The sequence below is a fragment of the Rhineura floridana genome, chromosome 8 (genome assembly GCF_030035675.1).
Source record: "Rhineura floridana isolate rRhiFlo1 chromosome 8, rRhiFlo1.hap2, whole genome shotgun sequence".
Classification (NCBI taxonomy): Eukaryota; Metazoa; Chordata; class Lepidosauria; order Squamata; family Rhineuridae; genus Rhineura; species Rhineura floridana.
In genome coordinates this window covers 37823939-38324906 of record NC_084487.1, presented here as the reverse complement: position 1 = coordinate 38324906, position 500968 = coordinate 37823939, and the positions used below count along the sequence as shown (strand labels likewise).

At 42.0% G+C, this 500968-nt stretch overlaps 6 protein-coding genes and 1 long non-coding RNA gene across 17 annotated transcripts; 4 read left to right on the top strand and 3 right to left on the bottom strand.

The window, feature by feature from the left end:
* The first annotated feature begins 9245 nt into the window (after positions 1–9245).
* On the top strand, positions 9246–37134 carry BPIFC (BPI fold containing family C). The gene is made up of 17 exons (XM_061582706.1): positions 9246–9264; positions 9548–9570; positions 9719–9851; positions 10283–10394; positions 12515–12643; positions 13842–13997; positions 14325–14388; positions 14877–14937; positions 16370–16461; positions 19203–19376; positions 23623–23676; positions 23857–24027; positions 26631–26698; positions 30039–30081; positions 32449–32512; positions 34760–34836; positions 35448–37134. Exons 1-17 carry the CDS (start codon positions 9246–9248, stop codon positions 35532–35534), a joined length of 1527 nt encoding a protein of 508 aa, XP_061438690.1. The 3' UTR covers positions 35535–37134.
* Positions 37135–39188: 2054 nt separating this feature from the next.
* RTCB (RNA 2',3'-cyclic phosphate and 5'-OH ligase) lies at positions 39189–52900 on the top strand. Of its 2 annotated transcripts, none has more exons than XM_061638964.1 (12): positions 39189–39526; positions 42752–42830; positions 43391–43458; positions 44111–44210; positions 44955–45111; positions 45330–45486; positions 46317–46476; positions 46737–46912; positions 48017–48205; positions 48598–48708; positions 49928–50047; positions 52165–52900. In XM_061638964.1, exons 1-12 carry the CDS (start codon positions 39434–39436, stop codon positions 52219–52221), a joined length of 1467 nt encoding a protein of 488 aa, XP_061494948.1. In that variant the 5' UTR covers positions 39189–39433; the 3' UTR covers positions 52222–52900. The 2 variants fall into 2 exon arrangements, with proteins under 2 accessions (XP_061494948.1, XP_061494947.1); XM_061638963.1 differs by having other exon boundaries at positions 39190–39526; positions 51212–52900.
* A 29098-nt stretch (positions 52901–81998) lies between these two features.
* ASCL4 (achaete-scute family bHLH transcription factor 4) lies at positions 81999–83254 on the bottom strand. The gene has a single exon (XM_061582781.1). It carries the CDS (start codon positions 82766–82768, stop codon positions 82199–82201), a length of 570 nt encoding a protein of 189 aa, XP_061438765.1. The 5' UTR covers positions 82769–83254; the 3' UTR covers positions 81999–82198.
* A 7741-nt stretch (positions 83255–90995) lies between these two features.
* PRDM4 (PR/SET domain 4) lies at positions 90996–117472 on the top strand. Of its 7 annotated transcripts, none has more exons than XM_061638960.1 (13): positions 90996–91405; positions 96631–96798; positions 104015–104148; positions 104658–104834; positions 105626–106315; positions 107706–107855; positions 108396–108443; positions 109604–109722; positions 110416–110501; positions 112846–112973; positions 113483–113797; positions 114769–114937; positions 115859–117472. In XM_061638960.1, the coding sequence occupies exons 1-13, from the start codon at positions 91395–91397 to the stop codon at positions 116169–116171; spliced, it is 2508 nt and encodes an 835-aa protein (XP_061494944.1). In that variant the 5' UTR covers positions 90996–91394; the 3' UTR covers positions 116172–117472. The 7 variants fall into 7 exon arrangements, with proteins under 7 accessions (XP_061494944.1, XP_061494939.1, XP_061494941.1 ...); XM_061638955.1 differs by having other exon boundaries at positions 105521–106315; XM_061638957.1 differs by lacking the exon at positions 109604–109722 and adding an exon at positions 109297–109361 and having other exon boundaries at positions 105521–106315.
* Positions 117466–147730, bottom strand: PWP1 (PWP1 homolog, endonuclein). Of its 2 annotated transcripts, none has more exons than XM_061638965.1 (15): positions 147524–147730; positions 146951–147009; positions 145789–145958; positions 144286–144371; positions 142196–142292; positions 140400–140510; positions 138726–138856; positions 137552–137625; positions 136169–136265; positions 134473–134534; positions 128067–128178; positions 119626–119716; positions 118955–119076; positions 118144–118249; positions 117466–117647 (listed from the first exon to the last, which is right to left on the bottom strand). In XM_061638965.1, the coding sequence occupies exons 1-15, from the start codon at positions 147587–147589 to the stop codon at positions 117535–117537; spliced, it is 1497 nt and encodes a 498-aa protein (XP_061494949.1). In that variant the 5' UTR covers positions 147590–147730; the 3' UTR covers positions 117466–117534. The 2 variants fall into 2 exon arrangements, with proteins under 2 accessions (XP_061494949.1, XP_061494950.1); XM_061638966.1 differs by lacking the exon at positions 147524–147730 and adding an exon at positions 147209–147343.
* Positions 147731–166425: 18695 nt separating this feature from the next.
* Positions 166426–492449, bottom strand: ABTB3 (ankyrin repeat and BTB domain containing 3). Of its 3 annotated transcripts, none has more exons than XM_061638952.1 (18): positions 490929–492449; positions 281112–281261; positions 268037–268241; positions 245650–245802; positions 216160–216325; positions 212730–212819; positions 206965–207066; positions 202552–202645; positions 202303–202438; positions 198402–198440; positions 197814–198034; positions 195536–195714; positions 184229–184334; positions 181938–182040; positions 174285–174366; positions 172241–172309; positions 171199–171312; positions 166426–169408 (listed from the first exon to the last, which is right to left on the bottom strand). In XM_061638952.1, the coding sequence occupies exons 1-18, from the start codon at positions 492166–492168 to the stop codon at positions 169199–169201; spliced, it is 3459 nt and encodes a 1152-aa protein (XP_061494936.1). In that variant the 5' UTR covers positions 492169–492449; the 3' UTR covers positions 166426–169198. The 3 variants fall into 3 exon arrangements, with proteins under 3 accessions (XP_061494936.1, XP_061494938.1, XP_061494937.1); XM_061638954.1 differs by lacking the exon at positions 490929–492449 and adding an exon at positions 291958–292059; XM_061638953.1 differs by lacking the exon at positions 198402–198440.
* LOC133390415 (uncharacterized) lies at positions 383497–399876 on the top strand. Its single transcript, XR_009764388.1, has 3 exons — positions 383497–383586; positions 399123–399223; positions 399566–399876. It is a non-coding gene; the product is annotated as an uncharacterized LOC133390415 (long non-coding RNA).
* Positions 492450–500968: the final 8519 nt, after the last annotated feature.

Here is a 500968-nt window from a genome sequence, read left to right as displayed (position 1 = left end):
GCACATCAAATATTTGTGGGACAGTTTACATGTACATATTTCTTAATACCACCAAGACCAACAGTTAATACAGCCTATAAAAATAAGAAGAAAAGATGCACACATATTTTCAGAAGAACTAGGGAATGGAGAAGCATTCTTCATGTGAGTGACGTTCTTTCATTCTGATGATGTGAGCCATCTTGAGTGTTGTTTGACAGAAAGGGGATAGATAAAGCCTTGGTTTCAGAACAGGTATATCAGTGTGAGAAACTATTATAACCCACCCTGGGATCTTAGGATAAAAGGTAGGTAATAAATGAAATCAATAATAAAAATTAATAACTGATTGCTGCAACAAACAGTACCAGCAGTCTTTTGATGCCCTGCCTTGCCCTGCCACACTATGCCCCATTGTCTTCTCTGGACATTGATCCTTGGTCTTGCCTTTTTGGATTACACTCCTGTCTCTAGACCCTTGGACCCTCATGTGTTTGCTCTAGCTTTGGTCTTGCCTGTTTGGACCATACCTGTATCTCTGCACCCATCAGTGACACTGGCCCTTACGTGTGTTTCTGCCATAGATTCCTTCTGTAACAATAAGGCAAAAGATTAGTCTGTGGCCTGTGATAGTAAGATGAAGGAAAGTTCCTGTTCAGGCCACTCACATGCCCAGGTTCAGTGACTGTCTTATCATTTGTCATTGTACTAATGCCTAAAAGTGTCAGCCAGAATCAGGAACCCATTGTGCCTAAAAGGGTTATAAACACATGCACACACATACACACAAATGCTCTGTGTCAGTCACACAATTTAAATTTATAATAGAACTGATGATGAAGAAACAAGTACATGCAATAAAACTAAGGACTATGTGCAGCAGAATGAAGTGATTGCATAATTGAACTCTACACATAGTGACAGTTCCTTCTAAGTAATCCATTTTGTTTTGTTTCTTTAATGATACATGCCATTAATAGATTCTGCTATGTCTAGTCATTATTAATTGTCTGATTTCATATCTGGATCTCCGGTCTAATGTTTACTGTCTTCTGAGACAGACACTTCCCTTAGTGATAGCAGTGTCATATATGGTGGGAAAGAGAAGCGGAATCTCAACAAAAACGGCAAGTAGTGCCAATGTGCTGCCAGTACGAATCATTTGGACTAATAGTAATCATGGGGGTCAGGGTTGCCATGTTCATGGCCTGAGACTGATCTTGTATCTTTAGGAGAAGAGAAAGTCAGCCAAGTGCAGGTGTTCTTGCAACACTGTAATGAGAACAACCACAAGGTGGAATTCTCCCTTCCCTCTGCACAACTTTTAAAGATACAGAAGACCTCTTGGAGGCTGGGCCTGACAACCAAGAGGTCTTCTGTATTGTAGGAGTTAGGCATGTTGATTGCCTATAGCTAACACTGGTAGAGGCCTTCGTATGGAATAATGTTTAGTCCTGACCATATGTCCAATGATTTATTTGGGAGGCTCCTTATACCGCAGTCATGGGGGCCATAGATGAATGGTAGAGCACTAGTTTAAACGAAACCCATTTACTAGAAGGTTTATCTAACACTTCCTCCAGTGAGCCATAAAGTACCAGATAGATAGGGAAGAGTCTGGCTAAGATATCCACCACTTGGATACCTTAAAGCATGGACATCTACAAAGATGGAAATAAGAGTCAACTTTTATCCTTGGCATGTACGTCATTTGGTGATCGGATAATCTCTGTGTGTCCTAAGAATGGTTAATGTTTAGCTTGAACATAATTAAAGGTTCCTTGAAGTCCCCTGCATGATGTCCAGCTCTTCAAGTTTCTAGCCCAGCTGGCTACAAATTTGTGACAGAAGTGAAAGTTATCCAGAGCCAACCAAGATTTAGCCTGACAGAACTAAGGTAATGGCAGCCAGCTAGCTTGGTGATTATTTCCATCGTTTGTTGGTTGATGAGTGGTGGGTAGGTCAGATAATTGGTGAAAACACCTAAAATTCTAGGATGAGAACCATTAATTTCAAGGAAAATACTTGTTCTTGCTTATTTGGGGAACAAAAAGAAGAATTTAGAAGTCTGGAATGAACAAGTCACGACTGTTGCCTTTCAGCAGCTTTTGGGGAACTGGTGTGTGTATATATGGGGTAGGGGATTTGTGGTTGGTTTATTTTTTAAAAAAGCCATGTGGGAAAGTTGTGTGATGACCACAGCTTGCTTTTTTTGCTGACTAGTGCAAGTCAGGCATTACTATAAAATTTGAATATGTTTTGAAAAAAGTATTATTTCTCTTCAGAAAAGAGGCATGCCTATTGAGACAGATGGATCACAGTGTGTACTCATTTGTTCTAAATATTAGTTCAGTTCATCATGAGCTATTGAATGGACCATTAATATTGTCTGACAAAATGTTAACCAGGGAGACAGAAAAAACAAACAGCTGTAATTCATTGTAGAACACTAGGCAATGAAACAGCCAAGTGATTTTGCACAGGTGTATAATTCACTCTTCTATAGTTAGTTAACATTTTGTGGAGTGTTTTGAAGATAAAGGCTAATTTGATTGCCAACTGTGGTTGTGCCTTGATTTCTGGACAGTAGCCGTCTGAAAAAGTGCTCTGGGCACATAAGTGTAGTATACCTAGTATACCTGTATGTGAGAGGGAGAGAGAGGGAGAGATATCAAGAAGAGAGGAAAAGATTTTAAAAATTATTACATGCCTATCCAAGTCACTTTAAAATTCATATGATAGGCATGAAGATAAATATTTAACCTATTTGGTTCCTATAAGTTAGTTCTAGTATGAAAGAATTCTAAGTAGAGATACAGTGTGACCGTAAGCATATTTACGCAGAAGTATATCCCACTGAGTTCAATTACTCAGAAGCCAAACAAAATATTATTAGAGCACATGCAAAAGATTCCAAGTTCAATCCCCAGAATCTCTAGGAAGGGCTGGGAATGTCCATTGGCTGAAACTGGAGAGCGACTGCCCATCTAAACAATCCTGTGCTAGAAGGGCCAATGGCCTGACTCAGTATAAAACATCTTCCCTATACTCGTATGTACATTGGAGTTTACTTATTTATTCCATATATGTACAAAGCGCTTAATACTAAAACACTCTCTCACTGGACCTCCCCAGTGCAATTTTCTTCTTGTAAAAGCAATCCTGACCAACCCACCCCTGCCCATTTGGATGGGGGCTGCAAACCAGGGACAAAGAGCTGGATCCCCTTTCCCTTGGAACTGTGGCACCAATCCACGTAAACTGTTTTTACAAGAAGAAAATTACATTGTGGAGGTCCAGATATAAAGCTCCAGCATAACAGAGAGCCAGTGTGTTGTAGAGTGTTGGACTGTGAGCTAGCTGGGAGACCAGGGTTCAAAGCTCTGCTTTTGGCCATGAAGCCGATAAAAAGGCCATGCTGTGCTGATAAAAAGGGGAAGAGCCATGTTTGTATGCCACCTTGAGCTCCTTGGAGGAAAGGTGGGATATAAATAATGTAGTAGTAGTAGTAGTAGTTGGTAAATTCTAAGGCTGCAGCCCTATACATCTGAGAGTAGGTTTTGTTGAACACAGACTTACTTCTGAATACAAGATTAAACTACACATGCCAGTGACATTCAACAAAGCATAGGAGACTGTTCCACTTTTGTTGAACAGGAAACCAACATAGCTATGTGCTGTTTGTGCATGTTGTCAGTGTACATCTGCAATATTCAGTAGTACCTCTAGGTAAATTTAGACCTTGTATGTCAGATGTGGGGAACTTTGGCCCTCCAAATGTTGCTGGACTACACCCCATCATCGCTGGCCAGTGACCATGCTTGCTGGGGCTAATGGGAGTTGTAGTTCAGCAGTATCTAGAGGGCCAAAGGTTCCCCACACCTGCTGTATGTCATGGTCATTTGGGCATCCCCCTTCAGACAGCTGTGAAGCACATAATAAACATTTCTCCCTACCACCGCCGTTTCATGTTTCACCTGCTTCTAGCTCTTGAAACATTACAGCAGAGAAAAAGTTGGCCAGTCCTGAAAAAAAGAAAAGAAATATTCGGACCATGTTCAGTTTTGCATTTTAAATTCATTTAAATCATAGCACCATCATGAGCACAGGGACAAAACCAGGTTTGCTTCCACTGATCTAATGGTAAATTTGGGAATGAGCACCATTTTGTTGTAGAAAAGGATTATACATTTTTTAAAAGGGGAAATAAAATGAGCACCTGTGACTGTGTACAAGCCCACATGGCTGCTCCCTGCCTACAAAGTGTGTTGAAAACTAAGGAGGCTGTGGTGAGTAGCAGTAAGAACATAAGAACATAAGAAGAGCCTGCTGGATCAGGCCAGTGGCCCATCTAGTCCAGCATCCTGTTCTCACAGTGGCCAACCAGGTGCCTGGGGGAAGCCCGCAAGCAGGACCCGAGTGCAAGAACACTCTCCCCTCCTGAGGCTTCCGGCAACTGGTTTTCAGAAGCATGCTGCCTCTGACTAGGGTGGCAGAGCACAGCCATCACGGCTAGTAGCCATTGATAGCCCTGTCCTCCATGAATTTGTCTAATCTTCTTTTAAAGCCGTCCAAGCTGGTGGCCATTACTGCATCTTGTGGGAGCAAATTCCATAGTTTAACTATGCGCTGAGTAAAGAAGTACTTCCTTTTGTCTGTCCTGAATCTTCCAACATTCAGCTTCTTTGAATGTCCACGAGTTCTAGTATTATGAGAGAGGGAGAAGAACTTTTCTCTATCCACTTTCTCAATGCCATGCATAATTTTATACACTTCTATCATGTCTCCTCTGACTCGCCTTTTCTCTAAACTAAAAAGCCCCAAATGCTGCAACCTTTCCTCATAAGGGAGTCGCTCCATCCCCTTGATCATTCTGGTTGCCCTCTTCTGAACCTTTTCCAACTCTATAATATCCTTTTTGAGATGAGGCGACCAGAACTGTACACAGTATTCCAAATACGGCCGCACCATAGATTTATACAACGGCATTATGATATCGGCTGTTTTATTTTCAGGGGGCTCTGACATGCCCATGCCAGCCCAGGGACTGAAGCTGGGCCTGTTTGCTGCTCTCCAAATGGTCTCTGTGGGGCTGGGCTAGGGATCCCTGGATTTTGACCCCAAGCTACAACCCTGGCCGCACAACTGACATTACCTTCCAGAGTATTTGTTTCTGTACATATTATAGTAACTTTACTGAAGGAAGGAGATGGCTTATGCCTCAGATTTTGACTCTTAGGTAAATTGTTCTGAAAAGAATATACATAGATTAATTTATACTCCACCACCCTGGGCTCCTTCTGGGAGGAAGGGCAGGATATAAATTTAATAAATAAATAATACTCAAGTTTTGGTTAATTCCCTTAGGTCCATTTCCTATTCAGTGGACTCATATCCTAGTCCAGGCTGTTGTGTTTCCTTATTATATTTTGAGTCCAGTGTCATATTTATTTATTACATTTGTATCCCACCTTTCCTTCAAGGAGCTCAAAGTGGTGTACATGTTCTCCCCTCTCCATTTTATCCTCACAACAACCCTGTGAGGTAGATTAGGCTAAGAGATAGTGACTGGCCCAAGGTCTCCCAGTAAGGTTCATGGCTGAGTTGGGATTCGAACTCTAGTCTCCCAGGTCATAGTCCAACACTCTAACCATCACACCACACTGGCTTCATGTGCAAATATGAAAACCAGGAAGAGTGCAGAAGAATCAGGTTACAGCAATGACAGCTTAAATTTAATGTACTTCCAAGTACTGGGCCAGGAAGAATATATATTTTAATGCCAAGGTTCAGTCTTGAGATACGTGGAGATAAGGGTGATTCTGAGTGTATGCAAAGTGCATTTCCCCCTCATCACAGATCAGATGGCCTCTTACCCATCACCAAAAAGAGGGCAGAGAATTGCATAACATTTGCACCAGGGTAGTTGATGGGTCCTTCTCCTTGCTCTTGCCAGTGAATGAGATTATAGGCTTTAAAGTTTTCAGAGGAGACATGACAGAAGTGTATAAAATGATGCATGGTGTGCAGAAAGTAGACAGAGAAACATTTTTCTCCCTCTCTCATAATAAGAACTGAGGGACATTCAATAAAGCTAATGTTGGAAGATTCAGGACAGATAAAAGAAAGAGCAGGTCCGTAGTCTGGGGATGCTCCTGTATCCATCTTTGTTGCTAGATGCCCAGGTGGCTAGGAGTGCCTTTTACTAGCTTCGGCTGGTAAGACAGCTGCAACAGTTTCTGGACTGGGATAGCCTGCACTGTTGTCCATGCACTGGTAACCTCTAGGCTGGATTACTATAATGCGCTGTACGTGGGGGCTGTCCTTGAGGTTGGTCTGGAAGTTGCAGCTGGTACAAAATGTGGTGGCAAGACTGCTCACTGGGGCAGGGTATCGCCAACATGTCACCCCACTGCTGAAAGAACTGCACTGGCTGCCCATTTACTACCGGGCCAAGTTCAAGGTTCTAGTTTTGTTGTACAAAGCCCTATACAGCTTGGGACCAGGATACCTGAAAGACTGTCTTATCCCTTATATACCCAGTCTATCACTGCGCTCTGCAGGTGACGGCCTCCTGCAGATACCATCTTATCAGGAGGTCCATTCCACACAACATAGGAAACCTACCCTTAAATATTAGACAGGTGCCATCTCTGTTATCTTTTCAGTGCCTACTAAAGACCTTCCTCTTTCAACAAGCCTTTTAAATTGAGACCTAATCCCAGTCTGCGTCTGTGTTGGAATAGCTTTTTAATATGTTTTTTTAAAAGGTCCTCCATGGCGCAGAGTGGTAAGCGGCGGTAACGAAAGCTCTGCTCACGGCCGGAGTTCAATTCCAACAGAAGGAGGAAGTCGAATCTCCGGTAAAAGGGGTCGAGGTCCACTCAGCCTTCCATCCATCCGTGGTCAGTAAAATGAGTACCCGGCATATGTTGGGGGGTAAAGAAAGGCGGGGGAAGGAACTGGCAATCCCACCCCATATATACGGTGTGCCTCGTAAACGTCGCAAGACGTCACCCTAAGAGTCGGAAATGACTCACACTACAAGTGCGGGGACACCTTTACCTTTATGTTTTTAAACCAATATGTTTTAACCTTTTAAAGATATCTTCAGAGCTTTAAAAAATGTTTTTAAAGATGTTTTGTTTTAATGTATTTCAAAGTCTGTTTTTATGATGTTTTAAAGTGTTTTTAGTGTTCATGTTTGCCGCCCTGGGCTCCGGTTCCCATGCAGTCTCCCATCTTGGCACTGACCAGACGGGTCCTGGCCTCATGTGCCTTCACACCGTAGCCTGGGACCAGTTTAGACAAATTCATAGAGGATAAGGCTGTCAGTGGCTACTAGCCATGATGGCTATGTTCTGCCTCCTTTGTCAGAGGCAGTATTTCTGAATACCAATTGCCAAAGGATGGGAGGATGCTGTTGCACTCAGGTCCTGCTTTGGGGCTTCCCACAAGCATTTGATTGGGCACTGTGAGAACAGGATGCTGGACTAGATGGGCCATTCAGCAAGCTCTTGTTAGGTTCTTATGTACTATTGTTTGTGATAGATTAGCATAGAGGAAATCAGGGAATGAGTAATCAAGCAGAAGTCTTTCATTTGAAAGGGTTTCAGCTTAATGCTAGCCCATTATATGCTAACAATTGCTTGCAAGATTTTTGCATTTTCTAGTTAAAAGCTTTGTTGTTATGTGCCTTCAAGTGGATTACAATTTATGGCAATCAGGCTATAAACAACTCCCAGGCAATCTGTCTCACTTAGCTTCCCAGATTAGATGGAATGGAGCTTGCTTAGGGCAGCATGGCTGCAGGCTATGAACAATTCTGAATCATAATCTGAATTCGCTATTTCCATCGAATGCCAATACCTTTCTTGATCCCCAAGTCTCTTGTAAATCATATAAATTCCTATTTATAGTTTTATATTAAATATTTATAGATATTAAGAGTTGCACAAAAATAAATATTTTGGGTTGTTGTTATGTGCCTTCGAGTCGATTATGACTTATGGCGACCCTATGAATCAGTGACCTCCAATAGCATCTGTTAAAACCATCCTGTTCACATCTTGTAAGTACAGATATGTGGCTTCCTTTAGGGAATCAATCCATCTCTTGTTTGGCCTTCTTTTTTTTCTACTCCCTTCTGTTTTCCCCAGCATTATTGTCTTTTATAGTGCATCATGTCTTCTCATTACGTGTCCAAAGTATAATCTCAGTTTCATCATTTTAGCTTCTAGCGATAGTTCTAGTTTAATTTGTTCAAACACCCAATTATTTTTCTTTCTTGTGGTCCATTATATCCTCAAAGCTCTCCTCCAACACCACATTTCAAATGCATTGATTTTTCTCTTATCAGCTTTTTTCACTGTCCAACTTTCACATCCATACATAGAGTTCGGGAATACCATGGTCTGAATTATCCTGACTTTAGTGTTCAGTGATACATCTTTGCATTTGAGGACTTTTATGTTCTCTCATAGCTGCCCTCCCCAGTCCTAACCTTCTAATTTCTTGACTATTGTCTCCATTTTGGTTAATGTCCGTGCCAGGGTAATGATAACCCTTGACAAGTTAAATGTCCTTGTTGTCAACTGTAAAGTTACATAAATCTTCTGTTGTCATTACTTTAGTCTTCTTGACGTTCAGCTGTAGTCCTGCTTTTGTGCTGTCCTGTTTAACTTTCATCAGCATTCGTTTCAAATCATTACTGGTTTCTGCTAGTAGTGTAGTAGTAGTAGTAGTAGTAGTAGTAGAGTAGTAGTGTCTTCTAGGTAAGCATATATAGGATTGCAATCATACCACATTGCCCATCAGGTATATAAACCCAGCCCTCCCCCCAGGGGAAATACAACATGTTAAATATTATGCCAGTCTTTGTGACCTCACTATTCCATGACTGTCAGTTCTTAAATTGGGTATTATGCTGTATACTGTTGCTTTTTGGAATGTGTGAAAATAGTGATTTGTATCATGGATCAACACAGCTGTCTGCATGTTCAGACTCTCCTTCGGGATGTGCTAATGTACTTCTTGGGGAGCTTGGCTATGGGGGCTCTCATGGTCAGCTCCTTTGTTGTTGTTATGTGCCTTCAAGTCGATTACGACTTATGGCGACCCTATGAATCAGCGACCTCCAACAGCATCTGTCATGAACCACCCTGTTCAGATCTTGTAAGTTCAGGTCTGTGGCTTCCTTTAGGGAATCAATCCATCTCTTGTTTGGCCTTCCTCTTTTTCTACTCCCTGCTGTTTTTCCCAGCATTATGGTCTTTTCTAGTGAAGGTGAGCTCCTACTCTTCACAATTTCCCACTACACCACTGATAAGAGAGGGTGTTCTTATTGCTCTGGGCATTATTAAGTGTTTATTTTTAAAAAAGTTAATTTGATTGTTTTCAGTGCTATGCCACTGAAAGGCAATCTCACACAACAGATATTTCCCTGTACACCCCCAAAAAGCCTCTCCAGTCAGTTAGAGGAGGGGGAAATTGCTCAAAATCAGATGGAGGATTCTTGGGCTTCAGTGGCTCCGCCTGATTTTGAGTGATTCTCTCCCTTCCATTGCAGCCCCGGATGACACAGTTCACAAGGTATGGTTGGTTGTTCTCCCACCCACCCTCTGGCAACACTTTGGGGGAACACAGGTGTGAAGGTAAACATCTGTTGCACTAGCTCACTTTCCACTCACACAGCATTGGATATACAATCCAGCATATTTAATTCCATATGTTTTAACAGGTTTCTGTGATGAAGAAAAGAAGAGAGGCAATGAAGGTTTGTGGCTTTTTTTTCCTGTTGAGCATGTTCAGTCCGTTCCTTGATGCTAATCCTGGCATCAAAGTGAAGATCACACAGAAAGGTTTGGACTATGGTGAGTATGAAATATATAGGCTGAGACTTATTGTTGTTTGGGTTCTTACTTACTCATTAAAATAATAAATAAATAAAAGGAACCAAAGACACTTGGAGGACAAAAAGGAAATGACACTCATTAATGGCCATAATTCTTTTTTTGTTTTTGTCTTTTTATCACACTACATGTGTTAATTTGCTTACCAATGGCAGGATGTCAGTGTTATCAATATAACTCCTTTTTGTGAATCGCCATGATTAGTAATGTAATATAAACACCATCTGCACTTTTCTGCATTTCCTTTCCTTTTGACCTCACTGTTTACAATCCCCTCCACCAAGTGTGTGTGTGTGTGTGTGTGTGTATACCCGCCAAATAGAAAGAAAGTGAAATATATTTCCATTCCAGCCAAATGAACAGAAAGTGAAGTATACTCTGTGATCTTGTAGGCATACAGTGTGGAGTAGATCTCCTTCAGCAAAGATTAAAGGAAGAAATCTTTGAGGACATGAGTGGCCAAGAGACATATGGATTTAGTGGAGTTGACTACACAGTTTCAAAGTAAGAAAGGTTGCTTCTACACTACAGCCATTTAGGATCGCTGAGGTATTGCTTTTCTGCGTTCAGAGAATAAAGAAGAGAATGAAAATGATAGCTCCATATATTATCCAGAATTGCTCTTCTTAGTGACTAGGATCCTTCCATAATGTTTATTCACATGCAAGTCCCATTTAGTGAAAGGCTCCTGCAATGTTAGTTAGTAGCTTTCTCTGTGTAGGTTGTGTCTTTTATTTCATCACATTCAGTGTAGCTGAGGGATTAGCAAAGAACTGTCCTTTAATCAAGACCTCCTCACATTCCATTTGTGGGAAGTGAGAGCTAGCTGGCTTGCACTGACAAGCCACACACCTGGTATACCAACACATATGTCAATCCATGTTCCCCATATGTACACATACATTGTGACACACACTCAGAGTCAGGGAGCTTATGCACATTTATCTATGTGTATAGTTATCCTTCACACTAATGCCTGGGAGGAGCATTGACTGATGTACATATTAGCTTGCAGGGGGCATGGCTAGAATATCAGCCATCCTGGCGGTCTCAGATGTTATTTATTCACACAAATGGGGCATATAAACAGTGCTTGTGCTTGCTTTTATTTCCCAATATGTGGGGAGTGGAGGGGGCGGGAAATTGCTGCATTCTTTTTATTACTATTTTCTTATCTTTCTTTTATAGAAAAATAATGCTATTTTGCCTTAAAGGGGGAGGAGCTAATGAAAGGAGACCAGGAATTAAACACTGGGTGCTTTACATCTTCCCCATTGTTTCAAACCACATAAACCCATGTTGAAATACTGGCTTGTCCCTTATCTTTGAACTCGTTATATAAATACAGAGTAACAAAATGCCTGAAAAGTGAATCCCTAAAACTATACAACCCAAAGGCTGGAAAATAAGCCATAAAAGATACCTGCTGAATAATTGCAAACAGCAACACATTGGGTCAAATCAGACTCTACGTGCAAACAATATATACAGGTGCAAAAAAGGGGGAGGGAGGATTCTTTTAAGGGGGAACACAGACTTGGTGTCATTAATGTCAAAAGCATAACACATCTGAAGCTGCAGTTTAGCTCAGTGTATTGTATCACATACTGACTTTCCACTAGCAGGAAACACTTTGCTTGTGCAAGGGAGGGCACCTGATTTTTGCCTGTTCTTCCCTACCCACTAAATTCCGTTTACACACACCCAATAAACTGCTCCTGTACCTTCTGGTACAATATGAAGCATGGTGCAGAGGGCTGTAGTTAGGTAAGGGTGAAAACTGAATGCCTTCCTTTGCGTAAGTGCTGCTAGCCCTGCACGATGCAACAACTGAATTTGTTATGTACCCTCAAGTCAATTACAACTTATGGCGCGACCCTATGAATCAGTGACCTCCAATAGCATCTGTTATAAACCACCCCGTTCAGATGAATACTACCCAGTTTAACTTACTCCTAAGTAAACATGCTTAGATCAGGTTTCAGCACTGTAATCTGAACAAATAAGTCAATTTCACCGAGTTCTGCGGAATTGCTTGGGCCTAAATCCATTTGATTTCTTTCTCTTCTCTTTACATAGGACCGAAAATTGATAATTTTTAGCTGGATTGTGTCCTGCTCTGCCTTAACAGTGGTCTGACTTCAGTTTTGTATAATGTCCCTTTCTGTGTGTTTTTAAAAACTAGAATATCCATGGTCTACCTCAGGGGTGGGGAATTTCAGCCCTGGGGACTGAATGCAGACTCCAGGCCTCTCGATCTGGTCCTCAGGATTCTGCCCAGGCCTTGCCCCACCAGGCCACACCCCTCACTAGCCCTGCTTTGCACTCTTCTCTAGTGGTTTACCTGGCTGGAATGTGTTCCTGAACTGAGATAATAACTTTTACATCTCTGGAATTAAAATAGTGTGTGAGCGGCTACCCCAACTTCTCCCACGCCCACTATTGATATGTGTTCCCCCCTGGAATGTTGGTCACAAGGGAATGTGGCCCTTGGGCTGGAAAAGATTCCCCACCCCTGCTCTGCCTCCAGCTCAACTCAGTTCTACCTATTATACCAGAGAGATTTATGTTCCCAGGTATTCCTGGAACGCAAGCTTAGCTAACATGTCTTGGTGTTTTTTCAGGATACAGGTCAATAGTGTTGAATTCCCAAATACATCCGTCTCTCTCATCCCTGGGATTGGTATTAATCTTCTGATTAATGATGCTAGAGCAACTGTCAATGCAAACTGGAAAGTAAGATCCTGGCTGTTGTAAGTATAGTTGTAAGGGCCACTGCTGGGCATGATGTTAACTGCATAAATTTAAATAAAAATGGAACTGTGTGTTTATTGGAGGCACTAGCCTCCACACACACACACTACATACACATACACACACACATTTGTTGGTTAAAAAAACTGATCTGGATTACTGTAATGTGCTCTATGTGGGGCTGCCCTCGAGTGTGATCCAGAAGCTGGTGCAAAATGCAGCAGCACAACTGCTCACTGGGGCAGGATATCGCCAACATGTCACCCCGCTGCTGAAAGAATTGTACTGGCTGCCCATTAGCTACCAGGCCAAGTTCAAGGTTCTGGTTTTGGTGTATGCAGCTTGGGACCAGAATACTTGAAAGATCGCCTTACTCCTTATATACCCAGTTGATCACTGCACTTGGCAGATCCCATCTTATCAAGAGCATTGTGGCAATGACACATTGGAATTCCTTCTCCATAAATATTAGACAGGTGCCATCTTTGTTAACTTTTCAGCACCTACTGAAGACTTTCCTCTTTCAACAAGCCTTTTAAGTAGACACCTTATTCCAGTCTGTATCTGTATTGGAATTGCTTTTTGATATTTTTAAAAGAGTTTTTAAAAAAGATTTAAGGTTTTTAAGATGTTTTGAGATGTTTTTAGTGTTTTGTTCCTTGTTGCCCTGGACTCCTGGCAGGAAGGATGATGACGATGATGGTGATGATGATGATGATAATAATAATAATTGATAGGGCTTCAAGTCCTTTCATTCTTGACTTCTCAGCCTGTCCTATCTTAGCAGATTTGTTATAAAATTAAAGTGAAATAGCCCCTGCATGTATGCCATCCTGAACTCCTTGGAGATAGGGTGGGATACAAATGTGAGACTAGTAAAAATAAAAAAAAACAGGCAGGCAGCATATACACCATATGTTTAAAGTACATGACTTCCCCCAAGAATCCTGAGAACTGTAGTTTATCTCCCACAGAGCTATAATTCTCAGCACTACAGTTCACAGGATTCTTCGGGGGAAGTCATGTACTTTACATGTATGATGTGTACACAGCCACATTTCCTGAAAACAAGGAAAATGTCTTAGTTTATCCTTGATCAAAGAATCTGTGTCACTTTGAGCATGAAGCTTTAGCAATACTGGAACATTCTTGAAAGGAAACAGTTCAAAGAAGTGTATTATGTTTCATTCTTGTCAGCAGAAGTTCTGGAAAGTTGACTGTCTTCATTTCGGGCGTATTTCTCACAGCTATTGTGACAGCATCTCAGGACAATGCAGGTCACACTGTACTGTTGCTTGAAAGCTGCCAAGGGAATGTTGGTGGTATTGACATCGAATTGGATCAAGAAGCTGGGTAAGGTGGAAGTCTTTTTTTTTTTTTTATCATCCAGATGAACATACCTGTTCTAGGGGTGCTTCCAGCCATGGTTGCTATTCTGTCTTGGCTGTTTTGCTTTAAGATAGAGTGGAATAACAACTCTGCTTCCAGGCTTCAGGAATCAATAGTTTTGGAGGGAGGGGGGTTAGAAAAACGAAAAGGATAGAAGGCAATGCTATTTGGAAAGGGAAGAGTTAAAGTGATACTGATTCCTAGAGGGGAGAGACAGTCCACAGAGAAGGAAATAGCTACCGCGATTTAATAAATGAGAGACAATATTATATCTGTTCCTTTTTTTTCCAGCTGGATGTATAAATACTTTGTTAATTTTCTGGAGAAGCCTACCTGTATCAGTTTGACCACAAACGTAAGTCTTAAAGAATTACTCCATAGTATTCTTACCACCAACGCCACCACCAGTGCTCCCCACTCAAAATGTGCGCCAGCCTTTATCTTATTAAGTAACTATAAACTATTAAGTAAATCTCCCCCAGGTCTTTTTCATTTTTTCCCTACACACATATAGTCGCTTCCAATTGACCTGTTTGTTGAGCATTCATCCTGATTTACTTGCACGAAGCTTTCATGGTGGTTAAACTACACCTCGTCTTCTTCTTTTTTTGAGCATTTGTATTGATTTGTTTATTATTTATCTGGTTTTAATAGACTTATTTCATTATGGAAAGATATGCTTTTGATAAATCTTTGTTATCCTGAGTATTCAGGGTAGATAGAGCAAGTTACAAATCTAAATACATAGAATGATGGAGTCTCAAGGAGATCTGACTTCCTACTAACGAACATGTAAAGTAAACATTGACCAAAACAATAACATCTATATATATATTTACACAGATGTGCCCATACATTGGTTTTGAGATCGAAAGGATTAACGCAGAACTGAAACAGCGGCAAGGTAAGTTGCAAATGCTTTGTACTTGCTATTTGCTTGGCTTCTTTTGTTATAAGAAGCTAAAGAGCATCTCAAAAGGCACTTAAGCTTTTAAATGAAATTCCTGTACATGGCAATAGTTCAACACAATGATGATGATGATGTTGCTGTTATTAAAAGAGTTTATATATTTGCACACATAAGTTCGGGAGGGAGATAGTGGTACTGTTGTAGAATAGCCATGCTGCTGTTTATGTATTATTTAAACAATTTATATACTATTTAACACCATAGTTTCTAAGCTGTGTACAATGGATTAGAAAAGGGTTAAAAACATTAAAATTAACCATAGAATCAGGAAAAAGTTTTTTAAATGCCTGCTAAAATAAAAAAAAAGTATTCACCAAACACCAGATGTTCACCTTGCTTTAAAAAAAAAAAAGGTTGATTAGATCTGTCTGGCTAGGAGATGGAGTACAGAACTTAAAGGGTTTTAGATATGTATATCCATTTTTTGGAGGGGAAAGGTTCATAAAATGGTTCAGGCATGAAGAAGTTGGATCATTCATCACCATGTGTGTCATACTAAGTATCCAATAAGAGTCCATAACACATTCTATCATGCAGCAATCACAATAGTAAAGAATGGGCTATATACCTAGGAGGAAAATGTTTCATTTTCCTAGGAACAATATTACACAGTTTCATTGCTGGCAAGATACAATATTAATTGAAGTAGCAACTTGAGGACTGTGTATGGCTGCACCTAGTACTCTGTTTCAACAGCAGTGCAGGTATGTCCCTGCATATGGGATATCTAGAATCTATACAGGCACTACTGGCCGACTACATGGTTGCAAGTTCCTCCCTCTAAGAACTCCGACAAGCTGTTGAGTAGAGCTAACTCAGAGCTAGGGAACTTTTTCAGCTTGAGGGCCACATTTCCTTCTGGGTAACCTTCAAGGTTGCACATGCCAGTGGTGAGCAGGGCCAGAGGCAAAGTGGGCAGAGCAACACATGTAGATTTTTCCGGTGTGCAATAAGCCATTTTCTACACATACTCTCATACCCCTCTCTATGCTCCATCCAGGCCTTATCAGAGTTCATGGACACATTCCAGACAGGCAAAAGCACCCAAGGAGGTGCAACCAGGGCTAGTGAAGGGCATGGCCTGGGGAGAGTTTCAAGGACCAGATACAGAGGCCTGGAAGGGCCGCATTTGGTCTCCAGGGTCTGAGATTCCCCACCCCTTAACTAACTGATTCTATTACTTTTTGGACTCTACTACTCTTGTCTAATTATTATTATTATTCTATAGATAGTAGCAAAAATTATTCAGGTGCTAATCTTTGAAAAGCTGTGGGTGCAGTCCTTGAGATGCTTGGGAAGAAGTTCTGCTGAACTAAGGTGTCTGTCTTTTATCTGATCATGACTGTTTTGTCCCCTGTCCCAACAGTTCGAGCCCAAATTGATTCTTTTGCACGAGTAGACTACTCCTTGGTAAACTCTCTAAGTATCTCCAAGGCATCCATTAACTTGGATATAAAGGTAACACGATCGTCTGCTAATTTTCTGGAACTGGATTAAGACACCTCTGTTGTTCAATTAATCAATGGGCATGATGGCTTTTGTCTCAGCGCTACTTAATATAGTTCCCATCTGCACTATACATTTAAAGCAGTGTCAAACTACTTTGAACAGCCATGGCTTCCCCCAAAGAATCCTAGGAACTGTAGTTTGTTGAGGGTGCTGAGAATTGTTAGGAGACTCCTATTCCCCCTCACAAAGCTGCAGTTCCCAGAATTCCTTGGGAAAAGTGATGGATTGTTAAACCATTCTGGGAATTCTAGGGGACTAGGGATCAAAGAGATCAGAAGCCCATTCCACATTAACTCAGGGCAGGGCTTTTACTGCCCACGTTTTCTGGAACAACACTCTTGTTGAGATGTGATAGACATCTACTACTGGTACTTTCTGGAAACAGTTTTTTTTTTTACAGGTTTTCCCACCTGAATAGATGGGTTTCTTCCATGGGCATCTTTTTTGGAGAGAGAGAGAGAGAGTTTTAAATCGTTTGCTGTTATTTTGTGACATTTTGGTTGGTCACAATAAAGGAACTCTGTAATTTTTCAAAATAAAATAGGTAGTCTAACCCTTAGCCATGCATACTAAGGCAACCTGATTCTGATTCTGCTTGGCTTATTTGGTGGGTTTCCCTCTGAGAAAAGCTTCAGGCCGTAGCTCCGTGGCAAAGCATCTGCTTTGTATGCAGAAGGTCCCAGGCTCCATCCCATCATCTCCAGGTAGGCCTAGGAAGGAGCCCAAGACTGAACCCCTAGAGAACCGTGGCCAGACAGTGTTGACAATAGTGAGCTAGATGGGCCAATGGCCTGACTTGGCATAAGGCTGCTTCCTATGTTCTTTGTTTAATCTGGCACAAAGAGGATTGAGAAATAGTGCCCCAGGAGCCAACATTGTTGTCCCCGCTGTAAAATAAGTGGTGGCACCATTCCCATGCCTGTCTCTGCTCCACTTACACCACTGCCTGGGGTGTTATTCACCAATCCTCTGCATGCCATATCAACAAGCTTTTCTCAGATAAAACCCCACCAAACCAGCAAAGCAGAGTAAGGGGGAGGGGAGGGACCTGGAAACACTTTGGCTTTTTTTCCTTCAAGGAGTCTGTGGCTCTGGTCACATATTGCCTAAGGGAGAAGTCTGATAGAAACCCATCATCACATTTGCCAATAAAGTACATTTTATTTTTCTTACTTAGCATTTTTAATCCAAATAGCTTAACCAGGCGGCAGCTGTGGCACTAGCCACAGCGATAGCAAAAAGTGTGTGAAACACATGAAGCACTTGCCCAGTGCCTAGCCAAGCTCTGATTAGAATTGCTAGCTGAGATCTGGATTGCTGCACTTTGAAGCAACCAGCAGCAGCAGATTAGCTTGTACATTTTACTTAATCTTGATATATGCAAAAAGTGTGCTGCTGGTGACTGGGAGGAAAGGGGGTGGTGTTGGTGAAGCCTTTATCTCATTGGTTCACAAGCCTAAAAAGCATTTTAAAGGCACTCGAGTCAGGTATGCATTGTCTCTAGTATGCAAATATTCCCTGAGTCTTCATAGTTAGTTCTCAGGAGGTGCATTCCCCACTGTCGTAATGTCCCCTGCAATCGTGTTAAGACCATGAGAACCTAAGGGCTCTGCTGGATCAGGCCAAAGTCCCATCCAGTCCAGATCCTGTTCTCACAGTGGCCAACCAGATGCCTATTGAAAACCCAAAAGCAAGACCTGAGTCCAATAGTGCTCTCCCCATTTGTGATTCCCATCAAGTGGTATACAGAGGCATCTTGCCTCCAGCAGTGGAGGTAGAACATAGCCATGAATTTGTCTAAACCTCTGTTAAAACCATCCAAGTTGGTGGCACCATTACGTCTTATGGGAGCGAATTCCATTGTTTAACTATGCACTGTGTGAAGACAAACTTTCTTTTGTCTTCCCTGAATCTTTCAGCCTTATTGCTCTTCCCTAATCCCCAAAGTGAGTGAAGCTGCCCTTCATAGCATCCCCATTCCTAGATTAGTTGGGCAGGTTACATTAGTTTGCATGGCTGAGGGTTAAACTGCCTTCAAGTCTCTGTTGCGAAAGCTGCCAGGAGCATCGAGGTGGAAAACTAGCAGACAGAACTACCTTCTGGACAACTCACAGTGAGTGACTGGGGCTCTTTTCTTAATTCTTTTTGTTGTGAGTCCTCACTTGTTTAAGCACTTACATTCACACTCGATCAATAATAATAATGATGGCATTATTTTTGCCTAATTTGAGGATCAGGAACCTGTGAACCTGTTGTTGGACTCCAACTTCTATGTACTTCATTAATGATCAGGTATAATGGGAGGTAGAGGAAGGCCAAACAAGAGATGGATTGATTCCATAAAGGAAGCCACAGACCTGAACTTACAAGATCTGAACAGGGTAGTTCATGACAGATGTTCTTGCAGGTCACTGATTCATAGGGTCGCCATAAGTCTTAGTTGACTTGGAGGCACATAACGACAACAACATAATGGGAGGTGTAGTCCAGCAACATCTGGAGGACAACAGGTTTCCTGTCCCTGGCCTAATTATTAATCCTTCAGATAGCAAGGAAAATATTCAGATAACATTTCCTTAAGTGCAAGGGGTTGTCCCACAGATGATCTCACCCCTGATAGCTTTTGTCCCTGGTTTTAATCCATAATTTGAAAAGTGTCCTTGTTGTTTCATTCATGTAATTCTTTGCAGGGGACTGTCTATCCAGTGGGAAACGACACAGAGCCTCCTTTCAAGCCAAAGCCTTTCATTATCCCAGAGAAGAATAACTCCATGATCCATATAGGAATCTCAGAGTATTTCTTGCAGTCTGCATCACTAGTTTATTATGCTTCTGGGGCCTTTGATGTCTCTATTGCCAAGGAGGTGAGAGCAAGCTGTAGAAGATAGCACCAAACACTGTCTTTCAGAGGATTGAACATAGTCTGAGGCTAGCTAAAGCCTAGGTCTCTCCACAGTGGTGAGAACTCCTATCTGGGCTACAACACTTCAAACAGCAGGTATGGAGCTCACATAACTGAATATTTATCCATCAAAAATAAATTCCCTCCACATAGAACTAAACGTTGAGCAGAAGGCTTGAAGCCTTGCCTTTTCTCTGACTTTTAGTTGTCCATGTAGAGGGGATCCATCCATCCATCCCTCCAATTCAATCCAATATGAAAATGAAATGGATTGCCCTCAAGTCGATTCTGACTTATGGCGATCCTATGAATAGGGTTTTCATAGTAAGGAGTATTCAGAGGGGGTTTACCATTGCCTTCCTCTGAGGCTGAGAGGCAGGGACTGGCCCAAGGTCACCCAGTAAGCTTCATGGCTGTGTGGGGATTCAAACCCTGGTCTCCCAAGTCGTAGTCCAACACCTTAACCACCATACCACAATATAATATATCTGCCATCTGAAATGGTACATCCCAATCACAGGTTTAGTCCTTCACTGTCGTGGTCCAGGAGTTGGATCCCCTGGTATCAAACAAAGGGCAGCCAGAGATAACCTTCCAAAAAACTTCTGACCCTTGTCTCCAGTCTAGTTCCACCTAGCTCCACAGTGAGGTGGCCAGCCCTGCTGAGCTTCACCAGTATCCCGTGGGCCCCATTCTGGAACAGCATACTCAGTAAGAGCCTAAAGGCGTTTAGGCATCTGGGTAATGTTGTGATACTTTAGATTTTCATCAGGAAATCATTTTCTGGAGGGACTATATAAGAATGGAGTTTGGAGTTGTAACACTGCAATATCATCCCTGAAAGTAGCCCACCTACATGTTTTGTAGCCATGGATGCTATTCTCTTCATACCTTTGCATCTAGATTGGCCATGGGGGTAGGATGGCCACTTATGGATTGCCAAAAAAGAGGACAAAGAAGGGTCACAGATTTGCATAAAATTTACATATACTAAGAACATAAGAAGAGCCATGCTGGAGCAGGCTAGTGGCCCATTTAGTCCAGTATCCTCTTCTTGCAGTGGCCAACCAGATGCCTATTAGAAGTCTGCACACAGGACCTGAGTGCAACAGCACTGTCCCTGCTTGTGATTCCCAGCAACTGGTATTCAAAGGCACGCTGCTTCTGACAGAGGAGATAGAACAGAGCCATTGTGGCCGCTATAATACACAAACGTATATGTACATATGCAAAATTAGAAAGAATTATTATAATTTAAATAGAAAAACACATCACCATAGTGGGGAAGACTGTGACCAAGTGAGCTATGTCTGACTATTCAGGTGCTAACTGCTGATAAGCAACTTCGAGGCCCTCGTTGCTCTCCCGTCTTAGGGTTCTTTATCTTTAACATAGAAAGCTGCTGTTGGCCCATCTAGCTCAATATCGTCTGCACTGACAGGCAGCAGCTGTCCAGGGTGTCAGGCAGGGAATCTTTCCCATCTCTACCTGGAGATGCTGGCAGTTGAACCTGGGATCTTCTGCATGCAAAGCAGATGCTCTGCCACTGAGTTATGGCCTTCACCTTTAAACCAGACTTGGACCAGACAGCTCTTTACTTCTTCAAATAGAGGACCTTTTCCTCGTCAGCTGGGATTCCTGTGAAAAAACATTTCCCTTCCCGCCCTCCCCTGCACAGCTGTGAGGTTGAGAAAAACCAGCTTCTAAATGTTATAGCCACACCAGGAGGGTGTCCGTGTGTGACATTTGTTAATGTTAAAGCCTACCCATGCAAGGAAGCCACAGACCTGAACGTACAAGATCTGAACAGGGAGGTTCATGACAGATGCTCTTGGAGGTTGCTGGTTCATAGGGTCGCCACAGGGGTCGTGCAGGACACGGAATAATGGGCTCAAGTTGCAGGAAGCCAGATTTCGACTGAACATCAGGAAAAGCTTCCTAACTGTTAGAGCCATACGACAATGTAACCAATTACCTAGTGAGGTAGTGGGCTCTCCGACACTGGAGGCATTCAAGAGGCAGCTGGACAGCCATCTGTCGGGAATGCTTTGATTTGGATTCCTGCATTGAGCAGGGGGTTGGATTCGATGGCCTTGTAGGCCCCTTCCAACTCTACTGTTCTATGATTCTAAGTCATAATTGACTTGAAGGCACATAACAACAACAACAACCCATGCAACATTGCCCCATCCTTATTCACAACATTTTTCAGTCTTAAGATGGAAACGCAAGAAAAACTGGCTGACTTCAGGCACCTCTAGATGACCTGCTTATTGACCATTCATCACAATTTGCTTTCACAAGGCTTGCACAGAGATTATATGATGCCTGCTTTTTACTATGCATTTGTTCTGATTTGTTTGTGGGGAGGGGGTATATGTCCTCCCATCACTCGATAGTTATACAACACTTTTTAGTGTATTTCCTCGTCACTTTCCTAACCGCAAAATGTCTTTTGTTCTCAAAAAAAGTGGATTTGTTGTTACAGAGTGCTTTAATCCACTTTCATTTTTGATATGTGATTGCATCACTCCTGCAAAACAGTGACAGTCTGGAGGGGACCTTCATTAGGTTATGGCCACCCTATGTAGTGTAGTCTCCTATTAAAGAGTAGTATGCTGGGAGGGACAAAGAAGCAATGAAGCTCCCTTTGCAAACATAAAAATTACCTGAAAGCTATTAAGAAAACCAATTCAAAGCAATATTTGCTTCTTTTTTTCAAAAAGTGCAACGTTCTCTTTTTTTTTGTAATAATTTTTATTATTCAAATTTTCATAAAACAAATCAAACAACAAAAACAATACAACAAAAATAAAAATAAAAACTTGACTTCCGATTTGTCACAGATCAGCTATAAGTATATAATATATATCAAACCTGTCCCCTAAAACATACGAAATTCACTTTTTTCCATAGTCTATCTTAATTAATCGTCAAATCCCATTATCATCATTTCATTTTTTTCTTTCAACAAAAAGTCCAAAAGAGGTTTCCATTCCTTAAGAAATGTATCTGTCGTTTTTTCTCTGAGAAGGCATGTCAATTTGTCCATCTCTACTAAGTCCATTAATTTCAATAGCCATTCTTCCATTGTTGGTATTGATTCCATTTTCCACTTTTGTGCATATAATAATCTTGCTGCCGTAATCATATATAATATTATTCTTCCATATTGCTTTTCCTTTTGTTTATCCATAAAACCCAATAAAAAAAGATTTTTTGCATCATCCTACCTATCTGTGCCCAAAATAATTTTGCCTGTTTACACGACCACCACATATGATAAAAAGATCCTTCTTGTTGTTTACATTTCCAACATACATTAGAAACATTGCTATACATTTTTGACAACTTTTCTGGAGTCATGTACCAATGATACATCATTTTATAAAAATTTTCTTTAAGATTATAGCATAATGTAAATTTCAAACCTTTTTTTCACATATTTTCCCATTGATCCATTTGTATATTATAACCAAAAATTTTTGCCCACTTGACCATACACTCTTTTACTTGTTCTTCTTCCATGTCCATTTTCAATAAAAATTTATACATTTTTGCAATTATACATTCATCATTTGTACACAAACCTATTTCAAAATCAGATTTATTTATTTCAAACCCATACATTTTCTTATCCATTTTGTATCTTTCTAACAATTGTAAATAGGCAAACCATTGAGAACTATATCCTTCCTTTATTAGTTGTTCTCTCTCTTTCATTATATATTCTCCATGCACATTTTCTAATAGTTCTTGGTAAGTTAACCATTTCTCTTTTCCAGCCATTTCTCTTCTATAAAATGCTTCTTGACTTGAAACACATAGTGGTATTTTCGAAAAAAACCTTGTTTTGTATTTATTCCATATTTTCAACAAAGGACGTCTTATAAAATGATTATTAAAATCCACATTAACTTTTACTTTATCATACCATAGATATCCATGCCATCCCCACTTCAGGTTGTGACCCTCCAAATCCAATAATCTTTTGTTCCTCAATACAATCCATTCCTTTATCCAGACTAAGCAACAAGCAGCAAAATAAAGTCTCAAATTTGGTAATCCCAGTCCTCCTCTTTCTTTGGCGTCTTGTAATAATTTAAATTTAACTCTTGGTTTTTTTCAAAAAGAAAATTAAAAAAAAATTAAAAAAAAAAGTGCAACGTTCTCATCAGATAACCTAACATTTCATGTTTGTTCTACAGCTTTCCTCTTACTTCAGGTTAACCACAAAGGCTTTTGGCAGCAGCATCCCCAAGGTTAGTGCCTTTATGTCTATGATCCTTTGTGTTTAGAATAAAAAGTGTATAAGAATTCTTCTGCAATAGAAAACACCTGCATCAGAATAAACAGTTCTGCTGAAGAATTAATTTGTTGTTACTTTGTTAATCAGATCTGAACCCACTCTCAAGCTCTTTCTTGCTTTTAAACTTCTACAGGTTGCCCGTCGTTATGCAACGCCATATCCAGTAATCCTGAATCTAAAACCTATTGCTGCACCTGTGATTGGTCTGCATAATGACAGTTTTGTTCTTGAGGCTGCTGGTTCCATGGAGGTGCTAGCGGTCCTGCCAAACTCAACCACCCAGTCCATGTTCACTTTGAACATAGTAAGTGCCATGCAGCAGAGAGAATAATATAGGCCTTTTTATTTGCCAGGATCTGTTGATGTTTTGATTCAACATCAGAAATTGACACCATAAGGAAGGGCTGGACAAAACCAGCAGTGGCTGGTGACTCCGTGTCAGTGGGGCAGTGGAATCCCCTCTGTGTTGTAGTCTGAACTTTCAAGGCACCTGAAAGCACCTTGGGCAGCTCCTTGAAAGCAGACTAAAACCCAGAGTGGATTCCATGGCCCCACTGACAAGGAGCCACTGGCCACCACTGGACAGAATGTGGATCGGGATTGGCTGGTAGATCTCTGGGTAATCTGCTGTAGATCAGCAAGGGTTTCTGCCTTCTAATTGTTTAATATTAGCAGCAACAAAACTTTCCCACAAAGATAAGGCAAAAAATGAACAAAGCTAAGCAGGAGTGGACTTTTGTGTGAAATCTCAGTTCAGTTCTGACACAAAACACAAATTCCAAGCTTTAAAGTGTGCTCAGAGGCACCCTGTTATTTAATTCTGTGTCTTTGGCACTAGGTTCTGATTGGTAGATCTTGATATTCTAGTAAAAAGTAAACTAGATCCAGCAAGCTTGAAGTCTGCCTATCAAGGCCTTAAGAGGGCAAATTCTGATCTGTATATGAATAACATGCACAATTTGCTGACCTTCTTGCCTAGATCAGGAATGGGGAACCACTGGTCCTCCAGATGTTGTTGAACTACATCTCTCATCATACCCAATCACTGGTCATGTTCACAGGGATTCATGGCAATTGGAATCCAACAACATCTGGATTTCCTAAAAGGGTTAGGAGCTTTGAGAAAGATCACATAGCCTACTTCATGGTCAACTCTGGTCCAAAGTGTTAGTCAAGGATGGGGTTGAAGGTCCTGTGGTAATTCTTAAATATTCTAACCCTGGTATAGCACATGTTTTGCATACAGAAGACCCTTGGTTTAATCCTCCTGTTCCTCCAGTTAAAAGGATCAGATAGAAGGTGAAAGAAGCAACTTCTGCCTGACACTCTGTAGAACTACTGCCAGTTAGAATAGATACTGGACTAAGATGGACCAGTAATTCTGATCTGGTAAAAGGCAAATTCTTATGTACTCTATTTCCAGCATTGCTAACAAGTTGTCATCTGGGCAATCCTCATGCATCCCCGGTCATTCCTAGAGTGGACAGTTATGTAATGCCAATAAAGATAATCGCCATAAAGACAACACTGATTTGCACAAAATTTGCATATGATAATTTATATGTATAGATCCAAATTTAGAAATACTGCATGGCATTCAACACTAGTCCTACTCAGAGGAGACCCATTGAACCTAATGGACATGACTAACTTGGGTTCATTAATTTCAATGGGTTTGCTCTGAGTAGGACTTGTTGGCTGCAGCTCAATCACTATAATTTAAATAGAAATACAATACATCTCACTGTAGTAGGGAAGACACCAGGTTATTTGTGTGCCTGCTCAGTCTGCTCATCAGGTGCTGCTCACTGCGGTTGAGCAAATCTTCATCTGGTTTAAAGAGAAAGAGCCTTCTCCTTATCTTTAAACCAGACACAGACTGGGCAGTCCTCAAATAGAGGACTGTCCACTCTGACAGCTCTCTATAAAGTAGGACAGATGGTCACCCTGGCCTCTCCACTCTCTTCCCTCATCCCAGCTGCCCTGGGCTCCCCACTGCTGCAAAGAATATTACCTAAATTAATCAATATATTACTTATGTCAGGAAAATAAGCTTAGAATGGTAGTTTCAGTGTGAAATATAGTTATTTTGCTTTCAGAGATCTTAATGTGTGGGACACAGTTCGCCCGCCTAGAAACATACTTTGCCCCTTGTGTGCTCCCCCTGATTTTTTTATCTGGTGCCACCACTGCTGTGCTGCTCTGCTCTTCCCCCCCCCCCAAAAAAAAGATTACCAGGCAGCAGTGGTAGGAAGGGGTCCATTTTTCTAAACAAAAACAAAAATCCTCTTGGGTGGCTACGGTGCACTGCAAAGCACTGATCGAGACTTCAGTCATCCACCATTTTATCTTCTCCAGAAGGCTCCTTGTCTGCTGCCAATTCCACTCCCCCTTCATCTTTCACTTGCTATCTTGTGTCCCAGACATTTGCCTCAAAGTCCATGGTGCTGCCTTCCATTCTTTTCCGCACACTTTGATTCCTTTCCCTATTTTCTTTCATTTTGTTTTATTCATGTTTCATCATCACTGTTCTTTGTCGTTGATAAATAAATAAATAAAAAGAGGGGAGTGGAAGCAAATCCTGATCTCAAGGGTGGGTGGATTCTATTACATAATAGTAGAAACCCAACAGACATTTTTTAAAAAAAATGTAAATGTGACCTGTAAGGTAGGCTTTTCCAAACTTTTAGCCACTTGAGCTCTGCTTGGAAGAACAAGAGAGAGAACTTGGGAAAGGCAGGGAGGAGGGGAAGAATTAGATGAAGCAGGTAAAGTAAAATAAAGTAAAGCAGACAGAATAACTGACTTTACCAATTTAACCTTACAAAAAGGCCTTGCATTTTTGCCTGACTTGTAAAAAACGAAAGAATTCTTTATGTGGTAAACAAAGACCTTTCTTTTACACAGACAGCCATTACCCGTGCCAGCCTGACCATATTTGAACAGAAACTGATACCTTCTTTATGTCTGGACAGGTAACATTTGGTTGGATTTTTAACCCACTGTATTCCCCAAAGGCCTCTTGAGTTGTTGAAGCTACTGATTAATGTTGCCATTACATTCAAAACGATAAGTAACTTTGTAAAATTACATTAAAAATACAAAAAATTTCTAGCTAAAATCCTGGCATCGCTCTGTTACAGGGATGGGGAACCAGATGTTGCTGGATTCCTGTATCGAGCAGGGGGTTGGACTCAATGGGGCCCCCTCCAGCTCTGCTATTCATTGATTCTATGGCTCTTATTCTTGTCATCCCTGACCGTTGGCCATTCTGGCTGTGGCTGATGGGGGTTGGAATCCAACATCATCTGGAGGACCACAGAATTATTGCAAATTAGTGGGTTTTATGGTCTTAAATTGTGAGGGTTTAGAATTGTGTGGGGGGGGCATCTATAGCAAATGGTACAACTATAAAAGGAAACAACAAAATGAACTGCTAAAATAGCACAACTGCCCACTCCCAGACACCAAAAGCTTACTTGAACAGGAAGACCTTGCATCACTTCTCAAAGAGCTTCAAGTCATTTTCATGGGTGAGGTGTAAATGTCCTTTGAGTAGGAGAAGCATTTGCAACACATGTGAGCCATTATGGCCAACGTAGACTTTACATTCACTTACAGACAGATTACTTAAGGGCTTCTTTAACCCACGAGAGCCAGTGCGGTGTAGTGGTTAAGGTGTTGGAGTATGACTTGGGAGACCAGGGTTCGAATCCCCACATAGCCATGAAGCTCACTGGGTGACCTTGGGCCAGTCACTGCCTCTCAGCCTCAGAGGAAGGCAATGGTAAACTCCCTCTGAATACCCCTTACCATGAAAACCCTATTCATAGGGTCACCATAAGTCAGAATCAACTTGAAGGCAGTCCATTTCCATTTTCTTTAACCCACATATGTGGGGAAACGCCCTTAGGTTTGATCTCTATCGCCATCTAGAGGAAGCGTGTGTCCAAACAAGGGACTAGCTTACATCTATGTGCCGCAGCAATTGGAAGGCACCATCATGAGGCCATAGCTGGCTGATTGCAGAATTTGCAGTGGTTCATATCTCAACATTTGCACAAATTAAGTGTCTCAAGAAAATATCTACCCCACGAAAACTGATATAGCACAGTTCTTGTCAGAATATTAAATTAAATCTCAGAAATATTAATTTATTGTCTGAGTACATCTATTATTATGGGAGCAAAACACACAGTACTGACACTTTATGGCTGGAATTATGTCTACAGTAGTGTAGTAGCAAATTCAGGAGTGCAGAGTCCCTTCATGATAGTCACAGCCACTCCCCCTTCTAAGATTATAGAATAATCCGGCCAGGCTTAAATACTTCTTTCTGTTTTTCTATCACCATTTGACTCTCCTTTCTCACTGTCAGAGATATTGCTTGAATTACCGAATTCAGGGTCTACACATTTATCTCCTCCTGCTACCAAACTGTTTGATGATGTAGATGAGGTGCTATCATCAGGATTCACTGTCTCTTCTTCTGCAATTACAGAACTCTCACTCTCGACAACTTAGCTTGGCTTTTTGAAGTAGGAACTGAATAAAGGCTTGCTTGCAATATGCAATTGACAGTCAATTGACAATACCTGGCGGAACACCTCTCCCAATATGAACCTACCCGCTCACTACGTTCAACATCTAAGGCCCTCCTCCGAGCTCCGACTCACAGGGAAGCTCGGAGGGTAGTAACAAGATCTAGGGCCTTTTCAGTGGTTGCCCCCGAATTATGGAACAGTCTCCCCGATGAGGTGTGCCTGGCGCCTACACTTTTATCTTTTAGGCGCCAGGTTAAAACCTTTTTATTCTCCCAGGCATTTTAACCTATTTGTGTTTTTAATCTATCTTGGTTATTTACTTGTTTAATACTGTATATTTTACTGTTTTTGTGATTTTATTGTATTTTATCCATGTTGTGCACCGCCCTGAGAGCTCTTGGGCTGTGGGCGGTATATAAATCGAACAAAATAAAATAAATAAATAAACTGTTTATTTTATTTATTTATTTAACAGAATATGTATACCACTCAGTCGTAAAAACCTCTAAGCAGCTTACACAAAATTCTAAATGGTTTACATAAGCTATAAGCCCAAGGCATGATAAAAATGTATTTTGATCACAGCTGGATGGATGAAGAAAAAAAAAAACCTGATTTTCTAGCTTCCTGCAGCTTCATTGTGAAAATTCTTGGCCAGGAAAACAGAATAGTTGAATCTTCTTCATTGTGCCTTCTCTGCATTATTCTGTGTCTTTTACTTGTTGGATAAATTCTTGCCAAGTCACCATATGTCATAAGACATGAGTTTTAGGGGCTATCTTTTCTGGAGATGACACTTTGTGACACTTTGCAAGATTTACACTACAATCCTATGTGTGTTTACTCAAGCAGGGCCAGCCCTAGCATTAGGTAAAGTGGTGTGTGTGTGTTGGAGAAGGGGGTACATCCGAGGAGAGACCTTTATGTGATATTCTGCCTTAGGTGCCAAAATAAGTTGGGCAGGCTTTGGTACTTTCTGCACTTTGACTGGGCTGAAGGTTCTTTTGCTGCTTCAAGACAGCCCTTGGCTTACTCCCAAGTAAGTCCAGAATTGTGCTGGCAATATCATAAGCAGGGCTATAGTGGGTCTATCCCAGCCTTACCCAACCTGGTGCCCCCCCAGATTTTGCTGGACTACAACTTCCATCATCCTTGACTGTTGGGCATTCTGGCTGAGGCTGATGAAATTTGGAGTCCCAAAAGTATCTTCAGGGCATGAGATTATGAGAAGTTGTTCTGGCTAATTGTCTATGTTGCCACAATCCTATCTCTGAAAGTGCTCACATAAAGGGTTCCCTCCCATTTTATCCTAACAGCAATTCTGTGATACAAATGAAGCTGAGAGATTGTTAAGGACATCCAGCAAGGTTCATGGCTGAGTTGGAATTTTGAATCTAGTCTCCCCCAAATCTAAACCCACCCATCCATCCATTCTGCTGCACTGGTCCTTGATTACTGTACAGTAATTATTTTTGATCATGTAATCAGTGTGTTTGGTAATCAAGAGAGGCAGTATGGTGTAGTGGTTAGAGTGTGTGTACTAGGACCTAGGAGACCAGGATTCAAATCCTTACTCAGCCAAGAAGGCTCACTGGATAACCTTGAGCCAGTCACATCCTTTTAGTCTAGCCTACCTCACAGGGTTGTTGTGAGGAAAAAAGGGCAAACGAGAGAACCATGTATGCCACCTTTGGCTCCTTGTAGGAAAGATGGAATATAAATGTATGACCGAATAAATAAAAAAGTGTATACATTTCCTTTCCTTTCACAGTTTCCACCTCTCTTTGGCCCACTCCAATGTCGGCTTCTTCAAGGTAAATTTCAGCTCTTGTGGGAAAGGAGTTAAAGAGTTGTTTGTGTGCAGCAGTTCACTGTGGAGTTTGGCTGTTTTTTCTGTCTCTGTTATTGCAAAATTTCACTGCACCTGGAGTTCAGTAGCATAGAGAAAATGGTCTGATTTGTGTGAATGATGGTGTGATTTTGAAAGCCAGCAGCACACAGTGAATGTAACATGTCTTACAATGCTTAGGCACCAGTTATTAAATCCCCATCATAAATTACTTAAAATCATTACATAGGAACCAGCTTCTTTCTTTCTTTCTTTCTTTCTTTCTTTCTTTCTTTCTTTCTTTCTTTCTTTCTTTCTTTCTTTCTTCTTATACCTAGATGCTGCCCATAAGTTTACAAAACTCTAGGGGTGGCCCACAGCAATCATGTTACAATATCAGTTAGAAAAACAAAATTCAGCCTTCTAAAAAAATACTTATTAGCAGTTCTCTAACCAGACCAGACATAACATTTTCTTCAGTATTCTTACTCTGAGCGCTTCCAGGTGTAGATGATTAAATAGCACGCAAAGATTGCTGTTCTGCTGTGAGCTGAAAATGGAATAGCAACTCTGCTACGTTGGGGATGCACATTTCTTTGGGACCTTTGTGTATGGAGAAAGGGTTGAATACCCCCTCACTTATCATGAATCCCTCTCTTTCTCACCCCTTCTGCCCACCTTGGTGGTGGTGGGGAAAAAACTGACAGAAAGCAATGCTATTTAGAAAGAGAAGGGTTAAAGTGACAGAGTTAATTCTGAGAGAGAGAGAGACCGACTATAGATTAAATAAATGCTTAGGAGCACAATCTATAAAGGCCATTACTGGTCTGTAAATGCCAGAATAGCTGTGCGTTGGGTCATCTACACCTGAGGAAACTGTGTAGTTTTTCTATTGTGTAAAAAAAAAAAGTAAGATTTTGTGAGCTCTGAAAAACAACAACCAGAAGCTGAACAGGAAAACATGGGAGGAGGGTGTTTTGTTCATGATGTCGTGCAGAGGCCTTGTAAAAAACAAGTGGCCATTGGCTGTTCCACAGTAAGGCTGTATCAATCAATCAATCAATCAATCAATCATTTATTATTATGGTCAAAGACCAGCACTATAAAATATTAAAACAATAAAATGATAAAACATATCAATATTATACAGAGAAGGAAACAAACAGCAGCCGCATGAGATAATATGGCACTAATAGTGTTGAATAAATACATCAATGTGCAACAGCCCCCCCAAGATTATCTATTATTGTTATTTGCCGCCATCCCTCTCCTACAGATAACAGCTGAAGCACAGAATCTTGCCACGTTAACTGTGACCCACAGGTTCCTATCTGAGTAAATATCCTAAATAAAATGCATCAGACCTCCCTGGGATTTTTTGAAGAATTGGGTTAATAAGGTCAAATTGGGAGTCTTGATAAAAAGGATAATACAGCAACACATGAGCAGCAGTTTCCACATTTCTGTATTCAGATAGCAATTTATGTCTTTGTGACGTTTTTTTACCTGTCATTTTTTGTGTTTTATGTGATCTTTCATGTGATGTAAAATCCACTTCTGGAAATCTAGCACAAGCTTAGCTCTCATTTTCATGTTAATTATTTCCAGAAAAAAAATTGTTTGCAACCCTGGAAAACACAGAATATTGTAGGAGTTTTGCATTGTAAGTTTCCTGTGTTTTTCATGGATCACGTCCCCACCACTCAAATGCCAAAATCTATTTTCAGGTGTGACTTCCCTGAGGTTAATTCCATTTCCTCAGCTCTGCTTCTGCTGGGGTTTGTGAAATGTTGGCTGCTATGTCACACAGTGGAAAAGGGTAGCCTGGAGATCTGATTAGCTTCTAGATCTCCTTAATATCTGGGGAGGAAAAGGTTCAGCTGCAACATAGATGTTGATGTTTTTTAATCTTTTAGTCTGTTGCTGTTTTGTTTTTAAAATGCTTTTAATTTCTTGTTTTTAACCGTTTTATCTATAATTTTAATGTTTTTGTAAACCACTTAAATGTTTTTTTACAATCAAACAGTATACAATTTTTGTTGAACTTAGGAGCAGCCACTGAAACATCAACATTGAGAGTGGAGGTGCGGCAACTTATGCAATGATGTTGGTTTTTGTGTCATACTATGGCTACTAGTATGAATGAAATTTAGCACAATATGGTTGTATATTGATCAAAAAGCTACAGTTCCATAATGCAACAGATACTACAGTGCAAAAGGAATGTTAGATGTCGGGACAGAAGTACTAGCATTATAACAAGTAAAACTAACACAAAAAACTGCATGTCTGGATATGTCCTAAATCTCCGGTGTAGCTTCTGTCACTAAATCAAAATTCTCTCATATGGCAGGTTTCACTGTTGAAGAACTTCTTCTCTTACATTTTACGTAATGGAGTAATTCCAGCAGCCAATGGTAAGTGCTATGTTTGAGTTGTTCCTTCCACTCCCACTTAATGGCCCCATTTTCTAGAAATTACAGAAATTTTCTGGGGTGAATGAAAGTGGTAGCAGTAGATCTTGTCTTTTCATCACTGTGCCATGATTGGCATCACATTGTTTATGGCTAATGAACAGATATTGCTCCAATAAGATGATAGGCTATTTCACGCATTGTATTAGAATATCAGTTGGGTTGGATTTATAAAACCATGTTACATATCCAAAATGATAAAGGAATAGCCTCATTTTTTCTTCACTGGATCTAGTATATTTTTCTTTCCAAAGTAAACCAGTAAAGTTATCACTGGTTAATGACTGGAGGCATTGGCAGTTGAAATTCTTAGTGCACTTAACACCATGATATACTAATGAGTATGTAGTTATATGACTAGCACAGACTAACACTTCTGCAGTTCTTGTTCATATTGCATTATAAGCAAACACTTATCAGAATAACAACTGTTAACAAAATACTACTGTGTCTATAAAGCCTCAATGCTTCACTTTTCCATGTGTAAAATCAGAGTAACGGTACCGCCCTGCTTTATAGGAACATTGAACCCCAAAATGAAATCAAACATTTCAAACTGTCCTTATTTAGGCAGCAATGTACAACTTGTGATCAGCTTTTAAATGAAAACAGTGGATTAAAGTGTGGAGCCAATGTGGTGCAGTGGTTAGAGTGTTAGCCTAGGACCTGGGAGACCAGAGTTTAAATCCCTGCTCAGCCATGAAGCTCACTGAGTGACCATGGGCCAGTCAGCCTAACCTACCTCACCAGGTTGTTGTGAGGATAAAATGGAGAGCGGGAGAATAATTCTTGAAGGAAAGCTGGGATATAAACTGGAGTAAAATGTCATCAATATGCTGATGACGCTCAGCTCTATCTCTCCCTACCACCTAATTGCAGGGAGGGAGTGCTCATCCTAAACGGTGCCTGGAGGCTATGAAGGGATGGATGTGGGCTGACAAACTGAAACTTAATCCAGACAAGATGGAAGTACTGCTGGTAAAGGGGAAAACTGCACCAGGGACGGGGTTGCAACCTATTTTGGATGCGGTTGCACTTCCCTTGAAGGAGCAGGTCCTCAGTTTGGGAGTCCTCCTGGATCCTGCCCTGCTGCTTGAATATCAGGTGGCTGCGGTAGCCAGGAGTGCTTTTGGCCAACTCAAAGTGGTCTACCAGCTGCTTCCATTGCTGGAGGCAGTTGACTTGGCCACAGTGACACATGCATTGGTGACGTTGAGGCTTGATTACTGTAACATACTCTATGTGGGGTTGCCTTTGAAAAAGGTTCAGAAATTACAGTTGGTTCAAAATGCAGCAGCCAGAATGTTAACTGGAGCACGGCGCAGGGAGCATATCACCCCTGTGCTTTATCCACTCTACTGGCTCCCAATTTGTTTCCGGGCCCAATTCAAAGTGCTGGTTCTGACCTTTAAAGCCCTAAACGGCCTTGGACCAATGTACCTGAGGGACCACTTACGCCCATATGTACCTGCCTGGGATTTAAGATCAGCTGCCTCTGGTCTCCTCTGCGTGCCTGGAGTGAAAGACGTTAAATTAACAGGCATGCAGGAGAGAGCTTTTTCAGCTGTAGCCCCCAAGCTTTGGAACACCCTACCCCAAGAAGTCCGCTCTGCTCCCTCCCTGATGGCTTTCTGGAGACTTCTGAAAATGGTCTTGTTCCGGAGAGCCTTTGGGAGGGACTGAAGGTAGAACCTGACACTGACTTTATGGTTTTATGCCTTCTATGTTACATTTTATCCTTGTAGTCCCCTTTAGTACCACTCCCTATATATATGTATATGTGTGTGTGTGTATTGTATTCTCTATGTATTTTAATTTATTTTAATGTTTTTGTGATTTTATTGTTTACAATTTTATTATGTACGTGTTTGATTTTATTTTTGTAAGCTGCCCTGAGTGCCCTATTATAGGGTAGAAGGGCGGGATAGAAATATTTTAAATAAATAAATAGTAGTAGTTAGTGGAGGCTCTTGGCTCCAATATCAATGCGGCAGTGAATCTGTTCCGGGTTTTTGTCTGAATGTTCAAGGAGCTGTCCAAGGTGCTCAGCTGATACTGATACTGGAGCTACCTGCCTCCAGTAGGGGTGGTGGTGGTGGTAAAAATAGTAGTAGTAGTAATGTATTACTGCACTCACCATTGCAAGTCCTACTATTATATACGAACTTAAAATCTCTTCCCTTTATAAAGCTAAACTGAAGGAAGGACTTCGTCTACTTGAAACAGACAGCATGATGCTTGTGGAACCTGTTGTTACAGTTCACCAGGTGAGATTCTACAGTGCCCATGTCTGCCTGTCCTGTGTGTCTATAGAGAGAAAGATTTGGTTAGGATGATGTGGGTTTTGATACCAGGTAGGACTTTTCAGAAAGTTGGCATGTTTTCAGAGATAAGCATTTCAACAAATCATTTGTAGTTCAGAGGAAGCTTGGCCAACACTATTCAAAAGTGACTCATTGTGGGGGAAGAGAGACAAAAACTTTTCCATGTTTTTGCGTCAAGGTCACATCCACACCATACATTTAAAGACTCTCATACCACTTTAACAGTAATGGGTTTCCCAAAAGAATCCTGAGAACTGTAGTTCATCAAGGGTGCTGAGAGTTGTTTGGAGACCCCTCACAGAGTCACAGTTACCAGCACCTTTAACAACATACAGTCCTCAGGATTCTTTGGAGGAAGTCATGACTGTTAAAGTAGTGTGAGAGGCTTTAAATGTATGGTGTGGATGTGATCTTGTTTACTGTCTTTCTGTTGAATGGCTATGTATGTCTAAAATTCAGTTCACAATACCTGTGAAGGAGTATTAGCAATAGCCAGGGCATTAGCAATCTGCAACGTATGGTCACTTTGAATAAATGTTTGTATATCTTCTCAGGCCTATTTGCTGATTTCCACTGACTTGGCGTATAATGTGGAAGAGGACCAAGGAGAGTCCGAAGAATTTTTCACTATAGATGCATGAAACTTCAAGACGACTTCTTGTTTGATTCAAGAGGAAAGAGAATGATAATGATTTAAAACACATTATCACATGTGTGTGTGTGTGTGTGTAAAACTAACTTTGAAAGACATTGAATAGATGAAGTAATATCTGTTAATGGCCAACAAACAATTCAGAAAATAATTGCAGGATGTCAGACAGGAGATATTCCAGCCCAGCCTGGGGATGCCAGGGATTGTACCTGCATGCAAACCAGGTGCTCTAGCACTGAGTTCTGGCCCTTCGCCTTGGTAACTGCATGGCTGGAAGATGGCAGCAGCCCCAGCCTATATACAAGAGGCCAGGACCTGGCAGACTGTTTTCTGATTCCTGTATATAATCTGGAACGGTGCTGAAAGGGAAACCTCATGGTAGGAGATCTCTTCCTTTTAGTTGTATAACTCAGTGCACACTTCTTAGGAAGTTAAGACAGCTGCAAGACTCTGATGCTAATGCTCAACAAGAGATCATCCCTTTCACTTGCAATGAATTATAAAGAAAGCTCTTTAAATGGTCATACAGTGGTACTGATACTATGGAAGAGGAGTATAATAGGTAAAGCAGGGAATGATAGTCATTAGATTTGTGAAGGAGATTAAAGGGGATTTCTATCATATGTGGTGGAAATGCCCCCAAGCTGTAAGCTTTTGGTGTATGGTGATTGGTGTGATCAATGAATTTTCCAAAGAGTTACAATACTGGACCTCTTATTTTGTCTACTGAGCTATGTCAAACATTGTTTTCCATTGGTATGTTAGAAGCAGGGATTACATATGGTATGGACAGAATGATGTTTACCAAATGTTTGAAAGAAAAACGCAAAACTGTTAAATTTCAGTTGGTTAGGAAATTGTGGGAACAGCTAAGAATTATGAAGTTAACAGTGATGTTAATAAACAAGGAAACTATAGGGAAATTCAAAATAGTTGGAACACAGTTACATGTTTCATCAAGAGTTAGGAAATGATGGGCCAGGGATTAATTCAGTTATGTAGATTTTCCATTCATTATTGAGTAGTTGAAAGAATGGTGGTGATGTTTATTAGATGTTAATATACTCTTATGAATGGATCTTTTATATGCAGTTTTATATGCAATTTTGTATTGTGCTATTTTCAGAATAGAAATAAATAAAAAATTATACAGATGCGTATCTCAATGCTCCGTGTAGGGACTGTGCCAATAGTTAGAAGCTGATATACTGAATGCTGAGATGCTAAAGTAATAAGGGCCTATTAAAAGGTAGTAGTCAAATTGTGGGTTCCCTGAGACATCCCCATGAGTTATTTGTAATGGTAGGCAATATTGGAACATCTGTTCTATCAGGACTTCTGTGATTCAGGGGAAATCTTACAATGCTCATGGAGCTTTTATATATATATATATGCGTGTGCCTATAGTAATATAAATGTAAGAAAATAAAATAATGCATATGTAGGCTAAGTGATCTGATTTAAATCATAAATCTGATGTACATAGAACAGCACACTGTGCTGTTCTTTACACCAGTGCTTGGAATGAATTAGTTCAATTGAAGAAAAAATATCTTAAATCTTTTTTTTGTTTGCTGTTTATGTTTACTGTTGGTAGGTTGATTTTATTGTGATATTCTGTATTTTAATCTTTTTGTACACCGCCCAGAGAGCCACTCGCTATGGGCGGTTTAAAAATGAAACAAACAAACAAATAAATAAATAAATCTGAATTACATCTGAAAGTACAATAGAAGACCAATTATAACATGTCTCAGTGTACCACGGAATCAGATATACAGGGGGTATGACCATGTCTCCAGAATAAAATATACAATACAGCGGTTCACACATCTTTTAACCCACAATATTGAAAACGCAGATGTTCCATCCTTCCAAACAACTTTCCTCTCTTCAATGCCTATCAGGATTGTACTTGCTGGCTTTAACCCTTAAGGGTGAGCCTGAGTTGAAATGCAACTGGGAAAGGTTTCTCATTCACTCTTATATCAGCCTCACTTTCTACTTTATTTTTTCTGTTCTACCTTGGTCTTTATCCTCAGTGTTCCTTTCCCTGGTGAGTCCTTCCTTTTGCTTCCCTGGGTGTGTTTTTGTACCATTTTTTTCCTGTCAGCATTCTTTTAATTTTTTTCCTGACATCCCCTCCCCCATTTGTGCCTTTTTTGTGCCCCATTTTTCCCTTTCTGGTGGCTTTTTTCTAGGGGTAATTTCTCTGCAGTTTTGCTTACTTCTCAAGCCCTTTCATTATTGTCTGTGGAGTTGAATTTGTTAACTTATTCTTCCCTCAGCATTACCCATCCCGCTTTCCCCCTTTCTGTTCTGTCCCTCAGCCACAACAGCGGCAGTTTGCCTTTTTCAAACATTTCTCTTTTTTCCTCTGCAACTCTATATGTTTTCCCAGCTTCCTCTTTCTGCTCCCGGTTACTGTTTTTATTAATTTTGGTTGCTTCTGCTGCTGCCCTGATCCTCTCATTGGTTTTATTTTTAAAAAAAATAATTCTAAGTGCCTTTCTGTGCAGTTTTCATCATAACATGGAAGCTCTATAACACGAGTGCATTCTTTGTCCCCTGCCCCCACATTATAATGAGCCTCTAGGTAGTTCCCATAATTGCTGGGTGAACTAAAAATGAATTAAGTTCATTTTGTGGAAGAACTTTGAATGATTTCTAGTTCATCATCTTCATGTTCATTCCCTCCCCACCTCCAGCAGGACCCCCAGACTTTTAGCTTTCATTAAAAAAAAAAAGTATGGGTGAATGTTAACGAATCCCCTTCCCCACAAAAGGCAAGTGTGAAAACTTTGCAAAGAGGCTTAGGTATGTCTGCTTTGCACGGACTAAAGACCAGGGACTCATTAAGAATTCACTGTATAGTTAATTTAGAGTAAATTAGTATATGTGTCTACTCAGAAGTAAGTCTCTGTGTTTAATGGGGATTACATCCAGGTAAGTGGATACAGGATGGCAGCTTAGCGACTGGTTTAGGGTTGGCATTGGGGAAAAACAGTTATTGTGCCTGTAACAGCTGTATGGTAGGCAGAAATTCAACAGGTTGAGCCTTTTCTAGTATGGAAATACAATTACAGGAAAAGCTTCACCATGACTACTTTCTAATTTTATGTTATGTCACCACCACCCCCAGCAGCCATGCCCCCATGGTAAACATTTTGGGACTTGGGTACCCAGCACTCCCTCAACATTTGAAATGTGCCCTGTGGCCAGAAAAAAATTGTGACCCCTCATCTGTCTAGTCGAGCATCCTTTTCTCACAGTGGCCAACCAGATGTTTATGGGAAGCTCAAAAGCAGGCTCTGACGGCTGCTTCAGAACATTGTTTTATTTGTATGAAGATTTAATGAATCGACTAAAGTTCATGCAATTGATTAATCAACTAAGGTTTATTTGATAGGGTGGCAGCCCTAATTAAAAACTTTGTTGTTCGTGTAACAGTGCACGATATTCCCCAGGTAAGTAGGGTTAGAATCGCAGCTTTTAGTCTTTAAGGTGTCGCAAGACTCTATGCTAGTCGTGAGTATCTTCCCTTTTGCTTATTCCATCTTTCCCAAGCGCGGTCCTCCTATCTGCACGCAATCTTAATTCAGCGCGTTGTCCTATTTTTGACACTAGGCGGCGCTTCAAGACAAGTAACCCGAGGCTCGTCGGCAGAGAGAAAGGAGTAGAACTGATTTAGTTTGTGCCTCTGTGGACGCCGTAGAAACTTCTCTTGTCCGTAGGGGAACTTCTCAGTCGCTTTCGCGTAGGGAGACAGCGCCTGGCCTTCTCGGATTCCGTAGCGGGGCTGAAGGGAGCGTGTGCGTTGCTGGCTGAATTTAGTGACACGAAGTCAGTGGAAGGTACCGGGCCCTGCTCGGAGGCTCCATCGTCGTCATGAGTCGAAGCTACAATGATGAGCTGCAGTATCTGGAAAAGCTCGACAAGAACTCTTGGCGCATCAAAAAAGGCTTCGTGCCTAATATGAACGTGAGCGGATTAGGGAACGTGGGGGGTGGATGGATATGTGCCTGTTAAGAACATAAGAAGAGCCTGCTGGATCAGGCCAGTGGCCTATCTAGTCCAGCATCCTGTTCTCACAGTGGCCAACCAGGTGCCTGGGGGAAGCCCGCAAGCAGGCAGGACCCGAGTGCAAGAACACTCTCCCCTCCTGAGGCTTCCGGCAACTGGTTTTCAGAGCATGCTGCCTCTGACTAGGGTGGCACAGCACAGCCATCACGGCTAGTAGCCATTGATAGCCCTGTCCTCCATGAATTTGTCTAATTTTCTTTTAAAGCCGTCCAAGCTGGTGGCCATTACTGCATCTTGTGGGAGCAAATTCCATAGTTTAACTATGCGCTGAGTAAAGAAGTACTTCCTTTTGTCTGTCCTGAATCTTCCAACATTCAGCTTCTTTGAATGTCCACGAGTTCTAGTATTATGAGAGAGGGAGAAGAACTTTTCTCTATCCACTTTCTCCATGCCATGCATAATTTTATACACTTCTATCATGTCTCCTCTGACCCACCTTTTCTCTAAACTAAAAAGCCCCAAATGCTGCAACCTTTCCTCATAAGGGAGTCGCTCCATCCCCTTGATCATTCTGGTTGCCCTCTTCTGAACCTTTTCCAACTCTAGAATATCCTTTTTGAGATGAGGCGACCAGAACTGTACACAGTATTCCAAATGCGGCCGCACCGTAGATTTATACAACGGCATTATGATATCGGCTGTTTTATTTTCAATACCTTTCCTAATTATCGCTAGCATGGAATTTGCCTTTTTCACAGCTGCCGCACACTGGGTCGACATTTTCATCGTGCTGTCCACTACAACCCCGAGGTCTCTCTCCTGGTCGGTCACCGCCAGTTCAGACCCCATGAGCGTATATGTGAAATTCAGATTTTTTGCTCCAATATGCATAATTTTACACTTGTTTATATTGAATTGCATTTGCCATTTTTCCGCCCATTCACTCAGTTTGGAGAGGTCTTTTTGGAGCTCTTCGCAATCCCTTTTTGTTTTAACAACCCTGAACAATTTAGTGTCGTCAGCAAACTTGGCCACTTCACTGCTCACTCCTAATTCTAGGTCATTAATGAACAAGTTGAAAAGTACAGGTCCCAATACCGATCCTTGAGGGACTCCACTTTCTACAGCCCTCCATTGGGAGAACTGTCCGTTTATTCCTACTCTCTGCTTTCTGCTTCTTAACCAATTCCTTATCCACAAGAGGACCTCTCCTCTTATTCCATGACTGCTAAGCTTCCTCAGAAGTCTTTGGTGAGGTACCTTGTCAAACGCTTTTTGAAAGTCTAAGTACACTATGTCCACTGGATCACCTCTATCTATATGCTTGTTGACACTCTCAAAGAATTCTAATAGGTTACTGAGACAGGACTTTCCCTTGCAGCAGCCATGCTGGCTCTGCTTCAGCAAGGCTTGTTCTTCTATGTGCTTAGTTAATCTAGCTTTAATAATACTTTCTACCAGTTTTCCAGGGACAGAAGTTAAGCTAACTGGCCTGTAATTTCCGGGATCCCCTCTGGATCCCTTTTTGAAGATTGGCATTACATTTGCCACTTTCCAGTCCTCAGGCACGGAGGAGGACCCGAGGGACAAGTTACATATTTTAGTTAGCAGATCAGCAATTTCACATTTGAGTTCTTTGAGAACTCTCGGGTGGATGCCATCCGGGCCCGGTGATTTGTCAGTTTTTATATTGTCCATTAAGCCTAGAACTTCTTCTCTCGTTACCACTATTTGTCTCAGTTCCTCAGAATCCCTTCAGTTTGAGCTGGTGCTTAATCCCAAAACCTGTTTTCATTGTCAGTGCTTAGTGTTGGAACGGGTGGAGTAATAATTAAGGCTTTCCCCCCAGCATGTACAGAGTGCCACTTTCTCACGATTAAATGTTGCCACACGTCAGGAGGGGGAGAGAGAGAATGCCTTTTAACATACAGCACGATTCAGTTAAGTCCTAGGTCGAGGTTAATTTGTGCTGCAACCTGCTGTTTTTCAGAATTATTATTATTATTATTATAGCACTACCTACTTTGTGGTGTTTTACATGCAGTTACGACACTGCTGAAACCCTCGTTCGTTGGTGAAATGAATGTGAAACTGTTGAAATTGATATGCACTTTTAAGATTTTCAGCAATTTATTATTTATCATTAAATTTATGTCCTACCCTTCATCCCAAAAGAAGCAGGTTCAGCTTGGGGGAGGGGAGTTGGAGCACATCTCTATCACTGTTAGGTGTTGCTGTGTTCTCACTGTGCAAAAAGGGCTACCAACAATCGGTATTGTAGGCTTGCTTGTTGTCTATTTCGGTTGGCTTTCTTGCAACCAGCTCACAGTAGCAACTAAAGATTGAATGTACTCCAAGACTGAAGTACTTGGGCCATCAGTTGACAACATCTCCCTCTAATTATTGTCCGTGTTTGTACTCTGCAGCACTATAAGTTTATAGAGCAGAAACAGAAACTGGATGGGACAATAGGAAACAAAAAGGGAAGAAGCTATGTGCAGTGAAGAAATGAGAGAGAAATAGATTCTCAAAATTGATACTAGGTTCCAGGTCAAGAATATTTTCCCAGATTGCACCTGAAGGAGAACATATTATTTTTGATACATGGTGGGCTTCAGGAAGCTCAGGCGCTTTTGAGAATCCACATGTACCTCATTTCTTCACAATAGGATGGGAGTCTAGGACTCCACAAGGAGAATCTATGGAGAAGTTGAGCCCATTACTAGTTTTGAGGCACTACTCTTAAATGTGTTGCTAAATCTTAAAAAAAAGACAATCTTAGAGCAGCCATTGTAATGCCAGTACCTTATGATGGATGGCATCAAAGGATGCAGCCAATCCTGTAGTTACCCTTTTGATCTCTAATGGAAGATCACTAACTACAACACTGGTGCCATATGTGGGTGAGAAGATATATTTTCTTCCATCATTCAAGATATTTGAAATTCTGACTAGGACTCAACAACCTCTGAAACTTGTCTTCAGCAAAGCTTACTGGATTCCCAGTTCTAAGCCATCTAAACCTTTAATAGGAGTGTCTCTTTAAAATAGTTGTAATTGTGACTTGTAACCTACTAAATGCAGTTACATTCCAGCTTTTGCGCGAATACTAAATCTGTGTCACTGTACTTACATAAGGATTATGCATTTGGTTTTCCCTTTTTCCCATTCTTCTGTCTGCAGGTGGAAGGTGTGTTCTACGTGAATGATCCTTTAGAGAAGTTAATGTTTGAAGAGTTAAGGAATTCATGCCGAGGTGGAGGTAAGTGTGCGCTGTTCTCACCCAGTCTTGTTGGTTTCTGTTGTGCCTAGAATCCCAACACCAAGTTCACTTGCATTTCATTTGATGAATCCAGACTTGGCATAGATTCAGCCAATGGAGTGAGGCTGCCTATATGTTCAGGCATCATAGAGTGACACTTCACGTAAATATTCCCTCTATCTTCAACATGTCGCTTGTCAAACTATAATGAAAATATAACTTATTTTATGACTTATGGTTGGTTTAGGAATAGAACATGCTGCTTAATTCTGCTTGTTGAATTTGAGGTAGTATTTTGTGGTAGACCAAAGGAAGCTTAACTGCCCTGATATAAAGGCATACACTCTTGAATCCTGGCTTTGAAACATCTGTGTTCTTAGTCACCGATTATCTTATGCCTAATCTAAGTAACAAGTATCATGGGGAAGTTTTCATCTTTCTAACACAGCCAGGCAAGATTTGAAGGCAGGTTGGTGTAATTATATATTGGTGTGATGTCACAAACCACAATTTTGTAGGAAAGGGGAATGATTTTGCTTCTCATCTTCCACCTTTTTCAGGTGCTGGTGGCTTCCTGCCAGCCATGAAGCAGATTGGAAATGTAGCTGCTCTGCCTGGCATTGTTCATGTGAGTGAAAACTTTGGAAGACTTGCCCCTTTTTATTCCTAAGAGTCATTCTTTCAGAATAGAAGCCCCATTGCATGCTTTGATCCTGTTCGTGGTGTTTGCATTTGTAGCAATATACTTTTAATTCTTCCAAAGATGTTTACCAGACATTGCTAAACTGACCCATCACAACTGTTTCCTGACATGTAAACTCAAGCTATCCAGGGCAAGATGACAACTGTCACCACTAATTTCTTAAGGGAGCCTGTTGCCTACCTGAAACTTGTTCTGACCAATGTCTATATTTATGAACTTCCCTTCATGCATCTATTGATGGCTTGACTAGAAACAGAAGATTTTGAATTTTTGCACAGTTTGCAATGGGCATGTGGCAGGGCAAGTTGATACGTATTTTAATCTGTCATTCTACCTTGGAATGTATACTTTTAACTGTTGATTTTATTCATTTTATAAACTTGTATTTTACTATTTTATTGACATAGTTAATGTACATTTTCTATTCTTTGTAAGCCGCTTAGAGGGTTTATTTACAGTCAAATGGTACACAAGTTTTGTTAAACAAAATCAGGAAAATTGAGTTCATAATGTCATAAAAACCACGCTTGTTCCCATTTTACAACTGATTTTTTGTTTATTTTAAAAATTATTTCAGAGATCTATAGGGCTTCCTGATGTCCATTCTGGCTATGGGTTTGCCATTGGAAACATGGCTGCCTTTGATATGAATGATCCAGAAGCAGTTGTATCACCAGGTACAAGTAGTTTGAATGTGATGTTCTCTGTGTAGAGAGAGAACTCTTAGGGAGCCTCCCAAATGTATGCAATGGATCAAAACCAGATGAGAAGATAAAATGCATTTTCACAGTACTCATTCAGAGTACTCTGCAGATGAATCAAGTAAATAGTCAATTAACCCATAGTTCCTACACAGTGGATTCTCAGGCCTCTATAGACCACTGGGATGTTTTCCAGCACCACTCTAGCTTTTGGCAAAATGCACGTTTGTAGACATGCTCTGATTTAAAACATCTGGTAGGCAATGTCAGTAGTTCATTGATTCAGTGGACTCTTTGAAGTCCCTCTCTAGTGCACTTTTAAAAGTAATGTAAGTAGCAATAAAGTCAGCTGCCCTGAAACAAGGTTCATACAAATACAATTTAGGAATGAGTAGGCTTTTCTGGGTGTAACAAGGGTATATTTATTTTAAATAATAAAGGTGGCCTGACATAACTCTTATGAAATCTGCATATTCAGCCCCCTTAATCAGAAGTTCCATGACATGTTATGTTATGCCTTCCAACCTAATGCAGAGTTGTTGTGTTCCTTTTGGCAAAATTGAGGGGATTATGTTTTTACTTGTCCAAGTTAGGTGAAAACATTCTGCAAAATATTTAACTGTAACTGCTCTTGCAGTTCTGCATGATGATGAATCCATTCTGCGATTACATGTATGAATTTTAAAGGGTATTTTTTAAAAAAATATTTTACTCATACAGGTGGTGTCGGGTTTGACATTAACTGTGGTGTACGGCTGCTGCGTACCAATCTCGATGAGTGTGATGTCCAGCCAGTGAAGGAGCAGCTTGCTCAGTCCATGTTTGACCACATTCCTGTTGGTGTGGGATCCAAGGGTGTCATCCCTATGAATGCCAAGTAAGAGTTAACTTAATTTTCTCCAGCCACATCTCCACTATTGGAAGGATGTCTCCTTTTTTTTAGTGGGAAGCAATGCATAAGCTTAATAAACCTAATGTTACCCTAGCAGTAAGGTATCTAGCAGTGTTCTAGTTTTGTGACAAGACAGAGCATTCCATCCTGTAATTTGGCTGTGTCTTTATTGGAAGTCTCTTTCTCCCTCCCTCCCACCCCAGGGACTTGGAGGAGGCTCTGGAGATGGGGGTAGACTGGTCCCTCCGAGAAGGCTATGCCTGGGCTGAGGATAAAGAGCACTGTGAAGAATACGGAAGGATGTTACAAGCTGATCCCAATAAAGTCTCTGCAAGGGCTAAGAAAAGGGGTTTGCCTCAGGTAAGTGGTTTTCAGAGATACTGCTGCATTACTACTTCATGCTAACTTCTTGGGTAGAGTGAGAATATGCAAGGGAAAAAGTGTTGATGAGAGGACTGATGGTGCTGATCTCAACAGCTGGACTAGCTGATCAGTTTTGCTAACAGCTCTGTTCTAGTATCTTTACTCCTTTCAACTAGATTCAAACAAATGCCATGGTGTGCTGTTTTGTTAGCACAAAGATGGGAAACCTGTGGTCCTTCAAATGTTGTTGGATTGCAACTCCCATCTTCCCTGGCCATGTGGGCTGGAGCTGATGGCAGTTGGGAGTCTCACAATGATCTAGAGGATAACAGGTTCCCCATCCCTGTGCTAGAATGTCAAACAAATGAGCAATTTTGGAAGTAATTGTGCAGTGCAGGATTAATTTATGAAAGAAATGTGTTAATCTAGTTCAGATGAAGGATAACAGTTGAAAAAAAGGAACCTCTATGTGCAGAGGCAGCAACCCTCAGCATCGGTTAAATGGAGGTCATCTCAATGCCCTGTGTTTGAGTTTTTTAGAGATTTCGGCTAGTTACAGTTAAAAACTTTACTGACTACATGGACCTTTAATCTGAAAATCTGAAACAAGTGTTTACAGTTCTATACAGCCAATGCTTGGGTAGACTTCAGGCTTCCAGCTGAATCCTTTGCTCTCGGTACCTCTTCCTCTAACAATATACCACGTGGCATTAAAAAAAAAACACTGGCAAGCTATTGTCTTAGCCTTTCTATGAGGAACCAGTATTCTTCCATGTTGCTTCCCTTTTCTATATCTGCTCAAATTGCTCTTCTGTTGTATTTGACAGCTGGGGACCTTAGGAGCAGGAAACCATTACGCTGAGATACAGGTTGTGGATGACATTTATAATGAGTATGCTGCCAGGAAGATGGGCATAGATCACAAGGGGCAAGTGTGTGTGATGATCCACAGTGGCAGCAGAGGCCTTGGCCACCAAGTAGCTACAGGTATCATCTAGGCTCTTACTTCCTCTTTTATGTTTTTGCCCTGGAAACTTCAGTGGGTTACTGTGTTTCTTGCAGATATCCACAGATTGCATGTATTACTTTTTGACATTACTTCCCTCCCCCCCCCCCAGTCTTCATGCATTTAATAGTTGTGTGGAATTTGCAGAAACCTCTTAATTTCTGGGCCTACTGGCTCAGATTGGCTTCATAAAGGCCTGCACTGAAGTTGCTGTTTGACCCCTTCCCCCTCCTCCTTGTAGATGCCCTAGTTGCTATGGAGAAAGCTATGAAACGGGACAAGATCATAGTGAATGACCGCCAGTTGGCATGTGCCAGGATTGCTTCCCAGGAGGGACAAGATTACTTGAAGGGGATGGCAGCAGCCGGAAACTATGCATGGGTCAACCGTTCTTCCATGACTTTCCTAACTAGACAGGTAAGGGGAGACACCACTGACTTGTACACTTCCATCTTTTTAAAGCACAGAGGGGCCCACTCAATTATGGTTGTGGTCAGGATGGGGTTAGCCTTGGAGTCGTCTCTTCTGAGGACCTCAGTGTTACTAACATTCAACCGTACTCTGCTTCCTTGACACCTGACCAACATTTTTGGAAGAATTACATTATTTTAATCTAGAAACTGAATCCATATCACTCCATGTCAATAAGAATAGGTCTCTTAACTGGCTTGTGGATTGGTGGTGCAACACCCAGACGGCTTTCTCATAAACAAGATGTGTGCAAAATGCTGGGTGCCATTAATGAGCATTTTCTTTGCTGGGGCTGGAGAGAGACTTTCCCACTGAGCTTTAAGCTGGTGAGTTCTGTTCAGTAGAGCAATGTGAGGGCATTGGGGAGAGTAGGTGGTAGGAAGGTTGTTCAGAACTGGATGCTGCCCTTCCACCGCTGACATTCCAGCCATAAATTACTAAGGTAGTGATGGTGAGCTTTTTCTAGTTTAGATAGCACTATAGGCCAGGGGTGGGGAACCTTTGGCCCTCTGGATGTTGCTGGACGACTGCAGATTGTATAATCCCTGACCATTGCCCATGTTGGCTCAAGTTGATGGAGTTCAGCAACATGTGGGCGGCCACAGGTTTCCCATATCTGAGATAAGCAGTGGCCCTAGAAAATGACTATTCCAAGAAAAAGCAATAAATACACTCTCAGGGTACAGCAAATCTGAGGAAGGGGCTTTAGGTTCAGTAATAGAGCACCTGTTTGCATGCAGAAGGTCCAGCTCCAATCCCTGCTATCTCTAGGTAGAGTTGGGAAAGACCTAGAGCCTGTGCCGGTTCACATAGACAATACTGAGCTAGATAGACTCCAATGGTCTGAGGTTGGTATAAGGCAGCTTCCTATGTTCCTATAAGGAAAACTAAACATTAAGTGGATAATAGGAAAGGACAACAATCTTCTCTGTGACTAGTGTTATTTTCCAGAAACAATTCTTGTCCAATTTCCTCCGCCTCACATGTATCAGGTCCCTCCCTACAAATATTTTTTACAGGACCACTTCATATATCTGTAATGTCTTCTAGGCTTTTGCCAAAGTTTTCAATACCACCCCTGATGATCTGGATATGCACGTGATTTATGATGTATCTCACAACATCGCCAAAGTTGAGCAGCATGTGGTAGATGGAAAAGAACGGACCCTGCTGGTGCACCGTAAAGGATCGACAAGAGCTTTCCCTCCTCACCACCCCCTCATTGCTGTTGATTACCAAGTACGTATTTGTTGCCTTCTGTTTTTCGCCTGTACGAACAGGTCCAGGAAACAGTATATTTATTGTTCCTTGTGGACTCTTCCTCCTAACAGTCCATGTTCCTACAGTTGTGTAGGTGCGTCTTTCTGATTTATTTTTTTTCATGTCCACGCAACCTTCCAGCTGCCTTGCCCTTCAAGACCTATACTTCTCAATGTCCACTTTATTACTTACGTTCTGTGTTGCAATTTCTAAAACATACTGATCAGTCGAATTTTGCGTGTCTTCCATCTGAGATTTCCTTGGTTCGCTATGACCTTGAGTGGATCAGTAGTGCTCCTTGCTTGAGCAGCATTCTTACAATTTGAGAGTACCTCTCCTCTTGACTCGGCACCCTTCTTTTGTCTCTGCAGTTGACTGGCCAGCCAGTCTTGATTGGTGGAACAATGGGAACTTGTAGCTATGTTCTTACTGGTACAGAGCAAGGCATGACTGAAACGTTTGGAACCACCTGCCATGGAGCGGTGAGTAACCAAGCAACTTGCACCTCACTAACTCAGGGATGAGCAGACTTCAATGTTGTAGAATTACTTCATTTTTTACTAGAACCCCCAAGATCCACCAACTGGAACCTTGTGCAAAAGCCACATGTTTAGAATTATTGAATTCTGAGCTGAAGAATTTGTTTTGAGTACCAGATGGAGCTTACAATCCTTAGACACAAAACTCCACTGCTGCTTCCCCAAGCTTTCTTCAGTTCAGCAGTATTATTTAGTACAGCAGGAGATCCAGCAGGTGGGAGTCAGAAATCTACTTGCTGATCTGCTGCCTTAACAACCCAGTGTTCTACAAGTAGACTCAGATTTACCTTCTAAGAACATAAGAAGAGCCTGCTGGATCAGGCCAGTGGCCCATCTAGTCCAGCATCCTGTTCTCACAGTGGCCAACCAGGTGCCCATCACTGTTCTCACTTGTGTTGTCTGTCTTCACACTTGCATAAGGCTCAGTGATGCTCTAATAAGACTAATATGCAGCATTTGCAAGAGTTGTATAAATGTTTTCTGCTTCATCTCCAAATTAGCATTGACATGTATCTTGACTTAACTTGAACTGAATAGAACATTTCCTCTCTCTAACTGGAGGTGGCATCAGCAAGGGTGTAAAAACAAAAAATCTGTGGCGTTGAAAGTATGGTCGATCTTTTCCATATCATTGTTCCCTATACCTTTAAATAGTTGTACAGATGTATGAATTTTGGTTAATATAGTTTTCATGGCACGGTGAGATGAGAAGTTGTATTTTCTGAATTTATTTCTTCTGTATAAGATATAGGAGCCCTAATGCTTAAAAGATTAGTTATCTGCACCTGAAGGTCTGTAACCGCAAAAAGATTTGGCATTTCTTGAACAGTAGCTATTGATCCCACTGGGATCACGAAGAAGGAAAAAATAGGGTTACGAGTCTTTGGCAACTCTACTCCTGGTTAAATGATATAATGAAGAGAGTTATAGTACCCAAGAAATGCTGAAGAAGCAGTTCAGGGTATCCAGGAAATTTTGATAGAGTACAGCAATTTTAGAAAGTTTGAGATATGCAAGCCTAGAAGTCACTGGGCTTGCTGCATTCATTAGCTAAAAGGAGCATTGTCTGTTTTACTCTAATATTTCCTGTATGCCCGTTCTCAATGCCTCCTTCCATTGAAGACTATATGGCAGTAACTGAAATAGTAATTGTCATTTTTAGGGCCGTGCATTGTCGCGTGCCAAATCACGGCGCAACTTGGATTTCCAGGATGTATTGGACAAGTTGGCAGACATGGGGATTGCAATCCGGGTTGCATCTCCGAAACTGGTTATGGAAGAAGTAAGTCGTTTATAAACTTTCTTTGGGGAAATTTACTTCTGGGGTGGATATCATAGAATCATAGATTCTATGAAATCCAAACCAGGATTTCCTCTCCTGGTAAAGTATTGACGTATATCATCAAAAAGGGATAGAACACTTTATCAGAATCTGCCACACTAAGAGCTGTTAATCTCTCGTAGGCTAAAGTGATTTTCTTTTTTCTCTCCCCTTCTCTTGTTTGGGGACAACCTGTTTCTTATATTGTTATTACGAACTCTCAACTCTCCTTTTGTATGCATAATAGCTTCTGATGGGCAAGTGAATGGCTATACACACTGTACATTTCCCTCTGGTTATTTTCTATGATACCTATAAACACTTTTTTAAAGGAGAGTGGAAAACATAATGAATACCTATTCAAAAAGGACCCAATACAGACTTACTTAAACTGAATAACAGAACATTTTCATGAGTGCTGTCCCTGTGTAAGCTCTCCTGTCCTTTAAGATTGGTAAGAGAGGATCTGCTAGCAGCCTTCAGTTTGTAGAGAGAACTACTGTAAGGCTTTTTCAGTGGTGGCACCCATGCTGTGGAATGTTATCAAAAGAACCTTCCCTTAACCCAAGTCTTGCTAAATCAGAGGAAGGCATTGCCCTTTAAAAACACGTTTTGGGGAGCTTATCTGAGATTGCTGGCTTCCTGTGAAGGAAAGCCTGAGTGATTTTACTTACATTATTTTTGAAATTAAATGACATCTTTAAAATGTTTTTATTATAATATTTTATTATTTATTTGTTATTACACTTGTATCCCACCTTTCCTCCAAGGAGCTCAAGGTGGCATCCAAATATGGTTCTTCCCTATTTTATCTTCACAACAGCCCTGTGAGGTAAGGCTGAGAGACAATGACTGGCCCAAAGTCACCCAGTGAGCTTCATGGCTGAGTGGAGATTTGAACCCTGATCTCCCAGGACTCAGTCCAACACTCTAACCACTACACCACACTGGCTCTGTTGTTTTAATCTTAGGAATATCTGGTTATATTTCGAGATTCATGTGTACTGTAAACTGTGTAAAGCCTTTTTGAATGATGTGGAATTGAAATTCATATTTTAATCATTTTTAAATATAAAAGAGCCTCCAAGCATACTTAACTCACTTTTTACATCTCATTTATCCTAGGCACCTGAATCTTATAAGAACGTGACAGATGTGGTTAACACCTGCCATGCAGCTGGCATCAGCAAGAAAGCCATTAAACTGAGACCTATTGCAGTAATCAAAGGCTAGGGAAGCCTTTTCCCCAAACTGGCCAGCATTGTCCTTGCTGAAGACCTTTCCTCACCCAGAGTGCTTAGAGATTGTTCCCATCTAGAATAGAGACTGACACAGACTCTCTCTTAGAACTCTTGGAAATAATGTGTGTCTGGGGGAGGAGGAACTCTTTGTCATGAGAAGGGGATAAATCAAGACATGTTGCCCTTGTGATTTTATGGAGTGGTGTCTGAAACTGGTTGAGTTTCTTTTAGTGGCATCTACAAACAGCCTTGCTCAGAATGTTCTTCACTCTTAACAAATCATCTTCTCTCTTCATGGTGAGATTCTGATCAGTGTTGATTTGATCACCACCAATCTGCAAAGAGGCAGACCAAGTACAAATGCTTTAGTTCTGGGTTAGTTGTTTTTGTATTTTTTCTTACTTGAGTTGTTCAATCTTCTCTCTAATATACCATGATTTGACTTTTGGCAGATGCTCTACACAGTCTAAAGGGAATCTTTTTGCACTATGAGTTGCAGTAAAGATTGACTAATACCACTAATCTTTGTGACATTACAGCTATCACTAGTGCTCTGCTGTAAAAGTCCATGATCAAATAGCTGCTCCCATTAGTGCAATCTTCTGCACTAACATAGGGTTGCTGTTGAGTGAATGATGACAAGTTCGCACAAGCTGTGTTAATATACTGGGCGCAGCAGGTTCTGTGTGCACTTCAAGCCTAGTGGTATCCCTGATTAAAGCTCAGTTGGAATGTTTTGTTATAGGGAAGCCAGTACTCCTTGAAGAGAAACCAACTTTCCATTGATATTCCTAATGATCTGGGCAATGCTATATGACTCTCTCCTGTACCTTTCAGAAATTGCTTTGGTATGGACAGGCCATGTCTTCATGCAAGATACGAAGCCTAATCTGAGCAACCTGTCTTCCACTGCATCTGATCACTCACAGTGTAAGAAATGCTGCCTCTTGAAAGAGCAAGCTGGAGAACTTACCCACCAGTCTTGCTATTTTTCAGACATACCTGCTGTTAAATAAATTTGCTTTTGATAGATGCTCTAGCTTACCCTTTGAAATAGCAAAGTAGAATGTCAGTGAGCTGGTTCACACATAGTGCTAACCTTACAGCAGCAGGACCAAAGGAGGAGCACGGCAGCTGCAGTCTCCTCTCTGGGAACCCTCACGTTCATGTTTTCATGCTAAATCGTGGTTTGGGATTTGTTCATTCCACGCATCTTCTGGAGTGGTGCCTGTATAATGGAAACTTTGGAAGCAGCACAAGAGACAAAATGCAATGGCAAAGGGATACTAAAGCAGGCATTCTTGAGCGGCTGTGGAGTAGTCTACATACAATGTATTTCTTTTTGGGGACAGATTTGGGTGATTTCAGCAGGACCAGTTTACGTTTTGGATCAGGTGCTGCTCATTTCTGTTGACATTAATGTGCACCAGTACTTGATCTGTTGATAAACAGTTGTTAGATTTTGAAAACACTGTTGCCATTCTCATGAAATAACAGTGTGGTTGCTTTATGCTACTGAAATTCTGGAAGTGGCTTTGTAGAGAAGTCTCAAAATAAAGAATGCAAGAAAGTCTCTGCAAAGTGTCATTTTTCATTTAAAGGAAAATTCATTTAATTAAGAGAGAGGTTGGAAGTTTTGCTTGAATACCATGGTGATTCTTCTTACATTTATTCTGGATGCTTTGCAAGTCATGCTTTTCATTTTACTCATCTGAGGCTGCAGTGCTGTACTTGCTTACCTTGAAGTAAATCCCACTGAACTCAGTGGGGCTCACTTTGAGCAGACGCGTAGGATTACACTCTGACTTTTTCCTGTTAAGTGGTGTAAATCCAACTGCAGTCAATAGAGGGCACCTAGATAAAGGTAAACTTGAAACACAGAAGCTGTAGAGTATCTTCTGTAGGAGAACTTGAAACAGGCCGCTCAGTAAAGAATGCAACCCAGCCCTTTCGTCTTACACATATTCTTCTGTAAAGATTGTTTTAACTGATGGTTGCTGATGTCAACAGTGGTTTGGAATTAACTTAAAAGGGCTAATAAAATGCAACTTTGCTGAAACATGGGCCAAAACAATAACAAATGGCTATATAAAATCTACCCTTCAGGGCACTAGGATGACTCACGTGTAAGTTGAATTGTGTTAACCCTTATGCTGGCTTAGCACTACTATTTGTTGATCACATTCTCTTATGTATGAAGGCAAAAGCCTCCCAACCTTGGCATCCTAGGGATCCTGCCCCAAGTTCATGTGAGCTCTTCATTCAGACATATTTACATACTCTATAGCACAGTGGGGAGGGCAGCCTGGCTGGGAGTCCAGAGTCTGTGAGTTCAAATCACGCTCGTGTCTCCTGGGTGTCGAGGGCCAGCTAAAGATCACCCCCACAGTGAGTGGCTCAGGGGTTATGTGCCCTGCCACCTGTGCAGCAGTGGGCAAGCTGCATAGTCCCAAGGAGCCCAGTTGCCCCCCAGCTGGCAGTCGTGGACAAGGAAGGGGCTGGCTTGTGCAGCTGTGGCAAGCTGAGCAGGCCAGCTGGGGAGGACTAGCCTCAGAGGGAGGCAATGGTAAACCCCTTCTGAATACCGCTTACCATGAAAACCCTATTCATAGGGTCACCATACGTCAGGATCAACTTGAAGGCAGTCCATTTCCATTTTTACCCATTTTCTTAAGCAGTAAAACAAAGATGGGGAACCTTAGGCCTGGGGACCAAATGCACCTCTTCAGGTCTTTCTTACCCACTATCTCCCAATAACCACCGGTGACACAACAGACAGACTGGAGGCCAGGTGAGCAGCAGTGTCACACAATGCCACCCACTACTGGAAGTGAAGATGTATGGTATCTATCACCCCTAATGCTAAGGGTCCACTGCAAAAGGGAAGCGGGGAGGGTGAGGGGGGGAAAGATGAAATGGTCTACTGAAGGAAGGCATGGCTGGCTGGGACACTACACAGGAATGCTTTTATTGGGAGGTAAGGATCCATTGCAGGCCCTGCTTCTGAGTTCTGTTGAGCCACAGATAGAACAGGTTGGGCAGGTTTCAGGCTTGTGGGACCTACTGTTGGCTGCTAGAAACTGAAAGTCCAAACAGAACCAGGTGCAAACTGTGCCTCAGGCAGGGACAGAACTAGATGCTAAGGAAACATAGGAAGCTGCCTTACACTGAATCAGACCATTGGTCCATCTAGCTCAGTACTGTCTACACCGATTGGCAGCGGCTCTCCAAGGTTTCATGCAAGATTCTCTCCCAGCCCTAGCTGGAGCTGCCAGGGATTGAAGCTGGGACCTTCTGCGTGAAAAGCAGATGCTCTACATCTGAGCTAGGGCCCTTCCCCCAAATGGTGGCTCAGGGACCCAAAGCTGTATTACACCCCGTGATCTATATGTAAAAAAACCTATGTATAAACAAAGACAAATCTATGTTTGAATTATTACAGATCAGGGGTTATGACAGTCTAATTTAACAAGAACAAAAAGGCTCCCCACTGCACCCCACCCATCCATTTTAAATAATTGCTGGAATTGTTTCCAGATGGAAACCCAAAAGCTGCTTACACACCATACATTTAAAGCACATGACTTCCCCCCCCCCAAAAAAAAGAATCCTGGGAACTGTAGCTTACCGCTCACAGAGATGCCATTCTCAGTACCCTCTGCATACTACAATTGCCAGGATTCTTTTTAGGAAGTTGTGTGCTTTAAAAGTGCTTCTGCAATCTACCAGTAGATCCCAAGATACCTCACCCCTGAGGTAAAGAAGTGCTTCCCAACTGCTTGCTGAACCTTTCTCTTGTCACTTGCGATGGCTGCTCTCCATTTCATATTCTGAGGAAGGGAAGAAAGCAATTCTGTTGCTGTGTTCACTGTGTGCCTATGCCCTTCCTTCTGGTTCTAATCTCTGCTAGAGGATACTTTTCTATACGTCGCCTAGAGTGTCCGTTAATTCGGACAGATAGGCGACTCACAAATAAAATTTTATTATTTTATTATTTTTATATATCAGGGTATCCTAGACTCTTCCCATCCCCCCCTGCTCATGTACCACCTGCCCCTTAGCTGGTGGTCCTTCTGCACAGCTCTTTTTAAGAGCGTGCACTTACTCCTCCTTGGCAAAGGCAGCTGTACCATGCCTTTGTTCTTTCTTCTACATTATAAATATGCTTAACTAGCTCTCTGCTCTCTTCAAAGCAATAGTCTTCCTCAAGCACGTATCAACATGTGTGCGAGGCTTCAGCCGGAAGCCTTCAGTTACAGGGAGAGCAAGATCCTGGTTTGAGCTGGTTTTTTTCTTCCTTTGTCCTTTTCCGGTAGTGGATTAAGGCATGGCGAGGACCCAAAGCTGCCTGCATCATTTGAGAGAGCTACAAACTGTTTTTAAAACTTTTACTGGTCAAACATTTTACCTTCAATGCAAAGGGGAAAAAAGCAACCATAAAGAGGTGCTGTGCAGGGGTGTAGTCATCCAGGGTCTCAGGGGGTCTTAGACCCTTTACTTTTTTGGGAGTAGGGTCCCAGCAGGGTCCCTATGTCTCCAGCATCCTGTGAACCAATCAGCATGAAAAGGGAGTGGGTTAGCCACTGAGAAGAGTCTTCTAACATGCTTCCTTGTCCTTTCCTGCTGATTGGAGCCAGAGTGAAAGGAAGTGAGTCAGCCACTGAGAAGACTCTTCTCAGTAGTTAACACTCTCCCCTTTTGTGCTTACTGGTTCCTAGGGATGTCTGTTGTGGGAGAAGGCATTAACAAGGATCTCATTCTCAACAGCAAGAAAGGGGAGGGGGTGTGGCTGTGACTAACAAGAAGGAACCCTGTACTTCTGAATTTGCCATTACACAACTGGTGCTGAGGCACATTGGGATCTATTGGTAGATGGCTGGAGCACATTTAAAGCACATGATTTTTTCCTGGGAACTGCAGTTTGTTTAAGGGTGCTGAGAATTATAGTTTTGTGAGGGGTAAAATAAGAGGTGCGAAATGACAGCTCCTGAGATCAAGGAGCAGGTTTTCATCTATGTTTGGATACAGTTGGACACCTTTTTGAATCAAGATGGCAGACTGAAACTTTCACAACTTCCATGAGGTTACAGCTGCACCATACATTTAAAGCACTCTAATACCACATTAACAATCATGGTTTATTTATTTATTTTTTATTTGATTATTTGATTTATATCCCACCCTTCCTCCCAGCAGTAGCCCAGGGCGGTTTCCCTCAAAAAATCCTGGGAAGAATCCTTGTTAAGGGTTCTGAGAGTTATTAGGAGATCCCTCACAGAGCTACAGGTCCCAGCACCCCTAACAAACTAAAAGTTCCCAGGATACTTTGGGTGAAGCCATGACTTTTAAAGTGGTATAAGAGTGTTTTAAATGTGTGGTGTGGATGAGACCCGGTGCTAACCATTGTTTTCAAAGTTGTTTTGGATTGCAAAGTTGATTTTTTGGATTAGAATAGTGTCTCAGGTGCCAAATTTGGCTGGCCTTGGAAACTATGTGCACTTTTGACTTTGAGGATGGGGGCACATTTGCTGTTCAATCTCAAGCAGCAAAATGTCTTTATACAGCCCTTCTCCTATACTTCAGATACAAACTACGATGCATCTTTTTCAGGGAACTAAGCCCAAGACCCAGCTGTCTCTTTGCATAATTTCTCTTTTACTCATAACATTGCAAGGAGTTCCAGCTATACTTGATGGATTTTTTTGGCTGTCAAAGGAACAACATGAGTGTTATTTTTTAAATATTGTTTTTACCCACTAGAAGACAAATACAAGTTGTATATATTTTTATTACAGGGCTTTTGCCACCCACAAACAATATCCTTCACCTCTTCCTATAGTGAAACGTAAAAATGGTAATTTTGAACTTTATAATTGTCATCTTGGGAGCTTCACATTTACCTGCCACTGATCATTACAAAGGATTATCCTAAGCACTGGATTTCTTTTCTTTTTTTATTGTGCAGAAAAACATTTTGTGCTTGCCTTAAAGCTTAGAGATCCCTAATAACTTTCACACAGAAGTCTTTTCATCTTGAACAGATTCCCTTACAGAAACAGAAGGAACTCGGCTGCCTTTTAATCAGTTGTTCCAAAGAGCCATTCAGATCACTGTTCTCTGTTCTCACCACCAGTGCTTCATTAGATTTTGGACCCTTGCTACTTGCTGAAATCCTTTAACTGGAGCAAAACTGGAGCTTTATACTTGCCAAGTATGTATGTATGAAGAGGCCTAAGGTCATGCAGGCAGCCTAATTAGGATGGTCAGTTATGCATTGCCAAAAAAAGAGGATTTGCATCATCAAAAGAGGAAACGAATTTGCAGATGGTTATGCAAATGTGTGTCCTCTTTTGATGATGCAAACCCTCTTTTATATGTATATAATTTAAATAGAAATACATTATACCCTACTATAATGGGGAAGATGCTAGGTGAGTTGTGTGCTTGGTGAGTCAACTGACCAGGTGTTGTTAATTGTGGACAGGCAACTTCAAGGCTCCTGCTCTCTTTGTATGGTTTAGGGTTGCCAGGTCAGAAGCATCCCGTACCCTGAGATTTCAGGGGCAGATCCCAGTGATGTCATGGGGGATGCCCTGGTGATATCATAGGAGTGGGCCCTAGTGATGTCATTAAGCATGATACTTTAAGCATCAACCACACTTGCTTGGAGCTTACCACTCAAACAAAAAACATCTCCGATTGGAAATTAAGATAGAAATCTTAGCTAAATTAGGGTGTTTCCAGATCCAGCTGAAGTGATGGGATAATTCCTTCTTACCTGCTTAGAGATCTGGGTAAGGAACATTTAACCTAGCCTACTTGCTTCTGGCAAGAAGGGTTTAAGTGCTCTCAGGCCAGGCTAGTCACCAGAAGGCCATTGTAGAAAGAAATCCTAGTGTTGTGGAGATGTTAGATGGGAGCACACAGGAGTAAAGATGGATGCCCCTGAAGGCTGCAAGTCTAAACACACTAAGGGACTAAGCCCCATAGAACTCAACAGGACTTACTTCTTGGTAAATATTGTTAGGATTGTGCTGTTGGTAAGTCTTGACTAGGGATCCTCTGCAACAATATCCATGTCAAAGCAGGATTGGCAACCCCCTGCCTGGAATGCTCTGCCTAACTTTTAATGTGGCTACTCCAAATTTCTTTACAGACTTGACCCTTCACTGCAGAGAGAGGTTTGAGAAATGCATAAGAGTTAAGAAGATTCTCTACTCTTTCCTGCCTACTCTCTGGGCTGCTATAAACTCACTTCGACAGCCAACCCAATTCCAGTGAGTAATAACTGACAGAGAGAAAAAACACATGGTTTGGTCTACCTTCACAGGCAGTAGATTGAGAACAACAGCAATTGAAGCCACACTTCCCAGTATGTGAATTTTCTTTTACCACTATTGGGCAAGAAACAAACCATCATGCAAATAACAAGGTGTATCTTCAGTGGGTTTAAGGGGGTTGAGCTGACCACATGGAACCACTGTTGTTGTTTCTGTGGATGTAAGGGAGTAAGGTCAGAGGTAAATGAAATGCAAATAGAAAAAGAAAAAGAAAGTGATGATTTTCTAAATGCAATACCATACCAACCACAACAAGTTTCCTATGAGTAAGACAGAAAACTCAGCATCCCACAATCAGTCAAGGTTCCTAATCAAAACTAAAAACATCCTGGCAGCCAGTCAGCCAAGGTCACAGAAATCCCCATGCAGCACAACCTGACCTGGGGGCTGCAGCTAGTGCAGAATGCTGCAGCATGATTGCTGACATGAGTGAGACCCTATCAGTGCATGATACCTCTGCTCTGAAATCTGCACTGGTTGCTGATTTGCTACCAGGCCAAGTTCAAGGTGTGCTTTCCATGTTACGGGTTCCACATAGTACTTGTTCTGCTCTTGTAAGAAATCGATCCTTTAGTGTGGCAGTACCTACACTTTGGAATTCCCTCCTTATTTCCATTAGGCAGGCGCTTCATTGTACTCATTTTGGCACCTGCCTCAGAGGAAGGCAATGGTAACCCCCCTCTGGATAGCGCTTACCATGAAAACCCTATTCATAGGGTTGCCATAAGTCAGAATCAACTTGAAGGCAGTCCATTTCCACTTTTCAAAAACATTTCTGTTTAGGCAAGCCTACCCAGGCATGTAGAAGCTATTATGTTTTTTCTATTTTTAACTCAGTGTTGGTTTTATTATTTTGAATGCCATTAACTGTTTTTGCCAATAATTTTATTGTTTTAATTCCTTCTATAAACCCCTTTGAGGTTTTTTAAAATAAAGCAGTATATAAATGTTGTAAATAAAATATACAAATTTCTGGGTCACTGTGGCCCTTGGGTCTTTCCTCTTTCATACCGAGTCAGGCCATTTGGTACCATCTAGCTCAGTACTGCTGACATGGATTAGCATTGGCTCTCCAGGATTCCAGGCAATAGTCTCTTTCAGAGATTGAATTTTGGACCTTTGCATGCAAAGCATGTGCCCTACCACTGAGCTACAGCCCTGTTTTAAAAAGTATATTTTAAAATTATTATTTTCATTTCACTAATGAATGCACAGCATACTACATTTAAAGCACATGAATCTCACCACAGAATCCTGGGAACTGTAGTTTGTTAAGGGTGGTGGGAACTATAACTGAGGGGGAAACTACACTTCCCAGGATTCTTTGGGGGAAGTCTAAATGAGATAAGACACTTAAGTGCTAAGTATGAAAGCCAGCATATTTTTGCCAGTTCAGATTGACTAGATTTGAAAGCGATTGTAAGCAAAACATTCCCAGTAATATGAAACTTATTCTAGTTATGAAGTAGGTATTTCAGAGGTGAAATGTCATCCCCTACCCTTTCTGCACATGTGCCCTTCTGTTCCCCCATGAAAACAGTAGGAAAGAACTGTATGCCAGTATACCACCCCAAATTTCACCATTTTACTCCTGCAATTTTCTGGGTGAATGGGGTTGCAAACAGATTTTTTTCTGGAAGCGGTTAACATGGAAATGAGTGCTAAACTTCTATATTCTGCTAGATTTCCAGAAGTGATTCTTACATCATGCAAAAGAAATTGTCAGGTAAGGAAACGTCGGGAAAATTGAATCAACTGCCGGCTGAATGTAGCCATAGTCTAACCACCTTGTAAGCTTTGTGCAAGCAAATCAAGAAGAATGCTGAATAAACACATCATCTAGTAGGGATGGGATAGAGATTTAATTCCAATCGCATTTAAAGGTGAATATATATAATCTGCATTTTCCAAAACAATATGCAAACTGAGATGTAGCCATCCTTTGAAACTGGCACTTCTCCAAATTTCACAATGCAGTTCTCCAACAATGTGTACAAAAATGCATATACTGGGGTAAAGTATGCATATAAATGAATATATTAATGAAAATAAAAATGTATTATATTAGGGGAAATTGCTTTGCAAAAATGTGTATTTTAGGCAAAATTGCATAGAAAAATGTTTATCTTAGGAGAAATTTGCACTAAAATCTTGATGAATTTTCATGAGAATTTTTTTTAAAAACGCAAGGTGATGTGGAAATGTGAAGAACTGAACTTCAGATTGGAAATATTAGAAATGGAGCGAAACCAAAATTGACATATTCACCCATCCCTGTCCTGAAGTCATCCAGTTGCAGTCTGGACACAATATTCTGCACCAGCTGCAGTTTCTAATCAGTTTTCAAAAGCAGACCCATGTAGAGTGCACTACAGTAATCCATACATGGGATGTCACTAATAAAGCTTGTATCACCACACCCTAGTACTGTATATCTGTTTTATTTCAATCTTTTACTTTATCATGTTGTGTTCAGCCTCTTTCTTCCTAATCTTTAGTTAGTAACTCATTCATGGCATTGTCTTACTTTTCCTCATTTGATACTGATGATAACATATCATACTGGCAAAGCAGTGTTTGTTTATGCTGACCTGTATCCATTAAAATGTTGTCAGAAGAAATTTGATATGAGAGATGCCAAGGAGAAAGACCTGCTTTGGAGAAGAAACTTCACCTTTGATTTGAATTCTCAGTACATCAAATGGAAATTCCCCTTTTTGAAGTGAGCTGTCTTTTCATCTCTCTCTCCTTAAAAAAAGGGAAAGGCCCAGATGTAAGTAGATTGTTTGCTTTCATTTGTGAGTAAATGATCTGTTACTGTTTACTGTCTGGAGCTGGCAGAGGCGAACACCTACCCATTAATGTCCCGTGCTGCTGTGTTTATGGGACAACCACTAGTGTTGCTAACCACTGCAGGAATCACATGATAGTTAAGGCCCCTCCAGACATCCTTATTATTGTGCATTCATAGTGATTTGTGCTCATGATGCTATTGGGGCGGTCACACATGATTCTGTTTTGTCCCTGCAAAAGTTTTGTGGTAGTCACACTGCTTCATTTCCAGTCAGCGCACATGCTGTCACTTCCTGCTAAAATCCCATAGTTTTTTATATCACAAATATTCTGGTTTATGTTTGTCCTGCTTTTGTTGTGCTGTAACCCCACGCGACAGGAATAATGTGGTAGCACTGGGGAACCATTGCAGAACAACAAATACAACAGAATACATCTACCACTAATGCAGTATTATTGTGTCAAGAACCCAAAGAACCCTGGGAACTGTAGTTTGTTAAGGGTGCTGAGAGTTGTTAGGAGACCCTATTCTTCTCACAGTGCTACAATTCCCAGAATGGTTTAAGAACCAATCCCTCTTCCCAGGGAACTCTGAGAATTGTAGCTCTGTGAAGGGAAAGGGGATTCCTAACCGTCAGCGCACTTAACAAACTACAGTTCTCGGATTTTTGAGGGGAAGCCATGGCTGTTTAAAGTGTTATGATACTGCTTTAAATGTATAGTGCAGATGGAGCCACAGTTTTGTATTAAATTATTATCCTTCTGCTATTTCATCTGGGAGGCTTGAAAGTGATAGTGAGGGTGGTCTAGGAACAGAATATAACTACTTTCATCCTTCTGGACACAAATAACTTGATAGGGTGCCCTTTGCAAAAGCATTCTCCTCCTCACATTCCTACTTCTCTTTGCTCCTCGTTCCTCCTTCCCTTTCAAGTTTAATACTGCCTGAGCTCAGCCAGCACAGCACAGGAAAACTGACAAGCATTTCTCCACAACCATTAACATGCTAGTAACTGGTTTTAAAATAATGAAAGCAAAGGTAGGAGAACCTCCACACCCGACACCATACATTTAAAGCACATGTAAAGCCCATGGCTTCCCCCAAAGAATCCTGGGAACTGTAGTTTACCCCTCACAGAGCTACAATTCCCAGCACCCTAAACAAATGACAGTTCCCAGGATTCTTCTGGGAAGGCCATGTTCTTTAAAGGTGCTTTAAATTTATGGTGTGGACATGACCTAAAATGGTGGGAAGGGGCAGTGCTGCATCGTTGAGATAGCCCTGAGTGGCACACTTTTTGGGTGTTTTTGAATATTACGATGAATATGATATAGAAATAAGGTCCGACTAGTTCTAGTAGCTACACTGAAACATGTGAACTGTGCTGGCTCTACCAGTAGGCAGAATGAGACTTCAGATGGCAGATGAGGGAGAGGGAAGGGCGTGGCAGTGGTATGATGGCGGAGAACCTACCCTGTGTTCCTTAAGCTAGCCTGCTGCCCTCAGGAAGGCATCAGTGTCAAAATAAGATTAATCTGCCAGTCCAATCAGCTTCTGTACATGAAATGGGGGGGTGCCATCTTGTCCTTTGCTTCAGGCAGCAAAATGTCTTGGGCTGGTCTTGAATATGTGGTTGCTGGAGCAATTATCGGTCTCTTTCAGATGGACTCCCTGCCCCTAAATGCCCAGCATGTTGTGAGAAACTTTTCCATGTGTCACAAAAGAAGGAGGGCTTTCTCACAACTTGTCAAGTGGAAGAGACAGACCCTTCCCTGACCTCCAAGTCCTTTGGCCAAGCTCACAGGTCTCTGGGAATGGACCAGCCTAACTTTCCAATGGGTGTTGTCATGGTGATCCCATGGCAGAACTCTGGGGAAGAAGTCCAGGGCCTTTTTAAGCAGGAGATCTCCCAAACACAGCAGGGCTAGATCACTGCATTTTGAAGTAAGTGAAGTAATAAGCACTACCATCTAAGGAGCCTCCCGCCCAGCGGTGTAGTGGTCTTGGGTCTTGGGAGGTCTTGGACCCCTTACCGTTTTGGGAGCAGGGTCCCAGCATGGTCCCTATGTCCCCAGCATCCTAAGAGCCAATCAGCATGAAAGGGGAGTGTGTTAGCTGCTGAGAAGAGTCTTTTAACATGCTTCCTTGTCCTTTCCTGCTTACTGGAACCAATCAGAGTGAAAGGAGGTGAGCCAGCCACAGACAAGACCCTTCTCAGTAGCTAACACTCTCCCCTTTCATGCTGATTGGCTGCTAGGGATGTTTGTTATTGTGGGGGAATGCACTAACAAGGATTTCATTCTCAACCCCACAGCAAAAAAGGGGGCATGGCTGTGGCTATCATGAAGGAACCTTGCACTTATGAATTAGCTGCTATGCTACTGCCTCCTGCCACAAGACTTTTAAGTTCATAGTCTAATATTACCAAAGAGCATCACTGGGCAAATGAGAGACAGAAGAGGTGGGAAGGGCCATAGGTCAGGAGTATAGCATCTGCTTTGCATGCAGAAGGTCACAAGTTTAATCCCCCACATCTCCAGGTAGGGATGGGAGAGACCCCCATCTGAAAACCTGGAGAGCCATTGCCAGTCAGTTCAGATGATACTGAGTGTCTAAGTCAACTTCCTTTGTACTTAATTAAAAAGCTCTTGGAACCATAAGGACTGGAATCTTACTTTAGGGGGAAGTACTATAGTAGTTCAGTGAGCAGAGCATCTGCTTTGCATGAAGAAGGTCTCAGGTTCAAGACCTGGCATCTCCAGGTAGGGCTAGGAAAGACTTCTGCCTGAAACCCAGAGAGCTGCTTCTAGTCAGTGTCGACAGTACTGAGCTAGATGGACTAACGATCTGACTCAGTATAAAGCAGCTTTCTGTGTTCCTAGAAGCAGCAAAAGAGAGATTGCTATATCTGAGTATACATGACCAGCGTTTCCAAATGGAAAGATTGACACCTTCCCCTGTGTGTTCTGCACATGCTGGAGGACTCGGGGGAAGAACAGAGGGCTACCAACATTTGTGGTTGCCAGGATCAGAAACACAAGGAGAGAAGGGACCTGTTGCAAAAGCAGACGGTCTGCAGGAGTGTTTGTTGACTAGCTGGAGGCTGGTTCTTCATTCATGGAATTTTAAACGGATGTAATTATCACTTGGATGAGGTTCAGGTCTTAGAGGAGCTGCCAGGTCTTTCATGAGGGAATGAATCCCTCCCATGGAGACACCATAGAAGAAGGGAAAGAAGAAAAAAGAAGGGGTGGGTTTGATTTTCCCATTTGGGTGTTGCCTCAAAATTCTGTCTGAAGTAATGCATCTCCTGCACTATTCAGTATAGAGAGGTAGGTGAGTGGGCCCAGCAGTGTAGAATGCTCCTGTTCAGGGATCCAGCCAGCCAGCTATGCCTTCTTCCAGAATACTCCATTCTGCCTCCCTCTTGGTTTTCCATTCCATCAGTCAGCATTTCATGGCCACAGAACATGTTCAAGTCTTCTCTGATCTCCACCTTGGAGATCTCCCTCCCCGCCTCAAAAATATTTATCATGGTTCTGCAAATCTTGCAAACTCCCTAAACCGGCTGATACTGCTGTCTTTGTGCGAATGGTGCTGCTTTACCCACATAAGGACAGGCACTTGGAGAATTGAGATTGCATATATGATAGAAAGAGATGGGGGGCTTAAAACAAAGGTGCTTAATGTTTGAACAACCTGTTCTCCTTCTTTTGGCAGTGTTTGTTTGTTTGGTGTTCTTCTGTGCTGCTTCTTGTCAGAGATGACCGGAAAGCTAAAACAGCAAATAAGTGTAGATATAGTAGGACGGCCTTCACCAACCTGATGCTCTCCAGATGCTTTGGACTATGACCAAAGTTGATGTGAGTCATAGTCCAAAATATCTGGAGGGCACCAGGGCAGTGAAGGCTCTGTTACGAAATGGAGCTGAATATCTTGAGTTGAAGGCTGTGAGAGTGTACACACTAACCCATAGTTTTTCTCAATCTAGAATAGTTCATGCTTGTCCTCAACATAGGAAGCGGACCTTTAGTGTTGTGGCACCGACACCTTGGAATTCCCTCCCCTTAAATATGTGACAGGCACCGTTCTCTTGATATCTTTTCTGTGCCTATTGAAGACCTTCCTCTTTCAACAAGCCTTTTAAGTAGAGGCCTTATCCCAATCTGGAACTGCTTTTTAAGATGTTTTTAAAGTTGTTGTTTAAAGATGTTTTAAAGATGTTTTGTTTTAATATGTTTTAAAGCCTTTTGTTTTTGAGATCTTTTAAAGTGCTTTTAGTGTTGCCATCCAGCTTCCTTCGGGGAGAAAGGGCAGGATATACATTTAACAAATAAACAAACATGCTGCTTTCAATGTAGATTGATCCTAGATCTTGTCATCCACAAGGCTGGGTGTGATAACTTGATGTGTGTTTGAAAACCCTCCCCTTTGTTAGGTTATCCCCACTGTTTCCTCTCTGCACATGCCCCAGGTGAATGAGAAAGGAAGTAGTATACACCCACCCACAGTGTCATTGGGGCCGTGTGATACACACACACCCCATTACAGGGTCCACTTACATGTGTTTTCATCTGCTTTCAGATGGACACACTATGGGGTAATGCAATGAGCTTTTATTTTCAGAATGAAACCAGTATCTCAAGAAACACTTTTCAAGGGCAAAATATATGTAATAGGTCTAGATTGTGTGTGGACTTCATAGAAAAACAAGTACTGTACTCAGTCTCCATTGATTCTACAATAAAATGCCATGTGTATGCAGCCCAAGTCTGTTAAGGGTCTCCTAACAACACTCAGTACCCTTAACAAACTAGCTCCCAGGATTCTTTGGGGAACACCATAACTGTTAAAGTGGTATAAGAATGCTTTAAATGTATGATGTGGATGTGATTGAGCTTCCTTTTCACCATCCCCTCCACAATTGCCTATTTTTCAAATAGTAAATGCTGTTGATTATCTTTTGAGTTGCTGCTATTCTATATTAAGTACAGCCAGCTCTTGTTAGGGTGGCCACTTAAACATTGCCCCCAAAGGGGAAATGTTCACCAAAAAAACAGAAAGGACAAAAGAGTACACAGATTTGCACAAAAGTTGCATGTGCTAATTTATATGTATATATGCATGCTTAGAAATGATTACTGTAAATTAAATAGGGATAAATACAATACATTTCATCTTAGTGCGGAAGACTATGATTGGGTGACCTTTGTGTCTGCTCGATTTGCTGTCCAGATGCTGCTGATAGGCACCTTCAGGATCCTGCATTTCTTCAGGATTTGTATCTTTAAAGAGATCTTGGACCAAGCATCCTTTCAAACAGAGCACGTCTTCAGACAGACCACTGCCTTCTGTCAACTTTCAGATAGAGGACTGTCTTCTGTAAAGTAGGACACATGAGACTTATTTCTTAGTGGGATTTACTACTTCTGATTATTACCTCTGTGTGTGTGTGTGTGTGTGTGTGTGTGAATGATTGCACTGTAAAGATCTTTACTTTTAAAAAAGGGAACTATTGTGGTTTATTTACTAACACATCTGCTTCAGAAGCCAGTGCAGGACACTCTTTCACAGGATAAATAAATATGAAATATGGCAGGCTGAGAAGATTGTTTAGATTGTAAGATTGCAAGCAGGGGCCTGCTCATTTTAATATTTTGTTGCAGCACCTGGTTGTATTTAGGAGCATATCAACAATAACAATAGCAATCATCATCTAAGAAACTTCAGCACCATAAAATAATGAAAGGGAAGGCGTGCAGGCAGTGATTTTTTTGGTGTAAAAATAGGGATGTTTTGAATACATCAGAATGTCCTTGTTTTCATTTGTGAAATACTTAAGTACTTTACTTTGCTGGATTGTGTCCCTCGCATTTTTTTTAAAGTTGGACATCTTATGTGAATTTATATTAGGTTTTGCACTGGGCTCTGCCTTGAACCCAGCAAAAACTACTGGGCCACTCTGAGCTTGATCCACCCCTTGTTCCAGAAGTCTCCTCCTGCAGGCTCCTCATGTCCTAGAATTTTGGAAGAATCAGCAAGACTTCCTCAGAGTAGCATTTAACACAACTTAGGGACTTCAGGCCTTGCAGAACTTTTTTTTTTTTAATAATATTTATTATATATCAACAACACAAACATAAAATAAAACAGTAAGATAAAATCAGTACAACTATTTACATATAATGACAAAACGTTAAGTAGATGAATGAGTATATTACAGGTACAGGGAGGTAGTTTAAGGATTAAAATAAAAGAACTCTTGTTGCTGGGAAGCATTTTCCCTGCCTGACCTGGCTCAATGTCTAGTGATTAGTTTCTCCACTGTCTCCTAGGAGCAACAGTGTAGTGGTCAATTCAGACGTGCAGGGTCCCTTCATGTTAGATAGCCATGCCCCTCCCCCCTTTTTTGCTGCTGAGTTGAGAATGAGATCCTTGTTAATGCCTTCTCCCATTACAACAGACATCCTAGGAGCCAATTAAGCATGAAAGGGAAGAATGTTAGCTACTGAGAAGAGTCTTCTGGGAGGGTGGCTTATCTCCTTTCACTCTGATTGGCTCCAGTCAGCAGGAAAGGACAAGGAAGCATGTTGGAAGATTCTTCCTTTCATACTGATTGACTTGCAGGACGCTGGAGACATAGGGACCCTGCTGGGACCCTGCTCCCAAAAAAGTAAAGGGTCTAAGATCTCCCAAGACCCTGGATGATGACACCCCTGCCTAGGAGGGATATCTATGAACTCCAAAAGCAGACCTATTGGTCTGGCTCTTGTGGATCTGTATCATCGTCAATAAAGGAAATAAGGTCTTGCCCAGGTTTATCAAATGAGTCTGTGGTGTGGTTTCATAGTCTCTTAGGAAGTTCTTAAATAGCATGTCCCTCTCCCACCCTTTAGGGGTTTCCTCCCCCCAAAACATTTTTTCTATCTTTGCAAACCCTTAGGTTTCCCCAAGTCTGCTGATACCCCCCGCATACGTGTGGATGGTAGTATATTGACTACATAAAGCTCTACACTCACATAATGATGGGTGGAGGATCTATGGCCTGCCAAATGTTGTAGGACTACAACTCTTCTCATCCCTGACCATTGGCCATACTGGCTGGGGCTGATGGAAGTTATAGTCCAACAAGATCTGAAGTGCCCACAGGTTTCTTACTCCTGCTATAAATGAGGATGGTATTGAATCTCTTTTTCCCAGGTAAGGAGGTATCTTTTAGGCAGTGGCGGCTTATGGCTCCATGTCAATGGTAAGTGCTGGCACATCTTGGACAGCTCCTTGAAAGTTTAGACTAACATCCAGAGCAGATTCCACTGCCCCACTGACACGGAGCCACAGCCGCCACTGTGCTTCAGTTTAAATGTGTATATTTCTCATCTGTTATGGCTAGTGTAATTCACCTCTTCTTCCCCTTGTTCTGTTACCCAGAGACCGCACTTAAATTATAATACTTTAATGTAAAAAAGTATTTTTTTAAAGTGAAAGTGAAAAAAAAAAGTTAAACATCTTGTTATTTTTCTGTATTCAGCTGCAACCTTTTGTTTTCCTGTTGGGAAAAAAATTGTTTGATGAAGTTAGTGTAAAAAAACCCCTGGCAAACAGATTTTTGGGGAGCAGACCAGTCTTACACAAAATTGCTGGTTTGCATAAGATGCTTCAAGTCTTGTATTTTTCCAGTGACAGATGTTCCTTGCGGATGCAAAAAGAAATCCCTTTTGAAGCTTACCATTCTTGTTCCCAAGTTCTAAAGAGATATCAAGTGACTGATTACTTTTGTGTACTTTATTATGGCTTCTTCTGTTTTTCTTTGGCCATTTATTGACACTGAGTAATGTAACTTGAAAGAAACGGAGTCTAGTTATTCCTGGGGATAAAGTCAGCTATATAAGCTATTAGGGGTTTCAGAACAATCTCATGGCCCGGATTATACATCTTAAAAATAGCGATAGTATCAAAGTGCTGGTAGATTTGTAATTTAATGGGAATTTTTAAAAAACCAATGTTTGATAGGAAGATTAAAGTGTGCAGAAAGCTGATAAAATTCTTGAGCATGTGTCTAAGACTATCTGTAAAGTCTTTTTATGGTAACCAGTAATCACGCCACATGGAGAGACATCTCCTGGTCTATGTTTTTATTAAAACATTAATTCCAAGAGTGACAAGTTGGATCACTATCTGTTTTCAAGGTTGGTAATGATATGCTGTGCTGACTTTGAAGGAAACCTTTGTCTAGACAAAAGACATCTTAGGAAAGATTTCAAAATGTACAGTTTATTTGAAACCTTTGCTGACTTGGCTGCATTTATGGTTAGAATTATCTTTATTTGGGAGATCTTATGTGACAGATATTTTGTCTTCTTGTGTGCTTTTGACATGGCAAGAAAGCAGATGAAATGTATAAAGTGCAATCCAGCAAATGTTAATCCTGACAAAGTCCCACTTAAAGTAATGGAACAGGATCCAGTCAATCACAATTAACTATGTGGGTGCTTCCAGATGAGTGTTTATTGTGGGATCAGTGCTCCTCATGCATGCAAGTGGTTTGCAGAATCCACACAGCATTGTTGTCATCAAAATGGCAGCCTGCAACTGTCCCGCCCCCCTCATTTCATCCAGATTTACCCTTTCTGGGGAAAACCTGATTTTTAAAAAAAAAAAAAGAATATTTTTGGGCTCCTACTGGGAGGAAGGGCAGGATATAAATCTAATGAATAAATAAATAAAATATCTTTCATTTTTTAAAAAATAATTGTTTTAAAGAAGAAAGTTAACCATATAAACTGGTATTCAACTAACTCATTCTGTCAGTGCAAGGATTACTGCTAGTACAACCGGACTCGTCCCCCTGCATGCGCTGCACCCCCCCAAATCTGCTCCAAAGGGTTGGGAGAGCCCCTAGAATAGATTTAAGACATGTGCAGGGGGAGGAGTCCTGTTGTGTTAGTGGTAATCCTTGTGCTGAGGGGACCCTGACTTAGTGCTATGTTGTATATATGTAAGTGTAAAGTGTTTGTATGATTGTTTTTAGATCTGCCCCTGAAGAAGGAAAGAAGCAATTCTGAAACACATTGGGTACACTGAGATTAACAAGATTATCTCTCCTGGTTAACATCCCTCTCCTTTTTCTTTCCTGTGTTTCAGCCAGCCATGGAACCCATCTTTCAGCTCTTTCCCCCTGTCCTCTGGAAGGAAGAGCCTGGAAACAACCTGGATTGCATCACCAACCAGATGATGTTCCAAAGAAAAATTGCCCCCTTCCGCACACCAACAGAACCTAATCATATTGCATCTTTCTATGAATTTTAATTATAAGCTGTTTGGGAGTGAATGCTGGTTGAAAACCAAGGTATAAATACACTTATATCCACCCACCCACGCACCCATTCATCCATCCATCCATCGATTGATCGGTAGACAATAAGTTCCAAACGCTGTCCTAGAGTTCTAAAAAAATAAGGAAGCACCTTTCTCTGAGAATGTTTCCAGATGGCCTGTTTGTTGTGCATTCATCCTAATTTGTTTGCAGGGAGGCTAAAATGACATTGGCTATTTAGTGAGCACTCAGCAAGATTTGGTTGTGGGGAAGTTGGACAATGTTGCATCAAACAATTGTTATCCTCCACTTTCCAGTGCATTTTCCTGTCTCTTATTGCAAAAAGAACCTCCCAAGCATCTATAATTGTGCAACATGAATTTGCCAATATATGATTGAATGCCACACAAAAATAGCAAAAGTCTGGAAGTGCTCTGAATGTTTCTATTAAAGTTCAACCAACCAATAGCCAGAATTTTCCTAAAATCTTGCAATGTATATGTTGTTTATTATACACATATACTTTTATTTAAGTATTGTTTATTTGTCCCACCAATCTGATTCCCTTTGGGTAATGCGGGTGCTCCTAGAAGGCATAGGAAGCATTGAATTTCCCTCTCTGGGAGTGGAGAGGTAGCTCTGATCTTGGAGAGGAAAATCAAGTGTTGAATTCCCATTCCCTACAACTCTGGAAACTTCCATGGCCCATGCTCTACCAAGTCAATGCTGCAACATTGCTAGGGCCAAAAAGGTGGGCATGCAAAGGGACAATTGGGGGGCAAGCCATGGGAAGGGTTGGATTCATAGTCTTCTCAGTCCCCAAATGTACCTCCAAGTAGGGATGGGTAAGAAATTTGCTTCAGTTTGCATTTCAAGCCAAATCTATCAAATTTGCACTTTCTGAAACAATAAGAGAACCAAAACATAGCCATCCTTTGAAATCCGCATTTATTTGAATTTTGCAATGCAGTTCACCAAACAAATAATGCTTAAAAAGATGCTTATGTTAGGGGAAAGTGTACATAAAAAATAATATATGAGTGAAAATAACACAAACATTCATTATATGATGAGCAATTGTTTGCCAGAAAGTGTTTATTAGGAGAAATTCCCACTAAAATGCTAGAGAGTTTTCATGAGGATTTTTTTTAAAAAAAAAACCAACCACAAATTGCTGCAGTAATGTGGAGGACTGAATTTAAGACTGAAAAAATGTGACACTGAGAGAATAAAAACTGACAGATCTTTCCACCCCTACCTCCAAGCCAGGTATTCCAGTTTGCAGACTTCCGATAGGCATTGGGTTGTCCACTGTCATGCTGGACTAGATGAGCCACTGGCCTGATCCAGCAGATCTCTTCTCATGTTTTTACATTCTTAATTTATTTCCCTTCCTTTGGAAGCAATGGGAGGGAAAGAATTTATTTATTTTTAAAATGGAAAAGGATTTCTCTTCTGCCCTCATTGCCATCCCAGTGCTCAGAGGCATTGCATGAGGCAGATCAACCGCAGATCAGTCTTCCCTTTCCAAACTTTAGATTTCAGGCTAACAAACAATGCTCACACAACATACTAAATATAACCAAGACAACATCCAGAAAAGGTTGGTATATTATACGCCTACAGCTAGTACGTGCTGGCCCTAGATCAGAGTCAAGGGATTCCTTTCATGTGGCAAAGAAGTAGTACAAGTTGGCGTATAAACGATGTAGCCAGGATTATTGCCTATATCTATCTTGAAGAGTAGGTATGGGGAAACCTGGCACCGGGGCCAAATGCAGCCCTCCAGACCTCTCCAACTGGTCCTCCAGGCCTTACCTCCTCCCTAGTCACAACTCCTCTCCCTAGGCCACACCCCTCATCGACCTTTCTTTACGCCCTCCATGAGTGGTTTTTGCCTGGCTTGAATTCTGATAATGCTTGCCTGGATGGAGAACAGACAGAAGCATTCCAATGTGCCTCTAAACCAGTCTGCTTTACAAAGGTAAAAACTGTATTCACTCACTTTTGCTTCTGGCCCCTCCAACCACTGGCATGTGGCCCTCGGAAGGCTGCCCAGAAGGGAGGCAGCCCCTAGGCTGAAAAAGTTTCCCCACCCCTGCTCAAGAGCTTCCACTGCCATCAGGCATAGCGGTTTGTGACTCTTTTACTACTACAGTAATGAATAACTATTATAATTATACTTGCCCAAAGCTTTTCATCGTTATGGCCCTTCACTCTCAATTTGGCTTCACAGCATCCCTTGTTGCGTTTCTGCAGGTAAATGTGCATTAGTCATAGATAAAAGGGCATTTCAGAACTGCTTTTCAGTGTGAAATGCAGCTCATGCCATGTACACAATCTTATGAAGGCCACATTTACAACATACATTTATTCCATCATTATACCACTTTAAATAGTCATGGCCTCCCCCAAAGAATCCTGAAAAGTGTAGTTTGTGAAGAGGGCTGAGAGCTGCTAGGAGACCCCAGTTCCCCTCACAGAGCTACCATTCCCAGAGTTCCCTGGGAAGGGGGATTGACTGTTAAACCACTCTGAGACTTGTAGTTCTGAGATGGGAATAAGGGGTCTCCTAGCAGCTCTCAGCCCCCTTAACAACTACAGTTCCCAGATTCTTTGGGTGAAGCCATGACTGTTTACAGTGGATTAATAGTGGAATAAATGTATGGTGTGGTGTGGCCATAATCCACATTAATCCAAAATAACCACCACACTTAGTATTGCACACAAAGTCATGAAAATTAGAATCCTCACTTTAGACATAATGCATGGAAACAGTGGTAGAACCCCACCCTTTTACCACTCTTGACTTGAGCTACACTGTTTATGAATACAGCAGCGAGCAGTTCCCCTATGATTCTTTGGGGAAAGCCATGACTGTTAAAGTGGTATAAGACTGCTTTAAAAGTATAGTGTGGATGGACCTAAGTTGTGTGTGGGTTCAATTAGTGTAGTGGCAAATTCAGACGTGTAGGGTTCCTTAAAGATAGTCACAGCCACGCCCCCTAACAGCCACACCCCTTTGAAGAATATACAGTCTTCTAAGAGTATAGAATAATCTGGCCAGGATTGAATACAGTAGGGCCCCACTCATATGGCGGGTTACGTTCCAGACCCCCACCTAAAAGCGAAACCCGCCGAAAAGCAGAACTCCGTCAATAAAATGGTGCCCGACGCCCGAAAAATGCCATAAAAGCGGAACAAGCACGGTATGAGTGGGGCCTTACTCTAATTGAAAGCCGCCATATTAGTGGGCCGCTGAAAAGTGGGCCGCCAAAAAGCGGGGCTCTATGTACTGCTTTCTGCTTCTCTGTCACTGCTACCATTTGACTGTTCTTTCTCACCATCAGATATATTGCTTGAATTACTGGATTTAGTGTCTACAAATTTATCTCCTGATGCTACCAAACTGCTTGATGATGTAGATGAGATGCTATGATCAGGATTCACTGTCTCTTCTTCTGCAGTTACAGAATTCTCAATCTCTACAACTTGTCTTGGCTTTGTGCAGCCTTACTAATAAAGGCTTGCTTGCAATTTACACTCATTGGGACATTTCTCAGCGGCTAACACACTCCCCTTTCATGAGGATTGGCTTGTAGGACACTGGAGACATAGGGAGCTGGATTCCAAAAAAGAAAGGGGTCTAAGTCCCCTCAGGATTCTGGATGACTACACCCCTGGTGGGTTCTCAGGCCCAAACTCCACCTTATAGGGATACATATGCACAAGCACCACTAGTCCCACATCTTTTTAATAATGCTTAGCAATGTTCCTATATTAATGTATATATGGTAAGTGTTGGTTGTTTAGAAGATACATGGTAAGTGGAGTGAAAGAGGAGGGGGAGTGAATGGGCAGTAGAATGCTAGATGATTGGCTGAGTGTTTAAAATGGCTGAACATATAAAAGGAAGAGTGAGAGTGGAATCTGGGGGGAGAAGAGAAAGAGTGGGTTGTTTGGTGGGTTTGAGAGAGTGGTTTACCAGGAGAGAGTGGAGAAGGAGGGGGGGTGGAGTTCGGATTAGTATTGAGTAAAACCATATGCTTATGTGCCTTAAGAAGAAATCTTGTTAATCTTGTTAGCTTTGTTATCTTTAATAAATACTTAATTTGGTTTACCAAAGGCCTGATCCTTGGCTGGGGTTTCACAGACCAGAAGGGAGGGTAAGGTAATGACCAAGGCTGAAGGGAAACTGTAACAAATGGTGGCAGCGGTGAAGAGAATAACAATACCAGTATTCAGAGTCTCTGGGAATACTAGTATTGGGACGTGACTGGTGGTTGCCTAGCAGGGGGATCTGTTGAGATCTGTGCTAGAGCGGGGAGAGAAACAATAAAAAAGGACAGTCCGGACTGGTGGAGTCCCTGGTGGTGCCTAGTGACAGGCAGTAGCCACGCGCAGGTAGGAACCTGACAGGGAGAGCCAGGGAAGGGCGTCACAGGTTCTCAGGCCCAAACTCCACCTTATAGTGATACATATGCACAAGCACCACTAGTCCCACATCTTTTTAATAATGCTTAGCTGGAGAAAAATTCATGCTGTGAGGCCATCACACTTGTTTCCCCTTGTTCCTTGTTTGGTTTAGTTAGCTGTTGCCTCAGGGGATGGAGAATCACTAACGTGATTATGTCCCAGCATGCATTTCTTTTTTAAAAAATTACAAGTTATTGCAGAGACACAGGGGATGATGTGGGTCACAGTGGTGCCCATGCACCTATCATAATGTACATGTTATTGAGCCTCAGGCCACATCCACATGATACATTTAAACCACTTGGCTTCTTCCCAAAGAATCATGGGAGCTGTAGTTTGTTAAGGGTGCTGGGAATTGTAGCTCTGTGAGGGAGAGATTACAGTTCCAGGGTTGTTTGGGGAAAGCCATGACTATTAAAGTGGTATAAATGTGTTTTAAATTTATGGTGTGGATATGACCTCAGTCTCTCCTGTGGACTTGCAACCAGATTGTGGAGAATCGCTAAAATTTCACTCTCTCTACCTGATCTAAAAGTTTAAACTGAATTGGGCTACAAAAACAATAAAGAGTCTTGCAATGGTGCCAATGGGAGATTTCCTCCCAGTTCAAATACTAGCTTGAGAGCAGGGATTTTCCTCAGCACTGAAGCAGGAGGAAATGCTTAAATTCCCTTCTCCATATCTGCAGTGATACCATTAATTATCAGTCTCTCTTTCCCACCCCATCCGAACACCCTAGCCAATACTATTTGCATTTTTTAAAATCCTGCACCAACTTCATGTCTAGTTTGGCCCTGAGACTTTAAGGTGCCACAACTCTCTTTCCTACAACAGAGTAGTATATCTATCTTTCTGGAAACAATTTGGTGCAATTCACAGATTTAAGCCAGTTTTATTTCCACTGAAATAATTGAGAGTACACATAGGCTACTTTCAGTGGAGACTGGTGGCTCTGATGTCGGTGGGGCAGTAAATCCGCTCTGGGTTTTAGTCTGAACTTTTGAGGAGCTTTCAGCACCTTGGACACCTCTTTAAAAGTTCAGACTAAAACCTGGACCGGATTCACTGCCCCATCGACACCAGTCTCCACTGGTTTATTTAAAACAAATGGGCCATGCTTTACTAGATGTAGTACGGATATCCCTCTTAGGCCATATGATAAATAATCCTGGGAACTGTAACTTACCCTTCATAGAGCTACAATTCCTAGCACCCATAACAAACTACAGTTCCCAGGATTTGGGGGGGGAAGCCATGTGCTTTAAATGTGACCATGTTAACTCTGGGAACCTTCAGAGAATCATAGGATTTTAGAGTTGGAAGGGTCCTTAGAGGTCATCTGGTAGACACTAGGGATGGAAAGATCTGTCCATTTTGGTTCTTTCCATTTCTCATTTTTCCAGTCTGAAATTCAGTTCTTCAGATTTCTGCAGCAATTTTGCAATTTAAAAAAAATTCACATGAAAATTCTTCAGCATTTTAGTGCGAATTTCTCTTAATAAACCCATTTTTGTATGCTGTTTTGACTAATGTACAATTTTTTGCAAGCCATTTCTTCTAATACAGTGCATTTTTGTAACCATTGTTTGGTTGGAGAACTATGGGCTGATTCACACAGGAGCTAAACTTCATATTAAAGATGAAGCTTTTCCCATTGTGATAGATTTTCAACGTTCACACACTCTTCCAATCCGCTGTTTTCCACTACCTTCCAATCTGTGGTTTCCATTCATATTTTAGTATCGCTGTTTCCTTGTAGCCCTGCTCCCACATTTACATGTTTGCTCTCTTCAGAGTATTGCTAATGGAGAAGGGGAGGGGGGTTGCTGAAGCCAGGAGAGCATGGGGGTGCAATTTACATGAAAAACTTTATTCTGTCAGTTTCATTTCCTCCTGACATATTTATAGCAAAACCCTTTTTATTAAGTACTTATGAAATGCAATTTTTAGTGGGGGTGTGCATGCATGTGTGCGCACGCCTTCTGTCACATCGGTAATGGGGTGTATGGAACTTAGAATGGAGTGGGGTGTGTGTGACGTCCTTCCTTGGTTCTCCCTGTCAGGTTCCCACCTGCTTGTGGCTACTGCCTTTCACTAGGCACCACCAGGGATACCACCAGTCCGGACCGTCCTTTATATGGTTTCTCACTCCGCTCTAGCACAGATCTCACTAGATCCCCCTGCTAGGCAGCACCACCAGTCACGTCCTATAACCAATACTCCCAGAGACTTTGCCTGAGTCTCTCTCTAGCTGGTTACTTTTGTGACTGCGTGCTTATGCTGTTCCCAACCCCCTTGTATCTTTATAAACGCATACAACTCTGGGTTGCTCTGGATACTTGAATTGTTATTATTCCTCCCTTCACCGCTGCCACCATTAGATACTGTTTCTGTTCAGCCTTGGTAATTACCTTGCCCTCCCTTCTGGTATGTATATCCCCCAGCCAAGGATCAGGTCTTTGGTAAACCAAATAAGTATTTATTAAATATCAGAAATAACAAGAATAGTTTTAGAATGTTTCACAAGCGTATGGTTTCATATATTCCTGTTTTGTACTTGACTTATTATTAATCAGAACTCCAACTCCCTCTTTCTCCACACTCCTGACCTCCACCCTCAAACACCTCTTTCTCCACACTCCCAACATCCACCCAGATTCAACTGTCATTCTTCCATTTATACTCCCAGCCATTCAAACACTCAGCCAATCATCCAGCATTCTACTGCTCACGTACTCGCCCCTCCTCTTTAACTCCACTTACCATATGTCTTCTATATAAACAGCACTTACCATATTTACACTATAAGCAGGAACATCACAGGGTGCAATCCCCATGACTTTTCGGGCTTAAAAGCTGAAGCCGGGAGAGCGTCTCAGCATGAAATTGAGATGACCCTGACTAGACTCCCCCTCCTATTCCTAGTAAAACCCTTTCCTCCTTTTTAAAAAAAAAATAGGTAGTCAGAGACGGTTGTGTGTGTGTGTGTGTGTGTGTGAGAGAGAGAGAGAGAGAGAGAAAATGCAATGAATAATAGCTGCCGCCACCCCCACAGTGTGGGAAAGTCACAGGGGCAGTTCAGCTTTGCTTTTGCAAAGCCCGAGGGAGTTTGGGTGGAAAGAGTTCGAAAGAACAGGAGTGAAGGAAGGCAGTTTACTGGGCGAGTAAGAGGTGAAAAAAAGGAGGGCTGCAGCAGTTAAGGAGCAACCAGTTGAAAGTGGCTTCCTGAGCCACCGCAAGTAAAACGGAGAGTTTAGTGGGTGGAGAAAGGGGAGTATCTGAAGTGATGATCCACCCCTAGCAAAAAACATCAGAGAAAAGAGCTTACATGGGAGGAGTGCATCGAAGCGGAGACGGTTTTTCCTTCACTTATCGCATTATCAGCGGGTTGCTTTGATTCAGATTTAAAGGGAAAAGCAGTGACACACCTTCCCTTTGTCTGCAACATCATGTAAACTCTGTGAATTAAAAGGGGGTGCAAGTAGCAGCCATCTCACATTAAATCTCCGTGTGAACCAGCCCTATGTTGCAAAATTCAGATGTATCAATTTCAAAGGATAGCTGTGTTTCAGTTCTCATATTGTTTCAGAAAGTGCACATTTGAGAGATTCAAATGCTTAAATGAAGGAAAGGAAAGCTCACTGGCTTCCAAGCTGCTTGTTCCCCTGTTGAATAGCTCTTACTGTTGGGAAGTTTCTCCTAACATTTAGCCACTGGTAACTTGTGCCCATTTGGACTGGCGGGGCGGAAGGCAGGGACCCTAATGGATCAGCCTCCACTGTGTTTAGCTAAAAGCTACTTTCCTGAAATTTCCATCTGTTCCAGTTCTGCTCTGTAGAGCAACAGAGAACAAATTTGTTCCATCTTCTGACAGTCCTCAAAGCCAGCTTTCATGTTTCCCTTTAATCTTCATTTTGACTGGGTTAAACGTGCCCACTCTTTCAATTGTTCCTCATGAGACATGGTTTGTTCATACTCCTTTCGTTCCCTGAACAACAAAATATGCTGCCCAGGACATGGAAGCTACAAAACTGAATATATCTACCAGTTACTAATGAAAAATGAAACGGAATGAGACTCATAGCCAGAGCTAGCCTTTTTTGAGCAAACAGCAAATGTGTTTTTAGACAATTTGTTAACATGTGGACTAGTATTTCAGGGAGTTAAACTAGGAAAGAGAGACAAGAGGACTGGAATGTACTCCTACATCATAGTCGATAGAACACTACAGCAAAAAGCCTGAAAAGGCACAGTGGAGAATATGTACCCTGGGGCAGTGGCAGCTGATGCCTATTAGAACTGGTAGGATAGAAGGCAGGGAGACCAGCAGTAGGTGGATGCAGAGCCAAACAAGCTGAGCCATCCAATTCTAGTTTTGTCCCCATCCTCCTCCCTGCTGAATTCCACAAGGGCAACATTGAGATTCAGAGAAGGAAGATGCTGCCAGCCAGGTCCACCCTCTGGATTGGTTGTAAGTAGGAAGGCAGGAAGGTGAGGGCTGGCTGAGGGCAGACTGAGGTTGGTGGGGAAGTGCCCCATTTGCCCTAATGGACCAGACTGCATTGCCTTTGGGGTAACATGTTGGCCTTTCGAGCATATATGAGAAACAGGGATTTTGCCTGGGATGGCAGTAGGCACAAACTGAAGTTTAAGTTTTCAAGTAGCCCACCCCTGTTAAACAAGATCTGATTCAACATCATGGTAATGAAGTAGTCAAGGCAATAAGCTGCACATCTGAAGATTGTGGGAGATCATGTTTGATGGCTGTCCCCCAAGCTACTGTTGTGTAAATGGAAACCTACCCCACTGAGTATAGGAAATCAAATCTAAATGTGGTTTTTGTCCACTAAGGATCCCATTGTGTAGTTCGGAGGAGTGGAGGACAAGTGGCAAGTCTCTGTTCTAAACTATACAAGACAGAGCCTCTCACATGGATGGACTGCAATCTGCACAAGGCTCCCAACCCACAATGAGGGCATACCTGCTCTACAGTTGGTTTGCATCTAATGCCATGCCATGGTGCAATCCCTCCTCCCACTTCCTCATATAATCTCAGATTTAATTCATTCCTTTCTCTTCACTGCAAACCATATTGTGCTGTAACATCTCAACCAGCAAATTATGGTGTGTGCTTGGCCTCCAAGTCAGAATTGTAAGCCGTGGTTTGATCCTAGTTTACAGTTTTGGCTTGGATGGTAAGTGCAAATTAGTTTGTTGGTGTGGCTATAACAGCAAGCTATAGATTGTGCTGAAAAGTAATTTAATCTGAGCACACAAGGAAAAGAGAGTGGGAGGAGAAGGAGGAGGAGGAGAGAGGGAGGGCATGAGTTCATGGTATGTTCTTAGTTATCCACACCATTACTTGTAAGACCAGGAACATTACATCTAAACTAACCTGTAACATTTAAGGCTTTATATTTTAGCAGCTATTCCTAATATGATGTTTTTATAATGTTTATTGTTACGATGTTTTAAAGTATTTTAGTGCTTTGTTTGCCGCCCTGGGCTTCTGTTCGGAGGAAGGGTGGGATATAAATCAAATAATAAATAAATAAATAAATAATAAAAATGCCCAAAGGGTTGCCATAAGTCCTGATCAACTTGAAGGCATATAACAACATAGTTGCCTTTCTTTCCCCAGAACTTTCATCACCCAGAATAATTATTTATCCAAATTCACTTTGTGACTCTCCCTCATAGAGCAGCCCCCCTTAGTGTAATTATATACAAGTAATTTGTTTGTTTAGACTTTTGATCATCTATTTGGATATTGGGTGGTATTCAGTGCTAGTCTTACTCAGAGTAGACCCACTGAAGTTAATAGACATAACTAACTTAGGTCCATTAATTTCAGTGGGTCTACTTTGTGTAGGACTTGAATACAACCCTTATTTTCCTTCTTTCACTCTGACAGGCTAGCATGTAAACATACCTTATGCCCACACAGAGAGAGAATCAAACAGTATCACAGTAATTGAGTTTATAAGCTCATTTGTTGGCAAGGCACAAGCAACAGAAGCAAAATGTATCTATACTAGAACTACCTATAGTGAAATTGCGGCTAAACAGAAATTAATGGCAAAATGTTAATTGATTCCAAAAGGGACTAAATTGGACACCAGGACTTGATTGCTTGTTAATTGACCTTCACTTATTACTTAGGTATCTGTAAGGATGACATAATCACAATTATCATCATATTTATTGAAATCACCTCTTGACAAAATGTAATAGAATCTCTTCTTCAAGAATCACCTCTTGACAAAATGTAATAGAATCTCTGTTCACATTTTCCAACCCCAGAGCACTTTGGATGCAAACACCCCAATCTGAATGGGAATGAACGTTTCAGTCCCATTGTTATCAATGGAAAAAGTATATCACAATGAAAGTCCCATTGAAATCAAGATATTTGGGACTTCAGTCCCATAGTTTTCAAAGGGGCGCAAAGGAGCCCCTTTGAAAACTTATCTGGATCAGGGGCAATATGTTATCTTCTATTCAGAAAGAATGCCTTAGTATAATATAAATGAATATCCTCATGAGAACAAGAGAATGATTAGGAGACAAAAAAGGCCCTGAAACTCACTCCTTGACTTAAGTTTTATTGTTCTCTTTGACTGAGACAAAAGACAAAAAGTGAAGAATGTTTCAGATTTTTAAAACTTATGTAAGTTATAAACTCTCTTTCTCTCTCTGCTCTCTCTCTGTCACACACACACAAACAACTGTTAATAGCATAAATAAGGAAACATTAGGAACAATGTAGTGTTTTTTTTGTTCAGAATGAATTGCACTGGAAACAGTCATCTCAAATAATGAAGATACCTCTTTCATCCTTTTGCTGGGGACTAATTTTGTCCCTTGGAAAAAAATCCACACAAATGTAACAGTAATAATAAAAAGGCGGACTTGAAGAACATGTCCATTTTGGAAGATGATGTTTTCCTAACTGCATACTTCCTCAAATTCGCTGTAAGCGGGAGATGAAGCTAAGGAGGTTTTCGATTCTCCATCACTGTTGCATTCCCTTCTTAAACTAAGACCAGAAGCAGCTGGGGCCTCTGCAGCTGGGACTGACATCTTAGGATTTGTCCCTAAAGGATGATGTTCCAGCAAGTTCTGAAGGTGTTTGATATAAGTTATGGCAGCTCTCAAAGTCTCCACTTTGCTGAGGCGTTTGTCAGCAAACTCTTTGGGGAGATGATCTCGGAGACGTGCATAGCCCTCATTTACACAACGGACCCGTTGCCTCTCTCTCTCATTCCTCTTTTGAATGAAGGCAGGCTCAAAAGAGTAGTCGTAGACTCCTACATACCCAGAAAAGGGTAGGTAAGAGAACCTTCCTGAATATCCACCGTAGGCTTGGTGGTCCCAGTATGTTGGATCAAAGTGGAAAGGAACACCAAATGGTTCTCCGAGTGGTAACCCATGAGGATTGGTGTGGCTGCTCCCAAGGGATGCTGGCCCTGAGAATGAGATCCTGTTCAGTAGCCCATCATTGTTATTACTTTCCATTTTGAAGCAATGTAATGTAAATATCCAACACGAGCTCTATGGAATTAATCCATTGATGGGAAGCCCAAATGGGCCAGATGCTCTGGTCCACAATTTATCTTTCAGGTGATCAGAGTGGTAGTATATGCCCAAGGTTTGTAGCAGTTATAATGACTCCGGAATGCCACTCTTAAGTCTGGATATCAGCTCGGCTCCTGGATCTGTTATTACAGAGGCAGGATGACTGCTAATTTATAAGCAGGCTTCTAGGACCATCACTCCACACTTTAAACCCATGTTTTCCTCTGATCTTCATATTTCAAAAGATAATGAGAGGGTTCCTGTGTTCCTTTTCTCCTAGCTTGGATGTGCGACTATAGAGGTAAAACCAAACATAAATAATCTTCCAGGCTGTAAACACTCCTCATGTTTGTAATCCATAGTGCCCTTTGATATTACCCGTCTCCAAAAGGATGGGTAACTTGAAAAGTTTACAGGCATCTGCCAAGTGTTGCCAGAGCTCCTCCTTCTCAAGAAGCAAGGATCTCCTGTCAGCTGAAAAATTCGCCAAGGGCATTCTATACCAAAATCCAAAAGGCAAGGACAGCCTTTCTGGCTTCCGCAGTTATAAAGGAACTGAAGAAGCTTATAGAAAAGTTTGCAAACTTATACCATTACCTGACTAATTTGGTGTGTGTGTGTGGTAGGGGGTAGTAGAAGTCTGAGATGTATAAAATCAAGGGAAAGAGTGCTCCCTTGTGGTTACAAACTGTCAGATGAGGCATGTGTGCCTTGCAAACACCATAAAGGAAGGATTATTTTGTATTCATGTATGTTTGTGCAGCAGCTATGAAGGAAATAAGGAAGCACAGTGGCCAATTATATACCTATGGGAAGCCCACAAGCAGAACACAAGCACAATAGTTCTGTCCTCTCACTCATTATCCACAGCTATTGGGATTCAGAGGCATACGGCTCTTATACTCCAGGCAATATAGCAGAGCTTGGAAAAGTTACTTTTTTGAACTACAACTCCCATCAGCCCCAGCCAGCATGGCCACTGGATTCGGCTGATGGGAGCTGTAGCTGAAAAAAGTAACTTTTCCACGCTCTGCAATATAGCTATCATGACTAGTAGCCATTGATTAGTAGTGCCAATAATTTAAGCTGGACTGAGGTCTTGTTCTCCAAAGCCTTCCCTAGCATTTAGCCAGAAGTCAAAAGCCAAAGTGGGCTGCCACAGCTGATAAACGGAGTGGGAGCTATTGCCAAAGACCATTTTATTTGTTGAACCTATTTGAATGGCCTGTGTTTGTTTTATCTAGGTTAAACTGGAAGTTTTACTTTTTGTCCTTGTAATTTTGCTCACCTGCCTTTGGACAGAATTGTGAATTTGTTTATTAAACCTGTTTATATGATTTTGTAAATGTTGTATATTTTTTTCTTTTATCTTATTTTATTCTCAGCTGTGGGATGGAAACTATTCAATGAAGTGTGGACTATAAATACTTTAAATAATAAACAATAACAACAATAATAATACATTTCAGTACTCATTGGAGGCTGGCGCATTAGAGCTAATGGGGCACTGGCCCAGCAGCCTCAGTCTGACCGCAGCCAGTCCCCCACCATCTCCCTGGATTCTCCTTTGTAACTAGGGTCCTCCACCTCAGCCTCAGTGTTCATCTTATAGAACTCAGTAGGGAGGAGGATGGTGACAAAACCAGAATTAGTTGGCTCTGCTAGTCATTGGCTCTGGCTCCTCCAACTGTTGGGCTCCCTGCTTTCTGCCCCACCAGTCCCGATGGGCACCAGGCCAGAAGCTACTGAGGACAATAGTGTAAAGTCTCTTCCTAGCCATTAAACTCCCACCCCATCCCATGTTTATTGGAAACTGGGCTCCCCTGCTACTCATGGGCTGAATTCTAGCCTACAACCAAGCAATAGTGACAAGTTCAGAAGTGCAGGATCCCTTCATGATAGTCACACCATACTCATAGCCACATCTCATCACTCACTTGCTCTCTGTTGTCATCTCCACACTTCTCAATCCTTCCCATGTGCACCTTCTCTCAGAACAAGAGATGTCCATAGGACCCAATCAGCATGAAAGGGGAGTGTGTTAGCTACTGAGAAGACTCTTCTCAGTGGCTGGCTCACCTCCTTTCACTCTTATTGGCTCCAATCAGCAGGAAAGAACACAGAACCATGTAAGAAGATTCATCTCAGTGGCTAACACACTCCACTTTCATGCTGATTGGCTCATAGGGCGCTGGAGACATAGGGACCCTGCTGGGAACCTGCTCCCAAAAAAGTAAGGTGTCTAAGACCCCCTGAGACCCTGGACCACTACATTTCTGCAACCAAGAGAAATACTCTTCTCATTTTTTTAAAAAAAATTGTTCACTCTTTGCAAGAAACAAAAGACAATTGTATGGGGAAAAGGTGTTGGCTTCAGAGATTAGAGAAGATGATGATCCCATGATATTCTTTATGGCAAACACTTCCTTCTGCAACAGGTACAGAGAGAAAGTGTTGTTGACAGGTTTTGCAGAGCACTGTCTGTACCAAGAACCTCATGTAATTATTTTGGAGTGTAAAATGCCCCATTAGGCATGTCATGTCTTGCTTATGAAAAGGGAGCAGGAATTGACTCTTCAGGCAGTTTTATACATACACTTACACACACACACACACACACACACACACACACCCCTGTGTGTGTGTGATTTCACTGTGTCAGATATTACTCTAAACAAGGTAAGTCAAAACAGATAATTTTTCCCTATATTAAAAAAAAAGTCTCCAAAGCTGCAATCCTATACACATTTACTTAGGAGTAAATCCCATTGAAGTTAATGGTGCACATTTTGGAGTAAATTTGCACTGCTAAAACATCTTGGCCCCCTTTCCTCCAGTTTTCCTAATGGCCTAATCTTCTTTTTGGGTGAAATCCTAGCTGTGTTTAACAAAACAAAAAGAGAAAGGGGAACAATCTTTGATTTATTTCAGAGGAGCTGGATGTCACTGTTCATACTCTTTCCACAGTCTCCTCCAAAGGGCTGTAACTGAGTGACAAAACACCTGCCTTGCACGCAAAAAGCCCCCAGTTCAGCCCCTGGTATTTCCAGGTAGGGTTGGAAAAGATTCCTGCCTGAAACCCCCGAGAGCTGCTGCCAGTCAGTGCAGTCAACTCAGTACTGAACTAGATGGGCCAGTGATCTGATTCAGTATAAGGCAGCTGTGCTTCTAATCCTAGTAAACTGTTAGCAGTAGATTCCTCTCTCACAGTGATCTAAATCATAATTAACTTAATCAGACCATACCAGGGAAAGAAAATAAATAGATATTTAGTTGTTAATTTTATAACTGACTGTTACAAATAGAAAAGCTATATCATACTGTAACAAAACTAGTTTTGGATTCTTCTTTACTATAATTGAATTTTTTAAATCTATTTTTTGTTATATTTCTCTGTTGCATATATATAAAACCCTTTTAAGAAATCAGGCCTTACACACAGACATATGTTCAGCCAAACCTTCTGAAAAAATGGAATTACTGCATACCATGTTATATGAAAGCTAAATGGAACAGCTTCCACATGGGAGATGCCAGGCTACACCTGGGATCATATTGTGACATACCTTAAGAATTGCTGCTATCATAGGGAGAGTTAACATGCCAACGTCAGGCATCCTAGCAGCCAGGTTTTGGTCACATCATGGAGACTCCCATGTGATGGTGGAAAGTTGCAAGGTGGTACACATTACAGGTGCCACATGGCAGAGCTGTCAACGGAGCAAGCAAATGCTGCTTTGTGGTTTCCACAAGATGCAGACCAGACCTAGTTTGGGTTATTTACCTGATACACTGCACAATGCTAACCATGTCTAATCAGAAGTAAATCCTATTGAATTAAATTGGGCTTAATCCCAGGCAAGTAGGGTTTAGACTTTTCCAGTTTAGAAAACAGACTCTTTCCCCAAAGTCTCCAAACCTCATTTGAGTCAAGGGCTGCTGCAGTGCAAAGAACGTTAGGTACCCCTGTATTAAGAACATAAGAACTTAAGAACATAAGATCCCTCCGCCTGTGCAGCTTCTGAGACGGGCTCCCGTCTTGGATGAAACTTTTTCAGTTTTAAATCCAGTCAGAAGGGTCTTTTTTGACTGGGGATAATTTCTTCCAGATAAGGAAGAAACGTGAGATTTCCCACACAGCTTTGTTGTGATTGTTGGAGACTGGAATTCGTCAGAATTGTCTGTGAAAGAAGGTCTTCCAGCAGCTCGGACGGAGCGAGGATTTCTAGCTAGCTCAGCTGAATTAGTGACCCATTTTTTTTTCTTCTTTAAAGAAAAACGGACTAACAGGCAAGCATTCTCCTGTCTACGCTTATTACTTTCTTATCTATACAGCTAAAGAGATTTGTCAAAGAACCAGCAATTAAGAAAACCTGGATGAGTCAAAACTTTCCTTCTCTTTTACTCACGGAACTAAGGGGGAAGAAAATAAAAATAGCCTATCTTTTTTTTATTGCAAAAAGCTGACATGGAAAATAGCATTATAAAGATTACAACAGATGAGGGGTTTCTGATTGGAAGAGAAAAGAAAAATCTTTTTGATTTATAAGACTTTTGTGTAATATATGTCTGGGACTATTTTTTCTGATCCACTTTTTTTTTTGACGAATCTGCTCATTCTTTCTGCTACTAGTTATTCGGACGCTGTGAACTAAAGCTGTTTTTGCACTTCTGGGCATATAAGAGATAAGGGCTGTCTAGAGTGTGACACCAGTTGGTTTGAAAGATTAACTCCTTTGTAACTGGATAAAGAAATAAACTGCTCTTTGCTTGGGACATTGAAAATTGAAGGAGTTTTGTTCCTTTGGCTTTAAGAATGACAATTAAGAAGATCATGGATGTACAAGAAGGGACTTTATCTTTAGACATGTTTCAGAAAATAATGAATGGGATTAAGTCAATAAAACAAGAACTGAGAAATAATAGTCAAGCGTTGAGAATTGAATTTGTCGAAATGAGACAGGAGCTGAAAGAAATTCAGGATTCTATGAGAAAGGAGAATAAAGATAGATCTGGAAAACCAAAAAAGGATGAAAGAGAAATTAAAGGCAAGGTTCAAACTATGGAGATTGGATTAAATATGGACATGGAAAAAGATTTGGATTTCCGGGCTGTGATGGATCCTGGAGACAAATATTACGGTTTGGAACTCAGCGCTGTCCCTGAAGGAATTGAAGAGATTGGAGATAAAGATATTATCGGTTCAAAAATATTCCTGGACTGGAAGGATTTGATGGAACTTGAAATGGAGAAAGTTAACAGAATTAATCCCTGTTTTGTGTCAATGGAAAAATCTTCAAGAGATGTGCTAGTGTATCATGTAAAAAAGAGGAACAGAGATGCGGCTTTGCAACAATACTTCAGTGATACGTTCGGAATTGATGGCAAGAAAATATCTGTGATAAAGGAAATTCCTATCAGACTCTTATTATATGACTATGACAGCAAGATTATTGGGTGCATAAAGATGGAAGATGGAACCAATACGGATAATGGAAGAAGAGCGATTTGAAATTACTGGACTTAGTAGACTTGATGAGTTGGATTAATTGACATGTTTATCTAGAAAAAAAATTGATGGACATATATCTCAAGGATTGGAAACTTCTCTTTGACTTTTTGTGGAAGAATAAAATGATATGATGTTAATGAGATTTGAAACCAATTAAGATAACCGCTGGAGGAAGGTGATTTTATAATCTATTAGGAGACAGGCTTGTTATATATTATAGATTTATAGCTGAACTACGACAAATCGGAAGTCAATATTTTTATATTTTTTCTTTTTTTATTGTATTAGTTATTGATTTGTGTTTTTTCTTTTTGTATTGTTTTGGTTTTGAAAATTTGAATAAAAATTAATTGAAAAAAAAAGAACATAAGAACATAAGAAGAGCCTGCTGGATCAGGCCAGTGGCCCATCTAGTCCAGCATCCTGTTCTCACAGTGGCCAACCAGGTGCCTGGGGGAAGCCCGCAAGCAGGACCCGAGTGCAAGAACACTCTCCCCTCCTGAGGCTTCCGGCAACTGGTTTTCAGAAGCATGCTGCCTCTGACTAGGGTGGCAGAGCACAGCCATCACGGCTAGTAGCCATTGATAGCCCTGTCCTCCATGAATTTGTCTAATCTTCTTTTAAAGCCGTCCAAGCTGGTGGCCATTACTGCATCTTGTGGGAGCAAATTCCATAGTTTAACTATGCGCTGAGTAAAGAAGTACTTCCTTTTGTCTGTCCTGAATCTTCCAACATTCAGCTTCTTTGAATGTCCACGAGTTCTAGTATTATGAGAGAGGGAGAAGAACTTTTCTCTATCCACTTTCTCAATTTCTTAATCGATTTAATTAAAAATATTTATAATCTGTGCTTCATCGATACAGATATCAGGGTGTAATGGAAATAACATTAAAATGCAATATATATGGGAAGATTGCTTGCAAAAATTTGTCTATACTAGGCAAAATGTGTACAAATTTTTGTGAGGATTTTTAAAAAAAAATGCAAACTGATGCACAAATTGGGTTCACTGAAGTCAAGGTTAGAAAAATAGGGAATAGAGAAACTGAAATTAATAGATTTTTCATCCCTACTCATACTATCATTTTTCATTTGCTATAGTGTTTTCATTCATAGGATGAAGATTTTGTCTATCTATGTCTATCACGTATCTATGAAGAAATTAATAGGGCTGATTGGAGAACAGGACCATCTCTGGAATGTGTAGCAAAATGGATGAACATTTGCTAAGACCTATGATTTTGAGGGATTATATGGTGCAAAAGGAAACGGATAGTTTGGCAAAGAATGAATCTGTTATGAAAATGTTTTGATTTTACCTGCATTTCCTGTTAAGGACAAAAGAGTCAGTCAGATGTCTACAAGTCTCTTTCAGCACTGACATTCTCTTACGGCACTTTCTTTTGAAACTTCAGTGGCAAATTTGATCAGATTACAAAAGCACACCTCCACATTTTGAGGGATTTGTTGTTACGCTCTGGGTGAAATGTGTGCATTGATTTAAGTAGCATTTGCCATTTGCAAAGGTGTGTGGCAGTAAGTGATTGTGGGTAGCTTATCATTCATACCTGAAGGGATGGGTGAATATGTTGATATCAGTTTCTCATTTTTCCAATCTTAAATTCAGATCTCCACATTTCCACGTCAATTAAGTTGGAGTGTTTTTTTAAGTCATCATGAAAATTTGTCAGCATTTTAATACAAATTTCTCCTAATAAATAATTTTTGTATGCAGTTTTCCCAATGCACTTTATATGTTAATTTTACTAATATATGCATTAATATGCACACAGTTCCCTAGTATATACATTTTTGTACACATTACTTGGCTGGAGGACTGCACTGCAAAAATCAGAGCAGTGTGAATTTCAAAGGATTGCTGTGTTTGGTTTGCATGTTGTTTCCGACAGTGTGAATTGGGTATGTTCACCTTTAAATATGAACTGAATCCAATTTCTCCCCCATCCCTAGACACATCCTAATGGTGACTGCAAGGAGTAACGTGATATTCGTACTTTTCTAAGGATAGCCTGTAAGTAATAGTTTGGTCACCAACTTCTGATTTGATGTTTTATCTTTTGACACCATCTTGGATCTAAAGAGCTTAACTGGGAAACTGCAATGTCAAAGCAGCATCTGTGATGCCAGCCTCATCAAGGTCATCTTTCTCTGAAATGTACAGGTATCTGAAACAACCGCGGTGAATTGCCTTTTTCTTCTTACTGACAGGTATCCTGATTTTGCAGTGACAAAATCTCCAGGGAAGAAAAAGTGCATTCAAGGTATGGCGTGTCGGCTGCCTTACTTCCATGTGAGTATAGGAAGCAGCAATCCTATACCCACTTACCTGGAAGTCAGCCCCATTGAGATATATGGGGTTTACTTCTGAGTAGACGCATGCACGATTAGGCGGTAAATTGGGTAACACGAGGATCCAGCACCAAAAGCACGCATAGCAACGCCACCGTGGCAGCAATTTGGTGGGGGAGGAGAGAAGGGGGCCATCCGCGAAGGTGCAGCTGACGAAGAAGCGGGCAGGCCTGAGCAAACAGCTAGTTCTGGCAGGCAGCGAGGGGCGGATAGACGAGTGGCGAGAAGAGCGGCGGAGACGCGCGAGGAGGAAGAGAAGGGGGAGTTGTTTCCTGGATGCGGAACGAAGCGGAAGCAATCGCCGTTCCGAGTGTGGCTCCCCTCCCTCCTCTGCCAGCGCGCTTTCTCGCTTCTCTTGTCTCTCAGGAGAGGCTGTTCTGGAGCTGCGCCACCTCCCCTTCCAGAGGGGGGCGCTGTCCTTGGCTGGTGCGGCGAACTCGCTTCCCTCCTCCTCTTTTTCTCCCCACGCCGGCCCATGAGGCCACTGTGGTGGTCGGGGCCGTCACCGGCTCCAAGGCCTGGACTGAGGTTTTGGGGAAAGCGGCGGCTGCTGCTTCTGCTGCTACGGCTGCCTTAGATCAATGCCTGGATGCTGGAAGGCGAAGGTTAAGCGGGGAGGCCAGATGAGGAGGAGGCGAAGGAGGCCGCCGCCGGGTCTCTCTCAGCCCCGGCCTTGCCAGGTAGATGCATCACAGGTGAGACGGCCATGTGTGCAGGTGTCATATGCATGTTATATATTTATATACATTAGTGCCGAATTGTGCTGGGGCTCAGCCAAGGCATCTGTTTCCAGTGCCCGAGTTGAGCCTTGGGATATGTGAAGTGGAAGTAATCATCAGCATAATAATATAATAGAATGCTTCAGAGCATGTCCAGAGTGTCACTGATGAATAATCTCGGGTTGTGGAGTAAATTGTGATTTTGGAGCTCACCAAACCTGGCTGTATCAAAGGAGGGAAAGATAAAGAGACCTTGTTATTTTATATGATAGTGGCAGCAGCCCAGGGTTTTGTATGCTAAGTTTTGGGAAGGTTAAAGGGTCAGGCTAAAGCTCAGTGGCAAAGTATATGTGTTGCATGCAAAAGGTCCCCAGTTCAGTCCCTGGCTCTTTCAGGTAGGGCTGGGAAAGATTTCTGTTTAAAACACTGCCAGTCGGCTGCCAGTCAGTGTAGACAACACTGATCTGTGTGAACCATCAATGGTGTGATTTGGTTTCAAACAGCTTTCCTATGTACCTATGAAACAGATTCCTGCTGGAGAGGATGGTACATTAATTTGGCAAGATTACATACACTATGGTGTATTCAGGTATAAACCAACATATATGCAATATTGAATGATGCTGAATTTGGTTACTAGTTCTCAGTTCCTTATTTGCTTGAAAGTTCAAAACACTAAAAAAAGAAGAAATGTTTGCAGCTACAGCACCTCCAAGCCAAAGTTAACATGTCTCTGAACCCCAAAATATATGTTGGGGCATCCCGTATCAAATATCTCTGTGAACTGGAGACTCTCCCCGTCAAGAATAACAATAAATGTATTGCATCAAAATTATCAGGATTCTGAAATGCTCATAAATGCATAGTGGTGTCATAAAATCAGTAACAATAAGTAACTGCTCACCCCAGCGTCTGCTCTGGGCCAGGACAAATCATACACCCCAGGAAAGGGGAAGGTGGCCTCTATGAGATGCCAGTGCTTCCCGTCTGGCCCAGAGCTTCTGCTGGGCGCAGGGCATGGATATACACAACTAGAGTAGACAAAAGCATGCAGAAAAAAATAAGTAACCATTTTTTTATCATCAGACATAAGGATCCAGGTGGGGAAAAACACCTTAAGCCAGGTCAGACTCTCTCAGCTGATTGCAAAATATCCGTCAGGTTGCTGTGTGTGTACTGAAACAGCAGCCGTCATTTCATGTCTCCACACCAAACCAGGCTGCAATTGGAACCTAACTTTAGTTACCATTCCACCTTGCCTACTAGTTAACACCACATTTATATTTGGGAACGTTGAGATTTCCTTGAAGATGTCATGGAAATATTTAAGTTCTCCATCAGATGCTGAAGAAAAGATGATAATGCTTTCGTTCAAGAAGTGCAGTATTTGAACAAAGAAGGTTACAGGCATGAGGAGTCCTATAGGGGTAGGATATCTACTAAGCTTCATAGAAACACTGAGAGGTGTAGGAAATGGCTTTATAATTTATGGGAGGAAGATAGAAGGCCCCTGAGAAGGAGAACTTTGAGAGAAGCTGGGATCAAAACATTTGTATTTGTAAGAAGCCAGAAGATTCTTCATTTTATGTTCAATGTGATCGTTGCAGTGATTGGTTTCACCCAAAGCGCGTAGGTTATAATTCTTCACAGGAACTGGTTGATGTTACATTGTAGTTTTGTCCAGCATGTGAATCAGAACATAACTGCCATTTTAAACAGGACAATAAATTAAGTGCATTTGATGTTATTTCTAATGAAGCCAGCCAACATAAATCATCTTGTAATGTACCGAGTGAATCAGTGGCTATAGACGCTACTTTCCAAAATGAGCACAATGATTCAAAGTTGGAAGATCAAACTATATTTAGACAGAAGAATGGTAGTGATGTTCTTAGTCCCAAAGGAAAGGAATTTCAAGAGAGTGTCCATGAAGATCAGATATCAGTTTCTATGCACTCTGAAACACATACAAGTGATGAAGAGAAGACTAATAACAATTAAACGTTACAGAAAATGTTGTGCACTGAGTTACCTATTAAAACAGAAGGTGTGTTTGCTGCAAAATGCCCATCATCATTTATAATAACTTTAAATACATCTGAATGGAGAGAGATATACTTGAGCAAATCACAATCTGGATTACAGAATAGATGGGCTAGTATGTTAGCTAAAAAGTTGGAGGAAAAGAACATGTTTTGTGTCTTTGCTTTCAAATATAATCTATTAAAAGGAAGAACTCACAAAAATAAATGCTCCATTTTGGCATGGAAAAGCAAAATGTAAATTTAATGGCTGTATTTGGCTACAAATGACTATTAAAGAGAGATCAAAGAAGGATGATAATGTAAGAAAAAAACATCACTGTCAATCAGACACACCATTGGCCTGTCATACAAAAGGCATACACGTATCCCAGAAAGGAAGGAACTGAAAAACAAACTTAAGGGAGAAACGCCTAGTAACCTAAGGAACACACTTACAAACCAGTGTGACCTTAATATACTTATAGCTGCCAACTATAATGAAGTGAAAAGTACTGCAGTGTTACAATAAATTTCCAGTGAGGGAAACCTTGAAGGACGCACTGATCAAAACGTTTTTCAGGACTGTGTTAACATACAAGAGAAACAAGATGCTTCAGAAATAGCACCATATAAAACAGAACGTTGCTATGTACAGTATTAGCTGTATCACCATTTACATTGCACATGTTCATGGAAGTTCAGTTGCAACTTTTGTGTGACCTTCACAGGGCAGGTTTGTGCAAGTTGTATCTTGACGCCACAGGGTCATTAGTCCAGAGACCACCTTCAGTGAAACACCATATTTTGTATTATGCTTTGCGCATAAAGAACCTATCGAACTCATCAATCATTCTTCCAGTAGCAGAGATGCTCACTTCTGACCGGAGCACTCCCGACTATTTCACACTAGCTGGCATTGTATTCAAGGAACATGCTGAAGGTGGCTGGATAACATCTCAGACCACAACAAGTTGAATGTGACTTCAGCTGGGCTTTAATTCATGCTTTCACTGAAGTGTTTAACAAGATGCCTCCAAAGCAGTACCTCAAAGCATGTTTTATTTATTTATTTTATTTATTATTTGATTTATATCCCGGCCTTCCTCCCAGCAGGGAGTGTGTTCAGATAAGAGACCTGTTGAATTTATAGTAATTCACATTTGCGCAGCACGTATGTTAATGCTAATTGCTGGACATGTAAGCAGAATAAAAGTTTCACAAGAAGAGCTTTTTCATGTATGCTTTTCCTTTACTGCAAAATGGGAAAACAGTAACAGAATGCAGAGAGATGACAAAGAAACTAAATATTTTTAGGACTAAACAGCTAACATATGAGTGTAAATGTGCAATAGACACTGTTAAGCAATATTTAAAAGACCAAAAGTATCCACTACTAATGATGAAAGAACTTTTGATCTGGAAGAAGAAGGAATCTCTCAAACAATGCAGGATTCCATATGTCAAAGTTCAGCTTTTTAAAAAACTTATTCCCATACAAAATCTGGAAAGCAATGGAATAGAAAATGTGGTCCTACTACCAATCATCTACTACAATACTGAACTACAAAAAATTGTGTCAAAGTATATTGCTACATTGCCATTGTAGAGTGGCATTATGCTCCAAGACCAAAAATGCCCCCAAACCAGAGACTGTAATACTGCTGTTGAAAATTGGTTCAGAACAATTAAAAAGGAAGTTCTGAATGACAAACCCTATCGCACACCAGCAGTTTATTGAAATTATGAAAGACACCATTCAGGGTCGATTGTGTGCAACTGCCATTGGTATTCTCAGCAACAGCAACCAAAGAAAGAAAACCAAGAAGATTGAGAAAACTAGCTTAAGTGGTGTCATACCAGATCCTCTTACTGAGATAGAAACATGGTCCAAACAACCACACCTAAAAAGCAACCTAAGTACTATAAAGCACCACTTGAACATCACCACAGAGAGAAGCCAGTTTCATCTTGTCCTCCTTGGAATGGAAAAGGAAAACTGAAGGGAAGGAATATAAAGCTTATAAACAGTTGCACTATAGACAATCTTCTCTACATTGTGCATATGATTACAGAACTGTATCTCAAATTGAGAAATGAACTATTAGGACTGCAGAACAACGATGAAGCCATTCAAAGATTGTTGCGAAGGAATTATGCCTTTAGGAGTCATAAATGGAGTTCAGGGAAACTCAAGTGGTTAATACAGTTTCAGAACTATGTGGCAAAAAGTCTGTGGGATTGCTATGGGACTGAAGAAGACATGATAGCCTCCCGCCTATCCTTTTTTAGTTCCAGACAGTACTCCATCTGTAGCAATCTTGACTGTCCAAAAATGATAAGGAAAATGAAGTCTACTTCAATATCTATATGGTAGGTATACTGTTTCACTACAAATTACTATTTCCATAGCTTGGCTGGATCAGTATTCATTGGTAAATTTTAAAAGTACACATCTTTTCGTAATGTTTTAAAGACATGCAATGGTTTGCAGTAACACACTTCCAAGGATATTAATCCCTGTTATGATACCCCATCTTGATTGTGTTCTAAGTGCTGTTTATACAATAAGCTGGGGAAGCAGTACTAACCAGAGGAGACAGAATGGTGGCTGCCCACAGTGAGTTTGTAAACTGTGTACACCAGGTGTGGGGAACCTTTGGTCCTCCAGATGTTGTGAACTACAACTCCCATCTTTCTTGGCCAGTGGCCACGCTTGCTAGAGCTGATGGAAGTTATACTTCAGCAGCATATGGAGAGCCAAAGATTTACCACACTGGATGTTCACAGAAAGATTGCTAACACTGTATGCACACAATAATGATGATCTAGCAAATCAGAAAGTCAAGACAGAAACTGGGTTTTAGTTGTATGCTATTTACAAACCTTCTTTCATTGTTATAGCTAGTATCCCTCTTATTTCATCTTAAAAACAGCTTGGATACAGCCAATACACTGCAAGCTTCACTGAATTCATGGCCATTTTCAACTCTGTGTTAGGAACATTTTCAAAACTACAGTTCTGATGAGTTACTATTACAGGATTATGAAGTGCATGGTATTGCAACATCTGAACAAACCACAAGGTAATAATTTCTACCTATTCTGGAATTAAGTTAATATTTTAATAAAATGCTTTCTGTGAAAATTATAACAAAAAGTATTTTTTTCCACTTGCAGTGTAAAAGTGAAAAAGTGCAGTGGAACACGTACACTGAGTAGAAGATCTTTTATTAATGGTGACCGATGCTTCCTGCTCATCACAGTGGCAATCAAGACACAATCAACAAATAAGGAACAATTTGATCCTTGTAATTTTCCAGCACAGATTAGTATCAATGACATTAGGTAAGTGTACTTTATGATTTGCAGTTCTTTCCTTCCAACCTCCAGCTTGAAGATGCCAAAGGTGACATACAGATTGGAATTAATACTAAAATAATGCCCAACAATGTACAAATAGAAGAAGATGCTGTTAGGCTTTATTTTGGTATCTCCAACATAGAGAGCAATCCTAAGATACCAGGCACTGTAAATCACCTTGTTATGCAATGTGCAGTTAGCATGCATGCCTACAGTTCCCGCATGCAACCCTGACACCCCTTTTACAATCTTTTGACATTGAGACTTGAATACACTCCAGAATTTTGGCACCCAAGAATTAGCCAGGACAGCAAAGATAAATCAGATGTACATTTAATTATATGAAGAGGGAATTAGCATACTTATATCTGAACATATATTAATTGACAGACACAGACCGTAATAAATAGTGTTGCTCGCACCCTAATTTCCAAATGGTGAGAGATTTCCAGGGGTTCCTGCACTAACCCAGGGTTTGTTTCCCAATCCACATGTGAAAGGTCAGTGGAGACTGTGGTGTCTTTAGGAGATATGGTTTTATTTACCATAAAATGGAAAGACTCACAGCATTAACAATCCAACCTATCTTGCTATCCCATTAGGTGACTTGGGGAGTCCCCCAAAGCCATTGACTTGGGATTCTGCATACAGAGCAGGGCAAGGCTTTGTGTCTCTCTAGTTCCCAGCTACAGTTCAGACTAAAACAAAAATCTACCGGGGGTGGGTGGGTGTGAGATCACTTTTCCGCCAGAGTTCTTATAGCAACAGTACTGCTCTGGACCACATCTTTAGACATGTAGATTGGCCACTCAACAGACCCATTAATTCACAAAGAGATTGGTTCGGCCAAAACAATTAACATTAAAGGAACTGGTGTAACCAGTTCAGCAGATCTCTCTCTCTAATACAAACTGTGTCACTATAGATTCAAAATTACAGGCTGAAGGGGAGAAAAAGACATCATCTGTACCAACAATAGGATACTAACAGGCTAATTTTGTGGAGTTAAAGTTAAGCATACAGGCTACCAGTTCTAAAAGCATGCATGAAAACCCATAGAAACTCTAGGATGCAGTCAGGGAAAGAGATTGGAGGGTGGGGGAAGGATGTTGAATGAGATGGAGGAGATTTGCATTAAGAGGTTAAGATAGTAACAGAAGGAAAATGGATGCTGACTAGGGCCAGTTACTTTAGAAACAGAAGGGGAGCTTGTCAGAAGAGTAATGGAGTTTGGGCCATGATTTTCTGGGGCTTTGTGAAAGTTTCAAGGCAAGATTTAGAATAACAAATTTTCTGGGTCTGACTCCTTGTCTGTGAGAAGGTGGGAAACCCAGCAGCATTGTAGATCCTCCCTTGGCCATGTTAAAGCCAAACCAGGACCCACTTCTGGGACATGTCAGTGGGCTTTGGACCACTAGATACAAAGCCATGTTCTTCCAGCTGGAGGAAAACTACATCAGCACAGCAATGGAGCTGGGGTGTTTCTTTTTTCTCACAATCGAGCTAAAGGGAGAGGTACTGGCAGGTAAAAAGGCTGGCAGTAGGGAAGGAAGATTCCTACTTTCCTGTCCAGTACAAACCCAACAGGGCTTTGGAAGTGGTGGTTCTTCCACCACAGTCCCTCCTCCTCCAACCTTTTCTACTGTTTTCCAATCCACATGTGAAACAAACAGGAAAATTGCAGATCTTGTAATGGTATGTAAACTAACTACAGATTAAGCCATAACACCTCAGCTGTCTCTGTATAGGTTGCTACTGAACATATTTATGTGTATTTTTTTAAAACCAGCTGATGGAGAACATGTGAGGAGAGTGCTGTTGCGCTCATAATCTTTTTTGGACTTCCAATAGGCATCTAGTTAGTCACTGTGAGAACAGGTTGCTGGGCTAGGTTGGATTTTGTGAACTGCAAAAATGTACTTCGTTTTAAAAATGTTTGCTATTTTTTTCAGATACAAAGTGGTAGGGATAACTTTCAACACTGGAAATCACTTTGTTTCCACAATCTTGGAAATACAAGTGATTAGAACTTCTACGATGAAATTAGGGAGCTTCAAAACACAGGATGTGGCAATGTTCGTGCAACAGATAAGGTGTCCCAAGACTTCACAAAGAAAAATAGTAGTCCCAGTCATATTGTAGCTATGAGGCTATAAAGGACCAAATAATAACTATCAGAAGATGATGTGCAATTTAGAAGGTGCTCTTCTAAGTCTCCTACTGTTAAAGAGATGATTGAAAGCCAGAAGATTATTTGGAATGGGTGAAATTGTTTAGTTCCAGCCCATGTGAAATGGTGTTGATTTTGTTAACTGCAAAAATGTTCTTATTTTTTAAAATGTTTTTTACTGTTTTATCAGTTCTGATAATAACTTCCTAACTTTAAAAAAAATTCTAAAATCTGCACTTGTTTAAATGTTCATTTGTATACTTGGTTGTAATCTGATGGAGAAATATAATATGTATATATAAAGAATTATTTAGAGATATAATAAATCAAATGTACAACAATTCTTCTCAAAGTATGAGTGTATGTTATCTGTAACAGAAAAGCAAAGAAGGAAGCACCCAAAAACACTCCAGCCAAAGAGAGGAAAACCATCAAGGTGCCAAACCAGCAGACAGCAGAGAGTGGAAGTAGGAATTTTTACTGCAGGGCAGCTCATTTCGTGTGTTGACACAATTCTTTGTCAAGGGCAATCTGCAAAAGTATATATATATATAAAGACCATTAAAATAAATTACAGAGTACCGTATATTCCGGCGTATAAGATGACTTTTTAACCCAGGAAAATCTTCTCAAAAGTGGGGGGTCGTCTTATATGCCGGGTGTCGTCTTATAGGGCGGGTGCTGAAACTTCCGAGCCGGACTGGAGAATCTGCGGTCGACGCATATGGTGGGGTTGTAGCTCCACCTATCGTGCAAAGGCAAGAATGTTTTTTGAAGTCAAGACTAGGGGCGTCAGGCCCCTCCCACTCTCCAGTTCATTCTTGCCTTCGTACGAACAAGATTGGAATTTCTATAGCGTAGCATTTAACTAAGTTTTTTTCGTGTTTGTTTGTATATTTGTTCTGACTGGGTACAGACCTAGTGTTACTTGTGTGTCTCCCAAGTCCTTCCTTCCCTGGTCTTGTGTTTAACTACTCATTTGTTTAACCACTCCTTTGAGTTTATTTCCTTTCGGACGTCTGCTCCCTGTTGTTTGTCTTACGGCCCCTACAGAGACCGCAGCTGCGGTTCTCTACGTTTTTGGCCGTTTTCGAGCCTTTCCCCCTGGGATCTGTCGCATCCATCGGGAGCTCCCGGCTCTGACTCTCCCGCAGCAGTTTTCCTGCGCTGGGCTGCCTCGAGCCATACTCTGTGGAGCCCTTGGAGAGACCGCGGCTGCGGTTCTGTCCCAGGCGGGAGCTTGCAGCTGCGGCTCCCTGCCTTTCCCCCACCATCTAATTTTAGCCTGCCTGGGTACTGCCTCATGGGAGCCTGCTACTGCGGCGCTCTCTCTCTCTCTCTCTCTCTCTCTCTCTCTCTCTCCCATTAACGAGTTTTTCTCCGTGACTTTAATCTCACCACGGAGAGCTCTGCACCCGACGGCGGCAGCGGCTTGCCTCCTGCTGACTTTCCCGGCTTGCCTCCTGCTGACTTTCCCGTCATAGTTTTCTCCCGGCCGTCCCTTGTTTAGGCTTTTTATAGCTGCCAGTGCGACTATCAGCCCCGCAGCTCCCACTGCGAGACTGCGCTGGGCAGCCCTTCCCCCAGTTTGCTAACATATGGCCGCCATTTTACAGCAAAACCTGTAAAAATACCATAGCTTGCAGTTATGATGGGCGTTGCTAACTCGCCAGGGACTTGCCCGGCACTTGCTCTCTCTCTATTGTTTGTTATCTTCCTCCTATCATCATCAGTTCCAGTTTGGTTGTCAGCTTAGAAAACAAACAGCATGGCAGCTCCCATGGGTTTATTGTCTTATCCTTCCTTTCAGCTTTAGAGTGAATTAGGAAAAGTTTAATCCACTTGCACTGTTTTATGTTTACATGTTTGATGACAAACAGCCTTATGTTTATAAGTGACAGTTTTCCTGCTAAGTACCTGCATGTCATAAGCAGGGGTAGTCTTTTACGGCGAGTATATCCCAAACTCTATATTTTAACTGGAAAAGTTGGGGGTCGTCTTATACGCCGGAATATACGGTAAATACTGAAATGTAAAAAATACATAAATACATCTCAAAATGAACAAAACAACACTCTGCATAATGAAAAAGTGAAGTTTTTAATGTTTAATTTTCATTATGTTTCATTTTGGTTGTCCTTTCCATATTAATTGTAGTTTTTGGCCAGCATTATACAGAGTTATATAAAGGGTTGTGTCAACACCTGAAATGCATTGGACTACAATAAAAATTCCTACTTTCACTCTCTGCTGTCTGCTGGTTTGGCACCTTCAGGGTTTTCCTCTCTTTGGCTGGTATGTTACCTGTGCTGTGGCAGGAGGAAACTTGGAAGGATCACCAGATAATGATTTACTCAAAAAGCATAAAGATGTAATTTCATAGATGACACTTGCAGTGGTACTTAACTTTCTCCACTGCCAGCACCCCTGGGATTTCCAAAATATGCTCTTGCACACCCTGAAAAAATACCATTCATTATTTAATTTAATTTAATTTTAATGTGTGTTTTAGCCTAACTTAGCTAAGATAAATGATAGTCTTCCAAAGTTTCTAGCCCCCTGGGGTTAACAGTTTAAAAATACATAATTAAACACAGTTAAAAACTAAAATCACAAATGATAAATGACTCTGACTGTGCCATACATGAACAAAAATCTCTGACTGGGGTTGGAACCAATGCCATCTTGTAAAGGACCCTGTCCTGTATTCATAAGTGTATGATTTCTAGTACTTCAAATAAAATGTTGGGGTGGGCACCCCCAGTTTCTTTCCCCCCCATCTTAATTGAATATTCTGTTGTGCATAGATGCCCTTATCCATGCCCTGCATCCAGCAGAAGCTCTGGGCCAGGCAGGAAGCACTGGCATCTCATAGGGGGCATCTTCCTCTTTCCTGGAGTGTATGATATGTCCTGGCCCAGAGTAGAGTTTGGGTTGGGCACCCCCAGTTACTTATTTTTTATGATTTTTTGACATCATGCATTTATGAGCATTTCAGAATCCTGATAATTTTGATGCAATAAATGTATTGTTCTTGATGGGGCGAGTCTCCAGTTCACGGAGATGTATGATATATGGTGCCCCAACATACATTTTGGGGTTCAGTGACATGTTAACTTTGGCTTGGAGTTGCTGTAGGTGTGAAATCTTTTTTTAGTGTTTTGAACTTTCACGCAAATGGGAACTGGGAACTAGTAACCAACTTCAGTGTTGTCAGTAGCGATGGGTTTGAAGTAGAGTGGAAATGTGTTCAGTCTTTATTGAAGTACCAAACAAAACATGATAACTGATACTCTTTTTCACTGTTGTAATACTGAGAGCAATATTTTGAGAAAGGGTATGTATTCCTGTTGATGAGAGCAGTGATAACGAAAATAACTTACTTAATACCAGTGGTTTTCTTATGCGTGTTAGCCTTTTCTTCACTATGTTTTTAAAACCTTCATTGGTCTGTATCGAGAGGTGTGCATAGCTTATTCTCGATACCTGCAGTGCTCAAGATACGGTGCCTCCCAGCCAAAACGGTTCCTTTGCTTCACAATCTTTTTGCAAGCAAAGTTTGTTCTGCATATTTGTAATTAAAGCTGTAGTTAAATAAACTGACTGGTGCCATTGCTAATTTGGTCTGTGCAAAATGAGCTCACAAATTCATAACCTCCTTGGTGATCATTCTCATAGCTATGTGAGAAGGGGGAAAGCATAGGAGGAGTGTTTGGAAGAACATCCCTTATGTATTGGGGGGGGGCAGGGTCACACTGAGCTGCAATGTGCTCTTACTACTCATGTGGACACTGGCCACCTGATGCTTGATGCCACATTTGGCACATTGAGCTCCTCTATGTGAGGAGGGATCCTGGGCCAATCAGGGTCCTCCCCTTTGCATTGTGGAGCTCTATGGCATACATCTATGTGTTGCAGCCCCATGAGTCCTTTAAACATTTTTGGAGCCCCTTCTTATATTACATTTGCGTGCTTCATTAATTCCCGAGTGGTGTACTACACACATGCTACTAGTGTGCTATGAGAAATAAATCAATCAAACGCTTTTGTGAGCTTAAAGTGGGGGGAGGGGACCTTTTTCAGACTGAGGACCACATTCATCCTTTTGAAGTCTGTAAAAATAACAAATTATAGCATTTGAGAAGTTTGGAGCCCAGCTGTGTAACATGTATAATGCACAGATATTCTGTATAACATGCACCAGTTGATGATGATTTTAGATGGTTGAATCTTCTGTGAAATAAATGGGAATAAATGAACTTGTGGGTTTCTCATAGACATCTGGATGGCCACTGTGGTAACAGAATATTGTACTATATTACCCTTTGGTCTGATCCATTTTATATTATGAACTAAGAAACATTCTGTAAAATGAAGTCACTCTCTATAAACCTGTTTTACTCACTAGAACTGATTTATTCCATCAAAACTACAATTTTTTAAAATAAAAGTCTATAGAAGAAAGCAAAAGATTAATACACTAGAACCTCGCTATAACACGGGGGTTGGGGAATGCACCTGCATTATAGGGCTTTCACGTTATAATGAAAGCCATGTTCTGTAAGTGATATTTTACTTGGGGGACATCCTCATACCCGCAGTATATCTAAATCTGCGGCTCAGCGAGTTGCTTGTAGCAAGATTCTACTGTAAATAGTAAAATATGGAATAATTTTCAATTTAATAACGCAATCGATAAAGAACATGTTAAGGCTTGATCTAATTCTGGGAAGTTGTGGGGCTCCAGTTCCCATCAACTATGACCACTGGCTGGGACTGATAGGAGTTGGAATCAACAACGTCTGGCTGGGAGGGGGGTACCAGTTCCACATCCCTGATCTAATCTTTGTGAGGTATAGCTTGTAAGCCCCTTGAGAATGTAATGCCTAGTTGCATATGTACTGTACTGTTGGCAGCAGTGTGTGTGCACGTGTGTTAAGTGCAAAACTCTGGACCAGATAAGGAACAGGGCTAAAAAACTTGCTTGGTGGGAATATGATTCATATGCTTCGCACATTTTCTTTTGTCTAGGATGAATGAAATGAGCCTGAGCCCTGTAGGGATGGAGCAGTTGGCGGCTTCCTCTGTGAGCAGTGCCCTGACTGTCTCAGGAGGCCACTTAGGTCTGGCTTCCTCACCAACACACAATGCCATACCAGCACCAGGTAAGGGAGCAAGCTGAGGAAAACCCTCCTTGTTTGGGTTATCAGTCTTTTTGTGCTGCTGAGACTTGGGAGAGGGGGTGTAGATGATGACCAAGTACAACGTTTAGGGAAAGTTGGAGGTCCCATATTCCTCTGCCCAAGGGAAGTCCCTCCTGCTTTCATCCCTTCTCCCAAGTTCTGCTGCCTCTGCTGCCGCCAAAGCCTGGCAAGTGGGGCTCCTGGTTGCAATTGAACACATTTTTTAGGCTTATGAAAATCTTTCACATGTTGCCAAAAATACGACGTCAACCGGCAGTGCCGAGTTTTGCTGTGACACAAGGCAACTCTCAAGAGCACCAGCAAAGGAGAAGAAAACCTGCTTCAAGTAGCATTTATCCCGCTTTGGTTAGAAACCAATACTACTTGCACCTTCCCTGCTTGTACCAGTGCTTCAGACCTTCCCCATTTTAATTTTGCTTGTATTGGCTGTATGCTATCATTTCACTGTATTTTTGTTTTGTTCCTGCTAGGATTACCCATTGCAATTCCAAATTTGGGTCCCTCCTTACCTTCTGCTCTGTCACTGATGCTTCCAATGGGCATTGGGGATCGAGGAGTGATGTGTGGAATACCAGAGAGAAATTATACCCTACCTCCACCGCCATACCCTCACTTGGAGAGCAGCTACTTCAGACACATTCTACCTGGTGAGTAATGTGGCTGGATGGAGGTGTGTGAGAGAGATGTAAGGTTTCATGGGAGAACCACTTTGGGAAGGGGAAGGATGATGCGCTAAAAAAAGGATGCTGTAGGGAGGAATGAGTGATAATATCATTTTACTGTACGCTGCTGTGAAACAACCGTGGGTTAGTTGGTAGGATACACATTTTAAGGAAAAATGTAAAAACTTGGTAAGCTAAGCCTTTCACAGTTTTTGTTAGTCATATACAAAAACAGGCCTTCCCCAGAATTGTGGAGGTATATCTCGCTTTCTTTTTCTTAGCTCAGGGAAATTTTGGAACTGCATAGAATTAGTGTTTGCAAGACTTAACTTTTTCTTTTGCTAAACAATTACTGTCATGATTTGGCTTGAAAGAGGAACAGCCACTAGAGTTGTGATAGCCAACACGGTGCCGTCTGGTTGTTTTGGACTAAAACTCACATCAGCTAGCACTGCCAGTGATCAGGAATGATGGGAGCTGTAGTCCAAAACTTTTGGAGGGCATCATGTTGGATACCCTTGCAGCAGTTTCAGAATTGTTGAATTTGTATTTGTGCAAATAGATTGCTGTTGGATTCAGCAACTTGAAACTTGATCTGTTATTGCAATCTGATTCGCTTCTCTTTTTCCATCTCTTTTTCCCCTCTCTTTTTCTTTTCTCCCCTTCTTCAGGTCTTTTATCTTATTTAGCTGACAGACCTCCACCTCAGTACATCCACCCCAACAATATCAGTGTTGATAGTAATCCAGCTTTATCTGTCTCCAACAATCCTTCAGGCCTAGATCCCTATCAGCCCAATGGAACGGTGGGTCTTGAACCAGGCATTGTCTCCATGGATTCTCGCTCAGTGAATACACACAGCACCCAAAGCTTGCATCCCAGTGACAGCCATGAGGTAGCGCTGGATACAACAATCGCCATGGAAAGTGTTTCAAGGGTTACCAGTCCAATCTCTCCTGACAGGATGGCTGAGGAGCTTACAATGGGTGATGTAGCTGGGGATCATTCACAGATTCCAAATGGTAACCGTAGTCATGAGTCTTTAGCTGTGGATTCTGTGGGTAGCAGCTTAGCCACAGACCCTGTAGGGCATAATGGCGTCCTCCCTATTCATGGTAGCAGTTTGGAGCTTCCTGTTGTTATGGAGCCTGACCATATTGCAGGCCGTGTCCGTGGGCTATCTGACCAAACGCTTGGGGACTCCATTCATACGGTGGCAATGAGCAGCAATTCTGTGAGTGTTGCACTTTCTACCTCACACAACCTCACGTCTCTGGAATCTGTCTCCTTACATGAAGTGGGTCTCAGTTTGGAGCCTGTGACAGTGTCCTCCATAAGCCAGGAAGTAGCCATGGGACAAAATCATGTGGACGTCTCCCCGGACAATCTTGGCTTTGTGCCATCATCACTGCAGATGGAAGACTCCAATTCAAATAAGGAGAACATGGCTACCTTGTTTACCATATGTGAGTGTGTGTCAGTGTATGCTTGCCTCAGCTTCTGCGTACTATTTGCATGGCAAGGTAGAAGGGTGGTTTTTTTGAGGGGGGGCAGTAAACTTATTTTCTTCTAGTGGCAGAGCCCAGCTCAACCATAAAAGAAATCTTATAGAAGTTGGAGAAAATTGGACTAATTACACTGCTCATAATTGGCATTTAAAGAAACCAACATTAATATTTTTTTACAGCACAGTTTTCTCCCTTCCACACTACAAAAATGAAACAGAAGTGAGTGTGGGTTGTTCAGCTATGACTGTTCATCACTCCCTAACATCTACACATACAGGCTCCAAAATGAACGCAGATCGACCCTTCTTCTTTGCCTCCCCTTCCCATCCCCGCTTCAAGTGAATTGTCCACTTTTTCTAGTTTGTCCAAGCGCTTTGCATGCTTACACATTTGTTAGGTGGTTTATTATCTTCATTTAATAAAACATGCATCAGTCCTCATTTTGCACTTATTTACGTAGAGGATTTGTTAACTGCCCCTCACCATAAAGTCCCAGGACGGGTTACAACAATATAGTCATACAATGATAAAATCGAAACAATATATATCAGAAAATAGAGGATGGTCCCTTGAAAATCTGCTCTGCCAAGAGAAAGGTACCAGGTGATATCCTGTTTGCTGGCCCTTCCATCAGTCAATGCTGTGCACAGCCCCTTCAGCTAGGAACTGGAAGAAAATCTTGATGAAGTTTGTGTCTAACTATCAGAGGCTTTCTAACTAAAACAATGTATATCTGTATGCACCCTTCAGCTTGTTTCCCCATCTCTGCTATATGCAGGAAAAATTCACCTCCATCTGCTACCCAAAATAAAGCACCTGCCTTTCCATTACATCTTTTATCTTGGAGTTGCATATTAGTTTGAAAAAACTGCTAGCCCATAAAACAAATTAACCAGATTACTCTTCCATGTAGGCCCATGTTAGTCATGTGTATCTCACCCCCACCCACCCCAAATAACTAACTAACTAATTGCAAACCACCCAAACCCAACTTCTGCAATACTTCCTTGCCTGGACACACGAAGGCAAATTTTACTTTCCATAGGGAACTGGGCAAGTAGTTATTTGCAAACAATGCAGAATTAGAAATAAAGGGTGGCATCCAATGCTATTCCTACACAGAGTAGTGCCATTTAAGTTACTGGACACAACTATCTTAGGTTCATTAATTCAGTGGGTCTACTGTCAGTCTAACTTAGTTGGATACAACCCATTGATCATAGGCTCTGCATTAATAATTTGCAACTTTGCTTTTTCTGTTTGTGATGCCCTCATCTTGGCTGACTGGCTATGGTAATACCAAGGAACATTCGTCTGATGCTCTGTGTCCCTTTTCCTTCCCCTGCAGGGTGCACACTCTGTGACAAGGCCTACCCGTCTGATTGTCCGGATCACGGGCCTGTGACCTTTGTTTTGGACACCCCCATAGAGAGCCGAGCCAGGCTTTCTCTCCCCAAACAGCTTGTTATCCGTCAGTCTATCATGGGAACTGAAGTTGGTAAGGATATTGTTAACTGTAGATTTTTTTATGAAGCAAGGTGTGGTTGGGTGGCGAGAGGAAAGGAGATCCCAAGCAAATACAATCTGATATAGTAATTATGGAAAATAAGATATTTAAAAGGTAGTATTTGGAGAGATAATGGGTCTGGGCAGATCATTTATAAATAAATATAGAACACACGGATATCTGTTTGGTGGCCAGAGAATAGTAGGAGGCATTTGATCTTGTGGCAGTGCTATAATTATTAAGTTATTAATGGGAAAAGCAACAGGATTGCCTAGACCAGAGGTAGCTAACTTGTGGCCCTCCAGATGATGCTGGAGTACAGCTCTCATCATCCCTGACCATTAACCATCCTGGCAATTGGAGCCCAACAAGGGCTGATAATCAGAAGATGAAGTCTAGCAACAATTTCCTTTTGCTTCTACTTAAATAAAGCAAGATTCTTAATAGTTGTCGTACTCTATAGCATATTTTTGATGTCTACCAAGCTACATTAGTTTACACTAATAGAGAATTGTCACCTTTTTTCTTCAGGTGGGCAGTATTGTCAGTTATCAACCTGTCTTGGATCTTCCTCCTTGGGTATGGCCACTAGCTAAACGTTGGCAATGAAATTTTGAGTCCAGCAGTTAATAGAGTTAGAACTGGGCCTTCATAGAAAAGTCTTGGTTGTATTCAGTTTGCATCTGTAGCTTCATCTAGGTTCCATGACATTAAGTTATTTGTGCTTTTGAAAATGCATCTCCTGATCAGCTAAAAATAGCAAGCTTTGTTTGGCCTCGCCTCCTCTGGTTTGCAAGGGTTTAATGAAACTCAAATATAAATTATGGTAAGAGTAACGCTTAACTCCAAAGTCATTATTATGTTGTTTCAACAATGTTCATAAATGGCTTGAAAGCCATTAGGCCAGCGATTTTCAAACTTTCTATCTTCAGGGAACACTTTCTGCTGTGACTTGCTTGCTGCAGAACTTTTGTATGTCTCCTGTGGAACCCCAGCACATTGAAGAAGTTTCTGGGGTATCTTCTAAGAGCCCAGTTTGCGTGTAGCACCAGCTAGGCCTGGTGGGCTTCCCTGCATGAACCGAGAGAGTGACCTAGAAAACGCCTGTCACTCTCCTGTAGCTGTACATTGGAAGAAAAGCTTGGTAGTGGTGGGAAAGCTGTCCTTCAGGGAAGGATGTTTGTCATTGCTGATGTCATTGAGGAACCCTGCATTCCTTGGAACACCTTTGTTGAAAACTACTGCTTTAAGCCATCATCCTCTTGAAGTGGAATGCAGTTAACAGCTTAGTCAAAGATGTTCTGTAGAATAACTGGGGAGATCATGGATATAAGAGAACTTAGTAGTTTTAATTGTGCAAACATTTTGAGAGACTTACTGTATTCCTAGCCACTTCTGCAGTTTCTGAAATAAGAATTTTCTATTTTTGCAGGAAGTGCCATGAAATCTTTAATGAGCGCAGGAAGTCAGGACCTCAGTTTCACAACTCACCTGAAAGTAAATGACTTGATATTAGAAGAAAAATAGATCTATGCAGTGATTACAGTTGAGCGTACACCCAAGAATATGTGACAGTAGTTGTTTCTGTGACTATCCAATATTGTAGAAGCTTTCATGGACCTATGCTTAGCAGTAGTCCTCTGAGCACCATATAACAAGCATTACATCTTTGTGGTGTTGTTGTTGTTGGACTTCACTAGGTGTAGTCAGTGGATAGTTGTTTTTTAAACTGTTGGCAGGTGTGTGGGCTAGAGAAACCATTCCTGTACGCACTTGTTTTGGACCACTCATTGGGCAGCAGAGTCACTCCATGGAAGTAGCTGATTGGACAGACAAAGCAGCCAATCACATTTGGAAGGTCAGTTTGTGTTGCCATGTTCTTTCCCTTTTGATTCTTATGCAAAAAAGACAACTTGGATTTGGATTTGCCTCCCTTTGCATGCAGGCAAAAAACGCCAGTGTGACATTAGATATGGTGAGAAAAGCAGCTAGGTATCCTGAATTAGGCAGTAGAAAATTACCTGTTGATGTAATATCCCATTTTCAGGTTTGTTTTTTGAAAAAGTGCTCCAGACAAACTTTCCCTCCTTTTCCCTATCCACAATGCTCAGCCATGTTTTCTTAAGGCTTGTCTTCATAGCAGACCAAAACTAGATTTACCCTGTGGCTTTCCTTGCTGCCTCTCCCTTCCTTACCCTCATCCTTGGGAACTGAAGCTCTAGTTGTAAGTGCCTTCCCTAGGTTCAGATTGTGGGTGTCTTGGCACTCAGTGTGGTTGGGGGAATGTGCCTCAAGAAATGAAGAAAGTCTTCCAACAAAGTGTGATATCGTATTCATAGTATAATATCCTCATTCTTAGTTGAGCCTAGCGCTTTAGATTGGTTCCATCACTTCAGAAACTTGCTACGTGCTCTCTTGTGCTTTTGTGACTTGCTACAGTGAAGTGGTGGCTGTAATATTTTTTCCTCATTGCTGCTGCTGTTGACACTCTCTGTGTAGAGATTTTCTAAACATTTGAACTGACGCTTTTGTCTTACCTTTCTCTTGTCAGATGTATCACAACAATGTCCTAGAGTTCTATATCATCACAACTGATGAAAATGAATGTAACTGGATGATGTTTGTGCAGAAAGCCAGGTGAGAAAGGCATGTCACAAAACAGGGTTAGTTATCTTACTGGAGCAATCCTGGCTGAATGATACCAGAACCTTGTCATTCTCCCCCCTACTGCACCCCACCCCACCCCAAATTCAGCCTGAAATAACTTTTTTTTTCTTGGAGCAGATACCAGAAAGGATTTATCTTCTTTAACTGCTGAAGTCCAATATTTTGGACTCAACGTATATAGTTCAAGAAAATTCATGTCAACCTCACTTGTTCTCATAGAACTGCAGTGACTATTGGATGATTTCTGGGCCCAACTCAAAATGCTGTGCTTCATTTTTAAACAGCTATAACTTTCTAAATTTATGGTACTTAGAGGAATGTAAACTTAGGCTTAGAGGCCAAATGTGGCCCTCCAAGCCTCTATTTGGCCATCTGGACCAGGGCTGTGGAGTCGGTACGCCAAACCTTCGACTCCGCCTCCTCTATTTTTCTACTGTCCGACTCTGACTCCACCCAAAATTGCTTCCAACTCCACAGCCCTGGAAAGGGCTGTAAATGTCTTTTTAAATTGGAAGCTCTCATAGGAGCATTTTTATTGCTGCCTGAATATGCGCTGATCTTGGCATCACAGCATTTGTCTTCATCTGGGTCCTGTGTCATACACTGACACACAAAATGTTTTCCATCTTGAGTTATGGTGAAACGCTCAACTACAGCTGACTTCATGGGAAGCTTCTTTGACATTTTGAATTTATATTTTAAAAAATTTGTCAATCAAAATTTATTTTGAAGTCGGAGTCGGTACATTTCTTCTGACTCCATGACTCCGACTCCACAGCCCTGGTCTGGACTCTCCCCAGCCACACCCATCTAATCTTCTACTTCCCCTGGTTCTCACTCTCAAGTGTTATTGCCTGACTGGAATGTGTCCTTGAACTCGGAAAATGAATCTTGCTTGCTTGGAGGATGGAGAGGGATGCGTATGTGTACATACTGGCCTACTGTGCAAAGGTAAACTTGACAATAAATGCTTTGCACAGTTTTCCCACCAGTGTGCGGCCTCTGGAAGTTTCCCCAGAATAGAATGCGGCACTTGGACTGAAAAGAAGTTCCTTGCTGCTGGTTTAAATCTTAAGAGGCTCTGTGTTAGGAATTCCTGTGAGTTCCTCTCTGTTGAACTAGTACTTCCTCAAGGGAAGCCCACCTGGCTTGCTTAGTTCATTTAGGAGGGTATTTGAGATGGTATTTAAAACTGCACTTATAAGAACATAAAAAGACCCTGCTGGATCAGGCCAGTGGCCCATCTAGTCCAGCATCCTGTTCTCACAGTGGCCAACCAGATGCCCATGGAAAGCCCACACGCAGGACCTGAGTGCAAGAACATTCCCCCCTTCTATGGCTTCAGGCAACTGACTATGGTAGCAAACCACAACCTGCAAAGCACATCATGTGGAAACAAATTCCGTTGTTTAACTGTGATGTTTGTGAAGTACTTTCTTTTGCCTGTCCTGAATCTTCCAACGTTCAGTTTCATTGAATGTCCATGAGTTCTAGTGTTATGAGAGAGGGAGAAACACTTTTCTCTATCCGCTTTCTCCATACCATGCAAAAATTTATATACTTATGGAGCATTTTCCACTTATTTTTAAGGTGGGTGGCATAAACTTCTAAAAGTTGTATTATTTGCAAAGCTAAGGTTCTCTTTTCAACAACAACAGGAGAATGTTCTTAAGTATTCATTGAGGTTGAATAGCTTTTGGCACTCTGCAGCTATGGGCAAGAGAGGAAAGCTCAACCCACAAGTTTTTGAGCTGCTTTTTTCATCATCCTCCTGGAAGAAAAAGACATTCTGATCTAAGCCAGGCAGCTGACCCTAAAAACAGTGCAATTTGTGAGTTCACAATGGAGAAAGAAGAAAGATGGACTCTATTGAAGAAGTGGGAGATGTCTCCCAGTTCAGCCCTCATCCATGTCTTTATTCTAAAATGGAGAGGGGGGGAACCTGTGGCCTTCCCTGACCCTTGATCATGCTGCCTGGGGTTGATGGGAGTTCCAAAGCATTTGAAAGGCCACAGATTCCCCCTCCGTTCTAAAGAACCTGTCTCCGTCAGGATGGAAATCACCCAGTGTCTGGACCACCGGATGGAAACAAGTAGAATTGCAAAATTGTGCATTTCAAAAGGGTCCATAGGCCCATCTCTTCATGCAAATGAAATGGGGTTTTCCTGATAACTAGAAATGTAGCATCTGTTACTGTTGATTTTTTAATGGCTTGTGCTAAAAAATGTTAAGTGTTCCAGGAATTTTGGCAAGAGATGCAATATAAACAACATGTCATGTTTCAGTTGATTTTTCCCCCCCATGCATGTAATAGGAACCGGGAAGAACAAAATCTGGTAGCTTATCCTCATGATGGAAAGATTTACTTCTGTACCTCTTGTGATATCCCTCCAGACCATGAGCTCCTATTTTACTATAGTCGAGATTATGCTAGACAGATCGGTAAGCAATTGGTTGCGCTTATCTGAATACGTGCTTTAGAATACATCCACTCTTGAATGAATTTAATCCTATGCTGTTATGATTCTCTGTGTCCAGAATTTGGAATTTGAATTCTAGGTATTTTACAGAAGGTTGCTAAGCATCATTTTGCAGGCTGGGAAGTTCAATTAGGAGCTTTGAAGCTGGCCTAACATCACTTACCAAGTTGAAGTCAGTCAATAACTGGATAGTGCCTGATTTGTACATTATTGCCTTTGTAGTTCCATTTGACCATTCTTTTGCATAAAGCTACTTCATGGACATAAAGTTTGTAACTTTTTCTATATATTCTTTTAATTAGGATTGTTTTCTTGTCTTTTGTTCCATTCATGTTACCTTTTTCATTTCTGTGAAAAGTTGTATAGTGAATAAAAAGGGGAAATTAGTTGCCGTTAACTGGAACCATATTACTAGCAAGCTAGCAGTCACATGAGAGCTGTAGTGTTTACAAGATTGTTTTTGTGTTAAAGGTGTTCCTGAACATCCTGATGCGCATACTTGTCACTGTGGAAAAGAATGTGCTTCTTACACAGAATTCAAGGCCCATTTGAGTAGCCACATCCACAGCCACTTCCCCAGTCAGGGACACAGCAGCACTCATGGACCAGGCCACAGTAAGGAAAGAAAGTGGAAATGCTCCATGTGTCCTCAAGCATTTATCTCGCCTTCTAAGCTTCATGTACATTTCATGGGGCACATGGGCATGAAGCCACACAAGTGTGATTTCTGTAGCAAAGCCTTTAGTGATCCCAGCAATCTTCGTACACACCTCAAAATACACACAGGTAAGTGTAAACAAGAGTGGAACTTGAGTTGCTTTTCCAGAGGAGCATTTGAGATCTAACCAAAAATTCCAAAGTTGATCACGCTGAATACCATCTTCTTGTTTATTTCTAGAACAGTGGATTGAACAGAGTTGCCTGGATGGCTTATGAACTGTATTGATATGATATATTAAATTTATACAGGCCATTTGCAGGGTCATTTCAGTTTGATTTACCAATATAGTTTTTTCTTTCAATTTTTACTGTTTCAATTATGGAAGAAACTAAATTTGTTTCAGGGTGCCTTGTTCATTCTTTATTAGCAAGTTAGAAAAACTTTAGCAAAAATTGTTTGTTTTTTATTTCTGTTCAAGTTTCTAAGATACTTCAGAGCAGGTGTACCTCTGACCTGCAATTTCACCTCCCATGAGCATTTTATGTAAACTTCCAACATTGCTCCCAAAGCCTTGCTTAAGTCACCTGCGCAGAATAGAAAGAACACACTGAACTGTGGATTTGGTTCATTGTCCTCCTTGAAGCACCCATGCAGACCCTTGCTGTGCTTGCAGTATTATTCCCTTCCTAAACAAACTTTTGTACAGCACCTTTTCTGTAGCTCCTTCTGTCCCAATTTAGTTTTATGTTCCATGTGTATTAACTAAATGCCTAGTTTTCAGCCTTTAACCAGGTCCAAGCAAGCATAATAAACACTTTTCCCAAAGAGGAAAGATAGGTAAATAAATTCTAACATTTGGATAGGAAATGCTGCTGTGTGGTACTGTGAAGGGTACTGCATGGTACTTGTGGGCAGTTGTAAAATATGAGGCAAGCTGGAAGATACATATTCCCTGCCATGAAAACATACAGTGCCCTATGCAATCACTCCTTGTTTATGTCAAACATGCTGCTGCTTTGGGTTAAAAACTGTGTATACAGTGATATAGAAGGAACCACATAAAATGCTCTTGCACAACTTGTTTTTCTAATTCTAGGTCAGAAGAATTATCACTGTGCTCTCTGTGGCAAGTCATTTACTCAGAAGGCCCACTTGGAATCTCACATGGTTATCCATACAGGGGAGAAAAACCTGAAGTGTGATTACTGTGACAAACTGTACATGAGACGGCAAGATCTTAAACAGCATGTACTCACACATACCCAGTGAGTAACTAGCAGAGAAAGGATAATTTAGGAGACCAGACTTTCTAAAGAAATGTATTTGTCCTGTAGCCTATATGGAAGTCTCTTACAAAAGAGCTCACATTGAAAATGTTTGCACCTCTCCTCTGTTCAGAACAAATGGGCGAGTGGTTGTTCAATCCAGGCATCCACTGAAATGTGGGCATGTTTAAGGGTGTGTGTTAATGGTAGGCGAGGCTTAGCCAGTGCAGACAGGAACTGGGCAGGACAGGCAAATGGTCTCTCATACGTTGTAGATTTTTGAGTGAATATTTACTGAGACCTTTTGTGAGCACCAGAGGAGGTGCTGGAATGGATGCTGGTGCATGACTGCCACAATGGCAATTGGTGCAACGTAAGCCAACTATAACAAGTTGCTAAAAAGAACATTCTATAATCAAGCCATTTCTGAGAAAGTAGTTTTGATTATTTCCCTGACGCTTGTGTTGACAGTGGGTGCAGCTTTCCAGGTTGCTATAATGTTCCAGAAGCCTAAGCTTATGTGGGACTGAGGCTTCTGCATACAAAAACTTCTGATTTTCTGCATTTTAAAGGGACATATGAAGATGAACAGAGCTAAAATCACAGCCAATTCACTATCATGAACCCAGGCTCATGACTTGTTTCCCCCTGAAAAAAAACCATGAGCCCAGGTTCAGATGTAATGCTAAGACAAACCATGGCTTAGCTTTGCTCCTGCCATGGTGCCAGGACTTAGGTTAGGCCTGTGCATGAGCATGCTGCATTGTTCACCTTTAAGCCACAGCTTAAGCTGGTTTAAAGTGACATGCAACCCAGACCAGTAAGTGATTGTCTAGAATAAGTGTCTTATGTTTTAAAATGCAAACTGGCCACTGCCAACCTTCACTTATGACTAAAATATTTCTTTGCTCCCTTGTGTAGAGAACGTCAGATTAAATGTCCTCAATGTGGAAAACTGTTCTTGAGAACAAATCACCTAAAGAAACACTTAAACTCTCACGAAGGAAAGCGGGACTATGTCTGTGAAAAATGCTCTAAGGCTTATTTAACAAAATATCATCTCACTCGTCACCTAAAAATCTGTAAAGGACCAACCTCCAATCTCTCAGCCCAGGAAGACGATGATGAGGATGAGTCTTCAGAAGAAGAATTGATAAACTCTGTGAGCAATGAAACCTGTAGGCTTAATACCACCATGTATCTGACAAATGATACACTCCCTTGCCACAAATAAGAAATTGAGGGCTTAAAATATAAGTTGACTCAGCTTCCTGACATCATTTATCAGACTAGTGTTTCTAGAGTGAGTGAGGTTACCAAGGAGCGTAAAAACAAATTGAACACCTAGCCACTTCAACTGTGGAACTGCGCTATTATTGGTGATTTGATTGATGTGTAATGCATGACTTTAAAGAAAGAAACTGGCAAATATAACTTTGCATTCTAACAAGTCAGCTGCTTGGAAGAACAGATACCCTCATGTACAGTTAATGAATTTGATTCGTATATTTTAAATGCCATCACAGCAGAACAATGCGCTGAGCTTTCCCCCCCGTGAGGTATAGGTTTTGGGCTCAATATGAACTTCTCAGCGTTCAGTGCACACCAATGAATGGTCCATATGTGTTAAGACAACTAGTATTTGCATATGACTAGAATGCAAACATACAGTATGGGATCTATACAGAAAAGCATGCTTATTTTTGAAATGCAGATTTGGTTTTAAGCATGAGTCAGAGTTGCCATATAGAGTGGTTATATCATATGGTATTATCTAGATGGTTACTAATAACCACTTCTTTTGGAGAGTTCTGCTGCTAATATATTTATGGAAATGAAGATATCATTTAAAATCTGTTACCTTACAGAAAAAATTAAAATACTGCTTTTTAATGTGTGCATTAATTACAGCTCTAGCCTGCAAGCCTTTTTTAGCCAAGGAGGAATCTGTTTTCCTTTGTAACACTTTTGTCCAGTTACTATTTTCAGAAATATATACTATATACAGATTTAAATAAGACAATACTGCTGGCTTTCCTAGTTTAAGTAATATCAGCTGGTGCTGGCTAGCCTAGCTTATGCCAAATCTAATTTTATTCAACACTGACCCAATTGGCTTGTATATGTAGGTACCAGTTGATGCTACGTATCCAATCCTAATTAAGACTTAAAGTCCACATGAAATTTAATATAGCATGTCATAGAAATCTGTGACACACACATCCTTCAATCTACTTATTGTCATAATGTTTCCAGAATGACTTAAAAATCCTTGCTAGACTGCAAGTGATAGACACTTAGCGAGCCATAGGCTTTACAATGCACTTTCAGAACACAGATACGAATTTAAAGGCCCTTAATTCCTAAAAATAATAAAGTTATTGCATGAAGATTAAGTGTTGATGCCAGTGTTTAGTGTTACTCCCCTTTCTACTCATTGAAGAGAAAAGCTTATATAACAAACCTCTGCATTAACAGACAAGCTGCACATTTGATAAATGTCAAACGCATTTGTCCAACGCGATAAATAAATATTTTGGTAGTATTTATGGTATTAAATTAGCTTTATAGTTATACAGTATAAATATAACAAAAGATCATGGTTCCATTACAGCTTCTGGATCACTGCTACTGCCACTAGCAGAATTCTTTGCTTCAGAATTTGATTTGGCAACTACCAGCCTCTGTCGGTTTCCAAACACCTCATTCACTGCAACACAATAAGAAGAGGGGCACTGTTAGCAATACTACAGGTATACTGGCCTTAAAGAATGGTCAATATAAGCCATCTTAAAGTGTGATAGCTCACACCATTTTACTTGTTTTAATCCAGAAAAGCTTTTCAGCGCCCTCTGTATATACAAACAGGCCTCTGACAACCCCTCCCCGCTTAGCACAACTCTTAACATGCAGGGAGACTTGGGAGTAGCCTTTAACACAGCAGGAAGTTGGAAGAGGAGGAACCTGTGCTGGAATCCAGAAGTATATGTAGCTGGCCTAAGGGCCTCTTTCTCACTCTTGCTCTGTAACAAAATCTGCAGAGGGTTCACCCAAACATACAGATAGTAAGGGATGGTACAGTCCTTCCTTTCTCTGATATTTTATTTTTCAGTGTCAATTTCTATAGCTATAGCTTAAAACACCACTTCCTTAGGACTGAACACACCAAACAGAAGTAATGGGAGTAAAGGAACAAATCGCCTCACCTGCAGAAATTGTGCTTATGTCCCAAACACGTAGCCCTTGTCTCTCTCCTCCAAAGGCATAAACAAATGGTAAATCTGGGCAACATGCAGCACAGAAGAGGACACCCTGTTGGCAGAAAACAAACAAGATTTGCATGTGGTCCTCTGCTAAACTCATAGCTACCTACCTCTCATAAGGTACTTTAAATAACACTCCAGATTTGACTAAGAGCGTATTGAAAATACATGCCTAATATAGGCAGATACTGACTATAGTCTCCTGTTACATATCCACTGCAAATCTAGCATATAAACCTCTGAATAGGAACTATAGTATCAATAGTTGAAAGAAGGGATGGGGAACCTGTGGCCTCTCAGATGTTGCTGGACTACAACTCCCATCATCGCGGGCCATGTTGGCTGGGACTGATGAGAGTAGGAGTGCAACAGGTTCCACACCCCTGCTTTAAAGTGTAGCCTGCAATTATTGACCTATTAATATTTTGAATATTCATATTTCATACAAGTGCTTTATACAATATTAACTTTTGTTTTACAATTATTTTTGAGTGGACGTGTATCAGGGAAGTACATGATCAGCTATTTGAAATTTTATTCTACACCAACCCCAAAATCTTCCAATTGCCTACGTCAACACACTCTTTTCATGCTACAGGTTTGCAAGCAGTTGCAAGCATACGATAACTAAGACTCTTCTTACATTAGATAATTCTTCATATTAATCCACTCCCAGTTCTATTGAATGAATGTATGCCAGATAGTCCTAAGAGGACAAGGCCCTATTGGTTATTTTTTTAAGAGTCAAAATTACCATTTTCATATCCTTGGAATGGACCAAACTAGGTTTGTCTCCCAATATGTCCCAGATTTTCACATATTTGTCTGCAGATGTTGTTACAAGACATCCTTTGATTTGGCTGCTTAACTGTAATCCTGCAAAACACAAGCTACATATAAATTGTGTAGCATCATTCAATGAGAGAATTCACAAGGACCTTAAATCCAAGTTCTGCATTATAAAGAGGGCAGCTTTAGAGGTTGGCAAGACTGGATATTTGCTAGGGTCCCATGACTCGTCGAGGGCCTATTGCCCTAACGAATACACTACACACGGAGCTCAGAGTCCAATGAGAGAATTACTGGTTTGCACACATTTCCTCCCCTCTTTCAGGTTAAGGGAGCCCATTGAGGATGCCCAGTCTGAGATCTCTCTCAGTCCTGGGCTAGCAGTGCCAACAGAAATATCATTGCTTCTCCTTCCACTGGGGAAAATCAGGTATCTCTGACATCCTATTTCATCTAACCATGCCAGGAAGTGTACATCTTATAGACTGCACAGTGTCAAGTACACGTTTGTTTCAGGTATGCATACAGTACAACGCGCACACCCACCCACCCCGTTTATAATGAAGGTACTGTATAAAGTAACCAGATCCAGCATTTGCTTGGGAGGGGGCAAGGGATTAGGAAGAGAAATTTTACCAGATACTTCTTCATTATGAGCTTTCATGGTGAAGACTGGTTTATGCGAACGAGCATCCAGACAATATACAAATCCATCTTCTGTGCTGACCTAGAAAAAAACATTACAAGCACTGTTGAAAACACAAGCAATCAATAGGGGGACATAGTTGGAGGTTCCTCAGTCAAATTCAGGCAGTAAATGGTGCTGTCATACCCAGAAGCAAAAGGGGTGTACATGAGCAGCATCTATGGTAATAAGGACTTGGCACAAAGTCTCCAGGGGGACTGGGTCTCTGCCCTGTTACTCCACTATTCTCTTGGTCAAGGTTTCCCTTTGACACAGTTTGTTGGTAGTGAAGGCAATGCAGGATCAAGAGATGGCAGACCGCAAGCCTTCCACTTAGCTGAACTTTGTCTTTATGTTCTATTTTAATATTGATTGTCCATTTTAAAAATGACTTGGCTGACTCAAGAACTTCAATAAGTAAGTGGGGTATAAATAAATTAACAGGGAATGAAAAGCTCAAGATTTTAGAGAGGAACATGATAGAAGTGTATAAAATTATGCACAGCATGGAGAAAGTGGACAGAAAAGTTTTTCTCCCTTTCTTATAACTCTAGAACTTGTGGACATCCAATGAACCTGAATGCTAGAGAATTCAGGACAGATAAAGAAAGCACTTCTTCATGCAGTCCAGTTAAACTATATAATTTGCTCTTGCAAGAGACTATGATGGCCACTATATTGGATGGCTTTAAAAGAAGATGGGACAAATTCGTGGAGGATAAGGCTATCGGTGGCTACTAGCCACGATGGCTATGCTCTGCGGACGAGAAAATGGCCGCGGAGTAGCGAGGTCAAGGCATATGGAGCTCAGTAGAATCTTTCCAAACTCTTACAAACTTAGAGTGGAATGAAGTAAGTTTGCTTTAGCTTTTAATACTTCAAGTCTGTCTACAAATCTCTCCAATTATTTTGAAAAGAAGACTGTGAGAGCCTCATTAGAGTGTTCACTTTAGACGAGAGAGTCAGCAGTCCTTCCAAGGAATGATAATTATTGACTTGAGTAAATACTGATTTGAGTCTCCCAATGTCCTTGAATCCTCGGCCAAAAGATAACAAAATACAACTGAATCAATGTTGGATTCGTGCCTCTTAAATTTTTATCTAATGATTGCTATTTTAAACGCTTTTGAAGTCAAAACATTTTAACTAAAACATTGACTGAGCCGGAAACATCAAACTTGTTGGAGCCGACTGGAATTAAAGTGACATTCACCGAAGTAATACGTTTTTGGAAATGGTTCTTACTAGAAAAAACTACAAGGACTTAGGACTCCAACCGATTTCTGGGTCTACACAGCCCCCTAGCAGAGTGATACAGGCCAAAATAACTAATTATTATCACTCAAATGAGAGAACTAACAAAATGGATGATAACGTGGTCATGACTGACATAACAGATTTTGGAGAGGCTAATAAGAACATAAATGACTGGACTATAAACAACCAGCCTCACTGGATACTACATAGCTCAGAGGGGGCTTCACCAAATTTGGCCCAGGAAATGGCGAGTGTAATGGGTGAAGAAGACCTGCTTGAGCTACTTTACCCAGGGAATGAGTTTGAAGTGCCATCACTAAGTGGTGGTAAATACATCTCTCGAAGAGGGAGTAATGCCATCATCGCTCAAGGAGGCAGTAATAAAACCAATCTTAAAGAAGCCCTCCTTGGATCCCCAAGATCTGAACAACTTTCGCCCAGTTTCAAATTTGCCATTCTTAGGCAAGGCGATTGAGCGGGTGGTGGCAAAACAGTTGCAAGCGCACTTGGAGGAAGCGGATTATCTGGATCCATTTCAATCGGGCTTCAGGCCTGGACATGGGACTGAAACAGCCTTGGTCGCCTTGGTAGATGATATGAGGAGGGCGTGGGATAGGGGCGAATGCACCTTCCTTGTCCTCCTTGATCTCTCAGCGGCTTTCGATACCATTGACCACGTTATCCTCCTGGACTGCCTGAAGAGGTTAGGCATGGGGGGCACTGTATTGCAGTGGTTCCATTCCTTCCTCTCTGGTAGGTACCAAAGAGTGGCATTGGAGGATGAGGTTTCGGATCCTTGGCCTCTCACTTGTGGGGTGCCACAGGGTTCCATCCTCTCCCCGATGCTGTTCAACATCTATATAAAGCCGCTGGGGGCAATCATCAGGAGATTTGGGCTGCAATGTCATCAGTATGCGGATGACACGCAGCTCTATCTCTCGTTTAAATCTTCACCGAGGTTGGCTGTAGAAACCCTGTCCAAGTGCCTGGAGTCGGTGAGTGGCTGGATGGGAAGGAATAAGCTGAAGCTGAACCGTGACAAAACCGAGGTACTGTTTGTGGGAGACAAGGGAAGGCTGGGGGATGTGGACCTGGTGCTCAATGGGGTACGATTGCCCCTGAAAGACCAGGTCCGCAGCCTGGGGGTCATTCTTGACTCCCAGCTGAACATGGAGGCTCAAGTCTCGGCTGTGAGCCGGGCGGCGCTGTATCAACTCCATCTGATACGGAGGCTGCGCCCCTACCTTCCCAACCATCTGCTCCCACCGGTGGTACATGCCCTGGTCACCTCTCGCCTAGACTACTGTAATGCGCTCTACGTGGGGTTACCCTTGAAAACGGTCCAGAATCTGCAACTGGTACAGAATGCGGCGGCTCGTCTGATTAAAGGCAGCCGCCGGCAAGATCACATCACTCCAGTGCTGAAGGAGTTGCACTGGCTACCGGTTGTTTACCGGGCCCAATTCAAGGTGTTGGTTTTGACCTTTAAAACCCTATACGGTTTTAGCCCAGTCTATCTGAAGGAGCGCCTCCAGCATCGTCAGGGATGCCGCTCAACAAGATCAGCCTCAGAAGACCTTCTCTCGATCCCACCGGTTAAAACAGCTAGACTGGTGAGGACTAGAGAGAGGGCTTTTTCAATGGTGGCCCCCACCCTGTGGAACTCTCTCCCAAATGATCTCCGCCATGCCCCTTCTATGATAAGCTTCTGCTGGGCCTTGAAGACCTGGCTCTTCAGGCTGGCTTTTGGGGTGGGTTAGGTTTTTTACTGTTATGGTTTTAAATTTTAATGTTTTAATGTATTGTTTTATCTTGTACGTCGCCCAGAGTGGCTGGACAACCAGCCAGATGGGTGACTAATAAATTTAATAAATAAATAAATAAATGACCATAGCTCAATGCCACCTTTGGAGTCCTCACTTTGTTGTGAAGATGATATCAGCTGCAATCATCCGAATGCTGCCGATATTGAGGGACTAAAGGAAATGAGGTCTTCAAGTCCACGACTAACTACGGTAAGTGGAAATTGGTGCCAGGTGATGACTCAATCTGTAAGTCAGATATCCAAATTTGTGGCTGAATCTAACTCCTTGCTAACAACACTAACAACCCTTGTTATCAATATAGAAAGACAATTAAATAATAAGGAGCTACTCACCAGCAAAAAAAGTTTTGCAAGAGACTCAGATTACAACTATGACAACCCATTCACCAGTGGTAAAAATGAAGAAAGGCAACAAACTAATACCAAAATGCAATAAAAAGAGCAAAAACATCAAATCCTTGAGAACCCATCATAAATGCCATATGAACTTTAAGAAACTATTTAAGTTATTAGATGCATCAAAAACTGCACCAATTAAGAAGATGAGGAAAAGGAAAAGAAAGAAAGTCAATCTTAAAGCTGCCTCCCGTGCTGTTTTAGAGCAACATATGCCAACTATGACGGATCCTGGCTCTGCTCAAATTCAACTAAATCCGGAATTCAAATTAGAAGATCAGAACTTTAGCCTTAAAATTCCGTACATTGACCAAAAGGATCTGCCTCCAATGGAAATGGAAGATGTAAAATATATACAATCTAATAGGAAGCCTAACTTATGGAAGTTGGTTTTAAATTCAAAAAAAACTAGCCATATTAAACTATCCCAAACCAAAAGGAAGGCTCTCGCAAAAGGAAAGGAGCTATCACCTAATGAAGACTATGACCTACATAATATAATACCTGGATGTCTACATAGTGAGGATATTGCCAATGTTGATTATCTGTCCCATAATTACATTGCTATTAGAGCGTTAATAACGTTCCATGATGAAGAGAAAGTAAAACTACTCTCCAAGCTAAAAGATCGGTTGCTGGAACAGAATCTTATTGTTACGAGGATCTTTGAAAATATAGCTGAACCGCTGAAACTAGTGGTATATATCCAACCAATAACTTGATACCACCCCTCCCCTTAACAGGAAGGTATGATAAGAACATTAAGCTATGTGACCAACAGACAAGATCTACCTCTGTAACTGCCCAGAATCTAACCCCTAGAATTCAACAAGATCTATCCAGTATGCATGAAGCTAGCAAAAAGACATCCAATGATGAAAACCAATTCTTACCTGAGGAACATATGCTGCTTGATACGTTCTCTAGGTTATCAGTGGAAGCCCAAGAAGAAATTACAGCTAGAATAGACAAATTAGTGGCTACCTTAAAAGAACTGAGACTCCTTAGAGAGAACCCTGGAAAAAACGTGACTTATGTCACCACTGAACCAGACCTCGCGTCTTCCAGAACTTCTAAACCAACGCATAATAGGAGCAAAGAGGAAGGAAGGGGAAATGATGGGCCCCTGGAGACCAAATCAAGTAGTGTTATGCATCATAGACTCTTGACCAATAAGGCTAATTAATATGGACCAAATAGTCAAAGACTAGTGAGTAGAGATATGGATCCACCTCAAGCTGAAATCCTCTGCTCCAAATCCGCACAACATTTACAAAAAACAAAGAACTGACAAAGAAATAACCCAACCATTTCCATTCTAAACCTTCTTTCTTGGAATATTGCGGGATGGAGGAATAGAATTGTTGACCCCTCGTCTATTTCATTCCTAAAACAATATCATATCCTTTTCCTCCAAGAAACTTGGCTGGTGAATGAGCTTAGTTTGGATGGGTTTTCGGCCTATCAGATTAAAGTGATCCCTAGTAATAAAGGTGGCCGGCCAAAGGGAGGTATTTGCCTACTTATCTCTACAGTCTTACATGCCTTAATTACCCCTGTAGAGCCCTTGTTGGACCTGGCAGTAGCAGTAATCATAAGATTAACCTGTTTCTCTCTGCTTTTGATTAATGTGTATTTATCACCTAGTAAAGATAAAAAGTCCGGCGCTAACAAGATCATCCAGTTAGAAAAATATATTTTGAAACTTACAACTATGCACCCTGAGGTAATGGTTGTTTTGATGGGTGATTTTAATGCCAGAATGGGCCCATCTGATGAGGCCCTATTTGCCAAATTCCAACAAGTAGTCCCTTTTATAGATGGACCCCAAAATATCCCCACTAGGCAATCTAAAGACAAAGGCATAAACTATTCTGGCCTTTGTCTTGCACAAATGATCATAAAGTTAAATTTAACCCTATTGAATGGGCGTACCAATGGTAACAGGGTTGGCGAATACACGTTATTGTCAAGTAGAGGTGCATCGGTAATCGATCTAGGAATTGTCTCTCAAGAATTATATCAATCGGTTAGTGATTTTAAATGTATTGAGAGACCAGAAAGTGATCACTCTCCCATTATGATGGCTTTGCATTGTGGTGATTCCCTCCCCTATATTGATCCCCAGACCTTATGAAGTCCACCCTAGGAGGGTCAAATGGGTCCCTAAGCTCGAGAAAGAGACAAAGGAGAGATTGCTCTCCCCAGATATTCTTGCTCTAAAAGAAACAATACTTGCTTCTTCCCAGACCTCAATTTCTTATCAGTGTTTTTATCAATTAATAAATATACTTCAAACATTAATGCTGTCAAATTCCAAATTCAAACCAAATAATGTACTATCTAGATCCAAACCGGGGTTTGATAAGGAATGCGTGGTAAAGAAAAAACTATTAATAACCAAGTTTAAGATCTATAAAATGAATCCTAGTCCTGATACATTACAGGTATATTGTGAGGAAAGAAAATTGTTTAAGCAACTGATAAAGATTAAAAAGAAAATAGAGCTTCAGGAAAATTGGCAATGCCTTTTATATGCCTCCCAACTAAAAAACTCCACTCTGTTTTGGTCAATTGTTGCATGCAATTGGCCCAAACCATACCCCAATATGGGCTGTTATATTCCACCTAAAGTATGGGAAAATTACTTTACTAAAATGTATGAACAGGAGGTCGCTTCCATCAGCTTTAAAGGCTTACTTCATGTTATTCCTGAATGGCCTCCGGTGAGTCCTAATGAAATCATGGAACTCATAACTAAATTAAAAGCTAATAAAGCCCCGGGTTCCGACAGTATTCCAGCGGAAGTTTTCAAAGTTCATGCAGATTGGTGGGCCCCATTGTTAGCTGCCTTATTCACGGAGATAGATCATTCGATGCAAATACCCAATGATTGGGGAATAGCCATAATTGTTCCAATTTACAAGAAAGGCTCGCTCTATGATCCGGCTAACTTAAATATTGTTAGCAAACTATACTCGGCCCACCTTTATGATAAATTAATCTTATGGACAGAACAAAACGAAATACTAGCCCCAGAGCAAGCAGGCTTTCGTACAGGCCGCTCAAATATAGATCATGCTCTGGTGCTTCAGCATCTAATGAACAAATATAAGGCAGGAACTGCGACTGCGTTATACACTGCATTTATTGACTTAAAAACGGCCTTCGATTCTATCTCGAGAGAAAGGCTCTGGAATAAGCTGGGTAATTCCAATATTGATACTCGCCTGCTATTACTAATTCGAGGTTTATACGATAACACATATCTTCGTGTTAGGTGCAATAACGTGGGACAGTTAACAAACCCCATTCCTACCTATAAAGGGGTTAAGCAAGGCTGTATCCTGGCCCCGTTATTATTTAATATCTACATAAATTCGGTAGTTCATAGGCTGACATCAATTATATCACATTCTCCAAAGTTGGCTAATATTCCTAGACCTATTCTGATATACGCAGATGATATCATGCTAATTTCAAGAACCCCGGTAGGCCTGAAAAGACTGCTTGTTGCGATAGCCTTGTTTTGTTCTGAAGAATCTTTAACGACAAATTATGAAAAATCTAAAGTAATGATTTTTACTAACGAAAGAACAAAACATATCTGGAGGATAAATGGCCATATAATTGAACAAGTCAAAGCATTTAAATATCTGGGACTAACCTTTCAAAACACTGGCAATTGGACCTTACACACAAAATTGGCCATCATAAATGCAAAAAGAACTCTTAAAGCTTTATTATCTTTCTATTATAATAAAGGAGGCCAAATCCCCATCGCAGCCATTAAAGTCTTTAAAGCAAAAATAATTCCTCAACTGCTATATGGCTCACAAGTAACTACTGGTGAGAAGTTTGTGCCCTTGGAAGCAGTTCAAAATTCTTTTCTAAGGTCCATACTCGCAGTTCCTAATTGTGTCCCTAGCTTTATTCTAAGAATGGAAACAGGACTCCCCTCACTAGAAGCTCTAATTTGGTGCCTTAGAATTAACACCTGGCTTAAACTAATTTTTAGCCCAATAGGATTGGCTCCCCATATACTCCAGGATAAATTTCACTCTTTATGGGAAAAGATGATCATTGATAAAATAACAAAACTGGGGTTCTCAATCCCTGAAATTATATTAATGGGTTTCTCAAAAGCTAAAGAGATTATTACTCAACGAGTTAAAGATGTGGATCTTCAGCAACATTTGATGCTGGTCAAAAAACATATCCATAATACTAATCCCCAGTTCGCTATGCCTTATCTATCTAATCTATCTCTACCGAAATTCCGTAAGGCGTTTACGCTGGCAAGACTAAACTGTTTACCATCTGCGGTTCTAGAAGGTAGATTTAAAAAAATACCCTATAATGACAGGAAATGTCCCTGTGGTGATGGTGAGGTAGAGTCAATAACCCATGTCCTACTCCATTGTTCATATTATCATGAGGCTAGATATCACCTAATTAGCCCTTTATTCTCTCATCTCCCTGGAAGAAGTGATGCCTTCTATGTTGAGTACCTCCTTGCTGACCGACAAGTTTATGTAACTGAAGCGGTAGCTAAATATTGTGCTACAGCTATTACATCTAGGAAAACTCTAACCTCAGTCATTTGAACTTTTAATAATCTTGTAATATGTTTAGTATATTTATATATATTTGTTGTGTTTGCTTTGGTCGATGACTGTAATAAACTTGACTTGACTTGGCTATGCTCTGCCTCCACAGTTGGAAACTATGCTTCTGAATACCAGTTGCTGGAAATGGAAGGAGAGGAGAGCGCTCTAGTGCTCAGGTCCTGCTTGTGGGCTTCCCATAGGCATCTGGTTGGCCACTGTGAGAACACAACGCTGAACTAGATGGGCCATTGGCCTCATCCAGCAACGCTCTTCTTATGTTATTAACAAGAAACCTTGCACTTACCAAGAAGTGGTGAGGTGAAAAATGATTCCAAGTCACTCTTTCAACCTGTCCACTAAAGCGCCAGGTTCGATGGCTATCCTGTGGACTTCTACAGTCATACAAAATGGCTGATCTGAAAAGTAAAATCGGAACATTTACTCAAGCTGGTATGAGGTTCTTTTGTCAAATGCAAATAGTTTTTAATTCAATGTTGTTGTTTTTAAAAACTCTTCAATTCCAGACAAGCAATTCCTTCTGGGAGGAAGAGCAGGACATAAACATAACAAATAAATAAATATAATTGAGAAAAGCTCAGCATTACCCCAACGGCTAAAGTTAAGAAAATGATACTGACCACTCCAGTTAAGTGACCACTGAGGAATGTTTCTATAAATCATGACAAAATTACTAGAAAGTGTAACCAAATCAGTGTGTTTTAAACAATATAATGTTAACAAAATAACTAACAAAACCCTCTAGGATGCACACCTTAACGTGGTGAGGGGGTTTGAGAGAGTCAAAGAAGCTGAGAGCAATGCCGTCAGGAGTCTAGACCAAGAGGCTAGAAACCTAGCAGGGTCACCCAAGGTGGAATGGTCAAAGCTGAGACACCAGACTAGGATGCATCCAGACTCAGAGGAAAGCAATTGTAAACCACCTCTGAATACCTCTTACCATGAAAACCCTATGAACAGAGTATCCAAAATGCAACATGAGATAGTGCTGGAAGATGAGACCCCCAGGTCAGATGGCACTCATCGAGCTACTGGGGAAGAACAATGGACAAATACGAGTATTGCTGTGACTAATGACGCAACTGGGTCAAAGCCAAAAGGAAGCCCAGGGGCTGATGCCCAGATGCAGGATTGTCCGGAGTTGCACAACATACACAATAGGAACATGGAATGTGAGAAGCATGAACCAGGGAAAGTTAGAAATTGTCAAGCAAAAAATGAAACGTGTCTATTACAATACTTGGCATGAGGGAATTAAAATGGATGGGAATGGGGCACTTTCAATCAGGCACCTACAAAATATTTTATGTAGGAAATGAGAAATTAAGAAGAAACAGGGTTGCTCTAATAGTGAGGAGTGATGTAGCAAAAGCAATTAGTAACTATAACGCAATATCTGAGTGAGTGATATCCATGAGATTAAACGGGAAACCTATTAACACAACCATCATCCAAGTCTATGCTCCAATGACAAACACAGAAGAAGAGGAAATTGAGAGATTTTACGCAGAAGTACAGGAAGAAATTGATCACACACCAAAACAAGATGTGCTGATAATCCTGGGGGACTGGAATGCAAAAGTAGGGAATAGAGAAGAACTAGAAATTGTGGGAAAATGGGCTTAGGAGATAGAAATGAAGCACGAGAGAGACTTATTCAATTCTGCGAAGCCAATAATTTGTTTCTTGCAAACACATTTTTTGAGCAACCGAAAAGACATCTGTACACGTGGACATCACTAAATGGTCAATATAGGAATCAAATTGATTATATAATTGAAAGCAGAAGATGGAGACGTTCCATACTTTCTGTGAAAACAAGACCAGGAGCAGACTGTGGTACAGATCATGAACTGGTAATACCGAAAATCAGAGTAAGGCTAAAGAAGAACAACAAAGCAATCTAAATAATATCCCATAAGAATTTAAAGATCAAATAAGGAACAGATTTGAGGCTTTAAACCTAGCTAATAGAGAACCAGAAGAACAATGGAGTGAAGTCAGAGACATTATCAGAAAAGAATGCAAAAAGAGAATATCTCTCGTTAAAAAGAAAGACTTCAGTGGATGACTGACAAAAATGTTAAAATGGTTAAAGATATAAGGAAAGCAAAAGGAGAGAGAAGCACGGTTAGAACCCTAAATGCAATAATACAGCAACTAGTACATAGGGACAAAGAGGACTACTACAATAATTATTGTACAGAAATAGAAGAGGATAATAAAAAAGGTAGAACTCCCTATTCTAAAAGATTAGAAAAATTAAAGGAAAATTGGAACCAAAAGCAGGGATGTTGAATAATCAACAGAGGAATACATTGACTGACCGAGATAAAATAAAAGGAAGATGGAAGCAATACACTGAAGAACTCTTTAAAAAGAGATGCCAGGATGACAGATTCATTCATGGAGGAATCGTATAAAGAAGGACCAGAAATTTTAGAATGCAAGGTGAAAGCTGCTCTTAAAATACTTGGAAGAAACAAATCACCAAGAACAGAAGGCATATCAATAGAGTTCCTACAAGCTACTGTGACTGAATCTGTCCACATTTTGACAAGCATTTGTCAAGAAATATGGAAAACTAAACAATGGCCCACAGACTGGAAACGTTCAATATACATCCCAATTCCAAAGAAAGGAGATCCCAGGGAATACAGTAATTATCGAACTATTGCCTTAATATCCCATGCAAGTAATGTTCAAGATTCTACAACAAAGGCTCTTACCATATATGGAGGAAGAAATGCCAGATGTCCAAGCTGGATTTAGAAAGAGAAGAGGTACCAGAGATCATATTGCAAACATACGTTGGATAATGGAACAGACCAAGGAATTTCAGAAGAAAATCGCACGGTGCTTTAGAAATTACAGCACAGCCTTTGATTGTGTAGATCATGAAAAACTATGGAATGCTTTAAAAGAAATGGGGGTGCCACAGCATCTGATTACCCTGATGCGCAACCTATACTCTGCACAAGAGGCTACTGTAAGGACAGAATATGGAGAAACCTATTGGTTCCCAGTCGGAAAGGGTGTGAGACAGGGGTGTATTTTATCACCCTATTTGTTTAATCTATATGCAGAACATATCATATGGAAAGCGGGATTGGATCAAGATGAAGGAGGTGTGAAAACTGGAGGGAGAAATATCAATAATTTAAGTTATGCAGACAATGCCATACTACTAGTAGAAACTAGTAATGAGCTGAAATGAATGCTGATGAAAGTTAAAGAGGAAAGTATTAACAGCAGGACAATAGCTGAACATCAAGAAAACTAAAGTAATAACAGAAGATTTACCTAACTTTAAAGTTGACAATGAGGACATTGAACTTGTCAAGGATTCCAGTCATGACAAAGAAGCAAAGTTTCTAGATATTCTAAATGACTATTCCCTAGACCAGTTGGTCATGGAACCGACCAGAGGGACGGCAACCCTGGACTTAATCCTCAGTGGGGACCGGGACCTGGTGCAAGATGTAAGTGTTGTTGAACCGATTGGGAGCAGTGACCACAGTGCTATTAAATTAAACATACATGTAACTGGCCAATTGCCAAGAAAATCCAACACGGTCACATTTGACTTCAAAAGAGGAAACTTCACAAAAATGAGGGGATTGGTAAAAAGAAAGCTGAAAAACAAAGTCCAGAGGGTCACATCACTCGAAAATGCTTGGAAGTTGTTTAAAAACACTATATTAGAAGCTCAACTGGAGTGCATACTGCAGATCAGAAAAGGTACCGCCAGGGCCAAGAAGATGCCAGCATAGTTAACGAGCAAAGTCAAGGAAGCTCTTAGAGGCAAAAAGTCTTGCTTCAAAAAATGGAAGTCTTGTCCGAATGAAGAAAATAAAAAAGAACACAAACTCTGGCAAAAGAAATGCAAGAAGACAATAAGGGATACTAAAAAAGAATTTGTTCTAAGCTTAATGGACAATATAAAAACTGACAAATCACCGGGCCCGGATGGCATCCACCCGATTCTCAAAGAACTCAAATGTGAAATTGCTGATCTGCTAACTAAAATATGTAACTTGTCCCTCGGGTCCTCCTCCGTGCCTGAGGACTGGAAAGTGGCAAATGTAACGCCAATCTTCAAAAAGGGATCCAGAGGGGATCCCGGAAATTACAGGCCAGTTAGCTTAACTTCTGTCCCTGGAAAACTGGTAGAAAGTATTATTAAAGCTAGATTAACTAAGCACATAGAAGAACAAGCCTTGCTGAAGCAGAGCCAGCATGGCTGCTGCAAGGGAAAGTCCTGTCTCAGTAACCTATTAGAATTCTTTGAGAGTGTCAACAAGCATATAGATAGAGGTGATCCAGTGGACATAGTGTACTTAGACTTTCAAAAAGCGTTTGACAAGGTACCTCACCAAAGGCTTCTGAGGAAGCTTAGCAGTCATAGAATAAGAAGAGAGGTCCTCTTGTGGATAAGAAATTGGTTAAGAAGCAGAAAGCAGAGAGTAGGAATAAACGGACAGTTCTCCCAATGGAGGGCTGTAGAAAGTGGAGTCCCTCAAGGATCGGTATTGGGACCTGTACTTTTCAACTTGTTCATTAATGACCTAGAATTAGGAGTGAGCAGTGAAGTGGCCAAGTTTGCTGACGACACTAAATTGTTCAGGGTTGTTAAAACAAAAAGGGATTGCGAAGAGCTCCAAAAAGACCTCTCCAAACTGAGTGAATGGGCAGAAAAATGGCAAATGCAATTCAATATAAACAAGTGTAAAATTATGCATATTGGAGCAAAAAATCTGAATTTCACATATACGCTCATGGGGTCTGAACTGGCGGTGACCGACCAGGAGAGAGACCTCGGGGTTGTAGTGGACAGCACGATGAAAATGTCGACCCAGTGTGCGGCAGCTGTGAAAAAGGCAAATTCCATGCTAGCGATAATTAGGAAAGGTATTGAAAATAAAACAGCCGATATCATAATGCCGTTGTATAAATCTATGGTGCGGCCGCATTTGGAATACTGTGTACAGTTCTGGTCGCCTCATCTCAAAAAGGATATTATAGAGTTGGAAAAGGTTCAGAAGAGGGCAACCAGAATGATCAAGGGGATGGAGCGACTCCCTTACGAGGAAAGGTTGCAGCATTTGGGGCTTTTTAGTTTAGAGAAAAGGTGGGTCAGAGGAGACATGATAGAAGTGTATTATGCATGGCATTGAGAAAGTGGATAGAGAAAATGGATAGAGAAAAGTTCTTCTCCCTCTCTCATAATACTAGAACTCGTGGACATTCAAAGAAGCTGAATGTTGGAAGATTCAGGACAGACAAAAGGAAGTACTTCTTTACTCAGCGCATAGTTAAACTATGGAATTTGCTCCCACAAGATGCAGTAATGGCCACCAGCTTGGACGGCTTTAAAAGAAGATTAGACAAATTCATGGAGGACAGGGCTATCAATGGCTACTAGCCATGATGGCTGTGCTCTGCCACCCTAGTCAGAGGCAGCATGCTTCTGAAAACCAGTTGCCGGAAGCCTCAGGAGGGGAGAGTGTTCTTGCACTCGGGTCCTGCTTGCGGGCTTCCCCCAGGCACCTGGTTGGCCACTGTGAGAACAGGATGCTGGACTAGATGGGCCACTGGCCTGATCCAGCAGGCTCTTCTTATGTTCTTATGTTCTTATGATTATCGATACCTCAGCACAGTCATTAACCAAAATGGAGACAATAGTCAAGAAATCAGAAGAAGGCTAGGACTGGGGAAGGCAGCTATGAGAGAACTAGAAAAGATCCTCAAATGCAAAAATGTATCACTGAACAAAGTCAGGATCATTCAGATCATGGTATTCCCAATCTCTATGTATGGATGTGAAAGTAGTACAGTGAAAAAAGCGGATAAGTGGATAAGCCTTCTCCATTGTAGCTCCCACGCTATGGAACACTTTACCAGTTGATACTCGTTTAGCCCCTTCACTTTTGTGTTTTTGGAGGCAGCTGAAGACATGGCTTTTTGTACAGTCAGATGAATGAACATGCCACAGTTAGGTGGCTAAGGGGGTGGTCTGATTTTTGGGGTCTTATGTGAACAGTATTTTTATTATGTACCTGTTGATTTATATTTTGATATGTTGTTTTTGTATTTTTATTCCTTTGTATGTTGCCTAGAGCGACAGGTTGTCCTGCCAGATAGGCGTCGAATAAATTTTAGATAATAATAATAATAATAATTTGAAATGTGGTGTTGGAGGAGTTTTGCAGATACCATGGACTGCGAAAAAGACAAATAATTGGGTGTTAGAACAAATTAAACCAAACTATCACTAAAAGCTAAAGTGATGAAACTGAGGTTAACATAATTTGGACATATAATGGGAAGACATGATTCAATATAAAAGACAATAATGCTGGGGAAAACAGAAGGGAGTAAAAAAAGAAGATGACCAAACAAGAGATTGGTTTGTTCCATAAAGGAAGCCACAGATCTGAACTTACAAGATCTGAACAGAGTGGTTTATAACAGATGCTATTGGAGGCTGCTGATTCATAGGGTTGCCATAAATTGTAATTGACTTGAAGGCACGCACGCACTCGCACACACACACACACACACACACACGAATGCTCACACTGAAGCAAAGAGTGATTTTTTAATGACACATTTATGACTTCTGTATTGGTTAAAATCATGCAGCTCCTTACTGTACAGGTAGAGCAGTGAAAGAACATGCCCTTTCTTACTTGTCGTAAGAGCCAGAAATTAGAGTTTGTGTTTCAAATGGATGAAACTGCAGTGTCTGCACCTACAAAAAACATTAGATTTCAAAAACAAATTTCTACTGAAATTCAGTTTCACAATATATATGATCTCATTTTATGTAATTCCCACTATATGTACTTTTTCTATAAACAGCCACGTTTCTGGAAATCTGGTTACCTGCTAGCTTAAAACAAAATATATGTATATTCATTAGCATGTAAAATCTATATAAGATCAAAACTTGCTGATGTGGGAGGAAAATAATGGGAGTACTAGAACATGGCCAAGTTTTATTTACTTTAATATTTATAATTTCTGACAGTAACAAAACAAACATTCCTACAGCAATCATCTCTGCAATCCAGACTTCCTGAATAGTAATCCTAACAATGGAGAGCATCATACCCTGAAAATGTGTTCTGCCTGACTAATTAACTTTGACCTCAATTCTACCTCTGGACTGTGATCATCTGCCCTTTTCCAAAACTGTCACTACAGGTGAAACCCAAATTAAGAGACTTTTCCTCTGTGCTTTACTTTGATTGTGAAACTAAGAAAGTTGTTTCATATAGTGCTAAGCCTGTTTCAATGGTACTTGCACATAACTTGCAGTTAGGGTTACCAGATGCAAGGAATGACAGGTTTGCTGTTCTTTTAAGCAGCTGAACGGCAAACGTCAGGAAGCACAGTTTTTCATCCTTTCAGCTATACTGTGACAAGAGCTCCTGCCAAAACATCCTCATCTACACAGTCATTAAATGAATGTGTTCCATCTATCTTTGTATTAGTTTACTCTAAGTGTCAGGATAGCCTGCAATTCAGATAAAATTTGAGTGTGAGGTTCTGAACCTAAAATTGCTTTCCCCTATTTTCATGTTTGTGTGGTGGCATTCCAAACTGATGATTTCTGTTTCAGTTTTACTTGCAATTGTCAGATGCAATTTTTCCTCAGGTCATAAAACTCTCAACCAGGATCTCACATTCCACACCTTTTCCTCCCTTGTTTGTTTATTTTTCCATCTAAATCAAGAACTAAGAAAAAATCAAGAAGAAAACCACTTAAGTTCATGGAAAAACTTTTCTACCATTTTCTTGCTTACACCTGGAACACGGCTCTGACCCTAACACAGTACCATCCATCTCACCAGCTCCCGGACAGGTGAACAGAAGGAACACCATCAGCTGTGAGTCCTGCATTCCATATTTCTGTATGTCTCCTTAATAGGGCTAGCTTTTGACATAGGCCCAGAGCTCCCAGCGGCTTTTTCAGGTAGGATCCCTGTCTCAAAGACTGAAATAATTCAGCAGGCAAAGCTTTGTCCATCTGTACAGCTCTGTCCCAGAAACTCTTCACTTTCTCAATTCCTGCTTGTCACACAGGTGTTAAACCCACTGCCAGCAAAACAAAACTTTTTTTAAAAAATGAGAAGCTTGTTACTTAGTTACAATTAAAGTAGTTACACATTTTCTATTTAGCCAGCTAGTTGGTGGGCACTCTGCTGTCTTCTGGTGAAAATTAATAAACACCGGGGGTGGGGGTGGGTGTTCCAGCCATGAAAGTTTATGCCCTATACTGTCGTATATTTGCTACTAGTCTTTAGACGTGCCATACATTTGCTTGTGTTTGTTTGGCTGTAATGTATGCATCTGGCTACTGTTCTGGAGTCATCAACATACCTTGTCCGTGTGAAGAGAAAGGTTTGCTGCTGGTGTGCCCCTGGACATGTCCCAAAGAATTACAGAATGGTCAGCGGATGCACTTGCCAACACGGATCTGAAAGAAAGAGATGTATTTTGTACGAACTAAATAAAGGCCCATGGACAAGTGCGCACACATTCTATAACATGTCTTATCTCAAGTCTCCCCAAGGCGAAACTAAAAGATACAAAATATATTTAGGTACTAAAAACAGTGCTGCCTAAATACAAAACTGGGTATATTGGTTTGAAAGCAATAATTCCACCCACTTAATGAAATGCATGTACCTTTAATTGCTTATGTTAGTATTTGAAATGTGCAGTGACTACCTTGAACAGGGAAACCAAGATTGGTAAAGACTAGATGCAATTTGCTGTCCAATCCCAACACTCTGTGGTAATTGGATCAAGCCAGTCATTTAATTAAGCTCCATAGAAGGCAGAAGTGTTCAGGAACAAGCTAGTGCCTAAGAGGAGGAAGAACATCAACCTGATTTTGCCTACCTGTCACAGGCCTCAACAACTTACCTGACACTACCTACCCTCGCAACCAGCAGCTAGAATATTAAAAGGGCAGTATGCTATGGTTTGCTGACTGAGTATCTGAAGTAAGAACCCTCTGCTGCAATTGTCCTGTAGTTGTTAATAGATAAACCACTTGCTATTCATATGAAAGAAAGCCAGTGTGGTGTAGTGGTTAAGGTGTTGGACTATGACCTGGCAGACCAGGGTTCGCATCCCCACATAGCCATGATGCTCACTGGGTGACCTTGGGCCAGTCACTGCCTCTCAGCCTCATGAACCCTATTCGTAGGGTCGCCATAAGTCGGAATCGACTTGAAGGCAGTACATTTTTACATTCATATGAAACTGTCAGACAAAATGGGAATCTCTAGAGAGACATGGAAAAATCTAAAGCAACTGAAGCTGTCAGACTCATAGGAAGAAGATACACGAAAGCTTTGTTTAAACATCAGGTCAAGCCCTCGACACACACAACCACCACATACAGAAGGTGGCAACAGGTACTTGCCCCACATTCAAATGTACATCTGCCCCTCACCATCCATGTGCCCTTTTAGGCACATAAAATATGATCTGACATAGCAGAAAAAGACTTAAAATGGAGGACCAGAGAAATATAAAGGTTCAAAGTATCAATTGACATCACAAATTGGTGTAAATCAATATGGGAAAGGGAGGTTTATCTTTCCCTTAAACTCCATGAGAAAGGGAGGATGGAAATCTTGTTTCTACCATATTTCTAGTACTGATAGTCAAGCAATGTGTGCAAGTGTGTATGCGCATGCAAATATGTCTACAAAATACACTGTTCGAATAAGTAATCTTAATTTTTTTTACCGGAGTTGTTTATTCCATGAAAGGTCAAGCACTGCATCGGTATGCCCTTCTTGATTGTCTTCTTTAGATATACTCTATATAAAAACATTAAGAAGTTCTTTATAGCTTCTACATATTTTTTTAAAAAGCAAGCGTGCTCAATTAGTCAATTACCCAATGCTCCTTTACATGGAGCAAACAAGGAACAGTACATAGATCAAGACATGCAGCCCTGATACAGAGCAAAAGAGTTTTCTACAGCTTCTTGAGTAATTTTAGTTTCAGTTCTCTCATCCCACTTAGGAACATCGGAAGCTGGTTATACCAAGTCAGACCATTGGGCCATCTAGTTTAGCACTGTCTACACTGACACACTTTCCCAATCCTACCTGGAAATGCCAAGGATTGAGCCAGAGGCCTTTTGCATTCAAAGTGTGTGCTCCAATCCTGAGCTATGGCCCTTCCCAAGGACCTGTGGGTCAAATCCCCAACATCTCCAGGTAGGGCTGGGAGAGACTCCTGGCCCGAAACCCTGGAGAGCCACTGCCAGTCAGTGTAGACACTACTCAGTAGTTATCTGCTGAGCTAGATGGACCAATGGTGTGACCTGGTATAAGGTAGCTTCCTATGTTCCTATGCAGAGTTCGTAAAATAATGACACAATGCCTTCTAGGTCCTCAGCCTATTTTCCCCATTCTGCCCACACCTCCTGCTGGCAGGGTCCTGTTACAAAATGAATTTCAAAGAGAGACTAGCTCTCATTAGGCAAAATTTTTGGACTGGCTGGAATTCCCCCCTAGATACTGCCCCTTTTATTTCCAATGAATCCAGCCAAAGAGCTGAATAGTCAGTGCCCCTCCTTTCCTCTTAGCAAGTGTCGCTATAAGCACTGGGAACGCTTCCCCTTATTTCTTCTGAAATAAATCTGAGCCACCTCCCTATACTGAGCTATGTGTGGACAAGTTCCTAATGAATTATGACATTTTCCCAATAATGGTGTTCCAAGCCTGATCAATCAATATTCCCTTAGGTAACTGACTAACTGGTTCCAAAAAAAACCTCCAACAGACTTTTAATACCAGAAATATTCAATGGTTTGAAAATACTGTGTGTAGGCAGAAAAAGGAAACTGCTCCCTCTAGACCTGGTCCAAAAATGTAACACCATCCTATTATGATAACGTTTGCTTACTTGCCTTCTTTCCTTTCTTTTTCTTCATTTTTGCTTTCTTGCTTCCAAGGGAAAAGACCGGCTCCAAACAGTCCACTACGTCAAGGTCCCACACTTCAATAACAGGACTCATTGTACCCACGGCAATATAATTTCCTGAGAAAGGAATACCCATGTTAATCCTGAGTTATCTCATGAATCCTGCACATCGTTAACAAACTGAAGCTTGCCATTTCTTCCTGCGAGTAGCTCCACATACTGGCAATGTTTTATTAGATCATCTGATGAATTAACAAAACCACTGTGCTATATTAAAGTTATGATTTCTGTTGGTATGCTGCCTTGAAATTAATTTTACCATAGACAAATAGAATATAAGTGTGTGACTCAATAAGTAACTCTTTATTAAAAATAAAGAGACTTATTTTCCTATAGTTTTCTGTTTGCATGAACCAAAACGCACAAATGTAACAGTTCCCCACCCTGCAGTAATATGTGTTGCTCCTCACCACAAACGTCTGGGGCCAGAGTAAGATTTTATTTATTATATTTGTATCTTGCATGCCTCCAAAGAAGCCAGTGCAGCATTATTAATCTCACAATAAACCACAAAATTTGATTTTGATTCCTGCATTGAGCAGGGGGTTGGACTTGATGGCCTTATAGCCCCCTTCCAACTCTACTATTCTATGATTCTTTGATAACCCTGAGTTTAGATAGGCCAAGACACCATCCGCCGAAAGACACTCAGCAAGGCCATTGGGAATTTGCACCTATGCTTCCTACATCCATATCCAGCACACTAGCTCTCAATAGAAATTTAAAGTGTACATGCATGCAAGTGCGCACATTTAAAGGCTACTTGAAGGGATTACCCTAACTTCTTAGAACAAAAGCAGCAGCCGTTGGCAGCTTATGCAAGATAAAAGATGGCCAGGGGAAGGGGGGGAAGAGAGAAGATAAACATCTGGCCCACGGGCCAAAAGGTTTCCCTACCCCTGGACTACTCAAATGCGGTTTATGTGGGGCTGCCCTTGAAGATTGTTCAGAAATTGCAACTAGTGCAAAACACAGTAACCTCAGCACTTTGTGGGAACAGAAGGCTACTCGCACACTACTCCCATTTTAAAACAACTACACTGGTTACCAGTCATCTTCTGAACGTGATTCAAGGTTGACATTTAAAGCCCTGAATGGCCTGGGATCCAAATATTTGAGAGAACACCTTCCCCCATATCCACCTGTCCAGAGCCAACAAGGCCTTTCAAGTGACCCTGATGAGGGACAAGATGAGCAGCGCAGGGAGCCAAAGTATGACTCTCTCAGTGGCAGCTCCAAGACTTTGGAATGAGCTTCCCACTGAAAAGTCTCTCAATTCAACATTATCCTCTTTTTAGATGGTGAAGATGTACCTCTTTCACCCAACTTTTGGAAGTGAAGAGGTGTTTAACATGTCTGAGATTAGTTTTGTAGTGTGCCCTTCAGTATTTTGTTGTTTTTATTTTGCAATGTTCTTATTGGTTTTAGAACACATACTGACGTAAATACAATTCCTCAGCCATCATCCTTTTAAAACAAAATGGGAAGGAGGAGAGAAGGGGGAGGCAGGGGAAGAGTACTTGTCAGATTTGCCAAAATTACCATCCAGAAAGCACCAATCCAAAATTTATTTTTAAAAACCATCTTGCAATTAATTTACCTGCAGAATCCTCAGGATTAGGATCAAAGTTCAGCCATTCTGCACTTAAAGGGTATGCTGATAAAAGGAGATCATGGTGAATGTAAAAGGAGTCCTCTTCATGGTTATAAACTGTAAAAATTACATTTTTGTAATTTGTACAAATTATTTTATATGAATACCACTTAAGAGATTTTTTTAATTAAGCAGTGTATAAAACATGCTGAATAAGCAATTTCCCCCCTCATGTCAAAAAAGAAAAAGATGACTGGTGAACAAAGCATACCGTTGAATGTGAAGCAAGTATGCAATTATGCTAATGTGCACCAAGAATTACAACCACCAAATCTGAAATATGTGAAGGCACTTTCCAAGATCCTTTAGCACCACAGTATAATTACTTTAGGTCAGGCCTGCACAACTAATGACCAACCAAGCCTGAAAGCTATGTACTGCAGCCTGCCAAGTCCCATACTTCTGCAGTTCCAGACAGAAAGCAAAAACTGAAGGCTTATCCAGTTTCTCACAAGTCTCCAAGTGCAGTTGGTGGGTTGTGCTCAGGTTGCTGGGACATAAAGTTGTGCAAGCTCCTTTAGGTTATCAACGTTAACAAAACTTAGCTTCAGCTATGGGGTGGTATATAAATTTAATAAATAAATAAATAAATAAAGTCACATCAGATGTATTTCTACATTTAACAGGTTTAGCCACCCAAACAAGAAACCTGTTGGGCAAACAGTGTCAGCAAAGGTGAAAGACTACCCATCAGTCATGTCATGTGCATGGGCCAGGATTCCTCAGAGGCAGAGTCCTCTGGCAACTGCAGCTACAGAGAGGAAATGGATCCACTCCATAGTCTGTCCCATGTGGCTATGGGTACCAGAGCTTCCTGAAGAGACACCTGCATCACTGTGGATGGTTGCTCCACAATCTCCTAGTAGGAAGGACAACCCGCCTGTTAATTGTCTTGATGTCATAATGCCATCTGCCAATCCCCACCTGTTAAAGTTGGCCCGCAGGGTTGGGGACAGATAGTGATCTGACCTGCTGGGCCAAAAAGGTTCCCCACTCCTCCTGTAACTGTAAAAGTCAAATGTTCTACAGAGCCTATGCCCCAGCTTACTTAAGAAACACACATAATAGGGCAAGCTCAATATGTGCTATGAAAATAAAGTATTGTAGAAGGACAAATAGTAAACTTTTAATATAAAAAGTAGCTCACAGCTTTATAGTAGATGACAACGCTAAAAACTGCAAGGTTTCCAAAACAAATTTGGAGAAACATTGGGGACAATACATACACTAACTGGAGTTCAGGAGTGAAGAGAATATTGCTTGCCTCTGGGTGACCCAGAGACATGTAGCTTTTAAAAAATATCTCCAGAGATCCTTAAACAGAAACAGCCATAAGTAGTGCAGAGCATAATGTACCTATTGTTACCTATTTGTCACCATAAGTCATAATCGACTTGAAGGCATATAACAACAATTTCTGTTGGTTAATATACATTACATAAAATGTAAAAACAAAAAGTTGTCAGGAAAGTATTATTTTATTTATGGATGTTTATGTTCTAATGTTTGTGTAACTGGTTTTATATTTGTAAATGGCTTAGAAGTCTATTTTGGCATTAAGCAGTATATAAATCAATCAATAAATATTTATACCACATATATTACAGTCTTCTTTAAAGACAGGATAAATTCAAGTGGGAAGGCAACTAGTTTGAAATGATGGAAACTATAACTGAAAGAAATAGTTGACCATTCCAGATAATTTTCTAGTGCTGTTTCAAAAGCAAGAAGGGCCTACTCACCGTAAACCTCTAGACTGCAATGGTCCTTATCAACTCTGCCACATACAATAAAGTTGTCACTGGGCTTGATCAGAAAGTCTTCATGCTCATATTGCTCCTAAAAGAGAACAAGATCAAAACTGAACCAAAGAGTAGTAGTATTATAGCATTGCTGTACACCATGGATGGGGAACCTCCACCCCGTGGGCCAAACTCAACCTGCCAGGCCTTCCCATTTAGCCCATGATGCCATTTTAGGGAAGCCATGCCAACCCACCCTACATCTGACATCATACAAAATATCAGGAGAAGGGTGCATAAGGGCAGAGCTTCAAAAGGAACAATCAGGAGCTTAAAGTGGGCTCCTGATTTGCTCGAGCAAAGGAACAGGCATGCACCTTGGTCAAGCAGGTAGAAACACACCTTGCTCAAGGCACCATTCTTTGAACGTATCCCATACTGCTCCTTTCAACCTCCGAAATCAGAAGCTGAAAGAAGTAGTGGGAATGAAGCAGCATGCAAGGCCCCTTTACAAGCTGCTTTGTGCTGCTCCTTTCAACCTCTGAAACAGGAAGCTGAAAGCAGAGCCACTTCAAAGAGCAGCGCTGGCAAGGCCCTTTGCTCTGTGTAAGGGATTTGGACAGGTGGATGGGACAAGCCATCTATCAATCATGTAATAGCATAATGACATCATGTGACTGACAGGCTGGCTACCTCACCCACCTATCAAAGTTGGCCTGTGGGGTGGGGGCCAGATAAAGGTCTGGCACCTGAAGCCAAAAAAGTTCCCCCCTTCTGCTCTACACAATAGCCAGAATCAAAAGAGAGAATTTAGGTGCATTCAAAAGCTTGGGAATGCCCAGTAGGTTTTTTTTTTAAGTTTTCTTCTTTGAAGAAGAGCTCTCCCTGACACAATAACTTACTTTTGAAACTCCCTGCTGTTTCAAAAGAATTTCTGTACACTTAAAGAGTGTAGAGAACTAGTAGCTTGGTTCTTTGAATCCCAGCGTATGCTTTTACAAGTACAGAGATCAAGATTCAAAACATGAAGGGGTAAATAACAGCACAATCCTAACTATGGCTTCTCAGAAATAAGTTCTACTGAATTCAACGGGGTTTGCTTCCAAGTAAGTAGCGTTAGAATTACAGCCTAAACATTCAAAAATAGCACTGAGCATGAAGATTAGGAGGAGGAACTGGGGATGTCAGTGTTCAAAACTGAAACCTCTGGAATAGGCGTATGACAACTATAGCAAGAGAGAAATACATAACAAGAATAACTATATATTCTGATTATACACAAATTTGGTCATTATAGAGCCAAACCTTTAAGAATAGCACTACCAAAAAGGGTAATAAGCAACAGATAAACCACTTGTTGAAATAGCTCCCTTTGATGAAAGAATGTCATCAGAGAAAACTCATACAGTCCCAACCTATGCATAGTCTCAAGTAGGTATACATACAAGTGCAGTCAGATTAAAAAAAGAAACAGCATTGAAAGGGACCAGAGGCCATCGCTATAACTCCACAACCAGAGACAAGGCCATCCTCCCACCAACATCAACTCAGGTCAATTTAACCTATATTCAACACAGTATAGAAATTAAAGTGAGAAATATAGGGCCATGTCAGAAAGCTGTCTTGAGAGCTCCAAATAAAGCTATAATTGTAAATGAAAAAAGTTTGCAGTGAACAGTTGCAATTATCACATTAAGCAGCCTTTCATCAAAGTATTTGAAAAATGGCCCACATAAGCTGCCCCAATGTAATGGTCATAAATGGGTTGCAAGCAGGCAGAAGGAACAACGGTTATAAAGTACTTCATCTAGCATGTAGTCTAAAGGGTGAATCTCAGTTTGTCCACTGAGAAAAATACCAATCAGTCAAAACAAATCTTTACAAATTTAAATATTTATGTTAACAGGGAACATTGGTTACACAAATAAACCATATAGAAAAACAACCCCAAACCCAAAACGCAAGTGTACATTTAAACATCACCCTAAAGTTACCATAGCTTAGCACAATGTGAACAGATCACACAGCTAGGAGGAGCTTGGAAGGCTTTCCCTCCACTTTTGCTTAGCAGCGCCACGTTTAATACTCACAGTATCTTTAATAACAATGTAAGGATCATTTTCATTGCTTCCATATACTGTAAGTCCTGCTAGGGTGTCTCCAAGACTCTCAGCACCTATAAAAGAACATTCACAGTTTCATACAATGGACGTGCTTGATAAACCAAAATTACACAATCGTGAAATTTTAGCAAGCCACCATGCACGTTTCCTTAGTACATTTATTAGCCAAAATGCATCACTTTGAAGTGCAAGAGCGAACAATGAAATGCTGCGTGACTTGTCATAAAATGCATATAATCAGGACAGAAGTTTTTTTGGACCTGTGACCACCTTTAAAAAACCACCACAATACTTTGGTAAAAAGCACAACTCCTTATCACCAGAACATTTTAGAAACTGGAAATCAGTGAGAAACTTACTGAAATATATCTACCATGAGAGAATACCCAACTCTTAGAGGGAAATCTCTCTACCAAAAAAAAAAAAAAAAAGTGTTGGAGCACAGAGCATCACTAAGCTCAAGACAGAATTGAAGAAATTGATGAGGATACCCAATTACTTTTCTTCTGCTACCTCAGTACTAGTAGCTCTCTTTTCACCTTCTATTAGAATTTTCCCTCATCCTCTAAAAGTGGGGTTGCTTTGGGAGACTTGGTGGATGACGTTTTGCTTCACAGTCAGGGCCAAATTAATTATCAGGTTTAGTGATAAGTGCCCTCTCCCAAACAATAAGAAGAGATCAGACAAGGGCTCATGTAGTCCAGCCATTTGTTTCTCATAGAAGCCAACCAGATATGAAGCTCAAATGCAAGAGTCACATGAAGGAAGTAATTCCACAGACAGGTTTTGCCTAGCACTACTTGTTCACACTGTAATCCTATACATGTCTACACAGAAACAAATCCCACCGGAGAAGGTGTATACAATTGCCTACTTAGTCTCTGGATTCTGGGGCTAAGTACATGGCAGTTCCTCTCCTAAGATGGAGGATCCTGTCTTTGATGCCCTTTCTGACCTTCTTAGCCCTATGAATCCCCAAAAAATCATCAAAACAGCTGAAAGCCAAATGAAGCTCCTTTCCCATAAAACATTCAAATCCTTTCCCCTTGACTCCATAAAAGTACTGATCACTAATTTTAGCAATTTTCTCAACTCCATTCATTTTCCACTAGCCATTTAAGTCGATATCTCAGGCCTCAGAGCAAACACATATGAGAACTTGTCCATGGATGATGGGTAACAAAGAAACAAGAATAATGTTACCTGGCCTCTCCTCCATGAATTTAGACAAATTCATGGAGGACAGGGCTATCAATGGCTACTAGCCATGATGGCTGTGCTCTGTCACCCTAGTCAGAGGCAGTATGCTTCTGAAAACCAGTTGCCGGAAGCCTCAGGAGGGGAGAGTGTTCTTGCACTCGGGTCCTGCTTGCGGGCTTCCCCCAGGCACCTGGTTGGCCACTGTGAGAACAGGATGCTGGACTAGATGGGCCACTGGCCTGATCCAGCAGGCTCTTCTTATGTTCTTACCTGTATTTTCCTCATCATAATTATCCAAGTTGTATTCCGCTAGTTCATCGTCATCCAGCTTTTCAGCCTCCTCATGGTATTCAACTTTGGGAGCAGAGGTAGATGCATGAGCAACATCCATATTGTCTCCTGAAGCCTCTTCCTGCTCATCATCATCACCAGCATCTGCTCTTTATGTAAGAAAAAGTTTACATGGTTTCACTAACTTTACACAACCAAATGGCACTAAAATGTCATCACTTGCTCTTTAGTCACTAACACAATGCCATAACATTTCTTTTCCACTGACTGTGTTATCCTAAGCACACTTCTGGTGTGCGATGTTCTCACAAGTAAACATGCATATGAAAGGATTCCGTTTTCTCACACCTGCTTCTTGCTGGTTCACCCAGTGAATCGGCACTGACTGCCAGCAGCAATCTTCATGGCAAACACACTAAAACACATTCTTGCAGTGTGGCAGCACCTACACTTTGGAACTCCCTGCTTGTTGACATCAGGCAGGCACCTTTGCTGTATTCTTTTCAGCACCTGCTCAAAATATTTTTGTTTAGGCAAGCCTATCCACATAGACCTTGATGTGTTTTAATCTTTTTAGTTGCTTCTGGCTTTAATTGTCTTTTAAATGTTTTTAATGATAATTTTAATATTTATTGTAAACCACTTAGTGGCTTTGTTGCAATCTATAGAAAATTTGTTAAATAAATAAAAATCACAGCAGCAAGGCTGCAGCTTTTACTCTCCTCTTAACATGAAAGAACCTGTGTGTGCCTAAACTGAATCAGTAACCCAGTAATCAGCAGGACACAATATTATTTTTGCTGTTCTAGGCTGAGAGGTGTACTGCAGAAAACAATTACAAAAATGTAACCCATGAAATAGAATATTCCAAGGCTATTATTACTGAATTTGTTTCAGCAAATGTGTGACACTGACCAAACTTGGAAATAAACTCCAAGAAGCTATTCTTTCATTTACACAACTCTTATACTTCTAGACCACTGAACCCAGTCTGACAGGCATTGGAATGTGACAAAACTACAGTTTGCTTTGACTAATTTATCTAGCATTAAAAACATCAGGTTTTGGAAATGCTTCATATAGATATGACTTATATTATGTTAACTTTCCCCTAATTTGTGCTGAGATAGCTAAGACTTACTGCAGTCTCTCCTTGGCTTCAGAGACTAAGAGCTTCAATTCTTCCCTGTCAAGCTGAACCTGAGAAGTAGGCAAGCAGAATACAGAATTATAATCGAATCACATCTGGTAAGTTGAATTTTAAACAGGGACATTTGAAAAGGTTTGGAAAGACGTTTTATCAGCCTAGTCTAAGAGACAGTAGCATCCTTGACAGCTTTTTTTTAAAGTGACGTTTTTACTCAGCCCTACAGAATAAGTCATTGAAAGCAAATAAAACCTGGTCATTAACAACACAGAGCAGCCTTATAGTAACCCTAGATCAATATTTCCAACAACGAGAGGCATTATGTAGACAAGATGAAATTGTAGTCCTCTGAAACAACAAATATTCTTGCCAGTTCTTCCGAACTGAAAAGTTTGTTTACTAAGTTGCAGACCTAAAACGAAGTGCGCCACGGTTCCTTTTTGAATAACAGGGAGATGCCGAGAGGTTATTGGTATCATCAGTGAAAGCCACTTGTTGATTCCACTTAAAGGGACCAACGGAGAAAGAACGGGGGGGAGGACCTTTGTCACAGACTGATACACTCACCTTATCGGGTGTTTCCTTAGCAGCGCCCCGAGGAACCCAAGCAACGCAGGTCACTGGACAACTCATGGTTCCAGCTGGCGAGAGGCCGAAGGCAACAGACCTTGTAGGAAGCTTCGTTCGCTCAGACACGTGTAAGTTTCTTCCGGAAAGGGGCTACTCAACCCTTCCGCCCTCGTCCTATCACCTACTGACGTTTCCATGATTACTGCAGGAGCACAACCTATCGCAGCTCAGGGGGAGAGGCCTAGTAGCAACTGGGGTGCGTGACGTCATCAGCGCGGGCCGAGAACTCGCTCTTCCAGCCGGAACAAGACGCTCCTTCTCCCCAGCCCCTCACGTCGTGCTATCTCTCAGAAGGAGGGGGGGGGTTTGGTAGTGGCTCCTCCTACTCTGCAAGGCCACCTGTAGAGCTCTGGAGACAGGAGAGCCGTTGCTGATAGGCTACGGGCTGTCGCTGCGTCACTCTCTTCTTTCATTGCGTGAGATGATGTTGAGAGCGGGGAAGGAAACTTGTAAGCGCCTAATACATGTTTGTTGGACTCCAATTCCCATCACACACACCCCAGCGTGGCCAATGGATCTGGAATGTTGGGAGCTGTAGTGCGGCAACATCTGCAGGACTACAAGTTCCCCGTCCCTTACCTGTCTTGCGCAATTACTTGAAAGTAAGTCGTATAGAACTCAACAGGACTTACTGCAGAGCGGAGAAGCTCTCCTAGCTTCTCCTGTGTATATGTCATCTTTTGTCATGGCTGATATTTCTTTCATGACTACTTCTGTTCCTGATGGTTCACCCATCCGTACTGTGGTGACCGTCGTTTAATGGATCCGCGAGACACTCGTCTAAGGTTGCCGTGCGCTACTAGAGGCTTTGTCTAACACAATTGAAAGACAGGCAGAAATTTAACAGGTGCCTTTCCCCCATCATAGCTTCTCCGTGTTTTAAGATAACTTGGAAACAATGTAAGTTTGGAACCGTATGTAGCCCTACATCATTGGAATAACATTTCCTTGAGAAGTATGTATGGCTCCCTCAATGTATAGCCTCTAGATTTTAAAGATTTACTTGGTTACTTACTGTTCTTTTAACTTGAGGTTTTAACTGCTGCTATCTTATTTTTTATTGTTAACTGTTTATGTATTAAATATTGTTTATGGACTGATACTTTACTCTGTATTTTAAAGTATGTTATAAATACTTTGTGGGGGTTTTACCTTGAAAAACAGACTTGAAATCTTTTAAATAAACATCTGTTGCAGAAAAAGCAACAAAGTGTCTCACCTTCCAAAAAGAATAGCCTTGTTTGTCAGTTGCAGCAAAAACAAAGAGGCTTGTAGACTAACATATTGTGGAACACCTTGCACAATGAAGCGGGGTGGCCTCCTCCTTGTGCTTTCCTCCTTTTGTGTATTTTAATGTATTTTTATTTTTGTAACGGTCATGCATTTTTTAAATGTTTGTCTGTGTAGGATAAGTGCATGCCACTTGAGACTGAGAACAGCAGACACAATCCCTCTTCACTCTTTATGCAGTTCCCAAACATCTGAATAGGGCTTTTATCCACAGTGCATTCCAGATATGCACAACCCAAAGAATTTTATGCAATAGTGAGCCCATAGCATTTCATAGGGCTTACATAGGATTGCTTAATTGGGCAATCCTATCTGCTTATTTCAGAAATTAGTTCCATTGGATGCACTACAGTGGGTTTTTGAATAAGCATGTGCAGGATTGGGCTTCAAAAGACATACTTACCCTTGTTTGTGAAAATTCCAATATTCTAAGGCAAATCATGTTAGCTGAAATCAGTACAACTTATTCCCAAGTAAACATTCAAAGATGTGCCACTTCAACAGCCCAATCCTAAGCGTGTTTACTCAGAGCGGAGACTTACTGAGGGGCAGACTACATGTTGCTGGGAGTAAAGCACCAATGCTTGTAACAAGTAACTTGAACCGTGGGGAGGGGGGCGGAGGGGCCAATAGACAGACAATTATTCCCTCATTGATTTCTTCTTTAGTAACAACTTCTTGGGTTTTCTCACTCAGGCTTTCCTTCCTTCTTTCATTCCTTCCTTCTCTAGCTAGTTAGATAAGAATCGGATGTATGTGAGTGCTAGCCTTATGGCTCTATAATGGCCACATGTATGCCTCTAGTTAGAATGACCTTATTTCCCAGCAGTAATAACCCTTAAGTTTCTTTATTGTTTCAACCACCAGTTTTGCCAAACTAGTGATTTATGTACTCTGCCCCTATACCAAACTCCAATACATGTGAAACAGGAGATTTCCTACATGTGTGTTTCCATAGAGTATCTACTGCCAAATCATTGCTGGCTTGCAGAGACCATGGCAGGAAGCAGCAGTTCCTTCTCCCTATGTAATCTCTAGGTATATAACTACATTAATTTTGGGGCAAGGGGGAGATGTCAAGGAACCCAGTTTTCAGGCCCAGAACTGGTGGAACAGCAATGGAACTTTTTGTGGCTGTGACAAGACCTCTGGTGGTGAAGAGGGAAGTCTCAGCATCCAAGGACCTCTCAGTTGCCCTCCCTGGAACTCTAGGATTGCTCCCTAAGTCTGCAAAATATTATAAACAGCTATATGTCTGACCACTGTGGGTTTTGCCTCTCTCTTTTTCTTTGTGAAATTGTAAAGATAATGTTTGCTGAGTGTGGCTTTCTGCATGCTCCAGCACACTGTGACAAGTTTATTATCCATAAAAACATTTTAATGCCAACAACTAATTCAAGGTCAAATTCCAATGCTGCTCACAACAGAAATATACAATTTCCACAAAACATGGCTGATCTGACAAGAAAGTTTTGCAGGCTAACAATATATATAGATATATGTATATAGATATAGATATTTCTTATTAAAGAATTTTATGCCAGAAATCATGCAAAGAATTTCAGAACAGTAAATGCAATAGGAACAATCACTTGTTAACATTGCCAAAACCATTCAAATACAGAAACATTAGGCTATAGATAAATATATATATATACACTTGTATTTTTGTTGCTGTTTTTGTGGTCTCTTCTGTGTTCTGGCATTACTCCCACCCCACCCCACCCCACCCTATGGGATCCTTATTAAAGTGAAGTCCAAAAATAAGATTTGGAGTATTTACTACTGATAAAGACCACCAGTATAAACTCTTTGAGATTTCTACCTTACATCCCTGTAAGTGAGGCACTTAATCATTGGCTGGAAGTTCGGGCAGGAGTTAGCAACACAAGTGTCCACCTCCAAAGCCAATATTGATTCTGATCCATAGTCCTTTGATCGTTTGAAGTGAGAGCTTGCCATGTACATTGTCTTTCTGCTTGATCCCAAGCACAGTCTACTCAGGTTCTAACACCTTTTAAATAATGGTTTTCAAACTTTGTTCCTGGAAACTGTAGCACCTTATAGTGGTGGGCAAGCTTTCAGGTAAAACTTGTCCACCGTATCTGATCTTGTCAGCAAGGAATCCCTGATAAGCAGAGTTATGGCAAAGCAGCTTACCTAAAGGTTGCCCACCACTGTAGCTCCCCCTCTCCCCCTAGCAATCTGGAGTTGCAGGGGAGTGTTGGCTGTGTTCTAGGGGACACTCTCAGCTGATGGGAAGTGAGTCACTTCAACATAACGTAGCATATGCCCTAAAAATGTCCCCAAATTCTCTGGAAGAATTGCCTAGTTCACACATAACACTAAGTCATTGTTTATTAAACTAGCTTATTAAACCATGGCTTGTTTGATCGTCTGAACCTTGCCCTTGTTTATTACCAATAAACCAGAGTCTGAAGCCATGGTTTGTTGTTGGCTTATGAACCTTGGCTTGTTTTAAATATGGCTTGGTGTTATGTGCAAACTAGGGATGGCAAGATCTATTTTGGTTCTCTCAGTTTCTCATTTTCCAATGTTAAATTCAGTTCTCTACATTTCTACAGCAATCTGCAGTTTCTTTTAAAAAAAAATCCTCATGAAAATTCTCCACCATTTTAGTGCGAATTTCTCCAAATAAACACATTTTTGTAGGCAGTTTTGACAAAGGTACACATTTTTGCAAATCATTTCTCATCATTTCATGCCTTTTTGCATGTTATTTTCACTCATGTATTCATTTTTATGCACACTTTTCCTTAATGTATGCAATAATGAAAATGTTGAGTGGATGAACTGCATCCCAAAATTCTAATAAATGCAAATTTTGAAGGACGGCTGTGTTTCGTTTCTCATATTGTTTCAGAAATTGTGAATTTGATAAATTCTGCTTGAAGTGCAAACTGAATTGAAATTCTCACCCATCCCTAGTGCGAACCAACCCCCCTACCTTAACCGTGTTTATCCCCTTCCCCATCCCTAACACCAAGCTGCAAAGACAAGATCAGTTGGAAGTTGAGCTTTGGCGAAACAAGCCATGATTTGTTTGATAGTCTGTGGGACAACTTGTGGTGAAACAAACAATAGCATTATGTACAAATCAGGCCAGTGATAGATGATCAGGAGCTCCTCAGTACATCAGCTGATGTAAAAAGGTTTCCCTAAAGGTAGAAAAGTTGAAAACTACAGCTTTAGAACCACAACCCTGGATGCCTTTAATGCAGTAGTGCACAGCACCATCTCCAAACTAATCCAGTACAAATAGAGGATGACTAGTATGTGTATCCTCTGATGTTTAAATATACATATAAATATATACAAACAAGCTTCTTTCTTTTTTTAAAAAAATCAAGATGCAACATGTTTTACTATTTTATTTACCCTGGTACGTTCCAAAGAATGTTCTTTACCTTATTTTTATTGCAAAGTCGGTATAGCCATGACCACACAGCAGTTAAACCAGAGTGCCGGCAGTTGAAACAGGCAGGGCTAATGTAGCTTTAGACCAGCTATAGATGCTTAGCTTGTTGGTGCTGCAAGCCCATTCACAGAACACAAATAACAGCCTTCTGTTGGCCTACCTACCAGTGCAATCCTTATGAAACAACAAAAGTCATAGATATCACTCATAGTATATAGTAGACTGGGTCAAATGAACTACAGTCCCCTTTAATGCCACTCAACTAACTTGCAAATGTATGCAAACTGAATTGGCACAAAACCTATTTTTTGTAGGAAGGAATTGATTTTATTGAAATTAATCGATGTGTGTGCATTCAGAACCTCACTGACTGTGAATGTTACACACCAAATCTTGCTAAATGAAATCTTGACCCTGGTGTAAGACAAGTAAGATAGGACCTTAGTGGGTCCCTTAAAAAACAAAACACTAGATCAAGTGTCATTTTCATGCTCTCTTGCCATAGGTGAAATATACCTTCCATATATTAATCTAAATGCTAATTAGTAGATGGACCAGATAAACAAATCTGCAGTCTCCTAATATGCTAATATGACTGAACACTTCAAATGCCATTGTTTGTGCATTTTAATAACTTACACACAAATACATACACACATTGCTAGGTGTCCTGATTTGATAAGAATAGTACAGGAAAAACGGCAACCACATCATGAATCAAGAAGGATCTCTTTCAAAAGAGGTATAATTTGGATTTGTAAGGCATATACAGGAACTTCCTGATGTTTTCCATTTTCTTCTTTGCGACAGTGTTTTCTATGAATTTTAATAGCCTGTGGCCTGAACACTGATGTTTCCAACTTGGAAAAAATCCTGGGCACATAGCCAAAGTTTGTACCCTTAATCATCTCCATCAAGCCATGGGTAGGGTTCACTCAACAACACTGGCCTCCTGGACAGGTCTAGGAGCTGGAGCTGAGGTGGGCCCAGGGAAATCAGTCAAGGCAGGCAAGGAGACAGAACCAATCAGTGAAGCCTTAAATGTAAATTACTGCCTTCAAGTCGATTCCGACTTATGGCGACCCTGTGAATGGGGTTTTCATGGTAAGCGGTATTCAGAGGGGGTTTACCATTGCCTCCCTCTGAGGCCGAGAGGCAGTGACTGGTCCAAAGTCACCCAATGAGCTTCGTGGGTGTGTGGGGATTCGAACCCTGGTCTCCCAGGTCATAGTCCAGCACCTTAACCACTACACCACATAGGATCTGAAATGTTTGTGTGGGTTCAAAATTCCCACTGCTATCACCATGTAATGTTTTGGGCTCCATAAATATAGACAACAGGAATTCTACAGTTGTGACTCAACCTCTTATATAGCATTCTTCAGCCTTCCTCTGATCAAACAGCATCATGTCACCACAGGCTATATCCACAAATTACCATTTCTTTAATATTGTTGACTGGTAGTGCCCCAAGTTAAGGAATGTCTCATCACTACAGCATAGGGCACATCATGAACAGAATTTTTATTTACTATTTATTAGATTTATATCCCACCCTTCCTTCCAGTAGGAACCCAGGGCAGCAGAATCTGGGGCTAATAGATCCAGGGCTAGAATAAGCAACATCTGTCCTTTTGGGGGGTTGGCTCTGATGCGTATTGGCTTCTCAGATTCCAATACTTGCTAGGATATAGTTTTATTGTTTGGACCCATCATATTAGTGGCCTATGGGCAAGCCTAGCTATGAGATCACTAACACTGCTCCAATACGACAAAAAATCTTTACACATAGAACTCTAAACATACAGGTCATGTGTTGATGCACAACATAAAGTGAAACTGGGTCTCGAAACAGCCATGAATAAAACACTATAGCAAGTAAGGCAAAAGGGTAGGACACCATAGAATATTTGTGGGATGCGGGAAACACATCCTGTTCCTTGCCCTTGGGAGAGCAGAGTAGTTGCTCCTCAAAATATCCAGGGAAACACAGGCCATGCTTCACACTGTAAGAAGAAGTAGAAAAACCAAATGCAGATCAGAAAGGTCAGAAACTACTGCAGGAGGTTTTAGGGCAAGAAAGGATGGGATAAATAAGTTTTGTGTTTAAAGGAGCCTCTTTTAACATTAACCCATAACTAGTGTTTAAACAATCCAACCAAATAGCTGATTGCCACCCTGGGCTCCTGCTGGGAGGAAGGGCGGGATATAAATCAAATAATAAATATAAATAAATAAAAATTGCACAATCCAGACTAGAGAATCAGCATCATGCCATCAGCATCATACCAGGAGAAGAGTGCGCAGATCCCATGGGAAATACCCATGAGTTCAGCCGCAGACCACATGGTTGGGTCATTTAAACTTTGAAGAGCAATACTCATTAACTTGTACACCAGCTGTTCAGCTCTCACATTGTTGAAATAATATTTCAAGGGCATCTAATTCCACAATGAAAGAGTGTTAAATCAGAATCTTCTGATCTTGCCAGGACTGTTGGCACTCCAGTTTACTCCTTGAATCTATAAGCAAAAGAGGTTGATGTGAGCTTAAGGCTATTATCTCAAGACAGCAGGTTGTGCAAACTGGCCTTTAATGTATCAATGCCAGCAGAGAGGAACAGGCTTTATGGCTCAGAAATTTGTGGGGTTCCAGAACATATCACGGCATCTCAAAGACACATCAAACACTTTCAAATTGGAACTTCAGATTCTAACTGTCACTGAGAACTCACACAGACCTGTGAATTTCAGTTTATAAGTGATGGTGATGCATTTTGAACATCTATAAGCCCTGTACCCCTCCAAATTAAACCACTAATCGGACGTTCTGCATAGGAGGTGGGATTCATCTTTTAATGACTATATCGTTTCAGTTAAACCTGTCTCAGTTCTCTTATCCTGCTACCAGCTTCTTGGCTTTAGATCAATCAAGTCACGTAGAGCTGGCTCCAAGGAAAAGAGCTAATGATTTTACGCTTGAAGAGCAAATCAGATTAGCCCGTCTTTGAGTAACACAATTAAAATGACAACTTCCTTGTCTCAGACGTTGCTGTGTGTTTAATACAACATGCAAAACAGATTTGTAAAATTACATTTGGCAAAGATATGGATCCTAATCTCATTGGGGGGTGGGGTTAAGAGACTGAGCTAGAAGGAGGCAGGCCCTTGAAATATTCTAAGGCGTGCTCTTAGAAAATAGCTTTAGAAAATAACCTGAGACATCATCACCTATTTGCATGATTGAACGTATGTGATTCGTCCCATGTTGTCTACTGAATATATTACACTGAAAACAAAACCCTTTGTTTTGACAGTTTAAAAAATACAGTTCAATACAAACAAATGTCAAAATGGTAGCATTAACAAACTGACATTCATATGCTGGGTGCTGGTGGTTTGTACGTTATCCTCCTTTTCAGCTTCCGAGAGGCGAGTAAAAGAAATTGACTGCTGTCCTTGCATGCTTGTTTCCTTAATACAGAAAACTTAAGCTACTGCCAGTCAATGTAGACAATATTAAGTTAGATGGACCAATGGTCTGACTCGGTATAAGGCAAGTTTCCATTGTTTATATGTAGACCTTCAACCTTTGACTAGTGTCAGCAGAAGACTGTGACTGGACTGCATCACATTATCTTTCATTTAGATTTGCTATGTTTGAAAACAGGAGATATTCATTGTCATTTGCTCAATGTCTAAGTGAAAACAAAGGTTTATGAGGCTGCCTTACACTAAGTCAAACCATTGGTTCACCTGGCCCATTACTGCCTACTCTGACTGGCAGTGACTGTGTTAGGGTAGTGGTGGGTTTAATTCAGCCTGCCAGGCCACTTCCAAATGGCCTTCGAGGGCCCAGCTGCAAATCACATGACATCATGTGACAACACCTGTCAATCATTTTGATCTTCCATCACTTTTCAGTTTTGCTAAGGTTACACTTTAAATTTTACATATTGTACGTACATCTTATGTATTTCACATACATTTTATATATGTTTCATATGGAAATGGACTGCCTTCAAGTCGATCCCGACTTATGGCTATTCTATGAATAGGGATTTCATGGTAAGCGGTATTCAGAGGGGGTTTACTATTGCCTCCCTCTGAGTCTAGTCCTCCCTAGCTGGCTAGGGCCTGCTCAGCTTGCCACAGCTGCACAAGCCAGCCCCTTCCTTGTCCGCAACTGCCAGCTGGGGGGCAACTGGGCTCCTTGGGACTATGCAGCTTGCCCACGGCTGCACAGGTGGCAGGGCACGTAACCCCTGAGCCACACACCGTGGGTGATCTTTAGCTGGCCCTCGACACCCAGGAGACACGAACGGGGATTTGAACTCAAAGACTCTGGACTCCCAGCCAGGCTCTCCTCCCCACTGTGCTATACCAGCTGTTTGTTACATATATTCCCCCCTAAAATATAAGTAAATCCCATAGTATTATGTAAAATACTTTTTTAAAAAAATTCCACCACTCACTTTTATCTCTGGGACCACCCACTGTCAGAATGCAGTCCCCCTCTCCACAAGGTTGTCCAGGTTTGAATGCAACCCTCAAGCTGAAAGAGGTTCCCTCCCCCTCTCTGTCTCGGTCAGAGCTTTTTCCAAGGACTTCCTACCTGATCCTTTTAACTAGAGATGCCAGGGGCTGAACCTAGGAGCCACGCATATAAGGCAGGCATGTGCTCTACCACTGAGCTACACACCTTCTCCCCATATGCTATGAACAACTCCCAGGCAGTCTCCTATCCAGGTGCCAGCTGATCCTGGCCTCACTTAGCTTCCCAGATTAGATGGAATTCAGCTGCCCCAGCTATGAACAATTCTGAATCATAATCTGAATTCACTATTTCCCTAGAATGCGAATACCTTTCTTGATCCTCATGTCTCATGTAAATCATAAAAATTCCTATTTATAGCTTTATATTAAATATTTATGGATATTAAGAGTTGCACAAAGATAAATCTTTTGGGTTGTTATGTGTCTTCAAGTCGATTTTGACTTATGGTGACCCTATGAATCAGTGACCTCCAAGAGCATCTGTCATGAACCACCCTGTTCAGATCTTGTAAGTTCAGGTCTGTGGCTTCCTTTATGGAATCAAGCCATCTCTTGTTTGGCCTTCCTCTTTTTCTACTCCCTTCTGTTTTTCCCATCATTATTGTCTTTTCTAGTGAATCACATCTTCTCATTATGTGTCCAAAGTATGATAACCTCAGTTTCATCATTTTAGCTTCTAATGATAGTCCTGGTTTAATTTAACACCCAATTATTTGTCTTTTTCGTGGTCCATGGTATCTGCAAAACTCTCCTCCAACACCACATTTCAAATGAATTCATTCTTCTCTTACCTACTTTTTTCACTGTCCAACTTTCACATCCATATACAGACATTGGGAATACCATGGTCTGAATGATCCTGACTTTAGTGTTCAGTGATACATCTTTGCATTTTGGGACCTTTTCTAGTTCTCTCATAGCTGCCCTCCCCAGTCCTAGCCTTCTTCTGATTTCTTGACTATTGTCTCCATTTTGGTTAATGACTGCCAAGGTCCTTGACAAGTTCAATGTCCTCACTGTCAACTTTAAAGTTACATAAATCTTCTGTTGTCATTACTTTATTCTTCTTAGCGTTCAACTGTAGTCCTGCTTCTGTGCTTTCCTCTTTAACTTTGAACAGCACTCATTTCAAATCATTACTGGTTTCTGCTAGTTGCATGGTATTATCTGCATATCTTAAATTACTGATATTTCTCCCTCCAATTTTTACACCTCCTTCATCTTGGTCCAATCCTGCTTTCTGTATGGTATGTTCTGCATATAGATTAAACAAATAGAGTGATAAAATACACCTCTGTCTCACCCTCTTTCTGATTGGAACCAATAGGTTTCTCCATATCCTGTCCTTACAGTAACCTCTCATCCAGAGTATGGGTTGCGCAAATCTTTTGGGAATCATGGCTATTTAACACCTGACATCAGGGCAAGCTAATTGGAGTTGAGAGGCAGTCTCACTGGAACACTCAATTTCATGTTTTAAAACATCCATCATATGCCTATACTGTTCACATAGACCGACTCTACGACATAGAGGAAGAGATGCCTGTTCATAAGACATGCTGTCCCATTATTCCTTTTAGCTTTGGCGTGGCTTGATGGATCTCTAACAACAGATGCTAACCAATGGGCCACAAGTACAGCAAATGACCTTGGCTAGGGTGGAAGTAAGGTGGAAAACTGATTTGATCTGTCTGAGCAAAGGGCTCAGAGAAAGGGCAGCTGAAAGCAACCATTTTGAGCTCAGAACCGGTTGGCAAAGTTGTAAACAGTGTTCTGGGGACAATCTATTTGTTTTGTTTTTTAGGGATGCTATGCTTTGGGACGCGTGCTGGTACAAATCTAGAGCTGTCTGTTAGGAACATAGAAAGCTGCCTTATTGTGTCAGACCATTGGTCCATCTATTCAGTACTGTTTACACTGACTGGTAGCAGCTCTCTCCAGGAGTTCAGACAGGAGACTTTCCCAGCTCTAATTGGAGATGCTGGGGACTGAACCTGGAACCTTCTTCATGCAAGGTAGAAGCTCTACCACTGTTCCAGCACCTCTGCCACATCTGCTCTATCCATAAATTTGGAAATAAACAGATTATAACAAAAAGAGTTATCCAGTGCTCTCTCATCCAAAAGTCATCTAAACAGCAGCCTTGAACTCAGTTAGTCTAATCACCACCAGAATGTCTATGCACTTTTTAAAAGAACAGGACAGCACTCTTGGTGTGTGTTCACAAGTCGTATTTGGGGGAGGCAGAAGGAGCCACCAGCAGCCATTTGGCTAATGCAGCATCTCCTTGTTGACTGCAGAAGAGTCCAACAGTTCAGGATCATCCATTACACACCATGAAAGGCCAACCTGTGGCACCCCTGCCATAAGTAGAATAGGCAGTAAGGAGTTGTGGCACTCCTAGGTGACGGGAGGGTCTACAGATCTAGTAACAGCAAAGAGCCACAACTGTAGTCATGCCTGCTTCTCCCACACTTCACTGCTAAGCACTCTTCATCTCATTAGGCCAGAGAGAAAACCACACTAAAGCATAAGTGGGATGTGTGTGTGTGTGTAGCAGCTGAACATATACTGGTCTTCACTTCTAATGTTGCACCATCTTAGACTTTAATCTGGATTCATGGCACACTCACCAAAAGGATCCCAACTATATAATACACATAGAACTTCAATTGTCAAGCAAGAGATGGCTGCCTGGTAGTGTATTACCCAATCCCTTTCTCTGGCCATGTTGCCAGACCAAGATGGGACCACATGTGCATATACTGTGGTTCCTCCACATGACCAAGGGTTAGTTGTTTGGGTGGCATTTCAGACACCAACAGGTCCAAGACTAGGTATGCCCCAAACATGTACAAGTTATACTAGTTAGTGAGGTAGGATGTTATTATTCCCATGTCAGGAAACTGAGATTGTTCCTTGTACAAAGAAACATAATGGCTTCATGGCAGAAGACAAAACTTAAAACTAGGTCTCTCAGATTCAAATCCAACTCTCTTATCTATCAGACTACATGGTGAACTGAAGCAAGCACAGTAAAATCAAGACTTAAGTGTTTGGAGGTGGCTAGTCCAAGGAAATGGTACGACTCCATGGCACAGATGGAACCTCAGAGGTGGCTACCTCTAGGGTCTTGGTAGATCAAACCATGCATAGAATCATAGAATTGTAGAGTTGGAAGGGGCCTATAAGGCCATCGAGTCCAACCCCCTGCTCAAGGCAGGAATCCAAATTAACACACTTGCCAATCACCATTTCATCTAGTGAATTAATCATTACATTGCAAGGTTTTAAGTATTATCGTATTTCTATACTGGCCTTCCTCCCATAGGAGGCTAGAGTGATTCAGAGCAAGTGCCCCTAATCTCTTGACTGATGATAGGTATTGGGGGATGATAGGTATTGTAGTCCAACAACATCTGGGAGACCAGAGGTTCTCCACCACTGTTCTAGGACTTGAGAGCTCTGGAAATCTTAGGTTCTGCTGTTGTGCAAACGAACCTGAATGAAAGCCAGGAAGGATTACGGCTTCCCCAATTTATCTACACACGTGTATTTAGCTATTAGATCAGATTTCTATTTGATTTTGTATATGTGTACACACAGAGATCACATGATTGATTAATTAATATGTTAGATCTCTAATATTTTAGACTCTTGTATACTAAAAATATCCCAGATCTTTTTCAAAGAGCACTCCTGAGTTTCTATAAGAGAACTACACTCCTGTTCATCCACAGACTTCCTCAGAGAACCTTCAAGCAGTCTACCACATAACTCCAGAGAGCATCATCATCAAGCAGGTCATTCTGTGGTACAGAAGATTCTCAAATTCTAGGTAGTTTACTGTATGACTTCACTGAGCCCAACAGAACTCAATCATCCTGAGCTCCACAGAACAGCCTTACCAACCTGGTGCCCTTCAGGTGTTGGACTACAACTCCCATCATCCCTGTCCATTGGCCATGCTGGCTGAGACTGATGGGACTTGGAGTCCAACAATATCTGGAGGGCACCAGGTTAAGAAAGATTGCTACGGAACCACACAACGTACTGCCCCCATACATTTTCATGAAACAGAATTTCACCACAGTGCAGTAGAATCCCTAATGGAACCCCTCTATAGGCCAATGAAACACCAGAAACAAAATCCAACTTATCACATTGCCAAAGCATCTTTGATCTATAGAACTCCCTGGAAAGTGAACATCATAGCTCCTTTGAGTCTTTTTAAAAAAAGCATTTGAGATGAAAACCTATTTTGGAATACAGCCACAATAAATAATTGAATGTCCCACAGCATAACACAGAAGTTAAAGGCAGGAAATAAATACAATCTCTGTGGAGTTTTGCTAAGTATGGTGTAACTACTACTATAATCTGGCAAGGGCTTTAGTTTGACAGTTTTAACCTATTCCAGTAAAAGGGGAAAAAGAGGATTTTTTAATGATAAGTCTTTGAAAGGTGTTGCCTCCAACAATTTGCAAGCCAAGACAACAACCTGATGGTGCTGCAAAGGTGGGTGGGTGAGTGAGTGAGTGGGGGAAATGCCACCTTCAGAGTTACCCACACTGAACCTAAAGAATGACTGTGTTCTTGGTTAGCCTTGGGTTTTTGATAAAACAAACTGGATTATAAGATCCTTTTACTTTTACATAGTACTTTCATTGTGCAGGAAACTTAATGGGACTCTTACGCTGTAACACTTAATGGCGCTATTGGAAAAGAGAACAGCTGTCGTTCACAGACTGTTTACTTTGAAGTGGCACAAATGTAAGTGGCTTGTGGCCTGTGGCCAGCCAAAACACAAGGAGCTGCATAAAGATGGGAGTATTTGGCTATAGGTACAGAGTATATGTTTGTGGTGGTGGTGAGGAAGCATTTTAACGGTGGAATGGAAAAATTTTAAAAAATCATTTAAGAACTCCAGAAGAGTTAACGGCAGAATGAATACTGCTGTGGCTCAAAACTGGGACATGATGGATTCTAGCTGTATGAAAGCTTAGGATAGCGATAGGGAACCTGTGGCCCTTCACATGTGGTTGGACTACAGTTCTTATAATTCCTGTTCATTGGGTGAGGCTGACAGGGCTGATGGGAGTTGGATTTCCAAGACATCTGGAGGACCATAGGCTCCACATCACTGGCTTAGGGCCAGCACTTTACACAAAGGCAAATAGGGGTTTGCCATTGAGTGCACTTAGAGAGTACCTGCAGTCCATCACGGCTGCTATGACTGCAATTCTAAACCTACTTACATGAGAGTACGCCCCATTTAACTCAATGGGGGCTTACTCTTGGATAGACATGTGTAGAATTATGACTCATGTGTTTGTTGCATTCACACTTCATATTTCTATGTGTGTACTTAAAAATATAATGGGCTTGTTCCTAAAAACATAACTGGGCTTCAGTTCACTAAAAATTGCTGTTAATAGGTATACTTCCATGCCCCAATCATTTTCTGGCTCAACTGTGACTTTAATAATAATAATGCTTGATGATGATGATGATCTCATGTTCTTATTTTACTCCTCAGCATAGGTTTATTCCAACATGCACATTATTTCTTAGCAGATTTTTCAAGAATTCTCCTGCACGTGCTTCAGAAAAACATTAAGAAAAACATAACTGATGATCCCACAAGGCAGCAGACATCTCAATAGGAACATATAAAATCTAATGGAAGAAATGTCACAATGCAAGCCTAGACATGTCTACTTCAGAAGTAAGTCCCACCAAATTCAATAGGGCATACTCCCAGGTAAGTGGACACAGAAAGTGCATGAATGGAGGAAGCCAGTCACCAATGACCAGACAAATACAGCCAGACAAATTCACTGCAATCATAGAATCATAGAATAGTAGAGTTGGAAGGGGCCTATAAGGCCATCGAGTCCAGCCCCTTGCTCAATGCAGGAATCCAACTTAAAGTATACCTGACAGATGGCTATCCAGCTGCCTCTTGAATGACTTCAGTGTTGGAGAGCCCACCACCTCCCTAGGTAATTGGTTCCATTGTTGTACCGCTCTAACAGTTAGGAAGTTTTTCCTGATGTTCAGCCGTAATCTGGTTTCCTGTAACTTGACCCCATTATTCCATGACCTGCACTCTGGGATGATCGAGAAGAGATCCAGGCTCTCCTCTGTGTCACAACATTTCAAATACTTGGAAGTACTTGAATCTCCACAATGAAACTTTAGAATGATAATTAAAGCTGAATTTCCATTTTATGTTGACGTCCCTATGCAACACTTCCTACATTTATGAAGAGAGAAAAGCAGGTACAAGAATGGTGCTTGGTAGTCTGAAGAGGGGAGTGATCTATGTTCCTATTCTGTTTCCTCTATCTATGCCAGGGATGATGAACCTATGGCTCTCCAGATGTTGAACTTCAACTCACATCAGCCTCAGCTTATGGTGAGGGATGATGGGAGTTATAGTTCAACAATACTATAGAGACTCCAATCCCTGGGTTAGAGTATTGTTCTGGAATCAGGATGAGAGCAAACTCTTCTGCAACAGGACTGCAGATTAATTGGAAAATGCTACCCCCCCAAGTCTTATAAAAACCTTCCTATGATATATAACAGCTTGTGACATATCCAATAGGAACTACTGTAATATTTGAGGTAAGGATGCCCAACAACCAACCCCCCTTTTTTCTTTGAAACTCTCGATCAATCTCACACCTTCAACAAATGGCAGGTGTTACATTTAAAGAGCAGTCACAGGAGATCCAGAGTGCCTTGCTTACAAGTTGCATGAAAAACTTATTTTCAATCAGGTTGTCAATTTTGCTTCCCCCCCACATGCTTCCAAGAGGGCTGCCTTTTTATTCTTTAAAGTGTTTGTCACACATATTGACTTGTACATTTGTCCATCACCATATATATTAAAAGGGAAACATTGCAGAAACAGTTACAAAATTGTTCTGAGGATTGTGACTGTATCATGGTTACATTATAGATACTAGCCAATTGGTGCCCTCCGCTGTTGGCTTTTGCCTATGCGCCCATTCTGTTTCCTCCATCTAGTTTGCAGAACTGTTTCCCTTTGACTCTGGAAAGAAAAATCCTTGTGTTTTATTGAACACAGTGGGGGTCTCTCCATTTCTGACTTCATTGCTCTATAAATATTACATCTGTCTTTGACCAAAACTTTTCTGGGCCGCTATAATCTCCTTTTAAAAATTTGTCTAATGCTAGTAAACCATTCTGTAACTATTCCTTTATTTAGCCCTCAGCCTTCTTCTCTCTCTTCAGATGTTAGTCCTTTTGGTTAGAGTTCTTCCAGTCACTTTTGCTTTCAGTATAGTGGCTGCAGTGCTAGCCGATAACCAGCTATGTTCCTTTATGATTCAGTTTTTCAAGCCCATGTGTAACATGTTTCACTTTATGGTTTTGCCTAACACAGCTGTGTAAGAATGGGGGTGTGTGTGTGTAAAACTGGTGCAATACTTTGACTGGAGAATGGCCTAGTCCTCAAGGAACTGATCGTTTTCCTACAGGAAAACTTCTAGAAACCAGCTGTTATAAAAGGTTACAGAAGAATTCTGGAATACTTAGCAAAGTGGTGTGATCCCCCCCCCCGACTCTGCATTAGTCCCTTTAGAGAAAATATGTTGTTTTAACAAATCTCAGGTCACATCAGATGATAATTCTCTACCTGATCATTTCAAAATAAACTACAAAAAAATTTAAGTTATTTTATTGTGAGTCTTACTGGAGACCTGAAAGAAATTTGAGAAAAGTGTGGGTGGGGAGGCAAGTGAAAAAAGGTCAACATATTAGTGAAAAGATGTGTTTCAGCTGCAATCCTATACCCACATACCTGGGAGTAAGCCCCAATGAAATCAGTGGGGCTTACTTCTGAGTAAACATGTGTAGGATTATGCTGTTGGACAGCTAAAAGGAGCTGATGGAATGGTAACATTTACCAGACAGAGCATGCATATTTTCATATCTATGTGTCTCCATCCTGGGATAAAGGCTGCACCTACATTCTGTGCAGCTCTTAAAAACATAAGGGTCTGTCGGAAAGAAAGGTGGAAAGTTTAACTCTAAATGAGTCAGAGCTGCAGATGAACATTTAGATATCAGATAGAAAACTTTGCTATAAACAGTGAGGTGCACTAAAAATATTTCACCTAGATAGATGTGAGAAGAGAAAGTAAGTTTACAAAAGTCCAACAGTTTATTTTTTTGAATAAGGCCTATTGAGTATCATTGCACTAGACTGGATGTAGTCCTTACTCATTTCATGATATTTATATAACTGAGCAAAGAGAAAATTTAGACGAATTCATGGAGGGTAAGCCTGTTAATGTCTGCTAGTCATTACAGCTAAATGGAACCAAAATGGAAGTGCACCTTCAGAGGTGGTACACCTCTAAATACTAGACACTGGAGCAGACAATATGGGAGGGCATTCATGCCCCCCTTATAGGCTTCTTGGAAGTATGTGGTTGGCCACTGTGAAGAAACAGGAGGGTAGACTAGGTGGCTCTTTGGTCTAATCCAGCAGGGTTCTCATGTTCTAGTGTCAGCCAAATGACAGTCTCACTATGGTACGATGCCCTCTTGGGACTACACTGAAAGACTTCACCTGTTAGGAATCACCTCTCCTCAAGACTGTTTACTTTCCAAAATGACATGGGGGATGGAATATGCTGAGAGGTTTTAGATTTAGAAAAAGAAGCGGGGGGGGGAGGAAGAGAGAAGAGGTATCCTAAAGTGTTCCATGGCACTAAATCAAGATGTCTTGCATCAAATGAGTAGCAGGTGAGGACTGATATACCTGCAGACCTCAGATATTTGAGAAAAATGGCAGACCGATTTCAATTTTGAGTGGGGAACTCTGCGCTTGGAGGAAGAACATGAAAAAAACTCTGAAAAGATACTCAAAAGTTGAAGGTGTTGCTGTTGGAAGCAGCGGTGGCTGGTGCCCGTTGTGATTGGTGGGGTGGAAGACAGGGAGGCGTCAGTAGCTGAAGCCATTGACAGTGACAGGTGGAGCCAACTAATTCTAGCTTTGTCTCCATCTTCCTCCCTGCTGAGTTTTACAATGGCAAAACTGAGACTAAGGATGAGCAGACAGCCAGGGTCAGCCACTGGACCGATTGCAAGTAAGAACGTAAGTGAGCTTGGAAGAATTAAGACTGAAGTTTGTGGGGCAGTGCCTCATTTGCCTTAATGGACCAGTCTCCCCTTGCAGGAAGTGATCATCCCTTCTTTGCATTGCTTGGATCCTAAGATAAGTGAAGGAGGGAAAGGAAGTTCACGGAAGGGAACTGTCCCATTCACCCCTGTAGCCAGTGTGAATTCAGGATGGGCCCAGGCATATTCAGCCTACTTAGTTATTGTAAAGGGCAAGCCCACCCTACTCAACAAATATTATCTTGGGGTTCAAGTATTAACCTTTTACTTCCATGAGATTCTTGTTTACTTTTGTCAGTTTAACGGAAAGCAATAGAAATACTTAGAAAATTAATTTCCAGTTAATTTTTAAATGTTATTTTAATCAAAAGATTTTACATATATACATTCACACAATTAAACAGACTACAACAGGCTCTAGAACATGTATATTTTTTGCCTCCTCTCTTGGCTGAGATGCATAATAATGACTTGCAAGAAGCCTCTATTCGGCCATGGCTTCATGGTCACTTGTTGTCGTCTTCAGCCAGAATTCCACTCCTGCCTGCATCCCCTTGGAAAGCCTCTCCAGAGGGAGAAGGGCCTTCCTGAATAATATACCATGGGGTGCAGGCAGCATTGGGGGAGGGCAGTGGATGGGGACAGAAAACATGACTTCCAAGAACTTCCTTTCGCTATCTTACGATCCAAACCATTGTGCTATAGAGACTCTAAATAAATAGTCAAAGATTTCTAAACTTTTTAGGGAGACTTGTTTATAGACTCTGGGTTGTATCGATTGCTAGTCCAACTCAGACTAAATTCATTGAAATTAACAATTATGGCTAACTTTGGTCTATTAATTTCAATGGGTCTACTCTGACTGAGTAAATTTAGTTGGATGCATACAACCCTCTATTCTTCTCTCCTCCCCTTGCAGACCGGTCCCAAAACAAAAGTATGCCTTAGGGTGTGTCTCCACAAGTGGTCCATGCTGAATGATGGCCTGCAAGAAGCCACAATTTGACAGTGGCCTCATATTGTATCATGGAGCTAAAAATTGCTTTTGGCATTTGAAATTTGCACAGTTAAGCTACACCAAACAGAATGTGCATTCAGCTTTAAAAGCGGCCTGCTCACTCTCCCATATTAAACAACATTCACAGATGACAACTCTTGGTGTTGCTTGTGAAAAACATGCACGTCGTTTCCTAATGTGGTGTTCCCAATGTTCATGCTTTGGCAGCTTGGCAGTTAATAGGTAACAGGAGGCCCGCAAATGTCAAGGTTGGGGTGGGGTACATCACTTGTGTACAGCTGTTTTCAGAGACCAGGGAAGCATGGCAAATATAATGGAAGCCCCCAAGGGAACAGGAACAACATTGGTCAGGTTCTTGCCTCTCTAAGCACTGCAGTGCAGCTTTCACAGAAAGCGAAGTTGCTTATTCCAGACCATGGGGCTGGGAGTAAGGAGGAGGTGAAAATATTACTTCACTATTCATTCACCATGCCATGCCTTTGTAACTTTACAGGTAATTTAGGCAATTTTGTAGTGCTGTTGCAGGAACGATTTAAAAAGACAAAAGAGGATTCGGCATTTAAAGCACCTCTGTCTAGTAATTAGAAAAAGGGATTCCTCGGCATTTCAAAAATCTGTAAATTAGCACCTTCTAAAACAGACTTAGGATTTACTTTACACCGTCATCATGAAAATTTCCAAAGTTTATGAACTAGCCATAATTTCCCCAGGAACAGAGCAGGGCAGGCAAATTAACACAACTTTGCTAAGGAAAAGGTTTAACTTGATAAGGATTCTGGTGGAAATGTTCTTTACAGTGGTCCCTGCAAAACTATCTGATCAAATATAAATGGTCAAGAATCAGTGTGGCACTTAATAGGTTTGTCTTGCTAAAAAGGCCTGTTATAGGCCTCCATAAGCAAATTCTTACACATTCTTAATATTCAGAAAGAAATCAGTCTATAGTACATAGTTACTATATAATTAAAATAAATCATCTTCTTCATAACCTCTGCCCAGTAGCAAAATAGCAACATTTCTCTGGAATTGCTGACCCAATATTGATCTTTCCTTTCATGTAATAACTAGAAATCATCATCTTTAAAACTCTTCTCCTTAGGAATTGTGAGCCCGCAGAAAATGAAAACCTGAAATATAATTTCACAAATGGAGTTTGACAAAGAACTAACATTGCATTGTGTTTTTTTCTTGGCAAAATTAAGCACAAACATAACATTTCACAGGTACCATTTCCATGCAAATGCATGTTAAAAATTTCATTGCTGTTTTAACCTTAAACCACAGTTTGCATGCAGATTTCCCCCACCCCAAACTACTGAGTCCTTGGTAATGCACCTCTTTGGCGTAACTTTGAGCCATTTGGACAAGATTATACCACTTTTTAAGTAAAGCATATGAACAGAACCTTTTCAGATGTATGTTTACACAGTGTACAATTTACCATTAAAAAGAAAACAAAAATAAAAAACACAAAACACAAATGTAACATCTTACATACATCCTCAAATATGTTAAAAGCAAAATTTGGAGCTTAAGAAAAGGAAAAAAAAAACCCTACAAGGCCACCCTGTATTTTTTTATGAACAATTTTAAAAAGTTCCCTCCGCTAAAAATTTGCCATATTCATTTGTAACAGTCTTACCAGTTCTTTGACTCTTGCTAAAGAGCAACTATCAGATATTATGTTTCTTAAATGCATAATACAGTGGACTATGGAATAGGGAGAGTACAGGTCTCACAAAAAAAGTATGACACTGTGTCACAAAAACAACCTGATGCATTGGTTTTATCAAACAATTGTTCCACAGCATTCTCGTTCTAGGAGGGGCTTCTGCTATTGTACAGTTCATATACATGGCCCATCTTCTGTTGGCATTAGCTGCATGACAGTACTTCTGTGTTCAGATTCTGACCAGCAATTCAGAGAACAGCAATACATCCTTGTAGTTCCAAAAATGCGTAGGAGTCACACGTATCACAACCTCTTGTCCAAGAGAAGATTCAAGTAAGTGACAGCACCTTTGGCCCACAACCGCAATGTAGTACTCTTGTAAGAAAAAAATATTGTATATATTCATTTAAGAATCTGCAACAGCAACATTTTCACTTGCAGTGCTTTCCCCCTGCAAACATCAGGCCCTTCCTGAACTTTATACAATGGAACCTTTTGAAGATGACAAATGAATTGACTGGATCCGTGATGCCAACGTCCTCTGTAAATCTTGTAGTACGTTTTGGGCAGACGAGTCTCCATTCTTGTCATACAGCATCTGTTTGAAAGCTTCATTTTCTATGAGGACCATCATATTTTTGAGAAAGTAACCCTCACAATAGGAAGCTAGTTCCGTCACTCCAAGAAACTGAAGAGACATGGGGCCCAGGGTGGTGAGAAGAGAAAAACAAGAAAAGAAAAAGAAACAGAAACAAAATTTAGGGCTCATCCACAAGGCGATTTAGTGTGTGTGTGGTACTACTTGCATCCCTTTGTAATTCACAAGGTTCACATGATGTTGCAGGCAAGCAGAAGCTATCATGCAGTTTCCCCCCCCTTTAAATCCGTATTAACCCAATCCAATTATAATGCGAAAAGGAAAGGAACACCATCTCAGCTTCACTGCGCTCCTCCACGTAGGCGCTTTGTTTCAATGCTTTTTAGTGGGTGGGCTTTCTTATGCCCCATTGCCAGCTCCCTCTCTCTTTGCCACCAGCAAAAGCTGCAGCAGCCACTGCCTACTTTGCCTTTCACTCACACACCCCTCTAATCAGTTTCATATAGTTTTATGTCAATTGCACCAAAACTCTCCCTGCTTCAGCTGGGAAAGGCGTGCAATTGACAAGAAACAATGAAACTGACAAAAAAAACCCTCCCCTTCTCCATTAGCAATATTGATACTCTGGAAGGAGTAAACATACAAAATAGGGGGCGGGGCCACATGGAAACAGTGATACTAAACATTTCCAGAGGAATGCCTACTTGTGTGAAAGGAAAACAGCAGATTGGAAGCTATCATTGGGCAAGAAATGTGGACCTTGAAAAGCTATTGCGATGGTAAAAGCAGCTTCTTTAGTACAAAGTTAGGCTCCCGTGTGGATAAGCCCTTATTTAAGTAACTACATAGGTGTATGTCAGAATTCACAAGATCTGCCAGATTGGATCAAAGCCCCTACTATTCCAGCATTCTGTTCTCACAGTGGCCAACCAGAAGCCTATTAGAAGCCCACAAGCAAGTATGGGTACAACAGCACTCTTCCCCATGCATGATCCCAAGCAACTGGAATTGGAGGCAGTATATAGCCATCATGACTGGTAGCCATTCATAGCCTTATCCTCCTTGAGTTTGTGTAATCCCCTTAAAGCTATCCAAGTTGGTGACCATCACTACATCACTTGGTCATGAATTCCATAGTTTAACAACTATGTGCTGTGAGAAAAAGTACTTCTGTTTGGCTATCCTTGGTGCAAGTAGTTCTGCAGGCACAACTGAGCTTTGGACTTGTGTTTTTTGAGCAGTATCCCCAATGCAATATGGAAAACTGCTTTTGAAATTTACTGAGGGGTCTTTGGGATGTAGCCTGCGGTTTAGCATGGAGTTCTGTCATTCAATGACGATGCTTCACAAGCACAAGCCCATTTGCTATTTTGATCCCAGGCATAGAATGTAGAAGCTATGGGTCTGATTTCCCAGTCATGGTTCATACATAATAAGGAATCTGAAAGATGGTTGCCTAGATAATTCAATAAGGGATTTGCATGGACATAAACCAGACTGTTAAGAAGATGAGTAATGGCAATAGAAGAGCAACACACAAAAGTATAACCTCCCCCTGCCCCTAGTGCCCTATCATTCTCCTATTATACCTGGGAAGACCAGCTGACTCTTGAGGAAATCCGCTTATAACATCACATCTGGTGAGTAGCTGAGACTGTTGTACCCACACACCCCAATCGGGAGGAAGTGTGCCATTGCTGTCTTGTAAGCATGCTCCAGGCTGGGCTACAATCACCACTGTTTTAGAAAGTCTCCACTGGGTTGTCTATTTGGCATGTTTTTGTATTTGATTGTATACCTCATTGTGATACTATATGAAAAGTGGCATAAAATGCTTTAAAATAAATAAGTAAATAAATACATTAGTAATGCAGTTTTACCTTGGCATGGTTATAAATATCCACACAATTTTCTGTGTTAATACTTTTTGCGCAGATGATCTCACAGTGTCGTTGCAATGCTTCAAGCTGGAAAAATTTAGCAGCAGACAGAAGCTGAAAAGCAGGAGGAAAAAATTATATCAGATTATTGAGAGGGACAGGAAATAACATGGTGTGTTGTTGGGGTTTTTGCATCTGCTGACTTCCTATTCTTTTTCTTTTGTACATTTCATGCTGTCCAAACCCAGAGATCAGCTGCACTATGGTAAATCTTTGCACTATATTATTAAAAGAATTCTTTTTTGCTATTTTACCTCTAACAACTACAAAGAGAAAATGGTGTGATGAGACCAAACCCAGAAGACTCTTTGTCTGTAAATGACAATCCACAAAAGCAGTTAGATTAAATGCCAGACATCAATGAGGAATACATGGAAGTTTCAAAGTGCATAAAACAAGATCAGTCCAAAACTATAGAGTCTATTGTCATTCCACAATCACAGATTCATTTCCCCCCCTGCACTGCTGGGGTCACTTCTCATACATGGTTTGCAGGGTTTCATAGTGCTTCAAAAGCCTTCAAAACCCTTTTAATCACTGTGGGTCAAAAATGTATGGATGCACATGTGGGCAATGAAAGATTGAGAGGCAGAAGGGAAGGGCTCAGTAACAGAACATGTGCTTTGCATATAGAAGGTCCCACGTTCATATCCCTAGCATCTCCAGGTAGGGCTGGAAATGTCCCCTACCTGAAACCTTGAAGAGCCCCGTTGTCAATCAGAGCAGACAATGTGAAGCTAGATAGACTATTGGCTTGACTTGTATAAGGCAAGTTTCTGTGTTATTATACTGCTTCCAAGTCTTTGAAAAACTTATTCTGCTCCCCTCCTGCTTTATATTTGCTTCAATTTATGGATTGATTCATTGATTTCATGAGGAACCAGAATCCTTTCATACTGGTGAAATCTGCTGGTTTTGTTTTCCTATTTCTTTGCTTATTTATAGTGAAAGTAGCCAGTCAGTGGTACTAAGTGCCTCTTACCTCCATGATTTCATTGTTTTTAATGAGAAGTGACTCTGCACCTCCATAGTAGAGATACTGCATTATAAGCTGAAATGATAAAGAGAATGATAGATCACAAAAATGCAGGTGTAGTTTCCAGATCTCTTCCTCCCACCCATTCTTTGCTGCAGAGGCTGTTGCACACCAAGAGAGAAAAGTGATTAGGTCACACTATTTCACAATGGAAGACAAGAAAGAGCTTAGTAGGCAAACTGATGGTGACACCCCATACTCAACTTTTTATATCTTGGGATAGCCATAAGTCACACTATCAGGACTCTGTGGAGTTCAAGACATTTTGGGAAAATCAACCTACTAGTTGCAATGCTATAAGGATTGCCAACCTTTTTTTCCCTAGCATGGCTTCTATGGCCTTATAGCAGCAGCCTAGCAGGAAGAAATCCAGTTGGCAACGCTTTCATGGCATGGAAATGCAGCTATGGGGCAGGCTCTGCCATTGGAATCTCTGCCTGTTATGCAATTATTAAAGGCACAGGGGCCCAGCAACAATAAAGTTGGCAACTCTTTACATAATCCTTAGAAGACAATCAAGGTATTCAAAAGAGCAGTTTTATTGATGTTACATTTTGAATGCTTGTTTGTTTTCATCACAGCAGGATATGCCTGCTGTAGCATAAAATCCAGAGAAGGTTCCTAAAATATAGAAGCAATGGGTCATATGAAAGCCTTTTATTGAATTCAGACTTTGGCTCCTGTAGACGTCTGTCCCTGAACTGAAATCTCTATGATCCACTTTGACCTTGCGTACAAGCAGAGTATTAGCATAAGCTCAGGCTGGAGAGCATGTGGTTTAGTGAGAACCTAGGGTGCTTCCAGAACAGTGTTTATTGTGATCAGTGCTCCTCATGTATGCACTTTTTTTGCACTGTTCACATGACATTGTTGGCATCAAAATGCCAGCCCATATTTCCCCTTCCTTTAATCCAGATTTATCCCTTCTGGGGGAAAAAATCTGATAAGTAAACTACAAAAACAAAAACCTGGGGCCAATGACCCTTTTGCAAATTAAGCCCCCATCTGGAAGTACCCTTTGTCCCATCAGGAAAACAAATAGTTGCATCCTTAACAACCAGTAAGCTTGAAAATATACAGTAGAGACAAGCAAGGGATAAGGAATGACAAATCCAGACGGAGAGATGTCTCTAGCTATTGGATGACAAAAATTCTGAAACTGGAATTGGACACAGAATCTCAAGAAAGAAAGAAAAAATCACTATCCTAAAAGCGGTGAAGAGAAGTTTGAATTTGTATTAGCTCACTCGGTGAAATTTCTGGAACTAGACAGCTCTCTGAAGAGGATGTCTACTGGTCAGGGTCCTGTGTAAACTGCCCTTCTAGTTTAACTGGTCTGCATAATTTTGGGTCTGAGAATTTCCTTAGCAGATGTGGGTTGCTCTGGTGTAGTATTCAAATTGCTCTAGGTCCTGCACAAGATTATACTGCAACACAGGCTGTGGACACATTACCAACTTAAAAGACCACTAGGTCATTCTTTTTCTTGATTCAGATTCAAGCTGGCTTGAGGAAAAAACACATCAAAACACAGTACTTCCTAAGAAGTGACAGGCAGATACAGGATAGATACGGGACCCACTGGTGAAGGGCAGGTAATAAATTTAATGATGCTAATAAAGCTTTTTTTAAAGCTTTTAAAAAAATGTTTTTAACGTTTTGTTTTAATGTATTTAAAGGTCTGTTTTTATGATGTTTTAAAGTGTTTTTAGCATTTTTGTTTGCCGCCCTGGGCTTCTGCTGAGAGGAAGGGTGGGATATAAATCAAATAATAAATAAATAAATAAATAATGTTGTGTGTACACCACTTCCAAGACCAGAGGTGGGAATTCACTGGATGCAGAGTAAATGGGAGTGTGTACACACACAGACCATAAAATAGCTAAACATCATTTTCTTGTGATTTGTCTCCAATTGGTTATGTTTTATCTCCTCCACAAATTACCATCAGTTTATTTATACGGAGACGCCTCAGAAAACTGAACTTTACCTGGAAAATGGGATACTTCACATAGCTGATTTCAATGCAAGTGCTGTCAGATGCAGGTTTGCTGGACAAGAGGGCTTTAAACCTAGGCAAAAACATTCAAATACACCGATTTTTGCTATTTTCAGGACAGATTGTGAGAATAATGCACCATCAAAAAAAAAAACAGGCTGGGGGCCACCAGCTCCTGCACCAGTCTGGTGTTATGTCAGCATAACGAAGATGCTGCTCAACTATACAGTGACAACATTTTAGGATCTGGGTGCCAAATGCAATGTAAAACGTACAAGGTTATGAATTATCAAGTTTTGAGCTGCTCCCTACATTTTATTTATTGATTTGTATAATTTGTACAAGTTTCTACGCTGCTTAATCATAAAATAATACCAAAGCAGCACACGTCAAGAAATATAAAATGCAACAAAGAATACAAAACATAAAATATACCTTTCAAAGTAAAATTCCACAATGAGTAATAAATGGCTGGGTCACATATCAAGGAAAGCCTGCTTAAACATTATTATTGCTGCTGCTTACCTCAGGGAGGCAGTTCCAGAGGGCAAGTCCTATTACATAAAACCCTTACTCCTGGTGGTAGTGGGGCAGACCTCAGGAGTGTGGAGAGCCACTAATACTGTCTCCTTGACAATTGCAGCAGCTGAGTAGATCCGTAAGGAGTAAGGCAGTCCCTAAGGTACCCTATGCTAAAAGGGTGTGATCTGCAGCAAACATCAAGTGATCACGTTTATCTCAGACCCACAAAAAGCTACATATCTTGACTTCTGCATGTCTTTATCAAGCCAGTTAGCAGTTAGCAAAGTGGCAACACTGACAAAAAAAGAGGCTTGTATGTGAGGGTGGAAAAATCCCAGTAGCTTAAAATTGTTTATATTGCCTACAAATTTTAAACGTTTTTGAGCTCTGCCTGTATGAAATTTGTCAGCAGCACCAAAGCCTTAAAACAGACTTGTAAATAAGCCCATAAAAGTTACTAGCCTGAAAAAAGGTTTACTGGCTTGCTGTAGGTTAGCAGAGGAGGGACACAGAGCCCCGCCCATCCAGTAGCACCCTGCTGCACTTCTTGTCTGGGCAAGGCTAACGGAGCCCAGTTTGGTTTCTGTGCTGGGCACAGAGGAGGGGTGCAACTTTCCATCCTTCCACTGCCAGCCTGCTGACTCCCCTGTATGGAATTCCATGCACACCCTTGCATGCAGTTCCTTTCTGCCAATAACTACCAGGTGCATGCTTAAAATAAAAGGCTGCCATAAAATGAGATTTGGCAAATCCAGCAGGAAAAGCATTTGTATTCTAGGCCTAAAATGTTGTAATGAAGCTGTCCAAATTTTTCTTAGTAAAAAAGACTTCAGTCACATAAGATTTCTCATTTTGATTGTATATTCCATTGGACATAGGCTTATTTTTTGTAAAGTTTTAAAATATTTTCATGTCTGTGTTGTAGCAATACATATTTATTTAGTACCTTGACTTTATTTTATTTTATTATCTAAGTATCTAAGAAGGATCTGAAGGGTCATCAGCATTCTGATGAAACCCAAGCCTATTTCAACTGTACTTCCGATACAGATGAGGTGGGAAGAATGTTAAGTCACTGTCTTGGATCAGTAATGGGTTGGATGAAGGCCAGTAAACTGAAGGTCAATTCAGATATTCTGCCCTAAAGGACCTAGTTCATAGCTTGTGAGGTGTTGCTAGACCCGGCTTTGTCAATAGAGGCCAAAGAAGTATGGAGTTCTTTCCATCAGCTAAAGCTGGTTATGGCCCCTCTCAGAGAGAGAGAGAGAGAGACAGCCTGGTCATGGTTATCCAATATCCATGTTCTGGTATCCTTTACATTACACTACCATAATGAGTTATAGGTGGAGGTTGCTCTGAAGACTGCATGAAAACTAAAGTTCTGAGCTCAAGTCAAAGTGCTGGTTCTCAACTTTAAAACCTGCAGTACTGGGGGACTGGAGAAGACCTGCCCTGGGAGTGAATACCTGAGAATCTCGATGCTTGCTAGCACGCTCCTCTGACTTGCTGTCTCTTGAGACAGCTGGAGTCCCTGGTAAGTGCTGCAAGGACTGGGACCCCCTGCCTGACCCTGACTCCAGAGAGAGGCTTCAGTCAATCTTGCAGCCTCTTGCATCAGCTCCTGGCTGGGTCAAAGGGCATAAAAGCCCGGCTGCCCTTGGGTGGCAGGGTCTGCTGCCGCCGAGGTCACCCCTTAGGGAGTCCCGAGGGCAAGGGTGCTACTCCCTTGTATTTTATATATATATAAAGAGCAAACGTGGGTGAAGTTCTGTTTGTGTGTGCATATATATGGGGAGGGCATCTGGCACATGTGTAATTCCTGCACAGGGTCAGAGCCTGTGCAGTGAATTGAATGATAGGAGGAAGTTGCCAGATGCCTTGAGAGTCACAGTCTGCAACTGGCAGAAAGCTGGCCATCCCTGGGTGTGAGATGGGGAGGGAGTAGATGTGCCCTGAAAAATACTGAGTGGTCTGACTGTTCCCAATTTTCTCAGAGGCCTACTGGGATAATTGGTTCAAGTAGGTTTTGTAGGAGGGCTCTTGTTGGGTTCATATCAGGTATTTAGGAGGAGTCTTAGTAAGAAGGAACATGGGTGATGTCACCCCAGTTTCAGTGATCATGGGTAGAGGGAGGTATAGCCATGGGGAGGTGGTGAACTACCATAGAAGACAAGGGCAAGGCTATCTATGCTTTGTTCCTTGCTCCCAGTCCTCTCATGGAGGGGTTCCCTCGTTGCTCATCTGCTGTGCCCACTGGCCTGCGTGTGTTGTTGTTTAACGGCAGATCGATACACAATAAGACCACACTCATCCATGATTTGATCATCGATGAAGGTGCCGATTTGGTGTGCATTACTGAGACCTGGGTGGGTCAGCTGGGAGGACTTGATCTGACCCAGCTTTGCCCACCTGGATACTTGGTGCAACACCAGCACAGGCTGCAGGGACAGGGGGGAGGAGTTGCTGTGGTCTACAGAACTTCCATCTCTGTCACCAGGAAACCACTCTGTCTTGGAGCTGGCTGTGAGGACCTGCAACTGGTGTCAGGCCAAGGATACAGTAAACTAAGGTTGCTGCTGGTGTACTATCCACCCTGCTGCCGAGCATCTTCTCTGACCGAGCTGGCAGAGGCCATCTCAGCTGTGGTATTAGAAGAGTCCAAAACGATAGACCTGGGTGATTTCAATGTCCATGCTGAGGCTGCCTCTAGTATTCCTGCTCAGGACTTCATGGTCTCCATGACGAGCATGGGGCTGTCTCAAGTTGTCACTGACCTGATGTATAGGGCCGGGCACACCTTCTGCTTGGTTTTTGCTCCAGATGGAGGAAGGGGTGTTCTGGAGATGGGTGGTGGTGGATGTCTCCCCATTGTCATGGTCAGACCACTTCCTGGTGAAGTTTAGACTTATGGCTCCGATCCTCCCCTGCAGAGGTGGTGGACAGATGGTCTGCCCCAGGAGCCTAATGGAATCCACAGGATTCCTGAATGCCCTGGGGGAGTTCCCAGTAGATACAGCAGGTGACCCTGCTGAAGCCCTTGTCATGCTGTGGAACAGTGTCAGCTGTTGACATGGTTGCCCCTGAAAGCCCGGCATTGTGGATCCCTGTTTGCACCTTGGTACACCAGTGAGCTAAGGGCAGTGAAACTGGCTGGACGATGGTTAGAGCGCAAGTGGTAAAAGACATGCTGTGACGCTGATTGGGCACAAGTAAAACATCATAACAGTGCCTACTGTGTGGCAGCAAGGGCAGCGAAGAAGGCCCGCTTCTCTGCCACCATCGCATCCTCAAGTAGCCATCCAGTGGAGCTTTTCCGTATTGTCAGGGGTCTGTTGACATCAACTCCAGGAAATGGAGTTTTACATCCTTCGGAGGCCCACTGTGAATTGTTTGCAAGGCACTTTGAGAGTAAAGTTGCTCGTCTCCATAGCAATCTTGATGCCCCATCTACACCTCCTGTAGTTTCCAGTGAGGTGTCCAGTGCAACGTCTGCTGCAACTTCTTGGCAACAGTTTCAGTTGATGCAGCCTGATGATGTGGACAAAGTGCTTGTGACAATAGCATTGGGTGACTGTCTTTTGGCCCCCTGGCAGCTGTGCTGTGCCACAGGGTACCATCTTGTCCCCCATGTAGTTTAACATCTATATGAAGCCCTTGGGAGTGGTCATCAGGAGATTTGAGGTGAGGTGTCAGCAGTACACTGACAATACCCAGCTCTATTTCTCTGTAACATCTGAATTGGGAGAGGTCGTGCAAGCCCTTGACTGCTGCCTGGAGTTGGTGGTGGCCAGTAAACTGAGTCTGAATCCTAGCAAGATGGAGATGCTGTGGGTTGGTAGTTCCCGAGTTTGGATAACTGATCAGTTGCCTGCTTTAGATGGGATTGTACTCCTTCTGAACGAGCAGGTCCATAGTCTGGCAGTGCTCCTGGATCCATCTTTGTTGCTAGAGGCCCAGGTGACCTCAGTGGCTGTGAGTGCCTTTTACCAGCTTCGACTGGTAAGACAGCTGTAACAGTTTCTTGACCGCGATAGCCTGACCACTGTTGTTCATGCACTGGTAACCTCCAGACTGGATTACTGTAATGCGCTCTATGTGGGGCTGCCCGTCAGGTTGGTTTGGAAGATGCAGCTGGTGCAAAATGCAGTGGCAAGACTGCTCACTGGGGCAGGGTATTGCCAACATGTCACCCCACTGCTGAAAGAATTGAACTGGCTACCTATTAGCTATTGGGCCAAATTCAAGGTTCTAGTTTTGGTGTACAAAGCTCTATACAGCTTGGGACCAGGATACCTGAAAGACCATCTTATCGCTTATATACCTAGTCGATCACTGAGCTCTGCAGGTGAGGGCCTCCTGCAGATACCAACTCATCAGGAGGTCCGTTCTACACAACATAGGAAACAGACCTTTAGTGTAGTGGCACCTACCCTGTGGAATTCCCTCCCCTTAAATATTAGACCGGCGCCACCTGTTATCTTTTTGGCGCCTACTGAAGACCTTCCTCTTTCAACAAGCCTTTTAAGTAGAGACCTCATCCCAGTCTGCATTTGTGTTGGAACTGCTTTTTAATATGTATTAAACCTTTTTTTAAAGATGCTTTTAAAGCTTTTTAAAAAATGTTTTTACAGATGTTTTGTTTTAATCTATTTTAAAGTCTGTTTTTATGATGTTTTAAAGTGTTTTTAGTGCTTTCGTTTGCCGCCATTGATTCTTACTGGGAGGAAGGGTGGGATATAAATCGAATAAATAAATAAATGAATAAATAAATGGCTTGGAACGTGACAGATAATCTGCTCCCACATTGGTTTGCTAATATACGAACTAATATAATCTTTGGAGTTCCTTTTTTTAGGTGCCTCTGCCAGGCAGGTGCCAGCTGGGGAGAGAACCTTCTCAGTTTCAGGTTCTCACTTTTGGAATATTCTTCCAAGAGAGACTTCATCTGGCATCTAGTCTTACATCTTTTCTGCACCAGGCAAAGATCATTTCATTCTCCCAGCCTTTTAACCCCTGTTGATACTGACTTTATGCGGCAAATGGATCTATTGCTTTTACTCTTGTAAATAAATAATTATCATGTGTTGTTTATTTTATTTATTACATTTGTATTCCACTCTTCCTCCCAAAGGAGCCCAGGGTGGCACACATGTCAGTGATAAAACAATACAGTTAACAATAATATAAACATGTATTTAAAACAATTAAAAACATCTAAAACGTTTAAAACAATAAAAAATATCTAAAACGTGTTTTTTTTGTCCCCACCCCCCCATATATTTTAATTAGGTTTGGTATGTTGTTTTATAATTGTATTGGCTTATTAGTTTTTAGTTTTGGTTTTTAGCTGCCCTTGAAATATTTGTAATTGAAGGGTTGATGATGATGATAATTGATAATACATGTGGCTGGCACTGAAAACAACAGCAGTGTTTCCAGGATCCCTCCCTCCCTATTGTCTAGTATATCTTACCCGCATCCTGACATTGCGCACACACACGTGCACACACACACATACTGCCAGCTTTAGGCAAAGATATGGACCTGCACAATGTTGTGGCATCAGGGCACAAGTACGTTGTACTAGAGGCAGGGCTGGCTCTACCATCAGGCAGAGTAAGTTAGCCACCTCAGAGGGCAAATGCTGAAGGGAAGAAAGTGGACAGAGCTGTGTGCACCACGTAGCCTGCCCTGCCCTCCCTAAGCTAGCCTGCTGCCCTTTGGCATAGTGGAGGACACTGTCGCATTGCCAGAGTCCAAGTATGATTCAGTTGCCAGTCTGGTTGACTTTTTTACATGGAAGGGGAGGAGGCACCATCTTGTGCTTCACATCAAGCAGCAAAATGTCTTGGGCCACCCCTGACTACAGGTTACACAAAAGGAAGATGGATGCAGATACATGGATGCAGATGCAGGAACCACCTTGTTTATGATATAGCAGCTAATTCCTGATTTAGATAAATGGCAGGAAAAACATTTGGCTGCTCAGTTGGCTAAATAACCCATTTCCCCTACCTACCTACCTACCTACCTACCTACCTACCTACCTACCTACCTACCTACCTACCTACCTACCTACCTATCTATCTATCTATCTATCTATCTATCTATCTATCTATCTATCTATCTATCTATCTATATCCCATCCTTCTTCCCAGAAGGAGCCCAGAGCGGCAAACAAAAACACTGAAAACTGCATCTTTAAAACAAAAGACTTTAAAACATATTAAAACAAACCTTTTTTTAAAAAAAATATTAAAACAGAACATCTTTTTAAAAAGTTTTAAAAACATCTAAAAAGGTAATCCCAACACAGACACAGACTAGGATAAAAGGCTTGTTGCAAGAGGAAGGTCTTATCACAGAAAAGATAACAGAGATGGTGCTTAATATTTAAGGGAAGGGAATTCCAAAGGGTAGGTGCCACAATGGTGCCTGCTGGAGGAAGGGCAGGATATAAATCAAATAATAAATAAATAAATAAAATAAAAATACTATAGGTCCACTTCCTGTACTGTGTGGAATGGACCTCCTGATAAGATGGTATCTGCAGGAGGCCCTCACCTTCAGAGTACAGTGATCGACTAGGTATATAATCTTGCTGATTTGCATCCTTTTCTCCCTTTGAAGCCTGATTCTGGTTCCCAACACATTTATCTACTGGCTGTATTTACAGCCCCAAAGCTTGCCTCTTTTTATTATTGTAAGATATTTACTTATGAAATTTATCTCCTGCCTTTCTTCCCAGAAGAAGCCCAGGGAAGGAAACAAAAACTCTAGAAGTACTTTAAAACATCTTAAAAATAAAAGACTTTACAACATATTAAAACGAACATCTTTAAAAACATATTAAAACAGAACATCTTAAATATACATTTAAAAGACAACGTTAAAAACATCTTAAAAAGCAATTCCAGCTCCAACGCATACTGGGATAAGGCTTATCTGGGATAAGATACCATCCACTGGGAACTTATCCAGCTTATGAAACATTCTCTACAGTTGAAATACAGCTTTCACTGTAAAGTCCTGTTGTGTAACCTATAAAAGTTCCCTGCTTTGTATTTTCCCCAACACTAAAATTAGGTTTTCTCAGGTTTATTTATAAATACATATATTTACCTTGGAGATGCAGTGAATAGTAATACTCTGTGCGCATAAAATGGTCTTCCTTCTACAAGGAATGTAACATCTGACATTTCCTTATTGTTAAGAAAATGGGGATCTGGAGTCACAAAAAGAAAATGAGTGGTAAGAAATTGTGGTTGGGAGTAAGATAAAACATTGGTATGTTTGATCCTGATGGTAAAAGACAGCAGTTTAAGAGAGACATATGCCTTTGAAGCTATTCTAAAGAAGTCCTTGAGATGTGTATTTGTCAGATATTCCAGCAGAATTTATACATTCAGAACCATTAAAATATATTTTGATCTTTTTAAAGGTAACAGACGTTTATCATATGCAGTACTTCTGGCAAAATAGATGAATGTGGAAGAAAAATTCTCATCCTCTTCTAAAGCCATTGTTTTTTTTACCTAAGGTTATTTCCAGAGACCAGAGGCACCTCCAGATCACCTGCTTATTGAACATTCATCTTGATTTGTTTGCACAAAGCTTGCATGGAGGTTATACAATCTCTGTGGTTTATTGAGATCCATTCTGATTTATTTGCATGGAGATTATAAGATTTTCCATCAATCAATTGTTATCCCACACTTTCTAGTGCATTTTCCTGCCAATTTCCTGTCCACAAAAAGTCTAGTTTTTTAAAAAAAAATAGAGTGCTAGAGTGCTTTAATCCACTTTAATTGTACAAACTTAAATTTGCTGGTATGCAACTGTATCCCTCAGGCAAAACGGTGACAGTCTGAAGGGGGCCCAGTTTCCTTTTTATACTATTCTCTTTCAACATCCATAGCACTATAAAGGGATCCTTAAATCTAGTGTAACTTTCCATGGTAAATAAGACTGTGCCCATTTGAGCACATATTAGCATGGACAATTGTTTTAACTTCCTCTGCTTTGACAACAGAGCGGTGCCGTAACTGAAAAAAAGATCCAAAACATGACCTCATTCTTGGCCAATCCCTTCACTAATTGTAACAGAGCAGTCAGTGAAAAGTACTAGACTTGCTAGTTACAGATTTTGCTCTTTATACATCCCATGATCTGTCTCAGATCCACAATAAAGTGGTAACAAAAAATACAGTTCTCAAACATCCCCAGGTTAGAGGACAATGCTTTTACACTAAGAATTCCAGTGTAGTGGCAGCATTGCCCTGATCAAGGAGTGTTGGGAATATAGGATTGCTCTGCTAAAAACCAATTTAAACAGCATCATGTGTCAGTGAACCCCACAAAGTTATGTGTTGTCATTTCTGAACCTACTGCCAATCAATTGCATTAGATGACCCCAAGTTCTAGGGATATTTTCTTTCTATCTACCCTCTCCACATTTTATAAAAATTTTAAAAATAGCAATCTGCATTTCAAATACTGTACATTTAAAAACATGGATCTTGGTGTGAAATTCTAAACCTGGATGGTAACATCTGGATGACAAAATTTTAGTTTTGTGGAAGATGTCAAGACTCACACTTTGGTGGCCTCCAAAGGAAAGCCCCAAGCTGCAACAACTGTGCAGCCTCGCCAATTGTATTTAATGTATGGAGGCACGATCAGGAAGCTCTTTTTCATATATGGAGGCATGATCATGAACAGATGCAGTCCCCTATGGAAGTATATAGCTGAGTACAAAAGGATTGGGAATGGGCAGCATTTCTTGGGAGTAAACTCTGTATCTCACCACCCCCAGTCTTTGCTCATCAAGTAATACATATGCATTCTACAGATTGAATTTTGAGAGTGTTTGCTGTTTCTGTTTTCAAGTGTCTTGCGTGTTGACCTGCTCACACTGTTTTTTATACTTTAAAAAATACTTCAAGGAAAAAGGTGGGGCTTTGTGATTGACATGAGTCCGGCCAGCCGTTCAGCAATGCACAAATCTGGCTTCTGCTGAAAATTGGAAGAGCAGGTTTCCTCTAAGCCTGGTCTAAGGGCGAAGGAAGAATGTGTGCCAAAAGTAAAGCTTGTGAGCTCTCAGAGTTGTCACCACTAACACTTTGTATATCTGTAGGCACCCTCCAAGCAAAATGACTAGAATGTTGAATTTTGCTTGGACGGCAACTGGAGGTATAAACTCTGAATCTAATTGGAGGCTCCCATGGTCCCCTCTGAACTTCAACTGTATATAATGCCCATCATGGTTACGCATACCTATAATATGTTACATCCTTGTTACGTATCTTGGTTTCTCCCAATGGTCAAACCCCAGTGAACCAAATGCGTGTTGCAAAAGAGGCCTGGACTAGCAGATGGCCCCACACATGTTCTACAACCCACAACACACTTACCTAAACGAGATGTCTGCTTGCGTTTGATTTCAATAAGCTTGGGAATAGGATAGGGTCCATAGCAATGAGTGAAAATGACAGCCAGTTGTTGACTAATCACTTCATTCTAAAACAAACAAAAATACAACAAAATAAACACTAAATGCAAATATAACTTGTAGATTAGAAAAGCCACTCAGAGGAGTTATCTGAACAAAAAGCATACGCTCATGGAGTCCTGAAAATGTGAGCATGAAAATCTTTGCTGATATTCTAACTTTCTCTACCATCATTTTGAATGACTGCTTTGGGACACTACTAGATAATTCTGCTGCCATTGAAGCCAGTTGACTGGGACAACAGTGGATGCACTGTGGGAATATCTTGATTCTAGGTGCAGCATTGCTGCTACCTCTGTCACAAAACAGGGTGGCACTCTTGTTAAACTGGCGGGATATCTGAGTTCTCCTACACTTCCTGTAAACATTCTAAGGGCATGTGCACTCTCTGATGTGTAGGGCATAGCTCAGTAGAAGAGCATCTGCTTTGCATACAAAAGGTCCCAGGTCCAATCTCCAGCATCTCCAAGTAGGGCTGGGAGAGACCCCTGTCTGAAACCCTGGACAGCCACTGCCAGTCAGCGTAAACAATTCTGAACCAGATGGACTAATGGTCTGACTCAGTATAAGGCAGTTTCCTATGTCCTTATGCACTGAAACTGCAGCATGTGAAGCCAAAGTATGCAAAACTAGCTCCCTGAAGGCTGTAATTTTATTGATTGATTGATTGACTGACTGATTTATATCCTACTCTTCCTCCCAGAGTAATTGTGAATGCCTACCTTGGCAGGATCATAGTTTAGTGGTAGGGCACACACTTTGCTAACTGAAGGACCCAGACTTAAACCCTGATGTCTCCAGTCAAAAGGATCAGGTAGAAGGTGCTATGAAAGGTCTTTGCATGTGTCTAGACAGCCATTGCCAGTGTAGGCAATTCTGGGTTAAATGGTGTAATACTCTGACCTTGTATAAGCAGCTTCCTATGTTCCTATGCCAAAAAGAACCTGTCACTGCTTTTAAGAAGAGAGATCCAACCTGTCCAGGAAAGCATATGACAATGTTTCCTAAATGTGCCATTGCATCATCTCTAGGTGAGCACTTGAAGACAGGTTTGGTATCCGATACGGAAACAATGGCTTCTCATTATGAAAAACAATAAAATAAAATAAATAAATAAATAAAATTTTATTTAATAAACAAACAAACAAATAAAAACAATTAAATACATCTAAGGAGCCATGGACTCCTTAGGAGCCCAGAAAATCTGCAGGTGTTAAAAAGAAAAACCTGTAAGGCCAGATTGTACCTTTGTAGAGGAAGTATATATACCTTTCTGACATCAATGGGAACTGATCACACAGACCCAAGGGGAGACTTTTATTCATACTGTCTCTTGATATAATGCCACCAGAAATCCAGGTTGTTTTTTTTTAATGTTTTCCTTCAGTGGAATCTTGAGGCAGGCAACAAAGTAGAAAAGGTCATCTTATTTACAGAAATTCTGCACAGGGATTGTTAGGAATAGGCAGAAAGATCTTCAATTTCACTTACAGAAAATCACTAAATTGGACTCCATGTGCTAAGGACATTTTGAAATAAAATGGTGATCTTCAAATGGAATGCTAAGAGAGCACTATGGAAAGAAATCTAGTGAAACAGAGCCAAGACTGGGCAGCAAAAAGGCAAATCAAAAGAAATGACTGTGTGCCTGGGGAATATGAGAAAGGTGTCTGCCTTCTGTCAGTATGTAATGAAAGAAAATATTGTAGAATGACCATAATTCATGATTAGGAAATCAGGTAAGAAGACCACAAAAGTGCTAAATGAATTGCATGCTTATTTATAATTTATATTTATTAGTTGCCTCACAAGATACTAACTCTAGGCAACATACAAATCAATGATTTTATACAAACCATCAAGTTTAGAACAAAAATGCAAATTGTGAATGAGACTTGTTGATGAGGTCAGGCCAGCGTACACGAAGGACAGAAAAATATACAACTCTTACAATGGAGAAGTAAGGGTCAGAAAATCACATTGCAGAGTCCCTCCTGTATTGTTCCACTTCACAGACTGTATTTTTTAAACACTCGCCAACGTAAAATTGTCCTACTTGCGAAAAACTAATCTATTAGGGAGAATAGTTCCAATCCAGCTCTCTTTCTAACATGCTAGTGTTCTGCATGCCAAGAGCCTGTGGTTTAACATGCGAAAACGTTAAAAACTATCCCCCACCTGCAGCCTACCTAAAATAGCCTTAGAAGGATTCCACCACATTACAGTATTTTCCTGAAACTACAGATCAGCCCTAAGAAAGTTGCATGTGTGTGAAAGAAGAGCACAATTAATAATGTGATACTAAATAATGAAGATAATTTAGAATCTCAATGAGCAGAATCAGCTAGTAGTTCACACCATATCTGTGTAGCACAAAGTACTGCTGAAATTGTATGTGATAGAAAAAACGGTTGAAAAAAATGGTGGCGTGCAGTGTGTTCGTTTATGGCCAGCGTGGTTAAATGGTATGCCCACTCAGCAACTATAACTGAAACATGTTTATGCATCAATGACGTTTTGGAATTTTTGGACAGGGCATCCCATTAAACCTTATTTGACAGAGAGGTAGCATATGAAGAAGGGATATTCCGTACTTTATCATGATGGATGCTGAAAGCTCCATGCAGTAAAGCGATGTGGTTTTGTACCCTGCATAAATATGAACGGTATGCTAAATGTAGCCCTATTCAGCCATTCTCCATCTGTAGAGGCATCATAACTCCAGAGTCCAGCAGCAATCAAGACACAGAGTTGCAAGCTGTAGAGTCTCAGCTAAGGAGCCAGACCAGACTCAGGACTCTGAGCCTGCTGCTGGATATTAGGCCACTGAGCCTGAGGCTGACAGACAGGAGCACCATGACCTGTATAGCCAGAACCTGGACCTTCACAAGTGCCTTCTCCTAAGCTTGAGGAACCAAATGTCTCCCGCAAGACATCACTGGTCCAGTGGCACAGGGAGTGCACCAGGCAGGGGACTATGGAATGCAGGCATGCCTGTCTTCAGGCCGGAGGATTGGCCCTTTAAGAAACTAAATTCTCCACAAAGGGGAGGAGCCTGGGTGAGGTGGTCTATGGGCAGAAGCTTTAAAAAGCTCAGTTTGCTTTTGACCTTTGTCAAAGCAAGTTGCTCACTTGGAGCTTTCTGTGGTTCTGCAGCTCTTACCTGCCTTGCCCCATATGCACCAATACCAGACCAGGACGAGAAACTACACATGGAGAATGGAAAAGCAGGACTTTGCTCCTGTCTGTGCTCCCAGCATTCTTCATGGCATCAACCAACCCTCCGTATGGCCACACATTAGTGAGGACAGCTGGATGAATGACAAATGAGCAGCTGCTCATGTGGAAGCTTTCCCTATGCTGATGTCCAAGTCAACAAACAGACATCCAGGGAGCAGGGCCAACAGCACCATCCTGCTGCATGGCTCTGTGCATGGAAAATACCTGAGCTGGGCATAGCTGACAGCAGCTGCATCAGTGTTTCACAAAGTGCTGTGAAATACCTTCAATTGTTCTTCTGCACACATAAACTAGAAACATCTGGATACATTTGGATATACCACCTCCTTATAAATTAAAACAGGTTCCAAGATTTCCAGAAGAACATACCGCTTAGCCACATTCCAGAAAATAGTAGAGGTATTCAGGGAGCCTGCCTCTCACGCCCATTGCCCCTTCAAATCCAGCATACTTCCTGCCAGCCAGATGGGGCAATTGACTTACAAGAACTCAGCTAAGAGGCCAGACTATATGTGATGGGGCAGCACCCATGTCTCTGTCCCATTCAGATGTAAAGCAGGGATGGAAAGTGAAACCTTCTCTCCTACCTTACCTTGCTGCACCCCACTACTTTAAGCATACTTTCCCCCAACCTGATGCCCTCCAGATGTTTTGGACTACACCTCACATCAGGCAGTCACCCTGTTGGCTGGTCCTGATGGGAGTTGTAGTCCCAAAACACCTAGAGGACACCAGGCTGCAGGTGGCTGCTTTAAGCAGTTTTCTTCTGGCCTGGCTCACATCCAGTATTGGAGGTAAGCTGAGAGAGAACTGCATAAAGCAGGGGTCGCCAACAAGGTGCCCTCCAGATGTTGTTGGACCAACTCCCATTAGCCCTAGCCAGTATGGCAAATAGATGAGGCATGATGGGAATTGTCACCCAGCAACATCTGGAGGGCACCACATTGGCTACCACTGGTTAAAGAAACTGAGTGCTGTGAGGTCAGGTGGGTTGAGGAGCTTGACTTTGCTCCTCTCATCCAGGCTTGTCTATAGCCTTGCTTCAGTTTGAGCAATGCTGAGCTACATCTAAGGCTTGGGCAACAGCCAAAGCAAAAGGTTATGTAACTGGAGGGGAAGGAGAGCCTCTGAGGTAAACTAAATTTTAATTTATTTCTCCTAATGTATTCATTTGCAATCTTTTTCTTCGGCAAAGTAAAAAAAAACACTTTGTGACACTTTCCCTCCTTTTCTGCCAAGAGAGAGAGGCAGCCAAACGTTTTAATACATTACAGGAAGAAAGGAAGGGCAGAGGAGTCTCTGCATCGAAGGAGGCTGTGCATTCCTTACAGTCAGAGAAGTATACAAAAAGAGAATATATGGTGGCTTATTTATGCCTCGTTGTGAAGTTTCATGTGGAGAGGCAAAAAAAGAGACTCCAGGAGCCAGACTCAGACATGATGGTTCAATGAAAAACAAAGCAAGGACGCTCCAAGAGGCAAAGAACCTTGGATTCCCTCACCCAGGACTTGGAAGGAGGAAGAGATAAGTCATCTCAAGAAGAGCACACCTGCAGGTCTTGGTGGGTTTTGCATGCTAGGTGGGTTTTATTGAAGCCTGCAGCGTCTAAAGCAAGCTGGCAGAAGCAGCAGCAAACAAAAGATAGATGAACAAAACTCTTCTGTTTTGCTAGATTGGATGCCATTCCAAGTGGTGAATAGAAAGGTGGAACCTGGGCCATGTGCAGTCCTGACACACAAATGTGGTATTTCCACTGCAAGGGTTGGAAGCCACAGACAAGAGTCTGAGGCAAGAACCAAGCCATACAGCTCATTCAAATGGCTGTCCTGGAAGAAAGAACCACCTCCCAGGCCCAGTTGTTCACATGGTTCTTATGAGCCAATGTAGGCTGCCATGGGTCTTACTTTTACTTCATGTCTTTACTTCTTACTTAAAAATTAATAGATAAAGCAAGCGTATTCATTGAAATCTGATGTGGGAAAATGTTTTATCAAATAGTTGGTAATGCTAACAAATAAATGTGACCCAAAGCTAAGGAATGTCTTGTCCTAAACATAAAACACTCCAGATTTTGATTTGAATCAAAGGACAACTATATTTTCTGTATTACATAAAATATCAGTTTGTTTTTCCAACTAATTCCTGCAACTATACCAATTAACATGGAAACATCACCATCACCATCATCATTTCCCCAATATAAGGCTCTTCAGATGTCAATCTTTTCCTTATGCAGTGGTAACTCATTCAACACTTCAGCAATATCCTGTTGATGAGATTGTTTCCAGACAACCTCTTTATTGAGAATTCATCCTGACTTGTTTGCAGGGAGATTAGACAATGTTGGCTATTTAATGAGCATTCTGATTTGTTTGTGGGGAGGTTAGATGACATTGTTTAAGTGTTATCCCACACTTCCTAGTGCATTTCCCTATCATTTACTTTACTGCAAAAAGTCTGATCTTTTGGGGTAGCAGGTTTGTTGTGCAAGACCTCCCGATCAACTATAATTGTGTAACCTGAATTTGCCACAATGTCATTAAATCCCACCCAAAAATATTTTTCTCCTATTTCTCACTAATAAATCAATCTATATATGTATAAAACAAAGTGGGAGGTGTGGGAAGCTGACTCATGAGGTTACTGTGACATCAAGACCCTCATCTGATCTTAAAATACATACGGTGTGACATCATCTTTCTTCACCCTGTGATTCTTTAGTTCTGAGGTGGAAGCCTGTCCTGATTCTCTCTCGTTATCTTTGCAGAGAGCTTTCTCTAGGTACTCTAGTACAATTTGTGTATGAGTTGCATGAAAACTGATTAAATGTTGCTTTGGAAGACTGCTTGTACATGATTAAGGTGCACATATATCATTAATATTAGCCAACAGTTGTGAGCTAGGGAACCCCAAGAGGTTGGAGGTACCAGCTAGAGGCAATGAAAGGTTTGACAAAATAGTTTTTTTATGCTAGTTGGAACTGAGCTGAGGGTCTTCCACAATGGAGCACAATTCATCAGAAGTGATCCACAAATTGTCCTTCAGTAGTAATTGGTAGCAAAGCCAAGACTCTGTTTTGAAAGGATTTTTTAACCTGTGTATCAAAAGCTCAGATCCAGGAACAGCATCTGTGATCTATGGGAATCAGACCAGAAGAGGGCATACAAGTCCTAGAATCTGTGCCTTCTTGTTCCAACACAGCAATTATTTCCTTGTTATGAAAAGGAGCAGGGGTCTTTGTGAATCCACTGCTGAAATATCCCTTGGGAGATATTATGACTAAGGATTTAAGTGCAAGTAATCCAAGGTTAGTTTCCAGATCAATCCATGCTGCTGCACACAATTTTATGTGACGCTGGTTAATTGCATGCTATATTAGCATGCCACACTGGTGTACCTGATATTCACTTCTCATATGGAGAATGCGAGATGCACATTTACGGAGGTTTCGGATCCTGGTTACTCTGAACTATTTAGACACAGAAGTACTGAAAGTGATGACAGGTAATGCTGCATGTCACAACAGTCATCAGCACACAGAAGAAATCTGCCTCGGGAAAAATCATCCCAAGGGTGATATGAAAAGTCCAGGCAGCAGGCAAAGTTTGCTCCTTTCCTCAAGTACTGGCAAAGCCGCGTTAGGCACTTTGTCCAAAAGAGCGAAAATGGCCCTTATTAAAAACCTTTTCTCTTGATAATGTATGCTTCAGTACTATGTAGCATAAGACAAATATCTGGACAGCATATAAGGGTATAAGAACATGAGAAGAGCCCTGCTCGATCAGGCCAAAGGCCCATCTGGTCCAGCATCCTGTTCTCACAGTGCTCAACCAGATGTCTATGGGAAGCCCGCAAGGAGGACCTGAGTGCAACAGCACTCTCCCCACCTGAAGTTTCCAGTTGCCTTGATTTGTGAGGAATTGGATTAGATACTCTCCAAAGTCCCTTCCAAGTCTCAAATCCTACAATTTATTTAAAAAAATACCACCAAGCCCTTCTATTCTAAATGACCATATATGAACTGTACCAAAGTACTGCTATGAAAGGAATCACGTACTTTCAGTTACTCTACTGGCAAGGAATTTAACTATAATGCCTTAAAAAAAACTATTTAGGAATGTGTTTGAAGTATTTTACAACACTAGTATTTCATGTAGCTCACTGGATATGTCTGTTCCCTGAATACACTATTACAGCCTTTCCCAACTGGTGTGTCTCCAGATGTTGTTGGACCACAATTCCCATCTTTCCTGACCATTGGCAATGCTGGCTGAGGCTGATGGGAGTTGTGGTCCAACAACATCTGGAGGCACACCGGTTGGGAAAGGCTGCACTATTATATTAGTAAGTTCACATTACTGTACTGATTGTAATGTGTGCAAAAGTGAAGCAGACTCCACCACATATCATTAAGCTATATGACCATTTTTACTGTGTCAGAAATGAGGAAGGATAAACAATGCACAGAAGGAATTAACACTCTAAGCAGAAGTAAGGGATTAATTTCCCTCTATTCCATTCCCTGACATTTTAAACATATGCCTTCATGTGATTTGGCAACGAGAAATGCAAAAGCCCAGAATAAAATGGTACTTCCCCCTTTCCCTGGCACAATGTATTCCCTCTCACACGCACAAAGCACAATGAAGCCCTTTTCTTACCTCCCTTTTTGATGTGCCAGCTAGTTTATACATAGTGAATTCAATGTTCTTAAAGTAGTATATAAAATTTGTGTTAAATCTCCACCTGCATTCCGGGGGGGGGGGGATTTCACATCTCTAACAAGACTCATATACCCTTGCCATATTATTGCATTTCCAAAAGAAACTGTCTGGTATTTGTTTAAAGAAGAGATTCAAAAGGTGCAGACATACACCTATCTCAAAGCCTCTGGCACAGAATTCCAAACAGGCCTCGAAAAAATTCCCAGTAAACGTCTGATGAGTGTTACCATAAAACCATCTCATCTCAAAAACGTTAAAGAGTGGAACACAACTACGAGAAAAGGAATTCCTTGGATTTGAAAAGTGACACACACATTTATACAATCTGAGGAAATTATTTTATTTATTTATTATTTCATTTCTATCCTGCCCTTCCTCACGGCAGGAGCCCAGGGTGGCAAACAGAAGCGCTAAAACCACTTTAAAACATCATAAAAACAGACCTTAAAATACATTAAAACAAAACAATGTATAAGATCCCTTCCTTGTGCCATTCTAAACAGTCATCTGGATTAAGCTGTCCACTCAGCTCCTTTGTTAATCAGCCTCTCTTGCTTGCATTTTATTGCCTGACCTGCAAAACTCACTTGTCCTGCAAGGGATTGGCTTTTGTCATCTCCCTGGCTCACTGAACAGCCTTGCAGCGGATGGAGATAATCAGCTCTCTTTTTAAAAGCTATGCACTTGCATTTTGGAAACTGAGTAAATGTCATACAGTGGCTCAGTTCTTATTACGAAGCCAAGTCATGGCCTGACTCTATGAGACTGATAACTGTGTTCACCTGTTCCTTTTCTTGTGTCCTCCGCTTAATTAATGAGCCAGACTATAGATCCATCTAGCTCAGTATTGTGGACACTAGCTGGCAGTGGCTCCCCACGGTTTCTGGCAGGGCTCTCTTCCAATCCTTCCTGGAGATGCTGGTGAATTAACCTTGGATCTGTTGCATGCAAAACAGGTGCTCTACCACTGAACCACATGCCCTCCCTCCAGAAAAACTACTATTTATTTATTGGGCTGCCTACAGACAGGTGGCTCCTAGTGCTAACGATCATTGCTCTTCTGCTGAAAGCTACATGCAGAATTACAATGAACTGCAGCTTTGCGGTATATTCACCCTCCTGTTATGTTCTGCTGACACCAGTGGGTGTGGCATAGCTGTTGTGGATGGAAAAGGTCCAAGTGAATGATGTGGTCATTTAAAGTTGAGCATACGTTTGCAGTGGACAGCACTTTTATCACCCTGTTTGTGTTTTAATCAATCTTTTAACAAGCACTAAAATGTTTTTCAAGCTATAATTTTTTAAAAAGAATATTAGCAAAATACCACAAAACATTAGTGTTTTAGCAGTGAAACACTTTAATGCTATTTTTTTCAAAATGGAAAACCCATTTCTAGTCACCATAGTTTTTAAAAACCTCAAGTCCGTTCCACCACACATTTTCCTATGGGGAAAGGATTCCAGGAGAGAGAGAGAGAGGAAGACCAGGGCCGGATTAAGCTGAGGAGGGCCCCTAGGCTGATTCTGAGCTGCCCGCCGTCCCGTCCCATTCCCCCCCTTCACCTACCTTTCCGCTTTTTTTGCGGCTGCGTGCACTGCGCGCACAGGTTTGTCATCAATCAAGATGGTGGCCCAGGTTTCCCTAAGGGGCTGAAGCCTCTGCCGCCATCTTGGTTGATGGCAGCAATGAGCACGTGTAGCACGCATGCGTGCCATCAACCAAGATGGCGGCAGAGGCTTCAGCCCCTTAGGGAAACCTTGGCCGCCATCTTGACTGATGGCAAACCAGAAAAAACAGCGGAGAAAAAGGTAAGTGAAGCAGGGTGATGGCGGGCGGTTCAGAAGCTCTTTTCCCGCGATCCATGGCTCCTGTCCTGCTTCCGCGGATCACGGCCCTCAAGAGCTCCAGGGCCAGGCCCCTAGGCTTCAGCCTGCTAAGCCTAATGGATAATCCGGCCCTGACTGGAAGACAAAGAAGGCATCAGGGCCTGCTCCAGCTGGACTATCACCTCCCCACTGCAGGGCCAAGGATCCTGATGGCTTTTTATGTGTTTATATTATTTAGAGGTTTTTTACAATGTAGTTTCATGTTGCTGATAAACCACTCTGAAGGATTTATATCCTAAAAGGTGGGATATAACTAATGGTAACCAATCAACCAACAAACGTGGTTAAGGTTTTTCTAAAAAGGCAAAAAAATAAAATTAGCATTATACTGTTACAACAGTAGGAACTCTTTTATTTATATGGTATTTTAGTTTTTTTTTAATTTCTAAAAACAAATTACAGCCAGAAAAGTGGTTTAGTACTATCAGAAGATAAAAAAAAATGAATGGGGTAATAAAAGGGTGTCCACCACAAAATTTATAGTGACTATGTGTTGAGATGTGATAATTCACTTGTACGTAGGTCTAACCACGTATGGAGACTCCATTGGATGCACGAAAATCTTCACCTTTTAAAAAATGAAAGACTAGCACTAGGGGCATCTACTCCTGTGGAGCTTGAGTTGCTCTTCCATTTTTCTAAAAAATTAAAAAAAGTTGGACTTTTTTTCCCAACTGCAAAAGGAAAAAAGATGAAAGAACCATGGGGAAAGTACAGGTTGACAATGGGTGACAGAGTCATGCGGATGTCCTACTGAGAGGTGAGTAAATGAAGCATAGCAATTCCATACTAAACACCTAGTGGGGAAGCACACTTTGTCTGCAGCAAACCAGCTTGCTATTACATTCAAACCGGCAAACCATGGTTTGCATTTGTCCTGCAAGCTGGTATTCCAAACCAGTTTGAAGTTGGTTCAAAATCCTGGTTTGGAGGCCAACCACACAAACTAGTTTGCCACAAACCAGGAAGTAACTACTGGAAATAAACTACATTAAGGGAGAAGAGAAAGGGAAGATGGAGTGTTGCATGTGAACCAACCCACCACATGTATATTTCATAAATCTGGATGCAATCTTAATAGGGTGATTTTCATATACTGTCTTAGGCTTGTGCTGAAAACTTTTATTTCAACATGCTTTTAATATTTGATCATCTGCTATTGTAAAGACTGCTCTGCAATCAAACTGTGATGATTTTAGTGTTGTAATCTGATTAATTTGTTATAGTTTAATAATTTTATCTGGGCATTTTGTTATGTAAGCCACTCTGAGAGTTTTATGAACAGAAATGCAGCATAAAAATAGATAATAACAATAATAACTTTTAACTGTGTATAACAATGCCACAGTTTCACCTACCTTGCTTGCCCTCAAGATCTCAAACATCAATGGCAACCCTTGTGTGATGAGTTCTTCAGTGTATTCTTCCTCTTGAATAGATTTAAATTCTTTCAGCAAGCACTGGATGAGTGGTCTTCTGTGCTGCTGAAAGGCAGTTCGCAAAGACTCTAACCATGTATGGAGAGTCCATGGGACACCTGTTTACAATAAAAGAAGATTTGCATATATCTCAAATATCCAGGGTTAGATGAATGACATGGAGATCTTATGATGGACCATATCTTGAATTCCATTCTACATATACTCTTTCCTCTCTAAGGGTCACCATCAGGGCCAATGTCAGCAGTCAGTTTCACTGGACACCTGTCAAAGCACACACCCCAACTTGGGGCCCACTCCAATCCCTGGAGCCTCCTGGCCCTGTTGGTGTAGCTACCTGCTCATTTGGCCTCTGCAAGCAACCAGTAAAAAAGGAAAAGAGAAGGTGGAGAAACACCATCATGCCATGCCCATCTCTCTTTTGGGGAGATGGTGCCAACTGGACTGAGAGGGAGAGGCAAGTGAATCGGCAGTGACAACAGTGGGGTTGAGGAGGAGGTGGACACACAAAGAACATATTGCACAACCCCCTCCTGAAAACACACACACTGGAACTGACACTAGACATCATCTCTCAATGAGCTATAAATCCTGTATATTTTAAGGTCTTAGCTGCTTACAAATGGGTGACTCCTAGCGCCAATAAATCATGGTTTTTCTGCTGTAAGCAAGCTGCAAGCAGATCTGCAACCAACTTTCCATGCTATCAGGAATATTACCCTTTACCCCTATACGTTCATCTTGCTATGTTTCATCCACACCAAATGGTGCAGCTACTGTGGGTGGGGAATGTCCAATTCCCCCTAGTGGTCATTTGCAAAACAAGTCCAAGCAATTCTTAAAAAACCACGTACTTATTTATTTAAATGTGATTGCCCTTTACAACCCATAACATGTCAAAAACTCAAATTGTTTCATGTTTGTTTTAGATTGGATGTGTAGATGAGAAGTGTCTAATTTGTAAAAAAGCATTACTTAAGTGGGAGTGATTAGACATATTTTTCCCTTTATTTTTAAAAAAGTTAACACCATTGTGTTATAGCATCATAACACTCCCATTTAAGCAGCATTTTGCTAATATTTAATTTTTTAAAAATTGCTAAAAAGCACTTTTAATTTTAACCAGGAGATCGTTTTAAAAATTAGTAAGGTTACAAAATGGTGCCATCACAAAGCTTAAAGTGAATGTGTGTCCAGCTGTGACAGATTCACTGGCTCAATGTATCACTGCCCACATCAAAATGATGTCTTCTAAAAAGATGGAAGAATAGCACTCCTAAGGGAATCTACAGTTGTGGAGATCATGCTACCTTTCTGTCCTTCTAAAAAAAGTCAGACTTTTTGCAGTAAGAAAAAGAAAAGGAACACTGAAAAACCACAGGGGTATTACATATAGATAATGGTATTATGTGGATCACCCATAAAATGTGAAAGAATGAGGCATGGAGATTCTACCCTAAACGCCTAGTTTGGATTAGGTATGGGACAATCAATTTTGGTATATCTCAGTTTCTATTTTTCCCCCCAGTTTTAAGTTCATTCAGTTCTCCAGGGTTTGGTTTTCCAGGGTCTCGGGTGGGGTGTCTTAGACCCCTGACGTATAATCTGATGGACACACAACTACTGATATTGTAAGATAACATTTTTTTATTTATGTCTTTATTAATTGAAGATGTGTTCGAGCCTCTCTTGAAAAAGCATTGCCTTTGACATGGAAATAAATCAGTCTTCTTTCTTTACATCTGTTTTTGTTTCTCTTTGGTGTTTGATATAGCTGTTTCATCTCTCTCTTTTTGTCCAGTTCTTGATCTAGTCAATTTCATTCCTAAAGTTGAAAAGACTTCTCTGGTCTTTGCAGTGGAAAATTGTCTAGACCAGAAGATTGCTGTTTGTGAGGATCTGGCATGCAAAAAAAAGGATTCTAGCATGCAATATCAAACGGAACCCTTCCAAATTACTCTAGAATCCATAAGAACTCCAAGAAGAAGTTAAAAATCTAGCCACGCATTTAGATTCTTTCCAATATTCAAATTCTCTCCTGAATTCCCAGGCACATTTGGAAGTCACCTGATTTCTGCCTTGGCCAAAAACTCAGGAACAAATAAAAAACGGTCGGCACAGCTGAAAAAGGCCTTGCCCATCAAACCATATTTCTATTTCTCATGGGAGATAAAGCACAGTGGAAATCAAAACTGACCTATGCTCCTTATGTCAATGGTTACGTCCACATATCCGTGTTCGGCACTGTGATACATAGCCTCTTTCAGAGCTTTAAGTCTGGCTTTGCTGTTGCGGCTGGCGCATAAAGGAGCTGGAGCACTGTCTGCCAAGTCAGTTCCCTCAGCCAGTATCTCCTCCAGGGACAGGATATCACTCTTCTCCTTCTCTGGTTGAGCCAGCAGCTTACGAAACACGTTCCTGTCAATCACAGGGCAAAAAGAGAGAGTGGGGGGAAGGGAAAAAGGCCATTGGGTTGGAACTCTTAACATTGAAGCCAATGCAAACTAGTCATCTAGCTAACGCTAAATCTAGTTAGTTCATCTAACTAGATCCTCTAGCAAACCAGCTCTCAAGCAATGTATTTCTTTTTCTTTTCTTTGTGCAGTGTAACTGATTTGGTCTTGCAGCTGCAAGTCCAGCATCCAAAACACAGACTTCTATATTCAGTTCATCAACAGGCTTAAACCTGTGTGATGCCATTCATGTTCAATGGAGTCACTCCCAAATGATGTTAGAAACAGTCAGTCAAACCCAGGGTGCATCATCTCCCTTACCTCCCACCTACCTTATACGCTTACATCTTGCTAGCTGCACGTGTTCAGTCCTGTGGGGGACAGAATAAGCAATGTATCTACAACAAATGGGCTAATGAGTGCACGTATGTGTGTACTTATAGAGGGAGGAAAGATATTTCCCGTTAGTCAAGATGATGGGTGTGTTATGCTGTGCAGTGTAATAAAGGGGGAGACATCCTCAATATCCCCAGACGATAGCACACAATCTAGAGCTCTCAGGGTGAAGATAGATGTAATACTTAAAGAGATGCTGGAATGGTTTTTTAACCCACTGTACGGACCTGGCTTCCTCCTGGCTTTGCAATTTGCCCAACGGATGGATATTCCATCAAGTTGAATTCTGGAGCCTGCATCCACCATCCTTTTAAAAGCACCATATGTACACGTATTTGTTTATACATCCACCCTTCACTTAATTTTTTAAAAATGGAAATATTAAAATAAACAGTTGCTTGGGAGAGGCACCTTGGTAACACTGAAAGTACTAGTTCTGGCCAATCAGCTCTAATTGCAAACCTGAAGAATTCATAAATTTAGAGCTCAGCTCTGGACCCAGGAAGGTACATTTGCGCTGTGAGGTTGCTTACAAACTAGCCCTGCAGCTCTCCAAATGTTACATTTGTCTTCACCCTTATATAATATGAGGCTTCAGCAAATTCTTACTCCATAGTACAACCGGTGATGGTGGTGATATTTTCGTGTACATCTCTCTATAGAATTTAGGGCAAAGTTGGGTACATAATTTGGATTCTTGAGCATCTCAAGTTTACTCCGTACTCAGCCACAATAGATGCTGTGTGTGGGTCCCAAAGTGACCATGTACTAAGTTAGGGATAAGGAACCTGTGTCCTTACTGATGTAGTCAGATTCCAGCTCCTGTCATGACTTCTGGCCATGCTGGCTGGGCTGATGGGAGGTGGTCTTTCAACAACATCTGGATAGCCACAGGTTCCCCGTCCCTGTACTCAGCAATCTTATGATCTCCCAGGCACATACAGGGTTTATGCGTTATCTTCCCAGATGCACAAAACTGATGTGTGAGCTTCAACAGTTAAGCTCCCTCTTTAGAGGGGTGTCAGTTCAACTACTGAATTAACAAAGCTCAAGAAAGAAATGAGGACGTGGGAGCAGACCAATGTAGGTAGCAAATAAGGTTTCAGGGAACAGTGGGGCAAAGGTGGATGGGTAGCAAAGAGACCTTGATCAGGGGTTTGTACTATTGGCTGCTGGGAGATATTGCCTTTCAATTGTCTTTTTGGCACCTTAACTCCTTGGATTCCCAGCCTTGCATTCCCAGCCCTTCCCCTCTAGGAAAGAGTCCCCATGTGCCTGCTGGTCACTGCAACACCAAATGAGGACTCAGCGCAATCCTAACCATGTCTATTCAGAAGTAAGCCATACTGAATTTGATGGGGCTTATTCCCAGGTAAGTGGGGCTAGGGCTGTGAGCACACCAGTTGCTTACAGCAAAGCATTTTCATTGGCCACACCCGGAGGGGGAACAGGCTGATCTGCCAATAAGTTGTGAAATCTGTCTGAAACGAATTTTAAAAAAAACACACACTTGAGCTGCTCCCACCAGGTTTTACAGTAAAAAGGGGCGGGGTTTGTGTGCCCCCATTTTAAGAAAAGAGAGGTGGAGATGCACTGGAACCTGATGAACAGTAAGTGTGTTTCTACCCTAAGATTGCACCTTTAGCTGCATGAGCAGGTCATTGCTGATGTAACACTGCAGACAGATCTTGCATGTCACCTAAGATGTAATTGTTTCCAGTGGAACTAGTTTGAACTAGTTCAGACATTCAGAGGTACCAGTCATTAAGAACTGAGAAACCAACTAAACCAAGTTATGTACGTGCCTGGGTGAGCCAGCCCTCAACCTCAACCTCTCTACCTCACATATAGACAGATTACTGCAATGCACTCTACATGGGGCTGCCTTTGAAGACAGTTCGGAAACTGCAGCTTGTGCAAAATGCAATGGCCAGATGGTCCGAACATATAAAACCGATTCTGGCCCACTTGCATTGGCTACCTGTATGTATCCAAGCTCGATTCAAGGTGCTGGTTTTAACCTATAAAGCCGTACATGGCTTGGGACCACAATACCTGATGGAACGCCTCTCCCGACACGAACCCACCCGTACACTATGCTCAACATTCAAGGCCCTCCTCTGGGTGTCTACTCCGAGGGAAGCTGGGAGTCTGGCAACAAGGGAGAGAGCCTTCTCAGTGGTGGCCCGCAAATTATGGAATGATTTCCTGACAAGGTGTGCCTGGTGCCAACACTGTTATCTTTTCGGCGCCAGGTCAAGACTTTTCTCTTCTCCCAGGCATTTTAGCATGTGTTTTTAAATTGATTTAAATTTTTAAATTATGTTTTAAATTGTTTTTAAAAGATGTGTTTTAAATTTGTATACTTGTTTTAATGTTTTTAGTTACTGTTAACCACCCAGAGAGTTTTGGCTATGGGGCGGTATATAAACACAATAAATAAATAAATAAGTGTGTCAGTCATGCTTGCCCTTCTCCTCTCTTCCACCTTAAAGACACTTTACTTTCTCATGACTGAGCCCTTCTGTTCTTAAACCACCACCTCCAGCCTCTTTAATCTATTTCCATGAGAGCAGAACTCTTATGGTTCTTTATTCCTCTACCTTGCTTTCTCCAGACTTCACAGTTCAGTAGTTCTGTGTTTGCTTAGGGTCCCCACCAGTCCTTCAGACTGAACAGCTCTTGAGACTGCTTCCTGAACTTAGTTTTGCTTCTCATAATCGTCTCCCAAAGCTTCACACTATTTGCTGAACTGTTCAACTGTGGACTAGAAGCACGACTGAGATGTTTCTCTTCTGCAGTGGCCAGGACTCCACAACCAGCTGTGTCTTTGCCTTCCAGCGTACCCCCAACCCCATGGAAGGAGCCCAGGTTTCTATTAAAATGCCCTCTAAAAAGCCACACTAAAAGCTGTTGCATGGAGAACCTAAGGAGGACATCTGGTTAAGGTGCTTCAGTGGATCATGGCATTGCAGTCAGTGCTTTTACTCCCATTTCCAGAAGATTTAAAAAGTGAACAGGCATGCTGCCTTTCACAGACACTTCACTTAGAACATAAGAAGGCCCCTCCTGGATTAGACCAAAAGTGCTTTGTTCTTTTTTTCAACAGTGGCCAGCCAGATGCTTCTGGGCCACAAGTGCTACAGTTTGGACATTTCCCCAGACAGTAAATGGGACTCTGCCCACCTTGGATGAGCATGACTATCTCCACTGTTGGAAGCAGTGAGCCTCTGATTGCCAGTTGCTGGGAATCACAAGTGGGGAGAGTGCTGTTGCGCTCAGGTCCTGTTTGCTGGCTTCCCATGGGCATCTGGCTGGCCACTGTGAGAACAGCATGCTGAACTAGATAAGTCATTGGCCTGATCCAGCAGGCTCTTCTTATATTATTATTGGTCCTCCTTGTCTGGAATAGGCTTCCTGTTCAGGCTGGAACTTTACCTGAGGAACAATATTCTTCCTCCCACTTTTTTTCCTGGCTCTTGGCTTGTTCTGATTCCTATCTTGTTCTCTTGGTGCTGATCTCCTAGTTCTGACTTGACTCCCACCTCCCATGTGAAAGCTGCCTACAGCTCAGCAATGACAGAAGGCAACAGGCCTCTCCTATTGCCTGTCTCTGGCTTTTTGGTATTCAGACATGCTACCCCTGAACATGGAGGTTCTATTTAGCTACTACGGCTAATAGCTACTTGTAATCTATCCTAATCCTTTTAAAGATGAAAAACAAACAAATGGTTGCACACATATATGTAGAAATTGATGTACAAGACGGAAGCGGAGTTTGCACATTTTGCATCATGATACAAACAAAATACTTAAGTAGCACCATTCCAACTCTACCTGTGTCCATGTGCAGCAGCCTGGCTAAAGGAGTTCATATCGCCTTGAGGAGTCATAGAAATTCCATTCCTGTACATGGTTCCAATCATGGGGTCAGCGCCTCGCTCCAAAAGCAAACTAACCAGTTCAAAATTTCCTGTAAATCAATATAAGTAGGTTGTGTGTTTTTGTTTTTTAAAAAGTCTGCTTTTCACTCCCTTCAGTCACTTTTTTTTACCTAAGGAATATACGTGATAAGAAAATCCTTACCAGCAGCTGCCGCCAATTGCAAGGGAGTTTCTGAATAGTTTTCCTCGCCATGTTCCAAAGAACCCTCTACCTTGGCTCCTGCATCCAGCAACAGCTACAAAAGGAAATTCACTATTTAAAGCTGCTAATTTAAATATGTCAGTAAGAACTTGGAGGCTCATCTGACACAGAAGGAAGTTCAATGGGCTTAAAGCACACTGAATTCAGGGCCAATTCATATGACAACTGGGCTTGTGACTGGTTGTCAAATTACAACCCAATTTAATGATGTTTTTGTCAGCCCCACGTCTGGTGTGGATCACTCATAAAGTGTTTCATTCATTGTCGAGGGGGGGGGGACAGGGATAGGCAAATAGCAAAGGAGAAGGCACTGGATGAAATGTGATGTTATGCTCCATGCATTTAAGCTCTCAAACACAATTGCTTAGCATTTTGTTACTTGGTGCCAATAAGCATCCATCCGTCCATCCGTCCGTCCATCCACATTTATATACTGCTTACTAGAACAAAAGACCTCTACATGGTTTACAAGACACCTTTCCTTGCTTTCTCTTGACTTCCTATAAAAAAGTGCATGACATCACCCCTGGACAAGGATACTGCCCTGGTGCTAGAAGAGTGAAGTTAGGCCTCAGGAACAGGAGTGGGTGTACTGCAGCCACTAACCTGCATTGATGGCAATCTCTCCTAACAATGTACAGGAGCTCTTTAGCTCCCTCCCCCAGAATGTTCCAAAACAGAAGTGGGGAACTTGTGACCCTCCAGATGTTGCTGGACTCCTTCTCATCAGTCTGAGCCAACATAGTCAATGATCAGGGATGGTGGGAGTTTGGCCAAAGGTTCCCCATTCCTGTTGCAAAGGCTGATCTGGCAACTCCCAGCTTTCTCTGGGAGTTGCCCTGATACATCAGCAGCAGGCTTGATGTTTGATTCAGGCAGCCACCTTCTTGCCTCTCAAGGGCCCTGCTGTCTATTTTGCTCTCACAGGATGTCTAAGGCCAGTGTGACAATTGCCCTTCTTGAGCGTTCTTGAGAGTTCCATTTTCTTTCCACATAACCTTCCATTTGATTTTCATGTAATAAATGGAGTCATACTTTGCAGGCATTAAAAAAATGTATGCTTGGGGAGATAAGACCCACTGATAGCAGCATAGGAAAATTAAGATAAACTCACGCTTTAAGGGTGGGGTTGTTTGTATTGGAATGACAAACTGTGAGACCTGGAGAGTAAAGGGGTTTTGAGAATATTTCACAATGCCCATATCTGCAGGGAAGCAATCCCTTGAGCCCTCCACCATGGGCACAAACACCAATTCAATACACCATTACAAACAATCCTAATACAAGTTGAGCAATAATATACTCTGATTGGCTTGGTTCACTTGTGTCATTAAACTAGACTTTGTGCCAGCCTGGTTTCCTCCAGATGTTTTAAACAGAGCTTGGAAAAGCTACTTTTTTGAACTACAGCTCCCATCAGCCTAATCCAGTGGCCATGTTGCCTAGGGCTGATGGGAGTTGTAGTTCAAAAAAGTAACTTTTCCAAGCTCTGGTTTTAAACTATAATCCCATCAGCCCCAGCCAGCATGTGATGGCTTGATGTTTGTTTCAGCCATGGGAGTTGTAGTTCAAAACATCTGGACGACCAGGCTGCACTAAAGGCTGCACTAAAGGCTGCACTAAACCAAAGCTTCCACTCATTTTTTAAAAAAAGAAACAAACCACGACCCCTGGTTCACACGTAATGCTCAGCAACAGCAGGAGCAGGGGACGAGCAAAACAGAGACTCATTTCACATTAAACCATAGTTTATTTTTAACCGTCGCTTAACCAGGCCCATTCATAAATGCTCCTTAAGGACTTGGATGTTTCAGGCTTCTTTTAATTGAATAATGTCACTTACTTACATTTTATGAGTTGTAGTTTTAACTGTTACTGATATGATATTTTTGGTTTGATTTCCACTGAAGTGCAGTGTTTTATGCAGATGTTTTGCCAAATTATGTTTTGTTGTTTTGTGGCCTTTACTTGTAAATTGGCTTGAGAACGTTTTCTCCCTGAAAGTTATTATAAAAGTGTTGAAGAAACAAAGTAATGGCGGCCTATGCCACTGACGGAGAAAATTCTTTGCTTGGGCACACCAGGATCCAGACTTGTGAAAAGTTCAGTTCAGATGGGAAAAAAGTCACACACTATTTTTCAGTCATTAGGTTTATCACAGTAATACCTGGTCATTAAAACAAGTGTGGACCATTCACAATTTCCTGCACACAGTGCACCTAATTGCCATGTACATGCCTGAACGTTATATGAACTAGTAATCAATCGGACATGATTAATTTGTGCGCTTAAACTCCAATGATTTCAGTAAACTAGGTGTTACAAGAGAAGCATCAATTAGCAACATTCTGAAGCCCATTATAAGGAGGAAGACTTTCTGCCCTCACTCAAAGAGGTTTCTGGTAGGAAAAAAAAGATGTAGTAAACAAAGACTAAGGGTTTGGGGGAATCTTTCATGACAAGGTCAGTCTTAGCTTATTTAAAATCAGTGCAGTCATGTGAACTTCTGCTGACTCAGACCATTGGTCTATCTAGTCTAGTATCGGGTACAATGGCAGCAGTTCTCCAGAGAGTCAAATGTGGTGCAGTGGTTAGAGTGTCAGACTAGGACCTAGGAGACCAGGGTTCAAATCCCCACACAGCCATAAAGCTCACTGGGTGACCTCGGGCCACTCACCAACTCTCAGTCTAGCCTACCTCACAGGGCTGTTATGAGGATAATAGGGAGAAAGAGAACGCCATGTACGCCACCTTGACCTTCTTGCAATAAATGCAATAATAAATAAAAATAAATAAAGCTTTGCCAGGCAGGTATCATGCAAACAGTTTTTCTTTCTTTCTTTGGAAATAACTAAGATCTTTGTAATTTGTTCAGTGTTTAACCGTTCAAAAAATTCAAAGACTCAAAAGTATTAGATTTCTACTCTTAAGGAAAAAGGCTTAAGCCCAGATAAGATACCTAGGGAAAAAGAATCAGGAACGCACATGGTTATTTTGGGGAGGGGGAAAGAGAGTAGGTTGGATGTGCGCACCCTATGCCTCACTCTGGGCCTCTTTCCATCCTCCATTCAATAAAAGTTTTTATAATCTACAGTTTTTCAAGTAGTAGTATAGAAATTTAGAGATCTACACTAAGGTGTGCAAAATTTACCTTGCAATCCAGCCACATTGGCAACCATTAGAGAGCTAAATCTGGTGTATGTAATTTGTTTAAAGTAGATAAATTGGTTTGGTCAGAAGATGCTACACTTCTCTAGTAACAATGGAACCACCATGAGGAAGTACATCCTATGATGGTCCTGTAGTAGCCCACCCCTACCAGTAGCATGACCAGATGGAGTAGGAAAGGTTGAAGAACATGTAGGCTGTAGACATTAGAAATGTGGTATAAGCACATCCATTCACTACAAAACAATGCCATGCGGAAACATCCTGTTAGAGTTAACGTAAGAACTGCCTTCCTGGAGCACAGTCAGTTGAAAGAGACCTTGAAAGAGACCAGTCAGATGCCCCTCTGAAGCACACAAGCTGGGCATGACAGAGATCACGTTTCCGCTCGTTCCCAGCAACTGGTTAACCAGAGGTAAAGCCGCCCTCAATGTGGAGGCTCCAGTTTCAGCTATCATGGCTTAATAGCCATTGACAGATCTATTCTTTGTGAATCTGTGGTAGCATTTTAAATGTCATCCAAGATTATGATCATAACCCACATCTCCTGGGCATGAATTCTACCGCATGAAAGAATTCTTGGTTTTGTTTATCCTGAAGCTTTGACCATTCACAATTCACTGGATGGGTGTTCTGAGAGAGAAATAGGTCTCTACATTCTCGTTAGTTAGCTGTATTCTTACCTATGGCCTACGTCAAACTTTTTTTGGCTTTGGAATGTAAGAAACAATTGCAGGGATGGGGAGGAGAAACAAGACTAACCTTATTTTCACTAACATTAGATAAAATAACAAATAAAGAGATACATAAAAGACATCACCAAAAAGGAGTTGGTAGGACATTGCCACTACAACTTCATTTTAAAATTGCCCTGCTTAAGCTTCACATTGGCTTACAGAGCAATCCTATGCACGCTTACTCACTGTGTCCAATAGGGATTAATCCCTAGTAAACGTGCTTAGGATTGGAGCCCTCCTTGCAATTATATATAATAGTGCTTATATATATATATATATATATATATATATATATATATATATATATATATATATATATTTAGCAAACAAAGAAGAAGCAGGAGGAACCAATATGTGAATGGCTGCCAATTATGGGGGTGAGTGCCAGTTAAAACCTAAGAAATGAGAAAGGAAACATGAAATGGAGCAGTGGGAAATACAGCAATACCTGAACTACAGGAATATGTCCATGCAACACAGCAAATGTCAGAGCGGTCCAATGGCGGGTCTCGGGGTGGACGGATGGATATTTATGAGGAGTACTGACAACCTACAACAGATAAAGTAGTTTTCTTTCATAAATGGAGCTTGAGAAAAAAGCGACATCTAATCAAAACAAACTCATCAGAATGCCAGGCACGCTTTGATACAGAGGAAAAGGCAAGCAAGCATGCAAAAGGCACTCTGGAAAGTTACAGTTAGTGGGTTGTATCCAATAGTGCTGGTGCCCTAGCGGAAAAGCGTTTCTGGTTGCACAAGTCCGGACACCCAATTTTTGCTGCCTCTCCCACCCACTTAAGCCCCCTGGTTTCCCCCTCCCTCAAAGCTGCGCCTAGGGTGGGGGGACTCTCTGGAACAGAATGGGATATAGCGCAGAGAGTTGCAATAGATAGGAGTAGACTGGTGAAAAATCAGGTGCTCCAGCTTGGGCTAATGGAAACTCTTTCCACTAAGGCAAAATCACCACTGGATATAACCCTCTGCATTTTCCTCTTTTTATCTAATCAAAATGTTAATTAGCAAGACAACATACTTCCTTAACATTCTTCTGTGCCTTTAACAGAGACGCCTATGCCAGTTATTATTACATTATGCCGACTATTATTAATCCATTACCACTAGCTGTGATTGCGGACTGAATGATTATTATCTAGATCTGTGGTTTTAAATTGCATCCCAGGGAACAATGGGTTTCCTTAGAACTTATTAGGGATTCCTGAATGAGAAGATAAGAAATGGTGGACAACTTTCTCTGAAAGACAGCTGGACCACCACTATCCATCTTCTCCTATAATAAGCAGACAAAGGGGGAGTGTTGGCTATGTTCCAAGGAACACTTTCAGTTCACAAGGCAACGATGAAGCCCAAAAGACTAGACCAACAACCCACACTAATTTAGTCTACACCATAGAAAATGCCCAAGAATCCTCTCCATCCTTGTAAGTTTCCACAGCTGATGGCCTCCTGAGAAACAGATGGCTGGATTTTGCGTGTGTTCCTTCATAATTCTGTTCCGTCCTGTTTCCACATTAATCTGTGCATCTCTAAATGATTTTTTAAAAGTCTGCACAAAAATCATATTTAAGTACGTATTTTATATCAATGTGTGCATTTCTAAATGTTATTTTATCCTAAAACATGCATTTTTATGCATTTTGGTACACTCTTGAACCGAGAACTGTGTTGCAAAATATGGAAAAGTGCTAAATCTGAAGGATGATTATGTTTCAATCCATACATTAGTCTGGGAGGCATGAAGGAGGGCAGTTCACTTAAAAATGTAAACCGAATTAAACCAGTCAGTGTGTATATAGATTTAATGCTTAAATGCCATTTTTTCACCAGTCAGCCTTGAACTCACACAAGATTCTTTGAAATGACTACAGTGGATTTGGGTTAAGTACACCCTCTCACACCCACACGTTTTTACAGGGGGAATAAATATATCTGCGGCTGCATCCACAGCTGGTAGACTGGCCAAATACAATAGGAATTAGGGACTCATCACAGTAGCTGTAGTTGATTGTTCCTGAGTGTGCCAGAGCAGTTGCCAATCCAATTGTGCATTTGTTTCACATATAAGAGAGGATGTCCGTGAATCTCAGCATCAGCTCAGAGTACCCCCATGCTAGGCCACTTTGTAATGTTTGAAGGTAAGCAAGGAAATGGAAAGGACAGCAAAATATTGGGAATATATTTTTATATTTACAGTTCTCATGCTCGTTCTGTATAAAAGCATGTGGGATATACAGCCCTTATGTGTGGTAGAAAGATAATTTCAACAGAAATAGCACATTTTTTTCACCAGCATTTTGGCCCATTCCAGACCCATAAGGTACAAACAAAATATCTTTTTTTAAAAAAGACATGTGCCAAAGTCTGAGCTGACAAGACTGCTACATCTCACAAACCGGGTTCTGGCCCACAACAACTTATGCCACAATACAACTGTTTAGAGTTGTATCCAATTGAGTCCTACTCAGAGTAGACCTATTGACAATAATGAACCTAAGTTGATCATGTCTATTAACCTCAATGGATCTACTCTACATAGGATAAACATTTAATATTACCCTTAGTTTTTAAGGTGCTACCCCTCTGCAAAGCCTAAATAGAAACTTAGGGCCAAATTAGTTGTGAAATTAACTGTGCATGAACAATTAACATGTACACTAAAAAAAATTAAATAGCTGCTACAGAGGGAGCATCATTGAGACCGTGGTGTTCAGGGACAGGGAGCACCAACAGGGGGTTCCCTCCCAGGGTAATAGCTGCTCTGGGAGGGGTGTGTGTGTTTCAATGCAATTGCAGTAGAGGGGTGAAGGGTTAGCACACACCCTTCCCTGAACATTGCAGTTCTGATCCTGCTTGAATCCTACTTGAGGTGGGTTTTTTATTTTTAAGTGTTCGTTTTAATTACTTACATGCAATTAATATTGTTAAAAGGCAATAAACTGATTGCATCCTATTAGCCCACAACTAAAAAGGGTCTGTGATCACTAATGTGTAACAATTGCTTCAGCAACAACCAGGCTGTTTTGATTGTGCAAATCAATTCTAAGGCAAGTTTCAGAAGTAATGCTTTTAAAAAGCTAGCTTCTATCATGAACGTTAAAGCCTACTGTGGTAAGAAAATACGTTCTATGTTTAAGTGGCTTTCTGCTTCCTATCCCACATGGACAGCTTTCTCAAGTGAAGCACTGCAGGCTGGAAGACCTTAGCATCTCATCCTGAGAACTGAAGTCAACAACCAACATATCTCAACAAACAATAACCAGACAATATTGGTTTTTCACTTGCTAACAAACCAAATCAATTCGACACAGTGTTCTGGTCTTGGAATTTTGCACAATGCATTTACCTTATTTTAACCATAAGGTATAAAATAGTTTGCGCTTATTTTATTTTTAAATAAGATATGCCCTACTTTACTCCATTAAGATCGACCTAAAGCAGATGCAAGATGGAGTGACACACTGAGAAAGCTACTTAATTGTGGAAATCACTTCCTGGGAAAGTGCTGTTGTCAATTTTCACTTTTTAGACATTGATTAAAGACATTTTTGTTTGCCTAGGGCGGCCTTTGGGATATAAATTTGTTCTGGGATCCAGCAATGCTGATATTGGGTTTGTTATTTTATGTTGCTGTTTTTTGTTTTGTAATTTTAGATGTTTCAATTATTGTGTATAAATGTTCACATTTTTATTATGTTGTGCACTGCCCAGGCTCCTTTGGAAGGAAAAGTGATATAATTAATTAAACAATGATTTAAAAAGAGGCACAAAAAGTTGTTATTTTTTTGTTCTTGCTATAATTTCTTAATTTTCATACATTTCAAGTCCCAGATATATATTCTCCCTCTCACACACCTGCCTTGGTAGGATGGTAAAATGTGCAATGCAATCCTATGCATGCCTACACAGAATTAAGTCGCATTGTTTTTAATGGGATTTTCACCCTGGTAAGGGTGTATAAACACTGCAGCTTTAAATATCAGGGTTTTTTTTAGTCATTATGCCATATTTACATTAATTTTTGTGGAAACAATGAACTGGTTTGTTGTAACACACTTTTTTCTTTTATGCTAATTTAGATAAATTAACTTAAGATAACTGACACATTTCTAAACGGAATATAAATATGTTCAGACCACATATATTGAAATTATGGTTACTGACAGCTATAACACACTGTTTTTATATGTCAATAGTTCCGATCACAGATAGGAAGAGCCTATTTGGTAGGCAAACTATACATTTTTGGTGTAGACAGAAAAACAAGAAGCTGGATTTTAACCAAAAATATTATATAAATTATTACAATCATCACAACATATTCAATGAAAATAAAAAATTGAGGTTGTCAAATAATGACTACAATAAAAAAAAACATCCCACATACTAGGAACACACATACTAGGAAGTTAGCCCCATTGAACACGGTGAGACTTACTTATTATTTATTTTTTATTTATTTTTTATTTTATTTACACCCCTTCCTTCCTTCCTTCCTTCCTTCCTTCCAAGTAAATAGCATAGGATTGTGCTATAAAGACTGCCAAAATCAAAATTTGTTGCCAGAGGCATTCCAGCCAAATTTTACTGTATTGACATACTGGTTTTGTAAAATAAACTTACAAAGTAGAAGACTGAAGTCTTCCTCAACCTCCATTTGAAAAGCCAGAACCCTACTGGAACAGGTCAAATCACTGTGTAGTCCAGCATTGTGTTCTCATAGTGGCCAACCAGATGCTTATGAGAAGCCCACAGGGAGGACAAGAGTGCAATAGCCCTCATTCCATTTGTGATCCCCAGCAACTGGAATTCAGAGACATACTATCTCCAATGCTGGCATATTCTCTTCAGCCCCAGCATGCATATCTAAAACAGGGAGTTCCCAAATTAAAAAAACTACACAGAGAGAGAGCTCTGCAGAGGCCCTGGCCTCAAGTTTACTAGACATACAAAGGCAAGGGAGTGGAGAGAAAAGGTAGAGGAAGGAGATCAGCTTGAGAATGTCTGAATGAAGGGTGAGTAATAACTAGTCATTTAGATCTTGCTGGGCCTTTCCTTGCTGGTGCTTTTGCTTAGACTGAAGTGATGAAAGAACTGGAAGCAGAGGCTGGAATGTCCTTGTTTTTGCTTATATAAGGTTTGCCTCCCTATTTAAAGTCTGGGTAGGTGGGACGACATATGTCACCAGCATGAGAAGTAACTAAGCACGTCATCTCATCCACCCACATAGTTCTAGTTTATGTATGTTCCCAAAGAAGGACAAGGCGGTGTATAAACAGCTGCCACGTTGCAAAGGTAGTATCTGATTCAAGCCAAATTCTGTTGCTTGTAATAGAGCTACCGTTGCCTCCCAGAGTTGCACCAACAAGTCATTTGTTGGCCTGCTTCTCAATAAAGGGGTAAAGTTGTGTCTTGACCAGGAGTGGGGAATCTTTGGTCCTCCAGATGTTGCTGAACTACAACTCCCATCATCCCTGACCATTGGCCATGCTTGCTATGGCTTATGGGAGATGTAATTCAGCAACACGTGGAGGGCCAAAGGTTTGCCACTCCTGGTCTGGATTTTACTACTGCAGAATGCAGGTGTGCGCTCATATGGCCAAATATTCCTCCATACAAAAAGTCTCCCTGCACTTACAAAACTAGCACATCAGGGTCAGCCTAGCTAACTCTTTTTCTTGACATATAGCTTGCTATGTGGGTTTTTTTAAAAAAAAGGGATGAGAACTCAACAATGAAAGTCTTGTCTGCAGTTGAAAGTTGCACAGCCCAGATGCAGCAATGAATGAGCTGTGTTTGATAGTGTTGCTAACTGACTATTGCAGCACAACTCAGTAAGCCTTGACTCCCAAGGGATGTTGCTTTTCACCTATTCATGTATCATATGCTACAGAGTAGAGAATATGGCATATGGGTCAGAGGTTTGAAACTCCCGAATGTGGTTCAGGATGGGTGTCCCATGATGTTTAACCTAGATTTGACACTAAAGACAACATTTATCAGGGATAAAATATGCCCCAGTCCTCTTAAATATATTTTACTTCAGTACCAAGTTGCTCTGATAAGATCCATAAATGACATTTCACTTTCAAATGTTAACATCCTTAACAATGGATCCCTGAAGCCCTCCATAACTTTGACATGTTCATGAAGATGTCAACAAAACATATGCAATTGCAATAATAATGGTGGTCTCACCTCAGCATTTAGATCTGCTCCAGCATCCAGTAGCATCTGGACCATGGCCTCATCACCCCTCACACAAGCATACATCAGTGGAGTCATGCCCTGTGTAAACATTAATATCAATATATTGATAAGCTTCCAATGGAACCGTTTTATTTAAAGAACAGCGCTTTAAATGTATCCTTTCAGCAGAAAGATAACATGCATATCTAACCAAAATCCCTCACCTGGTTTACACAAATGCCTGGCAGCCCTATCCTAGTCCTGTTTACGTGGAAGCAAGTCTCATTTATTTCATTAGGACAGAAAAGTAAGTTTGCTGAGGAATATAGCTGTTAATATGTAAGAAGGGCTCCAGCTCAGTGGCAGAGCACATGTTTTGCATGCCAAAAGTCTCACATGACTCCCACGCATCTCAAGGTAGAGCTACAAAAGACTCCTGTCTGAGACTTGGAGGATTGCTGGCAGAGTGTTTAGACAATACTGAGCAAGATGGTCCTTAGTGTAAGGCAGCTCCCCATGTTCCTAAAAAAAGCTTTCAAATCCAACATACTTTAACACACCATATGTAAAACATCTGTGCAGGTGCATCTCCCTGCCACTCAGCCATATGCACTGTGATATCAACATACCACACCGCTTTGTGCTGTTGCGCTAACAATGTTTTGGGTTATACCCATCCTAAGTACTTGTTCACTGCTGTGGTATGAATTAGGCCCAGTTCATACCTCAAAACATTTATATAGGCAATTACTTGAAACTCAAATCATAATTCACAGTCTCCACTGGCCTGGTTAGAATTGCCCGTACTATGTCAGGAGCCACTCACACTAACAGTTTGCCATTCCGATCAACCTCCATGCAGTTGGATTTCACATGGCCATTGATGTGGCTTCTTGAACAGAATAGCCAGGCCTTAGGAATGGGCAGCTAATCATGGGCAGTTCTTTGAGTTTGACTGTAAATAATAAAACTAGATTTCTCATTCTTCTGAAAGCATCCAGCAGCGGCAAGGGGGGAGTGCGTTGTGAACGTGGCCTGCCAGCAGTAGTATTATTGTCATGTACCAAGATGGGGCAGGGGTGGAGCACGGTGGTGGTGAGGTTGGAGCAGTAGGGGCACACTGGCATGAGCACGAGATTGACTCCACTGGTTTGCAAGCACTGCCCTGACCTTGCCACCACCCTGCCCCATCCCCACACTATCCCGGTACACAGCAGTGATGCTGCTGCTAGGAGGTTAGGTCTGCAGCAGTGCCTCCCCACCAGCTGCTCCTGCGTTTTTCTGCACTTTGATTAATATTGGGCTGACTAAAATGCTTGCTTGAGGCATTGATCTTATATCCTTGGTTGAGGAGTCAGCATGCTACACCCTCTCTACCATGCTCATGATCACCAAGTGATCTTGGGCTATTCACTCTGCCTCTCAAGAGTTATTGTGAGAATAAAATAGGAAGGGAAGACCCATGTACACTGGTTTGAGCAGCTTGGAGGAAGGACATGATAAAAGCATAGCAAATAAGTAAATAAAACATGGAGTGCCTATGTTCCATAATCCCGTAATTATGCATACAGTGGAGACAGAGTATACAAAACCACCTGCTCAACTACAGGAACCAGATCTTTAGTGCAGATAAGTATCATTTATCTATTTATTAATACTATTTTTGCTGCTTAATATACATGTTCCCTAAGCAGTTTACATAAGGTTAAAACCAAAATATAAAATCACAAAATAAAACAATAAAAACAGTTAATACACATATCAATAAGAACTTCGTAATCCAGAGAAAGCCTATATAAAATAGGAGTATCTTCAAGAGGCATTTAAAAGTAATTATTGTTTCTGTTTTCCAAACTGCACCTGGGAGGGTGTTCCAGAGAGGGGGTGCCACCACTGAGATGGCCCACTTCCTAGATGTCATAAGGTGACATTCCACTGATTGTAGTAGAGCCAGCAAGCATCTGAACCAGGCAATTGTCATTACAAATCAGATGTGGGAATTTTTCAATAAAAGGAGGCATGGTTTAAGAATTTCTTGCAAAAATTCTTTGCTAGGTTTTTATGAACATTGCCCTGCCTTCACCAAGCTGAACATTAAAATCCCACTGTCTTCTTCAGATTCATGACTCCATTCTGTTACATTTTTCTTGTACAAAAACCAGAACATTGGGCCTTTCTTTTGTGAAAATGTTCCCCTAGCAATTTAATGAGCTTCTTTTTGACAGGTTAGACTTGGGCACTTTATACTCACTGCCAATATTGTTAATGGTTAGAAGAGTAGATGCTTTTGTATATTCAGCCATGGTGCACAGTGACTTAATTTTAAATGAAATGCCAGACAGAACTGTTGAAAGTTGCTAGCTCTAGGGAAATGCTGCCCTGTTTGGAGGAAAACTAGATTAGCTGACCCTTCACTACAAAGAAGTCCTGACTGCAATTTGTATTAATCTGAAAAAACCCACTGCAGCTGATCAACATATCCCTTGTGATTAGTATTAACTTTGACAATGGCATTAGCCACAGATACAGTCAGGAAAGGATAATCATGTGCTGCACAAGAGTCACAGGAAAAAACAACCTATTTCTTAAATGCAGGAAAGGTGAGAGAACAGGTGGATATGGAAGGGAGATGTTATTCCACCCTGCAAGGAGGACTCCTATGGGAGTAAACACTCAGTCCACATCCTGAATCACAACTTAGAAAAGTTTAACCAGATCATTTGGCTCTGTAAGAAAGAATAGTGGAGGGGGGGAACTCTGATGAGTTCTTATCTGTTGAGAATCTTGTGCCTATTAAGAAAGGCTATTTTCTTAAATCATGACTGGGAAACCTTTGGCCCTCCAGATATTGAATTATAACTCCAATCAGCCCCAAGAGACATGGAAAATGGCCAGGGATGATGGGAGTTGTAGTTCATCAACATCTGGAGGGCTAAAGGTTCTCCCACACCTGTCTTAAATAGTTCATTTAAAATACAATAAAAACATTTATTTAAATACTGATAAACACTGTCAGATAAAATATCACAAGGCAGTATACAACTTAAAAAACATGGGGAAATTATTTTTAAAATATCAAAACACATCAGTAAAAGATGTTTGGCAAAGAATCTCAGGTTTGATAAGCCTACCTGAATAATAGTTTTTAGAAGACATCTAAAAATGAGCAGTGATAAAAGGCTCGGACTCTGGTAAAGACCAGCTGAAAGATAGGGGCCTGTGGCACCACAAAAAGTGGCCCACCAGAAGACCTCAGCGATGGAGGAAGAGCATAAGGAATCAGGGAGTCCTTAAGGTACTTTCACCCAAGTTTTTAGGGCTTCATGAATTATAATAACCTCAAACCTGGCCTAGTTATAATTTCACATTTTCATATTGATTTTTTAAAATAAATTTAAATAGGGTTTCTTTCTTTCTTTCTTTCTTTCTTTCTTTTTACCTGTTCACTCATGCTGTTAATTCCATCAGGCCCCAACAAAGATATGGCCTGTTTGACCAGATCTGTTCGGCCACAGGTCAACATTCGGAACCCAAGGTCCTGCTTGAATTTTGCTTCTGTAGCTACTGCATCCAGTTTCCGAGAAGCACAGAAGCAGTCATCAATTCTGCAAATTGAAAAAAACAGTAATGTTAGGAAATAACCTAAAAAAAAACTTCTGCCATTTGTTTTACCACTGCCACATTTTGTCTTTGAATGACATTCCCCACCATTACTACAAACGACCCTTATAATAAACAGAATGTAGATACAATGAATCCTACCTCACCATGATAGCTATTCCTAACAGGACCTTCTAGCTATGTTTATCTACCCCCGACAGAGACCCTGTCCATTAAGCAGCAAGCAGGAATTCAAAACCACATAGATTTTTCCAGGATGGAGATGCAGTGATGGCAAACTCTGCACATGTTGGATATTAAAAACTAGTTTTAAAGCTAATTCCGTGAGATGCCATCTCTGAAAGAGGATTTGATATTAAAAACCTTCCCATTCTAAAGATAATTACAGGAGATTTCCAAGAATTCCATTAAATTCCATTGCAGATAGTTTAATTAATAATTGTAGATAAATTCCTGCCTGATTAGCGCACTTTGTGCTAAAGTACAAAGAAAATGCAAATCAAACCCACAGAATCTGAGATCACAATGGGTTTATAATGTGAATATAACATTATTTATAACAACCCTCAACTAGTTACAAAATCAGTCACTTTGAATAATAAAATGCAAAACAGACCTATAGGATCTGAGATCATCGTCAGATTATTTATATAACTATCCCAAACTAGTTACAGTCAGCCATTTTGAATTTTGAGAATAAGAATGCCTCCCTTTCTTAATCTGAGCTTCTTAGGGGATAGCTTCTATATACCAAATCTTGTGGCTTTATCACAAAGTACACAATTTATTATGGTTGTTATCACTGCTGCTAAGCAGCTGCACTATTTAAAAACAACCACCATTCAGTGCAATATTACTTTGAATGGGCATTTTGATGGCCACTGCATCCAAAGGTGCATTTAAGCAGTGTTGAACAACTTTGGCCCTCTTGACTGACGCAGGTAATGTTTGAGAACTCCTGCCACAGATGGCAATAATCTACCAATTAATCAGCAACTTCTTACACCAGAAAAACTGAGTTTAGAAGTACAAAACAAGCAATTTATTATGGCTATGCAGCAATTTATCTATACAATCCCAACAGCGTAACAAGAATGTAAAATAGAGGCAATTCCTTCTGCTCAGCAGAAGCCATCTTAGGGTGGGTGTCATAAACAGCAACTGGCTGGGCTAGTACAGATGGAATGGGATGAATGCATTCACTGTGGCCCCACCTGCACGTTACATTTAAAGGAGTATCCTATCACTTCAAACAGTCATGGCTTCCCCCAGAATGAGCTGTAGTTTGTTATGGGCGCTGAGAGTTGTTAGGTGACCCCTATTTCCCTCATAAAGCTACAATTTCCAGTTCCTTTTCCTGATCAATCAATCCATAGAATCAATCAATTATTTCTCCCAAGGAACTCTGAAAATTATAGCTCTGTGAGGTGCATGGGGGGGGGTCTCCTAACAACTCTCAGGACCCAAAAGAAACTACAGTTCTCAGGATTCTTTGGGGGAAATCCTGACTGTTTAAAGTGGTACGGTTCTGCTTTCAATGGATAGTGCAGATGGGGGCCTTTGTTTAAGAGTTAAGAGACCAAAGGTTGTATCCATTAGTGATTTTGTCATAGCAGAAAATGGTTTTTGCTTGCACAAGTCAAGGCACCCAATTATCATCACCTCCTATCTATTTCAGCCTTCTGTGCTATTCTGCATTCTGCCCCAGAGGGTCCCCCTCAAATCTAAGGATCAGATTTGGGGGCAGGGAGGAACTTAAGTTAGTGTGGAAGACTGGAAAATTAGCTGCTCAGCTTGTGCAAGCAAAAGTGTTTTCTGCTAAGGCAAAGCCACTACTGCAAACCAGGGGTGTAGTTGCCTAGAACTGTGGGGATAGGTGGGTGGGTAATAGACCCCTTACTTTTTTGGGAGCAGGTGTCCCAGCTAGGTCCGTATGTATGAGCCAATTAGCATGAAAACTGAGCGTGTAGCCACCAAGCAAAGTCCTTATCCTTTCATGTTGATTGGAACCAATCAAAGTGAAAGGAGATAAGATGAGAAGAGTAGACTCTTCTCAGTAGCTAACACACAGCCTCCCCTTTAATGCTGACTGGCTCCTAGGGAAATCTATTGTAGTGGAGAGTAGCCTCGTGAGATGACAGGGAGAGCAAGGGAGAGTGGGAAAAGAGGCATGGCTGACGTTTCATGGCTGTGACTATCATGAAGGCACCCTGAATTTGCCACTACACTACTGCTGGAAACAGCCCAATGTGAACTGAAAAATTGCTCATTCTTTATCTGCAGAGAATTTTCCCTCTTGTCTGAACTGTGTTCAACACTTACATCAGCAATTGTCATCTTAAATTCAAGCTAACCAGTTACCCTGGCTAACCAAGGTTTGAGCCTGATCAAGTCTCTCCTCCTATGGCTAAAGAGGGAGAAGACACATTTGTGACAGACACGTTTGTGCCAGCAAGGGGCTGCAGAAACAGTGTACAAACCAGCAGCTTTTTCTAATCTGAGGCTAGACCTGTTATGTCTGTACCAGCCCAATGAAGTATGACAAGAAATATACAAATTGTTGAAGAGGCCAAAAAGAAGAAGAAAAAAGATGAAGAACACGCTGAAAGCCTACAAGAAATGGTTAAGTAACATAAACCTGTAGGTCTGCCTGTTTGAATAGTGCCTGTTGAAGTAATGAGGTGTGAAATTGAGTGTGCAAAGGAAGAACTATTTCTACGAGCGTTGTTGAAATGTCAAGACAAGCAATACTTAAGAATGTTGGCCAATGCAAATACAGTGAAGCTGCTTAAAGGCAGCTGCCCAGATGTACAGATCTGCTCCTAAGAGATTGCTTGCAAGTTTTGAAGTGCCACACAGACACACACACAAAAACAAAAAAACACCCCAAAACAAAACATGGACTGGCTGCTTGCAAGCATTATGTGTTCAAAGATAATGCCAATCTTTTTCAAGGAACACATTTTCTTTGGCAAAAAAAGACTGCTGACTGTATAAAATTCCTTTTCACCTCTATCATACATGTGCATCTGAATCCATTATTTTCTGTGGCTTCTTAGCCCATAAAAGTCACAGAAGTAGATAATCACCAAATTCTCCTTTCTTTGTAATTTTTAAAGATAAATGCATTTGGGGTTCCTTCATTTCACTTATAAATAGTGAAAATGGAACTGGAAAGATAGTGCTTTGTAGGGGAGACAAGCAATGAACTTCAAGTAGAGCAATGGACTTTGGAAAGTAGGTTTAAATTCACATTGAACTATGAAGCTCACCACTGGACCTTGAGCTATCTCACAGTTGAACTGGGGGGTAACCAATGTAGTGCCCTCCAGATGTTATTGAACTCCATCTCCCATCATCCCTAACCAATGGCTGTGCTAGCTGGGGCTGATGGGAATTTGAGTCCAATAATATCTGGAGGGCATCGTGTTGGTGACCCCTGGTCTACCTATCCCAGGTCACTGCATTGTTTTGAAGATAAAATGGGTTACACCAATGTATGCCAGACTAAGCTCAATGGATATGCATCAGGGATACCTAACCTTTGGCCTTCACATGTTGTTGGACTACAACTCACACCACCCCTGATCACTGGCCATAGTGGTTGGGGATGATGTAGTCCAACAACATCTGGAGGGATACAGGTTTCCTACCCTTGATACAAATGAATGAAAGGTGAACTGGGTGCTGTCAATCATCACACTTGATGCATCAACGTCCAACAATAAAACAAGGCTTTCATTGACTAACACATTTCTCCTTCTTTTTCTTTGTTGACAATTCTGAACTACTTCCCATAGACAGAATCATCTTGTGTCATCCATACCGTGTGCCAAAAAAGTCAAATTCTACACTCATGAAACCTCAAATTTTATTTGTTTAAAATTTGTTTATTTAGTTTCTTCAAATGATATACCTTCATTTCTAATTGATGTGTCTTTCTCTTACTTTGCAAACATCTGCTCCAAGAAGCTGCCTTATACCAGTTCAAACTATTTGCCCATCTTGTCCAGTATTGTCTACTCTGACTAGCGAATCTTACGCAGAGGCTTGCCCATCACCTGCTACCCAATCCTTTTTTAAACTAGAGATACCATGGATTGAAACTGGGACCTTCCATACACAAAGCATGTGCTAAGGTCTGTTCACAATAGGTGTGCTCAAAACTTACCTGCATTGTTTTCCATCTCCTTCTGTGTTTGCAAGATTTATTTTATTTATTTATGTTTGCAAGAAGTGGTGTGGTGTCAGGGAGAAAGATATGGGTATGGTTGAGGTCATCCATGCATGCTCATCAGCTAATAACTTTTATCAATGGATAATGCCCTTGTGTGAAATAGTTATCACAATCAAACAGCCCAGACAGATTATGTATCGCCTCTTACACAATATTTTAAACAAAGACCGTTCATGTGTTCAGTAATAGTCATCCAGTGCTGAGGCACTGAGTGATGTAGATGTATTGTGTGTTGGTCTCAAGGAATGCCCAGGTGTATCCCGGAACAGTCTAGCCTTTTGCTGCAGCATTATGGCTGTGGATCAGAAACACAGATCATGCAGTTCTGCAGATATATGCTGCCAGAAACTAATGTTCTGCCATTTTTCCCTTAAAGAAAGCTGAGATTCCAATGAATTAAAATGCTATTCAGTTTATTCATTTAAAATATTTCTAACATTATTTTTCCTAATGCCAGGAGGTGTAATGTTGTTACATTTATGGCATTGAAATGTTTTTCATATGCTACTGCATTTGCTGCTGTTTTATTGTTGCTATTATTATGAAATTGTTCTTGAGACTGTTGATTTTGTAATGTATTGTCATGCTTTGAGCATAATTTTTGCATGGAATGGCAGCATATAAATAAAGTGATTATTATGATCTTACACTTGGACCTTTAAATTTCTGGGACGGCTTACAAATCAAACTATAAAATATCAATGCCACTCACAGTTTTAAAATTCTTTAAACAAGAACTTGGCACAGCAACAGTAAGAATTAAATATCTGTGAATGCCTAGAGTCTTGCATTTTGGCCATAAGACCTTCCAGGACGGCTTGCAAATCAAACTATAAAATATCAAAGCAACCTAGTTTTAAAACCCATTAAGACAAAAATGAGCACAGGAACAGCAAGAATTAAATATCTGTGAATGCCTGGGGGAAGGGGAAGAGGCACTCAGGTGCTTAGGGCTGACAGATGGAAAAGGTGACAGAGTTCCTGCTCCTTTAACAGTTGCGCAGAAAACGTGCACCTATTAAAAGATGCAGGATTCTTTTGCATCCGGCATTATCATCATCTCAATCAATCAATCAATCAATCAATCTGCGGATCACCTTTTAAATATATTATACAGCCACGAGAGTAGCTGTATACTATTAGTTATACTATCGTCAGCATGGATTTTTTGCATTCCGCAATGTTAAATTGAAAATACTCCCCCATGCCATTCCGATGCTTCCCATAACCTCATTTCGAAATAAAACCTTAAAAAACTTATAGTCCTGAACTCAGAAACATTTGCTTAACAACCCTCTAAATTTTTATGGTGACACACAAAATAGTCAGAGAGAATTGAGAGTTCAAAGTGTAAAAGGAGAGAGAAATAAACCAGACTCCTTTTGGACTTTTTTCTGTCAAGAGTTCTCATAATTTGTTGAAATTAATTAAAAATCAGCCATGTTCACAGAGTACCTGTAATCCTATTACTGACCTTTCCCCATACTCTGACCTTCATCTTCTGCAGTTTAGAATTTAAAAAAATGCCTGGCTGATTTTTAATTAATTTAAGAAATTTAGCATTCAACGCTAATGTCGGGCATGCTCAGTACGAACCAACTATCAGACTCACAGCTGCTTGGCTTGGCTAATCAGGGGGCCACACCCACACCAGACCTTTATTTCACTTGAGGCAGCAATGGCTTCCCCTAAAGAATCCTGGGAAGTGTAGTTTGTGAAGGGTGCTGAGAGACTCATTCCCCTGATAGAGCTCCAGCAGCCACAGTGATTTAACAGTCAGCCACTCTCACTGTAGCTCTGTGAAGTGAATAGAGCGTCTCCTAGTAACTCTCAGCACCCTTCACTAACTACACTTCCCAGGATTCTTTGGGAGAAGCCGTGACTGTGTAAAATGAAATAAAGGTCTGGTGTGGATGTGGCCAGGGACAGCTTTGGTTTAAGTTTGGGTGGGAGACTATGTGCCTGCTGCAGAATAAAAAGGTGGGGGAAACGCTGAAAAACAATGATATTGTTCACAATGTTTTCCTTTTGGAAAGGAAAGGGGTTTCCCTTCTGCCCAGTGCCCACCCACCCAATCTCCTCCCCTCCCCCTCTCATTCCTGCCCTTCTCCCCTCCCTGCCCCTCCCCCAGTTCAGTTTCACCTATCCTAAGCATGACTGCACAGGAGTAAATCCCACTGAACTCAAAAAGCATGCAAATGATCAAACCTGCCCTCCCCTCCTTCTCCCTCCCTCTTGCCTCTTCCCTCCTCCTTCCTTCACCACTCCCCTCCCCATCCAATCCCCTCCTTCCTCCTACTCCTCCTCCTTTCCGTAAAGTGCACATAGCAGGCACCTGCCATATCTCAATCCTATTGACGACTCTGCATTTGGCATTACTCACATAACTACAGAAATTTTACAAGCCAAAAGGATTACCCTCATTAGCTGAACATGTGCTAATTGGAAAAAACCCAGCTATGTGCATTAGGACATCTACCCAGACTGTGATTAATTGTAGCACACTTCAGAGGAGAGATACCTTAATCCCTATGGATGTGTTGGGAATTTTTCCGCATTGCCAGAGCTGAACTCCACCTTTTGAAAAGGAACAAACTCAAGGAAGTGAGTGTTAAAAACACAATGACACCCATCACACCTTCCTACATAAAACATTAACTTGGGAAAAGGCAGTTTCCCTAACTACATGTTCCCGTGTCAAAAACACCCTTTTAGGATGTTCAGGTTGCATGGAGTTCCTATTTGCATTAAACAATAAAAGAGTTTTGCAGCACCTTAAAGACTAAAATATTTATTGTGGGAACATTTGCCAGCGTTTAAGAACCTGCAAGACTCTTGGTTGTTTTTGCTGCAACAGGCTAACAAAGCTACCTCTCTTGATATTGCAATTAGTTATTTATGCCCTGTTGCTTAACAGCATATGTGTTCTTCCTTTTTGTTCATGAGTTAAATTACAGCACGAAAGAACTCAAACAGATTGCCTTTGATCAAACAGTGGCAGTTGTATAAAAAAAAAAGGAGTGCTTAATTTTTAACCGTATTAAGTCAACAGAATATTTGCCTTGTTTGATTAAGAAAAATCCAGAGTAGCAAGATATCCAATTCAGACCAAAGCCCTATTCAGACATATGAGCTCATTGGGTGGTCTTAGGCAGGCCACTAGTTCTCAGTGTCATACTGCTTAGCCTCTTATTTGTAATCTGGAGATAACCGAACAAACTGAAAGAGCTGAAGAAGGAACAGGTTTCAGGAGCCCTGGGCAAGATCCTCTATCCTGCTTGTGTTACTTTTTCTTCCCCCTCCCTATTGGTAAGAAGAGGGTGGAGAATCAGGTTCGTAGCTTGCTTATAGGTGGTGGAGACCATGGAATTATGTGTGTAGTATTGAAGAAAAGACACTCTATACAAGTTTGGAAGCACTCATAGGAGACTTTTTCACTTGAAGTATGCAACAAATGAAGAAAAAATGTTACACAGCAGTGCTGGGGAACCTGCCAGTTTCCATCAGCCCTAGCCAGCATGGCCAGAGGTCAGGGATAATGGAAATTAAGAACGTAAGGAGAGCTCTGCTGGATCAGGCCAATGGCCCATCTAGTCCAGCACCCTGTTCTCACTGTGGCCAACCAAATGCCTGTGGGAAGTCCACAAGCATTTGCCCAGCAACATCTGGAGGGCCACAAGTTGCCCCTCCTTGTTATATACCAGTATCTGACGGTACTAACATGAAGGCAAATCCTCTCAGTGTCTGCATTCTTGAAACTAGTGAATGAGCTTCTCTGCTGCCTGGTGAAAAGGATGTTTTGAACTAATAGAAGGGGCAAAGTCCTGGGCAACGGTTGGAGACAGTGGGGGGGGGGTAGGGAGAGATCCTTGGAGAAACATCAACACTTGGCTCCCACCTAAGGAAACAGGAAAAGAGATTGCAATCAGACATCAGTTTTGTCTGGCAGGTAGCATTTCATTTTAAAGTGAGCCATAAATTCATTTATGAAACACCAACTCATATCTGAAGAGAATCAGGAGTAGTTTTTAACAACATGGGGTGATGGTGGTGAAACAGGCAGGGAACAGGTTTCCCAAAAATACCACTGGCTGGATATATCAAACCATACATTTAGGCTGCAACCTTATACCTGGTAATAAGCCTCATTGAATTCAATAGGGCTTACTTCTAAGTAGGTAAGTTTAACTATAAACGGCTACATTTATTTTCAGTGGAGTAACCCATGGTACATCAACTGCTTCACATACAGAAGATTGCGGGTTTAATCCCCGGCATCTTCAGGTAGGGCTGGGAATGTCTCCTATCTAAATCAAATTGAGAAGTGCAGGGTCCCTTTGTGAGTCATACCACACCTCCCACTGCCACCTCTTCTAAGGTTATACCACTGACACTATTGGGGCCTGCATAATTGACTTGGAAAGCTACAGCAATAAAGAAAAAAAAATGATGTTGTATGGAATGCTTTACCCTCTCATTTCAGTCCTCATGGATGGATCCCTTCCCATTTGATTCATCAGCACACATAGATTAACCAACCTCCTTGCACACTCCCTTAGCTCCAAAATTACCCATCAACCTTCCACAAGATAATCATCTCTTTCCCACCCCAAACAACTCTCACTAGCCAAGTACTGTGGCCTGCAAGTACTTCACAACCTGCACTTATTTAATTTCACATAGACAGCAAATAGGAGTTTTGTCAAGTCTCTGACAAACCACCCTTCATGGTTGGTAGGCTTCATAGCCTAGGTCACAGACTTCATTGGCCAGCCGGCATTTGTCAGATGACAATACTACAGGTAACTTTTCCCCCCTTTTTTTGGACACAACACTTTCTCAGTATATTAAAGAAAGAAGTTCAGCAAGTCTAGGAAGATAGATAGGAAGACAGGAAACTGCCTTATACTGAGTCCATCTTGCTCAGTATTGTCTACACTGACTGGCAACAGCAATCCAGGGTATCAGGCAAGAGTCTCTCCCAGCCCTACCTGGAGATGCCAGGAATTCCACCTGGGATCTCCTGCATGGAAAGCAGATGCTCTGCCACTGAGCTACAGCCCTTCTCCATTCAAAGCTGATTTTCATCAAAGAATTTTTAAAAAAATATATAGTGGTTTTAGAAGCTCATTTGTTAAAAGATCCTTCCATGCCTTCTCCACCCCAAGGTTATATACCTAGAATATTAAAATGACCTTAACTCACATGAATTATTTAACCATCATTCTTTAACTATCATTCTTATCTCTAATCTTGTCATACAATCCAACCAAAGAAAGAAATTAACAACCTATTTTATTGAGATAAATCTGCTATAGTGTCATGCAACCTAATCATTTGCATATTTACTCATAAGCAAGGTTCACTGCGATCAATAAAGCTTACTCCCAAGTAAACCAAGTTAGCTTTAGCATGTTGGTGTTGCTGCCTTCCTAGCTGAGAAAATTGCTTTCTCGTTTGCTCCTCCCACAGCAGCAGCATCCATCCCCCACAGGGAGCAGATTAAGGCTGCACTCCAATACATGTCTCAGAAGTAAGCTCCACTGGATTCAATGGAACTTACTCCCAAGCAAATGTGTATTGGATTGCAGCCTAAATGTGTGTGTGTGTGTGTGATAGGGAGAGGGAGAGAGGGAGAGAGAGAGAGAATTTTGTCTGGGCAGAATTTGACAGAGAAGGAAAGACATTGCTTTGAATAATCCCGTTGCTCATATAACAAACCGAGCCAAGAAGCACCCATTTTCCTTCTGAATATTTAAATTATAATGCTTTGTGTCAGGAATACTTTCAGATGCGGGAGGGGGGAGGGGAGGGGAGGGGGGAGAAGGCAGGAAGATCTCACAAACTTCTAAAGCCTCTTTTTTTAAGAGAGAGAGAAAGGGCACAATTCTTCATCCCTTTCAAATGCTTTGCAACTAATGTGCCCCTCCTCCTCTTCTGAAACCTGAACTGATCCATCATCTCTGGGAGGGGATAAAAAACCCAAGAAGCAAGAACAACATCCAATTCCTTCCTGGACTGCCTTCAAGTCGCTCCCAACTCATGGTGACCCTATGAATAGGGTTTGCATGGTAAGTGGTATTCAGAGGTGGTTTACCATTGCCTTCCTCTGAGGCTGAGAGGCAGTGACTGGCCCAAGGTCACCCAGTGAGCTTCATGGCTGTGTGGGGATTCAAACCCAGGTCTCCCAGGTCGTAGTCCAACACCTTAACCACTACACCACACTGGCTCTCTAATGCCTTCCTAGGCTGGAAGTCAAAATAGTCATTCCTGAGGTCCGTCACCCTCGTCATCCTCTCCCTATAAACTTCTCTCAAGTGCAGAGTCCCTTCACACCACCTTTCTCCCCCACATACACACAAACACACACACTACACTGCTACAGATCTGCCACCCCACCTATCACGGAGAAGGAGGAGGCAAGAGGCCCTCCGTCACATCCATACAGTGGAGGCCACAGCAATATACTCTCCAGGAGGGCTAGCCCAGGGAAGAGGAAAAGCCACACTGTGGGGCAAGAGACAGGCTGTAGGCCAGGGTGGGCAAAGCTTTGCTTAATTCCGACCACCCCACACTGGAATTAAGCAGATTTTTTGCAGTGTTGCACCTCCTCTTGCTTTTCTTCCTCTGCCTGCTCCGAGAAGCTTTGCAGAAGCCTCTGCTGTATGGTTCGGCTGGGGAGCTCCCTCCCCTCCTGCTTCCTCCTTTGCCCTGGTGTGTGTGTGTGTGTGGTGGGTTGGAGGGGGCTGGCAGGGGGATGGCTGCGGAAAAAGTAACAGGACAGCTGCTGGTCAGTGTAGGAAATACTGAGTCAGATACAACAAGATGACTGGGTATAACAGAGCTTGCATCCTATGTGCCTGTGTTCTCCATTGGGGTGGCGGGTCACTGCTCAGGGGGCATACAGAAACCTCCCGGTTCACTTCCTGGTGGCTGTAAGTAGGCCTGGGAAAAGCTCCTGCCTGAAACCATGGAGAGCCACCGCCGGTCACTGTAGACAATACTGAGCTAGATGGGCCAATGGTTTGACTCAGTATAAGGCAGCTTCCATTGTTGTTATGTGCCTTCAAGTCGATTTCAACTTATGGGACCCTATGAATCAGTGACCTCCAACAGCATCTGTCGTGAACCACCCTGTTCAGAACTTGTAAGTTCAGGTCTGTGGCTTCCTTTATGGAATCAATCCATCTCTTGTTTGGCCTTCCTCTGTTTGTACTCCCTTCTGTTTTTCCCATCATTATTGTCTTGACCTAGTGAATCAGGTCTTCTCATTATGTGTCCAAAGTATGATAATCTCAGTTTCATCATTTTAGCTTCAAGTGATAGTTCTGGTTTAATTTGTTCTAACACCCAATTATTTGTCTTTTTCACAATCCATGGTATGCACAATGCTCTCCTCCAACACCACACTTCAAATGAGTTGATTTTTCTCCTATATTCCTATATGTTCCTCCTCTGCAATCCTGAAAACCCAAACAGGAAACCAGTGATTTAAAGGTGTGCCTACCCTACTATTTGACAGCACTAGACGTTCAGTGGGAAACCTGGTCTCTATGCAAAGCTTCAGGAGGCTATTTGCATATTCAAAGCTTGGGGCTAGTCTATAGTCATGCTGTTCAGCCTCAAGGCACACAGTACAACAGAAAGCTCTCTCTCTGTGTGTGTGTGTGTGTGTGTGTGTGTGTGTGTGTGAGAGAGAGAGAGAGAGAGAGAGAGAGTGAGTCAGAGAGAGTGAGTCAGAGAGTGAGATCTGATATCTGCATCAGCCCTAGGGTAGACCTGGGAATGCCTGCAAATTTGTAAAAGAAGCTGAAAAGAAGCTCAGAGTCCCTTCCATGGGGACAAAACTGGACTAGAACTGAGTGCCAGATAGAGATGTGCTAGAATTCAGCCCAATTTGGATTTGGTACCGAACATTCCATTAATTTGCTTATTTTCAATCACTGTGGATCAGTTTTTAATGTAGTGGATTTACGTGACTATTCTTGAAATGGACTTTTTTTAAAAAAATCCACCTCTAAAACTAAAACTCTAAAAGACATCCTGCTTTTCCACCATTTCCAGCATATTTTAAGTGAGCTGGCCCAAGACTGGCACTGGCCAATGGATCCCATCCCAGTGCTCACTAGATGAGGGTTAAGGATTTTTCCTGCACCATTTTCCTGACAAAGCTACTACTTGTCTTGCTGGAGAAAATACACAGGTACTGGTATGTTTTCCCCAGAGAGGCAAATAGCTTTAATCCCACAAATGTCTACTCAGAAGAAAGTCCCACTGAGTTCAGATGGGCTTACTCCCATGTAAGTGGGTACAGGATTGCAGTCTTAATGCATCATTATTATATTTGTGTTGCCAAAGAGGAGGGACATGCTTGTGGGAGCAAATGAGGTCAGAGTAGCGGTACTGCATGGGGAGAAGGAACTAGTCACCCTTTCCCCCACACCTTCATTGCAGACCTAATTCAGGAATTCCATTCATGTCTCATCCAGTTTGGCCCTGAGTACATATGACATGAACTGCCACCCTGGGCTCCTACTGGGAGGAAGGGCAGGATATAAATCTAATAAATAAATAAATAAATAAACACCATACAAGCATAAGAGAAGAACACTCTAAACCAGTAGTTCCCAAACTTTTTTCTCCATAGACCACTTGACAATTGCTGAAAACCATGGATCATTTCATGATTTTTCTGCCATTTGTAGCAATTGTAATGCATTGTGCTAGATGCTATATGAGTTTTAAGTGCATTTTTATTGCTTCTTTTATTTCTTATGCTGTATTTTATTGTATTACAATTTGCATTCATAAGAACATAAGAAGAGCCTGCTGGATCAGGCCAGTGGCCCATCTAGTCCAGCATCCTGTTCTCACAGTGGCCAACCAGGTGCCTGGGGGAAGCCCGCAAGCAGGACCCGAGTGCAAGAACACTCTCCCCTCCTGAGGCTTCCGGCAACTGGTTTTCAGAAGCATGCTGCCTCTGACTAGGGTGGCAGAGCACAGCCATCACGGCTAGTAGCCATTGATAGCCCTGTCCTCCATGAATTTGTCTAATCTTCTTTTAAAGCCGTCCAAGCTGGTGGCCATTACTGCATCTTGTGGGAGCAAATTCCATAGTTTAACTATGCGCTGAGTAAAGAAGTACTTCCTTTTGTCTGTCCTGAATCTTCCAACATTCAGCTTCTTTGAATGTCCACGAGTTCTAGTATTATGAGAGAGGGAGAAGAACTTTTCTCTATCCACTTTCTCAATGCCATGCATAATTTTATACACTTCTATCATGTCTCCTCTGACCCGCCTTTTCTCTAAACTAAAAAGCCCCAAATGCTGCAACCTTTCCTCGTAAGGGAGTCGCTCCATCCCCTTGATCATTCTGGTTGCCCTCTTCTGAACCTTTTCCAACTCTATAATATCCTTTTTGAGATGAGGCGACCAGAACTGTACACAGTATTCCAAATGCGGCCGCACCATAGATTTATACAACGGCATTATATCAGCTGTTTTATTTTCAATACCTTTCCTACAATTCCACAGAATTCAAACTGTTATACAATCAAATACAATGTAAGAAATAAAAGTAATAAAATACAATTAAAAATCAATATGAATTTTTAATGCTGATCACCTAAATGAGGCTGCTCTTCAGACCACAGTTTCGGAACCCATGCTTTAAATCATATATTCTGTAACACTCCAAACCGTATCTTCTGTAACACTAAGATGTGCAGTGAACTATACTGGAGAAGACCCAATACTCCAATAATTCCTCATTACTAGTGTTAGATGGGAGGTTAGCAAAAGAGAATCCCATCAGGAAACCCGTATATGACCTTATAAGTATTCAAATCCTCTTCATCCTTTGGAATCATTGGCACAAAGGGACTGCCAAATTTTGTCAAGGAGTTTATTTGCAGCCGTATGCTGGGTTGGTGTTTTTGTACCTATTTACTGCAAGAGTCATGGCTGGAATTAGAGGATGATTCAAAATTTGGGACGAGGACAAGGACACTCAAGGAGAGAAACCTAGTAAAGGGGTGCTGTATCTCATTAGATGGATAACACATCTTGTATTATTTGCTGGCTCTGAAAAGACATCCTGCTTTTCCACCATTTCCAGCATATTTTAAGTGGAAGGAGAGCTGGCCCATGACACTTTACTGCTGGAGGTGGAGCAGCAAATCCTTCCACCCACCCCATCACCCCCAAAGTCAAGGTGCAGAGTACCAAAGGCTGGTCAAGTTATTTTGAAAACCCACAAGTGCTTCCTTCCTCTTTGGCAATACAAATAAAATACAGTAATGACGCATTAAAGCTGGAATCCTATACCCAGTCATGTAGGAACTCATTGAGTTCAATGGGGCTTTCTTCTGAGTTGACATTTACAGGATTACACCGTAAATAGCGAGGAACTTTCTTCCCTTTCTTGATTGCCCCCCCTCCCAATCAGCAGTCTGAGGTGGCTGCCTCATTTTGCCTAATGGTGGAACTAGCCCTAAGTGAAAGTAGGCTAGGGATGGAAAGATCTGTCAATTTCGAGTTTCTCATTTTTCTAAATGTTAAATTCAGTTCTCTACATTTCTGTAGAAATCTGCCATTTTTTTTAAAAAAAAAACCTCATGAAAATTCTCCACCATTTTAATTCAAATTTCTCCAAATAAACACATTTTTGTAGGCACTTTTGATAAAGGTACACATTTTTGCAAGCCATTTCTTATCACACCATGCCTTTTTGCTCACTATTTTCACTCATATATTCATTTTTATGCACACCTTCCCCTAACACATGCATTTTTGTAAATATTGTTTAGTTGGAGAACTACATCCCAAAATTCTAATAAATGTGAATTTCGAAGGATGGCTGTGTTTTGGTTCTAATATTGTTTCGGAAAGTGCGAATTTGATACATTCTGCTTGAAACGCGAACTGAATTGAAATTCTCACCCATCCCTAAAGTAGGCTTATAAAAATGCTTCCCCCCAATTTCTTTTTAAAAGCCCAACAATCCAACCTATCTCAGCTTCTAACATGTTAGACATTTCCTTCCCAAAATATGCTTCTAGGAAGTAACTTGCAAGAAACTTGCATATAGATCAAAAACATGCAATTATCATATATATGTGTGTTTTGCTGTACATATAAGGAAAACGACCATGGCTCCCATGGCATGTACCACATGTATGAATATCAGGGAATAGCCAACCCACATGTATGAATATCAGATGTAATGCACGACATGTGGTTCCTAACAAGTTCCAGTGCATAAACGTACTCCATATAGGAATTCTGAATTTTGAATCCCGCCGCCACCATCACCACCACCCTGCCACCCTGGTGAGAAGAAAAGTCCACACATTTAAAGGAAGAGAGGACTCAGTCATCTAATCACCACAGGAGGCAATCAGTACAGCAGCCACTCCACCAGAGTCTTTAATGGAGAACTTCAATGGAGTCAGCACTGAAAATGGTGTGGAGAAAGTGCATAGCAAGAAGCTGCCCCTTGCCCCAGCGCCCCTCTCATGATATTAGAATGGGGTGCTATTGTTCAATGCAACTGACTGGCAGGAGATTCAGGGCAGACCAAGAAAGTACTTCACAGAGCTCATAATTAAGCTACAAAATGTGATTCCATGAGATGAGGAGATGGTTAATGGTTTAGGAGGCTTTAAAAAGAGATTAGGAAAGTTTATAGATTGATAGGCTGATCAGTGGCTACTAGTCACGATGGCTCTATGCAACCTCCAGAGACAGTGTGCCATGTAATACCAGCTGTTGGGGAGCAACAAGGGGAAAAGATCTATTGCTCTCATATCCTGTTTGTGTGCTTCACAGAGATAGGAACATGGGAAGCTGCCCTATACAGAGTCAGATTGTTGGTCCACCTAGCTCAGTATTGTCCACTATAGTGAGTGGTTCGCCAGAATTTCAGACAGAAGTGTTTCCAGTCCTACCTGGAGACATCAGAAATGGAACTTCTGCATGCAAAGCGGATACTTTACCACTGAGCTATAGCCCCTCCCCTCAAAATGGGGAGGGAGTCATTCATATAAATAGCTTCCCACTTGGAATTCTGAACATATGATCAGAAATCAGAAGCTGGACTAGATGGACCTTTGGTCTGATCCAGCAGAGTTAGGTCTCCACCCACTGCTTCTAAAGAGGCAGCTCTGCCTCCATCCTCTGACTCTGATGACTCCTCCTTCAAACCAGCAGCAGCCCCAGAGCAGCCCCTTCCACCACCACCACCACCACACCAAGTCCTTGCTGGAACGTTAGCCAGACTTGCATCTTTGCCATGCCCCTGCAAGTCCCAGCTGGAAATGGAGAGTGGGCTGATTTACACAAATTTTTCTCATGCCTTCATGTAACAAGGATAAATGTAGCTTGTTAATTATGGACGGCAATATCCAGTATTGACACTCTTACATCTATCTGCAGAAAAGATCTAGGAGCTCATATCACCCATTATGTTTCTCTTGTGCAGGCCCACACAGGATTAATTTGCATCTTGCAATTCTAGAAAAACCAGCCACAATGTTATCTGTGGTTTCCCCTGTCTCTTGCCTCTTAAACCACAGCCTCATAACTTTGCCTAAACCTACCTGAATGGCAAATTCTGCTTATATGAACAATGTTTAATACAGGAGCAGCCTATATATGGTGCCCTTCAGGTTTTGCTGGCCTATAACTTCCATCTTCTCTGACCGTTGGCCATATTGTCTAGGGCTGATGGGAACTGGAGTCCAACCATATCTGGAGAGCTTCGCATTGGTTACCCCTGGTCAAACAGAATATTTTACACAGAGAGAGAGACACACACTGTAGTATACAAATACACATACACTTACCCTATGGTGCTGTGAACTACAGTGTGATGAGAAGTGGTAGATAGACAGCCCAGGCAAGTAATTAAGGGACAGCCAGGACAGGTTGCAGCAGGCCCCCCCCTCCACTGGTTCCTCAACCTGTCAGCCCTGGAGCCCCTGCCTCCAGGATCCAGATCCTTAGGCCAGCCAGTGCTGCTCCTTGCCACCTTCCTCCTCCTTGGACAGCTTGGGGATCCACTGCTTCTGCTGCTGACTGGCTGATTGAGATGAAGGGATGATCTGGCAGGAGGAGCAGCGCAGGAAGAAGGAAGGCAGCCAGAAGCAGTGGCCAGCTGGCCAGGTAATTTGCTGCTGCTGCTGCTGTTGCTGCAGCCACTGTTGCTAATGCCCAGGCCAGCTACTGCTTGTGGCTACCTTCCTCCTTGCTACCTCTTCCTGCTGAAATGTCTCTTCATTCTAATCGCCTGGGTGGTGGCACAAGGTCTAAGCCATTTGTGATCTTCCCTGCCCTTCTCCTTTGCACCCCGACATGGGGGAGGAGGTGGGGGATGGGAGGATCTTAAAAGGCTTTTGGCAAACTCTAAGGAGATGGGGGATGGTTTTGGCAAGGGGTTGGGTGGGATGAATGAGCAAGATGGAGTGGAGTGGGCAAGAACAGCAGCCCGTAATATCTGTTTGCATTGATGCTTTTGACAATGGCCTGAAACACATGTGAACTTATTGCTTCTTATTAAATTGTTTTTGCCCCTACTACTCAAGTATTTTCTCTCAGATAAAGAAGGCCTGGCCTCATAGCTATGATACGGCAAAAATTTATCTACAAATTTATCATATCTTTATGTGAAAATGACATGCTCTGTTTGTGGCTCCTAGTGCTAATAAATCATTGTTCTTCTCTTCTGCTGTAAGCTACAAATGGAACAACAATTTACCTCACACATTATCAGGGATACTGCAGTTTTTGTGCAAGTTCATCTCACTACCCATCCATACCAATGGGTGTGGCACAGCTGCTGTGGGAAGAAATGGGGAAGTCCAAATTCACTTGAATTTAATATTTCCAATTCCAATTCCCATTTCAAGTGGGGTAGGGAAGAGAGAATGCTGAGCAATCCTTAAAATGAATAAAGATCAATGATTTATTTAGCGCTGAGCACTTATTCATTTTAGGATGATTGCTCATTACAACCCATGAAATATTATAAAACTGTCTGTTTATATAAAAAAATTCTGTTCCACCCTTTTAGTGCCTATGCACCACTCAGGTTGACTTGCAGCACTTTAATCACAATATCATATAACAATTTTTATTGTTTGCTCTGGAATGGAAGAGTAGATTGGAAGTGGAAAAGCACAGGAACTGAGACAGACCATTGATCCATCTAGTTTAGTATTGTCTACACCAACTGGCAGTGGCTCTCTGAGGTGTCAGGCAGGAGACATTCCCAGCCCTTTGTGGAGATGACGGGGACTGAACCTGCATACAAAGTATGTGCTCTAGCACTGAACAACAGCCCATTCCCAGCCAGGTGTTTAGTTAGGATGGGGAACACATTGCTTTATGCGTCTGTGTTATATGCCTTCAGGTCAATTACAACTTATGGCAACCATACGAATCAGTGACCCCCAATAGCATCAGTCATGAACCACCCTGTTCAGATCTTGTAAGTTCAGGTCTGTGGCTTCCTTTATGGAATCAATCCTCTCTTGTTTGACCTTCCTCTTTTTCTACTCCCTTCGGTTTTTCCCAGCATTATTATGTTTTCTAGTGAATCATGTCTTCTCATTATGTGTCCAACATATGATAACCTCAGTTTCATCATTTTAGCTTCTAGTGATAGTTCTGGTTAATTTGTTCTAACACCCAATGATTTGTCTTTGTTGTGGTCCATGGTACCCGCAAAGCTCTCCTCCAACACCACATTTCAAATGAATTTATTTTTCTCTTATCCCCTTTTTTCACTGTCCAGCTTTCACATCCATACAAAGAGATTGGGAATACCATGTTCTGAATGATCCTGACTTTAGTGTTCAATGATACATCTTTGCATTTGATGATCTTTTCTAGTTCTCTCATAGCTGCCCTCCCCAGTCCCAGCCTTCTTCTAATTTCTTGACTATTGTCTCCATTGTGGTTAATGACATTGCCGAGGTATTGATAATCTCTGACAAGTTCAATATCCTCATTATTGATTTTAAAGTTACATAATGTCATTACTTTAGCCTTTTTGACATTCAACTGTATTCCTGCTTTTGTGCTTTCCTCTTTAACTTACATTGCTTTACATTTTCTTTATTTTTATTTTATTTTTTAAAAATAAACAATAGTGTTATACCACCACAACACTCTTTGATCTAATCAGTATTCTGCTAATATTCTAACATTTTTAAAAAACTGGATTGGAAGTATAGATCTGAAGTGTTTAATCTGGTGACAACAGCACATTGCTGAAATGACAGTGATTGGAATAGATTTTTTCTTTTGTCTTTAAATTAGCAGTTTAGTCTAATAATGCTACAATACTCTGTCATTTAAGCAATATTTCTCTAATTTATTTTTTAAAAAGGATAACTGGAAAAGCATTTTAGTGCCAATTAAAAGAGTGGTTAAAAATTAACAGGATTATAAAATGGTGCCCCTACCCAAAAAAGGCTATAGCAAACCTATGTTGAGCTCTGATAGGATGCTTTGCCCAATACATCACTGCCCATGTCAAAACCACGCCTCTTAAAAAAAAGGAGGAGAAAGAGTAGAGCTAAGGGCACCTGCATTATTCCTCCATCATTCACAAAAATGTTGGACTTTCTGCAGGAAGAAAAAAACCAGAAAAAGCACTGGGGAAAACATGGGAGGATAACAAATGGGTGACGATGGCATGTGACCCCCTGGTAAAATGAGAGCAGACAAGGCATGGCAGTTTCCCACTGGGTGAAACTATGGCTTACTGGGACTGCATGAACATGCCAGCTCCCAGGGAGGAGCCATTTTGCTCCTCCCCATCCTTCTTGCTCCTGCACTACACTCAGCTAAGCCAAGGTTTGGCTCAGTGTCTTGTTTGAATCTGGACTCGTGGTTAAGTTCTGACCTCACTAAACATGAGTTGTAGCCAAGAACAGACCTTAGCTTAGCTCAGTGTGATATGGCAGTAAAAGAGACCAGAGGGGAGTAAAAACCTTCCTCTTCTCTCAGGCATTTTAATAAGTGTTTTAATATGTGTTTAATATGTGTTATAAACGTTTTAAATTTAAAAATTTTAAGGATGCCCATTTTTAATGCTGTTTGAATTGTTTTAAAGATGTGTTTTATTGTATTTTGATATTGTCTGTAGTGAATCGCCCAGGGAGCTTCAGCTATGGGGCGGTATATAAATTTAATAAATAAATAAATAAATAAATAAATAAATAAATAAATAAAACAGCCGTGAATTCCTTTCCGGAAACTTGCATGTTTGTGCATTCCAGTATCATGTCATGCAAACCAGGTCACCAAATCCCTAGTGTGGAAGTGGTCAGTCATATATAGAAAAATTTTATTTTTCTTCAATGAACATGCTGCAATCACTTTTGTAGATACAGCAAGATACCAGATGCATGAACACAGCTCACTACCATACTATCACAACGTACTCTTTATTTCTGTCTGCAACATTTTGAAGAATGAGATCTGTATGACTACGCAACTGCAGTTATATTAGTAACCACTGGAGGTCTTCAGTTTCTTAAACTGGACTTTCCAAGAATGTTAAAAATGTTTATGACAGGACCTCAGAATGCCATATTTCCTCAAAGCCGAGGGATTCATGAATATTTGTATTGATTTTTGAAAATAAATAAAAATCTAATTAAAGAACAACATCAACCCTGAGAGGTAGGGTAGGCTGAGACACAGTTATTTGCCCAGGGCTACCCAGTGAAGTTTATAGCTGAATAGGCATTTGAACCTGGATTTCCCAGATCCAAAGCCAACCTTTTATTACTGGGAATAAAGGACTATCGGCAAAAGAGCTTCCAGAATAATGCTGAACTAGATTCAAGGGAAGCTAAGATACAACATGGCAGAGTAGTTTGCACACCAGAGCTATCCTTCTTGCAGATGTATTTCATAACCCCTGCACAGCTCACAGTTTCTTGCATCAACCAAGGGGACAAGTGAGGCAATCAGTGCTGACTGCCAAGTAGCTTAGAGTGGATCTTGGGGGTGGGAAAGCCTCATATCAATATGCTTGGGGAACCTCCATCCTGTCCTATGGAATTATGATGTTCTGGAATATGATGTGACCCTTTAATTAATATTATGGTTAGAAAACACGGGGACCTACTAACTGCAGGAACTCCACAAAGAAAAAGGCAATTACAAAGTAAGCAGGGAACATAGGAAGCTGCCTCATACCAGCGCAGGATATTTGCCCATCTAGTTCAGCACTGTTTATTTCTGACTGGCAGGAGCTCCCAGGCAGAGGTCTTTCAAATCATCAGCTACCAAATCCTTTTAACTGGAAATGCCAGAGACTGAACCTGAGGCTTTCTGCTTGAAAAATATGTGCTCTGTCACTGAGTTATGCCCTCACCTCACCAAAATATTTAGTGTTTTAACAACTGAGGAAACCTTGCATGTTTTGAGCTCTTGCTCATCACCAGGTATAAAAGCCAAACACTAGTATCTACATGTTTCTGTTACAATGAATATCTGACATTTGATTAATGTTAATGTCAGCAATCCCAGACAAATGTGGATGTCCAAACATTCAGTGATACACCAGTCAGTGTTGAGAGTCACCTAAATGAGTTTGCCAGCATTCACCAGCATATGCTGAATAAGTGAGGACATATACCAGTGACTGATGATTTGTCTGGGGTTGTCAACGTTATCTAAATGGCGACATCCAGCAAATTTTAGACATTCACTGTCTGTAACACATCCAAAATGTCTTAGAAGTTGCCTAATGTATAGAGATTGATGTTTGGTTGTACACCTGAGGAAGAGCTGGAAACATGTAACCTGAGTACAAAATGCCAAGTGAAGTGTCCCTAAGGCTGCTTTAATAATTGATGCTAAGGGCACTGAAACGAAAACTTAGCTTTGTGACTGAATTCTGTTCCAACTGCAATTTGGAATGGAACTAGGACTGCTGAGAGTTGGCAAGATGCATGATCAGGGGCTCCTCACTAAATCTTCCTACAAATCAAAAGTTACTACTTTCTTTTAACAAACGTTTAGTGACTAGGTTTAACTTTGGGTGAGAAAGGTTGAAAATAAATGAAAGAAATGTATCAAAACGAGACAGTTAATATGTTTATTAGAAATGACACTGTTCACAAACCCAAGTGAAAATAAATAAACATAACATTTTTAGTACTACTGCATGACTAAACTATTTAATCAGTAGCGGTCATACAGTTCTGTGAACTGGGGCCTACTACTAAAAGTTCTGGTCTCGAGGTATATGTTGCACTTTGCCATGTCTAAATCATATTAATAAACGTTGGTGCTTTTAGAATTTTATTTCTTTAACAAAATGTATATACTGCTTGATTGTAAAAACTAAGCAGTTTACAGAAAAACATTAACATTATTGGTAAAACAGTTAAGAACAAGTAATTAAAAACATTTAACAGACCATTCAAATCAGCAGTAAACTAAAAAGAGATTAAAACACATCAACATCTACATGTCTTGAGAGGCTTGCCTAAACAGAAATGTTTTAAGCAGGTGCTGAAAAGAATACAGCAAAGGCCCCTGCCTGATGTCACTAAGCAGGGAGTTCCAAAGAGTAGGTACTGCCACACTAAAAGAGCAATTTCGTTCTGCGGAACGAATATTATGCAGCACTTGTAGCAGTGCCAGTTCTACAGATCGAAGTGCTCAAGTGGGCACATATGGGGTAAGGCAGACTCGCAAGTAAACATGTCCCGAGCTTTTAAGGGATTTATACATCAATAGTAACACTTTGAATTTGGCCCAGAAACAAACTGGCAACCAGTGCAAATCCCTGAGCAGAGGTGTTATACGCTGACAGAGTCTCATTCCTGCCAGCAATCTGGCTGCAGTATTCTGCACTAACTGCAGTTTCTGGGTCAAGTGCCCCACATAGAGTGCATTTCAGTAATCCAGTCTTGAAGTCACCAGTGACTGAACTACTGTGGTCAGTCTCCCAGTCCAGGAACAGTTTATAATTGTCTTACCAGGCATAGGTGATAAAAGGCACTTCTAGCCTACTGAGACTACCCAGGCCTCCAGTGACAGAGCTGGATCCAGAAGCACCCCCAGTCTGTGTATCTGCTTCTTCAGGGAGAGCGCAACCCCACCCAGGGCAGGAAATTGACCAATTTCTTAGACACAGGAACCACTCACCCACAGTGCCACTGTCTTGCCAGGATTCAAGCCCAGTTTATTTTCCTTCATCCCACCACTTCGTCTAGGCACTGGTCCAGGGCCTGCACAGCCTCTCCTGATTCAGTTGTTATGGGGAAATAGCCGAGTGTCATCAGCATATTGAAAACTCCTGAACAACCCCTTGAAGCCCCAAAACTCCTAATGGTCATTCCCAGAGGCTTCATATAGATATTAAATAGCACTGTGGATAAGACAGCACCCTACAGCACAACTGAAAGAGAATCAACCAATGCTACTCTCTGGACTTGGTCCTGAAAATAGGATTGGAAGCACTGTAATATGCTCTCAATTCCCATTCAATGGAGTCAGGCCAGGAGAATACTGTGATCAATTATATCATAAGCTTCTGAGAGATCAAGAAACAGGAGAAAGGTTGCACTCCTCTGTCTCATTCTCAGTAAATGTTATCCAAGAAGACTTGGATATGCTGAGATTTAGCAACAGACATTATGGCCACTTCCTGGTCTGTTGAGATACCAAAATTTATTTTGTAATGTATTGTTCATTTTTTCATGGTCTAGGGCCCCAGAGGCCCAGGACCTTCAGAGGTCTAGGTCCCAGGGATTTTGCCCCCCTGCCCCTCCTCTCCTCCCTGGATGAAACTACAAGGCCTGGCTAGAAAAGAATGATGTGCAGATCATCAGGGCATTAACTAGAATTTTAAATTTGTTCCATGTGTTTTGAGTGCTCTCCCAGCCACCATGTGAGATCTCGAAGAAGACTAAGTGAGCCTGGTCTGCACATAATGCTTAACTATGATTTATTAAATTATGGTTTCATTATGGTGTAGCATTATGTGTGAAACCTGCCCACCAACTTAACTATGGTTTGCTTACAGGCAGAAGCCAGGGTTGATTTATGGACTTTATTTTGTGTCAACTATAACTTGGCATTGCATGTGAACCCAGCACCCTTGCTAACCTTGGTTTGCTTGACTACCTCAGACGTTCACCAAGCAACAAAGGCCTGAAGTAAGAGCAGCTGGAAAATAAGCCAAATGTTAGAGAAACAAGCCATAGTTTGTTTGATCATCATGGTAAACTTGTGGTTTGTTAAATAACAAATGGCTTAGCATTATGTGCAAACCAGGTCATAGGCAACAGCTTGAAAAGAGTCAGGAACTCCATGAGATGTGCCAGGAAATGAAACCAAACATCCCAACCACAGAGCAAGTCAGGACTGAAGGATAAACTAGAAGTCAGGACTGAAGAATAATCAAAGGATACAGGGACACATCAAAGCTTAGGAAGACCATTTTGCTTAGGCAGAGCTAAACTGGAAGCTGTCTGACAGATCTTCTTGACCAAAAAGACCTGAGGAAACTTCGGCTGCGTACACACCATTCATTTAAAGAACATTTAAAGTACATGGCTTCCTTCAAAGAATCCCAGAAACTGTAGTTTACCGCTCACAGAGCTACAATTCCCGGCACCCTTAACAAACTTTGGGGAAAGCCATGTGCTTTAAATGTATGTTGTGTATGCAGCCTTCACATCCTAGCTCAGCACACAAAGCAGCCACACACAGTTCTCAGGCTCTTCAGCAGAAAGCCCAGAAGCAGATACATACTAAGGTAAGTAAATCTACACTAGAAATGTGGAAAGAAATGTTCAAGTTCTCAAACAGATCCAGTTTAGCCTACTATATACCACATATGCACAAGGAAAAAATGGTTTGTTTTGATTTGGAACCAAGAAGTTCCCTTATACTGAGCCTTACCAATGGTGATAAGAACTAAGAGCCTGCTAGATTTGATCGAAGGCCCATCTAGTCCTGCATTCTGTTCTCACAGCAGCCAACCAGATATGGAAAAGTCCATTTATGTTTCCCAACAACTGATATTTAGAAACATTCTGCCTCTGAAACTGAAGGTCAAGCACAGCCATCACGATAAGTAACCAGTGATAACCTTATGCTCCTTATAGTTGTCTAACCCCCGTTTACAATTGTCCAAGTTGGAAACATGCTCCATAGTTTAACTACATGAAGAAGCATTTCCTCTCTGTCTGGAATCTCTCACTATTCAGCTCCACTGGATGGTTCCATGGTTCTAGTATTATGAAAGAGGAAGGAAAACTATTCCCTATCTACTTTCTACATTCTGTGTGATTTTATGCACCTCTGTAATATCCCCTCTTACTTACTTTCTTTTTTTCCTAAATGAAAACACTCAAAGACTGTAACCTTTCCTCATTGGGGAGTTGCTTCAGCCCTTGATCATTTTGGTTGCTTTTCTGTACTTTTTCCAGATCTGCAATACCTTTTTTGAGGTGTGATGACCAGAACTTACACAGTATTCCAAGTGTGTTCCACCTATCTCAGTATTGACAGTACTGGAAATGCCGAATATTAAACCTGGGGCCTTTTGCATGCAGCTACAGCTTTTCCCCACATCTCCACCCACTTCCAATAATATGCCTTAGAAATGTGGTTGTCAGTCATCCCACTGCATTTGTACTCATTAGACAGAATTCTGACAGCCAGGGGAAGAGTCACTTTATATTGAACAACTATACTGAGGGCCAGTGTGGTATAGTGGTTAGAGTGTTGGACCTGGGAGACCAGGGTTCAGATCCCCACTCAGTCATGAAGAGTTCTCACTGGGACAAAGAAATTTGACCATATAACACCTGTCCTGGCGCAGCTGCACTGGCTACCGATATGTTTCCGGGCCAGATTCAAAGTGTTGGTTCTTACCTATAAAGCCCTAAACGGCATCGGACCGCAATACCTGATGGAGCGCCTCTCTCGCTATGTACCTACCCGTTCACTACGCTCGACGTCGAAGGCCCTTCTCCGGGTCCCAACCCATAAAGAGGCCCGGAGATCAACAACTAGATCTAGGGCCTTCTCGGTGGTGGCCCCTGAACTATGGAATGCCCTCCCAGACGAGATACGCCTGGCGCCTTCTCTGTTACCTTTTCGGCGCCAGGTAAAAACTTACCTTTTCGCCCAGGCTTTTTAAATTTTGTAAATTTTTAAATATTTTAAATTTAACATTCTAAACTTAATATGATCTTAATTTATAAATCTCAATGGCAATTTTATTAATGTTTTATAATTGTACTATATATATATATATTTTCCACACTTGCTCATATTTTAATTGTGATTTTATTTGTTGTACACCGCCCTGAGAGCTTTCTGCTATAGGGCGGTCTAGAAATGTAATTAAATAAATAAATAAATATGAAGCTTCCTGGGTGACCTTGGGCCAGTCACAAACTCTCAGCCTAACCTACCTCACAGGATTGTTGTGAAGATAAAATGGAGATGAAGGAGAACCATGGAGAGGAAGGAGAACCTTGAGCTCCTTGGAAGAAAGGTGGGATATAAATTAACAATATATTAAATAACTCCATATATTAAAAAGTTAGAAACTTTTTTTTAAGAAAAAGAAAGAAATGTGGGGAAAGTCTAAAATGTATCTGAATAGACCACCCCACCCCACCCCATTGCTTTAGCCTTGCCCAGTAAAGAACCAGACCTAAATAATTCCACAACATGTAAAGGTTACCGGGCAATATGATAAATATGGAAGCCCTTGATTTTAATGGCTTTTTGTTTGTGCCATATTCTTTTTAATAAAACAGTGACTGCAAAAAAAAAAAAAAACTAGTTGTAAAAAAACTTGCTAGCTCTTCAGTTTACCAGATCAACTCCTTACATTCTTATTAAAAGAGGATTAGACAAATTTATGGAAGATATCAATGGCTACTAGTTATGATGGCTACATACAACCTCCAGGATCAGCGGTAGCATGCCTCTGAATATCACTTCCTGGAGACAACTGCAATGGAAGAGGGCTATTGCACTCATACCTTGCTTGTGGGCTTCTAGGAGGCATCTGGTTGATCACAGTGGGAAACAGGATGCTGGCCTCAGGACTGGCCCAAGACAATTTGTTGCCTGTGAAGGACAAGGTGGCACCCCCTTTTCACATACTGAAGCTGATTGGACTGGCCCCTGAATCTTATTTTGATACGGGCAATCAGACAACATCCTCCTGAGGGCAGCTGGCTAGCTTAGGGAGCATAGGCAGGCTTCTCCCAATACCTTGCCTCCTATCATCTCTTGTTTGAGGCGGGTGCATCAGCCTATGCCTAATTATAGAGATGGTCCTGAGGCTAGACTCGATAGTTCTTTGGTTTGATCCAGAAGAGATATTTTCTTATGCTCAATGAAATACTTAAGAAGCATGTGATAAGCACAGCAAAAGGAGAACAGCAAGAACCTGTCCCTCATACAAATAGACTGCCTTCAAGTCGATCCCGACTTATGGCAACCCTATGAATAGGGTGTTCATGGTAAGCGGTATTCAGAGGGGGTTACCATTGCCTTCCTCTGAGGCTAGTCCTCCCCAGCTGGCTAGGGCCTGCTCAGCTTGCCACAGCTGCACAAGCCAGCCCCTTCCTTGTCTGCAACTGCCAGCTGGGGGGCAACTGGGCTCCTTGGGACTATGCAGCTTGCCCACGGCTGCACAGGTGGCAGGGCATGTAACCCTTGAGCCACTCACTGTGGGGGTGATCTTTAGCTGGCCCTCGACACCCAGGAGACACGAGCGGGATTTGAACTCACAGACTCTGGACTCCCAGCCAAGCTCTCCTCCCCACTGTGCTATACTGCAAGTGGGGGAAGTTAGAAAAATAAGCTAAGACACTCACAAACAAGGGATGTTTTCCATTGGAGATTTAACACACACAAAAGGGGCAAAATTAATCTGAAAGATCTCTTAGAATAAGGGACATCTGGAAAGTTACTCAGTAATGCCATCTTCCCATAAGCTACTTGCATAACAGTCTCTCCCGGTTCTAAACAGTCTGAGAAGCACAGACTTCTTTTTGCATTGCAGCAAGAAACATCAGAACCTGTTAATGCAGAGGCTGCTGTAGCTAAGGATATGCATATAATCCTGCTAACATATAATATTGGGATCTTCACTGATTGTAAAGCTGCTGAATAATAATGATGATGATAATGATAATATGCACACTTGGGTTTGAATCCACTGGTCTCCAAGGAAGCACCCGAAGACTGACAGCTCTACTCTGTTCTGATGCTACTAAGTAACTAGATGACTAATTTCTACCTTGACAGGCTCATAATGCTGAAGCATAAGTCATTCCATATAAAGAGCACCCCCCCAAACTCTCCCACAATGAGGGATACATCACAGTTCCACACCTTTGCTCCTTCACAAGGGCAACAAGCTTTTTAAAAATATGAAACATACGTAGAATGTATATATATATATATATAGCTGCACTTGGATATCACTAGAAGCAATACAGCTTCATACTTATTCTATTAAAAATATGCATCAAACCCTTTAGCAGTGCAAGATATGTTCCAGAAAGAGAAATTCAGTATGAAAAACAGAATCTTACAGCAGGAGCTGGAAGTACTTCTCGATGGAAAATATGCTATTTAAACCAGGGCTGCAGCAAGGAAGAGGGAGAAGCCAGTTTTGAAGCCTTTTAAATAACACCTCCGAATTTTGCAGAGGAGCACAGCAAGAACAAGCTAATTAGGTGAGTACTTCAGTCTCTCATTATGAAAACAGCATTTGATGGCAAAGAGGGGGAAATACAAACAGAATTCAAAAGAAAATGCTTAGGGCTTGATCTATTTAAACATACAGGCAAGTAAGCCTCACAGATTCCAAAACTGGCTCAACAGCCATGTGATGGTAACACAGTTTTTTAAAAAAAAGCTAAATGGTAAAAAAAAAAAAGCAACGTGTAAATCTGCATATTGAATATGTAACTGAATCCTTGCTCTGCTGGTTAAACCACAGCAATTGCTTTAACAAATTATATTGGGTGGTTTTTGGTCTTTTTGGCACAGACTTACTTCAACTGCCGAGGTTCACAGTCAACTCCCGGTAGCAAAAGCCTGGCTGCTTGCCGTACATCATCGCTGTCCACAGAGAAACTGCGGCGGTGCCCTGCATGAGCCAGAGCTACTCTTATCCATTCCATCAGAGGTGGCAGCACAATGAAAGGCCTAGGAAGAACAAAACAAATAAGCTATTTTCCCCCACTGTAAAATACAATATAACATGTGCTAGATGTAAGATTTCTTACCTGCCCTTCAGCATGAATTCTTTGGGTGCATTACAACAATATAACCAAGTAGTTATAAAAGCAAGTAAAACAGTTACAATTATAAAAACAATAAAACTGTTCCAACCAAAACAGAATAGTATAGATTCAACAAAACAGGTTGATTCCCCAAAGCAAAATACCTTAGCTGTCAAAGGCGAGAGTAATGATATCTATATCTATATCAGAGGCACAGGAAATGATTGCAGAGAATTTCTGGTAGGTATAAGGCAAATATTGGAATGTTTATTTTCTCTTGGAATGCTAAGGTTGAATTGGCTTCCCTAGATAGCAAGTCCCAAATGTTTGCTCTTGAGTCTGTGTTTTCCCCCCAGTTTAGAGGCAGTGGGGGGTGGAATTTGCACACTTTGATATCAACCTGAGTCTTAAGAAAACCTTAAGACCCCAGTCACAATGCATTTCTTTAACATCAGAATGGTACCTTTTAGCCAGAGCTTTTTCTTTTCCCCAAGATAAACACAGGGTGAAAGGGAAGACCATTCATTCCCCTCCTCAAATACAAGGCAAAGGAAGCTTAAAAACTACATGTTGAAAATTGAGTTTTGAAACGAGTATAATGTCAGACCTTGACCAGAATACTATTGAGTTTAAGTCTGTTTCATATTAAAAATACAGTACCCTTAAACCAGAGGTGGGGAACCTTTGGCCCTTCAAGTGGCAGGCCAGCTCCAGACACTCTTGGATGAGACCAATTATCTGGATCCATTTCAGTCGGGTTTCAGGCCTGGTTTTAGAACAGAAACAGCCTTGGTCACCCTGTATGATGGTCTCTGTTAGGAGAGAGACAGGGGAAGTGTGACTCTGTTGATTCTCCTTGATCTCTCAGCAGCTTTCGATACCATTGACCATGGTATCCTTCTGGGAAGACTGGCTGAATTGGGAGTGGGAGGGACTGCATGGCGGTGGTTCTGCTCCTACTTGGCGGGTCAGCTCCAGAAGGTGGTGCTTGGGGAACATTACTCGGCACCCTGGACTCTCCAGTATGGGGTTCCGCAGGGGTCACTTCTGTCCCCCATGCTGTTCAACATCTACATGAAGCCATTGGGTGCAGTCACCCGGAGCTTTGGAGTGCATTGCCATCAGTATGCTGATGACACGCAGCTCTATTTCTCCTTTTCATCTTCTTCAGGTGAGGCTGTCAATGTGCTGAACCGGTGCCTGGCTGCGACAATGGACTGGATGAGGGCTAATAAACTGAGGCTCAATCCAGACAAGACTGAGATGCTGCTAGTGGGTGGTTCTTCTGACCGGATGGTGAATGTCCAACCTGTCCTGGATGGGGTTGCACTCCCCCTGAAGGAGCAGGTTCTGTCCTGCCCAGAGTCCGAGAGACGAGACGGAGATGAGACTGGAATTAATTCTTGTTTTATTAGAGTAACGGTTACATCGAAAGCAGTGTGCTTCATAGACCTCTCTATGCTGACTCACTACTGACCCTAACTAGGCTACCTAAGTGTGCTCTGCAGCGTGTGGAGTAAGTTAACTCAGCACCCCAATCAGGGGGGCACCGCCTTAAATAGGAAACGTCTTCGCCAATAATCTCTGACTCCTTTGAAGTTTCACCTTCTGACCAACCCGCTTCTAGCGGGGTGAGAGAGGGCGAGCCTCCGCCTGCTCATCTGACAGGACAGGCTCACTAGGTGGCAGCTCGACATCAGGGGCGGGGAACCCACTGGTGGGGAAGCGTTTGAAGTGCCAGGTGGGGAGTCCTGGGGGGGTGGAGTTGGTGCACACGTGAGGTCATCCCCTAATGGCTCTGTTGGGGTTCTTGTAGGTGGAGTGAGCTCTGTGTTGACGGGAGGACTGTCTGTGGGAACTGGCGGGCTGTCAACTTCACCCCCTCCCTCAATGCCCTTGAAAACCTCATCCACCTCTGGCTCCCTGATCTATCTGGGGCTCGACCAACTCCTCTCCCTGCTCCTCCTGCGGGAGTTGGGGCTCAACAGGTTCATAGCTTGGGGGTTCTCCTAGAACCATCTCTGTCACTTGAGGTTCAGGTAGTCTCGGTGGCATGGAGTGCCTTCTACCAACTTTGGTTGGTGGCCCAGCTACGCCCCTATCTGGACAGGGATAACCTGGCTTCAGTTGTCCATGCTCTGGTAACCTCAAAGCTAGATTACTGCAATGCACTCTACGTGGGGCTGCCTTTGAAGACTGTTCGGAAACTGCAGCTTGTGCAAAATGCAGTGGCCAGATTGGTAACAGGGACCAGACGGTTCAAACATATAAAACTGATTCCTGGCCCGCTTGCATGGACTGCCTGTATGTTTCCAAGCTTGATTTAAGGTGCTGGTTTTAACCTATAAAGCGTTACACGGCTTGGGACCACAATACCTGATGGAACGCCTCTCCCGACATGAACCCACCCGTACACTACGCTCAACATTCAAGGCCCTCCTCCGAGGGAAGCTGGGAGGGTGGCAACAAGGGAGAGGGCCTTCTCAGTGGTAGCCCCCAAATTATGGAATAATTTTCCTGATGAGGTGTGCCTGGCGCCAACACTGTTATCTTTTTGGCACCAGGTCAAGGCTTTCCTCTTCTCCCAGGCATTTTAGCATGTGTTTTTAAATTGCTTTTAAAAATGTGTTTTTAAATTTGTATATTTGTTTTCATTGTTTTTATTTGTTGTAAACCACCCAGAGAGCTTTGGCTATGGGGCAGTATACAAATGCAATAAATAAATAAATGGGAATTAACTTGATCATCCAAGGCCATTAAGAACATAAGACTGTGAGCTCATTTGGAGGAAGGGCGGGATATAAACCTAATAAATAGATAATAAATAAAACATTAGAAGAGCCTGCTGGATCAGGCCAAAGGCCCATCTAGTCCAGCATTCTGTTTTCACAGTGGCCACCCAGATGTCTGTGGGAAGCCCGCAAGCAGGACCTGAGTGCAACAGCACTCTCCCCATCTGCAATTCCCAGAAACTGGTATTCAGAAGCAGAATACTGCTTCTGACAGTAGAGGCAGACCATAGCCATTATGGTTAGAACGGTAACCTGATAGACTTGTCCTCCATGAATTTGTCTAAACCTCTTTTAAAGCCATCCAAGTTGGCAGCCATCACTGTCTCTTGCGTGAGAGAATGCTACAGAGTATCTGCTGTTGGCCATGCTTGTTGGGGCTGATGGGAGCTGTAGTTCAGCAGCATCTAGAGGGCCAAAGGTTCCCACATTTGGCTTAAACTCTCAGGAAGGGTTACCCTGTTACAGTTTTTCATGAATAACCAATGTCCATAGGTTGCAATGCAGAGAAAAAGCATGGGAGTAAAGTGATTTTCAGAATGACAGCCATCAGTGTTGAGTAGGGAAATCCAGGAGCGCAGAGGGGTCTATTACTGCAGTTCCAAAATTGTAACCTGCCCTATGCCTGAGCACTTCAGTCCCTCATCATGAAAACAGCATCTGATAGAAGAGGAGGAAATACAAACAGAATTCAAAAGAAAGGCTTAGGGCTCAGATCTAGCTGTTTAAACATTGAAGGCACACAAATCTTGTGGAATTGAAAGAGGTAGCAGCTTTTTAAAGGTTGCTTATGCCACCTGTGTAAAAATCTTCTGGTGAAATGACATGGAAGGGTAGAAGATGCAGTTTGGGAAGGACAGTAGATACCTTGCGGTGTGCACAAAAGACTGTTATCACACTTGAAGGGGCTCTCCAGTTATTTGCAATATGCAGCTGAAGTCTGGAACTGGGGGAGCTCGGAGGACTGACTTCACCAGTTGGAAATGTCTGGCCTAATTATGAGCTAATTCCCCATCTCTGCAGCTACCTTTCCTTTCTTGTTGAAAGTTGCTTTATGGAGGCAGAAGCAATGAGAAAAGCTGCTACCCTGGGCTCCTGCTGGGAGGAAGGGCGGGATATAAATCTAATAAAAAAATACAGAGGCAGGATTCATTGCATCGGGGTAGCCAACACAGAGCCCTCTGGATGTTGTTGGACTACAACTGCCATCAGGCCCAGCTAGTATTGGTAAGGGTAAGGGATGGTGGGAGTTGTAGTCCAACATCTGGTGGCCACCATGTCAGCTACCCCTGCATGAGATAGTAGCAGGGATGCTGGCTCTAATACCCCTGAAGAATGCTGTATTTCAGGAGCCAAGGAAACTACAATTTCTAGCAATCCTGGAGCCCGGGGTGCTGAGCAACCTAGGATTTTTCATTTCCAAGGATCCATCAGAACTTAGTAAGAAACCAGAAGCCCTAGGAAAATTATTTTTCCCTGGGTCTTAATGCCCATAAAGGCCGCCACAGCAGCTCTTCTTGTCAGTGATTATGACGAAAAATGTTTTGGAGAAAGGGAGCCTGGGGAAGATCATATGGTGGGGGTAGGGTGGAGAGGTCTCCAAGCCTCATACTGTTCCTGATGACATAAATGGAAGCACAACAAGTCTTGGAGCTCAGAATGGATGCAATCTTAAAACCAGCTAAATCAACCTTGAGCCAAATGAGCTTCTTTTTGGTGAGCCCATTTCAAATCAAGCCCAGGGGAGCTGCCCATCACTAGTTATGACTAGAGATGATTTTAAAACATGAATCAGAGACCTGTATGCAAATTCCTGCTGAGCTTGAGTCATGTCACAGGGTTACTGTAAAGATAAAAAGGGAGTAAGCACATGAATGAATGAATGAATGAATGAATGAATGAATGAATGAATGTCAAGCAACTCCCATTCATTTTAAAGTGTCTTGTTCAGGAAACATTCTCAGTCAATTCTAACCATAATCACCAGGCTTAGTTATCCCCAAAGGGCTCCATTTCTATTCAGATTCTCATGTTGGCCACACAAGATTTCCACTTGGCTCCCAGGTTACCTTCCATCTAGTTTTGGATCCTTTGTCTCACGGCTCATCACAGTTTTTTGTCTATTCAGTTGTTTCTCCTTTTGTATGAAAGATGTTCTGTACTTGGCTGAGTGGCCTATCCCATAAATCTCGATGTAATAACTACATTACATGCTTTAAACTGGCTAGACCAGGTTTTTATTTTCTGACCTAACTGAGAAAGTGGGGGGGAACCTCTTTGGCAGAACTCGATTTTTTCTTCCTGTTCCAGTCAGGTGTAGGTTTGTCATACCCTTAACAAAAACATCACTCAGAGGTTGAAGAGAGAGTCACAGGCTGCCTCAAGCAATCTTTGTAGCCTAGGCTACAGGGTGGTCCTCTTGCCCCACATAGACAAACAGAAGACAAAGCTGCAGAGGTCTGGGGAAAGGTGTGCTCAGGTCAGTAAATAATGACACAATGCATATGAAAATGATGACCTCACTAGGATTCTCACAGGTGTTGCTGTGTACTGAATTTTCCACACAGAAAATGTACGTAAGGGCAAAGGGGATTCTCACAATACTCTGTAAACATGTATAGAGCAACTGCAACCCTGGAAGGTGAAGACCACAAAGCAGCAGATCGCACTAATCTCTCAGCAAGAAAGAAGAGCACTTTCTCCACTGTTGCCACCTTGCATCAGAACAGTGCACATTCAAACTGGAAATCAAGGGGAGAAAGGGAAAAATCTAAGACCCCTTAAAAGAAACAATGCTGTGATAGATATAAACCTGAGATACCTGGCTTCAAATCCAAGTTTTAAGCATATGAAGAACATCTTTGCATATCTCTCAGTCCAGGTTTCTAAATCTCTGAAACAGGAAACAGAGAGTGCTACCTTGCAGGGTGGTTGTGGGAATAATTAATAGGTATACAGTAGATTAAAACTCAGCATCTGCTACCTTTCCATAATAGGTCCCTTCATTCCACTAACTGACCTAACTCCTGTAATGCTATGTGACGTTCACAAACATTCCATATGCTACTCATGTTAAAGGTTTTAGGAGTAGCCTTTTTTTTTCTTAAACTATGCATGGCTTTTAAAACATCTGCTAAAATTATTTCCCACTTGCTTATTTGTTAAATGTCTACCACCATACTAAAAATATATTGCTTTTGAGGCCTTTATATAGGGTTACCAACCGTACTCTTTTAAGAGTACATGTACTCTTTTTGAGATGGTGCAACAGCATACTCTTACTTTTCACTTATCAAAGCCAAATGTACTCTTTCTGAAATGACAAAATGATGGTAACCCTACCTTTATGCAACCCACAACCAGGTTACTAATCCAGAATGGACTGGTAAGTATCCTTCCAGGCTTCCATAAGAAGACTGCTTCATAAGTAACTTAATTTATACTGACAGTGGTAGTGGTCAGTACTAGAAGAGTGCCTCTAGGAATGTAGTTTCTGAATGTAACTCGAGTAAGCGATTCAGTCGAAGCCCTGGTCGATTTATGGAACAATGCAATGACTAGGGCAGTGGATTCTATCGCTCCCGAGCGTCCCCTTGTGCGTCTTCGTGCCAGATCAGCTCCGTGGTTTTCCAGTGAACTGATGACTATGAAGCGCACTTGTAGGGGTCTAGAGCGACGCTGGCGGAAAACTCAGAGCTTATCTGATAGACTTCGTGTTAAGGAGTTCTCAAAGATCTATGCGGCAGCCAGACACGCCGCACAAATAACTTTTTTTTCGGTCTCTATTTCTTCAGCTGACAATCAGTCAGCTGAACTCTACCGGGTGGTCAGAGGGCTGCTTAATCCTGACCACCACGAGTCTATTGAAGGCCATTCACTCATCCACTGCCAAGAATTTGCCTTACACTTTGAGAACAAAGTCGCTCAGATTCGTTCCGACTTAGACGCCAATATTCATGCAGTCTCTGGGGATGTACCTCTGGATTCTGTTTGTCCTATTACGTTGGATTCTTTTCAGCTTATTCACCCCGAGGATATAGATAAGCTTCTTGGTGAAATGAGATCTACCACCTGCCTACTCGATCCTTGTCCTTCTTGGATCATAAAGCAGGCCAGAGGGGGGTTGGCTAATTGGGTTTGGGGTGTAATTAATGCCTCTCTCCAACAAGGCTACCTTCCCGGACGGCTAAAAGAGGCCATAGTAAGACCATTATTAAAGAAACCTTCTTTAGATCCCCTCTGTCTAGACAATTTCCGCCCAGTTTCTAATCTTCCATTCTTAGGTAAAATTGTTGAACGAGTAGTTGCCACCCAACTCCAACACTTTTTGGATGAAACTGATTATTATGACCCATTCCAATCTGGTTTCAGGCCGGGCCATGGGACGGAAACGGCTTTGGTTGCCTTAGTAGATGACCTTCGTAGGGAACTAGACAGGGGGAGTGTGTCCCTGTTGGTTCTCCTTGATCTCTCAGCAGCTTTCGATACCATTGACCATGGTATCCTCCTGGACCGTCTCTCCGGGATGGGGATTCGAGGTACTGTTTTGCAGTGGCTCCGCTCCTTCCTGGAGGGTAGGACTCAGAAGGCTTTACTTGGGGACTTCTGCTCAGACCCCTGGCCTCTAACATGTGGGGTCCCTCAGGGTTCGGTGTTGTCCCCAATGTTATTTAATATCTATATGAAGCCGTTGGGCGAGGTCATCCAGAGGTTTGGAGTGTGATACCATCAATATGCTGATGATACTCAGCTTTATTTCTCCTTTCCCCCAACACTAGGGAAGCCGTCTGCCCTTTGAACCAATGCCTGACTTCAGTGATGGACTGGATGAAGGTGAATAAGCTGAAACTAAATCCAGACAAAACAGAAGTGCTCCTCGTTAGTCGTAGGACTGATCTGGACATTGGGAATTTACCTATGTTGGACGGGGTTGCACTCCCCCTGAAGACCCAGGTTCACAGTTTGGGTGTGCTTCTGGATTCGGCTCTGAACCTGGAGGCCCAGGTCTCAGCGGTATCCAGGAGCGCTTTTGCCCAGTTAAGACTGGTCCGCCAACTGCGCCCGTTTCTGGAGATATCCAACTTGACGAAGGTAACACATGCCTTAGTTACATCCCGATTAGACTACTGCAACACGCTCTACGTGGGGCTGCCTCTGAAAACAGCTCGGAAGCTTAAATTAGTTCAGAGAGTGGCAGCTAGAATGTTAACAGGAACCGGCCTACGGGCCCATACAACTTCCCTTTTACAACAACTACACTGGCTGCCGATCTGCTTCCGAGTTCAATTCAAAGTGCTGGTTTTAACCTTTAAAGCCCTACACGGCTTGGGCCCTCTCTATTTGTCTGGGCGTATATCTTCCTATGAACCCTCCTGGCCCTTGAGGTCCTCCGCTGATCCTTCTCTTGTGATTCCCCCAACCTCTCAAGTCCATCTAATGGGAACCAGAACTAAGGCCTTTTCTGTTATTGCCCCCAGACTTTGGAATTCTTTACCGATAGAGGTGTGGTTATCTCCTTCTTTTGTTATATTCCGTCGCCAGGTCAAGACGTTCCTTTTTTGTCAAACATTTAATCTGAGTGACGTATAGGATGTTTTTATTGCTTGACAGGCTCTTGCTGCTGATATGCTTAGTTAATATTGTTTTTATTATGCTAATTTTAATATTTATATGGGATTGTTCTTTGCTTTTTCTTCGCCGCTCTGAGTCCTCGGAGATAGAGCGGGTTATAAATGTTTTAAATAAATAAATAAATAAATAAATAAATGTATTTTTAAAAAAACTGATGGAGATCTGGGGGGAGGGTGTAAGTCTCTTGGTCCATCACAGAGGCACTGATTAGTATGTATGCTTGTGGCCAAAAAGGCAGGCAGGGCCTGATTGGTATGATATTTAAAACATGCACTGTAAGAAACTCATAAATGATAGATGAACAAGCAGGTAGAACAAGGCTTTGCCTTGGGGATGGAGAAGGGAAGAGAGACAGTGAAGATTCTCTAGATATAAAAAGGAAGAGCTAAAGCTTTCAAGATCTTGACATTTTATTCCAACTGGGTTAACATGACCAAGCCAGACAACTTTCAGTGCAAGCCTATGCTTATCTACTTGGATATAACTGCTACTGGGTTAAATGGGATTTATTCTCAGGTAAGTACAAGATTCCAGCCTTAGTGAAATATCCAGAGCTGACAATGTGATCCTTCCCCCAGCCAGAAGTATCACAGGTGACCTTTAGATAACACCCATAACATCACTGATAATGAGCAGCACAACAGTTTCCTCCACGCCTAAGCCATGTTGCGGCATTGTGGCCACCTCAAACACCGGGATGGGTCACTCTTGGAGACACAGGACACCTGAAGGGAAAGCATGAAGGTCCAGAGAGGGAGCCAATCTTTATGTATATGGTGCATTCCTCCCCTCTCTTGCCAGCCAAGATATGCCTTGTAGGTGTGCCTGTTGTTTGTCTCCACATGCTCATGTCAGGATCCACTGGTACTTGGACCTCAAGCCAGATGAGACCTCCTGTGCTCAGGAAGAGCAGGATTCTGCAATGCCCCAAAGATAGGGACTTTGAGGAGTGAATACCTGCAGAGGAAATGCCAGAAGCCGCTCTCTCAGTTGTCAACACACACACACAAAGGGCTCCAACAGCAAAGACGACAGTGCTTGGACCCAGCATCCCAGCTCTGGGTCCTCCTTCACTGCCACAACTAACCACAGGAGCAGCAACAACAACAGAGCTAGAGTATGCTGTGCCCATTTAGCAGTGGGCACCAAGTGATTTGTCCTATTTGGAAGGAGGCAGCTGCTGTCCTGCCCAAACACCCTGAAGTCAGTCACAAACAAGGAGCTGTGCTTTTCTTTAATAAGTTTATTAAGGGATTTTGGTTCACAGCACTTCATGAATCAGCTTACAGGTTACACAGGGTTCAGCATCATTACTAGGCTAGACTAGAGATGACTACACTGCACTAAGATGTTGTCACAGCAACTAGTCTCGCCCCCTCACTCGGCTTAAGTAAGGTTGGGCGGTCACCCCACTTGCGTGAACTGAGTGGCACTGTTGGGAGCACATATGCACCCAAGAGCTCTGCCTAAGGAGAGCCATTGGCGCACATTGTTCTTGTCGGTGCTAGCACCTCCATGAGCAAAGTAAGGGTGGCCACTCTGCCTCAGCAGGTCTCTCCTCATCAGAGGAAGGCACGATGCACTGGGGAGGTAGCAGAGTGGACATGGGTAGGGGAGGCACATCAAGCAGGGTGGCACCTGCCTGGCCGGCCTGAGCCTCCTCTTGGGTAACCGGAGCTTCAGGTGCAGAACTGTCATTGTCCAGAGCAAGAGTTCTCAAAGTTCCGCATGTCCAACGGCTGAACATGGAAGTGTCAGTCCATTCAAAGTCCTCCTACTCCTCCGCCATCTTGCCACTCCACCCCTGTTCTGCTAGGCCCATGACATCCACCCCCTACTCCAGGGCTTGGGTTTACCTGGGTAGCTATCAGGGAATTCTCTCACCAAGTCTGGTGCATGCATGTCTGGCACCATCTCCCAGGATCTCTCTTCCATTCCAACCCCTTCCAGTGAATCAGGTATTGCAGTTTTTCCCAATGCCAACAGACATCGAGAATTTGCTCCACTTCATATTCTTCCTGGTCATCAACCAGTACGAGTGCTGGGGGTGACTTGGGTGCCCTGTACGGATGGGGTGGCCCCTCGGGGGTCAACAAGGAATATCTGTACATGCTCCCAGGAGGGCTCCAGGCCAGGATCCTGTGACAATACCATCACACCCCGATCGCTGGGCACTTTGGGGTGTTTAAAACTCTCCAGTCGGTCACACAAGACTTGGTGGCCCAGGGTCAAGCATGATGTGGAGACGTATGTGCAGTCTGCCCAACGTGCATGAGAGCCAAGCACAACCCAGGGCACCCAACCAGACTGTTGGAGCCTCTGCCCATGCCAGAGGGATCTTGGAGAATGGTGACCCTGGACTTCATCACAAATCTATCTTCATCCCAGGGGAACACCACCATTCTGGTAGTATTCAATGCTTTCAGCAAAGTGGCCCATTTCATCCCATGCACGAGCCTATCAACCACTCAACTATTTATCAAACACCGTTTTTGGACACACGGACTCCCAAACAGTTTGGGGACCCCAGTTCACCTCCCATTTTTGGCACACCCTGCTGCAGCTGCTACAGATCAAGCTATGCCTGTCCTCTGCACACCACCCCCAGACAGAAAAGGTCAAGGCCACCTTGAAAAGTACCTTCCCTGCTATGTCAACTATCAATAGGACAATTGGGTGTCTCTGCTACCCCTTGCAGAGTTTGCCTATAACAATTTGGCGCATGCGTCTACCCAGCAGACCCCCTTCTTCTCTAACTATGGATACTACCCTTGTGCCTTTCACACCCTGACCACCACTCTGGCAGTCCCTGCGGCGGCAGAATATGTGCAAACTACAGACCATAAAGCAGATGCTACAGGAGCAACTGGCGAGGGCTAAGACAGCCTACAAGCGGGCCGCCAACCAGCATCGCCAGCCTGGTCCTGAAATACAGGTGGAGGACAGAGTGTGGCTTTCCACGCAGTACTTACCAATAACTGTATCCTGTCAGAAGCTAGGGGCTTGGCAGGTGAGGCCTTTCGAAGTAGAGGCACAGATCAACCCAGTCGCCTACTGCTTGTGCTTGCCTGCCACCATGAGGATCTATCCTGTCTCACCTTTCCTTGTTGTCATCTAAATAGACTATCTTAAAGCGATCTAAGTGATCCCAAAATATGTCATTCATAAAATTCTGGAAGACAGCTGGAGTATTCGATAGTCCAAAAGGCATGACCAAGTACATGAAGTGGCCATATCGAGTCTTGAAGGCAGTTTTCCACTCATTCCCTTCCCGGATCCTGACAAGGTTGTAGGCTCTGCACAGGCCCAGCTTAGTGTAGAATTTCACTGTTCACAGTCGCTCCAGCATGTTGTTGATAAGGGGGAGTGGGTAGTTGTTGGGGATGGTGATTTTGTTCAGCTCCCGGTAATACTAATCATGGCAAGGGCAGCAGCACATGGCATAGAATACATAGCAGCAGAATCAATAAAGCCAACTAATTTAAACCAGATACGGTGACATACTGGTGGACCTGGGCAGATGTCAGCTCTGGCACTGGCCAAGCCTCCCTAGGAGAGGGCATTCCACAAATCTGTGATCCATCAAGCTGAAATCAACCCACTAGGAGCTGGGTAACCCCTGTTTTTACTGCCAACCTGCTACAGTGGAATTGTCAAGCAATTAGTCCAAGGCTGGTAGGTTGTGCTCTGACATATCTGTGGGTCACAGGTTGCACAGGACTGAATAATATATGAGATTTATTAATCAGGTGCATGCACAGTCTATATATAGAATCAACATGGACTGTCAACTGGTTCCAGAGCTTGGTCTGAAGCCACATGATAGATGATGCAGCCACTTTGCTGAAGCTAAGCAGGTCTAGGTCTGGCCTAGATGGGAGGGTGCCTGGGAACCCTCTGTATGATGGAAGAAAGGTGGGATAGAAATCTAATAAATAATCTAATAAATAATTATTTAAAAGATCCAGAAAGGTTTGAGATTTCTTTAAATGTTTATGTAATGTTGTGGAGAAAATAAAGGAGACAGAATTAAAGTGGAACTGTAATTTGAAAGACTGCAGGACTAAAACAAGCTAAAGACCACTTTCTGTGGGATAACGCGATAATCCAGCACTGCATTAGCAGCATGCAAATTGGTTTCTCTTCATTGCACATGTAAAGTTATAACCAGAAAAGTTTAGCTGCTCTATATGATTGTATATGCATATGTATTTTAAAACCCTTTGTGTATTAATTAGGAGCTCTGTATAAAATAATCATACAGATTCTCTTGAAAACAAACAATTTTTTTTTTAAAAAGAATGCAAGTATTTTAGGCAAAATGCCAAGCTCTTAAAATGTCTGTGAATGTACCCCTGATCTTAGGGTACATCCAAATGAGGAGAGGAGAGATGTTCATCCATTGAAAATATATCAGACAGACTGCCCCAAGCTGCACATACCAAAGCACCAGTGAATTTAGAACGAGTATACATTTTTTTATGGATCATGCAGATGGCAAAGTGAGACCTAAACGGCGGTGGCAAAAAAGAGGCCCTGTATTTTTATTTTCTGCTGGCTTCCTTTTTTACTTCCAGTTTAGAATATAAAGTTGCATCCACAAGTATCCTAAGATTCCCTTTCTCTTTGGCATTCACTATATCCAACAGCTGGAAGTGATTTTGTGTTATATATATTTAGGGTGATTTTTGTTCGTGTCACTTATTGATGTTCAGTTCTTTTTATTGTGCTTCATGCTGGGCTCCTCTTGGAGGAAGGGTGAATCATAAAGAGACAGTGTGGTGTAGTGCTTAGAGTGCTAGACTGGGACCTGGGAGGCCAGAGTTCAAATCCCTGCTTTGCCATGAAACTGACTGGGTGACCTTGGACCAGTCAGTCTCTCAGCCTAACTTATCCCACAGTGTGCCACCTGGGACGACATTTGGGATATAAATGTAATAATAAAAAATAAAAAATTGCAACAAATAAATAATAAACAGACCACACATCAGAGTTTTGACTGACCTCAATGAGGTTTGCACAGAAGAACTTCCCAATGAATTGTGCCCCATGTTAATTAATGGGAGGGATGCCACTTTGATTTTCTTCCCCCAGAGCTCCAAAATCCTGCCCTAATTGAATGGTTGCATTAATGGGCTAATGACACACAGTCACCACTAAAACATATCTGATAATGAAGGAGAAAATAGAGGACAGTGGCCGAGAGGAGGAACACATCAAGATTTTCTGTCCTAGCCAATCATGCAAAAATTCAGAAATGTGATGCTGATTACTACAAGTCCCCCACCCCAAATTTGAGATGTGTCAAAACTGACAAACCTGATTCTAAAACCTGCACATTTTACCTGATCTAAATGGCCTGAAACCAAATTTGTACTTCTGCTGTTTATTTATTTTATTATTTATTTATTAAGTTTATTAGTCACTTTTCATCATAAAAATGATCCCAAAGTGACATACAATAAAAAGATTAAAAGCAATATAAAACTAACAAAACTAAAAAATTAAAAAAACACAATACATGCATAAGATGGTGGAACAGTCCACCCCCTAAAAGAGGCTACGACATCAAAAGCCCTCCAAAAACTTAAGAGCTGAATGCCTAGGAGAAGAGGAATGTTTTTGCCTGGACCTAAAGATAGATAATGATGGCATCAGGCATGCCTCTCTGAGGAGAGCATTCCAAAAGTGGGGGGCCGCCCACCCTTCCTCCTAAAAAGAGTCCAGGGTGGAAAACAACAAGCAATAAAACACTAAAAACATCTTAACAACAAAACATCTTTAAAAACAATTCCAATACAGTTGCAGACTAGGATAAAGGTATCTACTTAAAAAGCTTGTTGAAAGTGAAAGATCTTTCAACAAAACCACAACAGAAACGGCGCCTGTCTAATATTTAAAGGGAGCGGATTCTGAAGTGTTGGTGCTGTAACACTAAAGGTCCGCTTCCTATGTTGTGTGGAATGGACCTCCTGATAAGATAGTATCTGCAGGAGGCCCTCACCTATATAATGGATGAGATGACCTTTCAGGTACCCTGGTCCCAAACTGTATAGGCCACCAAAACCAGCACCTTGATATAATTCATACAAACAACAAATTTTGTATGTGTGCTTGCCCACAGTACCACTGATGGCAGCAGACCTGAATTTTTAAACATATGTCTGCCCTATTCCCATGCAGAATAGGGTGCATGTATCGGGGGTGCGATCTAAAGGTCTGAAGGGTCACCTGAAAAAAATGGACTGCAGGGAATAGCATGGCAGGCACGGGGAGAGAAAGAGGAAGGGCCATGGGTCAGTGGTGGAGCAACTACTTTGTATGCAGAAGGCCCCAGGTTCAACCCCTGGCTTCTTCAGGCAGGACTGGGAGACACTTTTACCAAAAATCCTGGAGAATTGCTGCCAGTCAGTGTAGACAGTACTGACTAGAGCCAATCACTAAAAGGCAGCTTCCTATGTTACTGTATTCCTAATTTAGCACTCTTCACTTGCAGACTTGCTTGGTCCTTTAAATTGCATCTGTAATCTTCACCTTATATTTATTTATTAGATTTCTTATCTGACCTTCGCCATAAAGTCCCAGAGTGGGTCGCAACAATATAATATACAATTATAAAAACAGATAAAACTGTTAAAATGATAAAACAAGTAAAATCATTCCAAATGGAACAGAACACTATATGTGAATGGGCAGACCCACATGTAAGTACACAGATTTCTGCTGCTGTTATGTGTTTTTTGGATCTTATTCTAAACTATCTTGAGAGCTCATGTGTGTGTGTGCATAGAAAAGCACAATATAATTTTTAAAATAAATAAAACGCAGACTTGTACTTCTTTTAGCAATACATGACTTTGTACAAATAAACCAGTAGAGCACAAATGGTGGCAGGTCCCAGGATTGGGACTTTCTCTATATATTCTCTAAACTCAATTTCACCAAGAGGGGTGGGGAGGGAGAGAGAGAGAGAGTACATGACCCAATTGGGCATATCCTAAATAGCAAGTCAGGGTGATATATACAGTGTGTTCCATTCTCTGTTTCCTGACACTGTTAAGAGATTTGAAACCTCTTTCTTATTTTATACCTTCTTGGCATAATAATGATCCTGTAAAGCTAAATGGGAAAAAAGAAAAATGGAGTGCTAAAGAAGGATGAAAAATGTGACCCCAATGTCTAATATGCTGGGGGGGGGTGTTATTGCATCTGGGGCTATACCTGTAATTTGTTTAGCAAGATTGAGGCGATAAGAATTAATCAGATTTTTGTTTACACTTACAAACTGCAAGATTTATAACATTCATGCATTTTCCTTATTCAACAAGCAAGGCATTAAAACTACTGAAAAAGAACAGCTGAAAGGCTGTGGAGAAAGGTTTGCCAACTGGAAATTATTAAAATGACACACATTTACATACAGGCCTACAAAGAAGTCTTTGCTTGACTGAAGCAGAGGGTGGCAATATGCCCTATTTTACAGAAGCCAGTTCTCCATTTGAAGGGCTGCTTGGACCAAGCCTGTTTTAAAGATGAGGAACTCTAAGAGAAAAGAGAAGCCTTGAAGTTGTCTGTGAAAAGTCAGCACCTGGACAGCAGACTGAGCAGGCATACAGGTCACCTGGTCACAATTTTTCCCACTATGCTAAGATGCATTGTTGTTTTTCTATTTAAATTATAGGAATTATTTTTAAATTTGCACCTACGATTATTAGTGTATAAAATATTTCTGCAAATCTCTGTGCCCTTTTGTGCTCTTTTTTGGCAGTGCACAACTGGCCACCTAGTGGAGAAACAGTCTGTACTCAAGCAAGAGGTGAGAGTCTGGAAAATAAACAAACAAATAAACGGGAGCTTCCTTAATTCAGAATCTAGAAAACTGTCCCAATTAAATGGTCCCAATTAACCCCCTCCCCCGACAATGCTTAGAATTGATTTTTTTAAACCTTCGGATGTGGCTGTAAACCATGCAATTAAAGTAATGGCCTTTTTTTAATGCTACAAACTGTAGCCACCATATAGAAGTGCTTTTGGGCTCGGGGTGGGGAGTTGGCAGAGAAAAGAGAGGGAGAGAAATGGGTGGCCCTGTCTGCTTTTGGTTCTGGCCTTACATACCATTGGCTTTGAGCCCACCTGCTGTCAGCATGCAGCCCCAACAAATTACCCCTGAGGGAATGTGGCTCTCGATAGAAAAAAAGGTTTCCAACCCCTGCTATACATGGTACTTTGCTACACAAGCACCAGTGCTTAAGAAATTCTTTTATATATGACAGTAGCTATAACTACTGCTAACATGTACTATGATATCTAAGCCCCATCTGAACTATACATTCAAAGCACTGTTAGCGCTCTATTTGACACTGGGTAGGTACATCTTGAGTACTGCATCAATTTCTGGACACCACACTTTAAGAAAGATGCAGACAAACTGGAACAGGCTCAGAGGAGGGCAATGAAGATGATCGGGGCTAAGAAACAAAATCCTATGGGAAAAGGCTGAATGAACTGGACATGTTTAGCCTTGAGTAGGGAATACTGAGGGGAGATATGATAGCACTCTTCAAGTACTTGAAAAGTTGTCACACAGAGGAGGACTAGGCTCCCTTCTCAACCATCCCAGAGTGTAAGACATGGAATAATGGGCTCAATGGAACCAGTGACTTAGGGAGGTGATGGACTCTCTAACACTGGAGGCATTCAAGAGGCAGCTGGACAGTCACCTGTTGGGTATGCTTTAATTTGGATTCCTGCATTGAGCAGGGGGTTGCAATCAATGGCCTTATAGCCCTCTTCCAACTCTACAATTCTAGGAATCTGTGACTCTATACCAGAGTGGTTTAATAGTCTATACCTCTTCCTAAGGAACTCTGGGAACTGTAGCTCTATGAGAGGAACAGGGATCTCCTAACAACTCTCAGCAACTTTTAGAACCTACAGTTCCCAGAATTCTTTGGTGAAGCCATGACTGTTGAAAGTGGTATAATACTGCTTTAAATGTATAGTGCAGATGGGGTCTTAGTCATCTAAATACTCCTGACAGGAGCTAGCCATATTAGTGATATATTCTCAGAGTTATAGGCCCTATAGCTAAAGAACCACAATAGTTCCACAGCAACAGGGATGTTGTCAGGTAGGATAAGCAAAGCGAGCAGATGGGAATTATGCAACTGTGTCAGCATGGTAACCGGATGCATTTCTCAGTCTTGACCTAGAAGGCTCATGAATGGCTAAGAGGATGCAGGAGGTTATTTGAATGTGCACATTCCCAATTCCTTAGTAATTTGTATGAATATTTGCAAGTACAGCACTAGAGCACCTTTGGCACCTCAGTGGGGGTATTCTCCCAGTGGTATGAATAAGCCATTTGGGGTGGCACAAAGCTTATTTGGTGGTACACACCCACAGTTCCTTTTTCATTTTTATGAATGTTTGCTGTTATTGGTGTGAGCCCAGCATGTTTGTTAGTGTCTTCTGCAAAATCAGTGTCAGGACACACACAATTCTAGGCTGTTTCATCAGGGGTTTGCAAAGTTACATATAGGAAAAAAGTAGTGTATAGTATCTGTACCTTATTCATTGCATCTAAAATGAGGACCCTTTTCCCAGTCTGTCTGAAATTTGGCAAACCTGATGCTGGACAGTGGAAATAGCAGAACACCTGCAAATTTCATGCCATTTGGTTACAGGCAGCAGAAGACTGCTCACTTAAATAAGAAAATGTTGTTTTGGCCATCATGATAATATCATTAAACCTCTAACTATGTTGACTCCCAGAGAGTTCAGTGGGCTGGAGCACAGAGAAAGAAGGAGGAATCGGTGGAATAAATCCCCCTCTGGCAGCAAGGCTAGAGGGGCAGCAGGATATTGAACACAGGATGCAATGCCTATCAACATTTTAAAAGGAATAGAAAAATTGCTCTCAGAATTGGGGGTAGGTTCATGAAATGACAAGTGTTAGCCAATAGATCAGAGGTGACTAACCTATTTCAGTCCAAGGGTTGCATTGGCCTATGATCAACCCACCAGAGGCCGTATATCAAAGTGTATCAGGTCCAAAGTGTGAAGTGGGTGTGGACTCTTTTTTAAAAAAGGACACATTTGGGGAGTCACAAAAACCATTTGGCATCACAGTCAGAGTCACAGCAGGGAACCTACACACACACGTAAATGGACATATTTTGGGGGAGCCTGGGGACACACTTTTTGGGGGATCACAGTTACATACCTGGGAACAGTCAGAAAAACATTAAAACATTTTTTGATGTTGTAAATGAACAAAATCGGAGGTGGAGGCTTGGGAGCATAAAAAACATTTTGGCATGAGAGCAGGAGACCTATGTGAGCAGTCAGTATTTTTTTTTAAATTAAGTTTAATCAAGAATTAAAAATTGGGAAGTGGCTGAGGGGGGCACAAAAGCCTTTTGGCACCATGGGATCACAGCCTTGTCAAAAATAATTGGGGGGGTGTTGGAGTGAGCACAAAAAATCTCTTGGGGCTATTCAAGCTCTACCATTTTATTTATTTATTATTTTATTTATACCCCGCCCTTCCTTTCAGCAGGAGCCCAGAGCGGCAAACAGAAACACTAAAAACACTCTAAAACATCATAAAAAGACCTTAAAATACATTAAAACAAAACAACATTAAAAACATTTAAAAAAAACTTTAAAAACATCTTTTTTTAAAAAAGGGTTAAAGATATTAAAAGACATATTAAAAGCAATTCTAACACAGACACAGACTGGGATAGGTCTGGGATAGGTCTCAACTTAAATAATTTGCACAACTATGTTCTTGTTTTTAAGAGTTTTTCTCAGGTGTGACTATTTCTGTTTATAAAGCAGTGAAACTGCCACCACCTCTCTCAAGTACAAACCCGGAGAAGCTGCTTACAATGACAACACCCAAGGACATCTCTCTGAGAATGACAGAGGGTCAAACACAGAAAAGCTAAGATAAAACTGCCAGAGAATGTGAAATAATATTTCTTCTTCCTTTAAAACACAAAAATGCTAACATAAAAGCAAAGTTAATAAGTATCAGAGAAAACACCCGGAGCCTAGATAAGATAAAGCAAAATGTTTAGGAAAAAATGTGACTAAAAATCATTTCCATTTTTCTTTTGAACATCAGAGAGAGAGAGAGAGAGAGAGAGAGAGAGAGAGATTCATAAGCAATAAATCACACACTAAAAATAATGGCTTGCAATAGGGAGTACCACTGGTATCCCTTGGGTGAAAATTAGAATACAAAAGGAAACTTTTCAAAGACACTTTAACCAATTGCTTTTGGGAGGTGGCATGAGAACTGCAGAAGAGAAGGAAAGCAGATTACATAACTCACTCCAGTAGAAATATCTGTAATATCCTTTGCACTTGAGATTTCTGTTGCTAAATGCCAGAACACATCTGATTAGGCAGCAGAATGTATCTTTGTTCCTTCCAAAAGGGAACCACAAGGTCCTGGCAAAAATGCAGAAACCTTACTCTGGCCTTTACCACATTACCACAGTTCCTAAAGTGGTTTTCCATAGAAAGATAATTTGTCAAATAGTGTTTAAAAAGGAACAGACCTTCCTCTGCTTTCAGCATAGACCCGATTCCAACTGCTTCAAGAATACTAACAACAAATTAATAATAATAATTAGAGCAATATAACTATATTAGGGGATGGGGTAGCTGCTTACAAATTTCAAAACTAACCTGACTGAGTTTTTGCTTTTTTAATTACCTTTTCTTATTTTTATTTGCTTTCATTGTTACTCTCCTTGCAGTCAATCTCAACATGCTATCTGAAATGTGCATCAAAGTAAATGAATGAGAATACCCAAACAAAGTTCCCATGTAAAGTGGAGGTGAGGAATGACAATGTGAAAAATACAATATATGCAAACCAAGCACCTTTCTTCAGCATGGCCCTGTGTGAATCACTATGGATCCTCCTTTCCTATTCGTCTCACTGTTGTACCCACCTGGGTATATTGATTGTCAGTTCCTTCCAAAGGATGCTGGTTTGCTTTATAGCGGGGAAAGAAGTAGGAGATGCTGATGCTGCAGCATCATCTCCTTCTCTGTCTGCCGTGATGAAAAGTTAGAATTCTGCTTGCGACAGCAGATGGGGGAGGAAGGCCTGTGAAGGGACTAGAAGATGACATGGGAAGGAGAGGCTGAAGATGTGTTTTCTCTCAAAACTTTGGCGCTTTTAACGGTAGATAAAGCACCTCTGTGTGACGACCTGGCAACCCTACTTCTACTATCTTGTCTTGTTTATCCAGTGTAGTTTGTAAGCCCTTTGAGTAGTGGCCATGTCACTTCTGTCTAGGGATGGGCAAGAATTCTGCTGAATTCAGATTTAGCACTGGATTTTTCAGTGGTTCCCATATTCTACATCTTTGTGGAGCGATCCTGTATGTTCCAAACTTCAGCAGCTTTCCCCTGACACCGATTCCCCCCCCCCAGAATATCTCCTCAAGTGGGAGGAAGCAAGCCAACCTATAATAGAGATTAAAAGGCAAGTAGGGATGGGATCAGTTGGCTGGTGCCACTTAAAAAGCATTCCAGTAGTGCTGGGGGGGGGGCCGTGCTCCTCTGTGCTACTTGGCTCAAATTTACTATGTGAGAAGAAGTGAGTTACCTTTTTGACATGCCCATAATGCCCAGAGTTATGCTATGTAGGGCAAGGATGGGGAACTATGGCCCTCCAGATGTTATTGGACTCTGACTCCTATCAGTCCCAGCCATCATAGCCAATAAGCAAGGATTATGGGAGTTTAGTCCAGCAACATCTGGAGACCAAAGGTTCCCCACCTCTGATGTAGGGGCATTGTGGGAAAAACAAAATGTTGGGTGGTTTGCAGGTGGCTGCTGCGGCTTGTTGCTGCTGCTGCTGCTGCCCACTGTGCTAGTGGCCAGGAGCCCAATTCAGGGTGAGCCTGCAAAGAAATGGCAGAATTGCACTGGAGTAGTGGAGCTGACTGGATGGCACCTTGTTGAGGGACCCCTCACACATGTGGAGCCAGCCTTGCCAGTGGGGTCAGTTTGGCTTTGTTGGTCACATGTTGTACTGGTCTGCCATGACATAATACACTGACTTTTTGAGATACGTTCAGCCAGACATCTCAAAACATGCTCTATTGCAAACAGCTGTTCTTGATCTAAAACCTATTCAGGGACAGCTAGAAGACAACCTAAGCATAATTGTCTTCCAGGTTATACCAGAATCAAAGTTTGGCTGGTGAACTATTCCCTAAATGATAAATATGTTTCAAAGTCACTTCTGAATGTTAGCAGGCATTACTAGCAATGCAATACACTCTGCAGCTTGTTCTTTACATACTGCATATATTCTATTCAGTCCCTGTTTCCCCAATTACAGTTGATGAAGCCCATTAAATTTGTAAAAAAAAACACATTTAAAACCAAACCTGTTAAGTTACAAAGAGAACCTCTAATTTTCCTTTCCAAATCGCAGGCACAGCCAATATACAAAAAGAGAGCAAAGTTGGGGGAGGACGATTTCTCCAAAACAGACATCTGGAACCAATCTGCAACATGTAGCCACTGGGTGTCATTTTTGATATATTCTAGGTCAGCCATGGAGCACTTAATGGAAGGAAACTTTATTCCAGGAAGAAAAAGCAATCACAACCAATACAGACTGAACAGAGAAGTCGACAGTAGCCTGCATTTGGTAACTAATAAAAAAATGGTGGATCTGTTCATAAAACAGATTATTACCTTTCCGTCTGTAGCATGACTTTGGAAGGTTCCACGTTTGGGTTCTCCCATTCCATCTGTGGGCAGTGCATAAAATAACAGAGCGTGTACAAAGCCTCTGGTTCCCAGTAGAGCGACCCCTGCTTGTGGTGCATAGGAGTGCTATTGCTATGTTGCTTCGCACTGAGTGGCTGCAGGTGATGCATTGCTCGAGACACCAGATCACCTGGAAAAGGAGAAGCAGGATCATTGCTAGGGTTGGGTAGAATTACATCTCAGCCTCAGGCCTTCCTCTGTGTTCAAGCATCAATCCTGAAATGTGCAGGCTGTGATTGCACGAAGAAAGGCAAGGAATGTTAAGTCATAGTGCTTAATCAAAAGAGTAAACATTACTTCTGTACTGTTCTCATACACAGGGCTGGCCCCAGACTTCAGTGGGCCCTTAGCATGGTGCTACCACTGGGCCTTGCCATCCCAGTGCCCTCCCACCACCATCAGAGCCCCCATGCGGTGCACTGCAGGGTTAACAGGACCAACTCCGGACCCTTGGCAGGTGCCCAAACATGCTGACCCCTGACACTAGCCCTGCTCATACATTCCTACTATACCAGCCTTTCCCAACTAGTGGGCCACCAGATGTTGTTGGACCACAACCATCAGCCTCAGCCAGCATTGCCAATGGTCAGGAAAGATGGGAATTGTGGTCCCACAACATCTGGTGGCCCACTAGTTGGGAAAGGCTGTACTATACTTTCTCTTCCAAGAAGGATTTATATATTATTTCAGTTTCTATCCATTTTGTATTACTGAAGTTGTAATGGGAAGGTATTACAGCACCCCTCCTCTATTCTACTTTCCAGTGAGGAAGTAATTATTCTCTCTCTGTGATGGACTATGGCAGGGGTAGCCACCATGGTGCCCTCCAGATGTTGTGGGACTCCAATTCCCATCAGCCCCAGCCAGAGTGGTTAATGATCAGGGAAGATGGGAGTTGGGAGTCCAACAACATCTGGAAGGCAGCACACTGGATATCCCTGAACTAAGACATTCTGGGACGCTGTGGAGCATGCAGTATCCAGGCAATGTTCATGTAAACAAACACTCAGGGGTACAGGCACTCACTTCCCTTAAAGAGAAGAAGGGAGGGGCTATGGCTCAGTGACAGATCAGGTAACAAGTGATGGGGAAAGACCTCTGCCTAAGACTCTGGGTAGCCTTACCAAAGAACCACTGTTCAGTGGAATAGCACATGCTTTGCAAACAGAAGGTCCCAGGTTTAACCCCTGACATCTTCATGTAAAAGAATTAGGCAACAGGTGATGGGAAAGGACCATTGTAGACAATACTGAGCTAGATGGACCAATGGTTTGATTCAGCATAAGGTAGCTTCCTGTGTTCTCATGCCTGAGACCCTGGAGAGTTGCTGCCAGTTGTGTAGATAATACTAGCTTACATGAACCAGTGGCCTAACTTTGTATATGGCAGCTTCATATTATGAGGACAGGGTACTTCTGATCTCTCTCCAAATGATTTAACTCAGTACTACTTCCTACATTTTGATTCTTTTATTCAGAAAACACGTTCACTTAGGGAAAAAGCATGAACACCATGTGTAATTTATCACATGTGCCAATCGCACAGACTTGGTCATCTACATATATCCATGGTGCCTGGCCACAACTTAGTTCATGAAACATATGCACAGAATGGGATGTATCTTGCAATTCCATGGAAGTGCAGGAAAAACACAGTATGTGATATTGGGCAAAGGATCCAACTTAGAAACTTGAGTTTCTAAGATTATTTTTAAAAAGAAAAAAAGAGCACACTCTTTAGCCCTTTATGCTTCAGAGTGTGTGGGCAGCACCTGCTAAAATCTTCGAGGGGGCAGCCGGCAATAAGGGGTGCCTCTTTGAGCTGGCTTCCTGTCAGCCACGTTGCTATGCTTACTGGGAGAGGGATGAGGTGGCACAGTGTGAGCACAGCCAATCTGGTGCTCTCACTGCTGCATCACACCCCTCCCCCACAGCCGGCTTCCCTCTCTCAATAAACAGAGGGACACCAGGTGCACAGTGGTGCTCTTCCTTGACAGCCACTTCTGATCTTAGAAGCCAGAAAAGTGGCTGAATAAGATTTCCAGTGATTTGAACCAGGGTTACTGTGCTCTGCCTGGCTCTCTGCCACAGCCTAGGACCAGCAAAGCCAAAATAAATTATGCAAAATAGAGGGGGAAATTACAAAACAAGAGAGATCATGCATTTTGTATAGCCTATAGAGGTCTCAGAATCCTACTGTTCTTGGCACAGTTGGTTTTTTTATAAAGTCTATATTTAATATAAAGTATTACTTAATAATATATTATTGATGCTGAACATATTTACTAATAAGTATGCCCTACAGAACACAACGTGACTTATTTCAGAGTAAGTATGTATAGGATTGCGCTGTTAGCAGTCTGTAGGCTGGACTACTGTGATGCATTTTATGTGGGGTTATCCTCTTGAAATGCCCAGAATCTTCAATCAGTCTAAAATACGCCCACCACCAGACTGATGTCTAAGACTGGTCAAACTGAGCTCATTGGTCCAATGCTGTTCAGTCTGCATTGGTTATTATTTAGTTTCTGTGATCAATTGAGGATGCTGGTTCTTGCCTTTAAAACCCTCAGTGTCTTGGAACCTGAGTATGTTCACCTTCTCCTGTAGGAGCCTTCTTTCTGTGTGCTCCATTCAACATCCAAGGTCCTAATCCATATTCCCCTTCTGACTGTACAGGAGACAGCTGCAAGAAGGATCTTTCTAACTAAGGAAAAGATGCATCACTCTACTTCTAGACCATGTCAGTTTTACATGCGTTTATTCATGAGCATTCCATCCAGTTTCCGCATTAATCTGCAAAACTTTTTTATCATATTTGTATTGAAACAGTACTTAAATACGTATTTTATAACATAATATAAATTTAAATCTATATATTATCTCAAAATATGCATTTCTAAACATATTTTATCTTGAAACACACTTGTTTAAGTGCATTTTGGTGCATTTTTGGAGTTAACTCTATTGCAAAATTTGGTGAACTGTGAAACTCCAAAGAATAATTGAATTTAAATCTGTATATTAGTCTGGAAGGTGTGAAGTGGATCAGTTCTCTTAAAAATGTGGACCAGATGAAATTGTCTTCTATCCCTAGGGTCAGCTTCACGGAATGCCATCCCTAGGGAAGCACACCTGGCACCATCATTAATTGTTTTTCAAAACCTGACCAAGACATGAGTCTTTAAGGGTTAGCTGTTTGCCAGGTATTGCTGTCTTTTATACTGTTGTTGATGAGGCCATGTCCATTTTTACTGTCTTGTTTCGCTACCTTTTAAAATACTGTTTCTGCTGCTCTTTTCTTACTAGGAAATAGTGATATTGCACATGCAGCATATGTTATACCCTAGTCTGAAGCCACAGTTTCTGAATCAGATTACTTCCTTTGGCAAAAGGAGCCAGACACATTCCAATATGTTGCTCCTGGCAAGAAATTCATTTCAGCACACAGTATTTGTTTTCCTTGTGACTGAAAGCATATGGTCAAATTCCACCTCTATTTCAAGAAGCAGAAGCCCTCTTCTTTCTTCCTGCATCTGCTAGTCTTCTGTTGGAGATCTATGATTGCATAACCGAAATTTCCTGGTATCCATGCAATAGGAACATATGTGCAGCTGGAAGAAGCTTTGGAATAGGCATGATCTTAATATAAATAACTACAGTGAAAGGAGTAGGTGTGAGGGAAAGGGGGCAAAACTCTATTGGCAGCACTCCTCTACCAAGATTATGGGTTTTGGGTCTCATATGGGATGACAACCTCCTTGCCAACCAGCTACAAGGAAGAACATCATGGTATCGTCCAGCTGCTGGAGGATTAAGGGCTGCTGTTGCTGGTGGTTGTGGTGTGTGTGTGTGCGTCTACATGTACAAGGGAGTTTTGCAGGGGGAGGTATATTATTACAGCCTGTTGCAAGCCACCATAACAATCATTTCATTAAAAGGCAGGGTATAAATCTTAAAAATGAATAAAAGAAGAAGAAGCGGAGCTAGGTGAAGTGGATGGAGAAAAGCATACAAAGTGTTAAGCATAGGGATTTAAAAAAAAGATAGGTATTTGATGGGACAAGAAAGCAAAGGCTAGCACAGCCTTCCTCAATCTGGTGCCTTCTAAATCTTGCTTTGTGCAAAAAAAAAAAAAACCCTGCAAAAGGACACCATATCCATAATAAACAAATGATGTAGCCATCACTTAATTAAAAAATTAAGTTTAAAAATTGTTTCCTGCTTTTCTTGAAAAGGAGCTCAATGCTGCTTCCAAAAAAATCTAACTAGCCATTAAAAAGCAGTGTGTTGTATCTAACTAAGCTATATATAAGTTGGAATTAATGAACCTAAGTTAGCCGTGTTCATTAACATATATGAATCTACTCTGAGTACGACTAAAACTGAATACAACTTTAAAAAAAAAAAACAGGATGGGAACCCAATAAACTGTTATCTTTATCTTACTACTCGTAAGGCAGGTGTGAGGAACCATGCTTGGTCCAAGGGCTTCATATCTTCATTGAGCAAACTTATAGGGGCCACATGCTAATGTTAGGGCTTGAGGTAAATGTGAGCAGAGGAACGGATGTGATTCTCACCTTGTACAGCAGACAACATTCCAGCCATGTAGAGCTTTCTATATTCATCCACACCCACTGCTCCATCTAAGCTCAATCTAAGCAAGCAAGTGACATTATAACTCAAAGACATATGCTAGCCAGGCAAAAGCACTTAAGAAGGATGCAGAGCAGGGCTGGCAATGGGTGTAGTCTGACAGAGTTCCAAGATCCAGATAGAGAAGCATGGAGAGCCTAATTTGGCCACTAGGCCTGAGGTTCCCCACTCCTGCCCTACAGAGTGAAACTGACTAGTCGAAAATTGTGTCTGCAAATCTGTCATAGTCAATTTCACCACTATTAGAAACATGTTTTCCCATTGCAGTTAGGGGCCTCCTTTCTTTTGTATTCCTTTTGATTATGTTTCCATCTACTGCTGCTGGATCAAGGCTAGCATCCCAGCAGCAGTAGTAAAGGGAGTTTTCCCCTATTGTCTTTACACACCATTAGAGCAGCCTGATAAGAGAGAGAGAAAGAGATTGCTGCTGCTGCAACAATTTGCAAGAATACAAAAAAGCACAGACCAATCCTCTAGAAAAATATAGTCTTAAAACCAAAACCAGGAGATGACCGCTGGTGGGTGGGTGGAACCAAACAACTGCAGACACCATGATTTCAGAGTATTGCCATTTTTGCTTACTTTACAATATTCTTATGACTCAAACCTTTAATTTTAAAAACTCCCCCCTTTTTTCCTGCTGCTAGGAAATGACTATGATCAGAATGAATCCTATATTCCTCAGATGTTTATAATTCTCAAAAAGATTGAAAACAGGAGTGGTGCTAGATTCTGTGTGCAGTCATCCTGCAGAATCAGGTCCAAATGGATGGGTGCTCCATTGCATACCAGTCTCCTGAAGGCATACAGTATTCTGTAGCTACATTTGATTATCCAACTTTCACCAAAATATAGGAAAAAATAAAAGATAAACTTGAAGCTATTACCTTGAATCAGGATACTTACCCAAGATTACTCAGTGCAATGTAATTATCCTTTAAACTCTTTGCATCTCTCCTCTCTATTTATAACCAAAGTGGATAAAGAGAATGCTAAAGAGTGAAGTGTGGATCTAACATTCATTAGCAATTTTGGAAACTTATGATTGTGAGAGTATGGAATAAGTGCATGATACTGATCTGGATCAATTAACCCTGTATGTGATTTTATATGTGTGGCATTAGATAATATAAAATATGTTTCTAAAAGGGGATAAAGACAACTAAGGTATAATACATCAAAGGTTTATAAAATTAAGGCACAGTGTTCAAAAAGATAATGGAGAGATGGGTCCTTCCCCCCCACTTCTCTTGACCATAACATAAGAACTTGGGTTACTCAGTTAAATTGACTGGCAGATACTCAGGATGGACAAAAGAAAGTATTTATTCAGACAGTGCCTAATTAACATATGGAACTGACTCCCACCTATGATATATTGTTGTTGTTAATTATTAATTATTTCAATTTCTTACCCACTCTTCACCATATGGTCCCAGGGTGGGTTACAACAATTTAAAATGCAATATTAAAAATAGTTTACAACAAAATACAGTCACAGGAATAGGGCAGATCCTTGATTAGCAAAGACGGGAAGGGCCTTCTCTATAGTGGACCCCTCTGAGTTCCAACACGCACCAGCACTGGTGACATTTTGGCACTTGTTAAAAATATATTCATGCACTCAGTTATCAGTTGCACTTATTTATGGTATAATGATTTTATCATTTTAATGAACGTTTAAATGAAATTATATACCACCTTGAGACTATACTTGCATGTGGTATATAAATATTTATATAAATAAATAAATATAGATAAAATATAATTATAATTTTGCTTTTCCTTTCACTTGAAACCACCAATTTTGGATGTGTGACTATACCATTCTTCAAAAAAATCACTATGAACGCTAATCAGTATCCTGAAGGTGTTTGGTGGTGGGCAGTTTATAACTGCAAGTGTCATGTGTTGTTGTTGTTTTCATTTGTGATGCAGTACTGTGCTCTTGGAGAACATTGTCTTGGGCTCTATGAGCCCTGGCTGTCATTCCCAATCCAGATTTTGTGCCTCTGTCTCCCTTTCAACCTTTTGTCTTGTTTTATTTAGAACCAAAGCAATCAAAACAAGGGACTACTCCTCGTTATAAGTTGCCTAGCAACAGCAGGTCCTCAATCAAGGATGGAGCATACACAGAATGAAATACTGAAGTATGAAGAGTAAATTATTATTGCCGTATATCTTTCTTGGTGTACATCTGTTGCACTGATTACTACTCCCAATAATAACAGAAATTTATAAAGCATGAACAAAATCATTCAATGGACAAAAAAGGGGGGGTCATTAAGTGCAAAGATAAACTGGCAAAAGGATAAGATACGTAAATTGCCCTAAAGCAAAATAATCCAATATTAAGCATTTCTAATCTTCAGAGACCAGCATAATAGCCTTAACTGTGATCTGAGAGAAGAGGTGATAAATGGATTAGATTCTAAACTATTAATCAGTTGGACATCATATGACAAGGTTCACAAATGATTAAATAATAGTTTCAAGTTGACCATTTATTTTTCAACTTTTCTGCTGCAAAATTTTAATCACATGGTTAATATTAATATAAAATATTCATCACATGGGTTTCAGCTTACTTGTTCCTATCATATCCTTAAATTTCATAAGTCACATGTTTCTAAGGCAAGTTATCTCAAAGTCTTGTTTCATTTCATATTATCTAGAAGTACGGAAGTAAGGCAACCATGTTGGCCATTAAACAGAAATTGTTCTTTGATTTTCCTTAGCTATGTTCTGCTATCCTATGTTTAATACTTTAACTGTATTAGTACATTTCTTACACTGGATTGATCTGTTTTTGAGGCATTTTAAGGTCTCTTTATACATTCACTTGGTTCAGACATAATGCTAAACTAGTGCTATGTGCATGTACTTTAGGTTCACATGTTTGTGTTTCCCCTTGTCTCTTCTCAATTGGTATGGGAAAAGCACTGCTTAGCTTTTATTCATGCACTCAGAGTTGTTCATTATGTCTGAACTAACCAGATATAACCAGACTAAATCTAACCAGAGTTGTTCATTATGTCTGAACTCAGTAAACACTGGTTAGTTGAAACTCTGGTTTGTTAACAAACCAGGATAATAACCAACAGTTTGATTTTGTTTGAACAAACCAGAGTTTTATGAACCAAAGCAGATTTTTCTTCTCTCTCTCTTCTGGCTGTGCTAGAGAGCAAGGCAGGGACTGTGTGACCCTGAGGTTCATGCAAGCGTGTGTACATATCTATTTTATTTTTTTTATTTACAAAAGTATATACTACTCATATAAAAGACAAAACCAATATAAATCACTGTCAAAAACAATATAAAATATAATATAAAACCAATATAAATCACTATCAAAACAATTCAATCAGTTATAAAGTGCAACATATGGATGGGTCACATGCAGGCAGTTTATCTACTCTGAGGAAGCAGGCAGTTTATTTACTATAAGGAAGGGCATCCTTCCACTTTCAGTTTGAAGTGGTACAGTCCCAGGAGGGATCTGCCATGTTGCATTCCTGAACATGTTGTTCAGCTGTCAGTGTTTTCTTCCATGGAAGAAAATGCATTCTTTGACAGAATATGCATCCCAACCTAATGTTCTATCATGTGTTTCTCAAGAAGTGATATTCTAATTCCGAGAAACTACATGACTTTGAAAAAGCCTGAAATGGACATGAAAACTGCATGTCAAGGAGGATGCTAGAAATTGCCAATTATCCGCAGGCAAGCACCACTGTTTCCAAACCCAGGTTTAACATCTTGTTTAAGTGACCTGATGTAATCTGTGTCTGTGGTAAGGAAGCCCCATTCCCTAGGCAGAAGCCAAACAAGGCTCTGACAGAACATAGCAGGATCAACAGCTACAGGCAACTTAGTGGCAGAAAAAAATCTGCTTATCAGCTGTTTGGCTTAAATCTGGTTCAGAGATCATGTGAGCTGACAGCTTAGCAAGTATAGAAAGAAAGGACAATGATGTTTGATGGGGCATTCAGAAAAGTGGCCCTAGCAGTTTCTTCATGCTAGGCATCAAGGTCTGCTCCAGGTTGAAGGGGTTTTGGGGGAAATGGCCTCAGGTGAGCCTCCTCTTCTGCTGAAAGGCCCTCGTGGGATAACCTGACAGCAGCGGTGGAAAGTATCCCAGTGGATGAATGGCAGCTGCCCTGCTAATTTCCCACAACCACCCACAGTGATGCTACATTGGAAGGATGGTGGGAAATTTAAATGGCACGTACATCCAGTTGCTCAGAAGACTTGAGTCTTTTTTTTAAAAAGGGGTGGGGCAGAGCTGGGCAGGAATCAGTGATGGGACCTGCCAAGGCACTGGGGCCCTGGCAGGATGGCAGGTGCTGATGCCCATTTATTATTTTAAAATTTACATCCTGCCTTCCTTTCTCAAAAGACCAAAGCTGCTAATAGATCTGAAAACAGCATTGCCATTAAAAGGGGGCAATGTAAGCCTCAAGGGTGAGAATCTTCTGCATTTCTGTTTATATAAGCAGCCTTCTTGTAGCTGAGAGTAAACTCACCCACATTCCATCCTCTCAGCATCGTTGGTTAGACTAAATGTATTAAATGAACAAATAAATCCATGAATAAAATAAAACTGGGGGAAGGTCCATTACTCAGAGGTGGAGTAGCTGCTTTACATGCAGAAAGCCCCAGGTTCAATTCCTGGCATCTCCAGGTAGGACGGGGAGAGGCTCCTGCCTGAAACCCTGGAGAGCCGCTGCCAGTCAGTGCAGACAGTACTGAGCTAGATGGACCAATAGTCTGATTCAGTATAAGACGGCTTCTTAAGTTGCAGTGCACATGGACTTCCAGCAAAGAATACTCTTGGAGGGGAAAGTGGAGGATGGAGGGAAGTATCCTCCACCACAAATGTATGAACTGGCACTTATTCTCTCTTGCTTCAACCACTTATCTCCTCCCTCATCCATCTAGCCTCTCTCCGTTCCTTGATACAAGCTGTTCATGGGAAGGATTTACTGCCACAAGTGCAACACAATACAGTGAAAAAAGTGTTCTTCAACCTTGGGTCCCCAGATGTTGATGGACTACAACTCCCATAGTCCCTGACCATTGACTTTGCTGTCTGGGGATGATGGGAGTTGTAGTCCAACAACATCTGGAGACCCAACACTGAAGGACATTGGTGTAAAATATGACTCTGCTTTTGTGCATAGTAGTGCCATTTCTTATTGTTTGTATTAATATGTCATCGTATCTAAGGTATTTACAAGAGGACAGGAGCCAGCCCTAAGGAGCTTACAACCTTAAGTTCAACACAGGGGAAATGCCAGAGGGAGAGGAGGGATGTAGAAGCAGGGGAAGACAGGGAAGGCAGGTGAGGTTGTTTCAGCTGCACGTGCTTAGGCTCAGGTCCAGAGCTGCACAGGAACTGGGAAGATAGGAAGCTGCCTTATATGGAGTCAGAGCACTGGTCTGTCTAGTTCAGTACTGACTGGCAGCAACTCTCTAGGTTTCAGACAAGGGTCTCTTCCAGCTCTTCATGGAGACGCTGAGGACTGAACTAGGACCTTTCGTATGCAAAGTCCCAAGCGGCTCCAGGCAGGCAGCAAAAACAAGAGTTTAACTGACCCACTGAGAAGCAGCCATGCATGGCTGGTGGGTAGGGCCAAAATGCAGAAAGCTGCCTTAGACTGAGTCAGGTCATTTGACCACCCAGTTGAATAGTCTACCCTGGGTGGCAGCGGCTCTCCAAGGTTTCAGGCAGGATTCTTTGCCAGCCCTACCTGGAGATGCTGGTGGTTGAACCTGCAAAGCAGATATTCTACCACTGAGTCACAGACCTTCCCCTTGGGGATCATGCCAAAAACTTCATGGAAAACCTGGGGTTTGAGGAAGGCTTTGAATGAAGTAAGAGAGACGGCATTACACGGGTGTTCTGGGAGACAGTTCCAAGCTAAAAGGGCAGCAACTAAGGGAGAGAAGGCAGAGTCTTTTGAAGAAGTAAGAGATATTGGGATGGTTGACAGTGGTGGAGCTGAAGGAGTGAAGGTCACAGGCAGGGATATATCAGGAGCCAGCACATAAGAGTGGGAAAAGGTCATAAGGGGCTATGAAGGCAAGGGTTGGCCCTGATCCAATGCCCTGTAACAGCAGCACAGGCTTCAGAAATTTAGCTGGGAAACCTTTTCCTATCAATCCGAGAAGTGGCAGCCCTGTCCGAAGGATGTAGGTCAGAAGGGAAAGATCTCCATTGAATCCTGCTGCCCGCTCCCCAAGCTCAGGTCTCCAGTTCAGTTGATTAACATGCCTGAAGGAACAAAAGGTGTCCAAGAAGGCAAGAGCCTGTAAATACATTCTGAATATCTTGGACTGAATAGCGGTGCTATTATCAGCATGCCAGGAGACAGCAGCAGCTTCTGACAGAACATGGCGATTCGTTTGCCTATTTTAAGAAATGTAGAATCAGCACATCAGTGAACGAAGGGAGTCTTTAGAAGTCCTTCAGTGACAATTAAGAGGAGCAGTAGGGCAGGGTAAAATAGGCAGATACATCATTTATTTCTCCATTTATACAGAGGTGCGCAGAAAAGGTGTTTGGTTTTTCACTTTTTTTTTTTTTTTAGGGCTGAGTGAAATTTCACCGCTCCATCCCCAGAATTTGCAATGACTTTTGAGCACACACACACACCCCGTTTCCACTATCCATGCTAGAACTTTCGGTTCCAGTTTTTATTTTCTATATTTTATTTTTTAGTAAGTTGCCAAACATAAAATAATGTCAGATTTCCGATATGTCAGATCACAAGGGAAAGCGAGAGTTTTATTGACTCCTTGCCAGGGGCAAATGAATGTCTGGTTTGCAGTTCCCTATAACCTCCACAGAGATAGTGGACCTATTAGGATGGTCTGCCCCAAAGGGTAATGGAGCAGGATAGTTTCTTCGTGTCCTTAAGGGAGTGCTCCGCTGGCTGTGCCAGATCTGTCAAAGATCTAGAAAGGGCACTCGGACAGTTGACACAAGAGCTCTTAGGTGCCCACTCCCTCTTGATGGAGCCCATACGCAGGGGTGGGGAACCCCAGGCCCAGTGGCTAAATGCACCCCTCCAGGCCTCTCTATGCGGCCCTCAGGACTCTCTAGGCCATGCTCCCTCCACAGGCTACACCCAGCAGCTGCCCTGCTCCAGTCCTCTTTGAGTGCTTTTCCTGGGTTGGAAGACGTTCTTAACTATGATACTGCCTCTTCCTTGCCCAAATGCAGGATGGGAAAATACGTGTGTGGGATGGAAAGATGTGTACAAGTTTGTGTGTATGTGTGTGCATAGAAATCTCTGATTTGTACATTTGGCTGCATTCCATCCACACGTAAAGGTTAAGACTGACATCCATTGCTCCACCCTCTTTTGCCTCTGGCCTTGCCCACCAGAAGGTTCCTCATAAGTGACCCTTGGTCTGAAAATGTTCCCCTCCCCTGCATTGCTGGTTTAACAGGGAAATGCAGGCAATGAAGTGACAGGGGTGATTATGTGCAAATGCAGGAAAATATGTGACAAAGTCTGGCAACTTCTTGATTAAGAGTGCACCGTGCATGAGCAAGTGCAGAGCAGAGTTGAATGGGCTAACGACAAGTTGCATGCAAACTCATGTAATTGAGCCCCAATGCTGTTTTCTAAAGGAAAAGAAGGGAATTTAAAAGGGTGGGGGTAAACACATGACGTTTCTCATGGCCACTGTCTCCCCATGCCAAATCATGTACACTCTTCCTGTGGCATTTCCACCCATAAGATTCAAAAAGCATATTTGCTAATGCATTAGTGCCTAATACTATGAAATCCATGTTAGAGTGGTACCTTTATTAGAGCAATCAAAATGTCACAAAGTAATATGCAAGCTTTCGAGTTCTCCAGAACTCTTCATCAGGATGGCTGGTAAACAAAGAGGGGGAAGGAGAATTAAAATGGTTGGCTGTGAAGCCATGAGTCTCCATCTCAACAGAGTCTTAATGCGTGTGTGTGTGTGGGGGGGGGTAACAGACATGCAAAGACTCGGGTACTGTGCAGTTTCATGTTGCACCAAGGCCTTTGGTGAAGAAGAAGCAAACAATGGCTGATTCTTCATCTCTGGAAATACAAAAACCAAATATTCTAGCAAATCTATGAATCAGTTTGAAATGGCTGGGCTTTATCTTCTTATGTTGCTTAACTGTTACTCAAAGTTGTGTTGCGAACCACTCCACCAGCAGGGTATAAATCTGCTCTACTTCTTGCCACAGCAGGTTCCCTGCACAACCCTGGTGGTTTTTTTCTGAGTAAACCAGAACGTGATTGCTCATAAAACGTAATAGAGGGAAAGGTTAAGAATGATTCTGTACTTACTGAGTTCTGCAATACTTCCCACACGCGTTGCAAGCAAAGATTGTTCGATGGTCCGTAACTCCGATTGGCTAAACATCTGGACTTCCCCTGGCTTATTTGACCTTTGCTGGTCTTTGTGAAGATTCAGACTTTCTGGCAGGCAAGGGACACCTGGAGTGAAAAGAGATGGGAGGGGGAGAGGAAATGTTCAATGCACTTTTAAAAATCCAGGCAATTGCAACTGTTCATTTTTAAAAAAAGAAAAAATATGTTTTTAAATGCTGTTCAAGGGCTGCCTTGTACTGAACCACAGCGTTGGTCTATCTACCCCAATGCTATCTACTCTGACTGCCAGTCAGTTCTAGGACCTTAGGCAGACATATTTCCAAGTACTGGATTCCTAGGATCCTTTTTAAACCAGGATTGCCAAGGAGTGAACCTGGAACCATCTCCGTGCAGAGCTTGTGCTCTGTGATCAAGCCACGGCTCCTTCCCAGTCTTTCACATTGTTTCTCCTATATGTTGTCCAAGAAACTGGATGAATGTGCGTAAGCTGTGTCTGCCTCTGTTGTCCAAATCACAAAGTTCCTCACATTCTAATCACTTTCCTACACACAATTGTCTTAGGAACACATGTGAAGAAAAGAAGCATGAAAACTGGCCAGGTCATCATGAACCTTTTGGTTAAAAGGCACCATCTCTGGCGTCTTTTTGGCACCTAGTGAAGACTCCTCTCTCAACAAGCCTTTTAAAGTAGAGGTCTTTCCAAGCCTGCATCTTCATTGGAATTGTTTTTAGACGTGATTGTTTTATCACTTGTGTGTTTGCCATCCTGGGCTTCTTTGGAAGGAAGTGGGGATATAAACTTAATAAATAAATAAAATGTGGGACACAAATATGGTTGGTAAGTCAATCAATCAATAAGCTTCACTCCCCAAAGAAGCCTAAATATACGCCTGAAAGCAAATCCAGCAACTTCCCTCTCCGAGACCCATTCTCCTAATCATGGGACCCAACAGGACCTAATGTATCCCAGTCTTATTCTTGACCAATGGAGGACCAATTCATTTCCCCCTACCTCATTAAATACCTGGCCTTTCTCTGATGAGAATGCCAATATTGATGACTGGGAGAAAGTCAGTTGCACTTCCGGTATTTGCAGCAGGAATACTTCTGGAAATAAAGGAAAGCTGCCAACACCCCTGCACAGCAGTTACCACACAGTTAGCAGAGGATAAGGATTTGCAGACTGTGCTGAATTAATCAGGGCTCTGGAGGCACTTACTCCAGTTACCTGGAGGCAGTTACATGCTAGGGAGCTGACTGTCCTACTTACGTCCAGCCACTCCAGGAATTCAGCATCATGCATCAGTGTGGCTTTCAAAACTCCTGCCTCCAGGGAACCTTTTTGACACAGTTTAATCTGCCGAGAAGGAATCCCCGCATGTCAAACACAGAATTCCTGTGCTTTGCAGAGAATTGCAGAGAGGTGTTTTAGGACACATTCACAGCTTCTGCAGGGCACCAGCTAAAACTGCTTCCATGTAGCTGTTGCATTACTTTGAGGGACAAAGGTGAACTCGGCATACGTAGAAAACCATCTTATGAAATAAGAGTTTTGTGGACAACTTTATTATGGCATCAGCTTCTGTGGACTAGAGTCCACAGTCTCTAGTCCACAAAAATATATGCCACAATAAACTTGTCCTTTAAAACACCACAAAACTCATTGATGTTATTGCTGGAAGAGGCCAACATGGCTACTTCTCTGGAAATTATCCTTTAAAAGCTCAGCTAATAAGCAAGAATGTCAAAGAAAGTGTGATTATGTGCATGATTGCCAAAAAAAGAATAAAAATGAAATAAAAAATAAATATGTATAGAAGCACTATGATAAAGGCTATAACCACAGAAACACTAACCACCATATGAAAAATGAATGTAAATGTAGAAATCTTGTTTCTAAAGTTAATTGTGCAAGTAAATATACAGTTTAAAATAGCTGTGATAAAATCACTTATCCTATCCACTGGAAGTTCTGGAAAACATTCCACACCAGCCGACTTCTGATTGCAAGTCAGTCTATTTTGTTTCCATCTCCCACATGCACTCCATTAGGACATACATCAAGAAGAGCTGCTAACAGCATATGTCAACTCTCTGTTATCATGTCACAACAAGGTGCTGCTGATCCACTTTACCATGAACTGTGCACATCATGAACTGATTGTGTGAGTTAGCTCTCATGAGTACAAAATGTTGCCTTGCAAATCATGACCCATGTGGGTTCTCTCACTCATGTCTGTAAATTTGTGGTTTGCACTTGTAGAGTCTGTTTTATATGTCCTCTTCACAACCCTACATGTAGTATAGCAATTGGTGGCTAATGATGATGCACTTGCCTCTGAGACCCTTGGAACTAGAGCTATGGTAACATTTTTTTACCATTCCTTGGGTGGGTGAGTGGGTGCAAAACAAAACCCTCCCTAAAATCATGGGGGGGGGGAGGTAGAGGATCCATTTCTCAGCAGGCACCCACAAATCCCTCACCGACTCACCATGGATGAACACCTCCAACTACCTTGGTGAGAGGACACCCAGCAGCACACAGATTCCCTTCCCCAGTGGTCTCATTTCCACTGTTTTCAAGAAGGCAAGAGCAGCACAAGTTCCTTCTGAGAAGCAAGAGAGACTTTCAGTGTTTCTCACCTTCTGTCATGGTCCCCTCTAAGCCCTCAGATTCAGATTAGAAGGTACTTGAGGATGAGGACAAGGGGAGAGGGGATGAGACTATGCTGCAGAGCCCATGTGATAAAGCTCCCCCCCCGCCTCTGGATACGTAACTAGAACAGCCAGTTAAGGATGAAAGGGGCTCAGGGTGCATCTTGCCATGATAGAGCTGGAGAGTTCAGAGGAGGAGGCACACCCAGGGAAGGTGGAGCATCAAGAGAAGGGAGGAGACTCATCCCTCTCGGAGAAGCGCCCGCCTTCAGACCATTAATGCTTGCAGGAGCAGGGATTCTCATGAGCAGCTGGAGATCCATGCCTCTGCTTAAAAAGTTGGAAGGTAGGTGAGGACACTTGTTGGAACAACCTCAAAGCTCCCATGAAGTCTTGGAATTCTTGTTACTGATCTTGGACTTGTGACCTCTGGCCCTTGTCCCTTGACCACACTTACCCCTGCTAACCCTTCACCATGTAAGAACTCCTGGACTGTGTCTGACTATGACATGCCTCTGAGTCTGTACTGTTAATGTGTTTTAATAAACCACCACTTCCTTAAAAATGTAAGTGCACCTGCTGTTGTATGTGGGTGGGAACCAGGACACCTTCTCCATATTCTAGCACATAAGATAAGACCTCACCTCTCTCCCAAGCTTTCTGCACATGTCAGTTGATTTTGATGATGGTAAAGAAGGTTAGTGGTGACCCCAGATAATGAATGATTAGTAAGCCAAGCCAACAGATATTCTGTTTGGAGACAAAACAGCTGCCCAGATTGAGAGTAACAGTGTTAATTAGTTAGTGGGAAGCCATATTATACTACCAGCACCCTTTTTACAGGAGAGCAAGGACATGTGTGGGAGAAACACATAACTTCACAAGAGGCCAGAATGTGAGCTCACATTTATCAGAAACTTGGGAATACATTAACTCTCCTTAGAAAATGTTATGATTGAAGATGACCTGTTGTAATTGAAAAGCCTACCATCCTTGATGAAGTGATCACTCCATACGTTCCCTCTCAGTACAAGATCTTTCTTAATTCAATACAGTCTTAATGAGTTGTGTATTTTTTTCCTGCTTCAATGACACTATTTAAATCTGACAAGTAGGTAGACATTTCAGGCTTCCAGAAGGCTGAATTTGCAATAGGTGTCTTCTGTTTTCTTGTCTATTAGTGCCATATTAGTGCCTATTTTCTTGTCTATTAGTGCCATACTTTTGTCTGTCATTCTGAATCAAAGACATCTCTATAAACTATAACTGCAGAATCTGTTCTCATGTGTCACTGGAAAATTATACTAATACATGTCCTTTCTTTTTGCTGCCCTGTTATTTGGTATGGCATATTTCCTGATGTGGCTGTCTTCTGTTGATCAGTCTCATTACAACCATTCTGCACGGGACTTCACTACAGAGCAGACTCTGGATCCAGTTTTGGATTTTTGGAAGCTCTGTACTGTTCCAGTGACATATGCATACATAATTACAGTCACGGCTCAGGACTTAGACACCCATCCCCCTCACCAAGTCTGTAGCTGGGGGGAGATAGCTCCCCCCCAGAGCTGTGTTTCATCCCCCCTAGGATTTTTTCTTAGGAAATTGTCTTATTTTTAATTTGTGACATGACAGACAATGACAACCTCCTATTAAAAACTGATTGCTTGCTTTAAAAACAGGAGCAATTTAAGAATAGGACCCTCTGAAAAATCCAGTGAGTAAGGCAGGGCAAGTTTTTTCAACCACCAAACTTCGGGAAGTGGTGGGGGCAAGAAGGAGTGGAAATACTGCCCAGTAACTGAGTAACTGGAGGGAGTAAACATGTAAAATTAGAGGGCTGGGCTGCAAAGAAACAGCAACACCAATCCTTCCCAGAGAAATGCCTACTTGTGAAAATGGAAAACAATGGATTTGAAACTACCACTGAGCATGCAGTATGGACCTTGTTAATCTATTATGATGGTAAAAGCAATGTATTTGCTATGAAGAAATGATTCCATGTGGATAAGCCCTTAATTTGATATTTGTATAGTAGGCTAGTGTCTACACACATTCATACATCGCTGTCTGTCCTCCAGCCAGTCAAGCAAGAAGCTTTATCAGAGTCCAAGGTCACATAAACACTGTGAGGGGTGTGGTATGTGGTCTGGGGAGAGTTCCAAAGGCCAGACAGAGAGGTCCAGGTAAAGAGAGAAGCATTTGGCCCACAATATATTCCTGCTATATAAAACCCTTGCTAAATACTATATTCCTGCTATATAAAACACTTGCAACCTTATTTATTGGAGAGTGACAGAAGAATTAAGCTTTCTATGACAAAAAACTAATTAATATGTAACTTGTAAAGTGGCCTTCAGTTTTAAGAAAAGATATTTGGACTCCATTTGAGACAACTATGGTCGAGATTCTGAGTTTTAAGGTTATCATTTTGACATGTACGTCCCCTATTTAACTTTCTTTTATTTTAATTTTTAGTTGTTTTAATAAAAATAAATTTGCATTTGATGTATACTTTTATGTGTGGTTTTAAATGTACTTTATTTTTATGTGGAGTTTAAATACAGTTTATTTTGTTCCCTTTTGATACCGTCTATGGAAAAATTCAATAAAATTCTATTCTATTCTAACAGCAATTTTCTTTCATACTGAGATGCAGAAGCAATGATCAATACTATTTTTCTTCTCAACATGGTACTGAGATTAAAAATAATAGGAAGTATGTTCTTTTCTTGATATCTCAATGATCATGAGTTGCAGATAAATTTGAAGTAGCTGAATATGAGGGATGTGTTTGGAGGGCCCAGTTTATGAGGAAGAATCAAAATGGGCTGGAGTGGTTTTGTAAAGAAGATACAATAACTAAGATGAATCTGAAAACTGCCTGCTGCAGTAAGCAACAAAAGTAAGAATGTCTAGATTTATTCAACTATACAATATATTGTTAAATCATAAAAAGATAATTAAAACTAGATATCAAGCCCCAACCAAATATTCTATTTAGGAAGGTTTAGGGCAGATGCAACACAGTGAATCTCTTTGAGTTACAGTATGCAAATTGAGTGCAAATTTCCTTTCACCCTCCCTTCCCTCTCTCTAGAGAAGGGGTAGCCAACCTGGTGCCCTCCAGAAGTTGCTGGACTACAATTCCCACCATCTGGTTGGATTTGTGAGTCCAACAACATCTGGAGAGAAACACTTCTGGGTACCCCTCCTCTGGAGCAATGTTTTCCCTCTTTATTAACCATGGTTTGCATTACATTTGCCAATTTTTTTGCTGACTATGGTTTGGAAATTCACTTCACAGCTTGTTTTCAGCCCCTGGTTTATGAGATACGCTGCTCCCGAGTGGAACTTGTACCTCTGCACATGTAATGGGAAACCATGGTTAATGATGGGGAAAATGGAGTGGGGAAAACTGATCTTTGGACAGGAGACATGGAAGGGGAAAGGATCATACAAATGAAGATACATATAAACTTAGGGAACTGTCTTGGATGATGTTTTTGGACATGATGCAACAACTTTGTAACATATGAACTTTTATTTTGTCATAAACCTCCCTACTTTGCTGTCACAGAAGTGCTGATAGGCTATTTCCTGTTTAGCAACTGACAGTTTTGAGAATCAGAAAGGCAGAACTGATTGTAAAACACAGTGAAGAAAGGACATAGTAAAGACGTATCTGTTCAACCAATTAGTGACTAAGCATGACTTGGAACAGTAAGTGGATGACACTTATGAACAACTGACCTCTACATTTTTAAAAATAATTTTCTTTTTTCCTCTTTGTTACATAAAGGTAAGCTAAGATAAAAAGACTCCCCACCAAATTCATCCCCAATACTTAGCATTATGCCTAATCTCCCTCCAATTTTCTTGTAAACTAGTGCTAATTGCCACATACCTGTTCAAAGAGCCCTGAAACTGCTTGTAATTGCTTTGGAAAAGATATGGCCCCTACAATCTTCACATAAATACGTGCTGTGGCCAAATTCTGGTTTTCCTAGAGCCAAATGTATACCCGGAACTTTGCCATAACACCATTCTTGGAGCAAATCTAATCCTTCCCTTTTCTAAGAGCATTCTTGGCCATCAACTGAGGTGGCTAATAATATATAAGATTTCAGAGATTCTAAGAGGACTTTAGTGCTCTAGCCAGAAGAGTTGCACAAAGACTGGTTAAGGGTGCAATCCTATACACACATATCTGGGATTGAAAGCAATGGGACTTTCTTCTAAACCGACATGTGTGGAAGCAATAAAAGCTAGGCCTTAACTTTGTTTCAGATTTCCTAGCTTTGGTTCACAATTGTGAATGCAGAGAATGACGAATAGAATGTTTCAGTTTAATGTACTAAGAGAGAAGCCAAAAAGATCTTCCGAGAAAAATGCTGATGCTGTAATGCAAGTAGTACAAACAAGAGAAGAGCAAACAGGTTAGGAGAGCATTTGCAAGCTGTGTATATGTAACCCTTAGACTTGAAACTGCTACATGCTTACCCTGAATGTTTAATTTTCTCTATTCTATGTGAAAGACAGTAGATACAAGTCAAGCTGACATGCTAAAATGACATATTAAAATGATGACATACTGTAATTTGGTTACACGTGCTTTGGGAAATGGTATAAATATGTGCTGCAAAAATTAAGGGAGAGAGAACTTTGGAAATCCATGGGATTCCATGTTAGTCTAAATTCTCTCTAAACAGCTGTTTGAACTTGCACAAAATAAAGGTGTATCTAACGGATCTGATCTAAACAGAACGAGAAGCTTTGTTTTTCTTCCACATGTGTATAGGATTGCACTGTAAGACTTTTTTTAACCAAGCCATGAAAGAAACTGAATACACCTAACACAATGTTATTGTGCTAAAAACATTGTAGTAGAAATGTGCTCATGTAAAGCCACCATTGAGAGCCAGTGTGGTGTAGTGGTTAAGGTGCTGGACTACGACCTGGGAGACCAGGGTTCGAATCCCCACACAGCCATGAAGCTCACTGGGTGACCTTGGGCCAGTTAATGTTCAGAAAGCAAAGAATCCAGTTTTTAGCTCTTGGTTCTTTGGAATCTTAGGGATGTCCAGTAAGGCATGGGAGTCTACTGGTACAGGATGGTTGGGAAAGACTGGTGGCAGTGTACTACCTCGTAGGGTTGGTGTTAGACCCTGGACATCTGGCAACTATTGGATCACCAAGAACTGGTTCCTGAGGTTTGGAGGCAAGTTCTTGACATTAAATATACTAGACCAAGACTATTTAGGACTTCCAAGGTAAAAACCAGGACTTTGAATTGGGCCTGGAAAACCACTGACAGCCAATGAAGTTGCAACCTGCACCAGTTGTAGCTTTCTAACAGTCTTCAGAGGCAAGTCTTCATAATCATACAAGATTATCTATCATACATACTAATCTGGACGTTACTGGGGCACGAAGTGTGATGTTTATTTGATATTTTATTTGCTTTATTTTTTAAATGTTATATTATTTTAACTGTTTGGTTTTACTGTTTGTACTGGAAACTGCTTTGTGGTCACTTTGTGGGAAAAAGCAGCATATCAAATATCAATCAATCAATCACTACAGTGACTCAGTTGTGCTTCTTGAGGAAAGAAAGAATTGCCACATATTACCACCACCACCACTTATTGCCTATAATGAATCCACCAGTGCCAGGACCGGCACTAGGCATGATTGGGCCCTTGGGCACCAGCCTGCCCTGGACCTGTGCTGCTATAGGCCAACAGCCCCCAATACATGCATGTGTGATGGCATGCTAGCCATCAACCAAGATGGTGGCAAGGGCATCAGCCCTGAGGGAAGCCCTTGCCTCCATCTTGCATGATGGCAAGCATGCACACACAGTGTACACGGCATTCACACTGACAGGAGAGGTAGGTGGGGCATGCATGTAGGCTTTTTGAAACCTGCGCTATCTGTATTGGGAGGGGGTGCCTGGAAACTCCCTCTCTGTGATAGGGTCGGGTTGCAGGACCCGATGCTGCTGCAGATCATGGGAAGGGAGCACCATCCTCCCATCCTAAGGAGGGGCCCTTCAGGGCCCCCTCTGGGCTGCAGGGGCCCTCAGCCAGGGCCCAACCTGGCCACCCTCTGGCACCGGCCCTGAATGGGGCTCCTCACATCTGACGGCTGTACAGGAGGCAGATGCTGAGAGCATGACAAGACAAGACACGTTATTTTGGGGGTATTTATCTGTGACTGTAGCATTATAGCATTACTTGTTCATCAGCATGGGCAAAAAAGACGCAGCAGCTCTGTCTGTCTTATGACATATGCCTGTATTTGCTTTCTTTATGCCTTTAGGGCTGCTTTCAGACATGGGGCTTATTGCGTTAGTTTAACGAATTAAAATGGAAGCCCTTCTTTCCCGATTTCTAAAATTCTACCTGTTGCATTAAGGAACAGTAACTTTTTTAGCCGATATACCAGCATTTTGCGCAAATGTCTTTCACATGGCTGCAATGACCGTCTTGTTTTCATCCCTCACTTGTTATACACATGCGCACTGTAGTTTCCCACTGTGTAGGAGATCTAAGATCTCATCCTGTTGCCATGCAACCCCTCTACCTTTAGCATCTGACATACTTTTTTATTGTATAGACATGTATTGTGTGTGGAAAATGCTGCTGTTACCCGTGCCTACGCCAGAATACTGGTACAATTTTCATCAAGCAAAAAAACCCCGCACACCTAAAGTGTTGGAACACACTGCATGCTGGGATGCCTGTCATGTGAGCGGCTGCAGCTAGCAAAAACCTCCTGCAATTTTTTGGGCTCCCAAGCTTTCAAAGCAATTATTTCTGGTATTGTTTATCAAGAAAATTAGTGCTAAATTTGCACTATATTCCACAAGATTTCTGAAACTAGCTTGCATGTAGTGTGAAAGATCAAATATAATGCGCAAATTACCAGATAAGAAATCATCAAAATAAAGGAATAAAGTGCAGTATGAAAGCAGCCTAGATTTACCCAGTGAATTATCCATTGCTAACAGAAGACTCTGTTTATGGACATGTGTTATTCAGACACTCCCTTCTAGTAAATTTAAATGTATCATGGAACTCCAGGAATGTGGTTGACTGACAAATCTTTGAAACCCTGCACAGTATAAAAGGGCCCTTCAATAGTAGACATATCTGTGATTAATAAACTAACAAGTACATCAGTCAAGCTGCTTTTACTTCAAGTCCTATCCAAAGATAACACACTGCTATTGTAACTAAGCACTAATTAGTGGAAGAAAATTAATTGCTCATTAACACAAAAGAGACACAAATCTATTCTTACTCCACTGTCACTATAATACAGTGAAAACACTAGATCTGTATTTTACATCTGGGTCATTCCTAATGCCATAAAATGTTTGCATTAGAAAGGGGGGGGAATCCTATTTGAATATTAGCAAGAACTGGGAGAGAGGGAGACAGATGGAGAATGTATTGTAATGGGATACCTCCCTTGAAGATTGACACAGTGGAATGAAAGTCAGTTTGGTTGCTAAGGATGCAATTCTCCATTTTGAGTTTAGACATCAGCTTGACTACCCACACCCATTTTTGCTGGAAACTTACCAGGCAAAGACACTGTAATAAATGTAATAAATGTAAATGGGCTCCTGCTGGGAGAAAGGGCGGGATATAAATCAAATAATAAATACATAATATAAATACATGAGATATCACAACAAAACCTGGTATGCATACTTATGACATAATTATCCATTTGAAGTTCAAATATATCACTGCAAAACCCAAATATGCAGACTATGTTGTAATCTGAAGCAAGTGCTCTCCAACATTGTGATTTACTAGTTATTATTGGACCAAGGAATAGATATTTTGGGTATTACAGACATCGTTCTATTTTAGTATTTCTACCTTTTATCTACCATTTCTCCCCGATTATTTTCATCCTTGCCTTCAAGGGCCATTGGTAGAAGAAAGTTTCACTGAAACTATCTTTGGGGGTTCACAAACACATCTGGGGGCTCTGATATGATGCAGCATTCTGTTCTTACCTACCATACAGAAAATTGCTATTTTTTCTTGCTGAATTTCAGAGAAAACAAATGGAGAGGTCCTGACCTTGAACCTCCTTCCTAATAATAAAAATGTATCCCACTGACCTTCTTTCCTGCTATCAATGCACCTCTGCCTATATACTGATATGGCTCAATGACCCCACATGCTTCTCTGAGCTCTCTCTAACTACAAGGCTACTTCCACACATGGAGCTTATTGCACTTCTGTCCTGATTTCTAAAATTCCTTTCACACTGCAGTACCTGATATACCGGCGAATGTCTTTCACACTGCTGCAATTAGAGACACCAGGATCAGGTGAAAAAGGAAGAAAAAAAGGCAAGAAAGCAAAAACTCCAAAAAGAAAGAACCAGAAACAAAGCATTGAGGAAAAGGGGAAACAGTGGTTACTTTACAAATCGGCTCAGGTAAAAAAAAGACTAAGAGGGAGGACTTAAAAGACAATAGAAAAGGACTTGAAAAGACTTGAAAAACAACTTCAGCAACTATCACACGCAATAAGCCTCATGTCTGAAAGCAGCCAGGGGAAACTAGCTGGAGTAAAGTGAACATGGTGAAGAGAAAAAAGGCAGGTAAGATCTTTTAGCAGCTGCCCATTGGAGGGGGAGGCAGGAGGGAAAAGGCAGGAAAGAACAGGACTTCCAAGGCACAGATCAGAGGTAAAACAATGTAAGGAGGAGTCAACAAAGGCAAATAGAGAGCAGGCACAGGCAGGAACGAGTTAAAAAATACAGAAATATAGCGAGGCTACTGAGAGGAAGCTTGGATGCCTGTCAGCACAAATCTCCTGAAATCTGCTGGGTTCTCAGCCTTGCAAACAATTTTATTTCTGGTATTTTTTATCATGGAAATTAGTGCTAAACTTGCACTACATTCCACTAGATTTCTGGAACTAGCTTTATAGATCATGTGAAAGCTCAAATATAATGTGCGAATTACTAGGTAAAAAATCATCAGAAAATTGGAATAAAGTGCAGTGTGAAAGCAGCCCAAGAAATTCTAAGAGGGCACCTTGTGCAATCTAGACTGGTGTTACTTGCAGTAGCATAGTGGCAAATTCAAAAGTGCAGGGTCCCTTCATGACAGTCAGTGCTGCCACCACCCCCACCACCCCCTTTTTTGCTGCTGGGTTGAGAATGAGATCCTTGCTAACATCTTCTCCCATAACACCAGATGTCCCCTAGGAGCCAATCAGCATGAAAGGGAGGAATGTTAGCTACTGACAAGAGTCTTCACAGCAGCTGACTCGCCTCCTTTCACTCAGATTGGCTCCAATCAGCAGGAAAGGGCAGGGAAGCATGTTAGAAGACTCTTCTCAGTGAATGACACACTTCCCCTTTATACTAATTGGCTCATAGGATGCTGGAGACATTGGGGCCCTGCTGGGACCCTGCTCCCAAAAAAGTAAGGGATCTAAGACCCCCTGAGAGCCTGGACAACTGCACCTCTGGTTACTAGTAGTAACATTATCATATTGAATGGCAGCTGATAGTATTTGGACCAAATACTGCCTATGGAGGACTTGCACCTAGCCACTGCCTGAACATGAAACCCAGGGAGGCGTGAGAGGAAGTTGTTGTCTGGGAACCCCAGAGATGGTTGATGATGGAATCCTACCAATGCAGACTTAGGCAAAGATATTACCACACATGTAACATATAGTAAAACAGTAAATAACAAATCCAGATTAATAACTTAGTACCCACTGTTGTAGATTTGCCTCATCCTATTAATATTATTATCATCTTCTTCTTCTAGATCCCAACGTCATCATTCCAGATAAAAGCTCTTTGAAGAAATAAAAATGTTGACTTTGATGTTCCTACTGTTTTTAGTAATGTTATATTGTTTATGGTTTTATTCTTTTGATGATGGTTTCTCATCATTATGAATGATGTCATTGTTCTTTTTTATTTTGTAATCCTTTTGGTGACGGGCGGGTAATAAATGCATTTAATAAGAAAAATATTTTAATAACATTGCTGTTCACAAAATCCTCTTGTCTTTACTCTTCCCCACTCTCCTCCTCCCTGTTCTCCATTGCACTAGCTGAGGAGGTATGAGATGGGAAAGGGGAAGGGTATACATACAGGGAACCAGAAACATCTGCCTTGTTTTTGGACAGTGACCGTAATATGTTTCAGGCCACCCTTATAACCCATTTCCTCCTCAAAATTAAGTTATTGAGATGGCAGAAGCCAGGCAGAAGCCAGGCAATCTGGGATGGAAATGGATGATGCCATTATTTAATAGGGAAGAGCAGAGATTTACAAACTGTGGCTTTGTTTGCACATCATTGTGAGCCATAACCATGGCTTTCTGTGAAGAACCACTGTGCACATTGCCAGATTGCTCCTGCTTCTCTCCTCTAGCGCAAGTACAAGCAACAAACCAAGGTGCTTGGCGTAGCATGACATTCAAAATGTATCAGACTTGTTTATTCAGTATGCCAAAAACAAACTTTGGCTTCTTTTTGTGTTTTGTTTAGAGAGAGACACACCACATTCCTGGTTTGGATGTCATGCTAAGCCAGTGATTGTGGTTTGTTGCTCCGGCTTGTCCTCGAAGAACAGCAAAATGGGAGCAATCTGGCAGTGTGCACCAGCATGCTGTTTGTTCATAATAAGCCACTATCTGTGGCTTACTGTGACATGTGAGCATGGCCCATATGCTGAGAAAAAGGCTTAGTGGATGCATTATTGTAGCAGTGATTCCCCAATTTCTCTGCCAATGTGTAGGAAGTCATATCATGCTCAAAAGAGAATTAAGGTTAACATATGATGCACAAAATAAAACTAGAATGAAATGTAATACACATGCTTTATAAAACCAGCATAAACTCACTGATAAAATTCTGCATACAATTATAAATCAGTGCCCATACATAATAAAATACAAAATAGAGTACAGCCAGTGTGGAAGGGTGCACCAGAATTCCTTTATGCCACAAATGTGATGGGTAAGTGCAAGGGAATCTTAGGAACTTCACCACTGAAAGCTTCCCTAAGCCCCGACTGCCTGTCCAAATGGGAAGTCAGGAGGTAATATTACTTGGCCCTTCCTTCCACTGGCAAGGAATATGCCTGGCCCTTCATCTGGATCATGAATATGTATCTTTTTTATATATTGCATCCAATTTTGATCTAGGGAAAAAAAACACCCATCCTCCAGCTATCAAAAGTTTGTAGAATGAATATGAGAAGGTTTTTTAGTTGTTGCTGCTGCTTGTTCTTTGTATGCTTAGGGCTATCTGCAGTACTGATAGTATTTGGGGTCCTGTTGCAACAGCTCATATTTCTTTCTTGATTCATATCCAACTTGTTATCAGAAAGCTAGGTTCACCTGGAAATCTGTACATGCCCTGGAACTAAGGCCTCTGTGTGTAATTTGGGTTTATTTTGAGCAATTAAGAATGTCACTGTGGTAAATTGTCTAAGCTAGAGCTGATCCCAGCATATGCCAGTGTTAGGTCCAAACCCAACACGCAAGTCGCCCTGTCAACCCCAACTCGCTTATTACACCTGGGAAGAGTGCGGAGTTGAGTGCAAATGAACCCACTATCAGAGATCAAGTAACACGAGACAAAAACCTTTGCAAAGGGGACCCAATACTTACAAGCCGAAGCAGGTCAGCATGGGAACCTCGTTTATTGGTGTTCTAGGGTTTATATAGGCTTACCCCGAAGTTTACAATATCGGGCTCACGTCATAAAATACAAAAGAAGCAAATGCTAAACATTATAGCTTTGGGGTATATGCAAGGAGGTGAAGGGGTACAGGGGGAAGGACAAAAGTGGAAACATCAAGACTATCTCTCAGACTCTGTGTCTACATACTTCGCAAGTTCTTGAGATAAGCGCTTTGCATGAACCGACAAAGAGAAGAGTAAAGGGGTGGCGGGCTGCAACCGGGCGCCCCATGAGTAGGAGACAGACATGAAAATTACTACGCTTGCATATCAAAGGGTTTCACAAGTCAAGGTCTGTGGGGCAGTGGAACAACTTATAACACTTCTATGCAAGGCACATTTATAACAATAAACAAGGTCATAGGCATGGATGTGATATAAGAAACACATAATAGTGAAGTTTCCAGCTCAAACCAGCTTGTATTATTCGAGCCACTGGAATGTAGGTAAGGGTCAGGTCACCAGGAAATAAACCTTTCTTGATATCAAAAGTCAGTCAGGGGTCACTTTGAATCTAATCTGGGCACTGTTCACATTTATATGGACAGGGTATAAAGCAAACTATAATGTTTAAGGCAATTCTTAAATTTTAACCCAACACCAGCTACAAGCAGTAGGTTGTAATTCCCTAATTGATGCCCTGGAATTCAGTGCCATGTCCAAGGCAAGCAACAACTATGATTTAGCTATTAATCATCCCTTGTGATTGAATGGAGGCAAATGGCAAGCATATTGTGTGGTAATTAAACCAAGTACTGTTTTTGTATTTCCTGAGAGGTCCTGTTTTCCAGCATAGATGAGATCATTTTATTAGGATAAGATCTGAGACGTGGAGATGCCCCTTTGACTACACTTTAACCCTGTGGCATGACAGTTGGTATGACTCAGGCAGACCCAGGATAACTCATTACAAGTCGTTTGTTATGTAACAACACCCATGTCCAGCTTGGATCTTTGTGAAGAGCCCTTTTAGATTCAGGACAAGATTCACTGATAGGCTTTTCCTATAACTAGGTACACATTGCATTCCCAAATTGTTCAGAAGGCTGTTCCATGCTCCTCTTTTTCAGGTGCCCTACTCATGTGGATGGCTGCTCGTCTCCCCTTTTTTTTCTGTAAACTTAACTAGATCCTTTCCTGGCCTCCTTCTTCCCCTTTGCCTTGCCTCCAACCATGTTTGTTATTTGCTTTGGAATCAGCCAGGATTACTCTGCGGATAGATGACCCACCAAATACTTTCCCAAGGGATTGTTTTTTTTTTAATTTGAACCAAATTTTGTGAGTTTACATGAACTCAGAAATCCAATGGTTGTGGAAGGCAGAGTTGCACTGGGATGAGATGATTGGCCACCTCACTTAGGACCGACCTTTGATCGTGGAATGATAATCTAAAACTAAAGGCCACTTTCAGCACCACCGAGTCTAGCTGTAGCTCTCTCTGTATTGTTACAGTGAAAATTTCCATAGAGCATTAGTTGGTGCTGCTCTAGCAACCTCCAATATTTATACGACAGGTAAATATTAGCATCACAACTCTCTTACTTCTTCCTATATTCTTTATTTTCCCGATTTCACTCCTTTTCTGCTCTTGCATGACAAGGAGAATGAGTTGTTGTAGTATTTATATGTTAGTTGGGCTGGGCTCCTTTCCCCCTCCTTATTCTTGACCTCTCCCCATAGTGAACCGAGTCTCTAAAAATCCACTAGATAACTCAGTTTAATGCAACTCCTCGCCTCTCTTTTAACTGTATCTGGAATAGTAACTGAGCATGTTACACATGTAATGCAACATGTGGGTGTGTTAGCCTGTGCAATCTACAACTACTAACCCTTTCCATTCTGTGTGTTTCTGTACTGGCATTTCAAGCCACAAAACCCATTATTGTTACAGCCAAATCATTTCATATTGTCATGTTTTTACCTTTAAATATACAAACATACATAATTACAATTGTAATAACATTATGGTTATGGCTAGTTCCCCAGAGCACACATGCTCAGATTGTTTTTCTTAAATTAATTAATCCCATTCAATGCAATCCTGTCGATAGCACATCTCCAGTAAAGATCCCAGGTATAGTATTGCTAATTCACCAAAATAAACTTCTCAGTGAATACATGTGTCAAAATAGCTGCATTAACAGATCTGGAAACAGGCTACAATGGCAGAAACATTGCAAATGAATGACAATATGAAAATATTTTCATGAAGCAGAAAAAAATGCCAAGACTGTATTAGGAAGAGGGTAAAAGCAGAGGGGAGAAATATGTTTAATACTGTACAAGTAATGGTAGAAGAGCAAAGGAGAAAAGCAAGTTTAAAAAGACTTTCTGGTATATTATCTGAACCCTGGGAAATATGCTGGGTGAAGGTTTTTCATGGATGAATGCAATTATGATTGAGGTAATGCTACAGAGACACATAACTGGAATGTCAGCACGGAATAATACGTTGTGAAAGGAAAAGACAAGGAGACAGTAAAACACTCTTTACTGATTGGACACATGGTATTAAGGAGTCAGAAAGACACTCTTTTTCCTTTGCAACACATGGTAAACTGCACGCAAATATGCACACAGGTTTAAAGGCAATAAACTGAAGATGAAAAATAGGGCTGGATAATATAGAAGCAAGGACAATATCGTTTCCTCTTCCTGCACATCATGGAAATAAAAGGAAGGATCAGCAACAATTGTAGTTATAATGTTCAAGCATAGTCAGAACAGAACCTAGTCCAGAATCCAAAGGGATTTATGTACGCAGCCAGAACTTTGCCAGCTAGGTTTACAGAAACAGTTTCCATTTACTAATGGACATGTCACTGTTCACTTTAAATGCCAACTTAAACACTGGTAAGTCTCCCATCAAAGCAATAATAGAAGTGCTAGTTGCACATATCCATTTTATTTTGGTCCTAATTTGTAAATTTTCCTTCTGCCCCTCATTGGCATTGCATTGTCTCTTAAGGCATACCTGCATGGGAACCTACCGCAAACTGTCTGGCATCCTTCCTCATGGGCTGCACCAACCATGACCCTCAGCATCAGTTGGTCCAGTTATTGGTATGGGAGAACCTGATTCTAGATTAATGGCAAAACTTCAGGAGGTATGGACCTGATCAGTAACTGGAAGGGATACTATCGTAAACTTACTATAAACTGCTGTAAGCTTACTAAATGTGAAGCAGGAGATAAACTGAAGGGCTGTCTGACATGTGGCTGCATAGGAAGGAGTGCACTGAATGAGATTAGCAATTAAATCTCTGTGGAGCTTCTTCACATATGATGAATTTCCTACATGAAAGTCAGCTTTGCACAGTAGTGTATGTGAATCCTATGCACTGATCCTACTTGTGTGTCATTAGTGCTATGAGTACCATGAAGTGCATGTGTTGCATGCCATGATATGTACCCAACTGCAGTTTGCTCTTAACCCTGTACTCACTTTCTGTTTCTCTCTTGTCACTCTGGCTAGAATCTCCTGCTCATTACTGGTCCTTCCATGCTACCCTAGAGCAAAGATGGACCACCCATGGCTGACAAACCTCATGCTCCACAAGTACCTCCACACTTCATACCACTGCCCAACCCTGCCAGCTGACTAGCAGGCAGTCATATGCATACATGACCAAAACACAAAATGTGGCAGCAACCCTTTGGAAAGAGGCACTGTGTTCTGTGGTTTGGCCTCCCACCTGCCAGTTCTTCTATTTCTCTGGCAGCAGCAATGACACAAACTATAATGGGTGTCAGGGACACAGTGACCAAGGTTGCTTCAGATTTGGAAGGGGCGACTCATAATGTAAACTGTGCAGTAGAAGCAGCACTAAACTCTTTGAAGAACTTTCTTAACTGAGGGTGTAGAGCAAGCAATAAATGCATTGCCAAGAAGGCTGTGATTGTGCTTGAGCAGGGTGGCTTGGTATTTTGTGTTTGTTGAATGGATGGGCAGGGTGTTTGAGAAAGAGGAGAGAAAGTGAAAGAGAAATGAGAAACAGAGAATGAATGTAATATTGGTTTGTGTGTGTGTGTGTGTGTGTGTGTGTGTGTGAGAGAGAGAGAGAGAGAGAGAGAGAGAGATGTTCCAGCCCACTTTTGGATTTGGCACCACTACTAGTATGTGGCCCCATGGGTATGCAGCCCTCAACTCAAAAAGGTCACCCAACCCTGCTCTAAAGCATCAAGCTTTTCTTTCTTCCTGAGCACCAGAAACACATTTCACTCAAAGCAAAGAAGCCACCATTTGCTGTTACAGCATAATGACTGCTGCTCTCTTAATGTGATGCCTCGATCACCCCTGAGTATCTTCTAAACCCAAGATCAGCTCCATGTATAATAACAGCAAGAGATGCTTTCTGCTCGGTTGGCATTAATTATTGTTGTTGTTGTTATTGTTGTATTTATGTGCTGCTTAATGCCAGATTAGACTTCTAAACTATTTACAAAATAGAAAAACCAGAACAAACAGAATCATTAAACTATAAATATCCACAGTTAAAATGCACAAGAGAGACAACGGCATTAAAACTTTGGGGTGGGAAGCAACACAGCTGTGTATTTTGGTGAGAGCGTCGCACTTTGTTAGTTTGTTAATTTAAATTAGTATAGTGCTTGTGTTAGAAGAGTACAGTGGTACCTTGGTTTTATGGTAAGAGGAGTAAATACCTCACTTGAAAATAAAACCCATAAAGTGTGAGATGTATGACTACAATAAAGGAAGCAATATTAACCATGTTTCACACACACACATGAACATACACATTACTATACATCTTCAGAACAATTAACAACAATTACACAATTAATCTCTGTGATACAATACGAAAGAAGGTAAATCATATAATCGTCCACTTCTCCCCAGTTCCTTCTTTTATAGCTTGCAGAACAGAAGCACTAATCTCAAGAAAGGCACTCTTAAAAATAGTTTGCACACGTGACTCTAAAAAGCTCTTTTGAATCTCTCTTGGTGTGGTATGTCTGCCATATGTGAATGCTAGAAAGCAGAAGGGATGAAATGAAAACACAAGAAGGATCGTCTGCAATTAACTGCAATTCCTAGCATAAGGGAGCGATTTATAAATCAAACATACATTCTAGCCAGTGCTTTAACATTTAGCTTTATGGACTGGAGGGGGGGAAAGTATTTTAAATCTCCTCATATGTGAAAATGCCCTCAGTTGCAAGCACAGTCAAATTTAGGAGAAATGCTAAGTGATACCAGCTTCCTGATCCAGTGGCCAAATTAGACAATGTATGAAATCCATCACTGCATTTCATGTGACTTGAGTTTCTTTTCAATAAATAGCCGCAAGAAAGGGGCAATTTATGTCAGGATTCTCCCACATAGTCCCAGTGAAAATCCCTTTCCTTCACCCCCAAGCACACCCAAACCATGAAATCTGTTACTAGGTCCAGTGCTGCCAATTTTCTCACTAAATCTATTATTGTTAGGTGCATGTCTGGTGGCGAATTTTCAGTTCTACTGGCTAGTGGAAAATCTAGTGGATGTCAAACATTTTATGGTCAGAATCAGGGAGTTTTTACAAATACTTCCATTTCGTTATTTTTTCTCTATTATGTGTTTCATGAAACTGTCTAGCCAAACTCTAGCCTTTTAAAATGTTTTCTACTTTCAGACATTTTCTTGTATTTTTCATGGTTTGCATTTTAGTTCCTATGTGCAGTCTCTATTGACTATTGCTTCATTTCTACTGTTAAGTCATGGCTAGCTGGCTACCCCTTTGATTGAAAGGATACCAAAGTAAATGTAGCCAACAGCACACAATGAGCCAGTGACAGACAGGAGTATTTTTAAGTTAAGTCTCCAGATCCTCTGGTATGCTTGATTTTTTAATGTTATAAAGACAAAGAGGTTCTTGCCAATTGGCTTACTGAGAAGGAAAATGTGCAGGCGATATTCTACCCAAAGTGTGATGCAGCCTAAACACCACCATCTCCTCCTCACAGACAGCTGGCTCCCACAAGAGGAGGAGATGATGATGATGATGATGATTGACTAGCTCAAGTTGCAGCTTACCTCCTGCAGCAAATAGGTTCAAGGGGAATGATTTTGGTTGGAACAGCATGACAAGGAAGGGTTAAGCCTGCGCTCTGCAGTCTTGATCAGGTTCCTTTCACAACTGCTAATTAACTGGCGGAGGGGATAGAAACATCAAATATAGTCACATATTTTCCATATTGTTGAATAACTCCAGAAATAGGTTATTTCTTGATATGCAAAATTTATAGATGTTCCCGCCCCCCAATTAAAGTTGTAAGTGAAGCAGAAACCACAAAAGTTCACAATTTGCGTTCGTATTTACTTATTTTCTTCCTTCTGTGCAAATACCCAGGATGGCCCTGAAGAAGAGGGCATTTCTTAATTTGCCTTTGCAAATCTAGATGTAGCAAAAATCTGTTGTTTTAAAATGGGGCAGATGGATGGGACAAAATGATGCAAATCTAGATGTAGCCAAATCAAAAAAATTAAAGAGCAAGAAATAAATTTGACTAGGCAGATGGGGAAATGCATCTTTTCCTTTTAATATCTGCTGTGCTCAGAAGAACTAAATACTATCTAGATTTGCAAAGGCAGATGAAAAAAATCTTCACATCTATATGCCAATAGCCCGACAGCATTCAGAAAATCCCATCATAGCTGGGCAAATCAAGAAATACATCTTCTTCCTCCCGATGTCTAGAGATACACCCAGAGGAAGAAGAATATCTAATTTCAGCCTGGTGAATTTCAATGTGCCCTCGCCTCTAGATTTGTCCATAACCCATGCACAATAATAAGACTGGCTATGTGCAAAAAGTAAATGTAAAAAATAACTCTCTAACTTGCATCTTCTGGCTTTTTAGGGGTTGAGTTTGAAAAAAACTTTCTTTGATATAGCACAAAAATGCAATATTCTTCTAATAAAAATTAGACATAGACATGACTTGGTGAGAAATTTAAAACAGAGTAGGGTGAGGTTGCATTTCAAGATAAGTTATTTTCCTGTGATGATAACGTTGTTCTGTCTTTAGCAGTGCAACCACAGGAAGTTATATCCACATCCTTATGTAACGGAAGTGGAGAAAGGATAGCTTTGCTTTGGTGTGTACATGCTGTTGTTTTGTTTTGTTGTAGCATATGTGTATGCAGACTCAGAAAGAAAGAAAGAAAGAAAGAAAGAAAGAAAGAAAAAGAAAGAAAGAAAGAAAGAAAGAAAGAAAGAAAGAAAGAAAGAAAGAAAGAAAGAAAGAAAGAAAGAAAGAAAGAAAGAAAGAAAGAAAGAAAGAAAGAAAGTCTGGGAAGCAGTTGAAAATGGTTGGATCCTTCCAAATTGCTCTTATAATACTAGAACTTTGGGCCATCCAATGAGGCTGAATGTTGGAAGGTTCAGGACTGACGAAAGTAATACATTCATCAGGCAGAAAATTATACTATGAAATTCACTCTCACAAGGTGATAGTGATGGCCACCAAGATGGATGTCATTAAAAGAGGATTAGACAAATTCATGAAGGATAGGCTAACAATGGCTACCAGCTATGGCTACTAATGGCTATGTTCAACCTCCAGTGTTGGGCAGTATGCCTCCGTATACTAGTTGTGAGGAATCACAAGTGGAGAGCGCTACTGCATTCAGCTCTTGCTTTCCATAGGCATCTCACAGCAAGAACAAAATGCTGGATTCAATGGGTCTTTGGCCTGATCCAACAGGGCTTTTATTATGTTCTTAATGGCAAAGGTAGGCAGGGAAGGGACCTGCAGCATATCTGGTAGCGATGTCACGGACACTATCCAATAGGTGCCTGTGATACTAGTGGAACTACCACCAATACAGTAAAGCAAGGTTGGCCAACATTGTGCCCTCCATTTATTGTTGAACCACAATTCCCATTAGGGATAATGGGAGCTGTGATCCAACACCAATATCTGGAGGGCACTACATTGGCTATCTCAGCAGTAAAGCATGCACAATAGGTATGCGTTCTTGGGCAAGAATTGCCAAGAAATTCAGTTAATGGTTTGAGTATTGAGAAACTGATTTCCCAATGACAACAGCATTGCTTGCTGGAGCAATGTCACCAGGGCAGGGCAGGGCAGGGCAGAGGTAACTGTGCAGGGCACACAGGAAAACAAGGGTGTCTCTAAAGGCCCTGAGCAATCTGAAGAATCCAGTCAAACAAAGGGGAAAGCATTTTTCCTAAACAAGTTATGAGATTGATTAATTCGTCGTGTGCTGTTCAGCAGAGGTTTAAAGTATTTTAGAGAAGCAGTCTATTGGTTTTAAAAGGTTGCTTCACAAATGTTAATACCAGCGGAATTATTATTGTGCTGTTCCTTAAGTAACTCCTAGCCACTTAGCTAAGAGATTCATGGTAGCACTCCTTTGTATTCCCTGCCAGAGAATCTATCATAGTCATCTGTTTTTGTTTAAACTTTGGCATGACCCTTTAATCACGTTTTTTCCATTCAAGGCAAACTCATTCAGTTCTTCCTAATGGCAGTTTAAAAAAAGAAACAGGGGAAAAAGATGAGATATTGTTAAATGGTCAAAACATAAGAGCCAAACTGATAATCATAAAAAATAAAACATTTCATGAAATATTACAAATATAATTAATGAGAAGCAGCCAAGGGCGACAAATCCAAAGTGTTATCTGCCTTAAAACACAGAGCATTTGTTTAAAAATAAGCCTTTTTTCTTCCAAGCTTGCCACTTTCCCCTTATGCTGCAAGAGTTACAAGGTTTGTTCGCACAATTTAATTCATGGCAGTTCACACAGAGGATAAGTGCAATTTCCTTAATGGGTGCATTGTCTGTGTAGGATAGTCATTGTGTGCAGAGCAGTCCTTGGGGATGCTTGGATTCACACACACACACACAAAGTGGCAGCCATGCACAGTCTGGCCTTGAAGGGTGTCATCTGGTGCAAAATGTGGCTGCCCACGTACTGATGAAGGTCAGGCAGTCGGAACATATGATACCTATACTATATCAATTGCAAGTTCACCATTAAAGTGGATTCAGTGTTCCTGCACAGGAAAGCCACAAATAGTTGTCCACTCATGTCGATGTTAACAAATTAAAAGATGCATTGGTCAGATACACAATCCAAAATATTAGATTAACAAAGTCAACACAAGCTTTTGCCAGAGCAAAAGCCAGAGGTACTACTTTCTGAGTAATTACCATATTCCTATTGCCAAGGCAGAAATATTTTATAGCTCGGCTGCTCTATTCAAGATTCTCCACCCACCCGCCAAAAACACAAGTAGACATTTTTTGGAAATCTTTCTTATGGAGTGGGAACAATACTATTTTAAACACAATGGAAGCTAAGGCTTGGTTCATGTGTGTAGCAGTCCTGCTGGATCTGACCAAAGGTCCATCTAGTTCAGGGTTCTGCTTCCCACAGTGGCCAGACGTATGCCTCTGTAAAGTTCACAGGCAGAGTATAAATGCAAGAGTCCTCCCTGGCTCTTGCTCTCCAGCGACTGCAATTCGCTGCCTCTGAATCTAGAAGCTTCATACAGTTTTCTAGAATTTCCATATAGTTTTCATGATGAATAATAATTCTCCAGTGAATTCCATTAAATAATTCTATCTTGAATATATTGTCAATCACCATGCACTCTCCACTAGGTTAACAGGTTGGTCACTGCCTCTGGGTAGCTGTCTATAGCCACCCTGATCCATGTGATGACAGCGATTTGACGAAGTATTGCCAGTACCATGGGAATCTAGGCAGTCATGGATCCATTATCCTTGTAGATGCACCCTTTAACACAAGCAGGGCCTTCCACATAATCCTGATCAGGCCACCATCTCAGCAGCAGCCCTGCACACACTCAGAGGTGATGAGTTTGAGAACTTGAGGATTCTAGCAGAAGCATTCAGTTGTCTCAAAGGCCAGTACCTGTACACTGTATTATCCCTGCCATACTGCATACAGAAACAACTGAATGTCTATGTACAAAAAACAAAGAGTCTTGTGGCACCTTGAAGACTAACCAATTTTATTAAGGCATATGTGCTTTTGTGCCCATGTCATCAAAATTTGTTAGTTTATGAACATAAGAACATATAAAGCTGTGAAAATGAATGTGGGAAGATTCAGGACAGACAAAAGAAAGTACTTCTTCATGCAGCACATACTGTATGGAATTCACCTCCACAAGAAGCAACCTGGATGGCTTTAAAAGAGCTGTAGACAAATTCATGGTGGATAGAGCTATCAATGGCTACTAGCCACAATAGGTATGTTCTACATCCACTGTCAGAGGCAGTATCCTTCTTAATACCAGCTGCTGGAAACTGCAAGAGAGAAGAGTCGCTGTTGCAATAAGGTCCTGCTTGCAGGCTTCCCACAAGCATCTGGTTAGCCATCGTAAGAAGAGGATGCTAGACTAGATGAGCCCAACCCCAGCACCTGCTCCCTGAGGCAGTTGGCTCACTTTGCATAATGGTAGGGATGCCCTGAAATATATGACTGGAAAGCACTAGCAGCACAGCCATCTCTTTTACTAGGTTATTATACATCCTGTTTTAATAAGCATGTCATGGCTAAGGTAATATGAATTGAAATCTGCTTCCTCTGTAATCAACAGGAGTTCTACCACATACTTTAGTGAGCTCAGCTTTAACTTTATACTTATTTTGCATCTCTATATAAATACAGGTACAGCTGGTATAGCACAGTGGGGAGGAGAGCCTGGCTGGGAGTCCAGAGTCTGTGAGTTCAAATCCCCGCTCGTGTCTCCTGGGTATCGAGGGCCAGCTAAAGATCACCCCCACAGTGAGTGGCTCAGGGGTTACGTGCCCTGCCACCTGTGCAGCCATGGGCAAGCTGCATAGTCCCAAGGAGCCCAGTTGCCCCCCAGCTGGCAGTTGCAGACAAGGAAGGGGCTGGCAAGCTGAGCAGGCCCTAGCCAGCTGGGGAGGACTAGCCTCAGAGGGAGGCAATGGTAAACCCCCTCTGAATACCACTTACCACGAACACCCTATTCATAGGGTAGCCATAAGTTGGGATTGACTTGAAGGCAGTCCATTTCCATTTTTCAAATACACGTAATCATAATGCACATTATGTGAAAAGCCAAAGAAGCAAGACAAATCTGTTTTCTACCCAAGTATGATCTATTTTGGATTGAATATTGCAAAATAATTAAAAAGAGAGAGAGAATCTAGGGAATACTTTAAAGTGGTTCACTAAAAAGAAGTGGTTACCTTCTGGAATGGATGTTTAATATGGAATTCAATGGAATTAACCCTCTTTGCTTTGTTCTATAATTCTGAAGCAAAAGAACTTCTGAGGGCACAATTGGTTTGAAATCATTTTGGAACTGTATGATCTTTCTTTGTAGGTGGTTTGCATAAGTTTAATTTTTTTTAAAGTTACCACAATCAAGTAATACAGAAATACACAAAGAACAACATTATTCCACCCTAGGGTAATAATGCAGAGACATCTTGTCCACAGCTCATCCACCAACATCTAACTCCTAGAAAAAGGAATCTTCCCCAAGTAAAGTAATACTTGGCTGAATTAAAGTGCTGAATTTCTGTTGTTGCAGTTTTATTAAACAATGAAGAAAGAAAATAAGATGTAGTAGTGCAATTTGGTCATTGTAAGAGTTGTGAGATTCTTTATGGACCCAGGAAAATCCAGAGAAGTGATCTAAACAGACTATTAGTATTAGCGAAAGCTGCTAGAATCTTCCATGGCTGCCTGGCCAGGTTTCGCCTGTGGACACCAAAAGAGACAGAGACACCGCTAGGAAAACCAGTGTTGGGCCATTTCCAGATTCTGATATCCTAGAACTACTAGAAAAACATGGCTTGGGTGTTTAAGCATTACAAAATACACACGCATTACAAAATACACATGCATGCACAAAGTAATAAATCTCAGTCATAAAGCATTAGAATATATTTTAAATACTGTGATTAGATTAAAAAAAGGTGTTTGTGGGTTTTTAGCTTCTTCCTCCAGGGGCACCTTTCCCCCACCAAAAAAAAATCAGGGAGGCCTCTGAAGCCCTTGAGGTTGGTCCAGAAGCTGCAACTGGTGCAAAATGTGGTGGTGTGGCTGTTCACTGGGGCAGAATATCACCAACATGTTACCCACTGCTGAAAGAATTGCATTGGCTGTCCATTAGCTACTGGGCCAAGTTCAAGGTGCTGGTTTTTGTGTACAAAGCCCTATACAGTTTGGGACCAGGATACCTGAAAGCCTGTCTTACCCCTTATATACCCAGTTGATCACTGCACTCTGCAGGTGAGGCCTCTTGCACATACCATCTTATCAGGAGGTTCATTCTGCACAACATAGGAATCGGGCCTTTAGTGTTGTGGAATTTCCCTTTGGAATTTCCTGTGGAATTACACACATGCTGCTTTTGAAGATGTTTTTCAAGTTTTTTTTAAACATGTTTTTAAGGGGTTGGGGTTTTAAGATGTTTTTAGAATTTTGTCCCTTATTTGCCTCCCTTGGCTCCTTTTGGGAGGAAATTTAGATAGAAATTTAATTAATTAATTAATCAATGAATGAATGAATGAATAATAATAATCTATAAGACCCGAGGGGCTCCTGTGAGAAGGAAAACATATACAGCATGAAGTATGTTGCATGTGTTCATGGCCTGCTTCAATCCTCACTTATAGGTAATTAACACATATATACTCTCACTAAGCAAGTATAAATCATCTTATGATTGTAAACATATCAGCAAATAAGTGGATGGAATCTGTCAGCATAGTGTCACATCTTGTGTTAGTGCAAGCTGGGTCAGGGGAAAAAAGAGAACAGTGTAATAATGTGGGCTGATGCTACTGCATCCAGAAACAGCCAACATAATAATTATTAAATAAATTTCTAGACCACCTTTTAGTGAGTACACTAGTGGTAACATTACTATGCAATATTACTTTACTTTGAATAGTGATATTCAAAGTCCAAGTAGGTGAAGACAAGAAATAGCAGAATGCAATTTGAGAAGAACACCATAGAGCTAGGGTGGCCAGTTATAAATTGCCAAAAAGACAATGACTTGCATCACCCAAAAAAAGAGGGCATCAATTTGCACAACAATTGCACATGGTAATTTATGTGTAGTAGATGCAATTTTAGAAATTCTGGATTGTATTCAACATGCCACAATGAAATTTTCTCTCCCTATCCTCCCCCCTGCCCCCGGACCCTAAATCTATTCCGGAGTTCCCCCAACCCTCCAGAGCAGATTTGGGGATGCATAGTGTGCACAGGGGAGAGGAGAGGGGGGGAAATCCTATTGTGCTAGCACCAATCCTTTCACCAGCACAATAAAACTACCCAATTACTACAATTTAAATAGAAATACAATCCATTTCACCATAGTGGGGAAGACAGCAGGTGACTTGTGTGTCTGCTCAGTCTGCTGAATGCTAACTGTAGATATGCAACTTCAAGGTCCCTGCTTGTTCTTCCTTATTATAATTCTTTATCATTAAACTGGGCTTGGAGTGGAGAGTCTGGCAAACAGAGGATTCCTTCATATAAAGGACTGTCCTCTGACAGCCCTTCAAAACAGAGGACTGTTTTTTGTAAAGCAAGACACGTAGTCATCCTACATTAAGCAGCTATGTCAGCCTAACAAGACACCTTCAAGGTGCATCTAAGTTCTGCAGGATCCATGCAGAATGATGCAGTTCTGAAAGTTTTCAGAAGATTATTTGGAACAACCAGTAACATAATCTACAATGCTTTCATCAAACCTGCTGTACATTATCCATGTTATTTTGGGCAATACTGCTCTCTACATGACAGCAATAAGCATTCTGCACATTCATAAGCCAGTTTAATTCTTTTATACCTAAGTATATCTCCTATAGTTTTCCTTGCATATGGGTGTGCACACACGCGCGCACACCATGATCCCTCCCCTTTCCTGGAAGGCCTATTAAAATTTTGCACCCCACAATGTGGTCTGATCCAAGACCCACATTAAACAGAACTGAGAATGCAGTGGCTATGAAAATGTACATGGAATTTTGAACGACAAGCATATTCCTGTGGGCATGAAATGGCCCCTAGTTATTCAAATCACTTTTATTATTATTTTCTGTAAGTTTTATATGTTCTCATGGTTCCTGTATTCTGGGAGTTGGCTTTGTTTTACTGTTACTTTTTTTGCTGTAAGAAAAAAAATGGCAAGAGTCTTCATCATGCTTTCCATGACCTTGATGAGTTTCATCACTTCATCTAGAAGGAAGATAATCTGGCATCTCTGTTTGACTTCATCTTCCACTATGACACTGTTACCATGACTACTGCAAAGGATTGATACATTTCTATATTTTTAAAAATAACAGAATCCCTTTTTCTTATCATTATTTCATCTTCCTATTTGATAACTACAGTGCGATGCTTACTACATACCTGCTTCTTTCTAGGTTTCTGCTATTGTTCACGATATATCCTTTCCTTCCAACACATGACAACATGAAAAGAGCTGTAATGGATTAAACTAATGGCACATCTAGTCCAGTCTTTGTCAATCTGCTGCCCTACAGATGTTTTGGATGATAACACCTATCTACCCTAGGCAGTTCTGGTTGGGGCTGATGGGAGTTGTAGTCCAAAACATATGGAAAGCATAAGGCTGGCAAAGACAATCTAATCCAACATTCTGTTTCCAACAACAGCTAGGCAGATTCCTCTGCAAAGTTCACAATCAGGACATGGAACGCAATATGTTCTTTGCCCACTCCGATTCAGAGGTACCGTGAATTACCTCTGGATTCAGGCTCCATAAATTATCTCTGAATTCCTGATTGAAAGCCATGTTGACCTTTCCTCTATCAATCCCTGTCCCCAATTCCACTTGCCTTGTGGCATTTAATTCCACACCTGGCACTGTGGCACTATCACCATATGAAGCGCTAAACTCCATAACAAGCATGCTTTGATAAAAAAGTATATTCTGTCTCAATTTTATTGCCAATGTGTTTTATTTGGAGACCTTGAGTTTTAGTATTGTGAGAGAAGAATAAAAATTTCTCTCTATCCATTCTCTTGGTATCATTCATAATCTTATAAACCTCTCTATGTGTCACTATCCCTCCAGATGCATGCTTTCTAAAATAAAAAGGCACAAATGTCCAGGGATTAACAATGTGGTGCCCTCCAAATGTTGTGAATGACAACTCCCATTAGTCCCTGTCAACATGGCCAATGGACAGGGATGATGGGGGGCATCATGCTGGTAACCCCTGCTTTAGCCATTCCTCACAGAAAAGGTGCTCCAATCCATGGATCATTTGACAGTGCAATCCTATGCATATAAACTAGGATGAGTGAAGCAGGGCTTACTCCCAGGTAGGGACGGGCAAGACATTTGATTCAGTTCACATTTCAAGCCAAATACATCAAATCTGCACTTTCTGAAACAATATGAGAACCAAAATACATTTGCACTTATTTGAATTTTGGAATCAAATGTTTACAAAATGCATACGTTAGGGAAAAACATGCATAAAAATGAATATATGAGTGAAAATAACATAAAATGCATTATCTGATGAGAGATTGCTTGCACAAATGTGTACATTAATCAGAACTGCGTACAAAAATGAATTTATTAGGAGAAATTTACACAAACATGCTGGAAGATTTTCATGAGGATTTTTTTTAAAAAAATGCAAATTGCTGCAGAAATGTGGAGAACTGAATTTAAGGCTGGAAAAATGAGAAGCTGAGAGAACCAAAATTGACAGGTCTTTCCATCCCTGCTCCCAGGAAAGGGTGACTAGGGATGCAGCCCTAGTGTCAAATTACATAGTCCTGCAGCTATGTATGTGCTTTTCTCCTACTCAAAAGTAAGCACAGGGGGAAATTTACTCATCCCCTCCCCAGTTGTTACCTCCCATGGTGGCCGTGCTAGACACTTCACTTGGACTTTTTGAGGCTTATCTGCATAGTGTGAAACCACAATTTAGCATTACATGAGAATGTGACTATAGCTTTCCTTCTTGGATTATTTTCTATACCCACAACTTTCTTGTTGGGTGTTCCCTTCCCCCACCCCAGACATTTTTAAGGCTGCTTTTCTGGCATTGACTGGGCCTATCCTGCAGAAGACATTATGGGATTTTTACTTAGATTCACAGCCCAATTCATAGCATTCTTATACAGAAGTAAATCCTGTTGAACTCAGCGGCACTTGTTTCCAAGTACATGCATAGAGCTGGAGTCACAATTATTTTTATTGTAAGCTCCCTTCAATATTTGTTAAGAAAGGTATATAAATGCTGAAGTTAAACAGAAGAAATCATTTTTTGGGGAAATTTGCTTAAATCATTTTTAACAAAAACACTTAGAGCTTCTCCTTGTGATCAAATTACTTTCACCTCCATTATCTCAGTAATTCTTACACAACCCCCCCCCCAAAATAAGCCAATATTGTCACATGTACAATTGATAACATTAATAAGAAATAGGGATGGGAGGCATTTCATTCAGTTCATATTTAAAGCCAAATCTATAAAATCTGCACTTTCCAAAACAATATGAGAACTGAACACAGCCATCCTTCAACATTTGCACTTATCCAAGTTTTGCAATGCATTTATTGGGGGAAAGTGTGCATAAAAATAGATTGGTGAAAACAGCATACAAAAATGCATTGTATTACAAGAAATTGCTTTCAAAAATGTGTATATTGGTCAAAACCGCATACTAAAATGTGTTTATTAGGAGAAATTTGCACTAAAATGTTGGAGACTTTTCATTAGGATGGTTTTTTTTTAAAAAAATCACAAACCTCTGCAGAAATGCAGAGAAAAAGTGTTAGGTCTTTGAGACTGGAATGAATTGTTTACAGCACATGCCCACATCTATTCTTCTCTCCCCTGTAACATCTAATAATACAAAACACATGGGCCATAATCCAATGCAGATTTAGGCATAGTTAAGGTCCTAAATAAACCTGACTTTGTGTTGGACTACGGCCATGAGGTGATATCATCACATTGTATGTTTCCCTGACCCTATTCCACTTCATTAGCTGCCAATTTTAGGAGAAGGGAAATATGAGCTGTGATGACATCCTGTCATATGTTTTGTATCATTAAGACACAAATTGAGCCTGTAACAAAATGATACAGTGTATCCCTACCTTCTAATAACAGTGCTCCTGTTCAGGGTTACAGTCAAAAGAACAACCTACTGGACCAGGCCAGTGGCCCATCTAATACAACACCCTGTTGTCTCAGTGGCCAGCTAGATGGTTATGGGAACTAAGGTTGCCAGGTCTCCGGTTTTTGCCCGGAGACACCAGATTTTTGGGATCCTCTCTGGGTCTCTGGGTCTCCAGGTGAGTCAATGTAATCTCTGGACTCTCAGCTTTCATTTTAAACAAAATCAAGTTTCTAGGTGGTCTAGTTCAAGAGATATACACCAAAATGTCAGCCCCCTCCTGGCAACTTTTGTTAAATGAGCTGCAACTGGCTGCTCTAACCCCACCCTTTCAGGTTTGTAGCCAATAAGTGACATCAGGGTGGTGATTAACAAGGGATTTGTTTACCTCCAGGCAGTAGCTAGACCCCACTGCAAGGCCAGAAAACTGTTGTTTTTTCCTGTTTATCTGAAAATCTCACAAATTGAGTAAGTATATTGCGTTCAGTCTTTTTCTGTCTTGTGTGCAGGAGTCAAATAAGTTTAAATTTTCCTAGGCTGTTGAAGAGGACAGGTTTTGAAAACCTTCCCAATATGAAGCTTTAGTCCAATACTCGCTTTACTGGAGGTAAAGCTACAATGCTAATTCCACGTACCCAGAGTAATAATAAATAATAATAAAATTTTATTTTTGAGTCGCCTATCTGGCCGAATTAACGGCCACTCTAGGTGACGTACATTGACACAATAAAATAAAATACAATATAAAACCAGTACAAACCACACTCAATAATCAACTAATCACCCCTCTTCCATTAATCAACAACATTAAAAACTAACCCACCCCAGAAATTCCATAGGCCTGCCTGAACAGCCAGGTCTTCAAGGCTCGGCGGAAACCTATCAAGGAGGGGGTATGGTGAAGATCAAAAGGAAGGGAATTCCAGAGGGTGGGGGCCACAATCGAAAATGCCCTCTCTCTAGTCCGCACCAGTCTAGCTGTTTTAACTGGTGGGACCGAGAGAAGGTCTTGTGAGGCTGATCTTGTCAGGCAGCATAATTGGTGATGCTGGAGGCGCTCCTTCAGATAAACTGGGCCGAAATCGTATAGGGCTTTAAAGGTCAACACCAGCACCTTGAATTGGGCCCGGTAAACAACTGAATTCAATAGGACTTACTTTTGAGTAGACATGGTTAGGATTGTGCTGTAAATTAATGGGAACTTTTGAGTGAACATAGCAAAGAATTCTGTTTGTGTTGTAAATCTTTCTCTCCCCCTCCAATCCTATTTTTAAAGCAATTAGGCAGGACTGACTTAGGTATCACTGCTTTTATTTTGTAGGAAACTAATACAGGAATACCCCGAATAACAGACACCATTTAACAGATACTCGCTATAACAGACATTCTCCAACTCCACCATACCCCACTTAACATACACGCGCTTCACAATAACGGACACTGACAGAACGCCTGAACTTGCGTGCCACGTGCATTGTGAAGTGTCGTCTCCCGCAGCATATAGAGCGACTCTGAGCGACTGTCCTTTCTCGTCTGGTCTGCTTCATCCTCGTTTTCAGTAAGTATTCTTTAAATTGTTTAAATTCTTAACTACAGTACAGTACTGTACTGTACTGTGATCAGAGCTCTCCCTGCCCTGTCCTAGGTCGTCATCAGCAGCGTGTGTGTGTGTGGGCACGTCATGCTCTTTACAGTACTGTAGATCCCCCTGATTTCATTTTATACCTCTCCATTGTCCCATCTTCCTTTCCTGCTTTAATTGATTGTGATAAAAAAATAAAAAATTCTTTAGATCCCCGATTTCATTTTATACCTCTCCATTGTCCCATTTTATACCTCTCCATTGTCCCATCTTCCTTTCCTGCTTTAACTGAATACTTTTCTCTCTCTGCCTATCATTAGTTCTGGCTTTTGCCACTGCTGGCTTGTGTGTGTGTGTGGGGTGTGCATTGGTGTGTGGGGTGTGCATTTCCCTTGCCTTCGGTACAGTACAGGTACTGTAGTACAGTACTGTACAGTATTACGTACAGTACATAATGGCAGATACAAAGAAAAGTTGTAAAGTTATGTTTATTTTAGTTATAAATGTGTTGTTTACATCAGTTATGCCTGTATATGATGATTGCAGTGCAGTACATGCATCGATAAGTGGAAAAAAAGTGATGCTTCACTTTAAGTACATTTTCACTGTCTCTCTCTCTCTCTCTCTCTTTCCAATAACCTCATGAGGTAGGGTTGTCAACTGGAAACCACAGCAGCTCACAATAACAAATAAAGTCCTTTAAAATCCAATAACCATAAAAACAAGTATAAACAGTTGCAACACAGCTTAAAAATGGCATGATTCTGAATTTTGGGTTGGGTGAATGAAGTTCCTTATCACCTGAGGTTGCAGTTCTGTGCAAGCTTCCCTGTTTGAGTAAGCCCCATTGAACACATTGGGACTTGCTTCTGAGTAAATGAATATAGGATTGCACTATAAATGTCTTTACAGGTTGTGTAAATAATAAACATTTTTGATAGTCATGCTTATATAAATGTTTCTTCATACTATGTCCCAATAAGTATCTGATTTCACACTATGGTTGTACATTGTTATTTCCTCTACATTTTAAGTGTGCCCTTCTTCGTTGGGGTGTTCATGGTTCCCCTCTGTTGTTTTAATCCTGAGGGGCAGATTAGGCTGAGAGATGAGTAAGCCATGGTCACCCAGTAAACCTTATAGCTCATTTCCATTTTAAAAAGTCAATTAAAAGAATTTACATATAGGCAAAGTTTATGAAGTAGATCCACATAATACAAAGCACATCCAATTCACATTTAATGTGCATGACTTCCCTAAAGAATCCTGAGAAGTGTAGTTTCCCCCTCACAGGTATAGTTCCCACCACCCTTAACAAACTACAGTTCTCATGATTCTGTGGTGTGATTCATGTACATCAAATGAATGTGATTTAAATGAATGGTGTGGATCTGCCCTAGGTATGATGTGCATTCATTAGTGAATTGAAAATTGTTTCTTTGTTTGGTTTGTTTCTTGCCCAATAACGGCAAAAAAGAATTCACATACTGGGAAGTGTGGCTGCAATTGTTGTACCCCAGCTGCTGCCTATGAAGGTAGACCAAAGCATGTGTGTTTTCTCTCTGTCAGTTGTCACTCACTGTAATTGGGTTGGTTGTCAAAGTGACTTTATAGCAGCCCACAGGGCAGACAGAAAAGGATAGAGAATCTTCTTACTCTTACTCATTTTCCAGACCTCTTTCTGAAGTGAAGGGTCAAATCTGTAAAGACATTTGGAGCAGCCATGTTAAAAGGTAGGAGCCCGGCATTCCAGGCAGGGGTTTGCCAACCCTGCTTTGATATTTATATCTTTGCAGAGCATCCCTTGTCAAGCTTTACCAACAGCACAATCCAAACTATATCTTCTCAGAAGCAAGTCCTACTGAGCTCTATGGGGCTTAGTCCCTTAGTGTGTTTAGAATTGCAGCCTTCAGGGGCATCCATCTTTACTCCTGAGTGGTCCCATCTAACATCTCCACAATACTAGGCTTTCTTCCTACAATAGCCTTCTGATGACTGGCCTGGCCTGAGGGCACTTAAACCCTTCTTGCCAGAAGCAAGTAGGCTAGATTAAATGTTCCTTCCCAGGCTCTCAAAGCAAGTGAGAAGGAATGATCTTGTCACTTTTACAACTATTGGGCAAGAAACAAACCATAATGCAGATGACAAGGTGCATCATCAGTGGGTTTAAGGGGATTGAGCTGAGCACATGGAACCACTGTTCTTGCTTCTATGGTTGTAAAGGTGTAAGGTTAGAGGTAAATGAAATGCAAATAGAAAAAGAAAATACAGTGATGATTTCCTAAATGCAATACCATACCAAACCACAAGATTGCTATAAATAAGATAGAAAACTCAGCATCCCACAACCAGTCAGAGTTCCTAACCAAAATTAAAAAATTCCTGGCAGCCAGTCAACCAAGGTCACAGAAATCCCCATGCAGCACAACCTGACTTGGGGGCTGCAGTTAGTGCAGAATGCTGCGGCACGATTGCTGACATGAGTGAGATCCTATCAGCACATAATACCTCTGTTCTGAAATCTGCACTGGTTGTCGATTTGCTACCAGGCCAAATTGAAGGTGTGCTTTCCATATTATGGGTGCCACACAGTACTTGCTCTGCTCTTGTACAAAATCGATCCTTTAGTGTGGCAGTACCTTCACTTTGGAACTCCCTGCCTATTTACATTAGGCGGGCGCTTCACTGTACTCATTTTGGCACCTGCTAAAAACATTTTTGTTTAGGCAAGCCTACCCAGGCATGTAGAAACTATTATGTTTTTTATCTGTTTTTAACTCATTGTTAGTTTTATTATTTTGAATGTTTTTAAATACCTGTCTTTAACTGTTCTTGCCAATAATTTTATTGTTTTAATTCCTTCTATAAACCGCTTTGAGATTTTTTACAATGAAGTGGTATATAACTGCTGTAAATAAAATACATAAATAAATGTTGGAGTCACTGTGGCCCGACCCTTTGGTACCATCTAGTTCAGTACTGATGACATGGACTAGCATTGGCTCTCTAGGATTCCAGGCAATAGTTCTTCCAGAGATTGGATTTTGGACCTTTGCATGCAAAGCATGTGCCCTACCACTGAGGTACAGCCCTGTTTTAAAAAAGTACCTTTTAAAATTAGTCTTTTCATTTCACTAATGAACGCACAGCACACCATGCAATTAAAGCACATTCAACATACATTTGAAATACATTAATCCTATCACAGAATCATGGTGGTAGGAACTATAACTGTGAGGGGGAAACTACATTTCCCAGGACTCTTTTGGGGAAGTTATGCACGCTAAATCCGAGTTGGATGTGCTTTAAATGTATTATGTGGATCTGCATTACTTCATAAACTTTGTCTACATATAAATCATTTTAATTAAATTTTTAAATGGAAATAAACTACAAAGTTTACTGAGTGACCATGGGCTATGTACCATCTCTCAGTCTAATCTGCCCCTCAGGGTGAAAACAACACAGAGGAACCATGACCACTCCAAGGAAGAAGGGCACACTTAAAATGTAGAGGAAATAATAATTTATAAATAATAATTCACAACCATAGTGTGAAATTAGATACATATTAAGACATAGCATGAAGAAATATTTATATGAGAATGAATGTCAAAGATGTTTATTATTTACATAAACTGTAAATATGTTTATAGTGCAATCCTATACATGTTTACTCAGAAGCAAGTCCCAATGTGTTCAATGGGGCTTACTCAGACAAGGAAACATGCAATTCAATGAAAAGGAACTTCACTCACCCAATCCAAAATTCAGAATCATGCCATGTTAAGCTGTTTTGCAATTGTTTTATAGGTGTTTTGTGGTTATTGGATTTTAAAGGGCTTTATTTCTTGTTGCGAGATGCCTTGTTTCACCTCACAGGGTTACTGGAAATATTCCTAACCATGTCTACTCAAAAGTCCTACTGAATTCAATGGAGTTAACTGCCAGGTATGTGGAATTAGCATTGCAACTTTACTCCCAGAAAATCTTCATATTGGAACGGTTTTCAAAACAGGTTATAAGACAAATAAACTGCCCTCTTCAACAGTCCAGAAAAATTTAAACATGTTTGACTCCTTAATTAGAAAAGTATAATACTGCAACATGTACCCTTTTTTAAAACTTCTGTTCAAAAATTATTTGAAATATAAAATGTACAATATGCCATTTTTGCAAGTAATTAAAAAAACCTGCATGCACACTTTTATTATAATTATAACTAAAATTGTTTATTGTGTATGCCCTCCAAGATCCTGCTGTGATCTTCTGTTGTAGTGCAATCATAACCCTGACTTCACTGATTAGCTAAAAACCTGAAAGGGCAGGGATTAGAGCAGCCGGCACTAACAGAAGTTGCAGGGGGCAGTGGCTGACATTTTGGTTTGTATCTTTTGAACCAGACCACATAGAAACTTAATTTTTTAAAAAAGTGAAAGCTAAGAGTCCAGACATTAAGGTGACTCACTTGGAGTCCTGGCGAGAACCCACAAAAACCAGAGACCCTGGGTGAAAACTGGACACCTGAAAACCCTAGTCCTGAATCTTCCAACATTCAGCTTCATTGTATTTCCATGAGGTCTAGTGTTATGAGAGAGCAATCAAAACTTTTCTCAATCTACTGCCTCCATATTATGCATAATGTTATACACTTCCATCATGTCAGCTATGGCAGCTTCCAAGATAATCCATTCCATTAATAACCACCACCTCGCTAGGGTTGCCAGGGTCTTGGCCTGATCCTGATCCTGTATCTTTAGGAGAAGAGAAAGTCAGCCAAGTGCAGGTGTTCTTGCAACTCTGTAATGGGAAAAACCACAAGGTGGAATTCTCCCTCCCCCCTGCACAACTTTTAAAGATACAGAAGACCTCTTGGTTGCCAGGCTTTAAAAGTTGTACAGGGGGAAGGGAGAATTCCACCTTGTGGTTTTTCCCATTACAGTGTTGCAAGAACACCTGCACTTGGCTGACCTTCTCTTCTCCTAAAGATGCAGGATCAGTCTCAGGCCATGGACCTGGCAACCCTACACCTTGCTTGTGTTATCCATTTTTCTTTTCCAACTGAGACTGTAGCTACTGAATGTGCTCAGTTGGCTTTTTTTGGTTTGATTTTTGCCACCTGCCGTTTCAAGAGATCTGTTGTACTTATGTAAACTTGGATTTTCCCCAAGCAAGCTGATATGTCTTTCTTATTGCTCAGTGTCTCCATTTTGGCTTAAGACTTGTTGGCACTCATCACCCGGGTTTGCTATTACAGGGAATTATCACTGGGAGAAATGGGAGGCAGAGACAAGGGGCTGCTGCTTTTGGTATCCACCAGATGCATGCCACATTCCACCCTAAGATCTCTAGACATTAGTCGTGAGATCTTCAAGGCAGCAACAAAACACATCTGCCACACTACACCCAAATCCTGGTGGGTTTTTTTGTTTTGTTTTGGAGAGGTAACACCACTTTTCATTTCTCCCAGTTTCCTTCCTGAGAATAAAGAAATAAGCAAACCCTGTCCGGGATGGGGAAGTAAAAACATTTTTCAGTTCCCAGGATTCAAGCTTTGTACTGCAAAACAGAAGAAAAGGCTTACTCCAAGTTGCTACCTAAGCAAGGCAACAGCCTTCTCTCCCTTAAGTAGGGCAGCTGAATAGCTGCTAAAAAAAATGGGAAAATACATCATTCCCTCCACTTTGCTGGTGTTTAAAAGCTATTCCTCTAATGAAAAACCATCTCATTATATCACATGCTTTAAGGTCAACGTAAAGGTTCGTTGCTATAATAAGCAGCACCAAGTTTCCAAGAACCCTACAAATATTAATGTGCAGAAGTCTGCACAGAGGGTTTGCTTGAAATTTATGAGGATGCTGACAGCGTGACATTTATAAACTGTGTCATTAATTCTCAAACAAGAGAACTGTGTCGTTCATTACTGTTTTTTTCTTTCTTTTTGGTGAAGGAGAATTTTATTCTCTAAATCAGTTGTCCACACCCTTATCAGCTATTCCTGGAATGTCATTTCAGTCTCCTTTTACAGCCAAGTAATGTTTCTTGGAGTGGCATCATGAAAGGAAATAGGAAAGGGGGAAAAATACAGTCTATGGGACAAATCCATATATATGTCTATGGAACACACTAGCATGTCACATTAAACACATCTCTGCATTTACCTACAGGTATTTTTTTAAAAATGCAAACTGAATCAGCTGTGGGAACTGATAACCAACAGGATCAGAGAAGTCATGGAGCGTGGATTGAACCCTTTTCTCTCCTGCTGCTTTCTCTCCAATTTTTCTGGAGCTGATACTTGCATTGGGAAGAAATCCCGCATTGGCCCTTACTCTATCAAAGTTTTCAAACCTTTACACATGATGGATACATGAGAACAAAAACAAGTGAACTTACACAGAGTCTGTATCTGCCTAAAAACACCTGAAATATTGTCTCAGACCACAAGGCCTTCTGTCCTGACCGACAGTGCCCTTCAAGATCTCATGCAGTGGGTGGAGAGCATATACTCCACTACCACAGAGTACTGGTCCTTGCCCCTATAAAAAACAGGTCACAGGGAACTTCTCTCCAGGCCACACCCCTCACCAGCCTTGCTTCATGTGCTTTTTGCTTGACTGGAATGTGTTCTTGAACTATGATCATGCCTCCTATCAGCCTGCATGGAGGACAGAGGTGTGTGTAGAAACCTCTGACTTTTGCATAGCTGGAAGGTAGCCTGCTATACAAAGAGTCACATCCATTGCACCACCAATGTTTTACCTGTGACCCCTGCCCACCTCTGTATGTGGCCCCTAGATGGCTGCCATGAGGCAGGGGTTACCAATCTTTTTGGTCCAGAGGACAAAGTTCAAATTTTGAGAGTGTGCTCGGGGCACCAGTCACAAAATGGCTGCCCCGGGGGCATGGCATCACACAAATTAGAGAGTAGTGATGTTGAAGCTTTTTGACCAATTGAATTTCTGCCTGCCATACAGCTGTTAAAGGCACAGGGACACTATTGTTCCCCAATGCTAACCCTAAACCAAAGTCTAGGCTGCTATCCTGTACCTACGTACCTGGAAGTAAGCCCCATTAAACACAAAAGAGACTTCCAAGCAGACATGTATACCATTGTACTATAAGTTAAATATATAGTGAATTCTTAATGAGTCCCTGGTCTTTAGCTCCTGCAAAGCCCCTTAGGGGCTTGGGGGGTCAGTGGTTCTTCTTGTTTGTATGTTTTTTTAAAAAATATTTTAAATATTTTATTCTATACTTTTTCTTTTTTACTTTAGGATTATACAGTTTACAGTTTTATTTTGTATTGTTCTACCATGGTAATTGTAAGAGTATCCATGAGGATGTCCCTTTATCGAATTATTTTTAGCTACTTAGGCTTGTAAGATGACTCCTAATTGTATGCTGTATTGTATTTGAATTGTCTTGTGATTTATTTATTTATGGTATTGTTTTCTGAGTTTTGCTTTGTATATTGTTTTTCTTTTGTCTTTTGTACTGTTATCTTTATTCTGTATATGTCTGTGAGTTTCATTCTGAAAAAAGCGACTAACAAATAACAACAACAATAATAATAATAATAATAAAGCAGGAGACATGACTAAGCAGGAGACAATCCGGTTTTAGGCCCAGTTTTGGCACAGAAACAGCCTTGGTTGCCCTGTATGATGACCTTTGTCGGGAGAGGGACAGGGGGAGTGTGACTCTGTTGATTCTCCTTGATCTCTCAGCGGCGTTTGATACCATCGACCATGGTATCCTTCTGGGGAAACTTGCGGAGTTGGGTGTTGGGGGCACTGCTTGGCAGTGGTTCTGCTCCTATTTCGCGGATCGTCACCAGAAGGTAGTGCTTGGGGAACATCACTCGACACCATGGACTCTCCATTGTGGAGTCCCCCAAGGGTCGGTCTTGTCCCCCATGCTTTTCAACATCTACATGCAGCCGCTGGGTGTGGTCATCAGGAGTTTTGGAGTGCGTTGCCATCAATATGCTGATGACACGCAGCTCTATTTCTCCTTTTCATCTTCTTCAGGTGAGTCTGTTGATGTGCTGAACCATTGCCTGACCGCGATAATGGACTGGATGAGAGCTAATAAACTGAGACTCAATCCAGACAAGACCGAGACACTGTTGGTGAGCGCCTTCCCTGCTCAGATGGTGGATGTTCACCCTGTTCTGGATGGGGTTACACTCCCCCTGAAAGAACAGGTACGTAGTTTGGGGGTTCTTTTCAACTCTTCCTTGTCTCTCGAGGCCCAAGTGGCCTCGGTGGCACGGAATGCATTTAACCATCTTCGTCTGGTAGCCCAACTACACCCCTATCTGGACAGGGACGACCTCGCCTCCGTTGTTCATGCTCTGGTAACTTCAAGATTAGGTTACTGTAATGCGCTCTACGTAGGGCTGCCCTTGAAGACAGTTCGGAAGCTTCAGCTGGTGCAGAACGCGGCTGCCAGACTATTGACGAGGACCAGTCGGTCTTCGCATATAACACCTATTCTGGCGCGTCTGCACTGGCTTCCTATTTGCTTCCGGGTGAGATTCAAGGTGCTGGTTTTGACCTATAAAGCCTTACACGGCGTGGGACCTCAATACCTTGTGGAACGCCTCTCTCGCTACGAACCTACCCGTTCACTTCGTTCAGAATCTAAGGCCCTCCTCCGGGTACCAACCCATCGGGAAGCCCGGAGGGTGGTCACCAGATCTAGGGCCTTTTCTGTGGTGGCCCCTGAGTTGTGGAACAGCCTCCCCGAAGAGGTACGCCTGGCGCCTACACTCCTATCTTTTCGGCGCCAGGTAAAGGCCTTTTTATGCTCCCAGGAATTTTAATCTTTTAATCTTCTTAACCTTTCTAATCTTTTAATCTGTATTTTCTTTAATTTGTGCTGTATTTCATTTTTGTTGTGTTTTTTGTTGTTTGTTTGTATATGTTTTTGTGGTCTTTTATTATGATATATTGTATTTTACTTTGTTTGTTCACCGCCCTGAGAGCTACTTTTGCTAAGGGCGGTATATAAATCGAAATAATAAAATAATATAATAAATAAATACACCAATTTTTAAATGAAAAGTGGTATCCCAAGGCCCATAGACTGCCTTCAGTCGATCCCGACTTATGGTGACCCTATGAATAGGATTTCATGGTAAGCGGTATTCAGAGGGGGTTTACCATTGCTTCCCTCTGAGGCTAGGCCTCCCCAGCTGGCTAGGGCCTGCTCAGCTTGCCACAGCTGCACAAACCAGTCCCTATTTAAAATAAAAATAAATATAGGGCTTCTGATCTATCAAAAAACCAGGCTGAAGGTTAAGTGGGAACATAGTTCAATGAAAGAGCGCATGTTCTGCAGAAGGTCCCAGGCTTAATCCCTGACATCTCCTGTTAAAAGGATCAAGCAGCAGCATTTTTTTTCTTTAATAGTCTGGAAAGGCCTATAGAGTTCGTAGGGAGGGCTGATCTGTGAGGGACCAAAGATTGGTAACAGTGCATATAAGTGGGACATGCAACAAAATGTTGCAGTGTGGAGAGCTCCTGTTCAGGGTTCCAAACAGCCAGCCAGCCATTATCTTCTCCAAGACATTTCGTTCCATTCTCCTCCAACAGACAGTCAGCATTCTGTGCCCACTGAGCATATTCAATCCTCATTGGTCTGTTTTGGAATCCCTCTCCCCCCCCTTAAGTTTTTTTGTACTTCTGCAAACCTTGGGGCTGCCCCAAGCCTGCTTGTGTGTGGATGGTGCCATATTAGCTACATAAAGATCCAGATTCAAGAATGAGTTTGCTATTCGTATATAGGAGTATAAAGGCTTTGCATGCAGAGGGTCCTAGGTTCAATCGACAGAATCTCATTATTAAAAAAAAGAGCCTCTCCCTGAGACTGTGGTTCAAGTCAGAGTAGACAGTATAGAGCTAGATGGACAAGCATTTTGACCTGGCATAAGATAGCTTCTGATGTTTATTAACCACGTCTTATTAAATTCTTTGGTACATGGTTAAAGATAACTTGCATACGCACTAGCATCAAGCTCAACTTTCCCCTTTAAATTACATATGAGCAGCAGCCCAGTCTTTTTCCAGTTGCTGGTCACATGCAGTTTAAATTGGGAAGGTCCAAATTTTATACAGCTATAAGACTATCATAACTGAGTAGTTTGCTATAATGTATTTGCAGGCCAGGTCAGGTCAAGTATGAAGAAGAGATCATAGAATCATAGAGTTGGAAGGGGCCTTGTAGGCCATCGAGTCCAACCCCCTGCTCACAGCAGGAAATCCACAGCTAGAGCATCTCCCGCAGATAGCTGTCCAGCCTCTGCTTGAAGACATCCAGCGAAGGGGATCCCACCACCTCCCTAGGCAGTCGGTTCCATTGCCGAACTGCCCTTACTGTCAAGAAGTTCCTTCTAATGTCCAATCTGAATCTACACTCCTGCAACTTAAAACCATTAGACCTAGTCCTACCCTCTGGGGCAGCAGTGAACAAATCTGTACCCTCCTCTATGTGACAGCCCTTCAGGTACTTAAAGAGTGCAATCTTGTCACCCCTCAGCCTTTTCTTCACCAGACTGAACATGCCAAGTTCCTTCAACCTTTCCTCATAAGACTTGTTCTCCATACCAGCTATCATCCTCATCGCCCTCTTCTGAACCCGCTCTAACTTGTCTATATCTTTCTTAAAATGAGGCGCCCAGAACTGAACGCAGTATTCCAGATGAGGCCTGACTAATGCAGAATATAGTGGGACTATTACTTCCCTCGACCTGGAAACTATAGCTCTGTTTATGCAGCCCAAAACCGTGTTTGCCTTTTTTGCCTCAGCATCACACTGCTGGGTCATGTTCAACTTGCGATCCACTACAATTCCAAGGTCCTTCTCACACGCACTACTGCTAAGCCGGGTATTTCCCATCCTGTACCCGTGCATTTTGTTTTTGTGGCCTAAATGCAGAATCCTGCATTTGTCTTTACTGAATGTCATTTTATTAATTTCAGCCCAATTTTCTAGTCTATCCAGGTCCCTTTGGATTTTATTCCTGTCTTCCACTGTGTTAGCTATCCCTCCCAGTTTCGTATCATCCGCAAACTTCATAAGGCTTCCCTCCACTCCATCATCTAAGTCACTGATAAAAATGTTGAAGAGTATCGGCCCCAGGACAGAACCCTGTGGCACTCCACTCGAGACCTCCTTCCAGTCCGAAGCAGAGCCACCGACGACCACTCTTTGAGTACGGTTTTCCAACCAGTTGTGAATCCACCTGACAGTATTTCCATGTAGTCCGCATTTGACTAGTTTGCTAATCAAAAGGTCGTGGGGGACTTTGTCAAACGTCTTGCTGAAATCTAGATAGATGACATCTACAGCATTTCCACCATCTACTAAGCTAGTGACCCGATCAAAAAAAGGGATGAGATTAGTTTGACAGGATTTTTTCTTGACAAACCCATGCTGGCTCCTTCTAATCACAGCATTGTCATCTAGATAGTTGCCAATGGACTCTTTTATTATCCGTTCTAATATCTTTCCCGGTATTGAAGTCAGACTGACCGGCCTGTAATTCCCCGGATCTTCTCTTTTACCCTTTTTAAAGTGCGGGACGACGTTTGCCCGTCTCCAATCCTCCGGCACCTCTCCCGTTCTCTATGATTTCTCAAAGATGATGGCAAGAGGTTCTGAGAGTACATCCGCAAGTTCCTTCAATACTCTGGGATGCAGTTCATCAGGCCCTGGAGATTTGAACTCATTTAGGTTAACTAGGTATTTCCTGACTATCTCCTTATCAGTCTTGAACTGCAATCCCGACCCCTTACTGAGATTGCTACCAATGCAAGGTTGCACACTGTTCCCTTTTTGGGAGAAAACGGAGGCAAAATAGGCGTTGAGCAGTTCTGCCTTTTCCTTGATATCTGTCAACATTTTGCCATCCTCATTGAGCAGCAGTCCCACCATTTCCTTGGTCTTTCTCTTGCTTCGAACATATCTGAAAAACCCCTTTTTGTTGTTCCTCGCTTCCCTCGCCAGCCTCAGCTCATTCTGGGTTTTAGCTTTCCTTACGCTATTCCTGCAAGCCCGAGCCGCTCGTCGGTACTCTTCCTTGGTGATGCGTCCTTCCTTCCATTCTTTATACATGCTCTTTTTTACTTTTACCTCCTCCATCAGTCTTCTGTGTAGCCACATTGGCTTTTTCTGATGTCTTCCATTTTTCTTCCTCTTTGGAATTGTTTGCGATTGCACTTTTTGTAATACGTTCTTCATGAACTCCCACACTTCTTGGTCTCCTTTTTTCTTTAGTCTATCTAGCCACGGGATCCTACCCATCATTTCCCTGAGCTTGCTAAAATCGGCTTTCCTGAAATCCAAGGTCCATGTTTGACTATATTCTTCTTTGGCTTTCCCCAGAATCCCGAATTCCAGCATTACGTGGTCACTTTCCCCCAAGGTACCGACCGCTTTAATTCCCGTGACCAATTCGTCTGTGTTAGTTAAGATCAGGTCCAGGATTGCCTAACCCTTGTTCCTTCTTCTACTTTTTGAAAGAGGAAATTATCAGCAAGGCCCATCAGGAATTTGTTGGAGGCTTTGTGCTTCGCAGAGTTTGTCTCCCAGCAGATATCTGGGTAGTTGAAGTCCCCCATCACTACTACTGCTTGCCTCCTTGAGATTTCAGAGATTTGTTTGAGAAAGGCCTCGTCTACCACCTCTTGTTGGCCAGGGGGTCTGTAGTAGACACCTACTACCATGTCGGTTTTATTTGTTTCTCCATTTATTTTTACCCAAATGGTCTCTACCGGACCCCTTTGTTCGCTCTCTTGGATTTCCATAGAGGTGTATTTGTCTTTGACGTATAACGCTACTCCCCCTCCTTTTCTGTTGCTTCTATTCTTTCTGTAGAGTTTATATCCTTGAATGGCTATATTCCAATCATGGGAGTCATCCCACCAAGTTTCTGTTATCCCTATGATGTCATATTTGCCTTGATGCACTAAGACTTCAAGCTCCCCTTGCTTGTTTCCCAAACTCTGCGCGTTGGTATATAGACACCAGAAGTCTCTTTTGTCCCGATTGGATTCCTCCGTTAATATACCGTGAGCTTTGCCATGCATCACTTTCTCTCTCCCAGTGTCTGCTGTACCCTTCAAATCGTTGCGTTTACAACCCGCTGTCTTTGGATCGGTAGTTAAGCTATCATCTCCATCCCCCAGAGGCTTTAGTTTAAAGCCCTCTTGATGAGGGCTTGTATTTTAATCTGTTTTATTATGCTGTTCACCGCCCTGGGAGCTTATTGCTATAGGGCGGTCTAGAAATGTAATAAAATAAAAATAAAATAAATAAAAATGAGTTTTGCCATACTTCTGCCAAAGAGATTCTTCCCAGTCCTCGTGAGGTGCAGCCCATCTCTTGCCAACAGTCCCCCCTCCAAGAAGCTTATTCCATGGTCCCAGAATCCAAACCTCTCCCGTCGACACCATCTGCGTAACCAGTCGTTGACCTGCAGTATCTTCCTTTCCCTTTGTAGTCCTCTATCCTTCACGGAAAGAATTGATGAGAAGACCACCTGCGCCCCCAAATCCTTGACCTTCCTACCCAGAGCCTCATAGTCCGAGGTGATCTGTTCCAAGGTGTTTCTGGCCGTGTCGTTTGTGCCCACATGGATGAGGAGAAAGGGGTACCTATCTTGTTTCCCAATGAGCCTCGGCAGGTTGTCAGCGATGTCCCGGATGCGTGCCCCAGGGAGACAACAGACTTCCCGATTCATTTTGTCCGGCTGGCATACCGGTGCCTCTACCCCCCTGAGCAATGAGTCTCCAACCACCAGCACCCTCCTCTTTTTGCCACGAGCGGTGGTTGCATCAGCTTCTTTCTTCTGGGGTGTGGAGTCTTCCATTGCAGTCAGTGTCTCTTGATGCAGGTGAGTTTGTTGAGGCTCCTAAGGGGTGCTGTCTGCCAAGAGATGCTGAAAGCAATTTGTTAGTTGCAGCAGTTCTGAATCCCTCCTGTTTTTCCTTGCCCTTACAGTGACAGTCCTCCACGGGGATTTGTTGCTGTTGCAGTCCTGTTCTTCCTTGTCACTTTCTTCCTGCACTTTGTGTCGCTCCCTTAATTCCTCTTGTGTTCTATCGAGGAAGTCCTCATCTTCTCTGATAAGTCGCAGGGTGTCTATGCGTTGCTGCAGCCCCCTAACCTTTTCTTCTAGGAGCACCACCAATCTGCACTTGCTGCAAGTGTAATCGTGTCTGGGTTCCGTTAAGAAGATGAACATAGCAAACACGTTGCATGTGACAACAACTGCTTGATCCCCCTCCATTTTATGTTTGTTGTTTCCTGTTTCTGTTGTCAGTGGCAGTCTTGATGTTTCTGTTGTCAGTGCCAGGAATTAGTTGAACAGATTGTAGTTTTGTTTTTTGTTTATTGCATGCACCAAAGATGGTTCCCCCCCCCAAAAAAAAATTTGAAAAGCGGTGACCTGGAAAGGACCAAGATCCCATTTGTAGGGTTTGCAGAGGGGAATATGCTATTGGGGATATGCTATTTTAAACATGTGGGCACTATCTTCATTCTTGATGTAATGTACATACAGGATGAGCTTGGGTAACAGAGCCATAATACAAAATATTGACTGAGAAGCTGAGCAGCAACTTTTGCCCCCATCTTGACCTTCTGGGATGGTTGAAGCATCTTACCATGGTTGAGTGAAAACTGTCCATTTTGAGTTGTTTCTACATACACACACACACACTTGCTGAAAAACACTTCTATTTTTAATTGCATTTAAAAACTAACGTGATATTTCTGTTATTTTCCATCTAAATCCTGAATCCTAGGTGCTGTTTAGAAGGTGCTGCGCAACAAGTCCCAAAGCTCCAGGGTGGCTTATTTTCTCCAAGGCTTCTGGGAACTGTTCCTGATCCAGATCCCAAAAAAGCCCAAGCCTGGGAGAAGCTCCCCAGCCCTAGCCCATATGAAGGGCTGTAGCTCAGTGACCGAGCCTCCGCTTTGCATGCAGAAGGTCACAGCTTCAATCCCCAGGATCTCCAGGTAGGGCAGGGAAAGACTCCTGCCTGAAACCCTAGAGGTTCACTGCCAGTCAGTGTAGACAAAAGGGAGCTAGACAGACCAATGGTCTGACCCAGTATAAGACAGCTTGCTATGTTCTAATCCTTGTGGGCAAACCCAGGTAGGAGCAGGGCTAGAGTTACTATCAGGATGTGCAGCTCTTATTTATTTCAATGGGGCTTGCCCAGTACAACTTTGCAGAGGGTTTTGCCTCTTGTTTTGCTTCCTGTTACTCTTCTGCTGCAGCAGCTCTCCCAGATTTTTCTTACCTCTACTCTCATTATTGTCACTGACCGGGGGGGGGGGGGGAGACCAACGTGCTGCACTGGAATGTAATGCTTGCCAAAAGAACCCGCAGATACAAGGGGTTTGTTCCATTTTGACAGAATATCATTTCTCTCCTTCTCTTCAGGAAGAGTGCAGGCATCCAGAAACATAGACTAATTATTATGATTATGGCGCTGGCTCCAAATAGGGTCTGAACTGTTTTCTCTGTACTAGAAGGATTTTACATGGTATAATTTGGAGGGGCAGGGGCAAGGAGGCGCTTCTTAGGATACTAAAGCAATTCTCAAATTCAACATCAAGGAAACCTCTGAATATTTCACAGTGCAACCCTATGCCTGTCTACTCAGAAGTAATTCCCAATGAGTTCAGCTGAGTTTACTGCCTGGTTAAATAACATAGGATTGCAGCGTTAATCTTTAAAAGTATTTGTTGTATATAGAAAAGCACTTGATTGTATCTTTCTGATTTTGGGCTACTTTATAAGATTCTGGGATACTTATTTCTTTTATTATATTCCTGCATAGAGTGCTGTCCTTTTATTCACTCAGTAGGATTTAAGGAGCATAATTATGGGCAGGATTGCAGCCTTCTACACTAACAAGAAAATTGCTATAAGTTAGAAATATAGGGCTGTTACTTTATGCATTAATCCTAGTAGTGGAATAATATGCCAGAACACAGTCTTGAGACATGTTCGGCAGACACAGGCATAATAGCATCTAATTAAGCTTTGGTTGTCTTTTTCCCCTACTTCTTAAAACACTTAAACACCCCCCTCCACAAAATCCTGATGTAGTCAATAAATAGAGATAAATATCTACCCATCAAACAAGTGAGGTGACATCTCAGGGAAAAAGAGCCAGTGTGGGATATAAATGTAATAAAACAGACAAAATAAAGAACTCCTAACTTTCTACAGGGCATTTGTTGGGAGTGACAGTTATCATCTGGCACAGAGACAAGGCATATTTAGCTAGGGTTAAGGGATCAGCAATGGGTATGGCTGCTTTCACACATGGGGCTGATTGCATTAGTTTAACGGATTAAAAAGGTAGCGCTTCTGTCCCCATTTCTATTATCCCTTTCACACTGCAGTACCTCTTGTGATAAGGAACAGCAGCTTTTTCAGCCGATATACTGGCATTTTGTGCAACTGTCTTTCACACAGCTTGTTTTCGTCCCTCACCCATGCACACTGTTCCTCACTGTGTAGGAGGTCTAAGATCTCCTCCTGTCGCCATGAAAGCCCTCTCCTTTAGGATCTGACTTTTTAAATTGTTTTAGTTGTATCAAGACAGGGGTATGTGTGGGAAATGCTGCTGCTATCTGCACCAATGCCAGAATACCGGTAAAACATTCATCAGGCAAAAAAACCAAACCACGCGACTAAAGGGTGGGAATGCACTGCATGCTGGGATGCCTGTCACATGAGCGGCTGCAGCTAGCAATAAACTCCTGCAATCTTCTGGGTTCCCAGCCTTGCTAATGGATTATTTCTGGTATCATTTATTTTTTTAAAAAAATATTTTTAATTTTATTTTATAAACAACAACACATCAACATAGACAAACAGCAGCAATCCCCACCCGGGTTACAGAGGATGAACGTATGTATAACATAAAATAAAACAAAAAAGAAGGAAAAAAGATAATAGACATCATTTCCAATACATTGGAAGAGAGATGTAATAAACTTATGGATATACCATTTAAAAACATTTCCATATTTGTAAATTAATTAACAAAAATAAAATTACCAAGAATTAAGTAAACCATATAGATCTAGCTGTAGATGAGAGATAGTTATGTAATTTCTGGTATCATTTATCATGGAAATCAGCTCTAAACTTCCACTACATTCCACTAGAATTCTGGAGCTAGCTTGTGTGTTGTGTGAAAGATCAAATATAATGTGCAAATTACCAGGTAAGAAATCGTCAGAATAACAGAATAAAGTGCAGTGTGAAAGCAGCCTATGATAAAGAGTGATTAGAAATAAATCAGGCCTAACTGTGATAAAGTAGGTAGGTGGGTGAATGTGTACACAAGAGGGCAGGGGCTGAGAGAGTTCATGTTCTGGTGGCTCACCCTTCCTACTTCCTAAACAGGCAAACTAGTATGTCTGTGCAGACCTAGAGCTGGGAAACTGCTGTGAGGGCAAGTCCATAGCCAAACCTTTAGTACGTTTTTCTTGTTAAATGGTTTTAGTCTATGTTTGCAGCCCTGGGCTCCTTCAGCAGGAAGGGCAAGATATAAGTTCAATCAATCAACCTGTAAATCATAAGTGCATGAACAATCATAAGTGAATCCTAATGTAGAGATGTAAATATGAAAATGTACTTTCACGAGAACAAAACACTTCTTTACATTTGAAATAAAGGGTGGTGTTCAACACTAGTTCTACTCTGAGTAGACCCACTGAAGTTAATGGACATAACAAACATAGGTTTCTTAATTTCAGTGGGTCTACGTCGAGTAGGACTTAGCTGAATACAAAGAAGCACCTGAAAAAAACCTGTCACAAACTTGATACACAAACTGAACGTAACTCTTGTTCTAAATGACAAAAAATTAGGCATTTTTGCAGTTCAGCTTTGCATTTTTCCTAAAAACGAAGGCATTCTTCTTCTGAGTGGGAAGCCATTCTTAATCCTGTGCCTTTAAAAATTGATCTAACTTATTTTACCAGGCATACAACTTTAGGAAAAGGAGGAGAAAAGGTGAAAAAATTGAGCACACCAACATCAAGGCTCTCGGAAAGGTGTTCCTGTTAAAACTTTCTCTTCCTCCCTGAAAATGCGTCACTCTTTTCTTAAGCACACACTGTCCTCCTTGAGACATAGTGATGTTGCTTACTTGATATATTTGATAGTTTGCTACTTAAATAGGGAATTATGAAACCATCCTTGATCCTCAGTGCCTCATTACAGGGCAATGCAACCTGTTGCTGCCCTGAGGCTTATACTTGCTTCAGTTTCATTGCAGTAAATAGGGAACAAAATGCCTCAAGTTTGGGGGTGTTAGCACTGGCACTTTACAACTCACTTATTACTGGAACGTGAGAACATAAGAAGAGCTCCACTGATTGGGTCAAAAGCCCATTTAGTCCAGAGTCCTGTTTTTACAATGGCCAACCAGTTGCCAATCAGATGCCCACAAGCAGAACCTGAGTACAACAGTGCTCTCCCCACTTTTGATTCCCAGCAACTGGTATTCAGAAGTATACAGCCTCTGACCATGGACGTAGTACATAGCCATTGTGACTAGCAGCTATTGATAGCCTTATCCCCCATGAATTTGTCTAATCCTCTTTTAAAGCCACCCGTTGGTGGCCATTGCTACACCTTATGGGAGCAAGTTCTGTAGTTTAACAATGTGCTTTTTGAAGAAGTACTTTCTTTTGTCTTTCCTGAATCTTCTAACATTCAGCTTTATTGGATGGCCCCAAATTAACCACCAGAACCAACCACTAGAACATTCCTGTAAGCACGGATAGCAGTAATACTTCTCAAGTGACAACTCAGTGTTACATTCTGTATGATTATTTCTGAAAGACAGAGAAATAATTCCAAGCATCTTAGAGGAACCAGCATTATCTTAGTTTTTCCCAGCTCGATCACTGAGATCATTGGCAGGAGTGGTGTTGGTTGTCCTTTGAGTTGGTGAGGCTCATTTGGCAGCGACATGAAATAGAGTCTTCAGTGTCTCAGCCCAGTTCTCTGGAAAGTTCTGCCAACAGAGGTTCAGCAGGCGCCTTCTGTTTTAACTTTTAAGTGCCAGCTAAAAATCCTTCTGTTCCACCAGGCGTATGCAATTAAGAAGATGTCTTTTTGCAGTAGTTGACCTTTGTTTTTACTGTATTTTTAATATATTTACTGCACTTTTTTTGTTTTTAACTTTCTGTAAACAACTTTGATGTTTTTAAATGAAATAGCGGTACACAAATATATTTATAAATAAATAAATATAAATTAAGGCCAAAATGCAGACAGTCTGAAGATTTGAAACTTCTAACCAAAAGAGTTATTAAACATGTTTTCCATACTCCAGCCTCATGGTACGAATATAGTGGATAAAACTTCCCAGTATGAGTGTGAAATTAGGAAGGAGAGAAATCTCAATGTGTGTGAGGACAGATTTGCATGGCCATTTTTTTCTATTAGAAAATAAATATGTAAAGCAATCTTTTTAATCAGTCCATTTCTACACCATTAACATCAAATTGGCCAGCAAGATTTCTTTCTTAATTAATTAATTAATTAATATCCCACCCTTCCTCCCAGTAGGAGCCCAGGGCGGCAAACAAAAGCACTAAAAAACCACTAAAACATTATAAATACAGACTTTAAAATATATTAAAACAAAACATCTTTAAAAACATTTTTTAAAAGGTTTAAAACGAAAAGGTTTAAAAACGTATTAAAAAGCAATTCCAACACAGATGCAGACTGGGATAAGGTCTCAACTTAAAAGGCTTGTTGAAAGAGGAATGTCTTCAAATGGCACCTGTCTAATATTTAAGGGGAGGGAATTCTGCCACACTAAAGGTCCGTTTCCTATGTTGGGTGGAATGGACCTTCTAATAAGATGGTATCTGCAAGAGGCGCTCACCTGCAGAGCGCAGTGATCGACTGAGTATATAAGGGATAAGACAGTCTTTCAGGTATCCTGGTCCCAAGCTGCATTCTTGTATGATAGATGTCAAGGGCCAGCCACACATAAAAGCATGGCCTGTGAAGGGACAAAAAATGTAGTCCAATTTTGTCTAAAGGCCTGCCCATCTGTCAGTCAGCGCTCTACATCTACACTTTTGCAATCACAATATACAACATGCAAAGAGTACATTCATGTAAAAAAGGGCATTGCAGACCAATAGTTAACAATGATACATACAAAGGCATCCTAAGGGAAATGTGGGGTCCACATGATTTTGGGGGGAAATACTCAGGCTTTCAGACGCTTCTGTAAAACAGTTATGAAAAGTCACCAAGAATGCCTTTTTAATGTCACATGCATCCGTAGCTGTTGTTCACCAGGTGTCAGTCCAAGTTTGAATAACCTGTAACCTGGCCACTCACCTGAACATATGATCATCTCTGCTGAAAACATCTGCAAAATTCTCCCTACCTGTGATTCCTAGCAACTGGTATTCAGAGGCATACTGCCTAAAACAATGTAGGTAGTGCACAAATATATTGGCTAGTAGCCAGCCTGGAGGTTACCAGTGCATGGTCAACAGGGGTCAGGCTAACATAGTTCAGAAATGGCCACCGCTGTCTTACCAGCTGACTACTGCTGTGAGAGAACTCTATAAGCTAGGCCATGTTCCCCCCCCCCTTTGGTGACTTTGGGTTTTGAAAAACATGGTGCAATTCAGATAGAGCTACCAGGTCTCCGGTTTTTGGCCAGAGTGTCTGGTTTTTGGGGGGGCCCTCCGGCTCTCCAGCAAACACCCCTTAATCTCTGGACTCTCAGCTTCAATTTAAAAAAAAATAAGTTTCTAGGTGGTCTGGTTCCCGAGATATGCACCAAAACGTCAGCCGCCCCCGCAACTGTTTAATCTATTTAACTGATACAACACTGAAGTTGGTTCCTAGTTCCCAGTTCCTTATTTGCTTGAAAGTTCAAAACACTAAAAAAGAAGAGTTGACAACTACAGCAACTTCAAACCAAAATTAACATGTCTCTGAACCCCAAAATATATGTTGGGGTACCTTGTATGATATATCACTGTGATTGGGGGACTCTCCCCATCAAGAATAACAATACAATTATGCAATCAAAATCATCAGGCTTCTGATATTATCATAAATACATAATGATGTCATAAAATCATAAAAAATAAGTAACTGGGGGTGCCCACCCCAAACTTTGCTCTGAGACAGGACAAATCATATACCCCAGGAAAGGGGAGGGTGTCCCCTACAAGATGCCACTGCGTCCCGCCTGGCCCAGAGCTTCTGCTGGGCGCAGGGCACAGAGGAGGGCATCTATACAAAATCAAAGCAGACCAAAACATACAGGAAAAATAAATTGGGGGTGCCCACACCAAAATCTGCTCTGGGCCAGGACAAATCATACACCCCATGAAAGGGGAGGGTGTCCTCTATGAGATGCCACTGTGTCCCGCCTGGCCCAGAGCTTGTGCTGGGCGCAGGGGAAGGATGAGGGCATCTATGCAGACAGAAATGGTAGAGAATCTTCTTACTCTTACTCATTTCTCAGACCTCTTTCTTTTTTTTTTTTTCAATAATTTTTATTCAGGTTTTCATAAAACATACAAGACAAAATCATAAAACATTCAAAGACAAAAAACAAAATCAAAAATAGTTAAACAAAAAGAAAAAAAGAAAAAAAAAAAACAAAAATAAAAAATAAAGAGTAAAATATTGACTTCCCATTTGTCAAAGATCAAATCAGTTATAAGTCTATAATATATAACAATCCTGTCTCTTAAGTCATATTATAAAATCACTTTTCTCCAATAGTTATCTTACTTAATCATCAAATCTCATAAACATTACTTTATTCTTTCCACAAAAAGTCAAAGAGAGGTTTCAATTCTTTAAGAAATATATCTATCAATTTTTTTTTCCAGATAAGCATATCGATTAATCCATCTCATTACTAATTATGATAATCTTGTTGTCATAACCATAGTCAAAATAAACATTTCAATTAATCCATCACATCAGAATCTGTTAGGTTCAGTAATTTCAGTAGCCATTGTTCTATTATCCCTATTAGTTCCATTTTCCATCTTCCATCTTCAGTAGTCTTGTTAAGTCCAGTAATTTCAGTATCCAATCTTCCATTATCAGTATTCCATAATAATCTTGCTGTCAAAGCCATAGTCATATAGTAAGAGTCTGATGGGAATTACCTCTATCCCAAATATTTTCTTGCCATCCATTCTGAATAGGTTGCTGAAATACTGCTGTAAAATCATATCTCTGTTCTTTTTTTCAAAATACACTGGGTCATCTCTTGAAAGTTTTTCCATTGTCACATGGCTGCAGTTAATTCCATAGATTTTCTCTATATTGGGCTCCATCACATCATTCCAGTCCAGAAGATTATCCATGCCATTGATAACTTTATCTCTAGAATCTTCATTAATTTCTTCAGAGATAACATTGAGTTCCAAACAATAGATTTTATTTCTAAAGTCCATAGACTCCAAATCTTGTTCCTGTTCCACGTTTGTTCCAATCTCCGGGATCTCCTCTCTCACAGGGACCCCTGTTCCGGTCTCCAGGGTCTCCTCTCTCACAGGGACCCCTGTTCCAGTCTCCAGGGTCTCCTCTCTCACAAGGACCCCTATGTCTTTAATCTCCTGTATCTCCAAACAATAAATTTTGTTTCTAAAGTCCATAGACTCCAAATCTTTTTCCTGTTCCACGTTTGTTCCAATCTCCGGGGTCTCCTCTCTCACAGGGACCCCTTCCAGGGTCACCTCTCTCACAGGGACCCCTATATCTTTAATCTCCTGCTTCATTTTACTCAATTCAATTTTCAGCTCCTTACAACCCTGTCGCAGGTTTTGTTTCGTTATCTCAATCTCATCCATTATTTTCTGAAACATAGTTATTTCCAGCTTCTCAGCCACTTTCTTAATTGCCATTTTAAAAGAAAAATATAGGAAAACCACTTCTTATTTCAGCAACAATTGGGTTAATACTCCAAACTTGGTGACATCACAGTATAAACAGAGCAGACAGCCTTATCTCTCCATGTTTAAGTAAACAAAATGCAGTTCCCAGGATCGAAACAATTAATGGCGGTCGTCAGAAAACAGATTCGTCAAAATAAAATAGACCAAAAAGAGAGTAGTCTCAGACAATATAATATTCTTCAAAATAAAAATCTGGAATAGAAATCCCTCTTCTGTGTATATCTTTAGAATGCAAATCCAGGACAGCTTTTTGCAACAAAAACAGAGATAAGCTATTAATTAGTGAGTAGCAGAGAGAAGTTATGGCTCCCCAGTGAGATGTCAAAAACCGATCAATCTGGCAAATCTCTTTTAAACAGCAACAATTTAAGTCAAGTAAAAGAAAAATATAGAAAGAAGGGTGCTTGCCTGTTAGTGCGTTCTCTCTTAGAAGATAAGATGAACGTTCGCTTTTCCAGATAGAGCTTGTTGTTAAAAATCCGTCCCACCTTCGTCGGCTGGACCTCGTCCCATAAATTAATGAGATCTGGTCGTCCCAACAAAAATAGGCTTTGAGGTTAATCTCTTCGTTTCTCCCTACCCGGGAGAAGTTTAATCAGTCAAAAAAAGAAAAAATCTGACTGATATATCTGAATAAGCTTCTTTTGAGGCAGGAGCCCGTCTCAAGAGCAGGCACAGGCTAAGTCACCCTTCCCGGAAGTCGTCATTTCTCAGACCTCTTTCTGAAGTGAAGGGTCAAATCTGTAAAGAAGTTTGGAGCAGCCACATTAAAAGATAAGGGCAGGGCATTCCAGGCACGGGGTTGCCAACCCTGCTTGGATATGGATGTCTTTGCAGAGGATCCCTAGTCGAGCTTTACCAACAGCACAATCCAAACTATATCTACTCAGAAGTAAATCCTGTTGAGTTCTATGGGGGCTTAGTCCCTTAGTATGTGTGTTTAGAATTGCAGCCTTCAGGGGCATCCATCTTTATTCCCAAATGCTCCCATCTAACATCTCCACAACACTAGGCTCCTTTCTTCATACAGTGACCTTCTGGTGACTGGCCTGGCCTGAAGGCACTTAAACCCTTCTTGCCGAAAGCAAGTAGGCTAGATTAAATGTTCCCTACCCAGGTTCCATCATTTAGCTAAGATGTCTAGCTTAATTTCCAGTCAGATATTTTTTTTAATTGTACGGTCCAAGCAACTGTGATTGATGCTTAATGTATCATGCCCGCCCCGTGACATCACTCGGACACGCCCACCCCGTCTCATCACTCGGGCCCGCACTGTGACATCACTTGGGCCCACCCCTAAAATCTCAGGTTTTGGGATGCTTCTGACCTGGCAACCCTAAATTCAGAGGAAGTAGGGTTGGATTCCCTTATGTTTAGCTGAGTAGAGGGGCATAATTGTGTGAAAGGCAAGACAGCAGGAAAGGGTAAGCAGGGTATAGACAGGCTGCCTTTGCAGGTTATGCTAAGCCATGGTGGACAAGCCTGAACAAGCTTTAACAAAGCATTGGGCTTACATGCTATTCCATGCAGCAAGGAGGATGACTTCAGCTGAGTTCAGTTTTGCTTTCACAAAATTCACATATTAGCAGATTTTAACCAGGGATCCTCATTTAAAACAAACTCATGTCAGCTTAACAAGTCAGTTTTGTAACCTGTGGTTTGAAGCTGACTTGATAAGAAACTTTCCATATCCCTGGTTCAAACATAATGCTAAGTCAGGACTCTGTAAAAAGAGAATGTCCTATCCACATGGGAGGAAGAGAAGGGGGAGGTCAAGTTTGTCCGTATAGTGTAAACCAGGAAGTTAAGTCACTTCGATTCCTATGGTCACACCTACAGGTTAATATGAGGTGCTATTATTTACAATTGAAATTTCCCCCCACTACCCTATCTGTGTGCTATCTGTGGATGCAATCATAACGTTCCTTTTTTAAACTACAGTTGGGCTGATGGGAGTTGTAGTTGAAACAAGGAACATTTCCAAGCTCTGACGACATGCTCAGCAGCTGAGTCTGAGAAGAGCATTGGGCACCATTTTACAGTATTGTCGGTGATTCAGTCTGATTCAGCGTTTGTGCAGACGAGGGGGAGGACGAGCCAGGGAGCCAGTGGTAGCAAGTGAGCAGGCGGGGGGAGGGCCAGTGGGCAAGAGGGGACGATGACTTCAAGCACGTGGAATACAGCAGCTTACTCAAACAGCTTTGTTTGGTGGTGATTTGTTGTGGCGGTTTTCCTGCCTCGTTGCCATGTGTCGGCTCCTGGTGAGGGGTGCGGGAGATTTATTTATTTATTTATTTTTAAAACTTATATACCGCTCGACTAGCAATAGCTCTCTGGGCGGTGAACATAGATACAATAAAATACAATATAATACAAAAACATCAGTCTAAAATCAAATTTCACAATCTAAAAACAGCAAAGGCTAAAATCAAATTACAAACATTACAATCATTAACAAAAAATTAAAATGCCTCGGAGTAGAGAAAGGTTTTAACCTGGCGCCGAAAGGATGATAGTGTCGGCGCCAGGCGAACCTCCTCGGGGAGACTATTCCATAGTTCGGGGGCCACCACTGAGAAGGCCCTTGATCTTGTCACTGCCCTCCGGGCCTCCCTATGAGTCGAGACCCGGAGGAGGGCCTTCGTAGCAGACCGTAGTGTATGAGCCGGTTCATAGCGGGAGAGGCGTTCCGACAGATATCGAGGTCCCGCGCCGTATAAGACTTTATAGGTTAATACCAACACTTTGAATTTGGCCCGGAAGCGTATTGGAAGCCAGTGCAAGATCCTTTTTTGTCATGGCCAAGTCCACCCTCAGCAAGGAGGGGGGCTGTCCGTTCGGCCGGACCTTGCATTACCATCAGCTTTTGAGCAGGAGCTGCTGCGGTAGCCTGCTTACCTGCCCATGCCTTGCTTTCTCTCCTTGAGGGCTGTACGTGCGAGGCTCTTGCCCCAGGGGGGGGTCAGCCTGCGCAACCAGCTTTTGAACGGCCCCACCGGCCTTGCACTAGAGCGGTGCCGGTAACCTGGTGCTCTCCCCACAAATACTCTTCCTCCTGCGGGCAGGGCATGCATATGTTAACTAGCCACGACCGCTGCTCAGGAAAGAGGTGGTGAGTGGTGCTGGTCCTTCTAGTGCCTGAGGGAGGTGGCGGAGGGTGGGCAAGCGAGCGAACAGGCAGGGGGGAGGGTGAGCGGGCAAGGAGGGGTGATCAAGGGAGGCGGCGGAGGGCGAACGAGCGAGGGGGAGGACAAGTGAGGGAGGTGTTAGTAGCGAGTGAGTGAACAGGCAGGGGGAAGGGCAAGAGGGCAAGGGGGGATGAGCGAGGTAGGCGGCAGAGGGCGGGCGGCAGAGGGCGAGCGAGCAGGTGCGGGCAGGCAGCTCCCTCCCTGTGATCCGCAGGAGGGAACATGCCGTGGAAGGGGAGCACTACTCCCCCACCATAACGAGGGCGAGTGAGTGAGCGAGCGAGCGAGCGGGGGGGGAGATCAGCTGTTGTGCGGGGAGCTTCAGGGGCCAAGCGCTGTCAGCTGGAGCTCCCCGTGCTACAGCTGATTGATGTTCCGCTTTTCAGCGGTTTTCGCTTTTCAGCGGGGGTCTGGTCCCTAACCTGCCGTATAAGTGGGGCCCTACTGTAATGGCTTCTTTCTTGCCACTCTCCCATACAGGCCAGTGTTATGCAGAGTTCTTGATATGGTTGACTGGTGCACCATTACTCCACTCCTAGCCACTGAACTCTGTAGCTCCTTCAAAATGTTTGTTGGGCTCTCTGTGGCTTCTCTCACAAGTCTCCTTCTTGTTCGAGAGCTGAGATTTGAGGGACGGCCTTTTCTTGGCAGTGCCTGGGTGGTGTGATGCAGCTTCCACTTCCTGATTATTGATCCAACTGTGCTCACTGGGATATTGCTTTGTACCCTTTTCCTAATCTACACATTTGTATTGCATTATCTCTCAGTTCTGTAGAATGCTCTTTGGTCTTCATTTTCCTTCAGACCCACAGCCTGACCAATGATCCTTCAACAGTGGGGTTTTTATCCTGACAATGTGACAGCAACTTTAATGGTTCACAGGTGGAGGCTAATGGTAAGGTGACTGTGTCCTCGATATGGCAGCTTCTTTCATCTGTGTAAACTGGGAGCTTCTACAGCACAGGGGTTGAATACTTATGCAAGCAACATGTTCAGTTTTTTATGTTTCTTACAAACATTTCCCAACATAAAATCAATGTCACCTTACAATAATTGATTTTGAGTTTCAATGTTTCAAAATAAAATATCATACTGCACAAAATTACAATGTACCGTTTGTAATTCAGTAATATGAGAGAATTGGTCAGGGGTCTTGATTACTTTTGCAAGGCACTGTATCAGTTTGATTCTCTCCTCTCCCCCCCCCCATATCCTAACTCTTGAAGGAACTTCCTGAAGTTGAAAGAATTAACACTGGATCATCTACAGTAGTAATTCCCCACGACTACCCCTGTTTTTCTTTACCTACTCATGAAGTCTGCACCAATAGCATTTTCATTACAGCTTGTAATATTTCCAGTCCCCCTAATTTAGCATGGGTCAGAAGGCTCACTGATTGTACTTGACAACCAACTGAATTTAACCATTCAATTACAAAGAAATCACCCTTCTATTAAGAAGCCTACATTTGCTACAATATTTTTTTAAACTTTAAACACACCCGAAATCACATTATATAGAATTAGAGAACTGTAATTTCTAGCTGCATGATACACACACAAAAATCGTCATTTCAAGATAACTGTCCTGCCCACACTTCTACTTTTTATGTGAGCATATAAAAAGCTGTGCTCACTTGTTAGGTGCAGAAGTAGACCTTGAGTGACAAGAGATTGCAGTTCTGATCAGCAGAATGAAATGTTCATCAGAGCATACAAAAAGATCTCCTAACAGATGCAAGAGATAAAAGCCAATTTAACTATTCAGATTCAGGTGTGTGCCAATGCTCCTGCATACAAAAAGTAAAATCTATATTCATAGTGCTCCAAGTAGAGTGGAGCATAGCTTGCCCTGTTTATATTGTCACCTTCAGCTGTGCATGGACAACTTCACAGTGCTGTTAAGGATGTTGCTCTGTGCTTAAGGGTCTAATTTGAAACATTGATGGGAATACAAAATAGGCATACCAAGGCAGGTCCAGCAATGTGTCCCTCTAGTACAATGTTAAAGAACTTGCTGTCCTGCCCAAGCCCACTGAAGTCAGACACAGATGCAAAGGTGTACTTTTCTTTAATAGGTTTAATGAAACATTTCAGTTCAGAGCACTTCATGAATAAACTTACAGGTCACACAGGGTTCAGCATCTCTACACTGTGTACCTAGGCATGACTACACAGAGCTGATGTTGTCGCAGCAATTAGACATGCCCCCTTACAACCCTTAAATAAGCAGGCCTGTTCTACTTGTGTGAGGAAGGTGTCACGGAATGGGAGTGCTCACACATGCGAGCACTCCTCAGTGGGACAATAGGAGCCTGCTGGCACAGTTGCCTACATGTCTGAGGTGAGGGTGGTGGAGGCACTTCTGTGAGGTCCTCCTCCTTAGGAGGAGGGGTGCAGTGGTGGTGGTGTGAACAAAGAATGGGGGTGAAGGGTATGTGAAAGGGTAGCTCAGGCAGCATCTCATCAGTTGTAACTGGAGCTATGGGGCAGAGCTGTCACTGTCAATGGCACTGAAGCCTTCAACCTCCACATACTCTGACTACGAGTCACTACGGCCCTCCCTGAAGTCCTATTTCTTCTCCTCCTCTTCATCACTCCAAAGCTGTTCTATGGGACCTATGTCACTTGTGGCCCGCAAGCCTAATAATATCATATGACATCATGCACAGGAGTTGCTTCTGCATGACAACAGGAAAAAGTGCCAAATTTTAAAAGTCCAATTCAACTTACGGCTGCAAAGGAAGAACTGGGAGGACACTTAGAGTGCATTCCTGATTCTTCCTTTGCAGTAGCAGCTTGAAGGTTCAGTCATCTGATGTCAGATTATTGACAGGTGGGCAGACTTGGCCACTTTTCAAAGTACCCACAAAGGGTTAGCCACTTCCCGATCTGGCCAGAGGAATTTCCCCACGACTGCTCTAGTGCACTTTCAGCAGGTAAGGCAGGAACTCCTAGCTAGGGGAGGGAGCTGAACATAATGAGATTATGAAGTTTCTTTCCACTCACATACCTCTCCAGTGGTCCCAGTTTAGGATGGGGAGCCTCACTCCCAAATCCTGCAACCCCAGCTAGGGAGAGCACACAGGCCAACCTCCTTTTACTAGCTAGTGATCCCTGCTAATCCTTTGCTTAACTGGAAATATTATTCTTGGGTTTGCACAGGAATGTATCATTTCCTCCAATGTAGCACAGGATGGTTTTCTCTGCCTCCAGCTAAAAGAAATTTTAATCCAGCCTTCCTCAGTGTACTGTCTGGCATTTATAGGAGTTGTAGTCCAAACATCTGGAAGGCACAAGGCTGGGAAAGACTGCTACAATCTCATGCTTCCTAGCAGGAAACAATACTTCTGGAGAAGCATCGTTTTCAAGTTAAGAAGAGACAGGCAAGCCCTCTCCCATCTCTACCAAGCCCTCCTGGTGGCTACTCCTCAGCCTTCTCAAAGCTAAAGTTTTTTTGTATGGGGGAGGGAGATTAGTGGGGAGAAGAGGGGAGTGCTTTGTCTTTTTCTTTTCTTTTTGGAAAAATTTATTGGAAGAACTCAAGGGTTTTTAAAAAGCATTTCTGGCAAAGCTCAAAACTAGTTTCTAGAGAAACCCAGGAACATTAATCCCATTCCCCAAAAGCACCTTAACCTCACTTGTTCATTGCTTTTTAGAAAGGAGGAAAGGACTGCTCTGAGTTTACACAGTGCCAATTATTTACTAATCGCATGAGCATACCCTTTTGTTGTTCCCTAGCCACATTTTGGGCTGGTTCTTGCATAATACTAAACCATGGTTTACTAAATGGTGGTTTGTTTTAGAATCTGAACTTTGCCTAGCAGCTTAACTATGGTTTCTTTACTGCCAACAAACCACAGTCTGAAGCCACGGTTTGTTGCTGGCTCACAATCCTTTGCTTGTTTTTTTCACTATGTTTTGGTGTTATGTGCAAGCCCAGCAGCTTCCTTAAATGTGGTTTGTATGGCTACCCTACCCTAGATGCTTAGCTTGGGTCCAAACCAAATTTTGGATAAACAAGCCATGGTTTCTTTGAGAGTCTGTGGCACAACTCATGGTACATTAAACAAACAATTGCTTAAACAAATGATGACTTAGCATTATGTGTGAACCAGGAGAAAGCTGTATTTAAATAAGTCAATAGGAATGCATACTGAAGTCAACATACCCAGCTCTTTTCTGTCAGTGCTCAGTTACCTAGGGGTCTTGCGCTTGCTGAGGAAGGGGAAAAATGACAAGGAACATATTGGAGTCATTTGTAGTCATAAATAAATTATAGTAAGAGGCACACAGAGTTACGCATTCCTGTGTTCCTCCATCTGCCTAAGAAAGATAACCTTCCAGGGAAGCAAATGCTGCCTTCTGCAGTCTTTGCATTACAACCATCTTGGGTCTCATTTTTGCAGGCTGCCATCTATACCAAATTAGTTGCACTTTTTCTGTCTTGGAACAAAACTTAAGATTCTTTTTTGGGGGTGGGGGAATACATTCAGCTCAACCGACACTGGTGCCTTTGAAAATTTAAACATCAGATTCTTGCCGAGAGCACCAGAAAAGAGACACTGTTAACTTTTTCTTTCTCTTTTGCTTGCTGCACAAAGGCTACCTAAATGCACACAGAGTTCCATTTTCAAAGCAAGGGACACGGCTCTCCTGTAAGCATCCAGCTGTGATTGTATACAGTTCAGATGCATCCTGATTATCTTCCCTAACAATGCTGCCACAATAGAATGTTGTTTTTCAAAGGGTTCAAAGGGGATCTGGCCTTTAGGGAGGTTTGGTGGGTGAAGGGATTATGATATGCAGGTTGTTTGTTAGTTTCTAAAGAAGACTTGCCCAATATCAGCACTGAAAATGGGGGGGGCAGGAACAATGCACTGTATGAACCGTATATAGGTCAAGTTGGCTGAAACAATTATACAGTATGTACAAACATAATGCAGACATTCAGCTTAGCACTTTAGCTCCTTATACCAATTAATATCTCAGAATAAGCTGACATCTGCAGGATCACTCTTGGGCCTTTTAATTCAGCATGTCTTCTAATTAAAGAAAGATTAAACGTACTTTAAATAATTGCTCCTCCTTCCTTTGCCACACTCCATAAGGCCCTGTCTATATACTACTTTGGAGGGCAAGCATCAAGACAGTCCTTCTAGAGACTTTATCAAGCCTTAGTGTTGAGAAATGCTGCCTGGGCCTCCTATCCTGTGCAGTAACCCACAGAGAATGCTCCCACTTCACAAAGGAAACACACTATTTCCACTAACTCTACTCTCAAGCCCAGATTTTGGAAATGTGAGACTAAAAAAATGTAAAATATGATATATCTGAGGTACATTCCTCTACTATAGCAAAGATGAGAAACAAGGCTCCTTCCTTCCTTCAACTGTCACCTGTCAGTGCTACCCAGTTGACGCTGAGTCGTGACAGGGCCTTTTCAGCGATGGGTCCCCATGTGTGGAATGCCCTCCCCAGTGAGGCTTGTCTGTCTCCATCACTATTAATTTTCAGGAGGAATTTGAAAACATTCCTGTTTACCCAGGCACCTGATGGCTAAAGAGGACTGTTGGCAACCTGAAGATCAGTGATAAAATAAAGTTTTAAGTTGTGTTTTAGAATTTGTTTAACTGTGTTTTAGAATGTTTTTACTTGTACAGTAATTGTGTTTTGGGATGTTTTTAACTGTTTTTAGTGTGTGTGTTTTTCTTGTTGTAAAATTGTTTTGTTATGTTTGCTGCCCTGGGCTCCTTTGGGAAGAAGTCAGGATATTAATTATGCAGCCACGAGAGTGGCTGCATTAAATAAATAAATAATGCATAGTGACTCCAGGCTGCCTAAGCTATTGGGGTGGGGTTAGGCATGGTAGCTAAGAGTTGTTAAAAGACACTGCAAGCCTGCTGAAAAATAAATTTAATACGAGCCAACTTCTTCCAAGGAGGAAGGAGTCACAAAATGTTATAAAGGAGAGGAAGCCCATTTCCCTACATCACAACTCATACCCAACGCACATTTCATAGGCCAGGGTCTGCTACACTGACTCTTGGGGAGACCAGCATTTTCAGCTTAACTAGATGTACACATCTTATTTCTAGTGCCTTCCCTGCACCCTTTCAAGATTGTGTCATTTTCCGTTGCTCATTAAACTTACTGCCATAAAAGCGGGATTCTTTTTTATTATTATTTTTGTTTGCAACCATGCTGTCAAAAGATGGAGGGTAAATCTGCTGGATTCAGACAGTGCTCCGTGCATCTTTTTGGCAGGGCTCAATGTAGCTCGACTCCAATATGACATTGCTATTTATTTGTCAGATTATTTACTTCCTTTTTTTGCCGGCACATACAAAGAGCTGGAAAGGATTTGGAAGAAAGCAAAGGAAAGGACTGGGAAGCCTCTTAATTAAAAACTAAAAAAATGTGGAGTCTAATTAATTTAAAACAGATGCTCTCTTTGACCAGGTGGTCAAAATAACAACATGCCTCAATGTAAAGAGAGCAGCTGGAGAGACTGGTGCATAGTAAATGGGTTATTATAACAAGCTTATTCATATGCAATGCAAAAGGCAGCTTGACGAGCACTTCAAATTAAAGGCTTATTTATAGTTCTGTGCACAGCCTTTGGAGATACCTTCTCCTGGGAGGAGAGCATCCTTGTGGTATGCACAGTGCCTCTAGGTGCACTAAGAGGCCTGAAACTACACTACAGCCATGAGAAATCTACCCTTCTTGATACTTAACTTTTCAGCACTTCATAAACCCTAACTCATCTCACCATAACCTCCCAGTGAGCTCAGAAAACATTAAGCATAGATGAACATTTTCCAAAAGTATCTGGGATAAACCAGGCGCATTTACACTTTCTAAAATGTGTATGCTCTAAGATTCTCTGGCTCGTACATGCCTTTGCTCTATAGCGCTTCTATTATGGGCATATTGATTTTTTCTTCAGGTCACAAAACACTACAATAATTCCTTGGTATACATGTTTCCAATCTTCCAACCATGGTTTGGACATTTGAGTATGTGCTGCAGCATTGCATGCTCCCCCCCTTCTTTTCTTAGCCCTATTCACAATGCAGCTTTATGTCAGCACTGCGGTTAACTCTAACCATGGCTAGCTATAACCAGGCTTCTAATCCTGGTTGCAAACTCTGGTTTGAAGTTGGCCATGGCTACTGTTAACATCAGCTCAGGCTGTACATAGGGAACAGAAGGAACGGAGTACCAGAGCCTGCAACACATTCCAAATCTCCAAACCAAATGATGGTTAGGAGATTGGGTACACGGAATCAGCACAATACATTGTAGATTCATATCACACTTGTGTAGCTCAACGTTACAGATAAAGTTTCTTTCAAGATTTCCTTGCTGATGCCCCAACACATTCCATTCACAGTGTAAATGTCTGGGCCCCCTCCCAGGGGGGACGGGGTGGGGGAGTCGCAGTGGTCTATCGTGATTCCATCTCTATGACCAGGTGCCCTCTACCGCAATTTGCTGGATTCGAGTGTCTTTACTTAAAACTCTGCGGGCGGGACAAAATCTGCTGGTGTATCGTCCTCCCCGCTGCCCAGCAGTCCCCTTATCCGGGCTCTCCAAGCTGATCTCTGGGCTGATGGTGGAGTCTGCCAGGCTGTTAGTTTTGGGTGACTTCAATATCCACGCAGAGTCCCCACTTCATGGAAATGCCCGAGACTTTATGGCGGCCATGACAGCTATGGGGATGTCTCAACTAATAACAGGCCCTACTCATACAGCTGGTCACACCCTCGATCTTGCTTTCTATGTGGGACAGGATGATAATGATCCAGGAGTGGTAGATTTTTCTATAGCTCCGTTGTCATGGACGGATCATTACCCGGTCAGCTTTAGACTAACTGCGACTCATACCCACCGCGGGGAGAAGGGACCCATTAGAATGGTCCGCCCCAGGAGACTGATGGATCCGGTTGGTTTCCTATCAGCTCTTGGGGAATTCCCTGTCTCCCAAGTAAGTGATTCTGTAGACACCCTGGTCAAATTCTGGAACAGTTCAATGACCAGGGCCGTTGACACAATCGCTCCTGAGCGTCCCCTTGTGCGTTCCAGAGCAAAACCAGCCCCATGGTTTTCCAACGAGCTGATGGCGATGAAACACACTCGTCGGGGTCTACAGCGACGGTGGCGGAAAACTCGGAACGAATCTGACCGACTTGTTGTTAAAGAATTTTCGAAAACCTATTTGATTACAAGACAATCTACGCAAAAGGCCTTTTTTACGGCTTCTATTTCATCAGCTGTTATTCCGAGTGGTTAAAAATTTGCTTAACCCTATTCATCCTGAGGACAACGTGGATTTGTCTCCAACCCGTTATCAAGAATTTGCCTTTTATTTTGCGAATAAGGTCGATCAGATCCGCTCCGACTTAGAAGCCAATCTTGATGCAGTCTCTAAGGATGTACCTTCGGCCTCTGTCTGTCCAATTAAGATGGATTCCTTTCAACTTGCTCAACCTGGAGATATAGACAGCCTCCTTGGAGGAATGAGACCTACCACCTGTCCGCTTGATCCTTGTCCCTCCTGGATCATTAAACAAGCCAGAGGGGGCCTGGCTGAATGGGTCTGTGGAGTAGTCAATGCCTCTCTTCAACAAGGCTCCCTGCTGGGATGCCTGAAAGAGGCGTTTGTGAGACCATTACTGAAAAAACCCTCCTTAGACCCATTATGTTTGGGTAATTATCTACCAGTATCCAACTTACCTTTCTTAAGTAAAATAGTGGAGTGGGTGGTGACTAGTCAACTTCAACAGTTCCTAGTGGAAATGGATTATCTCGATCCATTCCAATCTGGTTTCAGACCTGGCCACGGGACCGAAACAGCTTTGGTCGCCTTGGTGGATGACCTTCGAAGGGAATTAGACAGGGGGAGTGTGTCCCTGTTGGTTCTCCTGGATCTCTCGGCGGCCTTTGATACCATCGACCATGGTATCCTTCTGGATCGCCTATCCAGGATGGGGCTTCAGGGTACTGTTTTATGTTGGCTCCGCTCCTTCCTGGAGGGTCGAACCCAGAAGGTAATACTTGGAGACTCCTGCTCAGCCCCCTGGCCTTTGACCTGCGGGGTTCCACAGGGTTCTATTTTGTCTCCTTTGTTATTTAACATCTATATGAAGCCGCTGCGTGAGGTCATCCGGAGGTTTGGAGTTCGTTACCATCAATATGCAGATGACACCCAGCTTTAGTTCTCCTTTCCTCCTGATGCCAAGGAAGCCGTTCGACCCCTGAACCAGTGCCTGTCCTCAGTGATGGATTGGATGAAGGTGAACAAGTTGAAATTAAATCCAGACAAGACAGAAATGCTCTTCGTCAGTCGTGGGGCCAAACTAGAAACGTGGAATGTACCTGTGTTAGACGGGGTTACACTCCCCCTGAAGACTCAAGTCCGCAGCTTAGGTGTGCTTCTGGACTCGGCTTTGAACCTGGAAGCTCAGGTTTCTGCTGTGTCCAGGAGTGCTTTTGCCCAGTTAAGACTGGTTCACCAGCTGCGCCCGTTTTTAGAGATGTCTGATCTGACGAAGGTAACTCACGCCCTAGTTACATCCCGGCTTGACTACTGCAACGCACTCTACGTGGGGCTGCCTTTGAAGACAGTTCGGAAGCTTAAATTGGTTCAACGTGCAGCAGTAAGAATGCTGACAGGGGCTGACATTCGTGCCCATATAACCCCCCTGTTGCAACAGCTCCACTGGTTGCCAATTTGCTTCTGGACTCAATTCAAGGTGCTGGTGTTGTCCTTTAAAGCCCTTCACGGCTTGGGCCCTGTCTATCTGTCCAATCGGTTGTCTTCTTATGAACCCCCCCGTTCTCTCAGGTCCTCCGATAATTCGCTCCTTAGGATACCCTCAACCTCACAAGTTCATCTTTCAGGAACCAGAGATAGGGTGTTCTCTGTTATCGCCCCAGACTCTGGAATTCCTTGCCAATAGAGGTCCGGTCGGCCTCCTCGCTTCCGGCATTCCGTCGCCAGGTCAAGACGTTCCTTTTCTGTCTTGCATTTAACCTGGACTGAGGAATAGGAAATCTCTTGACCATGAGAGATTATGGAGTAATTATGTGTTTATTGTATTGTATACAGTTTTCACTATTTTAACCTTATCTTATAAGTTTGTATCTATGGTGTATGTCTTGCTTTTATAAGGTATTCTCGGTCTATGTTCTTTTATTATAGAGTTGTCTGCCACTCTGAGCTTTCCAGGAAGATAGAGCGGCATAGAAATGTTTTAAATAAATAAATAAATTTTGATTTTTTTTTTATTCCCTATTGTTTGCACACTGATCCAGTACCTGTAAAGAACACTGAGCAACAACAACATGCTCTAGATGCGCCAGAGCAGGTACACACATCAAGCTGTTTGCTGGAATGCACATACTACAAAAACAGAGGAATAAAGGGGAAAATAACTCTTTCGAATTGTGCAGCTGGAAATGGGATTGCAATATAATATGGAATAACAACACTCCCACCAACACTGGCAGATACTATGTTCCAATAGGGCTGTCACTTTTATAAGTAATAGCTCAGAAACCAATGGCTTGAGTTCGGATAATTGGTCAGTTGCCTGCTTTGGATGGGGTTGTGCTCCCTCTGAAACAGCAGGTCCATAGTCTAGGGGTACTCCTGGATCCATCTTTGTCACTAGAGGCCCAGGTGACTTCTGTGGCTAGGAGCACCTTTTACCAGCTTGAGCTGGTAAGACAGCTGCAGCCGTTTCTGGATCAGGATAGCTTGACCACTGTTGTCCACGCACTGGTAACCTCCAGGCTGCATTACAGTAATGCGCTCTATGTGGGGCTGCCCTTGAGGTTGGTCCGAAAGCTGCAGCTGGTGCAAAATGCGTGGCGAGACTGCTCATTGGGGCAGAGTATCGCCAACATGTCACCCCACTGCTGAAAGAATTGCACTGGCTGCCCATTTGCTACCAGGCCAAGTTCAAGGTTCTAGTTTTGGTGTACAAAGCTCTATACAGCTCAGGACCAGGATACCTGAAAGACCATCTTACTCCTTATATACCCAGTCGATCACTGCACTCTGCAGGTGAGGGCCTCCTGCAGATACCATCTTATCAGGAGGTTCGTTCTGCACAATATAGGAAACGGACCTTTAGTGTGGCGGCATCTACCTTGTGGAATTCCCTCCCCTTGAATATGAGGCAGGCGCCATCTCTGCTATCTTTTTGGCACCTTTTGAAGACTTTGCTCTTTCAACAAGCCTTTTAAGTTGAGACCTATCCCAGTCTGCATCTGTGTTAGAATTGCTTGTTAATATGTGTTTTTTAAATAATATGTTGTAACCTTTTTTAAAAATACGTTTTTAAAGCTTTTTTAAAATATTGTTAACGTTGTTTTGTTTTAATGTATTTTAAGGTTTGTTTTTATGATGTTTTAAAGTGTTTTTAGCATTTCTGTTTGCCGCCCTGGGCTCCTGCTGGGAGGAAGGGTGGGATATAAATCAAATAATAAATAAATAAAATCTTTAACCAATTTTGCAATAACTTTATCTGTTGTGGTTGGCAGCCAGATCCTCCCATACAAGAATATCCTACATGTCTGCTGCTAACCCATTTCACCTTTTAAGAAGGCATGTCCCCTTGTATTCTAAAGGTACAACAACTCTACAATCCAGAATCTATGTGTATGATCTGTGTAGTAAATAACCCTGGTGTTCTGTGATAAACACCTGTATTTTAAAGAAAATAAAGTCCTTAGCAGAAAAGGCATGATATCATACAGGAAGCCATTAGCGCATCCAGGATTTGAAGCTAGATCTTCTGGATCAAAGTCTGAGGCACAATCTAGAGTGATCCAGCTTGGTTGGCTCTTCTTAATGGTTCTTATAGTTCAGGTGTGGGGAACCATTGACCCTCTGGATGTTGCTGAACTATAACTCCCATCAGCCCAAGCAAGCATGGCCAACAGCTAGAGATGATGGGAGCTGTAGTTTAGCAATACCTGTAGGGCCAAAGGTTCCTTACATTTGTTATAACCCACCACTACAGATGGCAAATTTAGAACTGAATCAGTGCTACATGCACAACATATTTTGCCCAGGGTATTAAATTTGCTACAATAGTTTCCAAATTTAGGCTGCTAACTCTGGGCTTTACTGTAATGCAAATATTTATTAAGTATGATTGTGGTATAGATTATAAATAACAATTGATTGTAGTAGTGTTTCAAGCAATAGCACAAACAATATAATTGCTATATGTAAGGTTTGCCAATTGCAACTGGAAGGAATCATACTCCTGTCCAGGTGTTTCTTTTACCTATCAGCGGCATGTACACATAGGCATAGCCAGTGCTTTTTTTTTTTTTGCAAAAATACTCACACCTTGATCAATTTTTAAATGCCTCTCCCACCTCCTCCCTCTTTCTGTGTCCTCAGTGCTGTCCCACTAGTCCTGTTTGTGGCAATCACACATTTTCTGCACACACAAGCACACACACACTCTGATGCTGTTGTTGTCTAATAACAACAGGTAGCATTCTCCAGTATTAGGGAAAATATTAAAAGGTGGCCACATCACAGTTGCTCTTGCAATCACACACTGTACACATATAGAGATCACAGACACAAATGCATCTCCCTGTCTCTGCCTCTGTCATTCTTAAACACACATAACACACATTTCACACATATAGAATCCCAATATACATTTAAAATGTTTTGTTTTAATATATTTTACAGTCTGTTTTTATGATGTTTTAGAATGTTTTTACTGTTTTTGTTTGCCGCCCAGCGCTGCTACTGGGAGGAAGGGCAGGTTATGCACTTACAGTGTGGTGTAGTGGTTAGAGCAGCCTTTCCCAACCAGTGTGCCTCCAGATGTTGTTGGACCACAACTCCCATCAGCCTCAGCCAGCATTGCCAATGGTCAGGAAAGATGGGAATTGTGGTCCAACAACATCTGGAGGCACACTGGTTGGAAAAGGCTGGGTTAGAGTGTTGGACTATGACCTGGGATACCAGGGTTCGAATCCCCACATAGCCATGAAACTCACTGGGTGATGTTGGGCCAGTCACTCCCTCTCAGCCTCAGAGGAAGGCAATGGTAAACCCCCTCGGAATACCGCTTACCATGAAAACCCTATACATAGGGTCACCATAAGTCGGAATTGACTTGAAGCAGTATATATATATATATGTCTCTCCCTCCTCTGCCTAGGTGCATCTCACCCCTCCTCTCACATACATACATCCTTTTCTCTCACATGCACACAGACAACATAAAGATCACTCTCCCTTCCTCTCTCCATCACACACACCCACACACTCATCTCTCCCCCACAAATCACACATATATACCTCTGCCAATCACACACACACACACACCCCAATTTAGAAAAGCTCCTCTCTGGGGCAATGGAAATCTGCATCACCAGCTGCACCTCACTGGCAGACAACAGAAGCCTGAGCATGTGGGGATGCTCCTACCACTCCTTCCTTCTCTCTCCAACTATTAACAAAAAAAAAAAAACAAGCCTGCCCCCAGAACAGGGCAAAGGAGGCCCTTGCTAGGCCTGAGCATGTGAGGATACCCCTGCTCCTTCCCTCTTCTCTCCCCAAAATGGAAATGAACTGCCTTCAAGTCGATCCCGACTTATGGCGACCCTATGAATAGGGATTTCAGGGTAAGCGGATTCAGAGGGGGTTTACCATTGCCTCCCTCTGAGGCTAGTCCTCCCCAGCTGGCAAGAGCCTGCTCAGCTTGCCACAGCCCCTTCCTTGTCTGCAACTGCCAGCTGGGGGGCAACTGGGCTCCTTGGGACTATGCAGCTTGCCCACGGCTGCACAGGTGGCAGGGCATGTAACCCCTGAGCCACTCACTGTGGGGGTGATCTTCAGCTGGCCCTTGACATCCAGGAGACACGAGCGGGGATTTGAACTCACAGACTCTGGACTCCCAGCCAGGCTCTCCTCCCCACTGTGCTATAACAGCTGTTTTCTCTCCCCAACCTGTATTCAATAAGCAAGCCCCAGCATAGGGTGAAAGAGCATGCAGGATATCCCCTACTTTTTCCCACCTCCAAGGGGACGAAGGAGGTGCCCACTGCTGGCAGTCAGTCAGTAGCAGCCTGAGCATGCAAAGGTAAGTAACCCCACCACTCCTTCCTTCTTTCCCAGTAAGTAATCCACAGCACAATGCAAAGGAGGTGCTGGCTGCCAGGCAGCGGCAGCCTGAGGAAAGGTGCCGGTACTCCATTCCGAAGTGTTCCGTCAGGAAAAAAAAGCACTGGGCATAGCTCTATGCTGCCTCTGGTCTCCTACCATCTGTCTGTTCAGTTAGATTTTTGACAGAGCTTGGAAAAGTTACTTTTTTGAACTACAACTCCCATCAGCCCAATCCAGTGGCCATGCTGGCTGGGGCTGATGGGAGTTGTAGTTCAAAAAAGTAACTTTTCTAAGCTCTGGTTTTTGATATGCCAACTGTACAGTCAATGACAACCCACACCTGCTTGAAAGCCTCTGCTTCAAGGCAGATTGAATTTTGAGCCACCAAGAGTGGAAAATCATGTGTAATTAAATGTCCTCTGCCACAAATCTACCTTCAGCAATAAAGCTAGATGCCAGCTTCTTTGACCTAGAAATTTATTTATTTATTTATTTATTTTATTTTATTTCTTTACCCTGCCCTTTTTCCAAAGCTGGAACTCAGGGCGGCTTACAAATAAAAATGAATACATATAATAAAAACATACAAAAACCTGCATTTAAAATTGAATTAAACTATATACAACATTAAAGCATTTAAACATACACTTAAAATGGTTCAAAAAACAGTTTAAAATAGTGCAATTAAGGCAGTAAAACAATACCGCACACCTCTTAAACGCTATCCTTAAACATCTATTCCAAAGGCCTGTCGGAATAAAAAGGTCTTTACCTGCCGACGAAAGGACAGTAGGGAGGGGGCCATTCTTGCCTCCCTCGGAAGGGAGTTCCAAAGCCTGGGGGCTACTATGACCTACTATGACTGCTTCTTCATTGCAAATCATGTAGAGCTTTTTTTAGCATAGGTCAAAAGGAAGAGTTTTAAAAACCTGTATCTGATTTTCAATCTGATGTATTTTGAGAAACGCAGGAGATGCGTTGTTAGCAATGGAATGTGGAACATAAAAAGACCTCTGCTGGATCAGACCAAAAGTCTATCTAGTCTAACATCCTGTTTCCTACAGTGATCAACCAGATGCCTATACGAAGCCCATACACAGGACATGAGAATTAGGGCCGGTTCTAAAGGGCAGCCAGGTTGGGCACTGGCCTGACGGCCCCTGGAGCTACAGGGGGCCCCTCAGCTGCCCCTCGGCTCCCCTTCCATGATCTGTGCCCCCCCACGTCCCCCACGTCTCCCACTTACCAGTCTGCTGTCTTTTACCATTGCCCTTAACAAAGATGGCGGCTGCGGTTTCCCTGAAGCCCCTGCCACCATCTTAGTTGATGGCAGAGATGCGTGCCAAGATGGTGGCAGAAGCATCAGCCCCTTAGGGAAACCTTAGGGAAACCGCAGTCGCCATCTTGGTTAATGGCAATAGTAAAAGACAGGAGACAGGTAGGTGGGGGTGGGGTGGGGTGGGCTGCGCGAGTGAATGCGAATGCGTGCACATGCCGGGGCCCAGGGCAAACTGAAGCCCAAGGGCCCTGGCATTCCTGGAGCTGGCCCTGATAAGAATAGTCTTGTTCACTGTTTTTCCACTGTTCTCCAGCAACTGGTATTCAAAAGCATGTCCCTCTGATCCTGGAGTTCTTATACAGCCATCATGTCTAGTAGCCATTGATATCCTCCATGACTCTAATACCCTTTAAAACTGTCCAAGTTGGTGGCCATCACTAAATCTTGTGATATAAAATTCCACAGTTCAATCATACACTGTGTCAAGAAGTACTTCCTTTTGACTACTGGTTCAGAATAATATATTCAGCAACAAAGCCTCTTTCTTGACCTTTTGCTACAGAATTACTCAAAATTCAATTTTGCTATTCATCTAACATCCACAGCATCGAAAGCAATTACAATGAGCACAAAATAACATTGTTCAACAATGACACTCACTATATTGGAATGAAGCAAAAGTTTTACTTGTATAAGCTGAGAATGATTTCTCCTGAGCAAGCTTGCTTCTGAACTTAAATGGCACAGAAGGTCTAAGGCCTTTTGTATACCTGGACAAACTCCATATTGTACATAAGGAAAAATGCTAGTCTAATGCATCTCCATTAAAAAGGTGGGAGGAGGAGACAGAGCAAGAGAATCTAAGGTCAATAACATAAGTATACCAATTGTACAGCCAAAACCTGCTCACTTCTGGAAGAAAATTCTGTTCATACATTGAAGTTTTATAGATTTGGCAGACATATTAAACATCAATTTCACAATGATTCATGGAACAAATGTGGGCACAGACCCAGATGGCAGCTTTCCATACTCCTCATTCAGTGCTTGTGGGGAAAACCAGAATAGGAAGCAGGACAAAGCACCTTAAGAAAGCAGGTGATTTTGGGGTGGGGGTGAGGGCAGGTTCAAAGCTTAACTTTAACTGTGCAAAATGAATAGCAACCACCAGTCATCACAGAGGAAAATAAGTAGGAACCAGTTTAGCATGAACAGGACCGGGGTCAGGCATGTCGGGGCCCTTGGGCACCAGCCTGTCCTGGGCACCAGCCTGTCCCGGGAACCAGCCCCCGCACACATGCCCCACCTACCTTTCCCTTGAAGTGAATGCTGCCCACGCTGTGCGTGCATGCCTGCCATCAACCAAGATGGCGGCTGAAGCTTCCCTAAGGGGCTGATGCCTCTGCCACCATCTTGGTTGATGGCAGGCATGCGTGCTACACCATGGGCCTGTGCAGCAGTAGGGGTGTGTCTGGGAGCTCCCTCTCTGCGATCTGTGGCTACCCACCTACCCACGCTACGGAGGGCCCCTTCAGGGACACTTGGCTAGCACCCGACCTGGGCACCCTCTGACACCGGCCCTGAGCATGAAGGCATATGTGGACTGCAGGAGTTGGTAATGCACAGAATTAAATCTGAACTTCTACTAAGACCACTACTTCCAGTTCTGGTCAGTTTTGCAGGTGTTCATTCATGCGTCTATCCTAAACCATGCATTTTTTAAGCTGAAAATTGTACTGTAAAATTTGGAGCAGTGTGAAATCTGAAGTATAATTTCGTTCCAATCATGCATTAGTCTTGGAGGTGTGGGGTCAGGTCAGTTCACATTGGTATTCATAGATTTCAAATTCCTCAAGCATCCATATTTCACAATTGCCATGCAGATGCCACCCTGGCATCATCCACACACAAGGCAGAGGAATCAGCAGGCTCAGAGAAACTCCAAGGCTTGACAAAAGTACAAAAATCTTTAGGGGGTGAAACTCTAACAAGGAGGGAAGCCCAAAGCAGCCCAATGAGCATATTCAGTGGCCACAGAATACTGAGTGACTGTAGGGGACAGGGGAGAGGGCAATGAAATGGAGTATCCTAGAAAAGAACATGGCTGGCTGGTGCCTTGAACAGAAGCACTCCTCTCTGTGGCATTTTACTGCAGGTACTGCCTATATTTTTGTATCGCTTCCCCATGAAAGCACTGGCCCCGAAGTGGCTTACAATAGGAGCTGCTGCCTGAAGCCATACTTTACAAGAATAGGCATTTAAGCTTCAAAAGCAGCAGCAGATGAAAGGAACTTTCTCCTACCCAGCACCACCTCAGTCCACATGCTTCTGTTATTATGAGACTTCAGGGAGTGAAAGAAAGCTGAAGAAACTGATCCTGTAGGGAGGCGAAGAAGCTCTGAGCAACAACAAGGAGGCCAGCTGGCAGCCAAGTGGGGCAGGCAAGGAATCTAGCAGACTCAAAACTATGAGGAAGTGTGGTTGGGAGAAGGAGGAGAGAAAGGAATGGGGTGGCAGGGTTTACGGAAAGGTGCAGAGAGTTAATCAAGCATCTCAGGAGGGGATGACTAAGTATGGGAACAGGGAAAGTGTAAAAGTGCAATTTACCGTGATGCAAAATGGAGACAGGACAGGACAGCAGACCCAAGATACCCAGTGAGAAGTGATATCTTTTAAAATATCCTATTTTGATTTAAGTGAAAATATAAAAAAAAAATTAAAGGAACCATTATGCATATGAGAACTGGCTAAAAACAAGCTGTAAAATTTCCAGTTCACATCCCCCTTCTGCCATGAATTCATTAGGTGGCCACCAGTGTAGTGGTCAGAGTGTTGGACTGGGATCAAGGAGATGCACCAGACCCCATCTGCACTATACATTTAAAGCAGTATCATACCACTTCAAAGATGTTCAATTCTCCCAACAACAAACTACAATTTCCAGGATTCTTTGGCAGAAGTCATGACTGTTTAAAGTCGTGTAATACTACTTTAAATGTATAGTGCAGGTGAGGCCCGAAATGTAATCCTCCCTCAGCCATGAAACTCATTGAATGACCTTGGATCAGTCACTCTGTTTCTCGGCCTAACTTACCCCATAGGTTTGTTGTTAGGATAAAGGGAGGAAGGACTGAATCATGTATGCCACTCTGAGCTCCTTGGAAAGAAGGGTAGGATAAAAATGTAATAAATAAGGAAAATGGGGCGAGAAACATTCAAATGGCTCTAGATCAGCCTTCTCCGACAAATGCCCTCCAAATACTTTGGACTGCAACTACTATCAGCCCCAGCCACCATGGCCAATGGTCAGGGAAGCTGTAATCCAGCAACATCTGGAGGGTACCAGGAAAGTTGGTTAAGATAACCTGTGCCATCCAGGAATGTGTGGAATTGGAATGCCACCACTTATTTTTCCTAAGAAATGGGACAAAACATTTGGATACAGGGACGGTTTCTTTAGGAGCAGTCTCACAGCCATCATCTTCAAAGTTGCTGCCTTGCCTTGACGTGTCATAAGGTTTACAGGTATAATGTATGTGAAGTGTTTTAGAGCACTCAAAGGGTTGCATCCAATGTTAGAGTAGACCCACTGAAATTAATGGGCATGGCTAAACTTAGGTCTGTTAGTTTCAGTGGATCTACTCTAAATAAAACTGAGTTGGACACAATGTAAAGTGTCTTAAGGCCCTCCAGATGACCTATTTATTGATTATCCTTCCGGATTTGCTTGCAAAAAGCTTACACGGAAGTTAGATTAAATCCAGCCTTTACTGAGCATTTGTTCTGATTTGTTTGAGGGGTGTTTACATGACTTCCCGTTAGACATTCATTCATCCCACATTTTCAATGCATTTCCTCATCACTTTCCAAACCACAAAAGGCCAGATTCTTTTTTAAAGTGGATTTGCTGCACTAGGACAACCCTTTAATCCACTTTAACTGCACAAACCTAACGTTCTTATGTGTCCTTTAATTCCTCCAACAAAATAGTGAGTCTGGAAGCTCTATTACATAAATGAGACTAATTACATAATACATACATACATAGCACAGCCACTGTGTAAAACAACCTGCATATGCTCTAAGATACTTGGGTTTTGTTGTAATCGTGCAAAAATGCCTAAGGCTGGTTTGTCTTCAGTGTCTTCCATATTTGCAGCACAGCTCAAACATTATTCTGCAAGAATGCACTGGAAAAGTGGATGAAAAACAGATTCTGTCCAGCTATCTTTGAACAAAGGCATTTGTTGCCCTCTGACAAGATGACACCTGGATTTCTGAACCCTCTCTTTGCAGAACTGTGCTAACTGAATTTTTCTTGCTGAACAATTTCCTTTGAAAGTAGTTGCCAAACTTGGATATGTAACCAAGTGAATAATCAATGTTATTCTGTTTAGCTCAAACCCATTTTGTCCAAAGAGCAGCTCCTGGGTAGAGTTCTCTGAGCTGAGTCCAAAGCTATGGCTTTGGGGGTTCTCCTAAAAACCAAACGGGGATGCAACATATGTTGGACTGTTAATCCCATGATCCCTCCCATTTTATGATCATGCTGTATATTTGTGTAAATAAAACCATATATCACAAAGACACCACTGTCTCTAGTGACCTTTATTCTATGGAAACCAAACCTGAGGTATGTGCTGGAATCTCTCACTGTTCAGACACTGGGGTGCATGTAATAGTATACTTATTCCTAGTGGTGAGAACTAGAAAAGGTCCTCAAATGCAAAGATGTATCACTGAACACTAAAGTCAGGATTATCAGACCATGGTATTCCCCATCTCTATGTATGGATATGAAAGTTGGACAGTGAAAAAAGCGGATAAGAGAAAAATAAACTCTTAGATCTTAGAACAAATTAGACCAGAACTATCACTAGAAGCTAAAATGATGAAACTGAGGTTACCATACTTTCGACACATAATGAGAAGACATGATTCATTAGAAAAGATAATAATGCTTGGAAAAACAGAAGGGAGTAGAAAAAGAGAAAGGCCAAACAAGAGATGGATTGATTCCATAAAGGAAGCCACAGACCTGAACTTACAAGATCTGAACAGGGCGGTTCACGACAGATGCTCTTGGAGGTCACTGATTCATAGGGTTGCCATAAGTCGTAATCGACTTGAAGGCACATAACAACAACAACAGTGGTGTAGTGACAGATTGTAAAGCGCAGCAGCTTATCATGACAGTGCCCATAGCAATGTTTGAAAGAGAATCCATAGCTGTCCCCCCAAGGAGAGTCTAAAAATGGAGGCAGCTATGTTGATCCATATATGTGTATTTGTGTATGTATCACCCAAAGAGCAGCAGTGCATAGCATAATACCCATTTTATTAGGTTCAGCTGATAGTCACAGAACAGGAACCTGACAAAGGGTGGAGTCTTTAGCAAGTTGGAATTTGGATGGTGAGACTGAGGTTCACATTCCTGATCAACCATGTGGCACAACTGCAATCTAATGCATGGTTAACTTGAGAGACCAGCTCTACTGAATTCAGCTGTGTTTACTTTTGAATGCATATGTTCAAGTTGTAAAACACTGGAACTTGAACAAAAGATCTTTGGGCAGCTGAAATGCTTTTATCTAGAGATGCAATCAAACTAACAAAGTACTATCATTTAAACAGCTAGCATGAAACAAGAACCTTATCAGATGAAAGAAATATCCAGCCTCTGCTTAATAATTTTCCCATTCCCTGACTTCCTCCATGCTAATCTGTCACAAAGAAATAGCAAGGGTGGTATTCAATGCTAGTCCTCCTCAGAGTAGATTCCCTGAAGTTAAAAGACATGACTAACGGAGATTTATTAATTTTAATGGGTCTACTCTAGGGATGGGATCCATTGGCCAGTGATGCTTTGAAAGCATTCTATTGACATAACAGGTTGGTATTGATTTTAGTTGACCACAAGCTGCTGCTGTTTCTGATCCTTTCTTTCCCCTCAGAAAAAAATACTGATATGAATATTGATATTTTTTAAGGAAACATCAATATTTTAAAGGAAATGTTGATAAATTGAAGGAAATATCAATAACAATATCGATACTAATATCAATATTTTAAATGCATTTTAAAAAAATCATTTCCAAAAACAGCTGTGGAAAATCTCTACATAAAAATCCAATCTGCAACAATAGAGACTAAGCAAATTAATGGAAAATTCAGTACCAAATCCAAATTGGTTGGAATTCTAGCACATCCCTAGTCTACTCTGAGTAGGACATAGCTGAATACAACCCTAGGACTTGAAAGTCTCCTTATCATCTCATTCCTTAGCCAGAGCAAAGAGAGTCCATCTGGCAGATGATGTCCTCGCTCCTGCTGTAGAAAAAAGTTCCAGAGATGTCCACCCTTACTTCCTGCTTCACTACTTATTCATTTATTATTAAATTTATATCCAGCTCTTCCTCCCAAAGGGAGGAACCAATGCTCATTTATGCAGAGGTAGGGTAGTAACTCTTCAACCACTCCCCCCCCAATTTAATGGTGCATTAATCCTAGGTATAGCAGTGAAGGAAAGCAGGGGTAGGAGAAGAAAGTACAGGACTACAACTCATGGATGGAAATGGCAAGGAAGCAGCTTTTGATTAAGCATTATGGAATATTTCCCAAAGGTAAGAGCTGTTCAACAGTGGAGCAGGCTGTCTCAGGAAATGACAACTCAGTGGAGATAATAGAGAGTGCATGATGCTGGGCCAGGAGCCCAGGAACAAGGGTCTTTCCACTCACTACAGGTTCTTAAGGAGTGACAAAAATATTTTTGTGCTTGAAATGTCTTGGGTACAGTTGGTAACTGGAACATTCAGTGCAGGCAGTAATCCATTAAGACAAGTGTATTTGGGGGAAAGATCTTGACCTCCAGACTGACTGGCTCCAAATTCTCTGTGATAATCCAGAAGTTTTGTATTGCTGATGTGTGTTCACCTTGGATGTTGGATGCTGCATGCTGCAAGGACAGTGTGTACAGCTTCCCAGAGATTCAGAAGTAGTACATCTCATGGAATTCTAGAGTTGGAAGGGAACTTGGAGACCATCCCCCTGCTCATTGCAGCTACAGCATCCCTGCCAGATAGCTGTCCAGCCTCTGCATAAACAGCTCCAGCAAAGAAGAGCCCACCATTTCCTAGAACTCAATTCAAAACGCACAATTTGATTGATTGATTTACGCTAAGAACACAGCATCAGAACTGAATGTCAAAGATGAAAGGAAACAGCTGACAGTGGAACTAATAATGGAAATAAGGCTCTTCTGATCATCAGCATGCAAAACTCTGAGAGTATGAAAGCTACTCTGGAACTCTGAAAAGAGTTACCAGAAGAAGCCAGTTTATGGCATAAGCACTGTAAGTTCAGACTACACAGACAGCGGTGGGGGGGGCTGTATAGTGAAGGCGGCTGACTCGGGAAGTTCCTGTCCTGATCAAAAAATCCTACTGGGCCGGACACTAAATTTTACCTAATACTGCTCTTTCTCCCACCCTCCAGGTCAGTGCTTATAGCAACACCTGGCTTCCTCAGGTGAGAGATGGGGTTACTAAGGCCATTTGGTTGTTTTAGTCGGTCGGATAACCTGTTTTCTTTACTCATGTATTTGGTTAAATTTGAAATTCTAATAGTTGTCCTCACTGCTGTTTAGTTTTGTTTGTTTTATGATATAATATGTTTGTGATATTTCTTGGACTTGTTTTTTATGGATTCTGTACGAGAGAGAGAGAGAGAGAGAGAGAGAATGTGTGCATGCGTGCATGCGTGCGTGCGTGCGCATTATCCCTGCTCTGGGACTGGAATATTCGGTGAAGAGTAGGTTATAAATATTGCTGCTGCTGCTGCTACTACATCATCATCATACCTAATCAACAGAAGACACAGCTGTGAAAATTCTGGGATCTGATTTTGGGGGGAAGAGCTTTCATTTATTCCATTGGCTGCGAGCCTGAGATAACAAAACCCTTTCCTGGCAAATCAAGTACAACATGAACAAGTGGGGAAGGGAGGAAGAGTATTTACTCATGAATTTGTACCAGTCTACCCACCTGTGCATACCTATGAGTCATACAATGGCTTGAACAGTGGATCTGCCAAGCTTCTTGCTTTATGGGTTTTTATATGCCCCAGGTGAGCGGCTCAATGCAAGGCTGATTTTTGTGTTACTCAGAGGAGAATGGCTAAAATATTCTATAAACAAATTAAACCTCTAGATGGTATCAGTGCATTCATTTGTTCTGTGCACATTGCAGTGTTCCTCCAATGAGATCAAAGCGCTGTACCTGACGTTCCCAAATAGCCCCCCATCTATGTACTGGTCAGCAGATGACCTACTTAGCTTCAGAAAGTGAACTACAAATACCTTCAGACTTTTCTGCATTACAGTACAACATCATTCTTTAAGGATGCTGACCTTATACCCTTATAGAATTTGTATCTTGCATCTACACTTTTGTAATCTGTTTTCTAGCACTGTGATATTAGAAGAAAATGGTTTAACACCCACTAGAAAGTTCTGTTACACAAAATGAGAGAAAACATATTATGGAATTGCAATGAAAAGAAATTATTAAAAGGTGCCCTTTATATTGTACTTCAACTTTATATTGTGCTTTCACTTTATATTTGATGGATTTAGAAACTGACATTTTTTTAAAAACACAGCTGATAAAATGACTGAAAAGATGCTTCCAGCCAAGCTATAACTCAAAGGTAGATTGTTTGCATCAGTATAAGCATTGTCCCTATTCTACCTTTATTTTATGTTTTTTAATGAGATGAAATGCTGGGTCAGAAGGAACTGAAATTAGCTAACCAAGCAACTGGCATGTACATTCCTCCCTGCAGGCTTTGCCACACAGGATACTCCTGTCCTGTTCTTTCTTCTGTTCTAGTGCTTCAGTCCATCACCCCCCTGAGAGGGAGGCTGTCATGCACATTGCACTGTAAACAGTGAGATGAAATGACTTTGTGCCACTGACCAATGAGGAGTACCTAGAAGCCAGTAATGCTTGTCACTCCTTCCCCATCTCCAATCCCAGAGATGAAAGCTGAATTTTCTGCTTGACTAATGTAACTCTGCTCTTTTACCATCATAGGAAAATCTCTCTACTTGCCAAGCAGAACATAACCCCAAAACTTAAAACCTGTGCAGCATAAAATGTTCTCAGGTGGTTTATTTATTTTATGTATTACATTTCTACCCCAACTTTCCCCCAAGGAACTCAAGGTGGTGTACATAATTCTCCCCCTCCCCATTTCATCATCACAACCCTATGAGGTAGATTAGGCTGAGAGACAAAGACTGGCACTACATCACCTAGTGAACTTCATGACTCAGTGGGGATTTGAGCCCTGATCTTCCAGGTCCTAGTTCAACACTCTAGCTACTACATAAACTGGCTCTAACCACTACATCAAATTTATAATCAGATAGCATATTTTTAATTCAGTATTAGTTGCTGTGTCACTTGAATGACCCAGCACCCCTCTGCAGCCTTAGTCTAGAACACAGATGGGGAACCTGTGACCCTCCAGATATTGCTGGCCCACAACTCCCATCATCCCTGACCATTGATCATCCATGCTGGTTGAGGCTCATCAGTGTTGGAGATTAACAACATCAGAAGGGCCACAGGCTCTCCATCCCTGGTCTAGAACATATGGAACTCTATTCCAAGTTAAGAAAACCCCTTTCTGTTCTAACAAAATTGAATGCAGTTAAGTTTTTTAGAGAGAATCAACCCATTAGCTGATTAAAAGCTATAGATCACACTGCCTTAGGCACTCTCAGAACATTATGACTACGATGTGTCAAAAAGGCTTTCAGTGTATCTAGTGTCGCTGAAATTACTATGGCTATAGTTAATAAAACCTCATGTTCAATCTTTTTTCAAATCTGAAATGCCAACAGGCAAAGAATTTATGGTAGCCTTTAAAATGGTCTTTTTTATAAATGAATTATTGTCAGTTGACGCTCCTAAAAAAAAAAAAAAAAAAAGTTATACAGAAGGTATTGTTCCAAGCCAAGAAAGCAAGCAGATGAAACACACTTCAATATACGTACAGAATGAGAGGGCCAGGATATCTTCTGGATCGTCCCAGAGTGCAGGACACAGAATAATGGGCTCAAGTTTCAGGAAGCCAGACTGAACATCAGGAAAAACGACCTAACTATTAGAGCGGTACACCAATGGAACCAATTACCTAGGGAGGTAGTGGGCTCTCCAACACTGGAGGCAAGAGGCAGCTGGACAGCCACCTGTCAGGTGTGCTTCAATTTGGATTCCTGCATCGAGCAGGGGGTTGGATTCAATGGCCTTATTAGGCTTCTTCCAACTCTACGATTCTATGATTCAGCATAAACTTCCTTCAAACAAAATAAACTATCTGTCCCCGAGTAGACAAAACAAATAGCGAAATCATTGTTCACAATCTGACATTTTAAAATGTCAATAAATATGTATTTGTTTCATTATAAAGCAATTCTAAGATTTCCCAGAGAAGTCGGATCTGGCCTCCGTTGTTCATGCTCAGACATAGAGCTACTGTGCTGAGGATGAGGAGAATAAGGAAAATATTCCGTACTATTGGCTTTGAAGTTAATAGAAATGTATTTTATTTAATTTGGGTTATATGCAGCTATGTCCTGCTCAGAGCAACCCACTGAAACCAATGCGAGTAAGTTAGTCATGCCCATTGATTTCAATGGATTTTCTCTGAGTAGGCCTAATGTTGGATCCAACCCTTTATTTTTATTTATTTACTGCATTTATATCCTGTCCCCAACCACACATGATCTTGGAGATGGGTCACAACAATGTAAAATGCAACAAACAAGAATAAAATATACTTTAAAATATATCCATCTCCATCTATTGGCTGTATCACTCAGTTCATAACACAAGTGCCTCTCATGTACACAGCACTTCATTCAGAATGCCAATAAGAACCAAAGTTGGCATCAGCCAAAGCTCAGAGGAGAGGGCATTCCACAACTGGGGTGCTGTTGCTGAGAAGGCCCTCTGGTGTTTTAAATCTAAAAATATAATGATTCCTTCATGAATCTAACCCGTCTTTCCATTTTTGTTTATATTCTGCAAGCTACACTTTGATCCAGTAATTGGTCAAGGAGCATCTAAGGCTGTAAGATTTCACAACAACCACAAATAATTCCTCTCTATACACACACAATCCAGCAAAGTCACAAAGGCTGAATAATTTTGCCCATGCCACACAATAAAGTTTTCCAAGTTTAGTTTTTAAGTATTCAAACGTTTATATGAATCCTGTACATGAATGTCATATAATTCCAACAGAAACAGAAAGTGGAAATTGCCAATGTTCACTTATTCATCAGAAATCAACCCAGTCAATACGACTGGTATCCACTGTTGTTGTTTCCAGTCTGCAAACAATGTGTAATTGATAACATTTCCCGCCATTTGCATTGTGTTTCCTTTGCATTGAAACGAATGGTGTTGTCATGGCCCCTTCAGAGGACTTGGAGGAAGAGGAAGAGGCAGAGTTAGCAGACCCAGGAGAAGGAACTAGTGGAACCCCTGAGGACACAACTCTGGCTCTTCCCCAGCTGCAGAATGTCCAGGACCTGGCTGAAGCCCCTCAATCAGATTCTGGGCATGAACAGGAGGCTCCTCCCCCCCCCACAGAAAGGAGACGCCAGCAAGTAGCACAGCAACGAAGGAAGAGGTCGGGTCGTTTAAGAACAAGCAGCTCAGAGCAGCTGGGAGACTAATCACGGGCACCTGGCTTAGGGAGTCTGTTATAAAAGGCAGTTCATGGCTGCAGCAGACTGCTGACTACGACGTCGGTTGTGACCCCTCGCGTGTAACGCCGTTGCTAGCCTCTAGACCTTCGGACTGGACCCCTGGCTTTCTGAACTCTGCTTCCCTACCTGGACAACACTCTTGGACACTGCTACTGGTTAGTTTGTCAAGCCTTTCTTCTGCCAGCCGGCCTCCGTTATCTGCCTGGCCTATTATTGCCCAGCTAACTGCCGGCTGCTTCGTGACTGCCCAGCCCCAGCCCTGAAGCTGACAGGTGTGGAATAACATAATAACATAATTAATTATGCAAAATTCCACCAGAGTGGATAGCAAGACAATTAACATAATTTTTGTTGGAAGCCATATTGCAGTGGAAAAGAAACAGCACCACATGTGACTAACATGGGTTGGAATGGAAATCAATGTCCTCTTACATCCCTAGTCGTTTACCACTCTTGACGTACAGCATTAAGCAGAAAAACAAAACTTCTCGGGAAAAAATCCAATGCATCCCCTTTGGAAGAGAGCAAGAAAAGCTAGGAGCAAGCTAGGAACGTTACACACAGATTTTTATTTGTACAAAATTAATTACTTTAGTACCTAAGGTAAAGCTTAACAGAGCATCTCTATGTCACATTTTCTTCTTTAATTAAAACATAAAAATAGCATTCTCAAACCTGAAGACATCCCCCAAATACATGAAGGCTAATTTTCAAAAGTGACTTATTTTGGGCTTTGAATTGCTTCATCAGCCTTATCTCTCAATCATAAGGATTTTACTCAGAAAGTATCACTGTGTTCAATCAATTGGCCAATGTCATTTTTAGGACCAACTAAAGTGTCACAAAACAGTACCAAGCTTTAAGGTTCTCCAGAACACTTTTTCAGGTAATACAAAACAGGGGGTGGAGAGCACGAAGAATTAAAAAAAAATAAAAATGTACAAAAATTAGGCTCAATGCTGTTAGATTGTAGACTCAGTTCCAAGATGAAGACTGCAGGCTGAAAAAGTCTCTCCTGGGTGCTACAGATATCAGGTTACAAAAATAGGATTCTGGGATAAAGAAGCAGACCATTCCCTAATTTTTTGAGGTCATAGCCTGGCTCTAACCAAACACAGTTACCTTTGTTTTTGTGCTCAGTCAAGTTGATTTCCTGGTCAAGATTATACTTCAAGACACAGAATGATAGGGATTTTCAGAGCATGGGCACTCACTTCTAACCTTACATCATCCAGACAGGCAAATACAGAAATTATGTGCTGCATAAAGCTTGACCCAATATAGCTTGCTTGTATAGGAGGGTGAGCCATGAGTTGTGAAGACAGGCAAGCTCAGGAGTGAAAGCAAAGGGGTGTCTCTGTGTGGGCTGTGCCTCAGGCACCTCTGAGGTTAGGGCCTCCCTTGCCCCTATTTTACACTTTACAGCTAGGAAAGCCCGGCATAAAACCGCAGTCTCAGATAGCTGTCCAGAGGGCTAAGTGCTGCTTTTTAAAAAATGGCAAAATAATGTAAGATAAACAGAGGAATGACAAGCACTTATAAAACACCAGAGAAAGGAACCAAAGTCATGTGTGTGAAGCTTGACAGCAGCTGAAGTGGGGGGGGGGAGACATTCCCTCCAGCCAGAATTCGCCCAAATGCTGTCCAGGATTCACTGGGGAGAAGACGCTGACAAGCTTTCATTAATAAACACAATCTGCTTATAGTCTTCTGGAGTCATGAATTTAATCAATTTTTAAAAAGCATGTGATTGTACATGCATTTAAAAACGGCCATCTAGTTCCCTCTCTAACCCAAGTCCTCTTGATGCAAATTTATCTTTAAATCTCAAAGGTGGTTGTTGTTGTTGTTGTTGTTGTTGGTAGTAGTAGTAGTAGTAGTAATAATAATAATAATAACAATAATAATAATATCCCACCCTTCCTCCCAGTAGGAGCCCAGGGCAGTATTAGTAAGCTGTTAATCTTGTTGCAGAAACTGCAACAAATTAAGGTGGCAAGTTCCCGGAGAGAAATCACAGTAGCCTGGGCAGAGGAAACTTCAAGAAGAGACTGAAGTCAAAGCGCACCATTTCTCAAGTTAACCAATACAAATCTGATGAAGAGGCTAAGTAGAGCAACATGCCAGGGGTTAACAAGAACATAAACGGTTACTAGGTAGAGAATGTGCCCAGTTACCAAGAACTGTTGACTGCTTACAAGACCGACCAGCTAGCCACCAGCATTGTCTCTGCAAAACAAATTCATACTTGTGCTTTCAAAAGCCAAGCCACTAATCAGATTTCTCATATGAATACAGAAGCAGCAAAAAAAACCATACCCCATGGCTAAGATGAGAACTCCAAGCTGTACTCAATATTTATTACATAGGTACACTTGCTTGACCTAGGTACATCGGTACACTTGCTTGATATACCCATGTAGGAACAGCAGCTCATAATAGCCCATCAGTACAGCTTTGGATGATTGAGCTTGCATATGGTAGTCAAGTTCCTCAGAACTGGGTCACTGCATATACTTTATAAACACCTAGAAGCAGATCTGTCTTAGGAGGGGGGAATACTACCAAGTGATCAGCCTTTAACTGTACTTATTTTAAATCTCTCAACTGAGAATGGATAAACGCAAGTGAGAACATGCATTCATTTCTATTTAAAGTCTGGCTATGGCAGACTGAACCATTTCTGCAAAGTATGATTCAGCACATCAAGTCTGAAAATCTCCATAACTTCTTTTCAATATTAGTGACTGGACAGTTTTAAAGTGCCCAGTGGCTGGGACTACCCAAGTGTTATGGTATGTGTTAAGCTATAGGCCCAATCAGTACCTGGATGGAAGATCACTGGGAGCCCTACAGCATTCTAAGTTTTGTAAAGCAAGGGTAGGGAGCTTGCGGCTCTCTGGATATTGTTGGACTCCAGCTCCAGTTGGTCTCAAAAGCATCTCAGATGGCTAATAGCTCCTTCTCCCAGACAGCATAGTTCTGCTGCAAACTAGTCAGTTTTTGGGAGAAATAGGTGCAGGGAAGCAGCCCACCCTCTTTTTCAGCAGGTTGTAACAACACCGCTCTGATGGTCACGTCCAAGGCATATGATTGTTCCACCACAAAAGGTCAGTTGGGGTCGGTGTGCTGCAATATCAGTTCTGAGGAGAATAACTCTTTCAGGCACTCAAAAGCCAGTTGGGCTGCCTCAGACCACTGAAACAGCACAGATCCCTTGAAGCAGTCCATCAGGGGGGCTGTCAAGTTGGAAAAAGCTGCAATGAATCGTCTATAGTAGCTGGCGAACCCAAGGAACCTCTACAAGTCCTTTTTAGTCCAGGGGGGTTCCAGGAAAGGACGCAGCACACTTCTCCTGAGTCCATCTCTATCCCTGCTGGCATGATATGATAGCCTAGAACAGCCTTTCCCAACTAGTGGGCCACCAGATGTTGTTGGACCACAATTCCCATCTTTCCTGACCATTGGCAATGCTGGCCGAGGCTGATGGGAGTTGTGGTCCAACAACATCTGGTGGCCCACTAGTTGGAAAAGGCTGGCCTAAAAAGTCCAAAATAGTTAGGTCAAACCCACACTTCTCCAGCTTAGCATACAGGTGATGCTCCCTCAGCCTCTGCAACACCACTCTCACATGCGTCTTGTGCTGTGCCAGGGAGTGAAAGTAAATGAGGATGTCATTCAGATAAACAATAATAAAGCAGTCTAGGTAGTCCCGAAAGACGTAGTTCATAAAATGCTGGAAGACCGCTGGAGCGTTTGATAGTCTGAAAGGCATGACCTGGTACTTGAAATGATCATACCACATCTTAAAAGCTATTTTCCACTCATCCCCTCCCCAGATCTGGACTAGGTTATAGGTTCCCCAAAGGTCCAGCTTAGTGAAGATCTTGGCTGTCAGTAGCTGCTGTAGCATCTCATTGATAAGGGGGAGGAGATAGCTGTTGGGGATAGAGATCTTAATGAGCTCCGGTAGTCAAGACAAGGGTGAAGCTCCCCACTTTTCTTTTTGACAAATAGGAAAGGAGCCCCAGCAGGAGACTTTGAGGGTTGAATGAAATCTTGCTGCAGGTTGACATCCAGGAAGTCTCTTAAAGTAGCCAACTCTGGCTCGGACAAGAGGGAACTTGGCCCCCCGGGAGCTAGTCTATGGAACAGTCACAGGGCTTATGGGGTGGCAACTGGTCAGCCTCCTTCATGTCAAAGATGTCTTGATACTTCGCAGGCAGAGGAGCATCCTTGGACAGGGGTGAGGCAGCCACTGCCACTGCCGCTGCTGCCTCAGTAGACTGGTAGTGCCATTTGCAATAGTCCGATGGGAACATCACAGTTGTTTCCCTCAAGAAATTGTAGGATAATGTTGTGTCAACCAGGTAATTCCCAGAACCACCAGGAATCAGGGCAGGGGCGCTAGGTAGAAGGACTGTTGCTCCACATGCCCAGGTAGCTCCACCTGCAACCCAGCAGTTGCCTGGGTGACTGCTTCCGATGTCAGGGGCCGCCCGGCTATGGTTTCCATGGACAGGGGAGTGTTGAACGTGGTGATTGGGATGCTGTGTCATTTAGCAAACTCCAAGTCCATAAAGTTGCTGGATGCCTCCGAATCGACCACGGCAATCATTTGGACGCTTTGGCCCAAGGGCAAGCCTAGAAAGATTGGCCGGTGTAAAGTGAACTTTGGTGGGATACAGCCAACTTGAGGTCCCTGGCTTACAGTTGATCCCAACTCACGGACCTCTACAAGGGCTGGGATTTGGAGTTTTCCTGCACCGGTGTCTTCTCTGACTTGGAGGGGCAGGCCTTTGCCAGGTGTCCTGCCTTCCCACTGTAGAAACACAACCCCTCTCTGCAATGCTTCTCCTTCTCCATCTCTGTCAGGCATGGCTGCACCCCCCTATCTGCATGGGCTCCACCCCCGACTGGGTAGAGGTTCCCATGCTGGGTGAGAAGCACATGCGAGAGAGTGGTGCGGGAGGCAAGGCTCAGGCCGCCTTTGCCTTGCAATCTAGGTGATGACCTTCAAGTCTGCTGTCTATCTGCAGGCACAGCTAAATGAGCTCTGATAAGGTGTCCAGTGGTGGGGCTCGCCCCAATTCATTGAGAATCTCACTGCTGGGACCATTATGGTATTGGTACATCAATGCAGACTCATTTCAGTCCATCTCTTGGGCCAGGATAGGAAAGGTGTTGTTATAAGTCCTGACAGAGTTCTGGCCCTGCTGCAGGGTTCCCAACTGGCAGGCCATGGTAGCCTTCTGCTGGGGCTCCCAAATGTTTTCCGCCATGGCCTCAACAAAGTTATCATACTGGGCTGGCATGGAGTCATTCCCAAGCAACAGAGGTGTTGACCACTGGGCAGTCTCCCCTTCCAGAAGGATGATGACAAAGGCCACCTTGAATGAGTTGTTGGGAAAATCCGACTGTCGGATGTAAAGCTCATACTGAGCAATGAATGTAGTGATCTTCTTTCTTCCCTATGTAACAGAAGGGCAGTCCCATGGGCATCTTGACATGAGGAGCAGGCACTGGTGGGGCTGGGGCAGCCCTCTGCTGTAAGACTGACAGTTGATTCCCAAGCTGAGTCATTGCAAGTGCAAAGTCTGATTCTTCATTTGGAGGGTCTGGGTCTTGGCTCAGAGGTTTTGGAGTTCCGTTAGCATGGCCTCAAAAGCTCTCTCCCTGTTCCGCCACTCGCTTCCATCTCAGTCATGGGGTCATCGAGTGAAGGAGGTGGTGGCTGAGTCAAACTGTCCTGCCCAAACTCAAAGAACTCTGACACACCTGTGGTTTTGTCTTTTATTGTAATAGGAGAAAGTTTCAATTCAGTGCGCTTCATGAATCTATCTACAGCTTACTCAGAACTCAGCATCTCTCTAGGTCTAACTAGGCACAACTTCGCTGCACTAAGACATTGACTCAGCAACTACTTCCCCCCTCACTCGGCTTAAGTAAGGCTGGGCAGGCACCTTACCTGCATGTGTTAACTGTCACTGTTGGGAGAGCGTGCAGGTGAACACTACACCTCAACTGTGTCTGTTGAATTTCCTGCTGCATTTGCCTCCTGGCATGAGGCAAAGGCAGAGCCCCCATCACCTTCCCCATCAGAGGGAGGAGGGCTGCCTGTGGGCGACTCGGGCGCAGGAAAAGGGGAAGCGTCAGGCTGGGAAGCAATCGGCTGGTGTGGTTGACTCTCCACAGGGATATCTGGAGCTGCTGGGGTTGAACTGTCAAAGTCCAGAGCTAGGGTGCCTTCTGAGTCCAACTCCCCACTTGGCCCTTCACCGGCTCAAGCATCCCAGTCTAAGTCCTCCCCCTCCTCCGCTTTGTTCTCGTCAGTCCACCCTACTCCAGCAGGGCTCATGACAAAATGGGCCATTTAAGAACAAACAGGCACATATTATAGACATTTTCCCTGAAATGGTAACATTGTCCCAAACCCTTCCTTGGTAACTTTAAGACAGATTTTATTTAATGGGGCTTACACAGATGGAATTCTCTCAGACAGAAGGGTGTCAATGGCAACTAAACAGTAGTATCATATGGAAATTATAAGAACATGGGAAGCTTCCTTATACTGAGTCAGATCTAGGTCTATCCAGCTCAGTACTGTCAACCGGCTGCAGCTCTCCAGGGTTTCAGACAGAGACTTTCCCAGACCGACATGGAGATTGCAGGAATGGAAACAGCTATATTCTGTATGCAGTGCATGTGCTCTACCACTGAGCCATGATCCGTCCTTGTATAGGATATTAGAATGTGCCAAATCCTGAACTTCCAGAACCAATACAGAATGCACAATACCTCTTTAATTCAGGCTCTTTCTATACATCCTCATTCTTTCCCTTCATTCTGCACAAGCTCTTCTCCTTTGGCCTCCTTTGCTGCTTTCACTTTCACTAGGCTCCATAAGGTCTACCATGCCCATTGTGCTCCTTGTGACTGCTTATTTATCAACCCCATTTCTTCATCGTATTTCCTGAAGCCACTGTACTTTAGCAAAGCCTTTTCTAATCCTACCCCACCCCAGCCAAATACTACCTATTCATTCAACTGCACCAATTATTCCTATCCACACTACTCATTGCCATTTCCCAACCTCTCTTCTCATCCTGGTGTCATCCCTATAACACAGGATGTAAGTTATTTAGGCTCAGATTGTATGACTTCTAAAGTAGCCTTCCCCAACCTGATGCCCTGCAGATGTTTTGGACTACAACTCTCTTCATCTCTGACCATTGGCCGTGGTGTCTGGGCTGATGGAAGTTGTAGTCCAACAACATATGGAGACCACCAGGTTGGGTAAGGTTATTTTAAAGAGTACCCAACACATTGCTGTTAATAAACAACATCTTAATAAATAAGCATCTAGTAGTAATATCAGATTTTCCCCAACTTTACATTTAAGGTGCTCTCAGCCTAAGAGCATATTCAAGACATCCTCCAAATATTATTTGTGGTCATTTATTTCAGTGTAATCTAAGTTTCTCTTTCACAGTCTGAACTTCAAAGAGCTGCTTCACCAACCCATCTGCCATTTCATTCCATTCTTTATATAATCAAACTGGAACAGGTTCAGAGGAGGGCAACAAGAATGATCAGGGGACTGGAAACAAAACCCTATGAGGACAGACTGAAAGAACTGCATGTTTAACCTTGAGAAGAGAGGACTGATGGGAAATATGATGGCACTTTTCAAGTACTTGGAAGGTTGCCACACAGAGGAGGGCCAGGATCTCTTCTCGCTTGTCCCAGTGTGCAGAACATGAAATAATGGGCTCAAGTTGCAGGAAGCCAGATTTCAACTGAATTCAGGGGGGGGAATCCAACTTTTAAACAATAGAACCAATTAGCTAGGGAGGTGGTGGGCTCTCCAACACTGGAGGCATTCAAGAGGTAGCTGGACAGCCACCTGTCGGGTATGCTCTAATTTGGATTCCTGCACTGAGCAAGGGGTTGGACTCAATGGCCTTATAGGCCCCTTCCAACTCTACAGTTCCATGATTCCAATCACCTCTGGGGATTATTCTTTTTTTAACAGATCCTACAATGCTAATGAGACTGGCTATTCATCCAGATCCTAAGGGACCAAGATTCAAAATAGTTATGTTTCCTCTCCTTTCACAAATGTGATGAGGGGCATTTGGCACACCATTAAGCATGAACCTAGAATGGTGCAGGAAGAAGAATCTACAGGAAAACTAGAACTTCCATCAAGGGTAGGTAGCTGTGAGGCTCCAGGGGGCTCAAATCAGGCCCAGCAGAAAGGTCCAGGAGAGTTTCTCCCTTTACCACAAGGGCAGCTGTCTGTGGAAATCTCTCCCCCCATTTAATGACCAGAGAGAGCCCTGCAGCTCTTCCACCCAGCTGGATCAGGTAACTTTGAGAGGTCTGGCTGGTTCTATATAACTCCAGGCTTGGTTCCTGGGTAGGTCATCCTCTGAAAAAACTGGTAAATAAGCTCACCCTTGTTGAGACCAAACTTTGCCTAATAGCCTACCTTTCACCATGTCATCTGCCTCTGGCCCTTTGGTTCCTTGTCTGTCCATTGTGGAATTGACTATGTTGCTTGCCTCTAACCCTCAACTATGTTGCTTGCCTCTAACCCTGCTGGATTTTCATAGGCGCTTTGAAATTACAGTTTTCAAGTCTATGAGCAGGACCAGCTAAAGAGTCTATTCTGGGAACCAGAATAACCAAGCAAGAGAGTTGTAGATTTGGACTTCCAAAACGTGCTCAAATCCTACTCAGGTATGGACTCACTGGGTGATCTTGGAAAAGGCACTGTCTTCAACCTTCACTTTAATTCCCCACTTGTGGATCAAATTAATGATCAGATCATTTACAACACTATTGAATAAATTAACCATATTGGCGTCAGGTACAGAAATATATGGATGCTTGTCAGGACACCAAGCAAAAGCCTAGGCTCAGAATCCAGCTTGGATGAGAAGCCAGCCAGATCTATTGGATCAGTGTCACTGGAGAAAGAATTTCTGAAATGAACCCAGCATTATGACCAATCCTGAGGCAGAGGAAGGGTCCAGGCTGACTGGAAAGAGGGCTCTGTCCCTGAATTGGGCTCTCTGTGACCCATGCTCTCAGAGTCTGCACTCTTCCAAGGAACCAACCATGCCAGCAACCCACACCCCCATGTTAGGAACATATGAAACTGCTTTATGCTGAGTCTGACCATCTCCTACCTGGAGATGCCGAGGACTGACTTGGGACCTTCTGCATGCCAAGCACATGCTCTACCACTAAGCCAAAGGAAATAAGCCTGAAGGGGAACCTTAGAGACAAGGTGGAGTGTTATGATCCAAGCCAGAGGCCTGCCATTTTAGGCCTCTCATCAAGAAGAGGATGGAATCTAGGAGGGTGATCTAGATCTGGAGGCATAAAAGGGTTCAGGCAAGTCCCAGACACTGATGAGCAAGTTGCTTATTTGGAGCTTTCCACAGTGCTGGAACAACCAGTCTGCATTATGCCCTGTGGGCTTCTGGTCAAGGTCAAGAACAAAACTTACCAAGGTCCATACCCCCTTAGGGAGCACGCTGCTTACCCAAACAGTTTGCTGCTGATGCTCCTCCTCCTCGCTATGACAGCAAAAAGAAGCATAAGCACACACAAGTCTCATCACTGTTTTTTTGTGAAGGCAGAATTAAGAAGATGGTAGCAGCAGCAGCAGCAGGCACTAAGACTTAACAAGAAGCAAGCATAAAGAGAAGGAAGAGACTCAAGTCTCCTTTAAGAAAAATCCAATAAGAGTCTTGGGAAACTTTCAGCTGTGGCTACTGCTCTTCCTCATAGCCATCTGGTTACTAGCCACAATCCCCACCCTAAGATTGCAGAAGACAGGTATGATGATGATGGTTATGAGTCTCTGCCATTGCCACCAATTCACTCCACCACTATGGGAAGGGTGGGAGGGAGGTTTGCCTATCATGGTTTTAAACTTCATTTGAATAGGTTATCAGTCTAAACTCACCCTAAGGCCAGGGTCCTAAAAATAATGACCTAGTTCGCACATGAAGCTAATTCATTATTTGTTTAACAATGAGCTAACCATGAATTGTCCCACAGACACAAACCATTTATTGTTTCTCCAAACTTTGGTTTGTGTTCCAGCTGTTCTCGCTTTGTGCCTTTCTAGCCTGGGATGGGTGGTTGAGCAAACATATGGTTAAGGAAAGATGATAGGTGCACTCATAACACCAAGCCATAGTTAAAACAAACTAAGGTTTTTTATGCCAACAACAAAGCAGCTTCAAATCATGGTTTGTTAGCAGCAAACAAACCATGGTTAAGCCACTGGACTGGGTTCACATGTAATGCTAAACCATGTTTAATACACCATTGTTTAATAAACCATGGTTTAGCATCATGTGAAAAACAGAGCACTGCCACTGATTTCAGATCTAAAATTAAAGGCTAGGGGTAGGATGTGAGAACTCCTTAAATCAAACTACAGCACCATTCAGAGAAATACAGGAATGCTGAGGAAAACAAAGAAGGCCTTTTAAGGCCAGAACAGAGGTAGTCCCATAAAATGCATGTTTGATGTATGACATTCCAGTACCTGATGGGGCTGACTAAGCATTGCCATACTGCAGGCCACCATTGCAAAGAGAAGGATGTGTTTTATTGCAGCCTGTGTCTCAAGGAAACAAACTTGCTCCCTCAAATCTGTTACTGCAATAATGTGTCATCAAGTTTTCAGCAATGGATGACTCACCAAAACCAATATACTCTCCCCCAAGTGTGAGGTTTCACAGCACAATCTATCCACAGTCACTTGGGCACTGTGATTGGAAAGCATCTGCAAAGCAGTTGTTGGTCAAAAAGAACAATAAGGAGGCAGATGCATCCTTAATATTTATTCCAGAAAGTTAGATTGGCATCTCCTTTCTGTGTATGGCTGAGTATTCATTTCCTTCCATAAATCTGCACTTAGCAATTGAGATTGAGCCTCAGTTTAGACATTTACAAATGGTAAAATGTTGGCATTATAGGTGAAATATATTTAAAAGTGCTTCTTTTCCTCTGAGTTAGATCACACACCTTTCTATGTCTTGGAGTTTTGAAAGGCCCATCCTCCATCTCCTGGTGAAGATCTTTCAATGCCACATGTTCTCTTCTTCTGTCATTCGGATCATATGCCTTAATGTGCCCCCTGCTTCCTCTCCAGTTCTTCCCATCATCCCTCAGTATTGGCCATGCTGGCCGGGGCTGATGGGAGTTGTTGTCGAACAATGTCTGGAGGGCCACAGGCTAGACACACCTGCATAATTTGTTGGAAGCTGCCTGGGAATGAACATCATTATAGATGTTCAGCATACAGTGCCTTGCAAAAGTAATCAGACCCCTGACCGATTGAATTACAAATGGTACACTGTAATTTCATTCTGTATGATATTTTATTTTGAAACATTGAAACTCAAAATTAATTATTGTTTGGTGACATTGGTTTTATGTTGGGAAAAGTTTGTAAGAAACAAAAAACTGAACATGTTGCTTGCATAAGTATTCAACCCCTGTGCTGTAGAAACTCCCAGTTTACACAGATGAAAGAAGCTGCTATATTGAGGACACAGTTACCTTACCATTGGTCTCCACCTGTGAACCATTAAAGTTGCTGTCACATTGTCAGGATAAAAACCCCACTTTTGCAGGATCACCGGTCAGGCTGAGGATCTGAAGGAAAATGAAGACCAAAGAGCATTCTACAGAGGTGATAATGTAATACAAATATATAGATTAGGAAAAGGGTAGAAAATAATATCAAAGTGTTCGGATATGTATTTTAATATATTTTAATGTTTTTGTGATTTTATTGTTTACAATTTTATTAGGTACATGTTTCATTTTATTTTTGTAAGCCGCCCTGAGTGCCCTATTATAGGGTAGAAGAGCGGGATAGAAATACTTTAAATAAATAAATAAATATCCCAGTGTGCACAGTGAGATTAATAATCAGGAAGTGGAAGCTGCATCACACCACCCAGGCACTGCCGAGAAAAGGCCATCTCTCAACACTCAGCTCTTGTGAGAGAAGCCACAGAGAGACCAACAATCACTTTGAAGGAGCTACAGAGTTCAGTGGCTGGGAGTGGAGTGATTGTGCACCAGTCAACCATATCAAGAGCCTTTATGGGAGGGTGGCAAGAAAGAAGCTGTTACTCAAAAAGTATCCTCTGCAAGCACATCTGGAGTTTGCCAGAAAGCATGAGAGTGCCCCAGTCTGCGTCTGTGTTAGAACTGCTTGTTATTGTTTTTTTTAACAATATGTTTTAACTCTTTTTTAAATGTGCTTTTTAAAGCTTTTTTAAAAATGTTTTTAACGTTTTGATGTATTTTAAGGTCTGTTTTTATGATGTTTTAAAGTGTTTTTAGTGTTTCTGTTTGCCTCCCTGGGCTCCTGCTGAGAGGAAGGGCGGGGTATAAATCAAATAATAAATAAATAAATAAATAAAATGAGGGAAAAGGTTTTGTGGTCACATGAGACCAAGGTAGAGCTTTTTGGCCAAAACTCAAAGAGCTGTGGCGCAAACCTAATACTGCCCATGCCTCAAGACACACCATCCCTACAGTGAAGTAGGGTGGTGGCAGCATCATGCTGTGGGGATGCTTCTCATCAGCAGGGACTGGGAATCTTGTTAAAATGGAAGGAAGAGTGGATGGAGCAAAATTCAGGGCAATAATGCCAAGAGAACCTGCTTCAGTTCACTAAAAAACTGAAGCTTAGGAGGAAATTCACTTTTCAGCAGGACAATGATCCTAAGCACTAGGCCAAAGCAACATTGGAGTGTCTCAAGAACAAAAAGGTGAATGTCCTACAGTGGCCCAGTCAAGGTCCTGATCTCAATCCTATTGAGAATCTGTGGCGCTCTTTGAAAATTGCGGCCACAAGCGACATTAAAGCAACCTGAACGACCTGGAGGAATCTGCCAAGAAGAATGGGCCAATATCCCTCCGACACTATGTGCAAAGTTGGTACATACCTACCCCAAGAGACTTAATGCTGTTATCGCAGCAAAAGGTGGCTCTACCAAATATTAATGTGAATACTTATGCAAGCAACATGTTCAGGTTTTTATGTTTCTTACAAACATTTCCCAATATAAAATCAACGTCACCTTACAATAATTGATTTTGAGTTTCAGTGTTCCAAATTAAAGTATCATACAGAACGAAATTACAATGTATCATTTGCAATTCAATCATATGAGAGCATTGGTCGGGGGTCTGATTATATTTTTGCAAGGCACCGTATATGTTAATTTTATTATTATTTCTAAAAAATCCTTTCCTACAACAAAATGGTGTTTATGCCCAAGTAAATGTGCTTATCAGCCTGGCAGCAGAAGCAAATTCCAGTCTATTCCTGTTGTCATGATGGTGCTACGTTTTAAGTAAGTTTCAAACGTGAAACTGCATGTGCGTCCAGGAATTCTCTCTCTCTTTAATGGGGACAACAAACTGTTTTTGTTTGTCTGTTGCTCTAATGTGGGGGTGGGGCCACATTCCCTCCTGGACAACTTGCCAGTGGTGAGCAGGGCCAGAAGCAAAAGTGGATGGGGCTACAGATGTAACTCATAGCTTTGTACAGTAGGCTACTTTCCAGCTGCACAGAAGACAGAGGTTTCTACACCACCCACACAACCATACTCATCTTTCTATCCTCCACAGACAAGCACAGACAGTTTAGGGGCACATTCCATCCAGGAAAAGCATTTAAGGAACATGTGGACCAGGGCCAGTGGAGGGGCGTGGCCTGAGTACGGTTCCAAGGGCCAGACAGAGAGACTAGAGGGCCACATTTGACCCTTAGGTCAAAGATTGCCCACCCCTGCTCTAATATATCAGGATTGACGTTCAAACAATGTACTTCATGACTCTACTAATACACATGTCTGTTTAAAGGTGGGGGCTTTATCATCATGAAGCCCAGGGTCTAAAATTAACACACTGCACCACTGCCTTTTGACACCATTTCTACCTGGATCTGGGTATTGTGTTCACTGTTAGAGGGAAAGCTCATGTACCTTCTCTCTCTCTCTCTCTCTCTCTCTCTCTCTCTCTCTCACACACACACACACACACACACACACACACACACACACACACAAAGAGGGATGCCGCCCCTGCTTACTTCACTCACCAACCCCACCTACCATCACCAAAGCTGCCGCCTTCTCCCCCCCACACACACAGGGCGCTGAAGCCCTCTCCCTTCCCCTTCCATTGAGGTTGCCGGAGCCCCCCCTTCCCCCATAGGGGTTGCTGGAACTCTCCCTTCTCCCCCCCATGGGTTGCCAAAGCTCTCCCTTTTTCAAATGTGATGCTTATATATACATAAAGATATATAAAGATATACAGATATATAGCAAACCATAAAGGCAAATGAGCCCTGTCTGTGCCTTAGGGGATAAATATAGATTTTTTTCCTCCAAAAAAATTTCTTCCTAGGAGTTCAGTGCTAAATTGTTATTCTTTTAACCTGACCTTGCTCTGAAGCAACATCATGCAGCTTTGTTTATTTATTGTGCATATATCAGTTTTAGCCAGCATTTCCCTGAGGGAGTTTAGTAACCTCAGCCACCATTCTGGAAGGATTAAAAAAAACCCTCTTGACATCCCTGATTAGGTCACTCATCTGACCCAAGGTGCCTTGTTTGCCAACAGCCTCCCTCAGGTCATTTATTTGGGGGGGGGAGGGGAGGGAGAGAGAGAGAGAATAAAGGCCTTAAAAGAGTGGTGACTTTTCTATGTTAATGAGTCCCACATTAGAATCTCACAGCTAATATGGTGAGTGATGAGCAGAGAATCACTGCAGGCACTCTCTGGTCCCTCTCAGGCTAAGGGGTGTGCAAGGACAGCAAACCAACAGCTTAGAGGTGCTTGTTATTCACTGAAAAAGAGGGTCATCACAACAACCCAACTTTAACCTATTAATGGCTCATAGACTTTAATAAGAAAAATATGGACAAATAGGTCAAGGGCTTGCTCTGCAATTCAGGCTGCACCAGGCAGTTCTTTTTCGAGAGAGATAAAAAGGTGCCCCTCCTTGTTCCATCTCTTCTTCCCAACAGTCAGGACCTGTGTGCAGCTGCAGACGTTAAGTCCATGGACACAAAGAGTAGGACTACTCACAAGTAGAGCTGCCAATGTTCAGTAGAGAAATGTGCTAGATTAAAACCACTACGTGGCTTTTTCAAAAGTGCCATTGATTAATCCAGCAGCAGGTTTTGTGTTTGTTTGTTTTTAAAAAAATGCAAATGCTAATAAAAACACACAGATGGCAAGCACCATCTTAAGAGGGATTCTTTGTTTTTTCACACACAGAAGGAATACGTCTTAAGATGACACCTCCTACAACTTGCAAGTGCATTACCTAAAAACACAGAAAATATGTTTTTGCCATAAATATATATATATTACTCACATGCAAAGGTAACCAATCGGTTACTTGATTCATTGACTAAGACTCATATGATTACTCAGTTAAAATATATTTAATTTGATTGCAACCTGACTTCTGAGCAGGGTTGCCACCTCTCATGTCAAACTTTCCCTTTTGGATCTACAGCTGAAACATGTGGCTCCTCCACAGCCCCTCCTGCCCACCCTTTCCAGGGTCCCCTTGGCAGCTCTCCTTCCTCATCTGCTTGTGCGGCACAGGGTGGACACATGACTGCCAGATAAACCTTTCCTTTAATAACAAAAATTATTGTTGATGTTCTGCTGCCCTAGGCTCCTTTGGGAGGAAGGGCAGAATATAAACTGAAACAGCAGCAGCAGCAGCAGCAATAACTGTGCTTCAAAGAGGAGATTCAGAGAGCCGCTCCAGCTGTTCTGGGCAAGAGGTGAGTGAGTAGCAAAGCCACAGAATCCTACTTGAAACTCCAGTAAACAGATATACCTCACTGGATATAGTGGAGGAAGAAGGGTATTTTTTCTGTCAAGGATTGTATTTCCTTGGGGTTAATCTGTCATGGCCACATGATAGCGGTAGGTACAGCCAAAGCACAAGGTTTGTGAGACCTGGGTAAAACTCTCCCCCTTCTTTTTATTTCTCGCTCTGCCACCCCTTCCCACCACCCATTTTTACCTGCTTTCCACAGACATGAAATTAGGCTTCCGGGCTGCCCAAAAGTAAGCCACTGCAGATTGCCCAGTCCAGATGTAGCAGATCAACTGAATGGGAAGAGCTAGTATCAAGCAGCAGACAGAAGCCCTCTCTACCTATGGATGTACTGATGTGGGAAGAGCATGTGCTATGTCTGAAGGATCAGTAATACATGATATTGGCCTCCAAAGGCATTACAAATAATATCGCAGCAGCCAATTCTGTTAAAGATGTATGCTCCATGTGCCTTCATCTAAACTACATGGTGTACAGTTCCACACTCCCTCCTGCCCCACCTTGCATGCACGCACATACACACACACAAATATATACACACACTGTCTAAGGAATATCACGCAAATGAGGACGAGCCATCAGGTTTCACACAAAATAATTTGCTTCTACAAAATAATCCAGAAGCATGATTCATGATGGTGTTCAATACCAATTAATTTTTTGCTAAAAGTCACAAGCGGAACATTCTCCTGATAAATATTTTCTCTGTTAATGTGTCTGTAAGATCATTCCCCAGAGTATGGGAAGCTACCCAGTCAAAAAAGCAATATGGTCTGTATGGCCTGACAAAAGATACAGTTGTCATGACCGGCAAGTCTTGGGTAACATTCATAATACCATATTACATGTTCATATTCTTTTACAGTGCAATCCAGTACACACTAATAATTCAATAAGTAATAATTAGACATTAGTCAGTTATTAATAAATTAAAACTTCATGAATTACATAGTTGATAATTTATGGCAGCAAATAATTTATTCCTAGCTCTTTTAAACCCACTTCTCTTTTAATATAAGCTATAGCTGGAGCTCATTTTTCCATTTCCTCCTTTAGTATTTTATAGGGTCACAGCAGCGGTCTAGTTTATAACCTATGAATTTTCCTAATCAATTCTATTTTCTTCTGTCTTTTTTCCTGTTTCCACATTTTAGTAAAACATCTCACAATCGTTATTTTTATTTATTTAATTTATTTATTTAATTTAATTTATATACCGCCCTAAGCCAAAAAGGCTCTCTGGGCGGTGTACATAGAGGATAAACAAGAAAATATATGAATAGAACAAATATAAGAAAATCAAAAAGCAAAACAAAAAAAAAAACAGAAACCAAACAACATCAGAACATACCAGCAGTGAAACACTGTTTTAAAATACACTACAAAACAATTTCTTTAAAAAGAATATTTAAAATTTTTAAAATGCCTGGGAGTATAAAAAGGTTTTCACCTGGCGCCGAAAAGATAGCAGCGTCGGCGCCAGGCGTACCTCATCGGGGAGACTATTCCACAATTCGGGGGCCACCACCGAAAAGGCCCTGGATCTAGTCACTGCCCTCCGAGCTTCTCGATGTGATGGCACTCAGAGGAGGGCCTTAGATGTCGAGCGCAGTGTACGGGTAGTTTCGTATTGGGAGAGGCGTTCCACCAGGTATTGCGGTCCCATGCCGTGTAGGGCTTTATAGGTCAAAACCAGCACTTTGAATTTAGCCCGGAAACAAATAGGAAGCCAGTGCAGACGGGCCAGAACAGGTGTTATATGAGCGGACCGTCTGGTCCGCGTCAATAGTCTGGCCGCTGCATTCTGGACTAACTGTAGTTTCTGAACTATCTTCAAGGGCAGCCCAACGTAGAGTGCGTTGCAGTAGTCCAACCTAGAAGTTACCAGAGCGTGAACAACTGAGGCGAGGTCATCACTGTCCAGATAGGGACGTAGCTGGGCTACCAATCGAAGATGGTAGAAAGCGTTCCATGCCACCGAGGCCACCTGGGCCTCGAGAGACAAGGAAGGATCGAAAAGAACTCCCAAGCTACGAACCTGTTCCTTCAAGGGGAGTGTAACCCCATCAAGAACAGGATGAACATCCTCCATCTGGGCAGTGAAGGCACTCACCAGCAGCGTCTCGGTCTTGTCTGGATTGAGCTTCAGTTTATTAGCCCCCATCCAGTCCATTATCGCAGTCAGGCAACGGTTTAGTACGTTAACAGCCTCACCTGAAGAGGATGAAAAGGAGAAATAGAGCTGCGTGTCATCAGCATACTGATGACAACGCACCCCAAAACTCCGGATGACCGTACCCAGCGGCTGCATGTAGATGTTGAAAAGCATGGGGGACAGTACCGATCCCTGCGGGACTCCACAACGGAGAGTCCGGGGTGTCGAGCAGTGTTCCCCAAGCACTACCTTCTGGTGACGACCCACCAAGTAGCAGCGGAGCCACTGCCAAGCAGTACCCCCCACTCCCAACTCCGTGAGTCTCCCCAGAAGGATACCATGGTCGATGGTATCAAAAGCAGCTGAGAGATCAAGGAGAATCAACAGAGTCACACTCCCCCTGTCCCTCTCCCGACAGAGGTCATCATACAGGGCGACCAAGGCTGTTTCGGTGCCAAAACCGGGCCTAAAACCGGATTGAAATGGATCAAGATAATCAGTGTCATCCAAGAGCCCCTGGAGCTGGTCGGCAACCACCCGTTCCAGGACCTTGCCCAGGAACGGAACATTCGCCACAGGTCTATAGTTGTTCAGGTTATCTGGGTCCAAGGAGGGTTTATTCAGGAGTGGTCTCACCACCGCCTTTTTTAGGCAGTCAGGGACCACTCCCTCTCTTAAAGAGGCATTTATTACCTCCTTGGCCCAGTCGGCGGTTCCAGACCTGCTAGCTTTCACCAGCCAAGAGGGGCAAGGGTCCAGAACAGACGTGGTCGCCCGCACCAGTCCAAGGATCTTGTCAACATCCTCGAGCTGCACCGACTGGAACTCATCCAATAAATGGGGACAAGACCGTGCTCTGGATGCTTCATTAGGACCAACTGCTATAATATTGGAGTCTAAGTCCCGACGAATGCAAGCGATCTTATCTTGATAATACCTGGCAAATTCATCACAGCGGGCTACAGATGAATCTATAATGTCCCGAGGGCCAGAATGTAAAAGCCCTCGTACAATTTTGAAAAGCTTCGCTGGGCAGGAGAGTGATGACTTAATAATATCAGCAAAATATCTCTTTTTTGCTACCCTCACCGCTACTATATACTGTTTTGAACAGGCACTTACCAAGGCATAATTACATTCATCGGGAGTCCGCCTCCATCTGCACTCAAGCCTTCTCCGCTCTTGCTTCATCGCTCTCAGCTCCAAGGTATACCACGGAGCTGTATGAGCTCTGCAAGGGAGAGGGTGCATGGGAGCGATCGTGTCAACCGCCCGGGTCATTTCCATATTCCACAAATCAACCAGGGCTTCAACAGGAGCGCCAGTCTTCTCAGTCGGAAAAACCCCCAGAGCCCTTTGGAAACTCTCAGGATCCATTAGTCTCCAGGGGCGGACCATTTTAACAGGTCCCCCGCCCTTGCGGAGGGAAAGGGTCGCTGTGAGCCTAAACCTCAGCAAGCGGTGATCTGTCCATGACAATGGTATAGATGATAAGTCCCCAACCTCCAGATCACCATCTCCATGTCCAGCGGCGAAGATCAAATCAAGGGTATGTCCCGACACATGTGTCGGGCCAGTAACAAATTGAGACAGCCCCATGGTTGTCATGGAAACCATGAAGTTCTGAGCCGCCCCAGATAAAGCAGTCTCGGCATGGATGTTGAAGTCCCCCAGTACCAATAGTCTAGGGGACTGCAACAGTACCTCCGAGACTACCTCTGTCAGCTCAGTTAGGGAATTTGTTGAGCAGCAAGGCGGGCGGTACACCAACAAAATTCCCAGCCTGTCTCTCTGGCCCAACACAAGGTGGAGACATTCCAAGCCAGTTGTCACTTGGACAGGGTGCTTGGTGAGTGAGCAAGAACTCCTATAGACCACAGCAACCCCGCCTCCCCGACCTTCGGTTCTACCACAATGCTGAACCATATACCCAGGTGGGCAAATCTGGGAAAGAGCAACTCCTCCCTGGTCACCCACCCAGGTCTCAGTTATGCAGGCCAGGTCGGCAGCTTCTTCCACAATCAGATCGTGAACAAGAGAGATCTTATGACATACCGACCTGGCATTGAATAACAGCATGTGGAGATCTGAAGGCTGACTGACAGAACAACCAGCAGTCCTGGGGATGTGAGGAGAACCGGAACAAGTCACAGGCACTATTTGTCTGGGACAAGTTCCCCTTACCTGGCACGTTCTCCTCACAACACCATACCTCCCATTACCCGTCACTATGCTAATTGGGGGCCCCGAAAGTCTCCCCGAACGATGTATAATACTCTCCCCCAGGCACATATTAAATAACTAAAACTCACAAATACACACACACTGGGTAACATTCACACCAGACAATACGTATTAACACAATACACGCAAAAATTCATACATACACACACACACACATCATTAACTCAGGCAATAAAATTCACACTATACAGCCAATCAATTAATTACATAACGACAAAACAACAAAACTTCCAAATAAAAACATAAATACCAACCAACTCAATCATTCATACAAACACCATACACATTCAACCATTAATTACATCCAGGTGGCAACAGTGAGTTAAAATGTTGCAATCTCAAAGGCCGCAGCTAAGTTGGCAACAGTAGCCGCACTTAAAGATACAGCAACAACAAAATAATGGCAGGACAGCGATGAGACAAAAACGAAAGCCGCGACAGCATCCCAAAGCAATAAATGCGTCGCTCAACGCCTCCAGGACAAGCAACCTCCGATGGTAACGACGGGCAGACTGGTCAAAAAAACAGCGATGGTAAAACAGCGTCCAAGTAACCTACAGCGACGTTGGAGAGTGCAGCAAGGCAGGACAGCAAGACGAACGGCAGCAGGGCAAAGCGCAAGCGGCAACAACGGCACCCACAACGCCAGCGAACCAGGAGCGAGGCCACTGCAACCAAAGTCAAAGGTCCGAAGAAGAGCAGCGACAACAGCGGCGGAGGCACTCCCGCAGCGGCAGCAAGCAGCAACAAGCAGCAAGCAGCGAACGACAGCAGCGCACAATCCGCCGGAGCACGGCACAGCAACCCGGAACACAGACACAACGGCAGCAGGACCAACGCAACTGGAGACCGCGGCGCCACGGAGACGAAGGCCGCAACGACGACAAACCGAACCGCACCCAGTCACACTCGGCCCGCGACCCTCCACCAAAGCACCAGCGGTCAGCCTGGACGCATCCAAATCCGTCCCGTGTCCTGGGGCAATGGGTAAGTTGGTAACATTGAGGTGTTAAAATCATTAAGAGGCTAGATTAAAAAGCCAAATGTGGAGCTCTAAAGTGATTGATAATCTGTGATTGATATTTCGTAATGCTCTCTTGCCACTGTGTATAATTTAATAGGCATAACAAAGGTTGAACATTGAACTTGTCAAGGATTATCAATACCTTAGCACAGTCATTAACCAAAATGGAGACAATAGTCAAGAAATCAGAAAAAGGCTAGGACTGGGGAGGGCAGCTATGAAGGAACTAGAAAAGGTCCTCAAATGCAAAGATGTATCACTGAAGTCTAACGTCAGGATCATTCAGGCCATGGTGTTCCCGATCTCTATGTATGGATGTGAAAGTTGGACAGTGAAAAAAGTGTGTAAGAGAAAAACCAACTCATTTGAAACAGGAGTAGAAAAAGAGAAAGGCCAAACAAGAGATGGATTGATTCCATAAAGGAAGCCACAGACCTGAACTACTATTTTTTCCACTGTTCTCCAAAAACATCTTGCTTTTCTACAGCCCCACTACATAAACAAAAAGTCTCCTTTCTGCTCCCGACAAACCCATCACTTTCTGTCACTGTTCTTACTTATCATTTTATTTTTCCAAGGGGTCCAACACCACTGAGTTGCCATATTTATACAATTCTCTTTATGCAGTGTTGAAATAGAAAAACGGGACCCTTTTTGGAATATAAACTGCCATGATTCTTGAGGAATCACAGTGTTCAAATCTTTATTCCATTTTTGAATAAAAACAGCGTGGGTTTGCCCTACATTTTTTCTTCAGCATATGGTATATCTGGCTGGCTCTATATAACTCCAGGCTTGGTTCCTGGGTAGGTTGTCCTCTGGAAAAGATGGTAAAGCTTGTTGTCTACCTACTCCCAACTTTGACTAATAGCCTACCTTTCATCATGTCATCCATCTCTGGCCCTTTAGTTCCTTGCCTGTCCATTCTGGAATCTCTCAGTCTCTAACAATATCTCAGATTGAATGATTTCCCTCCAGATCTCTTCATCCTTAATCAGCTGATGGAGAAATGTTCTTATCTGTATAAACTGGTAAAGGGTGTGCGTGTGTCTTGTTTTAACCTTTTACATGCTCCATGTTTTTACCCCTTTCCAGACCCAAAAAGTCTCTAGCTTCATATTCTTCCAAATTTCTATGTTTCTAAATGTAATATGAGAAGTAGATCTTCCATGCACTAAAATCAAGAACCAGAATCTGCCATAAAGGCTTTGAGGGAAATACTTTCTTTGAAACACACCAGGCAGCAAAAAGAGAAAGACACACAGAGAGAAATGTCTGACTTTTCCTAAAATTCATCTTTGATGATTTATGTTACTAGCCTATCTAGGACAAGAGCCCTGGATCTCTTTGCATTGAACATGAGCCTAATTAGGTACTTGAGACATCTGAAGCATCTACAGCACCTTTCATCCAAGGATCTAGACCAGCCTTTCCCAACCAGTGCGCCTCCAGATGTTGTTGGACCACAACTCCCATCAGCCTCAGCCAGCATTGTCAATGGTCAGGAAAGATGGGAGTTGTGGTCCAATAACATCTGGAGGCACACTGGTTGGAAAAGACTGATCTAGACACTTTGATGAATGTTTGCTAAGGAAGAACCCCTAACTCCAGTAACATCAATGACAGATAATCTACTGACTTCATTTGGTTAAAAACTGCACAGTAGTCCTTAGTACTCTGCTGAATTTCCAGGCAACCTTATATAGGAGGGTAGCCATCTGACAATCTGAATACTTCACACCTATTTTATTTGCCTAATTCTCACAAATGGGATAAATTGGTAACTAGGCTGTAACACTTCAGACTGCGGGTGGGAGAAGTCACATGACTGAATGCTCATTCATATGTAAAAAAAAATCCCTACACTGAGTAAAACTAGCATGTCAAGGAGAAAGACCCCCCTCAACCTCTGCAGCAAGCAAGGTTTCAGGTGTGCCATGCAGCAGGTGAGGGATGGGCAGGTGACTGGGGAAGGAACAGGCAGGGGAAATCCTCTACCACAGGGTTGGGGAACCTCAGACCCTGGGGCCAAATGCAGCCCGCCAGGCCACTCCGTCTGGCCCTCAGACCTTTCTCCAGGCCACACCCCTCACTGGCCCTGCTCCACACACTGAGCGTTTTTGCCCTTGAACTCTGATAATGACTCTTACTTGTCTGGATGGAGGACTGAGAGGGATGTGTGAGTGTTTGTAGAAACTAGCCCATTGTACAAAAGTAAAAACTGCATTTGTTGTTCCACCCGCTTTTGCATCTGGCCCCATCCACCACTGGTAGGTTGCCCAGAAGGGAATGTGGCCCTCAAGCTGAAAAGGGCTCCCCACTCTTGCTAGGAGATTTAAAGAAATGTCCAAATTGCAAAGTGGCAGCCCTCATAGCCTGACCTGACCAAAGACACAGTGGCTAGGTGACGCCATTGGCGTAAAGTCTGTTTTGCGAGATTCTCAGTGCTCTTCTCTGAGCAGCTGCTAATTGCTTTTGTGACCAGGACCGTATTGCCTCAATTACTGCACATGCAGACAGGAGCTTCTAGGCTATTATTTTGACACTTAGGTGCCACAACGAAAGCCCAAGAATGATCCCTCTAAAATATAGCTAGAATGTGGCATGGAATAACCTTCAAGACCGCATAGCTCATTCTAGTTCTATGATTGCCATTCACTTGCACTACACACAGGGGGGATCCTAGCGCAAGGGCTGAAGACCTAACGTGTGTTGACACAGCAGAGATGTTATGTGCATGCCAATTTTTCATCCTCACCTTAAACTCAATACAAAAACAAGCCCAGGCTGTAATCCCAAACAAAAATATTCAAAGTATATCAAATTGTATGCAGTTGTGTGTAAACAGGTTTTTATTTTAGAAATGCTACCCCACCTAATTTTCAAAGAAACTATTTGATTAAGATTGGGGCATTAGTTACATTTATTCATTGCACACTCAGGATTGCAAAATTCAGTTTATGAGGCTTGAGGGTTTCCGCATCATCAATCAGTGGGGCAACCTGCTAACCTAAGACTGCCCATGTGCGCGTATGCAATACTGGATCCAGACACAAGCAAATTGACAACTGGGCCAGGGGCCAACAGTCTGGGGACTGTCAAAAACGTATTTGTCACACAGTGCAGGGGTGACCAACTTGGTGCCCTCCACATGTTGTTGGACTACAACTCCCATACTCCCTGACCACTGGCCATGCTGCCTGGGGCTGATGGAGTTGCAGTTCATCATCTGGAGGGCACTACATTTGCTACCCCTAGACTAGTGGAAAAGAGATGCCACTCTGGAAAAATAGCAACAGAGAAAAGGAAGGGGAGCCTGGAGACCTTTCAGAGCTGTCACAATAATATATGAACTTAGGTTTCAGGGCATCGATCATGTAGGGTGAATTGCCCCAGATAAGACAGTAAATTCCTGTACTGGCCAGGAGAATTCTGGATGTTCAACCACCCTGTCCGGAAAAGTTAAGGCAGGAGGGAGGTCTAAGGCTTTTTACCAGAGCTTGGAAGATTACCTTCAAAAAGGAATAAATTACGATTACTGTTACATGGCCCCCAAAAAGGAATAAATAACCATTACAATTGTTCTGAAAGGAATTGATTGCTGTTACTCAAAAGTAATCACTACAATTACAGTTAAGTTACTTAAAAAACTAGAGTGTCTACAAGGTGCTGGCCTTGGCTGCTGCACACCTAAGTAGCCTAAAACAACATTAAAAATAAATACACAGAGAGAGAGGTAGTAGAATAATTCTTTTTATCCATAAGATAGCAGTAGTGGTCTCTCCACTGGTAAGGGAGGCAGGGAGGGAGGCAAAGGCTGCTATCAGATCTTTGTGTGTCAAACCAAGTGCAACCCACACACACACACTCAGCCAGCAAGCATCATCTCTCTCACTCAACCACCTCCCAGACACTGCCCTGCCACCAAGGCACACCCACCCAAGCAAACAATTTCCCCCGGGATGCAAAAAAGATAAAACACTGCAAATGCAGCAAAGTAGCCAGGGAGGGCGGTGGAGGCTGCTTCATGTGCCAAGTGCAAACACAGTTCTTTATCTCCATTCCGCTGCTGCCTCCCTCTCCTCCTTCATCCATGTCCTTGCCCTCTGTCTCCTTTCTCCCTTCACTCCATTCATCTCCACCACCATCCATTCTTTAACAATTTTCTCCACTTTGACCCCATCTTACTCTCCACCTGTTCACTCACTGCCTCCTAAACACCCACAGAGCACAAGGGAAGAGAGATGCTGTGCAGAAGCCCAGTTTGAGGCACATGATTTTCATCCATGAATCAGAGGAGCAGAAGACTTCCTCTGCTCTCCCCTCCCCCCGTAACACCCAAAAGTAATGCTGGAAACATAATTACTCCTCAAAAGTTACAAAATTACTCCTCGTTCTATTACAATCAAAATGTAAAGAAATTACCCACTTGTTCCTCAAAAAAGTTACAAGTAATTACAAGTAATTCCTGCTACAGGAAGGGCAGGATAATAATAATAATAATAATAATAATAATAATAATAATAATAATAATAAAGTAAATTACAAGTAATTCATTTTTTTAACTAATTACTTCCAAGTTCTGCTCTTTACAAGCCTCTCAGGTAAGTCATCTCTCAATTTCATTTAGGTCATTCCTTTAGCTTTCCAGACTACAGGCTTTCTGCATTACACTGTCACTGCACAAAATCTGCACAAATTACACTGTCACTGCACAAAACATTTCTCTTGAGGGTGAAACAGCCAAGGCTTCCTTGGCCCCAAACAAGCTTCCCCCGCCTCTATAATTTTGCAGGACCAATTGAAGATATGTCAGGTCTCTCAAGAGAGGAAATTAAGGTTGTGCCTCACTGCAAATATCCTTCTAGATGATTCTGTCAAATCTGCTTGCTGCTGATGTGACTACACCAGCATATGTATCTCAAGCACACAGGCACCTAGCTAGAAAGTTAGAAATACGTATTTCTGGCTTCCCACCAGAAGAAATATGGTAGATTTTGGAAAACCACTTCATTTCCCACAACAAAAAGATGCTATGGAAGACGGTATTTTTTTCTTTTTTTTCCAGTAGCCCAACAGCTCTTTTCCAAGGTTCTTTTCCTTGTGCAATTACATAGACTGGATCCCTGTGTAGATGTTCCAAAACTGGCAGGAATCAATGGCCACATTTGCATATACCAGTATAAGCTAGACTTTTGGTTTATCGTGGTTTACTGCAGGTGTGGGGAACCTTTGGCCATCCAGAGGTTGCTGAACTACAACTCCCACTATCCCTGGCCATTGGCCATGCTTGCTGGGGCTGATGTAGTTCAGCAACATCTGGAGGGCCAAAGGTTCCCCACACCTATTTTATTGTGAATGAGCTGCATGCATCAGATCCACAATGACTTCCATTTTGCTCCTCCCATGGTATGACTGGGACAAACTAGGAAGCCTTGGCTTCCTGTTACTTCTGAACCAAGGGTCATGGTTTGTTGTTCTCTAACAAATTTGTTATCATTTATGATAACACAGAGCTGAAGAAAGCCAGCAGCCAATGTGGTGCTCGCCAGATGTTCTTGGGCTACAATTCCTATCATCCCCAGTCAAAATGGCCAAAGATTAGGGACGACAGGAATTGCAGTCCAACAATATCTGGAGGGCACTACAGTGGCTACTCCTGACATCGACAAAGCAACCACCATTCTGATTGCTTAGATAAGTAGCTAAATACATTATAAATTTAACTTACAATGGAAGAGCAAGTGTACGTTATCACCCATTGCAGTTTTTGGGAAAGCTACAGAATTTCAAACAGGGCTAGCCTTACCATTAGGCAGAGTGAGGCGGCTATCTCAGGTGGCAGGTGCTGAGGAGCAGAGAGCAGACAGAGCTTTGTGAGTGAGACAGCCTATCCTTAACCAAGCCTGCTGACCTCAGGTGTGATAGCATGTTGCCCCATCACTAGTGTTGAAATAAGATTCAAGAGCAATAGGGAATGGACGCCTCCTGTGGGAAGATGTCTTGGGTCAGCCCTGACTCCAAAACTAAAGCACAGGACCACAAAACAAAAACAGATCCTCACCAAAAAGCCCTTTTTCACAAAAAAATTTGTAAGAGGCTCTACCACCCTCACCTCCTACCAGTCCAAGGGTGCTTACGGGAGGCTGAATCAATAGCATGGAATAGGAAGCACAACCAGATTATGTCAAAGAAGATGTCCCATTGAAGGAGTTTTGAGCTGCCATTGTTGCTAGGGTGCATCTTTGGCTGGGTGATCCATAATGATCCTAGTTGTCCATCTGTATTACCTCTCCTACAGCTTCTCAGAAGTTTTCTTCTCCTGTGAACAAGGCTTCTGCTTCTGTCCCATCTGCAGGGTGCTTGATCATGTCTTCAGGGCTTACTTTATGATTGTGAAGTGGCCAGTGGTGGTGTTTTTTCTTCTTCTTTTCATTAAATGTTTAACCTGCACTCTGCAGCCTCCCCAGTTGCCCATACTTCCTGTTCTGAAAAGGCCCATTGGAAGAATTACCGCATGATGTCTTCCTCTGGACTTTAACTGAAGCACAGAAAGCTGGGAGGCAGTTTGACTGAGACTGAGGTGCTCACTGATCTTGTTTTTAAGGGAAGCCCTTCCTTTTACTTTTAAAAAAACTTTCTGCACTGATTTCTTTACAAGTGAAAAGACTTCACTTAAAAAAAATTAAACAAATAGCTGTCAGGTACACGGTAGGCAGCTTCTCCAGCTCAGTCCAGGTTTACCCAACTGAGAACATCATTGGGTTTTCAGGAAGTGGATGCACCTGAACAGAATGCAGACCACCAGAGAGAAGACTTGCAGAATGAAAGAAAGGCCACTCACAAAACCCCTTGACCACTTCGAAAGAAAGTTAAACACAACAAAAACCCTGCACCCCACCAATGAGAATTGCACTAAAATCTTCTCTTCTCTGATGATTTTAAAATGAAGTTTCTTTTTGCATTAGTTGAATGGTTAAAAAAAAAACCACAGGAGGTATTTTTGGCACCATCAGTGATCAGAATGGTGATCAGTGCTATGACTGTATGCAACGCAGGTAGTTGATTTTCTGGATCAGAACACCAGTCACCTGCATAGCACTGCATCTGAATGCAGCCCAAGTAGAGGGATAATGTTTGAATCGAACAGGTGCTGGAGCTTGGAAGAGGAAAAAAAGCAGATTTCTGAACATCTGTTTTTTTAGAAACTGGAAACTGCAGATTTGCTGTGACAGAATGAAAAGATGCTGTTCAACATCTTTTTGGAGCAAAATCATGCATGAGGAGCAATCATCCTTGATAACTTAAATGGGTGCTTTTTATACATTCTGCAAAATGTAACATTTATTCATGGCTAAATTTGTACTTCAGACATCCGCTCAGAATTGGATGATACAAATTTTGTTTTGGAGCACAAATTTTTGCATTACTGTTGCTTAATCTCCCAATTTCTTTTTTTAAATTTCTTGTAAATGCAGCATGATTAAGCCAATTGTTAATCAGCAATTCTCAAGTCCAAACACTCCCATTATTAGATGTCTTCTCTACAAAGAAATGTTTCTCTTAATCTTCAGCTATCTATAATTGCCCCAGCCTGTAACCATTTACACTGAAGTAGCCTTGCTAAGTAAATAGCACAGCTCCAGAATAAGTGTTTTCATTATTGCAGACTTGGTGTTTTGAGCATTTAAGCTCCCCGGGTAACTTCTTTAAGAATATAAGAATTTCTGTGCTGGGTAATGATTCATCTAACTCTGCTATCAACCCCTTCTGTGGTTTCACTTCAACCAAGAAAGATCAAAATCATCACAGGATGATGTCTGTCCCCCTTCTTGTTGTCCCCAGCATGGGATAGTCAGCAGCAGCATCACCACCAACGCTTCGCCGGCAGGTCCCAGGGCAGGTTACAACAGATGTTGTTGGACTGGAACTCCCATGATCTCTGACCATTGGGCATTTTGGCTGGGGCTGACAGGTACTGGAGCCCACAAACATCTGGAGGGCACCACATTCTCCACCACTAAAAGAAAAGATGTTAACCCAGTTGAGAGAGAAATGCTGAGGTGGCAAGGGTATGTAGAGGGTACAGCACACACATCCCCAACTTTTGCCACCCCCACTCACACCTTCATGCTTTTTGGCATAAAGGAACAGGCAGGAGACAGGAGAGAAGGAGCCTTTAAACATTCAAGTGAGCAGCAGCGGGGAATTGGGGGAGAGGAGAGAGATTAAGAGTTAATATTTATACTCCACTTTTCTATTACAATAATACTCAAAGCAGCTTACAATACAAAACAAAAAAATATAGAATACTGAATACAATATAAAATGTGAAACACTATATAAAATAATAAAATTACATATTGAATACAATAATATCAAGAATAATTTTATTCCAGCTGTTGTCCCTCTTGCTATCCTCAGCAAAACAGAGACTCTAAGGCCCAGACACACTCACCCACAAGATCACCCAAAAATGCTGTCCTCCCCTCCATATCCCCCCAAAGGTGACTATCCAAGACACTAGCCCTGCATATCCGTGGTCTCCCTTGGGCAGCTCTGCCTGTCAATCTGTGTTCCCCTCCATGACACACTCCAACTGAGGTTATTGTCTGGGCAGGAGAGTGGTGATCTGAGACTTTTCCATGTTTGGGAGCTGTGGAACCTTTGGGGCTGTGTGTGAGTGTGTGTGGTTTTGTACAGTGCATGCCTTTTTCTCCTCCTCTGCTGCTCACCTGCTTGGATATTTAAATGAAAAGCACTCTCCCTTTCAAACAGCCCTTGGTCCTCTTTGAACCTCCAGTTTTCAAAGGCTGAAATAGGAACACTGGGGCTGCTTCAACAAAGCAGAATTTAACCCTCTGTCATCAGCTGATGAGTGGGAATTAAATCCTGCTGCCTTAGCTGCACAATCCTGTTCCCTGCTGGGAACAGGGCCCACAGCCAATGCAGAATTAAACCCTGTCCTCCCACCCATCAGCTGGCATCACCAGTGATGTCGGCTCACTAGAGGATGGACACGGTTTGGGGAAAATGACCTCACGGGCCAAACTGGATACCCTGATGGGTCAAGATTGACCCGTGGGCTGGAGGTTCCCCACCCCTGCTTTATGCAATTGGAGAAGACCCATGTTTAAAACAGAGATGATATCTACAGGTGGACAGGCTGGAGATGGGTGGTTCAAAGGTGGAACTCAGCATGGCCCTGGAGGAAAATAACCCTTGTCGAACATCCACTGAAGAACAAAGCAACACCCTTGCCTCTCCACAGCAGCCTTCTCTCTCCCCCGTCCTCCCCACACTGTTCTTTGTCATGCTTCAGTGCATCAACAGCAAGGGTGAATGAGGAAAGCAGCAGACCATGGAAGAGCAAAGGGGTGCGAGGGGTGGAAGGAATAGATTTCTGCCAGCAAAAGGAAACACAGATGTGCTACTACCTCCCCACTGAAATGAATGGGGCAGTCATAGCCACCTTGGCTAGAGAATCTCTGAGTCCATCATAACTCCATTGCTGTGCTTTCAACGGGCCTTGAAGACTTGGCTCTTCAACCAGGCTAGGGAGGGGGTTTAGGTTGTTAGATTGTAGTTCTAGGGGTGGTTTTAATTTTTCTGCTTATGTTTTTTATGGAATGTATTTGTATTTTATTGTACGTCGCCCAGAGCGGCAGGATAACCCCTGCCAGATGGGCGTCTAACAAATTTAACAAATAAATAAAGACAGGTATCTGCCCCCATCAAAATGTACTGTGGGCCTAACTCAGACATCTCATTTGGTCAAATGTTAAGACAATGGCAATAAAAAGGGGTCCACACGTTTTATATAAAACAGTACAGTCAAGCCTTTGAGAGGTGGGACAATGTGGCAGCTCCTACAGGTTTTAGCTTGTAGGTGATGTCCGGCAAAGCTTAACTCACTTCATTAACTTGCAGAGATACTCTTCTGAAGTGATCCTGGTTCAATGCAGTATCTAAGTTTATTTTGCTTATCTTCACTGGCAGTAACATAATTTAAGAAATGCCAATGAAAAAAGGAAATCACCTCTCATCACTTTAGATACAGCTGAGCCGAGTAGCAGCAAACTGGGAGATGATGGAAATTCAGAAACAGCCAGGGGCAAGAAGTAATCTACCCTAATATGAGCACTCTATTGCCTTGTAAGTACTACTACCAATGGAAGTTCTGCAGTATAAATGATACACATGCTCAGAAATGTAATGTCAAGTTTTGTTCTTTTCCTGACATGGTTATTTTCTCAGTGCCTTCTAGTTGTCTCCTGCAATATCTTAAATCCATTGCTATTCATTTGTACATAGTAAATCTATGTTCTCCATCATTTCTCATGGTGTAGTTAGAGATAATTATGCCCCAATCAGTATCCTCTTTCTATCCCCTTTTAAAAGTTCAATTTTTGTATACATTACACTTTCAAAACCTTACTTTTTTGCAATTCGTTTTGATCATTTGCTGCTTACTCCCTCTAATATGCTTCCTTACAGATGTCTCAAAAGACTTGCAACATTTTGACAACTGCACAATGAACTACCCAAGCTGTGACTAGCAAGTATTTAAAGAAGAAAAGTTAGTCCCATTACTAGAGACACCCAGAAGCTTTTAAGAAATCTAGCTTTCAGATATGCTAAGCACAAACCATCTGAAAATCGTGTATTTTAAATGTATCTCGTCATGACCAAACACCAGTTACCAACAGCTGATAAGTGGACACTTCAGTCCAACTGACACAAGCAGAAAGATTAATTATGATATACTACCAGTGATAATTAGATGCCCTAGTTTTGAACAACCTCCTTCATAAGCATTAAGTGTACTGGTGGCATAAGATAACTGGTTTTGTGCATGATGACATTTCCCTACCACCAGTGGTATGTCAGCACTTTTGGTCACGGTGATAATTTGATATGCACATTCTGCTGAGCAGTAATAACTACTGCAACTGCATTATTTGGTCATTTGTGTTATTGCAACAATGGTACTATTCACCCAGTATTATAACCACTGTTAAACATACACACACACATCCTGTGTTCAATCAAGTATATTTCATTCTAAATATATGCCAGGAACAATTTGAATTTACTGGTTGCTTATTTTAATGTTGGCAAATCCACCCTCTTGATTAAGAAAGCAAAATTCAATTAACCATGATTTAAAACAAAACAAAAAAACCCACCACAATACAGTCTAAACATTTAAACATGCTCCCCCTCAGTTTTGCAAAACTAAATCCATTTAATTAAGAGCGTGTTCAAATCCTCCTGAAGCCAGAATGATTTCATCAGTGCTCAATTTCTGTCATGAGAAGGAAGTTAAAACCATAAGAAGATATATCAGACATCTTTCCTGAGTGTTCAAACTTGGATGTCATTCATAGGGTGCTGAAAATTATGTAACATGTTCTTTTTCTAGTTTGTTACTCCCTAACAACTGCTTTCTACTTTGTAGACTCAATAAACTGTAGTGAAACAAGCTTTGATATTTTATTTCATAAAAGTTTCCCCTATGTCCTCTGGGCCAGCCTAAAGAAGAACAAATGGGCCCAAAGTAGTCTTGTACAAAAGAACATTGCAATGCAGTCAATACAAATGATGTCCTACTTATACAGCCATGAGAGTGACTGTACACTATAGCCAGCATGGATTTTTCACATTCTGCCATGTTAAATTGAAAATGCCCCCATGCCATTCTGATGCTTCCCATAAGCTCATTTAAAAACAAAATCTTACAAAATTTATAGTCTTGAACTCAGAAATGCTTGCTTAACAACCCTCTAAGTTTTCATGGTGATACACACAACAGTCAGAGACAATCGAGAGTACAAAGTGTAAAATAAGAGGGGGGGAAATCCAGAGCCGTGTTAAGACTTTTTTCTGTCAGTGGTCTCATAATTTTTCAAAATTAATTAAAAATCAGCCATGTTTACAGAGTACCTGTAATCCTAGTACTGCCCTTGCCCCATACTATGACCTTCATCTTCTGCAGTTTAGAAGTGGGGAAAAATGTATGGCTGATTTTTAATTAATTTAATAAATTTAACTTTGGAGTCTATGATAGCGCAGGCATGCTCAGTAAGAACCAACTGTCAGTGTTCTAAAAGCCAGACTAACAGCTGTTTGGCTTGGCTAATCAGGGGACCACACCCACCCCAGGCATTTTTCCACTTTAAACAGTCATGGCTTCCCCTAAAGAATCCTGGTAAGTGTCGTTTGTGAAGTGTGATGAGAGTTGTTAAGAGACTCTCTATTCCCCTGACAGAGCTTCATTCAGCCCCTCTTCTGGTGACTGTAGCTCTTTGAGGGGAATAGGGCATCTTCTAACTACTCTCAGCACCTTTCACAACCTACACTTCCCAGGATTCTTTGAGGGAAGCCATGACTGTTTAAAGTAGAATAAATGTCTGGAGAAGAATAAATGGCTGGATATGATGGGAGTTGTAGTACAACCCCCACCCTACCAAGGAGATGGCAATGCCGCAGCATGAACAGACAGTTCTTCTTCACTTCTGCGATAAGCATATGGGAAGAAGGGAGAGTTCAGGTGGGCCCGTCCTATCTAAGGACCCACCACATGGCCAGAGTTATCATTATTTGCCTGGCCCCCAAGGTACCCTTTCCCCCCTTAAGGTGGTGGATGGACTGGTGGGTGAAGGAGAGAAAGGAATCTTCTCGGAGGTGCATCAAAACTTCCCCTCAAGCAAGCAGCTTACTAGTCCTCCATCCTTGCCTATAACTGTAGGTTACAGAATGCAGCTAATTCTGGATTATAACTATGGATGGGGGATAAATCCGATCCAGTTCATATTTAAAAGTGAACCTATCTAATTTGCCCTTTCTGAAGCAGTACACAAGAACCAAAACCAAGCCAAACTTCAAAATTCACACTTTTTAAAAGTTTGAAATGTAAATGTTCATCTAAGTAAGTCAAGTAATGTGTACAAAAAGTGAAAATAGCATACAAAAATGCATTATATTGGGGAAAGTTGCTTTCAACAAATATGTGTATTAGGCAAAACTGAATACACACATGTATATTTTAGGAGAAATTTTCATTAAATTGCTGAAATTTTCATGAGAACTTTTTTTAAAAAATGTGCAAGCTGATGTGGAAATGTAGAGAACTGAACTGAAAGTGGTGGAGCCAGTAGTGGTGTAGTGGTTAGAGTGTTGGACTAGTACCTGGGAGACCCAGGTTCAAATCCCCACTTACCATGAAGCTCACTGGGTGACCTTGGGACAGTTACTGCCTTGCAGCCTGACCTACCTCACAGGGTTGTTGTGGGAATTAAATGAGACGGGGGAGAGCTATGTACGCCACTTTGAGCTCCTTGGAGAAAAGAGGGATATAAATATACTAAATAAAGATAAATAAAATGTGACACCGAAATTGACAAATTCACCCATCTCTAATTACAACATATATAAAATGTAAACAAATGTGTAAAGGAGTGTGTGGTAATTTAGCAATCAAATTGTTTTTTTAAACCTGAGATTAAGTATGTGCTTAATTTGTTTACACTATCAAAGAGTTAGTAAGAAGAAAGTTGGAGATATAAGCAAGAGAAAGTATGTCTGGATAATTTGTGTAGTTTTACTTCATTTCTCTCTTTCAATATAAGATTAATGATTGTAAGAAGCATCCTAGGTCATTATCTGGTATCTGCATGCAGAGGTGTGTATAGTTTAGAATTCAGAGCAAATCACCCAACAGCGACCTCAGACAGCAACCAAAGATAGTGAATCAACAGTCTCAGTAATCACCTTGGGCATCCCTGACAGTGTAAGGCAAGTCTTACAGAACTTCTAATCTTGCAAGGGTAAAATAAATCCCTTTATCTCCAAAAGAGACTCTGCTTAGTTGAACAGAAATCCATGCAAAAAAAAGAGATCATCTATAGAAAGAGTAACCTGCACTCACTCTATTAAAATCGGAGCTACATAATCTCTGCGGGTCTATCACATAAACATGGAACATAATATCTATCATTCTGATAATTTAAGTGACAACTTATGCAGTAGTTTTTAAAGTTTTGACCAGGTCTCTAACCAAGATGGACTGAGCAAGCAAAACTTTGGGTATGTTTTCCAGTGGTCTAAAGGCAGGTATCCTTCACAGTTCTTTGAACTTCTCCCAAAGCATTTTTTGTTCTCTTCTTCTATCCAGATTTAATTTCCTTCTGCTTAAGTTCCAAATTATTTGAAAAACTGAATTTTGTAAGCAGAAGAAATTAAACTCTATGCAAATTAACTCATCTGCATACTTTTCTCAGAACAGAATTTGAATTGCTCTGGGCCATTGTGTACTTGGGCCCTGAGCAGTCTCTTTTGAAAACGTACACATTCACATTAAATAAGCAACAAGGCTACAGCTTTTTTTAAATCCCAGCATGCTTCAGGAAGTGTTCTGACCATTGTAATTCCATATAGAACTGTCATTGCTTTATGAGATTACAATTAAACATTAGAGTGAGAGTTAACTTTGAATTCCTTTGCCTCTGCTCCCTTTGATTTCCTGCTTAAGCACCAACCCATTGTAATGCAGTGCCATTAAAACAAACATTTTGAACAGATTGCAAGGCATATAGAACATGAGAATCTGGTTGGAGCAAACTGTGGCAGTGTTCAGAATAACGTCGATATAATACTATAGTTCCAATTCATAGACTGGTTTTGTTAAAAAAAAAAAAATTAATAAAGTAATGTTTGGAAGAACATAAGATAAAAGCAAACCAAACAGTTTTAGTGAGAAAGAGGACTCTGTTTATATTCTTAACCAGAAAAAAGGAGCAACTGACTGTCCCTTTCCTTGTGCAAGGCAATGCGTGTATGATAAAGCAGACTTTAAATATCTGCAAATTGCACATCACAACAAATTAATTTCATTATTTATTAATTATTAATTAGATTTATATTCCACTCTTCCTCCCAGTAGGAGCCCACATAAAATAAATTGAATTAAACAAATAAAATTCCTATATTGATTTGAGGGGGAGAAAACAATTTATTTATTTATTTGTTTGTTTGTTTGTTTGTTTGTTTATTTATTACACTTGTATACCGCCCCATAGCCGAAGCTCTCTGGGCAGTTTACAGTAACTAAATTAAAGTTTAGTTTAGCTTTCCTGACCAGAAAGACCTCCTAGTAATGGCAGCACAAAAGAGGGAGAAGCACCTCCTTGTGGAGATGAGAAGAGACATCTGATTTTGTTGGGGGATAGTAGGCTACTGGCAGTGTCTTAGCAGGCCAGATCTGGCCCCCAGACTGCGAGTTCATCAGCCCTGAATTACACCTCTTAGCAGAACAGGTAAAAGCATTTGTGTGAGTGCTCGGAAATGTTTAGTGAAAAAAAAGACTCCACATCCTTTAAGGCTAATGCGCCACTTCCACTCATGAGGGAATACTGTTTGGCAGGGTATTCTTGTAGCATCCAGTACCACAATTGGCACACACAAAGACAGACAGATGTGATTACACCCCCTCACATGAACAAGTTTCAGATGGACCTTTAATTTGCATTACATAGTAAGTTGATTATAGCCCAAATGCTGCTTAGATGGCTCAGCAGTGAACAGATTTGTATATTCATCCACCCACAGTATCCTCTCTTCCCACTCTGAAGTCTCAAAATCTCCCTCAAGGGGCCCAGGATAATTGGTTAATCAAAAACACCCTCCAGCTTTGGAGGAATACAGCACTAAATTGGAAATGTTTGGTATACCTAAAACTCCCAGAATCCTACCCATGGTAACCTCGATTTCACCATGATGCTTCACTAATAAAATCACCATGTTCTGGGTGGACTGAAAGATAAATATTTACTAGATGTTCATATATGAATCCAGATGGTTTTCTTCTTATAATATGATAAAAAAGAGTGTGGATCTATGTTCCTCGTCCTCCTACTCAGTTCTTTGAAGGATGCCTTCAGATTCTGCAGCAATGTTATTAAATATACAGGATCAGTGTACCAATGTTCCCCAATGGAAACTGAACTTCTTATTCTGAGGCATTAAAATTAGCTCCATAGTTTGCCCTGCTTGAAGAGTCCATTGGCTAAAAATCAAGTGAAAAATTATTTACATGCTCCCTTTCCTGAAGAATGTTAGATGTTATGCAGAACGCTCCATTCCCTTTAGCTCTCCTGAGTATTCAACACTCCACGATAGATTGCTTGCAAAAATTTTATCTCTCCATCAGTGCATGCTAAGCATTGCAATTTGCCTAATATGGACAGTCTTGTCTTAAAAGACAATAATCCATTTTAATTGTAGCAATTTATTTGGCTTTGGATTGCCTTTCTATAAAGCTATTGCTGGTCCAAAATAATTAAATCCCCTTAGTAAGGAGCTGGGAAATTTCATGGCCATTTCCCTCTAGAGAACTGTTGTCACTAGTGATTATTCTAATCTTCAGCCACACACAAATATTGTCAGGAAGAACAGCCAGGCCTTTGTTTCTATAGTTTGAAGTACTAAGTCAAGAATGTAATTTTGCATTAAATAGGACTTACGGTGGCTTCACGCATACATTTTGGACTCCTTTTTCTCTGTGTGACGCTCCCCATCACACAGAAAGATATGCAAAAGGAAGGCAGACTCTAACAAGGTCAGGGAATCTTTCAAACTAAGGGCCACATTTCCTCATGAGCAACCTTTTTGGGGGTATGCATATGGCAGAGCCAAAGGTAAAAACATATGTGACTCTTACCTTTGCATAGTAGTCTATATTCCAGCCATGCAAAAGTCAGAGGTGACTACATACACACCATCCTCCATTCAGGCAAGCAAGAGGTCCCATTACATAACATCATAAGAAGAGCCTACTGGATCAGGGCAATGGCCCATCAAGTCCAGCATCCTGTTCTCACAGTGGCCAACCAGTTGCCTATGGGAAACCCACAAGCAGGACCTGAGCACAAGAGCACTCTCCCTTCCTGCAATTTTTAGCAATTGGTATTCAGAAAAATGCTGCCTCCAATCGTGGAGGCAGAGGATAGCCATCATAGCTAGGAGCCATTGATAGCTTTAATCTTCATAAAGCCATCCGAGTTGGTGGTCATCACTGCCTCTTGTGGGAGTGAATTCCACTACGCACTGTGTGAAGAAATACTTTCCTTTGTCTGTCAAATACACATTCCAGTACAGCACAGTAGGCTGGCAAGGGGCACAGTCTGGAGAGAATCCTGAGGGCCAGATAGACCACAAGCTGTGGCAAAGGTTTGTTCTTGGGTTACCTATCATGGTTGGGCATAACACTAAGCCAAACCATGGCTTAGAGAGGATGGCAGCAGGACTGGAGGAAGAACAAAGCAGCTGCAGTTATTTTCTGAATACCTGCACACTCACACAACCACACTTAAGCATGTGCTATGTGTGAACTGGGTGTCTAGCAGCTCTTTGTTTCCGGCTTTACATGCAAATTACACAAACCAGGGTTTCCATTAACCAGGCCCTGAAATCACAGCTGAATGCTGTTTTGGGATTCAGATAAATAAGATTTCTGGATAAATGTTTACCATAGTAAAGGTTTGTATTGTTTTCCTTAACCACCATTAGGAGGGGAGGGGAGTGGGAAGAGGGAGTGCACCGAAGGAAAGAGGGCAAGTTCTTACATCTGGCTCCCAATTGCTGAACTATAATTAAGAGAAGATAGCATAACAGTGGTGTACCAAGGGCACAGCAGTGGGGGCAGTCTGCCCTGGGTGCAAGCAATAAAGGGGTGCATTGCCTGAGATTCCCTCTGTCGAAGCACTGAAAACCGGAGGGTTGGACACTCCTCCCTTCCCCGCTCGCTGAGCAGCAAAGTTACTCTACTGGAGCACGACCAGCTGCCGTCGCCAAGTGCAGGAGCACATGGCTCAGGATTGTCCTGGAGATGCGTGCACGCACGAGGGGGGAGGGCACCCCAGCGTAGCCACCGCGGAGGAGAAAAGGTGACTGTTCCTGCTTTTAAAAAAACAAACAAACTCCGGCCCCTTTCATCCTGACAACAGGAGGATCTGGACTGACCAGGAAGACGAACTTTCCTCACGGCTTTAGGAGAGAGCGCCTGAGCTGAGTCAGACTCCTTGCAAAAGTTCTCCAAACTCAGCATGGCCCCGGTGGTTTGAGCTGTCAGTTTGCTGGCAGCACTCACTTCCTTCGTCACTCCCTCGGCTGTCCTACTTGGAGTAGCCCGCGGGCAGTTCTCAGCAGATAAGCAGCTGCTTCCCAGGAAGGGGTCCCGTTTTTACCAGGGAGGAGGGCCACCTCTCTTGACTCATCTTTCACTCAGGCGTGTGTGTTCCCTTTTTTGACTCACGTCGGGACTTGGAGAGCTCCTAGTGGGGTAGGGTGGGGAGAAGATGGAGACCATCCCCATGTGTCACGGCCAGTGGCCAGGGAGGCCTCCTTATCAGCAGTGGCAGAAAGGGCTCTGGGCAAACAGCAGCCAACCCCCCCACACGCAACCTTCCCCTGGAAGAAAGGAGAGGACGCACACACCTGGAGGGGGGGCTAGGGAGCAGGACTCCTCCTGGGCTCTTTGGGATGGGTGGCCTATGTGTGTGTGTTGGGCTCGAACCTCCTGGGGAAGGATCTGGGGTGTCTTCTCTGTCTCCTGTTAGGGAGGCAGGGAGCGTGAGGTCACCTGTCAGCCACTGCCTGGAGAGGCCTCAGTAGAGGTGGCAGCAGCAGCAGCATGTTTCGGGAGGAATGGGGCTGCCAGCAGCTGTGAAAGAAGGCCAGGGAGCAGCAGGGAGAACATCCACGGGGTGCAGTGTATAGAGGAGGGGGGTGTTAAGACATTATCCACTCCAGGTGTCAAATTCGCTAGGTATGCCACTGCAGCATAACATCTGCACCAACTCTTAATGTCTCTCTCTCACACTGGCTTAGTTTTAACAGCTTCTTTACATTTCTGTCAGACCTACTACACTTTGGGGGAAATGAACACCCATTGCTCTCTTTTTCTGTCACCACCTCAGAACAAGTCTGGTGTCCACAACTCTCTCTATATGGAAGGAAAGGAAGAGAAGCACCCAAGCTACTAAAAACAATGCTTAACATTTGTATAGTGCTTTACATGTCCAGAGCACTTCACATTTAGCCATAATTGTCAGAATAAGAGATGTAAAATTTCTGGAAAATTTGAAGCCATGGAACAAACCCATTTTTTTCCTGTTTTTTCTTCAAAACACCCAGAAATTTTCAGAAAAATTGAAAAAAAGAAATATTAGCACTTTTTACAGATTGAAAGTCACTTCATTACTTCAGGAACATCAAATGTAATTATGTAAAAGTTGGTTTGGCATAAAATTATCACATTTGGTATATTAAAAGTACATTTTATTCAAACAATTATTACAAATTTAATTTACTTCTTAAAAAATTTATTTTTTTGTAACAACTGGATCTATAAGATCCTGAACTGTAAGGAACACCTGAACTGTAAGGAACCTCTTTCATTTTGCCAGTTTATGAGGAGCAGGCAAAAAACAATTTAAAAAAAAAACGGAAGAAACCATCAACATTAGTAACAAAGAAAATTATTTATGTCTCTGCTAGTCCTCCACAGTGTCAAACAACATAAAGCATCCATTCCCATAAAAAGAACAGAGAAAAAGGGGGGGACCAAAATTCAATGAAATGTTTTATTCATCATGCTAAAATAAAACATTCCATAATCCATTTTTTCTTCATTTTTTTCAATTTTTTGGAAAAAAACAAAAAAGGCTTCAGGGTTTTTTCCGGGACTTCACATCTTTAGTCACAACAGCCCTATAAATCAATATTATGATCCCCCCATATTGCAGATACTGTTCTGGACAAAAGCTGGTTGGCATGTGGCTTCCACGGATCAGATGTTCTGAAAGAGAGTACCTTGTCCCTCAAAAATGTAAAACCAGTGCAGCTGCAGAACACCCATTCGTTTCTGCAAAAACTGGTGCAAGGTTCCCACACAGATGCCTTTTAAGACAATTAAGCTATGCAGCAGCAACAGTTGGTAAATAGCAGTTGAACATGTCATCTAAGTATAGCCATTTAGGTGCCTGCTTAATACTCACATCTTCACCCAGGCTTTCCCTGAGAGGTGATCCAGCTTTGTTGATGTATTAATTTGATCTACTTTTTTGTGATATATTTTGTATTTGTTTTATGGATGTGTTTTTACTTTTGGTTTTATGCTGTTCGCTAGTAACGCATTTTTCTTAACATTGGCACTATAGTTTTTTTTGCAAATAAATAAATGCATACCTCTACAGAGTTGGGCCATATGTCTGAAACCACGTTTAAGAAGGTAAATCCCATTTTACTGCACTGGTTCTTGAGAGAGTACACAGGCCTACTAATCTGTTATGATGCAGACAGAACATTTCAGCAGTGTGGTTTTATTTCTCTGTGTAGTGGTGCAACAAAATGGCACATACAAACTTTTTAAAAGCTGTCGTTGACAAGGACCAGTCTGCTTACATGTCATTTTATTTGCTCATTCAAAATTCAAGCCCTTTCTGCATCTTCACACATTATGAAAACGGACCTGTACTGGTCTAAAACACAGACTAATTCTGTGGAATGTGAATTCAGCCGATACGTTGTGACTCATGGAGGAAATTTCCATTAACAGAGGGGGTTTCCAAACTCTAGCAGAGCGAGTCCAGAAAACAGCATTTGAAGAAGGCATGCAGCAATACTGTAAACCAGCCTTTCCCAACCAGTGTGCCTCCAGATGTTGTTGGACCACAACTCCCATCAGCCTCAGCCAGCATTGCCAATGGTCAGGAAAGATGGGAATTGTGGTCCAACAACATCTGGTGGCCCACTGGTTGGGAAAGGCTGCTGTAAACCCACAATCTTGTCCTCAGCTGAACATAAGCAGATCAAAGCAAAATACAGAGTTTGGAACCATGTGGGTCCACAGAGAGGAAGCCTTGGAAAACTAAGGAGAAAGGGGGACCTTTAACACTGGTAATTAGCGAGCAGAGTGGGAAACAACCTCCTGAATAACCCTCAATAACAGGTGCAGGGAGCTAAGTTGATATTCTGGTTTCTAGCCTAATTGTGAAATTGTGGGGGTGGGTGGTGGGTCAGAGAGAATTTCCATCATCACATCCAGTTCTTGTTAATCTAATTTCAGCAGAAGGAAACAAAACTTTACTTCACAACCCCATCTCTCTCTCTCTCTCTCTCTCTCTTTCTCTCTCTCTCTCTCTCTCTCTGTTGTGTGTGTGTGTGTGTGTGTGTGTGTGCAAGCTGCATCACATTTATCAGGATGTAGGCATAAGAACATAAGAACATAAGAAGAGCCTGCTGGATCAGGCCAGTGGCCCATCTAGTCCAGCATCCTGTTCTCACAGTGGCCAACCAGGTGCCTGGGGGAAGCCCGCAAGCAGGACCCGAGTGCAAGAACACTCTCCCCTCCTGAGGCTTCCGGCAACTGGTTTTCAGAAGCATGCTGCCTCTGACTAGGGTGGCAGAGCACAGCCATCACAGCTAGTAGCCATTGATAGCCCTGTCCTCCATGAATTTGTCTAATCTTCTTTTAAAGCCATCCAAGCTGGTGGCCATTACTGCATCTTGTGGGAGCAAATTCCATAGTTTAACTATGCGCTGAGTAAAGAAGTACTTCCTTTTGTCTGTCCTGAATCTTCCAACATTCAGCTTCTTTGAATGTCCACGAGTTCTAGTATTATGAGAGAGGGAGAAGAACTTTTCTCTATCCACTTTCTCAATGCCATGCATAATTTTATACACTTCTATCATGTCTCCTCTGACCCGCCTTTTCTCTAAACTAAAAAGCCCCAAATGCTGCAACCTTTCCTTGTAAGGGAGTCGCTCCATCCCCTTGATCATTCTGGTTGCCCTCTTCTGAACCTTTTCCAACTCTATAATATCCTTTTTGAGATGAGGCGACCAGAACTGTACACAGTATTCCAAATGCGGCCGCACCATAGATTTATACAACGGCATTATGATATCGGCTGTTTTATTTTCAATACCTTTCCTAATTATTGCTAGCATGGAATTTGCCTTTTTCACAGCTGCCGCACACTGGGTCGACATTTTCATCGTGCTGTCCACTACAATCCCGAGGTCTCTCTCCTGGTCGGTCACCGCCAGTTCAGACCCCATGAGCGTATATGTGAAATTCAGATTGTTTGCTCCAATATGCATAATTTTACACTTGTTTATATTGAATTGCATTTGCCATTTTTCTGCCCATTCACTCAGTTTGGAGAGGTCTTTTTGGAGCTCTTCGCAATCCCTTTTTGTTTTAACAACCCTGAACAATTTAGTGTCGTCAGCAAACTTGGCCACTTCACTGCTCACTCCTAATTCTAGGTCATTAATGAACAAGATGAAAAGTACAGGTCCCAATACCGATCCTTGAGGGACTCCACTTTCTACAGCCCTCCATTGGGAGAACTGTCCGTTTATTCCTACTCTCTGCTTTCTGCTTCTTAACCAATTCCTTATCCACAAGAGGACCTCTCCTCTTATTCCATGACTGCTAAGCTTCCTCAGAAGTCTTTGGTGAGGTACCTTGTCAAACGCTTTTTGAAAGTCTAAGTACACTATGTCCACTGGATCACCTCTATCTATATGCTTGTTGACACTCTCAAAGAATTCTAATAGGTTACTGAGACAGGACTTTCCCTTGCAGAAGCCATGCTGGCTCTGCTTCAGCAAGGCTTGTTCTTCTATGTGCTTAGTTAATCTAGCTTTAATAATACTTTCTACCAGTTTTCCAGGGACAGAAGTTAAGCTAACTGGCCTGTAATTTCCGGGATCCCCTCTGGGTCCCTTTTTGAAGATTGGCGTTACATTTGCCACTTTCCAGTCCTCAGGCACGGAGGAGGACCCAAGGGACAAATTACATATTTTAGTTAGCAGATCAGCAATTTCACATTTGAGTTCTTTGAGAACTCTCGGGTGGATGCCATCTGGGCCCGGTGATTTGTCAGTTTTTATATTGTCCATTAAGCTTAGAACTTCCTCTCTCGTTACCACTATTTGTCTTAGTTCCTCAGAATCCCTTCCTGCAAATGTTAGTTCAGGTTCAGGGATCTGCCCTATATCTTCCACTGTGAAGACAGATGCAAAGAATTCATTTAGCTTCTCTGCAATCTCCTTATCGTTCTTTAGTACACCTTTGACTCCCTTATCATCCAAGGGTCCAATCGTCTCCCTAGATGGTCTCCTGCTTTGAATGTATTTATAGAATTTTTTGTTGTTGGTTTTTATGTTCTTAGCAATGTGCTCCTCAAATTCTTTTTTAGCATCCCTTATTGTCTTCCTGCATTTCTTTTGCCAGAGTTTGTGTTCTTTTTTATTTTCTTCATTCGGACAAGACTTCCATTTTTTGAAGGAAGACTTTTTGCCTCTAAGAGCTTCCTTGACTTTGCTCGTTAACCATGCTGGCATCTTCTTGGCCCTGGCGGTACCTTTTCTGATCTGCGGTATGCACTCCAGTTGAGCTTCTAATATAGTGTTTTTAAACAACTTCCAAGCATTTTCGAGTGATGTGACCCTCTGGACTTTGTTTTTCAGCTTTCTTTTTACCAATCCCCTCATTTTTGTGAAGTTTCCTCTTTTGAAGTCAAATGTGACCGTGTTGGATTTTCTTGGCAATTGGCCAGTTACATGTATGTTTAATTTAATTTACATCTAGACATCTTCTGCATTTCTGGGAGGGGGGAATTCAGCAGAGGCTGACTGGTCCACTAGGGTTACTAGATCACTGCTCTACCAAGCAGTCTGCCCTCAGTCAGCCCCCACCTGCCCATCTCCTTACTTACAACCAGTCCAGCAGCTGGTGGCACTGACTGTTAGCTTCCTCCTCCTTAGTCTCAGTGTTGCTCCTTGTAGAACTCAGCAGGGAGGAGGATGGAGATTAAACCAGAATTAGTTGGCTCTGCGTATCATTGACTTTGGCTCTCCATTGGGGCTCCCTGCCTTCTGCCCTTCCAATGGACACCAGCCTCCAGTGCGGAAATTAAAAACCTGAGTCTACAATGCAAAAATTAGTATCAAGGCAGTGAAAAACACGGTGAAATATGACTAGGAATTCTGGTCTGGATGCACCCTCTGTTCAAAAGGTGATCTCTCAATGGCCAAAATATCCTAATACTGATTTTAGTCTCATAATCCCTAACTAAATTTCCAGCATGGCCTAGTAGATTGCATGAATTGCATTTACCTGAGAACCCTGCCTTCAAATCCCAGAGAAGTTATTAATCACGAAGTTGGACTCAGTTAAACCTCTACCACTCCCCCTCAACCCCATCATGCATTAAAATGAAAGTGGTTATATTCACTAGAAAAAGACAAGCAGTGTAGAGATTAATTGGATTTACTAGGGGCTAACTTTGTCTCTTTGGGTGCTATAGTACTACTCTTCTGGAGCAATAATATGTGAGAAAAAAAGAGGACAACACTTTGCACATTAAACCGTAATAATGATGATAGTGACAATGATGACAATGAAAGCAGTACTACTCATTAATTAAGCCCTTTTCATTGTTACTCGTGCAAATAGCCAACATGGATACCAAGGGGTTGTGGGGCCAAATGTTTAGGCCTGGCTCCCTGAGATTGTGAGGCTTCTCCTGGCCCCTCATGGATTGAAGGGTGACTCCTGAAGTAGGAAGCCATTTCTGTCACCTTTTTAACTATGTGGCCCAAAGACAGCTGGATACCTCAACAAAAAACATGAGATAGTTTTCAGCATTCTGATAATATGCTATATTCTGGACTGGAAGTTATGGCACACAATAGTTGTTTTATATTAATGTTGCCATTCAGGGCTTGGTTGCAGAAAAATGTGGTTTGTGACAGTTTGTTAATTCATTAAGAATCTTGCCTTGCGCCAGAAAATGCTGCAACTCTGGCACGGGACAAGTGTTACAATGCTGATCTAACCAATGGACCTTTATTTTGCTGAATTCTAACTGCAAAAGTTGCAAAACTGGTCTAAGAAATGATAGCACACTCTTTTGTTTGCCCCATCGGAATGTGCTATATAGACTGCACAGGTAGAGTCTGTCAGAAGAACAATGCATTCCCTCTGTCAAAGAACACTTATCTTTCCCTGCAACAGAAATGAAACTAACACAAATAATAAAAACTATCAATGAAAAAGTTGAAAGGGTGAATTTTCTTCAGATCATCCCACAAACATACATTTTTTAATCCCACAAAGCTCCCATGAGTCAAACACACATCTCCTTATTACATATACCCTGAAGTTTAGATGCTCTGATCTCAGACCCTTAAAGGGAACTGGGACTGCTTGAGCTTGTCTGTCACTGATTTTAAAAGGATGTTGAACATACTTCTTTCTGCCTGCCTCCACTGCATTCCATTTTGTTTGGTACTGCTGTTGTATGGTGATATCGTTATTTTAAAGGTTGTAAGCTACCCTGAGTGATGCACCCAAGTTAGAAGGCAAGGAAGGCATCCTTGTATTTATGAATTTCTTATATTTTTATATATTAATGTATTTATTTTATTATTTTATATCTCAGCCTTCAGTAAAAAATGGAAATGGACTGCCTTCAAGTCGATTCCAACTTATGGTAACCCTATGAATAGGGTTTTCATGGTAAGCGGGATTCAGAGGTGGTTTACCACTGCCTTCCTCTGAGGCTGAGAGGAAGTGACTAGCCCAAGGTCACCCCATGAGCTTCATGGCTGTGTGGGGATTCAAACCCTGGTCTCCCAGGTCGTAGTCCAACACCTTAACCACTACACTACACTGGCTCTCTTCAAACTCAGCCTTCAGTAGTGGTAAACATTTCCAGGGTAGCTTACAAAATACCAATACATTCTAGAAACATCAGTAAAACAATGTTTTTTTTAAAAAACAGACAAGACAGCAACATTAAAACAATTTCATCAAAAGTCTGGGGAAATAGATTTTATATTGTTTACTCATCACCTTTCAGGGATTAACCCTTCTGAGGGGGCTCACCACATATTTAAAAGCGATAAAATCCAGCAAACATATTTAAAACTGCAATCCATACTTCCAGATGACCTGTTTATTGAGCATTCATCCTGATTTAGGAGTTTATATGAAATTAGCTGTTTATTCAATCTGATTTGTTTACAGGGACGTTACACAGCATCATGCCAAGAAATTGTTATCTCACACTTTCCAGTGTATTTTCCCATTGCTGTCCTTACCACAAAAAGGAAGCAGGCTTGTTGGCAAGAACATGAGATTCACTTTAATTTGCAGGTATGCAACTGAATCCCAAAACTGAATCTTCCAAAATAGTGAGTCTGGAAGTGCCCTTGGTGCAAATCCATGCCTAGCAGATGTTGCAGCAGAACTAAAATGGAAAGAACCTGGACGAAGTGGTGGGCAAAAAAGCAATAAGAAATAAAGTAAATTTACATTTATGTTCAAGATGTGAGATTTCACAGCATCTGCAGCTTTGCGGCGTTTCTTGTGTAACTGCCAGAGCTTGGAAACGTTACTTTTTTGAACTACAACTCCCATCAGCCCAATCCAGTGGCCATGCTGGCTGGGGCTGATGGGAGTTGTAATTCAAAAAAGTAACTTTTCCAAGCTCTGGTAACTGCATGATTGACTCATTTACCCCCCAAAAAATCCCATCCCTAAAAACAGCACACAGCTTCTCCAGGTCACCTTGACTTTAAAATAAAACTCGTAAAACAACAAATTGAAATCATTAAGACTGGGAGGCAGAAGACTACCACATGAGGCTGGCTAAACTACTAGCTAAGAAGTGCCCTGAATATTGTTATGTTATGTTATGTTTATTTATGCCATGCCTTTCAGCCAAACGGCCCTCAAGGTGGCTTACAGAAAAAGTAAACACAAATATAAAAATACATCAACAAGGCAATACATCAACAAGGCAATACATCAATAAAGCAATACATATTGCCTTACCTAGTGACTGATAATGCAGGCTTGCTAGACAAGTCCACAAAATGTACTAGCCCCAAGGCATTTTCACTATTCTGCTTGTTGTCCAGGAGGTTGTTTCTCACCCTCATCACATATGGCAAGTTTATATCCTGCTTTTCTTCTGTAGAACTCAAAGCATCATAAATAGGGTTCCCAGTTGTCTTCCATACAGGCATTGACCAGACTCCAGGCCTATTCAGCTTCATGAAGGTTACTACATCATATGCCTTCAGACTATGTGAACTCTTGTCCATGTTACTGCTGTTGTCATTATTACATTTATATCCCACCTTTCCTCCAAGGAGGCATATATGTTTCTCCCCTTTCCATTTTATCCTCACAACAACCCTCTGAGGTAGGTTAGGTTGAGCATAGGGATGGAAAGATCTGTCCTTTTCGGAAAGTGCAAATTCGATAGATTTGGCTGAAAATGTGAACTGAATTCAAATTCTCACCGGCCCCTAGCTGAGAGTCAGTGATCAGCCCAAGTCACCCAGTGAGATTCAAGGCTGAGTGGGGATTTGAACTCTGGTCTCTTGAGCCCTAGTTACCTAGAGCAGGGGTTCCCAAAGTGTGGTCCACAAGCCCTCCATTGGGAGAACTGTCCATTCATTCCTACTCTCTGCTTTCTGTTTCCTAGCCAGTTCCTGATCCACAAGAGGACGTCTCCTCTTATTCTGTGACTGCTAAGCTTACTCAGGAATCTTTGGCGAGGTACCTTATCAAAAGCTTTTTGAAAGTCCGAGTACATTACGTCCACTGGATCACCTCTATTCATATGCTTATTGACACTCTCAAAGAACTGTAATAGGTTAGTGAGACAGGACTTACCCTTGCAGTAGCCATGCTGGTTCTGCTTCAGCAAGGCTCGCTCTTCTATATGCTTGGTTATTTTGTCTTTAACAATACTTTCTACAATTTTTCCGAGAACAGGCGTTGAGGTCACTGGCCTGTAATGTCTGGGATCTCCCCTGGATCCCTTTTTAAAGATTGGTGTTTTGTTGGCGTCTTTCCAATCCTTGGGTTTGGAGGCAGATCTGAGGGACAAGTTACATATTTTTGTTAGAAGATCGGCAATCTCACTTTGGAGTTCTTTGAGAACTCACGGGTGGATGCCATCCAGATCCAGCAATTTGTCAGTTTTTATTTTGTCTATTAGGCCTAGAACTTCATCTTGTGTCACCACTATTTGCCTCAGTTCTTCTATTATGGAACTCAAGTCAAGGTGGCATATAGCGGCTCCATACAGGCACTGACCCGTCCCAGCCCTATTTAAGATTCAGCAAGATGGCCAAATCATGTGCCCTGAGACAAAAGAATCAGGGGTAACTAGGCATGCACCATCAACCACTGCTGTATTTAACTTCCATTTATTTCAGGATTGTGCAGCTAGCATCACTTGCTAAGACTGCATCTGCAGCATCAGAATTAACAGCTCTGTTTAGGAGCTCTGGCCATCACCATAAACAGAGTTGTTGTTTTTTCTATGACGTGTGCATTTGAAGAAGGTCATTCTCACATTGTGTTGGTTTAATGTTTAAACTCCAGTCTATGAGCTGATTATGTTTCTATTGCTTTGCCTTTATCTGTCTCTCTTGTACACCAACATCAAAGGAGCAGAAGGGAGTGCTCCTCTTTTAAAACAACATAGTTAAATTTGGATTATGCTGGGGAAGAACTGCTTCCTACAAAATCCTAAAATGCTACAGTGACTGTTAAAAGAGTTATGGTGCACACGTCTACATATTGATAGTACTGTTCTTTCCCTCACCCTAATTACTCTGAAATCTCATCCAGCTGTTCCATGCATATTTAATAGCATTAGGAGCCTTTTGAGCACATTGCTGTTGAGTGTGATATCGGCTACAATTGTAAATTATTAACTTCACCAACAAAACTTCTGCTGAATAAATTCATGACGGTGATGCTCTTGATTTGTTTGGGGATCCCCCCCCCAATGAAGTAAGGCTCTGTTTGTGCATCGCTTTGTCATTAGGATTCTGTCTGAGTTTCCTGCAGTGCCATACTACTGGTGAAGATTCATTGCTCTGTTTGAGATGAAGCCTCAGGGGAGGATTTGGTTGCTTTACATCACTCAGCAAGCACTTCAGACAAAACTGCATCTGATGCCACTGCTGACTTTTCCAAGTGCCAAAATGCTCTTTTCAATGTCATGTCTAATTTCATAGCTAATTATGCTTTTTTTATTGTCAAGGGCAGAGCAAATATCTTGAGGTGCTGAATAGCTTTTCTTCTTTTCTGCACCAAAGGTTAATATTGTTAATATTAATAGCATTGCTCAGAAACACAACAAGGCTTCTGTTAATTTCTAGTGCCTGTTTCACAGCCTCTGCTTTGTATTTAAAAACAGGGGAGGGGGAATGACAGCTAGAAAGGACTGGACTCCAAACTCATCTGCTCTGCAAATTAATTTTCTCTATTCTCAGTGTCCAGTTCACTAATGAGCAGCAACACAATGAGATATTAATTCATTGTTCTTTAGGTATATACATAAGCTTGCTACTGCCAACATGTCACAGCCAGCTTGCTCATTATACAAGCTACCTAGTTTGTGTGTGGAGCACCTGGAACAATCTGAAAACACAGAATCCATATAGCAAGGTTGGTTGATTGGGTTGAGGGCAATAAACACCCTGCATCATTTGGTTCAATCCCATTTTATGGATTTCTCATTGAACCTGAGCAGAAAGTGATCTATGTGTTACCAGCAGCAATGTGGTCCGCTATGGCTTCTTTCCACATTGCTCCAGTAACATCTGTATCCAGAAACCATATGAACAAGGCCAATGATGTGACTGGCTCCTGGGCACGGGAGAGGCATGGGAAGAAGCCACAGGAAAGCAACTCCCACATTGCCATCTAAAGGTTATGTTCAGTTTTCAGGTTCTATGCCACTTTTCTATCAAGCTGGTCCCAGGGAGGCTTACAAAGATTAAACAGTTCAATTAAAACCAAGGACAGTTATTTCCAGGTCATTGTGTGTAAGATGGAGAACTCCAGTCAATTCTTAATATGAGATTTTGTTTTTTTTAAAAAAAACAACAAGCTACTAAGGATAGAATGCTCTGTCAATTTCAGTTCTCTCCGTTTCTCATTTTTCCAATCTTAAATTGTTTCTCCACATTTCTGCAGCAATTTGCAATTTAAAAAAAAAAAAATCCTCATGAAACTTCTTCAACATTTCAGTGCAAATTTATCCTAATACATACATTTTTGTGTGCAGTTTTGACCATGTAGTTTTGCAAGCAATTTAACCTAATATAATGCATTTTTGTATTTTTATTTTCACATATATATCATTTTGTGCACATTTTCCCCCAATGTATGCATTTTTGTAAACATTGCTTGGATGGAAAACTGCATCACAAAATTCCAATAAATGCGAATTTCGAAGGATGGCTGTGTTTCAGTTCCCATATTGTTTTGGGAAGTGCAGGTTTGATAAATTTGGATTTAATTGTGAACTGAGGGCAGAGGCACACTTACTGTTCTGCCGGTTCCAGTGCACCTCCATCTCTCTTTTCTGAAAACAGGGGCACATGACACTAGTCAAACCTTGCCCCTTTTTACTGTAAAACCTGGTGGGATCAGCCTGAGTATGTGTTTTTTTATATTCACTTCAAGGGGATTTTGCACTCGATTGGCAGATCAACCCGTTCCCCCTCCAGGTGCAGCCAAGGGAAAAGCTTTGCTGTAAGTGACTAGTGTGCTCACAGCCTGAATCAAATTTCTTCCCCATCCCTAGGCAGTGCTTACATCAGGGGTGATGAACTTTTTTCAGCGCTATATTGCTGCAAAAGTCACCCAGATAAGAGGCATTATCATAATTCAAGGACATATTCCAACCAGGCAAAACAACTCAGGAGGGTACCAAGCAAAGCCTGTGAGGGGTACGGCCTGGAGAGAGAACCCCCAGATAGTTGGAGGGCCCCATTTGGCCCTGGACCTGAAGTTCCCCATACTGGCTTATGTCATAAAAGAGAGCCAAATCAAGGGCTCCCAGTTTTATTAAGGGTCCTCTTTTCGCATGAATCCATAAACAAATTAATAGTTTATTCTAGGCTAAGTGAGTGTTGTAACTAGGCCCTCACTTTCAGGAATTGCTGCTAGATTCAGCAAGTCCTCATATTTACTAGGACCAGATCTATGCTACCATTTTCACTAGGCTGAAATCCTACGCATAATTACCACGAAGCGAGTCCTGTTGAATTCACTAGTACTTCCTTCAGGCTGTAAGAGACCTTAAACAATAAGGGTTTTCTATGGGTGGATACAGAGCTTGGAAGATTACTTTTAAAAAGTAATAAATTACAGTTACAATTACTTGGCCAAAAAAAGTAGTAATTACAGTTACAATTGCAATTGCTCTGAAAGTAACTGATTACTTTTTCTCAAAAGTAATCACTACAATTACATTTCGGTTACTTTTTTAAAAAAATGCCTACAAGGTGCTGGCCTTGGCTGCTTCACATCTAAGTAGCCTAAAACAATATTAAAACTAAACACACACACACAGGGGGTAGTAGAAGGGTTCGAATCCCCACATAGCCATGAAGCTCACTGGGTGACCTTGGGCCAGTCACTGCCTCCCATGAAAACCCTATTCCGACCATAAGTCGGAATCAACTTGAAGGCAGTACATTTATTTTTTTTATTTTGAAGAAGATGATTATGATAATGCAGCATTTCAAATTAATTCTGTATGACAAGCATTCCATGCCAAGCTTGGAAAACCAAGGAGGAGGTATAAAATGTAGGCAAAAATACTTTTGACAAAATGCCATTTATCCTTTATATCTATATCTATAATTAACAATACAGCTGAATGATGTATGTAAAGTATTTTTTCTCTTTCCCTTTTTTATTAGTATTTTAGTACTACTGCTAAAGTTCTGATGAAAGAATAAAGCATTCATTAGCCACATTCAAATGGTTAGAACACATCACATAAATTCCACTGAAGTTGGAGTTTTTGCCATAGAAAAGGCAAAAAATACATACCCTATGATAGCCCAATAGACAATCAGAACTAATATAAAACCCTATTGCTTCTCATTTGCAAATGTTGCAAGATCTAAGGTAACTCTAGATCATGTGAGTTCAGGTGATGCATGTTATGTAAATTTGTATAGATATTAGCAGAGATTGTCAACAGTCTGAGATGTGTGTGTGCCAATGTGTGTGTTTACCTAAGTGGCAGGCTTTTACCCTGCACTGAGATCACTGAGACTTAAGACTTAGTAAAATAAGAAAAGCTATTTTATTTATAGAAATACATAGTAGATAGGAAAGGCATACCTAGTTCTAACTAACTTGGAGGCGCAACACTCAAGTTTGGGAGCTGCCCTCCTGGCTCAGGAGGGAGAGAGCAGAGACAAAGGTGTCTCCTCTCTCTTGGATTACTTTATTGCTTAACTGCATTCTGTGTTTGCCTCTGTAATTCTCACTTTTTTTTACCCACTGTTTGAATGTCTTTTGGGAATGCCTACTGATTATTTGTTATCATTTTGGGCTGATTACCTTCAGCTATTATCTCACCAAAGTTGCATACACATGACAGATTTAAAGCACATTTCCACCACCACCCCAAAAAAGAATCCTGGGAACTGTAGTTTGTTACGGGTGCTGGGAATTGTAGCTCTGTGAGGAGTAAACTACAGTCCCCAAGATTCTTGGGGAAAAGCCATGTGCTTACATGTATGGTGTCTACTGGGAGACTCTTACGGATTGATTCTATACTACCAGAAGTAAATCCTATTTACTGCTATGGGAATTACTTCCAAGTAAGTATGCTTGGAATTGCAGCTTTTAGGTCATGCTTAATAGCCACCTTGTGTCAAACTGAACAGTTTCCAATCAGATTTAAATACTAACCACGTAAACTGGTCAGAGTGTCATTCCCTCTATTTCTGAAGCTCAGGCTGGAAGTGTTGTTGCTTATGTAGCCATGGTATCACCATCCATACCACACATAATAAGGAGTATGAGTGGGCAAGAGGGAACCCCAAGTGTTGCAGAATACAAAAAAGTGAGAGAGAAAACAGAAAGGGGATGACTCCCAAAACAGCCCAAATGAGTACTGAGCATGCTCTGTTATGAAATGCTCAGTGGCTGTGTGAGTGAGTGAGTGAGTGTGTGTGTGTGAGAGAGAGAGATGTCTCAGCTAACAGAAAATTATAGAATAGTAGAGTTGGAAGGAACCTTTAAGGTCATCGAGTCCACACCCCTGCTCAATGCAGGAATCCAAGTTAAAGCACACCTGACAGGCCAATTCCCCCCACAGAACTCCAGCCACAGAATTGTCTGAGAAGAGGGGCTGACTGTTAAACCACTCTGGACATTGGAGCTCTGTCGGGAGAATAGGAGTCTCCTAATAACACTCAGCACCTGTCACAAACTACACTTGCCAGGATTCTTTGGGGGAAGTCATGACTGTTTAAAGTGGCATAAATGTCTGGCATGGGTGTGGCCAGAAGGTCATCCAGCGAGTTCATGGCTGTGGTAAGATATGAACTCAGAACGTCCCAGCTGCACCCAGCATGGAACTACACTTTCAGCAGCAAATACCAGAAAACCAACTAAATGTGTGCTGTCAATGTGCAAAGCATTTGCTGGGGTGCATTTGGGTATGTGAAGCAGGAGATAGATGGAAGGGGCTGTTTTCCATGCTTGCCACTTTACCAGTGCAATGCCCCATGTTTTTCCTTATTGACCTCCATCAGCTAGGGAAAAGTGGCCAGGGAAGGGGTTGCAGATAAAAAGTTTCAGCAACAAATTACCCCGTCTCATCACTTCTCCCTAACAAAATGCCCCCCACATCAGTAGCAGACACCAGCAGGGAAGTTCTTTTTTGAGTTGTAATTCAGCTCTCGTTCTGTTAATTCCCAAACTACACCAGTTGTCATTTTGACCTACATGCATAGGGAGAAAGACAGTGTAAAGGGTGTGCACAAGGGGGAGGGGATGACAAAGGATTTAGGACTTAAAGATTTAATATTCCATGAGTAGAAAAAAATACCCTATGCAAATGTCTATATTATTGCAGAAAAGTTCAGTTCTACATATGTTTGCCATCTTTTCCTCAAGCACAACTGTTTTTGAGATAACAGTCTTATTCTCTCTTGCCCTTCACCAAAAAGCCATGTTAGTTGTCCAGTATGTGAAATGACTGCAAGCAGGTGCAGCCCAAGACATTTTGCTACTTGAAGCAGAAGACCAAATGGTGCCCTGCCCCCAAGTCAAGGTCATAGTACCATAGCTTGAAAAGTTACATTGGCATTTGAGGCAGAAAATCTCACAACTACCTCTTCCTGACAGTAAATATACAACAACCAAAAATTAAAATAGCTAATAATTTGTTGCATGGTGCCCCAAATTAGTTGCTTGGGGTAGTCATCTCTTGCTGCCTAGTGAGAGTCGCTCTATGAGAGGCACCTAACTGAAGCAAAACACACAAACAGAAGTATGAGACTGCACCTACCTCCTAGTCTCTTGCCAGTTCCCAATTTTCACCCTCTCTGGAGGGGTGCAAGGACAAGCAGAGGGGATGCAAAGAGGGTGCAAGGACAAGCGGAGGGGATGCAAAGAGGGTGCAAGGGCAAGCGGAGGGGATGCAAAGAGGGTGCAAGGGCAAGCGGAGGGGATGCAAAGAGGGTGCAAGGACAAGCGGAGGGGATGCAAAGAGGGTGCAAGGACAAGCGGAGGGGATGCAAAGAGGGTGCAAGGACAAGCGGAGGAGACGCAAAGAGGGTGCAAGGACAAGCGGAGGAGACGCAAAGAGGGTGCAAGGACAAGCGGAGGAGACGCAAAGAGGGTGCAAGGACAAGCGGAGGAGATGCAAAGAGGGTGCAAGGACAAGCGGAGGAGATGCAAAGAGGGTGCAAGGACAAGCGGAGGGGATGCAAAGAGGGTGCAAGGACAAGCGGAGGGGATGCAAAGAGGGTGCAAGGACAAGCAGAGGGGATGCAAAGAGGGTGCAAGGACAAGCGGAGGGGATGCAAAGAGGGTGCAAGGACAAGCGGAGGGGATGCAAAGAGGGTGCAATGACAAGCGGAGGGGATGCAAAGAGGGTGCAAGGACAAGCGGAGGGGGTGCAGAGAAGGTGCAAGGACAAGCGGAGGGGGTGCAGAGAAGGTGCAAGGACAAGCGGAGGGGATGCAAAGAGGGTGCAAGGACAAGCAGAGGGGATGCAAAGAGGGTGCAAGGACAAGCGGAGGGGGTGCAGAGAAGGTGCAAGGACAAGCGGAGGGGGTGCAGAGAAGGTGCAAGGACAAGTGGAGGGGATGCAAAGAGGGTGCAAGGACAAGCGGAGGGGATGCAAAGAGGGTGCAAGGACAAGCGGAGGGGATGCAAGGACAAGCGGAGGGGATGCAAGGACAAGCGGAGGGGATGCAAGGACAAGCAGGGGGTGCCAGGAAGAGCAGAGGGGGCGGGCAAACAAGCTGAGGGAGGCAGGACGAGCAAGGGGGGGCAGGGAGAGTAGGCTGGAAAGGGTAACACATACACTCACCTCCACAGCTCTTCACTTCCATTCTGCTGCTTCTGCCTTCTACTCCTCCTTGCCCTCCAGCTCAGTGTGACTCTTCACTTCCTCCCTCATGCCTCCATAGAGCACGAGGGAAGAGCTAAACAGCGCAGAAGCCCAGTTTGAGGCACATATCTTTCCTCCACCATTCCACCAATCACAGCAGCAGATGATTTCCCCTGCTTCCCCCCCAGTAATGTCCAAATGTAACGCAAAAAAGTTACATTTGCAGCTCAAAAGTAATGAAATTACCACACGTTCTGTTACATACAAAATGTAACGAAGTTACCCACTCGTTATGCAAAATTGTAACAAATTACAAGTAACTCATTATTTCTAACGAGTTACTTCCAAGCTCTGGGTGGATACAGTTATAGGTCGGTTATGTTTCTCAAGGACAAGTAATACGTCCACTGCTTTTGCTACACTTCTCAAGACAAGCAACAAACCATATCCATGCAGCCTAATAAGAGGACATCACACATTGCTGATTTCCTACCAACAGCGATAGGGAAATAGAAACATAAGAAGCTGCCTTATCCTGAGTCAGACCATTGGTCCATCTAGTTTAATATTGTCTACACTGACTGGCAGCAGCTCTCCAAGGTTTCAGGCAGGTGTCTCTCCCAGTCCTACCTGGAGATGCTGGAGATTGAACCTGGGACCTTCTACATGCAAAGCAGATGCTCTGCCACTGAGCTATGGCTCTTCCCCAATCAGTGATGATTCTGTAAATGTTCAGTGGAGGTACCAATGCAACTAAGAAACATGTGCATGTAGGGGTGGGGAAGAGCCCCCAGTATCCAAAACAATTCCTGGTCTGTTTTCTTGAATTATACTAAACTAGGCCCCTGTGAGAGATTCTCTTAATTTTATCAGTTGCATACTTCCTCTTCACCCCTTCCCTTGAGGTTTCAGCTTCTGCAGCCTTCAGGGATGTGCTCCTCAGCCTACTGTCCACTTTTTCCCTTTAATTCAATCATTCTGCCTCTGAGCTGCCTCACTCAGCGTCCCTTCATATTTGGCTACTTTTCCTGCCAATACAATTCCCCCTGCTCCTAGGCCATGTGAGTTGGTCCTGCTGTGAAAAAAACAACTGACATTTCACTCCTTTCACATAAGCTATTTCAAATATCCTTTTGTTAACACACAATTTGCAATTACTACAAAGGGGTTCACACTTGTCATAATACCAGCTACCAGAGAAGACTGTTCCTCAGAGAGTTGGAACAGGCTGTTGTTACCCAGTTAGTGCTAAACAGGCAGTCTGCTCATTCTTGAGTCCATTTTCTTTATAACTGAAATTGCCACAAATTATCCTGCATTGATAGCCATCTGAACATTAGATGTTTATGACAGAGCTTGGAAAAGTTACTTTTTTGAACTACAACTCCCATCAGCCCCAGCCAGCATGGCCACTGGATTGGGCTGATGGGAGTTGTAGTTCAAAAAAGTAACTTTTCCAAGCTCTGGTTTATGAACATTCCATGACATCATTTTATTCTGGATTCACAGCAAGTAGACAGCGGTGTGGACTGAGGGAGCACACAAGTAGGCCAGGAACTCGATTTTCTGGCTTGTCTTTAAAATGTTGTGGTGTGAAATAACCCCTCTCTCCTATCCCTCAAACCATTCCAACACTACGTATTAGCTTCAAGCCACTCCGACTCTCCTAGTGTGTCAGTGTCAACTAAGAGATTATTAAAGGGAGAGAGGGACACATAGGTCAATGGCTTTAAAAATTTTAAGTAACGTGTACAGATGCATTAACCTATATTATTGCCCCATGCTTCTTGCATGATGTAATGAAATGACAGTGGGTGAATACAGATCATTGCTTACCAAGTAGTAAACTGACAGATTTGTCCATCCCTAGTTCTGGTCAAACAACATCTGGAGGGCCACACCTGATTTAAAGGATCTTAGGTGGCAGGGCTAGGAAGACCTCTGCCTGAGACTTGGAAGAACTGTGCTGCCAATCAGAGTAGACACTGCTAGGCTATACGGAGCAATGGTTTGATTTAGTATAAAATATTCTATAAAATAGTGTCCAAAGCTGCTAGTATAATGAATGGTAGATCTGTGTGAAAGAACACAAAGCAATAAAATCTACTATGGTATTCACTGATTTCTGTAGTCACTAGATCATTTATACGGTATTTAAAAATGCCAAACTCTGCAGTGATGGCTCCTCTGTAGCATGATTCACATCTCAATTGGGGGAACAATGAGTGTTTGAAAATCCTACAAACAGACTAGCACTATGTTATCCCGAGTACATGAAGAAATATTTTAGGATCTGATTATTTTCCTCTGACACCAAATGCTTCCTTCAGACAAGGTTTCTATTTTTTTCAAAGCCAATTTACTATGATTTGGGGTAATGTGTATGCCCTAAGAGAATAATGGATAGGCCTTCATTGCACTGATCTTTAGAATATCTTTCTGGAATGCCTTTTACCCCTATAAAAACATCAGAATGCTCCTGGGATATTATAAAAATCTGCTTAATTTGTATGCTTTTTACAGTTGGAATTTAGTTTCTATACTGATGACAGCAACTATGTTTCTTCAACCTGCTGCCATTCAGGACTTCCACGTATGTACCGTCCACAGAATTACCACTTCACACAAGTGCCAACTCAATAGGAGTGCAACCCAATCATGGAAGCAGCCCAGTGATAATTCCCTCAAAGGATCTCCCACTATCCTATTCACTACACCTGTCTTTCAGTCACAGTAGGCAAAATCCTTGTACTCACTTTCTCTCTCTCTTTCTCTCTCTCTTTTGTCATTCCTTTGCTTTCCCAAACTATTTTTTCTGGTGTTTCCCCTGCAGCAACATACTCTTGTGCAAACCCCCCTCTGTTTCTGCAGAATTTGTAATAATATGTTTATGTTAGACTTTAAAGAAAGGATTTGGGCTCATGGGAAAACGCAGAGAGAGAATATATTTGTAAAGGCAAAAAGACTGAGAAGAATGTGCAGTAGATGATAGATCACAGGGGAATTTTTCTTTTTTAAAAAACAACAGCAGAATTTCCTCCCATCAATGTCTCTGCTACCATGAGGGCTTGCTACGTGTATTTTATATTTGACTCATGAGGATTCCATACCAGTTTGACATAATTATGGCCATGCAGATTTTGTTGTTGTTGTTGTTGAATAATAATAATAATACAACAACAACAACTTAATTAATTAATTAAATTTTATCCTTCCTCCCGGAAGGAGTCCTGGGTGGCAAACAAGGGAGAAAACACTAAAAAATCTTAAAAACAAAACATATTTAAAACATCTTAAAAATAAAACATCTTTAAAACACATTTAAAAAAAACCAAAATTTAAAAACATCTTGAAAAGCAATTCCAACACAGCCCTAGACTGGGATAAGATCTCTACTTAAAAGGCTTGTTGAAAGAGGATGGTCTTCAGTAGGAGCCAGAAAGACAACAGAGATGGTGCCTGTCTAATTTTTAAGGGGAAGGAATTCCAAAGGATAGGTGTTACAACACTAAAGTTCTGCTTCCTATGTTGAGCGGTAGGGACTTCCTGATAAGAAAGTATCTGCAGGAGGCCCTCACCTGCAGAGCGCAGTGATCGACTGGATATAAGAGGTATCAGATACAGTAGGGCCCCGCTTTCTGGCGCTTCGCTAATGTGGCAGTTTTGAATTGTATCCATGTTCCATATGTTCGGTGCTTGTTCCATTTTTGCGGTGGAAAATTGCCAGAATACAGAGACGCTGAGTGCACAAATTGATGGCACCCGACACCCTTCTCGGACTCAGCCGCTGAGTGCATCGTCAGAGCTTTGAAACGTTCCTTTTTTAAACTACAGTTGGGCTGATGGGAGTTGTAGTTCAAAAAAAGAACGTTTCCAAGCTCTGACGACATGCTCAGCAGCTGAGTCCAAGAAGGGCATTGGGTGCCATTTTATTGTCGAGGGAGGTGATGGAGGGCGAACGAGCAGGCAGGGACGAGGGCGAGCGGGCGAGCATGGGAGGTGGCTGATGGTGAGTAAGTGAGTGAGCAGGCAGAAGGGAGGGTGAGCAGGCAAGGGGGGATGAGTGAGGGAGGCGGCGGAGGGCGAGCAAGCAAGCAGGCAGGGGGGAGAGCGAGTGAGGACAAGCCAGGGAGCCAGCAGAGGGCAAGTGAGCAGGTGCACGCAGGCTGGCAGGCAGCTCCCTCCCTGTGATCCGCAGCAGAGAGCCTGCCGTGGAAGGGGAGCACTACTCCCCCACCATAACAAGGGCGAGCGAGTGGGGGGAGAAGGCGATGTTATCAGCTGGAGCTACCCACGCTACAGCTGATCGCACCACAGGCTCCTGCCGAAAAACCATGGAAAAGTGGAACATCAATCAGCTGTAGCATGGGGAGTTTCAGGGGCCAGGTGCTGTCAGCTGGAGCTCCCCACGCTACAGCTGATCAATGTTCCACTTTTTGGCAGTTTTCGCTTTTCGGCGGGGGTCTGGTCCCTAACCTGCCATATGAGTGGGGCCCTACTGTATCCTGGTCTGAAGCTGTATAGGTCTTTGTGTACCAAAACCAGCACTTTGAACTTGGCCCGGCGACTATGGACAGCTAGTGCAATTCTTTCAGCAGCAGAGTAACATGTCAGCAATATCCTGCCCCAATGAGCAGTCACACAGCCACATTTTGCGCCAGCTGCAGCTTCTGGACCAATCTCAAGGGCAGCCCCACACAGAGCACATTACAGCACTCCAGCCTGGAGGGTACCAGTTCATGGACAACAGTGGTCAGGCTATCCCTGTCCGGAAATGGCCGACACTGTCTTACTAGCTGAAGCTAGTAAAAGGCACTCCTAGTCACTGAAGTCACCTAGGCTCTAGCAACAAAGATGAATCCAGGAGCACCTCCAGACTACAAACCTGCTCTTTCAGAGGGAGTACAACCCCATCCAAAGCAGGCAATGACCAATTATACACAGTCAGGAACCACCTACTCACAGCACCTCCATCTTGCCAGGATTCAGAGTCAGCTTATTGGCCCTCATCCAGCCCATCACGAGTCCAGGCACTGGTTCAAGGCTTGCATGTCCTCTCCTGATTCAGATGTTACAGAGAAACAGAGCTGTGTATCATCAGTGTACTACAGTGTACTACTGTCAGTTCCCCCCAAATCTGCTGATGACGACTCTCAAAAGCTTCACAGGTCCCAGGCTATGGTCTGAAGGCACGAGGCCAGCACCCTGCTGAAGCTAAGCAGGGTTAGGTCTGGTCAATGCCTGGATGGGAGACCACCTGGGAACCATATGTAAGCCGCCTTGGGTTTCTATGATGAAAAGAAAGACAGGGTATAAATGTAATAAACAAATAAATAAATAAAGTTAAATAGCATTAGGGTCAAGACAGTGCCCTACTGCACCCCACAGCACAACTGCCAGGGGGCCAAAAGACAACCGCCCAATGCTATTTTTTGAAACCAACTCTGGAGAAAGGATCAGAACCACTGGATTAAGGAAGTCTGTGGTTGTCAGAATGCAAAATTTAGACACTATAGATCTATCCACCTACATAGGCCCATTGAAATTAAAGAACATAAATTAGTCATGTCCATAACTTCAACTGGTTTACTCTGAGTAGGACCAGCACTGGACACAACCCACTTTTTCAATGTTAAGAAGCTTCTTGAACTAGGATTTCAACAGATTCATAATAGTCTATGATGACTCAAGGGACAGATGCCAATAAAGGTCTTACTTCTTTTAAAATATCCTCCCAAAGACAACAGGTAGGCTCCTGCTTCTTTTAGGAATGTACTGTCAAGAGTTCACTGTCTAAGCAAAAGAAACTCAAACTCTTCTAGATGGAAGGGTGTGGCAGGAATGCAGGTCAGATGGTTGTGAACGATAAAGGTTTGCTGAGTCATTTTAACAAAAAATTGTTTGAATGGCATAGAAAGGGGAAACGTTCTAACAATTTAATGATGTCAATAGTTTCATTTGTAGTAAAGGTTAAATCCCATTTGCTGCATCTGTGAAAGCCTAGAGAAAACTTCCAAATACTGTACATGTTGTAATCTAATAAATGTCACTGATCCCTGGATGTTATTTTTCACAAATATTCATCTTAATCATTTCATTCATAACTCATTTTGGTGAGCACATACATTAAAAAGTACACAGAACTGCTATTTTGGAATGATGTCCTCTTAGGAAAGCATACTTCACCACTTCAGCTTTGTAATAACACAACAGTGGAATATTAGCAATCATGCTAATGTGAGGAGCAAGACATCGTCAATTTTGCCAACGACTGCCAGAGCAGGATAGAAAATCTACAGGAATCAAGACGCTGGGGGTGATAGAGAGAGTCAGCCTGCCTGGCTACAACTGTAATACTTTCATCCCCTGCCTCCAGGGCATGAGCCAAGTATGACTGTACCCTTGGGCACCAGCATGCTCCAGGCCCATGGCACCCGCCTGCACACCCTGCATACCTCTCCAATCACCTTGCATTAATGCCGTTTGTGCTGTGGGCACATGCCTGCCATCAACCAAGAGGGTAGTAGGGGCTTCCTTAAGGGGCTGATGCTCCTACAGCCATCTTGGTTGGACTCCTACTGGAAGCAAGGGCAGGTTAAAAATTAAATAAATAAGATGACGACAGGGGTGTCAGCCCCTTAGGGCAGCCTCTGCTGCCATCTTGGTTGATGGCACGCATATGCACACAGCATTCACAGCAATGGGAGAGGTAGGTAGGGCGTGCGTGCTGGCTTACTGAAGCCTGCAGTCTATATGAGGGGGTGCCTGGGAATTCCCTCTCTGCGATCTGTGGCAGGGTCAGGAGTTGACATTGCTGTGGAATGGGAGCACTACCCTCCCACCTTCAGGGGGCCCCCTGGTGCTGGACCTGCCTGCCTCAATCTGTGAATTTTAGCAGAGGAGAAAACTGGTTTTTGGATCAGTGAAGTGTAGAGATCCATAATATACTTAGCAAAAAGAATATGAGGATCTCTAAATTATCCCTGTCTCCTGCTTTCCACCAAGCATCTCAGTGTTCTTATTACTAAATTGCATTTCCTGTAAAAGCCACAAACAAGCCAAAGTAGATGTGATGTTAAGAACATGACTGGTCCTTGCATGCTTGTTTTTTGTTTACTAAGTAACAGCTGCAGGGGAAATAGATTGGAGTTGCAGACACAGTCGCCATCCCTGCTGCTATTTGCCCCATAAAAAAACTGATATTAATGCTAACAGTAGTCTTCCCCTTGGAGCAATTATTTATTATTATTATTATTATTAATTGATTAATTAATTAGGTGGTTGGTTGGTTGGTTGATTGATTGATTAATTTGTATCCCGCCCTTCCTCTCAGCAGGAGCCCAGGGCAGCAAACAAGGCACTAAAAACACTTTAAAACATCATAAAAACAAATCTTAAAATACATTAAGACAAAACAGCGTTAAAAACATTTTAAAAACTTTTTTTAAAGGGTTAAAAACAGTAGGTGCTGGGGGCTCAATCCACAGCAGGGACAAAAGTTTAAATCCCTCTCCCCCATGCCATGGTCACAGGACCATTATTTGGTAATAAGCACACACGGGCCAGCAATATGCTTAACATCCCATCAAATTTGGCCTCAAGCACCTTGAGTAATGCAGTCTGGCAGACAACACACAATTTCCTTAATACAATCGATGATATCCAACAGTCACACTCAGTGCAGACAAATCTGTTGGTTTCAATGGGTCTGCTCTGCGTATGTGTAATTTAAGTATCACCTAATATTCTGATGTCAAGAAGACACAGCATGTACAAGTTTATTTTGAGCTGCCTTGTAGTTAAAGTGAATGCTACCTAGTACTTAGGTGTTATTACTTAGTATCATATACCAGGGATACCACAGTTACAGCCAAGGCACACTTTAATTTTTTGACTTTGGCACAAAAAGTACCTGAGTTTAACTTGTGAAATGCAAACTGAAATCAACAATATTGTGCATGAATTGGGCCTTACATGAGAAGAAAATTCAAAATCATTTTCAACAAAGCATGGCTCACTGATATGGTACAAGTTTTTAATCCTGTCCCATTTACCAGATTTGCTTTTTAAGTTTACAGTGCCATTCTCACTTTATTGCTAGTGAATTGTTGAACTGAAATAAGTATCCAGCAATCTGTCATATATAATTGTGCATATCAGACGGTTAATTCTACTTTCCCTTCTGGTTGCTTTACACATGCCATAGCCGGGGCAACCAAGTGCCCAGAAGTAGATCGCCAGCTGAGGCAGAGCTGCTATGCCAGCTTCCCCGCAGGTGGGTCACTGTTGCTTACTGGGAAGGATGAGGTGGCAGGAAGGTCAGCATGGTGCAAACGCACCAGCAGGAGCACTAGATTGACTCCTTTGGTGTATTTACACTGCCTCAACCTACCTTCCCCCTCCTGGTAAGAAACAGTGACCATCCCATCTGGTGAGCCACTTATGGCTTTGATGATAATTCAGTGTTTCCAAATCAACTGAATTAAAACGAATCCTCTTAAAGAGTGCACATATAAGCTCAAGTTATTATGATTTCAGCTCTGGGTTGAGTTATCCAAAGGTATTTTGAGTACTGCTATTGGGGAGAAAGTCTGCAGAAGACCAGCTTGCACATATGTCCTGGTCATTACTCTGACCATACCACCTCTGGAGCTTAGCTCAAAGAAAACTGAGGAAGATACCAGGGAGCAAGGTGTAGCTATTTGGAGCATATAATAGAAACTGAAAGTTCAGCTATCCATGTAATAAAAGACTCTCAATTTAAGATTCTACTGAAAAGCATATTTAGATCTGCTCATGTGGTTTATGAAACAACTAATTTGCACACAGGATTATGTTAACACACCACAATAGACTTACAAAACCAAAGCTCCTAAAAAAACTTAGAGCCATGCTGTTTCTGTGGAATCTATCCCCCCTCACTACACTCACACACAAAGTCACAAAACCTAACACAGCAAAGATCAACTATCATGCTTTCTAGATTTCTTCCTAGTACATTTGTTATTTGATAAAACAATGTGGGCTAGCAACCAAAAACAAATATGGCAAATTCTGCCCTTGCTGAATATGGAAAGGCCTAAGTTACTGTAGATCTGCTTTGTCACATGTATTTTAAAGATCAAAAATTGCTGCTCTCATGAGACAACTGAAAAGCCAAATGGAGTCTAATTTCAGCTTTAAATAAAAGTTATTGAACAATACACAAAAGCAGGACACAAGGTGAAACTTCTCGGATATTCTGGACAAACCCAACCTTATTTTGTGACAGGATTCATTCAGACTAAACCATTGGACTTCAGCTAAGAAGATGGGACACACAGGTGGGTCACTAACTGCCTTAAGGTAAGAAAGGAAGGAGGTCTCCAGATACACAAGAATTCTTTTTTACTGGGCCAAAAACATTTCGAACATAGTTCTTCCTCAGGGTCTTACTTGAACAACAAATTTCAACCTAGTTTCTGCACAGTGCTGCAAGTTAATTCTGCAGCATTCAAAAACCAGGTTGATACTGGTTGTTCAAGAGTACCACTGAAAGAATTTAATGTGAAGATTTTGGATGAAAAATGGGACTACGATGGAGATACAACCTAGTTGGTGTAAACAAGAAAAGAAGATTTCAATGACAATTTAAGGCAAGGTACCCTGAGGACTACTCAGAGATTTATGTCCAAACATGGTAGTAACAGAAGAGAAGGAGGAACATGAGGAGATATAAATGAATGTCGTCTAGGCAGAAAACCAGCACCACTAGAACTGGTCTCAGAGCATAACTAGGAACAGATATCTCGAACTGATGCAAAAAAAAAAAAAAAACCCTTACAAAAAGCTAGATCCTATGGTTCTTAGAAACATTTCCTTTAGAGTTCATAAGAAACATTTCCTGAAGCAAACATACCAAAGAATGGAGGGAGTTATTAGAGCCTCAAGCTATAGTAATTCCCCACCATATTCAAGTCAGTTGTATTTAGTGGCATTCACTCATTATATTTTCACATACACGTACAAGGACCCATGTATTATGTAGCATGGAAAATGGCTCTGGAGGTAGTGGGTTTTTCCTCCAGCGGGAAGCTTTTCAACACCAAGGCTGAGATTAAAAATTGTACCCCTGCAGCCATCTGCACAAAATACCCCTGCCTCCAACACAGAGTATGAATAATGCAATGTTAGTACCAGCATTACTAACTTTCTAAACCAACCGGTGAACCTGACACAAACACAGATACACATACACTTTGTGCAGCAGCCTGGTCAGGCTGAAAGAAACACAAGTAGCAGCCCAACAGAAAGAAAAGGAATGTCAGCAAATATGTAGATTTTCCTATTATTTGCCTTTCCAAAGAAAAGATATCGTTTTTCATATCCCTTTCAGTTTTTCTGCCTCATGTTAACTGTCATAAAACTGCAGGGTGTTTTATTTATTTATTTTTTGTTAAGGTTATACAGGATATTTCCCAATAAAGGGGCTGTTATGAATGGGAGGGATTTCTAGTTACTGCAGGGAGGCAAATATCTTGTCCATCATATTCCCAAGTGATAATGTAATCACTGAAGGGGAGGGCCAGGTGGAGCAAATGCTTTTTAAAAAGCTAAACGTAGCATGGCATAAAGGTCTCAGGAAACAATGTTTGTTCAAACATTTGATTTCCACCCTTTCTCCTTGACATTCTGCAGTAGTTTTCAGACACTACAGAATTATAGGGTGGGAAGACCAAGATAATTTGTTTTCTATTTCTGAATTTTTTCAAAAAGGAAAGCTGAAGATTAATTGTGACAGCACAGAAATGCCGCACAACCATACACAAATAGCTACTTCTGGGGACTGAACTGAAGGCATTGACATACACTGCTCAGAGCCACCAAAAGCCCTTCACTCGGCACATTTCTGGGCTATATATTTGTTTTCCACAATAAGAAACTGCCAGTACTTTCCAGGGCTCTGTAAAAACTGTACATCTCAGTGGAACCCAACTTTTGCCCATTTCTATTTGTCCTGCCTTATTTCTATGGGCTTCAACTGATAGCAATAACTATGCTCTCTTGAAAGCCGCCCTGGGCTCCTGCTGGGAGGAAGGGCGGGATATAAATCAAATAATAAATAAATAAATATGATTATATCCTCTCTCTCATCGGCAGTGTCTGCAAATACTGAATTTAGGTTTGATGTTTGTGCATTTTTGTTTGATAATAACGAAACTTAAAAAGTCAGGAACCTTTTTTTAATAAGTGTTTATTCCTGGTCTATAAAATGACGACTTGAAAATATACATTAAATATAGGGGTGCTTGAGGAATTCGATTTCTATTAACTGACCTGATCTGCACCTTCCGGATTTCTGAGGTCTCTTCCTTTTCCCTGAAGCCTCTCCCCACCCTTTATGCTGCATTTGTATGTGTCTGTATGGTTACAAGTATATTCCCACTGTGAGTCTTGCACAAGTCCATTGGTGGATGAGTGTGTCACAGACGGATCAAAACTAAAAATGACACACTAGATTTAAACTCAGCAAAAAGAACCCTTGTGCTATAGTTACGCCCCATGTCTGTCTCTGTCATGGGTAGTCAGGTTGGTCAGAAGATATTATGTCTTTCTGGTAAAGAGGTAATATACATCACCATGTGGTTTCTTACATTCCCATTGCTTACATATCATTTTGGGAATATATGTAACAGAAGAAAACCACAATTGTACTGTAACCATAGGGCACGCCATATCGCAAAGAAGCCTAAGAACCACACTCTCCCTTTTTTTAAAAAAAAAGAAGAAGAAGAGAGAGAGAACAGGTTCTAACCTTCATGGATGACAATAAAATATAAAGTTTTCAAAACTATTTATTTTATCTATATTTTGATAAGTGTGGTATGTCTGTTTTTAAAATCTGTTGATATTATTGGTATTTTCTTATGGATATTTTATATTATTTTATGTAAACCACTTAGGGGTTTTTTTAATTAAGTGGTATATAAATCTTGTTAAACAAATAAAATAAAATAAAAACATAGACAGTCTCCCTTAGGCTATGTACAAATGAGCACATTTTCTGAGAAACAAAACCTTTTTCCTCTTGGTGATATAACGGTGCTTGTGTTCACAAGACCACATGCCACACATAGAGCCAACCCATGGATGGACAGTGGGTCTACACTCACTGCCCCAGCATCTGCATGCCTCATGGCTCTGCCCCCTAACACGTATCCAATGGGCAGAATGCCATCAAGGAGGAACAGGCTGTGGACATTTGTAAACACAGTCCTGTTCAATTCACTGATAAAGTGGGGGGAGTCAGCAGGCTCTGCCCCCCTGCCCCATACATGTACTGGTTATGCACATGGGGAAACAACCCTACAGTCGCATTAGACTTCCTCTTGCTAAAGTGATCAAAATGGGTGGGGAAAGGTTGTGCTGTTATCTCCCTCCAAAAGGAGCTGTGTGTATAGTGCTGGAAAAGGAAGAGTGGATATCCTTTAAAAAAAAGAATGGTAAAAGAAGGAAGAAAAAGGTAGCTCAGTGGTAGAGCTTCTGCTGTGTATTGAGAAAGTCTCAGATTCAATCGGCGGCATCTCCAGGTAGAGCAAGGAGATACCTTAGTCTGAAACTCTGCAAAGCTGCTGCCAGTCATAGTAGCCAAGCTAAATGGGCTTACTCAGTGTAAGGAAGCTTCCTATGTTCCTAAAGATCTTAAATGGTTGACCACTGCTGTACAAGTAGGTATCTTATAAAAAAAAAAAAAAAGGCTGTGTTCCATCTGCAACAGCAGGATAAGTGTTCATGTTTTACCAAACAAATCATGTAAAGAAACTTTTAAAAAACAAAACCATACAAGCTATCAAGAGGACGGATAGGTGTCATGGGTAGTAAAAGGTGTCTCTAGCAAAGGTACACACATCAATTTAGCAGTTCTTATTGTACTCCTAGAAACTATTTTTATTGTGTTTTGATAGCTGTGTGAAATATTTTGGTTTTTTTTTTTTTTTTAAATAAAAAGCAGTAAAGAAAGTATTCTCAAAAAATAAAACAAAACTTTGTTTTGAATATTAGCAAGTATCTCCCAAGGGACTACAAACCCTGAAATATAAATTTGACTATGGCTGCTTTCACACTGCACTTTATTCAGTTATTCTGACGACTTCCTACCTGGTAATTTAGGCATATTATCTTTCATACAACATATAAGCTAGTTCCGGAAATCATGTGGAATATAGTGCAAGTTTAGAAATAATCCAGAAATGCCAGAAATAATCTGTTTGCAAGCTTGGGAACATAGAAAATCACTAGAGTTTTTTGCTAGCTGCAGCCATTCATGTGATAGGATCCCAGCATGCTGTGTGCTCCTGCTCTTTAAGTGCATTGGGGGGGGGGAGTTGCCTGACAAAAATTGTACTGGTATTCCGGCTTAGGTGCGGGTACCAGCAACATTTCACACTCACACGTATCCATACAACTCAAACAAAAATGTCAGATACTAAAGGGAAAAGGGTTTCATGGCGACGGAATGAGATCTTAGACCTCCTACACAGTGGGGAACTACAGTGCGCATGTGTATAACAGATGAGGGACAAAAACAAGACTTTGTACATTGCAGCCGTGTGAAAGACATTTGCACAATATGCCAGTATATTGGCCGAAAAAGCCACGGTTCCTTAACGCAACAGGTACTGCAATGTGAAAGGAATTTTAGAAATTGGGACAGAAGCAGTACCATTTTAATCCGTTAAACTAACTCAATAAGCCCCATGTCTGAAAGCAGCCACTGATGAGGATGAAAGTGCCATCCACTGCTTCCAGGGAAAGGAACTCCCTGGTGCCCCCAACTTCACCATTCACCTCCTCTCCTCTCAGTACTGTAACCCTCAACCTTTTATGGCCTCACCTCAGCACACCCACTGCACTGCATGGCCCAAAGGGCCTTGCACTTCCTTGCAGCTGTAGCCGTTCCACTGAAAATGCTTCTGGCACTTTGCTAAGAAGCCCCAGGTATGACCCCACATGGAGAATAGTCTCAGATTCCCTGGAGCAACTACAACTCCTTTTACATACATTACAGCAGCCACATGACACTTCTACCACATAGGAATGTTTTTCAGCTACAACTAATCCTTCTAATATGCAGAAAGTCTCTTAAGTCACTTTATAGTGTGTGTGTGTGTGGGGGGATCTATTCCAGTTGTATAAATCTATCCCGATTCTGATTCAAGTACAACATTGCCTCTTCAGTGTCCTTCTGGAGAAGACTATTAACAAACAAGTGTGGTCTAAAGAATATTAAAAACAACTGTGGCCACTATTTAGATATACTGGATATAGCAGTAAGGACTGAGATGGTGTGATTTGTTTTACATTTGCAAAATACAAATGTTCTAAGTTCATCATTGAGTCTGACTATTCCATAACAAGCTGCATTCACACCTAACACTAAGTCATGGTTTGTTTTAGCCTTGGTTTGTTGAACAGACGAGGATGAGACTCACAGCCACTTGTTTCACTTGTTTGTTTCACTTGTGAGCTGCCAAAACAACCCAAGATTAAGCTGGGATAGTGGATTAAGAGAGCTGCTAGTGAGCTACCGAGCCCCATTCAAGATGTTAGTATTAGCATACAAAGCCCTAAATGGTTTGGGACCCAAATATCTAAAAGAGTGCCTTCCCCACTATCAACCATCTCAAACCCTGCGATCAACAGGTGAAGCCTCATTGATGGTGCCGCCAGCAGGGGACACCCAGCTGGTGTTGACCTATGCCGGGGCCTTTTCAGTGGTGGCTCCCCAATTGTGGAATGCCCTCCCCAGTTAGGTGCATCTATCTCCAACACTACTGACTTTCAAGAGGAATTTGCAAAGTCCAGTTTATCAGGCATTTGATGGTTGAAGGAGACTGATCCTGGCAATCTGGAGACCACAGGATGGAAGAATGTTTGTAATTCTAATTATGTTTTGCATTTTTTTTAAAAAAATGTTTTAATTGTAATTGTGCTTTCAGAGTGTTTTTAACTGTAATTGTGTTTATATCTGTTTTTAGAATCTTTTCTCTTTTTTTGTTAAACTGTTGTATTGATGTGTTTGCCATCCTGAGCTCCTTTGGTAGGAAAGGCAGGATATAAATTCAATAAATAATAATAAATAAGACATAAGACATAACAAGAAACCATGGTTAATGATTCATAAGTTAACCATGGCTTCACATTCTGGATTTTTGGCCACAAACCAACCACAGTTAATCAGCTAGAATGCGGTCAGATGTACAAACCAACCCAGTAAGCTAAACAAACCATGTTTAGTGCAGTCTTTCCCAAACTGTTGCCCTCCAGATGCTTTGGACTACAATTCTCCAGCTAGCATGGCCAATGATCAGGGATAATGAGAGCTGTAGTCCAAAATATCTGGAGCACACAGGGTTAGAGAAGGCTGGGTTAGTGTTATGTGCGAACGAGACCACAGTCTGTTTCCATTCTCTTCTAACTGAAGAAGTGTAAAGAGGTTTCTACGGTCTTAGTAATACCAATAGACACCTTACATTGGCATTTCCATAAACAAGATAAAATGAGAAATCACATTATATTAATATATCTGTCTCAGGAATGCTTTTCATTTTATACACTGCTATATAATACATGCATAAGGCACCTGGAAGATGCAGGAAGAAGGCTTTTCAGGTTTAGAACAGAAAAAAAAATCCTTCCAGAGTTTTTGTTGTCCAACTTTTCCTTATACTATGATCTAGTCAAGCTGCGCGTTGTTCAGGACAAAAATGGAATGAAACCCATGGGGGAAATAAATCTGTTGATCTTAGCACATTTCAGAAACTCTGATCCCATGAAAAAAATTGTACAACATATCAAGATCATAAAAATCATATAGGAACATTGAAATAAAATATGTAATTCAGCTAAAATCCATATACAAATGAGTGTTCCAGCAGAGAGAGGATTAGAAAAGAATTGTATACTTTAAACCAGCCCACTAGACATGTACTATGGCCTCCCAGAGGCTAAATTGGGGCTGCATAAGTAGTGGCCGTAGACAGGAAAACAGTTAGTTTATCAAGCCTCTGGTTGACTACTGATGCCATACATGGCTGTTGGGATTTGTGCAGGCCTGTTCTAAAGCATTAAGTAATCATTTGTGAACATTAAAAGTACTGTCAAATTAATAATGGTTTATGGCATTAGCTAGAGAGACCTTATTGTACTCAGAGGCTTTAAAAAGGCACAGTGGGTGGAAAATAACTTGCATGTGCTTGTTTTGCAATAGCATCACACTGCACGTTGCTTTTTTTAGTTAGTATTTTCAGATATGATCTCTACATGGCTAGACTTTCTTCTTCCCCCCCCATTTCATATTGCTCTCTGTTGTTATTACCTGCCTCTGTCTGCTCTGCACAAATAAACTGTTGTTCGCACATTATTTTGTTAATCCCAGTACTGTTGACCTTTGCCCAATCACCCACACTCTCAAAGTCCCATTGTTCTTCCAACTTTCTCCTAATTATACATCACTTGAAAACAGTATTACTACTATTGCTATTTGCTATTTCTCCCATGATATTTATTTAAAACATATTGGACAATTCTATCAATAAATAAAGTCTCAATGGTCTTCTTCAGATGTTAATGTTTATTTTAAAATATTATTTATTGAAGTATTATATAGACTGCCTTTCATATAAAATAACAAGGCAGTTTACAATACAAATTCAATACAAAAGACAAAAAATACTGCAAGACACAAATACTATAGATATTCAAATTTTCTAGTAGAGCCACTACAAAAAAAACAGTGTTTAGGAATGTCCTTGCAAGTAGGCATGTAATGTTTAAATCAGCTGGTAGAATCCATTACAATAGGTACTAGTCACAGCTCTAAGGTAGGAGTGGAGAAACTCTAGTCCAGCCTTTCCCAACCAGTGTGCCTCCAGATGTTGTTGGACCACAGTTCCCATCTTTCCTGGCCATTGGCAATGCTGGCTGAGGCTGATGGGAGTTGTGGTCCAACAGCATCTGGAGGCACACTGGTTGGGAAAGGCTGCTCTAGCCTATGGACCTAATTAGGCCCAGCACAGGGACCAATTTGGCCCACAAGGCAATTTCCCCCAAACCACCCACACCTGACATAATACTGTGACATCAGGTGAGGGGCAGGTGGAGAAGTGGCTGCCTTAAAATGCACTCTTGATTGTGCAGTGGCAAGGAAGGATTGTTTTTACCACCAATTAGCTGATTGGTGGTGTGACCAAGCCAGCTGGGATCGGCTGCATAGAGAGTTCTCCAACAGAAAACAGAGCTCTCCACTAATAGGTGCTGACTTCAACCTCCCTTAGATTGGCTGTGCTACCGAATTCCCCATGGAGAACTCTGTAATCTTGAACAACAGATGCCATCCCCATTCTTGCTGAGTGATTCATATCAAGATTAATTTTGCACGAAAGTTAAAAAGTTATTAATAGTATCATAATGTCTCTCATGTAATGTGGACAAACATCCCAGAATGTCCCGCAGCCTGGCCACTGTTTTACCACTACTGCTCCACTACAAGACTGAATTAATCCTAATTGTCTACAGATCAACCTATGTGGCAACCCTGACTATATAAAGACATATTCCCTGCTTCTTTTTCTTTAATGCAGGGCATTGGCATTTCTGATGTTGCATAATTCTGGCTGCTGCATTATCCCAGAGATATTCCTTCCTTTAAGCCCTCCTTACCATGTTAAGGCTGACAACTACCTGTTTATGTATTCAGAGCTATGTCCTTTTGTTAGTTTGTGTTTTTGTACTTTAAAAAAAAATCAAAACAGCAGCCTGCAGCCCTGGACTGAACTGTGTACACAGTGCTGTCTACAGAATTCATCAATTAATGCCTTTTGAAATAACAGTTTATTAAAACAGGACCACTAATACATTTATAAGGGGAACATGCAAGGAGAAAGACAAGGAAAGTCCATGCAAATTGTCATTACCAATACATCCAGACACAGCCTGGTACTTAGGAAGCCAAAAGAGGAAAAGGGCAGAAGATGTAAAAGAAAATGCAACATCACAAGGGAGATTGCAGAGCTTGAGGACTTCAGCCATCTCTGCCACTTCCATTATATGTGGGCAGTAGCAGAAGACATCACAAGGGCAGCTGAAGAAGAAATGGCTGAAGGACAAAAAGAACTGTCTTCACACAGTGCATAGTTAAAACTATGGAATTTGTTTCCACAAGATGTAGTAATGGCAACCAAGTCTTGATGGCTTTAAAAGAGGATTATACAAATTAATGGAGGATAAGGCTATCAATAGCTACTGACCATGAAGGCTATGCTTTCCTTCCACTGTCAGAGGCAGTATAACTCTCAATACCAGTTGCTGTGAAGCAGTCACAAATGGGGAGAGCGGTGCTGCACCCAGGTCCCATTTAAAGGTTTCCCAAAGGCATTTGGCTGGCAAATGGGAGAACAGGATGCTGGAATAGATGGGCCTTTGGTCCAATTTAGTTTTCCAGTACAGAAAAACTATAGCAGAAGAAGAGGGTAGCCAAGGTAATAGGTGGAAGAGAAGAAAATATAACTCTGTCATATGAACATTTTTTGCTACAAGATGAAATTTGGAGAACGATAAAACTGTCCTCCAAAATCCATGAAAGTCTACCACTGAATGTATTAAAGACTCTGAAACAGTTATCTATGAACAGTCTACCCTCATGGCAAATGCCTTCCAGAACACTCCGTGGAATCATTGCTTCATAACATCCTCACCCCTCAGAGTCTCCCTAACATGCTCCTTGTTAATGAGATGAGTCATCATTTTTATCAGTATCTGCTTTCCTACAGAACAAGTCTCAGGATCTTTAAATTCTGTCAGAATACAAACAGAAGCCTGAGTTAATGGAAACCTTTCTCAAATCATGTTATTTCCCGGTAGGGTTTCACAGGCTGTGACTGTTTCACATATTCAGTTGTAAATTGCTATCACTTGGGTATTTCATGGGCACAAGGTCATTTCCACTGGTAACAAATGGAATGCACAGATGCTGAGGCAACAAGCAAGTCAATAGGTAAATAGGCCATGGGACTTGAGACTCAATCAACAAAAATTAGACTATCACCTGTGGCAAGAAGCAACCAGCTTAAATGTGCTAATTGAAAAAGAGCACATTAATTTTGGGGCACTAGCTTGCCATTACCATGTTTGATCATAATGTATGGATACAGCAAAATGGAAATGGACTGCCTTCAAGTCAATCCCGACTTATGGCTACCCAATGATTAGGGTGTTCATGGTAAGTGGTATACAGAGGGGGTTTATCATCGCCTCCCTCTGAGGCTAGTCCTCCCCAGCAGGCTAGGGCCTGCTCAGCTTGCCACAGCTGCACAAGCCAGCCCCTTCCTTGCCTGCAACTGCCAGCTAGAGGGCAACTGGGCTCCTTGGGACTATGCAGCTTGCCCACGGTTGCACAGTTGGCAGGGCACATAACCCTGAGCCACTCACTGTGGGGATGATCTTTAGCTGGCCCTTTACACCCAGGAGACACAAGCGGGGATTTGAACTCACTCCCAACCTGACATTATTTCAGAGGTCCTTTTAAAAGAAAGCTCAACAAGCAACATGAGGACACATAGACAACTCCTTGAAGTAATTAACTTTGTTAGTGTGGGCTAGTGGTCAGAATGCTGGACAAGGGTACTGGGAAGATCCAGGTTCAAATCCCCACTCAGTAATAAAGCATACTGGGTGATGTTGGGCCAGTTGTTTTGAAGGAAGAACAATGTGGCCACCCTAACTATTAACTATTTATTATTATTTATTCAGAAAGTAGTTGCAGCCTGCCCTTCACCTCTATACAGATACTAAGGCATGGTACAGAGCATAAATCATAAAATACACACAAAAGAAAGGCAGTTAAAAACAGAGCAAGCTAAACAACTGTCAACTTAAAATGCCTGGCCGAATAAATAGGTTTTAAGTTGGCACTGGAATGCTAACAATGTCAGTACCACAGTGGTATATTGGTCCCAGGTTGTGGGGGATCTCAGTCCCATTAGGTTTTTGAGAGACGGGTTGCGGTGGGTCCCTTCCCTTTGGCCTCCACAGGAAGTGTCTGGTGGAGACTGCCGCTGCTGTTTGCCACGCTCGCTGGGCTGGAGGAGTTGCCGGCAGGCAGCAGGCCTCTAAGGTGGGAAAGGAGGGGTAGGAAGGAGAGAGGCTTTTCCTTGCACACCTAAGGAGAAGGAAGAGGCACCGCTGTTACTGCTGCTGCCTAGCATGGCATGAGCAAGCTCTCGCTCCCTTTGCATCACTCACTCAATCAAGATGCGCCCCGCCAAGCAGCCCCGCCAAGCAGCAACGCCAGCAATGCCAGCACTTCTTCCTTCCCCCGAGATGTGCAAAGTCCAAGCGAAAGCCTCTGTCCTTCCCACCCCTTCTTTGCCCCCTCAGAGGCCTGTCACCCACCCACAACTCCTCCCTCCAGCCCAGCAAGTGTGATAAGAGCAGCGGTGGCAGCCAAGAGGGGCGTGCAGGGAAGGGGGAGAGATGACCCATGTGGAGACCACCTGTCAGCATGCATGTCTATTCAGAAGTAAGTCCCAGTGAGTTCAATAGGACTTGCTCTCAGGTAAGAGAATACAGGATTGTAACGCTGGAAGTTCTGTTCAGTTCCAGGAACCTTTGTGTAGGATTGAGCTGCGTGTATTCTTCTTAACCTATTTCACAATGCCTAGACTTGAAGGTTCTTTATATATTAAAAAGTTATTTTTAAAACTTAGGATACAATTCTATCTTCAACAGTAAGCCACCTTTAAATCAATTTATTTTGGACTGAGGGTAATTTTTTTCTAAGCAAATCTGCAGCCTGGAATACTAACCACACTTTTCTGGAAATAAGCCCCACTGAACATAGTAGAACTTACTTCTGTGTAATCATACATAGGATTGCATTGTGAGGATTAGTGAACAAGGATTTGGAGCCTACACGCATTACTATTATTTGTACAGCGCAATTTAAAAACAAAACAACATTTCTGTATCAGTGTGCAAGAAAAACACATTTAAAATGCATGTAACCAGAACAAAGATAAAACTGACCTAATATTGGGCTAGAAACAGTTTTATGTCTTTTGTCTGCAATCTTTCTTAATGGATTTTAAATAATTCTACCTTATTTTGTAGGAATAATTGTGGGGGGAGGGCTTTGAAGTTTCAATAGTACACACAGGCTCACAAAAGTCACCACATTTTGTGTAATGAATGATGATGAAGTTTCACAGTGTTGATAAGTGTTAAATAAGCACATAAATGTAGGCAGAGTAATTTAATTTTGGGCCACATGTTTCTGATTTTTATGCAATCTTGTGTGTGAACAGGTATTTTTTATTCTTTTTTTCCCCTTCTAGAAGAATGACACTTTACACTTGGGCGGGAGGAGGGGGCTTTGACATTCCAATAGTAAAATCTATATAAGTACCTTAGACAAAAAAAAATGCAAACCATGTCCCAATAGCTGTATTGGTACTTGCAAATATATCCTTTCATATTCACAGGCTTAAGGTTACAAGCTAAAGGTGGAAGTAAAGCAGCTGGGAAAAGTGGCTCTGATGTCTGACATCGGAGCCACCAGTCTCCACTGCAGTAAAGATGGATTTCAATATAGGGATGTGTATTCCTACACAGCATATCTGTAATGAAATCACCCCTTTGGAGTTTTCAAACATTCTGCTTACGGTTGTTTAATGTTTATACAACTTATCACATTCAAAATTAAATAAACATGTATTATTATAAAAGCTGAGGAAGGCTGCCCTAGAGGGTTTCTTGTAGCAGGCAAAATTTATCAGGATCTTCTCCCACCTTTTCAGAGAGGTTAAGTCCACCAACGCAGGAAACGTCATAAAGAAAAACAGGAATTTAGGAAGAATGGCTATCTTAGATGAGATTTTGCTAACCAAGATCAATTTAATTTGTACTGTCTTTTCAGAAAAATAAATAAATGCTAGGGATGTATCCAATGCTGCAGCTCCACTGACGCAACAGTCTTCTGGGCGTGCAACAGAATGTTCTCTTCCTCTTCTGTCCCCTCCAGCCCTCTGGCTCAGGGCCGGCTCCAGGCATGCCAGGGCCCTTGGGGATCAGCTTGCCCTGGGCCCTGGCGTGTGTGTGTGCGGGCGCGCACAAGCATGCAGCCCCCCCACGCTCCCCCACCTACCTGTCTGCTGTCTTTTACCATTGCCCTTAACGAAGATGGTGGCCGCGGTTTCCCTAAGGGGATGACGCCTCCGCCATCATCTTTGTTGATGGCATGCATGCGTGCTATGTGCACGAATCTCTGCCATCAACTAAGATGGCAGCAGGGGCTTCAGTACCTTAGGGAAACCGCAGCCGCCATCTTCATTAAGGGCAGCTCTGAATCCAGCCTGTTATGTGTACATTTGGATTTTACCATGTGCTTCCTCTTCACCAGTTCCCTAGATCAAATTGCAAACTATGTTTCAAACCTCTCAAGGCCTTCAGTGCAGGTTCCCAAACAATTAGATATGCTGTGTGGACACACAGAAAGTGGAAAAAGGGCCGTGGCTGTGAGGGACCATGGTCATGACAATCCTGGAGCATCCTTGAACTTCTGCATTTGCCACTACATGACTGCAGCCCCACTCATACTTGTAAGGGGAAGGCATTCCATCCTTGGGCAGCATTATCTGCTTTAGGCTGCAGTCGTATGAACTCTTACTGTACTTGAGAGTAAGTCAAAATGAATACAGCAGAACTTGCTTTCAAGTATATATACGTAGGCCTAGGCTGTAAAGTTGGTTGGCCACCTTTCCTTAATGCTGGTCATTTGCACATTAATTCATGTTAATGTAAACAGATAATGAAAAATAATAATTTTAAAATCTGGTCTGAAACAAATCATGCAGTATTTTTGGCTCATGAATATTAGAATGTGGATTTCTGGGGTGGGGGGACTCTATTAATTCTGAAAGATCCTTCCATAGGTGGTCCTTGTGAAGTTCCTTCACAGCATGTACAGTTTAATACAGTCTTTAGTAACAGAAAGCATCCTCTGGATAAATGCTATTCCCTGTCAATGTCTCAAAGGTTCAGATTGTGGTCTGGAGGAAACAGAAGTAGGAATGGGCATCAAGCAACATGTGCAGCCTCCACAGAGCTGTCCACAAGACAGCACTGAGGAGATTGAATGCAGACCTGTCTTTGGGCCTCTTCTAACATTACTTTGAAGCATGTGAACCCATCCCGATTGTGTCCCTTCTGTGCTACACTGGTAACCAGAAGTCTGTGATGCAATTGCTTATTTGCTTCCCATATGAATGCTGCAACAACCAGGAAATAGGCACTGCTACAGCCACACCCTGGGCTATTGCAATGTAGCCTAGATCTGCTAACATTACAAGTTATGCAAAAGGGGCAAGAACTGCAGCAGCACTCCTAACAGTAGTAGGAGCCTTTGGTCCTCGTACTAGCCTTGAAGAGCCAATAGCTCTTTTAAGGATAAAGGGAAGACTGAGAGAGCAAATCTTACAGACAAGAGATGGATCTTAATCTGCATGAGAACTGGAAAAACAATCAGAAATGGAGAAGTGAATCAATGAGCCAATTTTCTCCCACTGTGAAATTCAAATAAAATCATTGACATGCTGGCATGACATAAAATATGAAAGTGACCCAGAAATGTCTAGCTAATTTCAAACTACCATTTTTAAGTTCATCTGCCTTTAATGTATCCATTCATATGAATATATATATGACTGTAGCTCACCATCCCAAACCTTCAGGACTGGGTAGCTTCACATTTTAATATTTTGTTAAATATATAGCCAACAAACCTGTTAAAGCATAAACGAAGATTGCCTAATGAAAGAAAATGCCTTGTACAGACTCAGACCCATCCATTATCATTCTTGAAATCCACAGAGAATTGATGAGTTTCCTATGTAGGCCAAATATATTGTACTAGAAAATGAGGGTGTGTTTTTTTTTAAAGGCAGATCAGGTGGCATATTGGAGTGAATGAAGTATCTATGTTACTGTGAACAACATGATGAGGAATGGGATGTATAGGTTCGTAAGGAATTGTTCAGATCAGCCAAACTTGACAGCTAGATTAAGGTTCTAAGTGATACTTAGATAGGAAAGTGCTACATTGTTGTAGCTGCTACAAACAGCAAAAGTGTACACACAAGAGCACAGCTTTTGATAAAGCTTATGTAAACGTCAAAGTCACTGGTAAAACAATTAAATCCTGTTGTTTAAACTTTATCCCAATAGACGTCTAAGCAGGGCTGTGGAGTCGGAGTCATGGAGTCGGAGTCGGAAGCAATTTTGGGTGGAGTCGGAGTCGGTAGAAATGTACCAACTCCAACTCTGGCTTCAAAATAAATTTTGATTGACAAATCTTTTAAAATATAAATTCACAATGTCAGAGAAGCTTCCTATGAAGTCAGCTGTATTTGAGCATTTCACCATAACTCAAGATGGAAAACATTTTGTGTGTCAGTGTATGACACAGGACCCAGATGAAGACAAATGCTGTGATGCCAAGATCTGCGCATATTCAGGCAGCGATAAAAATGCTCCTATTTATTTATTTATTATATTTATTTATACCCCACCCCTTTTCCAAGTGGAACTCAGGGAGGCTTACAACAAACATAAATACATATGATTAAAACATTCAAAATTCTACATTAAAATAAGATTAAACCATTAGCACGATTAAAACATTTAACATCCACTTAGGGCTCATCCAGACGGAGCAGGATAATCCAGGTTTTCCATACCCGCTCTGTCAGCTGTGAGTCCTCACTTGCCCCTTTTCCCGCTCCTTTCCCGCTTTTTGCTGATATTAAAAACACGCTTTTTTACCGGCCGCACACGCAGCCCAAACATGCGGCATCTTCTCGCTTTTTTCCTGTCCATGCCCCCGACACATCCCACTATGTTCCGATTCGTTGGGAAAATACGATGTCTGCTCCCCTCTCCCCTTCCACTGCTATCAGTTCTGCACATGCGTGCTTGAATGCGGAAGCGCAAAAGTTTGAATTTCCTGTGGGCGCAATGGAGGTCATGGCCCAAACCGAATTTGGAGGAGGGGGCCACGAGTCCTCCCGTAGCCTGTGGGGCCCTGGGCAAAATCATAGGTGGCTGATGAAAGGGCGGCGGGCAGCACAAAGAACCCACTCAGGCAGGGGATTCGCACCTCCCCCCTAAAAGCCGTGAGCACGCCTGCTTCACAGCTGATGAGCCGGGATCGGGCAGCACAAGGAATTCACTCAGGGGATTCAAACCTCCCGCCAAAGTACCTCACACAAACCCGATTCACAGCTGATGAGCAGAGAGGGGGGAAGCTGTCCAGCCACTCATCTGGGGATGGGGGGTGCCCCAAGAGCGGGAAGCGGCTTACGAGGCTGCACAGCTACAAAGGAGAAAAACACGCCACAGCCCACCCAGCTTCTCATCGCACACAAACAACACCTATGGTTACAGTGTCCCCCACTTTACACCATGTCTGCTTGGCAAGTCTTGCAGAACGGCGCATTCGTGGTAAACCAGAATAGTTATTCCATTTGGCAAGCGAGTTCTTGGATATTTCCCGTTTCAGCTTGCCAAACACTCCCTCTGGTTACAGTTAGCCATAAGTCAGGATCGCAGCTAATTCCGTTGCTATGGGCGAAAGGCTATAGCTCTGTGACAGAGCACCTATAGCAGCATATCTGCTTGGCAAGTCTCGCAGAAATGCGCATTCATGGTAAAGCAGAAAAGTTACTCCATTTAGCAAGCGGCTTCTTGGATATTTCCCTTTTCGGCTTGCCAAACACTCCCTATTGCAGCCATTTATAAGCCCCTGCAAGTACATCATAATTTGGGCGCAAAAGTGATTTGTGTTTCCCCTTCCAGTTTCCCCTTCCTTCTGCTGCTTTCACAAATATGCTTTCTTGCATTTCTGCAATCATGTTAATCCAAAACGGTTAAACAGCTTTTCCACCATGACTTCCTGCTTCTGCGCAAACCTGCATTTCTGCACCTGCGCAGTATATCCAACAGCACTGATTGGCCACGTTTTTCCGGGTGACGGTTCCACACAAGCGCAAACGTGCAAAGGACGGGATTGGCTGGAAAAGAGGAGGGGGACTGGGGAACCGCCCCAGGACCGCCCATGCAACAGCGTCATCTCTTAAATCCGTGGTATTGCGTCCAAGCGGCCGAAGGAACCGCGGATGATTCACGCTTTTAAAAAGTGTATCGCATTTTCCGTGGTTGTGCGAAAGCGGATTTAACCGTGCGAAAACGCACTTTTGCACTCGGCGTCATCAGGACGACCAAAAAATAATGAGAACACAAAGCGGTCATGTCACACATTTTGCAGTCGTCTGGATGAGCCCTTAATGTCAGCTGAATGTCAAGAAGACTAAAGTAATGACAACAGAAGATTTATGTAAGTTCAAAGTTAATAATGAGGACGTTGAACTTGTCAAGGATTATCAATACCTTGGCACAGTCATTAACCAAAATGGAGATAACAGTCAAGAAATTATAAGAAGGCTAGGGCTGGGGAGGGCAGCTATTAAAGAACTAGAAAAGGTCCTCAAATGCAAAGGTGTATCACTGAACACTAAAGTCAGGATCATTCAGACCATGGTATTCCTGATCTCTATGTATGGATGTGAAAGTTGGACAGTGAAAAAGTGGATAAGAGAAAAATCAACACATTTGAAATGTGGTGTTGGAGGAGAGCTTTGCGCATATACCATGGACTGCAAAAAAGACAAATAATTGGGTGTTAGAACAAATTAAACCAGAACTATCACTAGAAGCTAAAATGATGAAACTGAGGTTATCATACTTTGGGGACATCATGAGGAGACCTGATTCACTAGAAAAGACAATAATGCTGGGGGAAATAGAAGGGTGTTGAAAAAGAGGAAGACCAAACAAGAGATGGATTGATTCCATAAAGGAAGCCACAGACCTGAACTTACAAGATCTGAACAGGGTGGTTTACAACAGATGCTACTGGAGGAGGCTGATTCATAGGGTCACCATATGTCATAATCAACCTGAAGGCACATAACATGCACACACACAAAATAGACACCATACTTTTAAAGCACATTCCCTGGCCCCTACAAAGAATCCTGGGAACTTCTTAAGGGTGTTGGAATTATAGTTCTGTGAGGGGGTAAATAAAAGTTCCCGGAATGCTTTCAACGTATGGTGTGTATGCAGCCATAGCCAGGGTCAAAACACAATAAAGCAGTCCAGAAGCAAAAATACTCCAATAGGCAGGGTCTTTATAGAACTTTTAAGTAGAGATACAGTGAACAGTCAAAAAGCAGGGCAGAATAAGTAAGATGGTTTGCAAGCATCTGAGAGCTACAAAACATGTCTTGCTTCAGCAGCTATCAGATCTCAATTGAGGGCCTATAGTCTCCCAGACACTGCCAGGGACCAGCTGCGAGTACTTAATCCTGCTCTTCATGAGCCCTTTACTGTTGAGTAAGGATGGAAAGATCTGTGTGTTTCAGTTTTCTCAGTTTCTCATTTTTCCAATGTTAAATTCAGTTCTCTACATTTCTACAGCAATCTCCAAATGTTTTTTTTAAATCCTCATGAAAATTCTCTACCATTTTAGTGTGCATTTCTCCAAATGACACATTTTTGTTGGCAGTTTTAACAAAAGGTACACATTTTTGCAAGCCATTTCTCATCATTTCATGCTTCTTTGTATGTTATTTTCACTCATGTATTCATTTGAATGCAAACTTTCCCCTAACATATGCATTTTTGTAAATGTTGTTTCGTTGGCGACTTGCATCCCAAAAGTCTAATAAATGCAAATTTTGAAGGATGGCTGTGTTTCGGTTCCTATATTGTATCAGAAATTCCAAATTTGATAAATTCTGCTTGAAATGCGAACTGAATCGAAATCCTCACCCAACCCTTCTGTTGAGGAGCTCCTTACCCTCACAGAGCCCCTTACTACAGCATGACTCTATCACTTTAGGCTCTCAGGTGTGCACTTCTTCACCAGGTAGCTGCTTGAGCCTAGACTTTCTGGCATCTATGCATTCTGGTAGATGGGAGGCAGTTCCGCCTCCCCCTCTGAAATGGAAGGGGGCTACTTTGTCACAAGTGAGTTAGGGACCCACCCTGAGGATCCTTCCACTGCAACCTCTGGAGACAGGCTGGTGAGATCTCTCCTTGAATGTTAGTCTTCCTGAGTTGGGTGCTCCATCTGATCGCCAAGGTCTCCTAGCTCGGAGGGAGGGTGTCTGGATCTTCACTGGAGGAAGAGTTGTCCACAGCTGGGCCAGGGCCCAGCATGACTCCAATGATGATGATGGTTCTATAACCTAATACATAAACAAACTATGTGTCCTACCAAGATGAAAAATAATACTTGTTTTCATTTGCTATTAACATGAAACAGATTTAGCTGAAAGACATGGCATTCAATTCAATGCAGTCTGACTCAACAGAGCGCTTTAAACTTTGAGAGGCTACATGATTTGTCTTTAAATAATAAGTGCTCATGATATACATCCCCACACACCCATGAAGCTCACTGGGTGACCTTGGGCCAGTCACTGCCTCTCAGCCTCAGAGGAAGGCAATGGTAAACCCCTCTGAATACCGCTTACCATGAAAACCCTATTTGTAGGGTCACCATAAGTTGGGATTGACTTGAAGGCAGTACAGTAATTTCAAGCATAGAGCAACTCTGTTATATGTCTGAACACTTCTGTGACATGAATTGAAGGCAAGTGAAATTAAGGGGGGGAAATGGTGAGGAACGATCTCTACTAGTCAAAAGGCCTTGTTGTTGTTATGTGCCTCCAAGTCAACTACGACTTATGGCGACCCTATGAATCAGTGACCTCCAAGAGCATCTGTCATGAACCACCCTGCTCAGATCTTGTAAGTTCAGGTCTGTGGCTTCCTTTATGGAATCAATTCATCTCTTGTTTGGCCTTCCTCTTTTTCTACTTCCTTCTGTTTTTCCAAGCATTATTATCTTTTCTAATGAATCATGTCTTCTCATGATGTGTCCAAAGTATGATAACCTCAGTTTCATCATTTTAGCTTCTAGTGATAGTTCTGGTTTAATTGGTTCTAACACCCAATTATTTGTCTTTTTTGCAGTCCATGGTATCCACAAAGCTCTTCTCCAACACCACATTTCAAATGTGTTGATTTTTCTCTTATTAGCTTTTTTCACTGTCCAACTTTCACATCCATACATAGAGATCGGAAATACCATGGTCTGAATGATCCTGACCTTAGTGTTCAGTGATACATCTTTGCATTTGAGGACCTTTTCTAGTTCTCTCACAGCTGCCCTCCCCAATCCTAGCCTACTTCTGATTTCTTCTTGACTATTGTCTCCATTTTGGTTAATGATTGTGCCAAGGTACTGATAATCCTTGACAAGTTCAATGTCCTCATTGTCAACTGCAAAGTTGCATAAATCTTCTGTTGTCATTACTTTAGCCTTTTTGACGTTCAGCTGTAGTCCTGCTTTTGTGCTTTCCTCTTTAACTTTCATCAGCATTCATTTCAAATCATTACTGGTTTCTGCTAGTAGTATGGTATTGTCTGCATATCTTAAATGTCAAAACGCCTATTCATATGATATTTTGTGCCAGGGTAGCCACAGCTGTTATGCACCCTATGTGGCTGGTTTTTATCTGCAATGCTGTGGGCAAAAGTGGCCATGTAAAAGTCAGTGCAGCAGCCTGCAGCGTACCAGGTCAAGACTAGACTGGCTTTTCATATAATATAATAAAAGCTGTTAGTACTGGCAAAAATGGCTCCAATGACCTGAGACCCAAGTAGAAGCACCACCCCCAATATCTCCTAATCCATGCTTTAAGGTCTATGGGGAAGTCTCTGCTCATGGAGCTGCTGATGAGTGAAGCCCATGAGGTGGTGGGACGGCACAGGGCCTTCTTGGGGATGGCCCTCCATTTATGGAACTCCCTCCCAGCTGATATTAGATTGTCCCCCATACTGCTGACATTTCAGTGTAACATAAAGACACAGAAATATGCCAGGTATTTGGTAGCTAACTGTAGATCTCAATAGAGAGTGTTTGCATTTGCTGCTGTATGATAACAGGAAAGGTGGGATATAAGTTCAATGAATCAATCAAAAAACCACAACTGTGGGGAAAGCTGTAGTTGTGATGGGAGTTCAAAGAGCTGATCTAGGCTTGGCTCAGCAAATGATGGACATTAAAGGACAGCTTTCACACTAACAACCCAGCCACAGGCTCAAATGATCATGCAATTTATGCCTTCACTATCCCAGATACTGTCTTGTTAAAAATATTTCACTGTGAAGTTGGTTAAATGACCTCAAAGAAGAAGAGTATAACCAGAGGGAGTGCTTGGTACAGCTTCTATTCAATGCCTTCATTAAAAGCCAAGAGGATAAAGTATATTGTCGTTTGATCGAGTCTATAGATAATGCTAAACTAGAGGGATTTGTCAATGCAGCGGCAGAGAGACTGAAAGTACAAAATGATTCGGAGATCTAAGGGAGATGGGCAAATTCAAATAGGATCAGATTTCATTTAGATAAATGTACAGTAATACACTTAGGGAAAACAAATCACATCACAAGTGCAAAATGAAAGGCATTTGCTTAAGTAAAGGGAAGGATTTGGTGAGCAATAAGTGGATAACAAATTAGAATGGAGACCACTACACTGTGGCAGTGAAGAAAAAGCAGGTCTGGGATGTTTCAAGTGAGGTACACGCAGGAGTGACCTATACTGTTTAGGTTAGGGCCACATACAATTATACACATGCATGGGTTAGGATTCATTACAAAAAGGGCAGTAGAAAAATGTCCATGTTTGCATGTCACGCATAGTTTATCATGATGTGAATGGGCCTCAGTCTTGTACACTCCCCCCTTCCTTTCTCCTGCAGAGGAGGCATCCAGAAGCTTCTGCTCCCAGGTTTGTCATTTCATCTGAATCAATAAACTGTGGTTAATATTAACTATATTTTGTTTTAAATGGGGCTGGGGAGTATGCAAGCCCAAAGTACACCTAACCTCATTCACATCAGATTAAACTATGGTTTAGCTGCAAACTTTAGCATGATGCGCAAATGCTGCCATTGTTGCTTAAAACAGAATCTTTATGATAATCTTATAATGGTTTCTTTAAAAAGACATAAATCTATTGTAGGGCACACAGGCAACATCACCTCACGTTATTCATAATGTTTTATTACCAAAAGAGTCTACCATGATCAGTCAGAGCACTAAAGCATAATACTATAGCATAGATTTAGAAGTCACAGATTATTAGCATATAAAAACAAGCTTGCACTGCATCTGCCTTGTGACAGCTGGCAGCTAATCTACACAGCTAGAGACTGTATCCACATATCATCCTTCTGTGGATAGAAATATTGATTACACTGCCAAAGCTTAGCATTAAAAATTATAACTCTAGGGTTTGTTTCTATGGCTCCTACAATTTATGAGATACTGTTATGTGCAAAAGCTATGCTTGTCTTGATAGAATAGTTGTAATCCAAAATGAGAACATGTGTGTTTTTTTCTTAATTGGAATAGGGTTTTGAAACCTTAAGCAGATCAAGTTTATTTAAACATGTGTGAGCATTTTTCTTTCATTCATTGTTCAGGTTCACTAGTCCTCATGGAAATCAAATAACATGATCAAAATTTGCACATTTCTCTCCCTATATGTTAGTGATTTTTAAACATCTCAATATGGACAAAATTAAAGATACAAGCTCTCCATTTCACAGCCACCCCATTGTTAATATCACCCATCAATTTCTCTGCTTTGCTGCACTGTCCAAACCCCACACCTTCCAGAAATCCATGAAGAACCTATCTCAATTTTCATGAATTTCATGCACTGAACCATGCATGAATTTCATGCACTTAACTCTTCAATAGCCTTGGACCTCAGAGCACATATTTTAGTGCTGAAATAGTCAGTGTAACCATGGCCATTTTTTGTTTTCCTTTACAGATACCTACTCTCACAAACAAAAAGGGCCTTTCCTTGAATGCTTTCTCCTTTCCAGATGTTGAAAGTCAGGAGCAAAGATGGCTAATGTATTCTTCGAACTAGAAAAGGATTCCACTGAAAATCATCTTTTTACCTTATCTATGTTAGTCAGACCTCACCTGATGCATCCAGTTCTGAGTACTGCAATTTAAGAAGGATGTCAGCAAACTGGGATGTATGTGTCCAGAGGAGGGCAACAAAGATGGTGAGGATGCTGAAGACCAACCCCTATAAGAAAAGCTTGAAGGAGTTGGATATGTTTAGCTTGGGGCCATTCAGACTGCTGTTTTATTGTGGGCGTATGCAGCAACATGTTTTTGACACATTAATAGTGCATTTGAAGTGGATTTATACTAGACTGTCCACACATCATCCCACTTCATCAGTTGTTCTGTGATGCTTTCCTAATGTCTTACATTACAATATTGCATCCCCACTTTAACTCCACCCATTCTATCATCCATGTTTCTGACATCCCCAATTTCCCCCCTTTTCCCCAAGCACAAGTTTGTTGTGCTCTGATGCCATGCCACCATACTTTCATCTGCACACATTTTAGGTTTTTGTATTTAGGCTGCAATTGCTATGCTAAATCATGTACATTTGCAGAAAAACGCACAGGAATACCAGCATTCGGCATCAAGAAGAGGTATGTGGGAACAGCTATATCACAAAGAAGTGGATACATTTTGGCACACTGCCAAGGTACTCTTGTGCTACACAGCACACTACAAGTAGGAGTAAAAATAAGAAGCAGAATACTTGTAGTATAAAAAGTTGTAGGATTTTAGCACATAGCAATGGAACAGGCATTGACTGCAAGTGAAGCAGTATAACCGCCCCAAACCTTTTGCAAGTGCAAATGGTATTGAAAATACAATTGCAAAAAAACTGTTCCAATAGGTTCACGAGCACAAATCATGATGAATGCACAATAAAAAGGATGCCTAGAGGGGCCCTTGGAAAAGAGGTTATTAAAAAACAGTAGAATAGTCATCTTCAGATATTTGAAAGGCTGTCACATAGATGATGGAGCAAATTTGTTTTGTGTTTTCTTTTTCCAGGTGGGGAGGACCCAAACCAACAGGTTCAAATTAAAAGCAAGGGAATGTCAACAAAGGGTTAGTCTTTAGTAATGGCCACTAATTTGGACAGCTCTACAAGGCAATATACAAAAATATATTTTACTCCTTTGGTAAACTTACTTTACTCTATGCATACTTTTCTTTGAGAGAGGGGGGTGTTCCAGGGTTATTTCAGCAATTGCCCTCTTTGTTTGTTTCTTTGTGATATTTGTAATCTATCCTTCCCAGGGCAACAGACAGTAATATTTTTTAAAAAAACTCTTAAAACAATATAAATCAAATATAATAAAATTAATAACACATATATTCTGTGATTAACACTTTAATTGATGTGACTGCTCCATGTCCCATATAAGAAACACAGTAAGATATGGGAGGATTTCTAGCTTGTTAGTGCCATTTTAAACGTCTTCTTGGCAATGCAATTTTAACAGCAGCTCAACCCATAGGAATTCAGAAATTTTCCACCATTTTTCTCTGTGCCAAGATGCTCAGTTTCTGAGTGTCAGGGTGCAGTTAAAAGTACATGAGGGTAGCCACAAAAAGGTATCAAGCCTTTTTTTTTTACTAACTTTTTAAAAATTAGGCAAGCCTTCACACTACAGCCTAATTTTTTCACTTTTAATTTTAGACAGAGTGATCAAATACAAAAAGGGGGGAGGGGGCGTCTTTTGACAGTTCTAAAGGAAGGAGAATTAACACATACAAATTTCCCCATCCTTGCATGACAAGCCAAAATTTGCTTTTCTGCACAACTACAGGAAGGCAGACTAGGGTTAGACAACCTGGGCCTTCTAGACGTTGTTGGACTCCAACTCCCATCAGCCCTATCCAGCAAGGCCAATGATCAGGGATTATGGGGGCTACAGTCCAACAACATGTGGAGGGCCATCCCTGCTTCAGAGGAAACGTTAACACAAATATAGTTGTATAAATTATTCAGCATTTCCCAAGGTTTTCTTTTAAAAGGAAAATATCACAGTGCTGCTTGTCAAAGCATGTAAGTGTGAAGATAATGTGTCGTGAAAGAGAGAAAAATATAGCCCTGTTCTCCTGGGACAATGGCTGTTTATAGTGGAAAATTTACACTGCAATAAATATTTTTATAAGTGTTACAAAGCATTTGCAGCAGGCTCCTAAGCTTCTGAATGACTGACTGATACTCATTCTCCTTTGTTCTATTCACTAAATAGAGAAAAGAAGAGAGTAGTTAAAAGGACACTAAGGCTGCAATCCAATACACACTTACCTGGGAGTAAGTCCCATTGAACCCAATGGAGCTTACTTCTGAGAAGAAATGTATTGGATCGCAGCCTAATCCTCCAGTCCTCCAGTTAGCTCTGTATGGACTAAGTATGGAAAGATCTGTCATTGTCTCCATTTCTCATTGTTCCAATCTTAAATTCAGTTCTCTGTATTTGTGCAGCAATTTGTGGATTAAATCCTCACAAAAATTCCCCAGCATTTCAGTGAAGATTTATCCTAACAAACACATTTTTGTAGGCAGTTTTGACTAGATGTAGACATTTTTGCAAGCAGTTTCTCGTTACATAATCCATTTTCGTATGTTATTTTCACTCATATATTCATTTTTATGCTCACTTTCCCCTAATATATGCATTTTTGTAAACATGGGTTGGCAAACTGACCACTCTGGTCTCCTCTTATGCTTTTTACAGATTAAGCAGCAGAAATCGGCAGGTGAAACTACATGGCATGGTGAAAACGTCACCTGCTAACGTCTACAAGTTCAGCTGTTGTTAAAGGCAGAAAAGCAAGAATTGATTTAAGTATTTAAAAAAGCAGCCCTAGCTTTGAGAAGATCGTATCTTCTGTCCAGAGTTCCAGAGATTCCTTTGGATCAATATGATGAATTATAGCTAGAACAGCTAGTAGTAATTTTCCACTCTGGGCTTGCAAGTCTTTTTTGCAGATTGTTCAAAAGTGATGAAAGTCAGAACTGGATCAGGTTGCAGGAGGGAGGGACAGAAAAGATGATATGAACAAATGCCTTCCTCCGATAGACTCTTGTCCTACGGTGTACAGAGAATCCCAAAATCTAGAGGTAGCAGGGATATTAATTAATAATAAATGGAAAGATAGAACATATGAAATGGGGATGCTGGTTTCCTATGTGGAATAATTAGTAATGCTGCACAAGCAGCTTTCAGTCTAGAGCAGCCAAGTCAGTCTGCATATTCTCTAATATTCTTCAAGAAATCTCAGTGAAAACAAAACTGATCAGGATAGAGGCAAAGGGTGCAAAACTCCAACTGATTTTAATGAAGCAGAACTGTAAGATCAGATTTCAAAACATGATATGGATCAATCTTAAAGCCAGGTCATTTCTCCCACTTAACATTGAAGAGTTGGCAAATCTCTGTATAAACTTTATATAAACTTACATTTCAAGAAGGTCAGACAAACCTCTAGATTGTGATTGCAAGAAGCCTGGATCAATATTTACTTGCCATCTCACCTGATGGATCAGACCAAAGTCCCATCTCACAGATGCTTCTGGAAAGCCCGCAAGCTGAACATGAGCTCAACAGCAGTGTTCCCACTTGTGATTCCCAGCAACTAGTATTCAGAGGCATACTCTCTCCACCTCTCATGGCTAGTATTCCCTGAAACCCTTCTCTTCCATGAATTTGCCTAAGCTCCTTTTAAAGCCATCCAAGTTGGTGGCCATCACGACTACTATATATCTTGCAGTAGCGAATTCTATAGTTTAACTAACAGGTTTCTATAGCATTGCATTCCTACAAAGTTAATACTGATTAAAACTTGAATAGTATACCCATTTAGAATTTGAAAAACATTCAATAAAAGGAGACATATGTTTCAGAATGCCAGAAAAGTATTTTTGCACAGTTGCAGCAAAATAAATATTTCTTCTCTACAGAAACTGGCTCTACAACTTCTTGACAAAATCTGTAATTTGCCCCCTGGATCTAGGGCTTCCTAGATGTTGTCAACTGTCTTGGCGAGATTCTGGAACAGTCTTTGAAGGAATTATGGGATGCAAATTATATTTTTCCCTGGTCTGGTTTCCTGAGTTGCCTTTCTGACTATTGAACAAATGCAAGACACAGATCTAAAGAAGGAGAAGAGAGGGCTTTGAAAAGGGGCCTCTTCCCTTCCTTCAATTCCCAAATGGGCCCAGTTGGACAGAGGATTGTCCAGCAATTTCACAAGATTGGAAGGAGATTGTTCTTTCCTCCTACAGTTTCTGCTTGCATAAAGCAGCTAGAACAAGTACAGTTTTAATTTCCATTTGGTTTCCATTATCTTCTCTGCTCCAAGAGACAGAAATCTGGCTTCTCTCGAGCAGTAAAACAATATAGTAAATTGCTACTATTAAGTAAACTGGCCCAAGGTTGCCTAGTACCAAGGGAGAGGGGATACATGACAGTGCCATCCACTTGCTGGGGATGAAACCTAAATTTACATTTAAATAAAATTATTCTGCAGGAGCATCCCCAGAGCTCAATTTGCCCTGGGGGCTGTAGACACAACCTGAGCCAGCAACTCCCCATTTCAGCAACCTGCTGCTGTGCAAATTCATGATCTATTCCCTTTTGCACACAAAATTTGGGTGGGGGAGGATCCTGAGCAACTTTAAGAGGTATTAAAAAGAAAAATGAGTCCAATTAAGCACAGCTTTAACTGGGTAAGGCTGGCAGAAAACAGGGAGAGGAGCATTTCCAGGTTTGTATTAGTGAGTGGTCATTAAAGGGCTTGACAATGCATGCTATGTTTCCATCCTATGAGGAAAGGTTGCAGCATTTGGGGCTTTTTAGTTTCGTGAAAAAGTGAGTTAAGAAGTTATAAAATTATGGATGGCATAGAGAAAGTAGATAGAGAAAAGATGGACTAGAATTCATGAACATCCAATCAAGCTGAATACTGGAAGATTCAGAGTAGACAAAAGAAAGTACTTCTTCACACAGTGCATAGTTAAACTGTGGAGTTCGCTCTTGCAAGATGCTATGACAGGCACCCAAATTGGATGGCTTTAAAAGAGGATTAGACAAATATATGGATAAAGCTATCAGTGGCTACTAGCCATGAAACTCCACAGTTGGAGTCAGTATGCTTCTGAATATCAGTTGCTGGAAACTGCAGGAGGGGAGAGTGCTCTTGCGCTCAGGTCCTGCTTGCGGACTTCCCACAGGCATCTGGTTGGACACTGTGAGAACAGAATGCTGGCCTAGATGGGTCTTTGGCCTGATCCAGCAGGTTCTTCTGATGTTCTTCTCCTGTGCTACTACGCCCTTTACCAGTGCAGACTGCAAACATTATACTTGCTTACCAAACCTGTTGTTATAAGGCTGAAATCACACATACATTTTGAAGCCCTTTCATGGCCACTTGGTGATCTTTCTCAGCATCAGTTTAACACACAAAACCTTCATTTGAAATTTATCCCTTCCTTCACCATTCCCCTTCTGGGGTCCCCAGTGAAACTGACAAGGCTGGGGGAAAGACTTCTCAACCCCTTCAATGTCTATTTCCTTCCTACTTACCCCTCTCCAGACTCTAGTGAAACTAAGGAGGTTGTGGGGAAGCTTTGTCAATTTAACAGCGACCTGTCAGGACCTGTGGATTTGCCAACTGCAGCTACTTCATGTGATGAGTCACAGAATGCAGCTAGCAGCCTTTTCAGTGAAGGACCTTCTGGCACTGGGCTTACTTCACTCACTGAAGGCAGCCACTGGATCTTTCTGGACAGGGAGAAAGTATCAAAGATTTTCAGTTTCAGCTGAGACCTGCTTGAGCAACACATTAATAGGGACATAGGTAACTTCCTTACACTGAGTCAGACCATTTGTCCAGTCTAGGGCAGTACTGTATACACTGACTGGTAGCTCCTCTCCAGAGTTTCAGAAAGGGAACATTCCCACCCAGCCCTATCTGAAGATGCCAGGGCATGCAAGGACAATGCTCTACCCCAAGCTTTGGCCCTTCTTTCTAAGCACTGGTGTGTTCTTGTATCCTTGGTTATTCTTTGATTCTGATTTCTGGATGATTTCTGATTCTTTCAATTTTGCCTACTGGGCTTGCCCTTCGATCCTGACTATTTCTTCAGTCCTGACTATCAACTTCTCCTGTGGTTCCTGGGTCAACTGAATCTGCTGCCCATGACCCAACCTTGCCATGGCCAGAGAGACACTTCCCATGCGGAAGAAGTCAAAGTTCAAAAATGCTGTTCTCCAAATGTGTATAACCCTACGGGAAAACAGTGGATGATGGACTAAAATGCTCTTCAGATGGAACACATTTGTTCACAGGGACATAAAAAACATACAGTAATGCAGGAGTTGGATCTGGAGGAGTTGCCTCCAGATGTTTTGGACTACAACTCCCATCAGCCCTAGCCAGTATGGCCAGTGACTTCATTTGATTTGAATATATGTATTCCGCTTTTCCAGCAGCAGCGTTGAGCTCAAAGCAGCTCACAATAACAAGACCATTAAAATTAGCAAACACTGCTACCAATATAATCATATCAAAGAACACAATAGCACATAAAGGTAAAGGTGTCCCCGCACTTATAGTGTGAGTCGTTTCCGACTCTTAAGGTGACATCTTGCGATGTTTACAAGGTAGACTGTATATATGGGGTATATACAAGGTAGGCTGTATATACGGCCTTTCTTTACCCCCCAGCATATGCCGGGTACTCAGTTCAATACAAACATAATAATTCAGAAATATCAGAAATGGCTGCTGAGCACCAGGCCAATGTCAGTTGACATACTCTGTCTGGGAAGGGGCTTTTTTCACACAGTGTGACAGCACAATCCCAGGCAGCAAGATCTTTGAGTTTTGGTCACAAGGAAGCTTGGGTTAGTCTCACTCAGGGATAATGGGAGCTTCGGCCCACAACATCTAGAGGCCACCCATGTTGGCTACCCCTGTTCTAGTGTAACATCAAATGCCAGAATCAAAATCCTTGAGGGAAAGTGTTGATAGCTGACCCTTGGCCCCAAACTTGGGTTGCATCTTAAAGAGTGTATCAAAAGCAAGACACAGCTCAGGAGAACCAGAACACAAGGAGCAGAGATGGGCGAGAAATTCAATTCAGTTTGCATTTCAAGCCAAATCTATCAAATTCACACAAAACAATATGAGAACCGAAACACAGCCATTCTTCAAAATTCGCACTTACTGCAATTTTGCAATGCAATTCACCAACCAAACAATGTTTATAAAACTGCATACGTTAGGGGGAAATGCACATAAAAATGAATATATGAGGAGTGGAAATAATATACAAAAATGCATTATATAACAATAAATTGCTTGCAAAAACGTGTACATTTAGTCAAAACTGCCTACAAAAATCTGTTTATTGGGATAAATTTGCGCTAAAATGCTGGAGAATTTTCATGAAATTAAAAAAAATAGCAGATTGCTGCAGAAATGTGAAGAACTGAATTTAAGACTGGAAAAAATGAGAAACTGAGAAGCCTGAAATTGACAGAACTTTCCATCCCTTACAGGGAGTGAGGTAACCAAGAGAATAGCAGAAGCGGGGTATAAGAGTGGGGTGTAAGAGAATTTTGGTACTGGTCATGCTACAGGCAGTTTGCAGTGTTTAAGTAACAGCAATCCATTTCTGGCCAAGGTTAATGCTCTCCAATCTGGATTAAGTCCATTGCTTCTGGACCTGGCTGTCAGACAACTGAGGAAAAAGGGTCAATTTTCAGTAAAAATGCTCACATGGTCCCAAATTTGATGGTATTTTACTAATATAAAGAGGTATATAGGGAATTATATTTGCTCTCTTGGGTATGGAACATGGGCAAATACAGACTGATTAATAGTTTTCCATTACAATCCACTTTTCTACAGCTGTCTGTCAAGGTTTTAGCATGAAGAGCAAAGGCATTATCCAGCCTGAGCAGAGTGGCCATATTAGTTAAGGGCAGGCACTACAGAAACAGAAGGAAAAACTTCCATCTCAATACTACCTATGCCTGATGGGGTGCGCTTCCACAATACAGCACAACTAAAACGGAAGTCACATTTGACTATTGGGGTGGGGAATGCCAAACATCACACAACTCATGTGGTAACCCTAACACCTCATTTCCCACACCAGCACTTAACAACATGGCAAGTGTAATGTTTAGGCCTGGAAATAATGCAGAATTGCTAATATTTCTTGATATTTATTTCACAAATTTATGAAGTGTTTTACAGCCTGAAGCCATGAAAATAAAAATACAAATTAATAAAACAATTTAAAAGTGCCTACATATGTACAATTAATATTCCATCAATGACCGGGTCACAACTCAAAGAAAGCTTTCTAAAGCAAAAATTGCTTCAGTTGGTGCTTAAACATTATGATACTGAGTGTCTGTCTAATTTCTGTTTGTAATTAATTCTAGAGGGCTAGAGCCATAACACTAAAAGCCTGGTGTCTAGTACAAACTAAGTGCACCTTTGGGGCAAGTGGTACTTTCAGGAGTGCCCCATCCAAGAAGCTCAGTTCCCAGGCAGGGATATATGGGAAAGATGGTCCCTTAGGTCAGTGGCTTCCAACCTTTCTGGTATGGTGACCCAGAAATCCAAATTTACTTGGTATGATAACCCATCAAGTTACTGTCACATGAATTTTGGTCCTTAAGTCTTCGGTAGCCATCAGTTTTGCGTATTTTTATTGCAAGTTTGCCTATTTTATAACCATTACTTGAGGCATCCAAGCAAAATTTTACATTACACCCCTATTACTGTGGAATTTGTGTCTTACAAAGTTATTCACTGTTTTGTTTATTATAATACCCCAACAAAACAGAAAGTTGTAAGTGGTATTCATCATACCAGTTAAGTATTAAAAGCAATAATTATTTTGGGCTTCCTTAGCTTCATGAGCTACTTGTGGGCTGTGACCCACAGGTTGGAAAACACTACCTTAGGTAACCCAGCCCCAAGTTGCTGGGACGTGCGTATTGCCCTAAAATCCCAAATGTAAAATCACTGCACAACTACAGCATTCACAGAGGATCACTTCAACATTCACTCATATTCAGTGTTGTACTTCTCCATCCGGAACTATGTCACCTTTGTACAAAACTGATTCTTAAGTGGCTAAAAATTTATACATTGCCCTAAGGCAGTGAGCTATTAAAAATGAGTACCTGGAGAGAAATTTTGCCAGCCGTTTCCGACAGCAAGGACTAGGCAATCTGATAGCAACAGACCACTGTGCAACTTGATGGGAATGGCAAACTTGCGAGGTAAGGAAAGCAACCATCTCAATATTACTACAAATGAGTGAATCACTAAAGTTTTTTGCTATAATAAGAACTTATGTCTGGTGTCAGTTGTTCACTTTGTGGATAATTAAGTGCATATGACTCCAGAGCTCTCCTCCCTCAGTAGTGGCATTCAGAATACAACAAAGAAGAAAGTCACTGAAGATCATCTTGAAAAGGAAAAGCCAAATTTCAAGCATTATTTTTCATGTCTGAAAACATCACACTTGTGGAGCACAGACAGTTATAGTAACAATAAATGATCATTCCAACTGTGAGAAGGAAACATGTTCTGCTTTATTATGACAAAAGCATCTATGTGATTCAGTATTTTTTACTTGATTCTGTCCCTGATTCAGCTATTTGTTGTGTGGGGGAGGGAATGGGTGAATCTGTCCATTTTTGTTTTTTCTCAGTTTCTCACTTTCCACTCTTCAGTGCTCCGTATTTCCATATGTTTGCAATAAAAAAGTATTCATGGAAATTCATCAGCATTTAGTGTGAGGTTCTCCTACTATCCTTATTTTTGTATGCAACTTTGCCTAATATGCCAACATGCATTGGTGACATCAAGGCTTGATTACTGTAACGCAGTTTACGTGGGGCTCCCTTTGAAAACAGTTCAGAAATTGCAGTTGGTTCAAAATGTGGCAGTCAGAATGTTAACTGGATCGCGGTGTGGAGAATCATATGACCCCTGAACTTTATCAACTCCACTGGCTCTCAATTTGTTTCTGGGCCCAATTCAAAGTGCTGGTTTTTACTTTTAAAGCCCTGAAAGGCCTTGGACCAACATAGTTGAGGGACTGCTTACATCCATATGTGCCTGCCCGTGATTTAAGATCAGCTGCCTCTGGACTCCTCTGAATGCCTGGAATGAAAGAAGTTAGACTAGCAGGCCCCCAATGCTCTGCAATACTCTGTCCCAAGAAGCCCACTCTGCTCCCTTCCTGATGGTGTTCCGGAGACTTCTGAAAACCATCTTGTTCCAGAGAGACTGAAGGTATAGCCTGAAACTGATTTTATCCCCCCCCCTTTTAGTTTTACCTCCTTAGTTCCCTTTCAATATCACTCCCTAGATTTCTTAATGGTATTTTATGTATTTTTATCTATTTTAATGTGTTTTGTGTTTTTATTGTGCATAATTTTGTGAGCCTCCCTGAGTGTCCTACTGTAGGGTAGAAGGGTGGCATAGAAATATTTTAATTAAATAAATAACTTAAAAACAGATAATATACCAATTTTTGCAAGGCAATTTCCCCTAATTTTTGTGTGTTGTTTTCACCAATATATAATTTTTATGCCCACTTTACCATAGTATGTGCATTTTCATACACATTATTTGGCTGGAGAACTGCACTACAAAATCCAGAGAAGTGTGAATTTCAAAGAATGGCTGCTTTGGGGTTTATGTATTATTTCAGAAAATGCAAATTAGCCAACTTCAGCTTTAAATGCAAATTGAATTGAATTTCTCCATCATCCCAAGTTATGGGTGCAGAATTTCTTGCCTCAACTCCAATGGAGAAAGCGGATTCATACATACAATGTGCTTTGCAGTAATCAGTGCTGTCTTCAGCATCACCATTGTTCTTAGAGAACTAGTGCAGTGTGTTAGTTAAGCATGACAAACTAGGACCAGGGAGACCCTCAGCCATGAGCTTCGTTGGGTGATCCTGGGCCAATCACTCACTCTCAGTCAACCCTGTGAGGATAAATGGGGAGGGGAGATATGTATACCACCTTGGCAAAAAGGCAGATATAAATGTAATAAAAATAAAATGATATTAGTTTGTATCATGCCTGACCTGAGATTGACTGCTTGCTTCCAGCTGAAAAGCAAAAGTCATGGGAGATGTAACAAGAAGTTGGTCTTTTCACACTCAAATGGCTCAGGGTGGCCTCATACATTATGCTTTTATGGTACACCTTAAAAATGTAACATGTGATGCTTCAAATCACGTTTGATAACAAGTGTACACTGACACTAGGCATGATTCCCTTATTATTGGAAGTTTCATGGCTCCTGTAGCATTGCTGACGCTTTTCTTGGTGCCAAACTGCACATAATGTTAATTACATGCACATTTTTATTTTTTAAATAGCAGCAGGGCTAGCAGAATCAGGACCACAGTGCACATGGACTGGGGTCTTAACCACAGTCCTCCTAAAAACTTCCCCCTTAAACTGTAATTACCTCCAGGAGAAAGGCACTAATGGAAACTTTCCTTCTGGGGCTAAGAGTAGCTTGGGGAGGGGAGAAATACCCATGTGCCACCATCACTATTCCCACCCACCCCTCCCATGGCTGCTATTTAAAGAATAAAAAGCATGCACATTCAATGCTCATAGGCCCTCAGCTGGCATGGTATCATTTCCAGGTGCCTCCCCACTAGCCAAGTAGTCAGGGTACACTTTTGTTTTGATGGGCTACATGTCAAGCTACATGTCCCTAGCAATGCATGAAAGACTGTTTGAGATATGTTCTGCTCCATGAGAACACCACTCGGGATCATGTATCCTCCACTATGACATTTGCTTGTCCCCATCTATGGTCACCTTGGCATCTAGTGCCTTAAGGAGGGGATGACTTCAGCTGCAGCAGTGTAGAGATTTCTCTTATTCCTCTCATACATGAAGCAAAGCCAAACAGTTTGTATTTACTGAACACGTCAGTCCAGTAGTTACTTGCACATAAATCTGATTGCCTTCTGCACTGCACTCTTTGACAACTGGAGTTCCATGGAAGTTTTGCTGGTTGGGTTAATGTTTTAAATAGGCTGCTTTCTTTGCTTTAATCACTGGCACAAGCTTTGTTTGAATAGGTCTCAAACCAGACCTTCTTGAGGGTTGTCTTCTGGCCAAAGGGAGCTACAGCTGTCTCAAAAAAGGGAAGGAGTCTTGAATTTAAGCACTCGTCTGGTAGCCATTGGTAAGAACATAAGAAGCTGTATTATGCACAGGCCAAGAGTCCACCGGCAATAGGGCTCTCCAGGTTTCAGACAAGGGACATTCCCTTACCTGGAGATGCCAAGGATTGAAACTTGAACCTGGGACCTTTTGCATGCAAAGCAAGTGCTCTAAGACTGAGCTACAGCCCTTCTTGTAGGATTCCATGCACGTGAGTGAATGGGCTGGCAGAGAAGGGATAGAGTGTTCCACCCCTCCCCTCCTCCATCCCTATCACAGAAATGCAGTAGTCTCTTGTAAGAGACCATGCCCTTTATCCCACCTCTGCCAGGCTAGTAACTTTTGTGGGTTTATTTACAAGGCTATTTGAAAGAGCCCCACACTTGTTAAATATTCCCTTGGAGGTCTCTTTAGATATTGTCTGCTTGATGGTCTCTGCTTGACAGTCCCCAAATGCCTTCCAGATTTTCACACTTGAAACACAGCTGCTGGAAGCGCTGACTAGGGTGCAATTAGATTAACAGATTAAAAAACCTTTTTAAACAGATTCAATTGTAAACACACTTACTGTGCTAGAGACTAAATCTCACTGAACTCAAGAGAATCATTTCCACAGTAAACATGCTTAGGATTGCACTATAAAAAGCCATTCCTAATTAATCAGGAAACATTTTTAATAACAAGTTAATTATTTTTTAATATATTTGTTTATTACAAAAAAATCCATACCCCACTTTATAGCCTTCTAAAAACTTTGGATGGCAGGCACCATCTTTGAAGAGGCATTCCCCCTTCACTACCACATGAAAGGGAATACTCTTCTAAGATGGCACCTACTGCAACACACATATACACACACATATATATGGATTGCCTTGCCCCATATATACCTGTTCAATCACTATGGTAATTGAGAGAGCTCCTCCTAGTGGTGCTCCTGATGTCTGCTCTGTGTAGGCCCAGCACCAGTGATTGGCCAGGTCAACAGAGGTTGACCAAAGGCCGCAGAGTTTCAGTAGGACCCCTCACCAGACCAGACTGCACAGACCTATAGGCCAGAGCATTGCATTTTGGGTGAATTAAGATGGTAGGTGGTCACTGCAAATGGGAGCCTAGTTTGGTTCTCACTCAAAAGATTCACCTCCGCCCATCCACCACTAAGATGCCACTCAGGGGCTAGCAGGGAGGGCTGTGAGTGGTGATGCTGCTTCCACCACCACAACAGCAGGAATGGCAGAAGAAAAAGATACTGTGCACTCATTGGCACCACAGTATTGCAGACTAGGGTTGCCAGACCAAACCCTGAGATTTCAGGGGCAGGCCCTAGTGATGTCATTAAGCATGATACATTACGCATCAACCACAGTAGCTTGGAACATACCACTGAAACAAAAAAATTTCTCTGTTTGGAAATTAAGGTAGAAGTCTTAGCTAAATGAGGGTGTTTCTAGGTCCAGTTGAAGTTATGGGATAATTCCTTCTCACCTGCTTAGAGAGCTTGGGTAAGGAACATGTAATCTAGCCTACTTGCACCTGGCAAGAAGGGTTTAAGTGCCCTCAGGCCAGGACAGTCACCAGAAAACCATTGCAGGAAGAAAGGAGCCTAATGTAAAGATGGACACCTGTGAAGGCTACGATTGTCGACACACTTACTAAGGGACTAAGTCCCATAGAACTCAACATGACTTACTTCTGAGTAGTTATTGTTAGGATTGTGTTGGTAAGGCTTGACTAGGGATCCTCTGCAATGATGTCCATATAAAAGCAGAGTTGGCAACTCCCTGCCTGCCTTTTAATGTGGCTGCTCCAAACTTCTTTACAGACCTGCCCATTCACTGCAGAGAGAGGTTTGAGAAATGAGTAAGTGTTAAGAAGATTATCTACTATTTCCTGCCTACTCTGTGGGCTGCTATAAACTCACTTCGACGGCCAACCCAATTCCAGTGAGTAATTATTGACAGAGAGAAAACACACATGGTTCGGTCTACCTTCACAGGCAGTAGATTGGGAGAAACAGCAATTAAACCCACACTTCCCAGTATGTGAATTGTCTTTTACCACTATGGGGCAAGAAACAAACCATCATGCAAATAACAAGGCGCATCATCAGTGGGTTTAAGGGGGTTGAGCTGACCACATGGAACCACTGTTGTTGTTTTTATGGATGTAAGGAAGTAAGGTCAGAGGTAAATGAAATGCAAAAACAACAACAAAAACAAAAGACAACGATGATTTCCTAAATGCAATACCATACCAACCACAACAAGATTCCTATGAGTAAGACACAAAACTCAGCATCCCGCAACCAGACAGGGTTCCTAACCAAGACTAAAAAAAATCCTGGCAGCCAGTCAACCAACGTCACAGAAATCCCCATGCAGCACAACCTGACGTGGGGGCTGCAGTTAGTGCAGAATGCTGTGGCACGATTGCTGGCATGAGTGAGACCCTATCAGCACATAACACCTCTGCTCTGAAATCAGCGCTAGTTGCCGATTTGCTACCAGGCCAAGTTCATGGTGTGCTTTCCATGTTACTGGTGCCACATAGTACTTGTTCTGCTCTTGTAAGAAATCGATCCTTTAGTGTGGCAGTACCCATGCTTTGGAACTCCCTGCCTATTTACATTAGGCAGGTGCTTCATTTTACTCATTTTGGCACATGCTAAAAACATTTTTGTTTAGGCAAGCCTATCCAGGCATGTAGAAGCTATTATGTTTTTTATCTGTTTTTAACTCATTGTTGGTTTTATTATTTTGAATGTTTTTAAATACCTGTCTAACTGCTTTTGCCAATAATTTTATTTTAATTCCTTCTATAAACCATTTTGAGGTTTTTTTTACAATAAAGCAGTACATAACTCCTGTAAATAAAATACATAAATAAATTTTGGAATCACTGTGGCCCTTGGGTCTCTTTCCTCGTTTGTACCGAGTCAGGCCATTTGGTACCATCTAGCTCAGTACTGATGACATGGATTAGCATTGGTTCTCCAGAATTCCAGGCAGTAGTTCTTCCAGAGACTGGATTTTGGACCTTTACATGCAAAGTGAATGAATGAAGTCTTTATTGTTCAGAGCCATAGGCTACCACAATTTTAAATGCAAAGTATGAGCCCTACCACTGAGCTACAGCACTGTTTTAAAAAGTATGTTTTAAATTAGTTCTTTTCAATTCACTAATGAAAGCACAGCATACTAGGGCAGATCCACACCATGCATTTAAAGCACATTCAACATATATTTGAAGCACATGAATCCCACTACAGAATCCTAGGAACTGTAGTTTGTTAAGGGTCGTGGGAACTATAACTGTGAGGGGGAAACTATACTTCCCAGGATTCTTTGGGGGAAGTCATATACTTTAAATGTGAGTTGGATGTGCTTTAAATGTATTATGTTGATCTGCATTACTTCATAAACTTTGCCTACATTTAAATCATTTTAATTAAATTTTAAAATGGAAATAATCTACAAAGTTTACTGAGTGACCATGGGCTATGCACCATCTCTCAGCCTAATCTGCCCCTCAGAGTGAAAACAACAGAGGGGGACCATGACCACCCAAGGAAGAAGGACACATTTAAAATGTAGAGGAAATAATAATTTGTAAATAATAACTTACAACCAAGGTATGAAATCAGATATACATCAAGACATAGTATGAAGAAATATTTATATAAGCATGAATGTCGAAGATGTTTATTATTTATACAAACTGTAAAGATATTTCTAGTGCAATCCTATACATGTTTACTCAGAAGCAAGTCCCAATGTGTTCAATGGGGCTTACTCAGACAGGGAAGCATGCACAGGACCGCAATTCAATGATAAGGAACTTTACTCACCCAATCCAAAATTCAGAATCATGCCATGTTAAGGTGTTTTGCAATTGTTTTATATTTGTTTTATGGTTATTGGATTTTAAAGGGCTTTATTTCTTGTTGTGAGCTGCCTTGTTTTACCTCACAGGGTTATTGGAAATATTCCTAACCATGTCAACCAAAAGTAAGTCCTACTGAATTCAGTGGGGTTAACTGCCAGGTATGTGGAATTAGCATTGCAACTTTACTCCCAGAAAAGCTTCATATTGGGAAGGTTTTCAAAACAGGTTATGAATAAGACAAATAAACTGCCCTCTTCAACAGTCCAAGAAAATTTAAACTTGACTCCTTTTTTAAAAACTTCTGTTCAAAAATTATTTGAAAGATAAAATGTATAATTTTTGCAAGTCATTAAAAAAACCCTGCATGTACAGTTTTATGCCTACCAAGATCCTGCTGTGATCTTCTGTTGTAGTGCAATCCTATCAGAGCTTGGAAAAGTTACTTATTGACAGGTAGGTGTGCACAGGGTAGCATCTACTCACTCTCTCTGCAGGTCATGTACAACTTAATCCAAAAGAATCAACCAGTTCCAGAAAATATTCACTCACCCACATGGCATTAAGACATGTGTTGACATGAAAAAAAAAACCTCCATAATGCTGTTTTTTTAAACTGCTCCAATTGTTTTCTGTATTTTTTCCCAGATGCACAAGCAGCCATACTATAATGCCCTGGGCTCCTACTGGGAGGAAGGGCGGGATATAAATCAAATAATAAATATATAAATAATAATTTTTTAGCTTCCCAATGCTGCTGAAAAACTTGGTAACCTCTGAATAAAGGAAGCGTTGCTCAACTCTTCAAGGATTTGTCAATTTCCTCTGCAATGCATTGCAAGTGGTTCAGCAGATTTTAAAAACAAATTCTTTTGCTAATCATCCACCTCTTCTGTTTCTAGCTCTAGTTAAAAAAAAGATGACGACAAAAACAAAAGACCCCAAATGGCACGTGTGGCTGAGCTGGGATTTGAATTCAGCGTTAATAGATATTACAAGAGCTGGTATAGCACAGTGGGGAGGAGAGCCTGGCTGGGAGTCCAGAGTCTGTGAGTTCAAATCCCCACTTGTGTCTCCTGGGTATAAAGAGCCAGCTAAAGATCACCCACAGTGAGTGGCTCTGGGGTTACCTGCCCTGCCACCTGTGCAGCCGTGGGCAAGCTGCATAGTCCCAAGGAGCCCAGTTGCCGACAAGGAAAGGGCTGGCTTGTGCAGCTGTGGCAAGCTGAGCAGGCCCTAGCCAGCTGGGGAGGACTAGCCTCAGAGGGAGCCAATGGTAAACCCCCTCTGAATACCACTTACCATTAAAACCCTATTCATAGGGTCGCCATAAGTCGGGATCGACTTGAAGGCAGTCCATTTCCATTTTTAAACAGATATTACTGCAATTTTCAATCCACTACCATTATGGCCTACTGCAGCCTTCTCCAAACTGGCGCCCTCCCCCCACACTGATTACGCCTGATGGGAACTGTAGTCCAAAAAAATCTGGAGGATACCAGGTATGTCTATGTGTATATGTATATAGGCATACATACATACTACTTAAAGTGCAAAATTTTTAAGCATTTTTCATAAAACACAGTAAGATCTTTGAAAAAATAAAATAAAATCTGTATCACATTTAAACCAAAACCACAAAGAAATACAGAAATAAAAACAGAGAATACATCAATAATTAATCTTATGAACTAGAGAAAGGCAACATAATTAGATGGGTCTTCAGGAGGCGTCAAAACTTGCCACTGTTTCCACCTCATCAACAGCACGTAGGAAGGTGTCTCAGATAATACGTGCCACTATTGAAAAGGCCTGCTTTCAAGATGTCATAAGATGGCATTCTGTCAGTAGTAGTGTGATCAGCAAAACAGCCTCCTTGAAATATTGGCCAGGGATATAATAGAGAAGGCAGTAGGTATTATTATTATTATTATTATTATTATTACCCCCCCCGCCCTTTTTCCAAAGCTGGAACTCAGGGCGGCTTACAAATAAAAACAAATACATATAATAAAAACATACAAAAACCTGCATTTAAAATTGAAATTAAACTATATACGACATTAAAACATTTAAACATACACTTAAAATGGTTAAAAACAGTTTAAAGATAGTGCAATTAAGGCAGTAAAACAATACCGTATACTGATCTCAAGTTGTTTAGGGCTTTATACATCAGCAACAACACCTTGACCATGGCTCAGTAGCTAAAAGGCAGCCAGTGCAGTTCTTTCAGCACAAGTGTGATGTATATAGCTATGGGCTACACTGAGCACCCTAGCTGCTGCACTCTGCACCAGCTACAGCTTCCAAACCAAGCACAGCAACAGCCCCACATACGGTGTATTACAGTAGTCTAACTGTGATGTTACCCATAAATGGACCACAGTAGCTAGGTTATCCATATCCAGAATGGGTGTAGTTGTCATACCAACTGAAGTTGGTAGTGGACACTCCATGCCACTGAGGCCACCAATGACAAAGATGACTGCAGGAACACCACCAGACTATGTGCTTATCCCCTCAGAGGGAAAGCAACCCCATCCAGAACAAGTAAACAACCCAATTCCTGGACCTGAGAATCACTCAGCAAAATGCTCTCAGTCTTGTCAAGATTCAGCTTCATTTTATTATCCCTCATGAGCCATGACTGCCTCCTGGTTGATGGAGGGTGGTCTACTGCAACAAGGTATACTGGGGGAGGACTGTTTCTATGAAGAGTTCACTGAATGAACTCCCCTAATCTAAAGAATTGTCCACATTTACACTTTGGCCTTGCCAACTTCTCCATGCAGCCCCCCAAGGGTTTACTATGAGTCAACGTAGCCCTCAATCTGAAAAAGGTTAGGCAGCCCTGCTTTACGTACTCAGGTAGCCTCTGTTTGCTTGGGACCACCCCTACTGTGGTGGATCAGTTTCTATAGTAAAGCACTACTGCTAATTTGCTGTGAAAAAGAAATGTCTGGATGCATTTTAAACATTTTGCAAGTATGCATATACATTCATGCAGTACTATTTAGTGTTCAGTCCCCTCCAGGTCTCTAGAACAAGGATGAGCAACCTGGTGCTCTCCAGCTGTTGCTGGACTCCAACTTTGATCAACTGCAACCAGCATGGCCAATGGTCAGAGATAATAGGAGTTGTAGTCCAGCAACATCTAGACGGCCACAGGTTCCCAATCCTTGCTCTAGAACAGCCTTTCCCAACCTTTGGGTCACCAGATGTTGCTGGACTACAACCCCCATCAGCCCCAGCCAGCATGGCCAATGACCAGGAATTATGGGAACTGTAATCCAGCAACATCTGAGGACCCAAAGGTTGGGAAAGGCTGCTCCAGAAGTTAAAACTTGAACAGCACAATTCTATACATGTCTACTCAGAAGTAAACCACATTGAGTTTAATGGGGCTAACTCCCAAGTAAGTTGGTGCAGGATTGCAGCCTGAGTGGGGCAGAAGCATTTTGATTCTAGCACACATGCGTGTAAATTTATTTATTTATTTATTATTCGATTTATATCCCACCCGCCCTCGCAGTAGGAGCCCAGGGCGGCAAAATACACATATGTGGACACAAGCCATCAATGCGCACCTCCTTCCCTTCTATTTCTTCCATTAACCAATAGCAAATGTTGGCGTTTGAAGTCCCTGCTGTACTCCAGCGCGAGATAAAACATCAAAGGAGAAACAAGGACAGGCTGAGTTACGGAAGACTCATAAAGCAGCTGGAGAAAAGCCCTCAATGAAGAGTAGTAAGGACAAGGGCTCTGGAACTTATAGTCACTGGTGTAAGAATTAGTCTTACAAATACACATGCCCCTATTTCAACATTGTAAGAGGTGCAAATGAGAGCAATTTCCAGCCCTCATGGGGAGAGGGGTTGGTGGGGTGAAGAGTCATATGTATATTGTGTAGTCTGCCCTGGAAAATTTCATTCGAAGGGTTGGATACATGTTTCTAAATAAATCCTCCTCCTGTGTTTACTGTCTGCTAAGTTTACTTTAGCTTTTAAAGACTCTCAGCTTAGTGTTTCGTTCAAACCAGTGTGAACGGAATTCTGATTTTATCATATTTAGTGTGTTTGGGTTGCTGTGTTTGTTAAAATACATTGTTTGCAGTGTTCATTATAATGGGGAAGCATATTTGTTTGAATGTTCTCCTAAGAGTTTGTCAGAAGAGATTGTGGTTTGTGGTTAGCAAGTTTCCGGAGCCACAATTAAGGCAACTCAGTGTTAAAAAGAGGAACTGATGCAAGAATGTTTTCTTAGGAGAAGACATATATGCTGGAAATGTATTGTGTGAAGTGTTGATCATTATTCCTTTTTGAGATGTTTTTGGATGTCTTGTTATGTACCTTAAATGTGTCAAAACAACGTGAGAAGGGCATAAAAAACCCTTCCTCTTTTTATGTGGATGAACAAAAACAGTCCTTAGACACATAGGCCAGATACCAGCCCCCAGGGGAGGATACCAGGGCAGCGATTGGCACAAGGGGGTCACAAGGCACAATGTATGTATGATGTATTAATCATTATAAAAAGCAATGTATTCCTGTTGATTGGCAGAGTGAAGTTTGAGAGAGCTTCCTCTCCCATTATGCATACTGGTATCTTTTGTTATTGATCAATAAACCTCTCTCTTTTGGAGCACAGTCTTGGTCTGGAAAGTTTTTCCTTGAACACCAGAAATCGTAGTTTAAAACAAACTCTAGCTAGGTTCATAAGCCAGTCCCAGAGAAGGAGGAGGTGGAAGTGTGTAAGCCTGGCGCATCCCTCCAGTTTGCTGGTGGTAGCCCATGTAGCATTAAATCATGGTTTAGTGCATATAGTACAAAACCATGGTTTAGCATTAAATATGCTAATGCAGCTGCTGTCTGGAAACCCAACTAAATGACAGTACAGGATTTGGGGGAAGCAGGGACATAGGCAAGACTCTCAAGAGATGGAGGAATAGAGGGAGGATGGACCAAAGTGGGGGAAAGGTGGGTAAAGGCATCTGGGAAAGGCATCTGGGCCTGGTACTCAACCATCCACTCAGCTACAGCCCATCTTTATGCCCCAGTTCTCACACACAATGCTATGGGAATGTAAATTTGAGATGCTGAGGAATGTTGTAACCTACTTTATACCAGGGCAGATTACTTGTCTATTTGGACTAGGAGTTGTTAGCACGGTGCCCTCCAGATGTTGCTGTGCTTCAGCTCTCATCAGCCCCCATCCTCCTTGGCCAACGGTCAGGGATGATGGGAGTTGTCGTCCCAACAACTTCTGGATGGTACAATAATCTAGATCATTATTGTCTACACTGACTGACTGACTGACTGCAGCTCTCCAGTTCCAAGAAGCAGCATTTTACATCATCTGCTACTACCCAATACATTTAACTGGAGATGTCAGGGACTGAACCTGCACTTTACACATGGAACACATGTGCTCTACCACTGAGCTACTCACCTACCAGTCAGAGCTTGTGACTGAATGTATTCACACTTTGAACTTCTTTAGTATCAGACATGGCATTTGCAGGGGTCACATACTCAGCAGTTCCAGAGATGTTTTACCACATCCTAACTTCAATGGCTCGCTTGCACCTTGATTACGTTTTGCAGAAACCTGTCTTCAGAGGGTTTTCCAGGTTTATGTCCAACAGTATTGAAAAAGCTGCACAGTCTGAGTGCTTGAGGCAGAACTAAATTACTTTTTCTTCTGTCGTGGTGATTTTTTAAAAATGTTCCACAACTCCCAATTTTCAATAAGCCACTCCCCATTTTCCCCCCTCTTAAATGTCCTACCTATGCATAGCCACTCCTTGGTACTAGGAAGAAAAGAGACACTCCTTTTCTCAGGGCAGACCCAAGGCTTTTTGCTACCTGAGGTGGAGCAGCAAGTGGCACCCCCTTCCCAAAGTCAAGGTTAGGGATGGAAGGATCTGTCACTTTCGGTTCTCTCCGTTTTTTGTTTTTTTCCAGTCCGAAATTCAGTTCTTCACATTTCTGCAGCAATCTATATAAAAGCTGTAGTGCAAATTGCGCCTAACAACACACACACTTTGGTGTGCAGTTTTGACTAAGGTACACATTTTTGTAAGCAATTTTGTATGTTATTTTCACTAATATATTCATCTTTATGCAGAAATTTCCCTAGTAGATGCAATTTTGTAAACACTGGCTTGAGAACTGCATTGCAAAATTCAGATAAGTGCTAATTTTGAAGAATAGCTGTGTTTCAGTTCTCATATTGTTTTGCAATTTGTGAATTTAATAGATTCCTCTTTAAATGCGAACTGAACCACATCCACCCCCCAGTCAAGGTGCACAGTACCAAGGGCTGATGAAGTTATTTTAGACACCCAAGGAAGAAAATTCCCCAAGCATCTCTCTGTCTCCCTGGCAGTAAAAATACAACAATAATACATTAAATGCTTCTCAATTTGCTGCCCTTTCATGACACCCTATTCAGCTGCCTAAGGCAGCTGCCTCACTTTGCCTAATAATAGGGCAGACCTGTTTTTGTTTCCTCCCCTTGTACAACGTAGTTTTTCCACTGCTCTAAGTGCAACTGGAGGAGGCCACTCTAGGCCAGCAATGGAAGGGCTATTTGGGGCTTCAGATCCTTTGGACAATGCTGATGTTATGTTATGAACAACGCAGAGGATTATTTCTTTAAATGAGCTGTCTGCACTGATATTTGTCTGAACAGGTTAGGAATCCCCTAGCTCTGTGAAAATCAGTTTGGCTCTAGCAAGCTGAAAAGACATGCACTCTATTATGTTTTCATAGCAGACTGGCTCTATAGATAGGAAATCATTTCACAAGTAAAGCAGTAAGTGCAGTTTTTCAGACTGTGTTTGCACACATGTCTGTATGCTTTGTTTGCATAATTCACTCTCTTACAAAGGACAATGAAAGAATACAAAAGGTTTGTAGACCCCTCTTATTTTGGAACTACCAAATTTGACAATATGCTGTTAAGTTTGTACTGCTATGAATCTCTCGGCTCCACCATCTGTCATACTGTGCTTTAAATATTAATGGGTGCTTTTTAAAAAAAGAAGTAAATTTAATTTTTGAATAATAGTTTAAATAATACAATGGCTTGGATCTTGAATTCCACAAGAAGAACAAAGCTTATAGAAGGGGACTTTCCCCATCCTTTCCACTTCACTGTAGCCACCTGCACCCCCACCCTTACCCCAAAATAAGTCTCACTGGAGGATTGGAAACTCTGCTGGGCAGTTTGAGATGCAGGGCAGGCCCAAGATATTTTGCTGCCTGAGGCACAGGACAAAATGGTGCCCCCCATTCCACATACAGACGCCAAAGGGACTGGCAGCTGAATCTTATGTCAACACTGGCAGTAAGACAGCATTCCCTACTACACCTGAAGGCAGCATGCGAGCTTGGGGGGCACATGGCAGGCCACGTGGTGCCCACACCTCTGCCGCCCAACACCTTGCTGCCACTTGCACACTACTCCACCTGGCACCTGATCCCTGTCTGCTCAAACAAATGTTGCGATGAGATGGAACCAGCATGCATCATGCCAGCAGAGAATGCATATGTATGTGTGATGCCTTCTGGAGTGCAGGGCATCAGTGGTGCCTGGTGGCTCCATGTCAGTGGGGCAGTGGAATCCACTCCAGGTTTTAGTGCCAATGTTGAAAGTTCAGACTAAAACGGATACCACTGCCCCACTGACATGGAGCCACCAGGCACCACTGCATGGGATAAAATTCCTGCTTTTTTGCCTGCTCGCTCAGTCAAAGGGCCTTTGTCCACACAGTAGTGTCTATGACACAATGGGAGTAGGTGTTTGGACAAGACAGATGGACCAGCCCAGGCCAGCAATGAACATGCACTGCCATCTCCAGTGCACTGGCTCAGGTGACTAGGAACAGCAGGGGAGTCAGGAGGACCAGCTGACTCCAACCATCGATAGTATCTGCAACCAGAGACAGCCACCTCACTTTGCCTGATGGTAGGGCTGGCCCTAGTGGGATGGGATGCAGGGGACTGCTGGGAAGAGGGGGAGGGCCCCAAAAATCAAGCAGCATCAGGAGCTTCTTTTTCAAGTCAAAATAGATTTTTTGGGGGGGGGGTTCATCAGAACCACAGTACTGGAGGAAAGGCTTAAACCCCTCTCCACATGTGCCACAGTCTACATCAGAATTGGGTCTCCCAGGGACTGATATTTAGAGAGGCAACAGCGAAGGGCGATGGAGTCCCACCGCCAATGGCTTTTATAGGGTAATCTTCCCTTGGTTGGTGGTTACAAAGCATGGGAATGCACAGAAAATACAGGAAACCCCCCTCCCTTTTATTATGCTGCCTCCCTTGTTATTTGACCGGGACTTGGATGCCAGTTATCAATATGACCCAGGGACCTACGTACATCAGGCCACCGCCACCTCTTGTGGTGGAAAGCGCCGGGCCGGCTGGAGCCAGGGAGGAACTGTGGCCTCTCAGCAGGCCCGTTGTTGTGGCCTATCCTGGAGGACGTCAGTTCCTGTGATGATCTTTTGGTGTTTTCGGAGGCGGTTTGGAGGCCCAGGAAGCGCCCCTGCACCGGCCACCACCCTTTCATACAACCTTCATCCACTTGCCTGATATCAGCGGCGTTTACACTCTGGCCCCTTCGCCGAGGCTTCTCTAAGAAGAACTGCTCTGTTAGTTTTGTTTTTTAGAGGCTGGTTGTTCCGCCCCTCTCCTCACTGGAATTGCTGGATGCTGGGGTTGGGGGAGATGCTGGTTTTTGATCTTGTAAATGGACTATCTCCCACACTGGTTTTATGCCAGGGTGGGAAGACTTACATCAGGAACTCCTATCTCTAGTTACACCTCAGACCATACAGGCGAGAAGCCTATTATTGAAACTGAGTTGCCTCTACCTTGTTGTTTAGTTATCATGTATTGTTACAGTTTTTATTGTTTGCTTTCTGATATTCTGTTGTTTTATATGTTTTGTTATGTACATCGCTCAAAGTGGCTGGTAAATCCAGCCAGATGGGCGATTAATAAATTGAATAAAATAAATAAATAAATAAAATAAATAAATAAGAGCGTTTAAAAAATGACACACAGAACTTTCAGTGATGCATTCAGTATCATGTGTAGGTGTCACCCACAATACAGGGAGGCAGTTACTTTGCACAACTGTGTAGCTTACAAAGTTGTTTCTCAGACTTACATCCAAACGCACATCTGGCCACCCAAACATTACAAGCGCTACCCATGTCTTCAGGCATGTTACCAAGGGTTTCTACAGACCTCCTTAAGTATGTGCTAAGGAAAAATTGATTGCAAGTTGTTTTTAAGTTTTTCTGTTGGGTGTTCCCCATCTTCTAGGAAGATGAGCCTTCAGTCAGAAAACATGCTGAACACAATCCACCCATAAGCCCCCCTCATGCAAGCCCCAATAAACTGAACAGGAGGCAAGTAAAAACCATTGTTTGCACAAAGCTTATTCACTTCAGTGGGGAATTGTGCAAGGGAATTCAAATAGTAATGCAATAAAATACAGTGTGAGAAATAAAGGAAGCAATAAAAACACAATTAAATATCAATATGAATATCTAATATGGACATGCCACAACCACCTAAATGAAGCTTGTGGACAACTGGTGGTCCATAGATCACAGTTTGAGATCCCCTGTAGGAAAACACACCTATACAATACACTGACAATAATAGCATATAAAATATAAATGTGAAAGGGCAGTATAGAACATGGACCAGAAGACTGAAATGGATTAAACAGAAGCAGCCACGTAAGAGCAGTTGTTTGTACTGTATAAGGAATTGCCTTGGTGGAATCTTCATCATGAAGTGACACACCTTTATTCATGATGTTACAATGAGAGAGATACATATTCATTCCCTTTAAGACTTTGAATCATGCAACTCCATTTTTGTTTCAATTCCTTGTTCTGCTATCATGTTCCCTACTGCTGTCTGAACTGAAGGGTTTCTGGTTTATGAATTAAACCATGAATCAGAGGGATACATCATACATATGGGACACAAGCTCCCTTCTCCCTTTTGGTCTTCTAAAACTTTTATATCTGAGTTTTCCACGAAAGGAAATAATCTTATCTACTCCTCTACTTTCAGCTTTTGTTCTTATCAGCATTATCCAAAGTTCTAAAAAAATGTTTACACTTCATGCAAGCCTCCTAAACGTGATTATTCTGTTAACATAAGATAGCTTTGTATCGTTCAGCAATAAATGACACCACATCCAAGAGCATCCACGAATTTCTGTTCATTAAAAGTAACCTCTAACTAGTGCTAATAACAACATGCTGTCAATATCTCACAGTGTTAAAGCTGCAATCCTATGCACATTTATCTTGCCGTAAGCCCCGCTGAACACAGTTCAGTGTCTGAGTAAACATGCAGTTGCCTCCAAGATCGAGTTAATGCATCTATATTGTGATGTAAGTAAGGTTATATCACAGCAAGCTTTGCAACTGCTAAACTTGACAGATCAAAGCATCTTGCATTGCAAGATCACTCCTCTGCAGTACAGACAGTGTATGACCAGATGCAACAAGGACTAAAGAGCTCCTGTAACTTGGTATAAGGGAATTTGTGCAACTTGTCATGCAGGGATGAGAAAAGTTGCAACTGCTGAAATGTCCTCTTCTAAACAATGATTAAAATGAGCAGGAGCTCTGTTTCATTGCATCTGGTCACTCTAATAATAAGCTGTGCATAACCTGAGCTGCTAGTTTGAAGAAGGGCTCTTTGTATGTGGAGCTCAGCATGACATATCTTAAAAGAGGCAATTCTGTTTAGAATTTACCCACAACAGCATGGTCAATGGAGTCCAACAACACCTGCAGGGGCCTGTCTTAGAAATCAGGGGAAATAAATGGTGGACACAGTAGTAAGCTGCATAAAGGAACAAGGAAATATTAACCTAGCTTCCTAAGATGACTAATAATACAAAATTGTCGGAAGGCAGAGCTGGGGTCCCAATCCCAGAGCTGGATCCCGGAGAGTTGGGAGAAGAGTATTCGGATGGATGGCAGAGGGAAGGGGGAGGAACTTCCCCCCTTTGGAGCGAAGACGAAACAGAGGAACTGCCAGTGATAAGGTCGCTTAGCAACGGGGAGCCTGAGCCCTCCCTGGACATTCTCACGCCTCCCCCTCTTTCAGGCTCCGAGCAAGAGGGGAAAGAGGGAGGGCTGCTCACAGCCGAAAGGCGGGGAGGCAGTTTACCATCAGCCCCTCCCCTATCCCCCATCCTGGAATCGGAAACTTCAGAAGAGGAGGGGGTGATGCTTCCCCCCTCACCGCGCACACACAGACAGCTGAAAAGACAGGAGAGAAGGGGGGGAAGGCGGGCAGTACCTGAGGGGCAGTTAAGGAGGAGCGAAAGATTGCGCGCCCATTTGGCCCCTTCTTAAAGAACAGGCGGGAAGAAGTCCCTTGCTCTGTCAACTTTCTCCCAATGCCGCAGGACCTGTATCCCTGTATTGCTTCATGAGAAAACGCAGTCTTTGTTTGGACATTACCCTAATAAAACACGAATTAACTACAATCGTTGGTCTGGTTCCTGAGTCACATCCTGGGCCTGACAAAAATTGAGTTTAAGTCTATAAAATATAATACCACAATTAGTTAACAGAACAAAAAAAGTAACTTTAATTTCCTCAGATGAATGGTGTATATATAAAGATACAAAAAAAAACAAAAATATGTCAAGAAATAAAATATCTAAAATCTCATTACTATAAACATATCTATGGAATTATATCCAAATACCAGTTGATATAGGCAGCTCTAGTGTGACAAACCAAAACACATAACAGTTATATATATTGTAGACCAAATGTGTTTCCACCTGTGTTCAACATAAATATACAATTCAATCTTGTCAAAATATTAACAGTGTGCTGTTGTATCAGTGTATTGTATTCTGATCTATCTTCACCTAAGAATATATTTTGGATGATGAATCTTAAATGGGTTGCCCAATCTGAATTTGGCAGTCCCTATCATTCCAGACAGGGTAGAACACATTTGGTCTACAAGATGACTGTTTGTTATATGACCTGTCTTGGTTTGTCACACTAGAGCTATGTATATCAACTGGTATTTGTATTGTTGATATATTTTTGTGGTTTTTGTACATTTATATATACACCATTTGTCTGACGAAATTAAAGTTGAAAAATGTTGGTCTATTAACTAATTTTGGTATTGAATTTTATAGACTTACACATACTAACCCAGTTTTATATTGTTGTTCACAGTTGTAAACTGCCCTTGGCAATGTCTGCACATAGAACAGCAGCTAGCATTACTCTTGACCATTAATAAATATTAGAGCAGAAGTAAATTGCAATAGAGATACAGAAAGTATGATCATGGCCCACTGTAAGCAATGGAAGTCATGCCACTGATTTTAGTGGCAGATGGGCCATTATTGCTCATTACATGTGCTGATTATTGTTTCACGCTTGCTAAACTTGATGGGAAGGGATAAGGAGTTCTAGTCCTTACCCCAATCCTTACTCCTTCTGCCTCACACCTCACCATCCCATCCATCACTTAAGTCAAGTCTGGGTATTGCCACCGTTAAACACTGAGCCCACAGGCTGCACTTTCATTTCCCTCAGACAACAGAGTTTCAATGGGAGAAAGAAAGGACACGAATTAAAAGACACAATTAAACCTTGCCCTGGTGATCCGACAATGTGACATGAGAAGCAGGCTTTGCCTCCTTTCAGCTGTGTCCCAGATTGCTGCACGTCCCAGGAGATATTGAGAACTAAGCCAGACCATACATGGATGGCCCTGTGCTCCAATTCTTGTTCACACAAGAGAGTGAGAGAATATTGGGAGAGTGGGGCACAATGGAGGGAGCTTGAATTTATATATACACAGAGATTGATTTATATTGTTCCACTGTACTGCATCCAGACTGTGCTCTAGACATGAAGAGAAACCATGGCTTAGTTAGCACACACAAGAAATGTGCAGACTCCCAGAAAGGGATTCACAGCCGTTTGCTCCTTCTCAGTTATTTTGCTGCTGTGCAGTGGTTTGGCTTAGCACATCGTTTGAACCCAGGGCTTGTGGTTTAGCTCTTCTCAAACAGACCCACAACCTGTAAACCATATGACAAATCTTGGTTACAGCTTGTGGTTTGTCATTACAGAGAGAAACCACAAGCCCTGGTTCAGATGCTAAGCCAACCCATGGTTTAGTTCAGCACAGAGGAGCAAAGTGGCTGTAGTCTCCTCTCCAGGATCCTGCACATTTGCTCATTCACACTAAGCTATGGTTAGGCTTAGTGCTATGCGTGAATGGGGCCATTATAACAAACAGGAAACAGTGTGAAAAATGTGCCCTGCCTTGTAAAATACCCCTTTGTGTCCTTTAGAAGTGCCTTAAAATATCAGGTAACGTGAAGTCCCCTTTGGGCTAACGGAATGATTCTAGACAGCTACGTCAGTTTGGTTCCCTTGATTTCAGCATTCTGTACCTCAGCTTGTTTTGATTCTAGTTTTGCCTCCAAGGTTTATAACGGAAGTGTGCATCTCTGGGAGGAGGACAGTCATACATAATAATGCAAGCAAAGCTGAATCCCACTGAATGTTAACACACATACTGCAGCCCTGCACTTTTGGTGTGCATGGATCTAAACATCATAACTCCTTTCCCATTCTGGAGATCTCCGGATTTTTTGACAGACAGGAGAGGCATTTGGTTGGGCACCTGTTTTAAAAAAAACTATCCCAGGGAGGCTGATGCATCATCTTTGTTGCATCTTCTGCCTGAAGCTTTCTGTAAACAAGCAGTGACATGAATGAAATCTCCCCAGCAAAAGACTGTGTTGCACTGCTCCCACCAAACAGGCACTGGCTGGCCAAACCACCGCAAACATAATGAAGGTTTATTTATTCTCTTTCTCTCTCAGCTTCAGTTACACTTCTAACATTTCCTGTGGAAAAATGAAGACATGGGGGGGGGCGTGTGTGTGTGTGTATAATATGCAGCCCAAACATACGAGAAGCTTCTACAAAAATATACATGGAAGGAGAAAAAGAGACTTATGAAGTTCACTGCAGATGTTATTGTAAATAATGCTCAGAGCTGTCCCCTCCCCAAATCTATCTACCCAGTGCCTAAGAGCTCTTCCCCCCTCCAATCTAGTATAGCTGCAGTCCGGAGGGAGGGAAAGAGGGAGAGCTGGAGCCACATATGTTTTTTATCCTTATCTCCACACATACCTACAGAAAAGAAAAAGGCAGGAATATCAGAAACTTCCCCGTCTCCATTGCCAGTCCTTAAGAAAACTGTGCACATTTTGGGAGAGGCATAGGGGGATGGGAAATACTGCTGGTCCCCATCTCTTCCCCCTTCCCTCACATCCCTAGAAATGTATGATTCAAACCTTATGGAGGATATACAGCAGCCCAGTGCTTTGCACACAGATGTCTAGGGATCAATGGGAAAGGAGGGGTTGGTGGAAAGAGGGTCAACGTTCAGCAGAGTCTGGTGTCAATCCGAGATTCACAGGTCACATCCGCACTATACATTTAAAGTGCATGGCTTTCCGCAAAGGATCCTGGGAATCCTGGGAACTGTCATCTGTTAAGGGTGTGGGGAATTGCTGCTCAGTGAGAAAGAGGGTCAACGTTCAGCAGAGTCTGGTGTCAATCCGAGATTCACAGGTCACATCCGCACCATACATTTAAAGTGCATGGCTTTCCGCAAAGGATCCTGGGAATCCTGGGAACTGTCATCTGTTAAGGGTGTGGGGAATTGCTGCTCAGTGAGAGGTAAACTACAATTCCCAGGATTCTTTGGGGGAAGCCGTAACTGTTCAAGTGCTACAGATATGCTTTAAATGTGTGGTGTGGATATGACCTCATTCTCTGCACGTTCCATTAGAATTGTTTAAAGAGTTTTTTAAAACAACAACACCTTGGAATTCAGATGGGGGCTGGAGAAAGGTAGATTTTTAAAAAGAATCGTACCATCACCACCATCCCACACTGAAAAAAACCCTGCTCCACAGCTTCAAAATGAGGAGGACCCAGGAAGAAGCTGGAATTATGAAGCATCCAAGGGCTGAGGCTTCCTCATCATTGCCTCAAGCCCAAACCTTGCCCTCAGTGAGCCAATAAGGAGGAAAAAGAAAGAAGGCACTGGATTGACTGACTTTGCCCTGCAGATGGAGGGGCACCTTCAGCTTTCCTTGTGCTATGTTTATGTGCTCATGAGAATGACTGTACTTTTAACATATGTGAATCCAGTTTTTAGAATCCATTGAGGGATGCATTCACATTTCAATATCATCATGTGTTTCCCATGTCACATGTCCAAGAGGCATGCTTGACCTGAAGCACTTTGTTGGCCTGCCATCTTTCACTGTAAACCATAGAGTTGCACACTTCCCTAGACTAGGCAACCAGGAAACCTCTGGCAGGAAACATGGTGGCCATTACGGCAGGGAAAGCTGTGCATAAAATACCTCTCAGTGGTGGCTGGTAGAGGTAGGGAGGCCAACAATAGGTGAAGCCAGAGACAATGACAGGCAGAGCCAACTAATCTTGTCCCCATCCTCCTCCCTACTGAGTTCTATAAAGGGCACACAGAGACTAAGGAGGAAGCTGACAACCAGAGCCACCCCTACCCCGGACTGGGTATAACTAAGGTGGTGGCAAGGGGGAGGGCTGACTGAGGGTAGACTAAGCTTGGTGGGACAGTGCCCCATTCACCCCAGTGCACTGGCCTCCACTGGTAACTTTGCAATTACCTCACTTGTGAAGAGAGATTGAGTAGCTCAGTTAGAGCAGTACCAATGAAGATTGATCAGTGATATGACTAAAGCCATTCTGAAGTCATTTGTGTGAAGGCTCTGAGAAGCGGAGGGTTGGCACCTTTCCACCACTTGAGCTCAAGATTCCTTTTCCTTCTGTAGTTTGCAAAACCTGCTCCTTCTAGCTGAGTGTGGCACACCTGGAAAATTGGCAAAATCCAGTGGGATTTGGTGCAACCACAGAGCCCAGAGCCCCAACAGTTGCTCATGTAACAGTGTTGTAATTATTTATTGTTTTATCCAGCTGTGCTTTATTGATCATTGTTTTGTGCATGCTTATTTAACAGTTTTGCTGATTTTATCAGTGTTCCACTGATAATTTTATTGGGTGCACCACTTAAGAGAGTTTTCCAATTCAGTCGTCTAAATGTAACATACTGAAGCTTTGAGGAAGCTTTGAGGAAGAGGAAGAAGGGTATGTTCTAGCAGTCAGTCGGTTTGCGAATGGGTAGATTTTAAAACAGATTCCTGAAACAATGCAATCAAAAGGATGCAAGAAATCTAGGATGGTATTAGGTAGGGGTGATGAAATCAACATAGGTGGAGTCATCCCTCACCCCCAGATTCCCAAGGGTAGGCTGTATAGGGTCCAAGAGGAAGACAGTGCTCCTGAGCTTTGAACCCCACACACCCCAAAAAGCCTTTCCTCATTGCAATGCTTTACAGGTAGGCATGGATGGACAACACTGCAGGGGTTTAGTACACAATCTCAGTAGCTGCACCATTAACAGGACAAGAGAAAACCTTTCAGGAGCACTCATGTGCCAAGTTCTTATCAGCACTACGGTTTAAGTGCTAGGTACAACATTTTACTTAGTGGGGGAAGCAGATGTAGACCAAGAACATAGGATACACCCTCCTTCAGCACTGTGCAAAGGATGCCTGAGCACAACACACAACCTTTAGCCCTGGGCCATATGAATGAGCACAGTGCAAGCCTTTCTCTTCGACTCTAGCACTGAAGAGAGTTACAGGTATGCACTGTACAGCCTTCTGCAACACTGATACTGTCAGAAGAAACAGAACACCACCTTCCCTAGAACAGTGCAACAGCTGAGCATGGCCCACATCTTGTCTATACAGCCCCTCCTCCAAAACCAACTACAGAATGCAGCTCTCCACGGAAATTGGGCACAAACTATAGCCCTCTCCAACAGCACTCAGAGTAGACATAAGCTACTGCTTTCCACAGCATCACAGAGGAGGAAGTCAGAGAAGACATCATTCTACATTTCCCTATACCACAAGTACTACTGGCAGGCACATAGCACAGCCACCTCCATTATGGGCAATTCAACAAGGTGAACAACCTTCTTATTTAACTTCTGCACACCAGGCAGAAATTGAACAGGTGCACCTTTCCCTGTATGGAGATTTAGTGATTAGCAACCACTAATTTGTATCTGTCGTACTACATAGAAGCCCTGTGAGGGATGAAATGTGGCAACCTTGGGAGAGCTGCTCATTCCATTGTTACAGGTAAGTAGAAATCAGGTTAAACTGTTGGTTTAACTTTTAACATCAGCATCAAGAGCATAGATGTAAAACCAATAACAATGAGAATGATATTCCAACAGTCCTTCTCCTCCCAAGAATGCCAAAATCTCTCCAGAAATGCCATTAATTTTCACAAAAGCAAATTGTGCAGCCTATGCACACCGACTCAGAAGTAAGTCCCACTGAATTCAATGGAGCTGACTCCCAAGTAAAACCAACAAAAGGGTCTTGTGATGCTTTCAATTTCATTTAAAGATTTACAGTACGATCCTCTACACCTTGACTCAGATACAAGTCTCATTGTTTCCAATGGGGCTCATCCCCCAATAAACCCGTATACCGGACTGCAACCTTAAATATGTCATAAGTTTTCATGGGCAAGAGTCCCTGCCTTCAGCGAGATCTAATCCACAAAAGCTGATGCCACAACAAATCTGTTCCTTTTGGAGGTGGCCCAGGATTCTCGTTAGGGCTTAGGTGCTACAAAACAACAGGGCTACTCCTCTGGAAGTTGTATGCATAAAGAATGCAGCCTAATCTTGACAACCGAACTTGCAGGAACAACTCCACTGTCAGTCGTAGTGGTCGTTGCCCACCAACAAACAAGATGTTTGGTATTCTTCTGTAAGGACCAGTGCTGAATACTACCAATAATGCTTTAAGTGTGTGCCTATCCCTTCCATTCTGTGGCCCTTGGAGGTACCCGGACAACCTCTCTCTCTCCCCCGGATGGGCAGGCTGCACACACGCACGGCAGCGCGCACAGCCTGCAGCCCTCCCCACCCGGTCCCTGACACTACGACAACAACAGGTGGGCAGGGCCCTGCGCAGCGCAGCGCCCGCCTGACTCACCGCTGGCGTTTTTCCCGCAGATGAGGTGCTGGTAAGGCTGCAGCAGACCCCACAATTCCGAGTCGTTGTTGACTGTCTGCTCCAGAGTCTCCGGCGTAAACTTTGGCGCTTCGTTGGCGGCGGCGGCGGTGGCGTTGCTGCTGCTGCTGCTCTCCCGGTCCTTGTTGTCTGCAGAAGCGGCGGCGGTAGCCGGCGCTCCACAAGCCGGGGGAAGTAGAGCGGCGGCGGCGGTAGCGCCAGAGCCGGCGCTAGAGCACTGACCCCTGTGGTGGTGGTGGTAATGGTGTAGTGGCGGCGGCGGCGGCAGCTGCTGCTGCGGAGGATTGTTTTGTTGCTGCTGTTGTGTCTGGGGGTGGGGGGGTGGCGCGGCGGCGCCGAGCTGCAGGACCCTGGCGCAGATCTCTCGGAAGAGGTTCTCCATGCAGGCGGTCAGGTAGATGGCGGCGTGCTCGTGGATGCGGACGGCCACGCGGCTGTCCACCATCCAGCGGTAGAACTTGCCCACCGAGAAGGTGAGGCCGCAGCGGGTCGACTTGCCTCGGCTGAAGCGGTCGCCGCCGCTGCTGCTCATGTTGTATAGGGAGAGGGCGCTGAGGGCAGCCGCCGTGCAGCTGGAAGCCAGGCTCCAGCCCAGGACGATCTGCATGGCGCTCTGGACCTCGTACCTGGTGCACTTGGCGAAGCGCAGACTCAGCCTCTGCGCCTCCCGGGCCAGCCTGACGAGCGCCCGGCTGACCAAGGTGGAGAGCCTGGCCAGGGCATCTTTGGAAAGGGGGGCGCCGCCGCCGCCGGCTCCTCCGCCTCCTCCTCCGCTGCTGCTGCTGACGGTAGAGGAGCTGGCGGCGCTGCTGGAGCTGGCTGCGGCCGCGGTGGCCACCGCCACCAGCCCCCTGGCCTCTTTGCGCTGCAGGAGGAGGAGAGCCGCCTCCACCTCGTCGAGGCTCCAGGGGACCTCCTCAAGGTCAGGCAGCAGCCTGGAGCAGTGCTGCTCGGGGTAGTCCAGCACTTCGGAGTCTTCCACCAGGACAGTGTTGACGGTGTCCAAGCTGTTGTGTCTACTGTGCATCGAGTCAGTTAGATGCTGCCAGCCGTTTCCTCCATAGGGGTAAGTCGCGTGGGGGGAATCGGAGCAGCACAGGGACAAATTGGAGGACCGGACAGAGTCTGCCGCACCACCATAACCTGAGTCGAGGGTCAGATCTTCCAGCGTCCTCACCACCGTCTTACCTCTCCGTGCCATCGCTGCACTTCATACTGCACCAGCAGGAAACTTTAAGAAGAGAAAGTAATAGACCTGCTCCTCCTCCTCTCCCTCTCAAGTACTATTTCGCAGCTTCCCTGCTGGGCACACGGAAAGAGCAAATCCTCCGGCGGGGGGGGGAATCCCCCAAAACGCGATCCGCCTTGGCAGGAGAACGAACGCGCGGCCGAAGGATAGTCGCGTCCAGTGCCTCTCACTCGCTCCCCAACTCCGAGCAACAACGACGGCCGCTTCGAGTCCCTCCTTCCGCGTCCGTTCCCTGGCTCCTGCACTGCACTAGCCCGCAGAACCCAAACCAAGACAGGGGAGGGGAGGCTGGCTGGGAGAAGAGGCGTGGCTATGCAAATCACATAAAAAGAGCCAATGGGAAGGCTGATGTCAATTTCATTGCTACCTTTCTGCCACCCAACATTCTCTCCCTTCGCAGTTGCGACGGCGGAGAAGCGTCACTTTATTCTAGTCAGTCTCTCTCTCGGAATTCGTAGCAGGAATCGGATCCGCAGCCTCCAGCCTTCTATTGACTCTCTCTCTTTCTCTCTCTCAAATTCTCTTTGGGTGTGTTTTACAGGAAGTGGGTGGTGGGCCTGTTTTGTCAGTCTCTCGGTCCCGCTCTAGGGCATTTGTTTTGCTTTGGAGGGAGGGGGAAAAGAAGAAGAACCCACAGGACAAATTTAGCTGATCCAAAATAGACGGTGGGAATGAGCAACAGCAGTGATTTTCGTTTGCGGGACAAGCCCTGCAAATTCCAGACTTGCGTGCATTTCTCTGAAGCAGGTAGTAAAAATTAGAAACTCAGATATAAAGGCTGCAGCAGCTGCAGATTCTTGCTAGGTACCTCCCCCACCCGCTTCAAGTTCCTTTACTCTACAGCCCTGAAATATTAGCATTCCGGTTAAGAGCTGGAAGACCTGGGGGAGGGGGGGCATCTCCTCCTCTGCAGGTGTGGAGGACCTGTAGCCTGAGCTCTGCGACTCTCCTGTAAGTGGGGCGGGGAGGGGGAAGAGAGAAAGAATCTGAACACCATCGGTCCTGGCTGCAGCATGCATCGTTACAAGGGAAGGAGGGAGCCCGGATGGCGCAGCAACACGTATTTGGAAACGAGGAGGAGGGTGCAGAAGAGCCAGCGTGTGGTGCAGAGTAATGGATTTGGTCAAGCCCTTGCTAACCAGCCCCGGATTAACTAAACTGGCACGAAGCGGCAGACTCCCAGTCAAAACGCAAGCCCACAGGTGCCTAGTGCGTTTGGGTGTTTTTAAAACAAGCCCTGACATAGATAATATATATGATGCTCTATTTCAGGCTAGATTTTATTATAATTGTTTTCAGATTTTTCATGTCTAATGTATTTGGATGTCTATTTTGTACGTCGCCCAGAGTGGCTGGATAACCAGCCAGATGGGCGACTGATAAATTCAATAAATAAATAAAAATAATAAATAAATATTTTGATGTTTGTTGTGAGTTGGTCTGGACACTGTTTGCTGTGGTGAACACTTCCCAAGAATACCCTAATGCAGGGACCGGGAAGCTGTGCTCCTCTAGATGTTGCTGGACTACAGTTCCCATTATCCTTGCTGGCCTTGCTTGGCTGGGGCTGATGGGAGTTGGAGTCCAGCGTCTGGGGGGGCACAGGTTTCCCTGCTGCCCTCTGCATTCCAGAAGTCAGGAGGTGAAACATCAGGCCCTTTTGGGGTATCGAATATGGCACAAGGCATCTGTATTGCAGTCTATAAAGTGTAACCCTTTTGGCGCCGTGGGGGATGATACTGAAAATAATGTCAACTATTCCTGGTGTTTCATCATTGCTAAGACTCCCCTAGCCATCACTGGCCACATTCACGCTATACATTTAATCCACTATTATTCCACTTTAAATTGTCATGGTTTCCCCCAAAGACTCCTGGGAAGTGCAGTTTGTGAAGGGTGCTCACAGTTGTTAGGAGACCCTCATTCCTCTCACAGAGCTACAATTTAGTTAGAGTTCTCTGGGAAGAGGGATTGACTGTTAAACCACCATTCAGGGAATTGTTGCTCTGTGAGGGGAATAGAGGCCTCCAAAGAACTCTCCAGAGCTTGGAAGATTACTTTTAAAAAGTAATAAATTACAGGTACAATTACTTGGCCCAAAAAAGTAGTAATTACAGTTACAATTACAATTGCTCTGAAAGTAACTGATTACTTTCCTTTTTCTCAAAAGTAATCACTACAATTACATTTCAGTTACTTTTTAAAAAAACGCCTACAAGGTGCTGGTCTTGGCTGCTGCACATCTCAGTAGTTTAAAACAACATTAAAAATAAACACACACATACAGAGGTAGTAGAATAATTATTTTTATCCATAAGATAGCAATGGTGGTTTCTCTGCTGATAAGGGAAGTGGGGAGGGAGGCAGAGGCCACTACTCATATCTGTGCATGCCAAACCAAGTGCAACCCCTCCCCCACTCAGCCAGCAAGCATAATCTCGCTCACTTAACCACCTCCCGGATCCTGCCCTGCCACCAACTAAGGGACACCCACCCAAACAAACATTTTCCCCTGAGATGCAAAAATGTTAAAACACTGCAAATGCAGCAAAGTAGCCAGGGAGAGCAGCAGAGGCCACTTTGTGTACCAAGTGCAAACACAGTACACACACACACACCCTGTCATCTTTCACCTCCACAGTTCTTTATCTCCATTCTGCTGCTGCCTCCTTCTCCTTTATCCATGTCCTTGCCCTCTGGCTCCTTTTTCCCTCCACTCCATTCTTCACCACCACCATCCATTATTTTAAACAATTGTTTTCTCCACTCCACCCTGTCTCACTCTCTGCCTCCTCCCTTGTCGCCTCCTACCTATCCACAGAGCATGAGGAATGAGCGACACTGCACAGAAACCCAGTTTGAGGCACATGATTTTAATCCACAAATCAGAGGAGCAGAAGACTTCCCCCCTGCTTCCCCCCCCAAGTAATGCCCAAAAGTAATTCTGGAAACATTACAATTACTCCACAAAAGTAGTAAAATTACTCCTACTTCTATTACAATCAAAATGTAAAGGAATTACCCACTCATTATTCAAAAAAGTAATGAATTACAAGTAATTCGTTACTTGTAACGAATTACTTCCAAGCTCTGGAACTCTCAGCATCCTTCACAAACTACACTTTCCAGGATTCTTTGGGGGAAGCCATGACTGTTTAAAGTGGAATAAATGTATGGTGTGAATGTGGCCTCAGTGTGTTTTGTTGGCCATTCGGAAGAGAAGCCTTTGTGCACTAGCCATTTAGGGGATGGCCCCTAAAGGCCACTATTTAAAGAACAAAAAGTCTTGTTATGCAGTAGAAACAACAGTGCAACCCTATACGTGCTTACTCAGAAATTTATATTGTAAGTGCCTTGGGGCAGGGACCTGCTCCTTTACTAGGGTTGCCAGATTTCCATATTTCGGCCTGAGACTGGGGGTCCCCTCCGGCTCTCCAGCTGACCCGCCTTAATCTCCAGACTCTCTGCTTCAATTTTTTAAAAAGTAAGTTTCTAGGTGGTCTGGTTCCCAAGATATACACCAAAACATCAGCCACCCCCCACGACTGTTAAATCTGTTTAACGGATCTATTATAGCAGCTCCTAGCAGAGCTTGGAAACATTACTTTTTTAAAACTACAACTCCCATCAGCCCCAGCCAGGATGGCCACTGGATTGGGCTGATGGAAGTTGTAGTTCAAAAAAATAACTTTCCCAAACTCTGGCTCTAACCCCGCCCTTTCAGGATTGTAGCCAATAAGTGAAGCCAGGGTTGTGATTTGTTGACCCAGGCAGTGCCTACACTCAGTTGCAATGTCAGGAAATGGTGGTTTTGAAATCTTCAGTTTGAGTAAGTAATAATGTGGCTTAAAGTTTTTTTCTCTTGTGTGCAAGAGTCAGACTCTGGGCTGTTGGAGAGGGCAGTGCTTTGAAAACCTTGGAAATATGAAAGCATTTAATCCAATATTTGCTCTCCTGGGAGTAAAGCAATTCTAATCCCATGTAGCTGGAGTAAACCCCATTGAATTCATTAGGACTTACTTTTGAGTAGACATGATTAGGATTGTGTTGTAAATTAATGGGACGTTTGAGTAAACATAACAAAGAATTGTGTTTGTGTTGTAAATTTTCCCTTCTTCTCCAATCCTATTCTAAAGCAATTGGGCAGGGTTTACCTAGGCATCACATTTTTTATTATGTCGGAAACTAATACTGATTTTTTAAAAAATGTTCTGCAATGACCAACTGGTCTGATAATAAACTATTATATGGGGTGTATTTTTACAAGTGTGTGTGTGTATGGAGTCTTTCCAACAACCCTGTGAGGTACGGTTGGTGATTGGAAAACAAGGCAGCTCACAATAAGAAATAAATCCCTTTAAAAACCAATAACCATAAAACAAGTATAAACAGTTGCAAAACAGCTTAAAGTGGCATGATTCTGAATTTTGGGTTGGATGAATGAAATTTATTTATTTATTTTTATTTATTATTTTATTTATATCCCACCCTTCCTCTCAGTAGGAGCCCAGGGTGGCAAACAAAAGCACTAAAGACACTTTAAAAATAATAAAAACAGACTTTAAAATATATTAAAACAAAACATATTTAAAAACATTTTTAAAAGCTGTGACTCCAAAATTTATTTATGTATTTTATTTACAACAGTTATATACTGCTTTATTGTAAAAAATCTCAAAGCAGTTTACAGAAAGAATTAAAACAAAAGTATTGGCAAAAACAGTTAAAGACGTATTGAAAAACATTCAAATTAATAAAACCAACAATCAATTAAAAACAGATTTAAAAACACAATAGCTTCTACATGCATGGATAGGCTTGCCTAAACAAAAATGATTTTAGCAGGTGCTGAAAAGAGGCGTCTGCCTAATGTCAATAGGCAAGGAGTTCCAAAGCGTAGGTGCTGCCACTTCATTGTTGTTTTTATGTGCCTTCACGTCAATTCTGACTTATGGCAACCCTGTGAATCAGTGACCTCCAATAGCATCTGTCATGAACTACCCTACTCAGATCTTGTAAGCTCAGGTCTTTGGCTTCCTTTATGGAATCAATCTCTCTCTTGTTTGGTCTTCCTCTTTTTCTACTCCCTTCTGTTTTTCTGCATTGTCTTTTCTAGTGAATCATGTCTTCTCATTATGTGTCCAAAGTATGGTATGTGTCCAAAGTCTGAGGAAGGCAATGGTAAACCACCTCTGAATACCTCTTACCACGAAAACCCTATGAACCGAGTATCCAAAATGCTGCCACTTTACAGGACTGATTTCTTACAAGAGCAGAACAAGTACTATGTGGCATCCATAACATGGAAAGCACAGCTTGAACTTGGCCTGGTAGCAAATCAGCAACCAATGCAGATTTCAGAGCAGAGGTATTATGTGCTGATAGGATCTCACTCATGTCAGCAATCATGCCTCAGCATCCTGCATTAACTGACTAGCTGCAAGGATTTTTTTAGTTTTGGTTTTTGGTTATGAATCCTGGCTGGGTGTGGGATGTTAAGTTGTCTGCCTTACTCATAGGAATCTTGTTGTGTTCGGTATGGTATTGCATTTAGGAAAGCATCACTGTATTTTGTTTTTTATTTTCTGTTTGCATTTCATTTACCTTTAACCTCACTCCCTTACATCCATAGAAGCAACAGCAGTGGTTGCATGTGCTCAGCTTAACCCCCTAAAACCCACTGATGATGCACCTTGTTGGTTTCATGGCAGTTTGTTTCTGGCCCAATAGTGGTAAAAGAGAATTCACATATTTGAAAGTGTGGCTGCAGTTGTTCCCAAGCTGCTGCCTGTGAAGGTAGACCAAACCATGTGTGTTTTCTCTCCATCAATTATTACTCACTGGAATTGGGTTGGCTGTCAAAGTGAATTATGGCAGCCCACAGTGTAGACAGAAAGGGTAGAGAATCTTCTTACTCTTACTCATTTCTCAGACCTCTTTCTGAAGTGAAGGGTCAAATCTGTAAAGAAGTTTGGAGCAGCCACATTAAAAGTTAAGGGTAGGGCATTCCAGGCAGGGGGTTGCCAACCCTGCTTGGATATGGATGTCTTTGCAAAGTATCCCTAGTCAAGCTTTACCAACAGCACAATCCAAACTATATCTACTCGGAAGTAAATCCTGTTGAGTTCTATGGGGCTTAGTCCCTTAGTAAGTGTGTTTAGAATTGAAGCCTTCAGGGGCATCCATCTTTACTCCCAAATGCTCCCATCTAACATCTCCACAGCACTAGGCTCCTTTCTTCCTACAGTGACCTTCTGGTGACTGGCCTGGCCTGGTGGCACTTAAACCCTTCTTGACGAAAGCAAGTAGACTAGATCAAATGTTCCCTACCACGGCTCCATCTTTTAGCTAAGTTTTCTAGCTTGTTTTCCAATCAGATTTTTTTTAATTGTATGCTCCAAGCAACTGTGATTGATGCTTAATGTATCACGCTTAATGACATCACTTGGGCCCGCCCCATGACATCACTCAGACACGCCCCCATGACATTACTTGGGCCCGCCCCTAAAATCTCAGGGTTTGAGATGCTTCTGACCTGGCAACCCTATCCTTTCCTCTGTAAAGTGCAATGCACACTACTGAAGAGATGAAGTAAATAGGGTTTTTTTAAATATATATATAGAAAGAGAGAGACATGTAAGCCTGTTAAATGCATGAAGTTGTGTGTTTGTGAAAGTATAGTGAAAGACGAAGAATTAGACGAAAGATGAAAAAATGGAAGAGATATGTGTGTTGCATATAATTACATATCAGACAGACACCTTCACTATTCTTTCCAGTGCCTGTTAGAGATATCCCTCTTCCAACAAGCCTTCTAAAAATCTCTAACCCAGTTTGTCTTGGAATTGAACCGATTTTATGGATGTGCTGTCCTTTTAAACTGTTTTTATATTTATAATGGCTGTTTAACATTCTTTTTGTATATAAGCAAATGTTTTATATAGATCTGTTTTATATATGTTATATTATAAATTGCTTTGGGATGCCTCATGGGAAGCAATTCATCAATGAAAGAAATAATAATGCGTGAAGGGGCCTGCATCTGATCAAGCAGCAGTGGGGCCCTGCTCCTGGCCCTACTTCTCTTGAGCTCAGGGGCGGAAAGATCTGCCCATTTCAATTCTCTCCGTTTCTAATTTTTCCAGTCTTAAAATCAAATTTTATTATTAAATTTATATCCCGCCCTTCCTCCTAGAAGGTGACCAGAGCAGCAAACAAAAACACCAGAAGCACTTTTAAACATCTTCAAAACAAAAGACTTTAAAACATATTCAAACAAAACATCTTCAAAAACATATTCAAACAAAACATCTTCAAAAACATATTCAAACAAAACATCTTAAAAAGCAATTCCAGCAGAGATGCAGATTGGGATAAGGCCTCTACTTAAAAGGATTGTGGAAAGAGAACTGTCTTCAACAGGCACCGAAAAGGTAACAGAGATGGCGCCTGTCTAATATTTAAGGGGAGGGAATTCCAAAGTGTTGGTGCAACAACACTAAAGGTTCACATCCTATGTTGTGTGGAGCAGACTTCCTGATAAGATGGTACCTCCAGGAGGCCCTCACCTGCAGAGCTCAATGATTGATTGGTATATAAGGGGTAAGACGATCTTTCAGGTTTCCTGGTCCCAAACTGCATAGGGCTTTGTACACCAAAACTAGAACCTTGAACTTGGCCCATAAGCTAATGGGTAACCGGTGCAATTCTTTCAGCAGCAGGGTAACATGGTGGCGATACCCTGCTCCAGTGAGCAGTCGCACCACCGCATTTTGTTCCAGTTGCAGCTTTATGTACCATTTTATATTAGAGAAAATGATTGTAACACTGGGAATTGGACAGGGAGGGTTAATGAATCCAGGAGTTCTGCCAGAGACGGCCTTAAATGGCTAATTGCTTTCAATGGCTGGCCTTGTAAACATGTCGGAAACACCTGAAAGGGAAATATCTTTCCCACCCCAAGCTGAAGCAATGCAGATGTATGTGTGTTAAGAGAGTCTGCCGTTTGAGTGAGATGGAGGAAGGGGGGGGTAGAAACACACTCACTGCCGGTTCCAGTGTTTCTCCTCCTCTCTCTTCTGAAAACAGGGGCACATGACACTAGTCAAGCCCTGTCCCTTTTTACTGTAAAACCTGATGGGATCAGCCTGAGTGTAGATTTTTTTTAAATTCACTTTGAGATTTTGCAACTGATCGGCAGATCAACTGTTCTCCTCCAGGTGTGGTCAATAAAAACACTTTGCTGTAGGCAACTAGTGTGCTCACAGCCAGAGAGAGCAATTAGCCTGAGCCTCATAAACAACTTAGGGGGCTGCTTATCCTCCTGAGATCAGATATGGGAACAGTGGACTTTGCTTGTCTGCTGAAGTTGTACCTCCACTTATGCTCAATTTGTAAATAAACTCAAACATTACAATATGCCAAGAAGGCTGTAAACACACTAGCCGCCTACAGCAAGCATTTCCATGAGGCACACCTGGAGGGGGAATGGGTTGATCTGCCAATCAGCTGCAAAATCTCTTTGAAGCTGAATTTTTTTTAAAAAGCACTCAAGCTGATCCCACCAAGTTTTACAGTAAAAAGGGGCAGGGTTTGACTAGCATAATGTGCCCCCGTTTTCAGAAGAAACAGGTGGAGACACACTGGAACCGGCTGAACACTGAGTGTGTTTCTAGCCTAAGCCCCTCCCAAAGAGAATCAAACCTGGGTATACATTATACTGCTGGAACCTAACAACGCTCAGAAGTAGGTT

What these genes read in the sequence shown, in the direction of transcription:
- BPIFC (XM_061582706.1), top strand. An exon ending in CGGATGACACAGTTCACAAG is followed by an intron (nt 9,571 to 9,718) that starts GTATGGTTGGTT and finishes ATGTTTTAACAG; the next exon opens with GTTTCTGTGATGAAGAAAAG. An exon ending in ATGTCTCTATTGCCAAGGAG is followed by an intron (nt 19,377 to 23,622) that starts GTGAGAGCAAGC and finishes TTTGTTCTACAG; the next exon opens with CTTTCCTCTTACTTCAGGTT.
- RTCB (XM_061638963.1), top strand. Translation starts at nt 39,434, where the DNA reads ATGAGTCGAAGCTACAATGATGAGCTGCAGTATCTGGAAAAGCTCGAC. An exon ending in CTCTGCCTGGCATTGTTCAT is followed by an intron (nt 43,459 to 44,110) that starts GTGAGTGAAAAC and finishes AAATTATTTCAG; the next exon opens with AGATCTATAGGGCTTCCTGA. An exon ending in TGGCCACCAAGTAGCTACAG is followed by an intron (nt 46,477 to 46,736) that starts GTATCATCTAGG and finishes TCCTCCTTGTAG; the next exon opens with ATGCCCTAGTTGCTATGGAG.
- ASCL4 (XM_061582781.1), bottom strand. Translation starts at nt 82,768, where the DNA reads ATGGAAAGTAATAACAATGATGGGCTACTGAACAGGATCTCATTCTCA.
- PRDM4 (XM_061638955.1), top strand. An exon ending in ATTAGTATCAATGACATTAG is followed by an intron (nt 96,799 to 104,014) that starts GTAAGTGTACTT and finishes TCTTTTGTCTAG; the next exon opens with GATGAATGAAATGAGCCTGA. An exon ending in CATGTACTCACACATACCCA is followed by an intron (nt 114,938 to 115,858) that starts GTGAGTAACTAG and finishes TCCCTTGTGTAG; the next exon opens with AGAACGTCAGATTAAATGTC.
- PWP1 (XM_061638965.1), bottom strand. Translation starts at nt 147,589, where the DNA reads ATGAGTTGTCCAGTGACCTGCGTTGCTTGGGTTCCTCGGGGCGCTGCT. An exon ending in TTTCTCTTCACACGGACAAG is followed by an intron (nt 134,535 to 136,168) that starts GTATGTTGATGA and finishes TGTTTTTTGTAG; the next exon opens with GTGCAGACACTGCAGTTTCA. An exon ending in TTTCACCTCACCACTTCTTG is followed by an intron (nt 119,717 to 128,066) that starts GTAAGTGCAAGG and finishes GTTTTTTTCTAG; the next exon opens with GTCAGCACAGAAGATGGATT.
- ABTB3 (XM_061638952.1), bottom strand. Translation starts at nt 492,168, where the DNA reads ATGGCACGGAGAGGTAAGACGGTGGTGAGGACGCTGGAAGATCTGACC. An exon ending in GCTGCTGCACATGGACACAG is followed by an intron (nt 198,441 to 202,302) that starts GTAGAGTTGGAA and finishes TGTCCCCCACAG; the next exon opens with GACTGAACACGTGCAGCTAG. An exon ending in CAAGCAGACATCTCGTTTAG is followed by an intron (nt 182,041 to 184,228) that starts GTAAGTGTGTTG and finishes TTGTGACTCCAG; the next exon opens with ATCCCCATTTTCTTAACAAT.